This window comes from Myotis yumanensis, unplaced genomic scaffold, assembly GCF_028538775.1.
Source record: "Myotis yumanensis isolate MYYU_CA2020_CCGP unplaced genomic scaffold, mMyoYum1.0.hap1 SCAF_1, whole genome shotgun sequence".
Classification (NCBI taxonomy): domain Eukaryota; kingdom Metazoa; phylum Chordata; class Mammalia; order Chiroptera; family Vespertilionidae; genus Myotis; species Myotis yumanensis.
In genome coordinates, this window is record NW_027223752.1 from 173,818,320 (window position 1) to 174,395,035 (window position 576,716).

At 38.5% G+C, this 576,716-nt stretch overlaps 1 protein-coding gene, 1 long non-coding RNA gene and 1 pseudogene across 2 annotated transcripts; 2 read left to right on the forward strand and 1 right to left on the reverse strand.

Annotated features, from left to right (window-relative positions):
• Nucleotides 1-39,982: 39,982 nt before the first annotated feature.
• On the reverse strand, nt 39,983-56,165 carry LOC139022405 (patched domain-containing protein 3). Its single transcript, XM_070433580.1, has 5 exons — nt 56,112-56,165; nt 53,217-54,458; nt 50,163-50,284; nt 44,768-44,913; nt 39,983-41,652 (listed from the first exon to the last, which is right to left on the reverse strand). The coding sequence occupies exons 1-5, from the start codon at nt 56,163-56,165 to the stop codon at nt 40,148-40,150; spliced, it is 3,069 nt and encodes a 1,022-aa protein (XP_070289681.1). The 3' UTR covers nt 39,983-40,147.
• A 23,539-nt stretch (nt 56,166-79,704) lies between these two features.
• LOC139006550 (uncharacterized) lies at nt 79,705-336,783 on the forward strand. Its single transcript, XR_011470752.1, has 4 exons — nt 79,705-79,810; nt 315,685-315,783; nt 333,809-333,963; nt 336,698-336,783. It is a non-coding gene; the product is annotated as an uncharacterized lncRNA (long non-coding RNA).
• On the forward strand, nt 172,730-178,419 carry LOC138999021 (acetyl-CoA acetyltransferase, cytosolic pseudogene; annotated as a pseudogene).
• Nucleotides 336,784-576,716: the final 239,933 nt, after the last annotated feature.

Here is a 576,716-nt window from a genome sequence, read left to right on the forward strand (position 1 = left end):
CACAAACTTTTATAAAAGAGACCCATTCTTATTCCAGTCATTAATTTCTCTATTTTTATTAACACAAACATATAAAATTATATTTATTGAAAATTACAGTATAACTTGAAATATAAAGTGCTTAAAAATGTATAAAATACTTAAATCATTCTCTTTATGTTGGTAAGAGTAATTTGTGGTAGTACACATTATGAGAAGCCCTCTCATAAAATATACTGATGAATAGACAGGTCAGGATGCTCTGATGTATTCCAAGTGGCCTGGGACTACCTTTCACAATACCATCTGTCTAAGGTACAATGTAACTTCAAATAAATGATTTTAAATATATGCCAAGTTTTTTTTTTCCATCTAATTTCTATTAACTAAAAAGAAAACTCTTACTGGTAGCACAACAATTATATTCTACTAAAATCTCAGACATCTCTTGTAGCAATATTTTTGCTGTTATATCTCCTAGGACAAGGGAAACAAAGGAAAAAATAAATACATGGGACTACATCAAACTAAAAAGCTTTCTGCACAACAAAGGAACCATCAACAAAATGAAAAGGAAACCCATTGTGTGGGAGAACATATTTGCCAATGATACATCTGATAAGGGCTTAATTTCAAAAATATATGAAGAACTTATAGAACTCAACAAAAGGAAGACAATCCAGTTAAAAAATGGGCAAAGCCCTGGCCTGTGTGACTCGATTGGAGCATAGCCCTATACACTGAAAGGTAGCGGTTTTGTTTCCATACCAGTAGATGTTTCTCTCTCACCTCTCTCTCTCTCTCTCTCTCTCTCTTCCTCTCTCTCTCTCTCTCTCATCAATAAACATACCCTTGGGTGAAGATTTAAAAAAATGGGCAAAGGACCTGAATAGACATTCTCCAAAGAGGACATGCAAATTAAAGCCACAGTGAGATATCACCTCACACTTGTCAGAATGGCTACCATCAATAAACACATGCTGGTGAGGATGTGGAGAAAAGGGAACCCTTGGTGGGAATGCAGAATGGTACAGCCACTCTGGAAAACAGCATGGAGTTTCCTCAAAAAATAAAAATGGAACTGCCTTTTGAACCAGCTATCCTACTTCTGGGATTATCTCCTAAGAATCCTCAAAACACTGTTTTGAAAGAATACGTGCACCACTATGTTCACTGCAGCATTATTTACAATAGCCAAGATCTGGAAGCAGCCCAAGTGCCCATCAGTAAATGAGTGGATAAGAAAGCAGTGGTACATTTACACAATGGAATACTATGTGGCCATGAAAAGAAGTAACTCTTAACTTTTGCAAAGTATGGATGGATCTGGAAATTGTTATGTTAAGTGAAGTAAGCCAGTCAAAGAAAGAAAAATACCATATAACTCACTTATATGTAGAATCTAATAAACAAAATAAACTGGCAAACAAAATAGCATGGATACAAGGAACAGACTGACAGCTGTCAGAGGGGAGATGAGAGAGGGGGACTGGATGAAAGAAGGTGATAGGATTAGCCAAAGAACATATATACATGCATAATTCCTAGACACAGACAACAGTGTGATGATGGCCAGAGGGAAGGGGTGGAGGGGACTGGGTGGAGTTGGGCAAAGCGGGGAAAATGGGGCATCTGTGATAAAAGTAGAATAAAAAAAAATAGGCTTCCATTCTCAATAGGCTTTTGATGGATATGAAACAAGTAGGGTCACTGAGGATAATGCAGTTGCCATGGATCCATCTCAAAGACTTTAGGAGTCCTACATATTGACAAGAAAAAAGTAATATTTGAGACAAACTTAATTTTAAAGTAAGCAAACAAGCAAGCAGACAAACAATACCAATATAATTATGCTACTTGTATTTTAAAAGATATATTTTTGTTATCTAGACAGGTAATAGCAAACAAGTATGTAGAACCTCTTTTTTCAAATGCAAAGTATTTTTTTTTAACTTTGATCATAAAGTTCAAAAGCATCTCAGGCAGAGTTCATTAAGAAACATTTTTATAAATGACTAGAGGCCCGATGCACGAAATTCGTGCAAGGGGCTAGGCCCTCATAGCCTTAGCTTCGTCTGGAAGGTCAGTTGTCCAGAAGGACATCTGGTCTAATTAGCATATTATGCTTTTATTAGTATAGATTGTCCTTTTGAAGCAATACAAAAAAATTGAGTTAGAAAAATTTTATTAGAATTTATAGATGTAATTCACATAAGACTTCTCATTATTTCCCCTTTGTTGTTTAGCTTTGCTATTTTTTGTTTTGAAAAAGAACATATTCTCTCTCATAATGTTATCTTATGCTTTAGTAGTTCTTATAATTGATTGAATAAAATGACATAATAAAGCCCAATTTTTCTTTCTTGTATAGCTCTCTTTTCTATTTATTAAGGTTAATATTGTAAATACCATTATTGAGCTATCTCAATTACTTTTTGTGGTACAGAGTAAAGTTCAAATAAAAGCATTTGGAGGGAGAAAGTTAATCATATTTGCAAAATAGGTTAATGAACTAGTCTGTATGCATTTCTTCAAATGTTTTATTAGAAATATTTATAAAATTAGTTCACATGTTACTGGACAATCTTGCTACATATTAGGATAAAGTTGTAAATAGGGATGTGTGACCTGAACTAATAAAATATTCATGAATACTTTATGGTAAGTAAGTGTGTAACTTGTGAGCTGTTAAATCAGATGTATTTGATAGGGACCTTGGTCACAGTTGATGGAATGCCTTGTCATGATGAAGAATTGAACAAATTGATTTTACCAGTTTTAGTCATCTTTGATCAAAGTGAAAGAAAAAGAGAGATGACTCTTGTAAATTTTATCTATGCAAGATAAAGGCTTTGGACACATCTTTAAATTATATTTCATGGAATTGTAAAATCCTTAAGGTATACAGGACTATATATATCATCTGCTTACAATTATAAATGTGAGAGCCCAAGGGTTAAGGGATATTCAAACCATTACATAGTTTTTGAGAGAAAGAGCCAAAATTAAAGTCAAAGTTTCCCCATATTTAGTCTAATGGCCTTTCTCCCTCACTATAGACTTTTGGGGAAAAACTAGACACACACACACACACACACACTTTATTGGCAATGTATTTTGGTGTCTTAATTTCTCCAGTAATTTTTTCCCTATATAGAATATCACAACATTGCTATAGTAAAGTAAACATTGTTACTTAAAATCTTTAATAGTAAAATGTTATTATCAGACATAATTGGCCTACGCAATTTAAAAGTGAATCAAGAAAACCTGTTTCAGAAAAAGTAGCAGACAGTCTCTTAGTAAAAATGGAATTTCTGACACATAGAAAATTACCCAAATTATGGAGCTATACTACCATGTTTGACCTAATTTTATGCTATTAAATTTTAATTTTGCAAATAAGGAATATGCCAAAGATAGCTCATACAATCTTCATCTTTGGCTGATAGCTTCTAAAAGCAGAAAATAGACATATAGTAACTTGATGACTTAGGTTGATACTCCATCAGAAGCAGAATATGAGAAATAAAGGAGAATAAATAACAATTTAAAAGAGATAATTTGTATCCTAGTTAAAGCAAGTGTTAGGGCCAATAGTATTTAATCTAAGTTATAATAGAGAAGTTAATCAATGATATATTTTTAGTCAACAAAAAGAAAAGAGTTAACAATACATTTTATGTATCACTGTGAAACCAATCAAGGAGTAGCTTTTATATGCAGGAAGAAGTAAGAAACTGAAAGCGTATTGATTTTGCAATCCTTTCTCTGGTTTCCTAGGGCTCACACACCTGGTCTAGTAATGTGGCTAGGAAAGTCGTGTGTGGGACCAGGGAAATGCATTGCTTTACTCATAACACAGAGTGCACACAGTGGATCCCTGATAGGAATTGGAATTTTTTTGCCACAATGTTTTGCTGCCTAGGGAGACATGATTAAATTGCTCTCTGGCTTAGTTTTTATACAGTGGGGCCTTGACTTACGAGTTTAATTCATTCCGAGACCGAGCTCGAGTTTAATTCATTCCAAGACCTATCTCGTTAAGGAGCTCATTAAGGAGCTCGTTAACTCAAATTACTCTATCAATTCAATGCAAAAAAATCGGCCTAGAGACAGCTGGTATCTCAAAAAACTCGTTAGTTGGGACACTCGTAAGTCAAGGCCCCACTGTATATATATCTTATTGATTTCAGAGGGGAAGGAGAGGGAGAGAGAGAGAAACATTAATGATGAGAGAGAATCATTGATTGGCTGAGTCCTGTACTCCTCCTACTGGGATCAAGCCCACAACCCAGGCATGTGCCCTTGACCGGAATCAAACCCAGGACCCTACATTCTGCAGGTCGATGCTCTATCCACTGATCCAAACTAGGTAGGGCCTGGCTTAGTTTTTTTAAGTAGGATGTGAATAGGACCTTTCTATTTGATTTAAAAAGAGGAAACTATTTTGTGATATAATTTTGGCTAAAAATTTTCAGGGAGAAAAACCTATTTAGATAGTTATTGCTACTTAACTATAAACTATAAACTGAAGGGTCAACAGTGCTTTCCCTTTGACTAAATGGGAACATCTATTTCTGCATTTTTGTGGAGTTATTCCTGCATTAGTTTTCAGTGTGAAGTGCGTTGTAATCATCCTCTAAACTTTATTTATTGAGCTCATGTATAGTGACGGTAATTAAGCGTAATGACCTAACCTTATATTTGTATAGCACTTAATAGTTTTCAAAATACTGAAAAAAAACCCCTTTTTTAATTCTTAAAATAAACTTGTGACATAGGCAGTATAGTTTGATATTATTATTCTCCTGTTATTCCTAAAATTAACAAAAAGAAGAACCAGGACAAAATTCTAGGATTGTTGGCATGCGCTCCACTGCTTTTTATAGTGTCACAGTGTTGCCTCTCTGAATCTCACTACAATGAAAAATAACAACAATAATAAAGCCTGGCCAGCGTGGCTCAGTGGTTGAGCATCGACCTATTGATACCGAATTTTTGGACTGGAACCCGGATCCTTTGATTGCCAGAATCGAAGAATGAATCCACAGACAGAAAGTGGTATAGCAAAGGTGGCGATTTATTGAAGAACAAGTACAGACTCCCACGGGGTGGTGGGGTGGGGAGAGGGAAGAGTCCCACAGAATGGACTCCCATGTAGGGAGGGGGAAAGGGTCCCACTGAGTTCCTTTTCCCTATGGTTTATAAAGGCTGCCGATCCTGTGTCCTGATATCCCCTCTGATTGGTCAACATTCCCCTTGGAATTAGTTACTATAGTGATTTCTAATGCCCTCCTTCCTCATAATCCTTCCATTCCTCTGGGCTTTCTTCTTTTCCATCTGAATGAAGGGCTTCCTTCTCTTTATATTGTAAATATAGAACTTTCTTGGCTACCTCCAGTTCCCTTGTCTTATGGAAATGCAACTGTTGCTGCTCCCTTGTCTTATGGAAATATACCTGTTGCTGCTCCCTTGTCTTATGGAGATGTCACTGCACCTGGCTTCCTTGTGTTATGGAAATCTACCTTCTCCCAGTCTGCAGCCCCTTGCTTTTCCATGGACCCCAACTCTAAAAAATCCCTAAGCCTGCCTAAGTTCCCCCCAAATTCCTGCTTCACTATGAACGATGGTTCCATTCCCTGTGGGGCACATGTTCAGATTGCTGGCTTGATTTAGAGGCAGCCAATTGATGATTCTCTCTCATCACTGATGTTTCTATCTATCTCTCCCTCTCCCTTCCTCTCTGAAAACAATAAAAAAATATATTTTAAAAACAACAATGAAGATACTGTACATAGAAAATCCTAAAGACTCCATCAAAAAATTATTAGACTTGATGAATTCGGCAATGTAGCAGGATACAAATTAACACCAAGAAATCTATGGCATTTCTATACACCAATAGTGAACTTACAGAAAGTGAGATTTAAAAAAAATTCCATTTACCATCGCACCAAAAAAAATGAAGATACCTTGGAATAAACATAACTATGGAGGTAAAAGACCTGTACTTGGAAAATTATAGAACACTGAAAAAAGAGATAGAGGAAGATATAAACAGATGGAAGAACATACCGTGTTCATGGATTGGTAGAATCAACATCATTAAAATTTCCATACTACCCAAAACAATCTATAGATTCAATGCACTACCCATTAAAATACCAACAGCATATTTCACAGACCTAGAATGAACTCTCCAAAAATTCCTTTGGAATAAAAAAAAAAGACCCCGAATAGCTGCAGCAATCCTGAGAAAGAAGAACAAAGTAGGTGGGATCTCAATACCAGATATCAAGCTGTATTACTAGTACAAAGCCACTGTTCTCAAAACTGCCTGGTACTGGCACAAGAACAGACATATAGACCAATGGAATAGAATATAGAACCCTGAAATCAACCCAAACCACTATGCTCACTTAATATTTGACAAAGGAGGCAAGAACATACAATGGAGTCAAGACAGTCTAATAAATGGGGTTGGGAAAATTGGACAGATACATGCAAAAAAATGAAACTAGACCACCAACTTACACCATACATAAAAATAAACTCAAAATGGATAAAGGACTTAAACATAAGATGGGAAACCATAATAATACTAGAGGAATCCACAGGCAGCAAAATCTCAGACATATTCTGAAGCAATTTCTTCACCAATACAGCTCCTAGGGCAATGTAAACTAAAGAGAAAATAAACAAATGGGACTACATCAAAATAAAAAGCTTCTGCACAGCAAAAGAAAGCATCAACAAAACAACAAGAAAGCCCACTGCATGGGAGAACATATTTGCCAATGTTATCTCCGATAAGGGTTTAATCTCCAACATTTACAGGGAACTCATACAATTTAACAAAAAGAAGATAAACAATCCAATCAAAAATTGGGCAAAGAACTTAAATAGATACTTTTTGAAAGAAGACATAAGGAAGGCCAAGAGACATATGAAAACATGCTCAAAGTCACTAATCATTTGAGAGATGCAAATCAAAACAACAATGAGGTACCATCTCACACCTGTCAGAATGGCCATCATCAACAAATCAATAAATGACAAGTGCTGGCAAGGATGTGGAGAAAAAGGAACCCTCGTGCACTGCTGGTGGGAATGCAAACTGGTGCAGCCACTGTGAAGAACAGTACGGAGTTTCCTCAAAAAACTGGAAATGGAACTCCCATTTGACCCTGTGATCCCACTTCTAGGAATATATCCCAAGAAAGGAGAAACACCAATCAGAAAGGATATATGCACCCCTATGTTCATAGCAGCACAATTTAATATAGCTAAGATCTGGAAACAGCCTAAGTACCCATCAGCAGATGAGTGGATTAAAAAGCTGTGGTACATTTACACAATGGAATACTAGTCTGTGGTTAAAAAAAAAAAAAAAATGGGAATTCTTTTGCAACATCATGGATGGACCTGGAGAGCATTATGCTAAGCGAAATAAGCCAATCAGAGAAAGATAAATACCACATGATGTCACTCATTTATGGAATATAACGAACAACATAAATTGATGAACAAAAACAGACCCAGAGACAGAGAAGCATCAATCAGACTGTCAAACCTCAGAGGGAAGGAAGGGGAGGTTGGGGTAAGGGGGAGAGATCAACCAAAGGACTTATATGCATGCATATAAGCCTAACCAATGGACACAGACACTAGGTGGGTGAGGACATGGGGGGGGAGAAGGAGTGGGGGGACAATGGAGGAATAAGGACACATAGGTAATACCTTAATCAATAAAGAAAATAATAAAAAAAACTAATGAAGAACACATTATCTTTTGGAGATATTTCAGTGATAATCTGTTTGTTTGATCTAGTTAATGTATTAGACTGGTAGATACTAATGGCTTTCATACTTTTAACAGAGCTCAACTTCCCTATGTAGAATGTCCTTCAGTCCACATTTTCTATTGAAATTCCAGCCATCATTCCAGTCATCTATAATAATAAAAGCATAATATGCTAATTAGACTGGATGTCCTTCCAAATGTCCTTTGGATGAACTTCTGGACAAAGCCAGGGCTGTGAGGGAAGCCCCAGTCCTGGGTGCCTGCCGGCGACCAGAGGGAAGCCTGGGTCCCTGGTGCCAGAAGGAAGCTGGTGCCGGCAGCAGGGGGAAGGAAGGCCTACTCTTGCACGAATTTTGTGCATTGGGCCTCTAGTGTATTAAATGACACTTTCTCCACATGTTTGGATATTATATAAAAAGGGTGTCTGTTCTAGTCTTCAGGTTAGGGACAGCCAGGCCCAGGTAAGTGCCAATAGAGTTCACTCTGTGTGTATCTGCAGTTTCTTGTGGATGTTGGAGTTGAAGAGTGATCTAGGCAGATGCACCACTATGTTCTATGATTCTGAGCATGGAACATTTGAAGTACTGCAAAAAGGAAGTGTGGCTAAAATGGAGAATAGGGGAGGATGCTACAGAATAAGGGTGGAAAAGTGGACTTGGGTCAAATCAAGTAGGCCTTCAGACCATATTTAAAAAGTTAAAAAAAAGGGAGACATATGTAATACTCTTTTTAATACTTTAAGCAATAAAACAAAATTTTTTTAAAAAAGAAAAAAATTTAAAGCTCAATTATTATGCAGTGAAAATGTCACTAAAGTACCATCTAAGATTCAGATAAAAAAATGTTGAGCACACTGATGTTAATAAAATCATAAATATCTGCACTGATTAATGCTGATAAGTAATCAGCAATATTTATATACTAGAGGCCCGGTGCACAAAAATTTGTGCACGGGGGGGGGGGGGGGGGGGGGCCTCAGCCCGGCCTGTACCCTCTCACAGTCTGGGACCCCTCGGGGGATGACCACCAGCTGGCTGAGACCTGCTCCCCAGTGGATTGGGCCTAAGCCGGCAATCAGACATTCCTCTGGCAGCCCGGCAGCCCTCGGGGGATGTCCACTTGCCAGCGGGGAGCAGACCTAAGCTGCAGTCAAACATCCTTAGTGCTGCTGAGGAGGCAGTAGAGGCTCCCACCACCACCGCTATACTGGCAGCCGTCAGCCTGGCTTGTGGCTGAGCAAAGCTCCCCCTGTGAGAGCGCACTGACCACCAGGGGGAAGCTCCTGCATTGAGTGTCTTCCCTCTGGTGGTCAGTGTGTGTCATAGTGACAGTCATTCCCAGTCTTTCTGCTGTTAGGGTCAGTTTGCATATTACCCTTTTACTATATAGGATAGAGGCCTGGTGCATGGGTGGGGGCTGGCTGGTTTGCCCTGAAGGGTGTCCCGGATCAGGGTGGGGGTCCCACTTGGGTGCCTGGCCAGCCTGGGTGAGGGGCTGATGGCTGTTTTCAGGCTGCCCGCACCCCCGTTAGGGTTGGGGTCCCCACTGGGGTGCCTGGCCAGCCTGGATGAGGGGCTGATGGCTGTTTTCAGGCTGCCTGCACCCCCTTCAGGGTGGGGGTCCCCACTGGGGTGCCTGGCCAGCCTGGATGAGGGGCTTATGGCTGTTTTCAGGCTGCCTGCACCCCCTTTAGGGTGGGGGGCCCCACTGGGATGCCTGGCCAGCCTGGATAAGGGGCTTATGGCTGTTTTCAGGCTGCCCACACCCCCTTTAGGGTGGGGGTCCCCACTGGAGTGCCTGGCCAGTCTGCATAAGGGGCTGAGGGCAGTTTTCAGGCAGGCCAAGCCTGCAACTGAAGTTCCCAGTCTATCCTTTTTTTTTTTTTTTTTTTTTTATTCTGGGATTTATTTACCTTCTGTAATTGAAACTTTGTTGCGGCTCCAGCTCCTAGCCCGGCTGGCTGAAAGCAAGTTTCTGGGTTTGTTTAGCTTCTATAATTGCAACATTGTTGCTTAGAGTGTAGCTCAGAGCCCGGCAGCAGCAGGCGGGGAACCTTGGCTTCCTCCATCGCCGGGGCAACCAAGCCTCATGTTTGCTTCAGCTGCCTGGCTGCCCGCCGCCATCTTGGTTAGCAGTTAATTTGCATATCGCCCTGATTAGCCAATGGGAAGTGTATCGGAGGTATGGTTAATTACCATGTTTGTCTATTATTAGATAGGATTATCATATGGAGTGACTTCCCTTTTCTGGTAGGGCTGGTCATGGGTTCATTCCATGGGGCTGGATGTGGAAAATGGAGTGCCTGTCTCTAGAACACCAGAGATGACTGTATAAGGGAAACAAGCACCTGAGTTGAATTTTGAAGCTGAGTTCAATAAGCCATTAAAGTAAAGATCAAGTGAATCCAAAGAAATATTAATTCTTATAAGTATTAAACAACAACAGTAACTGAAGTCAAAGAATGAGGGTTAAAGGTTGAGCAGAATCTGGCTTTGTCTAAGTGATTTTCTGGAATAGGTGTATTTTTGCCTGGATTGATTCTTGTGAGAGATACAAGGTGATATATCTAGTTAAATGTGAAGTGATATACCCACATAAAAATTTATCCACATTTTGTGCATTGCTATAATGAAAGACTCTGTTAAATGACTTGGTATAGTCTGGTTACACTATATTTATGGCTCACTATTCCACAGAATGGCAAACCAAGGGGTACTGATCTATGGTTTATAGGGTCTACCCTGTTCCACTTAGAAAAAACAATTGAAATTACTTTAAACCATTTCCACCTCCTCACACCTCTCACATTCTTTTTTTTTTTTTTTTTTTAAATATATTTTATTGATTTTTTACAGAGAGGAAGGGAGAAGAATAGAGAGTTAGAAACATCAACCAGCTGCCTCCTGCACACCCCCCACTGGGGATGTGCACGCAACCAAGGTACATGTCCTTGACCGGAATCGAACCTGGGACCCTTCAGTCGGCAGGCCGACGCTCTATCCACTGAGCCAAACCGGTTAGTGCGACACCTCTCACATTCTTTACACTTCCTCCTAGATCACTGTAATGCTCCCATAATCTAACTTTAAAGTGATCTCACATTCCTGCTGTATAATACATCCTAAACAGTAGACTTGACTTTCTTAAATTTGGATTTCTGAGCAGATAGGTGCATTCCCATTTGGATTTCTATTCCCCTTATTATCAACCCATTTAGGTGCATTCCCATTTGGATTTCTATTCCCCTTATTATCAACCCATTTCCTCCCTTTCAATTACCCAATCTATGCCACGCTGAGATAAAACCAGGTTAAAGTTGGAGGGCTCTGCTTCTAGTAGTGGTGGTGTACTGCAAATAAGTCACCAGGTGTAAATAATGTTTCTCCCTTATCTACGTATATTTTATTTTGAAAATTATAAGCATAACTTAAAACATTTTTAGAAGGTACAACTCTTTTGGGATTAGCTTCACTGATTTATTATTTTGGATAGGATGACTGTATAATACTACTACTCTAAGTGCCTTTGAGAGTGAAAGGGTCTCCATATATAATGTTCAGATAAAAGGCTTTATAAAGTAAGATTGTCCTGGTGAAACTGGGACATTTGGTCACCCTACTTATAGGTCCTATATTTGTCTTCAGTTACAGGTCATCTCATAAAGCTTGGCATGAATTCTAGTAAACTATATAGTAGAAAGGTGCGCATTAACTGGAATTTAAATATACCTGAAATTTTTATTTAAAAATCTTTGCCATTGGATTATAATTATTTCTTGTTTTATAGAATTTTAGCCTACCTTTGTATGTAAATGGTTAGTTTACTGTTTTGTAAAATCCAAGGTTTAGGAGTTAGGGCAGCATGTTTAAATTTACCTCTTATCACCTATATGCTAGATAAGTAACTAACCCTATATAGATAATTATATGCTAACCTATATTTCATTATTGGGGTAAAAGGCTCTTATTATATTTTAGTATTAAGATTTGTGTCCAGTTTTTCTTTTTGAAAATATAACCAATTATTATATCTACAGTTAGGTCTTCGGAACGTAAAAATTGAGAGAACATTAGCAAGATCTAATTATGAAGCTTTGAATATGTGAGAAAACAGATATATTAACATTTATGCAAAAACTAGAATGCATTCTTTTTTAGCCACATGATTTTAGTAATAATATCTTTTCATAATCTGATAATGATAGCTAAGGAAATAAAAATATTTCACAAGAAATTGAAGAATGGCACATTCTATTTTTTACATATTTTTTGCTGGAGGCATTTTTTTGTTTGTTTTCAATTTGGAATACTTGAAGAACATATTTAATCATGGATTTAATGTAAAATATTTTGTAAATAGGAGCAAGGCAATAGCTTTGATTTTCTTTTTCATTGCTGTTGTAAAATAAGATTTTCTCTTCATACTTATTTTCCCCTGAAGCATTTTAACTACATGCTTCTCATAATTGAAGTAAGTGTGTATATTTGTTAATGGTGTGCACATCTACAAGGCAAATAAGATCATTTTCATAGGGAAAAAGCTTCCTATTAGGCCAAAATTATAATTTTTTTAGCTGTCCCCATTCATATTCTCCTGTCCTTTCTGTTATCAGCTTCTAGTTATATGGGCAGAACAGGACTGAAACTAATGTTCCTATAAAGATTGGTCACTAGGGTACAGCATAGAATGTGCTTATCTCAAAAGACAAATGTGTTAATCCTACTCTATTAAGAAGGAGAAAGATAAATCCGACAATGAAAAAAATGAGAAGAGTCATTTTGTTTCTGTAGGGTTAAAAGATCTTTGGAAATAGGCATTTCTTTCCCGATAAGAAAAAAGAAAGAAATCCTGCTCCCACTAAAAAGTGTTGTTAGACACTAGCTACACTGAATGCAGATATAAATTGTCTTTAAAACATCCGAAGCTTCTGCACAGCAACAAAACAGAGTGAAAGGCAACCTATGAAATGAGAGAAAATATTTATAAACCATATATCTGCTAAAAGATTAATCTCCAAAATATATAAGAACTCCAACAACTCAATAGCAAAAGAACTAATAACTTGATTAAATATGGGATAGGGACCTGAAGAGCCAGTACTCCAAAAAAGACATACACATGGCTAAGAGGTATATGAAAAAATTCTGTGTCCCCAGTCATCGGGAAATGAAAATCAAAACCACAGTAAGATATCACGTCACACCTGTCAGCATGGCCATTATCAAAAAACCAAAAGACAACCAGTGTTGGCAAGGATGTGCAAAAATTGGCACCCTTGCATACTGTTGGTCTGAAAGCAAAATGGTACAACTGCTGTGGAAAATAATATGGAAGTTCTTTATAAAATTAAAAATAGAACTACCATATAATCCAGCAACCCTGCTTTTTAGCTATTTATCCAAAAGAGTTGAAATCAGAAGCTCAAAGAGATTTTAGTGCTTCCATGGTCATTACATATCTTTCACAATAGCAAGATGTAAAAACAACCTAAATGGTTGTCAAGAAATGGATAAAGAAAATGTTGTGAATACATACAATGCGATACCATTCAGCTTTAAAGAAGAAAGAAATTCTGTAATATAAGACAACACAGAACCTTGAGAGCATTAAGCTAAGTGAAATAAACCAGGTACAGAAAGACAAATACTGTATGTTTTAACTTATATGAGATACCTACTAGTAAAATAGTCAGATTCATGGAATCAGAGTGGAATGGTGGTTTCCAGGGACTGGGGACAGAAGTAGGGAGTTAGTAATTCATGCCATAAAGTTTCAGTTAAGCAAGATGAATATGCCCTAGAGATTTGCTTTACAACACTGTATTTTTATCATCAACTATAATGTATCGTACATTTAAAATTTTCTAAAGAGAGTGGGCCTCATGTTAAGTGTTCTTACCACAATAAAATAAAATTTAAAAAATAACCTCCAAAAATTGAAAGTAGAAACTTTAAAATCTCAAGGACACTGAATTGGCACAGGTTTTCCCTTCCAGTCTACTCAGGTTCTGTCATAGGGCCTGGCCTATACCTAGGCATTTTTAATTTAAATTGTGTGTTTACCTAAATTGAACTTGAAGTAGCCATGTATATTAGCCACTTAATTCAACTAATAGTAAAATCAACAACAAACAGTGGTTTGAAATAACTTCTAGGTGATCCAGAATTTTTAATACAAGTTTCAGGAAGGTAAAAGCCTCAGGGTACTATGTAAGTTAGGAGGAAAAAAAGACCAACATTTCCAGTTCTTCAAAGAGATTTATCTTTTTCTTTCTCAATTAGAGGGCAAATGTGGTCTATTTTTATTGTTTCCCCACTGACTGCAATGGACAGAATAATGCCCCCATCCCCCAAATATGTCTATGTCCTAATCCTCAGAATCTGTGATTATGTTTCTTACACAAAATACCACAAACTGGATACTTAAAGCAACAGAAATTTGCTGTCTCACAGCTCTGGAAGCAAGAAGTCCTCATAAAGGTGTTGGCAGGGGGCCAAGATCCCTTTCCAACCTGTAGGAGAATTCTTCATTGTCTCTTCTAGCATCTGGTGTTTGCTGGCATTCCTTGGCTTGTGGATACATTGCAGTGAAAATAAAGAAATCCCCCACCCTTTTGTATTCCAGGTAAAGACTAGTGACAAGGACCACCTTGTCCTCACATCCTCTGATATAAGACCAATCTTTGTCCTAAGACTTGTGGATGACTCTTATTTTCCTGCCTCTATAAAACTTTAGTCCCCCTTCCTTTTAGATGTTTCTCATGAATTTATGCCATACCCTGAATGAAATATCTCCTTAATTGTCCGATGTATTTTGTCTTTCTCATTGGCAAATTATTAAATGTAAATAGAATTTTTCCTAAATCGTTTGCAATATTATTTGCTAGCAAGTATATTATCTTCAGCTTTCTTACTAAATCCTTTTTCTGTTTTTGCACCTAAAATGTCCTTGTTTCTTTAATTTATTGGGCTCTTCATCCCTTTACTATCTAGAATGCCAGAACCAAATATCTTTTAATAGATTCCTTTATCTCTCTTATTTCTTTACACTTTCCTTGCATATCACTGTCTAGGGCAGGCATGGGGGACCATTTTTCTGCCAAGGGCCATTTGGATATTTTATAATATCATTTCAGGGCCATACAAAATTATCAACTTAAAAATTAGCCTGCTATATTTGGTTAAACATTTAATTAACTCACCCCTAATGCCTTGGCAGGGCCAGACCAAATGATTTCATGGGCCTTATACAGATGTTCCCCACTCCTGGTTTAGTGCATCTCTATTCTCACACAAATGACCCTAAAATGCTTTGATGAACTAGTCATTCTTCTTTTTTAAATTTTATTTTTCAATTATAGTTTACATTCAATACTATTTTGTATTAGTTTCAGGTGTACAGCATTTTGGTTAGACAAACAGATTCTTTACAAAGTGATCCCCTGATATTTCAAGTACCCACCTGACACCAGGCTTACTTATCACAATATTATTGACTATATTTCCTATGCTGTACTTTACATCCCCATGACTATTTTGTAAGTACCAGTTTATGTGTCTTTATCCCTTTACCTTTTTCACTCAGCCCCCAAACCCTATCCCCCCTGCCAACCATCAGTCTGTTCTCTGTATCTATGAGTCTGTATCTGTTTTGTTTGTTTTATATTGTTCCTTAGATTCCACATATTAGTGAAACCATATGGCATTTGTCTTTTTCTGAGTGCCTTATTTCACTTAGCATAATACCCTTTAAGACCCTCCATGCTGTTGCAAATGGTAAGATTTCATTTCTTTTATGGCTGAGTAATATTCAATTGCACTTTTTTATCCACTCATCTATTGATAGCATGTGGATTGCTTCCATATCTTGGCTATTATAAATAACACTGCAATGAACACATATTATTTTGAATTAGTGTTTGGGATTTCTTCAGATATATACCCAGAAGTGGAATCACTGGGCCATAATCCTGTTCTATTTTTAACTTTTTGAAAATCCTCCATACTGTTTTCCATAGTGGCTGCATGAGTAATGAATCTGCATTTCTACCAACAGTACATAAGGATTCCCTTTACTTCACATCCTCACCAACATTTGTTGTTTATTGATTTCCACAACCATTCTGACTGGTGTGAGGTGATTTCTGAAGAATCTGTAACTACCATTCAGTATAACATTTTAATTCTCATTAAAAAGACTGAATTCAGAGCCCTTACAGCCTGGACTTTCTCCTTCAAATGATGTATGAAATTAAAAATTAAAGTAATTTTGATTAAAATTATTTAGTTTTACATTTTATTTCATTATCAACATTTATCAACAACTTTGTTATATAGGATTGTTCTTCATTGAAAGTAATTGTCAGGGAAATTAAGTGTCTTACTCTTAATTTTATATGTAAATTGGAGCTAGGATAATACCAATGATATAGTCACAGATATTAATCTCACAACTTATTCAACCTATTGACTTATATCTACAATCTTGTTAAATTAATACTAAAAAAAAATAAGGAAAACACACACTGCATAGAAACAGGATGAACTAACTAACCACTGATAATGCATGGATACATTTTTCCAGAAATTACTATTTTGAGCTAGTGGAGATTTTAGTCTCATTGTATACCAAGTTGTTAATATTAATTCGAATATCTATTGTTTAGTTTTAGGGATATATATATATGTATTGTACATGTTAAGTTCAGGAGTAAATATAGAAAGTGTTAACTGAATTCTGGGAAGTGTTGAGTGCCATAAAGAATATTTCAAGAGAGACTTACTTTGCAAAGTGTTTACTCTTCTTGTAACCACAAACCCGAGTTATATTGCTGTGGAGCAGAGGAGTAACCTAATTGTCAACTAGAGCACCTTATCCTAGTGTTAGAGATAATAAAATGAGAAAAGTACACTGCACTTTGGAGTTGAAGTAAGCTTAACTAGGAGAGGAACTGCTCATAATTAACTTCATTTTGGGAGAAGGTCAGAGTAGAGTTTTGAAAGGACTTTTGTTGTTATAAAAAGATGAAATGATGAGATGATGAAGAGATGTGCTTGAGTTATAAGTAAAGGACCAGTACCAAGTTTTCAATGTCATGGATACTACACGCAATGTGGCTGTAGACACTGTAAATAATGAGAATGTCTGTGAATTCGTATTTTCTCACATCTTTCACCTGGTGTTTTCATGGTTTAGAGAAAAGTTCAGGAGCCTCAAGATGGTAAGGTGCATTCCTATAGTGGCTCTTACAGATGATTGCTTTGGCTTACAATCAACAATTCCTCGCTGCCTTGATTATTTTCTAGCTCCCTCCTGTAGCAAAGAGGAGTGCTTCTACCCAAAGACGCAATGTGATGAGGACATAGAAATTTAACAAGATAACATCTAGATTTTTAAAAATATTTTTAACATTTTTTAATGTTCTGCAATCATTTTTCTTCTACTGAAGAAAAAAATGAAATAGAAACAGTGAAAATGTTCCTATGCTTCTTGCAATGATAGGAGGAAACAAGGAATTGAGGAAATTCCTCCTAAGAAACACTTATTTCTTCTCGAAATAAGAGGCAAAAAAGTCATTTTCTCAAAGGTAAAGTGAGTGGGGATAATCTATAAAGAATGTAAGAGGGGAATATTTTGTTTGTACTTTTAATAACTTTGTCTAATTATCTACACTAATAAAAGACAAAGATGCTAATTGATCATACCTTCGCCATGCCTAAGCCACCCCCACCAGCCAATCAGAGAGACTATATGAAAATCAACCCAACCAAGATGGCGGCCAGCATCCACGGAGCTGGAGTAAGCAGAGGCGCTTAGTTGCCACAGCGATGGAGGAAGCCAAGCTTCCCGCCAGCTCTGAGCTGGCTGTGGCCTCCGTTCATGGCAAAAAAGTTTCAATTATAGAAGACAAATAAATCCTAGATACCTGCTTCCAGCCAGCCTCCACTAGGAGCTTGGGTGGCTGGAGGTTGTTGTGGCCAACCTTCAAACAGCCATCAGCCCCTCACCCATGCTGGCTAGGCACCCCAGCGGGGACCCCCACCCTTAAGGGGCTGTGGCCAGCCTGCAAACAGCCATCAGCCCCTCACCTAGGCTGGCCAGGCACCCCAGCAGGGACCCCCACCCTGAAGGGGCTTGGCCAGCCTGAAAACAGCCATCAGCCACTCACCCAGACTTGCCAGGCACCCCAGCAGGACCCCCACCACCCTGAAGGGGCTGTGGCCAGCCTGAAAACAGCCCTCAGCCCCTCACTCAGGCTGGCCAGGCACCCCAGTGGGGACCCCCAAACTGAAGGAGCTATGGCAAGTCTGCAAACAGCCATCAGCCCCTCACCCAGGCTAGCCAGGCTCTGCTATATAATAAAAGGGTAATATGCAAATTGCCCCTAACAGCAGAACTACTGGGAATGACTGGTCACTATGACACACACTGACCACCAGGGGGCAGATGCTCAATGCAGGAGCTGCCCCCTGGTGGTCAGTGCACTCCTACAGGGGGAGCTCTGCTCAGCCACAAGCCAGGCTGATGGCTGCCAGTACAGCGGTGGTGGTGGGAGCCTCTCCCGCCTCCTCAGCAGTGCTAAGGATGTCCGACTGCAGCTTAGGCCTGCTCCCTGCTGGCAAGTGGACATCCCCCGAGGGCTCCTGGCCTGCCAGAGGGATGTCTGACTGCCAGCTTAGGCCCAATCCCCTAGGGAGCGGGCCTAAGCCAGCAGGTGGTCATCCCCTGAGGGGTCCCAGACTGCAACAGGGCACAGGCCGGGCCTAGGGACCCCCCCCCCCCCCCCGCCACAAATGCACAAATTTTTATGCACCAGACCTCTAGTTTTTCAATAATAAAACATCACAATATGCCAGGGCACAACATGTCATTGAGTGAGATTCATTCATGTCCTTCAAGGGGTGGGAAGATCTGAAGTAACTCTTATGGGAAGAGAGGAAGGAGAGAAAGGGAAAAAGAAAATAAAAAAAATAGCCGGAGGGAAAGAGAAAAGTGAATGTAGGGGAGAGAGCGGAGAAACATCTTATTAGAAACAATCAGAAATATACTCAGACAATGTTCGTCGGTTCAGCTGGAGCCACACATGTGAAGGGCGAGCCCTTGTCATGGTCAGGATTTCATTATTCTTGTGAATCCTGTTGCAAGAGTCATGCATGTTTATTTTACATCTTTAGAGCATATCTCCCTGGCTCTGTTTCCTAAGACTTTTATCCTAGGACTTTATAAATTTAAAACTAGAAACATGGTTTGAAATAGATAGGATGGCTTTCACACATCTTTCATAGAGGATCATTTTCTAAGAATATAAACTTAGAGAGAGCTTTGAACTGCTCTGCAGCATAAGCAGGGAGCCCAGAAAATATAAATTAATATAAATGTCTAGCTGATCTTTTTGTTTAAAAAATATTGGTCAAATTTAAATACACATACAGTGCCACTCTATTCTTGAGGTCCAAATCTTTTTAAAACGAATCAAATAAAAATGAAGAGAAATGAAGGCAATGTAGAGCATATTTTTATTTATTTTTTCTTAAGGAAATGGACAATTTATACTACTAGAGAAAAGACAATGCAGTGTGTTTGGAGAAAATAGGCTGATGTCAGAGTAAATAAAGATAACTCAGTTGTAGAGAAGATATTGATAAATTCTTACGATAGAAAAGAATACTAGAGCATGTAGTATGAGCACAGTTTTCCCTCTCTGAACTGTTTATGTCACCCTCCAGGTACCAGTAATTCAGGTAGAATGTTATTCAGCATTTTATATATTACACTTTGATTACAGTTATAGTATTTTGTTAGAGGACATGCTTGGATCACTAATAGACATGGTGTACCATTCTCTCCTAGATTTTAAAACAATTTTTTAAAAATATTTTTTATTGATTTTTTACAGAGAAGGAAGGGAGAAGGATAAAGAGTTAGAAACATCGATGAGAGAGAAACATCCATCAGCTGCCTCCTGCACACCCCCTACTGGGGATGTGCCTGCAACCAAGGTACATGCTCTTGACCAGAATCGAACCTGAGACCTTTCAGTCCGCAGGCCGATGCTCTATTCACTGAGCCAAACTGGTTAGGGCTGTATAAATTTTTTTATTATTTTTGCTTAATTTGCCCTTACTAACTTCAGTCACCCATTCATTTTAGAGTGGTTTCCAAAATTATGGTCATCAAAACTAGCCACAGGATATTCCTGTGTCATGAATGTGGTAAGTAGATTTCTAAAATGGCTCTACTGATTCTGACCTGCTGGCATTCATGGCCTTTAGTATGGATCTATGTGAACAGACAGGGAGAATAGGATGAATATGCAGATGATGGTAGTTGGGCAGAGGGGATGGGGGTGTAGGAATCTCCTTTGATGGCTTTAATGTTCATAGTAAGGTAGAAAGTAATGCAATTGGCTGAGAGTGAAGATATATTGGATGATTGAAAAGAAAGAAGGTGTGAAATGGTCAATTATGTAGTTAGACTACATAGACCAGACAGAAATAGTATGATTGAATGGAAGCATTGAGAGTCCATAGATGTGCGAATTAGATATCTGAGTCTGGGAATTGGAAGAGAAGTCTGAGCTGTATATATAAATTTAGGAATTAAGAACCCATCTGATGAGGAGTGAAATCAGGGAAGATAATGAAGTGAGTGCCAGGAATCTGTCTCTCCGCCTAGAAAACAGTTTTACGGGTAGAAAGGAAAACTCCTGTTTTGGAACTCTGGAGTCTGTTTGACTCCAGCACCAGGGGAAAGCGTGGCTGGTGAATTGATGTTAATATCGTCCATTTCATCCTTCAGTGCAGTAGCGACTAACCCCCACCCTCCCCATCCATGGCAGGCAGCTGTGGAAATGACAACCCATGTTTCTTTCTTGGGTCGCTGGAACTGGGGAGGGCAACAGGACCGTGTGATGTGATTGCACGTTGTTGTTTCTGATCATTTGGTTCACAAAGAAAGGCAAGTCAACATTGTTTTGATCCCCACTGACTAAAGCAGCTTCTAGGAAATTCGTAAATAAATACACCTGGTCATGTATTTATTGATTGATTGATTGATTGATTGACATTCAAAAACAGCCACACGTAGAGGGCATATAGAAGGCCACTAGGCTTGTCCAGGGAAAGATTCAGGCTCAGAAATGACCAGAGGAGGCCTTAAGCTTTCTCCTGTGTTCAGTAACAAAAAGGCTTAACAATATTTCTCAAAGTGATCTACAGACTCAACGTAATCTATATCAAAATTCTAACCACCTTTATCACAGAATTGCAAAAGTCAATACTCAAATTCATAAGGAATTGCAAGAAGTCCAGACTAGCCAAAATAACCTGATGAAGAATAAAGTTCGAGGACTCACATTTTTTGACTTTCAAACTTATAACAAAGCTACAGTAATTAAAATAGTATGTTACTGGCTATAGACAGACATTTAGGCCAGTGAAATAGGGATTTCAGAATGAAACCCTCACATAAATGATCACCAGAGTGTCAAGACCATTCAATAGATAAAAGATAGTCTTTTCCAATAAATAGTGCTGAGAAAACTGGATATCCACATGAAAAATATTGAAGTTAGACCTTTACCTTGCAGTGTAGGCAAAAATTCATTCACAGTAGATTAAAGAAGATTAAATTCATTCATAGTAGATTAAATCTAGCCCTAGCTGGTTTGGCTCAGTGGATAGTGTGTCAGCTTGTGGACTGAAGGGTCCCAGGTTCAATTCCGACCAAGGGCACATGCCCGTGTTATGGGCTTAATCCCTAGTAGGGGACATGCAGAAGGCAGCCAATCAGTGATTCTCATCATTGATGTTTCTATCTCTCTTTCCCTCTCCCTTCCCTCTGAAATCAATAAATATATATATATATATATATATGAAAATGACTTTAAAAAAAGCTAAATTTGTAAATCTCTTATGAGATAGTATATTGTAAATATTTTTTAATTTGTGTTTTTTATGCTTTCTTTTTTTGTTGTTGTTATTACTTTTTAAAAAAATATTTTTTTATTGTTGATAGTATTACAGGTATCTGCCATTCCTCCCCCTTTTGCCCTATCCTCCTACCATACAAGCATAACAAAGGTAAAGTTTGGTAAATAGTAAAAGGATTATCAGGTTAGGGAATTGCCTTCAGCCATTGAGCCCACAGCAGGGCAATATTATGCTGATTTTCAGCCCTGCTGAATATCAAAGTATATTGGCCTTTCAATGGTTCTTTTGCATTAATGCTAACTACTGTTGGTTTTAGCCTCCAGCAGTATATAAGTTTTTTGGTTTACCTCTTCTTGTTCCCCTAACCCAGGGGTGGGCAAACTTTTTGACTCGAGGGCCACAATGGGTTCTTAAACTGGACCGGAGGGCCGGAACAAAAGCATGGATGGAGTGTTTGTGTGAACTAATATAAATTCAAAGTAAACATCATTACATAAAAGGGTATGGTCTTTTTTTTTTTTAGTTTTATTCATTTTAAAAGTGCCAGATCCGGCCCGCGGGGCCGTAGTTTGCCCACGGCTGTCCTAACCCCACATCGAGGTATATTAGTCTGTTCCATGCCTCCCTGTTTTGGGTCTTATTTTGTTGTTCAATTCATTTTGTTCATTAAATTCTACAAATAAGTGAGATCATGTGGTATTTGTTTTTCTCAGATTGGCTTATTTCACTTAGCATAATATTTTCCAGGTCCATCCAAGCTGTCCCAAAGGGTAAGAGATCCCTCTTTTTTTACAGCTGCATAGTATTCTATAGTGTAAATGTCCCACAGCTTTTTTATCCATTCATCTACTAATGGGCTGTTTCCAAATCTTAGCTATTATGAACAATGCTGCTATGAACATAGGGGTGCATATATTCTTTCTGGTTGGTGTTTTGGGGTTTTTAGGATATATTCCCAGAAGAGGGATCACTGGGTTAAATAGAAGTTCCATTTTTGATTTTTTGAGGAAACTCTGTACTGTTTTCCATAGTGGCTGCACCAATCTGCATTCCCACCAGCAGTGAACTACTGTTCCCTTTTCTCCACATCCTCACCAGTACTTGTTGTTTGTTGATTTTTTGATAGCCATTCTGACAGATGTGAGGTGATATCTCATTGTGGTTTTAATTTGAATTTCTCTGATGATTAGTGACTCAGAGCATTTTTTTCATGATAGTATTCTTTGATGAAAACATTTTGATTTTAATGAATTCCATTTACCTATATTATCTCTTTAAATTTAAAAACAAACAAACAAAAAAAACCCCAAACAAGCCAATTTTTAAAAAATGGGCAAAGTTCTTACATAGAAATTTCTTATGGGTAGAATTATAGGCGGTCAATAAACACATGAAAAGATGCTCAAACTCATCAGTCATTAGGGAAATGAAAATAAAAAACATAATGAAATACCTACTAAAATAGCTACCATTTAAAAAAAAGTGTTGGTAAGTTTGGGAGAAACTGGATCCTTGTGTTTTGGTGGTGGGAATATAAAATGGTACAGCTGCTGTGGAAAACAGTTTGGTGGTTTCTCAGATAGTTAAACATAGGACTAACATGACTCTGCAATTTCCCTTTTAAGGAAATTGAATGCAGAGGACTCAAACAGATATTTGCACACCAATGTTCATGGAATTGAATGCAGAGACTCAAACAGATATTTGCACACCAATGTTCATGGCCAAAAAGGTGGAGACAACCCAAGTTGTCTACCAACAGATGAATATATAAACAAAATGTGTTATATATACTGAATGGGTTATTATTCAGCCATAAAAGGGAATGCAATTTTTATTTCTGCTACAATATGAATGGACCTTCAAAATATCATATTTTTGTGTATGTGTGAAAAAAGCCAGAAACAGAGGACAAATATTGTATAATTCCACTTATGGAAGGTACCTAGAATGGGTAAATTCATAGTCAAAAATTAGAATAGAGAATAATATCAGGGTTTGGGGAAATGGTCCAAGGGGGAATTATTATTTAATGGATACAGAGTTTTGTTGGGGATGTAGAAAAAGTTTTGGCCATAGGTAATGGTGATGGTTACACAACATTGTGAATTTATTTAATAACTGGAGGCCTGGTGCACAAATTTGTGCATGAGTGGGGTCCCTCCTGTCTGGGTCCGGGGTGCAGGTGAACTGGATTCAGGTCTGTCAGGGCCCCAGCAGCAAGTTCTGGGTCAGTGCACATCATAGCTACTGCGTGGTCAGCCGGTTGTTCCAGTCGTAATGGCTGCTTAGGCTTTTATATACATAGATACCAAATTATGTTATTTAAAATAGTAAAAATTAACATTATGATATATATGTATTTTACTGCAGTGATTTTTTTAAAGGAACCCATCTGAAGTTAGCATTTGTGATTTTAGAGTGACCCCAGTAAGTACGGTTAAATATTTTTCTTCAGCATTGCAGGAGATGATTGACATGCCAATGGATAATTGAGATAATTTCCATAGGAAGAATAATTTGTAATAGGAATACACTCTACTATTCATATGAAAACAAGCTTTAGGAATTTAGAAAACAAAGAAATTAGAGTGAGTTACAGTTTTTAGAAAAACCTTTTTGAAAGATACCTTTCAAAAGAATTTACTAGTTGGATATATGAAAGAAGAGAAAATCAAATCTTAAGCAAAAATGTGACATAAGTCTTGGATTTTGTAATTAGCATATTCCATTACCCTATAGTCCAGGGTAATAATGCAGGCTAAATTTAAGAAAATATGAAGTGGTATGGGATTAGGACATGCAAAGTGGTGTAAAGCTAGATTTTAAATGGTCTTGAATACTAGGGTGAAGAGTTTGAGTATTTGACTCCAAGTTGGGAGCCAGTGCTATAAAACAGAGAGGTGATATGATATAATCACTATTTTAGGAAGGCAAATGAGCAGCACTACGTTGGGTTGATTAAAGTAAAGTCAGAAAATATTAAGCAAGAATTTTGAAGAAATTATTTTTCTCATTCTAAATCTTATGTGACTATCTCTGTGACTGTGGGGAAGTCACTTAACCTCTTTAAGCTTCAGACTTATCATGTGTAAAACAAAGAGATTGACTGTTTTGTTACGATGGAATAATAAAGCCATTTAGAGTACTTAGTTCTAAAGCACAGTTTGGATCTGCTGGTACCTTTAGTAAAATATTAATTGAAGAAAAATACCCTGATATGGAAGCATGTCAAATAAAGAAGTCAGTCTGACTGAAATAAGTGAGGAGAAGAGAAGTGAGAGGCGAAATTAGAGACAATATGTGAGAACTAGCCTGTGAGTTATCTTGTGCATGTGCGAGAACAGATGATAGAATCACATACACGCCTACATTGTCAGGCAGTTGAACCATCACTAGAAGCCATCTAACTCAGGATTTCTTGTTATTGTGAGAGAAATAATTACCCATTTGTTTAAGCCACTAGGTGACAAAATCATTCCTGACAACAGTGTTTAGTTTAATGGCTATCACAGGCAAGTGCTCAAAGCACATGGACAAATATGGTTATGTGTGGGTCTCAAGACTAAGCAATCCCTTTTAGATAGAGGATAGCAGAATTTGAAAATAACAAGAGTAAAAGTTCCAATGGACATAGTAATGAGAAAATGAAATGGGATATTTTAGGAACTTATGGGTTAGTTCACCATTACTGTGAAAATTTGTGAAATATCTTGGGAATGCACAGAATTGAGGCTGCTGTGCCCTTTACCATACAAGGTAAATAAAAGTTTAGAAAGATTGCAGCAATCCCATTAGTATAATTTGTTTAAGTCCTTTAGAGCCTTTGTTTTTATCCCGCTAATTATCATGGATAGCTTTATGATTTAGATGACTAGATTTTGAATATGAACTTGTCTCACATCTATTAAATCTGGACATAACCGTAACCTAGGACTTTGCTCTTTTATATGTGCTATATGGCTGAAATAAATCTAGTTCTCAATATTTGTCTTTGTGGATAAGGTTTTACAACTTCCGTTTCTGCCAATAAGAGAACTTACTAGAGAAGTTCAACTAAGTTAGATAATCACATTGCAAATATATTATAGAGGGGATCTAATTGGGTAAAGCCTAGAACTTTCATAGTACATAATTTCATAGTACTTTTAGCTATAAAAATATATGGATAGCCTGGCCGGTGTGGCTTAGTGGTTGAGCACTGACCCAGGAGACCACCAGTTTGATTCCTGGTCAGGGCATATGCTGGGGTTTTAGGCTCAATCCGCAGTAGGGGGTTTGGAGGAGGCAGCCAATCATGATGTTTCTCTCTCATCGATGTTTCTATCTCTCTATCCCTCTCCATTCCTCTCTCTCTAAAAAATCAATAAAAATATTTTTAAAAATCTATGGACATCTGTATGAATATCATTTTGAAATGGGAAAATTGAACTGGAACTCATGGTGTTCCTCTGGGCAGGATGGTTTCTGTGTTCTTATCTGGTGGAGTTGAAGAATGAAACCACGGACAAAAGATGGTAAAATAAAAGGTGGAAATTCATTGAGAAACAAGCACAGACTTCTACGTGGGGAGGGGGAAGGAATCCCACTACTAGTAAGTCTCTTTTTTCCATGGTTTATAAAGGCTGCAGTTCTTTGTGTCTTGACATCCCCTCTGATTGGTCACTATCCCTCCTGATTTGGTCACTATAGCAACTTCAGAGCTCAAACCTCAGGTGCGGTAAGTGAGGTTCTCCTCTTCTTCTCCCTTATTGTTTTCCTATTTCCTTTAGGCTTTCCTCTTCCCTCTCTGAATGAGGGGATTCCTTCCCTTTATTCTGTAAATGTATACCTTCTGCAGCTCCCATCTCCCTTATTCTATGGAAATGTACCTTCTGCTATTCCCAGCTCCCTTACTCTATGGAAATGGACCTTCTACAACTCTTTAGCTCTGTGCTTTTTCCATGGACCCCTTAATTCCTAAACTTTTCTAAACCTGCCTATTTCACCCCTAAATAATCCTTTCAATTTCTGCCAAGTTGTTATATATAGCTTTGTTTTAAAACATTTTTATGGTGTCCTTTAATTTAATTTGATAAATATACAAGTTGAGCCCTGACCAGTTTGGCTCAGTGGATAGAGCGTTGGCCTGCAGACTGAAGGGTCCCAGGTTCGATTCTGGTCAGAGGCGTGTGCCTTGGTTGTGGGCACATCTCCAGTGGGGGGTGTGCAGGAGGCAGCTCATCGATGTTTCTCTCTCATCTATGTTTCTAACTCTCTATCCCTTCCCCTTCCTCTCTGTAAAAAATCAATAAAATATATTTTAAAAAAAGATACAAGTTGATACTATTTTATGTGTGACAATGTAAAAAAATATATTGAAGGCTTAATGGTAAAGAAATGGTATGTATAATTCTCATGACTATGTTCATTTCATAACATTTTATTCAGCCACACTTTGTCATTATCAAATGACCATCTGTATAAAGAAAACTAAATCTGTTTGTAAAGATTATAATGGTACATAGAAATGGGCAATTGGAACATTCAAGAACTTTTAGAGAAACAGATGAGGTTCTTAAGCCCAAAAGATAAATTGGGTCAAATGACTCTCACAGTCTCATACTACATCTTATTTAGAAGGTTAGAAATCTAGATGTTAAGATTAACTCTTTATATTTTCAAACAAGAATTGAATTTAATGTTATTTAGAGAACTAGAAGGCCCGTGCATAAAAATTTGTGCACTGGCAGGGAAGGGGGGTCCCTCAGCCCAACCTGTGCCCTCTCATGGATCACGCTGCCGCTCGCCCTGCCCGCCCCGCCCACCCGGCCCAAGACACAGCAGGCAGGATCCCGGGCTGGGGCAGACAGCAGCTCTGATCACGCTGCCACCCGCCCCGCCCATCCTCCCACCCCAAGACAGGGCAGGCCAGGATCTCGCCTTGGGCTGCGCAGCAGGTTCTGCCTGCAGTATGCAAATTAGCCGCCATCTTTGTCGGTGGTTAATTTGCATATCTCACTGATTAGCCAATGGGAGGCATAGCGAAGGTACGGTCAATTTCAATCTTTGTCTATTATTAGATTAGATGTTCATTTTGTTACTCTTAACAGCTGTTTGACTCAGAGAAACATTTTGTAAAGGTAAAATCTGCACATATGATATAACCTTTCTCAAATTATCTTAACTGATTTTAACCTAGGTTAATTGAACAATATAATCTCATGTAAATGAGTTTAAGGGTCTTTTATTTGTCCAAGATTTTGTAAATTCTAGTAGAACACATTGTGTTTTCCTCTAGATATTAAGATAACAGCTTTTCTGACATTTCTTATGACAGCACAAATTTTACTAAAGATCTTTCATAAAAAATGTTTAATAAGATGTATCAAGCTATGATATTTTATAATTATAGCTTAGTTGAACAGACTTTTGAAAATATGAGATAAGTTCATGAAATCAATAAAGAGGAAAAAATGAGAGAAAAAACCTTTAGTTTTATCAAATATCTTTTGTATAGACATTAACATATAATTTCATAGATTGATTTAAAATGGAATAAATAAATATGCTATAAATCTTTTTCATGGATATGTATTTGATTTATTGGAGTAATTAAGGACATTTTTTTCTGTACAATTGTATTTTAATTTTGTGCAATCAGCTCTGAATGAGAAGGTAAGGGTGACTTAAATTGGACTGAAAGCAGTTCTGGTGTAGGCCCTAGTTTTGAAGAGTCAATGCAAGTTCATAAATTATATCATGAGCATTTTCTTAAATTTCTTCTTAAACCATTGGTAGCTTGTTTTTAGATGAAATGAATACGCAATTTTATAAAGCACTATTTCTGGAAATATCAGCTCAGCATAACTAAGACAAAAAATCTCATTGCCACATTTAAAAGCACTGAATTTCTTCTTTATGTGAGGAACAGATGGCAAAAAAGAAAGAATTTACTCTAGTCTTCCATTTGAACCTATAATTAGTTTTAATCTTCTGAATGCACTAATAATCAGCTCAAACAACTAAAACTATTAAATTATTGAAACAAAAAATGGACTATTTTATGTTTAATAAAACAAAAACAATATTTGTGGACATTGATTAATAAAGGGATACTATCATTTCTCTACTTTTATCTACCCCCCACCAATTAAAGAACCATTTGCTTTCAAGATAAAGCCACAAAATAAATTACCTATGGGCTTATCTTTGTTACAGCTTATCCTACACACTTTAGAGTTAGTACATATTACATAGTCTGAGTAGTATAGATAAATTGTCAAGTAAACAGGAAATGATGTTACATAAAAATAAAAAGAATACCATCATCACAGAAGTCATTTTTTTGTGAACAATTAGCTTTAATTATAGTCTAGTAACTCACCTTGATCCTTAGTGAATATGAATTATTAACATTAGTTATGAATGACAACAAACACTGTGAACAGGAAGAATTTTCCAAATAAAAGTAAATGTAGGTAATCCCAAATGACCAAGGTGGAGACCAAGAGGTGAGGCAGCTGAGGTCTGGCAGTTGCCATCACACTATATCAATCCAAAAAGGTCTTCTCCAAGGCCCATTATAGGAGAAGCACAAAGCCACAAACATACCAGCTGGCCTCTCCCAGCTCACCCTACCCCACTCATTGTGGGTACTGCCAGCAGTGTCTGGTTTTAGGGGACAGTGCTGGGATTCCACGGGCTTGGAACCCCATGGCCTACTACAGAGGTCGTGCCCTGAGACTAAGGTGACTTGGTCACAGATGGGACACCCACCTTCTCAGGGAATACCGGGCATTATCAAGTGCCGCGCAGAGATCAGGGAAACCATAGCAGTGCAAGAGAAACTAAAAAACTGACGCTTGAGTGCCACCTACTGAAAAACAAAGAAAGACTTCCTATCAATTGTACTAAATAGAGAAGTGCCATTCTTAAAAAGAAAAAAAAAGCAGATTTCATTCCCATACATGCATAGGCAGAGAAAGAATCCATCAAATACCATGAATGACCAATGTAGCAAGGCAGCTTAGAAAGAAAATAAAAAAAAACTCCAGAAAATAAATGTCAAGACATGTACATATGTGATTTATTAATTAATTTATTTACATTTATTTTTATTGTTGAGAGTATTACAGATGTCCCCTTATAGCTCCCTTCCACCAGCTCTTGCCTTACCCTAGAAATCAAGATTTCAATTCTGAATAAAACTCAATGAGATATGAGAAGACACAGATAAGCAGTTTAATGAACTCCAAAATAAAATCAATGAACAAATGGAATACTTTACCAAATAACTAAAAAATCTTAAAAAGAAATGAGTAGAAATTCTGGAACTGAAGAACTCAATAAAAGAGATGAAGAATGGACTAGCAAGCTTAGGAAATAGAGCTAAGCAGATGGAAAGAAGAATAAGTGATATTGAAGATAGAAATCTAGAAATGATGCAGATGGAAGAAGAGAGAAACTTGAGAGCAAAACATAAAAAAAAAACTATGAGAACAATCTGTCTCCATCAAAAAGAGCAATATAAGAATAATGAGTATACCAGGAAGAGAAAAGAGAGAGAGGAAGCAAAGAGGCTATTCAAACAAATAGTTCATGAAAACTTCCCAGACCTATGGAAAGAGCTGGATCCCTGAATCTAAGAAGCAAAAAAGCCCCACCTAATTATGATACCGAATTTTTGGACTGGAACCCGGATTCTTTGTCCACCGGAATCGAAGAATGAGTCCACGGACAGAAAGTGGTATAGCAAAGATGGAGATTTATTGAAGAACAGTACAGATTCCCATGTAGGGAGGGGGAAAGGGTCCCACAGAACTGACTCCCAAGTAAGGAGGGGAAAAGGGCCCCCCACTGAGTTCTTTTTTCCCCATGGCTTATAAAGGCTGCAGTTCCTATGTCCTGATATCCCCTCTGATTGGTCAATATTCCCCTTCGAATTGGTTACTATAGTGATTCCTGAGGCCCCCTCCCTCATAGTCCTTCCATTTCTCTGGGCTTTCTTCTTTTCCATCTGAATGAAGGGCTTCTTTCTCTGTAGCTTGTAAATATAGACCTTTCCTAGCTACTTCCAGTTCCCTTGTCTTATGTAAATGCAACTGTTGCTGCTCCCTTGTCTTATGGAGATGTAAGTGCACCTGGATTCCTTGTGTTATGGAGATGTACCTTCTCCCAGTCTGCAGCCCTGTGCTTTTCCATGGACCCCAATTCTAAGCCTGCCTATGTCACCCCAAAATTCCTGCTTCAGTTATATCAATCCAAAAAAGGCCTTCTCCAAAGCACATTATATTGAAACTGTAAACAATTAATGACAATGAAAGAAATCTCAAGGCAGCCAGGAAAAAAAAAAAAAGATAACATAAAAAAATCCCCATTAGATTATCAGCGGATTTGTCAGTAGAAACCCTGCAAGTTATGAGAAACTGAAATCAAATATACCAACTACTGAAAGAGAAATATAACCAGCCTAGAATAACATGTACAGCGACATTATTCTTTAGATATGAAGGAGAAATAAAGACCTTTTCAGACATACAGAAGCTGAGGGAATATACCACCTCAAGGACTCCATTACAAGAAATACAAATACTGAAGGGGCTTAATCTACATGAAACAAGAAAATAAAAGGATACAAAACTGTGAGTAAGGTGACTAACAGAGAGAGGCAGGAAACTGTAACTCTTTAAAAAAAACACAAAAGGGGAAAAGTAAAGTTCTGAAAATGCAAAAAGGAATGGAGAAAAGATGTATTCAGAAGAAAAAGGACTTGTGTGTACATGAAACTTTCTTTTGTATAAATCTAATGGTAACCACATACATGAAGTCCAGAACTGAGACACATAATGTAAAAAAAAGGAAATAGAGGAAAAAATTATAAAAGACCACCAAACTAAAACAACAGACACAAACTCAAGGGTAAAGAAACAATGGAGATACACAGCTACCAAAAAAACCCCCAAAAGGTAAATGGCTAAAGCAAATCCTCAGACATCAATAATAACCCTAAATGTAAATGGACTGAACTCACCAATAAAAAGGCATGGTGTAACATTGGATAAAACAAAACAAACAATTACCCAACCACATGCTGCATTCAGAAAACACAGCTGCAAGGACCAATACAGACTCAAAATTAAGGAATGGAAAATGATTCTCCAAATAAATGGTACCCATAGAAGAGCAGTGTAACTATAATTTTATCTCACAAAATAGATTTCAAAATAAAAAAGGTAACAACAGGTACAGATGGACATTTTATAATGACAAAGAACACAATATATCAAAACAACATAACACTTATCAATGTACATGCACCCAATCAGGGAGGACCCAAATATATAAAAAAACTCGTAACAGAATAAAAAGGAGAAACTGACAAAAACACAATTATAGTAGGATACCTAAATACCCTATTGACAACTATGGACAGATCTTCCTAACAAAAAATCAATTAGAAAATATTGACCTTTAATGGCACATTAGACTAAATGGACATAATTGACATTTACGGAGTCTTTCATCCCAGAACATCAGATTATACATTCTTCTCTAATGCACATGGAGCATTTTAAAGGATAGACCATATGTTGGGACACAAAATTAGCTTCAACAAATTTAAGAAGATTGAAATTATACCAAGGATAATGCTTCGAAATTGGAAATCAACTGCAAAAAGAAAATAGGGAAAACCAAAAATATGTGGAGGTTAAATAATGTGCTTCTAAAGAACAACTGGCTCAAAGAAGAAATAAAAGGAGAGATCAAAAGATACATAAAGACTAAAGAGAATGGCAATACAACATATCAAACCTTTTGGGATACAGCAAAAGCAGTAATAAGAGGGAAGTTTATATCATTACAGGCCTATATCAAGAAACAAGAAAAATACCAAATAAACAATCTAACATTACATTTTAAAGAACTAGAAAAACAAGAACAAATGCAGTCTTAAGTACGTAAAAAGAAGAAAATAATAAAAAATTAGAGCAGAATTAAATGAAATAGAGAACAAAAATACAATGCAAAAATTATGCAGCAAAGAGTTGGTTCTTTGAAAAGATTAATAAAGTTGATAAAACTCTGTCTAGACTCAATAGAGAAAATAGGGAAAAGACTCAAATAAAAAAAACCAGAAATGAAAGAGATGTTACAACACATACCACATATATACAAACGATCAAACAAGAATACTGTGAAAGATTATATGCCACCAAATTCAATAACCCTGAAGAAATGGTCATGTTCTTAAAATATATATCAGCTTCCTAGACAGAATCACTTAGAAATGGAAAATCTAAACAAACTGATCAACAGTGAGAACTTGAAATAATCATCAAAACCTCCCTAAAAGTAAAAGTCCAGGACCAGATGGCTTCATTAGTGAATTCTATCATACATTCAACAAGATTTAATACCTACCCCTTCACAACTGTTCTAAAAACTCAAAGAAGAGGCAACATTTTCCTAACATATTTTATGAGGCCAACATTACCCTGATACCAAAATCTGGAAAGGGTAACACATAAAAAAGGAAACTGCAGTCCAATATCTCTAATGCACACAAATACATAACTCCTAGACAAAATACTAGAGTAAATCAAATACAACAATCAATTGAAGATAACACATTACAAAGAAGTGGGTTCATTCTAGGGGAACAAGGATGTGTTCAACATACACAAATCAGTCAATCAATGTGGTATACCACATTAACAAAATAAAGTATAAAAATCATATGATCATATAAATAGATGCAGAAAAAGCATTTGAAAAGATACAACATCCACTTATGACAAAAACACTCAATTAAATATGTATAGAAGGATGGTACATCAACATAAAGGCCATACATGAGAAACCCTTGGCTAATATACTCAATGGTGAAAAACTAAAAACTTTCCCTGTAAGAAAGAAGACAAGAATACCCACTCTCAAGAACCAAGATTGTGCCATAGGTAAACACCTGTACTTGCTGCCTCCCACAACCAGATCAAAATTACAAATAAAATACATAACAACTATCATCTAGATTAGAACCACGGAAACCTGAGTGGAAGAACTACAACTAGAAAAGTGAAGAAGAAAGAGCATTGAGACTGGTAGGAGGTGCGGAGGCATGGAGGTGCGGATGTGTGTAAGGGGCTGGCACCTGGGTGTGCTGCTTTTAAATCCAGAGGGAGATACAAGCTCCCACGTGCTCTGAGCTCCAGTGTTGGGCAAGACTTTGGGGGACCCAGATACATACAGGGAGAAACTGGACTGTCTGGCATCAGGGCAGGAATGTGGGGGCAGCTTTCTTCCAGACAGAGGTGCACGCAGCAGCAGTCAGACCTCTCCAGTGCAGGAATGACTGGCAGCCATTGCTGTTTGCTCCATCCTGGAGACTCCCTGAGACTCCACCCCACCCAATTTACAACCCTACCCAAGCTATGAGCAGCAGCTTTTGCATATGAATGGCCTGTCCTTTCACAGCCTAAAACCTGTCAAATTGCAGCTGCCTCAGGGAGCCCCAAAGCTATCTAAAGAAGGCTCAAGGCCAGCACAGCAGCAGCCTGCCTTGCCTCACAGTTGGGCCTCCTCTGGGCACTTCCAAACTCCATACAAAGAGGAGGAATCTGCAGATCTCTCTGTAGCTCCTGCTGGGTGGCCCCAGGCAGTGGCTGACTTTGCACTTCCCTGGAGACTCGAGCCAGTGTACCAGTGGTCAGTGTGAGACCATCCAGATTACAACTCTTCAGATCCATAAGCAACACACTCAAGGGGCAGACTCAGTGAGCACCAAAGCCCCACTGAAGCAAGTCCTGCCCCATAAGGGTGTCTCCTACTATAATTGTAGCTGGTCCCCACAGTCAATTGGCCCTGGCGGTCAATTCCTCCCAGTGACACCAACAGCAATCAAGGCTCAATTACAACAAAACTGTGCACACAGCCCACAAAAGAATGCACCAAGGTTGTCCACCTCAGGTGATTGGGGAGCCTAAGCCACTGGGACCTATAAGACACCTACTAAAGAAGGTTACTATATCAACTCAAGGAGACTTAGTAGCTACCCAATACATAAAAACAACTTTGCACTTCCCTGGAGACCCAAGAGCCAGTGTACCAGTGGTCAGTGTGAGACCATACCAGATTACAACTCATCACATCCATAAGCAACACACTAGAGGGGCAGAGTCAGTGAGCACCAAAGCCCCACTGAAGCAAGTCCTGTCCCATATGGGTTTCTCCTGCACAGCAGCTCTTCCATTATAGACATAGCTGGTCCTCACAGCTAATTGCCATGGAGGTAAACAAACAGGGAAGCAGCCAAAATGCAGAGACAAAGAAATGTGTCACAAATGAAAGAAATGGAAGAAAGCAAACTACTGGATATAGAGTTAAGGTCACTTAAGAATCTTCTAGAAACCCCTGAGAAACTTAGTGAGACCTTTGGGGAACTTAGTGAGACCTTCAAGGATCTTAGTGAGAATGCCAAAAAAATGGAAAAGGGTCAGTCAGAAATTAAGCATACACTGACTGAAATAAAGAATAATACACAGAGATTCAACAGTAGAGTAGAGGATCCCAAGAATCAAGTCAAAGATTTGAAATATAAGGAAGCAGAAAACACTAACCAGAAGAGCAAAAAGAAAAAAGAATCCAAAAATATGAAGATAGTGTAAGGAGCCTTTGGGACAACTTCAAGTGTACCAACATTCAAATTATGGGTGCCAGAAGAGGAGAGAACAAGATATTGAAACCCTATTTGAAGAAATAATGACTGAAAATTTCCCTTACCTGGAGAAAGAAATAGACTTATAAGTCCAGGAAGCAGAAAGAGTCCCAAACAAGAACCCAAAGAGGACCACACCAAGACACATCATAATTAAAATGCCAAGGGCAAAAGACAAAGAGAGAATCTTAAAAGCAGCAAGAGAAAAACAGTCAGTTACCTACAAGGGAGTACCCATACGACTGTCAGCTGATTTCTCAACAGAAACTATGCAGGCCAGAAGGGAGTGGCAAGAAATATTCAAAGTGATGAATAGCAAGAACCTACAACCAAGATTACTCTACCCAGCAAAGATATCACTTAGAATTGAAGGTCAGATAGAGAGCTTCACAGACAAGAGAGAACTAAAGGAGTTCATCACCACCAAACCAGTATTATATGAAATGCTGAAAGGTATTCTTTAAGAAGAGGAAGAAGAAAAAGATAAAGATAACAATTATGAACAACAAAGTGACAACATATACATATCAACAAGTGAATCTGAAAATCAAATGAATAAAAAATATGATGAACATAATAAACTGGTGAATGTAATAGAATCAGGGGCATGGAAATGGAGTGGACTCACAATTCTTGGGGGGAAAGGGAAGAGGGGAGTGTGGGAAGAGATGGAACAAAGATCTTATATGGATGTATGCTGTACCTATGGACGTGGACAGTGGGATGGCGAAGGCCTGGGTGGAGTGCGAACCGGGTGGCAGGGAGCTATGGGGGGAAAAAAGAAGAACATCTGTAATAATCTGAACAATAAAGATTATAAAAAAAAGAATATTCATTCTCATCACTGATATTCAACATAGTACTAAAAGTCCCAGCCAGAGAAACCAGGCAAGATAAAAAAAAAAAAAAGCATCCAAATTGGGAATGAAGAAATAAAACTGTCAGTTTTTTTCAGTTGACATGATTCTTTATATAAAAAACCCTAAAGACTCCACCAAAAAAAATAATTAGAAATAATAAATACAGCAAAGTTGTAATATATAAAATCAATGTACAAAAATCTATGGTGTTCCTATATACTAACAATGAAATTTCAGGGAAGGAAATGAAAAACAAAACAATTCCTTTTGAAATTGCAACAAAAAGAATAAAATACTTGGGAATAAAAGCAACAAAAAATGTGAAGGACCTATACTGAGAACTTCAAGAAATTATTAAAAGAAAGTGAAGAAGACACAAAAATATGGAAAGATACTCTATGTTCATGGATTGGAAAAATCAACATAGTTAAAATGGACATATTATTGAAAGCAACATACAGATTTAATGCAATTAAAATCCCAGTGGCATTTTAAAGAAGAAATAGAACAAAGAAGATTATATTTGTATGGAAATACAAAAGACTCTGAATAGCCAAAGGAATTCTGATAAAAAAGAACAAAGCTGAAAGTATCACACTCCTTAACTTCAAATTATACTACAATGCAACAATCATCAAAACAGCATGGCATTGGCAGAAAATCAGACTCAGACTAATGGAAGAGAAATGAACCCACAAGTATGTGAGAAAATGATTTTCAACAAAGAAACCAAGTACATACAATGGAAAAAAAGAAAGCTTCTTAAATAAAGAGGGGAAATTGGAAAGCCATAGCAAAAATATGAAACTAGACTGCCATTTGTAACAAAAACTAAGTAAAAATGGATGTAACTATAAGACCTGAAACAATAAATTACATAGAAGAAAACATAGGTACTAAACTTATGGACTTTGGTCTTAGAGAGGATTTTATAAATTTAACTTCAAAGGCAGGGGAAATAAAGGCTAAATTAATGAATAGGACTATCTCAAGCTAAAAGGCTTCTGCACAACAAATGAAACTGGCAGCAAAACAAAAATGCAGCAAATGGAATGGGAAAATATATTTGCAAATAATAGTTTTGACAAGGGTTAATATCCAAAATATATAAAGAACTCATACAACTCAACAACAACATAAACAAACATCCCATTAAAAAATGGGCAGAGGACATGAACAGACACATACAAATGGCCAAAAGATGTATGAAAAGATGCTAAACTTTACTAGCTATTACAGAAATACAAATCAAAACTACAATGAGATGCCACTTCACACCTGTTAGAATGTCTATTATCAACAAGACAAATAATAACAAATGCTGGAGAGGGTGTGGAGAAGAAGGAACCTTCATTTGCTGCTCCTGGGAATGTAAAGTGTTATAGTCACTATGGAAAACAGTATGGAGTTTCCTCAAAAATTAGTACCCAGCAATATTTTTCAACCCCTTCTTTTTGGTTTGGTTGGATTGGAAGTATCTATTGCAGCTCTTAAATCAGATGCTCTTGGTATTTATATTGCTGGTATGAGTTTGGCATTATTGGTTCAAATTTCTTTTACATTTTTCTTGATGTCTTTTGCTGGTTTTAATTTTAAGAAAATATTTATTGCTCATTTTGGCCGCCTATCTGCTTTTTTTTGTTTCTATGTATGAGGTAGAGCTGCTACATCTCCAAGGCTTAGCAGCATGGCCTAATGTAGTAGATGTCCTGTAGGGTCCAGTGGAATAGCCTCCCTGATCACCCCAGCTGGGAATATGAGGTGTGCCCCTCATGTGGGCTGTATACCCTTCTGTTGTAATTGAGTCTTGATTGCTCTTGGCTCATCAAGGACTGGCTTTGATCACTGACCACCTACCTGTGACCACCTTGGAGGATCAGCTGTGCAGGGGCCCACCACACAAAGCAAGACTTACTGCAGTAGGGCTCTGGTAACCACTGAGTCCACCCCTTGAATGTGTCAGAGGTGGTTGAATGATGGTGCTTCAACATGGTCTGAAGTTTTCCACTGGTTGTACTGGTTCTGGGGCTTCCCAGAAGGTGCAGGCCAACATCAGTCACTGCCTGTGTTATGCCTGGGGCCACCAGGCCTAAGTTACAAAGTGGTCTGTGGATGGCTACTTCTTGTGCTGGGCTTAGAGGTACCCAGGCAAGGCCAAGCTGTGAACCAAGGCTGGCTGCTGCTAGTGCCAGGCCTGGGACCACTTAATGAGAGGTATGGGGTTTGCTGAGGCCAGATGCTGCTTGTCTGAGAGATTTTAGAAAAATCTGAAGCCTGAGCCAGGGTATTCCTATGATAAAGCCACTGTAAATAGCTTGGGTGGGCCTGAAAATTGGGTGGGGCAGGGTCTCAAAATTCCTGGGGTGGGGGGGGGGGGGGGCGGACGGGTTGCAAACAGTATGAGCCATATTAATAGTCTCAGACATGGCACCCATCTGCTGGCTCTGAGGGTAAAGGGCTCAGAAAAAATAGCCTCTATAAGCACTCCTGTCTGGGAGAAGGCTGCCCCTCTAGCTTTCACCCTGATGCCAAACAATTCACTTCCTTCCCATATGTCTCTCATGCCTTTTAAGCTGCTGCCTTTGAGCTGGAGCTCAGAGGGAGTGAGTCCAAACAAGTCCATATGTGGACCCTTTAAGAGGAACTGCCTGGGATCCCAGCAGTCTCAGCTTCCCTCAGCTTCAATCCATGCTGGTTTTTACAGCCACAAGTTATGGGACTTCTGTTCTTGGCACTGAAACCCTGTACTGAAACCCTGAGCTGGGGGGGGGGGGGGGGGTGTCTTTACCCTCAGCGGGGACCTTCACAGCCAAGATATCCCTCAAGGTTATTACCTACCATGTGTGGGAGTGGGACCAGCCCGTCCGCGTCTCCGCCCCACCTACCAGTTTTGATGTGGCTTCTTCTTTAATTGCATAGTTGTAGGACTTCCATTCAGCTTGATTTCAGGAGATTCTGAATGATGGTTGTTGTATAGTGTAGTTGTAATTTTGATGTGGTTGTGGGAGGAGGTGGAGCACCACCTTTACCTACGCCAGACAGATGAATATTTTCTAATCTTGGAATAAACAAACATTTCTTAGAGAGGACACTGAAAACACTAATCAAAAACATAAAATAAGATAAATTGGATTTCAAAACTTTAAAAACTTCAGTTCATTATAATACCATTAAGAAAACACATAGAATAGCCCCAGACTTGGAGAATAAGTAAATTAAACTTTTACATAATGATACATATAGGAAGTACAATAAAAATAGTATTGCCCCAGCCGGTTTGGCTCAGTGGATAGAATGTCAGCCTGTGGACTGAGGGGTCCCGGGTTCCATTCCAGTCAAGGGCACATACCTAGGTTGCAGGCTCAATCCCTGGTCCTAGTCAGGGCACATGTGGGAGGCAACCAATCCATATGTCTCTTTCACATCAGTATTTCTCTCTCTCTGTCTCTCCCCCTCCCCCCTTTCACTCTCTCTAAAAGTCAATGGAAAAAATATCCTCGGGTGAGGATTAAAAAAAAATTCCACTTATGATACAATATATAAAACACTTGAATTCCAAGCATGAACTTGTAATGATGAATAAATGGGAAAAAAAAAACCCTGGAAATTTATACTTTATACTTCATTGTGCATAGATTATAATAAAGATGACAACAATTTCTAATTTAGTAAAGATATTTTAATGAAAGACTAATGAATTTTTCTCAGGATATTTTAAATAACATTTTTAAATGGGATTTTCAATTCAAGGAAATGTGTCTTTGTTTTTAGTTTGTTGACTTTTGTTACTAGTGCATTTTTATCAGATTGAGTTGGGGCAATCAGGAATTCTATAATTGGTCTTTAATTTGCTAGTGGATATTCAAACAAACCTTCAAATAAAGGTTAAGAATACTGGAATGAAAATTAGACCATGAGCAGCCCCAAATACCATAACAAGAAACATAATCTTAAAAAATGTCCTGAAGATGTATGCTTTGGCTGCAGATAAGACAGACACCCCTATTATTGTTGAAATTGCACTTTGTAACACAGGGTAGCCTAGCATATACAATGCCTCAATTGTTCTTAGATTTACTGAGGGCTGAGAACTGGAAACAAATGCATAGGAAATGTGTGCAGAGAAATCAAAAGAAAAGCCTATACAAATGACAAGATTAATCATGGATATGGAATCAAGATTGACCTTCCAGAATGCCATGAAACCCGTTACTCCTACAATAACAGAACCAATAGCAAAAGTTACCCACAAGGAGCACAGTGGGTGAGGAATTAACAATAAGGAAACAACAAACATAGCTGCTGATGCCACAATGACATTTCGAATAGTGTTTTCTATTATTGCAGTATACTGATCAAAATATATGAATGCTGGGTTATATACCATTAGGGGAATTTCACAATTTTTGGCCAAGTCTCGGAACTGGATTAACATCTTCTTCTTCTTGGTTGAAGTAGAAATATCGATGGACTGAATGAAGGCACGGGAAGAAATGATTTCATGTGATGATGAAATATTAACATCATACTTAAAATGTGGAAAATCCACAAAAAAACTGGAAATACTCTTCATAAAAGTATTCTTATCATTTATATCTTGCTTTTTATCTTTCATATATTGCACATATTCTCGTAACCAAAACTCTGTAAGAGCTTTATCTACATAGCCATTGTTTTCAAAATCTGCCAGACATTTTTCCAATTTTTGCCTAGCATCTTTATCCCAGTAGTCAAGAGTTTCAGTAACAATAACCATAACCTTGGGACCGTAACGTGGAAAATGACCTTCCTCTACATCAAAATATGGTGTAATGTAGGAATCGTCACTTGCCAAATTTCGAAGGTCTAAACCTTCCTGCACTTGGAAACATCCATATATACTACTTATGAGGTACGATATGTACAGAAGCACTACAAAAAACTTGGTCTTATTGCTTGTGAGAAAAGGACCAAAATAGTCTCTAAAGAACAAATTCATTGGATGGATATCAGTTTCCAGTTCATCTGGGAGAGAATCAAATGGGAGACAGCAGCATCTTTTTAATGAGGAACATTTCTTGTCAGCCATATCTGGCTTTTTTAACCAACGTAGACAGGCTACTTCTCTTTTACCATCCAGGGCCAAAACTGCTCCAAAACAGGTGATGGTATACAAATAACAAAAGAACAGGGTTGTTCCTGTATAGATGCAAAAGTACTGTATAGATCTGAAGGAGGTCATAATTCCCGTATAGAAGGCCAGGATGTTAGTGACAGTGGTGATTGTAATGGACACTGCCACTTTTGAATAGGTCCTGGACAAACGATGTCTTATGCTATTCACGAGTTTGGTCTTCTGCCAGCCGGAAATCATAATAAACATGTCATCGACCCCAACACCTGTTAATAAAAGAAACAATCGTCATAAATATTAATTTCTATTAAAAAATTAAACAGATCACCCTGGCCCATGTGGCTTAGTTGGTTGAGTGTAATCCCGTGCACCTACAGGTCACTGGTTCGATTCCCTGTCAGGGCACATGCCTAGATTACAGGCTGATCCCCAGTAGGAGGTGTGCAGGAGGTGATGGATCAATGTTGTGCTCTCACATCTCTCTCTCTCTCTCTCTCTCTCTCTCTCTCTCTCTCTCTCCCCCCCCCGCCCCGCCTTCTCCTTTCCTCTCTCTCTGAAGTCAATGAAAACTTATTTTAAAAATTCAAATAGATCAATTCAAACCATCTTATTTTTCCATTTCTTTCAGGTCTTATTTACTTTGCCCAATCTGTGCTTTGATGCTACTTTCTCTCATTGCCTCTGAATCCACAACAGAATTCATCACTCCTTCTTCTGTAATAACTCTGTGCTTTGTACATACTCCTATTCTTTGGACATAGCACAATATATTCTACTCCTAATCTTCATTTAAGGAGTTTCAATGATGAGTCAGGAAACCTGGTTGACTGTTTGTTAGTGGAAGCAGGGTTAGCAATGAATCTTTGATTTTGATAGATTACTTGAGAAACCATTTTCTCTCATAAGTCGTTTCAAACTAATGCACAAACACAATGAGCAATCATTCTGTTGCTTAAAATATAAGTTGGATTTACTTATTCTACAGTAAGCATCTAGCTATCAATGTGGTATCATTTGAGAGGCACCACATAGTTTATAGAGACACACACACACACACACACACACACACACACACACACACAGTTTTCCTGCTGGTCTGTTTTTGATAAGACAGAATGCTATCATTCAAACTTCACTTGCCCAGTTTAAGGTCTTCTCTCATTAAAATGAAAGTACTCTTGATATCAGAATTATGTCCCAAAATAAATATCAAGGATCCTTTACATATTAACGCCTACTAGGTGGTTAGTTCTTTTCTACACTGACATTTCATGATTGGTTTGAAATAAAGGAGACTTTGAAATTGTCATTAAAGACTGGGAAAGGAGGACTATAAAGAAGAAAGGGGATTAGAAAGAAAGCATGAGCATGCTGCAGATACATTTTACTTCCTCACGCTTTTTACTAGAGCAATCATACAGTCAGTTCTTGGAAGTAAAATGCTGATCTTAATTTAAATTTTGGGGGATCATCTCTATGGATTGCATGGATTGCAATGGAGATTGCAAGTCTGCCTCTAATTCAGATGTTCTATGGGTATAATCGAGGTAGAAGTACCTACATTAAAATAACCAAGAATGAACTCATTGATATTTATTAGGTATCTAAAATCTGGTTTTTGCCCAGCCACCATGGCTCAGTGGTTGAGCGTCGACCTCTGAAACAGGAGGTCACAGTTTGATTCCCGGTCAGGGCACTTGCCTGGGTTGCAGGCCTGATCCCCCATGGGGAGTGTGCAGGAGGCAGCCAATCAATGATTTTCTCTCATTATTGATGTTTCTATCTCATTCTCCCTTCCTCTCTGAAATCAATAAAAAAAAATAAAAGACAAAAACCAACAAACTAATTTTATTATTTATAGGACACTGTTAAGAAATTGTCCATATACAGTTTTTGAGTTGCTGCAATCACAAACACACTCACATACAAACACTCCTATGTACACACAGACTATACAAAAAAATGGTTTATATTAAGTCAGTTATACACACTTTACTTATTTATGGCTGTGGGGAAGATTGAGAGATTAAATGTGCGTCTATAGGAAGAAGGTATGCACTGAAGAGCTAGAATAAATAAGCTGAATTCCTGTGTATAGCAAATCCACTATCTCCCCCAGGAAATCAAATATCATTTCTTTCAAGTTGCTTGTTTTCCAAAATATAAATACCTTTGTTTTCTCATGCTTACTCTAAAATAAATTCTGAAATTACAGAGAAATACAACCAAAAAATTTAAGCGACTGTAATTCCATCCTTGTGATAATTCCTGCTAACATTTTGATGTTTATCCATTCAGAATTTGCTCTATACAAATGTACCACTCTATTTCAAAATTTCATTTCATAACCAGTATTTTTTCATTTAATATTTCATTAAATGAAATATTTCATTTTTCATTTAATGTGTCTACTTCTTTTTAAAGACTGAAAATAATTTCAAAATTTTAATATGCTATATTTGAATTGACCAATCCCATCTAGCCCTAGCCCTAACCCTAGCCCTAACCCTAACCCTAACCCTAACCCTAACCCTAACCCATATCAAGATGGGATTAGGTTGTTTTCAATATTTTCCTATTCTAAATCACACCAAAATGAACATGTTCTACTTTTCGAGCAATTGTTCAATTAATAGGACAAATTACTAGCAGTGTAATTGATAGATCAAAGGTATTTCTTCTAAAATATTTATTAAAATATATTTTTATTGATTTCAGAGAGCAAGAGAGAAGGAGAAAGACATAGAAATATCAATGATGAGAGAGAATCATTGATCAGCTGCCTCCTACATGCCCCCTACTGGGGATGGAGCCTGCAACCCAGGCATGTGCCCTGACTGGGAATTGAACCATGACCTCCTGGTTCACAGGTTGATGCTCAACTGAGCCACACTGGCAGGGCCCCCTTTAAATTTTTAAGTATTTTTTATTTGTTGCAAAGTTGCACTAAAAGAAAGTGTGTCCCAATTTAAAATTTCCCCCAGCAAAATATGCGTGCTCATTTGTACACAATTTTACCCAAAACGTCAATCTTAGTAATTTTTATTAATCTAATAAGAAAACGAGGTATCTCACTCTTGGTTCAATTTGAATCCCTTGATTAATGGAGAAATCAAATATTTTTTTCTTATATTTTCAATTTTTGGTGTGTATGTGTGTGTACAGCCTGTTCATGTTCCTTGTACTTCCATTTGGGGTGCTTGCTTTTTTCAACTCTAAAAATACATAATTCAATGTTATTTTCTTGTTTCTGTTACCTTATTTTGGATCTGTAGAGCAATTTAAACATAATTATTTTGCTTAATATAAAATAAGCTCCTTTCTTAGGCATCCTATAGCCCCAAATACTCAGTGTGTAGTCTCACATTTTGTTTTACTCACCTAGAACAAGAAATGGTGCATTTTTAATTATGGTCACAAATGGCACCCCAATGAACAACATCAGGCCAAAGCCGCTCAACACTGCGAAGGCAGTAGAAATCACTCCAAAAACTGCAACAAAAATTTTGTTTCGTACACAGTCACACCTGTAAATTTGGAGGGAAAAAATCATGGAATTTGTGATGGTACTAAAATGACATCAATTCATAACAGTCTTGACTTAGACATGAATTTAGAAACCTCTTGGGCAATAATTCCTAAACCTGTCTGCTGGAGACATTTAAGTTCCTGGCACTATGCAAGGGGAAAAAAGAGGAAGCAGAAAAGTTGGAAATCTTTACTTTTATCAAACTTCCCTGGGTGATTTTTATTTATTGATTGTAGCAGGAGAGAGGGAAGGAGGGAGGGAGGGCAAGAGAAAAAGAGAGAGAGAGAGAGAGAGAGAGAGAGAGAGAGAGAGAGAGAGATGGATTTGTTATTCTACCTACTTATTATGCAGTCATTGGTAGATTTTGTATGTGCCCAGACTAGGGATGGAACCTGCGACTTTGGCGTACTGGGACAATGCTTAACCAACTGAGCTACCTGACCAGGGTCCCTGCGTGATTCTTATATAGTTAGATAAGCACTCATCTACTGGCTGGCATCTTAGAACCTTAAAGTTACACCAAAACACTGCAGGTGGTTCATTTCACTCTGTTTTTCAAGGGATGTGGATGGAATACAATAGAAGTGGAGGGCAAGCCTCACCTGTATCAGGTCTTAAATAGCTCCTGCATTTCAAAGCTAGGTCAATATATATTGTGGTTAACAAAGATTATGCAAAGCCTCCTTCTAAAACATTTTCATGATTGTCATCTATTGGTGAAGTGGGCTGTAGAAAAGTTGCTAGTAAATGCAAAAAAAATTTTTTTTGAATCACACAACCAATGTCTGTTTTTTTTGTTGTTGGACAAACATAAATGGGGAGATGTACACAGCATTTTAAAGTATGGATTCAATACTTTACCTCTCCAACCACCACAACAGCATATTTTAATATATTGACAACAATCTCTGGTTTTATATTTTACTTGGTTGTTAACTGCTTCAAAACAAATGACTGATACCTGCCTCTAGATATCTTTAGTAGAAGAGAGAACTTACGTTTGAAAACTAGAAATGTCATCTATAGCAGTGGTTCTCAACCTGTGTGTCACGACCCCTTTGGGGATCAAACGACCCTTTCACAGGGGTCGCCTAAGACCATCGGAAAACACATATATAATTACATGTTGTTTTTGCGATTAATCACTATGCTTTAATTATGGTCAATTTGTAACAATGAAATTGGGGGTCACCACAACATGAGGAACTGTATTAAAGGGTCGCGGCATTAGGAAGGTTGAGAACCACTGATCTATAGAAATAGAGCCACTGATTCCAAAACAGCAAGAACATGATTAAAGACCTTCTTCTGGCAATACCACATTAAAATAGCTGAAATTTCTTATATTAAAAAACATTCTACAACATGGCTGTATTTTATTTTTCATTATATTTAAAAAAATTTTAAAATATATTTGACATACAATATATTCATTTTAGGTGTAGAACCCAAATGATTAGACATTTATATAACTTACAAAGTGATCACCCATTAAATCTAGAACTCATCTCACACCATACATACTTATTACAATGTTATTGACTATATTCCCTATACTGTATTTAACATCCCCATGACTAGACTGTAACTATAAATTTATACTTCTTAATTCATTCACCTATTTCACCCACCCCCTTCACCTCCCACCCATCTGTCAATCATCAAAATGTTCTGTATCTATGAGTCTGATTCTGCTCTGCTTGTTCGTTTATTTTGTTTTTTAGATTCTACATGTAAGTGAAATCATATGGCATTTGTCTTTTCTTTCTCTGTATGACTTATTTCACTCAGCGCAATATCTTCTATGTTCATACGCGTTGTTACAGATGTCAAGATTTCATTATTTTTTACTAGAGGGCACGAATTCATGCACCAGTGGGGTCCCTCAGCCTGGCCTGTGGGGATCAGGCCAAAACCAGTTCTCTGACATCCCCCAGGGGTCCTGGATTGTGAGAGGATGCAGGCCAGGCCGAGGGACTCCACCAGTGCACGATTAGGGCTGGGGAGGGACTGTGGGTGAACTCCAGGGTGTGTCCAGCCTGTCTTGCCCAGTCCCGATCGGCCAGACCCCAGCAGCAAGCTAACCTACCAGTCAGAGTGTCTTCCTCTTGGTGGTCAGTGCGTGTTACAGCAACTGGTCGAACGGTTGAATGGTTGGACACTTAGCATATTAGGCTTTTATATATATATATATATATATATATATATATATATATATATATATATATAGATGGTTGGGTCATATTCCATTGTTTAGATGCACCACTTGTTCTTTATACATTCATCTATTGATAGGCCCTTAGGTTGCTTCCATATTTTGGCTATTGTAAATAATGCTTCAATGAACATATGGATGCATGTGCTTTTTGATTTAGTGTTTTGAGGACCCAGAAATGGAATTGCTGGGTTCTTTGTTTCTTTTTATAGTCTTTGTTTTAAAGTCTATTTTGTCTGATATAAGTATTGCTACCTAAGCTTTTTTTATTTTGTTTCTATTTTCTTGAAATATCTTTTCCCACTCTTTTACTTTCAATCTGTGTATGTCTTTCAATTTGAAGTGAGTCTCTGATACACAGCATATGTTTTCTTATACATTTAGCTACCATATGTATTTTGATTGGAACGTTTAATCCAAAGATATCACAAGAAAACTACATTGCAATATCTTTATGAATATAGACAAAAAAGACCTCAACACAATTCTAGCAAGGCCAATTCAATAGCATATTAAAAGGGTTATACACCTTATAGACCAAGTGGGATTTATCCCAGGAATGCAAGAGTAGTCAACATAAGAAAATCAATGTAATACACCACACTAATACAACAAAAAATAAAAACCATATGATCATCTCAATAGATGTAGAAAAGGCATTTGACAAAATCCAACACCCAAAACCAAGGAATAGAGAGGACTTCTTGTATAACTAACATCATACTAAATTGTGAAAAACTGAATGCTTTCCCTCTAAGACCAGAAACAAGGATACCCATTGTCACCAATGATATTCAACATTGTGGTGTTAGCCAGCAATTAGACAAAAAATAGAAATAAAAGGAATCCAAATTGAAAACGAAAAAGAGTAACTAACTTTTCCCCCAGATTACACAATTCTATATGTGAAAATTCCAAAGAATCCATAAAAAAATGCTAGAGTAAACAAATTCAGCAAAGCTACAGGATACAAAATCAACACACAAAAATCAATTCTGTTGTTATCCATGTGCAATAAACAATCCCAAAAGCCAATTACAAAAGCAGTTCCATCTAAGTAGTGCCTAAAATAATACTTAGGGTCTAGCTGGTTTGGCTCAGTGGATAGAGTGTTGACCTGAGGACTGAAGAGTCCCAGGTTTGATTCTGATTAAGGGCACATGCCTGGTTAAGGTCTTGATCCCCAGTGGTGGGTGTGCAGGAGGCAGCCAATCAATGATTCGCTCTCATCATTAATGTTTCCATTTCTCTCTCCTTCTCCCTTCCTCTCTTAAATCAATAAAAATATATTTTTTAAAAATAGAATAATACTTAGGAATAAATTTGACCCAGGAGGTAAAAGGCTTGCACACTGAAAACTATAAAACATTGGTGAAAGAAACTAAAGAAGACCCAAATCAATGAAAATATTTCCTTAGTTCATGGGGAGGTAGATTTAATATTGTTAAAATGTCAATCTCATCTAAAGCAATTACAGATACAACATAATCTCTATTAAAATTCCAATGGCCTTTTTTTCTATTCATAAATGGAAAAGTCAGCCCTCAAATTTTATATGAAATTTTAATGGGCCTTGGATATCCAAAATAATCTTGAAAAAGAAGAAGGTTGGAGGACTGAAATTTCCAGATTTAAAAACTTTTAACAAAGCTCACAAAAAATCAAAATTGTGTGGTATTGGCATATGGAAAGACATATAGACCAATGCAATAAAATTTAGAGTGCACAAATAAACCCATGTATATATAGCTAATTGATTTTTTCTTCATCAAATGGCTCTTCTACAAATACAAGAAAGGAGTTGAACCCTTACTTCACACCATATGCAAAAATAATTTAAAATTGATCAACAACTTAAATATAAGAGCTAAAACCATAAACTCTTAGAAGAAAACATAGGATAAATGTGCATTACCTTGGACTTGCTAATGGATTCTTAGATATAGCACCAAAAGCACAGTAGCAAAAGAAAAAATAGATAAATTGAACTTCATAAAAATTAAAAACTTTTGGGCATTAGAGGACAGTATCAAGAAAGTGAAGAGATAATTCACAGAGTGGCAGAATCATATATCTTTCTGTTAAGGGTTTAATATCTAAAATATATAAAGTATTCATCAATAACAGGACTCAACAACAGAAGGACAAATGACCCCATTAAAAAATGAGTATAGGCTTTGAATTGACATTTCTCCAAGGAAGATATACAAATGGCCAATAAACACATCAAAAGATACTTATCATTAGTAATTAGGGAATTGTGACTCAAAACCACAATAAGATGATATTTTGTATCTACTTGAATGGCTATAATCCATAAAACAGAAAATGACAAGGTTGGTGAGGAAGTAGAGATGTTGCTGGTGGGATATAAAAAGGTGTTTTCTGTGGAAAACACTTTAGCAGTTCTCAAGAACTTAACCTGGAATTATCACACACCACCAATGCTACTTCTAGGTATATAATGAAAAAGAATTGAAAACTGGGGTTCAAATGGATATTTGTATACTAATGTTCATTGCAGCATTATTCATAATAGCCAAAAGGGAGAAATATTCCCAAGTGCCCATCAAAAGACAAGTGGCTAAATAAAATGTGGTGTATACATATAATGGAATATTATTAAGCAACAAAAATAAATGAGTTCTGATACATGCTACACTATGGATGAACACTGAAAACATTATGCTAAGTGAGGTAAACCAGTCACAAAAGGACAACTTTTATATGATCTCACTTATATGAAATCTGTAGAATAGGCAAATTCACAGAGACAAAGTAGATTGAAGGTTTACCAGGGCTGGGAGGAGGCACTGGGGTGTTATTGCTTAATATTACAGCACTTCTGTTTGGAGTGATGGAAAATATTTGGGAACAGAGAGTTGTACCGATTGCACAGCAGTGTGAATGTCATTAATACAACTGAATTTTAAACTCAAAATGGTTAAAATGACATTTTATATTATCTATATATATGTTTTACCTCAATAAATTTAAAAAAATAGCTTACAAAAACAAATAAAATATTTTACCTGTAGCATGATGCGATTGAAAATAATATGATTAGAAAGTATGCCACATAAAACAAAGGGATCACCGTCTTAGAAGTTGCCTCAAATTCCAGTTGTCTAGAAAGTGATGTAAAGTAGACCACCTGCCACAAAAATGTACTCAGATGAATAACTCTTAGTTATAATATTTGTGAATGAGTTACAAACACTATTAAAACACTCTATGCCTTAACCAGTTTGGCTCAGTGGATAGAGCATTGGCCTGTGGACTCAAGGGTCCCAGGTTCGATTCTGGTCAAGGGCATGTACCTTGGTTGCGGGCACATCCCCAGTGGGGAGTGTGCAGGAGGCAGCTGATCGATGCTTCTCTCTCATTGATGTTTTTAACTCTCTATCCCTCTCCCTTCCTCTCTGTAAAAAATCAATAAAATATATTTAAAAAAACACTCTAGCCTATTGGTGAAAAAAATGTTCAAATTCATTAAAAGATCAAAATACATGAATTATCATTTTAGAATAAAGAATATGGATTTGCTTTCCCCCCCAAATCTCTGACATGCTCTCTGAAGTTTCTTACAAAAATCCAAAGTTTAAAATGTCTGAAAATACAAAATCTAAATTTTACATAAAACTGTGAAATCCTACATAAAACCCTAATATGCAAATCGACCAAACAGAGGAACAACAGGTCGCTATGATGTGCACTGACCACCAGGAGGCAGACACTCAAAGGAGGAGCTGCCCCCTAGTGGTCAGTGCGCTCCCACAGGGGTGCCGCTCAGCCAGAAGCTGGGCTCACGGCTGGTGAGCACAGGGGCAGTGGCGGGAGCCTCTTCCACCTCCGCTGCAGGTGGGCAGTAAGAAGCAAGGGGTCCCGGACTGTGAGAGGGTGCAGGCTGGGCTGAGGGACCTCCCTCTCCTGGTGCACAAATTTCGTGCATCGGGCCTCTAGTTATTAATAATTAAAGGACATGTGGCTTTTTCTAAAATTTTAGTAGGTTGTTATATTTTACTATTTTAATTGCATAAATATCCTTTCAGAAAGGCCTGGTATTCAAAGGCTTTTTCCAGTGGGTGACTCACTTTCACCAGGCTATTCAGAAATATTAGTTGGTTTCCTAGCCCAAGAATTACTGAACAGTTACCATGTTTCTGGCACTATAATATAATTTACTTGAAAAAAAAATGCTGAGCTAGTTATCTTTTTTCAGTAACACTATGGAACATTTGTTTGAAGTTTTTTTGTTTGTTGCTTTTTATTCCAGTGAACTTCAAACAAATTTTAGGGGGCTCCTGGAAACAGCAAAGATTAGCTTAAAGTAAGAATTAAAAGTTATTTGAGCACATTTTTGTGGCAGGTGGTCTACTTTACATCACGTTTTAGACAACTGGAATTTGAGACAACTTCTACAACAGTGATCCCTTTGTTTTATTTGGCATATTTTCTAATCATATTATTTTCAATTGCATCATGCTACAGGTAAAATACTTTCATTTCATTTTTTTTATAGCATGCTATGAGGTTGGCTGAAGCAAAATAAGCCAGTCAGAGAAAGACAAATATCACATGATCTCGCTTATATGTGGAATATAATGATCACAATAAACTGATGAATAAAATAGAACCACAGGCTTGGAAACATGGAACAGACTGATGAATCTCAGAGGGAATGGGGTAGGAGATTGGTGGCGGGAAGAGATTAACCAAAGAACTTACATGAATGTTTTCATTGCCCACGAATACAGACAATAGGGTGGTGAAGGTCTGGTGCAGGTGCAGGGTGGGAACTGGATGGAGGGGAGTAAGGGGAAAAGAAAAGAGGGGTGTATCTGTAATACTCTCAACAATAAAGATAAAAATAATTAGTTCATCTGAGCCAGTGGAGAGGAAGAAGTTCGTAAATATCGTTGTTTGCTTTGTATTTTTTCTTTAAATGATAGAGTCAGCCAACTTCATAGCATGCATAAAAAACAAGACAACAAATAAAAATATTTTACCTGGGCATGATGCGATTGAAAATAATGTGATTAGAAGGTATGCCACATAAAACAAAGAGGGCACCAGCTTAGCAACTGCGTCAAATTCCAGTTGTCTAGCAAGTGACCACCTGCCACAAAAATGTACTCGGATGAATAACTCTTAATTACAATATTTGCAAATGAGATACAAACACTATTGAAGCACTCTAGCTTATTGGTAAATAAAATGTTTAAATTCTTTAAAAGATCAAAATACATGAATTATCATTTTGGAATAAAGAATATAGCTTGCTTCTTTCCCTAAATCTCCAGCATGTTCTCCAAATTTTCTTACAAAAATCTAAAGTTTACAATTTCCAAAAAATACAAAATCTAAATTTTACATAAAACTGTGACATTATTAATAACTAAAGAAATTGTGGCTTTTTCTAAATTTTTATTAGGTTGTTATATTTCACTATTTTAATTGCATAAATATCATTTCAGAAAGGCCTGGTATTCAAAGGCTTTTTCCAGTGGGTGTCTCACTTTCACCCGGCTATTCAGAAGTATTAGTAGGTTTGCTGGCACAAGAATTATTGAACAGTTACCATGTTTCTGGCACTATGATATAATTTACTTGAAAAAAAAAATGCTGAGCTAGTTACCTTTTTCAGTAACACTATGGAACATTTGCTTGAAGTTTTTTTTGTTTGTTGCTTTTTATTCCAGTGAACTTCAAACAAATTTTAGGGTGCTCCTGGAAACAGCAAAGACTAACTAAAGGTAAGAATTCCCACGTAATTTGGCTGGAAAACCAATCCCCAAAACTAAGCCTGAAGATCAGTGTCTGTACTGAACAGACCTACCTTGAGGATGTAGGATTTGTGTTTTCCACCCAAATGTTAACAAGGATCTAAGATTTGTGGCATCCTTCTGGGTGTTAAAGAAAGTTGGATTAAGTGCCAAATACAGTAGCACACGCTCAGCTTCAAATCAAGGACTCCATCACTCAGGGAGTGCTATTGCTATCTATGGATCTATGGTCCTTGGAACAAGTCGTCTTATCCCTCCCACTTTCTCCTGGCCTCCCTATCAACCCCAGCTGCCACGTACCTGGATCATCTTCAAGGCCAAACTCTCTTCAATATTGCTAAATTCGTCCAGGAAATGTATGAGCCACCTCTTGCTATGCTCATTATTCTCTTTTTCTTGGGTTCTTAGGTAATATTGCAGCCGCATGGCTTTGGCCTGCAGGAGTAAATAGTTTGTTCCCATCTGCTTGCCTAAGATGGTTCCACCAAGGGTGCCCGCCAGGGAGACAGGCTGGCTGTTTTGGATGTAGATGGGGAAGGTGATGCTTTTCAGGTCAAGCTTCTTATTCACCTGCCAGGCGAATAGGAGGGGGTTGGAGGGCACACAGATGCCCTGGTTCTTGGCACACACCTGACTGAAGAGGATCGGGGTTCCATCTTCCTGAGTCGCATTCAGAGCCTGCACCGCACTGTCTAATCTGCTAACTTCTGACAAGATTTCTTGTTTCAGCACGGTGTCAGAGTTTGACACCACTAGAATGGAAGCGAATTGGACCTCAGAGCTCATCCTGAAGATGGAGAAGTGAAAAGAGTCATTAGTGGTGAAATGTCCCTGCACAAAGCGCCGTTCTCCCTTGGCCGGGCTCCTGACGGGGGTGTACTGCTCCTCGAGGTCCTCTTCTTCATCCTTGGGCAGGTAAATGAAGCCAGTGGTCAGAGTAGTTGTCAGCAGAATGGGCACCAGCAGGAAGACCCAGGGGTGTGAGCCCACCTCCCACCCCAACCATCGGAAGGCCCGGGAGAGCGGAGCCTCCAGGCAGTTGGTGTGGCAGCGGTGCTTCTGAGACACTTCGGTTGAGGACCGTCGTAGAGGTGAATCCCACCCCACCGAACTTGACTCCTGCAACTCCATAGCTCCTGTTGGCTCTGCATGCTGCCCCGAAGCCCAGTCCAGCTCAGGTTTCTGTTCCAAGAGCAGCTCTGCCTTCTCAGCCGGGAGTGGTACTGCCTGCAGATCTGCCCCTTCATCCAAGTCTGGTCCAGGCCCCGATGGCTTCGGCAGGGACTCTGGTTGTTGCTTCTCTGTGGGCTCGGGCTCCATACCTGGGCCAAGCTCAGATGTGTTTAGACTCATTTCCATGAAGGAAAGGCTAGTAGCTACTGGGTGAGCACCTATCTCTACCGTAGCCAACGGTTTCCCAACGGATTCCCAACGGTTTCCTGGAAATTCTAAGAAGTCTGAACATGGCTGCTCCTGCCTGGATGCTGGAGCTTCCACTGGGGACCACGTGACTTGTAGCCCGACTAGCCCCAAATGTGTCCTCTCAGGATTTCGTTAATAGAAAAAAATACTTCAGTATTTTAGCGCTGCTCCCAGGGGCCTCAAGTTTTGGCTCCTCAGAGAGAGAGGGCTGATTTTTTAAAATTGAATTTATTGGGTGACATTGGTTAATAAAATTATATAGGTTTCAGGTGTACAGATCTATAATACATTGTCTGTATATTATATTGTGTGTTCACCACCCCAAGTCAAGTCTCCTTCCATCACCTTTTATCCCCCCTTTACCTTCTTCTACCTCATCCCACCTTTTTTCCCTCTAGTAATCACCATACTACTGTCTGTGTTTATGAGGTTTTTTTCTTAATCTCTTAAATGCTATGACAGAAGAGTAAACTGGTTAGTGGTGGTATGTATGTATGTGTGTGTGCAAGCTAAGGAATCAGGACTTCTTTTTTAGCAGCTCACAGAAGTCTTCTTAGGGCTGTTTATATTACTTTTCATGCATGTTTTGATCTATGAATTTATCTTTACTCCCTAATCTATTGAGGAAAACCCTACCATATTTTAGACCCTTAGCTTTTAGTAGTTCTCTTGCCACTTGGTAAGGAAAATGTAGAAGGTCAAGAAAAGAAGAAAAGGTTTGAGAATTTGTGTGGTAAGTAACATCTACTCATTTTTATTCTGTTGGGAGAATGACATTCACTTAATATACGCCAGTGATTCAAAACGGGTGGACACCGTGTTAGAAAATGGTAGGAATGTTAGACATTTGATTCTGATCACGAGTTGGCCCTCTCTGTGAAGTCAGTGTCGACATCTGAGGGCACAGATGCATTTCCCTAGGAACTGGCTTGAATTTGGAGTTGGGAACAGGGGTTGAAAGATCAGGGTCAGCAACAGGAGAGGAAAGCAGAGAGTTGGGCCTGGAGCGGATTCTGAGGATGGCAGTGGTGAAGGCAAAGGCAGGCAAGGTGGACTCGAGGGTCTCCTGAATTAAAAGGCGGGATGAGTGGGAGAGAGGGCACTGCTGGGAGGAAGGTATTTAATTAAACTGAATTCTACTGCAGCCAGCCCCTGGGCAGTGCTGACACAGACCAAAGCAGGACTGGCTCGGGGATACAAACTGCTGCATAAATTATACTAAATGAGTAACACATGGGAAAGGTCTCAGACCCATCCCTGACACATAATGAAAATTCAATTAGTATTTTTCATCCCCTTCCTGCTCTTAAAAAAAAAAAAAATTATATATATATATATATATATATATATATATATAAAATTGATTTTAGAGAGGAAGGGAGAGGGAGAGAGAGATAGGAACATCAATGATGAGAGAGAATCACCAATCGGCTGCCTCCTGCAACCCCCCACACTGGGGATTGAGCCTGCACGCATGTGCCCTCACCAGGAATTGAACAGTAACCTCCTGGTTCATAGGTCAATGCTCAACCACGAAGCCATGCCTGCCGGGCCCTTCTTGCTCTTGATGATGCTACCAGGTAGCACATAAAACACACTGTGTTTGCTTGGGCCAAAAGCATCATTTCGACAATATTGTCTCAGCAGCATTTCCAGTGCAATTAAAAGTTGAACTCAATGTGTGAAATGGTGGAGAAAAATAGCAGTCACTGATCAGGAGAGAACACTTCAGCCTTAGCTGGAGTTGAGAAAGAAATAACGGGTCTCATTTACCCTGGGGGAAGCAGGAATATCTGGAGGCCCAAAGCTAAGGGGCTTAGTGACCATGACTGTGAGAGGCCTAATAAGCCTGAATTCCCAGATCTCAGCATCAGACCTGAGGCCTAGGAGCTGGGCAAGCACATTTGTTGAAAGAATGAACAAAGGGCTCAAAAGTGGTCACTTTTCTCTTCCTCCTCCTTCTCCTCCTCCACCTCCTCTTTGTTCTCTACAATTCAGCATGGAATTGCTGACAGAGCACAGGATCGCTGGGAAGGAACCTGTGTTCCCTCTCAAACGCTAACTAGTTGGGTGGCCCTGGGCAGCAGCCTGTACTACATCCATGGCTTTCAAGTTTTTACCGTAAGGAACAGTAAGAAAATACATATTACATGGCTGTCCCAGTACATACCTATTTATGAAAGATAGAACATACTCTTATTATGTATAATGGTATTTTTTATTTTATTTCATTTAAAAAATGCAAGCTTTGACCCAATACACCAATTCTTGGACCCATTAATTAGCAACCAACCTGCAGTTCCTCCTAAAGCCCCCTTCCCAAAGAAACGGGACCAAATAAAATGCATGGACTTTGCAATCTCTGGTTTTATCTCTGTGCTCTTCAACTGCATATAAATATCTAGTTCATTGCCCCAGTGACTTAACAATGACAATTATTTTCCCTTTCCCTGGGGAATTCTCCTTCATCTCCATCTCTTCCAGTTGAAGGCCTGTAGAAAATGGCACACGTTCACGAAGAGCTCTCTATTTTTTCTTTCCCAGTTAGCATGCAAACAAACAGGACTGCCTTCTTCCTCCTCTGAAATTTAAGGGCCCTATTCGATATATTTATGTGGGCCTCATTTTATGTGTTTATTGGTGCAGACCGGTGTTACACGAGCCCCACTGCCACCACGCGGCTTAAAACTCAAGAGAGTTGGGTTCTAACTTTCTCCATTACAGTGAAGAATAGACCCCCACTGTGCTCCCGTTCCTCAACACCAAACTGCCCTTTTCCTCCTCAATGTGCCAGTGAGATTCCTCGGGGTGGAGGGGTACGAGAATGGGAGAAAGATATAAAATCTCACAGCTCTGGAGAAACTGAGGAACAAAACAGAACCAGAGGCATGGAAGTATGGAACAGCTGCGGGGGGAGAAGGAGACAGGAGGACTGGATGGAAGAAGGTGAAGAGATTAGCCAAAGAACATATCTGCATAGCCCATGGACACAGACAACAGTGTGGTGATGGGCAGAGGGAGGGGGGCGGGGGCTGGGTAGAGGTGGGTAAAGCGGAGGGATTGGGGACATCTATAATAGTGTCAACAATTAAATAAAAATTTTAAGAAAACCTTTAGATGTTGAAGGAAGGTATCTTCTGTCCCTTGAAACTTGGCTCAGCATCACGTGAACTGGAGAACTGGATGCAAGTGATGGCTTCAGAGTCAGGGAAGAGGGGTCGCCAAGCTGCCTGCGGGTCACATTACCTTTCAGAAGGGCACAGCTGTGACAGAGGGCACAACCAGGGTAGGTTCGCCTGTTTGCGCCCTGGGCGAGAGCCTGCAGTGAAAACAAGGCTGGAGTGGTGAAGGAAAAGAACACCTCTCTGCATTTTCTTCTTCCCCCACCCCGCACACCTGAAATAGAAATAGCAACATGGGACAAAATGCTTACAACCACGTTATCTCTGCACTTACCTTGCCTCCCTCTGCAAAGCATATAGGGTATAAGGTGCAGATGGCGGCTATCACAGCGGGCTAGCCTCGGAAGCAAAGGTTCGGGCTGGAGTGGGTGCGCGCGCGGGTACCCACTTTTAGGGAGGCCGGCTTCCTGCCCTCTCACCCCAAAGCCCGGGCTGACCCCACCCCGCCTTCGCCTCTTCTCCTCCCTCTTTCCCTGCCCTCCCCTTGGCAGGTCCCCTGCGCACCGGCCGCCCCCCCCCCCCCTTCCCCGGGAGGAGCTGGCGGCAGGAGCGCCCGCCTAAACTCCTGTCCGCAGCTCTTGGTACCGGGGGACTGGCTTTGGGGCCCCCCGCGCACCTCAGGGACCGGGTGAGCCCACCTGCGCTCGGAGGCCCTGGGGGCTGCTGGGAGGGCGACGTGGGAGACGCCGGGGCGGCCGCGCGTAGGAAGAGGTTCGCACCTGGAAAGTTGCCGCTGCCGGGTGAGGGTCACGGGTGGGGGCTGAGGCGCCGGGTGCGTCGGGGAGGACGGGGAGGGGATGAGCGTGAGCCGGCTGTGCGCGCCTTGCCCTGTCCCACACTCAGCGCTCTCGTTCCGGGGCGTTGGCCTGTGGACGCGGGCACGCGTTGCGCTCCCTGGCCGGCGCCTTTCGCGAGCTCCTGGAGGCGGGGAAGGCTACTTGATAAGGAGCTTGGTTAGGGGAGGAGGGAGAGTTCAACCCGGGGGGGTGGGGGGTGGGGTGGGGTGGGGGGGGCTGTCTTGTTTTCTCACATTAAGAGCACGCATATACATGCATGCACTCCCTTTTTTAAAACCAAGTGTAATTAAATTGCTACAATTCCTCCAGGATACAGTCCTCTTCCATTGACCCTTTGCCCCAAGTATAAATACAGATAATGTCTTAATTCTGCTCAGCAAGACTGAGACCAGGAGGCAATGGTTTTCTGAGCAATACTGGCATTCTGAGGCATAAGTGGTAGGGATTACATCATAAAACAGACAAGAAATGGCACTAAAATAGGATATTGTACATGATCTCCCAGACTTAGACAGCCCAGGTTCATATCTTAGCTCTTCCACTCATTAATGATTTGACCTTGCAAGTACCTAGGCCTCTCAAAATCTCATCTGTGAAAAGGGGATAATAGTAGTACCTACCTCATAAAGTTGTTCACAGGTTTATATTAAATACATGGAAAGAGCTCAGCATCATGCTGGGAAAAAGTGAGTGTTCAGCATGTATAGTTTCAGTGTTACCTTTCTGAAAATTCACGAGGCAGGAGTCAGTAAACTTTTCAGTAAAGGCCACATAGAGAATATTTTTGGCTTTGAGAGTCACGTGGTTTCTGTCAACTACTCAACTCCACCCTGGGAGAAGCAGCCACAGACAATATGCATAGAAACCGGCATGGCATGATTCAATAAACCTGTATTTGTGGACACTGACTCTTAAATTTCATAAAATTTTCATGTGTCATAACATGACATTCTTTTTTACTTATTTCTCAATTATTTTAATGTAAAAATCATTCTTAGCTCCTAGGCTATACAAAACCTGGTGGTGGGCTGAATTTGGCCTACAGGCTATAGTATTCTAACAACCCCCCACCCCCTGCCCCACCACCAGCCACCCCCACCACAGGGTGTCTCTGGCTGGTTCACATCTTCACTCTGCTACTAACAACCCTGCTTCTCGCTGGCTATCACAACTTCTGTGCATCCTCTCTCGGGCATCCTCGTCTTCAGGTCCCCAACTCCCTGTCTCTCCATCTTTCCTCCACAGTAGAAAGCCAAAACTCAGTACTGACCTTTCCCCTTCATTATGACACAATAACCTTTCCACAGCATTAGGCATGTTCCCTCTTTGTCTCAGGTCCTATGCTCCAGATTGAGCTCTGGCCTCACCTTTACAAGTTAAGTGACCTGGGAAAATGGCCACATGTCTTGTAGCAGGAAGCCTACCCTCTGGGAAATATATACATGTAAATGTGTATATTTATATGTGTATATTAGTTGCCTCACAGTAGTAAATTGTTTGAGTCTATCAATTTGTCTAACTTGTCCCTTATTAGGGAACTAGAGGCCCGGTGCATGAATTTGTGCACGGGTGGGGTCTGGCTGGCCCATCCTGATTGGGGCTGATCGGGGCCAGCCAGCTGGGGGCAGGGAACGAGGGAGGTTGGCTGCCGGCCCTGGCCCAGATTGGAGTAGGGGAGCCGATCTGGGGCTGTGTTGTCAGGGGGAGGGGCTGCGGGATGTTGGCCGGCTGCCCCGCCCCCATCAGGCCTATTGGCTGTCCACAGTGTGTGTCATAGCAACCACTTGTTTCAGTCATTCTGGTCGTTCTCGTTGCTTGGCTTTTATATATATAGTCTAGTGGCCTGGTGCATGAAATTCATGCACAGGAGGGAGGGGGGTCCCTCAGCCTGGCTTTCCCCCTCTCGCAATCCAGGACCCTTTATAAATTTTGGAAATTAAGTCCTTATCAGATGTACTGGTATACATGTTTTCCTGTTCAGTGGGGTTTTTTTCATTTTGTTGATGGTTTCCTTCCTGTGCAGAAATTTTTTAGTTTAATGTAGTCCTCCTACCTTTTGTGACAGTATAGATTGACCTGTAGTACATTATGCTAAGTGAAATAAGTCAGTTAGAAAAAGACAAATACCACATGATTTTACTTATATGTGGACTCTAGTGAACAGAATAAACTGATGAAAGAAATAAAATCAGAGGCAAGGATGGGTACATGGAACAGACTGAAATATCAGAGGAGGGTGTTGGAGGAAAATGGGTGAAAAAGATGAAGGGATTAAGAAAAAAACCCTCACAGATATAAAACAGCATGGTGATTACTAAAGAGAAAGGGGCATAGGGGATTTAGAAGAGAGTAAAGGGGAATAAATAGTGATGGAACCAGACTTGACTCGGTGTGGTGAACACACAATACAATATACAGATGATGTACTATAGGTTATACTTGAAACCTACATAATTGTATTAACCAATGTCACCCCAGTACATTCAATAAAAAAGATGGAATGCATTGGTTCACACAAATCTTCCCTGTCTCTGAAATGTAGCTGCTCCAAGGAAGCACAATATACTTTTGAGCACCTTGAAATTTGTCAATTATGATATAACTTTAAAGAAACCAGCTATCAAAATAAACATGATTCAAATGTTCAGAAACCAATGTACATTTAAATAGATTTTGTTTTAAAATGGGGAAAGAAGTAAACATTAATTCAGGTTTAATACATAATTTTGAAAAAAGTATGTAATTTTATTTATAGGATATCAGTTTGTTTTCCCTGCCACTAAATAAATGTTGAACAAGCATTTTAAAAATCGTTAGTCTGTGCAGATTATAAAACGTGTGTCAGGTTGTCCCTAATGGCATGTGAGCTCCTTTATCCCCGATTGTATCTATACATCATTGGTATTAGTCAATAAGTTTTCTTAAGTGCATGAATAAGTGAATTATTGAAATGAAATGGATCTATAGAACTTTAATATGTAGAGTTCCTCTCTCTAATTTGATTGGTTTTCTTTCCTGCCTGTGTTTGTCTTGGATGATTGAGTGTGCATATCATTTGAACAAATGATCTTAATTCCTGTTATACATTGTTATTTATCTCAAAAATTCATATGTTGAAGCCCTATCCTATCATTCCACAAAATGTGACATTATTTGGAAATAGGGCCATTTTAGATTTTAGTTAATATGAAGGTGCATTAAAATATGGAGGGCCCCAATCTAGTACAACCGGTGTCCTTATAAAAAGAGGAAACTTGGACATAGCCATGTACACAGTGAGAGTGCAATGGGAAGACAAGGCAGAGATCAGGATGATGTCAGAAGCCATTTTTATTTTTCATCCTATATAATAAAAACCTAATTTGCAAATCGACCAAACAACAGAACAACTGGTGGAATGACTGTCACTATGATGCACACTGACCACCACGAGGCACATGCTCAATGCAGGAGCTGCCCCAAGTCTGCAGGCCCCAGGCCAGCCAAGTCAGGTGCCAGCGGGGGCCCCAATTGCCCTGCAGATCAGCCCTGATTGCCGGCTAGGTAGGCCCAGGAACCCTACCTGTGCATGAATTTTATGCACCCCATCTCTAGTATATATGTAAGAATTTAAGAGTGGTTTAAGAATCTCCTAGAGCACAGCTCCGCTCATATTATTCCCAAGATCACCAACATTTCATAGCTTACCATTGACTATTATGTAAACGCAAAGACTTCAACTTAAATATTGTGGTCCCAGACTTTCCATTCTAGCCTTATCTTCTCTATTCTTTATCCCTCCCATTATTCTGTTTGTCTACTATATCATCTAATGAAATTACACTTGTCAATTCCCAAGCCATGCCTTGTTTTGCTTTGTAAAGATTTTGTTTGTGTTGTTTCCTTCATCTAGGAATAGCTCATACCTATCCTATATAATAAAGAGCTAATATGCTAATGGTCATGATGCTCTCACGCCATAATGACTGTTCAGCAGGAGGCTGCGTGCACAGTGGGGCAGAGCCACCGCATTGTTCCAGAGATGGGGCGGAAGCAGGGAGGTGCCCGGAGGAGGCAGGACCATCCTGTGGCAGGGAGGACGGGGGTGAGAGCCCATATAGCGTCCACCTCACCAGTCCTTTGCCACCCACCGCTCGCACTCAGTGTGCCCACTGCCCACCTGCCAGGGGAAGGAGCGCAGCACGCGTGCCTCCAGGAAGCAGCACTCGAAACTCTGCAGCAGGAGGCTTCCACGCTCTCCTCCAGTGCCATGATGGGGAGAAGCCGCTGCATTGCTCTGGAGATGGGTGGAAGCGGGGAGGTGCCCCCGAAGGAGGTGGGACCAGCCCGAGGCGACTCGCAGGACCTAGGGTGGGGGCAGGACCAGGTGCACTAGAGCTCTGGGTGGAGAGGTTAGGGTGTCAAGGCGGGGCGGTGGGCGGGTCGGCGGAGCCATGTGATTCCCATGCCGGGTCACTAGTTTAACATAATTCTACTCTTTTCCTAGACAAATGTCTTCTTTTCTGATCCTGCCAGCCAAATGAAATCTTTCCCTCTTTTAGAGCTCCATAGTACCAATCTTTTTCTATCTTACAATATAGGCATGCATGTATTTATCTTATTTCCCTTTCCACTGTACTGGAATTTTCTTGAGGTAGAATTAGATTATTTTCCTTCTTTGGATCTTCTGTAACACCAAAATGTCAAATGAATTAGCACCTTTAAAATAGAAGATATAAGACAGAGAATCTTCTTTAAGGTCTGCGTGTACAGATGAGCCCTCCAGAATATAAAATGAAAAATCGACTATTAATGAGTGATTCAAGCTGTAATCTGGGAATAAATGATCATACCTTTGGTTTATCATAGTCTTCCAGAATAATGAATTGAAAGTTAGATTTATTTGCTTGGTTGTGTAACTAAGAGGAAGTCTATGTAAATGAGACTATGGTCAAGATGTAAACATTTCTCCAAAGCTTGGGACTGAGTGTATTTAATCTGATTTCATCCCTTTGTTTGCAACCACTCTGTTTAAATGCACAACACTAGATGTGGGGGATAATAAACTAACCTTTTGGGCAACATCAATCTAAAAAATGACTATTGTTCAGAATACCACCAAATTGTAGCTATTAGCTTTTGGTACTTGCGTCCATACCTTAAAAAGAAACAAAACAATATAAGACTTAAAAATAAATTGGATAGCTTTCTTTATTATCTCTCTTTCCATCCATGCCTGAAACAAAAGCAACTTTAACATGAATTGGTTTTATGAAGGCTGTGTTTCCAGATGCTTGGGATACATTTTATTGGTCTTGTCTGTTTTCTCTAGTAATTTTCCTGTGGCCTTTTACCTGAATTCTTCTAGCCATGCTCCTTAGGAGGGCTTATGATGTTGCAGGCAGCCTGGTTTTTGAATCTTCCATCTGCAGATTAGTTCTAGTCCACCTCAGGCTGGAAAGACAGACTCTAGCCACTATGCTTCTTAGTTTGTTGTTGTTTTTTGATTACAGGATAGAGAGGTTGGAGAGAATATAAATTAATAAGTTTCTTGCAGCTGTGATCAATTTTAGAAAATGTCTTCACCATTGATGTAATTCTTTGGTTCATACTTTATAGTTACCAGAAGATACTACGTGCTGAAACTGACAAAGCTATGGTCTGAGTAGATAATAATATGCATTGCTAACGATGACTGATTATGCAAACTGAGGAACACAGTTTTATAACATCCAAAATCAAAGATGATATGTGGGTTTTTAATGAGAACTATTTAATTTTCTTTGAATGTTTGAATAACAATAGAAAAAATTTATTATAATTTAAATTATAATTGCAAAATTAAAATATTGAAAATTACTCTAGAAGTTGGAGAACTAAGGTGGCTATCCTAGAAATTTGCCAGAGTATCTTCCACAACATTACCTCTATGAGAAAACTGAGGGGGAAGGGGAGTTCATGATGAGCGTGTGGTGGGACATGCACACATTGTATTACTCCTTTGTTATGTGAGAATTAGAATATCACAGTCGCTGCCATGACCCACATTAGAGAAACCTGTTTTAACCTTGTTTAATCCAACTTTCCCTAAAATCATTTGTCTGGAGAGCATTTTATATGTATGACATCAATTAACATATGCAAAACTTTAATTCTGCAGAAAAAACCTGGGAAAATATTGCTTTAATACTTAGAAAAGCAAAGGTTTCAGTTATTTTGCAAATTTAATAAAAGATAAAACATGAATTGTCAACTCTGCTTGAGTTTAGCCTATTCATTTGGCAAACATATCACTTTTTCACTGAAACACAACAAAATCTATGCTGGAAAATTAGTTATAGGTGATCACACTCATAAAAGACATTTTATTTAAATTTCTCACTAATTTGTTAAGGAATATAAATATTTAAAAGGGTAAATGTAAAGCTAATATGGAACCATAAGATAGACACATTATTAACATAGAAATATATATGAATTAGGTGCATATTAGATCATAACTTTTTTATACAGTTATCTGGGACTTTAAATTATCTTTTAAAAAACATACATAACAAAATTTACCATCTTAATAATTTTTTAAAGCTTTTATTGTTGAAAGTTTTACATTATGTCCCCTTTCCCCCCCACCTCCCACCTTCACCACCCTATTGTCTGTGTCCATGGGTTTTGCATACATGCATACAAGTTCTTTGGTTGATCTCTTCCCACCCACCCACCAATCCCCTGCCTTCCCTCTGAGGTTCAACACTCTGTTCCATGCTTCTGTGTTTCTGAATCTATTTTGCTCATCAATTTATTTTGTTCATTGGATTCCACATATGAGTGAGATCATGTGATACTTGTCTTTCTCTGATTGGCTTATCATTTTTAAGTGTACAGTTCAGTGGTATTAAGTACATTTACATTGTTGTACTACCATCACCACCACCATCCACAGAACTCTTTTCAACTTGCAAAGCTTGAAACTACCTATTAAACAATAATCCTCGCTGCCCCTGGCAACCACTATTTTACTTTCTCCATGATTTTGACAACTATAGGTATCTAATGTAGGTGGAATCATACACATTTTCTTTCTTTTCTTTTGAGTTGGTTATCTTTTTATCCACAGTGGGAGCTTCCTTGATCACTTTTTGTTTGCATTAGTTTTTCTTGAGGACCGATGCATGTTAGTCCTGGGCTTTCATTTTACTAAAGTGCTGCTAGCACTTTATGTTCCAAAGTGTCTTCATTTTTCTCCTGCATTTTCCTATCTGGCTTCATTGGCTTCTAATGTCCAGTTTTGTTGATGCAAATATAATCAGATGGCATTGTGTACATTTTTTTTTCCTTTGTAGGTGGCTTGTCTTCCTTTCTGTGGAAACACTCAAGATTTTCTTTTTATGCTCAATATTCTACCACTTTACAATGACATATCTATGGCTGAGTATTTTTTTTTTTTTTTATGGCTGAGTATTTTTTCTAAATTGCTGTAGTCGGGACCTTTACATTTTTAGAGTCCTTTTACATTTGAGAAATTCTTTTTCCTGTGGCTGTTTTTCTTGTCTCATTGAGCTTGCTATACCCACAGTTATGTGCTCTTAGAATAATTCTTGTCTCTGCTCTTTCTTTTATAGACAATATTATTATAAATGTTATTATTTTCAAAATTATAAAATTTAGCATGTTATTTGATTTTTTTTAAAGTCTATTTTTTCTAATCTATCTTTTTCCTATAGGGTCAGTTTTTAAAATTTATTTTGGTCCTGGTCTTTCATGTTGCTAGCTCTTCTCATATGCCAGGTGATCTTTGGTGTTTGTTCACATATTAAAAAAGACTATCTATTTGGGTGCTCTTTGGGTGCATTGACATAAGTGGTACTATTCTCTCCTTCTCTTAGCATCAGTTCTGATTTGCAACTCTGTCTTATTTGGCAAAGGCAGGGATTTGTTGAAGAGTGGGCTTTGCTTTAGGATGAGTAAGTAGAGCAGCTGACTTCCTTCCCACTATAATACTCTTTACTCACTTCCAGGTGCTTTTTTTCTCTTAAATGAAGGCATGAAGGATAAAAGGGAGTGATGGACAGAAGGACATTACATTGCATCTTTTTTTAAAAAAATATATTTTATTGATTTTTTACAGAGAGGAAGGGAGAGGATAGAGAGTTAGAAACATCAATGAGAGAGAAACATCCATCAGCTGCCTCCTGCACACCCACTACTGGGGATGTGCCCGCAACCAAGGTACATGCCCTTGACCGGAATCGAATCCGGGACCCTTGAGTCCGCAGGACGACCCTCTATCCATTGAGCCAAACCGGTTAGGGGCATTACATTGCATCTTAAATTGCTTAGTCATCAAGGAGCAAAGATCAGTCAACACAATAGAGACAAGAAGAGTTTGGAAGCAGTGTATTTTAAGGTGTTTTCACTTTTTTTGAATTGTATTATTTTAAAAAGTGCTTTAGTAAATTTTACAATGTCTAGTCATGGGAGTGTAAACCTGAAACTAATTTAGTGTTGTATGTATTCAAGTATAATTGAAAAACAAAAAAATGATTAATAATTAATTAAAACAAGAAAAGGAAAACGCAAATTCCCAAGAATTTAAGCAACTTTGAAATGGGAAGTTCAGCAGTTTCATTTGGGATAGTTTACAGAATGCATTTATTCTAGGCTGACCACTCCCCGTGAAGGGAGTGACTTTGGCATAAGTGTTATCTTGTGCATTAGGAACACAGTCTGCAGTTATTGCATAACCAATTCCCCCAGTGATACTTGAGCTAAAATGGTATCTCAGGGAGAAGGATTAAAAAAAAAAAAAAAGAAAGAAAGAAAATAAAAAGTACTTTAATAAAGAGCTGCAGAAATAATATCTTTTAAATTCACATATTTGTGCTTAAAAATAAAAAATAAAAACTCAGAGAACTATAACTTGATAAAGATTATAAATTATGCACCAAACATTGTGCCTAAAGGAAGGAAGACAAGGATATTCACTGTTACCATATATTTGCAAATTATATTTCCAATAAGGAGCTAATCTTCAATCTATATAAAGAACTTATATAACTCAATAGCAAAAGAAATGAGTAGAGGAATGAGTATATGCTTTTTTCTTGGCTTATAAGCAACAGAAATTTATTTCACACAGTCTGAAGGCTAGAAGAACAGAGTAGATGGTTCACATCGATACCTAAGAATAGAGTAGTGGAAGGATTGAAAGAGATAAAACTTCCTCTAATTTCTGATTAAAGCATCATATAGCAAAACAAATTTTTAAATGCAGAAATTACTAAAACTAATAAAAATATTCAGCAACCTTGCTAGAATTTGTAATTTATTAGAATTTGTAAATTCTAACAATCGTCTGAATAAAAGTTAATTCAAGGCTCTTGAATGGGATTACTTCATATAATAAATACATCAACTTTGCTTATTTTAATCTATAAATGTAATTCTACTTAGAATTCTAGTTAGACTTTTTGAAGAAATTGAAAGACCCACTAAAATTTATGCAAAATAAAGGTACACGAATAACTGAATAAAAACTCCCATACCATTTACCAAGACATATTGCAGGGCTATATTAAAAACATCATGGGTTTTGGCACAAAAATAAGATAAATGAATAATGAAACGAACAGCTCAGATCCATGCATATATACAGACAATTTATCATAAAGATGTCACTACAAATAAGAAAAAATTTAGTAGCACATACTAGGAAAACAAATACATGAACTAAAGAAAAATAAGGTTGGATCCTTACAAAATACCACATTCAATGATGGACTCCAGATGGATTAAAGACCTGAATAAAAAGGTAAAACTACAAAGTTAATAGAAAAAAATACAGAGAAAGACTTCTTAATAAAACTTCAAAAGTAAAAGCCACAAGGCAAAAAATTGTATGAACTTGATTATATCAAAACTAAGGATTTCAGTTCAACATTGGGCACCCTAGGCAAAGTTAAGTAGATGACAGAAGGAAAAAGATATCTACAATATTAAAAACTATCAGAGATTCAAATCTCATCTGAACAGGGAATTTATAAACGTGAGAAGAACAAAACAAGAAACCCAAAGAGAAAAATAGGTAAAGCATATGAAATTATTTTATAGTCTCTATTGATTACTGCTTACTGTATTCCTTTCCATAGAAATTTAACTTATTTCAGAAAGACTCCTGTTCCTTCTTCTTAAAACTCATTTATTTTTATGTTAATGCGGTTATAGTATAAAATACATATTAGTATTTTAGAACCTCAGGGAATAACAATTATTGTAACTCCCTTAAAAAGTCTGGCAATTATACAACAAACACATAGGATTCTGACTTCAATAATAAAGTTCTCTAAAAAGACTCATTGGAGTTACAATTATCAAGTCATTTCAGAGGAAAGGATAAAATGCATTTTATAAAACAAATTGGTATGGGAAGTAATGCGGTATCCGTTTCATCTCCATGTAGAACTCACCATTTCCCCTTGAGGCTTAGACACATATTACATGAGTGAGGGCTCTTGTAAAATATTATGTTTTGGAATAGATTTCATTAATGGCTTCTCGTGATAATTTATTTTTCCCTTTATGCACAAGTCTCTTCTCATACTAATAATGGATAGCTTATTTGCATATAAATAGATTTCAGTCATTGCTGAAGCAGAGACTAAATATGTTTTTTTTCCCCTCCCTCCTGGATATTGTTAAATAGGAAAAAAAAAATAGAGGGGAGGGGATATTGCAATAATTCGAAATCAGGATTTGTAATAATTTTCTTTGGTGTTTTGTTGGTATACTTTATGTTAAGTTTTTGAGCTCTATTAAAGTCATTATGAGATGCACAGTTTGCTCAGTGATGCTTTTGGGTATACCTAGGGTTCAAACGAAGGAAAACAGCAAAGCAGCTTCAATTGGTTATTGAAATGTTTATGTACTATCACCCTCTGGGTATCTTCTCTTAATTAGTTTTCCTGCTTCTGATAAGGTAGCAAGTTCTGTTTTAGAGAAGGTAAATGTCATTTCTGTGACTATATTGCTTAATTAAATAAACCCTTTATTTTGGGGGGAATACAACACGCCGTGCTCTTAGAGGGAGATTTTGTTCTTTTCAGTTAAAAATATACAAATGCTAGTATTTCAGTTATCAAATATTTCAAAGCACCAAATCTGAAAAAATTTATGATAGAATATATGTCTTTCCCAAATATGTCTTTTATTAAGAAGGCCTTGTGAGGCTACTTTCATTTCCACTGACAATGGTAATTAATAGAGAAGAACAATTAACTCAATGTTTTTTAAAGATACCCATTTGATATTTGCCTTTTGACTTTCAGTGTTTCAAATAGGATATGTAGCTGTATCATTGTTCTTTAAGGAACAGGGGGCATCATCTTATGGCCTAAGAAGAAAGAAGAAAAAATAAAAAATAAGGTTAGAACAATTGTTGATCAGTAATTCCTTCAGGAAATTAAAAAAACAGCAACAAAAAACCAGCTGCTTTCTGGTAGGTACAATGTCTGTTGATAAGTGTGTCTTTCTGACCAGCAGAGGTCACTCAATATAAAGTGAATAATGACTTCAGCTTCCAAAAAGGACAGCCAACGGATGACTCTATTTCAGCACTTCTCTTTCACTTGATTTGTTACTTGCATAAACACTACTTTCATCTGTTGTGACACATGCTTGCCTGGTGAGGGAGACAGTTCCTTGGGGCCCAAAGACCTTCCCAAACATGGAGCCAAAAATACCCTGAAAGAAGAGGTAAAAACACTGTATTTAAATCTATGTATTTTTGGGTATTACACAGATCTTTTCTACCAGTTAAAAAAAAAAGTGAGAGAAAATTGTCCCAAATAGAACATGGCACATTGCATTCTGCCACAGAGAGGCAGCCTACACCAAAGGATGGGAGTTAGAGCTATTCGATTTCCAGGAAAATACCATTTCACCCTATATTTTTAAAACAACATTGTCTGTAACAGGTTTAGAAAACAGTAATATATGGCAGTTTTGACAACTAGCAGTGTGAAAACACGGAGATTTGAAAACTACTTGATTTTTGAGTTTGTGACATTATGTTTTTCTTAAATGTGCATGTGGTTATAAATTTAAAAGCATAGGTGTAAAACCAAAATTACATTCATGTTTGGTATGCTAATGAATTAATAATCCAGGAATAAACTCTTCTAAACTTATTACATAGATCTCAGTTTATTCCATGTCTTAGACCTAATTTACCTGGTAGGGAAATGTCATGTTCAGGTAAAAGCATAACATTCTCATTTAATTAACATGATACTTGTTTGGCAAATTTGATGCTTTTGGAAGCTGCTAGAGATAGCTAAAGAAGATTAAGAAGGCTGTGTGAAATAGTAAAAAGAGTTGTTAAAACCACCGAGCCAGTCACAGCTCAACTATTAACTCATTTGCCTATAAAATTTAAATAGTTTTATTTTTTCTTCTTTCTTCTCAGGGATGAGACACGTATTAAAAGTGGTTAAATAATTTGGTCCTTACTCCTTGTATGACTTTGTGGAGGTTGCTTAACTTTTCTGGGCAATTTTATCTCCTTTATAAAAGGAACTAAAACTTAACAAGGTTTAGAGAATTTATGAAGGTTACATGGCTAGAAAATTTGGACTTGAACTTAGGTTTAAGGTTTATTTTGGAAAATAATAGACTACAGTGAAATAGAGGTGGTAATATACTTATACTTCAAAGAATTGCAGCTACCATGACCATAAAGTAAGTTTTGGTTCAAAATTGAAATAGCATGACATGTCTGTGACAGAATTCATAATGGTTAAAGGATATGCACGCAGAAGTAAGTCTGTTTTCTATCTTAATAATGCCAGTCTCCTGCTAATCTCTTTTCTCAGGGAATAATTGTCCTAACCTTGTTCACAAACATTTCTGTGATATATCATCTAAACATCATTTTCACATTGTAAATAGGAATATGAATTTAAGGTGTCCATTTTTCCATAGACAATTACTGAAAAAGAAAGTATAATGAGAAGAGAATGATTAAAAAAGCTTAAAGGTGCAAGTGTAGATTCTATTGGACTCTTAAATTGATTGTTCCTTCCTGGTTTGGTTCAGTTTAGCTCAACAGGATTGATTGAAGTTGTACCACAGGCAGGCACAGACAGAGGCACAGTGTTTCAGATATATTCTGGAGGAAATGGTAGTCTCATCCATCTTTTAAGGTTTATTCTCTAGATTACTAGTTATTGAGATTATTTGAGCAAGAAATGATTTAATGTTAAACTATAGCATTTGAGAATAGCTACATACTAAATTGTTGTAGTTAAGAGGTCTAAAGCAGTGGGTTTAGTTAAAATTATGTTCTCTTGATTCCACTTTCAGAGAATGCGATTTATATTTTTTGGTATGAATCCAAGGAATCTGCATTCTAACATTAATCTGGGTTATTCTGATGCCTGTGATTCATGAATCACACTTGGAGAAAGACTAGTTTAAAATATATAATGCTAAATAGGAGTTTTTTTGCTTTTTTAGTGTTGCTATTTCAAGCCATAGAACAAGTTCAGTCAGAGGCCAGTGGAGAAACATGTCCAAAGCCACAAAATGTCTGTGAATAGGCCTAGTGGGTCATGGGTATGAAGCCAGATGAAAAAACTCTTAACTATTTGGGAAAAAAACCCCACATTATTAATATAAACAAATCCCACTGTGATTCGTCTTGGTTAAAATTAATTAGTGGTAGATGAGAAGGCTTGCAAGGGAAGATCCTGATGAATTATCATAGTAAACTATTATTCTCATGTGAAGGTGTGGGAACAGAGTTAGAGAATATTTTATGTTATATGACCACAGGAAGGGAACACTGTTAAAGTAAAGAAAATATTCTTATTTTGGCTTAAATTTTTGTATATTTAAGTTACTGAAAATGAACAAGAAGTTTTCTGAGATATTCAGTGTTTAATAATTTTTGTTTAATCTCTGATGAATGTAAACAAAACATTTGTGCAACAAAGCAAGAAATTCCATTCTGTCATTCATTTACTCTATAAAATGTTTGTTTTAAGATGCAGAACTTATTTATTTAAGTCACAAATGAAAGCATTAACCTTTGTTTAATTGGCTTGTCACTATATAAATTACGCAGACTCTTTTTTCAAAAAATGCTAAACTCTGAGTTTAGCTTTATTGTAGTAATCCTAGTCAAAGAAAGATTCAAATAGAAACTCTTCTAGGAGCCTAACCATTTTCAGCAAGCTATGAAAATGGCAAATAGTTATTTTAAAAGTTTTCTTTAAATCACATATCATTTGCTATATAGCTTTCTTAAAGAACTTAGTTTGATTAATATTAATAGAATGTTTTAGTTATTTTAGAAATACAGTTGATATAAAAATACAGTTGATATATATTTAAATAACTGTACATAACTTGATCTATTACATATGTTTTATTAAAGGCATAATCCTAATTTTTACATATATAATAGTTAACAGAAATAAGTGCCAGTCTTAAGAGGGAATATCTTACTAGTTTAGCCTGAAATGAGTATTAATATAATGATGGTCTTAAGAGGGAATATCTTACTAATTCAGCCCTAATTGAGTATTAATATAATGATGGTGATTTAAGAGCACTTGGAATATATGTTGAAAATTCTGCTTTTTTGCTTGGATAAATTTCTTGGCATTCTGACTCCAAATCTTTAAATATGGACAGTGGAATATAAAAGCTAAAATTAAATTATAAAAGAAAAATTTATTGCTAATATGTAAAGCCAATTGTAAGGTATTTTATTTACCCTGATGACAATTTCATACTTTATTGATGTTTTGATAATTTTGTTCGTTCATCAATAAAAATCACTCGTGTGTTACATTTTTATATACTACCTACTAAAAGTGGTATTAGAGGGAAGGCGATCATCCTTCCTTCCAGTTGGTTCTTATATTTTATACAGAAAATATGTTATACCTACACTTACAAGTCTGATGAAAGTCATTCAAATTTGTACAATGTACTTTTTAAATCAGAGAGTGAAAGTATTTTTATAGGAGCAGTTTAAAGACTTTATTTGATAGGGCTTATGGATGCACATCTTGCTAAGTTTATACTTAGAGATACACAGATGAACAGACATTGCTGTCTAAAGATATATATCAGTCAAGCCAAGTCCATGTGATTGTGTATTTGTGTGTCATAAGAGTGACAACCCTGTTGCTTTGTCAATGCTGAGAACACACGTTTCAACAGATGGATGATTTAGGTAGACTCCAATAGGTGAATTTCTTAATCTACTGAGATTGGAGTGCATTATAATAGTCCATTGCTTAGAGACTGTGTTGGTAATAATTCCTAGATATTCCATAGTAACTTTAAGATATCATCCTTAAGTATTTAAGACACTAGAGGCCTGGTGCACAAAATTCATGCATGGTAGGGTCCCTAGGCCTGGCTGGCGATCAGGGCCGGCCAGGGCCTCCCTTCCTCAGCTACCAGCTGCTGGCTGGGGCCTTCCTGGCTTAGGCCTGCTCCCGGGTGGCAGAGGGCAGGCCCAATCCCTAGGTGCAGCCCCTGGTCGGGCTCAGAGCAGGGCCGATTGGGGAGTTGGGGCGCCGCCCCCTCTCATGCACAGAGCAGGGTGGATCGGGAGGTTGCGATGCCACCCTCAGTCACGCTCAAGGTAGGGCTGATTGGGGGGTTGGGGCACCACCCCCTGTCACACTCAAGGCAGGGTCGATGGGGAGGTTGCGGCGCCACCCCCTGTCACACACAGAGCAGGGCCAATCAGGGGGGTGGGGGCGCTGCCCCCTGTCACGCACAGAGCAGGGTCAACCAGGGGATTGGGGAGCTCCCCCCTGTCACGCACAGAGCAGGGCCCATCAGGGGGTTGAGGAGCTCCCCCCTGTCACTCACAGAGTAGGGCTGATAGGGGAGTTGGGGCACCACCCCCTGTCACACACAGAGCAGGGCAGATCAGGGGGTTGGGGTGCCACACCCTGTCACACTCAGGGTAGGGCCGATGGGAAGGTTAGGGCTCTACCCCATCACACACAGAGCAGGACCAGTGGGGGGTGGGGGGTGGGGCACCACCCTCTATCACCCACAGAGCAGGGCCGATCAGGGGGTTGGGGTGCCACCACTGTCACACTCAGGGCAGGGCCGATGGGGAGGTTATGGCTCTAACCCGTCACACACAGAGCAGGTCCCATGGGGGAGGCGGGTCAGGGCGCCGCACCCTGTCACACACAGAGCTGCAGGGCGATCAGGGGGTTGGGGAGCTCCCTCCTATCAGGCACAGAGCAGGGCTGATCAAGGGGTTGGGGCACCTTCCCCTGTCACGAACAGAGCAGGGCGGATAGGGAGGTTGTGGCCCCGCCCCCTGTCACACACAGAGCCACAGGGCGATCAGGGGGCTTGGTCGCTGCCCCCTGTCACGCTGATCCCGGTGCTGGGAGGCCTCGTGGCTCCGCTGATCCCGGTGCTGGGAGGCATATTACCCTTTTACTATATAGGATAGAGGCCTGGTGCATGGGTGGGGGCCAGCTGGTTTGCCCTGAAGGGTGTCCTGGATCAGGGTGGGGGTCCTGCTTGGGTGCCTGGCCAGCCTGGGTGAGGGGCTGATGGCTGTTTGCAGCTGGTCACACCCCCTTCAGGGTAGGGGTCCCCACTGGGGTGCCTGGCCAGTCTGGCTGTGGGGCTGAGGGCTGTTTTCAGGCTGGCGGGTGACTGAAGCTCCCAACCGCTCCTTTTTTTCTTTTTTTTTTTATTCTGGGCCAGCTTTAGCTCTGAGGCTTGGCTCCAGCTCTGAGGCCTCGGCTGCTGAAAGCAGGTATCTGGTTTGTTTTGGTTCTATAATCGAAACACTGTTTCAACTCCAGCTCTGAGATCCCGGCTGGCTGAAAGCAGGTTTCTGGGGTTTTGTTTAGCTTCTATAGTTGTAACAATGTTTCAAACTGCAAGCTCAGAGGCCAGCAGCGGCAGGCGGGGAACATTGGCTTCCTCCATCACTGAAGCAAGCAAGCCTCCTGTTCGCTTCAAGCTGCCTGGATGCCGGCCGCCATCTTGGCTGGCAGTTAATTTGCATATCGCCCTGATTAGCCAATGGGAAGGGTAGCGGCTGTACAGCTAATTACTATGTTTCTCTTTTATTAGATAGGATTTCTTAAAATATATAATATCCATTTTGTTTTTGGACAGAGAAGTGAACAGGATGGTAAAAAGTACATGGAACTTTTGGTTAGAAGTTTATGCATTAGGTGGGCTCTATTTTTTCTCATCACATATACACTACATTTAATAGTCTGTGTGATTCTGTGGTCATAATCTGAAATGCCACTTAATCAAATCAAGTCTTAGAAGCAGGAGAAAAATGTTAAACCTAAATATAGCCTTGACATTGATTATAATACTTCCTTGTGTACTAATCTTTTGTTTTTGCTATTATTTTATTGGTAGAGCTGAAGGATAAAATAAGTGTGAGGAAATGTGTTCCATAAAAATTTGAATTCTCTAAATGACATTTTAAAGCCATGTAGTCCATTTTAATGAAGAATTTCATAGATCCTTTTTAATTTTTAAAGGTGTGCTCACATATAGGATATTTTCTTTTCAGTAGTTATCTGAGTATTTATAAGCACAATTGGCTACATGATTTATAAATTTTAGCACATTATGAAAACAGCCATACTTTAATCTGAGGTTTTACAGCTTTATTTATAGAAGTAGCTATTTCTGAGTTCATTCTAATGTATCAAAATGAATTTTATTTTACGCATTGCTCCTGTTCTATCCCATTTTTTTTTCCCTGTAGTATTGGTTGACATTTCATAGAGTTGGCATAGGGCTAGGAAATATGTAATTATAAGAATCACCTGCTTTTGAATTTCCCATTATGTAGTAGCCCTGATTCAAGCAGACTTTTCATAGGTGTTTGACTTGGAATGAGAAGTTTTCTTCTTTCATGACCAGTGATTAAAATGTGGCATTTTGGTAAATAAATAAAAGATAGCTTCTGCATAATAACAGCTGTGAATCAGAGCTGGTGAAACAATGTAAATCTTTATCATATAAGCAGTAGCATATGTAATTGGAGATATATTTTAAGAATAAGACCATTAATTTTTTTTTGAATGCTCTGTAGCTTAAAGCAAGCTAAGTGCTAAAATACAGATGATGCATATTTTGCTTCACTTAATGCTTCTCAAAGGAATTCTAATAAAGGGAATCCACTACAACTACATGTGAATATTTTCTTTTTTTTAATGAGTTATAACCATGAGTATAAATATTTATCAGTTACTGTAGCATGGTGGTAAAGGCAGGGTATAGACTATATTTCTTCATAATTGAAAATGAAACTTACCGTTACAATAGTATCTGGATACTAGCCTTACCTGTTATATTAAGCTTTATAAATCTTTTTGGTTAAAGTTGCAATTTTCAATAAATTGTGGAATTATGCACCCTGTTCCTGATTATGATTTGTATTCTTTTTTTGGATACTGAAGTAGCTGGTATAATCCCCCATACATGTTTTAGTTTGTATATTTAATTCTGTCTGTAAATATATTATGAGTGCATAGCCACAATATCTCTCTCTACTATAAATTATATTATCCAAAGTCATACATGCTCTTGTTTTACATGTCACTTAGTAGGTCAAAACACACTAGCTCCTGTCTTATTCAAATTGGGCTGCTATAACAAAAACACCACAGACTGGGAGGATGAAACAATAGAAATGCATTTTCACAGTTCTGGAATCTGGGAAGTTCCAGATCAAGGTGCCCAATGTGCTGACCAATTTGATTCCTAATGAGAGACCTCCTCCTGGTTTCCAGATAAACATCTTGTTATCCTCACATAGAGGAGGGAGGGAGTGTGTGTGTGTGTGGGGGGGGGGGGGGGAGAGAGAGAGAGAGAGATAGAGAGAGAGAGAGAGATAATAAGTTCTAATGTCTCTTCTTATATGGACACTAATCTCATCGTGAAGACTCCACTCTTGAGACCTAATCACAGGCACCATCTCCAGTTACTATCCCTTTGGGGATTAGGGTTTGAGCATACGAATTTTGGGGGAACACAAGCATTCAGCCCATAGCGACTTCCTACAAGGGCTTTATAGCTTTGGATATCTATCATATTAATTGAATTGGTATTAGAATGATTAAACTAGAGCCAAATATCACCTTCTATTTTAATTTTGAAATGTCCTATGTGAATAAAATGAAAGTATTAAATTATGTTAGATGAACATATCAATTCTATAATAGCTTAGATATTAAAACATCAAAATTCTTCAAAGTAGATGGTTTCAAATTGGGTGTTTACTAGGGAGATAGAGGCATTGATTTTGTGTTCTTTTAATACCTTTACATTTAGTCTACTATTTCACTATTCAATATTCTATGCTCAAAGTTTTTATTTTCTTCCCTCCACATAGTGTCTCTTCAGTGCCCTCTAATTTAGTTTTATTCATCACCACTCTACTAAAGTTCTATTCTACATGCTCAACAGTAACCTCACTATAAGTCTCCTCTTGAAATGGTTGATATAGTAAACATACCTCTAACACTCTTAAAATACTAGTACAAGGCTTAGCATTTGATAGACACTCAATAAGTATTGGTAAATACGTAAATAGAGAAAAAAAGTAACTCATTTTCTCTCTAAAGTGATGAGAAATAAAGTACTAGCTTTATTTCTCGAGAATAAACTTTATTTCTTGAGTACTTTTATTCACGAGACTATCTTCTTCTTTTACTCTTCTCTTCCCTGTCTATATGCAGCCCCCCAAGTTTCAGTTCTCAGGTATTCCATCTTTTCTCTTCAGACACTTTTGCTTCGAGAAACCTCAGCTATTGCCTCTGCATGTCTAACTCCATACTTTTTCTCGAGACCAGCTTTCTCGTGAGCTTCAGTTACATGTCCACAGTTGTCCTCTGGACATTTCCGTTTGGATATCTTGCCACCTTTTAAAACACTGGCTGAAACACATGATGTTTTTCTTTAATGATACCATCTTCCTGTGTTTCCAATTCCTGTCACAGTATTACCTTTCTCATAGCCGCTCTTCATTTTTATCTTTTTCCAGTCAATGTTTGTTGCATATCTTAGAAAATATTCTGAATCGTTCTTCACTGTTAGTAAATAACTTGTTTGTTTCCTGGAAACACACCATCTTCAAGGCATTACATCCTATAAATTACTGCTGGAGTTTCTTTTTTAAGCTATCTCTGTTTTCATGAGTCTCCTTTCGCCTAAAACCTTCAAGAGTTGTCCACTGACTATGGAACTGGTTTACAAAAGATTATTTTTTAAATTACTAGGCAGTGTTGTTCAAATAAAATTTTACATGAGACCCAAATAAATAAAACTAAATCTAGAGTTGTTTTGACTGATAAGTCATGCCTCTACTTAGGCGTTGCCTACATATTGTCCTCTAGGCACTCCTGTGGAATTTTGGGACAATTTAGAATACAATTGGAAACGCTTTGACACTAGTACAAAATCTTTATTTAGGAACTAGAGGCCTGTTGCACGAAGAGATTCGTGCAATAGGCCTTCCCTTCCCCTGGCTGCTGGCACCGGTTTTCCTCCGGCACCCGGGACCCAGGCCTTTGCTCCGGCAGGAGCCGCCTTCAAGCCTTCGCTGCCCTACCCGGCCGCCCCAGTTCGGGTCGCACACAGGACGCCCAGATGGGCTGGCCAATTGCTGCTGCCCCGCCTGGCCGCCCGGGTCAGGTCGTACACGGGATGCCCACTGCCCCGGGTTGCACATAGCAGGTCCGGATGGCGGCAGGGCAGGCGGGATGGTGCTGTCCCGCCCTGCCTGCAGTATGCAAATTAGCTGCCATCTTTGTTGGCGGTTAATTTGCATATCATGCTGATTAGCCAATGGGAGGCGTAGCGAAGATATGGTCAATTACCATGTTTGTCTATTATTAGATAGGCTAGGCCTTGTTACATTCAACCAATCTCTTTACTACCTCAATTGATCCATGTAAATTCCATCTTTGTGTCTTGGTTTCTATCATGTTTAGTGCCCAGAATACTATTAAACCAACTTCCTGCTTCTTTAAGTCTTATTCATATCTCTAAATGCAGCTCAGTCACTCCCTGGTCACTGGACATCTGAATGAATATTAGAAATTTAAAAGAGTTGAATATCTTTTTCCTGATGTATATGTAGCTTGAAGGGTACTGTTTTCTTTTCTTTGAAATTACTTCTACATTACATTTAATTATTGGATAAACAAATGTCACTATTTTATGCTTATTATATTTCAAAGCCCTGAACTGAATGATTTTAAGCACTTAAAAAGATTGTGTCCAAAATTGTTTGATGCTAAATTTATATACTAGGAGAACAAATCTAAGAATAATATCCACGTGACCAAAATTTTTACATTTGTTTTCTCTTAGGATCTGCAATGGCCAGTCTGCTTTATAGAAATCTTGCTCCATAACCTTATTTGTTGAAGCATCAAAGTGTTTTAAGGTTTCCAAAGAAATTACTCCTGGTCCAGTGACATAAGAGGTTTGTCAATGATATTTATTTTTATGAATAACATAAGAATAGAATAGTTTCCAGAAAGTACTGAAAATGTCTACATTAAATTCCTTTTCATATATTTTATTCATATTAGTCACTAATCAAAATATTTTCACTAAGGGAGGATTTTTAAAAGACATATTATGATATCTTTAAAGAACTATTTAAGAATTATTTAATAATTTATTTGTCTATAAGCATCCCTGCAACTTTAAGTATTTATTTGTTTATATACACAAACTGAAATTCCCACGTGTTTATTGAAATTATGAATTTATTAGAAGGCTCAGAAAAAGCCCTGTGTGTTTAGTAAAATCAAGGTTTGATCTTTTATTTTCTTTGAATAAATGTAGACACTGTATTTATAATAAATAAAAGGTTCTTTTAAGCTATAGGCCTCCTTATTGTAAGGAGATGTTTTAGAAATGGTGTTCACTATAGGCCTTAATTCCCCATTTGGAACGAAATACTGAAACTCCCCATTCCCACCCTGCTAACTACTGAGAGTCAAATATTTTATGGTGGCTGATAGCAATTAATTTAATTAATCCTCAGTGCAAATGACAGTGAATGTTCCTTTTCTCAGTAGTTAATGACAAGTTTATTTTATTGAATGTATGCTTTTCTACTTACTTAAAATGTTAAAATCTAAATGATATTTTAGCACTGTAAAAAGCAGGTCACTATCATAATATCAGAAAAAAAGAAAAGAAAATGAATAATGAAATAGTTGCTGACTTTATTTGTTGGCTGTTGATTCCCCCCAAAAGACCACTGCTGATGCCTACTGAAAAAGCAAAGGTACTTTTACTAGACTTACTTCAGAAAGAAAGAATCTACTAGGCAGTCTTGGTAGTGTTTCAGAAGATAGAGGCAAGAGAGGATATTTACAATGTTTTAGGACTTGGGCCGTGTAATGTAAGGTAAGTCTTGAAAATGGGGAACTGGTTGGGATTTGGCAAAGTTTAGAACATATCTATGTTGGATTTTTGGTTATAATGAGGAAGGGTCTTGAAGCAATTATCGAACAGTAAGCTATTAGTCTTCATAAATTAGGTATTATAGCTGTTTATAGTCTGATCATATTAAATCTTTAGCTGAATGATTTCCCTCCTCCTTTTAAAAACTAAATTTAGTGTTGTCCACAAAAAATAAATACCAGTAAACCTAATGGTTATCCCTCTTCATTGTGATACACTTGTCATAGGACATGTACAAACTAGTCTTCCTAGTATTTAAAGATGTTCTTTTTTTTCTTTCCTTAAGATTTAAAAATTATATTTATACTAGAGGCCCGGTGCATGAAATTTGTGCATGGGTCGGGGGGTCCCCTCAGCCCAACTGCACCCTCTACAATCCGGGACCCCTTGGGGGATGTCTGACTGCTGGTTGGACATCCCTCTCACAATCTGGGACCACAGGCTCCTAACTGCTCACCTGCCTGCCTGCCTGATCACCCCTAACTGCCCCCCCTGATGGCCTGGTCACCCCCAAATGTCCCTCCTGCTGGCCTGGTTGCCCACCCACTGGCCTGGCCGCTCCTAACTCCCCCCCATCCAGCCTGCTCGCCCCATACTGACCCCCCCCGCCAGCCTGGTCACCTCCCACTGCCCACCCCCCCACCGGCCTGGTCACCCCTAACTGGCCCTCCTGCCAGCCTGGTTGCCCCACGCAGCCTGCTGCTAGGTCGTTTGGTTGGCCCTCACTAACCCTCCTGCCGGCCTGGTCACCCCATGCAGCTTGTTTGGTCATCTGTTCGGTTGTTTCGGTTGCGATAGTCGCTTAGGCTTTTATTTATATAGATTTTATCATAGTCATTTATTGTGGAATATTATTTTCCATGTCAGGAGAAAACATTTATGAATTAAATAATGATATTTTTAAGGTATTGCCTGAAATTTCAAACTAATGTATCTTCTGTATAATATGATGCAAGGTAAGTTTTCTGTTGAGAACTGAGTGCAACTTTTTTGGTCTCCCAATACCATTTGTTTCCTTTAATAATTGAAAACTTTTTTGAATAAATAATTTTTTAAAATAATTTTTCTTCTTTAAAGCAAAATTTACTTTTAAGCTGATAGACTTATAAATTACTAGGTTCTGTATTATAACTTGCTCTTATTTTTAAATTTAATGCTTCTTTCTTTCTTTATCATGTTTAATAAGATTAAGTTGGTCAATCTTAAGAAAATGTTTGCCTTAAACATTTTACTTTTTTTTTTTACAGAAAAAAAGAAATTTGTAACATTGTTTTAAGAGTGAAATATTGTTTTCTCTTTAAAAAAGTACTTAGTTATGACCTCTGCCATCCAGATGGTTATTGGCTCTTTAGTGTTTCATGTTTACACCAGATTCCAAATTGTCCAATGCTGGTGGTCTCAACACTAATATTTATAAAGACTATAGTTCTTTTAATTTTCACATCCGCATTTGTGAAGTCTCCTTGACATTTTCATTCTTTTATGAACTCTTGAGTTTCATAGATAGAATTAGTTTTCCCTTTTTTTTGGTCAGTGCTGTCATTAGACCATAATTTTACTTTGCCTGTTATATTTCAACTAGAGGCCCAGTGCATGAATTCATGCACTGGTGGGGTCCAGCTGGCCTGCCCCAATGGCAGCCATCGGGGGCGGGCCAGCTAGGGTGAGGGGCCATGGGTGGTTTTCCAGCTAGTCCCACCCCCAAGTGGGGTGGGGGTGCCTGCTCTGGGGTGGGGCGGGCTGGGGTGAGGGGCCACAGACAATCCGGTTGTTCTGCTGTTCAGTTGATTTTCATATTACCCTTTTATTATATAGGATTACAAGCTAATCTGTTTCTTTTTTGTTTCTTCTAGTTGTAGATATTTATTGGGTGACTATCATGAACCCTTTAAAATGTCTATTGAAAGCTAGGGAAATTTAATTTGTGGGAAAATGCATGTATGCTTATAATAAAAACTGTGCATACAATTTTAGATGGATTATCAATCCACAAAAGCTCACTTATGGTTCTCATCAAGAACTCCCAATAGTGAATTCTGAGCTCCATGAGGGCAAGGACTCATTTAGCTTTATATGATTAGGGTTTCAATCACAGAACCTAACACATAGCAGTATACCAATAAATGTTATTGTAGAAATTAACAAAATGAATATTTCTAGGATTTTTATTGTATGACTAAATCACTAATCTTTACCTAGAAATAAAGATTTACTCATTGATTTAGTTCTCAGTGGGAAGAATATATATGTTCTTTTAAAATAGCAGTGGGCCCTGACTGGTTTCGCTTAGTGGATAGATCATTGGCCTGTGTACTAAAGGGTTCCGGATTTGATTCTGGTTAAGGACACATACCTTGGTTGCAGGCTCATTCCTGACCCTGGTTCGATGTTTCTTTTTCTCTGTCTCCCTCCCTCCCTTCCACTATCTCTAGGAATCAATGGAAAAATATCCTTGGGTGAGGATTAACAACAACAACAAAAAAATAGCAGTGGATATATTTTTTAGTTTAAATTATTTATTGTTGAAAGTATTACATACGTCTCCTTTTTAACCTCTCCACAGCCACTCCCACTCCCAGCACATGCCCTCACCCCCATACTGTCTGTGTCCATTGGTTATGCTTCTATATATCCATACAAGTTCTTTGGTGGATCTCTTCCTCCCCTTCGTCGCCCACCCCCGCCCCCCACCCCACCTTCCCTCTGAGGTTTGATGGTCTGTTTATGTATCTATGTCTCTGGATCTATTTTTGTTCATCAGTTTATTTTGTTCATTATATTCTACAACTAGAGGCCCGGTGCACAAAAATTTGTGCACTCGGGGGGGTCCCTCAGCCTGGCCTCTGCCCTCTCTCAGTCTGGGACCCCTCAAAGAATGTCCACCTGCTGGCTTAGGCCTGCTCCCTGGGGAATCGGGCCAAAGCTTGCAGTCAGACATCCCTCTGGCAGCCCGAAAGCCCTTGGGGGATGCCCACTTGCCAGCGAGGAGCAGGCCTAAGCTACAGTCGGACATCCTTAGTGCTGCTGAGGAGGTGGGAGAGGCTCCCGCCACCACCACTGTACTAGCAGCCATCAGCCTGGCTTGTAGCTGAGCAGAGCTCCCCCTATGGGAGCACACTGACCACCAGGGGACAGCTCCTGCATTGAGCATCTGCCCCCTGGTGGTCAGTGTGTGTCAAAGTGACCAGTCATTCCCAGTCGTTCTGCTGTTAGAGTCAATTTGCATATTACCCTTTTATTTTATAGGATAGAGGCCTGGTGCATGGGTGGAGCCGGCTGGTTTGCCCTAAAGGGTGTCCTAGATCAGGGTGGGGGTCCCGCTGGGGTGCCTGGCCAGCCTGGGTGAGGGGCTGATGGCTGCGTGCAGCTGGTCACACCCCCTTCAGGGTTGGGGTCCCCACTGGGGTGCCTGGCCAGCCTGGGTGAGGGGCTGATGGAGGTTTTCAGGCTGGCCACACCCTCTTTAGGGTAGGGGTCCCCACTGGGGTGCCTGGCCAGTCTGGGTGAGGGGCTGAGGGCCATTTTCAGGCTGGCCAAGCCCCCTGGTGATGGAAGCTCCCAGCCTCTCCTTTTTTAATTTTTTTTTATTCTGGGATTTATTTACCTTCTATAATTGAAACTTTGTAGCCTTGAGTGGAGCTTAGAGCCGGCCAGGACGGGCCGGAAGCTTGACTTCCTCCATTGCCAGGGGCAACCCAAGCCTCCTGCTTGCTCCAGCTCCGTGGCCATGGTCGGCTGAAAGCAGGTATCTGGGGTTTATTTATCTTCTATAATTGAAACTTTGTTGCCTTGAGTGGAGCTCAGAGCCGGCCGTGGCAGGCGGGAAGCTTGGTTTCCTCCATCACTGGGGCAACCAAGCCTCCTGCTTGCTTCAGCTCCATGGCTGCCGGCCGCCATCTTGGTTGGGTTAATTTGCATATAGTCGCTCTGATTGGCTGGTGGGTGTGGCTTAAGGCATAGTGAAGGTACAGTCAATTTGCATGTTTGTCTTTTATTAGTGTAGATGAGTGAGATCATGTTATACTTATCCTTCTCTGACTGGCTTATTTTGCTTAGCATAATGCTCTCCAGGTCCATTCATGTTGTTGCAAATGATAAGAATTCTTTTTTTTTTTTTTTTACAGCAGCATAGTATTCAATTGTGTAGATGCACCATAGCTTTTTAATCCACTCATCTGCTGATGGGCACTTAGGCTGTTTCCAAATCTTAGCTATGGTGAATTGTGCTGCTATGAACATAGGGGTGCATATATCCTTTCTGATTGGTGTTTCTAGTTTCTTGGGATATATTCCTAGAAGTGGGATCACTGGGTCAACAGTGGGTTTTATTGATTGATTCAAATTCTCTTGTTGAGTAAGTCTCTGACCAAAATCGTGCATTTTTCAGTATTATATAAGACTGCAGTTTTTCCTAGAATTTAAAATTGTTGATTATATGAGAATAGTTTTTTAAAATAGTTAAATACAACTTTAATAAATTTAACTTTAAAAATCCTTTATTTAAATATTACAGAAAAATTTAAATGCACTCCCTTTAATAAAGCAAATTCTACTGAAGTTGATTGAAGTTCTATAATACTATTTATTTTTAATATATTTTTATATTTTATTGAGAAGTGATTGATATATAACATTATATAAGTTTAAGGTGTATAACATGATGATTTTGTGGTCATATAGATTGTGAAATGCTTACCTGTGGGGTGAAAGCTGGTGAGCTCTGCAAGGAAAGGTTGTGTGGCTGTGCTGGACATTGGCTTCATCAGTGGTGAAATGGTGAGGCTGGCTGCAGATCAGCCTTTGTGAACTACAGTTGCTCCTACTGCATATCCTATATAATGAAGAGGTAATATGCAAATTGACCATCACACCCTTGCATAAGATGGCCACCCCCATGTTGTCACAAGATGGCGCCACAAGATGGCTGGCAGGGGAGGGCAGTTGGGGGCGAACAGGCCTGCAGGGGAGTGGTTAGGGGGTGATCAGGCTGGCATGCAGACACAGTTAGGGGCAATAAGGTAGGCAGGCAGGCGAGCAGTTGGGAGCCAGTAGTCCCAGATTGTGAGAGGGATGTCCGACTGCTGTTTTGTGGGATGGGACCTAAACCAGCAGTTGGACATTACCCTGAGGGGTCCCAGTTTGGAGAGGGTGCAGACTAGGTTGAAGGACACCCCTCCCCAGTGCATGAATTTCGTGCACCGGGCCTCTAGTCTATAATAATAAAAGTGTAATATGCTAATTAGACTGGACATCCTTCCAGATGACTTTCTGGATGAAGCCAGGGCTGCGAGCAGGAAGCCTTTGCCAACAGCTGGAGGAAGGAGGGCCTACTCTTGCATGAATTTAGTGCATTGGGCCTTTAGTTTTCTAATAATAGCTTCTGATTTTCTTCCTTGATTTTAGACAGCTTTATACATCTCCAATTTGTCAGACTGGGTGGGATGAAACCAAACTTTCTGCCAAGCTGGGAGACGCTGGAGAAGCTGGTCACGCATCCACTCTTCCTTTCCTGTTCTACTCTCTCTAGCTTGAAATTCCTTCTTGGTGCTGAACAATGCCATCTGGGTGATAGGATGATGCAGGCACCATTGTTGTCTTTTGTCTCTTCTTGTGCAATTATTCTCAGCTCTTTGTTCCACTGTGCTACTAAAGCTTCCTAAGTAGACGATAGAGGTCCCCCAGAGCTATGTTGTTGTGGGTTTTTTTTCTTGTGGATTACTGTCATATCATTGTTTTTTGTACGGGGGGATAGGGAAACTGGTTTTTCCCACTTTACCAGTTTTTTTTTTCTCTCCAAAATATCATCAGGTTTTTCTTTCAGCACTTCAAATATATTATCCCACTCCCTTCGGGCCTGCAAGGTTTCTGATGAAAAATCCACTGGTACTTTTGTAATGTTTTCTTGTACATGACAAGTCACTTTTCTCTTGCTTTGTTCAAAATTCTCTCTTTGTGTCTGACTTTAGATAATTTGATTACAATGTATCTTGGTGACTATGTTAAACAATATGCAGAGTTTTTGTTTTCTTCACTGTAGATAGACACTCAAGATTTCTGAGAAGTGTACTGTTACATATTAATAGAAATTAAGCAAACTTCAGTTCTTTTCTTTTTAAATGTATTTTTTTTACTGTTGATAGTATTACAGATATCTCCTATAGTCCCCCGTTTATCCCCCACCTCCCAGCCCCTACCCACTCCCCAGGTCTTCACTATCCTACTGCCCATGTCCATGGGCTATGCATATCAGTATATAAGTTCTTTGGTTTAGCTCTTCTCTCCCCCCACAGTTCTAAATTTTAATATTTAAAAATATTATTTTCTTTTTTGATAAATTGCTAATAGAGAATTACAAGGTTGATTTAAAGTATATAGGTTTTATTGATGGTTAGTTTCTATTTTCACTTTCAAATGCTCACATTATCTTTGTAGAAAATATATGGTTGTACCTATAAAATATATTTATTTTTAAGTGTGCCTTAAAATTCTGCTTTTAAAAACTCAATTTTATGCCTTAGTTTTAAAGTTTGTGGGATAGTAATTCATATCCTTTGGAAATGTGACTTAAACTTTTCTTGCAGAAATCAGTTTTGCACTTCAATTGTAAAGGTCATGGCACATTACTTTAAAACCCCAAAGTGAATGCTTAAAAGCTACTTGTCATTTGCCATTGCATAAAAAGGTCTTTGAGTCTCCCTGGACTACAACCTTAGTTTAATTTCCCCCCTTCCTTTCTGCTTATAGAGCTCTTGATATTCCTATGAACTTCCTCAATCACTAAGTTTTGGAAGACTGTGAAGGTCTGTCCTGGAAAATCTGTTTTCAGCCTATTGTATTAGTTCTTGAGATGCCTATCAAAGGTATGCTCAGCTCTATGATGTGCTGAGAGGATTAAGGTTAATTGTGTTACTAGTTATTACATTGGAATAGAGATGAATCTTTGCACCTTAAGGACTAGTTTCAACCTAGAAAGATATATTATGAATTATTTTCATGGTATCCATAAACCCTTTAAGAGAAAAGAAAAATATTGTTTGCTCATACATTTGTGCATTTTCCTGTCAGTAGTTTTCATAATATACTCAAAGGGAACTGTAAGAATCACTGTTTTTTACCAAAAGAATAACTTTAGCTATTGATAATTTACAGAAAGAGAGGATAATTAAAACTTATATCTTACATGAGGTAGTACTGTCAAGGAAAAAACTAAGTTCTGCCCATGCTAGTTGTTATAACTGCAAACATTTTCATTGCTTTCCTATATATGTATACTCAATTTAATACAGAACTTATTTATGGAATTACCTGTATTAAATATTATTTAAACACATGATATTTTACATAGACAATAGAGTACTATGATTTTTGCAGTGGCATTGGTTGATAACTTGAATGTAACAATATCAAAAATTGGGAGAGTGGAAAGGAATCAGGCTCATATCCATTTAACCTATTTTTAATTTAAAACAGTATTATTTCAATGGGTTACATTGAAATACATTCAGTTTTTGTAAAAACTTATCTATGACATCACTATTTTTATTACGAAAAAAAGCTTTTACATAAAACATAATTTTAGTTTGAGCTATAAAGGCATGGAAAATCTTACCCACATGAAAATTGTGTTTTTCTACTCTGTTCTGATTACAATTTAGAAATTTTATTATTTGTTAAAATTGGTATTTTAACATTTTGATAAAGAACTATGCTTGCAACCAAAGAAAATATTTTTTATAAACAATTACCAAATTCTTATCTCTGGTTATTATAACTCACGTTTACATTTTTATATAAATAAATAAACATTGGTTTATAAGTTGAGGTTTGTTGATTAGAATTGTTAGAGGAGAGTCAGTAATAATAAAGGTAATAAGGAAAATTTGAATTTCCAGCAGTAAGCTTATTAGAAATATCAACTATGTATTTTCTTCTCCAAGAAAGTCAGAGATTGTTCTTTTTGACAATAAAAAATTTATTTCATGATAAATGCCAAAATGTACTCCCTCTGGCCCTCTCTTTCTCCTGATCCTCCTGGTTCCAAGGATGATGCTTTTGAATGTTCAGTGTGTTCCTTCCCTTAGCCTTTCCTGTGCTAACACATTCTGACTAGAGATGGGCACCTTAGTGCAGTAATGTTTCCTCTTCACTGATTCTGTCATTGATGTTGACCTAGTCATTCCTGAGGCAATTGATATTGACCTACTTATGTTCCTGATCAGTAAGTAGTTCTACTCTAGAAGAAGAGAGGGTATGGCTACAAAAGAATATATCTTTTCATTCACAGTTTTTAGAGTCCCAGTTATGCTATTTTCCTTGATCATTGTTTTTCCCCTTAGCATCTTTGTTTAGCTCTAGAAGTTGGAAGAATGAAATATTGAGATCATATAAATGAATAGCCACATGTATGAACAAATGCCATGAGGGTTGTTTTAATAAGCTAGGGTACCTTAAACTCTTTCTTCCTTCAAGTGAGCTCTCTGCTCACCAGGTATTTTATGGAGAGAGATATTAAATGGTTGGTTTCTTCAACATAGGTTACAAATAGTAGACCCTGGGGAAGATAATCTATATCAGTTTGTATAATCATTACACATCAAAGTTGGTCCTTTTAAAAATGGAAATGGGACTACCTATTGACTACTCTTGGTGGTTAGTCCTGATGTGCCCAAATGGATTCATAATTTTGCCCTGAGAATTAGAATAGGCCATCTTCTATCTTTTTTCTGTATTGGTGGTGTTAAAATTTTGTAATGTAGTCAATTTATGGCCTGAAAAATATTTTCTTCATAATTGACTCTGATATGGTAGGTCAAGCCTAATTATCATGAATTTGAAATATATTTTGAATAGCTGTTGTCAGTAAAAAGTAAAAAAATCAATTATTCTAATTTAGTTAGATAAAGGCGATGATCTTATTCACCTTGTAAAAGTGGTGTTACTTTTGTATTCCTAATTACTGTCTATCTACTTTTCTATTTGAAAGTTACTAATTGTTTTTCTATATAAAATAGTAAGTATCACAACCACCATCAATTATTGCAACATTTCCCCTTTGCAATAATAAACATTACACTTGAGAGAGAAGAAGAGAGAGAAGTAAGTCTCCTAAATGTACTTTTCCTATATAAACAACAGTGTTAAATAGGATGTGTTTTTTTTATGTGTGACACATACTGCTTTATATTTTATCAAAATATTTATCAGTTTCTTAATGTGATAAAAAGAAAAACAGGAATATAGTTTTCTATGAATACAAAGAATTTCATTTTTTTTTTTAATAAAAGAAAGCCCTAGCTGGTTTGGCTTAGTGGATAGAGTGTCGGCCTACGGACTGAAGGGTCCCAGGTTTGATTCCGGTCAAGGGCACATGCCTGGGTTGCTGGCTTTATCCCCAGTGGGAGGTGTGCAAAAGGCAGCTGATCAACGATTCTCTCTCATCATTGATGTTTCTGACTCCCCCTCTCCCTTCTTCTTTGAAATCAATAAAAATATATTTAAAAAACAACAACAACAAAACAAAACAAACAAACAAAAAACACCATGTCATTTATTTTAAATTCTCAGATGCTTTGCTCTCAATCTTGTATTACTTCCTTTGTGGTGGCCAAAAAGTGGACTAGAAAAGTAAAATCAATATCCAACATATTCCATTGTGTGTAAAAGCTGTTTATTTAGCTTGTTTTGAAAGGAAAGTATAGAGCTCAGTGCTGCACAAATTAGCAGCCGAGCCTTAAAATAATGTTTTACTAGAAGCCTCTCAGCCTGGCCTGTGGACATCTCCCGAGGGGTCCCAGATTGTGAAAGAGTGCAGGCCAGGCCGAGGGACCCCACTGGTGCACAATCGGGTATGGAGGGGGACCACGGGAGGGCTCCAGGGCATGTCTGGCCCGTCTTGCCTAGTCCCGATTGCCTGGACCCCAGCAGCAAGCTAACCTACTGGTCAGAGCGTCTGTCCCCTGAGGGTCAGTGTGCGTCATAGCGACTGGTCGAATAGTCGAATGAACAGTCGGACACATAGCAGATTAGGCTTTTATTATATAGGAGTTCTGTAGTAGAAATAGATGAATTGATAAGGTTGATGATTTATTTTTTATCAATCTCTAAATATCATACACACACACACACACACACACACACACATCTGATCTCTGTCCAGAGTGAAAGATCTTAAGATATATTTTCTGTGGTATAATAGCTAATGATTATTTGTTGAATTAGGAAATATAATGACAGTTTATTCTGTAATATTAAATCCTTATTTTCTTCACTATTCATAAGATTATTACTCTCTTCATTTATGTATATTCAGTCATTTTAGTTGACCACTGAAAGATCAGAGACATATATGGCTTTCATTCTTAAATAATAGAATATCTCTTAGTTATAAATCAGACTTTACATTGTCTTATGAAAAACATTGGCATCATTGTAATTTTCAAGAAAATCTGAATTGTTTTATTTTATTGGAAATCTAGCATTTTTCTATTATTTATTATTTATTTATTACAGTCCTTCAGATGTTTGAAAGAAACCTTTATCTACTTTTAGAGTAATTTCCAGGCCACACTTAAAGAATTTCAACTAAAAAGAATTTTTGTCTTTCTTTTACACCAAGCAACAGACATGGTTCTACATTTATTTTCTTAATGTGCCCTTGCCCTAATTGAACTTAATTATTTTAATATCTTTATGAATATTTATAATTCCAATTATATTTTATATAATCTACTTAATACCTTGGTACAAATAGCAAATAAACAAGCAAATTTTCAAAATGCTTAATTTCAATATTTTGGCTAACCTAACTTTTAGAAATTTATTAAAGATTTTCCTCATTTGGGTGTTAAGTGAATATTTATTCAAATTATATCCTAATACTTCAATAAAGGTTACAAGTTAAATCTAGAAGTTATAGATTTCTAACTTGAACAGGTTAATGATTATGTATATATCATAAGAAGATTGCTTTTGGATCATAAAATTTGGGACTAATTTAATTCTTTAATATGCTCTCTAATTTTATTCTTTTGTTAAACGAATATAGCACACAAAGAGTTAAGCTTGGTACACTGTAGCATTCATGAGAAGATTAATCTCTAGGTATTCACAACAGAATTGGGGGATAAAAATACAGCACATAATTAAAAATTAATTTCAGAACATATACCAATTTTTTCTTTACCTGTGATATACATGTTATAATATATTCAAATGATCCCTTATGAATCCTGGCTTTGTTACTACAAATTTTTTAAGAGGCAGACTCACCTCCAAATTTCTTTTCCACTCCTCATACACAATTGGAAGAAAAAGTCTGAGAATCTCAAGATTCTGGGCACATACTTTCATTTTTACTCTTTTTTCTGGACTTAAATTAAAAATCATATTACAATGTTAAGTATGTAATTAGAGAGAAAAGAAAATTTTCATTTAGAAAATTAGTCATCTATAATAATAAAAGCATAATATACTAATTAGACCGGACATCCTTCCACACAACCTTCTGGATGAAGCCGGGGCTGTGAGGGAAGCCTGGGTCCCAGGTGCCAGAGGGAAGCCAGTGCCGGCAGCTGGGGGAAGGAAAGCCTACTCTTGCATGAATTTCATGCATCAGACCTCTAGTCTATCTAATCTAATAAAAGAGAAACATGGTAATTAGCCGTACAGCCGCTACCCTTCCCATTGGTTACTCAGGGCAATATGCAAATTAACTGCCAGCCAAGATGGCGGCCGGCAGCCATGCACTGAAGCGAACAGGGAGGCTTGCTTGCTCCACTGATGGTGGACTCCAACATTCCCCGCCTGACTTGCCGGCCTCTCAGCTGCAACTCTAAGCAACTATGTTGCAAATATAGAAGCTAAACAAAACCCCAGAAACCTGTGTTAGTCAGCCAGGCTTCAGCCAGCCGGACCACAACATTGTATCAAATACAGAAGGTAAAGGCTAGAAACCTGCTTTCAGCAGCGAGGCCTCAGAGCTAAAGCTAGCCCAGAATAAAAAAGAAAAAGAAAAAAACGAGCGGTTGGGAGCTTCAGTCACCCGCCAGCCTGAAAACAGCCCTCAGCCCCTCAGCCAGACTGGCCAGGCACCCCAGTGGGAACCCCCACCCTGATCCAGGACACCCTTCAGGGTAAACCAGCCAGCCCCCACCTGTGCACCAGGCCTCTATTCTATATAGTAAAAGGGTAATATGCCTCCTGGCACCGGGATCAGCATGACAGGGGGCAGCACCCAAACCCCCTGATTGCCCTGCAACTCTGTGTGTGACAGGGGGTGGGGCCACAACCTCCCTATCTGCCCTGCTCTGTTCATGACAGGGTAAGGCGCCCCAACCCCCTGATCGCCCTGTGGCTCTGTGTGTGATAGGGTGCAGCGCCCCAACCCCCTGATCAGCCCTGCTCTGTGCGTGACAGGGGGTGATGCCGCAACTTCCCTATCGACCCTGCCTTGAGTGTGACAGGGGGTGGTGCCCCAACCCCCCAATCGGCCCTACCCTGAGCGTGACTAGGGGTGGCATCGCAACCTCCTGATCCGCCCTGCTCTGTGCATGACAGGGGGCTGCTCCCCAGCTCCCCAATCGGCCCTGTTCTGAGCCCGACCAGGGGCTGCACCTAGGGATTGGGCCTGCCTTCTGCCACCCAGGAGCAGGCCTAAGCCAGCAGGTCATTATCTCCTGAGGGGTCCCAGACTGCGAGAGGGCATAGGACGGGCTGAGGGGCCCCCCTCCCCCCCGAGTGCACACATTTTTGTGCACCGGGCCTCTAGTATATACCAGCCAACTGCCCAACTGGCCGGTAGCTATGATGTGCACTGACCACTAGGGTGCAGACGCTCAGTGCAGCAGCTGCCCCCTGGATGTCGCTGCGCTTCCATAGTGGGAGCGCCGCTCAGCTGACAGGGCACCAGACCCTGGGCTCACGGCTGGTGAATGCAGCAGTGGCAGTGCGAGCCTTTCCCACCTCTGTGGTAGCGCTACTGAGCAGCAGCAGGCACAGCGGGGCTGGATGAGTGAGAGTGGTGCCCTGGCCACCTGCCGCTTCACTCACTACTACATCCCTTGAGGGGTCCCGGATTGTGAGAGGGAGCAGGCTGGGCTGAGGGACCACACCAGTGCATGAATCCATGCACCAGGCCTCTAGTCCTATCTAATAAAAGAGAAACATGGTAATTAGCGTATGACTGCTACCCTTCCCATTGGCTAATCAGGGCGATATGCAAATTAACTGCCAGCCAAGATGGCGGTTAACCGCCAACAAAGATGGTGGCTAATTTGCATATTGAAGGCAGGGTAGGACAGTGTAAGCCACCATCCAGGCCCCCCGTTTGTCATGGGGGCTGCCGGGGGCTGGGGCCAAGGCAAGCGGTGCTGATCACTGCACTGGAGCCCTCCCCTGCCCACCGGAGACACAGGGCCCACCCCCGTGTGCGATCTGGGTTCGGTGGGGGCTGGGGCCAAGGCAAGCGTTTGCCGATCGCTTAGCCCGCCTACCAGAGACAAGACACAACACGGAGCTGGCGGGGGCTGGGGCGAAGGCAAGTGGTGCTGATCGCCTCGCTGGAGCCCTGCCTGCCCACTGCAGACACATCCCAATGTGATCTGGGGGCGGGTGGGGGCTGGGGCAAGGCAAGCAGTGCCCATTGCCTTGCCAGAGCCCTTGCCCGCCCACCAGAGACACGTCCCAATGAGCCGGGGCTGGGGCGAAGGCAAGCAGTGCAGATCGCCTTGCCGGAGCCCTCACCTGCCCACTGGAGACATGTCCCAATGCGATCTGGGGGCAGGCGGGGGCAAATGCAAACGGTGCCCATTGCCTCGCCAGAGCCCTCACCCACCCACCGGAGACATGGGGCCCACTGAGAGAGAGAGAGAGAGAGAGAGAGAGAGAGAGAGAGAAAGAGAGAGAGAGGTGGAATTTTGCATCCCGCATCCCTCCCTGATTGACCACTGTGATTCCAAGCCAGTAAGGGCTGCCTTCAGGATGGTGCTCCACATCCCTCACCCCCACCCCAGGCCCGAGAGCAGTGCTGGGCAGGGGCACCCAGGGGTTTGGGAATGCAGCACGAGGGGCTGGCACAACGTGGGGGTGAGCTGTGTTTACACCGCCAAGTTCCCCACTTCTACCCTGGCCGGGGCATCCATCCTCCTTCCCCTCAGAGGCCCAGCTCCTGCCTACATGCTTGCTGGGCAGGCCCAACTGCACCGGGGAGTGAGCCATGGTGATCAGGATGGCCACTTCCTGGGATGGGACGACCGGACCATGGCGACTCATGAGGGTGATGAGGCCCGTGGGGCATGTACAGGGGGTGGCCGGCTAAGCTGAGACTGGCTTTAGTGGGGCCAGTGGGAGCCCATTGAGGCCACCCCAACCCCCACAGGTCTCAGGTGGATGGTGGCCCAGTGGAGAGCGGTTTCTCCGTGCATGGTGCCAAGGGATGGCTGTGAGCTGCTGCAACCCCGCCCCACGCTTCAGGGTGGGGGAGAAGGCTTGCAGCCACCAGCACCCTAGGCTGCACCTCCTGTGCCTCAGCCTGCCAGGTTGGCAGGGTCCAGAGCAGGTGAGCTGCTCCCTTCCCCCAGTGGTAGAACAGGGAGGAGAGCGCTGGGTGCAGGGAGGGGACCTCAACTGGGATCCTCCTGGTGTGGGGAAGGGGCCTGCCTGGGCCCAGTGGGGAGCTTAGGAAGTCTGGCTAAGCAGGCGCTGGTTCATACCAACTCTTACTCTGCCATCTTCCTCCAGCTCTTCAAGCTAGCCCCCCTGCCCCACCTGTCCAGGGCAACGGGCTCTGGGTGACCTCCCTGAGCTCAGACTGTAGACCCAGAGACCTCAAGGAAGAGTGCAGGGGCTGGTGCAGAAGTACCAGGGCAGAGTTGCTTCGGTGTTTCAGTGAAGTTTGCAACTGACACATGGTGGAAGCCCCAGAGAGGAAAGGCCAGGAAGCATGAATTGCCAGCACTTTAGCCACTTGAAAACAGCTCCACTTGGAATGTGAGGCAGTTATATGTTCAGCTGAGAAGTGAGAGGGCTGAACTCCACCATCGCTGGGCTCCTGTCAGTCCGGGGCCCAAGCATCCACCATGACAAGGAAAGAACAGAGTGAGGGGCCTGGAGGAAGGGAGGACAATTGAAGAAAACCATGTCTAGACTTTCCCCAGCCCTCTCCTTCTTTCTGCTGCCTACAAGAGCCCCAGGCCCGGCCACAGTTCTGTCTCCACCTTTTAGTACCCTATTCTCCAACCACAGAGGAAAGAAATAAGGAAGGAGTCTGTGCTGCCTTCCGAAAGTATCTATATACCTGATTGGCCAGTTTCCTTCCACAGAGGGAGGCCACACTGTGGCTTAGGCCCACTCCCCACAGGGACATCAGTAGGACATCCTGTGAGGGCTCCCAGACTGTTAGAGGGGGCAGGCTGGGCTGAGGGATGCCCCCCAAGTGCACAAATTTTTGTGCACCAGGCCACTAGTCCTATATAATAAAGAGGTAATATGCAAATTAACCCTCATGCCATCAAAAGATGGCTGCCTACAACCAGGCCGGCAGAGGGGTTAGTGAGGGACGACCAAATGACTGAACAAGCAGGCTGTGTGGGGTGACCAGACCGGCAGGGAGGTTAGTGAGGGATGACCAAACAACTGAATAGTAGGCTGCGTGGGGTAACCAGGCCAGTGGGGGGGAGGCTGTGAGGGGTGACCAGGCCAGCAGGGGGGGCATTGGGGGTGACCAGGCCGTTAGAGGGGGCAGTTGGGGGTGACCAGGCCAGCAGGGGGGGCAGTAAGACGTGACCAGGCCGGCGGGGGGGGGGGGCAATTGGGGGCAATTAGGCTGGCAGGAGGGGCAGTGAGGGGTGACTAGGCCAGTGAGGGGGGCAGTTGGGGTTGATCAGGCTGGCAGAGGGGGACAGTTAGGGGCAACCAGACAGGCAGGCAGGTGAGCAATTAGGAGCCAGTGGTCCTGGGATCGGGCCTAAACCGGCAGTCGGACATCCCTCAAGGGGTTCTGGATTGGAGAAGGGGCAGGCTGGGTTGAGGGGACTCCCCCCCCCCCCCCATGCACAAATTTTGTACACCAGGCCTCTAGTATTAAATAATTTTAGAGAAAAAGTAAATATCAATTTATAAATCTAAGTGCAATATATTACCATTCTGATATATTTCATCTAGTAGGGAAAAACCAACCTTAGCTAACTAATAAATGATTTACTGTCATGATTTAAAAATTGTTAAGAAATAAAAATATTTGCCAACCACTGAATGTGTTAAAAGGGGTGGAGTCATACAATAGAGGGGAGAGGGAGTAAGTGAATAAATATTTACTGCATCTTAAGACTAACTGCCTTCTTCTCTCAGCTTACTTCTACAAGGTCGGCATCTAAGATTTGAACTTTTAGGCAGGCAATTAGAAGGTTCTTTTCTGCATTACAGATTAATATTAAAGAAACAGCAAAAACAAAAGCAACTTAAAGGTACTAACATCAAGGTTTTGCTAAGGAAATGTCTGAGCTATATCACCATGGACACAAGTTCACAAATTAGGTTGACAAGCCCCAGCTACCCCCAGAGAACTTCTAATCAACTTTTAGTGTCCTAAGTATGGGTCAAAATATGAATGGGAAACAACATTTGAGTCCAATGCCTTTGATGTAATAAAGGAAAGAAAGAAAGGAAGGAAGGAAGTGAGGGAGGGATGGAGAGAGGGAGGGAAGGAGGGAAAAAGAGATAGAAAAAGAGAGAAAGGGGAAAAAAAGAACAGAAAAAGAGGAAAAGAACATCTTTGAAGAAACCCATATCTTGCAAGGAGAAGAAAACCTTAAACAATCTGACATTAATGATTTTCATACAAGACACTATATCCATGCCATGACAGCACTCAGTGGACTTTTATTTTGTCAGGAGTGCCTGTGAGGACTGTTATCTGAAATAAATAACATGCTTTTTCTTCCATTCTTTCCCCCAAACAATCTGGTCTCTGACCTCATAAACAATTCAGGTTGAACCATATTGGATTACAAATCCTGTAGGTCAACAGTGGTTGAATATTGGCAATTTCATATGGTTTGACCTAATACTATTCTTTGTTGTGTATGCCATACACTATCAGCCAGACTATTCTCCTTGCCTTTTTTTAAAATAAGGATTTTATATTTTTAGAGCAGCTTTAGATGTTTACAGGAAAATTGTGCTGTAAGTACAGAGAGTATTTATCATTTTTTTCTCATAGATTGTGCTGTAGGTGTTGTCTAAAATTATTGCCAAATGCATGATCACCTCAATTTTCTTCCTATATTATTTTCTAGAAGTTGTATAGTGTTTTTTTTTTTCACATTAAGGTCTATGATCCATTTCAAGTTAGTTTTTGTAAAAGATGTATGGTCTCTGTCTAGATTGCTTTTGTTTTTTGCATGTGGATGTTTACTTGTTCCAACATCATTTGTTGAAAAGATTATCCTTTTTCCTTGAATTGTCTTCATTCCTTTCGCAAAGATCAGTAGTTTCTATTTGTGTGGGTCAATTTTGAGGCTCTGTTCTGTTCCGTTGATCTGTAATTTGCCAATTTCACATTGTCTTTATCACTAGCATTATAGTTAGTCTTTTTTTGATGCATTGACAATATTAACTTATTTTTTATTTTTATAAAGGAATCAAGTGTTTATGTTTATTTAAAAACTAGAGGCTCAGTGCATGAAATTCATGCACTCAGAGGGGAAGGGTCACTCAGCCAGGCATATGTCCTCTTGCAGTCTGGGAGCCCTTGGGGGATGTTTGACTGACCGTCAGTCAGACATCCTTACTGCTGCCATGGAGGTGGGAGAGCCCGTGAGCCTGGCTTCTGGCTGAGTGGTGCTACCCCTGTGGGAGTGTACTGACCACCAAGGGGAAGCTCCTGCATTGAGTGTCTGCCCTCTGGTGGTCAGTGCGCATCATAGCGACTGATCGTTCCACCGTCTGGCTGAAACCAGCTGTCTGACATCCCCCATGGGGTCCTGATTGCAAGAGGGCACAGGCCAGGCTGAGGGACCGCACCAGTGCATGACTGAGACTGGGGTGGGACATGGAAGGTTGGCCAGATGGGAAGGGACCATGGGAGGACTTCAGGGCCTGTCCTGCCTGTTGCGCTCAGTTCTGATTGACCGGACCCCAGCAGCAAGCAAACCTACTGTTTGGAGCATCTGGCCCCGGTGGTCAGTACACATCATAGTGACTGGCCAACTGGTCAACAGCCCCCTGGTGGTCAGTGCATGTCATAATGAGCGGTTGAGCTACCTTAGCATATCATTAGCATATTACACTTTGATTGGTTGAACGGCCAACTGGATGACTGGACACTTAGCATATTAGGCTTTTATTATATAGGATACAACTTACACCATACATAATAATAAACTCAAAATGGATAAAAGACTTAAATGTAAGTCATGAAACCATAACAATCCTAGAAGAAACCATAGGCTACAAAGTCTCAGACATATCTCATATCAATATGTTTGCTGACATATCCCCTAGGCCAGTGGTCGGCAAACTGCGGCTTGCGAGCCACATGCGGCTCTTTGGCCCCTTGAATGTGGCTCTTCCACAAAATACCATGTGCAGGCGCACATGTACAGTGCGATTGAAACTTTGTGGCCTATATGCAGAAGTCGGTATTTTGTGGAAGAGCCACATTCAAGGGGCCAAAGAGCCGCATGTGGCTTGCGAGCTGCAGTTTGCCGACCACTGCCCTAGGCCAAGGGAAACAAAGGAGAAAATAAACAAATGGGACTACATCAATAAAAAGCCTCTGCACAGCAAAAGAAACCATCAACAAAACAAAAAGGTGACCTTCTATATGGGAGAACATATTGCCCATGCTATATCTGACAAGGGGTTAATTTCCAAAATACATAAAGAACTCATACAACTAAACAAAAGGAAGACAAAAAATCCATTTTTTAAAATGGGCGTAATACCTAAACAGACACTTCTCCAAAGTGGACATACAGATGGCCAAGAGACATATGAAAAAAATGCTCAAAGTCACTGGTCATCAGAGAATTGCAAATTAAAATGACAATGAGGTATCACCTCACACCTGTCAGAATGGCTATCATCAACAAATCAATAAATGACAAGTGCTGGCGAGGATATGGAGAAAAGGGAACCCTCCTGCACTGCTGGTGGGAATGTAGACTGCTGCAGCCACTGTGGAAGACAGTATCGAGTTTCCTCAAAAATTAAAAATGGGACTGCCATTTGATCCCATTTCTAGGAATATATCCTAAGAATCCCGAAACACCAATCAGAAAGAATATATGCACCCCTATGTTCATAGCAGTGCCATTTACAATAGCTAAGATATAGAAACAACCCAAGTGCCTATCAGTAGATGAGTGGATAAAAAGGCTGTGGTACATTTATACAATGGAATATTATGTAGCTGTAAAAAGGATCTCTTACCCTTTGAAACAGCATGAACAGACCTGGAGAGTATTATGCTAAGCGAAATAAGCCAGTCAGAGACAGACAAGTATCACATGATCTCACTCATATGTGGAATCTAATGAACAAAATAAACTGATGGACAAAATAGATCAGAGACATCATAGTATGGAACAGACTGATGAAGAGATTGACCAAAGAATTTTTAAGTGTATTTGCATAACCTATGGATACAGACAATAGTGTGGTAAAAGCCTGGGAGAGTGGTGTGGGGTGGAAGGTGTAAATGGGAAAAAAGGGGGGGGGCATCTGTAATACTTTCAACAATAAAAATAATTTTTTAAAATTTAAGAGATTAAAACATACAACTAGTCAGAAAAAAAACATTTAAATTCAACATATAGTGGTTCCTCAACTCATTCTTTTTTTTCCTTCAATTTTATTTTTTTATTGTTTTCAGGTATACAGTTTAGTGGTTAAACAATCATATTCTTTACATACTGTTTCCATAGATATTTTCAGCATCCCCCCGGCATTATACATAGTTATCACAATATTATTATTGACTATATTTTCCATGCTACACTTAACATATCTTCTTAATCCCTTCACCTCTTTCATCCAGTCACCCAACCCCCTCCCCTCTGGGAACCACTAGTTTGCTCTTTGTATCTATAAGTCTGTTTCAATTTTGTTTGTACTTTTATTTTGTTGTTTAGATTCCACATAGAAGTGAAATCATATGGTATTTGTCTTTCTCTGACTGACTTATTTCAATGAGCATAATGCCCTCTAGGTCTATCCATTCTGTTACAAATAATAAGATTTCATAATTTTTGAATGGCCAAGTAATATTTTACTCTATACATGCATTTTTATCCACTCATCTATTGATGGATACTTGGGTTGCTTTCATATCTTGGTTATTGTGAATAATGCTACAATGCAGATAGGGGTGCATATATTCTTTTGAATTAGCATTTTGTGTTTCTTTGAGTAAGTTCCCAGTAGTGGAGTCACTGGGCCATAAGGCAGTTCCTTTTTTAATTAAAAAAACACACACAAAAAACCCCTCCATATTGTTTTCCATAGTGGGTGCATCAGTCTTCATCCCCACCAACAGTGCACGAGTGTTCTCTTTTCTCCAAATCCCCACCAACACTTGTTATTTGTGAATTTATTGATGCTCGCCATTCTGTGAGGTGTGAAGTGATACCTCATTGTGATTTTAATTTGCATTTCTCTGACAATTATAATTAAGGTCTGGTAGCATTGTTCCTCTGACTTTGTTCTTCTTCCGTATTGTCTGGGCTATTCTGGGTCTTTTGTTTTTCCATATAAACTTTAGCATTAGTTTTTCAATATCCATAAAATACCGTTCTGAGATTGTGATTGGAAGTGCATTCAATCTATAGATCATTTTGGAAAAATTAAAATCTTAACAATATTAAATTAAAATCTTAACAACCTTTTATCCATTCATTTGGGATACTTCTTTATTTATTTATTACTAGAGGCACTATGCACGAAATTCATGCAAGAGTAGGCCTTTGCAGCCCCAGCTGCCTCGGCTCCTTGCAGCCCTGCCCTGGCTTCATCCAGAAGGTCATCCGGGAGGATGTCCAGAAGGTCGTTCTGCTGTTTGACCATTGGGTCTATTTTGCATATTACATTTTTATTACTATAAATAACTTTGATTTCTTTCATTATAATTTCGTACTTTTCTTTGTAGAGATCTTGTACATAGTTGTATCTAAGTAGTTCATTTTGGCAAGTAATTGTAAGTAGCATTGTGTTTTTAATTTTTAATTCAGTTGTTCACTCCTTATCTATGAGAAAGCAATAGATTTTTTTAAAATTTAAATTCTGTATCTTGCAACCTTGCTATATTATAACTTGTTAGTTTCAGAAGATTTTTATTGTTGATTCTCTGGGATATTTTACATAGGTAAGTATGTTCCAACAAAGATAATTTTATTTCCTTCATCCCAATCAGTATTCCTTTACTTACTTTTATTTTTTAATTTCCTTAGCTATGCCTGTTGGTGTGCACTATTGGTGGGGATGCCGATTGGTGCACCCACTGTGGAAAACAGTATGAATGAGTGGGGAGTAGAAACATTTATCTCTTGTTCCTGATGTTAGGGAAAAAGCTTTTAGTTTTTCACCATTATGTATGAAGTTAACTGTAGGTATCTTTGTAGATGTTCTTTGTCAAGTTGAAGAACCTCCTGTTTATTTCTAGTATGCTGAGAGTTTTTGCCATGCATGGATATTGGGTTTTGACACATGCTTTTTCTGCATCTATTAACGTGAATATGTGATTTCCTTCCAATTAACATGTAAACATGCTAACAGCAAACATCCTTGCATCACCTAGCAGCATTTTCCAGTGACAGAGTTCTCAGCTGTGGAGAGCTGCCACAGCAGAACCTACCTGGTCCGTCAGGGTTGCTGATCGTAAATAAGTCTGAAATTTATGGATCTATAAGGCATGACTTTCTGGAAAATGTCACTTCATTTATGCAATTTTAGGAGTACAAAGTGGAGATCTTTAATGACTGAATAGTTTCCTTTTGTATAAGTAGTTACGCATGCACCATTTAGAAACCACATATGTTAAATCTGGGCCAGGACACAACCTAATGAAACAGGAAGGGGAACTGACAAAAATATGCTAATAATTATGCTGCTTGCTGTGCCTTGAGTAATACAATTCTTTGTCTCTGACCCAGAAATCTCGCTGTATTTGCAGAATCATGAAATACTAACTGGCTAGTTTATTAGCTTGTAAATAGGGTAAAATGACAACATTTCTATCTTACAGTTAGCTGGAGCTGCTTAGCTGCTGCCCCTTTCAGTAAATTATATTTTCTCCAGTTAGCTGTGGTCCTCACTACTGTGGTTCACTGGCAGTTGCCTCATTTTATAATTGAGTTTTTATTTTCTTGTTGCAAAATTAAGAGTAGCAGTTAGCACAAGGATCCAAACTATGGTTCCTGTATTCAAATATGAGTTTCACTACATAAACCTGTATGGCTTGAGTCAAGTTTACCCATCTGATAATGATGGTGAAGACAATGCTAATGCTTATACAGTGGGGCCTTGACTTACGAGTTTAATTCGTTCCGTGACGGAGCTTGTAACTCAAATTACTCGTATGTCAAATCAAAAAGTGAACGAGTGAGACACATGATTCTGGGCTGATGTTGTGGCGTTCACTGTGACGTTCGCTGCGCCAACTAGCGATGGGGTATCTGAAGCTGGCTCGTAACCCAAATTTTAGCTCGCAACTCAAAGCAAAAAATCGGCCTAGCCGAAACTGGTTTGGCTCAGTGGATAGAGTGTCGGTCTGTGGACTGAAAGGTCCCAGGTTCGATTCCGGTCAAGGGCATGTACCTTGGTTGCGGGCACATCCCCAGTAGGAGATGTGCAGGAGGCAGCTGATTGATGTTTCTCTCTCATCGATGTTTCTGATTCTCTATCTCTCTCCCTTCCTCTCTGTAAAAAATCAATAAAATATATTTTTAAAAAAATTGGCCTAGAGGCGGCTCATATCTCGAAAAACTCGTTAGTCGGGACACTCGTAAGTCAAGGCCCCACTGTATGTTGGTTGTGAAGATCCAGTGACTTAGTTACTAAATTCTGCAAATTTAGTTCACTGAGTTAATATGCTTAAAGTACTTAGAATTGTACTGACTGTATAGTAAGTATTAGTTGTTACTATTAAAAGCCATGTCTCTATTAAAAATGAAAAAGTTAAAGAGTGATATTTATGTCAAAAAATGAGACTAGATTATTATTCTATTGAATAGGTTATTGTATCAGTATCAGATAATTAGTTTAATAATAGTACTTGTGGTTATAGGAAGCTGGAAATATTACATGGTTGTCTTTGTGATCCACTTTTTGGTTTTATGGAAGTTTATATTAGAAATCTAAAATTTGGAAAAAAGTAGAAAGTAACAGAAACTTAGATATAATCTCAACAAGGAGAAAGGAGCATCTCATAGAACATGCTAAGCTTTCAGAGTATAAAGAGAACCTCCAAAGATTATCAGAACATCTATTGATCATTAAATGATATAAGAATAGTACTAATGCTCAGTATATTCAATTCAGATGTTAAAAACAAAAAAGCTAAATATGGTTTGATAGTTCCTCATAAATAAAGGATGCTCAAGATATTTTCCATCTGTCCATTCGTGGTTGTGATAGAGGTGGATTAACCATTCACTTTTTTGAGGCTGTAATTTCAACTCTCTTGGCCACATTCTTTTGTAAATGGCATATATTTTGAAATTACAGCTTTTTTGCCTACTTGGTAGAAAGCTTACTATGGCCTAAATAATTTGCGAAATGTGGTAAAATAAACTCTCTGCGTTTAATAGTAACCTAAAAGAAAAATCCACAGAGTAGACACATATCTTCATTATAAAGACACTGGGGATTTGATCCCGAACATTTTCTATAGCATTGTATGAACAAGTGTTTTGTTATTATTTAGAACAATAGCATTTGATTTAAATGGTTCAGTTGGTTGCTTGATTCACGTTAGCAAGTTGATAATATCAGTACAACCAATATTGTCTGCAAATGTGAAATTGGCAATGACGCTACAGATTGCTATTTGATTGTATTGTTATATCACAAAAGAAATTAAACAGGTATGTAAACAGAAAAAATACATTAAATAACATTAGAACAACTCTGTCACACCTAGAAATCTCTAAATAATTCTCATATAAGGCTGGTTCAACACAGAGGTAGGTTTTCTAAAATGAATATGATACCTAGTAAAGGTCTGGCTTCTGATTTAATTTAAAAAATAGTCACGTTCTTTGTAAAGTACTGAATTCATAGACAGTAAGTTTCAATTCACTAGAAACATGCAGAAAGGATGTATGTTACCATTTCCATAAAAATAGAGACTTTACAAATTAAATCCTAAACTTAGAATCCCAATTTATGGAATAACCAGGGAACCTAGTGACATCAGCCACACTTAATTTAAGAAAACAAAATTTACTGTATTCTGGGCAGCTAAAATGGTTATAAAATCAAGTTTCACTGATCCCCATCATAGCATATAATTTCTCCCATAAAAGTTATTTTTTTTGCACTGGCTAGAACACTTCCTGAAACATTTTAATAAATTTCCTTTTCTTGTTTCTATATAGAGCATAAAATGAACCCATTCCATCAGAGGTCTGAGAGGCCCTGCTCAATTCAACATTCTACACATTATCTAACTTATATTTTCTACTTAAGAATGACAATTTTCTTAGACCTTTCACTTCCTTTTTACTTCCATCAGCACTAATGGGTTTCTCTGTGGGCCCATATTTCTCCAGGAAATACAGGTGTAATAGTTACTGTGTTACTGCAAATGCAGAGACAAGAAGAAAATAAGTAGTTTGAATTGAAATGCAGATGCCAACATCCTCACAATGGGTAATGCAAATATATCCTTAAGCAAACTCACAAATCATAGATTTTTAAGAATTTTTACATTAATTGAAACTTTATATGGTAAATTCATTAAAGCCAAATTCCTATTGTAGTTGTGATTACAGTTTCTATTTATGTATTAGTTAAGTGCAAGATGATCTTAGAGGTGGGGAAGGACTAAGAGGAAAATGATATATATTATATCTTCTTATTAACATCTTTGTCGGTAGCATAGCCTAATGATTAGGAGTTCACCTTTTCTGATAAGGGACTTAGGCGCTCCACTGGCTGTTCTGCTCCCCCCCACTTCACTTAGAGAATTTGAGAACGAGCCCAGATTCTTCATCTCTAAAATGGGATTATAATAGGATTTACTTGATAGGATATTTTAAGGGTGATAAAAAGAGTATGTATGCTGCCTGGCACAGAGTAACTGCTAATTATATTATTTATACTTAAAAAAAGCATTAGTAGGTACTATTTTTAAAAAAGATATTTTATATGTATAATTTAATCTATTAGTAAATATTTAATTTGAATTCTGTTATACTTAAATATAAATCATTTAAAAATGTTTGTGTGTTGACTTTCTTTTAAGTGGATCTTTCTTAAATTTCTCTTCTATGTTAGCAGATAAATCTTTAGTTAAGGTTACAGTTATTACTTAGCTCTATATGTTCGTCAATGGCATAATTTTATAGTGGTTTAAATTAGAAAACGAAAAAAAAGAGTTATTCACTCTAAGTATGAGTTCTAAATTATGTGTTAAATATATAGCATTAAAATGAACTGGATGTTTTTTTGTTGAAGTACATGCTTCCTGCAATACCTAGCGTTTCCATTTATTAGTTTTTGCTGCCAGTATATTCCCACATAAATCATGACATCCACACAAAATTTAAAGAAACAGTTACATAGTTTTTCCAAAAGGATAATTTATAATGGTATAAATATATTGAATTTTTATGATTCTTTAAGAAATTTTATACATAAATTTAATGAGAACTAAAGCAACTTCCTAATCTTAAAAAAGTGCTTATGTTAAGACTAGGCTCAGTTGCATATACCAGAAAACTTAAAAAGTAACTCTAGAAATATCCTCCTTAAAGCAGTAGGCAGCTTAAGGCTCATACAGAGGCTCTGTGTAGTCATCAGGAACCTGGGCTCCAACCAGCTTACCACTGAGCAGTCCTGGCCATGGTCTGCACCCTCCTGGTTTAAGAGTGCTGTTCACATCCAAGTTCCAGGTACCAGAGGGAGGGAAAAGAAAGGGTCTCACCTCTCCTTTTCAAGTAAATACCCCTGAATTTGCCACCCAAGTTTACTTTTGTAATTGGATAACAATTCTCTTTATGTTAATAGCCAGTACCTACAGATACATGGCCACATCTGTATATCAGAGGCCCAGCTGAAAATGGAGCTATTAAAACCAATTAGCAGTCTCTGCAACACCATCTTTTGTAGAATACAGGGGTGTACTCAAAGTGTTAGAGACACTATTAAGTCTGGTTTTGTAAAACCATAGAAAATTGGCCAGGCCACTACCACTTAGTCATTTATTTTTCATGAGTATATTGTTATAATGACTATAATTGGCTCTGCATCATTTGCTAAGAAAATGGTAGTGTTATTAAAACACAGTAAAGGCCATGTCATATTACTCAACTGTTCAGTACATCAAACCATTTCAGAATTACTTTACTAAGTAGGTAACAATCTTTAGTTGCAAAGATCATTTTATGGTTTTTGAGCAGATAGTACCTGTCTGTTAGGAGGACTGAGATAGGATAATATTCATATTTATTAAAATGCTTCAGTAATTGACTTTCAAGAATTTTTTTTTACCTTATACTTCTAATTTTGAAAAAACCTAGAAAACTACTAATCTCACTTAAATGTTAAGCATTTAAACAGAAATAGCTATCCTTATTCAAAGTAGCACTGTCTGTTCTTGCTTTCTAGTGAACCTTCTAAGATATGAGGGAAAAAAGAAAATTTAAAGATGCAGATTTTTGTCTTTTCTGTTATAAGGAAAACAAGTCATTTGCCTTAGATTAAAAAACCGTGTGATTTAACTTTAATTAATTTCTCATGGCATAGAATTTTAGAACTTGTGGAAAACTGAGGATATATCCTTTAATGCTATCGTTTTATATTTAAACACTAAGTTCTGGAAAGTCTAAGTGACTTGGCTAAAAAACATTAATATCTTACAGTGCTAAAACCAGGTCTGCAGTTTTATTGCCTTTTAATCTATTGCATTCTATCTCCCCTCTCTTTCTTCTCCCTCCCTTCCTTTTTTTGCTTTCTATATTTTACTAGGATTAGCATTACATTCCTATATAATAAAAGGCTAATATGCAAATCGACCAAATGGTGGAACAACCAATTGCTATGATGCACACTGACCACCAGGGGGCAGATACTCAATGCTGGAGCTGCTCCCTGCTGGTCATTGCGCTCCCACAGGGGGAGTGCTGCTCAGCCAGAAGCCCTGAGCTGGACTCACAGCTGGTGAGTGCAGCAGCGGTGGCAGGAGCCTCTCCTGCCTCTGCAGCAGCACTAAGGATGTCTGACTGCTGGCTTAGGCTCACTCCCCCAGGCCTAAGCTGGCAGTTGGACATCCCCCTGAGGGCTCCTGGACTGTGAGAGCGCACAGGCCCGGCTGAGGGACCCTCATGAGTGCAGGAATTTCGTGCACCGGGCCTCTAGTATTTACATAACAGGTTCAGATGTAAAAAAAGGGAATCAATTTGGTTTGGCAAAAACTAGTTTAACACAGGGACTAAGGTGTTTATAACATTGTTGGAAAAATTGGTGGGGGGAACTCTAAGCTGGGCTTCTGGAAATGACTTGCATTTCCTTGGGGGAGAAGGGGCTCCTGCCACACATTTCTCTCCATATCCATAAAACTAGAGACTGGCATCTGGAACACTGATAAGGAAGCTGTACTAACTCCATAACTGCCACTCGACAGGCATACAGCTATGGAATGGTCCCTGGAATATTGCAGCAGAAGACCCCATATATTAGCTATGTCTGTCACAGAGCTAAGCACAAAATAATAGCCTTCACTTCAGTGTTTCTACCATCCCATATGTGTGCATTTCATTGCTGGGACCCAATTTACATCAGAACCCCAACTGTCTGATAGATGTTGTCTTTAGTTTGCAGCCTCTCTAGTGTGAAGAAGCCAGCCCGCAGGGGTACTTAGAGGGAGACTGGCTTTACGTACTAGACATAAACAAACACATCTATACACAGAGATGAGACAGAACAAAGGAGAAGGTACTGCTGTGGCTTCAGTACCTTCTCTCATTCCGGGTGTACTCACCACAGCAGCGTAGGGCAGCACGTCCCAGTGTGGGATATGCTGCTCCAAAGCCCATGGAGGTATGACAAGGTATGAATCTCTTAATGGCAGGGGGTACAGAGTGTTTTGTTTGTTTTTTACTTTCCTTTGACTGCATCTGTTTAGTAGCACCCAGAGCTTTCATAAAGATGGCAGGACTTTGAATTTTCCCAGGCTTGTAAATATAGTTAATTCATGAAATCATGGAAACTTAGACTTCTTAGAAACCTTGGGGAATGTACACTTCAATGCTATCAATATGTAGTTGTGACAGCTGATGTCAAAAGAGGTTGAGTGACTTTACCTTAGGTCATGACGGTTAGTTAGGGGCAATACTGAGGGCAAAACTACAGATCTCTTACTCTAATCTAATGCTTTCTACTGTGCTCTGTTTCCCCTAACTATATTATCAACATTAATATATCGAGAATTGTTGTAACATCCTAATGTTAAGATTTAGATCACAATCATTGGAAAAATAAATATTTTTAATATGAGAATGAATGAAAACCTACTTGGGTTAATTTCTTTAAAACTGGCAATAATGTCAATCAATAGCAATGCAAGATTTTGCAGAATAAGGCAGTCTGTGTTAAAAGGACAGAATTGATCACGTGAAGTTGGGGAAAACTCATTCTAGAGCTCAGGACACGTGTAGGGATTGATTGCAGAGCATTCAGCACCATCCTTTCCATTACACTACTCTCAGTTTGGACTCCAGAAAAGTGTATGTAGAACAGACATACCCACGTAAATATGATTATTGCTTTAGCAGTTTGGGCTATTTTGACCAATTTACTGCTGTATTATATCACCTTTCCAAAGTAACCAAGCACAGCCCCACTTTCCCACACTCTGAGTATTATGATCCACATTTTGAATTTTCAGTATCCTAGAATAAAACATTTTCTAGATTTCTGCATCTACCCCTTTCCTTCTCTTTCTTCTATTTCTTTTCTTTTTTCATTATCATTGAATCTTACAAAATAACACCCTAACCACTCAATGAACCCCTGTTATATAAATGACCTGTTCTACCGATAGCTGGGAATTTGAAAAGTTAAGACACTCTTGCCCTCAAAGCACTTCTGGTCTGGTTAGAGCAGTGGTTCTCAACCTTCCTAATGCTGCGACCCTTTAATACAGTTCCTCATGTTGTGGTGACCCCCAACCATAAAATTATTTTTGTTGCTACCTCATAACTGTAATTTTGCTACTGTTATAAATCGTAATGTAAATATCTGATATGCGGGTTGTATTTTCATTGTTACAAATTGAACATAATTAAAGCATAGTGACTAATCACAAAAACAATATGTAATTATATATGTGTTTTCCGATGGTCTTAGGTGTCCCCTGTGAAAAGGTCATTTGGCCCCCAAAGGGGTCACGACCCACAGGTTGAGAACTGCTGGGTTAGAGGGACAGTACCTATCTTAGAAATTTATGGGTTAACCTTTAAAAAAATGGCATGAATGATAGGCATCAGAGAAGAGCAGAGAAGGAAGAGGTCACCAGTGAGTGGCCAAGCCAATGAACAGAAACTTCAGAGGAAAATATCTGTTTTAGACTTGAAGGATTTAATCAGGATGCATTAAAATATGCATAAATTGGGCCAGTGTTAGGACATTATGGACATTTTGAATAAATTTGTGATAAACTTACTTTATGTTTTAAATTTATGATGAACTAAATCATCTTCTCAAGTAAATTTAAATTTAAAAACACAGAATGAGAAATTTAATTTAGATGACATAAACCAATTACAAAAATTTACACTTTAAAATATGCGTGTGTATATTACAAAATGCCAGAAATATTTTATAGACTGCAGATAAAGAGATAGGATGTGATAGAAACATCACATGTATTTCTACATTGTAACTTTTTGCACTACTTATGGGACCCTATCAATGTGGAAAGAAAAACAATATAAATCCTCATATTCTTTAATTTAATCCTAGTAAAAAACATTACCGAAGCCAGAGGCTAAAAGCCTCAGTTGACAGTTTAATGAAGGCTCTAGAAAGAAGGGGAGGTTCTGTGTGTTTTAAGACAAGCCCTGAGCAAGTCACTACATATGTATAAACAAAAAACCAAAAAAGATTAGTGAATATTTACACATCATTACAAAAATATTTTAGTTAAATACATGTTTATTTTTTATCTACTTATCATACATTTGCATTTTTCTTTAAATCTATTGGCTATCAAGGCCAAAGATCTTTCCAGTAATATTGAATCATTTGTTTATAAAGTCCCAAGGGCTATTGACTTGTGACTGTGAAACTATAAATATTCATTATAGAAGACCACACATTAAAATGTTTGTTGCGAAATACCTGCCCTTTCATTTAAAGTTGTAAATTCTAATATTCATTTAAAGTTGATTTTACCTACTTTACTGTAATATCAACTATGCAGTTGCTCACATTTTCCCCTGCACCTTTCCTATATAAGTGGCTTGAGCTTGCTTGTTTAGATAGAATGCACCAGGGTCCTTTTTCCCTGCAGGCTTACTTACAATAAACCTTTGCACTATAGTCCACTTATTTCTGGAAAGCATCACACGTGTGAATTTTTATAAGATATTAAGATGTATTGTACACAGCCTGGCCAGGATTGCTCAGTGGTTGAGTGTCAACCTATAAACCAGGGGACCCCGGTTCATAGGTCGAGCCCACGTTGCAGGCTCGATCCCCAGTGTGGGGCATGCAGAAGGCGAGCCAATCAATAATTCTCTCTCAGCATTGATATTTCCACCTCTCCCTCCCTCTCTTCTCTGAAATCAATAAAAATATATTTTAAAAAAGACTTGAAACCTTACCAAAAAAAGATGTATTGAATACAGTGTAAATTTTTTTTTATCAGGCTCAGGTTCTGAAACCAATGCAAATACCGAGGTAACTGGGGAAGTTAAAAAAGCAGTGGTTGCCTGCATCTAAACACCACCAGCACAGTAGAACCCAGTAACAATTTGTCTTCCCCATCCCCACCAGTGGATTTGAACATGAATTTTACAGTTGTTTGGTGTCTTACACATGTAATTCTCACATGCCTTCCTAGGACAAGAGAAGATAACTCTCTTCTTGCTCCAGGCAGTTCAAATGCATACTGACCTCCTTCAGATAAAATCAGTTAGTTCTAGATCTACCTCTAAAATTGCTTTCCTTTGACTATTACATTTATACCCCTCTTCAAATGTTTATTACATTATTATCTTATAGCTAATTGTAGACATATTTTGTATTGCTTATTCCCCTTACTCTGTTGTAACTTGCAAGAAACAGGTGTACAAGCATACCTCAGAGATCCTGTGGGTTTCGTTCCAGACCACCACAAAACAATGAATATCGGTAAAGTGTGTCACACAAATTTTTGTTTTCTCAGTGTATATAAAAGTTATGTTTACACTACACTGTAGGTCAGTGATGGCGAAACTTTTGAGCTCGGCGTGTCAGCATTTTGAAAAACCCTAAATTAACTCTGATGCCATGTCACATATAGAAATTTTTTGATCTTTGCAACCATAGTAAAACAAAGACTTATATTTTTGATATTTATTTTATATATTTAAATGCCATTTAACAAAGAAAAATCAACCAAAAAAATGAATTTGCGTGTCACCTCTGACACGCGTGTCATAGGTTCGCCATCACTGCTGTAGTATATATATATATATTTTTAGAGCCTTGCACACTGGTTTATTTTTATTTTTTTATTAAAGTATTAAAAAGGGTATTACATATGTGTCCCTTTTTTCCCCCCGCCCTTGACAATCCCCTGGCCTCCCCTCCCTGCCAGTGTCTTATGTCCATTGGTTATGCCTACATGCATGCATACAAGTTCTTCGGTTGAACTCTTACACCCCTCCTTCCTGTCCCCCAACCCTCCCCAGCCTTCCCGCTGCAGTTTGACAATCTGTTTGAGGCAGCTCTGCCTCTGTATCTATTATTGTTCAAAAGTTTATAATGGTCTCCATTATCCATGAATGTGTGAGATCATGTGGTATTTTTCCTTAATTGACTGGCTTATTTCACTTAGCATAATGCTCTCCAGTTCCATGTTGCTGTTGCAAATGGTAAGAGTTCCTTCTTTTTTACAGCAGCATAGTATTCCATCGTGTAGATGTACCACAGTTTTCTAATCCATTCATCTACTGATGGGCACTTAGGCTGTTTCCAGATCTTAGCTATGGTGAATTGTGCTGCTATGAACATACGGGTGCATATATCCTTTCTGATTGGTGTTTCTGGTTTCTTGGGATATATTCCTAGAAGTGGGATCACAGGGTCAAATGGGAGTTCCATTTTTAGTTTTTTGAGGAAACTCCATACTGTCTTCCATAGTGGCTGCACCAATCTGCATTCCCACCAGCAGTGCACGAGTGTTCCTTTTTCTCCACATCCTCTCCAGCACTTGTCGTTTGTTGATTTCTTGATGATAGCCATTCTGACAGGTGTGAGATGGTACCTCATTGTTGTTTTGATTTGCATCTCTCGGATGATTAGTGACTTTGAGCATGTTTTCATATGTCTCTTGGCTTTCTGAATGTCCTCTTTTGAAAGGTGTCTATTTAGGTCCTTTGCCCATTTTTTGATCTGATTGTTATCTTCCTTGTGTTAAGTTGTATGAGTTCCCTATAAATTTTGGAGATTAGGCCCTTATCAGATATGACATTGGCAAATATGTTTTCCCACGCAGTGGGTTTTCTCATTGTTTTGTTGATGGTTTCTTTTGCTGTGCAGAAGCTTTTTATTTTGAAGTAGTCCCATTTGTTCATTTTATCTTTAGTTTCAAGTGCCCTAGGAGCTGTATCAGTGAAGAAATTGCTTCGGCATATGTCTGAGATTTTGTTGCCTTTGTATTCTTCTAGAATTTTTATGGTTTCCTGTCGTACATTTAAGTCCTTTATCCATTTTGAGTTTATTTTTGTGTATGGTGTAAGTTGGTGGTCTAGTTTCATTTTCTTGCATATATCTGTCCAATTTTCCCAACACCATTTATTGAAGAGACTATCTTGGCTCCATTGAATGTTCTTTCCTCCACTGTCAAATATTAATTGAGCATATTGGTTCGGGATGATTTCTGGGCTCTCTATTCTATTCCATTGATCTATATGCCTGTTCTTGTGCCAGTACCAGACAGTTTTGAGAACAGTTGCTTTGTAATACATCTTGATATCTGGTATTGAGATCCCACCTACTTTCTTCTTTCTCAGGATTGCTGCAGCTATTCGGGGTCTTTTTTTATTCCAGATGAATTTTTGGAGAGTTCGTTCTAGATCTGTGAAGTATGCCGTTGGTATTTTGATGGGAAGTGCGTTGAATTTATAGATTGCTTTGGGTAGTATGGACATTTTAATGATGTTGATTCTACCAATCCATGAACATGGTATGTTCTTCCATCTGTTTATGTCTTCCTCTATCTCTTTTTTCAATGTCCTGTAGTTTTCTGAGTAGAGGTCTTTTACCTCTTTAATTAAGCTTATTCCTAGGTATCTTAATTTTTTTGGTGCGATGGTAAATGGGATTGTTTTTATAATCTCTCTTTCTGAAAGTTCACTATTGGTGTATAGAAATGCCTCAGATTTCTTGGCATTAATTTTGTATCATGCTACTTTGCCAAATTCATGTATTAAGTCTAGTAGCTTTTTGACGGAGTCTCTAGGGTTTTGTATGTATAATATCACGTCGTCTGCAAATAAGGACAGTTTTACTTCCTCTTTTCCAATTTGGATGCCTTTTATTTCTTCTTCTTGCCTAATTGCAATGGCTAATACTTCCAGTACTATGTTAAACAGTAGTGGTGAGAGTGGGCATCCCTGTCTTGTTCCTGTTCTTAGGGGAAATGGTGTTAGTTTTTGTCCATTGAGTATGATGTTGGCTGTGGGCCTGTCATATATGGCTTTTATTATGTTGAGGTATGATCCTTCTACTCCCACCTTGCTGAGAGTTTTTATCAAAAATGGGTATTGGATTTTGTCAAATGCTTTTTCTGCATCAATTGATATGACCATGTGGTTTTTTTCTTTCAATTTGTTTATGTGATGTATCACGTTTATTGATTTGCGGATATTGTACCATCCTTGCATCCCTGGAATAAATCCTACTTGGTCATGGTGTATGATCTTTCTGATGTACTGCTGGATCCGATTTGCTAAGATTTTGTTGAGGATTTTGGCATCTATGTTCATGAGGGATATTGGCCTGTAATTCTCTTTCATTGTGTTGTCTTTACCTGGTTTTGGTATTAGGGTGATGCTGGCTTCATAGAATGAGCTTGGAAGTGTTCCTCCCTCTTGAATTTGTTGTAGTAGTCTGAGGAGGATAGGTTTTAGTTCTTCCTTGAATGTTTTGTAAAACTCTCCTGTGAAGCCATCTGGTCCTGGGCTTTTGTTTGCTGGAAGCTTCTTGATGACTGCTTCAATTTCTTCCATAGTTATTGGCCTATTGAGATTTTTAGATTCTTCCTGATTGAGTGCTGGAATGTTGTATTTTTCAAGGAATTTGTCCATTTCCTCCAGGTTATCTAGTTTGTTGGAGTAGAGCTGTCTATAGTATTTTTTAACAATCATTTGTATTTCTGTAGGGTCTGTTGTTATTTCACCTCTATTGTTTCTGATTTGGTTTATTTGGGTCCTCTCTCTTTGCTTCTTGGTGAGCCTGGCTAGAGGTTTGTCAATCTTGTTTATCCTTTCAAAGGACCAGCTCTTGGTTTCATTGATTTTCTGTATTGTTTTTTTGGTCTCTATGTCATTTATTTCTGCTCTAGTCTTTATTATCTCCTTCCTTCTGCTCACTCTGGGGTTTTATTGTTGCTCTCTTTCTAATTCTTTGAGTTGTAGAGTTAGATGATTTACTACCATTTTTTCTTGTTTTTTGAGATAGGCCTGTAGAGCTATAATCTTCCCTCTCAGGACTGCTTTCATTGTGTCCCATAGGTTTTGGATTGTTGTGTTTTCATTGTCATTAGTTTCCAGGATGTTTTTAATTTCTTCTTTGATGTCATTGGTAACCCAATCAATATTTAATAACATGCTATTCAGCTTCCAAGTGTTTGAGTATTTTGGGTTGTTTTTATTGTAGTTTATTTCTAATATTATGCCATCGTGATCTGAGAAGATGCTTTTTATGATTTCAAGCCTCTTGAATTTGGGGAGACTTTGCTTGTGACCCAATATGTGGTCTATTTTTGAATATGTCCCATGAGCACTTGAGTAGAATGTATATTCCGCGGCTTTGGGGTGAAGTGTTCTGAAGATGTCTATTAAGTCCATCTGATCTAGTGAGTCTTTTAGGATTGCTGTTTCTTTGCTGATTGTTTGTCTAGCGGACTTATCCAGTGATGTCAGTGGTGTATTAAAGTCCCCTACTATGATTGTATTGTTGTAGATCTCTCCTTTGATATCTTCCAGGAGTTTTTTTATGTATTTGGGTGCTACTGCATTGGGTGCATATATGTTTACCAGGGTTATATCTTCTTGTTGTATTGATCCCTTTAGTATTATGAAGTGGCCTTCCTTATCTCTTGTTATGGCCTTCACTTTGAGGTCTATTTTGTCCGATATAAGTATTGCTACCCCAGCTTTCTTTTCCTTTCCATTTGCCTGAAAGATATTTTTCCATCCCTTCACTTTCAGTCTGTGTGAGTCCCTTCTAATGAGGTGGGTCTCTTGTAGACAGCAGATGTATGGGTCGTGTTTTTTTATCCATTCAGCCACTCGATGTCTTTTGGTTGGAGCATTTAGTCCGTTTACGTTTAAAGTTATTATTGAAAGGTACTTGTTTGTAGCCATTTCTTCTTTTGTGTGGTTGTTTTCTTACTGAGCTTTTTATTTCTTCTTTTTACACCAGTCACTTTAGCATTTCTTGCATTGCTGGCTTGGTGGTGATATACTCCCTTAGACTTTTTTTTGTCTGTGAAGCTTCTTATTTCCCCTTCAATTTTGAATGATAGCCTTGCTGGATAGAGTATTCTTGGATTCAGTCCTTTGCTTTGCATCACTTTGTAAATTTCTGTCCATTCTTTTCTGGCCTTGTGTGTTTCTGTTGAGAAATCATTTGATAATCTTAATGGGACATCCCTTGTATGTAACTTTCTGTCTCTCTCTTGCAGCCTGTAAGATTCTCTCTTTGTCCTGAACATTTGCCATGGTAATTATGATGTGTCTTGGTGTGGGTCTTTTCGGGTTCACCTTGTTTGGGACTCTCTGGGCTTGTGTGACTTTTTTCTTCCCCACTTCAGGGAAGTTTTCTGATATTATTTCTTCGAGTAGGTTTTCTAATCCTTTTTCATCTTTCTGTTGTTCTGGGACCCCTATTATTTGTATGTTGTTTCGTTTCATGTTGTCCTAAAGCTCCCTTAGGCTCTCCCCCTGTCTTTTAATTTTTTTCTCCAATTGCACTACAGTTTGGGTGTGTTTTGCTTCCTTGTCTTCTAATTCACTAATTTGGTCCTCTGCTTCTCCTAGTCTACTGTTGATACTTTCAATGTTTTTTTTTTTTTTAATATTTTACTAATTTTTATTTCTTAAAGTATTACAAAGAGTATTACATATGTCTCCTTTTTTCCCCCCCTTGACATTCCCCCGGCCCCTACCCCCCGCCCCCCCCCGCCCCGTGTCTTGTGTCCATTGGTTAATCTTATATGCATGCATATAAGTCCTTCAGTTGGTCTCTTAATCCCCCCCCCCAAACCCTCCCCAGGCTTCCCACTGTAGTTTAACATTCTGTTCAATGTTGCTCTGCCTCTGTATCTACCCCTGTTCATCAGTCTATACTGGTCCCCTTTATTTGTCCCAACCTCACTGGAGTAGTCTCAACCTCACCAGGGCCGTCTGAGCCTCACCAGGGCCGTTTCAACCTCACCGGGGCCGTCCCTACCTCACCGGGGCCGTTTCAACCTGACCGGGGTTGTCCCTACCACACCGGGGCCGTTTCGACCTGACTGGGGTCGTCCCTACCTCACGGGGGCCGTTTCAACCTCACCGGGGTCGTCCCTACCTCACGGGGGCCGTTTCAACCTGACCGGGGCCGTCCCTACCACACCGGGGCCGTTTCGACCTGATCGGGGTCGTCCCTACCTCGCGGGGGCCGTTTCAACCTCACCGGGGCCATCCCGACTTCACTGGGGCCGTTTCAACCTGACCGGGGTTGTCCCTACCACACCTGGGCCGTTTCGACCTGACCGGGGTCGTCCCTACCTCACGGGGGCTGTTTCAACCTCACTGGGGTCGTCCCTACCTCACGGGGGCTGTTTCAACCTCACCGGGGCCGTCCTGACCTCACCGGGGTTGTCCCTACCACACCGGGGCCGTTTGAACCTGACCGGGGTTGTCCTGACCACACCGGGGCCGTTTTGACCTGACTGGGGTCGTCCCTACCTCACGGGGGCCGTTTAAACCTCACCGGGGTCGTCCCTACCTCACGGGAGCCGTTTCAACCTGACCAGGGTTGTCCCTACCACACCGGGGCCGTTTCAACCTCACCAGGGTTGTCCCTACCACACCGGGGCCGTTTCAACCTGACCGGGTTGTCCCTACCACACCGAGGCTGTTTCGACCTGACTGGGGTCGTCCCTACCTCACGGGGGCCGTTTCAACCTCACCAGGGTCGTCTCTACCTCACGGGGGCCGTTTCAACCTCACCGGGGCCGTCCCGACCTCACTGGGGCCGTTTCAACCTCACTGGGGTTGTCCCTACCACACCAGGGCCGTTTCAATCTGACCGGGGTTGTCCCTACCACACCGGGGCCGTTTCAACCTGACCGGGGTTGTCCCTACCACACCGGGGCCGTTTCAACCTGACTGGGGCCGTCCCTACCTCACGGGGGCCGTTTCAACCTCACCGGGGTCGTCCCGACCTCACCGGGGCCATTTCCACCTCACCGGGGTTGTCCCTACCACACCGGGGCCGTTTCGACCTGATCGGGGTCGTCCCTACCTCACGGGGGACGTTTCAACCTCACCGGGGCTGTCCCGACCTCACCGGGGCTGTTTCAACCTCACCGGGGTTGTCCCTACCACACCGGGGCCATTTCGACCTGACTGGGGATGTCCCTACCTCACGGGGGCCGTTTCAACCTCACCGGGGCTGTCCCTACCTCACGGGGGCCGTTTCGACCTCACCGGGGTCGTCCCTACCACACCGGGGCCGTTTCAACCTCACCTGGGCCATCCCGACCTCACCGGGGCCATCCCAGCCTTACCGGGGAAACAGGAAGTTTGGCCCTCTGTCCCCTGCCGGCGGCTCCCCACCAGACAAAATCTCCAGGCGTTCCTGGTGGCTGAACATCCAGCACTCCTGCCCTCCACCAAGTGCACTAACTGCCTGTCTGCTGTCCCCCAGCGCCCCACAAGAGACTGGAACCATTGGGCTTGTTTGTGCGCTTGCTGGTACAGCGGTTCCACAGTGCCGGCCCAGTCAGGCCCAGCCCCGGCCTGCCCCGGACCTGACTCCGCCCCCCGATTGCATCCCTCCCAGATGCAAGGAGCTGAAATCTGAAGCCTGCTGGGGTGGGCTCTGTACTTGGTGCCTCTGCACATCCTACTCAGTCTCAATGCGCTTCTTTCTATGCGAGGAGTTGAAATCTGCAGTTTGTTGGGTTGGGCTCTGTACTTGGTGTCACATCCTACTCAGTCTCAATGTTCTTTCTCTCCTTCCAGTTGTAGAGCTTCCACTGGGCCAACTTTCCCATGGTTCTGTATGATAGGTGTTTGTCTGATATTTGGTAGTTTCCATGTTGTTGTGTGAGGTAGCACGCACAGGTCTCTTCCTTATGCCGCCCTCCTGGTTCTCCAGGGTCTGCTTCTTGAGTGTGTCTCCCATGGCTGCGAGCAGTTGAAATCTGCAATTTGTTAGGATAGGCTGCAAAAGCGCAGGTGGGTCTTTTTGTGCACCTGGCACAGCTTGGATGGGGATGTAAATTGATTAGGGCTGAGACTCAGGGAGTCGCCATGGCGGAGCAAATAGCACTGGCTGAGTCTCCGCGGCCCCTTGAATCTCTGCCAGGGCTTTGTGTCCCCCAGTGCCGGCGAGTGGCTGTGCAACAGAGTCTCCCTCGCTTTCTGATGGCTGCAAGGCCGTGCTGCCTCTCCCCGTAGGGTCTGGTGCCTCATGATCCCGCCTGAACCAGCTCAGTGGATTTGAAAGTTTGCAAAAGCAAAGGCGTTTCTACTTGTGAGTCTGGCACAGCCCAGATGGGAATGTAAATTGCGTAGGGCGGGGTCACAGGGAGTCGCGGGGCGGAGACTCAGCGGCCCCTTGCCTATCCAGGACACCAGGACTTTGCGTCCCCCAGTGCCGGCCAGCAGCCAAGCGCCAGAGCCTCCCTCGCTTTCTGACTGCTGGAAGGCTGTGCCGTCTCTCGCCTTGGGGCCTGGGGCCTCAGAGACCCGCCCGAACTAGCTCAGTGGATTTGAGAGTTTGTAAAAGCACAGTCATTCCCTCTTGTGCCTCTGGCACAGCCTGGAGGATAGGGTGGGGTCACAGGGAGTTGCCAGCATGGAGGAAATAGCGATGGCGGCGTCTCCGCGCCCCTTGCCTCCCCGGGACACCAAGACTTCTTGTCCCTCAGTGCAGGCGAGCAGCCGCGCATCAGAGCTTCCCTCGCTCTCCGACCACTGCAAGGCTGTGGCCGCCTCTCCCTGTGGGATCTGGAGCCTCAGAGACCCGCCCTGAGCAAACCCAGAAGATTCGAGTGTTCGTAAAAAACCGCGAATCCATTTGCAGCCCGCGTGGTGTGTGACTGCGTACCTCTGGTTTTGGCGCCTCCATAGCTCCCACTCAGTCTCACTGCGCTTCTTTCTTTTCTTCCAGTTGTAGATCTCCCACTGGGCCAACTTCCCCATGGTTCTGAGTGGCGGTTGTTTACCTCATAGTTGATAGTTTCAATGATGCTGTGAGAGAGCAGCACGCACAGGCCACTCCCTACGCTGCCATCTTGGTTCTCCTCCTCAATGTTTTTTTTTATTGCAGCTATGTCACTCTTCATTTCTTCTTGGTTCTTACATAATTTATTGATTTTTTTTATCTGTTTCTTCTAGCTTCTTGCATATGTTATTGATTTTTACATCTGTTTCTTCTTGCTTCTTGCATAGGTAGTTGGTTTTTTCATCTGCTTCTTCTTGCTTCTTGCATAAGATGTTGATTTTTTCCTCCATCTGGTTTATGCACTCTAGGACGCTTATTCTGAATTCTTTTTCTGTCATGTTGCATGCCTCTGTATTACTTAGCTCCTTTTCTGGCGAGTCCTCCTTTTCTTTCCTTTGGGGGTTTCTTTGTCTACTCATGTTTGATCTCACTGACATATCTAGACGTTGAGTCCTTCAGTGGCTGCTCCCTGGGTGGCAGTGGCTCCTTGGGCTGTGGTTGCTCTTCGGGCAGTTGCGGTAGCAGCTGCTCCTCAGTTGGCAGCAGCTCCTCTGGTGGGTGCTGTTCACAGCTGTGGTGGCTCTTCTGGCTGGTGGGGGGAGGCTTCACGTACAGCTGCTGTTCCTCAGACAGAGGGTGTGGTGCTCAGGAGGCTGCTGTTGCTTGGATCTGCTGCGTTGATTTAAAGGCACAAAATACAACACAACAAGGCACCCCGTACCAGGCACTAAACACAAATATATTCACGATATTAATAACCTCAAATAAAGGTGACCACCCGAATTAAGAGAATTAGGGGGTAAGGAAGAAAGAAGAGAAAAAGAGAAAAGAGAGAAAAGAAAAGAAAAGAAAAGTAGGGGAAAAAAAGGAGTGCAAAAATGAAATTGGGAAAAAGGAGGGGGAGAAAAAAAAGGAAAAAAAAGAGCGAAAAGAGGGAATGAAGCAGAAGAGGGGAAGAGACTATTTATATGAGGAGAAAACGCCTATAGAACCGCCACTAATTTCAACAAATTCCAGCAACAGCTCCCTGGAAATAAATACAAACTAGAAACAACCAATATTATCAAGAGAGGCAAAGGAAAACAGAAGCACAAAAATAACCAGGGGGGGGGGGTGGGGGGGTGGGTGGAGGGAGGGGAAAAACCAGCAGAAAAAAATAAAAATAAAAAGCAAAACAGCCTCACAAACCAGTCCTAAAACACACACACACACACACACACACACACACACACACACAGACACAAAACAAACAAACAAACAACAACAAAAAAACAATATACTCAACAATCAAGCAAACAGCAACAAAACAATAGAAAGATAAAAGAAGAAAAAATAATATTTTTTTGAATAGTGAAGAAAGATGAAGGACATGTGTATAAGGATTTAGAGCAGTGGATTGGAAATAGGATATATAAGTAGGGTGAAATTTTGACAGGAGGTAAACAGAAGGAATAGGGATAATCTAAAGCAGGAATAGGGTAAGAGAAACAGGACAACAAAAGGGGAAAAGTGAGGGAGAGGGTTCTGGCATAGAGGTAAAATTGAGATAGGGAAAATTGATGCTAAAGGAACGATGAAAATAGAATGGAGAACACTAATCCCAAAATAAAATAAAGAGAAAATAAAATGGCACTTTGAAAAATGGTAAAATGGTAGCAGTAATAATACTGGTTAAAAATAAAAATGTAGTAATAAAAAGGGTAAAATCAGGTAATGAAAAATGAAGAAAAAAAATTGGTTTCTTAGTAAAAAGGTGAAAAAAGAAAAAAAAAATTTGCAGTAGTGAAGGTCCTTTGGTTCTTCTACCATCAGTCTGGCTCGCCTTAGTCCTGCCAGGTATTCAGGAGAGTGTTGAATTTCCCTGCGATACACTGTTCCTCCGTGTTGTAAACCACAGTCCTGATTTTATTTATTTATTTATTTTTTCTTTTTTTTTTAAAAAATTTTTTATTGCTTAAAGTATTACAAAGGGTATGACATACGTGTCCCTTTATTTCCCCCGCCCTTGACAATCCCCTAGCCTAGCCTACCCCCCAGTGTCTTATGTCCATTGGTTGTCCTTATATGCATGCATACAAGTCCTTCAGTTGATCTCTTACCCCCTCCCTACTGCCCCCCAACCTTCCCCGGCCTTCCCGCTGTAGTTTGACAATCTGTTTGAGTCAGTTCTGCCTCTGTATCTATTATTGTTCAAAGGTTTATAATGGTCTCTATTATCCATGAATGTGTGAGATCATGTGGTATTTTTCCTTAATTGACTGGCTTATTTCACTTAGCATAATGCTCTCCAGTTCCATCCATGCCTTTGCAAATTGTAAGAGTTCCTTCTTTTTTACAGCAGCATAGTATTCTATCGTGTAGATGTACCACAGTTTTCTAATCCATTCATCTACTGATGGGCACTTAGGCTGTTTCCAGATCTTAGCTATGGTGAATTGTGCTGCTATGAACATACGGGTGCATATATCCTTTCTGATTGGTGTTTCTGGTTTCTTGGGATATATTCCTAGAAGTGGGATCACAGGGTCAAATGGGAGTTCCATTTTTAGTTTTTTGAGGAAACTCCATACTGTCTTCCATAGTGGCTGCACCAATCTGCATTCCCACCAGCAGTGCACGAGTGTTCCTTTTTCTCCACATCCTCTCCAGCACTTGTCGTTTGTTGATTTCTTGATGATAGCCATTCTGACAGGTGTGAGATGGTACCTCATTGTTGTTTTGATTTGCATCTCTCGGATGATTAGTGACTTTGAGCATGTTTTCATATGTCTCTTGGCTTTCTGAATGTCCTCTTTTGAAAGGTGTCTATTTAGGTCCTTTGCCCATTTTTTTGATCTGATTGTTTATCTTCCTTTTGTTAAGTTGTATGAGTTCCCTATAAATTTTGGAGATTAGGCCCTTATCAGATATGACATTGGCAAATATGTTTTCCCACGCAGTGGGTTTTCTCATTGTTTTGTTGATGGTTTCTTTTGCTGTGCAGAAGCTTTTTATTTTGATGTAGTCCCATTTGTTCATTTTATCTTTAGTTTCAAGTGCCCTAGGAGCTGTATCAGTGAAGAAATTGCTTCGGCATATGTCTGAGATTTTGTTGCCTTTGTATTCTTCTAGAATTTTTATGGTTTCCTGTCGTACATTTAAGTCCTTTATCCATTTTGAGCTATTTTTGTGTATGGTGTAAGTTGGTGGTCTAGTTTCATTTTCTTGCATATATCTGTCCAATTTTCCCAACACCACTTATTGAAGAGACTATCTTGGCTCCATTGAATGTTCTTTCCTCCTTTTTCAAATATTAATTGAGCATATTGGTTCGGGCCAATTTCTGGGTTCTCTATTCTATTCCATTGATCTATATGCCTGTTCTTGTGCCAGTTCCAGGCAGTTTTGAAAACAGTGGCTTTGTAATACATCTTGATATCTGGTATTGAGATCCCACCTACTTTCTTCTTTCTCAGGATTGCTGCAGCTATTCGGGGTCTTTTTTTATTCCAGATGAATTTTTGGAGAGTTCGTTCTAGATCTGTGAAGTATGCCGTTGGTATTTTAATGGGAAGTGCGTTGAATTTATAGATTGCTTTGGGTAGTATGGACATTTTAATGATGTTGATTCTACCAATCCAAGAACATGGTATGTTCTTCCATCTGTTTATGTCTTCCTCTATCTCTTTTTTCAATGTCCTGTAGTTTTCTGAGTAGAGGTCTTTTACCTCTTTAGTTAAGCTTATTCCTAGGTATCTTAATTTTTTTGGTGCGATGGTAAATGGGATTGTTTTTATAATCTCTCTTTCTGAAAGTTCACTATTGGTGTATAGAAATGCCTCAGATTTCTTGGCATTAATTTTGTATCCTGCTACATTGCCAAATTCATGTATTAAGTCTAGTAGCTTTTCAATGGAGTTTCTAGGGTTTTGTATGTATAATATCATGTCGTCTGCAAATAAAGACAGTTTTACTTCCTCTTTTCCAATTTGGATGCCTTTTATTTCTTCTTCTTGCCTAATTGCAATGGCTAATATTTCCAGTACTATGTTGAACAGGAGTGGTGAGAGTGGGCCTGGAAGATATTTTTCCATCCCTTCACTTTCAGTCTGTGTGAGTCCCTTCTCATGAGGTGGGTCTCTTGTAGACAGCAGATGTATGGGTCATGTTTATTTATCCATTCAGCCACTCGATGTCTTTTGGTTGGAGCATTTAGTCCGTTTACGTTTAAAGTTATTATTGAAAGGTACTTGTTTGTAGCCATTTCTTTTTCTGTGTGGCTGTTTTCTTTCTGTGCTTTTTATTTCTTTTTACACCAGTCCCTTTAGCATTTCTTGCATTGCTGGCTTGGTGGTGATAAACTCCCTTAGCCTTTTTTTGTCTGTGAAGCTTCTTATTTCCCCTTCAATTTTGAATGATAGCCTTGCTGGATAGAGTATTCTTGGATTCAGTCCTTTGCTTTGCATCACTTTGTAAATTTCTGTCCATTCTTTTCTGGCCTGGTGTGTTTCTGTTGAGAAATCATTTGATAATCTAATGGGAGATCCCTTGTATGTAACTTTCTGTCTCTCTCTTGCAGCCTGTAAGATTCTCTCTTTGTCCTGAACATTTGCCATGGTAATTATGATGTGTCTTGGTGTGGGTCTTTTCGGGTTCACCTTGTTTGGGACTCTCTGGGCTTGTGTGACTTTTTTCTTCCCCACCTCAGGGAAGTTTTCTGATATTATTTCTTCAAGTAGGTTTTCTAATCCTTGTTCATCTTTCTGTTGTTCTGGGACCCCTATTATTCGTATGTTGTTTCGTTTCATGTTGTCCTAAAGCTCCCTTAGGCTCTCCTCCTGTCTTTTAATTTTTTTCTCCAATTGCAGTACAGTTTGGGTGTGTTTTGCTTCTTTGTCTTCTAATTCACTAATTTGGTCCTCTGCTTCTCCTAGTCTACTGTTGATGCTTTCAATGGTGGTTTTTATTGCAGCTATATCGCTCTTCGTTTCTTCTTGCGTCTTGCATAAGTTATTGATTTTTTTCATCTGTTTCTTCTTGCTTCTTGCATAAGTAGTTGATTTTTTCCTTCATCCAGTTTATGCACACTAGGACCCTTATTCTGAATTCTTTTTCTGTCTTACTCTGTCTTACTTAGCTGCCTCTGTCTTACTTAGCTGCTTTTCTGGTGAGTCCTCCTTTTCTTTTCTTTGGGGATTTCTTTGCCTACCCATGTTTGATCTCACTGACATATCTAGATGTTGAGTTGTTCAGTGGTTGTTCCCTGGGTGGCAGTGACTCCTTTGGCTGTGGTTGCTCCTTGTGCTGTTGTGGTAGCAGCTGCTCCTCAGTTGGCAGCAGCTCCTCTGGTGGGTGCTGTTCACAGCTGTGGTGGCTCTTCTGGCTGGTGGGGGGAGGCTTCACGTACAGCTGCTGTTCCTCAGACAGAGGGTGTGGTGATCAGGAGGCTGCTGTTGCTTGGATCTGCTGCATTGATTTAAAGGCACAAAATACAACACAACAAGGCACAACGTACCAGGCACTGAACACAAATATATTCACGATATTAATAACCCCAAATAAAGGTGACCACCCGAATTAAGAGAATTAGAGGATAAGGAGGAAAGAAGAGAAAAAGATAAAAGAGAAAAAGGAAAAGATAAGGAAAATAAGAAAAAAAAAACAAAAAAGAAGTGCAAAAATTAAATTGGGAAAAAAAAGAGGGGGAAAAAAAGAGCGAAAAGAGAGAATGAAGTAGAAGAGGGGAAGAGACTATTTGCATGAGGATAAAACTCAGATAGAACTGCCACTAATCTCAACAAATTCCAGCAATAGATCTCTGGAGATGAATGCAAACTGCAAACAACCAATGATATCAAGAGAGGCAAGGGAAAAACACTAGCACAAAAATAGCTGGGGGTGGGGGGAGGAGGGAGGGGAAAAACCAGCAGAAACAAATAAAAAGAGAAAGCAAAAAAACCTCACAACCAGTCCTAAAAAAGAAAAAAAAAACAAAAAACAAAACAAGCAAAAAACCCCTCCCAAAAACAGACAAACAAACAAACAAAAAAAACAATATACTCAACAATCAAGCAAACAGCAAGAAAACAATAGAAAGATAAGAGAAAAAAATGTTTGGATAGTGAGGAAGGATAAGGCATAGGTGTATAAGGATTTAGAGAAGTGGATTGGAAATAGGGTATATAAGTAGGGTGAAATTAGACAGGGGGTAAAAAGACGGAATAAGGAAAATCTAAAGCAGTAATAGGGTAAGAGAAACAGGACACCAAATGGGGAAAAGTGAGGAAGAGGGTTTTAGCATAGAGGTAGAATTAAGGTAGGGAAAATTGATGCTAAAGGAACGATGAAAATAGAATGGAGAACACTAATCCCAAAATAAAAAAAGAGAAAATAAAATGATGCTTTAAAAAATGGTAAAATGGTAGCAGTAATAATACTGGTTAAAAATAAAAATGTAGTAATTAAAAGGGTAAAATCAGGTGATGGAAAAAGAAGAAAAAGAAAAAAAATTGGTTTCTTAGTAAAAAGGAGAAAAAAGAAAAGAAAATTTGCAGTAGTGAAGGTCTTTCGGTTCTTCTACTCTTCAGCCTGGCTCGCCTTAGTCCTGCCAGGTATTCAGGGGAGTGTTGAAATTCCCTGCGATACACTGTTCCTCCGTGTTGTAAATCACAGTCCTGATTTTAAAGCAGGCCGTATTTGTGATCCAGACTGTCTTAATTTGTGTTCACCTAAGAGTCAGTTTGTGGCTCAACCTCTAGGTGGCAGTGTTTTGGGATTGGCCTCTGAGGCTATATGGCTTCTCTACCCAGCAGCAAGGGTTTGTTTTTTCTATTGCACTTGAAACTGATTGGGGAGGTCAACTGCCCAGAGCTGGTTCTTAAATAATCGTTACCCTGCTCTGTGTTGTTGGTGGGACTGAAAGTCCCTCTATAGGCCAGACCCTGGTAACTCCCAGGGACTGATCAGATTATTTTAATCCTTGATCTCGTTCAGGGTGGAATTTGGGTGTGGCTGTGCTCCTTGCCTGAGGGCTAGGTAGAGGAGTCCCACCCTCCGGAGAGAATGGCTGCCCTGGTCCTGGGCCCAGGGGTGTCTCAGCACTCAATTTGCTGCCACCTCTCCTGGCCCCCCCTCTCTCCTCAGCCTCTCCCCAGATTCCACTCGTCCGAACCTTCTCCCTCTCTTCAGCACAGGTGAGTGTCTGTATCCAAAATGTCCTATGAACAGGGTTCAGTGAAAACAAACAAACAAATGCTGGCCGAGGAAACGGGGAAGGCTGAGATTCTGTAAACTCCTCTCTTACCGGCACTGCGTGGTCTGGTCAGCTCTTCAGGCTGCCCCCTTTAGGCTCAGTCCTCCGTGATCACAGAACCCAGATCTCAAATCCCCCGGCGCCAGGAATCCCATGGATCTCCTTTCCCCAGTCAGGGGCTGTGCCTGTCCCAGGGGATGCGGCTGTCTGCCACTCGGTCTCCCTCTGACCCTCTGGGCTCAGAGGTCTGGCAAACTTTCCTGCCCAGATCCCTGTTTTTTTTACCTTTCCAGGGCAGTTCTGCCCTTCCCGGCTGCAAACCGTCTCACCAGCTGAGTAATTTCGCCAATTCGGGGTGGGTGTTATTAGTTTCAGCTGCTTACTCCATTTGCTCCGGGACATGACCTGGGACACGTCTGCCTATATCACCACCATCTTCCAAATCCCTGCTGTAGTATATTAAGTTTGCAATAGCATTACATATAAAATGCTTTAATGTAAAAAAAATACTTTATTACTAAAAATTCTCACCATTATCTGAGCCTTCAGAGTCATAATCTTTTCACTGGTGGAGGGTTTTGCCTCAGTGTTGATGGCTGTTGATTGATAAGGGTGGTGTTTGGTGAAGGTTGGGGTGGTTGTGACAATTTCTCAAAATAAGACAACAATGAAGTTTGTCACATTGATTGACTCTTCTTTTTATGAACAATTCCTCTGTGGAATGTGATGCTGTTTGATAGCATTTTACCCACAGTAAAACTTCTCTTAAAATTGGAGTCAATAATCTAAACCCATACCGCTGTTTTATCAACTAAATTGTAATTTTCTAAGGCCTTTGTTGTCATTTCAACGATCTTCACAGCATCTTCACCAGAAATAAACTTCATGTCAAGAAATTACTTTCTTTGCTCATCCATAAGAAGTAACTTTTCATTTGTTAAAGTTTTATCAAGAGATTGTAGCAGTTCAATCACATATTTAGGCTCCACTTGTAATTCTAGTTTTCTTGCTATTTCCATCACATTTGCAGTTACTTCCTCCACTGAAGTCTTTAATTCCTTAAAGTCATCCATGAGGTTTAGAATCAACTTCTTCCAAACTCCTGTTGTTGTTGATATTGTGACATTTTCCCATGAATAACGAATGTCCCTAATGGCATCTAGAATGGTGAACCCTTTTCAGAAGGTTTTCAACTTACTTTGCCCAGATCCATCAGAATCACTGTCCCTGGCAGTTATAGCCTTACACAGTGCATTTCTTAAATAATAAGGCTTGAAAGTCAAAATTAGTCTCGATCCATGGGCTGCAGCATGGGTGTTGTGTTAGCAGGCATGAACATTACATTAATCTAGTTGTACTTCTCTGTTAGAGCTTTTGTTTGACAAAGGTACATTGCAAATGAGCAGTAAATATTTTGAAATAAATCATTTTTTCTGAGTAGTAGTCTCAAAAGTGGGCTTAAAATACTCAGTAAACCAATTATAAGTAGATGTGCTGTCATCCATTTGTTGCCCTATTTATAGAGTACAGGCAGTATTGATTTAGCGTAACTCGTAAGGGTCCTAGAATTTTTGGAATGGTAAATGAGCATTGGCGTTAACTTAAAGTCACCAACTGCATTAGCCCCTAATAAGAGAGATTGCCTATTCTTTGAGGCTTTGAAGCCAGGCATTGATTTCTCCTTTCTAGCTATGAAAGTCCTAGATGGCATATATTTCCAATATAAGGCTATTTCATCTACATTAAAAATCTGTTGTGTAGTGTAGCCATCTTCATTAATTATCTTGTTTCATTGAAGAAACGATTTTTTAGTAGTCTTAACATGGATAACAGCTGCTCAAGGCCTAGCTTTTGGCCCCTCTTGGCTTTCAACATACCTTCACTAAACTTAATCATTTCTAGCTTTTGAAGAAAGTGGAGACATGTGACTCTTTCCTTCACTTGAATATTTAGAGGCCATTGCAGAGTTATTAACTTGCCTAATTCCAATATTGTTGTGTCTCAAGGAATAGGGAGGTTCAAGGAGAGAGAGAGAGATATGGGAAAACAGCTGATCAGTGGAGTTGTTAGAATACACACATTTACTGATTAAGTATAATCAATGCCATATCTTCAAAGTGCAACACAGTGAAGTGCAATAGAAGGAGGTATGCCTGTATCAATTTTGGTATCCCCTAGCATTTCTAATACTAATGTAAAGAGAAGACTTTGGAATTACTAATCATGTAAATAATTTAGCTTCTTTGAGACTCATTTTCTTATTCTGTAAAATTGAGATAACAACCAGCTACTGCTCTATATTTTGTGGCAATTAAAATAACTGTAAGTGCCTAATAGTGCCTGGCATGTAGCTACAGCAGCAGCAGTAGCAATAGAAGGAGTTACTGAATATTAGTAGGACAAAAAGTGTTGTGAATATCTAGATATCTAAATTTGTATGTATGTAGTGTTAACCTAAAATAAAAAGCCAATGCGAGAGGCAAAGAGCATTTATTTAAGATTACAAAATTGCAATCAAAGTACAGATTCAGGCAGAAACTCAAAAGTGCCCCAATTACAGGGTAAAGGTAAGGGTTATTTTATTTTTTATGAGAAAAGAGAAAGGAAATACATGAATAAAAAAAGGATTTTTTATTGGTGTTAACAAATGGAGTTATTCTTTAGCTATACAAGTCTGGTTAATGATTCTGTATTCAGAAAGAGAGTCCATAATCATTAGTCCTTGTGGTGGATGTCTGCTTTGCTTGTTGGCTTTGCAAGACAATTGTTTGTAAGACAATGTTGGTTTGGCTCAATCAAAAGGTTATTTTGCTCAGTTTAAAAAATTCCCAGTTTTCAGGAACAAGATATGCAGGTAGTTCCTCTGGAATGACTTCTCTGGCTCTATTTCAAAAGGACTCCACTTTTGTCAGGTTACTATATCCTGTTGCTGTATAATCTACACAAGAAATTCAGTCCCATTACTTTTTAGTCACATTTTCCATCTGAATATTGATAGATATATATGCCATGAACTACAGGAGCAAATTTAGTGAGATGGAACAAAACTATTTGCCTTTCCAGTGCTGTCTTTTGAGCTTTTTTGGGGGTCTCAATTGAGCCCATTTTCACAGAAGCTGAATATAAGGGCTTTGGATATCGTATCTATTGTTTGGTCTCATTACAGTCATTAACTGCAGTCAAGGTGCCTTTCAGGAAGAAAGGATGATGGATAGGATGCATTCTCATGATCACATTTGCTGTCATGGGGAACAAAAGTCAGGAAGGCGGGAGGTTGCAGAAGACGGAGTGCAGGGGGATACAGGTGCACCGTTTCCAGAGAAGAGCAAGATGAATGTTCCCATTGTCACTGCTCCCCGCATTTCCTTAGTCATTAGTATGACAGGTCTGCAATTGATGACATGACATGGGACCTGTTCTGAAGCTCCTTTCCCCTCCTTTGAAACCGCTCCTGTGTCCTTTCAGCAGTATATGGTTATCTAAGGTGTCAGTGCATCTGCCTTTGTATCTCCATCTCAGCTTCCTTGGTAATGACAGAAAATCACACCGCTTGTAACCAGGGAAGATGATGTTACATTTTCATAGCTGTGTTAACTGCAATTCTCGGCAGTGGTTTCTTATGTAATAATGGGCAAGGTCAAGAATAAATTTATCAGAGTAAGAGAGAATAGCATAATGTGAGCTCTCCATCTGCTTCAGAAGAATGCTTAGTAGTCTCAAGTCACTGTTTTACTTACATGCTTCTTGCTAGCACTATTTAGATGAAGAGATTTAAAGTTCTACTTCAAGGAACTTGAATATAGATCATTTGAGTGAATTATTTAAATACTTGAGCAAAATAACTGAATGTGCAAATCATGACTAGCCACTTTAATTCCTTTTTTATGTTTGAAAATAATGGAATCTTTCAGCAACTGTGGGGAAATATATTTAATTATATATTTATGCTTATTTTATAATTACTAATTAATTAAATCAATATTACCCATCTGGGGTATTACTGAGAAAATAAGTGTGAGAAAGCACAGAGTTGAAACATATGTGCTGCTATGGTAAATGCATGTTTAAATATTTTTTAAATGAATCCTTAAGATTAGAACTTCATTACTCATCAAAAAATGTTACCAACAATTTAATGAAATTTGTTTCTCTTGGATAAGGTTTATTTTTTAATGTTATAAAAGGTATGGTTTTCCCTCTCACTTTTAAAGAATATAGCAATAATAAAAATGTACTTTTTATAAAAATTATCTATGAGATGCCCTGCAAGTGTTGAGGAAACATCCATTTTATGTATTAACTGGTTATTGCACATGTGAAGTTGCTTTACTATAACTCTTAATATTTGTAACCTCATTAGCATTGCTATGACTTAAACTTCCAAATGAAAATTATAATGAAAATTAGAAAGAGCATCAGTGATGATACAAGTCAAAACTAAATTTTATTAATATATTTCTGGTTTCCTTATTATTCTCTGAACTATACTCCTTGGTCTGATTCTATAAGATTATATCTTTAACAAAAGTTTTATTAGTCAGCTCCTTCAGACGTATACCTTACATTTAATACATTGTACATGAGACCATAACCTATTTCATTCTGGTGACGTTGAACAGTCCATGAACCAAAATATATGAGTACACTTTTTTGATTGACTAGCTAAGTCAGAGTATTTGAAGTATATTCTTCACTAATAATCTACTTAGATAGCTGCCCTCAAAATGTCTGGAAAGATCCTGAAAGTACATTTAGCTAGTCTCTTCTTTATTTGCTAAACAACATTTTCATTTTCTTTGTTTCTGAAATAAGACTTCCTCCGGGTTTTCTTTCACCTTTTGGATCATGATGTCTCTTCCTTTTTTGCCTGCTGTTGAAATGTCAGTCTGTAGATGTTTGCCAGAGTTCTGTCCTGCCCTATTTCCTTCTCAGGCACCATAAATTTATTCTCAATTTATAACACTTAAAAACAAAATTTTTGTAATTCCCTTTTCTTATGAGGATTGAGTACATGCTTCTAGTCTTCTATGACCTGCTGATAAGGCAAACTCTGCTTTCCTATCAGGTCCCACCTGTCATTTCAAAGTAGAAATCTTGATGCCATCTTGAATCATCGTTCTTCCTTCCTCATTCTTGAATTCTGTGAATTTGTAAGCTTGTAAATTTGCTCTTCATAACTGTTCCTAAATTCATGCCATTCTTTCTATTCTCGAGAGAGTCACTTATTATCTTTTACCTGAATTATTGCAATAGTTACCTAACTCTGTTACCAGCTCTTCCATGTGATAGTTACAGTTATCTTCCTAAGGCATAGATCTGATCACTTCACCCTCCTATTAAATCACTTTTCTGGTTCTCCATTTCCAACATAGTGAAGTCCAAATTCCTTAGCATAGCTATCAGAATGTTTCACAATCTGACTACTGTCTATCTTTCCAGCCTCATTACCTGATAATTTCTTATGGAGGACTGCTGCTTATTCCCAGAACACGGCATCCATTTCTGTGTCACTCTTCCTTTACTTTGTTTTGACCCCTGCCTTGAATGTCTTACCAAGTTTTCCCTCCTGATACCCTCTTCCTTATTTTTAAATTCAGTCACCAAATATCCATTATATATTACTCTTTTATATGTTTAATTTTTTACATGATTGATTCATACTATATATTAACTTCTGTAGCTGGTTCTTTTGACTCAGTTGTTTTTGAGATTTTTTTTTCAAGCTTAAAACACATAGATTTTGTTTATTACTTTTAACTGCTGATAACATCCTGTAGTATGAATACACTACTGTTTTCCATTCTTTTAGTGAGGGGCAAATTGTTTTGCTTTTTCCCCTTTGCACAAAAAAAATGCTACAGAGAATAATCTTGCCTTTGTATCTCTGAGCATATGTGCACAATTCATTAAGTAATTAATGAATTAGTTTAAAATGGCTAGTCTGGGGACCTGTGGAGAGTAATGAGAGGGTGGTGGAATGTAGACACCTGCCATCATTTTCCAAATTTTCTTCACTTGAAATGTCCTTGTATGAAGTATGAGTGTCAGAATGCCCATGTTATGCTTGGTTTGGCATGTAGTTATATGATGCAAATAAATGTAAAGAATGGAAGGTTTGAAAATACTTATTAACCTAAGTTTTTTCTGTGCCCTGTCAAGGTGTGATCCCATTTTGCCTAATAAGGCTCTCATTAATATACCTTCACTGCAGGAACAAATGCAAAATGTTGAAAGTCAATTATTATTACATTGTTTTCTTTGACCTAAATTATGCAAATATATCAATACTTTGGAAATCATGTATTCCTTATAAATCTAATTGCTTTATTTAACAGTGAAGTCTTATATACTTGCTTGAAAATTACACTAGGTCATACTGTTCCAAATACCACAGAATAAAAAAAGATAAATGATTGCATTTTTACTTAAAATATTTTTCCATTTACACTTCTATTAATATTTTGCAGCCTTAAAAATGTTTGTTAATGTATTTTAATAATTGAAATACTCCCATGTAAATTGAATCACTATTGCATATTATTGTTTCAATGGTCCTTTCATTTTGCTTTGTGTAAGAATTGCCTGAGAGTGTACTGAGATATATATCTTTAGTTTTCACTATGGAATATTTGGATTAAATAATTTTAGGGTCTGTATTTTGAATTTTAACTCCCTGTCCTTACCATACTGCCACTACTCCAATTGTACTCTGGAGACACACTTCTTCAGAAACACAGGGTGAAGCAAAATATGGGGAGGTGGTGGTCCTGGTGATAGTTGTGGTGATGGTGGCAGTAACGGCAGTGGTGGTAGTGGTGGTGGGAGTGGTGCTGGCTGTGGTGATGTTGGAGGTGGTAGTGGTGATGGTGGTGAAGGAATGGAGCTGGCACAATTCAGGCCTTTGGAATATAATGATCCAGGTTGGAATCCCAGCTCTGATACTATCTTTATCTTCATGGTCTGGTTGGTTAACGTTTCTGACCCTGAGGTTTCTCATTTATAAAACATCTAATCTAATAAAAGAGAAACATGCAAATTGACTGCACCTCCGCTATGCTCCAAGCCATGCCCACCAGCCAATCAGAGTGAATATATGCAAATTAACCCAACAAAGATGGAGGCCAGCAGCCATGGAGCTGGAGCAAGCAAGTGGCTTGGTTGCCCGGCAATGGAGGAAGCCAAGCTTTCTGCCTGCCCTGGCTGGCTGTGGCCTCCACTCAAGGCAACAAAGTTCCAATTATAGAAGATAAATAAATCCCAGATACCTGCTTCCAGCCAGCCTCCACTGGGAGCTTGGGTGGCTGGGGGCGGTGACCAGCCTGCAAACAGCCATAAGCCCCTCACCCAGGCTGGTCAGGCACCCCAGCGGGGACCCCCCTCCCTGACGGGGGTGTACCCCGCCTGAAAACGGCCCTCAGCCCCTCACCCAGGCTGGCCAGGCACCCCATCAGGACCCCCACCCTGATCCAGGACACCCTTCAGGGCAAACCAGCCGGCCTCCACCCATGCACCAGGCCTCTATCCTATGAAATAAAAGGGTAATATGCAAATTGACCCTAACAGCAGAACAACTGGGAATGACTGGTCACTATGACACACACTGACCACCAGGGGGCAGATGCTCAATGCAGGAGCTCCCCCCTGGTAGTCAGTGTGCTCCCACATGGGGGAGCTCTGCTCAGCCACAAGCAAGGCTGATGGCTGCCAGTACAGCGGTGGTGGTGGGAGCCTCTCCTGCCTCCTCAGCAGCGCTAAGGATGTCCGACTGCAGCTTAGGCCTGCTCCCTGCTGGCAAGTGGACATCCCCCTAGGGCTCCCGGGCTGCCAGAGGGATGTCTGACTGCCAGCTTAGACCCCATCCCCCGGGGAGCGGGCCTAAGCCAGCAGGTGGACATTCCCCCCGAGGGGTCCCAGACTGCAAGAGGGCACAGGCCAGGCTGAGGGACTCCCCCCCCCCGAGTGCACAAATTTTTGTGCACCAGGCCTCTAGTATATATATATTTTTGTATCAACAAAATTTAGCCACATTTATGCAAAGTGGTCATGGAAAATTTCAACAAAAGAATGCGTATGTGCCAGCAAAGCCATGGAGGCCATTTACCCCATATGCTATTCCGTACATAACCCTATACTGTATACTTTATGAATCAATAAAAAATTTACAATTTTTAATTATAAACCTGTGTTTTCTAGCAAAATTACTTCTTGCGTGAATTTTGGGACATGCTTTATATGTAGAGAGTGGGGCAAAAATAGGTTTACAGTTGTTCGTATGGAAAATAATACAATAATAAATAATAATAAATAATAAACTCTGTGTTTCATGTAGCCACAATTGTAAACCTCCTTTTGCATATATATATATTTAAGAGCATTACTGTATAAAACATTTTACAGAGAGGTAGAGAGGTAGAGAGAAGTGTGACAGAGGTGGTAGTTGGTGCTCTGAGAATCAATGAAAACATAAGAGAAAGAAAGAAGAGCTGAGCCCTGGTGGGTTTAGTTCAATGGATAGAGCCTCAGCCTGCAGACTGAAGGTTCCCGGGTTCGATTATGATCTACGGTCTGTACCTCAGTTGTAGGCATGATCCCTGGCCCTGGATTAACAACAAAAACAAAGAAAGAAAGGAGGAAAGAAAGGAAGGAAGGCAGGAAGGAAGGAAAAAAAGAGAACTGAAAGGTCAGCCTTGGAATGCAAGTCTCATCAAGTCCACTAGAATAAGGATGGGGAGAAGCACTATGGTCACCTGGGAAATTTAGGAATTTATAAAATTATTATAGTATTTGTCAAATACAATTTAATGATTATAACTAAAATATTACTTAAATTTATATTACTGTGTATTAATGGAATGCTGAGGAGAGAAGTAATTATTATGATGATGGGATAGTGATCAAAGTAATCAATTTAGTTCCCTAGGTGAGAGTGTAGTGGGAGTTAGAAGTGACACTATGGCCATTCCTGCACATCTTGAATCTTCTTTCCTCTACTTTTTAATAGACTATTTTTTGGAGCAGTTTTAGTTTCAGAGCAAAATTGCTCAGACAGTTCAGGTATTTTACGTAGATCTTTTGCCTCAATGCATACATAATCTTCCTTATTATCAGCATCCCCACCAGAGTGGTAAATTTTTATAATTGATGAACTTCCATTGACACATCGTTATCATCCAGAGTCACAATTTAAATTAGGGTTTACTCTCAGTGTTGTGCATTCTATGGGTTTGGATAAACTTATAATTGCATATACCCACCATTATAGTACCATATAGAGTATTTTCACTGGCCTAAAATCCTCTGTGCTTTCATTGTTTATCCCTCCATTTCACCCTCCTTCCAAACTCCTGTCAACAACATATCTTTCTACTGCCTCTAGAATTTTGATTTTTCCAGAATGTCAAATAGTTAGAATCATTCAGTATATGTAGTCTTTTCACATCCCCTCTACTTTTTTTGTGTGACGTCTCATTCACAGTTCTCAACCTAAATATAAAATCCTTTCAACAAAAAGCCTTCTTAAATCCACAATCTGTTAACTTTTCACATTGCAGTCTTATTTTTTTCTTTGCAGTATTTATCATAGTTTATGTAATTAATAAACTGACAAAGCTCATACATAAGCTATAATATAAGTTCAAATTCCAATGGCTTAACATACTTTATACTTGCAGAGGTGGTCTAAAAATATGTAATTTTGTCTTATATTTTAGTTTTTTAAATTTATTTTTAAAGTATTTTTATTGATTTCAGAGAAGAAGGGAAAGGGAAAGAGAGATAGAAACATCAATGATGAGAGAGAATCATTGGTAGGCTGCCTCCTGCACACCCCACATTGGGGATTGAGGCTACAACCCGGGCATGTACCTTGATCAGGAATTGAACCTTGACCTCCTGGTTCATAGGTTGAAGCTCAACCCCTGAGCCAAGCTGGCTGGGCTTTATTTTTAATCTGGTATAGTTTATTTTATTTTTATTTCATTTTAAAAATATCTAAAATTGTTATGAACAAAGTTGGGTGTAATTTCTTATGCCAAATAATGTTCTAGTTTATGCAGTATATTTTGGAATAGCCTTCAAACGCTTTAGTAGCCGTCCTTCACTTATCTCCTACTGAAATCTATTTGGTGACAGTTACTAAAATTAGCAGTATGTAATTAATGGGTTTCATAGCTGGAAGAAACTGGAAAATTAGTGCAAATACTCTAAGCACTCATTTTACAGAAGAATTATCTTAGAATCCATTCATTTATCTAGGATTGCAGAGCTACACAGGGTTGGAACCTCATTATCTAACCTTGAATTCAAGATTTCTTAGTCCATTACTCAGGCCCACTGCTTCCAAAAGTCCTTCTTGGTCAATGAAGCCTAGAAAAAGTATCAGAGTGTTGGAAAAAATAAAGTCTAGAGTGTAACCCTAGAATTGAAAAGTTCCTTTTTTCTCCTTTCTTATATATGGTCTTTCCCTCCCAGTAATAAAACTTTTCATGAAAAGTGCATTGTGTGGATAGCATTTTACTTTTAGTTATCAGTGTTCTAAGAAGCACAAAAAAACTTGGACTTCAGCCCTTTCATCTCCATTTTAAAGAACATTTGATAGCAGATACCACTGTCTTCTAATTCAGTGTTCCCAAATCTATTAAAATCCTGGCTTTTTCCCCTCTTACATGCATATTCTCAGCACCAGACAGTAAACACATTATTTTGATATAATTTACTCTAGGGAATGATATGATGGATATGGATTGTGGAAGAACCACTATGGCACAATGGCCTTAGTATACAACCACTAACTCTAACACTAGCCATGCCATGCAGTTCCAGAGATTCTCATTTTATTGATGAGGACATTGATTCAAAGAGGAGAGGTTAAGTAATTTCCCAGATTTACACAGTTCATTAGCAGTAAAGCCAGGTCTGTCTAGTCTAAAGTGTATGTTTGTACTTGTTTTGTTGTGCATTCACCACACTAAATTCCCTCTATTATTGTAAACTAGAGGCTCGGTGCATGAAATTCATGCATGAGTATGATCCCTAGGCCTGGCCAGTGATTGAAGTGTGAGCGTTTGGCATGGAAGGGCAGGTCCCAGCTGACCTCTGGGCCCTAGGCACCACTTAGGCCCCCAGGCCCCGGTGCGCCGCCCTCCGCCTGAGTCAAGGCACCCGAGTCCCCATGCAGAGTGCGGTGAGCGCGGCCGGATGCTGTGGGCATCTGGGTCGCCCAGCAGTGCCACACAGAAGCAGGGCAGGCAGCACGCTCTCTCCCAGTCAGCCTTGCAGACCAGCTCCTTCACAAACCTACAGGGCCCCTGACCGGCCCCTGCAGTCCCGGTGCTGCTGCCCAGCTCACACGGAAGAGGCCGTGTGGGTGTGGGGCAGGCTCCTTGTGGGCGCTCAGCACCTGAGCACCTGCTGCCAGCGCCACATCGCCAACACCTGCCATGTTCTGCGCTGCCGCCTGGTGGTCAGCACACATCATAGTGAGTGGTCAAACTCAGTCTCCCAGTCAAATTCCCAGTCGAGCCCTGACCAGTTTGGTTCAGTGGATAGAGCATCGGCCTTCAGACTGAAGGGTCCCAGGTTCGATTCCAATCAAGGGCATGTACCTTGGTTGCGGGAACATCCCCAGTAGGGAGTGTGCAGGAGGCAGCTGATCGATGTTTCTCTCTCATCGATGTTTCTAACTCTCTATCCCTCTCCCTTCCTATCTGTAAAAAAATCAATAAATATAAAAAAAAATTCCCAGTTGAATGACCCCTAAAGGGACGATTTGCATATTAGGCTTTTATTATATAGGACTAGAGGCCCGGTGCACAAAAATTTGTGCACTCGGAGGGGAGAGGGGGTCCCTCAGCCCATCCTGTGCCCTCTCGCAGTCTGGGACCCCTCAGGAGATAATGACCTGCTGGCTTAGGCCTGCTCCTGGGTGGCAGAGGGCAGGCCCAATCCCTAGGTGCAGCCCCTGGTCGGGCTCAGAGCAGGGCCGATTGGGGAGTTGGGGCGCCGCCCCCTGTCATGCACAGAGCAGGGCGGATGGGGAGGTTGTGATGCCACCCCTAGTCACACTCAGGGTAGGGCCGATTGGGGGGTTGGGGCACCGCCCTCTGTCACACTCAAGGCAGGGTCAATAGGGAAGTTGCGGCGCCACCCCATGTCACGCACAGAGCAGGGCCGATCAGGGGGTTGGGGCGCTGCCCCCTGCCATGCACAGAGCAGGGCCGATCAGGGGGTTGGGGCACTGCCCCCTGTCATACACAGAGCAGGGACCATCGGGGCTTGGGGCTCCATACCCTGTCACACACAGAGCAGGGCCCATCAGGGGTTTGGGGAGCTCCCCCTTGTCATGCACAGAGCAGGGTCAATCAGGGGTTTTGGGAGCTCCCCCCTGTCACGCACAGAGCAGGGCTGATCAGGGGGTTGGGGAGCTGCCCCCTGTCACACACAGAGCAGGGCCAATCAGGGGGTTGAGGAGCTCCTCCCTGTCACGCACAGAGTAGGGCCAATAGGGGAGCTGGGGCACCGCCCCCTGTCACATACAGAGCAGGGCCCGTGGGGGGGGAGGGGGTAGTTGAGGCGCCACACCCTGTCACACTCAGGGCAGGGCCGATGGGGAGGTATGGCTCTACCCCGTCTCACATAGAGCAGGGCCCGTGGGGGGGTTGGGGCACCGCCACTGTCACACACAGAGCCGCAGGGCAATCGGGGTTGGGGCGCCGCCCTCTATCACCCACAGAGCCGCAGGGCTGATCAGGGGGTTGGGGCGCTGCCCCCTGTCACACACAGAGCCGCAGGACAATCAGGGCGTTTGGGCGTTGCCCCTTGTCACGCTGATCCCGGTGCCGGGAAGCCTCGAGGCTCCACTGATCCCGCCTGGCAGGGTCACAGATCCGGGTCCCAGACCGCAGACAGCCTTGCCTGCTGCCGCCTGCCTTCAGTATGCAAATTAGCCGCCATCTTGTTGCTTCAGGGTGGGGGTCCCCACTGGGGTGCCTGGCCAGTCTGGGTGAGGGGCTGAGGGCTGTTTTCAGGCTGGCGTGCAACTGAAGCTCCAAACCTCTCCTTTTTTTCTTTTTTTTTTAATTCTGGCATTTATTTACCTTCTATGGCTGTCACTGGAGCTGAGAGCCGGCTTTCTCTCTGAGGCTCGGCTGAAAGCAGGTTTCTGGCCTTTGTTTTCTGTATTCGAAACAATGTTGCGACTCCAGCTCTGAGATCCCGGCTGACTGACAGGAGGTTTCTGGAGTTTTGTTTATCTTCTGTAAATGTTACTATGTTTCCAACTGAAGCTCAGAGGCCAGCGGGAAAGTTGGAGTCCACAGCAAGCAAACCTCCTGTTCGCTTCCAGCTGCCTGGCTGCCGGCCGCCATCTTGGCTGACAGTTAATTTGCATAAGGATACGCTGATTAGCCAATGGGAAGGGTAGCGGTCGTACGCCAATTACCATGTTTCTCTTTTATTAGTGTAGATTGTTTTCCTCAACTATGAAGAATAAATCTGTATTAACCGTGGGGTTATTGCTATATTTGCGCTAGCTATAAGATTTTATCTAGGACTTCTTTTACCATTTTAACAATAATTTGTCATCTAAGTCATTTTCACCTTCATAGAAATATTTTGTGAATATCAGTTTCATAGAATAATCTTTCCATCCAAATGTGTATGGTTTTGCTTTAAGTTGCTTCATGGTTCTTACCAGGAATGTGAACCTCTAATCCAAACAAATCTCAGTAGTCAAAATACAGTTAATGAATTAATACAAACATTGCCTAATCCATGGCATCTTCAATTGTAACTGAAAATCTTAACAACGTAGCTTCATCCTTTACTCACTTTGTGATTTAGGGATATTATTTAACCTTTTTGAACCTCAGTTTTCTAACCTATAATACTGGGATGATGGTGTTAACCCTTATAAGACATTTTGGGGATCACCAGAAAAAATGCATGTCAAACACTTGGCACCCTGCCTAAAAGAGTACGTGCTCAATACATATTTTCATCAGATCTTACTTGTCCCGTCTGAGGATTGAACAGTTAGAGAAATATCCCAGGATCCTGGAATGTTGCCACTATAGAGTAGGTGTATTTCAGAAAAGAATTATGAATAAAAGACACCGTTTTTCATCCATGCTGGGAGGTGTTTAAAAGATCCCTAATCCCATGTGTCACACCCCTCTTTAATTCTGTTAGGATTTTGGAGTGTTCTAATTCGGGCGGTTGTAATGTGATGAAGCACACAAAAGCTCTTGTTAGGATGTGGTGGGGAATCTCAGAAGCCCAATTGCTCAATAGCTACAAGGTAAAACCTAATTTAACAGATCCATCAATATGAAGCCTCATCTACAAATGTTTGGCTCCCTTCGGAGGATCGTGTCCAAATGACTGGTCAAAGGCTGAAAGGAACCAAATTATGATGAATTATTGTTGGGATATGATAGATGTTTCTGTCTCAAGTTGACAGAACATGCCCTCATGTGCAATAGTTTACTTTTCCAAGTTTTTTAAATGTGTGTCCCCTAGGTCAGCTAAGCTTTTGCAACTCTCCCCCTCTCCCCTACTTACTATTTATTATGTAACAAAAGGGAGTCCTGTCTAATAATCTAGAAATACTGTTCAGAAGCCAAAAATAGTCATTATTATATCACTAAACTGGCATTAAAACCCATAAGGTATTTGTAGAATGCCAAGCACTTTACTTTTTTCTCTCCTTATTGTGCAGATAAAGCTTCCTCTGAAATAACTGCTTCAAAAATAAAAAGGTCATTCACTCCATGCTTTCGTGCAAGTTTCATGAGCTGACATGAAGCCTGAGAGGGTGTAAGGAATCGCTGCCATGGGAGAATCATCCTATAAAAGACAGCTTTCCTTCTTTTATGTGGTCGGTCCCTCTCCCTTCCTGTAGAGATCTTTTCTTTCTGAACAGTCTACTTTTGTAAATGAAGTAATAGACCGTAGAATTAAGCTGTAAACCTGTCTTTAAATGATTTGCAGCAGTTAGTCCTGAGCCTGAATATGTTCAATCCAAATATCAATTAAAATGTCATATGTGTGCTGAAATAATTTTGTTGTTTGTTATACACATATAAATAGTAAATAAATTTATAGTTTTTAAAGGGAGTTCTCTAACAGGCCTTCTTCAGTTCCACTTATGTAGAGAATGGAAACAACCTGGCTCCTAGCTGTGAGTCTAAAATATTTTGCTCACAGAACCACTTTACACTCTTAAAATCCATTGAGGACTTCAAAGAGCTTTTCTTTATGTGGATTATACCTTCCAATATTTACTGCAGAAATAAAAACAGATAATTTCTTTCAGTATTTATTAATTCATTGTTTTCTGCTGGTTCATTCCTTAAGGAACACAGAATGTCAAATCAAATGAGTTGGGGAGGAGCACATGGGTCAAGGATGATAATCAGGACAGAAACTCTAGGGTTTATGTTTTTAAAGTGTTATTCTTGCAGTATTATATGTTTACTAGAGGCCCGGTGCACAAATTCAGGCCGAAACCGGCTCTCTGACATCCCCTGAGGGGTCACAGATTGTGAGAGGGCCCAGGCCAGGCCGAGGGACCCAACCAGTGCAGGCCCGGGGCCGGGGAGGGATGCAGGTTGTTGGCCAGCCGGGGAGGTACCACAGGAGGGCTCCAGGGCGTGTTCGCCCCATCTCACTCAGTCCTGATCAGCTAGACCCCAGCAGCAAGCTAACCTACCGGTTGGAGTGTCTGACCCCTGGTGGTCAGTGCACATCATAGCGACTGGTCATCTGGTCGACTGTCTGCCCCCTGGTGGTCAGTGCACATCATAACGAGCGGTTGAGCAGCCTTAGCATATCATTAGCCTATTACGTTTTGATTGGTTGAACGGCCGATTGGTTGACCGGACACTTAGCATATTAGGCTTTTATTATATAGGATTTGTAGATGTTTGTATACACAGGGCGGGGCAAAAGTAGGTTTACAGTTGTTCATATGGAAAATAGTACAATAATTAATGAATAATACAGGAATAAACTATGTTTCATGTACTCATGTATAAACCTACTTTTGCCCCAATATGTATTTCCTTAGTACTCCCAGTGGCGACAGTAGTCTCTGCTGTTTTAGAGTTTAAATCGAGTACAGATATTCATACATAGGTATGTGTACTCAATAATATCTGATCTGGTGATTTTTTTTAAAGAAAATTTAATTTCTTAGAAAAAGCAATTTTCTACACAGTCTACTGGTCAAGTGCTCCTTGCAATACAAAATATCCCATATTCTTAGTCAAACTTGGTAGCCAGCCTCTTTGACATCTCTTTTTTCCGGTAATACAACTGGTCCTCCGGAGTTACCCTTTTCTATTTCATAGCCCATAAAAGGTTAGCCTTCCTTTCATGATAACAGCTGGTACAGTTACCCTACAACTCACTCCACCATGAGCGGTGGTTCAGGGTCTATTTCCAGGGACTTACCTTTCCACCTATGCTCTATTTCCCTGCAGTTTACCTGGCCATGCTGTTTCTTACAGACATATAACACAGTATTTCCTGCATACTGGCACAAGCATGGATGATTCTGTCTGATATTGCTTTTCTCAGTAGTTTTGAGTTCAACCTAATTACTGGCACTAGTTTTGTAATGTTATTAATTATTCATATATTTGAAGACAATAGGTAAAATTTATTATACGTTTTTCCTTGAAAACAAAATACCAAATTTAAATATGGCAGGCATATTTCATATTTAGTATTGACACAACAATCAAAGCATGTTATAGTAAATATCTTCTGTTGGTCATCATTGCAAAATATCAGCATTCTAATTGTTGAAAAAGATGTCTATGAAATGTGATAAAATCTGAACATTAGAACAATCTAGCTTCATGGAATTATCTATCTTGGAAAGGAAAGAATCATGTATGATATGTCCTTTGTGTAGAATTTCATCATTTTGCACATCTCTGGAGAAGAAGCCTATTTGACTACATTTCTTCCAAAATATAACTACCACACATTTGTGTATTTTTAATGTAAATTACCAGTTCATTTTACCAGTAGAATTCCTATTATTTTTTTTCTTGTAGCAGAGGCTATAGAAACTCTGCCATTTCTCTGGAGACTATTCCAATGAGTGCCAGCCATCTTCCAGCTTCTGTATCTGTTTCTTTGAGAGTGTTCTCCAAAGCCACAGAGGGCATGCTGACCTTCAACATAGCAGACCGCAGGTGTTAGAGTTAACACTCTCAGGACAGCTTTGCACCAGTGACTGGCAGGAATTGGTGGTAAATAACCCACCTGCCTCACCCTTGAGTTTATAACTCGGAGAATTGTTATATGCCATTTCCCTGGGTTTCCTGTAGGATTAACTATTGTCACCCACAGTGGTAGTATGATAATGCCCCTCTTCACTTCCTTGTCTCATCCCCTCTCCTGCCATTGCTTCCAGCACCTTCCACATAAATTATTCACATGTGAATTCTTTTCTTAGGATCAGCGTGGGGACAGTGAACACCATTCTCAGAAAAGACTTGTTCTACTCCTTAATTGCCGCAAGATTTAAATGATCAATAACATAAGCATTTATCAGTTACATAGCTTAGAGATAGTTTTTTAGTTTGTGTGTTTTTATAGTTTTCTCAGAGAAAAAATTTCCATTTTTATTAGATAAAATGTATCCAATTGTTTTCTTTATCATTTCTGGCTTTAGAGCCACATTATTTTTTTCTAACCTCACTCTGAAACGTAAAAAACCCCACAAAATACAAGACAAAAACCAAAAAAACCTCTTACTGTTTTTTCTTTTCACTTTTGATAGCAGATGAGAAAGGTGTAGATTAAAAGTTTTTTTTTAATTTCTGTAGCTCTTTTCCCCAATACTATTCAGATATTATATTACTTGAAATCAAAACTTGCATTTGGCTATGTTAAGTAACATTTTTTCTTCAAACAAACTTTTCTTTCTTTTCCATTCTGTGCTTCTGTGTGGTCCCCTGACTTAAAACCTGCATTTGGGAGTGAATCTGGTAATATATATATTTATTAGAAGCCCAGTGCATGAAATTTGTGCACTGGGTGGGGGAAGTCCCTCAGCCTGGCCTCTGCTCTCTCGAAGTCTGAGAGCCCTTGGGGACGTCTGACTGATGGCATAGGCCCACTCCCCACAGGGCGTGGGCCTAAGCCAGCAGTCAACATCCTTAGCGCTGCTGTGGAGGCGGGAAGGCGGGAGAGGGTCCTGCCACCGTCACTGTGCTCCCCAGCCGTGAGCCCGGTTTCTGGCACACTGACCACCAGGGGGCAGCTCCTGTGTTGAGCGCCTGCCCCGTGGTGGTCAGTGTGCATCATAGCGACGGGTGGTTCTGCTGTTTGGTCAATTTGCATATTAGCCTTTTATTATATAGGATATCACATCGTGAATTTAAGTTACCATATTAATAAGGCCACCAGTTTACATATTTAAATTTAACTCTTAGTGTGAAAAAATTTGGTCTTCTACTAAATGTGTATAAAGTATTGTATTAAATTTAGACAAAAAGCCCTCTCTTAGCACCAATCATAAAAAGTGCTGATCACTTAGTAAATCTTGAGTTTTGATTTAGGATAACTTTAGTAATATTAGTAAGATGAGTTATTGAATAATCTACTTAGTATGGCTGACCTCATCCTTGATTATTTTATTGGCTTTTAACGTGCGCATGCTCTTATGAAACTTCATTTCTTGTCTATATCATTCATTTAGTTTTAATGATATAATAATTTCTACTGTTATATTTTATTATTTTACATGTGTATACATTATCTATCCATAGGTCTTCTACTATTCTTTAAGGCATAGATTTAATTTTATTTATAATTACCTCCCCAATGTACAGAGCTGCAAATGAGGTAGGGAAATTATTCTATACTTATTGGATAAAAAATGTAAATTTAAAAGATTTAAAAGCATATGTTTTATTTTATAAAATATCATACATTCCAATATAAATAGCTTATGAATAAGTGTGAAACTAGCCTCTTTTTATGTAGGAATATATACTATCAACTTCCTGTATTTATCCTCTTAAAATCTTGAGTAGAGCATTCAGTGATCAGAAACAAAGAAGGTTGATGCCAAAGATGTACTCTATACAGAAAAAGACATGTTTGATTTTTGTTTATATTTTCATCATGTTTTAATTTTTCTCACAAATTAAAGAATAGTTATGAAATAGAACGGTAAGAAAACTCTTTATTTTTTAAAAAAATATTATAATTCTATCAGAAAAAGACTGTTAAATCAATGCATTTGTAGGACATGGTAGAGGATATTTGTGGAACCATGCCAGAGAGCTCGGATAGACAAGGCCCTGTTGTCAGTATGCCAGAATGGCCAAGGCTACTATGAACATGAAAATTCTAATCAGAATGTACAGAGCTAAGAAACCATAAGCAGGTGCAAGGTCACAGCAATCTCACGGTATTCTGCGCACAGGTGCCCTTCTGTAACCCAAATGATTGATGTCATTGTTGGCTAGAGGCCTATTTTGTCTAAGTGGTATAATACATGGTACTGACTAGCTAGAATATACTGGAGAAGCTGAGGCAGGCTCAGAGGATGTAGCTCTTATGTGTCCATATCTAAGTGGTGTAATACATGGTACTGACTAGCTAGGCAGTGGTTCTCAACCTTCCTAATCCCGCGACCCTTTAAAACAGTTCCTCATGTTGTAGTGACCCCCAATTTCATTGTTACAAATTGAACATAATTAAAGCATAGTGATTAATCACAAAAACAATATGTAATTATATATGTGTTTTCCGATGGTCTTAGGCGACCCCTGTGAAAGGGTCGTTCGACCCCCAAAGGGGTCACGACCCACAGTTTGAGAACCGCTGAGCTAGAGTATGCTGGAGAAGCTGAGGCAGGCTCAGAGGATGTAGATCTTATGTGTGCAGGAAAGGCTGGAGAGGTTGGAGAAGCTGCTGAGGCGAGCGCTCAGGTGCTGCTATTATGTAAGGCGGTGAGTCTCGGGGCAGCGTGCAGCTGCTCAGATAATAACTGTGGGTATAGAGACTGATGCTCCTTGATGGGAAAGATATTTAGTTTATCAGCTGGTGTGCAGCCACCTGTATAGGACTTTGCTGTGAAGGACTGTTTTGTCTAATGGCTATATGGCCACTGGCTTCCACAATAAAGACTCATTCTTATACACCTACAACTTCTCATGGCTTCTCTATGACCTGATGTCCAAGAAGGTCCAGTCCCTGGAGAGGGGCTTGGATCCAACAGTTAGTGCCATGGGTAGGGTTTGTTTATCACTGTATGTAAATTAAAATATTTGTCATAAATCCCATAAAACTTTTATCACAAAGAACATCTCAAAGCCTTTAGGTACTCATTTGAGTTTGTGCAAACCTGTGCTAGTAATATTACTACCAGAGTATCCATTTATGTACTCAAGATTATTTGTGTTTTATTATGTTAGGCAATATATTTCATATTAATAATCATCAAATTTTTCACTCATGGTATTTTTAGCATAACTGTATTCATAAAATATGAATCCTTTCATATGGCTAAAGTAGTTTCCCAAGAATTTACTAAGCGTCAGTGAAGAAACTTCAAATATATTTCACATTACAAATGGCCAATATTTTTTAAAAATGTGAAAATTATTTTAAATAATGCGAACCTGTTTTTCTTTTCTTCTTTATTTACTTTTCAAATTCAGCTTACTCTTTCTTAGTTCATGCAGCCACCATCAATTTTCCTCTAATTATATCTCATCTATTACCCACCTTCTTTGCTTTCAAGCATTACCTGTAAAATAATAAAGAGAGGATTTGGTTTCTTAATTTTTTGCTAGTTAAAAAATGAAGAACTTACAACAAAGTCTAAAATATAAGTTTATCTGACCAAAGTATATTATCATTTTAATTTTTTGTTTTCAAGTATTTGTCTACATCATTTAGGATTTTATATTTAATTCAACTTCTACCTTGATTTTAATTTAAAATGTCCCAGGTAGCCTAATGACAAATACAAATATATAAAGATATAGCAACATAATTTATAAAAATGTTCTTCATGATATTAAGTTTGGAGCTATTTTATACTCTAGATTGATCTTTATAACAGTGTTCTCTAATGCTGAGCATTTATATTAATGCCTTCCCTTTCATTGATGAGTTTTCTTCATATTTTTAGATTTAGAAATAGTTTGTTTTATAAATAGGGAGTTATAAACAATAATTTCTGCTTTTTATTGGGAAATTATGTTGTCTAGGAGGAATCATAACTATATAAGAAAGTTATTGAAATATGCAAGATTTAAAAATTGAATGGTTTTGCCCTAGCTGATTTGGCTCAGTGGATAGAGCGTTGGCCTGTGGACTGAAGGGTCCTGGGTTCCATTCCAGCAAGGGCACATGCCCAGGTTATGGGCTTAACTAGTAGGGGCTGTGCAGGAGACAGCTGATCAATGATTCTCATAATTGATGTTTCTCTCTCTCTCTCTCTCTCTCTCCATCTCCCTTCCTCTCTGATTTGAATGAAAAAAAAATTGAATCATTTTAAGGGCTCAGTAACTTTACTTTCATTCTTAAGGCAAAATGATGGAAGTATCTTGTGCTTTTCTCACAATCTTTTACATACACATACAATGCATGTTTTTCTCCCCTTGGTTCTCTAGAAGGAGCAAATGACACTGAGATACAACTGAACTAGGCTGTTCAAACTATTTTTAATTTCAAATGGTTATCTTGGTTAAGTTCCTATCTCAAAACACGCCAAACTATGTATTGAAACATCTGCATTAAGCTTCTTCACTCTCATTGGTGGCCCATCCATCTGCAGATAAAGTGCCATGACTTTTGCTACTTCCAGCTCCTACTGGCTATGGAATAATCTTCCAACTTTGATAATATGTCTCTTATACATACCACCAGTGCCCTCAGTCAAATTAAATCAAATAAAAAATCAAAAATCTTTTAAACTATTATTTATTCCTGAAAATAGCATGATAGGACTATTTGAAATGAAAGCCAAACCAATATCTAGAAATAGAGAAATGCTTTATAAAGAAGAATGTTAGAATACCTGTTTTTTTTAAATAAGTGCATTTATATGATTATAGAAACAAAATAACCTTTACCTGAGCTTTGACCTTGACTCTTGGTTCACAGGTCCACAGAAATTATTATTTCATTTCTAGAGAAGTGCTATACATAATTAAGATAATAAGTGTTAATACTCTGTAGTGATAAGAATGGTCATGGATGCTTGGCAGATAAGCAGGGTATACATCAGAAAACATATTTTTACTGGGTTCAAAGCATTTTATGACAATTAATGGAGAATTATTTTATTATATCTAGATTTTAATGAAAAATCAGTCATGTTATGTGTTCTGAATTATTACATAAACAGATTTGGTTTCTAAGTATGCAGCAAATCTATACTTGCATGTGTAGGATGGAAAAGAAACCATGATATAGCTAACTGAAGTCATGGGAGGTTGACCTGAATAATATGAAATCCTTTCCTAGACTAGGGAAGGCTGACAGTCTAATGCAGTGGTTCTCAACCTGTGGGTCGCGACCCCTTTGGGGGTTGAATGACCCTTTCCCAGGAGTCGCCTAAGACCATCATAAAACACATATATAATTACATATAGTTTTTGTGATTAATCACTATGCTTTAATTATGTTCAATTGGTAACAATGAAATTGGGGGTCATCACAACATGAGGAACTGTATTAAAGGGTCGCTGCATTAGGAAGGTTGAGAACCACTGGTCTAATGCATACAGTATGTTCATAACCACACCAATATACAACAATAACAATGGGTATTATTTATTTTTTCTAGGTACTAGATATATATACTTTATATACATTCCCTTAATGTCCTAACAAGCTTATAAAGTAGACATTATCTTTAGTAGTGTTAAAATTATTGTATTGTAGAGCAGAAATGATTTGTCTATGATCACTAAAGATGGTAGGGACAAAACTGGGATTTGAATTATAATGTATCTAACTTCAAAGCCTATGATCATTTCATGAGTCCTCTATTTCACTGCTGGTAAGAGCGTATTCAACACACCTCAAGCATAAGATCTATTCAAGTATTGTGATCAAACTTTTCAGGGAGGTAAAATAAGGCCCATTGTCTTTCTATAGGCACATTCATTCATCCTGTCACTCATTCAGTAAATATCTATCGAGTACGTTCTATGTGCCAAGCTATACTTAAGGACAGATAGATATAAGCATAAGGATTATTTGAGGTTCCCATATTGCACATCCTATCTATGCCTGAGGGATGGGAGAATAGTGAAATCCCATTGTTAGTTTAGATAGAAGTAATATTTAGCCAACACACATTGGGATGGCTTTAACTGTTGTCGAAATACGTTTGTATCTGTTGACAAATAGCCTTTGTTTCAAACTCCTCCCCAACCCAGGGCCTTTCAAATGCCCAGCCCTTTTCTGGGACCACTGCAGACCTTCCCAGCAACTAAAGGGTCAGTGTCTAATGAGGGCCTTCAAGATTCTGCTTTTCCTCTAAGGTGGGCAGCTGTTAGGATTGGTTAGTGCCATCACTATCACATCAGCCTTTTCGCAACAAAATGGGCTCCCTACCTAATATTGCCCAAGGGATCTCCCTTTTCCCATCCAGTCCCTTCTTTAGTAAATATCTATTGAATCCATCCTATGTCCCATGTTACAGGGACCTCATAGTAGATACTAGGGCCATACTGGCCCCAGCCAATCTGCTGGACCTCCAGATGACTCACTGAATTGACTGCAGCTCTTGAACTGGCCCATTTACTCATATTTCCCTCTATCCAGAGGAGGTCCAAATATCAGAAGAAAAGGGTGGCAACTATGTGGAGGAAAGGTGCTCATATGCCCCCATGAGGTTGTAGCCACATAACACTGTTTCTGTCTCAGTCATCATCAGATAGTGCTTAGGTAGACTCTAGCCTCACTAGGACTCTGAGAAAGCAGACAGACATGAAAGAGCTGATAGATAGTGAGTAGTGTGGACAGCCTCAGGCAAAGACTGCTGACTCTTCTGGCAGAGTGGGGATTTTTGCAAAGGAAGCAGAAGCAGAAGATGAAAGAGGCCTGTGGAGTCATACGGGGCTGGAGATGCCAGGAGTGCAAATCCTTGTTTTCAGTCTTCTCAGGTAAACATTACCTCTAAGTCATTGCATGACAGCTAGTCATAGGTGTTAATAGCATCAATCATAACAACAAATCAAGGGCCGGATACAATTCCAGCACACTTGAGTGTTCCTCATTCAATAGGCAAGGAAACTGAGGCATTGAAAGCAATTTAAACCTTAAATGGCAGGCAGGGCCAGGATATTAACTAGGGTAGCCTGGCAATAGGCTTATGTTCCATCACCACTTTATGCCACTTCTCACCTGACCTGAAGGATTAGTTTAATCCTATTAAGATGATATTCAGATTCATTGTTGTCATGTTTCAATTGATAATAGAAAATTTAATCTACAAGGATCTCAGAAATGGGCTAGAAAATATTTAAATGGATTTGCTATTAATTTAATGGAAGTTGAGGGAGGAATCAGCACCATGAACAGTGTTGATATGATGAGAAATCCTTTACTTATTATTACACCTCATGACTATCAATTAAATGGGAGAAATTGTTAAAAGTTGGTTGCAGTTCTCTATGTCAAATCATGGATTAGGCAGAGGCATTACTTAGTGATAGTCTTTCTCAATAAGATATTATATCAAGCATTTTCAAAAATCAATAAGTGATTTTGAAATTATTAGAATAATTTGCGCTATGATTTGTCACTTATTAAGCAGTTTTATAATATATAATTTTATTAACTTAGAGAATAAACATGAATAAATTTTAGATGGCATATAGATATATTGAATTGCATAAACCATCAAAGCTTTGGGAATCTGTGGTACTTTAGATAGATAAGTTAGGAAATGGTGATTTGAATTGAAAGTATAAAGGCATATGGGACTTTGTCATAAGTTCTCCTGCTTCTAGTTTTCATTATAGAGCTATGCTTAGTTATTTTGATGTAGAACTCAAGTTTTATAAAAAAGATTATTTTTTCAAATTAATAACATATATCACATTATAATCTTTCTTCATAAAATGAAATAAGGTATACTAAAAAAACCCCAATTAAATTATCTCTTTAGATTCTTATTGAGAATGATAACAAGAAGATAACATGAGACTTCATTGAGATACAAATGATAGGTGGAGGGCTAGATTTTGTTATAATAAATCTCACTCCTTCCTACATATAGCCTTGCAGTGTGTGCAAATAAAATTTGTTCCTCAGCAAAATTAAAATTGCTTCTTGTCATAGAAATTCAAGGACTCTCACAAATCTTCAAAACCACACATTTTAATTTGAGGAAGCCAAGCAGAGGTCTACTTGAAGTAGCATAAAGTTTGTGATTGATGACATACAGAAAGCCCCACAGAACATGGACTTTTCCAGTGAGACAGGATCAGGTCATTCAGCCCAATGCCTCATTACAAAGATGCAGCTACTGAACCCTACATTCCTGGGCTTCAGAGCCTGTTTGTGGCAGGGCTGGGATGGAATTTATGTTTAGTGACAACACTGTTTTCCAATATCTTGGGTTGCCTCCTCACTAAGTCTCACTATGATGAAAAAAAAAATTCAACTATTTATAGTAATCATTTTTACCGCAATGACGTTTTAGAGGGGTCCAGAAACAATCTGTGTACCTATAGCAAATTAAGTAAAACTGTAACTAATTGAACTTCTGCAGGAGTCATGAGGTTGGCCAAAAAGGCTTTGAAAGTGTCCTAAAAAAGGATGGCTTCCACGTTACAGTGTGTGGGTAGGACATACCATCTGGCCTATTTCTCAAAGCCTGGAATGGAAGCCACTAAAGGTTGCCAACCCCCCATGATCAGAAATGAGAGTCTCTGACAATACCCATTAATTATGTCTTAACACTAAACTAGCCACATTCACATGCCGCACAGCCAAGGTTAAAGTGCAACTCGTGAAGTTGAAGAATGCTAGAGTATTTGGCACGTGGATAGTTGGGAATCAGGAGCAGAATAAAAAGGCTTTTTAAAAATATTATTTTATGAATTCTATCTTTAAAATCCAAGTTTCAAGCCCTTCCCGTGGAGAAGACTGTAGCGCTGACTCACATTGTTGTGCTGCTGGTTTCTTTGTTTTTCGGGCCGGATGGTTTCAGCTCACTCTAGTCAACAGCTGCCAAGTAGCAGCGGCTCTTTCTTTGAACCACGGCTACATGAAACAATAGGCCACAGTTAGCTCTTCATCTGTCTTTTCTATCCCTTTAGATTGCTTAAAGACGTGACTATTTATTTATAATCCCCATTATGCATTCAATACTATTTAATGAAGGCTAGTTTTTAAGGTTTTCAGGGAAATCACATAATTCTACCGTTAGGACATGAGAAAAAGCACAATGCAGTTTCCCGCAATTTTCCCGACCCTGCTGAGGCATGTGTTTTGCTCATACACTTTATCCAATTTTGACCATGACATTGCGAAGAACAAAAGATGACAGCGGTTCATCCAAAATCTGATGCTGTTACTGACAAAAAGCTAAAATGTGTCTAAAACAGTGCCTGAGAGGAGAAAAGCAAAGTCCATTGACATATCTTGATCAAAGGTTCAAAATAAAGAGACTTCAGAGAACTAGAATCCAAAAAAAAACACACATATTACCGATCTGTTAATTATGATCTGGTAAATCCCTTTGAGCGCTCCTCGACTGAGAGTGTATTGAACATCATTGCACTCCTTCCAAGTGAGATCTGCTTAAGTGAAAAATAAATCATATTATGTTCAGGGTTTCCAACCTCCTGTCACATTCACTCCAGAAGGTTTTACAAGTGGTTAGAGAGCCATGTAATATTTGCTTTTTTTCTGATTCTTTCAATTTGGTATTAAAAGGTAGGGACATATCAACAAGTTGGGATCAGATAATACACATTCCTCAGGTACAATTTCCCGACAGTTTGTCAGAGGTAATAATTCATTTATAGAATGTTTATTTGTTCATTTTAAGGTGCTTATTTGCTTGGCTGGGGACTAATGTAAGGTCATTCTTTTATCAAAAGCAGTGATGCAAGGCCCAGCTGGTATGACTTAGTGGTTGAGCATTGACCTATGAACCAGAAGGTCACAGTTCTATTCCCAGTCAGGGCACATGCCTGGGTTGTAGCGTGCAGGAGGCAGCTGATCAATGATGGTCTCTCATCATTGATGTGTCTATCTTTCTTTCTCCCTTACTCTCTGAAATCAGTAAAATATATATATATACCACAGTTATATATATTTATATATATATATAAATTTAAAAAGCAGTGATGCAGGCAGAGAAAATGCTTATTGTTTTCTTCCTGAGTTCTTGTGACGATTTGTGTTTTATTTTTTTAGAAAGGAAAGGAACTAATGTATCCTGATACCTTATGTGTTCTATCAGCCGTGGGCAAACTATGGCCCCTGGGCCAGATCCGGCCTGTTTGAAATGAATAAAACTAAAAAAAAAAAAAGACCGAACCCTTTTATGTAATGATGTTTACTTTGAATTTATATTAGTTCACACAAACACTCCATCCATGCTTTTGTTCCGGCCCTCCGGTCCAGTTTAAGAACCCATTGTGGCCCTCGAGTCAAAAAGTTTGCCCACCCCTGGTTCTAGATGCTTTAAAAGGAAATATGTGAATCCAGTACTATTCTTAAATAATGGATATGAATGCCATATTAAAATGAAAGATTTTACTAAACTTACGTTTTTATTTCAAAGACTTCTGAAAATCCAAAGCTCAAAGGTCACATCAAATAAAAATCACAGCCTCTTGAATTTCATTCTCTAAAATTGCAGGGTGCCAAGATGTGAACTTTGGTATATCAGTTCAAGCTGAGATTTTCAGATTGTAAAAGCCTTGACATTGGAAAAATTGGAAAAGACTTTTTAAGGATAGTCCTCCACAGTGTTTGAGGTAAATTCAATCTCTCTCATTTTGTAGTGATTCCCAATATCTGTGGCCCAGTGTTCAGCCTACAAATATTGTTAGAAAAGTAAATATGACTGAAAATAAGGTGAATTTTACCAAAATTATCTTTGAAATAAAGGGAATCATCTCAGATTCTCTTACAATATCAGACACTCTTAAAACAAAGTCCCATTTGGAAAAGACACGTTAATCTGTTACAACTTTAATCACAGCTAGATATGGATGCTGATAGAAGTCAACTAAAAGAGTTTCATTAAGAAAGAGGCAATGAAATTTTATCATCAAGCTAAAAAGCTTCTACACAACAAAAGAAGCAATCAATAAAAAGAAAAGGCAACCTATAGAAGGAAAGAGATATTTATAAGTCATATATCTGATAAAGGGTTATAACCAAAATATATAAGAAACTGCTCCAATTCAACAGCACAAACCAAACCTAATTTAAAAATGGGCAAAATAACTGATTAGACATTTTTTCCAAAGAAGACATAACAAATGGCAAACCGATATATAAAAATATATAATGAGATATCATCTGATACATTTAGAATGGCTTTTATTAAAAGGCAAGATAACTAGTGCTGGCAAGGGTGTGGAGAAAACGGGTCGCTTGTACACTCTTGGTGGGATGTAAAATGATATAGCCATATGCAATAACTAGAGGCCCAGTACACAAAATTTGTGCACTGGGGGGTGGGGAGCGGTCCCTCAACCTGGCCTGCACCCTCTCGCAGTATAGGAGCCCTCAGGGGATATCCGACTCTCATGGAGGCAGGAGAGGCTCCAGCCACCACCTCTGCGCTTGCCAGCTTTGAGCCTGGCTTCTAGCTGAGTGGCGTTCCCCTGTGGGAGTGCACTGACCACCAGAGGGCAGCTTCTAAGTAGAGCGTTTGCCCCATGGTGGTCAGTGTGCATCATAGCCACCAGTTGCTCTGCCGTGGGGCTGAAACTGGCTCTCTGACATCCCCCAAGGGGTCCCAGATTGTGAGAGGGTGCAGGCCAGACCAAGGGACCCCACCAGTGCATGATCGGGGCCAGGGAGGGATGTGGGAGGTTGGCCAGCTGGGGAGGGACCGCGGGAGGGCTCTAGGGCGTGTCCGGCCTGTCTTGCTCAGTCCTGACCAGCTGGACTCCAGCAGCAAGCTAACCTACTGGTCAGAGTGTCTGCCTCCTGGTGGTCAGTGCATGTCATAGCGAGTGGTTGAGGGCCTTAGCATATCATAAGCATATTATGTTTTGATTGGTTGAACGGCCAACCAGATGATCAGACACTTAGCATATTAGGCTTTTATTATATAGAATAAACTTACCATTTGATCCAGCAATCCCACTTCTGGGTGTTTATCCAAAGAAAATGAAATTAGGATCTTGAAAAGATATCTGCACACCTATGTTTATTACACCATCATTTATAATATTTAAGATATGGCAACAAAATAACTTAAATATCTGTCAATGAAAAAATGGCTAAAAAAATGTAATACACACAAACATACACACACACTAAGTTGAAATGTGAGATGATGGATTAACACATTTGTTGCAATCATTTCATAATGAAAATGTTTATTAAATCATCACATTATACACCTTACATATGTACAAACTTTATTTCTCAATTATACCTTAGTAAAGCTGTGGAGTGGGAAAGGAAAAAATGAGAAAGTCTGAAGGAACAATCATTATTATGGTTTTAAGTGTAATCATCAGTGTTAAAATATAAAGACTGCTTAAATCCCAAAATAGCTATTTAACTTTCTATTTTATATTTCAGAAAAAAATCATTCTGCTTTCTTTCCCTTTGGTCCTTAAAAATCATACATTGATATTTCAATTAAAGTTCTCACTCCGATGACCAGGTAAATCTAGAAAAGTGATAGTAACACAAACCTTAAAAAAGTGAGATCGTTGAATAATTCATAAAATAGGAAGACAAGAAAATGAATTTGCTACTTCAGATTCTAAATGAAATTTCACAGTTACAGTTTAAAAATATAGCATCTGGTCTTGAAAATTGAGAAGTTATTGACATTACTTCATAATAGTAAGTGTATGTTAAATTTATACTTGTTAAAAAAAATTCCTTACTTAAAAAATCTACATATATGCAACATTATTTAAAAATTGTGTATATATTATATGTATAATTATTGAATTGTTAATATTTTCTTACTATGTGGAAGAAAGACCCATATCTATCTATCATCTATCTACCTACCTATTTATCTAATCTACCTACATAACCACCTATCTATCAATCCTCTTTTAAATATAATTAGAACAGTGCCTGGAATATAATACACATCCATTTAAATTGCTGTTGAATGAGTAATTGACAATCTCTTCTGATCACTCCAGCATTTAGCTCTATGTTACTGCTACAAGCATTTATCCTATTTCCACATTCCTTCCTAAACTTGGGAGCATTGCGCACATGCTCTGTATCTTTCTGCATTTTTAGCAAAGTTTGCACTTATTGTTGGCTCATATTACTTATGATATGACTTTGTGAAAGATATTGGTTCTTATGAGTCAATAAATATATAGCATTGTTGCCCTTGAAAACTGAATTTTTTGGTATACATTGTGTTTAAGAGCAAGTACTCAGGATCATAAAGATGTCATTTTACTGACACATGTAAGTAAGGCAAAGAGTCCTATAAGGTGACTAGATTTCATCCACAAATTATGAGTAAATATCAGTACTAATTCATGACTTTATTAGATTTTTTCACTTTTATATGAACATTAACTTTTATTTAGTCATTATTTTGCTAGGGCAACTTTCCAAAATATAGCCATCATACATTTTACTTTTCCCATGCCATTGGGAAACTCAGAAATAAATAAAAACTAAAAACCTATAAGCCTGTTAAAGTTTCTATGAAATTTTAGTAAATCCAAAAAAAGTGCTGTTATTGCTTGTATACTTTAAGCTTAATAGTGATTTTTAACAATGAACTAGGGTTTATTGTCATAACATACTTAGTTTTAATAATTTTTTTGATAGGAGTACAAGTCAAGGTGTCAATAAGGAAAGATAGATTTTGTTGTTCTTACATTACTAGATATAAGTAAGAACTATATTAGTGTTTATCTCCTTTAAATATAGACAAAATTATGTGATAATTTACTAATATATTCTGATTTGGGTTTTGCCTTTACATATAATGGAAAGCATTTATTATTCAAGGTAGGCTTCTTCTGATCTGTTCTGAAATGTTCATTAAAACATTTCATGGATCTTTTCTTATTTCTATTATAAACTGAGGAATAGCAAAGAGAAAAAATAGTCTATTTTTCTCATAGCACCTAGATTTGCACTGTCAGAAATGTCACAGGTTAATGGTACAGCTCTGCTCCATTTATCTTATTCTGACAACTCAACCAAGCTAGCACAATCTAGCAAAAATATTCTTCCTAGACCAGGTGACATTCTCGGCCTTTGTTCCTTTCATATGGTAGCTGTGAGAGCCTTTATTGTGCAATAACTTTGTACAGAAACTTTTTGCTTTAGGTTTTTTGTTTTTGTTTTTTGTAATTAGGGGAAAGAGTTTTTAGAATTTAAAATCATGTCTCAAATATAAATATACAGAGTACTCTTTTACTTTCAAGCAACCTCAGATTATCTAAAAATGTAGGTATCTTTAAAATATCATTTAAGAGCTGTAAAAATTAGAGAATCTAACTTTTTGATTGCATAAACAGTTACTTTTTAATGCTGAAAAGCTAAATTTAACATCAGGATTGCTATAATATTTCAGAAGCATTGGTCAGGTCACTTGGTAAATGAGTCTGAATATCTATGGAATATTTCTCAATATGTTGATGGAAATTTAAACAAGTTATGACACTTGAATATTTCTAAGTCCATTTCTTTGTTCTGAATTTGATATTGAGTAATATCTTGCCTCTCTGTCAAGGAAATAATCATATTAAAATAGTGACTCTGTAATACTTTTCTCTGCTTTTGACTGGTCAGAGTTAATAATATATCTTTTCCACTGTAATAGAAAATCAATTAAAATGGAAAGTAATTTTTGTTTTTAGGAACAATAGATACATAAATACATGTGTATATACCTTACTGTCATTTTCAGAGTAGTTTTTCACATTTTAAAAATAAATTAAAAATGTAGTCCATAGAAATCTTTGCCTCTTGCCTAATCACAAAACCATAAACATTCTGCATTTATTATTTGTATATAGTCAACTAAAGGCCTGATGCACGAAATTCATGCAAGGGGCTTGGCCCTTGCAGCCGCAGAGGCTGCCTTGGCCCTCATAGCCCCGGCTTCATCCGGGAGGTGGTCCAGAAGGTCATCCGATGGTCATTCGCTATTGGGCCAACCGGTCTAATTAGCATATTATGCTTTTATTATTATAGATGTTCTAAATGTATCATATTTAATTTTTATACTTACAATGTAGTCTATTGTCTCTTGAAATAATGAGTTTTTAAAAATAAATTTCATGTTATTTTTCATTATATTTTATAAGAATTTTTAGGATTAGTAATATAAAAATGATTAGCCATCTTCGAGTTTGAATAAAACCTCCTCTAATAACTGTAATATTCTTATAATATACTTAATTATTTTGAAATTTCTGCTTTTGATAATTAGTATTATAGGGAAAACTAATATTTAATTTTGCTGAAGGACTAATGTGTTTTATTTATATCTAATCTGAATTTCAGATTAATATTCTGATAAAATGCATATGAGCAAGATGTAATTGTAATTTAAATATTTTTTAATTGGCAATCCTAATTCCTTTTATTCCATTACTCTTGTCTCCTGTCTCATTTCAATATGTTGCTCCTATTCTCAGATCTTACAGATAAAATTATTTTTTAGCCAAATGTATCTGTATTGTTTTTAAGATTATTATTCCTTATAACCCTTTCAGTGTTTCAGGCTTTCATTCAAGCAATGTTTATGGAATACCTACTTGGTGGAAATTAATGTGCTCATGAATTCACTTCATCAGCTTAAATCATTCTTGGATTTTTTCTCCCTGTCATTGACATTCTTAAAGTGTAAGTACAAGGTTCACAACTAACTTTTGGAACAAAGCCACTCTTTTTTACTGTCTTTATCTTGTTTTGCTCCTCAAGGAATTCACACCTCTCTGTCAAACTTTCTATAGCATGTAGGTTTTTTTTCCACAATCAACTTTTTATCTCAACATTTACCAGTAATATGAATATGCTTAAAGCAGCAAAAATGGTAAACAGATAAGCAAGCAAATCCCCCTTTTTTCATTATTGGTGAATCATTACTTGTATGTGTCATTTGCTCAAAATTATTACTAATGCTACCTTCATAAAATAGTTTGCTTTTTTATAAAATTCACACTTTAAAATCATTATTTGGCTATTTTACTACTACATGTTATTGGTGGCTTTTCAAGGCTACTTGTTATTATTACTACTAGTGGCCTGGTGCATGGATTCGTGCACATTGAAAGGAAAGTAATTAGAAGAAATATTTTAATGTTGCTATTTGCCCTTTCTTTATAATAGAAGTGTCAGAGATGAAAGAAAGTAGTAAAATGTATATGAAAATAATATATAAATTGATTAATAAACAATAACAACATGATATAACAACAAAGATATGATATAAAAACAGCATTGATAAAAACAATGACTGATAAATTGATTAAACTTACTCTAATATCTTCCTGTATACCACATTGAGAGTACAAATACTTTCAGAGTGCTTGACTAATTTCCCTTGTGATGAAGTATTTACAACTTTAACTTTAATGTCACATGCTCTTCGAACTCGAGAAAAAGCAACATATAACTCACCATGTCCGAAAATTGGTTCAGGTAGGAATATTTTTTGTCTAGATTGGTGCCAGCGAGAGCTTTATGTGTATTGCACATGCACGAGTCAAAGTTTATTTTTAAATTGCCAGTGCACGTCATATGTACTGGTCGGTCAGTTGGATGGATGGTCGCTTAGTCTTTATATATATAGATTATTATTACAATTACTACTATCAACTTCTGACTCTAAATTCATTTTTAGTCCCTTTGTACTCTGTGCTATACATATAGGGTGGGGCAAAACTAGATTTACAGTTGTATGTAAAACACAGACTTATTCTTGTATTCTTGTATTAAAAACATTATTTTAATATTAAGCCAAAGATGAATGTAGTATAGAGTAGAGAATAACATTTATGAGATGTCAAATAAATTGTCCATTTGGGAATAACCACTTTTTTCATAGGATTAATCTCAGCTCCCATGAATAAAGATGAATTGTCCTCAGCAGTTATGAATATGTTGCCATCAAACTTTAAAAATATAAATGTAGGTGATTATTCACTTTCCAAGTATTATAAAATCATAATTTCACCCCAAATCAGTAATATCTATGGGATAGAATTTGGAAAGGGGTATCTAGAGAATGTCTGAAAATACCTTAAAGGTTAATGTTTCAGGCTACTGGGATGCCCCATGTGCACACATCTTTGCCATTTATATGTCATCATAGAGATAGCGTTGTAGACCACATTTATCCTCAATAGTGACTTCCAAATGCAGTCACAGCCTGTGCCCAAGAAAAAAAGGAAGAATAGATTTTGGTGGATAGCTTTATACTCATTTACCTCTAAATGATGCAATTACAAAAATTTTTGATTGAAATCATTTTACTTTAAGTCTAAAAATCACCATTTATTATAGCCAATTTCACTGTTTATTACAGCAAAATTCCCTATTAAAAGATACCAAGTTGCATTTTCTAAGGTGGAAATTGTATTAGTTTATTTTGGCTGTCATAACAATATATCACAGATTTCATGACTTAAACCATAGAAATTTATTTTCTCAGTTTTAGAGGCTAGAAATATAAGATTAATGTTCCAGCCAATTCAGATTCTGATGAGCGCTTTCTTCAAGGTTTGCAGTGGCCACCTTCACACTGTCCTTACATTGCTTTTTCCTCATGCATGCACATGGAGATAAAAGTGGTGACTTCTCTCGCTCCCCCTTCTTATAAAAAAACCAGTCTTATGGGGGCGGGGGGAGGGAAGGAGACATATGTAATACTTTCAACAATAAGGAATTTAAAATAAAATAAACACACCAGTCTTGTCTACTTAGGGCTCTATCCTTATGACTTCATTTAACATTTATTACCTCTTAAAGACCCTATCTCCAAATACAGTCACATTGGAGGTCAGAGCTTCAAAATATGAATTTGAGGAGGACACAAATCAGTCCATAAAACCTGTATTTCATTGTCTTTATCCATCTAGAATGGACTTCTCCCCTCAACTCCCCGTAATTACTCTAATAACTGTATTTTAAAATCTATTTTTAGTGGAAAAATAGCTGCACGTAAGTTAGCCACTGTAAGTAATTCTTGAGAATAGAAAGGACAACTTTCAAGTCTTATGATGAGCCAAATGGGTAGGGAGAGTCTTTCTGGAAATAGAATGAGAAACCTGAATATCGGGGCCTTGTCTTTTTTTACTCATTAAGTTTTCCTAGCACTGCATAATTATATATCAGTGCTCAAGAATAATTTCTTTGAAAATTCAGCCAAATATAACACAAAGAAGGGAATTTTCCTGTAACTTCTACAACTCTTCTTTCAACAAATATTCATTAAGACATTTTCACATGCCAATTATCATCCTAAGCATTGAGAATACAACTTCAAAACCTGCCGTTAGGTTAAAGTATAGTGGGTGAAATGGCGTGTGAACAGGAAGTTACAATAATGTGAAGAGGACAGGGCACTTTAGGAGAACTTAGGAAGGAGAAAAGAGCAGAACTCGAAAGGTCAGAGAGGGCTTCCTTGATTGGCCGGCAGCTCCAGAAGGAGAAATACTTGACCTGTGAGTACTGTATGCGTATGTCCCTACATTTTGCATATTGGGAAAGAAGGATGGGGTAACATCGTTCCAGTCAGAGAACTAGTATATGGGAAGGCTCTGGAGGTGAGAAAGAACATGGCAATCGTGTCAAAGTATTATTTTCCTGTCAGCTCTCAAGAAGAAAACATGTAATATTCCTCTAGTGACTAGCGCCCCAGGTATGCATTCTTCAAACATTTGAAACCCTCTACAATCTTAAGAACTGCAAAGAGTTTGTTATTTTATTCTACTGGCAAGCTAAAAAATTAGCCGGCCCCAGTTCATGGATGCTGGCAGAAGATCAGAGACACCTGGATCTGAGACATGGATCTTTTATTACTTGCAGCCGTAGCAGTAACCAGGGCATAAGCATTTGCATCGTTTCCCCAAGACCCAATTCCTTTAGGTGGAATGAAGGAGGCCAGGTGATGCCTGCACACGTGGTGCGTTGCATTACAGGAGAGGACTATCCAGCATCGGGAATGTGAATATTTTATAAGGTGCGGCAAGCCTGCCTGAAATTTGCGCAAGAAGGAGACGTTATCTTTATTACACAGAAAAGTAAACAACGTGTCCTTTGTTCTGGAAGTTTCTACTATGTCTTTCGAGGCTGTTCACTTTATACACATCCTTGAAAAGTTAAACAAAAACAATCAGTGTCTCTGCTTGTAAGACCGTTAAGGGATGCAGAGAGGATTGTTTCTCAACAATTTTAAAACTTGCTATAACCTTATTTTCTCTGAATATGCAATTTTCTTTCTTGTTATTCTTCCAAAAGCCTTCCACTTGGCTCAGTTTGCCGGTCTAGAAACGCCCCTGCGTCTCCTCTGCTTATCTATGAGCTGCCAAAATGGGCAGGGCCAAGCAAAGCTCCCCTCCGTGTGTCAGGAACTGTGCACCGCCTCGGATTTTCCCACACTCGCTGGGTAACATTTCAGCTTGCTCCTGCATCGTGGATGCCAGGAACAGACAGGAGACTCCTGGGTCAGTGACAGAGGATTTTGTTACTCCCAGCAAAGGCAGAAGCAATAGCCAGAGCTTCCTGTTTGTTTTTGTTGGTTCCCATGCTCCCCACGTACCATAGAAGTAGACTCGCCACATTAGCAAATAAAAAATACTGAATATTAGTTCAATGTGAATTTTAGTTACATGTTTTTTTTTTTTCATTGTATGTATGTCTCATGTAGTATTTGAGGCACACATGAAAATAGCCCATTGGTTAAACAAAATTAAAATTTAACGGGGCATCCTCTGTTTTATGTGCAGGGCCAGTGCTGGGTGCCCGCACTTGCAGTGAGTTATGTGTGGGGAGAGAGAAGGGAGAACCCGAGATTGAGAGATTCACTGCTTATTCATAGTGAGTGGAAGGAAGGCTGTTTGTTCTGTGAGGAAGATGTGTTATTTCATCTCTCAGTGTTGCTCACTGAAGAAAAAAACACACACCTGTACATGGGCCTGGTAAAGAATAACCAGCCCCTGGCATGTTTTGCCTACTTAGCAAGAACGTGCAGGATCCTCAGGGCCCATAGCGGATTGTCTCCTCCAGCATTTAAGCACCCTCAATTGCCATCTCAAAACCTGTGCTTGGATACAGCACTCTAACTTCCTTCACTTTCTGTTGCAACGTGAACATGAAATAATTTGTCTAATAAGCCTTATAAGCCAATGTATTAAAATAAGATAGTACTTAACTTCTTTAATCTGAGGAAGTTTGATAGGATTAATTGTTCTTATAATGCTGTGAAGCTTCATGCATTTAAAGTGGCATGTCCCTTCTTTTCCTGCAAACAAAATCACTCTGACCTCTCACTCATTTTATAAGTTAATAAGTCTTCAGAGGGCATATGTGAATTGACATAAACTGGTCAAGCTTTTGCTGAGAAATAATTCCCTAAAAGAAACCTGTCTTTTTAAAAAAAAAAAAATTTAGTAGCAACACATACTTGAGCCTAAATGAGCAAATGCGATTTCTCAAACCATTCTTATATTACCACTGGTGGTGTTTTTGACAAAGAACGAATTAAGTTCTCATGCAGTTTGTGCTCAGAAATAAATGGAGTAGAAACAAATCAATAATGCCAAACAGAAAAAAGACAAAAGCAATAATAAAATAAAAATGATTTTCTAGTCTCCAAGAGTTTGTTACAAATAATGGAAAGAAAATGTAAAAGTATGACTCTAAAGCCTTCTGCTGCTAAATAGGTGGAAAATCGTGTTATCTCTCAAAATTTGTTATGGAGAGTTGTGTTCTAATGCTACTTTGCCTGTGAATATAAGGCCATAAAATCCAGAGCTTTACTAAGAAGAGAAAATGAAAAGCAAAGTATTGGTCTCATTTCTTTCCTTGCTAATTGATATTATTTTCTTTGTTGATTTAATGAATTAATTAATTTTAAAAATATTGTTGAAAGTATTACATATACCCCCGTTTTCCCCATTGAACTCTCCCACCCCTCCCCTGCCCCTCACCCCAAGCCTTCACTACCCTGTGTCCATGCGTTATGCATGTACACATATGAGTTCATTGGTTGATCTGTTCACCCACTCCACCCTCCCCTGCCTTCCCTCTGAAACCTCTCATTTTATATCATTTTCTGTTAAAACTGCACATAACGTGGGTTGATTTTATCTTACCATTGAAAGCAGCTAAATGGTACAGAGCATGTCATTATATATCTTACTAGCTATTCCAACATTTCCTTAATATGTAGCCAGAGGCATTTGAGATGTTAATAAAAAATATATTTCATCTAGCATATGATATACCATGAATACCATGGTCAGATTAGTGATTTGAAAGATATTGTGATTAAAATAAAGAACAAGAAAGAATAATAAATGAAACTAGTTTTGAGAAACCAAGATGGCGGCATAAACACTGGAAATTGCTGCCTCGCACAACCACTTCAAAAATACAACTAAAAGACAAAACGGACATCATCCAGAACCACAGGAAGGTTGGCTGAGTGGAAATTCTACAACTAGAAGGAAAGAGAAAAGCACACTAAGACTCAGAGGAGGTGTGGAAGTAAAGTGCAGAGGTACGGAGGCGCACGTGGAAAGGGCTGGCAACTGAGGACATGGTTGCCTTTTTCAATCGGGAGGGAGTCTCAGGCTCCCGACGGCCCTGACTCCAGTTCTGGGCGAGTCTCTGGGGACCCAGACTCATATGGGGAGAAACTGGACTGTGTGGCATCGGGCGGAACTCGAGGGCAGCTTTCTCTCAGAGGTGCTTGCAGCGATTACCGGGACACTGAGACGGGGGGCCTCTTAGGGTAGGACTGAGGAGCAGCCATAGCTGCTTGCTTCGCCCTGTTGATCCCCTGAGACCCCGTCCCACCCAAGCTGTGTGCAGAGGCTTTTGCATATGAAAGGCCTGGCCCTTTGCAATCTGAAAATTACCTAACAAACTGCAGCTGGGTCAGAGAGACCCAGAACTTCCAACAGAAGGCCCAAGGCCCCACAGAGCTTGCATTGCTTCACAGCTGGGCCTCATCTGGGCACTTCCAAACCCCAAACAAAGAAGAGGAACCTGCAGGTCTCTCCATAGCTCCTGCTGGGTAGCCTCAGGCAGAAGCTAAATTAGCACCTCCTTAGAGATCCAAGAGCCAGTATACCCAGTGGTCAGAGTGGGACCATCCAGATTACAACTCCTCAGATCCATAAGGGACACACTCAGGGGCAGACTCAGTGAGCACCAAAGCCCCACTGAAGCAAGTCTTGCCCCATAAGTGTGTCTTCAGCACAGAAGTTCTCCCACTGCAGACACAGCTGATTCTCACAGCCAATTGGCCTGGAGGTCAATTCCTCCCAGTGATACCTACAACAATCAAGGCTTAACTACAAGATTTTGCACAAAGCCCACAAAGGGGTGCACCAAGAGTGTCCACCTCAGGTAATTGTGGAGGCTGAGCCACTGGGCCCTATAGGACACCTAGCACAGAAAGCCACTCTATCAACACAGGGAAGCATAAAAAATGCGGAGACAAAGAAACATGTCACAAATGACAGAAATGGAGGAAAGCAAACTACTGGATATAGAGTTCAAAATCAACTTCTAAGGTTTTTGAAGAATTTTCTAGAAACCGCTGATAAATTTAGTGAGACCCTCAAGAAATCTAGTGAGACCCTTGAGGTTATGAAAAAGGACCAACTAGAAATTAAGCATACACTGACTGAAATAAAGAATATTATACAGAGTTCCAACAGCAGACTAGAAGATCGCAAGAATCAAGTCAAAGATTTGAAATATGAAGAAGCAAAAAACACCTAAACGGAAAAACAAAAAGAAAAAATAATCCAAAAATATGAAGATAGTGTAAGTAACCTTTGGGACAACTTCACCAACATCCGAATTATGGGGGTGCCAGAAGAAGAGAGAGAGCAAGATATTGAAAACCTATTTGAAGATATAATGACAGAAAACTTCCCCTACCTGGTGAAAGAAACAGAATTACAAGTCCAGGAAGCGCATAGAACCCCAAACAAAAGGAATCCAAAGAGGACCACACCAAGACACATCATAATTAAAATGCCAAGAGCAAAAGACAAAGAGAGAATCTTAAAAGCAGCAAGAGAAAGAAACTCAGTTACCTACAAGGGAGTACCCATACGACTGTCAGCTGATTTCTCAACAGAAACTATGCAGGCCAGAAGGGAGTGGCAAGAAATATTCAAAGTGATGAATAGCAAGAACCTACAACCAAGATTACCCAGCAAAGCTATCATCTAGAATTGAAGGTCAGATAAAGAGCTTCACTGATAAGAAAAAGCTAAAGGAGTTCATCACCACCAAACCAGTATTATATGAAATGCTGAAAGGTATCCTTTAAGAAGAGGAAGAAGAAGGAGGTAAAGATACAAATTATGAACAACAAATACACATCTATCAATGAGTGAATCTAAAAATCAAGTGAATAAATAACCTGATGAACAGAATAAACTGGTGAATATAATAGAATCAGGGGCATAGAAAGGGAGTGGACTGACTATTCTCAGGGGGGAAAGGGGTGTGGGGGGTGCAGGAAGAGACTGGACAAAAATCGTACACCTATGGATGAGGACAGTGGAGGGTGGGTAAGGGCAGAGGCTGGGGTGGGAACCGGGTGGAGGGGAGCTATGGGGGCAAAAAAGAGGAACACTGTAATAATCTGAACAATAAAGATTTAATTTTTAAAAAAAGAAACTAGTTTACTACCAATATATTATCAAATAAAGGCTTAATTCTTTTTTATTTCATGCTCACCCAAGGATATGTTTCTTATTTATTTTAGAATGAGAGGAAGAAAAGGAGAGACAAACATCGATCTGTTGCCTCCTGTATGTGCCCCAACTGGGGTTTGAACCCACACCTAGGTATGTGCCCTGATTGGGAATTGAATTGAGAACTTTTTTGGTGTATACTTATCAATACATACACACACAACACATTCATTTCAGACTAATTTACAATCTTTGATGTTGCATTTATGTCACTGTAAGTACCACTAATAAGCATTCATTAATGGTAGCTGTAAACACGGTCAGACCAGAACCCAGATCTTGGTTTCTAAATACCAATTTTCAATAAAGTAAACCAGATCTCCTTGGAAAAGTGATCAATTCTAATAATCGGGCAAGGAAAATACATACTGGAAAGGAAAAGTGCTGGGGAAAAAAGGGTGGGGGTACCTCAATGGCCAAAGCTGAAATAATTTGAGCATGAAATAAGTAATGTAGTACTGGATTATAGCCCAAAGTACAAAATTAAAATACAGATTGACATAAATTAATGATTGAATAAGTGAGAAAGAAGGGACATATCTTCCTTAGAGAAAAATTTTAAATAATCTGTCACTACTTCCCCTCTGAGAGGTGAAATACAATCCTCCTTCCCAATCTACCTTAGCCAAGAGATCAAGGTTAGTATCTCTAATAGTGAGTTATGTTAATATCATGTACTTTCTGAGATTATGTGACTAGAAGGGCATTTCACCTTTTTGATATTCTTCCCCCAAACCCATTACTTTAGTCCAATCATGACGATGTCATACAATCACATACCCCAGGACATTCTACAAAATTTGTGACCAGTGCTCTTCAAAACTGTCAATGGCATGAAAAACAAGGATACTGTTAGTATCACAAAACAGTTGATCATTGTTACTGCAAAGTTTTTTTTTTCTCCCCATTATTTTTGTTTTCCTATCTATTTGCATCTATTCTTGACTGGTTATAATTGGAAAATACAGTGTGGAAGATTTTCATCTGTGTTAATTAAAACCCGTTAGTTTTTTGTTCCCTTCATCTGGGCACAGCATGGCCATATTTCCCAGCCTTCCTTGAGGTTAGATGTGGTCACATGACTGACTTCTAGCCAATGCAGGGTGATAGGAGGTAATGGAATGCCATTGTCAGACCAAGACTGTAAAAACTTCCCCAAAAATGCTCATCATTCTTTCCCCTCAACTGGCTGAAGAGAGAGGACACCAAAGATTCAGAACTATTTGATTCCTTAGTACAGCTTAATTTGGGAATTATCATGCAAACAGTATGAGTATTTACAAAGTAATTTACATATATTGCCAAACTATTTTCTAGAATGATATACAAATTACACTCTGGCCAGAATTGTCCCATTTAACAAAATCTTTACTGTTGTTGAAAATTCTGTTTTCCTTTTTGTTTTTGTTTAGTATTTTAATAAGCAAAATATGTCTGGTTATAGTCTATCAGATTTGATAAATAATGATGATAATATTCTTAGATATTTATTAACTTATTTTATTTTTATATGTGAAGGTGTCTAGTCATGCATTAGTGCATTTTTTCAGTTGGTATTTTATTCTTTTCTTGATTTTAAAGTCTTTCAGATATATTAAACATGTTATACCATATTTTTGTCATATCTTTTGCAAATATTTGATAATTTATTATTTGTAGTGTATTTTATACATAATGTCAGATATTCACTCTTACTCTTTGGGAATGATTCCTGTACTTTTGTTCTTATGAAAAACATGAAATTCATAACCTGAAATTCAATAAATATTCTATTATGTTTTTTCCATTTATATTATTCATTTTTTAAAAATATTTTTTATTGATTTCAGAGAGGAAGGGAGAGAAAGAGAGAGACAGAAACACCAATGATGAGAGAGAATCATGGATTAGCTGCCTCCTGCACACCCCCCACTGCGGATTGAGCCTGCAACCAGGCATGTGCCCTTGGCCAGAATCATACCTGGGACCCTTCAGTCTGCAGGCCAATGCTCTATCCACTGAGCCAATCCAGCTAGGGCTAGTTATTTTTTAAATTCTCACCTGAGGACATGGCTCAGTGGATAGAGCATTGGCCTGTGGACTGAAGGGTCCCAGGTTTGATCTATTTAATCTAATTTTTGAAATACTCAGTTTTTACATTACTTTTTGAATCCTTATTTTTGAAAATTCTACATAATTTTAGAAAATTCTCCTCTATTCTTCTCATTGTTATTGTGTATTTAGTTTGGCCAAAGGTACATTTTGCTATATTTGACCAATCACATGGTTTACCAATTTTAATCTAATTATTTAATATATTTTTAATATTATATCAAAACTTTATTGGATTAAGTCAAACTTGTCCATTTTGTTATGAAAGACTAGGTATGGTTTACCAGCATTTTCTTTCTTAATTTAGCATTTTGTTCATTTTGTGTGTGTGTATGTGTGTGTTAGTATCATCAGGTTTTTATATCATGGTTATAGAAGTAAAAACCTTTGAAGTTCTCTATATTTTTCTGTTTTCTGGATACATGGTTTCTCTACACTAGAGTTTAAGCTCTATGTGGACAGGGGCCATGATGATTTTCTTGCCCATCACTTTATTCTTGGTGCATAACAGCTTATTAGCACATGATAGGTAACACTGGATGAATAAGTTTACTGAGTTTGTACTTTATCTGTGATATGAAAGATTAAAAACATACATGGTTAAAATTCTTCTGAGCTAAGAGCTGGCAGAAATTCTATGACAATTTAAAAAAGATTCTTTCATGATTTAAAAAAATTTTAACAACTGATCATTTTCTCTGGAAAATATTTTATTTAATTCAAATTTTAAAATGTATTAGTATAAATTTCTAGATAGTATGATCTTAGAAATATAGAAACATTTCACTGATCTCTTTCTAACATTTACTTTTGTTTACTATAGTTCATATTATTTAAGAATGATTTTTTTATTCCTGTAACCAAGTACATTTTTTTTCTCTTTGTTTTATATGTTGATTGGCATATTATTGTTTTTGTGTTCACCATTTAATGAGAAGAGTCATACCAATGATCAAATATACTACCTCACTACTACCAGTTGGTCTGAAATCTTACTGCCACATCTAAAATTAAAAAGTTCTTTTCTATTTAGTCATCGATCTAGTGAGCTATGCTGGACGGGGACTTCTGCTTTCACTGTCTGGTTAGCTATGTCATTTGTAGATAGGAATTAATTTGGGTATAATTTGAAGCAATCATCCAGACAGTGTTACACTTCCCAGGTTATTCTTGCATTCATCTCCCTCAGCTTCTGATTTCTTTCTGCAATGTAATTTGTTATTTCTAGTCCAGTTTTGTCATGGGATCTGCTGATTATTGGATTTGCAGTCCTTGTTGTAGTAATGGAGGGCAACAGAGGATGGCTTTGAGTTGCATAGAAAACTGTTCTTACTCATTGAAAATTCTGTTTTCCTTTCAAAGCAGGAAAACCATGACTCCTTTTGCTTTATTCAGTGATGGTACCATGTCTCTGAGGTAAGAATATGCATTAAGGTTTGATGGACATAATTTATTATCTCACCCTAAATGATTCTGCTTAATGACTCCATCTAACCTTTACTTATTAGAAATTCCCTCTGGAGTCAGGCAGATACTTGGTGATTTATCCTGATTATCACTGCTTTAGTGGCTTTGATTTATTTCTTAGTTTTTAAATACCTTTCTATGGAAAACTTGGAGAAGAAAAATTAGGACCTCTTAGCTAGCTAACATTTTAACCTCAACCTAATCAGGAAATTATTATTTTTTCAACTGAAGGAAATGTTCTGGGTGATTATATCAACAATGCATATAAATGTTTTACATGTACATTTTTCAGTGATGATAAATCAAGATGGAAATAAATTATTTATGATCTTTAAATAAACCCACTTAGGGACAGAGAGCAAACATTTGGCTATGAAATTAATTCAAGGTATATAAGATTAGTTCAAATATAAATTCTAACATGATATAATCTGAATTATATTTCTGATCCTTTATATTTTTAGAGACCCCTTGGTAATAAAGAAAATGTTGATTTTAATATAGGAAAACATGGACATCATAAGTAACTCTATTAAATGTACTATTTTATAAATTATTAAAAACATTTCAGTAGGCATTTGTCTTGTAGAAGAAAGACCGTAGAAGCAGAGCATGATATTATCTTCTTTCACTTGTTAACTGTAGAACTCTTGAGCATCTCATCACCGATACACTCAGGATATTATGATGATATTTATTCTAAAGGACATTTGAAATTTTGGTATGTTTTTCACTTTTTCCATGTTTCTTATGACAAGAGTCCATTTTCCTAAATGAATGGGAAAATAATCCATGTCTGTTCTGAAATACTATAATCCCTTGGCCAGATCGATTGATTTGGCGATGACCTAGTAACTCAGAAGGACCTTCAGACACTACCCCAGAATTTTCTACCTAAGACATTAAGGGATAATGCCTATTTTTAACTGGATAGTAGGTAAACCAAAATATCCATGTGCCTAATGTGCTGAGTAAGCACATGTGTGCATTTTATATTTACCATCCCTTTAAAGTTTAATCAGGTGCAACATATCCTTGTCTTTGGTTTAAAAACTCAAGGAGGCTCATGACTTTTCTGTCCACTTAGAAAATAGACACAGTGCTGTACTATAGCCACTTTAACCTGAAAGAAGTCTCAAGTAAGAAATTTAAATATCCCAGATCCATTTTCAATCCCCAAACTTCAAAATTCACTGGGTTGTAATTGTTTTTCCTTCCTTTCTCCAGCTTGCACCGCAGTGTGAAAGAGGACATAGTGTGGTTGACATCTCTTTTTCTTTTATATGAGCTTTTTTTCCCCCTCTCTCTTTGATTTGCCCCCACTTTCTAGCTGTGGTTTTGGACTTCACAGGAATTGACTTTATATTTCTTACCTAAACTGGATAATATGTTGACAAAGCCCTCTGGGATGACAGGTGAACAAAGGCGAATCTCATGCACACTTTGTGAGATCTAGGAGTTCTCTCCTGGACCCATCTCTCTTTATTTTCTTTATCCAGGCAGATACCTTTGAATTTTGGGTGGTCCACTTATCCTCCTTTTGCAGCCACTGGGTAACCTGTAGACTCTTTTGCTGATGTTCTCTTGCCATTCTAGGTGGTTCTGTTAGACAGGACTCAACATAACTTCAATATGATTTTCCCTCTCTTGTAACACAAACATGATTTATGAGGAAAAACTCAGGCATTTTTAGCCCCTTCCAAGTTTGATCGTATGGTCTGAACCAAATAGCCTAGGCAGAAGTCTAATTAGTTCAGGAAATGCATTTCAAAAACCTTTAAGTGTTTGTTTGTTTGTTTGTTTTTAATGTACCCTTTCTAGACTTGTTAAAAGGATGCACTCTACCTCTCCCCCCAAAATGGATGGGGTGGGAGACTCATAGCACAGTGACAGCTCTTTCCACCAATTTTGTCTTCTCTGCAATGCCTTCTAGAATTCTTGCTTTGGGTGGTGAATCCAAGAGTCAAGGAACAAGTTCTTCATCATTGTACTTGCAAATTGCTCATATTTCCAATAAAGCGCCAGGAAAAGCCCCCCTGATCCCACTACCTTATATAATCTGGGCTGTTGAAAAGAGAAGGAGGGAGGGAAAAGGAGAGAACATGCTATGGAAAAATGTTCTGAGGTACAAAATTCTGCAGCTGCTGAAGCATTTGATCTTACCATTGCTGCTGCTACTGCTGCCACTACTATTGCAGTAGCTGCTGTACATAAAAAAAAAAAAAAAAAAATGAGTATCAAACTGTGGGCAAAATCAATACCTTAAATATCTTATTGAAGTTATTCAGTGAAGATGTTTTTTTCTGTTCCAAGCAAAACCATAAATGTATCCTTAAAACTTGTTGATGCTGTAAACACTTCTTTGTTATTTTTTTATCATGTAGAAGGGAGATAACTGCAGTTCTGTATCGTTTTTGATACTAATTTTAGCCCATAAATACCAGTACTTTTGAAATCTAATTTTAAAAGTCGCACAATGATTTCTTATTCCTCTTAGATCTATCTTTGTAAACTACACTTCTAGAATTATAGGCATAACAGAAAGAATGGAAACATCTGAAAAAGTGCAGGTACTTAAAAACATGTATTTTCAAAGGTGAAAGACAAAATAATATATACACTTTAAAAATTAAATTGTCACATTCTTTCAGTGGATGATCAAAATGTATATTATATTTAATCAGTCCTTTTGTAGAAGTACATCTATAAGAGAAAATAACCACAAGTCTGTCTGTCTGTGTGTCTGAACTTGACCTTTGTATTTATGATTTTTTTTTTTTACTTTTCCCAATAAAATATTTGTGTACTTTATCTTTGGCAAAATGAAGCTCCTTGATAAAGAATTTTGCTCATGGGATTTGCAGAAAATTTTCAGCCTTGAGGGAGTTGGCTCCTAAGTGCTCACTGGTTATGTTTATGTTCAGTAACAGTATCAGTTGAGGCTAAAATAAAATTTAAAAAAACCTATAAAAAACCCTCACTTTAAAATAAGAATATTTAACAGTGTTTATTTAGAGAACAGTGTCCATCTGAAAAACATTGCTTCCTTTAAGAACACATACCGTGGTGCAAAGGCCAAGAACTCAAATCACAAACCAAGAATACTAGGCCTCAAGAGGAAACATTTAAAAATAGACCTCATCAACATCCTGTATTATGGGAGGTCCTAGACCATTTCAAATCATTCCAAAGAAGGAGGATAGAACTGAGCTGTTGCTGGAAAGAAATTCATCGTTCAGTTCTTATCTAGGAATGAAAATTAGATCTAAAAATTCCATATCAGGCAGTTTTATGACACATATAAAACTCACAGCAGTGAAATTGCCATGGCATTGAACTAGTTTTTCAAATTATTCTTTCTGGAATGTTTTGAGATGATATTGAGGAATAAGTACTGGCATTTCTTCCTTTTTCCTTATTTTTTCCTTTCAACATGGAATTCAGTTTTCTTTTCTTTTTTAAATAATAGAAGTCAAATTTTAAAAGCTGATTTCCTTGGGATAAATGTATGCATTATCTAATAGGTATTGAAGCCATCTAAGTTTATAAATACATTATCTCATTACAGTGTAACATTCATAATGATTCTATTATATTTACATATTATTGCTTAATTTTTCATATTATCATCAGTAATTTACTATGAAAAAGCAATACCTTATACAGTACTTCCAAATCATAGCTCATTTCCAAAATATTAATTTAATTGTTGACCATAAGTGGCAACATGTTTAATTCAATACTAAAATTGCTGATCTTGGAATAATGAACTAGGTTTTAGTTCCAGCTATATTAGTCTTCTTGCAACTTTGAGCAAGTAGCATAGAATAAGCTCTTTAGGTCTCTGACATATACTTCTTTAAATGTTTTATGGAGATATTGAAATATAATGTAGTGTGTATATCAAATGCATTACACATTCTAAATTCTAATCTAAACACTTTTAGCACTATCAGATATATTGTATATTAAAATATTATATATAGATTTTTCATCATGGTTTTGGAAATTATTTTTAAATGTGTATCTGAGATAAAAACTCACCTCCTTATGGCTCTATCAGTAGTAAAATATAAAAAGTGAAAAATATTACAGATTGGAACTGAATTATTTATGGCTCTGTGAATCAAGAAAGAAAGGCAACAAATGGATATAATTGTTCAACTAAGTAAATTGCAAATGTGTACATCATAGAGTTGAGAAGAGCTGTGAAGATTTATCCCTTCAATGGATTAATTTCCATTAGTCAGTTAAAGTGTTAACATAGGGTCTTAGGGCTAATGGACTGCTTTTGGTTTATTTTTTGGAGAGTAGCAATATATTCTAAAATTCTCTTTTGTTCATCTTTTCTTAAGAAGAGGAAGGGGGTCTGTCAGTAGCCGGAAAAGGCTTTGCCTCTCTTGCGGCAGCACCGGGTCCACAGCGCTGAGTGAAGCGGTCACGTGGGAGGGTGAGTGCAGGGTCCGCCCCGTGGTCATGGTTTGGGCGGCGCCATCATAGGCTCCTTCAGTGGTGCCTTGTCCACCGTTCCTGTCCATGACCTGGGCCCAACTGTCATCAAAGAAGCCCCGAAGAGGGCCTCTGTGGCTCCCGAGTAAACATCAGAGGTCAAATTTGGGCACGTTTTGGCCCCAGGATGTGGGCAGAATCCTGCTGGACAAGCCAGTGTGGGTGCAGGGATCCCCTACTCTGCTCCGGCATGGAGCTGCCAGATGGTTTGTGGGTTCGGCCGAAAAGCTGTGTGCCTCGCAGCCCAGTCAGTCATGACAGGAGACTCCAGCATGGTGGCTGCAGAAGGCGTGGAAAGTGTGAGCAAGGCTCCTCACCGGGTTCCCTGGAGGACAGGAGTCAGGACGGGGGGAAACACCACTAACTGACAGTATTCTCTGCCATGTGCTGCGGATGCATTTCACACCTATCACGTGGGCATTACAGCTGAAAATGTAGCTCCCTAATGGCAAGTGAATAGAGAAGATCAGGACAAGTTTGCAGTTTATCCCAGAAGAGGACTGAGAGCGACGAAGAGATTGCTCCAGTGTTTGTATCTTCTTGAAAGGTCTGACCGAAGTTAAAAGAGATGAGTTTCCTCACCATGCGAGCAACATAGAAGCCCTGTATAAACTGATGCCTGCTTCTTTACAGATGGAGCAGGAATAGTCACCTCGACTTGAGGGATAAACGATGGTTCTTATGAAGAAGCCAGAAGCTGACAACCGTGGGCTTACAACTTTAGCACAGATAGTTTCCGGGTCACAGGAAAGTGTGGAGCTTTCCATTATGGGAACGGGACCCAGCCCAGCAATAACGTTGTTGCAAAATCAGGTTGGTCACTGGAGGATGTGGATGCATTAGAAATCAACAAAGCCTTTGCAGCCCTCTCTGATGTAATAGCTAAAAAACTTGGATTAAACCCATAGAAGGTCAACATTCAAGGAAGGGCAATAGCTTTGGGCCATCCTCTGGGGTGGGGGGCCATCTGGCAGTCAGATTCTTGTTACCCTGTTACACCAATGCAGCGAAAGGATGGACATCGAGGCATTGCTGCCCTCTGCCTGAGGTGGGATGGGGATAGCAATGTGTGTTCAGAGAGGGTGAACCTGCTTCACTAACATGAACCGCATTTCTTCCTAAACCAATGAGGCACTGATATGTGAAATCAGGACCAATGTGCAGATGGAAGCCATCTTCCACTTCACAAGAACCCGAGGCTTGACACCTTGTTGTACTTTAATGTGTAATACACAAGCTCTAAGACAACTGCATCTTGCAGTGTTATAAACAAAAGAGAAATCAGATCAGTTATCCAGGGCAAAAAAGAAGAAGAGAAAGGAAAAGGAGAGGATATTTGCCATTTGGAGAGGATATTTAAAGCATACTATAGAGATTATCTTACCTTGGAAATGGAGAGCAGAAATGTATATTAAATATGATATTTAGTATAGAGTTAGAATATAAGATAAACCAGAGGTAACTTACTTGGTAGCCAGACCTGGCTATTAAAATATTTCAGTCTCAAGTATTATTAAATTTGTCTCCCTTGACATGCAAAGCCTCAATCTTTTGAAAGGGGCTTGGGGGGGGAAATGAGTCAACTACACATGGACATCTGCCTTTGGAAAGAACCAGAGTAGATCAGGATCTTTTCCTGTGAACAGCAGATGAGAAGGGGAGAGCTCAAAGAGGATTAAGTTCATATTTTGACTTGGAATCAAGTAGTGGTTCAGGAGGGACATCATAGCATTCAACGCATTTGTTTCTAAGAGAGAATGTTCAGATTGTGCCCTGGAACTAGGGATTGAAAACTAGGAAAGTAAATTTTCACTGCTGCCACATCTTTGTCTTTCAGTAGCATATTTAAATGTCTATTTAGACATATGTTCTCTTTTAGATACTGATTGTTAGGAGTCCTCATTCAGTCCAATGCGGATATGGTAGAAAATATTTTTATTTTATTTTATTTTTTGTTGTTGTTTGTTTGTTTTTTTAAATTAAATCTTTATTGTTCAGATTATTACATTTGTTCCTCTTTTTCCCCCCATAGCTCCCCTCCTTCCAGCTCCCACCCCACCCTCCGCCCTCACTCCCCATCCACTGTCCTCATCCATAGGTGCACGATTTTTGTCCAATCTCTTCCCGAATCTCCCATTCCCCTTTCCCCCCCAAGAATAGTCAGTCCATTCCCTTTCTATGTCCCTGATTCTATTATAATCACCAGTTCATTCTGTACATCAGGTTATTTATTCACTTGATTCTTAGATTCACTTGTTGATAGATGCATATTTGTTGTTCATAATTTGTATCTTTACCTTTTTCTTCTTCTTCCTCTTCTTAAAGGATACCTTTCGGCATTTCATATAATACTTACTGGTTTGGTGGTGATGAACTCCTTTAGCTTTTCCTTATCTGTGAAGCTCTTTATCTGACCTTCAATTCTGAATGATAGCTTTGCTGGATAAAGTAATCTTGGTTGTAGGTTCTTGCTACTCATCACTTTGAATATTTCTTGCCACTCTCTTCTGGCCTGCAAAGTTTCTGTTGAGAAATCAGCTGACAGTTGTATGGGTATTCCCTTGTAGGTAACTGAGTTTCTTTCTCTTGCTGCTTTTAAGATTCTCTCTTTGTCTTTTGCTCTTGGCATTTTAATTATGATGTGTCTTGGTGTGGTCCTCTTTGGATTCCTTTTGTTTGGGGTTCTCTGCGCTTCCTGGACTTGTAAGTCTATTTCTTTCACCAGGTGGGGGAAGTTTTCTGTCATTATTTCTTCAAATAGGTTTTCAATATCTTGCTCTCTCTCATCTTCTGGTACCCCTATAATTCTGATGTTGGTATGTTTGAAGCTGTTCCAGAGGCTCCTTACACTATCTTCGTATTTTTGGGTTCTTCTTTCATTTTGCTTTTCCGGTTGGGTGTTTCTCGCTTCTTCGAATTTCAAATCTTTGACTTGATTCTTGCGCTCCTCTGGTCTGCTGTTGGGAGTCTGTATAATAGTCTTTATTTCAGTCAGTGTATGCTTACTTTCTAGATGGTCCTTTATCACACCATCGAGGGTCTCATTAGATTTCCTGTACATCTCATCAAGTTTATCGACAGACTCTAGAAGCCTCTTGAGAGACCTCAAAAGTGTGGTTCTGAACTCAATATCCTCCCTTGATAGTTTTGTCCTGTTTCTTTGTCTCCGCATTTTTTACGCTTTCTTGGTACACCCCCTAGTGGTCTTTGTGCGCAGTCTTGTTGTAGTTAAGCCTTGATTGTTGTAGTTAATACTAGAGGAATTTGACCTCCAGGCCGACTGGCTGTGATAATCAGCTGTGTCTGCAGTGGAAGAACTTGTGTCCTCTAGGGAGGTGCTAATCTAGCCTTTGCCTGAGGCTATCCGGCAAATGCCTCTGTGCAGGGCTTGGGCAGGGCGGGTCCCACGGGATCAACAGGGCGGAGGAGGGAGCAGTTATGGCTGCTCTCAGTCCGTCCCCAGGAGCTCTGCCTCTCTGTCCCAGCAACCACTGCAAACCTTGGAGGGACCGTAGCCAGACAGTCTGGCTTCTCCCGTTTGAGTCTGGGTCCCTAGAGACTCGCCTGGATCTGGAGCTCAGAGTCTGAGGCTCCCTCTGGATTGAAACAGTCAACCGCGCCCTCAGCCACCAGCCCGCACTGTGCGTACTCCACACCTTAGTATTTTACTTCAGCGCTGCGCCTCCTCTGATTCTCGGTTCCTCCTAGTTGTAGAACTTCTACTCAGCCAGCCTTCCTGTGGTTCTGGATGATGTCCGTTCTGTCTTTTAGTTGTAGTTTTGAAGTGGTTGTTCGAGGCAGCAAACTCTGGCGTTAGCCTATGCCACCATCTTGGTTTCTCCCCTAATCTTATCTGTGAAGCTCTTTATCTGACCTTCAATTCTGAATGATAGCTTTGCTGGATAAAGTAGTCTTGGTTGTAGGTTCTTGGTACTCATCACTTTGAATATTTCTTGCCACTCCCTTCTGGCCTGCAAAGTTTCTGTTGAGAAATCAGTTGACAGTCGTATGGGTACTCCCTTGTAGGTAACTGATTTTCTTTCTCTTGCTGCTTTTAGGATTCTCTCTTTGTCTTTTGCTCTTGGCATTTTAATTATGATGTGTCTTGGTGTGGTCCTCTTTGGATTCCTTTTGTTTGGGGTTCTATGTGCTTCCTGGACTTGTAAGTCTATTTCTTTCACCAGGTAGGGGAAGTTTTCTGTCATTATTTCTTCAAATAGGTTTTCAATATCTTGCTCTATCTCTTCTTCTGGCACCCCTATAATTCGGATGTTGGTACGCTTGAAGCTGTCCCAGAGGCTCCTCACACTATCTTTGTTTTTGGATTCGTTTTTCATTTTGCTTTTCTAGTTGGGTGTTTTTCGCTTCTTTGTATTTCAAATCTTTGACTTGATTCTTGCGATCCTCTGGTCTGCTGTTGGGAGTCTGTATAATATTCTTTATTTCAGTCAGTGTATGCTTAATTTCTAGTTGGTGCTTTATCACAACATTGAGGGTTTCACTAGATTTCTTGAAGATCTCACTACATTTATCGGCGGTCTCACCAGTCTTTTCGAGGGCCTTACTAAATTTATCTGCGGCTTCTAGACAGTTCTTTAAAGACCTTAAAAGTGTGGTTTTAAACTCTATATCCAGCAGTTTGCTTTCCTCCATTTCTGTCATTTGTGTCCTGTTTCTTTGTCTCAGCATTTTTTATGCTTTGCTGTGTTGATATAGTGCCTTTCTGTGCTAAGTGTCCCAATTACCTGAGGTAGACACTCTTGGTGCACCCCCTTGTGGGCGTTGTGCACAGTCTTGTTGTAATTAAGCCTTGATTGTTGTAGTTATCACTGGGAGGAATTGACCTCCAGGCCAATTGGCTGTGAGAATCAGCTGTGTCTGCAGTGGGAGAACTTCTGTACTGGAGACACCCCTCTGGGGCAAGACTTGCTTCAATGGGGCTTTGGTGCTCACTGAGTCTGCCCCCTGAGTGTGTCTTTTATGGTTCCACGGAGCTGCAAACTGGATGGTCCCACTCTGACCTCTGGGCTTCCTGGCTCTAGGGAGGTGCTAATCTAGCCTTTGCTTCAGGATCAGATCTTTTTTACTGTGACAAAGATTTTCCCATATAAAATATTTAAGAATGAACAATATCTCTTAAGTTTAATTGTGATAATCTATAATAATAAAAGCATAATATGCTAATTAGACTATACGTCCTTCCAGATGAAGCCGGGGCTGCAAGGGAAGCGAGGGAAGCCTAGGTCCTGGGTGCCAGAGGCAAGCCAGTGCTGGCCGCCTGGGGAAGGAAGGCCTACTCTTGCACGAATTTCATGCATCAAGGTTCTAGTATATACAGTACATAAAATGTAACCATTTTAAGTGCATAATTCTATAGTGTTAAGTACATTCAACTTACTGTGCAACCAATCTCCAAATTTCTTTCATCTTGCAAAACTGAAATTTCATATCCATTTAATAACAATTCAGTATTTTCCTTCCCCTCAGCCTTTGACAATCACCATTGTTCTTTGTGTCTGTATTAATTTGACTATTCGAGGTATCTCATATAAGTGGAATGATAGAGTATTTGTCTTTTTGTGATTGGCTTATTAGCATGATGTTCTCAATGTACATTCATATTGTAGCACGTGTCATTATTTCCTTTCTTTTTAAGGCTGAATAATGTTAAGTTGTATACATATAACACATTTTATTTATCCATTCACCCATCAATGGACACTTGGCTTGCTTTACCTTTTGGCTATTGTGAATAATGCTATGAACATGGTCTCCTGAAGATTCTGCTTTCAGTTTTTTTGGGTGTACACCCAGAAGTGGAATTGCTGGTTCATATGCTGGGGTCCAGCCCCATGGGGTCCAGGGGTTCCCAAAGGTGTGGACGGAGTCGGCGAAGAATGTATATATTTTTTGGTAACTGTCTATTTAAGTTCTTTACCCATTTTTAAAGTGGATTTTGTTGTTGTTGAGATATAGGAGTACTTTTTATATGTCAAATATCTATATATATCTATATATATCTATATATAAATATATATCTATATATAGATATATAAAAGCATAGTATGCTAATTAGACTGGACATCCTTCCAGACATCCTTCTGTCCTTCCAGACAAAGCCGGGGCTGCTAGGGAAGCCCAGGTCCCAGGTGCCTGCCGGTGGCCAGAGGGAAGCCCAGGTTCCGGGTGCCAGAGGGAAGCTGGTGCTGGCAGCCAGGGGAAGGAAGGCCTACTCTTGCATGAATTTTGTGCATCGGGCCTCTAATATATATATATATTTGGCATATAAAAAGTACTCTTATATGGGAGAGGAAGGGAGAGATAGGAACATCAATGATGAGAGAGAATCATCCATTGGCTGCCTCCTGCATGCCCTCTACTGGGGATCAAGCCTGCAATCTGGGCATGTGCCCTGACCAGGAATTAAACTGTGACCTCCTGTTTCATAGGTTGACATTCAACCACTGAGCCACACCGACAGCACATATTCCAAATATTAATCTCTTAAATGTGATTTGAAAATATTCTTCCCATTCCATAGGCTTTAAAGCAGTTTTAAGCTCACAGCAATATTAAGCAGAAGAGAAAGAGATTTCCCATATATTCCCTGCCCCCACAAATGCATACCCTCTCCCATTATCAAATCCCCCACCAGAGTGGTACCTTTGTTACCAAAGATGAACCTAAATTGACACATCATAATCATTAAAAGTCCATAGCTTACCTTAGGGTTCAATCTTGGTGTTGTACATCCTATGAGTTTAAACAAATGAATAGTGAGTGACATATATACAGTTTTATAATATTATATAGAATATTTTCACTTTCCTAAAAATCCTCTGTGCTCTACCTACTCATACCTTTCACTCCTGAAATCCCTGGAAACCACTGACCTTTTTTATTTTCTCCATAGTTTTGCCTTTTCTAGAATTTCATACAGTATGTAGCCTTTTCAGGTTGGTTTCTCTCACTTAGTAATATGAAATTACAGTTCTTCCATATGTTTCATGGTTTTAGAACTCATTTCTTTTTAGTGCTAAATAATCCAATGTCTGGATGTACCACAATTTATCCATTCATCTACCGAAGGGCATCTTGGTTACTTTCAAGTTTTGGCAATTACAATTAAAGCTTCTATAAAGGTCTATGTGTGTGTTTTGTTTGTTTTTTAACTGTATGGACAAGTTTTCAACTCCTTTGGGTAAATATCAAGGAGTGCAATAGCTGGATCATATGGTAAAAATATATTTAATTTTTTAAGAAACTGTCTTACAAAGTGGTTGTACTATTTCGCATTTCCATCAGCAATGAAAAGAGACAAAGTGTTTCTTATTTCCACTTATATTTAAGAGAGCAATGTAGGCACTATATTGAACAATAAAAATCGGGGATGTGTAGATAAAGATTGGTATGAAATGGATCCATAAAGATTAGAGCAAGAGGATGGATAGAATTTTAAAAAACTAAAACTATGTTGGATAAGGCTATCAGATATGTTTTAGAATTTAAAAACTAAAATCAGTAGTGCATTGGATCTGATGGAACATGGGAGATATTAGTGATAGATACATAGAAATGTAATAAAATGAAAATAATGTCAAAGGCTGATGTTATTTGAAGATGACATAGAAAAAAGAATCTCTAGGCAAATATTAAAATTCATAAGAGAGCCCTAGCCGGTTTGGCTCAGTGGATAGAGTGTTGGCTTGCGGACTTGAAGGGTCCCAGGTTTAATACTGTTCAAGGGCACATGCCAGGGTTGCAGGCTTGATCCCCAGTAGGGGGAATGTAGGAAGCAGCCAATCAATTGTTCTCTCTCATCATTGATGTTTCTATCTCTCTCTCCCTCTTCCTTCCTCTCTGAAATAAATTTTAAAAAATTCATAAGAGACAACCTACAGTCCTAAGATCATTATACAAAAAGTGATTGCATTTCTATATACCTGCAGTAATTAAAAAATGTAAAATTATTTAAATGTTACTATGTTAGTAGCAATAAAATATGAGGTACATAGAAGTAAATTTAACAAACGAAGTGTAAGTATGTGGAAAGACATTACAATGACCTCAATAAATAGAGAACTCTACCATGATCATCAATAGAAAGCTTCTCAAGTTTGAATTCTCCCAACTTAATCTGTAAATCCAGTGACTTTAAAAAAGAAAGATTTTTCAAAGAACTTGACAAGATTATTAAACATTTATTTGAAATAGTGAAAAAAATATAAGGCACTCCTAAGGAAGAACATTTGAGAAATTCCTGTACCGCATAATAAGATTTTATAGTGCAATAGTAATAAAATCATAGACACATGCATCAATAGGACAGAACACTTCAAAATAGATTTATATACACATGGAAATTTGATATAAAAGAGAGGTGGTCTTGAAGATTATTTGGAAAATATGAACTTTTTCAGAACTGTTACAGAAAAACATTGAGCATATATTTGTGAAAAAAGAAAATTGGATGTTTACAATATGCCATATGCAAATCTCAATTTGAGTAGTCTAAATATTTATTTTAAAAAGCATAATTTAAATATTTTAGAAGACTATATATAGAAGCTATCTTTACAAGAATGTTTACTTTTAAACAACTTACAAAAAGCACACAAGGAAATCTGAGAGACCAAATATCTAACTAACAGGAGCTCCAGAAATAGAGAACAAAGCAAATTAAGATAAATTTTATCAAACAGTCCTAGCTAGTTTAGTTCAGTAGATGGAACTTCAGCCTGCAGACTTAAGGGTTCCATTATAGTCAAGGCAATGCAGGAGGCAACCATTCCATGTGTCTCTCACATTGATATTCTATCTGTCTCTCCCCCTCCCTTCTACTCTCTCTAAAAATCAATGGAAAAATATCCTCAGATGAGGATTTAAAAAATTATCAAAGAATTAATGTGAAAAATTTCCCCAGATTTAGACATAATCTGCAGATTGAAAAGGCGTAACTAGGTCCTGGTACAATGAAAATAAAAGCAAACCAAAACTAATGTACAAAGAAACAAAAGCACATTATTTTGAAGTTTCCAGAACAACTGGAGTCATAATACCAACAAAATTCTTAAGGTAAATTTGGCTTCATCTTATCCATTCTATGTCCATCCCCAAACCAGCTGCTAAGAGTTCTATGTTCTACTTTTACCATATTTTGTTCAGTCTTCCCTCCCTGTCATTCCTTTTGTTGCCATGTGGTTCAGGTCATTATCCTCACTTTTCTAGATTATCTCCATGACCTCCAAATTAATCTTTGCCAAAAATCTCTCTGCATTCTAATCTATCATTCTTATACACCCAGACATTCATATTATTTGTGCCCCAAAGGACTGCATGATTTATAATGCTTCTTAAACTTAGTACAACGTCCTCAACATGGATTTTAAGGATATGCATAAATACTCCCACCCTAATTTTTAAATTTCCCCCCACTATGCACAACCTGTTCTTTAGCTTTTTTTGGGGGGGGCGGGGTGGTGTATAAATGAATATATCTTCTAGTCATGGCCTCATTTCTCTGCTCATGCTGTACCATCCACATGGTGTCCTCTCCATACACCTTCTTGTGTAGAAATTCAGCCTGCAAAGCTCAATTCAGATGTTGCATCTCCTCCTTTATGACTCCTTATTAAACCCTCAACAAATGTTTAATAAGCATTTATCTCATTGGAGAGTCATATATACTTGAACACTTCAAAACATTTGCCATTTTTTCCTTCTTTATATTATAACTATTTGTATGCTGTTCTCTTATAGCATTTAATTTTTACAGTATGGGTTGGGGCCAAGGTAGGTTTACATTTGTTCATGTGGAAAATAATACAATAATAAATAAATAATAACAGAAGAATAAATCATGCTTTCTGTACTCACCACTGTAACCTATTTTTGCCCACCCTTTATTTTGATTTTAAGCCCTTTGAAGAAGGTCTTTATTTTACATGTGTTTATATTCCAGCAGCTAGCTGTGTCTGGCACATGGGGAGCATTTGATGAACATTTGTTGTATTGAATTAAATTCTTAACTTTGTTCAATTAATGTATACATTTAACATAAAAAAGAAAGGTTTCATTAAAAATTCCAAATTATATGTATGAATTAATTACTCAAGCTTGATGGATTGAAACATCATGAAAATACCTATGTACAAAAAAGATGTTATCTTTTCATTATCTTACTAAATTATTAGCTTTAATGAAGTAAATCTTCTGAATAAATATTCGAATATTTTGTTTTTATTAGATTTTAAATGTGGATAAATATATTCTCTTAGTAAATCAAAAGAATTTCTGATATTAATTTAGATTCTCAAGTCCCAATATGATAATTTGAAAATTTTATTCATTTCTATGTTATTATTTAAGGGTTGATCATACTTATTACAATGATTTGTTTTCCAGTGCTCTTTCTAATTACTGTTTCTTCTGAAATTTTATTTAGTGCAACTTACTAGAATATATTTTAATTGAATTTATTGGAATGACATTGGTTCACAAAACCATACAGGATTCAAGTGTACAACTCAACAAAAAATCATGTTTGAGTTTAAACATTTTATTTAATCACAAAAAATAATTTAAAAACACTCAGGTATTTTTCTAATTTTTTTTTTTATCAAAGGAATAGTATGCTTCAGGTGTTAATAAAAAGTATATATCTTAAACCTAAAAGTATATTTTAAAGCAGGTCTTACTACTTGCAACAAATAATATTCTGGAAACCTTCATGTACATCCTATGAGAAAGCAAAACGGATCAGCTACCAACATGCTGACTGATGACATTCACAGGATTAATGAGAGGTTAGTTTATGCCTCTGAGAGAACCACGATATGGATATTGATACAAGAAGAGAAAACCAATTTGGTTGCAGTGAACCATGGCAGACTAGGGTATAGCATGTGCTTGAAAGAAATAAAAGGTACATTGTTCAGAATTCTATCCCCTTATCTCTTATTTCACATCATTTTTCATCTTCAAGTGTGATGATCTGTGGAAGAATCGGGCTATCCAAAAAGTGTACCATTTATTTATAACTAAAACATTTTCCAAGCTGCTAAAACTTCCTGTCCTTTCGTTTCAAAAATCTAGCAAGTCAACTTATGGGCTATCTCACATGGGGATAATATTATATCACTTGGTCTTCATTATTATCAGTATGTAAAGTAACTAATCTCAGAGAAAATGGAACAGCAAATATTCACCCTTTTCTGTCACAGTTATTACCCTTTCTGTTATGTATTTAAGGGTTTTTTTTTCCTGATTTAATTCCAAATTCCAGAATTTGTTAGTGAAAATTGATTTGTAAGATATACATGTTACAATTTGATTTAAATTCATTTTAAATATTCTGATAAATGGATCTGCTCTCTTTAGTTTTAAGTTTCTTTATTGTCATTCCTTAGTTGCATATTTATCATTTCATCAACTAAAACCAGTTTCTTCTGCCTTTGAACTATTTTTAATGCTGCCTATGGACAGCTTGCAGGGTTATTCTGTATGTTTCTGGTACTAAAGTATGCAGCTAAAATAAGTATCCCAAATATAGACTAAATATATGTATAGTGAGAAATTTCACCTCCTCGTTTTGATATGTGATGTCTTTTACTTATCCCAAAATAGTAATGCCTATTTTTTATACATTCTAATGTAAATCCAGAGAACTATTAATTTTCTTTTCAGTTGATCCCCTGCTGTCTTTATGCAAAACCTGATAATAAAGCTGCATCATATTTTCTACTGTAAATTCTTCTTTTAATAACTTGTTTGGTATCAGTTAAGAATATAATCATTATTAATATTAATTTTTACATCATTTCATGATATTACATCTGCTTTTCTTATACTTGAGTCAGGAATATCATCTTAATTGATTCACTGTGTGTGTGTGTGTGTGTGTGTGTGTGCGCGCACACATGCAATAGATGAATTATATAGACATGTATGTATTTTAACTATACATTACTAACATTACTATTGTGTTTATAGGCTAGGACACCTATAAGCAAACTATAGTCCATGGACCAGATCTGATCTGATTTTTGTTTTTGTAAATAAAGTTTTATTTAAACACAACTATAGTAATTTTTATATACATTGTCTGTTGTATGTTTGCGTACAAAGGAAGAGCTGAGTAGTTGTGACCAAGACCTTATGATCCACAAAGCCTAACATATTTTCTACCTAGAATTTTTAGAACAAGTTTGCCAGTTCTGACTTAGAAATTGTTTATATTTTTAAGTGCTTAATACATATTTAATGCATAAATAATTAAAGTAACATATGAATGAATACATTTAATAATTTTTAGATTAAAATTACTGATTAGGGGGTTATTATTAGTGTTGCTTTCATTACTTTAAAATGTAGTGTTTATACATTTTTAATATATAAGAATACAAAGATGTTAATGAAATAAGTCATAATTTTCTTGCCTATATAATGGCTATTGATGTTTTTAAAAAAGCCAACCAGGAGGAACCAAGATGGCGGCATAGGTAAACACCTGTACTTGCTGCCTCTCACAACCACATCAAAATTACAACTAAAATACATAACAACTATCATCCAGAACCGTGGGAAAGCTGGCTGAGTGGAAGTTCTACAACTAGAGAGGTAAAGAAGAAAGTGCATTGAGACTGGTAGGAGGTGCGGAGGCAGAGAATGGGCTGGCACCTGGGTGTGCTGCTCTTTTAATCCGGAGGGAGATACAAACTCCCGCTTGCTCTGAACTCCAGTTCTGGGTGAGACTTGGGGGGACATAGACACATACGGGGAGAAACTGGAATGTCTGGCACTGGGACAGGAACACAAGGCGGCTTTCTTTCAGATGGAGGCACATGCAACAGTCATTGTTCCTGCGCAGAGAACTATCCGGTGCAGGGCTGACTGGCAGCCGTTGCTGTTTGCTCTGCCCTGGTGATTCACTGAGACCCCACCCCACCCAGTTTACAACCCCACCCAAGCTGTGCACAGCAACTTTGGCATGTGAATGGCCTGTCCTATCTCAGCCTAAAACCTGTCAAATAGTCAGCAGCTGGGTCAGGGAGCCCCAAAGCAATCAATCTGGCAGCAGCAGCCTGCCTTGCTACACAGCTGGGCCTCGTCTGGGCACTTCCAAACCCGATACAAAGAGGAGGAATCTGCAGATCTCTCTGTAGCTCCTGTTGGGCGACCCTAGGCAGTGGCTGACTTTGCACCTCCTTGGAGGTCCAAGAGCCAGTGTACCCAGTGGTCAGTGTGAGACCATACCAGATTACAACTCTTCACATACATAAGTGACACACTCAAGGGGAAGACTCAGTGAGCACCAAAGCCCCACTGAAGCAAGTCCTACACCATTAGTGTGTCTCCTGCACAGCAGCTCTTCCATGGTAGACACAGTTGGTCCTCACAGCCAATTGGCCTGGAGGTCATCTCCTCCCAGTGATACCAACAGCAATCAAGGCTTAACTACAAGACTGTACACACTGCCCACAAAGGGTTGTACCAAGAGTGTCCACCTCAGGTGATTGGGGAGACTGAACCACTGGGCCTTGTAGGACACCTACCACACAAGGCCACTTTATCAACTCAAGGAGACCTAGCAGCTACCCAATACATAGAAACAAACACAGGGAAGCAGCCAAAATCCAGAGACAAAGAAACAGGTCACAAATGAAAGAAATGAATGAAAGCAAAATACTGTATATAGAGTTCAAAACCACAGTTATAGGGTTACTCAAGAATCTTCTAGAAACCCCTGAGGAACTTAGTGAGACCTTCAAGGATCTTAGTGCGAATGCCAAAAAAATGGAAACGGACCAGTCAGAAATTAAGCATATACTAATGGAAATAAAGAATAATATACAGAAATTCAACAGTAGACTAGAGGATCCCAAGAATCAAGTCAAAGATTTGAAGTACGAGGAAGCAAAAAACACCCAACCGGAAGAGCAAAAAGAAAAAAGAATCCAAAAATATGAAGCTAGTGTAAGGAGCCTCTGGGGCAACTTTCAGCGTAACAACATCCAAATTATGGGGGTGCCAGAAGAAGAGTTAGAGCAAGATATTGAAAACCTATTTGAAGAAATAATGATAGAAAATTTCCCCTACCTAGTGAAAGAAACAGAATTACAAATCCAGGAAGCGCAGAGGACCCCAAACAAGAGGAATCCAAAGAGGACCAAATCAAGACACATAATAATTAAAATATCAAGGGCAAAAGACAAAGAGAAAATCTTAAAAGCAGCAAGAGAAAAAAAGTCAGTTACCTACAAGGGAGTACTCATACGACTGTCAGCTGATTTCTCAACAGAAACTATGCAGGCCAGAAGGGAGTGGCAAGAAATATTCAAAGTGATGAATAGCAAGAATCTACAACCAAGATTACTCTACCTAGCAAAGCTATCATCTAGAATTGAAGGTCAGATAAAGAGCTTCACAGATAAGAAGAAGCTAAAGGAGTTCTTCACTACCAAACCAGAATTATATGAAATGTTGAAGGGTATTCTTTAAGAAGAGGAAGAAGAAGAAGAAAAAGGTAAGGGTAAAAAATATGAACAACAAAGTGGCAACAAATACATATTTATCAACAATTGAATCTAAAAATCAAATGAATAAAAAATCTGATGAACAGAATAAACTGGTGAATGTAACAGAATCAGGGGCATGGAAAGGGAGTAGACTGACAGTTCTTGAGGGGGATGGGGATGTGGGGGGGAGCAGGAAGAGATTGGACAAAGAGCTTACACCTATGCACCTTATCTGTAATAATCTGAACAACAAAGATTAAAAAAAATAATAATAAATAAAAATATAAGAAATAAAAAAGCCAACCGCTATGCAAACATAATTCAGAGTTAACTAGGTAATTACTAAAGTAATTTTGTAATTCTTTTCAAAAAATAAAATCCATATATAATTACACACATACACAACACATGAGAGCATACCTTTCATTAATTTTTTACCTTCTTTTTTTCTCTTGGAGGTGTTTTCATATTAGCACATACATAACTACTTCCTTTTTTATTTTTTTAAATATATTTTATTGATTTTTTACAGAGAGGAAGGGAGAGAGATAGAGAGTTAGAAACATCAATGAGAGAGAAACATCGATCAGCTGCCTCCTGCACATCTCCTACTGGTGATGTGCCCGCAACCCAGGTACATGCCCTCGACCGGAATCGAACCTGGGACCCTTCAGTCCGCAGGTCGACGCTCTATCCACTGAGCCAAACCAGTTTTGGCACTACTTCCTTTTCTTATCTGTATGGTATTCCTTAAGAGGAGGTCCTCTGTAATCATACTTCAGGGGCTTACATTCCACTCCTACCAATTCCTAGTTGCGGAACTTTGGGCAAGAGCTCCTTGTGTTTGTTTTCCATCTTTAAATAGGCATACTATCCCAGTATTTTTGTGTGATTTGGGTAAAATTATACAAATTAAATGCTAAGAAGAGTGGGTATTCATTGAAAAGAGTGGGTATCAGTGATAGCCTTTATTTTTTATTTTTGCTCTTATGGTTGGACACCTGGCATTTTTGCTATTTCTGTTTTGCAAAAGAAATATTTTTAATAATATCTTGAAAAAATTTGATAGTTATATTTGTAAGGTAAGATCCAAGTTGTGGGTTTTCTATGTCAAAAGAGACATCCATTTCAATTTTCAAAAATATTGCCAAATTATTTTTCAGAAATGATGCTTCAATTTATATTCTTAACAATGGTATGAACTCTTTCCACCAAACCCTTGCCTATAGTAGATGTCATCAAACTTTTTAAATTTCTCAATTGGATTGGTGAAAGTTATGCTTTTTAAAGGTCCTTATTATATCAAAGATGGAATACATTTTTCATATACTGTATTCATTGTTAGGTTATATTTTTTAGTCTATAAAATACTAATTTGTATTCTGTACCAATTATTCACTAAAGTAATTTACCTATTTCTTAGTGGGCATACGAATCCTTTATAAATTAACCAAAATACTTATATGCTGTCATATGTGAGATAAATAAGCTTTCTTAGAATAATGTAAATTTTTTAATGCATTTGTGGTATTTTTCCTGTACTGGAATATTTAATTTTATCAAATTTATCAAGCTTCTGGGGAACATGTTCTTGAACTTATTCTGACCTTCCTAAACATTGAATGAATTCTAATGGCTGTGTGTATTAGTGAATTTACAGAAATACCTGAATCTAAATAAAAATGAATTTTATAGTCTCATTCACATTTTGGTAGTTTTAATCATTATTATAATACTTAGGTGATCCTGAAATCTGCTTTCTCAATTCAGGTTATAAAATGTATGATATTACTTATAACAATATGATATAAAAACAATGTTTGCAAGAAATAAGCTAAGACCAGGTTCCCCAGAAGCTTGATAAATTTGATAAAAATTAATTTATAAAGGGTTTATATGCCCACTAAGAAAGAGTTAAACTACCTTAGTGGAAAATTGGTATTTTGGTTAATTCCTAATATGTAATTCCTCAAGATCCTGAAGAGATTCTTAGAAAATGAACACCTACTGCATTTTATCTTCTGCAATGTATTGAGTCTTGAGATATAGGAATAGAAGTGGGGGCTTAGGTTGATGTGGGAAGTATGAGACAAGCTTATGACATTTTAGTGCTGCCAAGACTGTTTCAGAAAATGCCTCCAATTGTCTCCAGATTTGAGAATGAAAAACTTGGGCTACTGACCTCCATCAAAAACACCATAAGTTAAAAATAAGTCCTTAGTGTCAACATTAACAGACTGACGAATTTCAGAGGGAAGGTGCAGGGGGCAATGGGGTGGAGAGTGATTAATCTATATGCATAGTCCATGGACACAGAAAATAGAGTGGTGAAGGCCTGGGAGGAGTGGGTGTAGGGGGTAAATGAGAAAAAACAAACAAAGGGGACATCTGTAATACTTTCAACAATAAAGATAAATAAATTAAAAAATACTTTTACCTAAAAAGAAAAAAATACATAAAATAACATTTTTTTTAAAAAAAGTATTATATATCACAAAATAAAGCCCACAGGATTGGTAGCCACATTAATTCTTAATGTTGCGTATATTATTGAGCATAGCTATGGAAGGAGTGTTTTTATACAATAAAATGAGGGTTCTTATTACAGAATTTTGAAAAATTTGATTTTTTTGGGTAATTTCTTTATTATACTCTTTGTACTTCTTCAGTTTCCAAGAAGTTTGAAGCCATGTATCAATGTAATATTGTTGATTATTGTCTTAAAAATAGCATAACACAAAGAAGCCTGTTTAAAAATAATATGACTAATTAGTTAGGCACCTAATTATAGACGGCACTGTTTCTTAACAAATTGTGTTTTAAATACTTTTCATAATATCTTAGTATATGAGGTATTTAGAGAAAGAGAGAGGGTGATAGTAAATATAAATTTTATTTATTTCACTATCTACTTAAATGCATTATATAATAATATGTACTAATAATTCTGAAAGATACCATTGTGGCATTATAATGAATGAACTATAAACCCAGCTCTCTAGGGACTGTATTTTACTAGCAAGGATAAAATAAACATTATCTATATGGCCACACTAATGTATTATACATGAGAGGGATGCAAAATCTCTATACTATCTGTTATAATTTTTGTTTTAATCTTTAACTGTAATTCTAAGAACTCATGTTTTAATCATCAAATATAATTTACAAAATACATTTTGACTTAATTTTTTATTTGGTATGAGCTTTGAGCTGAAGTTTACTTTATTGCATGTAAATTTCCAATTGTTCCAGCATCAAGTGTTGAAATACTGTTCTTTCTCCACTCAACTGCCTTTTCACCTTTGACAAATTCAGTTCTGAGTCTATTTCTAGACCCACAATATAGCTATTTAATTTTTTTGATATTTTTGACTATGTGTAGTCAGTACCACTGTCTTAATTATTTTAGCTTTATAGTAAGTTGTGAATTAAATAGTTCTCCAAATTTTTTTACATAAAATTGTTTTGGCTATTTTAAATTCTTTCAATCCCATATAAATTTAAAAATGAGATTTTTTAATTTATATTTTTAAAAAAACTTGATTGTTTTTTTAAAATTTATTGTGTTGAATTTATAGTTTTATTTGAAAAGAATTGCCATTTTAACAATATTGACTCTTTCAACCAATGAACATGATATGACTCTCCACTATTTAGGCTTTCTTTATTTCTCTTAGTAATGTTTTACTGAACATTTTATTCTACAGGTATTGAACATCTTTTGCCATGGTTGTCTTTAAGTATTTAATATTATTTGATGCTATTGTAAATGGTATTTTTTAAAAATTTAATTTTTGATTGTTAATTACTCATGTATAGAAAGGCGATTAATTTTTGCATATTGATCTTGTATCCTGCAATTCTACTAAACTTACTTGTTAGTTCTAGTAGCTTTTCTTATAAATTTCGCAAGTTTTTCTGAATACATAATGCCTTCTATGAATTAAGAAACTTTAACTTCTTCCTTTGCATCTTCACAAACTTCATATGTTGGAGCCCCAATCTTCAATTTGATGGTATTTGGAGATGAGGACTCTGGGAGGTAACTATTTCATGATAGTGGAACCCTTCTGAATGGGACCAGTGCCCTTTTTAGGAGATGTAAGTATACAGTAAGAATGTGTTCCCTTGCAAATGAGAAAAAGGACTATCACCAAGAAACAAAAGGCCTTAATCTTAGACTTCCTAGTCTCCAGACCAATTAGCAATAAAGGTTTAAATCACCCAATCTAAGGCATTTTTGTTCTAGCAGCTTGAACTAAGATACCTCTCATTTGTCTATGACCATACTATTACAATAATTATTTGCAGAATTAAATTTAAAAAGAAATCATTGCTTTAAATTCCAGTGTTCTGATAAGGTGCTCAATATTTAGACATTAGAGTGTAATTAATTCCAAATTATTAATGAAAGTAGGCTGAATACAGACTTAGATGAAACTATCATCTTTTTTAGTTAAGGATAAATTTATGTATTACCCTATTTGCTTTAATTTTTTTTGCAATGTTCTCTGTAGCTAGTGGATTGCTTCAACTGTAATTTTATATAACTGTTTATTACTATACTAGAGGCCCAGTGCACAAAAACTTGTGCATTCCGGGGTGGGGGGGGGGCCCTCAGCCCGGCCTGTGCCGTCTCGCAGTCTGGGACCCCTCGGGGGATGACCACCTGCTGGCTTAGACCTGCTCCTCGGGGGATTGGGCCTAAGCTGGCAATCATACATCCCTCTGGCAGCCCGGCAGCCCTCGGGGGATGTCCACTTGCCAGCAGGGAGCAGGCCTAAGCTGCAGCCGGAAATCCTTAGAGCTGCTGAGGAGGCAGAAGAGGCTCCCACCACCACCGCTGTACTGGCAGCCATCAGCCTTGCTTGTGGCTGAGCAGAACTCCCCCATGTGGGAGCACACTGACCACCAGAGGACAGCTCCTGCATTGAGTGTCTGCCCCCTGGTGGTCAGTGTGTGTCATAGTGACCAGTCATTCCCAGTCTTTCTGCTGTTAGGGTCAGTTTGCATATTACCCTTTTACTATATAGGATAGAGGCCTGGTGCATGGGTGGGGGCCAGCTGGTTTGCCCTGAAGGGTGTCCTGGATCAGGGTGGGGGTCCCGCTGGGTTGCCTAGCCAGCCTGGGTAAGGGGCTGATGGCTTTTTGCAGCTGGTCACACCCCCTTTAGGGTGGGGGTCCCCACTGGGGTGGCTGGCCAGTCTGGGTGAGGGGCTCAGGGCTGTTTTCAGGCTGGCCAGTGACTGAAGCTCCCAACCTCTCCTTTTTTTTCTTTTTCTTTTTATTCTGGGATTTATTTACCTTCTATAATTGAAACATTGTTGCCGTCACTGGCACTCCAAGCTCTGAGGCCATGGTCGGCTGAAAGCAGGTATCTGGGGTTTGTTTAGCTTCTATAATTGAAACATTATTGCTTTTGGAGCTCAGAGCTGGGCCCTGGCAGGCGGGGAACCTTGGCTTCCTCCATCACTGGAGCAAGCAAACCTCCTGCTCGCTTCAGCTGCTTGGCTGTTGGCCGACATCTTTGTTGGCAGTTAATTTGCATATCGCCCTGATTAGCCAATGGGAAGTGTAGCAGAGGTATGGTTAATTACCCTTTTTGTCTTTTATTAGATAGGATATTTATAAATTGTGTTGAAACTGTATTATTGACCAGAGTATCTTTGGTTATGGTTAATATTGGTTGCCAAATGCCTGGTGCAGTGGGAGAAGCAGAGACTCTAGAGATAGGCCTGGGTCTGAATATTGGCTATATTAGTTAAGAGTGAGGAGTACCCAACTTCATGATCTTTTCATTCTTTGTGGTGCTTCTAGAGCACCACTGTTAAAGGAACTCTTTGAGATAATGTAAATGTTGCCTGTTTTCTCAGTTGAGCAATTAAAGTGTGGTTAGTGCAACCAAGGGGATGAATTTCTAATTTTATTCCATTTTAATTAATTTAAATAGCTACATGTGGCTGGTTTCTACTCTGTTGGATAGCACAATTCTAGAGCATAAAGTGAAGAATTAAACCCATTACAATCACACCCAAAGTAAATAAAATGAAGAATGAAAAGATTAAGTTTCAAACATTAATAGTTTCTTTTGTTGTTGTTAATCCTCATGGAGGATATCTTTTTTATGGCTTTTCAAAGAAAGTGGAAGAGAAGGAGGGGGGTAAGAGGGGAGTGGGAGGGAGCATGAAAAGAGAAAGAGTGAAAGAGATGTGAGAGAGACACATCAATAGGTTGCTTCCCATAGGCATCCAGATCATGGGCCAGGGATCAAACCTACAACCCAGGTATGTGTCCTTGACTGTGAATCTAATGCAAGACCCTTTGCCATGTACAGCTGATGCTCTAACCCAGCCGTGGGCAAACTACAGCCCGCGGGCCAGATCCGGCCTGTTTGAAATGAATAAAACTAAAAAAAAAAAAAAAGACCGAACCCTTTTATGTAATGATGTTTACTTTGAATTTATATTAGTTCACACAAACACTCCATCCATGCTTTTGTTCCGGCCCTCCGGTCCAGTTTAAGAACCCAATGTGGCCCTCAAGTCAAAAAGTTTGCCCACCCCTGCTCTAACCACTTGGAATACTGGCCAGGGCAATCATTAATACCGAATTTTTCCATGTATAAGACGCCATTTTTTTCTAAAATCGTTAGACTGAAAATTGAGGGTCATCTTATACATGGAAGTCAGCTTAGGAGGGAGCCATGAGGTAGCTGCCCATACCTTGTCGAACAGGCTTCCTCCCATCACGAACCTTATTGTTATTGACATCAGCTGAGGCTGTAATTGGAGGTGGAGAGTGTGCAGATGCAACAGGGACCAGAGTGTTATGAGCCCATAAGGATGTCAAAAAATAAAAAGATAAATACCAGTAAGCGATTGTCTTACTCTGCAGAATTCAAACTGAATGCAATCAGATATGCAAAAGAGCATGGAAATAGAGCTGCAGAGAGACAATTTGGACCTCCTCCCACAAGTGCCTGATCAGACAGTGGAGAAAAAAGGAAGAACAATGCCTTAAGATGCCAAAAAAGAAGAAGGCTTTAAGAGGAAAACCAGCAAAATGTTTAAAATGTTGATTTCTTAATTTTGGGTTGGAGAAGGGGGGGGGCATCTTATACATGGGGGCGTCTTATACACAGAAAAATATGGTAGTTTTTAATCAAAAACTATTTCTTCTGATTTGAAAAATAATAATGATATTTACTCATAGAAAAATGCTCAGAAAAGCATATCTTTAACAATGTAGGCAGGAGAATGATCTTTTTTGCTTATTTGAAATAACCATATCTCCATGAAAATTCAATTATATTTTAAGTAATGAATTGAACCCTTCATCAGCATATCTGAAGAAGTAGTGAGAATAAAGTATTTATTAACTGTCCCATTCCACATCCAATTATGATCTCTTCACACTTAAATATTTACCTAATATAGAGTAGAATTACATTCATAGGTATTCCTTTTCCCTAAGATAGTTTATAGTTATCTGGAAGCCTGAACACCTATTCTTGAATAATAATTAAAATAGAATTTCTTAAGGAATTTAAATGCCTCTTTGTGTGTATGTCTCTCTCTCTCTCTCTCTGTGTGTGTGTGTGTGAGAGAGAGAGAGAGAGAGATGGAGAGAAAGATACAGCGGACATGTATAAAGAGACAAAGAGAGGAAAACTTTTTTTTTTACCATGGCTTCTAATTATCTACGTAGGGAACCATCAGTGACTGGTCCTTCTTAAACTGTCTAGTAAATAGGGAGAAGTATATTGTAATTTTTATTCAGAGATAGGTGCCCAATATCTATTCTAAGCAATGATCTATCAGATAATCTTTATACCTCCTTCTGAATTATTATGTTAATGATATATCAATGATAATATTAAGTAATCATTGTCTTGTGACTATATTGCACACTAGATATAGGTAATGGGTGTCTTCATTTGACTGCTGTTGAATAGTTATATAATTTTACTAGTGGCCCGGTGCACGAAATTCTTGCATGGCGGGGGGTGTCCCTCAGCCCAGCCTGAACCCTCTCCAATCGGGGACCCCTTGGGGGATGTCCACTGCCTATGGGATTTGGCCTAAACCGGCAGTCGGACATCCCTCTCACAATCTGGGACCGCTGGCTCCTAAACACTCACTTGCCTGCCTGCCTGATAACCCCTAACTGCCTCTGCCTGATTGGCCCTAACCCCTCTGCCTGCCTGCCTAATCGCCCCTAACCTCTCTTCTTGCCTCCCTGATTTCTCCTAACTGCCTCTGTCTGTCTGCCTGATCGCCCCCAACTGCCCTCCCCTACTGGCCTGATCGCCCCCAACTGCCCTCCCCTACTGGCCTGATCTCACCCCCAACTGCCCTCCCCTTCCAGCCTGGTTGCCCCCAATTGCCCTCCCTGCGGCCTGATCTCGCCCAGTCTCTGTTTCTCTTTGTTTTTCTTAGCATTTCTCCAGGCCTCCCTGCCTCACTGTCTTTCTTTTCCTCTTTCCCGGCTGGGAGGGGGAGGGGCCAGTGGTTGCCTGGCAGGTGCTAACTCTGTTGGTGGGGTCCTCCTAGGTCAGATGCTAACTCTGTTGGTGGGGTCCTCCTACGTCCTCAGGACACAGGGAGCCAGGCTGCCCGCTGCCTCCAGAGTCAGGTGTGCTCGGAGGGCAGGATCTTCACAGAGGCCTCGCCGGAAACAGGTCAGGGAGGGCACCTCAGGGCTGGTGGGACTGAGGGAAGTGCAGCGGAGAGGTGGGGGGAATGTGCCTGCGCCGTGGTCTGGGAGTGTTGTGGGCACACATGGGTGACAGTGCACTGGGGGACAATCATACGTGAGGGGGAAGGGGAGAAGATGCGCTCAGCAGAGGCCTGCGCAGATCTGCAAACCCACACTGTGTGGCCAGGAGGGCATCAGTGTGGCCCGCCACGGTGGATGTCCCTGCGATTGTGCACCTTCTGGCCCAGAAGGCTGAACCCGGGATCAGCCAGCAGCAAGGGCGAGAGCAAGGGCGGCTGGCTTAAAGGGGGCCACTGCCACTCCAACCGCCTCATTGCCGGGTGATGGGTCCTCCCAGGCCCTCAGCACACAGGGAGCCGGGCTGCCTGCCACGATTCCTGTGGTACCGCCCGCCTCCTCCGGAGCCAGGCGCTCTCGGAGGGTGGGATCTTCACAGAGGCCTCACAAGAAACAGGTCAGGGAGGGCGCCTCAGGGCTGGTGGGACTGAGGGAAGTGTGGTGAGCCAGCAAGCGGGCCCTCAGAGAGCAAACAGCAGGGCCTGCTTGCAGGTCGCCATGACAATGGGTGAGCAGGCAAACGGACCCTGCTGTCTGCTCTCTGTAGGGCGCTGACAGGACCGCTGACAGGCGGGGCTGACAAGACTGGAGACGGGTGCCACTTGCCCACCACTGCCCTCCCCCCAACCCCCCCATCACCTCCCATGGGGGTTCACAGGACTGGGAACTCCAGTGGCAGGGCTGACAGGACCGGGGACTCTGGTGGGGTTGAGGGGACTGGGTGCCGCCATCTTTGTGATGGAGTGATGGTTAATTTACATATTACCCTTTTATTAGATAGGATATTATTTTATGGTGTAATAATTTTTTATGTGGATTATTATTTTGACAAGTTATTTGATTACACTCCAGCGTACTAAATAACCATTGTAAAGTTAATATACTTTCTGGAGTGCCAAAGATCATAAATATTCAATCAATCCAAATTCCCTTTTACTATATTAGCCTAATTTAACTGAATAAACCTTTATAATTGATGATAGATAAATGAAGTATTCATATAAAGTGCTCAATTTTTATAGCGGCATATGTGTAAATTTACAAAGACTTATAGGGAATAGTGGTTTCAGCAAAAGATTTGGTCATTATAAAATATAATTGTTTTTTTAATTAGGCAGTTTACCCCAATTAGTCTGCATAATTGTGTAAATGAAAGAAAATCAAGGTCCATTAAAGAAGATGAAAGCATGAGCTTAGTGATATAGATCTCCTTAGTGTGTTGCATTCGAAAGCACAGCCATAGAGTGAGCTATAAAAGTAAGTAGATGAGTTAAAGTAAATTAAAAGTTTGTTTATTTTATAAAGGTGGCAGCAGTAAAGTTCCAACTTCCCACACGAGATGAAAGGTTATAATTTTTAAGTTTTCCCATAAATATGCAATTTTAATCCCTTTTAAAACTTGTAATTACTTTCAAATGGAGTTTAAATAAAAGTGGTGTTTATAAAATGAGGTATTAAATTTAGTAGCACAAACATCTTTTAAATAAAAGAGAAGGATACACATTTTATTTACTCCCAAGCTCCTATTCAGACATATTTCAAATCCTAGGATTAAATATTTTCTAAAGGATTAGAACTAAACTCTTTTTTTAAACCTCAATTATAACATTTACTTTGAATTTTGCAGAGCCATATATTAGTACCTAAAAGAAAAAATAATTTATTAGTTGGTATGATTTCATTCTGTTTTTCTGAATGCCCTCATTAGTAAAAATGGTTAAGGTTTTAATTTACATAGGCAATGTTTTGTATTTTCCATGTGTGTATATTGTGTGTGTATTTATGTATATAATGTGAAACTCCTCAGTATCTTACTATGTATTGTTCTATTAATTGGAAGTCAATATTGGATACATTCAAATATCATTTAATAGCCATAACTAATGATTGTTATTATCAACTTATTAAAAATACATGAAAGTTTTTTGCAGAAGTAGGTAATTTTTTTAGAAGACAGATGCAATTTAATGATTACTTGTAGAAATTCTTCTCCTTTCTCACTTAATCCTGGGTTCTTGGCTGAAACAGATGGGTATTTTACTTTTTTGATAAACAGATACTGTTCATTTGATGCTTAATGAATAGGAAATGTCTAAGTTCTTAAACCTTAATAACCTGTTTCTCTCCAGGTTTTTAATGTCAGTTGCTAGCTATGGCTATGCAATAGCTATGAACCTAGTACCTAAATACAAAGGTGCTTAATGTAGGTAAGTTCAGTTTTATATTGCTACTAGAGGCCCAATGCATGAAATTTGTGCAAGAGTAGGCCTTCCTTCCCCTGGCTGCCAGCACAGGCTTCCCTACGGCACCCAGGACCCAGGCCTTCCTCTGCAGGAGATCATGGGGTGATGGCCAGGCCCCCGACCAATCGCATTGCACCTGCCTTGGCTGGCCTGGCACCAGTGGGTGTCATAGCATGGTCCCGGATGGTCATCTGGATGGTCGTCTGGATGGTTGTTTTGCTGTTCTCAGCCTTTCAGTCAATTTGCATATTATGCCTTTAATTATTTGAATTTTTGATTAATATTTACTAGAAACTCTTTTTTGAAACTTTGTGGAAAATTGCAGGGAAACTGGCTTTCTACTGTGGGGGAAAACCAGAGGCTGAGATATGGGTGCACAGATGAGGATGTGACTCCTCCCAGAAGAATCTGAATTTTGCTTGTAGAAAAGACTTTTGAGGGAGTAGAATCTAGGCTAGTCTCTTGTCCTTCAGGATCCTGTCTTGGCAGACAGTGTCACAAAGCAAATTTGAGTTTATTAAGAGAATAGACACTAAGCAGGTACCTTGCCAGGGACATTGGGTCTATTCCCCCATACAGTCACCTTTCTCGCTTTAAAGTACCTTTCTTTGCTCTAGCTGGTTTGGCTTAGTGGTAGAGCCAATGGACTGAAGGGTCTTGCTCACATCAATATTTCTCTCTCTGTCTCCTCCCCTCCTTTCCACTCACTCTAAAATCCAATGGAAAAAATATCCCAGGGTGAGGATTAACAAAAAAATTTTAAAAATAAATAAATTACTAGTACTCTTCTTTGACATAACAACTTTGGGGGTTAATCTAATTTAATAGAAGGTGTGAGGTATCCGTGGCCTTCTTGACAATCTGTAATTATAATGAATTCCTGCAAAATGGCACACATCTCTGGTCATACACATATTATGCCTTTTTTAAAGGTTTTTTAAAACATCTTTTGGATCATGATTTTGAATATCCATGATTATGGTTGAATTCATACAGTTTTTGTTAAGACAAATAATTAAGATATTCCAGTTAGGCACTTTACAACTAGTGTTAAGAGAATATCTTCCTAGGTTAATTGGTCTAAAAATATATAAAAATATTACTAAACAAAAAATTTTAAATACTTTGGAGACTTTTTAGAGTTCTTAAAATAGTAATGTATACTTTGACTCTCCAAAAGTGGCACTTATAAAAAAATATATTTTTATTGATTTCAGAGGGGAAGGGAGGGGAGAAATAGAAACATCAATGATGAGAGAGAATAATGATCAGCTGCCTCCTGCATGCCCCCTACTGGGGATCAAGCTTGCAACCTGGGCATGTGCCCTTGACCGGAATCGAACCCGGGACCCTTCAGTCTTCAGGCTGACGCTCTATCCACTAAGCCAAACCTACTAGGGCCGAAAGTGACACTTTTAATAGAGGATTTTACAAGCTTATTAGTATTTGACCACAAAATTCTTTGTTTTCAGCAATTGATAACCATGTTCCTAAACTGTAGTCCCATAAAATACCATGTGTAGGCAGAATAATAGCCCCTTACAAATGTCCATGTCTTGACCCCCATTATAAATATGTTACCTTACATGGCAAAATAATTAAGAATAAAGGCCTTGAGATTGGGAGACTATTCTGTATTATCTGGGTGAACCTAAATAATCACATTACTTTTTATTTGTGTTTTTTTTTTTAACAGTTTATTTATTTATTTAAAATATATTTTATTGATTTTTTACAGAGAGGAAGGGAGAGGGACAGAGAGTCAGAAACATCGATGAGAGAGAAACATCGATCAGCTGCCCCCTGCACACTCCCCACTGAGGACGTGCCCGCAACCAAGGTACATGCCCCTGACCGGAATCGAACCTGGGACCCCCGAGTCCGCAGGCTGACCCTCTATCCGCTGAGCCAAACCGGTCAGGGCAATCACATGACTTTTTAAAAGCACAAAACATTTCTGAGCTTAGCTCATATATAGAGATGTGAGGATGGAGAAGAGAAATTTAACATTGATGGTTCTGAAGGTAAAGGAAGGGGGCCATGAGCCAAGGGATATAGGCAGTCTTTAGAAGATGGAAAATGCAAAGAAACAGATTTTCCCCCAGTGAATCCAGAAATGAAACATTCCTGCTAACACCTTTATTTTAGCCCAGTGAGACCTATGCTGGACTTTGGATCTACAGAACTGTAAGTTAAAGTGTGTTGTTTTCAGCCACTAAATTTGTAGTAATTTGAGAAATGCTGGTTTACCTCTAATTTCTTTTAGTGATGAGAAAGATGAGGCCTAGTGATGTTTAAAATGTTTTGCAAGCTCAAAAAAGTATTTACTTTTGTAGGGGAGGCAAAACTTTTCCTATATTTCCGTTGGGTCTCCATCTAGGGCCTGATAATTAATTTGCCATAAGACAATTAATAGAAAAAGAACATATACATTTTATTTAATATTTTTGCATGTGTGTGGGAATCTTCAGATGAAACTAAGGATTCAGAAAAACAGATGTAAATGTATATGTACTATGTTGAACAAACAGTAATAATTGTGGAAATATAACTAAAATATATGGGGTAGACTAAAGGAAGATAAGGGTTATTTTAATAAGGTTTGTTTGTACAGCTTTCTCTCAGCCTACACTTCCCAAATCTGGTGATGAGAATGTTTCCTCCTAGTTTAGGAAGGACACCTTTCATACGGGAGTTTTATTCCTTGCTTTTAGGAAAATTAGAGGAGGTCGAAGAGCCATTCTTGCATATTTTGTTTTCCAAGTAACTTTAGCTTAAAATGGTCTTTATGCCAAGCTGGCATATTTAGGAGTGGCATATTCTGCTACCTTTCATTTGTTAGGGTTAAAACTAAAATGTAGTTGTCTTATCTTATGATGTCATACAATTTCCACTTAAGCCATGCTTCTGGTAGATGAAGAAAATGATAGATATTTATGGACACAGGGCATATTGAGGGCATTTTAAAAATTATATATGTATGTTTTTATCTAAGTTTTGAGTACCGATAAGTTTTAAATTGTCTTTTTCTCATAATAGTAGTGCAGAAAATTTGCTTTGTTTGTATTTAAATCTTTTTCTCTAAGTTGTAATTATAAATCAATTATAATTATATTAAAAATACACAATAAAGCCTAGTTTCTGTCATGAAGCCTTCATAACCAGCACTGTGACTTTTCTTCTTCAGATTCCCTTTCCCTACATATTGATTTAAAGCTGTCTCATGTTTTATTTTACTTCAGGAATCTGGTGGAATTATTGGTCTAATGTTTATGTGTGCAATTTGGGTTAATAATGAGTATGATATTGAGTTGTAGCACATATTATAACAATTATATTAGCTACTCTTTTATTTCTAAATATATAAAACAGTTTTTATTTCATCAAAATAATTTTATATAATGTATGTAGGTTGGTTCCAATTATAAAAGCAATTTGCTGTGGAAATTAAGAAGAATTATAGAAATATAAGGAATTCAGAAACTCAAAGTAAAGATGGAAATGAAATATTAACCACATAGCAAGTCAAACTTTTGCACTGCATGTAGGCTTAGCAAATATCTGAGGCATAAAACCATTGCAGAGGGGAGAAAATGAACTAGGCTCTATCTTAACAACAAGTTACCCTAAGGATTTTTATAGTATTAAAGATCAAATACTTAATTTTAAGTGGGATAAAATTCATTAAAAACCCTGAATTCATTTAAAATTCATTTATACATGAATTTTATTAATACTAGTTTAAATTTATGAAGAATTACTATCTCTAAAACTAACCTGGTTTTCTCATTTCCCACATTTATTTAAAGCATGTTTCTCAAAACTTTGACATCCATATAACCTACAAATGAATGGAAGTTTGGTTTTTGTTTTGGTATTCAGTCATACTATGCTCTTCTGCTTCAACTTCAGGTCTCAAATTTTGGAAGACAGAATGGGCAAATGCTTATTTCACAATCATTTCTGACATCCTTGAACTTTCCTTTGACTGGTTGTCATAGGCTCATGCTGGTTTCCAAAGCACACCACCAAGGCATGGCATTTGCCTTTATGTAAATATCCAAAAATTCATTTTCAAATAGAGATGAACATATAAGATATAATTTAGAATATTCTTCATATTTTGGAATTCTGTCATGATTTAAAGTATTTTTGAAATTGTTCTTATATAAGACTTTCAACCAAGATATAACAATAGCTACGTGAAAAAAAATTCAAGCTATTACTTGAAAAAAATCTGAGCAAATTCAGGCTAACAGGAATAACTAAAAAGCAATAGCTACTAATGGTTACTATTATAAATCATATAAATCATATATGATTGAGGAGAGCAGTCTGTTGATAGCCTTGAAAATGTTCAGAATGCAATTCAAACAGTGCACAAATTATGATTTGAGGGATTACTTTATTTACTATGTTTCACCAATGCTGAGAAAATAGTCAAGTCCAGGGATTGAAAAGAAAATAGGTGTATATCTTGATCAATTACTAATCAAGTAAGAACTTGGTGACAACATCACATATCTACTTGCAGAACATTCCAAAAGATACTTGCTCTTCTACCAGGTTCAGTTGAAAGCTATCATTTATTAAGTTTCATGTATGTATAGTAAGAAAATTATCTCACAACTGATATTAGTAAGAAATTATTGTCCTGCCTGGCAGGTGTGGCTCAGTGGTTGAGCATCAACCCATGCACCAAGAGGTCACCTGATAGGTTCAGGTCAATTCCCAGTAGGGAGCGTGCAGGAGGCAGCTGATCAATGTTAATGTTTCTCTCTCATCAATGTTTCTATCTCTCTCTTCCTCTCCCTTCATCTCTCTCTAAAAAATCCCAATAAAAAACATCTCTTTTTAAAAAAGATTATTGTCCTTGTACTATTATGTCAAACTTTTTTTTTTTAGACGAAGGACATTTTAAATATATTTAAATTGATTTCAGACAGGAAGGGAGAGGGAGAGAAAGATAGAAATATCAATGATGTGAGGGAATCACTGATCGGCTGCCTCCTGCACGCCCCCTACTGGGGATCAAGCCTGCAACCCAGGCATGTGCCCTTGACCTGAAGCAAACTCAGGATCCTTCAGTTCGCAGGCCGATGCTCTATCCCTTGAGCCAAACCGACTAGGGCTGTCAAACTTTTAATACATACTGATATTTTTTGGTAATAAAATTATAAAAATTAATTAAAATGTTTTTAATTGCATTTCAAATATATTCTACCGTTCCAGAATTTCATTTTATGTTGTTGATAATATGATTTGGCCTCAACTTTAAGTGTTATATTGAAATCTTTAATGTTTTATTTTGAAATATTTTTACACTTATAGTAAAATTGCAACAGTACAAAGTTTTCTCAACCACTTGAGGGTAGGTGCATATGTCACGTTAACCCTTAGGCCTTAAGATTTTAGTTTCCATTTTCAAAGAATAAGGATAGAACCCAGTACAGCTATCAAATTTAGAAATGTAACACTGATAAAATAACTTTAATTAATATCCCATATCCTATTTTTGTCAGTTATCCCAATAATGTCCTTTGTAGCATTTTTGGGAGATACAGAGCTCAATCCAGGTCTGCAACCAGAGCATACAGCCTGACCTGAGTCTATTGGGTGACCCTTGGTGCATGGGTCGATGCTCAACTACTGAGTCACACCTGCCAGGCAGGACAAAATGCATCACTAATATCATTTGTGAGATCTATTTCTTACTGCACATACATGAAACTTAAATTATGACTTTCAACTGAAGCTCGTAGAAGAGCAAGTATTTTTGGCATGTTCTGCTAGTAAATACATGATGTTGCCACCAGATTATTACTTGGTTAGTAATTTGGTTGTCATGTGCTTTTAGTCTTCTTTAATCTGGAATAGGCTTTGTCTTTCATGATGGTGATTTTTTTTTAAGAAATTGAGGAATTTTCCTCAATTTTGGCAATTCCTGTGTTTTCTCGTGATTAGGATCAGATTATGCATTGATGGTTGGAACGTTACATCTGTGATATACATACTTTTCAAGGTATCATAGTTTAGAGGCACAGAGTGACTATTTGTCCTTTAGTAGTGATAACCGGAAGGGTGAGCTGAGGTTTTTTTCCTGGGGTCATGTCTCATGATGCTAAAGAATGCGCTCCACGGACCAGAAGATTCAAGCAAAAGTGTGGAAAATTTATTACAAGCAGGTTCAGACTTCCCTCATGGGGAGGGGAACCCAATAATGGGCTGCCCCCACCTTAAGCCTTGTAGTCCAGGGGTATACAAGCCTGCTTCTTTATCTACCCATGTCGTCATCTGATTGATTCCCTCATTGTTCTTGCCCAGCAATGGACCTGAACTTTCCCTGTTTCTATGTGTTCACACACCTTGTTGCTGCTGGCCCTCCCTTGTTTTCCCACGCCTCCCACTCTGTGTCCAGAAACATTTTATTGGTTCTGCTTGGTTGGTTTCTGTGGTTAGGCTGCTCAAACTGCCATGTCTGCCCCTGCCTATGTTCCATCTGCCTTTTTTTCCCACTGGACCCCTGCCCTATCTGCCTGTATTTCAAGTTAACACTGTCAGTAGCATGGTCATTTGGTTAAGGTTTTGTCCATTTCTAAACTGTATAGATACTATGTTTATTTTTTGTTAATTAATAATTTATAGGGAGATACTTTGAGACTATATAAATATTGCCTTTCATTATCCTTTCTCTACCTGGATTTAGCATCAGTTGATGATTTTTGTCTGAACCAATCTTTACCATCTTCACTTATACCAATCTTTACTTTCTAGACCAATCTTTATAACCTTTACTTATATCACTAACACTCTAAAGAATTTTGCCTTAATAAGATTTATACCTTTGTGATTGTGTCACATGGTCACTAAAGTCTAAGCAAATGCCTGAACAAGGAAAAATGTATTTTTATCACTGCTAGATTTAGAAAAAGCTATATTAAAACTATTTAGCAATGAGCACTCAACTCCATAAAGGTTGTCTTTTTTGTTGTTGTTATTGTTGTTGCTATATATTTTTATCACATTATCAGCAATCATTTTACCAGATTTTTTTTATGCTTTTCTCTTGGCACTACTATTTAATAAGAATCAGAAAAACATAGAAATCATCCACTTTAAAGATAAAGAAAATAATCTAGAAATTGAAACTAATGCCTATTATTTAAGCATCACCAAATATTAATACTTCTTTTTTTAAAAAAAATATATTTTATTGATCCTCCACAGAGAGGAAGGGAGAGAGATAGAGAGCTAGAAACATCGATGAGAGAGAAACATCGACCAGCCGCCTCCTGCACATCCCCCATTGGGGATGTGCCCGAAACCCAGGCACATGCCCCTGACCGGAATCGAACCTGGGACCCTTCAGTCCGCAGGCCGACGCTCCATCCACTGAGCCAAACCGGCTTCGGCTTAATACTTCTTATAAAATTAGAAATTAAATATATAAATTGAAACAATGCTTAAAACAATAGGACCTCTTTTTATATTATTTTATTCAAAATTTAAGTGAATGTATTAAGAATGTAATAAACAATAAAAAACTGTATTTTTCATCTAAATTCAGTACTTCATTGTTACTTTCAGTAGGAATGTGTGGACTTATTTACCTGCAATAGCTTATTTCCTAGGTGCACACATGAGTGGAGGTCAGGAATGCCTATCCTAGTGGAATCAGAAGTTTCTATTTACTGATGAAACTGTTTCAAGCCCCTTACCCTTCCACAGTCCTTGTTTGTTGTTGGGCCCAAATACTGCCTAACGTTCACTCATCAACCACATTGTAAAAATTTCTGTACAGACAAAGAAAAAAATCCTTCTTTTCCTTCTTGGAGTACTAAAAGTGTTTAGGCAAGGACACAATTTGTTGAGGAGTGAGACTCTGTGCCCTTTGAGAGAGGGAAAGAATTAATACTCTTTGGAGATGTAAGGAATTTTTAAGAGAAGACTGCAAAGACCCTGGAGCCATGGAAAGTCTGTTCCTCTTGAAGCTAATGCTGGATTGAGGGATAAGTCTGTATTGTTGGAGCCACAGCTCCAAATCTCCTTTTGTCCAAAAACAAAGCCAAACAAAATAAGAAAGCGTGAGTCCAGGGAGATGACATCAAGTAGCATGGAATATTGGTTTTAACAGCACCCATTGCCGATAGGAACCAAGATCAGAAACCCCTGTCCAAGACCCACTCACAGAAGATGACCACCTGAGTGAGAAAAATTGGGGGGCTGGGTAAGAGTTAAGAGAATATTGAAATTTTAAAACATGAATTTCATAATTTTATTTAAAAATTCCATAAAATTAAGTCAATCTTATGTAGTTTATCAGGCTGCAATTCCCACTGTTTTTATCCACCCAAATCCCCAGTTTCTCCCTGGCTCTTGGCTGCCCTCAAGTCCTTGCTGTGTAGGTCTGGGGAGCAGCTACCCAGAGACAGCCGGCTCCCCTCAGAGAAAGTGAGCCACAAGAGTCAGAGACAGCGTGAAAGCGATGGAAGTCACAGACTATTATAACATCCTTTCATAAGTGATATCCATCACCTTTTATATTACAAGTGAGTCACTAGGCCAGGGGTGGGCAACCTTTTTGTGAGTGCGTGCCAAAACCAGCAAAATCTCTGACTCAAAATTCTTCTGCGTGCCAACCCTAATTTTTTGAGAACATGTTACGCCTACTTGATATCTCTTAAGGTGTACGTATGTGAAGAATCTTGAAGAAATAATAAAATTCATTCGAGTGACAAAAACACAGTATATGATGATGAAAAATACATTTTTTTTAATGTATACATATACACTGATAGTCCCACAGAAAATTTTGACTCCTTTTGATATTATCAGTGGGACTTTTGCTGCTGCATCACTGATGACAGAGATTTTACATCAGGTTTCTATTTCATGACCTTCAGAGATATGCACGAGCTACTACTTTCATCCGTCAGGCTACTCCTATTATGAGACTTAACAAAATGCATCACTGAGAACAAAGATTCACAAGCATATGTGGATGAAACCAAAACACTGGTCGGATCTAGGAAGGCAGGGAGAATTAAGGCAGAGGCATAGAAATTGCTCTTCCCCTCTCTTGTCAATCCATGTCTATGGTCTTTAAGATAACTTGTTATGTAAAATTATTTATTTATTTAAGATGCACCTACACTGAATTTATCTGAAAAATAAAAAAGTTGATATTAAGAAAAAAATTATAAATAGAAGATTATAAGAGAGGGTTTCGCGTGCCAGCAAAAGTTACTGGCGTGCCATGTTTGGCACGCGTGCCAGGGGTTGCCCACCTCTACACTAGGCTTAGCCCACCGTCTACTGACAGGGACTATACAAGGTTGTGAATACAGGTAGGTGGGGGTCATTAGAACCATCTTACAAGGCTGCCTACTGTTTTGTGTTTCCTTTTCCTTCCATATTCTGGGATTTTGACTAATTATCAGGTAGGATTTACATGACCCACAAACAGCTAGGTAGCAGTTCCCAGACTACCTTAATTCTCAACTTTATCCATGTAGATGATAAGTATATATCGAGACCACCTGAAGCCGTACCAGGGACTGACAGTCCACATGACCCTGCATGGATGTGTCATGTGGCCTCCTCAGGCACAGACGCGGGTTCCCCCTGCAATCCAGCCTTCCAATGAAAACTTTTGTAAGCCGAAATGGCATAGAGTGAAGAAGCAATTACTATTAATTTAAATGGAAAGCTTTTTTTTTTTTTAACATTTCTGGACCCAAAATTCAGTGTATGCACAATGTCATTATTTTATTCACCACGATCAAAACGCTTAATAATGGCCAGTTTGACACTAAGCATAACAGCCTAATAAAACTTGATGCTGAGATGCTGAACGCTGTTCCTGGGGGTGGAGCCTGTGGGGCTACTCTTGCTGCTCAGGCGTGAGTGCTGCCTCTACTGCTAGGGGCTGCAGCAAAACAAATACTGGATGCTATTTTAGCTTTTCATCTTTTTATTTTTTTAATAAAAGAGAAAATCATCTTCAGATTTCTTTTGGTTATCCAAAACAGGTACTAATATAGGTCTTTTGTAAAAGCAAAGTGGTGTTCATGCGAACTTTTGAAAACCGCGGATACCTGCATATGCAGCCAGTCTAAAGAGTACACTATAGGGCTCCAATGTAAAGTGACACTTACTCCTTGCTAAGAAAATGCAAGAAAGGTTTGGTTTGGCTTAGGAAGTAGTATCCTGGTCTTTCTCTTATCTAGATTCTTCTCCTGTGTATGTCGCTGCTCTTGTTTCTATGCCTTTCTTCCTTGGCATTGTCTCTTATTTTAGGATCCTTATTCTATTTGCAGAAATTCTCAGTCCGTGATAATGCAATTGTTCAAAGGTCACTTTAAGTACAGATTTTATAAACTGATTTGCTTCCTTTGATCCAAGATGTCCTGCAAAATGCTTGCTGTCTGTATTAGTTGTTAACCTCAGGAATGATTTTTATCTATTTGGTTGGCCCTGCAACCCCTTCTCTAGTCTGAGATATCTGTGTCTGCCCCTGTGTCTTGGCTGCCATCTATTTCTCTTTCTGATCTGAGGTTAAGGTGATGTTTTATATTCTATTCCCTATGGCAAGATGAGTCAGTTTTTGGTTATCTGCGTGGAAATGTGACCCTGTCACATTTGTAGTACCACGGCTCCAGTACCAATCTCAGGAGTAATCCTCTTTACGATGTTTTATTGTCATGTTTTATGTGCCATATCATGATGATGATAAGATAGAAATGATAGCTACCCTGTTCATCTTATTTGACAAATTCTAAAAAACTTGTATTGTTTACCATAATAGCAAATAGCAAGTGCTCCTTTTATTTTGACTACCTCTGTCTCTCTGATACCTGGCTAGGGAATTACAAATCAAGAGACCTTCCTTACACTATTAATTTTCCAATTGAATAACTTTATCCAGTTTATATAATTTAGTTTTATACTGGCACAGACCTCCTAATAAAGTATGAGTATTTTTCTAAAAGGGGAAATTAATGTACTCTATTGATATATGAGTCTTTTTGGTTCTTTTACTCAGAACTTTTGATTTAATAGAGTACGGCCATTAATAAAATAAATATACATATCTTTATAGTCCCTGTTTTAATCATTTTATTCTTTCAATATTACAAAAAAGTTATAAAGACAAGAAGAGACTTGTAATTTTTTTCCAAAAGTGAGTGAATAATGATTATAATGTTTTTATAGTTTATATTTATAGTTTGTTTCTTAAATAGAGCTAGATGCCATAATCTTTCTGTTTTAGTTTAATGCAGTAAAATCTTCAAGTTAGTGTTCTGGCTTATTACAGACTTGTGTTTTGTTTTTTTGTTGAGAGAACTGCATAAAAATATGTAGATTGTGTGAATTCAGGTGTGTGATGTTTTCAACAGCCTACAAATCATAAAATGCAATTTTCTCCTTTTAGTGCCAAGTTCATGATACTAAATGGGCTTAGAAAATTGTATTAGGTAATTTTCTCTAGTGCATTTGATGCAAATTGCACTAATATTGTGAAGTGCCTTTGTTTAACACATTTTCTTATAAGTTAGATAAATTAAAATTTCTGAAGGATGGAATTGAATCAAGATGATTATGATTAGGGAGATGGCTTATACCTTTCCAACAACATTAAATATAGTTAATTCCATGCATTACTGATATAAACCTAAGTAACTTCACCATTTACTCTAATGACCACTTTCTTGCTTATCTTTTAGTAGATGAAGAGTGCTTTGTCTAATAGTTGTGCAATAAAATCTCTTTATTTCTGCAGATGTATGTAGGAGACATTACTAGTTTTCATTAAAATAGTTTTAACACTTAAAGTAGCTATTTTCAGAGACCCCTAATAATGCCTCCATTTGTCTTAGGGATTTTAAAAAGTCATACTGGATTCTGAAGTAAGAGAAGTCTCTATCATGCCTTATAATTCTCAGAAAAATAACTTGAGTTATGTTGCTGATTTTTGTTTTTTAATATTCTCCCAAGGATATTTTTCCATATATATATATATATATATATATATATATAGAGAGAGAGAGAGAGAGAGAGAGAGAGAGAGAATGGAAGGGAGGGAGGAGTGGGGTGAGAGAGAGAGAAGCATCAATTGGTTGCTTCCTGTTCAAACCCCAACTGGGGCTGGGGCTGGAGCTGGGGATCAAGCCTGCAACTGAAGTACATGCTCTTGACTGGGAATTGAACTCTCGACCCTTTGGTCAGTGGCCTGATGCTCTAACCACTGAGCAACCAGCCAGGGTGACTTATGCTTTTAAAATAAAGACCTTTGTAGAATGATTGATATGAGCAGCTGATGAGATGATACAGGTAAATAAAAATAACTTACTCAGAGCAAGAGTTTGTCTTTGTTGTCTCCCATTTTTAATGTTAGATTTTTATTTTACTTACCCATTTACAAGAGACTGTTTTTTCTTGCTGCTCCAAATCTGTCTTATATTATCTGCTCTTGGGCTTCTGTTCAGACAGGATCTAACATAGATTGAGTACTTGACATATAGTGAATACCCAATTGATAAATGTTGATTTTACAGATTAATTAATCTCTGGGGCTAATGTTTGTCCTTACTCTTATGGGAGCATAACCATATGTAACTGTTCTGAGTTACTTTTTAAGCTAAAAAAATAACATTAATATATTAACTGCAGATAATTTGTTATCTACATCCTTCTCATCATCATTCTTTCTGCAGTGCTGTTACTTTTACAGGGAAGAAAACTAACATGGTAATTAATCAGATAGGAATGTCAGCCCTTTAGGCAATTTGAGGTTTAGGGAGATTCTACTATTGCTAGCTAGCATCAGATCACCTAGCCAATGTCTTCTATTGAGATAATACGAGATGAAAGACAGTTTGCAACCAAGCCAATTAAAAGGAAAAGTGACACAATCCATAAAAATAGATGTTGTTTGAGTACTCAAGTTGGAGTAGCAGATCTAGCATAAGCATATAAGCATATCTTATCGTAGTATTATCATTAAAGTCTTAAACACTTCCTATTTTCTATTCTTGAAATTCTGGGACACATAGGTTTACATCTGAAGAGTTTCCTTAGCTCAAAAATTCTGTACTCATTTTACTTCATTGAGAAAAAAGTAAAAAATAGACAAGGAAAAAGCTTAGATTTTAGAATAGAAAAACTTAACTGAACTAGTTAGAAGCATAGTCAGTAGAAGTTATTTATCATGACATTTTCGGAGAGATAAAGGTAATGGTAAGAAATTAAATACAGACTTTAGAACTCTAAGGAAGTAGGGAGTTGAAGTTGGAACTCGAATATGTGAAGTGTATCCTACCACTGAGCTTCTTTATAACCTGAGTCTTAAAGTTTGAGATGATGAAATTGAGCCAAGTACTGAAAAATGCAGATTATTGCCATTCTCATGAGATGAGTTTTTGCAAATGCTGTTGAATAGACTAGCCCAAAGAGAAAACAGGCCAGACCCAAGAGAGGAGGGTTATGCTTATAGTCGATTAGAGTGCCTGCTATTGACCAGAAAGACTTGAGGCTGAGACAAAATGGTCTTATAGGGATAAGAAATTCAAAAACGATGGAGGGATTTTCCAAAGATATCACACATCTTGAATAGCAAAGTAAATCTGAACCCAGTTATCTGACACCCAGAATAATATTCTTTCAAGTATACCCAGAATCCTTTTACAAAAACATAAGTAAATATTGAGGATTTGTAATTGAAGAGGAGACTTAGTAATGATGTTTAAATAAAAATAGTCCTAAAAGGTATGGACAATTTGACTAGTTCAGAGTCTACTTTCATAAAACTGTATAGAGTCTATCTCAGTGTCACATGAAGAAATTTAACAATATTTGATAATGTTGAAAAGGGGATGACTTGTCCTTACTTCATCTATAATAATAAAAACATAATATGCTAATTAGATCAGACAACCTTCTGGATGAAGCCAGGGCTGCAAGGGAAGCCCAGATCCCGGGTGCCAGAGGGAAGCCGGTGCCGGCAGCCAGGGGAAAGAAGACTTACTCTTGCACAAATTTCGTGCATAGGGCCTCTAGTATGCAATAATATGGTGACTGTTTTACTAAGCATTTGTAGCAGTATATTATTTTGTAACAAAAATGAAATGGCTATAATACACCAAGTAGAAAAAATATTTTTCTGCCATGATTTGGAATGTTTCCAACAAAACCACTCATTTAGGATTTAGTCACTTATCTCCCAGACCCTTGCTATTAACATTCATGTCATATTCCTGAATATAAGCCATTAACTGCTTTCACAATAGAGAAGATTAGAAATGTACTTAGGAACTATGAGAGGGGCATTGCCATATACTTCTATAATTGAGGTAGATTATTTAGTAAAAGGCTCTGTGGAAAAGAGCCTTATGATTGCAAGTTATTACTAGAGTGGAAAGTGATTAAGAGTTAACAGTATCAGTCTGATTTGATTTACTTTTAAACATGGCTCATAGCATGGCTTGACCTTTTCAAGACTCAGGGTCCAGATAGTAGTAGTATTGAATAAGATGACTTCACAATCATGAAAAGCAACTGCTAGCATGCTTTTGAAAACTTAAAAGAAATATGTTCACATATTTGTTATGTTATTAATAGTAATATCTGAAAATTCTATATATTTCATTTTTCTATTTTATATGACAGTGTGTCTACAAAAGTATGTTTTCCTGTATGGTCTTCTGTATTTTAAAAATCAAATTCCAAAAATATTCCAAATTACAACAGATATATTTTGTTTCCTCTCTAGTCTATATCTCAAATTCATTTTATAGGATTACTCCTAAAAAGAACTCAGTGGCAGAAAAAGAACAATTTTGATAACTTAGAACTTTCTTTTTATATGATAACCAGTTACATAAAGGCAGGATTATAACTATAGTCAGACGCCTATTGATGATAGAGCAGAGAACAGACTTTAGATCTACCACAGAGATAGTCAAAAGCAATTGAAGTTTGTTTTGTTTTAATGCAAACTGGAAAAAAATCAATAGCAGATGTTGATCAAAGTGATTACTATACAAAGAATTTATAAGTAAAAAACTCTCAGAAACATTACATTGTTGCATTTAGTTTCATGGATGGTTACATTCACAGGTTCTGGGTGGACATGTCTTTTTGGAGGAGGTGTCACAATTCAACCCACTACATCTACATATACTAATAAGAAGCATGCTAGGACTTGAACCTACATATTCACACTCCAAATCCAATACTATTTGTTTATTTCCAGGCTTCAAAAGCTATGTCTGATGAGATAAAATAAGATATTGTAAAGTGACTTTAGATATAGTAAATTTAGATGTGAGCGGATCAGAGAAAAATTACATTGCCATTCTCACTATCATTTCATTTTTACTAGGTCTAGATATTGTGCTAATAATACCGTAAGTGAACTCATTTTATTCCACTTCATATCTTTTTAAAATTTTATTTATGGATTTGAGAGAGAAAAAGAGAGAGAGAGAGAGAGAGAGAGAGAGAGAGAGAGAGAGAGAGAGAGAGATCAGTTTGTTGTTCCCTTATTTATGCATTCATTTGGTTGCTTCTTGACTGGGGAACAAACCTACAACCTTGGCTTATCAGGATCATGCTCTGAGCTGCTGGGTCAGGCCCACTTCATATCTTGAGTATAGTCATGTATTATATGTTTTGTAAGCTCTCAAAGTTGGTTTGTCCAGAGTGATTTTTGTTTAAACCAATTCAGCGTGTTCTAGTGGTTCCTGCTCACCTCCCGTCATCCTCCTGTTTTCTGCACTCCATCCACACAAGCTCCCTTTCAGTTTCTTTAAAAACTTTATGCTCCCTCTTGCCAAAGTCTCTTTTCACATGTTTACTCATCTACCTGACTCTCTTTTGCATCCTTTTTCTTTTTTTTACATTACATTTATTGGGATGACATTGGTTAATAAAATTATATAGGTTTCAAGTGTGCAACTCTATGATATATCATCTGTATATTACATCGTATGTTTACCACCCAAAGTCGAATCTTCCATCACCATATATTTTATCCCTTGGCCTTTGTTATCTCCTCATTCCACTTCTGGTAACCATCATACTGTTGTCTGTGTCTATCAGTTTTTGTTCATTTGTTTTCCTTGTTTGTTCATTGGTTGCTTTCAGTTTTATATCCCACTTGTAAGTGAAATCATATGGTTCTTGACCTTTTGTCTTATTTCACTTACTATGATATTTTCAAGACCCACCCATGTTGTCACAAATGGCAGTATTTCATCTTTTCTATGGCTGAGTAGTGTATCATTGTATATATACTATATATGTACTGCATTTTTAAAATCCTTACTTGAGAATATTTTTTCCATTGACCTTTAGAGAGTGGAGGGGAGGGCGGAGGGAGAGAGAAAGAGAGAGAGAGAAACATCAGTGTAAGAGAGACACATCGACTGGCTGCCTCCTGCACATGCCCAGACCAGGCCCAGGTACTGAACCTGCAACCGAGGTACATGCCCTTGACTGGGAATCAAATCCTCAACCCTTTGGTCCATGGGCTGATGCTCTGAACCACTGAACAGCCAGCCACAGCTGTACTGCATCTTCTTTATCCAGTTATCTACTGAGGGACATTTTGGTTGTTTCCATTGCTTCCTTTTTCTAATAGAGGCAGAGTTTCCTCAAAATCAAATAACACTAGTGGGGTTCCATGTTAATGCTTCACTTATAGTGAAACTATGTAGTGCAACTGTAATAGAACCTTGACAAGTTTTAAACTAAAATACTTTTTAGAATCTGCCATAGTAAGACAATTTTAATATATGGGTGTTTTTTAAAATAAAATTATTGATAAGTACAGCACAATCTCAGATATAAATAAAAATATAATTATATAAAATTCTCTAATAAAGCTAGTGTTTCCTTTAATATCATCAGAATTTGGGAAGTTTATTTTTTTTCTATTTAGAAGCAAAAGGTGTTCTCAAATTCTAAACAAATGCATAAATCATTTTCTTTGTAGAAGTTTCACTATTGTCATAATAAAAATTCAAGTTAAAATAAAGTATGGATGCCAAATGAATTAAGGACCATTAAATAATGACAAGGAGTTTATTCTTTAATCATAAATATATGCTTATACTCTTTGGCTCAGTTCTAGGCATTGTGGATATAGTGGTGAATAAAGCAGACCAGGTAACTGCCCAGTGGAGCTGGCATTCTAGTAGAGAGACATTAATTTATCTCTCTGTAATGCGGACACTCCCTCTTTTTTTTCCTCCTGCCTCTAAGATATCAGCATTACACTTTGCTAATTTTACTCCTAAGTATCTAGCTATTTTTTCTTAGTCTCTTTTTCTGTCCATGCTATAAAGGTTGATACTTCTCAGAGCTCTCTTCTAGGTATTTTACTCATTTCACACATTTTCCCAAAGATGGTCTATCCAGATTCACATTGTAGGGGAAGAAAAAATAATACTCTCTCTACCTTCTTAGTTCTTCCCTGGGGCCCCTATAACAAAAGACTTATCAACTAGAGAAAAACAAATAGGAATTTATTAAAATAAACTAACTTGAAGCAGTATCTTAGAACTCAGATTTATACACCATTATCAACAAAAAACAATAAATTTGTGGAGAAATGGCAACACAAAGGAAGGCAATTTTAGGTTTTCAAGGTTGGCAGAACATGGAGGGCAGATACATGGGAGAAAACTAATGGTAGATAAAGACTAGTTAGTAACATTTGTTATGTAAATCCCGCTGGTGCTAAGGCAGGCTAAAGGGATCTACAGTCCTTTCTGGCAGAGATGGGAGGAGAGACACCTTTGAATATATGTCCTGCTTTTAGACAAATAGGGAAAGTATGGGAAATTTTTCTTGTATCTGCTTCTTCTCACTCGCTTTTCCCTTAAAATTATCCTTATACCAACATGGCATGTTTTGGTTTTATGCTGCTATCCATTCTTCTTTATGCAGCCAAACTTTTCTATTGAAGGAGCTCCCTGCCTGACTTCTAGCACTGCTCAGTTAAGTGCTTCCTGAGATCTTCCTTGGGATCCTCATCGATGACTCTGACTCAGTAAATCTCTGTGCCTTCTTCTACCCCTCCTGCTTATTCTACAGTTCGGTTTTCCTACTTGAGCATATGGTACCAAGCCTTGAACCTGGGAGTTATGTGTCCTTTTCCTTCTCTGATGACCCCACATTCAATCAATTAGAAACTTATTGATTCTTCCAACTGAACATTTTTTCTAATTGGTTTGCTTTTATTCATTCTCAGTATCAATACCCTACCCATAATTACCTGCTCGATAGAAACTCCCAGCCTTCAGTCTTTCTGCCCACTCCATGCCTCCAGCCAGAGTACTTTCCAAAGTGAAACTTTAATTGTATGTTTCTACTGCTTTAAAACCACTACAGAGTTCTCATCTCTTTCAGAATAAAGCCCGAACCCTATGGGATGCATGACCAGAGCTTGGGTTATCTCCCTAGTCTATTTTCCCTTCTCATTTTTAGTTTGGGCGTACACAACTACTGTAGTTTCATTTGCTAGATTATACAATATAATTGATTCTATTGAAGAAATTAGCCCTGCTGCCCTTCATTTGACTAATATCTTTTAAGCTCCATATTAGGAATCAGGTATTCTAGAAAGCTTTATTCAATGCCCTAAATTTAGATTATGTCTCTTTTATATGCCCTATATCATCATATACTCGTATACTTGCTCTGTAGTACCACATCTCACACTGAAATATAACTGCCTGTGGGTTGGCCTGATGAAGTCAGGGACAATGTTCTTTCTGTTCGTCAGTTTATTTTTAGTGTCTAGTACAATTCCTGGCACACAGTAATTATTACTTAATGAAAGAATGATTATAATCTCTTGATTTAGGCTTTTAAAATGACATGTCTTTTTTTAAAAAAAGTAATGACTTTTTTTAAAGTTGTGCTTTTTAAAAGAAATATTGAATGGACTTAATTAGATCCACCTTGCTTGACTGGTTGAATTCAACCTTTCCCCCCTCTACTTTCTTTTTCTTTACTATGCTGTGAAGTATGAAAATGAAAAAATTACATTCCTACTTCACTTTATTTAATATATTGCTCATCATCCTCAGACATAGCTATATGCCATTGTTTTAAACAATGTCTGCTAATCTTATTTTGTCATTTTATTTGCCTAGATAGTATGATACCCTTTACAATGGATTTTTCATAGAAGGACATTGTTCAGAATCAGTATACCATTTATCTGTAATATTTGTCTACCTTCTAATATCGTTAGAGTATACTTTTTATTACTAGCAAATGGTCTTTATCAATATAGGTAAATTAGAGCCCCAATTGGTTTTGCCATTAATATTCATTATTTTATATACTATTACATATCATTTTAATTCTCCCTCTCTCAATTAAATGTACTCTTTAATTTTTTATCATAACGAGTTCCTCATTTGCCTTGTAAGTATAATAGGTTTCATTGCTTTCTGGTTCTCTACTTTTTTTCTTCATATAGCCTCCTAAAGATATGACTAAGATGACTACTCTAGTACTATAGTTAAGATAAAGAGATATTATTGATTCATAAAATGAGGTATTATAATATGTGTGTCCTATTTCTAGCCTCTTTTAATATGGTTTAATACCTCATTCCATTTTTATTGCCTCTAGGTAGTGAACAAATGTCTTCATGGAATTGCACAAAAGATACATAAATCTTATTCTGAGAAAATTACATTTAGTTCAGAACTCATCAATGTGTATGAGTAATTTGAATTTATTTTTCAAATGTGCTTTGTCTTTACATATTTTAAATGGATTTTTACCAACCTTTGTGTTTCTTAATTACTTTATATTATTAGGTCTCTTGGAATTCAACCAATTAACCTAATCTCAAGAAAATTAAAATGTATTTTTTTCTGCAAATTTTAAAACTTCACCTTCTTTTCCAGATCATTAACAAAAGTATTAAAGAGGAGACACAGTTCTGGATCCTAGACTAACCCTGCTAATTAACCTCTTTGCTTCCTAAGGATTTGGAATTTATTTCCAATCAATTTCTACCACATAAGTTGTTTTTAATGGTTTAGGGACTTCCCCACAGGGGTGGAAGGTCCTGAGCAAATAATTTTGTAATATCATTGCTTAACATTTTTATTCAGATGAAATCCTGTGAAAGAGCAGAGACATCGTTGAAGTGCAAAGCTCCTGGAGCTATGTGTACAGAAGGCACATTTTTTAAATATGTGGCAAACCCATTCACAAAACCCTTCTCCAGCACTTTTTTATAAGTGAGTGCTTTACAAATTTTAGGGATCATAGAAGATCACCTGGGGAAGAACATTAAAAATGTCAGTTCCTTTGCCTCCCCTTGTATCTGTTGAATGAGAATTTGGCACGGTTTGACTCATTTTACCCTTTTGAGAAAAAGCCTAGATGAATTGCAGCTGTGTAAGCTGTGTTTCTCAAAGTCTTCTCCAAGGATTAGAAGAATCAGCATCATTTGGGAGTTTGTTAGAAATACAGACTCTCCAGCCTCTTCCTAGGGCACTGAATCAGAATCTGAATCTTTAATAATAGTCTTAGGTATAGTTTGCCCATTAAAATTTGAGAAGCACCCTCTAGACTACCCTTTGAAAAACACTACAGTGTAAAACACACACACACACACACACACACACACACACACAAAACAAAACAAAACAAAACAAAACAAAACAAAAAAACACAATCACAGGCCATTTATAGACCCAGCTATAGCTTTAATTTCCTCAACACCCTTGTCTCTACCATTTACCAGTTTACCTAGGTCTAGGCCTTGCAGTATTTATGGTATGACTATCTTTTTACTGAATACTGAACTATATGCTGTGTGTAAATGATTCTTACCTGGCAAAACTTGCTATCTAGTACATTATGTTTAACTCCCCATTATAATTTTTAGAAAGATTTAAGTAGAGATTATGTACTATGTCTCCTTTATCCTCTTGTGTATTCTTTGTTCTTGTTAAAGATGGTAAAGAAGACTTTATTCAAGAAGGACTAATGCAATAGGGTTTTGCAATAGTGGAGAGAGATTGAGCTCAATTCTAGGTACAACAAGGATAAGTGGAGATTTATAGCCAAGGAACAGGATGGAAAATTACTAGGATGATACATCAAGGCTAGGGAGATTTTTCCTAGACTGACTCAACAGGTTTTCTGCTGAAGGCAGATCCAGGTGTTAAGATATTGAAGGTGGTAGATGAGGAATTTGGTCAGATATCCATATTAATAATATACCAAGAGTGGGGAATATAACTAAATTGACTCAGCAGATTTCTTGATAAAACTGTAGAAACAGGGCCAAACACAAAGCCCAAGATTGGGGCCTAGTCAAAAAGAAGAGGAATCTGACTCAAATTTGGTCAAGGAGAGAGTCTTTGTCAGGTATTACATATGCGTTTTATAGCATTTAATATGTTAGGGAATTTTAAAAGCCATGTTAATTTTCTGTTTTCATGATATCCTGGCTTCTTGAAAATTGCCTGGTCTCATTTTTTTAAATAAATATTTTTAGAGCAGGTTAGTTTTAATTTTTATTGTGAAAAACTTGGATAAAGTATTTTTCTTTAAAGTTAACAGATTTTAAGTCGAGATTGTGATTCAACGATGTATAAGGTAACCATTTGCCCCTGTAAAAACATAAACAAGCAAGTGTTTTTAATCATATACTATGCATTTCAGTTAATAAATGTATTTGCCATTCCACCGATATTTTATAATTTATTGTCTATATCAAAAGTACCAATCCAAATGAATATGTGGGTTTTGACTTAAAACCAAAGCTTGACTGGAAGCCTACACATTTAACTGGACATGTATTGATATGAAAGTTGAGTTGTATGCAAAATATTTAAATATTTTTAAAAGTGAATGTACATTTAATACAACACATAATTATGCTTGTAAATAAAATTTAAGAAAATAAAAGGAAAGCAATTGAAAGTACTTGTTATTTGCAAGTCACCCTGAGGCTTACTGAGAGTACAGAATTATTCTGAACGCTATAGTCTTTCATATACATCAGAATGGTACAAAGTCATAATTTGGGTGGATTTTGCTAAATAGTTCAGCTTTGAAAACCAAAATAAATATAGAAGTATAAGGAGACAGAAGGAGAGACTTGAGCCTGAGACATATTTAGAAGCTGCGAGAAAGTGGAAAAAAGGAAGCATGGAAGCTGGGAGTAAAGATGGATTTTTTTTGGCTGGGAGAGAAATATCATTATCATTAAATTGTTTGCTCTGTATTAGGTGATGTACCTTCACTTTTATAACTCCACCAAAATATTCCGTGAAAACTGCATTGTTTCCTGCCCTGGCCAGTGTGGCTCATTCGGTTGAGAGTTATCCCATGCACCAAAAGATTGGAGGTTTGAGTCCTGGTTAGGGCACATGCCAGGTTTTCTGGCTTGATCCCCAGTAGCGGGTGTGCAGGAGGCAGCGAATGGATCTGTCTCCCTCTCTTTTTCTCTCTCCCTCCCTTCCCCTTCCTCTCTCTTTGAAAACCAACCTTTGAACCAGGAGGTTGCTATTTGATTCCCAGTGAGGGCACATGCCTGGGTTGCTGGTTAGATCCTCAGTGTGGGGCATGCAGGAGGCAGCTGATCAATGATTCTCTATCATCATTGATGTTTCTATATCTTACTTCCTCTCTCTTCCTCTCTGAAATCAATAACAATATTATATATATATATATATATCAATTTAAAAAAACTACATTGTTTTCTGTTAATGCTTTCTACAGAAGATTTGTATTTTGGAGATGTGAGGAAGTGCTGAGATTAGTTTCAAGAAAAATATTTGTAAGGATATAGCCTCCCTCCCTCCCTTCCTTCCTTCCTTCCTTCCTTTCTTCCTTCCTTCCTTCCTTCCTTCCTTCCCTCCTTCCTTCTCTCTCCCTCTCTTCCCTCCCTCCCTCCTTCCCTCCCTCCTTCCCTCCCTCCCTCCCTCCTTCCCTCCCTCCCTCCCTCTCTCCTTCCCTCCCTCCCTCCCTCCCTCTCTCCTTCCCTCCCTCCCTCCCTCCTTTCTTTTCTTCCTCCCTTCCTTCCCTCCCTCCCTTCCTTCTTGCCTTCTTTCTTTCTCACCCGAGGATATTTTTCCTTTAATTTTTAGAGAGAGTGGAAAAGATGGGGAGATACAGAGAGAAACATCGATGTGAGAGAAACACATTGATTGGGTACGTGCCCAGAATTGAACCTGGGCCCCTTCCATAGGCCAACGCTCTATCCACTGAGCCAAACTGGCTAGGATAGATATAGGCTTTCTTTAGATAGTCTTCCTTCCATAACTTCATGTAAAGTTATGCTTAAATGAGTTTTTAAAAATATGACTATAAAATTCAATTCTTTAACTTGCAATATATACCTATTATTTTTATACTAGAGGCCCGGTGCACAAAAATTTGTGCACTCGGGGTGGGGGGGGGGGTCCCCCAGCCCGGCCTGTGCCCTCTCGAAGTCTGGGACCCCTCGGGAGATAACGACCTGCTGGCTTAGGCCTGCTCCCGGGTGGCAGAGGGCAGGCCCAATTCCTAAGTGCAGCCCCTGGTCAGGCTCAGAGCAGGGCCGATTGGGGAGTTGGGGCACCGCCCCATCATGCACAGAGCAGGGCGGATCGGGAGGTTGCAATGCCACCCCTGTCACGCACAGAGCAGGGCCCATCAGGGGGTTGGGGTGCTGCCCCTGTCACGCACAGAGCAGGGCCCATCAGGGGTGTTGGGGCTCCGTACCCTGTCACGCACAGAGCAGGGCTGATCAGGGGGTTGAGGAGCTCCCCACTGTCACTCACAGAGTAGGGCCGATAGGGGAGTTGGGGCACCGCCCTCTGTCACATACAGAGCAGGGCGGATCAGGGGGTTGGGGCGCTGCACCCTGTCACACTCAGGGCAAGGCCAATGGGGAGGTTATGGCTCTACCCTGTCACACACAGAGCCACAGGGCAATCAGGGAATTGGGGAGCTCCCCTCTATCAGGCACAGAGCAGGGCAGATAGGGAGGTTGTGGCCCCGCCCCCTGTCACACACAGAGCCGCAGGGCAATCAGGGGATTGGGGAGCTCCCCCCTATCAGGCACAGAGCAGGGCTGATCAGGGGGTTGGGGCGCCTTCCCCTGTCACGCTGATCCCGGTGCCGGGAGCCTTGCTGCTCCGCTGATCCCGGTGCCGGGAGGCATATTACCCTTTTACTATATAGGATAGAGGCCTGGTGCATGGGTGGGAGCCGGCTGGTTTGCCCTGAAGGGTGTCCTGGATCAGGGTGGGGGTCCCCACTGGGGTGCCTGGCCAGTCTGGGTGAGCGGCTGAGGGCTGTTTTCCGGCTGGCAGGTGACTAAAAGCTCCCAACCGCTCCTTGTTTTCGGTTTTTTTTTTTTAATTCTGGGCCAGCTTTAGCTCTGAGGCCTCGCTGCTGAAAACATGGATACAATGTTGCGGTCCGGGGCTGACTGAAAGCCTGTTTTGTTTGGCTTCTTATTTGCAACATAGTAATAGTTGCCTAGAGTTGCAGTTGAGAGTCCGGCAAGTGAGGCGGGGAACGTTGGATTCTGCAGTTCCTGGAGGAAGCAAGCCTCCCTGCTCGCTTCAGTGCCTGGCTGCTGGCCGCCATCTTGGCTGACAGTTAATTTGCATAAGGATACGCTGATTAGCCAATGGGAAGGGTAGCGTCGTACGCCAATTACCATGTTTCTCTTTTTTTAGTGTAGATTGCTACTTTGCTGAAAATACTACTCTATATTTGCTATATTTATGCTTTTTATTTTGTTGACTAGGAATCATCATGGAATCATAGATTTGAAAGAGAAATGAGGGTCATGTATAACACATTGCCCAAGTCAGGAAACTCCTCTTGACAGCTTGTACTCCACCCTCTGTTTAATTCCTGATAGCTCACTGGACAGTTCTAATTGCTTCAGGCTTTATATATGACACAATTTTCTCCTTACAACATTCTCCAGTTTTTTTAGTTCTCTACAGCAGTTTACGTGGATGCTGTGTTTCCCTCATGAATGTCCTTTAAATAGCCTTAAAGAAAGCTCAACTATTCCCATTGTACTTTTAAAAATTACTTAATCCATTATTCTCACTTTCTTTCAACCTGTGAATTTCATGATAAAGCAAATAGTGTATAGATATAATCTGAAAAGTTCTACTACTCAGTGTTACTATTACCTGAATCTGATCTGTATGCTTTTATGGGCATTTGTGTAGCTTTGGGATCATGCATTCTGAGATACTTACTTGTAATATAATGAACTAGAATTATATCTATAATTTTGTATGCATAGAGCTCTGTTTTTTAATTTACTTTCTGATGAAGTATATTTGCTTAGTTAAATTTGTCAGGAAGCTATTTTACAAATATATTTAATTTTAAATTAAGCTTCCTGTGATATCTTTGCAGAGTTTCCTTTTAGAAAATTCAAATTATGTTATGATTGGTAGGAGGAAGGCTTTTCAGTTTTGGTCTCTTTTGACAGTTGCTCATTATAGTATACTAATATGTGGGCAATACATCACAAGTATCAAGGGCACTGTGATGCACACACATACTTGAGCCCTACCAAGATTTGCTGATGCGAATCATCTGTGTTTAATAAATTCCCAGGTGATTTTTACTAAAATTTGAGAACCTTCAAAAGACTTTACGTATGATTTTAGAAGCTTGGCTCAAGATTAAGGATCATGTGGTCAATTTATTATGTTACAAGATGAAATTATATAAATCTTGTGTACCTGAAACCATGAAAGAAACGGTGGCTGTAGTAAATCATCTATAATTTTGATTATCACATAAATCTAGGCAGGACATTATCTCTCATTGGAATTTTGCCATCCACTATAATAACCTAAATAAAAAAGACAAACATATCAAGCAAAATGAAGTCTTGTATAATTATCTGGCAGTAACAAATTGTACATTTATTAGTAATTAGTGTTATATGACTTCTAAAAATCCTTTAAGCTTGATATCTTATTACTACATTACAACTGTATTATCAGAGTTGAAGCAGAAGATACTTTAGCTAGAAAAATTGACTCTAGACGTTTCACAAATGCATTGCTTAGCTATAAGCAATCAGTCCCTCTCTTTAATAAGTTAGAAAAATTGACATTTCTTTCCATAAATTTATGCCAAATGGAGTTTCTTCTTTATGCATTAATTTTATTTCCAGACAACTATATCTCAAGTGGTATATGAAAGCCCCAGACCAGCGATTTTCAACTTTTTTCATCTCATGGCTTGCATAAACTAATTACTAAAATTCTGCAGCACAGCAATATATATGTGTATATATATATATATATATATATATATATATATATATATATATGTATATATATTGTTGATCTGACAAAATTAATAGTATTTAAACAATGGATAAGAAAAGAAATTTAATTTTCACAGAGAAGATATACATTTAAGTACACATTGTAATAGTGAAAACAAATGTATATTTAACAAAGTTCAAGAATCGTTTGAATTTTTTGTTACTGCCCATCTTACTGAACATATTTTCTTATAGAATTTAGAAATGTAGATAATCACATAGAGAATCAAAATGATGCATGTTAGGGATTTTCAAAAGCCTATTCATAGTGTAAACAATAATATAGATGGAGCTACTTTAAAATGGGCCAGGAGCTACCACGCCAGAGGAAATGCTTTGAATGTCTTTGGAATGTTAAAATGGCAAAATAACCTTTTCCTGGGCCTAAGCAACCTTGTTTACCAAGGAACTGTTTGCAAAAAATAACAAGAAAGTAGTTATGACTCCTGGGCTAATGACTACTGGACTGAACATTAAAAACATTTTAGAATTAACATCACTGTGTTATCTGCACCAATACAAATGCCTCCCTTTTATTGATTTACTTGTTCCCCTCCCCTTAAAAATACCCCTTGCCTTTATTTCATAGGTGGAACAATATATTTGGGCTTCTGCCTGAATCAGTGATTCACAAATAGCCATTCTTCTTGATCTCAGTAAGTGCTTGTTGTCTCTCATTTTGAAATGCCCTTTTATTTTTAGGTTAGCAATAGGATGAATAAGTATAATAATTAGTGGGAGAATAAGCTCATATCTTTAACTTAATGTCTGTACTTTCCAAGAATATCAAATTTTATATTGAATAGAAATGCATTTCTCAATTTATCAAATTATAGTTTTCATGTTCTCTTTATAATTTTAAAATTACTTTATATCTATATGTGTTGATATATCATGAAAAGCATTTTATATATATAGTTTGCTAATTTTTAACAAATGTAAACACTCACATAAACACCATTTTAATCAAGATATATAACATTTCCTTCATGCCAATCCCTAATGCTCCTTTGTAGTCTGTTTCCTTGGCAGTCGGCATAGGAAACCTGATATTTGACATTGTGAAGAATTCAGTTCCCTTATCTTTAGCTTGCATTGCTTCTGTTCCAAAGTTGATGGTTGTTCTTGTTCTGATGTACAAGACGTGCCCTTTTTTCTCTGATTGGTAGAATGATTCTCTTTTATATTACTTATAATTCTTTTGGTGAACTTTGGTGATGTTTTATGCTCATCTTGCTTCAGAATTGTTAGACTTCTTGGGCCTTAATATTTATACTTTATGAAAATTGAAAATTTCTAGATATTACTTATTTAAATCTTTTAAGCTCCCTTATTGTTTTTTTACCTGAGATTATAGTTTAGCATATGCTAGACATTAGCTATTGCTTTAAATATCACTGGAATTGTTATCTTTTTATCATCTTTTTTCTTTTTCTTTGTGCTTTGAATAATTTTTATTGCCTTGTCTTTACTGTCACTAATTCTTTCTTTTGCAGTATCTTTCTGTTAACACTGATTATGATTTCTTTAACTTTTTTAAATTTAGGAGTTTATATTTTTTTAATAGATCTTAAAAGTCCTTGCATGGAAAATTCATCAGCTTAGACATTTATGAGTTCATTTCTATGGGCTCATATTTATTTCCATGTTATACACTACATTTTCTTGCTTATTCACATGCATAATAATTTTTGTTTTGGTACTGAGCATTGAGACTATTACATTATTTAGTTCTTTGATATTATTTTTCTGCAAAGAGCGTTTAGGATTATTCTGGCAAGGAGCTAATTTACTTGTGGATCAGCTGGATATTTTTTGCGGATTTTTGAAGCCCCTTTTTTATTAGAATAACTTTTACTCTAAAGTTACTATTCCTATAACTGAGAAACAACCCTTCTGTATTCTACCAAATGCTCTACACTTTGGCTTGTCTGAACTTAAACTTCTCTTGGCCCTGAGAATTATTCAGGTTATAGCTCCCCAGTAACTCTCTGTTTCTGGAAGGTCCTTGTACATATTTAAGGAGTCCTACCACATGCATGCACAGATTACTGTTTAGATAGAGACTCAGAAGAGAATGCTTCAAAAGAGAAGGTTGCATTAAAATAATAATAATGGGCTAGCTTCTTGGATTCCAATTAGAATGCAATGCCTAGCAAAAGAGAATTGCTGATTTTTCAAGTTTCAATAAAACAGTGAGAAGCAAGGCATTGGTAATGTGAACAGAAGACAATAATAAATTAAGGAAGATAAAACAGGGATCTATCTGCCTGTAATTTGAGGGGGGCGGGAAATCACACCAATATAACACCAAATGGATCTTGCTGATCAAAGAAATTTTGAAATTTGCTCTCCAGAAAACTAGATTAGCACTACAAAATATTTTAGATTGTTTACTCTTATGTGATAAAGTTGAGACCACCAACCAAAAAAGAACAAGTCTAGCATAGTTGTAGTGGTAAATTTAGGGATTTACTGAAGTAATTTTACTAGAGAGAAATGATCTAATCTAATAAAAGAAACATGCAAATTGACCATACCTTTGCTATGCCCCAAGCCACGCCTACCAGCCAATCAGAGCTACTATATGCAAATTAACCCAACCAAGATGGAGGCCAGCAGCCATGAGCTGGAGCAAGCAGGAGGCTTGGTTGCCCCAGAGATGGAGGAAGCCAATCTTCCCGCCTGCCCTGGCCGGCTATGGCCTCCGCTAAAGGCAACAAAGTTTCAATTATAGAAGATAAATAAACCCCAGATACCTGCTTCCAGCCAGCTTCCACTGGGAGCTTGGGTGGCTGGGGGCCGTGGCCAGCCTGCAAACAGCCATCAGCCCCTCACCCAGGCTGGCTACACCCTCAAGGGGTGAGGGTCCCTGCTGGGGGGCTGTGGCCAGCCTGCAAACAGTCCTCAGCCCCTCACCCAGGCTGGCCAGGCACCCCAGCAGGACCCCCCTCTCTGAAGGGGCTGTGGCCAACCTGAAAACAGCCCTCTGCCCCTCACCCAGGCTGGCCAAGCACTCCAGCAGTGACCCCACCCTGATCTGGGACACCCTTAGGGCAAACCAGCCAGCCCCCACCCATGCACCAGGCATATAATAAAAAGGTGATATGCAAATTGACCCTAACAGCAGAACGACTGGGAATGACTGGTCACTATGACACACACTGACCACCAGGGGGCAGACGCTCAATGCAGAAGATGCCCCCTGGTGGTCAGTGCGCTCCCACAGGGGGAGCTCTGCTCAGCCACAAGCCAGGCTAATGGCTGCCAGCACAGCAGTGATGGTGGGAGCCTCTCCTGCCTCAGCAGTGCTAAGGATGTCCGACTGCAGCTTAGGCCTGCTCCCCGCTGGCAAGTGGACATCCTCCGAGGGCTTCTGGGCTGCCAGAGGGATGTCTGACTGCCAGCTTAGGCCTGATCCTCCGGGGAGCAGGCCTAAGCCAGCAGGTGGACATCCTTCAAGGGGTCCCAGACTGCAAAAGGGCACAGGCTAGCCTGAGGGACCCCCCTGAGTGCACAAATTTTTGTGCACCAGGCCTCTAGTAATAGAATAATGGGCAAATTAAACAGTTAGTAGCCAAGTTTATCTTAACTTTCTTGCTCCACATTTTGCTAACTTTTATATTGTAAAATAAATAGACCTCTTACATATTTGCAGTGGTCCAGCTTTTCCGGTACTGTGCTGTTTACCTGGAGTCTCCATTACCTGTCACTCAAACTTTATGACTTTGTTGGATGCCTCACCAGCAAAAATCTCTTCATTCAGAAAGTGTTCCCTATCCCCTGAATCCAGTCCTGATTCCTCCTTTAGAGACTGAGATATCTTACCTGAATTTTAATTATACACTCATTATCATGATTATTTTAACCTTGTTTATCTCCCTCACTTTGTAAGTCCCATGCCGTCAGGATATATATCTGTATTTGTTTGTCACTGTATTGCCAACATCTAGTGCATTTAGGTTCTAATAAAACAATGTTGAATGAAAGTTCATAATTTGCTATTGGATGAAATAAGAGAATTACCTCAGCCTAGAGAGGATACATTCACTAAGCAATAATTTCTTTTCTCTGATGTTAAACAATATTTTTCCAACCTCTCTAGTTTTACAATGTAATCTGGTAAAAAAAAATCAAATAATTACATATTAAAGTATATTTTTAGCGAGTAATACACATTTTTCTAATAAAAATAATTTCTTTGAAGACTATGAAGTCTAATAAGAAATTTTTGACTCTCTATTCACTCTTTACAAATGTCCTTATAATCACAAAGTACATTTTAATTTTCACCTGAAATATGTTTTTATTGATTTGAGAGAGAGAGGAAGGGGGAGAGAAAGAGAAACATTGATGTGAGAGAGAAACATTGATTGGTTGCCTCCCGAATGCACCCTGAGCGGGGATTAAACCCACAACCCAGGTATGTGCCTGACCAGGAATTGAACCAGCTTCCTTTGGGTGTACAGGATGATGCTCCAACCAACTGAGTCATCTGGCCAGGGCATATATAGCCTCACCTTGAAGGGATGTGGGAAGTATATTAAAATAAGAGAACTCATATTTATCAAACATCTGTCATGTATTTTCTAGGCTGTTATATAATAATGATGGTACTTAATCTTTATGACTACTCTAGGAAGAACAGATATGCCCTATGTTTTCATAGATGATGAAAATGAGATGGTTTGAAACATTTATCCAGCTGGTAAGTAGCAGAGCCTATATTACAATCTAAATCTATCGTATACCAAAGCTCCTGCATACTCTTTGCACTCTTCTAGAATATTGAACTTCTGAAAATTTTAGACTATATATCTAAAGCCATAATATAGTAGGAAAATGTCAACTACCATGTGCTATTTATACAGTGGATGAAAATGCCATGCATTACATTAAAGTTGTAAGTTTAGTGCATCATGGCATTTTAAATTGTTTGACTAGCTGGCTACGTTAAGGAGCTACTTCACTACAGTGAAGAAAACTTTTCCATTCACATGTGACAAACTTCTTAGGAGGTACAACGTTTATGGCATTTGAAAAAAATTAAATTTTAATTTATAGCTGAAAGGATTTATGAATAATTATTCTTTCCAAGCCTCTGCCTTGAGTCATAAGTTAATTATTCAGTATAGATGGTCAACAATTGTCCTTAAACTTAAAACTCCTCCAGGCCATGCAAATATTTAATTTATTTTTGAACTGTCCAACCCAAAGTTCTGCCCGTGTAATTTAAACCTTTGCCCTATTCACATGTAGGACAAATCACTAGCATCTCTCTGTGTGTGCATTTAAATCACCCTCTTTTCCTAGCTAAGAATATTATCTAAAGCTAGACAAAGGCTGCACATCACCTGCAGAGGGTTTGTCGAATTCCTACAGTAAAAACTGTGTCATTAGGAGTGATTTGAGTCTCAGTAGTGACCCCTAAAATAAGTATATATTAAAAGCTCTTATGTTAATATATTGAATTCAAATCGCTAAATGAATATCGCTTGCATAGTGAAATAATTCCAACAAAGTTTACTATAGCATTGTTGATTTTCTATCAGATTCCATTATAAAACTGGAGGTTGGGAAAAATGTTTAGCTACTTGAAATTATAAAATTTTTAAAACCTATAAAAGGAACCTCCTAAGATTCATACTAAAAGTAGTAATGTTTATGCTAAAATAGAAACGTTTTCTTTTTATTCCTTTAAGCAGTGGTTCTCAACCTTGGCTGCACATGAGAATCACCTGGGAATCATTTTAAAATCCTGATTACTGGGCCCCATCCTCCGGAAATTCTGTTTCTTTGTTATGGGGTAGGGCCACAACATTAGTAACAAAGAAACAGAATTTCTGGAGGATGAGGCCCAGAAGTCAGGATTTTTAAAAGATTCCCAGGTGATTCTCATGTGCAGCCAAAGTTGAGAACCACTGCCTTAAAGGAAGAAAAAAACACAGAAAATATAGTTATAGTACCAGCAATTCTGTATGTGTTTTAACAGTATTACTCTTTTCCTATTTTAGGAGTAGCATCAAGTTATTAAATAACAGTCTGATGCATCATACTAATTATTTGTATAAACATTATTCAATTAATTGTTTTTAATTGTTAAGTTTTATTATTCCCCGCCCCCATGGATGTAGGTAGAATCTGGTTTTTAAAAAACTATATCCTTTGATCACAGGAGATAGCAAGGTTCAGGCTTTAGGTTGAAAGAATAACTAACTCTGGTGTTTATGAGTATTGGTAGATATTCCATTACAATAAAAGTTTTAAAGAAGATGTACTTGGATTAGAGATTTTGTTTGCAACTTAGCTTTTCTTTAATGATGAATTGAAAAGGTAGGTAGTATTTTCTCGATTTTACAAATAAGAACACTGAAGCATGGAAAGGACTGGTAACTTGCTCAAGGTTATGCAGCAAATAAGATAGAACTGGGAATTGAACCCTGACTTGCTGATGCTGAATCTGATCTCTCAAGTGGTTCTTTTCCAGATTTACCCATCCCTCTTCCTCTCATCTTTCTCCACCTCTTACTCACTCTTCCTTCTCTCCCCTCCTCCTGTTGTCTCTTCTGTCATTCACTCTGGAATAATGTAAGTTCCTTGCTGTGTAGTACCCTGGATAGAGATGCAAGGTGATACTTGCTTTTATATCATCTTCTGTTCTGAGCAATCATTTTCTGAGTTAGTATATTCCTGCCTAGGAACATCCTCTAAGCTGGCATTTGCAGAGGTGGCTGCCTGTTCATGTACATTTGATCCCACTTCCCTCTACAAAATCCTTATTATCATCACAAGGGCCTGTTGGTGTTTGCTGAATCCCTCCCTCCCTCCCTCCCTCGCTTCCTTCCTTCCTTCCTTCCTTCCTTCCTTCCTTCCTTCCTTCCTTCCTTCCTTCCTTCCTTCCTTCCTTCCTTCCTTCCTTCCTACCTTTTTTACACTTCTTCTCACAATAGGGGAGATTTGGCATTCCTTCTATATATCACTGGCATTCTGGGTATCTCAGTGGGTTTTTCAATACAATCATGATTATCCAGTTCTATTTTCTTTTGACATGAAAATCTGGAGAACATTCTGGACCTTGATGCCTTCCAGGGCAAATAAGGGGTGAGAGCAATCATGTCCTCTATTTTAGATCAGGTTCCATGCCTCTCACTTCTCCATCTCTTCTTTAAAATATATATATATTTCAAAGAGGAAGGCAAGGGAGAGAGGTAGAAACATCAATTATGAGAGAGAATCATTGATTGGCTGTTTCCTGCATGCCCCATACTGGGGATCGAGCCTGAAATCCTGGCATGTGCCCTGCCCAGGAATCGCACCCTGACTTCCTTGTTCCCAGGTCGATGCTCACCCACTGAGCCAGGCCAGTCAGGCACACTTCTCCATCTCTTTCATGCTCTCTTTTTTAATTCCTTATCTCTTTTGTATGGACAACTCTGCAGTAATTATTTTTAATTTTTCTGTCTTAAGCCTGAACCACCATTGTTATTTGTTTGTTAGTTTTAATAATGTTTTAAAAGTCAAGAACTTGATGTGCCTATTTTTGGTTCCAATGTCCCTTGGAGCACCAAGACTCTACAACTAGCTGGGCTACACACAGGGCAAGAAGAGTGAGGATTAAAAAAGCAATTCTGTTAAAAGGTTTTGATGTCACTCCCTCACATTAGCATCAGATTGGAGGTAAAGAACAAAATAGTGCTGAGAATTAACTGGCAGGGAGCCAGGATGGTGAAGATTCTATTTTAATGTGATAAGAGAGACAATAGGAAGAAATTTAATTTTTTTGACAGAAGTAACCTGATGGGGGGTTATATGCAGGAATCTTGTTCTTTTAGCCTAGGATATAATAAAATGGAGGAGGGAGGCTACAGGAGGCAGATTATGAAGTACTTCTTTCCCAGTAGCCAATCTTTCCCTCTCCAGTGTGTCATACTTACGCCCTCATATTAAAGCCTTTGTTTTTCACAGAAGACTAGTGCTTATCTTCCCATTAAAGGTGAAATGATATTTGATGACAGTTCCACGTTTACTGTGACATGTTCCTTAACTGTATACTCATTTAATAAAACCACCAGTTTAACTTATTGGATTTTATGATATTTGTTTTTACCATGTTAACCTTGTTTTCTAAAATGAATACTTAAATGTACCTGCCATTATTCCTAAGTGACTGTCTCTTTTATTCATGGCTCTGTTTCTTCTGATGAGGTTCTCAGCAGACAATTCTTTCTTCTCTCAGTGCTTTTATACTTTCTTAATTATTCACTGTCATTTTTAAATGAATGATGCAGGAATACTTGAGTGTTTACATACTCTTTGTCACCTTGCTTAACTTGCACGTCTCATAGCAGGGTCTTGATAATTATTGTAATAGAAACTGAGGGAAGTTATGTCAGCATGCACATACCATTAGTGCATTAATGTGTCAAAATATCAGTGAATGACACAGCTCTAGGCAGTCTTAAAAGCTGCTAATGGCAGGCCAACTCTAAGGAATTGATTTGTAAGCAATACTAAAGCTATAAAACTTTCTCCTTGATATATGGTTTCAGAAAGCCTTGTTCTATTATTCACCTTATTTTTAGTAAATGAGTAATAGCTATTTGAATAAGAGAGCCATCTATAACGACAACATAGTTGATGTTCTTTTTGTTAAAGTGGCAATAGAAAACTTCAAATAGGAAAACTAACAAAGTAGCAGCATGTTAACATTAATTCAGTTGTTAACATTCAAACTGCAATTTAATCATGGGTTGAATCTTATAAGCTATTGTTTTGTGGTAAATAGAAATGGATGTGGTAAGGTGGTTTGTCAAACTAATAGATTTTGACATCTAGAAGAATTGAAGAGAAAAATATTCAAAGAGAAAAATAAACCTCACATATAAAAATGTATGAGAAATAATGTACTAAATATAAATATAGCTGTATATTAGTTTTAAAAAAATGTTTAAAACTAAGAGTATACAAAGTTCAAAGCTAAATGATCTGACACATTTTATGTTGAGTTTAAATGAAAATCTATTGTTCTCTATATGGCAGTCAGAGATTATTAATACAATATATTGTCATTGTTATTTGGGCCAATTCTCTCAGGGACCATCCCCATTGCACTTATCCTTGTGGCTTCCAGGACTAAACTCCCAAGATACAGCATAATTTATGAGCCTGATTTAATACTTTTATACAAAAGAAGGTGTGCTCTTTCAAGGGCCAAACAATATAATTTTAATATAAGGTAGTTTTCACATGTGTCACAAGAATGGCACAAAGGATAATTTAAGTAAGATGAACTTAAGTTTTAGATTTCTTAAGACTTGCTCTAAATTAACAGCTGCTGAATCAAGTAAGAGAACAGGGTAGTATGGTACACCATGCATTGGAATTGACATTCTAATTTGCACATAAAACAAATGAGTTCAATTAGAGTATTTGAAAGTTTCCATTGAACCCTAAAATTTGTGACTGATTCAGGTCCAAGTTCATGGCTAAACCATTTAAGTGACTGCAAATACATTTTGAATGAATCCAGAAATACTCTGTTCAGTGCCGAATGAGCTGAGCTCAGAAACAGGCAGCTTCATAGATCATAGATTTTATTCCATGGGAGTGACAATGAAGAAGGAACATCAAGGAGGCCATAAAACGCTTTGAAAATGTCCAGAGTGAACTTTTTTCTTTTCTCCTTTCCTCATTTCATCTTCATGCTTCCATAATTTTCATTCAGTAGTGGGAAATGTAGTAACTTTTTGAAAAAATTTCTTTAATCAGGCTGAAAATAAAGTATTGCAATATCAAAATAAAATATAAAATATTCAATATAAAATTTTAAAGTTGGATTTCAACAAAAATCTCTATATATATAATAAACTTTATATAAATTTATAAATTTTCCATATGCATAAGTTTTGACTTTCTAAAGGAAATGCAAATCTTCTTTCTGACATATAATGACAGACTGAATTCCTAGGGAATTTTATACTCAGTATTCAGTATTTTTTTTTTTTTTTTTTTTTTTAGATTTAGGTGCAGAAAAACAAGATGGCATAGTCCCAACATTTTTTCATACTTCTAAATTACTTTTAAATTCCTGACTCCAACTTTACAATATTTTAACTTTATAGACTGCACATTCAATCCTAACTTCCTGTTTCAAATTGCTCCCTCAACTTATAATTTACTACTCTGGAGACAGTGGTTGACTTTTTATGGGGTGATTATTTTCTAGTTGTTTTTTCTTTCAATTCCCTTTTCTGCTTTTGCCCTCCAAGCACCCACAAACACATGCATGTGTCTTTTCTCATTTGCTTGATATGTGGTCTTTACAATGAGGCTGTCTTTCTGTGAAAATGAAATTTTATATCTTGTTAAAAATTCCAGAATGCTGTGTCCCAAATGGGTATACATTTCTGAATACAACACCCTAAATCTGAAAAGCCAGAAGGAAAAATGACTTGCTTGTAATATCCATAGCTACTTATAATAATGCAGCCTTATAGATTTACGAAGGCCATGATTTACAGTAATGCAAATTTCTATAAGTAAGGTTTTCATCTCTGAAAGTGTTCCACGCCACAACAAAACAGATTTGTAGTTCACTTAATTATAACTGTATATCTTCACAGCACTTATTAGTCCTGCCTCACATTCACCTTAGGGAGATCATGTTCCAGACACATTTTTTTATCTTGTCGAAAGGTCTGATTATTTTGCATTTAGCTTGATTTCACTTGGTCTGAAAGGCCCATGCATTTTTTTTCAAATCATCCTCAGTGTTTCTCATCATAATATTCTATAAAATGTCAGAAAATATATTTCAATTAGTGGCCACTTTCCTCAGCCTTGATTCATTTCCAGTCATCCTAATGAAAGAGAATACATTGATTAAGATGAATATATGTAAATATACTTATACTTATTTATATGTATCTTAAAGGAGACTTTGAAAGGTAATAATATATTCAGGACAGGAGAACTACATCTAAGCAATTCAGACTCGATTGTGTATATAATTTTTGGTAGTAATAAAGAAGGTAAAAGCAAAAGGTAATTGAAGGCTGGAAAAAAATTGAGCCAACTGACACAACTGGATCTTTAACTTTTATTTAAATAGTTATAAATAGTATTTTCAAGTATATAAAGTCTGTACTCTTGAAACTAAGAAATTAGTAGGAGAAATAGGAATGATTTTGGAGTTTTGTTTACTCTGTAAGTCACACCAAATCATATATCATATGAAAAACATTCTTATTGCTAATAAAATGCAACTCACTTTTTTCTCTTTTATAAGAAACTAGAAGTCTCAGGAAGAATGACTTCAATTCCTTCCTTTATGGACACATTTTTGGGGCATCCACTTTCTTTCCTTTGTTTTTTTTTTCCAAAAATTAAATTTATTGAGATAATTTTGGTTAATAACATTACATAAATTTCAGGTGTGCAACATTATAATTCTATATCTGTATACGCTATTGTGTGCTCACCACCCAAAGTCTAGTTTTCTTCTGTTAATATACATTCAACTCCCTTTACCTAATTCACCTCATCCTCCTTCATCTCCATAAAACAAAATGAATTAACAAAACATGCAGAAACAAACTCATGAATACAGACAACAGAATGGTGGCATCACTTCCTTAGTGAAAGGGAACTTCCTCCTTAGATTTGAGAACAGCTTTCATTTCAGTCCTTGGGGCACAATTCCCCAGGGCTCTCATTGTCAGCCCTCTGCTGGTGTCCTGTTTCTTCAGACAACTCTTTCATTCAATTGCCTTCTTTCTTGTATTTCTTTAACCTCTCCAGCTGCTTATGCTCCCTTCAGTATACGGTATATCCATGACTCTAGGATATGTGGAACAAACACAAAATCTCCTCCTATGACACATCGAAGACTCTCTACCTCCCTTTCTTCATAGCCAGGCACTAAAGAAGGGTCCAAACTTACTGTCTATCTGTTGTTTATCTCTATGAATGCCTCCGCCTGTTGGAGTCTAGCTTGACCACTCAATGGCAGTTTTTTTTTTTTGTCCAGGGAAGCTGTGGGCCCTTGAATGCAAAATCCAAAGAACTTGTGTTTGAAGCCTTGTTTCTTGCTGTATATTTTTTTTATTTGTTTTATTTTGTTTTTGCAGCATTAACCATTGTGATCACTTCCTTGGATTTGGGACTGTTCTTGTATTGGCTTTGTGACATACACTGGGCAGGCACTAAACCATAGTGTTTGATTTCATGAAACTTGTTGGAAATATCTGGATTTAGTGCCCCGATTTTGCTGCTCACTACATGGATTATTTTGGCACATTACTTAATCTCTTTGAACTCAGTTTTCTTTTTTTGAAGTGGAAATGGTAAGTGCATCTATCTGACAGAGTTGTAAAAATCATCTTTAAAAACATTAAAGGGTCTATGTGATGTCTGGTGCATGCTGAGCCCTCAATAAGTGATAGCTATTATTAGTATTTTTATTTCATCTTGAAGTTAAGTCTTTATTATTAAAAGTATTACATATATTACATATGTCCCCCCTTGCCCCCCATTAACCCCTTCTAGCCCACTCCCACCCCCACCCCAGTCCTCACCACCCTATTATCTGTGTCCATGGGTTCACACCAGAATCAAATGCCCCTGGCCAAGAAAACAGAGGGTGATTATCAGATCACCTGAGAATACTCATCCCTCTGGTATTTTAGTTTATCTAATCCTGATTTCCTCAACACTTCAATATCTTTAAAATGTGAATCTTTAAAATTATCCGTTTTACTATTTGTTGCAGTTTGAGCATTGGCCTTCAGCAGCTTACTAGATTCTAATAGAAGTGGAAGTTCCCTACACTTAATGGAAACTTGCTTGTTCTTTCCTAAGGTTCTCTTAACACTGTAAGACTCTGTGCTTATCTTTTTCATAATACTTTTCTCGTTTGATAATAATGACCCTTAGGTTGGGTTTGTCTGTTGTGTTTATTTGCCTCTGTCTCTAGACCAGTGGTTCCCAACCTGTTTTTGGCCATGCCTCACCTCAGCATCTCTAAAATCCTGATGCCCCCCTATGACATATAATTCTTACTATTAAAAAAGTGAACTCCTATTCATGTGGAGGAAGCCTAAAAGGCCATTAACTTGGTCTAAACAAGCTTCCAAAGAACATGGCATCCATGAAGAGAAAAATAAAAGAACGAAAGGACAGTTGAAGTACTGCGGAAGAAATCACTAAGAAATTGTTAAAAAAAAAATGAAGTGATGTGAAAAAATAGCAAATAAAGTTTCAAAACATATAATAGAAAACTGAAATGCATAAATACATCACAATAGCTACACTAATAAAAGAGAAACATGCAAATTGGTGTCACTCTGCTACACCCACCAGCCAATCAGAGCGACTATGCAAATTACCCCAACAAAGATGGCTGTTAATGTGCATACGCAGGCATGGAGCAAAGACTGAAGGCTCCAGCCAGAGTGAAGACTGAAGACTGAAGACTGAAGAGGCCTGGCTTCTTTGTTACGGCCGGACCAAAGGCCTGGGTTCCGGGTGCTGGAGGAAAACCGGTGCTGGCAGCCAGGGAAAAGGCCTATTGCACGAATCTTCATGCAACGGGCTTCTAGTATATTTATATACTGTATATGTGGCCCTTAGAACCATAAGAAATGCAAAAAATTCACTGTTAATAACTAATTCTCAATTGCCCCCCTGTGGGGCATGTGCCACACAATAGGAACCACTGCTCTTGACATTCTAAAGTCAATGTCCCCAGCATTGTGTCTGTGATGCATGGAAGGTGAAGAGTACACATGGAATTAATCAATGATGTTAAGAAACAGATTATTAAAAGTTTAGAATCAGGTTTCACACTTGTACTCCTTTCAGTCCATATGGTCCCATTGCAAGTCTTTATCAATTATTGCTTGAAATATTTAAAATAGCTTGCTGTAAAGGTATCCATATCCTTTCTAAACTAATGTGTAATTTAGCACCAAAGATGCAGTTTTGACCCGGACAAGAGTTTGTCAGCTTAGCCTAGTAACTCTAACATTTCCACATCCTTGTGTTACTTACAGAGTTTAGTGGAGTGCTTTGTTCTTAGTAGAGTCTTAATGTTACACATAAAGTGATTATTGATGTTTCTATGCTCTTAAATTTTTAATAATTAATTTTAATAACCATTTGGATAGCACTTATTACCTGGAGTACAGTAGTATGATGTCATTTGTAATTCTGAAGCACAAACTGCTGTTTTCTATCTTCAAATTGGATCCCCTCTTTCATCTCTTTAAAACATTTGACAAAAGTGGGGAAAGCAGAGGCAGCATTTGGTATTTTATTTGCTCTTATGTAATGTTAAAAGTGCAAATTTATCTTGATTTAAATCAAATACAATAAGTACCTTTCTAGTATTAACTCCTACATAAGGCTTTGTTTTTAGATTTTTTTTCATATTGTGTGACACAAATCCTCATTAGCCTATTCTTTTTCACACTTTTCATTCTCATTTAGAAATTTTCTATGATTGCCTGAACAATGTGCTAATGAAACTTCACTGTTCTTTACAGTTTATTTTAAGGCAAGGCGCTATTATAATTTCTTATAAGATTTTTTTTCTGAACTTAATTAAAATTTAGTGCATCAATTCTAATTTTTATAGATTGGATGTCTAAGGTCCAAAAGGAGAACTAAAGTTTCATCTGTAAATTTGCATTTGAAGTTCCTTAAAATTTTCTCATGAATTGAAATTAATTGGTGGATTGGTTTTAGCTTCATATCCTGCATGTAAGTCAAATTATACTTAACTTATTTTTTAACTAAAACTCTCTTGTTAATTTAAATAGCAAAAACTCATCACTTGTTATATAAGGGCTAGTAATAATATGATATTTCAAGTATATCAGAAGTCAAGTTGCAGGGACTTTATGTAAATCTTCCTACTTTCTTCTCATTCCAATATTATCTTATTTTGAAGTAAATAATTTATTAATAGTCTATAAAATGTTATTTTAATATTTGATAAAAATAAAATGTTTTTCAAATGAAATACACAAGTTAAAAATGGGAAACAGCAAACTATTTCAAATAACACAATAATGGTGATTTGATGTTTCATTAATATGTTGTATTTTCATTATTTAATTTAAAAATGTTACCTAATTTGCATTCTGATGTTTGTTGTTTTTTTGGCCCATGGATTATGTGAAAACATATTGCTATTTTTATAGATTCAGCTTTTCTGGGAAAATTGTCTATCTTGTCATTTCCTTCTTGAAACTATTAAGCATCATCATCATCATCATTATTATTATTTTAATCTTTATTGTTGAGATTATTACAAATGTCCCTCTTTTTTCCCCCCATAGCGCCCCTCCACCCAGTTCCCACCCCACCGCAGGCCCTTGCCACCCTATTGTCTGTGTCAATAGGTAATGCATACATGCATATGAAATCTTTGTCTAATCTCTCCCCACAGGCCCCCACACTCCCTTTCCTCTGAGAATAGTCAGTCTGTTCCATTTCCATTCCCCCGAATCTATTCCATTCACTAGTTTATTCTGTTCATCAGATTTTTTGTTCATTTGATTTTTAGATTCAGTTGTTGATAAATATGTATTTGTTGCCACTTTGTTGTTCATATTTTTTATCTTTACCTTTTTCTTCTCCCTCTTCTTAAAAAATACCCTTTAGCATTTCATATATACTGGTTTGGCAGTGATGAACTTCTTTAGCTTTTTCTTGCCTGCTAAGCTCTTTATCTGACCTTCAATTCTAAATGATAGCTTTGCTGGGTAGAGTAATCTTGGTTATAGGTTCTTGCTATTCATCACTTTGAATATTTCTTGCCACTCCCTCCTAGCCTGCATAGTTTCTGTTGAGAAATCAACTGAGAGTCATATGGGCACTCCCTTGTAGGTAACTAACTGCTTTTTTTCTCACTGCTTTTAAGATTTTCTCTTGTCTTTTGCCCTTGGCATTTTAATCATGATGTGTCTTGGTGTGATCCTCTTTGAGTTCCCCTTGTTTGGGGTACTCTGTGCTTCCTGAACTTGTGAGTCTATTTCTTTCACCAGGTAGGGGAAGTTTTCTATCATTATTTCTTCAAATAGGTTTTCAAAATCTTGTTCTCTCTCTTCTTCTGGTACCCCCATAATTTGGATGTTGGTATGCTTGAAGTTGTCTCAGAGGTTTCTTACACTATCTTCATATTTTTGGATTCCTTTTTCTTTTTGCTGTTCTGGCTGGGTGTTTTTTGCTTTCTGGTATTTCAAAACATTGATCTGATTCTCAGGATCCTCTATTCTACTGTTGAATCCCTGTATATTATTCGTTATTTTAGTCAGTGTATGCTTAATTTGTGATTGGTCCTTTTCCATTTTTTTGGCATTCTCACTAAGATCCTTAAAAATCTCACTAAGTCCCTTGAAGGTTTCTAGAAGATTATTGAGTAACCTTATAACTATGGTTTTGAACTCTATATCCAGTAGTTTGCTTTCTTCCATTTCTTTCATTTGTGACATGTTTCTTTGTCTCCACATTTTGGCTGCTTCCCTGTGTTTGTTTTTATATATTGGGTAGAGCTGTTAAGCCTTCTTGAGTTGATAGAGTGGCCTTGTATAATAGGTGCCTATAGGGCCCAGTGGCTCAATCACCCCAATCACATGAGGTGGGCACTCTAGGTGCACCTCTTTATGGGCTGTGTGCAAAGACTTGTTGTAATTGAGCCTTGATTACTATTGGTGTCACTGGGAGGAATTGACCTCCAGGCCAATTGGTTGTGAGGACCAGCTGTGACTACAGTAAGAGAACTGCTGTGCAGGAGACACCCTTATGGAGCAGACCTTGCTTCAGTGCGGCTTTGGTGCTCACTGAGTCTGCCCCTTGATTGTGTCACTTATGGATGTGAAGAGTTGTAATGGTCTCACACTGACCACTCTCCAGGGAGGTGCAAAGTCAGCCACTGCATGGGGCCACCCAGCAAGAGTTACAGAGAGATATGCAGATTTCTCTTATTTGTTTTGGGTTTGGAAGTGCCCAGAGGAGGCCCAGCTATGAAGCAAGGCATGATGAGGCTGGTGCTGGTGCCAGGTCTTGGGCCTTTATTGATAAGTTTGAGGCTCCCTGACCCAGCTGCAGCTTGTTTGACAAGTTTTTAGAAAGGACAGACCATTCATATGCAAAAACCACTGTGCACAGCTTGGGTGGGGTTGTAAGTTGGGTGGGGTGGGGCCTCAGGTATTTACCAGGGCTGAGAAAACAGAAATGGCTGCCGTCAGCCCTGCAACCTGGGAGGTTCCAGCATGGGAACAATGACCTCTGCGAGCACCTCTGTCTGGAAGAAAGCTGTCCCCTGAGTTCCTACCCTGATGCCAGACAGTCCAGTTTCTCCTCATATGTGTCTGGGTCCCCTAGAGCCTTGCCTGGCACTGGAGTTCAGAGGAAGCAGGAGCTTGTTAGTTCAGTTCATGCTGCAGGCCTTTTAAGAGGAGCAGTTGGGTCTCCAGCATCCTCTGTGTCACTGAGCCCCAATCTGCACTTTTTTTCATAGCCCCTAGTTCTTACTGCCCGTAAGGATTTCTCTTCCCAGCTCTGGGACCCTGGTGTGGGCTGGGACCCCTTGCTTCTCTGGGCGGCCTCTGCAGAGACAGTCTCCCTCTTGATTGAAAAAGCGGCACATGTGGGTGCTGGACTGGCCCATTCCATGCCTCTGCACCTCCTAACAGTCTCAATGTGCTTTCTTCTTTACTTCTCTAGTTGTAGGACTTCCATTCATCCAGCTTTCCCTAAAATTTTCCTCATCTCTTCCCCCTCTCCTCCCCTCCTCCTCCCCCTCTCCCCTATACCAGTCAATTTTCATTTGAGGGGTTATTTTAAAGCAAATAGATGAACCTGGTGAAAGGGAGAAAGAAAGCGAGGAGGGAGTGTGGGAAAGAGAGGCTTTGCAATGACTTCCATGTGAGGACAACCTGGGACCCGTTTCTCCAACCTCATCTCTTTCCATCCTTTCTTTCACTTTAGGGTTGGAACACACTATTTCAAGCCTCTGGGGTCTTACTTGGACTGTTCTGTGTCCCTGTAGAGTTCTTTTTCCCTCCTTTAGGTATCGATTCAAAACCCTCTGCCTTTCTCCTTTACTTCTTCTAGGGAAAAAGAAGGGAGGAGAAAACCCCTGACTGGTTTGGCTCAGTGGATAGAGTGTCTGCCTGCAGACCGAAGGGTCCCAGGTTTGATTCTGGTCAAGGGCATGTACTCTAGGAGAGTCTTTCTAATTACCCTCCCCTGGGGCCCAGTGCCATCCTGTGCTTATCTCTGTCATGGTTCTAGTCATATTGGTGGAAATAAGCACTCTGATCCTCTTTTCTAATTAGAGTGGTTCTCAACCTTCCTAATGCCATGGCCCTTTAATACAGTTCCTCATGTTGTGGTGACCCCCAATCATAACATTATTTTCGTTGCTACTTCACAACTGTAATTTTGCTACTGTAAGGAATGGTAAAGTAAATATCTTTCCTCTCAGTGGTTCTCTGCTGCTGGGCTCCTCAGACTCTGCCCCAAGAAAGAGCAAACAAATGCCTGGAAAGGGAAAAACAGTCAGGAGAATGTTAGGCTCAGTTTCAGTTGGTTTCTTTTTCTTGGGAAATTATCTCCTGAAGTCTTTACTGTCTCAACACTTCTTTATTATCTTACCTGCCTCTTCAAAAATTTTAAATTTATTTGGGTGACATTAGTTAATGACATTATATAGGTTTCAAGTGTACATTTCTGTGATACATGTTCTGTATATTGTATTACGACCCCACCACCAAGGGTCAAATCATCTTCTGTCACCATATATTTGGCCCTTTTACCCTTTACTACCCCCTTCAAACCCTTCCCTCTGGTAACCACCATACTGATGTCTGTGTCTATGAGTTTCAGTTTTCTATCCCACATATGAGTGAAATCATATAATTCTTAGCTTTCTCTAACTTTACTTATTTCGCTTAGCATAATATTCTCAAGGTCCATCCATATTGTCACAAATGACAGTATTTCATCTTTTCTTACGGTTGAGTAGTATTTCATACCACATCTTTATCCAATCATCCATCAAAGAACACTTTGGTTGTTACCATGTCTTGTCCACTGTGAATAGTGCTTCAATGAACATAGGGATATATATATCTTTGTGAATAAATGTTTTCGAAATTTTGGGGTAGATAGCCTGGAGAGGGATTGCTTGGTCATATGGTAACTGTATTCTTAATTTTTTGAGACATCTCTATACTGTTTTCCATAGTGGCTGAACCAATTTACATTCCCACCAGCAGTGAATGAAGGTTCCTTTATCTCCTCATCCTCTCCAACACTTGTTATTACTTGTCTTGTTGATAATAGCCATTATTACCAACAGGTGTGAGGTGGTATCTCACTGTAGTTTGATTTGCATTTCCCTAATAGCTAGTGAAGCTGACCATACTTTTATATATCTGTTGGCCATTTGTATGTCTTCTTGGGATAAGCTTAGGTTCTCTGCACATTTTTTTAATTGGATTGTTTGTTTAGTGTTGAGTTGTATGAGTTCTTTATAGATTTTGGATAATATCATCTTCTCCCATTCTATTGGTTGTCTTTTTGTTTTGTTGGTGTTTTTATTTGTTTGTTTTTTGCTGTTTAGAGATGTATAGTCCCACTTATTTATATTTGCCATTACTTCCCTTGCTTTTGGGGTGAAATTCATCAAATTTTCTCTAGAGCAAAGGTCCATAGTTCAGACTTATTTTATGTCAAAGGAAGGAAAAATAGAAGGGGCTTTTTTTTTTTTTTTTTTTTTTTTTTTTTGTAAAATTTCAAGCCCCAAGCAGAATTCCTCTAATGATTAGCATGTCTAAAGCAGGAGCTATTACCCTGAAGGTTGTGGGAGCAATGCAGGCTTGAATAAAATGGAATCTGAGAGACCCAGCATTTCACTCTATTAAGGGATGAGACAAGTATTGAAATCCTACTGTATGTTTGGGAGGCAGAGAACTGAAAGTATTAGGCTAGCTACATAAATATTTACCAGACAGAATCTCAGCTTTTATTAGAAATTCTACCTCATTAACTTTGGTGTTGATTAATGATATTCATGGTCCTGTTCATGTAGCCTTATTGTATGATTATTCAGCATACTTTCTTATAATTTGTTTTTGCCTTTTCACCTTCTATTTGATTGGTTAGATTGGGGTTGGTTATAATAGTGATACTAATCACTGCTGTCAAAAAATAGGTTGAAAAGTTTAGATTTTAAAAAGTAATATGCTGGGAGGGGCAGGGGCGGGGTGGAGGGCATCAATGGGGAAAAAAAGACAATGACAGGGACATCTGTATTACTTTCAACAATAAAGATAAATTTAAAATACAGTGGGGCCTTGACTTACGAGTGTCCTGACTAACGAGTTTTCGAGATACGAGCCGTCTCTCGGCCGATTTTTTGCTTTGAGTTGCGAGCTAAAATTCGGGTTACGAGCCAGCTTCAGTTACCCCACCGCTAGTTGGCACAGGGAATGTCACAGTGATTTGACATACGAGTAATTTGAGTTACGAGCTCCGTCACGGAACGAATTAAACTCGTAAGTCAAGGCCCCACTGTATGTAACCTGCAATCCAAATTCTAAAATTATAATAGTACACATTATTTAGCTTAGAAATTAAGTACATATAAGATAGGCAAAAGGAACGTAACTTATATACTGGAAATGCCTAAACAATATGAGTTGGAAAAATACTTTTTATTCTTTTCAGTTATCAACATTGCTAGAAATGTAATCTTTAGGTAGATTAGCATTAATATCATAATACTTGAATATATTTGTATCTACCATGCTCTTTGAAAATAAACATATGTGCTCAATAAACATTTGTTGAGACATTAATACTTGTATCAAACCTGCATATTTTACTTGTCTTGTTTTCATAATGTCTTATTAATAGGCAGTTTTTAAAAACTACAGCATAAATTAGAATTTTACTTATTTCAAATTTAAGATAATAGTTGTTATGCCTAAAGATGGTTGTTGGTAGGGAGAAGCAGGCAGGTAAATGTACTTTAAATATATAGTTATTTAAAATAAATATATAATATCTAAGAGCAAACAATTCAAGTTGTTTAGAACTTATAATTTTATATGCATAAAATGCAATTGGCTCAGAAACCCTAATATTTAACCTAATATTTTAACTTGTTTACTGTCAAATATATAATTGGTTCAACTAATATTAAGGAAGAAGTGAATTACCTAGGGAAGCGTAGGTGGATAACTTCCAACTGGTTTCAAAATGTGACACTACCTTAGTAAACTTACCATCACTCAGGCCCTGACTCTCAGCTATTCTGTTTCAGAAACTTTATTTTCTACTATAGGCAGACTCATGTTAACCAAGCTCAGAAAAAGGATATATAAAACTCAAATGCCAATTTACAGTAAGAACTGTAATTGCTAAAGGTACCAAATAACGAGAGCTACTTGGGAAGCCTAATTATAATCAAGGTTCCAGTCTGTAAATTTACAATTAGAAATACAATCTCTAAGGGATCAGACACTTGAATCTTCTTCTACGAATCACATTTTCTCCCTGTGTGCCCTGTGAGGAACTACATTATATTTGAAAGGTGGTTTGGTGAGCATCTAATCAGAAGTAGGCAAATTAGTTATGTGATTTGAAGTTTAAGAGCCTCAAGTTAAGATGCTTCTTAAAGACCATATGGGTATCTTATTCATTTTTATATACTGATTATGTGGAACATCCTAGAGGTTAAAAATAAAAGTATGTTGAATGAATGAACACATTATACAAATGGACATATATTCCAGATGCTAAGAAATATTGTATTTGCTGCATTGAATATCTTGCCATTAAAGGTATATTATTGCTAACAAAAATAACAAGGGGAAAATATCTGCAAAAATAGTAGCCAGTCAATTTTATATAAAACCTCTTCCAAACGAACATAAATATCTAAGGAAGGAGACTACCTGTATACAACTCCAGGGGCAACACTTAGATACAATACAGTGTGCCCCTAACTAACCTGTTGTTAGGTTATTTTTACATTTTGAGATGAATAATAAGAAGTGTAAAGTGGCTTATTCAAAATATGTGCAACTATTACAAATTAGGTGCTGAAGTTACATATTCACAGCAGATAACTCATTAGGACTGTATCGGTGCGCAGTTCCAATGCGCAGCTGGGAAAACAATACTATTGAGAACCCAGAACCTTTGCATTTTCTAGCATGTAAACAGTTAAATCTTTGCTTTTTTGTTGTTGTTGTAATTTTTCTTTCTTATCAACTGTTATCCTTTCAATAACTATTGTCCCCAGAAATTTTCTTCCATCAAGGACTATCTATTTCTATTTCCATTTTTTGGGTAGGATAAATTGTCTTGAAGATTACATATTTGCTAGTGGTGTTCATTGTAGGGGTGATAGTGAGCAAAGTGTATGAGGGTATTCATTTTTAAAATGAGAAGAGTGCTGCTTCAGGGATGGTGAGTCATTTAAAATACTCCCCAGGATTTTACTAAATGTGAAAAACCAAAAGGAAAAAAAAGTAAGTTTTAGGCCCTTTGTATGTTTTTGGGTTCATCCTGAGTGAATGCTTTGATCTCTGATTAGATACATACTTGAGTGCAGACTTATTTTATTAGCTACTTGTATAGGCTAAAGGTCCAACTCAGATGATCTAAATCAGTGGTTCTCAACCTTGGCTGCACATCAGAATCACCTGGGAATCTTTTTAAAATCCTGATTTCTGGGCCTCATCCTCCGGAAATTCTGTTTCTTTGTTATGGGGTAGGACCACAACATTAGTAACAAAGAAACAGAATTTCCAGAGGATGAGGCCCAGAAATCAGGATTTTAAAAAGATTCTCAGGTGATTCTAATGTGCAGCCAAGGCTGAGAACCACTGATCTAAATGAAGAAATACCTCAGGAATTTAACACTATTTGTGACTGCCCTTTCGTGTTTGTTTTTCAGATTTTCATTTTTTATCTCTGCTGCTTTGGACAAGCCTAATTCCTATGAATGTTGGGCTTTTGTCTTTAACATGGTGACAATAAATTCCTTTTAGAATTATAAAAAGCAAAATGCATTATATTAGAGTTACCATTGAATAGTCCCTGGGACATACTAGGATATTCTTTTGGCATTCAACTACTAGTAAAGCAAAAGGATTTTCCTTTAATTAAAACCTTCAGCACATTTGTGTGTACGTATATTTTAACAATCCCAAAGGAAATTCTATATAAGCACTTTCATTACTAATCTGCTGCATTGTATGTAATTTTTGCTGTTGTTTTCCTGTTTTTCAAATGATAAATTGATTGGTAAAAGAGAACATTCAGACTTTAAAATCTTAGAGAGCAGAGAGTTTAACAAAAATATATGTAATTTTTTACTGAATATAATAATTGGTTATATGAAACAGCTTAGAATTTAAAAACTGCCCTAACCGGTTTGGCTCAGTGGATAGAGCATCTGCCTGTGGACTGAAGGGTCTCAGGTTCGATTCTGGTCAAGGGCATGCACCTTGGTTGCGGGCACATCCCCAGTAGGGGATGTACAGGAGTCAGCTGATCAATGCTTCTAGCTCTCTATCCCTCTCCCTTCATCTCTGTAAAAAATCAATAAAATATATTTTTTAAAAAAGAATTTAAAAACTGTGAGAGATATTATTTTTCTCACATTATTTCCCATGGGTACATTTTTAATTTTTCTTATTATTTTTCAATAGTGTTCTTTTCCCTCACATTCTTCTTCCTCACCAAGTTCTATAAAGCTATTCATTAAATGTTGAAGTGTCCTTATAATATCAAAATCAGAATCCATTGAGTATAAACTATAGACAGGTTTTAGCTATATTTAATAAGAATCTTAAAGAAGTTAATATTATTTTCCTATATAATCTAAATTGTAGGATATATTTGAAGGAAGTAACCAGAAAACCGGAGGAAAAAGTGCTCAAAAACTTTCCTCATATAATTTTGTGTATTGTGAATATTTTGAAAACATATAAATATTCAACATTTTCAGGATAATTTCACACATTATTATTTCCACATAGTGAATTAGTTTATAAAATGTTCCTTATAGGAAGGTATTTATATTGCAGTGTGGCGTATGAAAAACAGAATGATAAATTACATTGTAATTTTAAAAAACTCATACTAGAAGCTTATAAATACAGATCATTGGCAACAATTATGATTAAGTAGGTGGTACATTTTGAAATATATTTTCTTTTTTTCTGCTGTTTTATTTTACATGGGCAATTTTTTAAGTAAGCATTAGTGAAAAATATGGAGTTTCTTCATTGAAAACAAATGTAAATTCTCAATAAATATATAAGTCCTATAAATAGCATCAGACTGTTTTTGCGGTGTAAATACTTTCACTGTGGCTGATTTTAAACAACTAGTTTTAAATTCTGAAAGTTTAACAACTGTTCTGTGAGCTGATATGAGCCATTCTAGCATTTCAGAGATCTAATAAATCATCCAGAAAACTAGGTATATAAAAGGAAAGAATCATATATTTTTAATCCTTTTACAATTGAATTATTCTCTGGATATCAAAATAGCATATAAGAAGTATCTTTTTATAAATAACTAGAGGCCCAGTGCACAAAAATTTGTGCACTCGGGGGGGAAGGAGGGGGGTCCCTCAGCCTGGACTGTGCCCTCTCACAGTCTGGGACCCCTCTGGAGATAACGACTTGCTGGCTTAGGCCTGCTCCTGGGTGGCAGAGGGCAGGCCCAATCCCTAGGTGCAGCCCCTGGTCGGGCTCAGAGCAGGGCTGATTAGGGAGTTGGGGCGCCGCCCCCTGTCGTGCACAGAGCAGGGCAGATTGGGAGGTTGCGATGCTACCCTCAGTCACGCTCAGGGTAGGGCTGATTGGGGGGTTGGGGCACCACCCCTGTCACACTCAAGGCAGGGTCAATGGGGAGGTTGCAGCGCCACCCCCTGTCATGCACAGAGCAGGGCCCATCAGGGGGGTTGGGGCTCCGTACCCTGTCATGCACAGAGCAGGGCCCATCAGGGGGTTGGGGAGCTCCCACATGTCATGCACAGAGCAGGGCCCATCAGGGGGTTGGGGAGCTCCCCCCTGTCACTCACAGAGTAGGGCCGATAGGGGAGTTGGGGCACCGCCCCCTGTCACGCACAGAGCAGGGCAGATCAGGGGGTTGGGGCGCTGCCCTCTATCACCCGCAGAGCAGGGCCGATCAGGGGGTTGGGGCGCCGCCACTGTCACACTCAGGGCAGGGCCAATGGGGAGGTTATGGCTCTACCCCATCACACACAGAGCAGGGCCCGTGGGGGAGGGGGCGGGTTGGGGCACCGTACCCTGTCACAGAGCAGGGCCAATCAGGAGGTTGGGATGCTGCCTCCTGTCACACACAGAGTCGCAGGGCAATCAGGGGGTTTGGGCGCTGCCCCCTGTCACGCTGATCCGGTGCCAGGAGGCCTCGAGGCTCCGCTGATCCCCGTGCTGGGAGGCATATTACCCTTTTACTATATAGGATAGAGGCCTGGGGGCCGGCTGGTTTGCCCTGAAGGGTGTTCTGGATCAGGGTGGGGGTCCCCACTGGGGTGCCTGGCCATCCTGGGTGAGGGGATGATGGCTGTTTGCAGCTGGTCACACACCCTTCAGGGTGGGGGTCCCCACTCGGGTGCCTGGCCAGTCTGGGTGAGGGGCTGAGGACTGCTTTCAGGCTGGTGGTTGTTGACTGAAGCTCCCAACCGCTCCTTTTTTTTCTCTTTTTTAAAAATTTTATTCTGGGCCAGCTTTAGCTCTGGCTCTAGCTCTGAGGCTTCCAGTGGTTTGTTTGCATTCTATAATCGAAACAATGTATAACTCCAGCTCTGAGATCCCAGGGTTTTGTTTAGCTTCTATATTTGTTACAAAGTTTCAAACTGCCAGCTCAGAGGCCGGCAGCACAAGCTGGGAACATTGGAGTCCTCCTTCACTGCAGCAAGCAAGCCTCATGTTCGCCTCCAGCTGCCTGGCTGCCGGCCGCCATCTTGGCTGACAGTTAATTTGCATATACTCACTGATTAGCCAATGAAAACGGTAGTGGTCGTATGCTAATTACCATGTTTCTCTTTTATTAGTGTAGATTATTTCAGATATAAAAGAATATAAAATGATAGAATTAATAATAACTTTTATCTCAATTGAATTAATGGATCTGAACTGTGAGCATCAATGGAAGAAGCAGAGAAAACATTGGTGGTGAAATAGACATTGTCCCTGCTATTGATTGTTTACTGGGGGAGGAAACAGCAATTACAACACAACAGTGTGCAGACTGCCCGGGCAGATTGGGGTCTGGGGGTAGAGGAGGGTATAGCAGGGATACATAGTGATGGAAGGAGACTTGACTTGGGGTGGTGGGCACACAATAAAGTGCACAGATGATGTGTTGTGGAATTGTGCACCTGAAACCTGTATACTTTTGTTAACCAGTGCCACTCCAATAAATTCAATAAAAAGGAAAAAAACGTCAACTGTGTTTCAATTTAATCTGCATGTAGTGAATCCCAGCTCTATAAATTAAAGTTATAAATTTTACTGTTCTTCCCACTTTCTAATTGTTACTAATACTATTTTTGTTTGTCAGGTTTTATATTATAGACTCCCCCCTAAACCCTAATTTTTCTAGATGGTTTGCCTTAGTTCCCTAAATAAATCCAATATTTACCATAATCCCTTTACTATCCATGGATATATCATTTAATATTTGTTTTGAATTCTTGATTTTTGAATCATTGGTTTGGTTGTCTGGATTTCAATATTAAATAGTTAACTCTTTTAGCCATCCATGAACTCATGAGTTCTCTTGTGTTATATATGTAAATTTTGTCATTTCTCTCTTTCTATCCAAAAGGCAATTTGTTGGGTAATAATAATCTTCACTCATACATTTCCTTTTCCCCATCAGAAATTTGAAGACAGTGTTTCACTGTATTTTGGCATTAAATGATGCTTGATGAAATTTGCAGCAAGCTTTAATGTTTTTCCTCTTTGAAGTTGACTTGTGTTTTTTGTCTGTATGCCTGAGGAATTCTTTATCATGAAACTTAATAGCTTAGCCTGAATTTGTGTCATTTCTGAAAGTTCTGTTAAATTTTTTGCTGGTGAATATGTAATATATTCAGATCTAGTTCTTCCTTTATATCAGAGAAATGTGATTGCACTATATTTCTTAAATTTTTTATTCTACTTACCAGATTTCAAATAAGTATATATCCATATATTTGATCACCTTTAGTATGTCTTCTTATCATCACCACTCAATAATGATCTTCAATATGTTTCTTTTTTCTCTTAATTTTCTATAATTGCCTCAAGTACGTTCATTGTGTTATTTGTTTACTTTTTTATTGTTTATTGATTTTTGCTATTTCTAATCTATACATTCAATTTGAATATTTTGTCTCTCAGTTTCCTCAGCTGTGAAATCTTCTATTTCAGCTCAATTTGCTGTCTTTCATCTTATCTTTATGATCCATTTTATTTTTAATTTCTCTTAAAATTTTCTATTATTCAAAATCTTTCTTTGAAAGTCATATTTCATTTAAATTCTTTGTTTTATTTTGCATTTTCTATAAATTCTGTTGGCTCTACTTTCCAAATATGTCCAATTTCAACCTCTTTTTATAACCTCTGCTGTTACCACTGTCATAATTTATTCTCTGAATTATTGATACAGCTTCCTAATGGGTCTCTTTGCTTCTGTGTTTGTCCCTTCTATGGTCTATTCTTGAGACCATAGTCAAAAGGTACCAATTAAAATGTTAGATTAAATCTCCCCTCTGTACAAAACACTCCATGTCGTCACTTCTCATTCTGCGTAACAGCCAAAATACTTAAAATGATAAAGAGTGTCCCAAAATTCACACAAGAAGTAATTTTGATAGAAAACACAGGTTTATAATGAAAAATTATAAATTTTTTATTGATTCATAAAGTATACAGTATAGGGTTATGTATGGAATAGCATATCGGGTAAATGGCCTCCATGGCTTTGCTGGCACATACACACTCTTTTGTTGAAATTTTCCATGACCATCTTGCATAAATGTGGCTGAATTTCGTTGATACAGGGCTCAATTTCCTCCTTCAAGGCGTGGGTGGTTGTGGGCTTGTTGGCAATAAACCTTAGACTTCAAAAAACCCCAAAGAAAAAAGTCCAACAGCATTAAATCGCATGATCTGGGCGTCCAATTCTGATCACCAAAACGGGAAATTACATGACCAGGAAATGACTCATGCAGTAATTGAATTGTTTCTCGGGCTGTACGGCATGTGGCACCGTCTTGTTGAAACCACATGTCATCCACATCCATATCTTGCAGTTTAGGCACAAAAAGCTGGATTATCATGTCTCGATGTCGAGCACCATTAAATTCAAATCTTGCGTGAATTTTGGGACACCCTTTATAAGGCCCTAGATAATACACTAGCTTCTACCTCCAACACAGTAACTCTTTTATCTCATCTCCTACTAACTTCCACTTAGCTCACTCCATTAAGTGGCACTGTGTAGCTGGCTATTTCTCACACTTGTCTTTGCTCTTACACTTGCAATTTCTGCTGCCCGGCATTTCACCTTTGCTGTCTACATGGTTCACTCCCTCCCTTGCTTATTTGTCACCTTCTTCAGAGAGGATTTTCCTGACCACTCTGTTAAAAATTGAAACCCCTTGTGACAGGATAGTGAGACGCTAGGCAAATTCTTGGGCAAGTGGAATGGGGAAACTGAGACAAGGAGATTAAATAAGGCCAAGCAACTTAACTACTTAGAGCCAGCTAGTGAATCACAAGACCTTATCTGCCCTAGTCAAGCACACTTGAAAGCAAATGGATTACACCTCCCCTCCCTAACCAGAGAATACATAGTTTAAATCACCCTGGTCTGGGAAATAGAGAACAAATACCCAATTAATGTCATTTGTGCCAGCTAAACCCAAGGACAGATGAAATCAGGGGAACAAATAACACAAACCCATTAGAGCCAGACAGGCCCAAGATAAAAGAAAAACAGTAAAACAGACCAAAGAACATCCCAAACTCCCCTCCATGCTCTTTTTGATGCATCAGCATATTAAAAACACACCTGGAAAGCTGAAGAGTATTCTGCAGAAACCCTCCTCTGAGATTCTCCCCCGAAAAAAACAAAGGAGGTAAAAAGCCCTCAGTACAAAGACTCCTGGCACCTTGCTCCAGAGCAGTCCATGCCCCTGCCCCGGCGTGAACTCTTTATTTCTTCCGACACCCTTAGGAGTCCCCATGAAACATGCAGCCAGGGGAGCAGTGGCCAGAGGCAGCTCGCCCAGGCTCACCTGATCCCATCTCCAAGGCCAGTTTCCTCTGACTCCCCAGTGAGTCTTGCAGTCCTGCCCAGGCTCACTTCTTTCCTGTGACATTTCCTGAGCCAAAGCAGAGCCTGCCTAGGCTCTGGCCTGTTGTTCCTTCTACCCTAATTTCTTCCTTTGTTTCACTGTCCGCAGCTTTAATAAATGACTTTCAAACCCATCTGGACTCCTGTTGAGAGGGTGAACATGAAACGCAGGCAGATAGGGCCGGGGTCCAGTGGGAAACAAAGGCAGGTGGAACATAGGCAGGGCCAGACACCACAGTTTGAGCAGCCTAACCACAGAAACCAACCAAGCAGAACTGATAAAATGTTTCTGGACTCAAAGCAGGAGGCATGGGAAAACAAGGGTGTATGACACACAAAAAAGTTCGGCATAGGAACAGAGAAAGAACACATTGAAACAGGTCCATTGCTGGGCAAGATCAATTGAGGGAATCAGTCAGGTGACAACATGGATAGACACAGAGCAGGCTTGTAGCAAATACGTAAACCTGGACTACAAGGCTTTACTGGGCAGCCCATTATTGGGTCCCCCTCCCCTTGTGGGGAGTCTGAATCTGCTTGTAATAAATTTTCCCCACTTCTGCTTAAATCTTCTGGTCTGCAGAACCATCGGCGTTGCGAGACAGAACCTTGGGGAAAAACACCTCAGCTCACCATTCCAGTTATCATCGTTGTGAGATCTTTCCCATGCAAAGTCAAGAACCCACACTCCACAGGCCAGCCTGTGGTAGACCTGCTCCAGGCAGGCCCATGTCTGTAACACCTTCTCCCCAAGGACTTTCTCTCTTCTCTCTTCTATTTTATTTCCTCATACCATGAGTCATATTTCCAATAAGCTGTAAATTTGGGTTTTTTTTGTTTTTAATGTTTCTATTATACTGTAAACTCCATAAAACTAGATGTTTTATCTGATTTGTTTACTGCCATTTCGTCAGTGCCTAGAACAGTGCAAGATCTTACTGTGAGAATTTCTAAATAACATTTTCCTAAACCCTATGATTATACACTTTTCTTTTGTTTCATACATGAAAACACTTGTTTTGTGATTTATAGAAGTCTTTGTAATTAAATAACAAAAACATTCAGCAGTGTTACATCTAATCAAGAACAAAAAAGTCTTCTCAGACACTAAGTGGATCTTTATGGGGAGATTTATAAAATCTTAAACACCATAATATAAAGTTAAAGTCCATGAACTTTTAATTAAAATTCTTTTAATACCTTACATGAAAATGACACATATCTTCAAAAATACTTCACCCACTTGCAACATTACTCTTTGTGAACATGCTCTCTGCTGTTTAATGCCCACCATCCAGAGGTGAGCAGCACGGTTTCCTTCAGCCCCGAAAACTGAGTCATTGAGAGTGCCTAACCCATGATGGTTCCACAAACATGAAATTGACTCTTTTCTTAAAATTCCTAGGCTTAATAAACATATGTCCTAATTACATATCCCCATCTTCAGGAAAGAGAAAAGGCCTGTGTAATTGTAATTTTTCTCCAGGGTTCACTTAGTAAGGGCTGTTTATAAATGCTTTCTCTTGCTTCCCTCACGGCACCTGGTCAGAACTAGTCCCATGCTGTTACCATTAAAATCTGTGAGGCTTCATTATCAATAAACTACATTGAGGCAATAAAATGAATGGAATAAATAACAGAAAACATGGGAATGATGAAAATATAGGAACCAGCAAAATATGTACATATGCCGGGACTGATCAGCAGACCCTAAGCGACAGATGAATGGATTATTCTGAAAGAGAAGGATAAGGGGCTGCTTGGCAGGAGGCACCAAACAGCTTCATTCACCTGCCTCCTTAGGCTTTTATGTAACAACAGCTTGAACTAAAATTAACCTCTAGATACAATCAGCAGGGTAAATATCCTTGAGAAAGCACATGCTTCTACAAGATAGGGTCTAAAGACTAAACATAGGATTCCATCAAAACACTCGGGGGCTCGAGCTTGTTTGGAAAAGTAAAGGCAGGGGCTGCCACCTTCACCAAGGTCCCCCTAGAGCAGTGATGGCGAACCTATGACACGCATGTCAGAGGTGACACGCGAACTCATTTTTTTGGTTGGTTTTTCTTTGTTAAATGGCATTTAAATATATAAAATAAATATCAAAAATATAAGTCTTTGTTTTACTATGGTTGCAAATATCAAAAAATTTCTATATGTGACACGGCACCAGAGTTAAGTTAGGGTTTTTCAAAATGCTGACACGCCGAGCTCAAAAGGTTCACCATCACTGCCTTAGAGGCCCCAGACCTTTTGGAGAATCCTCCTTAGACAGTTTCCTATCAAGTCCCATGCTTCCCCACATACATGAATGTGGAAAGAATGGAAAAATACATTGAGATAGCTTGCTAATTTGGTTTTTTTTCTTATCAGTATTTTGAAATCATGCATTCTCTGGGAGACATGCCATAGGTCTTTAAGAATATAGAAAAGGAAAGCCAAGGAGTTTGTCATGGATACTTGGAGGATTAGTGTTTTGATTGCTAAAATATTTTAAAGTCATAACTCAGCATAATAATCTTTCAAAATCACTACTAGTTTCCAAGTAGTGATTTTATATGGAGTGTAAGATTATTCAAATTAATTTAATTAGCTCACAGAAAGAAACTATCAGAAATACATGTTTATTGAAATGGAAGATTTTAAATAAAAGAAGTATATCTTTTTCTATAAATTAGATTTATTTTGATAGTTGATTCCTCAAAGTTTGAAAATAATTTGGAATACATATGATGGAGCAGAAAAGTGTTGCCTTTGTTGTTATATTAGAACCTAACTGGAGCACTTGTATCAATGTTACATATTTTATGTGACCTGATCAATAATCCTAATAAAAGAGTAATATGCAAATTAACCATCACTCCATCGCAAAGATAGTGGTAGCCATGGAGCTGGAGCGAGCAGGAGCTTGGTTTCCCTGGAGATGGAGGAAGCCAAGCTTCCCGCCTGCCCTGCCGGCCCTGAGCTCCACTCAAGGCTACAAAGTTTCAATTATAGAAGATAAATAAATCCCAGATACCTGCTTCCAACCGGCATAGCCTCCACTCAAGGAGGGGCTGGGAACATGGGTTGTCAGGGGCAACCCAGGCTTTGAGCGGGACCAAGGCAACAAAGTTTCAATTATAGAAGTTAAATAAATCCCAGATACCTGCTTCTAGCCTGCGGGTGTGACCAGCCTAAAAATGGCCATCAGCCCCTCACCCAGGCTGGCCAGCAACCCCAATAGGGCCCCCAACCCTACAGGGGCTGTGGCCAGCCTGCAAACAGCCATCAGCCCCTCACCCAGGCTGGCCAAGAACCCAAGTGGGAACCCCCACACTGAAGGGGGTGTGACCAGCCTACAAAGAGCCATCAGCCCCTCTCCCAGGCTGGCCAGGCATCCCAGTAGGGACCCCCACCCTGAAGGGAGTGTGGCCAGCCTGAAAACAGCCCTCAGCCCCTCACCCAGGCTGGCCACACCCCTATGGGGTGAGGGTCCCCACTGGGGGGCTTGACCAGCCTGCAAACAGCCATAAGCCCCTCACCCAGGCTGGCCAGGCACCCCAGCGGGACCCCCACCCTGATCTGGGACACCCTTCAGGGCAAACCAGCCGGCCCCCACCCATGCACCAGGCCTCTATTCTATATAATAAAAGGGTAATATGCAAATTGACCCCAACAGCAGAACAACTGGGAATGACTGGTCGCTATGACACACACTGACCACCAGGGGGCAGACACTCAATGGAGATTCCCCCCTGGTGATCAGCGTGCTCTCACGGGGGGAGCTCTACTCAGCTACAAGCCAGGCTGACGGCTGCCAGCACAGTGGTGGTGGCAGGAGCCTCTCCCGCCTCCTCAGCAGCGCTAAGTATGTCCAACTGCAGCTTAGGTCTGCTCCCTGCTGGCAAATGGACATCCCCTGAGGGCTCCTGGGCTGCCAGAGGGATGTCTGACTGTCCCTGGGGAGCGGACCTAAGCCAGCAGGTGGTCATCCCCCGAGGGGTCCCAGACTGCGAGAGGGCACAGGCTGGGCTGAGGGACCCGTTCCCCCCCCCCCCCCGCCCCTGCACAAATTTTTGTGCACCGGGCTTCTAGTGTTCAATAATTGGCACTTATTGTTATTAGTTAACTTGGATACTGTAGTGAAATTATTGTGACTGAACATGTAGTAAAGATGTGTTTATCAATAGTTTTGTGTAATTAATTTCTAGCCATTTTAAGGTAGAGTTGGCAAGCATTCAGAATCATATATGCTTCCTGCATGTAGTTTTCTGTTTGGATTATCGCTAGTGCTTGGGAAGTAAAGGAAATAGATAATATTTCCAAACTATGTCATCATTTTTTTATGTTAAATAGGGTTTTCTTTGTATAACTCATCTTGAATAATACTTCTTTTTTCCTATGTAAAACAGTCACAAGAACTGCTTTGAAGAAAAAGATGAAGTTAAACATGAGAAATTAATTTTTTTTAGCATTTTTATATGAATGTTGCTTTCTCTTTTCTCATGAAGTCATGATCTTCTGAAAAAATATTTGGAGAATAAAAGAAATGCCGCATGGTGAGTCTCAGCTTTAAGGGAAGTCATAGAACCACTAAAGCTTTATTTGCAAAAGATTGTTAGATAAGAGAAATGACACACCACTGGGGCACACATCCTGCACTGTGGGAACTTCAGAGTGAGGATGTTTCTGAGACAATGTATTAAACTGTGCAGGTATGTACACAAGCGTAGAGGCCGTGTAAGACTTTCCAACAGAAAGGTCGCTTTATTTTCAAATCTAATGTTTTCTTGCTACTTTCTAGATTATGCAATGTATTTCACTGGGTAACCATGGCAGTGCAGTAATTCTCAGGTCAAAGCTTTTCCTTGAAACAAAGCTTACTTTTTTCTTTTTTCTTTTTTTTCTTTTCAGCAGCAGGAAACGTTTGACTGAAAAGCAAATTACAATCTTTTGAGACTAGATACATGCTGTGTAATTCTGAGTTCAACATGTGTCTTGGGGCTGTGTTTAATATTTTTTTCCTGAGGCAGTTCTATTTTGTCTGCCTAGAGATGCAAAAGATATTTTTTTCAAGTGTTAAAACTCTCTGTTGATATAGGCAAGGATGAAAAATTGCAAATTATATTTTGCTTTCTCTTTATAGTATATTCTGACTAAAAACATTTTTTTTCCTGTTTGGGCTTATCAGTACCTTCTTTGAAGATATTTTCATGTTTAAGGTAACAGAAATACAAAAATGAAAGAACTGAAGAAATTTGTTACTGTTAGTCATGTAGAGTTTATAAAACACATTTGCTCTCTCTCTCTCTGATTTTTCAAAATATGTATATGTGTAAATCATTTTTGATTATTCATTTGTGTCCATGAAATTCAAAGAGAGCATAAAAACAGTTCTCTCTCTCCAAGAGTGAAACTTAAGATAAAAAAGCCTGCCAATATTTAGACTCATGTGGACAATAGCTACTTATTGCTATATACAGATGTTAATAAGCTCAACAAAGTACATTATTTCATCTGCTTTTCCTCAACCAAACTACTTAGAAGTCAATGGGAACTTGAAATTGTGCCTACTTTACAATTCCTTTGGTTATTTATTTTTTTCCTAAACGTCCCTTTCTCAAACATTTGATGTGTAATGTTTGGCAAAAACATTGTTTTAGTGCTGAGAGACTGAGTTTTTTTGACCATTGTAAACACAAATAATTAATATAGTCTTTTGACCATTGTAAACACAAATCATTAATCTAGTTTTTACCTGCATTTGCAGTTTTAAAATCTAAGTTATTTTATTCAAATTGACTGTGTGGTATATCACTCCCATAAAATGAGATAGTGTTAGCATTAATAATTAGATATTAATGAAGGAAGGAACAAAGGGAATCAGACATTGTTGAACCTAATGGGCTGGGGAGCTGAATCGGACACAGCCTACTTGCTTCACTAGGAAGTGACAGCTTCACACACTCCCCAGGGGACCGCCAGTCCATTCCCCACAGATTACTGGGGGTAGTTATGGAGCAATAAAGAGGGAGGGAGGCACTTGCACAACAGGAGCCAAGATGGCAACCACAGAGGTCTGGAAGTCTATCTAGCCTGGGAAAAGGATAAGGTTGGATAAGAGACACAAAACCCCAGGACATCTAGGAAGTTAGGAAATTAATTGGTTGGGGGGAGGATCTGGTGCCAGCCCAAGTTACTCGGTTAGTTTGAAGAAGTGCCTGGTCCTTCCCAAGCCCAGGATAATATAAACCCAAGCCTAAGAAAGACAAAGCCTCTCCCTCTCTCTCTCTCTCTCTCTCTCTCTCTCTCTCTCTCTCTCTCATATTTTCACTCTCAGGAACACGAGCTGGCCCTGTTTGGTCCAACATTCTCTCTCCTTAGCAAACATGTGGCCCCAGCAGCTGCTTGTGGCGGGCAGTCACTCCGACCAAGTGCAGGCCTGGGCACAGCGTAAGCCTGGAACACATTATGCTAGCCGGATGGGGACAGATAGGAACTAAGCTGCAGCTCAGCACAGAATTTTCATTTATTCCAATAAGTACTCATTACTTTATCATTTTTAAAACTTAAAATAAATAGGAAAATAATTATATTAATTGAAGCTTTTCTCTCTAAAAGTCATAAAGGCTTTGAGTCCACCTGTCAGGCTTTCTCCTCTTTTCTAAACATCCTCCATGTTCCTGGTTTTCTAAGGACTAGGGTGGGAGGAACTGTTGGTCCTACATGCAAGCAAGGAGGAAGTATAACACATTTAAAAACAATAATCAAACCCACTAAAGGTCAGCTGGATGTTTATTATCACTACGAGCTAGAAATTTTAACAATATTAGTGATAAAATGTCACTCTCACCATATTGTCCATTCCACTATCACCACTACTTTTCCATGTTCTACTTTCAGTTAACAAACTTAACTAATATAATGTTATATGTCAGTTATGTATCAATAAAAAAAAAGTTTGTCTAGGTAACAAATGTACTACCCTGTAACATCTATCATGTCTCAATTTTAGACAACTTTTTCTCCAGTTAATCATTTGCTATCAACAAAAAATGTGTGTGTGTGTGTGTGTGTGTGTGTGTTTGTGTATGTTTGAATATACATTTAATATTGAATGGTTTGTGTGTTTGTGAATGTGTATGTTTTGGGGGTGGCAATTAGTAATTATTATAAACTACATTTTTCTTTTATTAAATTTACTTTAGACATAATAGAAATGTACATTCATAAAAAAGGAAAGATACTCAAGAAAGTTTATATAATCTCCAATTCTATCTCAAAAGGACAACTAATGTTAGTTAACCATTTGGTGCATCTCATTCCATAAGCTGGTATTTCTTCCTTCTCATCTTTTTAGACATAGTCTAAACATAAAAAAATTCAATCATTTCAAAATTCAGTTTTCTTACATATGTATTATCTTCTGTATACCATTTATCAAATTAAATAACTTGGCTTCGGAGAAACCAAGATGGTTGCATAGGTTAACGCCGGAGATTGCTGCCTCGAACAACCACTTCAAAAATACAACTAAAAGACGGAACGGACATCATCCAGAACCACAGGAAGGCTGGCTGAATGGAAGTTCTACAACTAGGAGGAACCGAGAATCAGAGGAGGCGCAGTGCTGAAGTAAAATACTAAGGTGCGGAGTGCGCGCAGCGCGGGCTGGTGGCTGAGGGCGCGGTTGTCTGTTTTAATCCAGAGGGAGCCTCAGACTCAGAGCTCCAGATCCGGGCGAGTCTCTAGGGACCCAGACTCAAACGGGAGAAGCAGGACTGTCTGGCTACGGTCCCTCCGAGGTTTGCAGCTGTTGCTGGGACAGAGAGGCAGAGCCACTGGGGACGGACTGAGAGCAGCCATAACTGCTCCCTCCTCCGCCCTGTTGATCCCGGGGGAGCCGCCCCGCCCAAGCCCTGCACAGAGGCATTTGCTGGATAGCCTCAGGCAAAGGCTAGATTAGCACCTCCCTAGAGGACACAAGTTCTTCCACTGCAAACACAGCTGATTATCACAGCCAGTCGGCCTGGAGGTCAAATCCCTCTAGTATTAACTGTAACAATCAAGACTTAACTACAGCAAGACTGTGCACAAAGACCACTAGGGGGTGTACCAAGAAAGCGTAAAAAATGCGGAGACAAAGAAACAGGACAAAACTATCAAGGGAGGATATTGAGTTCAGAACCACACTTTTGAGGTCTCTCAAGAGGCTTCTAGAGTCTGTCGATAAACTTGATGAGATGTACAGGAAATCTAATGAGACCCTCGATGGTGTGATAAAGGACCATCTAGAAAGTAAGCATACACTGACTGAAATAAAGACTATTATACAGACTCCCAACAGCAAACCAGAGGAGGGCAAGAATCAAGTCAAAGATTTGAAATTCGAAGAAGCGAGAAACACCCAACTGGAAAACCAAAATGAAAAAAGAACCCAAAAATACGAAGATAGTGTAAGGAGCCTCTGGGACAGCTTCAAACATACCAACATCAGAATTATAGGGGTACCAGAAGATGAGAGAGAGCAAGATATTGAAAACCTATTTGAAGAAATAATGACAGAAAACTTCCCCCACCTGGTGAAAGAAATGGACTTCCAAGTCCAGGAAGCGCAGAGAACCCCAAACAAAAGGAATCCAAAGAGGACCACACCAAGACACATCATCATTAAAATGCCAAGAGCAAAAGACAAAGAGAGAATCTTAAAAGCAGCAAGAGAAAGAAACTCAGTTACTTACAAGGGAATACCCATACGACTGTCAGCTGATTTCTCAACAGAAACTTTGCAGGCTAGAAGGGAGTGGCAAGAAATATTCAAAGTGATGAATAGCAAGAACCTACAACCAAGATTACTTTATCCAGCAAAGCTATCATTCAGAATTGAAGGTCAGATAAAGAGCTTCACAGATAAGGAAAAGCTAAAGGAGTTCATCACCACCAAACCAGTATTATATGAAATGCTGAAAGGTATCCTTTAAGAAGAGGAAGAAGAAGAAAAAGGTAAAGATACAAACTATGAATAACAAATATGCATCTATCAACAAATGAATCTAAGAATCAAGTGAATAAATAACCTGATGTACAGAATGAACTGGTGATTATAATAGAATCAGTGACATAGAAAGGGAATGGACTGACTATTCTTGGGGGGAAAAGGGGTGTGGGAGATGTGGGAAGAGACTGGACAGAAATCGTGCACCTATGGATGAACACAGTGGGTGGGAAGTGAGGGCGGACGGTGGGGTGGGAGCTGGAAGGAGGGGAGTTATGGGGGGAAAAAAGAGGAACAAATGTAATAATCTGAACAATAAAGATTTAATTAAAAATAAATAAATAAATAAATAAATAAATAAATAACTTGGCTTCATATGTATTCCAAATAGCTTGAGATTTATAAAGTGCTAGTGGCTCGGTGCACAAATTCATGCACAATGAAAGGAAATTAATTAGAGGAAATATTTTAATATTGCCATTCGCCCTTTCTCTATAATAGAAGTGTCAATCAAATTCACGACCTACAATGACAGATCGAAACACACATGTGCATTTAGTACCAGTGACAGTTTTATGTGTATCACGCATGTTGAGTCAACTTAACCTTTTATATATATAGAATAAACTTACTTAATTAGACCTGCTTTCTGATGTAGCTAAATTTTTTCCTGCCCAGTGAAGCACCCCAACTTCTCTTTCAGGTAATTGTCAGCAACACAGCAGTACATATCAACACAAAACAGATTATTATTGTGGATCACACAGAGAGAACAAGGGGTAAATATAAAAATATTTAACTGCAGCAGTGTTTGACTATATTCTGTGCAGTGAGAAAATATGAAGTCATTTTCAAGGTCCACCATTTCTTATTTCTTTTCAGTTGGGTCAAGTTTCTAAACTTTCTAAATCTCCATTTTCCGGCTAATGAGAAGAAAATAGGATTCCACCGAGTCTCCTATCTACCTACTCCAGGACTTCTGTGAGGATCAAATGAGATGAGGCCTGGGAAAACGTTTCCCAGACATTTGGTTAAAGTATAAAATGTTTCCACCTGGCTATAAAGCAAGTCGTATTCCTGGGATGAAGAAACTCTAAAGAGGCTAGTTGTTAGGGAGAGGAAACCGGGCATTGCTATGTGATGTCATTACCCAGTGCCCACAGCCACTGTTTCTGGGCTGGGCTGGGCTTTGGGCCACATTTTGTGCCATGAGGTCTCAGCAGTGTCAGCTGTAATTCGGTGGGGTATCACTCTGGGGTGGTGGCGGGGCCTGTGTCCCACTTGGGGGAAGCCGAGTGTTGCTTTGTGGGTGCCAGGTCCATGGTGCCGTTTCTCTGTAAATGACCAGTGTGCTTCATGGCAGTTCCTATGTTCAGCATTTGCCCCCTGGTGGTCAGTGCATGTCATAGCTACCTGTTGGATGAACACTTAGCCTTTTATTTTATTTATTTTATTTATTTTTTATTTTTTAAAATATATTTTATTGATTTTTTACAGAGAAGAAGGGAGAGGGATAGAGAGTTAGAAACATCAATGAGAGAAACATCGATCAGCTGCCTCCTGCACACTCCCTACTGGGGATGTGCCCGCAACCAAGGTACATGCCCTTGACCGGAATCGAACCTGGGATCCTTGCGTCCGCAGGCCGACGCTCTATCCACTGAGCCAAACCAGTCAGGCTAGCCTTTTATATACAGAGATTATATGCACTCAATATACATGCATAAATGTTCTCAAATAAATCAGCCATTGTGAAATGTATGTATATTTCATGCATATCCAATTTGAAAATTCAAAAGGAAGAAAGAAATCTTTTTATTTACTACTTAGATCTGCTTGCCTTGTAAAAGGTGGTTTTGCATTATATGTGAAACTGAAGAAATAACAGTGCTTAGATAAATTAATAAACACTCACGAAATGTTTATTTCAACTTCAAGTGGTATTGAATTTATAGTATTAAACCTTAACTAATATGAATCTCTTCTTAGAATATAGTTTTCATTTTCCCCCAATAGTAAAACACTGTCTAAAAATGAATTTTTAAATAACAAGGTAAATAGAATAAAGAGATACAGCTGCAGCTACTGTGGGGGAAGGTTGGGTGCCTATCCTAAGGGGCCACTCCTTTCCTCCCTGAAGCCCACATCCAAGATAGTCTCTGAGTCACCTCCTCAGAATCTCTAGGGTCCTCTAAGGCAGTATTTAGTATTTTACTGTAGATGAAATGTATTTAATATGAAATAACAATCACTTCAATGACAGAACATTTGAGATACATTGAAATAATAGAAATAACATATTATTTAATAATGTAAAAATTGCAATTTCTTCTTATTCCAAGTAGAGACCATGGTCAGGAGACATATACTGAAATAAATGAGACTAAAGTTTAAACTGTGATAATCAATATATTCTACATGATATAATAGTATGTAACAATTCTATAAAATGAATTCTCTATCGTAAGTCAAGTATATTAAGAATTACATGTTTCAAAATGTATACTCAAAAATACTATATTAATGATATATAACATAGCAAATTCTCCTTTGCAAAATAATGAAAATTTTTTCCACATTATAAATCTCAGAGAATATTTAGTGGGGAACTTTGACAAAGCAGCATAAATCAGCAGATCAATTGTGCCTCAGATCTCAATCAGCTGTGTTTTAAAATCACAGAGCTCTCATTGAAAGTGTTCATCTAAAATATTTCCCCTAATCTCATTGCTTCCATATTTTATTGTTAATTCTCAGTTTCCTTAGAGAAGACTTGAATCCAAATCACATAATAATTGTCTCTAATCTTACTTTTGTTTTATTTTATAAAAATGAAAAATTGTACTTTATAAGTCTGAAGCTCCCACAAGCATAGATTATTATATCTAGTGGTTCTAAAGGGGTTCATTATTATAGTAGGGTATCTTTTACTCAGATGTTAATTCCTATTTCTTTTTTAAAATATATTTTTATTAATTTCAGAGAGGAAGGAAAAGGGACAGAGAGAGAAAAACATCAATGATGAGAGAGAATTATTGATCGGCTGCCTCCTGCATGCCCCACACTGGGGATTGAACCTGCAACCCAGGCATGTGCCCTGTCCAGAATCAAACTATGACCTCCTGGTTCTTAGGGTGATGCTCAACCACTGAGTCTTGCCCGCCCGGCAATTCCTATTTCTTTATACATTCACGAGTGGCTATTTTCAAGGTCCACCATTTCTTACTTCTTTTCAGTTGGGTCAAGTGTCTAAACTTTCAGCTGCATGAATTCGTGCACATCAAAAGGAAATTAATCAGAAGAAATATTTTAATATTGCTATTCGCTCTTTTTCTATAATAGAAGTGTCAACCAAATTCACAATCTACAATGACAGATCGAAACACACGCATGCGTTTAGTGCCAGAGAATATTTAGTGGGGAACTTTGAGAGAGCTTTATATGTATCACACATGTGTGAGTCAACTTAGCCTTTTATAGATATAGAATAAACTTGCTTAATTAGACCTGCTTTCTGATGTAGCTAAACTTTTTCCAGCCCAGTGAAGCACCCCAACTTCTCTTTCAGGTAATTGTCAGCAACACAGCAGTAAATATCAACACGAAGCAGATTATTATTGTAGATCACACAGGGATAATGAAGGGTAAAATATTTAACTGCAGCAATGTTTGAAGCTTTCTAAATCTCTATTTTCCGGCTAATGAAAAGAAAATCGGATTCCACCGAATCTTCTATCTAACTACTCCAGGACTTCTGTGAGGATCAAAAGAGATGAGGCATGGTAAAATGCTTCACAGACATTTGGTTAAAGTGTAAAATGTTCCCACCTGCTATAAAGCAAGTCATGTTCCTGGGCTGAAGAAACTCCAAAAAGGCTAGTCATCAGGGAGAGGAAGCTGGGCATTGCTAAATGACATCATTACCTGGTGCCCACAGCCACCATTTCCGGGCTGGGCTGGGCTGCATTTTGGACCGTGGGGTCTTGGCAGCATTTTGTGCCATGGGGTCTTGGCAGCATCATCTACAATTCAGTGGGCTGTAACTCCGGGGTTATGGCGGGGCCTGTGTCCCAGTTGGAGGAAGCAGAGTGTTGCTTTGTTGGTGCCAGATCCACAGTGGCTTTTCTCTGTAAATGGCCAGTGCATGTCATGGCAGCTCCTGTGTTGAGTGTCTGCCCCCTAGTGGTCAGTGCATGTCCTAGCTACCAGTTGGATGGACACTTAGCATATTATCCTTTTATAAATATAGACTAGAGGCCCAGTGCACAAAATTCATGCAGGGGGGGGGTGTGTGTCCCTCAGCCCAGTCTACACCCTTTTCAATCTGGGACCCCTTGTGGGATGTCCGATTGTTGGTTTAGGCCCAATCCAGGACTGCTGGTTCCTAAATGCTTGCCTGCCACCCTGCTTGATTGCCCCTAACTGCTTCTGCCTGACAGCCTGATCACTCCCTAACTGCTCCCCTGCTGGCTGATCACTCTCAACTGTCCTCCCCTGCAGGCCTGGTCACCCCCAACTGCCCTCCCCTGCTGGCTATCTTGTGATGGCCATCTTGTGATGACATGAGGGTGGCCATCTTGTGGCAGCCATCTTGTGATGACCTCACACGTGACGCCACCTAGGCTTTTATTATATAGGATAATTCTTTAAAGTGAGACATGCTCAAAGTAGAATCTCCTTAATTGTCTGTCCTTTTGGTTACTGGTTCTTTAAACTATTGTTATGTCATAGTGCCTTGACCAGCACATAAAGGTAGGCAAGGATGACAAAACCTTTTCTAAGCACTTGTGCTCCCCTTTGCCTTCCTGACTTTCTGACAAAGAGATTTCTGCCTCCATGTTTTAGCTTCTGTATCTGTGTCTTTATGTGGCATTTCTACAGACTCCTTTTTTAGCTCTTTAAGCTTCATCTTTCTATTTGGTTTTGCTTGTTTAGTTTGTCTTTTTAATCATGGGTTAGAAACAACTGATTTTACCTCTCCTAACTTGTGAGTTCTAAACTCAAAAGTGTAACTGTCTACTGTCTTTATTGTCCTTGCTCTCCCTCAGATATCTCAGAATCAAAATGTGCAGAACTAAAACTGGTACTTCCTTCCTGATTTTTCTTTCCCACTGTTTTCTCTCTCTCTCTCTCTCTCTCTCTCTTTCACTGTTGGTCAATTATGGCAACATCCTACTCAGTACATTTGACTTCTTCCATTGATAATTGCCATATCTAATTGGACAACCAACCCATTATTTCCAGATGAACCCCCAACATTCTCTTCCAGATGTTACAGAATACCTTGATTTAGCACGACATCACCTCAGGTTTGGTTTATTTTATTCCCAAAGGAGATAAAAATGATCATAGTCATTCCATACCCAAATTCTTTAGAATTAACAGTTTCTTACTAGGTTATATTAACATGCATTTTTAAATTTTTATAAATGTTATTGGGTTGTTGTTATATAGAAAACTAATCACTCTATTAAGCCAATAAACAGATGGATTTTAAAAAAATACTATCTGAATATCATGAGGATATACGTTTGCCTGATTTAAAAAAAATGCTTGTAGCTATGTGGGAGTATTTTCAACTTTTGTTTTTCTAGAACATTATTCCTAGAAAAGTGGCAGCTCATTAAATTGCCTGACCCAAAAACCACAATGTTTTGAAGGTATAAAACTTTGGTTTTTGTTTGGGTTCAATTGTAGTTTTTGTTTCTGTGTGAAAGAGAAGCTAAATGTTAGTGAGAAAGAAGTTTGTGGTTTTAGTTATCTGTGAGAAATTTGAAAGTAACTTGGCTAAATAAAATACTCTTCTTAAATATCTTGTTTTTCATTCCCAGTTCCACTTTGTAGGACCAGTTACCACAAAGTTATTTGACATGTTAGACCGTTCTCTGCCTAAGGGAAAGGACTGGGATTCAATTGAACCAGGAGGGAGTTGATTTGCTGCTGGTATAGTGTTTGTAGGGGAAAGAAGAAATTTAGTAGTCTAGGTTCAGTTTTATAATGACCAGCTCCAGAGAAACTGTTTGAATGATTTACTTCAAGTTTTAAAAGTATCTTTTCTTTGGAAACTAAAGAGAAAATAAAGAAATGGGACTACATCAAAATAAAAAGCTTCTGCACAGCAAAAGAAACCATCAACAAAATAACAAGAAAGCCCACTGCATGGGAGAACATATTTGCCAATGTTATCACCGATAAGGGTTTAATCTCCAGCATTTATAGGAAACTCATACAACTTAACAAAAGGAAGATAAACAATCCAATCAAAAAATGGGCAAAGGACCTAAATAGACACTTTTCAAAAGAGGACATTCAGAAAGCCAAGAGACATATGAAAACATGCTCAAAGTCACTAATCATCTGAGAGATGCAAATCAAAACAACAATGAGGACCATCTCACACCTGTCAGAATGGCTATCATCAAGAAATCAACAAACGACAAGTGCTGGAGAGGATGTGGAGAAAAAGGAACACTCGTGCACTGCTGGTGGGAATGCAGACTGGTGCAGCCACCATGGAAGACAGTATGGAGGTTCCTCAAAAAGTTAAAAATGGAACTCCCATTTGACCCATTGATCCTACTTCTAGGAATATATCCCAAGAAACCAGAAATACCAATCAGAAAGAATATATGCATCCCTATGTTCATAGCAGCACAATTTACCATAGCTAAGATCTGGAAACAGCCTAAGTGCCCATCAGCAGATGAATGGATTAGAAAACTGTGGTACATCTACATAATGGAATACTATGCTGCTGTAAAAAAGAAGGAATTCTTACCATTTGCAACAACATGGATGGAACTGGAGAGCATTATGCTAAGTGAAATAAGTTAGTCAATGAAAGAAAAATAACACATGATCTCACTCATTTATGGACAATAAACACCATTATAAACTGATGAACAAAAATAGATACAGAGGCAGAGCAGCATCGAACAGACTGTCAAACTACAGCAGGAAGGCCAGGGAGGGTTGGGGGGATGGGAGAGGGGTGTAAGAGATCAACCAAAGGATTTGTATGCATGCATATAAGCATAACCAATGCACACAAGACACTGGGGGGTAGGGGAGGCCAGGGGAAGGTCAAGGGGCGGGGGGGAAGGAGACATATGTAATACTCTTTGTAATACTTTAAGCAATAAAACAAAATTTTTAAAAAAGTATCTTTTTCTTTTATAAAGCTCAAAGGCTCCTGATATAGAACTTTATGCAATAATGCATGTTATATTCTTAGGAATTTGAGTGAGAAAAATGGTGTAAAGCAAGGAAGGAGAGAAGACTGATTATCCTAGGAGCTCCCATTCTGGATGACATCAATTACAGCAACCTGTGCAATTAAGTTCTCATTTCCAAGTGGCACAGAGGGCACTGGGCTTTTTATTTCTCCTAATGGTCAATCAGGAAAGAAAAGAGAGCATCTGTCCTTGATTAATGATAACAAAACAAAGCTGGTTGGACATAAATATGAATTTTAAAACCCAAAGGAGTCGCCTTTCATTATTGCTTTCAAATATTCATAAAACGAAATTCACAAGTTTGTCGCTGTCACAAATTTCCGAAGAGATCATTGAATGAAAGAAAAGTTTGACAGAAATAGTTTATACACTAATTTCTTAGTCATAAACATTTATCAAGGTGCAGAAACTTTTCTTTTTGTCTCTTATTATTTATACAAGAAATTGATAACAGGCTGTTAAAGTATAATTAATCACAAGAGATACAGTAAAATCATTTAAATGTGCTAGTGCCCCTTTTCCTATCACCTTACTTTCTTGTTTTAGAGATAAGATAATGCTTATTCTCTAGAGCAGTGATGGCGAAACTTTTGAGCTCGGCGTGTAAGCATTTTGAAAAACCCTAACTTAACTCTGGTGCCGTGTCACATATAGAAATTCTTTGATATTTGCAACCATAGTAAAACAAAGACTTTTATATTTTTGATATTTATTTTATATATTTAAATGCCATTTAACAAAGAAAAATCAACCAAAAAAATGAGTTCGTGTGTCACCTCTGACACGCATGTCATAGGTTCGCCCTCACTGCTCTAGAGTCTACAGATTCCAGATAAATGCCTTACCAAGTAGAGAATCCATTCTTACTGCAGCATACAGTATTTTAATTTTTTAAAATGTTTTTCTTTTTTCTTTCTTTTTTAAAAAAATATATTTTATTGATTTTTTACAGAGAAGAAGGGAGAGGGATAGAGGGTTAGAAACATTGATGAGAGAGAAACATTGATCAGCTGCCTCCTGCACACTTTCTACTGGGGATGTGCCCGCAACCAAGGTACATGCCCTTGACCGGAATTGAACCTGGGATCTTTCAGTTCACAGTCTGATGCTCTATCCACTGAGCCAAACCGGTTAGGGTCAGTATTTTAATTTTTTTGAATTGGAAAGCAGTTTCAATAACTCCATCAGCTGTATTCTTATTTAAACCTTGGGATGACTTATTTAGTGTGGAGTCTCTGGCAGTGTTTCTTAATCACAATCTAGTTTTCATTTGTCTACTCTGAGTTTGCATTTATCTCTTGACCAAGTCACCAAAACAATCTAATTTTTAAAACCTATTTACCAGTTTTCTCATTAGTTTTTTTCCTCTTGTTTTATTTTTAATATAATTGGTTAACAGATTGTTCTCTTTTCAATAGGTTTTTAAGATCACTTTATTATTGATATGCTCTATGGTTCATATAACATGAATACTGTATGAATGTAAAATGGATTCTTGAACCCATTATACATGTAATTTGTTTTAAAATTGAAAACTTCTTTTGGTGAATCATCACCTGGTAATTCTGATCTACTTTTGTCATTAGTAAAAGCATAATGATGCTTTTGGAATTTTTTTTTCTGCTATGAATAAAACTAATAGAGTATTTATTTTTAGTAATATATAATTAAGGATATGTATTCTTTTATTCAAATTAAAATAGCATTTTTTAAATTGTATGCTTTTTAACATTTTATTTTATAAAATGAAAACTCTCTTATAGTTTTCATGAAAACCCAAAATGGTTATTTTGGAAGATTTTGAATATATTCAGTGAATCTGGCTTGTATCTTCCATCGGTAATAATGTCAATGCATTGACTGGGTAAGGCTTCTCCAGAAGATGGGGTTAAATTCAGTGGCTGTGCAATTCTCATGACCTTTTTCAGATACTGGAGATAACTTAGTGATTTCCCATTTCTCAGCTATAATAATTCTTTTGAATGTTGTGAACTTTTTAAAAATGTCACTAAAATGTTAACTTTTTTTTTTCCTTCACACCTTTGTGGGTTTTGACTATACTAGCCTGGGTGCTAAAAAATCTATTGCAAATATCTTTAACAAACTCTATAACTACTCCTCAACTTATAGGTAACCCTATTTCACACTTGAATGCATGATTTATGGCATCGATTAATCAATGATCTAGTTTTCTGAAAGGACATGGAATAAAATTACTAGTTTTCTTTTTATTCATGATTGTTTATTTAAAATAGCTATTTTTTTATTTTAACACTTTTACTGTATTGTTCATATGCTTTTTGTACAATTTTTTGTTAAACTCCAAGAATATATAACCATTAAAGCAGCGGAAACCCCCACAAAAGAAAAATGTGATAGACTTATACATCTAAAAAGTAAACAGTTTATATAAAAAATAAACATTTAAAATCCTCAGAAAGAAACAGAAAAATAATATGAGTAAATACCTCAGATACCTGACAGATCTGGATCATTTACTATGTGCCCAGCTCTCTTCTAAGGACTGCACATTCCCATTAATGGAAAAAGAGACAAACACATATCCCCACTCACAAAACGACTAAGAGAAAATACCTGGCTCTAAATCTGAAATGCATAACTCAAGAGGACATAACTTTTAACCTCTCCACTATATATAATTATTTCCATTAGGAATGAAGTAGTTCAGAAAACGGTACCCCCAAAGATGTCACTCTGACATCAAAGAGGAGAAGTTGAGACTGAGAGAATTCTATATAGACTTTGTTAAAATAATTATTATCTTCCTTAGCTCCTCATTCCAATTATGTAAAGTTCAATTATGTAACTAATCCTGGTGTTCAAAATCACAATACCTGTGACTCTGACAGGTTCTGTAGCAGATGCACGGAGCTGTGACTTGGTGGAGCCTTCCAGAGGACTGGAAATGTTTTATTTCCTGACTCGAGTGCTTTTTACACAGCAGGGCTCACTTTTGGAAGATTCATAGGGTACACTTATTTGTGCATTTTTCTCCATGTAGGTTATGCTTTAATAAACATTTTCTTAAATAAATGCATGGAGATGTTAAGGAAGATTAAATATATGTCTAATACCAGTTCCAGAAAAGGGAAATAAAAAATGGAGAAGAGATTCACAAATAATCTTAGCTGAGAATTTTACAGAAATAAATGAAGCCTTAAAATCTTCAGAAATTGAAAACAAACATAAAACTTCTCAGGTTTCTGGAGCAGGCATAGTTGTAAGTATTAAAAAAACAAAATAAGAATCACTTCTAGTAAGTTAGATAAGAAAGCAAGATACAAAATAAAATATATAACATTCCAGTTAGTAATAAGTAGAAAAAATAAAGCAGAGAAGGAGGCTATGAAATATTGGGTTCGGGGATCAATGTTGAAATCTTAAATAGAGGTTATAGAGATAGCCTTACTGAATGCAAAGAGACATAAAATATTCAGATGCAGGTAGGTAGGTAGATGGGGTAGTGGGAATTTATATGAGAGGAGAAAGTGAGGCTTTCTTCTACCAATATTGTAGTTAATTCTCCATAGTTAAATCATAATTCAGTTAAATATTGCCTGATTATGAGAAATATGCCACTGTGTTATATAATGACTAAAAGCCCAGTGCATGAAATTTGTGCATGGGGGTGCGGGGAGAGGAGGGTTCTCAGCCAGGTCTGTATCCTCTCGCGATCTGGGACCCCTGTAGGATTGGGCCTAAACCAGAAGTCACATCCCTTTAGCAACCTGGGACCACTGGCTCCTAACCACTCACCTGCCTGCCTGATTGCCCCTAACCACTTTGCCTGCCTGCCTGATTGCCCCTAACCACTCACCTGCCTGCCTGATTGCCCCTAACCACCTCTGCCTCAGCCTCCTCCACAGCAGCTTCATCTGGGAGGATGTCCAGAATGATGTCCGGCAGGTTGTTCAGCTGTCCGGTCTAATTCGCATATTACACTTTTATTATTATAGATTATTATTATAGATTATATAGAATAACAGTATTTATCAATTAGTGACATATTATATCATTTGCACTCTCCCCCTCTTTATCTTACTGTCTTTTTTTCCTCCCTGTCCTCAACCTCCTCTCCCTCCCCTGTCCCTCTTCCTCCCCCTCTTCATCAAGCTCCCCTTACACCTTCTCTCTTATACACTAAGTAAATGAAGCATAACGTGGCTTTCACCATCATTCTCTAGATACTTGAAAGGGGAAAATAACAAAGGACTATACTATTTAACAAGACTTACAGAAAGACAATAAAAATTACATACTTTTCCCCAGTACTTGTATGAGTGTTGGACAGAGTTCATGCAAATAGACTTGATGATTTGGACCCAGTCAGCCTAATAATATAGATTTTACAACTCTCTAGGAGTAAAATAAGTCTGAGACTGTCTAACATCAAAGCTGATATTGTTTAAAAGAGGCCTCCTTTACCTGGCCAGTGTAGCTCAGTGGTTGGGCATCAACCTATCAACCAAAAGATCACGGTTCAATTCCTGGTCAGAGCACATGCCAGTAGGGGTGTTCAGGAGGCAGCTGATCAATGATTTTCTCTCATCACTAATGTTTCCATCTCGCCCTCTCCCTTCTTCTCTGAAATCAATAAAAATATACTTAATAAATAAATAAAAGAGGCCACCTTTGAAGCACATGGAAGGAGACTGAGTAGAGGACAGAGTACTTCTCTCTTACACACATTACACACGCATATTTATGCATTATGATTGTGGAATTATATATTGGATAACCATTGGAATCTACCAGTCATCACAATCTTCCACCATCAAATACCTTAGCATGTACCTTCTGACAACAAAGATATTCTCCTACATAACAAACCAATGATCAAATCCTGAAAAATTTAAATTATTACAATACTGTTATCTATAGTACAGTCTTTATTCTAATATTTCTAATTGCTCTAGTAATATCCTACATCCAGGATCTACTATTGCCTTTAATCACCATGCTCTTTTAGCCTCAAAATTTCAATCGTAACAGTTCCTCAGTCTTTCTGGTCTTTCAGGACATTGACCTTTCTCAAGCCATTTTTATTCTCTCTTCAAAAGGTGTGCTTTTAATCAGTAATGCAAAAGAATTCAGGTCATTGTCTTTTCATCTTTCTCTGACAGGGAACAATGTTTTGTTTTTTAATATCCCACTGTGGCTTCAAAAGACATTCATCACCCCAGGAAAATGATAATAGTTGCTATCATACTAAACACATGAATAAAAATACCCTAATGACTCATTGTGACAAAAGTGTATTAGGTGATGTTTTACTTCACTAATAAATATATGCCATATTATTTATAATTTCAATGAAAACTATAAACATCGCAATATTAGAATATTGCCAATTTTGCTTTTATTTCATTATGAGTTTGAAACAAAACATACAGCTTTTAACATTGTATTGATTTTGCCTCAATTGTAATTCAAATTTCAAACACATTCATCATGATTTCAATGAAATGGCATATATAAATTGTTCTTTAGTTCAGATTAATTTTAAATCAGCTTTGCAAACCATAAAACACAGAATATAAAAAGTCTAAGTGGACATTAGATGACTCTTCGCTCCAGACCAATGGTTTTAGATACTTTTATATTCTGAAAGCTGCAATCCAAACATGGTTTCAATGAAGATCAAATACACTTAAGAGCCATCTCATATTCATTCTAATTTCAGCTGGGAAAATGCTTGGAATACAAAATAACTGTTTTCATCTCTATAAAACAAGGCTAGAAGTTTTTTTTTTTTTTTTACTTTTCCCACTTGCATATGATTTAAGAAAAAGCAAGTTGTTAATTAGAAGATTCTTTGAATAGTTAAGAACTTATGATTATGTGTTATCATCCACAGAATTTCATTTTTTTTTCACCCAACAGTGTAATGATTAAACTTGTTAAAGTTTAGTTCTTTGGTCATTGTGACCCCTTCATTTAGGTTATTAAAGCCATTAAATTTTGTTTCTCTCTAGCTTCCTATTAATATCATACCGTTTTCAGATGCCCTGTAGTTTAAGATTTAATGGTTAGATTTAATGTTCCAGCATTTTAGTCTTTGCTAAACCTACGCCATTGCATCATGTACTTTTCATTCTTCTTTTGCAATTATTTGCAGCATTAGTGATTTTTAACAATTTATTTTACATTGCATACTATCCTCAGCTTCAAAGTTTGCATTTTCAGTGAAACAATATGTAAATGTATTCTTGAACATTAGGAATGCCTTATTTTTTATTTAACTTATATTAAAGAATATGAGATTAAAGTACATTTAGAAAATAGTCCAAGAGGATGAATCAATCATGTTTGGCAAGTAAGAGGTTAGGATGGAAATGTATAGGACTTGGTAACATTTAAGTTTGATAAAAGTTGTTTCTATCCCAAAAATCTGTCTGTCAAATAGCTTACTAGTATATCTCTATATTAATCATCATGGCTATTTAAATTATCTAATTTAAAACAGGGCAACCTTATTATCATTACTAGGGGCCCAGTGCATGAATTTGTGCATCTTGAAAGGAACTGCAGGCCGTGAGGCCATGGTTGGCATTGGGGGGGGCGGAGAGAGTGTCTCACACATCCTCTGCACCCCCGCCCAGCCTCTCCCACCACGGCCCCTGGTCCCCTGTCTACTGCTATCCCAGCTCCTGTCACTGCTGACAGTGCAGAGCAATTAGGGCCAGCTCCAGCAGTGGGTTCAAGTGGGGCCAGCGCTGTTAGTGGGTATGAGCGGCAGCTGCTGCCCTGATCGCCCTTCAGGAGCAGGGGGAGGTGGAGAAGCCCTGAGGGGTGATCAGGGCTGGCAGCCACTGCTCACACCTGCTGATAGCACTGAGTGATCCGGGCTGGCAGTGGGTGCGAGCTGCAGCTCTGGCGCTAGCAGCAGGTGTGAGCAGGGCCGGTGCCAGCAGCAGGTGTGAGCGCTGGGGAGGACAGCGGCGCATGGGAGCAAAGAATTTTCAGTAACCACCAGAGACTTGCCCCAATGACAGTGACTGAAACCCTGCCTTGGTCTGGCACCCTCCGCTCACCTGCTCCATCATCCCACTGCGGCCTACGCCTGCCATGTTTCGTGCTCTGCCACCTGTTGCCAATGCACACCATGTTCCGTGTGCACCCCCTGGTGGTCAGCATACATCATAGCGACCGGTTGTTTGATGGTTCGATTGTTCAGTTGTTTGGTTGTTCCGCCATTTGGTCTATTTGCATATTAGGGTTTTAGATATATAGATTCTTTTAAAAAATTACCAATCTATTCTCTTTTTATTATTAAATTTATTGGGGTGACATTGGTCAACATGAACATGTAGATTTCAGGTGTGGGTTTCCATGTTACAAGATCTGTATATTGCACCATGTGCTCACTACTCAAAGTCAAATCTCCTCTCACCATATTAGGACTTCCTTTCCCCCAATTTACTCTTATCTAGTTTTTCAGGTAAATTTTAGAATCACTCCACATATTTCCAATAGGCTATTTTTAGAACATTTTTATGTTCATAGCAAAATTGAGTGGAAAATACAGAGTTTCTAAATACTCTCTGCTCCACTCCAGCCTCACTCACTATCATCCTGCCCGGCCACAGCAATACATTGGTTACATTGGTGAACCTGCATTATTCACACATTATTATCACCCAAAGTTCATAGTTTACATTAGGGTTCACTCTTGGTGGTGTGCATTCTGTGGACTGGGACAATGTAAAATAACATGTATCCACCATTATGTATCATTGCTCTAAGAATACTTTGTGCTCCACCTGTTCATCCTTCTCTTCCCACTAAACACTGGTAAACACTCATCTTTTTGCTGTGTCCATAGTTTTGCCTTTCCAGAATGTCAGATATTGGAATCATACAGTAGTCTTTAAAGCTTGGCTTCTTTCACTTAGCAACATGCATCTAAGAGTCCTCCATGGCTTTTCATGGCCTGAAAAGTCATTTCTCTTTTAGCACTGAATAAAATTCCATTGTCTGTACCACAGTTTGTTATTCATTCACCTACTGAAGGATATTTTGTTACTTCTAGGTTTTGGCAATTATGGAACGTTTCTATAAACATCTGTGTGCAGGCATTTTTTTGTAGACATAACTTTTCAACTCATTTGGGTAAATATGGAGGAGCGGGCCTATGGATTATATAGTAAAAGTATGTTTAGTTTTATAGGAAACCACCATACTCTTCCAAAGTGGCTATACCGCTTTACATTCTGACTAGCAAGGGTATGAGTTTCTGCTAACACACATCCGCTCCAGCATTTGGTGTTGTCAGTGCTTTGGATTTTGGACATTTGAATAGATGTATAGTGGTATCTTCTTGTTTTAATTTGCAATATTCCCTAGTGACATATAGTGTGGAGCATGTTTTCATATGCTTATTTGCCATCTGTATATCTTTATTACTGATAAGTCAGTTCAGATCTTTTGCCCATTTTTTAATCAGATTGTTCAGTTTTAAGAGTTCATTCTGTTTTGGATAAGAGTTCTTTATCAGATTGTTTTTACAAATATTTTCTCCTAGTGGCTTGTTTTTTCATTTTCATGAGAGTATCTTTGGCAGAGCAGAAGTTTTTAATTTTAATAAAAACCAACTTATCAATACTTTTTTTTTATGGGTCATGCCTTTGGTTCCGTATCCAAAAAGTCATTGTCAAACCCCAAATCATCTAGATTTCCTCCTACATTATCCTCTAGGTGTTTTGTTTTTGTAGTTCACATTTAGGTCTATGATCCATTTTTAGTTAAGTTTTTTGAAGGATGTAAGGTCTGTGTTTAGAACCATTTCCTGTGTGCATTTGGATGTCTAGTTATTCCAGCATCATTTGTTGAAAAGACCATCTTTGCTCCATTGTATTGTCTTTGCTCTTTTGCCAAAGATCAGTTGACTATTTGTGTGGATCTTTTTCTGGGCTCTTTATTCTGTTCCATTTATCTCTTTGTCTGTTCTTTCACCAGTGATACATTATCTTGATTACTATACCTTTATAGTAAGTCTTGAAGTTGAACAGTACACATATTTGATAGTGAACAATAGCTATGTTTAGAGTCATGTAGCTAACTCTGTAAAATGACTGTGATGGCATTCTATTTTTTCATATATTGGTAATAATTTATAAAACATTATGAACAGTGTTTTGTAAAAAAATTTGATCATTAGCATTCTTATTATATAAAACAATACAGTAGATAGAATCTCAGATCGCAATTTCTGAAGAATCAGGATGATTTCCTAGAAATAAAATCCTACACCTGATATATACTTGTTTTTCCTCGTAGTTATTTTAATGTTCTATTTTAAGAAAAATATTTAAACATTTAAATTTTCTTGGCCCCTAATGTGAAGATATAACATCTAATCATTTTTTCTTATGAATCTGATTATTGCAGCACCAATGACCTTTGAGAACATCCTTTTCCTGTTGACTTGAAATGCCAGTTTTACCATATGGTAAATGCCTATGCTATTTTAAGTCCAGCACGCTACTTTTTCACTGAATTGAATACCCATTTTTGGGCTTGGGCCACATTGTTTTAAGGATGACATATTTGCATTATTTTATAATATCTGGTCTCATACTATCTCCCTAAATCTAAGATGGGCTTTTAATTTCAGATCCAGAAGCCCTTGGGGAAAGGTGTAGAGAAAACCTTTGCAGTGAACAGACCCAAGAGTCTCATTTCTTTCCTCTGCTATAGGCAAAGCCTGATACCTCCCCTCCACTTCTATTTCCTGGTGCAAAAATTCAAAGATGCTAGAATCTCAGCTTTGTCTGACTCCTATTGGCAGAAACAAAATTGACATGCTCATTTCATGAAGTTTATTCTATGTGCTGTGCCAGATGAAAACTTAGAGCATCTAAAAACTATGTTGAATCCCAATACTTCAAATATATTTTACTCCCAATGATACTGCACTACTTTCTCATTTTTGGATTGAAAATGACAAAATTTCAACTTCTTAAAGTCAGGAATTTTTTTGGAAGTTGGTTGAGGATGGGAGATAGGCCTAAATCTACTTCTAAATCTCCCTTCCATCTATTCTTATTACTGTTATATCTAGTAGTTATTGTTTGAAAATTTCAGCAGATAAATGTTCTATTCCTGTTTTTCAATATTAACACAGGGCTTTCCCTAATCATGTATTTATTTGGTCATTAGATGGGATTTTGATGCCAGTTATAGAGAAAAAACAAACAGAAAGACATCTGATGGAGATTCCCTCAATTAAGTGTATTTAATTCATAAATATACACACATCTAAATTTATCTTATAATCTTTTCCAACTATAATAATAGAGCACTCCTTTTTCTACCTAATACCAATTCCTCCAAACGCCTTATGTTATGGGCCTTTCTGTAACATTTCACTGTCAGTTACCCCCACTCATTCTCAACTACAGGTCTCTTAAATAGTTTCCAATCTCTTCTTTTAAAAAATAATTGTAGACCTGGCCAGTTTGGCTCAGTGGATAGAGTGTCAGCCTGCAGACTGAAGGGTCCCAGGTTTGATTCCAGTCAAGGGCACATGTCCATGTTGCAGGCTCGATCCCCAGTAGGAGGCGTGCAGGAGGCAGCCGACCAATGATTCTCTCTCATCATTGATGTTTCTATAACTCTCTGACTCAATAAAAAAAAAATTATGTATATATATATATATATATATATATATATATATATATATATATATATAGTAAACAACTATTTCTAGATGCTTCATTTACCTCTGGCTAAATCTCTTTCTATTTTCTATTTCTGAAGGTTACTTCTCAAAAAGTTTCTCATTACCACTGTACTTTCATACATCTATTTTCTCAATTTTCTCCAATTGGGTTTATGTTCACTTTACCTCAACTAAATTAATTAATGTACTCCTTTTCTCTCAATATGATGAACATTTTTTAGTCCACTCTCTTCTCTTGGCTTCCCTGACACACTACTGTCTGATATTCCTCCTCTCTCTCCACCTATTCCACTTTCATATCTTTTATATTCTCCTTCCCAACATATGGCCATGAATTTGGGAGCTCCTAAAGGATTGACCCTGGGTCCTTCTCTCATGCTATAATTTCTCAATAATCTACTTGCAGATAATCTGCCAATTTTCATCTTTCATCCATTCTTCTCCTCTGAGCATCAGACTATAGAGTCTTTCTTGCTTCCAGAAGATAATTGTAACCTGAAAAAACTCTTTTAAAGTAATTTTTATTTCAAAAAATTAACAAAACTAAATTATTCCCATTGGAATTAATGGTACACAATTATTTCAGTAATTAAATAAGTATACATAGGATATTCAGTGTTTGCATAATAAAAACATTAAATGCAAAATATAGTAGTGAATTATCTTTTCAGAAATCAAATCAGAAAATCATCTCTCAACTTCTTTTTAATAAACGTCAATGGTCTCTCATTACTTTTAAAATCTTTAATCTGGCCTAGTTAGAATTTACCAATACCCCTCCCCAGCATTGTCTTGCTAAATTCTCTCCTTCCTTCAAATTTCAGTTCAATTATCACCTCCTTAATGAAAACTCCAAATGCCTTCATTGGTCAAATATTCCCACTTGTCTCTGTGCAATTCTTTTTGAGAGTTGTCGCTGTTTGATTTTAAATTTATTTTATGATTATTTGATAATTGGGAGTAGATTTCACAAGGCCTGGAATTTTGTCTTATTTGTTAATTTCATCATTAGATAGTAGTACTACAGTGCCTGGCATGTTGTAGGCACTTGCTATTCACTTGTGGAATGAATGAAAGGAAGGAGGAACAAATGGAATTTCCCCAGTTTTCCTTTTTTAAATCATGAAACTTTTTAGATTATGACTGTAGCTTTGGGTTAAGTCTATGAATGTTGATTCATGGTTCTTTTGTATTATTTTCTAAATAGTTGTCTCTATACTTATATTTTTGATGTAATAGTTATTTCAAATGCTCTTTAAAGTCTTGAACGATTGAGGGTTTATCCCTCAAGCTTTATTTAATTCTAACTTTATTATATTTTTTTCTGAATTGAATTGCTGGATAATAGTCTTCAGCTCTCTTCTGAGTGTTTCAGTTTATACAGCACCAACACTCAACCAATTTTCCTGGGTTGTGGATTTTAATTTATGCATCTCTGCAGCCTTTTCTTCTTCTTCAACACAGAATTTTTGAAAACTTTCTGAAAAATTTTTCAGGTGTTAACAAAAGCATGTCCTCTCTCAGTTCCAATCACAAACAGCCTTAATGAGGTGAAGGTGATGTATTCTGATATGTGGCGATTTACTCATTATCCCACTAAAAGTACATATTCTTTTTAAGGAAACATATTTATTTATTAAACTTATTTGCAGACTTATTTCTTTGAGGATTATTATTGTCGCATTATAAACTAAAGGAACATGTTAAATGTTTAATTTTTAATTATTCTTACATAGTATTGCACAAAAATAATTTCTTCAAAAGTGTTTTTGTGTCCCATACATGCCCGCCCACATGTATAATATATATTATAAGACACACTTTTGGCTGTTTGAGTCTCTAGTAGAGTCATTAGCACAATCTAAAACCTTCTTGTGAGATAAACCTTCAGAAGATAAAGCCAGACTAGCTCCTTGCTCCATGACAGATGAACAAAAGTACTGATTTTATCTTTTCTGTTTATGTACTCTACTGTCAGTATCACTGGAGAACCTCAAAAAACAACCATCAGAAGATTTGCATTCAGAATGATTCTTCATTTCAGTACATATAGTTTCATCTGTACACTCCCTTGAGTAAACTTTCAGAAAAAAACAATTTCATTTCTCAATTAGAGAGAAGTTTAATGCTCGGCTGAGCTATTACACTAACGCTAAAGAAAAATGAGTGAATAAACATGTTCAATGCCTGCTATCAGCTCCACTCATATTTGGATGAAGGGGGAAGAAGCTAGGTTACAGAAGTATGTTGCCTGATTGAAGAAGGGGAACTAATCATCATCTGAATGTCAAATACAAGGATGTCACCGGAACAAATTCTCCAGACTTCACAGGTTTACCTTGCTTCAAGCAAGCCATATTTTGTCCAACTGTTCCTGGTCATAATATTTTTGTTGTGTAAAATTTCACATAGATGAAACTGTGAAAAAGTATTTCTCCTAGTACACCCTGTTATGTGTTACAAGTACATTTATATAAAAGAGCTTCATTTCCAGAATATCCATCAATGGATAAATCAGTATATTATATTATATTTTGAAAGTTTTAACAGTTTTCTGGTCCTTTTCTATTCTATCACTTAATACCCCTTATTAAATTCACTATTATTGTGATGTAATATCCAAACAATTGCAGGTATAATATATATTATAAGACACACTTTTGGCTGTTTGAGTCTCTAAGCAGAGTCATTAGCACAATCTAAAAGCTAGGATTATGACATGATGTAAACTACTTGATAGCTATAATATTCAATTTGGTTAGAAATAAAGGTGTTTTTAAATTTTTGTATCTTTTTTATTTGAGGTAGTAAAACTAGGGGAACAATCTAAAAAATATGTTGGCTTAGGTTGGGAACTATAATAGAGACACCACTGACTAAAACACCATCCCCCCCAGATATATTTCATAGATATTATCTGTTAATATAAAGGTAAGCTGACAATTCTCTCACAAAGAAGCAATTCCATTTTGATGATGTTCTTCATCAGCAACTCAAAAGAACATAATTGCTCTTCTAACCTTGAGATAGAAAAATCTGTTTTTGTAAGACATTTAATTCTTTATTTTTTCCTCAAAAATTTTCCTATTACAAAAGCTATATATATATATATATATATATATATATATATGTAATTTATTGCATTCTTTCTAAACATATTACTAGAGCTTCCATATAAAATATAATACTGAATAAAAACATCTAATGAAAAGCATTTATTTTTTACTTTAGAATCTCATTATCTAACCAGAGAATGCAATTACTCTCAGAATACGAGGCATGCTGAAACAGAGTAAATGATGTTATTATGTGTAAGTGTTATCCACTTGACTTATTTTCTTACTCTCTGTTCTCCGAAATTATAAAAGTAGAGAATAAAAATAATAAAATAAATATTCAATATGTTTTACTTTGTGTGAATTTTATGTTTTATGTACAAATAAGAAAGCAAGAAAAAAGTGATTAAATTGCAGCAACACATTTAATTCTCCCCAATAGCTTACATTTTTGGGGAAGATGGATAAGCTCAAATATTAAGTCCCAAGACGTTAGGGTGTTAATGCTTTACTTCTAACATGGTTTTGGAAAACAAATCAGCCAGAGGTAAGGATTTGGATCAATGGTCCTTAATTTGGGAGTGTAGCATAACCCCCTCTGAAATTTTGATAAAAGCTGTGGAAACTTCATTGTTAAAAAAAAAATGCTAGTGCAAATAAACTAAACTTTAGCATAATTTCAAAGGCCCCTGAAATCTTTCAATGCACTTTGTTTTAAGGAACCTTCATCTAAAACAGTGGTTCTCAACCTTCTGGCCCTTTAAATACAGTTCCTCATGTTGTGACCCAACCATAAAATTATTTTTGTTACTACTTCATAACTTAATGTTACTACTGTTATGAATTGTAATGTAAATATCTGATATACAGGATGGTCTTAGGTGACCCCTGTGAAAGGGTCGTTCGACCGAAAAGGGGTCGCGACCCACAGGTTGAGAACCGCTGATCTAAAATATCTCCATTAATGTACCTAAAATTAATCTTTCAAAATTAGAACAATACATTCCAGAATAAATGGTCAGTGAATACTTGCTCTTCCATTAGGTTGAATGAATTAAATTGAATCTTGTCAAATAGAATCAGCTGTCAGAGGAGAGGGGTGTTGGGAGGCTTGGTGAAAAAGGTGAAGGGATTAAGCAAAGAAAAAAATCATCTCATAGACACAGACAAGAGTATGATGAATACCAGAGGGAAAGAGCGGTGGGGGCAGGTAGAAGAGGTTGAAGGGGCGATAAATGGTGATGGAATGAATGAATGAATGATACATGAATAAATAAATCTTAATTCTGATTTGCAAAAAAAATGATGATGGAACGAGACTTGGGTTGGTAAACACACAGTACAGTGTACAGATGATGTATTTAGTATTGTACACCTGACACCTACATAATATTTTTAACTAATGTTACCCCAATAAATTCAATATTTTTTTTAATGGTCAATGCTCTGCAAAGCACACAAACACAAAAATCAAATTGAATCTAATTGAATTGAGAAAACAGCACAGAAGTGGTGGTTGATGGAAACTTTGAGCTCATGTCCTAGCTATGTAACCCTAATTATGTAATCACCTAGTTCTTTGTTCTATGACTATAAAATAAAGCACTTGCTGTGCTAGATCAGTTGTTATCTAACATAGACACTGCTTCACAATCATCAAATGAGTTGATAAAAATAAGACAACTTCCCAACACTAACAACTCCTTAATATTATGGCCTAGACTCTGGAATAGAGCCCTGGAACCTGCATTTTCCTTTAGGTCAGTGGTTCTCAACCTTCCTAATGCCACAACCCTTTAATACAGTTCCTCATGTTGTGGTGACCCCCAATTTCATTGTTATAAATTGAACATAATTAAAGCATAGTGATTAATCACAAAAACAATATGTAATTATATATGTGTTTTCCGATGGTCTTAGGCGACCCCTGTGAAAGGGTCGTTCAACCCCCAAAGGGGTCGTGACCCACAGGTTGAGAACCGCTGCTTTAGGTATTTATGTGGTGAAGTTCAATTCTAGACACATAAGCCTCAAGATTTCTATCCCTAAGTATTTTTTTCAGCCATTGCCTTTTATATGTCATGTGAACCATGCAAAATATAGTTCTGCTCACAGAAAATTTAGACAACCAAGAGCATTTGTGGTTCATTACATATTTTGCAACACTTTTGCATGTTCTTTTAAGATAAAACTTTATAGAATGATTTTATTGTCTTCTTCCTAACTCTATTCCTCCACAGTATATTACCTAATGTGAAAAACTGTTCATGAAAGAAAAAGAAAAGTTAAAATTCAGAATGGGGGAGAGAATTGCCAGTCACAACTCCTAAGATAATATATTATTTAATAGAACAATTATTAAACATCTCTAATCTTAATTTTTAAACATTTTCTAGACCAGAACTAATTGAAAAAAAACACACACAGAGAAGTAATTGGAAAAGCCTTTCCCCACTACCAACCTATCCTTTTAAATAATTTCATCCAACATCTTTCTAATTTTGTTTTCATCTCTCTCAGTTGAACTATCACCATCATTAACATTAAACTTCCTTGAGGAAATTCATGTACCACAGAGCTCATTTTTAAGAAGGCAGCCCTTTTGTTTAGGAATATTTTTAAATCATTCCTTGTTCTTTAATGTTACTGACCAATTTAACCTTTGTTTAATATGTTAATGTTCAGAGCATGAAATGTTGTTACAAAAGGGATTTCATGAACAGAATGATCCATCATGTGGGCACTCCCAAGATTTATGCTGTTACTCCTATACCGTCACGTTTTCCTGTGCTGCCCAGGGTTATGGTTAACCATGGTAACATAATTAAATCTCTGCTACTCACACTAGGGCTTGTGGCCTAGAGTTTCCCTTGTGAGAAGCAGCTAAATTGCAAACAGGAACCATGATATAAACGAATCTTCCCTTATGGCCTCTACTTCTATGTTCGATTTTAAAGACATTATTTGTTTTCTTGCTCTCTGGCATATTAATTAGTATAATATATATTTTTTTCAAATAAACAGCTATTTGTGTTGTACCTCATTTTTTAGCAGTCCTGGGATATTATTTTTACCTCTTTATCTCCAAGATTGTTGAAATATATTTTATGTACCCTACTTTCCATTATTTTATACCAGACCTTCCCAATAATTATCCCTAAATTTGGAGAAAATGCATTGAACATTTTTCATGGGATTTAATGATAAACCCTCAGAATTTAAAAATGTATCTATAAATAGAAATTATATGTGATATTTAACATAGTTTGTTTAGAAATATATATGTATATATATATATATATATATATATATATATGAGAGAGAGAGAGAGAGAGAGACTTAAAAGTTGAGTGAGCTGCAACAAGAAAGCCTACTGCATGGGAGAACATATTTGCCAGTGTTATATCTGATAAGGATTTAATCTCCAAAATTTATAGGGAACACATACAACTTAACAAAAGGAAGATAAACAGTTCAATAAAAAAATGGGTAAAGGATCTAAATAGACACTTTTCAAAAGAGGACATACAGAAGGCCAAGAGACATATGAAAACATGCTCAGAGTCACTAATTGTCTGAAAGATGCAAATCAAAACAACAATGAGGTACCATCTCACACCTGCCAGAATGGCTATCATCAACAAATCAACAAATGATAAGTGCTGGTGAGGATGTGGAGAAAAAGGAACCCTCGTGCACTGCTGATGGGATTGCAGACTGGTGCAGCCACTGTGGAAAACAGTATGGTGTTTCCTCAAAAAATTAAAAATGGAACTTTCATTTGACCCAGTGATACCACTTCTAGGAATCTATCCCAAGACACCAGAAACACCAATCAGAAAGTATATATGCACCGCTATGTTCATAGCAGCACAACTTACAATAGCTAAGATTTGGAAACAGCCTAAGTGCCCATCAGCAGATGAGTGGATTAGAAAACTGTGGTACATCTACACAATGGAATATATGCTGCTGTAAAAAAGAAGGAACTCTTACCATTAGCAACAGCATGGATGGAACTGGAGAGCATTATGCTAAGTGAAATAAGCCAGTTGGAGAAAGATAAATATCACATAATCTCACTCATTTGTGGAATATAATGAACAACATAAACTGATGAACAGAAATAGATACAGAGACAGAGAAGCATCAAACCGACTATCAAATTTCAGTGGGAAGGCCGGGAAGGGGGCAGGTAAGAGATCAACCAAAGGACTTGTATGCATGCATGTAAGAATAACCAATAGACACAGACACTAGGGGGGTGAGGGCATGTGCCTGGGGCGAGGGGTTGGGGTGGACAGGGGGAGGCCAGTGAGGGGTAAAGGAGACATATGTAATATACTATACGTAATACTTTAAATAATTAAAAAAATAAATCAGGAAAAAAAAGTTGAGTGAGTTTTACCTATAGCTAGATAGAATTTAAAAGATGAATATGTTTTACCTATAAAACTCAGGATAACAAAAGCATCTTTGATTTGTAATCTTGCACTCATAAATACTGAATATGTTGTCTAATTATTCAGCTTAGGTATGATCACTATCATACTTTGAATTTTAATAAACATCAAGTTAAGAAAATCTTGAAGCCCTAGTTACCAGTACTTGTGAATGTGACTATATTTGGAAATAGGAAGTTTGCAGCTATGAAAAAAAAAAAAGAAGTAAAGGCATGTCACTTAAAGCATACTTCCACATTTTCCTTTGTCCACAATGTTTATATTGGCTTGAACTTTAAGTTTCTGCTCCATATTATCCAGGTTCTTTCAGTGTTTTTGTTTCCCTCAATCCTCTCTTATCTCTAAACTGATGTATATAATTCAGCAATCTGCATACATTTTACTTAACATGTATGTTTGATGTATTTTCTATAATACTAGAGGCTCGGTGCACGAAATTCATGCATGGTGGAGGGGAGAAGGGGTTCCTCAGCCCAGCCTGCACCTTCTCCAATCCCGGACCCCTCGGCTGATGTTCAATTGTCTCTCACAATCTGGGACCGCTGGCTCCTAACCACTCACCTGCCTGCCTGCCTGATCACCCCTAACCACCTCTGCCTTCTTGCCTGATCACTCCTAACTGCTCCCCTGCTGGCCTGATTGCCTCTAAATGCTCCCCTGCTGGCCTGATCACCCCTAACCACCTCTGCCTTCTTGCCTGATCACCCCTAACTGCTCCCCTGCTGGCCTGATCGCCTCTAAATGCTCCCCTGCTGGCCTGATTGCCTCTAAATGCTCCCCTGCTGGCCTGATCACCCCTAACCACCTCTGTCTTGCCCCCCACCTAGGACCCAGGATTCTCTCCTCTGGCCAGTCGCAAGCACCTGGGACCCGGGTTTCCCTCCCTCTGGCCAGCTGCAGGCATCCAGGACCCAGGCCAGCTTTGCACAGGCCAGCCCAGCTGCAGGGGACCGTGGTGGGTGGCTTTGCCCTGGCTGCAGCCGCAGGTGCCCAGGACCGTGGGGCGGGTGGCTTGTCCCTCTCCCAGGCCACAGCCACAGCTGCTGGCACCTGGGACCAAGAGGCAGGTAGCTTTTCCCTCTCCTGGGGCGCAGGCACAGCCGCTGGTGCCCGGGACCATGGAGCATGTGGCTCGTCCCTCTCCCAGCCGCAGGCACAGGCGCAGCCACTGGCGCCTGGGACTGCAGGGCTGGTGGCTTGTCCCTCTCCTGGGCCGCAGGTGCAGCCACTGGCGTCCGGGACCACAGGGTGGGCAGCTTGTCCCTCTCCTGGACTGCAGCCTGACTAGTCCCCATTCCTCTCTTGAGAGCTCATTTATGCCTGGCTGGTCCCCATACCTCTTTCCCCAGTGTTGAGTGTCTGAGCAGTTACGGCGTGATGGCATGAGGTAGTGATGATGTGAGGGCATGGTGACCATTTGCATATTAGCTCTTTATTACATAGGATTAGAACCTAGGCTCCTTGGAAAACAGTCTCTGGTATGCAGTTTAACATGCAGAATGCTTTTTAAGGACCCTTGAGATCAACACTTATGGAAGGGAGTGGAAGGGAGCAGGATTGAGCAGAGGGAGAAGTTGAGCTGGAGTTCAAGATCAACAGCAACCATTGACTTTCAGAGTTGTGTTAGATTGGGTTAAACTGGCTGGCCTATATACTCCTGCATAGATCAGTCACTGGGTGTGGGCTACTCCCAGGAATGAGGGAGCATGTCCTTATGCAAGGTGGCTCTTCACAGCTGAGTTGATCACTTGAGAGGGCTGACAGTTCGAAGTTGTCTGGCAACAGCACCCCCCTAGCAGCTGAGATAGGAAGTCTCTCACTAAAAGGAACCTGTATACGACATTAAAATGTCCCCTACGTGGAAGAATAACTATACACAGGAATTTATTTTACCTTAATGCAAAAGATGATCTCCTGATTCTTTATAGGGGTTGATTTTTTAAAATATGAAATAAGAGATGTCATGTTCAAAACTTTTGCAAATGAAGGATTATTTCATAAATAAAGGAAATAATTACCCACTTATTTATTATTTTATTATTACTATTATTTTTAAATTAATCTTTGTTGTTGAAAGCATTCCCGTTTTATTCCCCATTGACCCCCTCCACCCGCCCGCGCCCAGGCCTTCATCACACTATCATCTGTATCCATGGGTTATGCTTATCCTATATAATAAAACCCTAATATGCAAATCAACCGAATAGTGGAATGACCAGTCGCTATGACATGCACTGACCACCAGGGGGCAGACACTCAACGCAGGAGCTGCCCCCTGGTAGTCAGTGTGCTCTCACAGGAGGAGCACTACTCAGCCAGAAGCCGGGCTCATGGCTGGTGAGTGCAGTGGCTCCCACCTCCATGGCAGTGCTAAGGATCCCCCAAGGGGTCCTAGACTGTGAGAGGCCACAGGCCAGGCTGAGGGAACCCTCCCCGGCCACAGTGCATGAATGTTGTGCACCAGGCCTCTAGTATACATATAAGTTCTTTGATTAAGCTCTTCCTACCCACTCCCTTCCCTCTGAGATTCATCAGAATCACCCACTAATTTAGATTTTCAGCTTTAAGATAACCAAAACATTCACATGTTGACCTTGCTAAAGGCAGTATTCACCTTTGTGCATAAACACCCTCTGAAATTTTGAATGCTAAATGATTTCCTACATTGATGGATGCGGACCTGAACTTTCAAACATTAGAACAGCACAATAAAACAGACTTAAAGCAAAGTCTAAAGACCACTCCCTGTTATTTTGTCACTGGACACCTCTTACTGCTGCCACTCAAGGGAATTTAACTCAGGACTTTAAAACAAAATCACTTTAAATGCCATGCCCTTGATGCCATAATTTTGTCCAATTTAATTGTCCTAAAATATTTTTAGCCAGTTTCTCCACACTTCTGCCTGGAAAGTTCAGGTTCTACCACTACTACAAATAAGGGTTTTATAGGTTCACAATTCTGGTGGCTTAATCTCTCTAGGTATTGCTTACTTTGTTGATTCAGCTCTTAATTTGAAATTTGATTCTTCCCCAGGTTTTTGGCCCTGTATTTGGCCATGAACCATTTAGCTCCTTCAGTTTTCCTTTGTGATCCATTTCATTCCCAAGCCGACCTCTTTCTGCTTCAGTTCTTATTTTTTATTGTTAGAGAATTAAGTTCTTATCCTCCCCCTCCCTTAAATCATATAATTATCTCTGAGCTAGATTCTTTCTGTAGCGCTCCATCATTTCTCCCTTATCATTACTAAGCTCTTTAATTTGTTATAAATCCTCTGCTCACTGATAAAATTTGTCCAACCTTTTATGGCATAAATTTTGTGTATTTATTTTCTCTGTAGTGACACACTTTCCAGTGCTGTGTTAAACTTATCTGTAAATACTATGAAGTTTCTACTAACAGACAAAGTGGACCTATGGCCTCACCAGAACCAAAGTGCTATTTAAGAAAAATTTGCACAGGAAATATATGTGAGTTTTAAGTGTTAAAATAAGTCTTTATATCTACTCACCATTTCTTAAATTGAAAATCTACTTTGCATAGCTCCTGGGCTTCTATTTGCTTTGTTCAGTGGTTCATAGGTCTTGGGCTGGCAGGTTTCTTGTTTACTCCCTGGACAAACAAAATTTTATTAATATAACTAGTCATTCTAAAAGCCAGTGTACATTTTGATTATGTTTGGTACAGCCAGGAGGGTTTGTCTTACATTCACTATTATTTTGTGGAGGAGGTATATGTTAACAGCTATAATATCAATTAAAATTAAAATATGATTAGAAAATAGTCCAATTGGTTTTTAAAAATTTATCATTATTGTTGAAAGTATTATAGATGTCTGCTTTGGGTTTTTTAAAGTGTAATTATTTCTCTGAAGTAACCCATTGTACCCAAGGTATCTACATATTTTCTAGTCTGTTTTTGACTAATTAATATTAGCAAATTTTTTCAGCCAAAAGCTTTCTGAAAGAAAGGGATTATTAAACCAAATGCCACCAAACAAGAAATTCTATTTTATATAATAAAAGCCTAGGTGGCGTCACACCCTCATGCAACATCCGCGCACGACGTCATCACAAGATGTCCTCCACAAGATGACCGTAACAATATGGCCTGCAGGGGAGGGCAGTTAGGGGCAAATAGGCCAACAGGGGAGGGCAGTTAGGGGTGATCAGGTCGGCAGGGGAGGGCAGTTGGGGGGGACGAGGCCTGCAGGGGAGGACAGTTAGGGGTGACCAGGCTGGCAAGGGAGGGCAGTTGGGGGCAACCAGGCCAGCAGGGGAGGGCAGTTAAGGGCGACCAGGCCGGCAGGGGAGGGCAGTTAAGGGCGACCAGGCCGGCAGGGGAGGGTATTTGGGGGTGATCAGGCTGGCAGGCAGACAAGAGGTTAGGAGCCAGCAGCCCTGGATTGTGAGAGGGATGTCCGACTGCCAGTTTAGGACCGATCCCTTTGGGATTCCAAGGGGTCCCAGATTGGAGAGGGTGCAGGCCGGGCTGAGGGACATGACCCTCGTGCACAAATTTTGTGCACCAGGCCTCTAGTTATTGTATAAAAGAGTGTGATTTGAATCATACAATTAAGTCTAATTATGTGTTCACTTTACTGAATTGTAAAATCACTAAAAAAAGTTTTGATAGACTGTGCCATAGATTTGTGGCAGCTGTTTCCACACTTGTCACCACAAATTGGAATTTCCATCCGTAACTCTCTGTGCCAGAAAAGCCCTAGACTGGAGTGACATCGATGTAATAGGTCATCACACTGATTCTTAACTTTTCTGCCTCATTGTGGTAAAAATTGATCAAACTCTGGAGGGCCCTCCTTCCTCAGCGCTTGCTTTGAAAGAGCAATCATGCTTTCCAAGCACTGGCAGCACAGCCATTGATTTCAGAATCGATGGTTCATCAGGGCAGCTCTGGGTCTCTGGCAGCAGGAAAATGGGTTAGAACGTTTCAAACTTTATAAAATAAAAAGCAAGTAAACATTAAATTACATAAAATCACATCTGCTCTGGCTGCTTGTTACCTTAGGATGTAGATTGAGGCAGACATGAAGCATCCAACATTCAACTGCAGGCATTTGGAAGCCAGCCAGCCATCCTGACCTGGTAGCCCAACGCCTAAAATTCCAATTGAAACTCAAATGTTGATTTATTCATAAGGCTACTTTCAGATATTTCATTTAGAAATTTTTAGCAGTTTTCAAGAGCTGGGATCGTAGGTCGTGGACTTAGATAGGGAAGTACATCCCCAGAACACTCCCAGCAAAGAGCTCATCATTGTTTTACGGGCAATAGCTTGACAAGTGCTAAGTTCATATGCTGTAAGGGTAGGTAGAACATGCTTGTTGGACTAAATGCCAAGTCGTGGTTTCATCTTATAATTAAGTGATAAAGCAGAAATGAGGACTTTTTTCAGATTAATGTGGATTTTTAGATTAAATTACACTACACAGTGGAATGTTTATTCTCTGTATTTTTTTTTTTTTCTAAGCTTTGTCTGTCCTGGCCCCCTGCACATGCTTTCACTGATCCTTTTAACTGGATTCACCTGTCAAAGAGAATGGCAAATAGGAGGGTGCCCTTACTCCTTCTGTCACTGTTTTTGGCAGTTACAGTGTGTTTCATTTTGATTTTGGAGACATCTCTAATCCTGAGTAGCTAAAATGCTAACATGCTGTACTCAATTTGTACTTAACTTTCTTTGTACCTTTGTTTCTTTGACAGATGGCTGCTGCCAAGTATCAGCTTGGGTGGGGAGCTAAAGTTCCAAGAAATATAAGAATTGCATGCATAGCTAATGTCCCTTAGGTGTGTTCTTGCTCTACACATGATATACAGAGACCCGAGCCAGAGCTCCTGCCTTCTGGGATGGCCCTTACCAATGATGGCTTTGTCTTTTGCCTGAGTCCCAGTTCCCTAGTCTGTAAATCAGACATAATTGTGTTTGTCATCCCCTTTACTTCACCGGGGGATTTTAAGGATTGCAAAACCACATAGCACTTGACAATATAAAATGCTTTGGTAATGGTTAAAATGAAGAATGACCTTGTCTTGCCAATGAGTAATTTACTCCCAGGGAGTAAGTTAGGCATCTGGGATGTGAATTAACTCTCTCAGGCCATCAGGGCACTATTTTCAGCTGTGTGCTAGAGGGCATGAAAGAATAAACTATTTCCATGCGAGGCCAAAGTACTTCTGCCCTTTCCACTATGCCTACATTTTAAAGTAACTAAAATTTTACAAGGAGATAGACACACTTGGAAAATACTCAAAATTAAAACTGGAAAATTATCCCAGTCTTATACATAATTATAGAAGTAACCTTGAATGTTTATCCTTTTAATATAATAAACTAAAACAGTGGTTCTCAACCTTCCTAATGCCACAACCCTTTAATACAGTTCCTCATGTTGTGGTGACCCCAAACCATAAAATTATTTTCATTGCTACTTCATAACTGTAATTTTGCTACTGTTATGAATCGTAATGTAAATATCTGATATGCAGGATGTATTTAGGTGACCCCTGTAAAAGGGTCGTTCGACCCCCAATGGGGTTGCGACCCACAGGTTGAGAACCACTGAACTAAAACCTTTCATGCCGACTATCAGGTTCTCCCTCTGAAGTCAACTTCAAAGGCTAGCTAGAAGCATGAATATATCACAGTTGTCATTCACAACTCATTATAACTTTATGAATTTATACAATCTTTTTATTCTATTGATAAATTGTTATTTTGAGGTGATATCTGTTCTTAAAGTTTCCAACTTGTTTTCTAAGTTAATAAATAATGTGTATGAGTTTGCTAGAGCTGCTGTAACAAAGTACTACAAACTGTGTCACTTAAACAACAGAAAGACATTGTCTGTTGGTTCTGGAGGCTAGAAAACCAAGATCAAGTTGTCGGCCTGATTGATTCCTTCAGAGGGCTGTGGGGAAGAAACCTGTTCCACTCCTCTCTCCCAATTTCAGGTGGTTTGACAGTAATCTTCACCCTCCATTAACTTCTGCTGTAGCTCCTTGAGCTCTACCTTCATCTTCACATAGCATTCTCTCCGTGTCTGTGTCAAAATTTCCCTTTTTAAAAATAGACATACCTGTCATATTGGTTCAGGGACCCTCCTTACTCTAATGTGACCTCATCTTATTTAACTAATTATGTCTACAACAAATCTATTTTCAAATAAGCTCACATTCCAAGGTACTGAGGTTAGTATTCACCATATGAATTTGGGGTTGGGGATACCTAATTCAACCCATAAAACAATTTTATTAAATGTATTCAAGCAATAAGAATAACTCATTATAGTCTTAAATTTCTATTTGAAGCCATATTCATTTCTTAAGAAACTTCATGCCTTCTTATATTTCAGTCATATCTCTTTTCAGCTTTTACTTTCAATGTCTATAGTGTGGCATTTGCTTTTATTCAGGTATCTTACAGGTGCTCTTTCTTATCTTTGCTAGAGTCATTTCCACATTTTTAAAATTTTACTTATTTATTTTAAGTATATTTTTATTGATTTTTAGAGAGGAAGAGAGAGTGAGAGAGAAACATTAATGATGAGAGAGAATCATTGTTTGGCTTCCTCCTGCACACCCCACACTGGGGATCAGTCGAATTTGTATCCTGGGCATGTGGTCTGACCGGGAATTGAACCGTAACCTCCTGCTCAACCACTGAGCTACCCTAGCCAGGCCTCCACATTTTTAGGTTCCTCAAAACCATTACCACTGTTTGGATTACCACTATGTGCATGTGTTTTATATCACCTGTTTACTTTAAATTCATAAGTGCTAGCATGCCAGGCCCCGGAAACCAGGGTTTTAATCTGAGTCTGGCTGGAAGTAGATCTATGACCTTGGCCAAGTGAGTTTCCTTACTGGTAAAGGGATTCTTAGTATTTGTAGAAGGGTTTCAGAGAGCACTAACTAGGATACTGGAAATAACATTGGTACAGCTGTTAGCATAATGCTTCAGACTTAGTCAATGCTCAGGTAATTTACTTGTTTTCATTTTATTATTCAATATGACTGTTATCTGAATATTGAAGGGAAGATGATGGAGGCCTTTTTCTGGGTCATTCGACAGAATTACATAAGACCCTGTCAATTATTTTTCTAGGGTAGGTTGCTGTAACAAATGACTCCCAAAAATGTAAAGTAGCTTATGCTTATAAGAATATATAAGGTTTCTTTGTGGTTTTCTTTTTTTCCTTCTTTCTTTGTTCCTGTTTTGTATTAGCTACTTGTCACAGTAATTCAGCTCCTGCCCCACATTTCTTCCTTATTCCAGAATGCAGGCTAAAAATGGAGCCTGGAGGCCCTAACTAGACTGTGCTATTCTTGCAACAAAGGAAAGGAGATCAAACCAAAGTATGTAATGGCTCTTAAAGCCTCTGCTCCCAACTGGCGTGCTCTCACTTTTACTCAAATTCCACTTCCTAAAGCAAATAATTTGGACAGGTGTGGTGCCTGAGGTTAGGAACTACTCCTTCCATAGAAAGGCACACAAGCCATATGAAAAAAGGTAGACATGCATAATCTTCTAATAGGGAAGGAGGGAGGAAACAATTTGGAATATAGTACAATCAATCCCAAAGACCAACCCTAGTTCTGACATCTGAAAAACACAGTATTAATATTTTTCTCTCTGTGTATGTCCTTTTCTTATTTCAACCTATAGGTCTATTTTGGTTTTTTGTTTTTTTGTGTGTGTTTTTTTAATAATTAAATCTTTATTGTTCAGATTATTACATTGGTTCCTCTTTTTTCCCCCCATAACTCCCCTCCTCCCAGTTCCCACCCCACCCTCTGCCCTCACTCCCCACCCACTGTCCTCATCCATAGGTACATGATTTTTGTCCAGTCTCTTCCCGCATCTCCCACACCCCTTTCCCCCCCAAGAATAGTCAGTCCATACCCTTTCTATGTCCCTGATTCTATTATAATCACCAGTTCATTCTGTTCATCAGATTATTTATTCACTTGATTCTTAGATTCACTTGTTGATAGATGCATATTTGTTGTTCATAATTTGTATCTTTACCTTTTTCTTCTTCTTCCTCTTCTTAAAGGATACCTTTCAGCATTTCATATAATACTGGTTTGGTGGTGATGAACTCCTTTAGCTTTTCCTTATCTGTGAAGCTCTTTATCTGACCTTCAATTCTGAATGATAGCTTTGCTGGATGAAGTACTCTTGGTTGTAGGTTCTTGCTATTCATCACTTTGAATATTTCTTGCCACTCCCTTCTGGCCTGCAAAGTTTCTGTTGAGAAATCAGCTGACAGTTGTATGGGTATTCCCTTGTAGGTAACTGACTGTCTTTCTCTTGCTGCTTTTAAGATTCTCTCTTTGTCTTTTGCTCTTGGCATTTTAATTATGATGTGTCTTGGTGTGGTCCTCCTTGGATTCCTTTTGTTTGGGGTTCTCTGCGCTTCCTGGACTTGTAAGTCTATTTCTTTCACCAAGTAGGGGAAGTTTTCTGTCATTATTTTTTCAAATAGGTTTTCAATATCTTGCTCTCTCTCATCCTCTGGCACCCCGATAATTCTGATGTTGGTACGTTTGAAGCTGTCCCAGAGGCTCCTTACGCTATCTTCGTATTTTCGGATTCTTTTTTCATTTTGCTTTTCCGGTTGGGTGTTTTCTGCTTCTTTGTATTTCAAATCTTTGACTTGATTCTTGCGCTCCTCTGTTCTGCTATTGGGAGTCTGTATAATATTCTTTATTTCAGTCAGTGTATGCTTAATTTCTAGTTGGTCCTTTATCACACCATCGAGGGTCTCATTAGATTTCCTGTACATCTCATCAAGTTTATCGACAGACTCTAGAAGCCTCTTGAGAGACCTCAAAAGTGTGGTTCTGAATTCTATATCCAGTAGCCTGCTTTCCTCCGGTTCTGTCCTTTGTGGCCTGTTTCTTTGTCTCGGCATTTTTTTATGCCTCACTGTGTCGATAGAGTGGCTTTCCGTGTTAAGTGTCCCAATTACCTGAGGTAGACACTCTTGGTGCACCCCCTTGTGGTCTTTGTGCGCAGTCTTGTTGTAGTTAAGCCTTGATTGTTGTAGGTAATTACTACTTGACCTCCAGGCCAACTGGCTGTGAGAATCAGCTGTGTCTGAGGTGGGAGAACTTCTGTCCTCTAGGGAGGTGCTAATCTAGCCTTTGCCTGGGGCTATCGGGCAAATGGCTCTGTGCAGGGCTTGGGCAGGGCGGGTCCCACGGGATCAATAGGGCGGAGGAGGGAGCAGTTATGGCTGCTCTCAGTCCATCCCCAGGGGCTCTGCCTCTCTGTCCCAGCAACTGCTGCAAACCTCGGAGGGACCGAAGCCAGACAGTCCCGCTTCTCCCGTTTGAGTCTGGGTCCCTAGAGACTCACCTGGATCTGGAGCTCAGAGTCTGAGGCTCCCTCCGGATTGAAACAGACAACCACGCCCTCAGCCACCAGCCCGCGCCGCGCGCACTCCGCACCTTAGTATTTTACTTCAGCATTGCGCCCCCTCTGATTCTTGGTTCCTCCTAGTTGTAGAACTTCCACTCAGCCAGCCTTCCTGTGGTTCTGGATGATGTCCCTTGCGTCTTTTAGTTGTATTTTTGAAGTGGTTGTTCGAGGCAGCAAACTCCAGCATTAACCTATGCCACCATCTTGGTTTCTCTATTTTGGTTATTGTTATTATTTCTTATCTCCTAGAAAGACATAGTAAGTGTAACCTGAAATTATTAATATTAGTAGCCTTCTTCAAAGGCTTTTTAAAAAAAGTTTTAAAATTTTATTGATTTCAGAGAGGAAGGGAGAAGGAGATAGAAACATCAATGATGAGAGAGAATCATTGATCAACTGCCTCCTTTTTGCACACCCCCTACTGAGGATTGAGTCCGCAACCCCGGGCATGTGTCTTTGACTGGAATAGAACCCAGGACGCTTCATTCCTCAGGCCAATGCTCTATCCACTGAGCCAACCCAGCTAGGGCCTTCACAGGCTTTTTGAAAAACATCTAGTCAGCATACTTTTATCCATATGAATATTTAATTTCTTCAAACTCTCCAAAGCAATATAATATGCATATTAATATTATCTTTTCCATAATTTATACCCAGATATTTAGTGGTCTGTTATACATCTTTTAGTTCTGCCTACTTAGGAAAATTTTTCAGTTTCTTCTGGTAAAAATTCACCATTTCTTTTTATTGTTAATTACCCTTAATCATTTTCAGTTCCCATGTCTCGGTTATTCTGTCCTTTAAAGTATCACAGTAATTGGTTCTTGGGTGTGTATATAAATTAGGCTGAGCTAAACAGAGCCAATAGGTGTGAGTCAGACAATTTTGACAGAAACTCTGGGGAAAGACAATCTTTCTCATGGGGTTTATGAAATACTAAGATCCATACCTGGAGCTATTGGTAACCATCCGACCACTATGAAGATCTAGCTTATCCGAATTTTCCAGAGCAGAGAAAAGAATTTCTGAAGTTGAGAGAAAAAGAAAGTATTAGTAGTATTGGTTAAGCACCTATTGCAACCTTGACCAAAGTTCAATTCCCTGGATTTGTGACCAAGACATTTCTTTTTTTACTTAACTGGTTTGAATTGGGTTTCTATCATTTGCAACCAAAATAGTCTTAATTCATATATATAGTTTTCTATAATCTTCAGAACTATCAGGGACATACAAATATATGATTTTTCCTGTTTACCTTTCATTTTCCTCTTCTGTAAAAGTTTTCATTTGATCAGACTTGTATAGAACTGTTGTTTTATTTATTCATGTGACATCAAATTAGTTAAACCAAAGATTATTCAATAAATCCGCCTTCTAACAAGAATAACAATTATTACTCAGCCAGCATCACAGTTCGATTCCTGGTCAGGGCACATACCTGGGTTGTGGGCTTGATCCCCACTGTGGGATGTACAGGAGGCATCCAATTAATGATTCTTTCTCATCACTGGTGTTTCTATCACTGTCTCCCTCTTCTTTCCTCTCTGAAATCAATGAAAATATACTTAAAAAAGAAATAACAATTATTGTAACAAAGAGGTATTTGCTATAAATTATTTTCCAGTTTTGAGATGGGGTGGCATTATGACATCAGACAAAATAACATAGTTTTGAATTAATGGGCCTCAATTAAAAATCCGGCTAGGAGTGTGACTGAGGAGAATCATTTAATCATTCGTACATATCCTTTCTTCTTTATTAAAGTGGGGATAATACTAGACATCTAAGAGAGCTATTGGAAGAATCAAATGAAAAGGTATTTGTGAAAAGAATTTGAAAGTCTTATAGAAATTACTATCATTCTTACTTATCATTCTAGTGCCAGTGTGTAGTACCAGAACTAGCACATTTGCATCATCAGGGAGCTTGTTAAAAATCCAGTGCTCAGACCTCAGCTCTACTGAAAACAATTTTTGAGGATGGGGCCCGGGAATCCATGTTTTAAGAAGCTCTACAGGGAATCCTTAAGAGCTACAGCTTGAAAACCATCACCTTAATATTACTGAAAAATGAAAGAAACAAGTCACCTGAATACCTACTATGGTGAGGAGGATTCAGTGAACTATGAGAGGAAGCCCATTTATCAAAAACCTTCTGATCTAGCCACAAAGATAAAGGTTAAAAAATTTAATATACATAGTAATGATAAATGAGATATAAATCCCTACATATTTAATTATCAAAACAATGATATACTATAAGTGATATGAAATTATAAAGAAAAGATCACTCTGCACTACATTTTTCTCAGAGCAGTGGATCGTTTGGAAATACGTTTTCTGAAGTATGGGTAGAATTTGGGTAAGTTAAGTGAATGGGGAGAATTCCAGATGTGAGAATTAGGGTGAAAAATAATAGATAGGCATGACCAGGGGTAAGCACAGCATGACTGGAGGATAGAGTGCTTTGAGTAAGAAAACAAATAAGAAAAGAGCTTGGGATAAACTAAAAATGGCTTTTGGTGACAAGCAAAAAGACTTGGACTTCATTGAGTCAAGCAGCAAGGAGTGAATAAAGAGAGAATGGAATAGTGAAAGTGCAGATAGTTTTGTCTGAACTTGAATCCTAAACCATTACTTACTTAACTACCTGTATAAATTTAGCTACTCTATCTCACATCTACAGTGGGAACACATTTATGTATTGAGTTTAGTGCTCAATTACTCTGAATTGTTTCAGCATGGATAGAGTTACTACAGAGTATTAAATGCCCTTCAGAAGCATTGGCTGGACTGTTGACCTTTAATAAATGACTAGAGGCCCAGTGCGTGAAATTTGTGCACTGGGGGGGTGTCCCTCAGCCCAGCCTGCACCCTCTCACAATCTGGGACTGCTGGCTCCTAGCCACTCGCCTGCCTAGCTGCCTGATTGTCCCTAACTGCTCCCCTGCCAGCCTGATCACCCCCAACTGCCCTCCCCTGCAGGCCTGGTCACCCCCAACTTCTCTCCCCTGCAGGCCTGGTCCCCCCAACTGCCCTCCCCTGCCAGCCATCTTATGACAATGTGGGGCGGCCATCTTGTGATGGCCATCTTGTGATGACATGGGGTGGCAATCTTTGTGGTGGCCATCTTGTGACAATGTAGGGGCAGCCATCTTGTGACGTGAGGGTGTGAGGGTCAATTTGCACATTACCTCTTTATTATATAGGATGTCCAAAGCCACGTTGCAGAACTGGCCCATCACAGAAGCTGCTGCTCCTGTCTCTCCAGCTCTTGGGTCAAAGTCACGACATCTCTGCTATGCCTTACAATAGAAACGGACACCTCCAGTTCTCTCTGAACTTCACTCAGTTCTGATTAGCTGGAAAATTTTGCGTAAAGGCATGTGAACGATGTCTGAAACCTTGGCTGGAACCCAGTATGGGGAATGTGGCATTGAGCTTTCCCACCTCCAAGCACTGGAAGGCACACTAAGAAAAAGATGAAATGTTGAAGGAGTCAAACACATCATCATCTGAAAGTGACTGCGAGGATTAGATGAGATTCATGTGCCGGCCTTCAACACAAGGTCTAAGACGCAGTAAATGTTCAGCAAATGGGAGCTTACAAAAGATTTTAGGATCATAGGGTTGAATAAAGAGAAAACAGAAGGAAGGGAGTTATTTGTGAGATAATTGCTGCAGTTTAGAATAGAAGACATAATGGCATGGAATGAAAATCTATATATATAAAAGCCTAAGCCAGCAGTCACCAACCAGTGGTCTGCGGACACTGGTGGTCTGTGAGGTCTGAAAGGTTGGCAACCCCTAGTTTAAGGAAAACTTTGGAGCAGCAGTTGACAACCAGTGGTCTGTGGACCACTGGTGTTCTGTGAGATCCAAAAGATTGGCGACTGCTGGCCTAAGCGACCGAAGGACCAAATGACTGAACGACCGGTCGACTGGTCGACCGGTCAGTATGACGCACGCTGACCACCAGGGGGCAGACTCTCAACACAGGAGCTGTCCCTGGTGGTCAGTGTGCTTCCACAGTGGGAGTGCCACTCGGCTGACTCACCTGTCCCAGTGGCCCACCAGCCCGGTGGCAGCCACTCACTCCCTCAGTAGTCCTGCAGGTCCAATCTCCAGAGAATTGGCCAGGCACTAACAGACCGGTGCCACCACATGATCCAGAGAGCACCGCCAGCCTCCTGGAAGTTGGCCTCAGGCACCATGGCGGCTTCCCCTCCCTAGCTGCTCTGCAAGGAAAAAAAGATATAAAAGTGGCCACCAGGTGGCTCCTGACAACTGGTGCGAATGTCAGCTGGATGGATCCGGATCCCAGGTGGGCAAGGGCGTCCCACAGGCCATCTGGAGGGCCAATCACATCCAGAGCCTCCTCAGGGTGGGTGCCAGATGCAGGGCTCAGGGCTGTGAGCAACGCTTTGGCTGCAGGAGCCTCTCTTGATCAGAACTGACTAGGCGTGAGCCCGCGGCAGCACAGGGGGGCCAGGATGAGCAGGAGCGGCAGATGGCGTTGGACTGCCGGTTTCAGCCCAATCCCTGCAGGACATACCGAGGGACCCCACCAGTGTACAAATTTGTGAACCGGGCCTCTAATGAGAATTATAAATATGAACAAGGGGATAGGCATTTTTGCTACTTCAAAGGCAGCATGAAGAGGATTCTATAACAGCATGAAACTGCTAGTTCCCAAGTTCATTGTTTAGATTGCTAGTGATTTTCAGTATGTCTACTTGTTTCATTTTAACATACATATTAGAAAGGGAATAAAATCTTTTTCAGATAGAAAAATTGATTGTCCATAATCTCCTTGTGTTCTCAGACCCAAATGTTGTTAGGGCAGACATCTGAAGAGTATGTTGCAACGTAGTATTCTCTCTGAAAGAGTAAATCTCAATAAATATGTTCTAGATGGTTCTTGCGCAATGTCTGAGAACCTAAATAGGTATTTACCTGGAACCAGAAGTGAAATCAATATGCTGGTTTTTATTTCTTAAGCTCAACATCTCACTAGCTCAGCTGTGGGCAAACTACGGCCCGTTTGAAATGAATAAAACTAAAAAAAAAAGACCATACCCTTTTATGTAATGATGTTTACTTTGAATTTATATTAGTTCACACAAACACTCCATCCATGCTTTTGTTCTGGCCCTCCGGTCCAGTTTAAGAACCCATTGTGGCCCTCGAGTCAAAAAGTTTGCCCACCCCTGCACTAGCTGAAGGTAGAGGCCATTAGTGGAGAGAACATAGGCCTCTTTTCTGCCAGACATTTCTTTTATTTCCCTGAAAAATGATCGCTAGCATGACCAAAGAACATGTTAACTCCAAGTGCTCAGTAAGATGTCCAGCTTGACTAGGTTATAAACTCTTCCAGGAAGCCAGTAATAGAGTTCTCGGTGCTCTCTCACAGTTTACAAGGGGAAACAATCATCCACTTAGCACCTTGTTCATGGACTTAGTACATAAATAATTACTCTTTTTTTTCCTGATCTCTAGTCAGGGTCTTTAGCTCTCAATCTTCTGCTGGCTTCTGTTCACAGCTTGCTCTCTGCTTTTTTTTCACCCCCTTTTTCTGCTCACTCACAAACAATGCAGGCTAGTTAGTTTAACTAATATATGTCATTGATCACTGATTTCTGCTTAAAGTTATGGTTTAGCTAGTGACAGTATCTTCTGCTACCCAGTGAAGGATACTGATGCCTCAGGTGGTTTATTCAAAACTTATTTGAGGTTATTCTAACCTCTAACCCCTGAGTATGTGGGCCAGATTAGAGGAGTGTGTCAGATTTTCATTTAAGAACATCCACTTTAAAAGCAATGGGAAATTTCCTGCTTCCTTACATGTTTTCCTCTTGTTCATAGGAAAATGCAGTCAACATTGGTTTAATGTTGCAAAATTTTGATGTGATGGGAACGATTGGAACATGTTTATATTGCATCATTATTTAATGCAGTTAGAGAAAAGCATAAAAATATGAATAAGAAAATAAACATTTATTGAGCACTTCCTATTTTCCAGATATTATGGGGAGCACTTTAAGAATATTTCCCCCAATTATTTCTTTTAACAATGGTATCTGTTAAAGACTATTCCCTCCGTCTTGCAGACAAGCAAACTGAGGTTTAAAGGTATTGGAAACTAGCCCAGTGTCTCCACATGCAGCTAGGAAGAGAAGCGCAGGGATTCAAACCAGGCAGCCTGATTCCAGATGCGGGGAAAATAGATGTGTGTGTATCATGTGAACTAAGATCTTAATTTCTTAATGCTAATAAGAAACCGATTCATATGATGTTTTTTCTGAAAAAGCAAATACTAAATGTCACAACAGATGGAATGCTAGTTTGTTGTCTTATTCTGCCCTTTGAATGTTTCTAACTGCTATTTCTGGTTGCAAAATTTCAGTTAGGAAAGTCAAAATGAGAAAAAGTGGATGAGAAAGGATAGACCCACAAGGGGCAAATCTATAAGGACAAATTCAGGATATTTTTCAATTATGAAATGAAAAATGCTTCCTGCTTATCTCTAAACCATGTTTTAAAGTACAAGAGGGTTTTTTTATTTTTATTGAATTTGTTGGGACGGTATTAGCTAATGAAATTATGTAGGTTTCAAGTGTACAATTCTATACTACATCATCGCTATACTGTACTATGTGTTCACCACCCAAGGTCAAGTCTCCTTGCATCACCATTCAGCCCCCTTTACCCTCTCCTATTTGCCCCCACTCCCATTTCCCTCTGGTAATCACCATACTATTGTCTACCTGCCAGTTTTTGTTGTTTTTGCTTAATCTCTTCACCTTTTTTCACCCAGCCTGCTAGCCCCCTCCCTCTGACAGCTGTCAGTCTAAGAACAAGAGTTTTAAGGGGAAAATATTTTTTGTTCCATTCTTTATGCAGAATTTTTGTAATATATGCTATGATATATATATATATATATATATATATATATATATATATATATCTTGCATCTGCAGAATCCAGAGACTCAGCTATAATTTATTTGTGTCTCTTTCCTTCTTTTTATATTTAATCACATGTAGTGAGAAAGTGATCATTTGTGACCTCTAGCCAAGTGGATGGGATTTCCAGCGTGGTCGACACTCCTGAAAGTCTAATGCAGGGGTCCTCAAACTTTTTAAACAGAGGGCCAGTTCACTGTCCCTCAGACCGTTGGAGGGCCGGACTATAGTTTTAAAAAAAAACTATGAACAAATTCCTATGCACACTGCACATATCTTATTTTGAAGTAAAAAAACAAAACGGGAACAAATACAATATTTGTATTTGCATGTGGCCCGCAGGCCGTAGTTTGAGGACCCCTGGTCTAATGGATGCTTCAAGACAAAAAGGCACAGGAGCTAACAGCCTGCATCCTAGGCTTCATCCCTCCAAATGATTGTCATAAATTCTAGTGGTCACTCTCAGAGAAGGTGTCTATGCAATTTCCCTTTGATTTCTTGCCATTTCCAGGTTTTACAATAGCTTATGGGAGCTCAGTGAACTAAAGGCTTTGTCTGATTAAATCCTACACTACTTTTTGTCTTTTTTTTTTCTCTTGGTCCAACACATGACAGGGAAACCAGCCTGAAGGGCCCAGCCTGGCAAGGTAAATTCCCAATGATTTATGCAATGTCACTTTCTTGATGATTAACCTGAATAAATCATGCTGGTATTTTCAGCAGTGATATAGCTGCCCTTTATATTCTTATCAATTTTCAGGGCAAGAAGAAATTAGCCCAGTCCTGTCATTGATCTTGTGAGGAAAATTGTACCTCACAGCATGGGTTCGACTGATAAACAATGAACACTACAAATAACTTTTCAGTTTACTTTTAATCAATAAAGCTTCTCACGATGCATTATTCTAGCAATCGGTCTAAATCACTGTGCCTATAACTGTTGTTTTCAAAACCTTTTAATCTAATTGGAAAATCTTTCTTTGTACTAGTAATAAACACTCACTAAAGTGTCTGCAGCTAATTGAGCTCTAGTAATTTATGGGTGCTCCCTACAGTTTTTCCCCTCTTTAATCAGACAGACTGCTTTATGTCTTCAACTAATGAAATCCAAGAATCCACCCAGCAGATCTCATCAAATGTCACTAGTGAATAAATCTTCATTAACACTGGCAGGTTCCAAACCTGGTCTCCATCTCAATTTAATTATCATCTCACAACTGTACTCTTGTCAGGTGGCAAACACCTTTTCTCCACTTTTTTTTTTTGGCTTGTTTTTTTTTAAAGAACATGCCTTCACCACCAGATCTACTTGAAAAGCACCGTCCTCTGGCCAGAGGTCCGTGCCAGCCCCAGGAATGGAAGCAGAGTGCGCTCACTGGTACAATCACGATCGTGTCTCCTGATTCTGTTTCCTTTGCAACTTTTCCTACCCCTTACGTTTGTCAGTGTAAAAACATACTTTTACCACCTGGCTGGTGTGGTTCAGTGGTTGAGCATGAACCTATGAACCAGGAGGTGATGGGTTGCAGGCTCAGCATCCCCAGTCAGGGGGTGTGCAGGAGGCAGCTGATCAATGATTCTCTCTCACCATTGTTATCTCTTTCTCTCACTCTCCCTTCCTTTCTGAAATCAATAAAGATATATTAAAAAAATAAAAACACATTTCTACCAATTCACTCATGGTGTTCAAACTGGTAAATTAATTCACACTATCCAAAGTCAGAAAAGAACAAAACATAAACTAAAATACTTGAGGAATGGGATATTCTCACAGTGGAAGTTTATCCCAGTAGGAGAGTTTTCTTGGGAAATTGACTAAGGTCAGAGCAAATGGAGTTAGATGACACTAAGCTGGGAGGAGTGTCACAAAGCTGGCCCTCCCCCATGAACAACCAGCTCACTGGAAGGTCTCCATTAACTACATCCACATTAAACAGACAGATCACTTATTTCCCTGAGCTGTGCTCAGAAGCACTGACTCATCAGGTTTACTGTGAACGTTCCTTTTTATCCCATCTGCTTCATTTTAAAACATGCTTTTATATCACTTACATAATTCCCAAAAAGTATGCCACCCACCAGTCACTTGGGTACATTAAAATTAATAAAAGATAAATGAATGCTGACAAGTAGGAGATAGATTGACAGAGAAAGCAACAAGATTGGCCACAAGAGCTAGTTTAATTGCTAATTAACAAATACTTATGTAGTTTTAACCATATGCCATGTATTCTCCTAAGCCCTTCAAAAACTTTAATCTTTTTAAAAGAACTCCAAGAGGTTGCTCTTATTAAACAAACAAACAAACAAACAAATAATTTTCCAGCTGAAGGAAATGAGGCACAAAAGTTTAAGAATCTTTCTAGAATGGCACAGCTAAGAAATGGGCAAATTTAAATTTAAGCCATATAGGCAAGCTTTTTGGAATACATACTTTTCTTTTCTATATTATGTCATCACTTTGCACAACTGAATTATCTGACTTGATCCCGAGTTCCATAATGTTGAGCAAAAATGGAGTATAGTGATACCTTAGGAAATCCATTTCCTCTGGTATTTAAGTATAATTATGCATCCTAGCATTTATTCCGGAGAACTCTAGTCTCTCACAATGAGTATCCAAAAAGAATCAATCTGATGGGTCAGTGCTCTGGGGAAATTTACCTATGTTATAACTTCCTTGGAAATTCACAAATCACAGCAGCATGCTAGAGGCTCTGAAAAGATGTGCAATGTGGATATAAGAATAACTGAATAATCTAGTGTTGGCAGATGTATTCAACAGCAGAACAACTTTTCTGAAAGACTCACTAAAATCTTGTGGAACTAATGACATCATGACTCATCTTTATGGAAAAGTCATATCAAAACCTTGCTTCATGGGGGTCCTTACAGGAGCACTGAATAATATACATAGAATTTCCTTGACACAAATAAAAAATACTGAACTGGTATTTGCTTGCTTTCATCAACATTTTAAAAAATAGCATGTTTAGCACTAAAATGCAGTGTGTTAAAGATGGTCCTGGGGGAGTCAGAACTGCATTGAGCCTGCAGTCACCAGATCTGATGACCATGGAATGCAGGAGCCACCTGCCGCAATTTCCAGGACTTTAACTTAGTTATGCTTCAGATTTTGGAAAACATATATTAACTGAGATTTTGGAAAACATATATTAACATAGCCAGAAATTGTGTTTTAAAATGGGGTACAGCTATTTTATTCCATAGTACATGAGTTTTTATGTCCATGAGGGAATTCATTTTTTTCAGCATTGGGTCAATTGCTGATCCTCAGAGCCTTGATTTTTATTTTTTAAGTTTTATGGTAGACTTTTGTGTGTGTGAGGCCTACAGTTAACTTTGCTATAATGCCTACAATGTGTGTTCACACAAAATTGGGACAGTTCTTGTCTTTGTTTCTCCTTGGCTATCTTCAATAGTTAAGAGAATGAGTTCTAGACTCGTCAGAGTATGGTTAGAAATCCAGCTGCCACTGGTTAGCTCTGGGTCCTTGGCCACATTACTTTACATTGATAATCGTTTCATTCCTGATCTACATAATGAGAGTAATAATAGAAAGTGTTTCACATGGTCATTGCGATGATTAACTGACATATGCTTATAATGTAGCTAATATGGTATGGAGCATGACCCAGTGACTGGTGCGTACTCCTAATATCCTAGCTTCACACTTCAGCATGCATAAAAACATTGTTTAACACATAGATTTTAAGCACAGACACCAGAGTTCCTGTGTCAGTGGATTAGGGTGAGGCCTGAGAATCTGCATTACTAATAATTTCCCAGGTGATGCTGACACTGTTGTGTTGAGGGCCACACTTTGAGGAGCCCTGCCATATCTCTATTTTCAGTAGGGATGTCATACTTCATGTGCTTTGGAAACTGCCATTAAAGAATAGAAAAAGAAGAGCAGTATTATTTTGGAAGTTATTTATGACTGTGGAGCCTCTGGTTGTACAGGCATAAGAGTGTGTTTTCCCTCCTAATGCCAGATGAAAACTATGGCATTCAGACTCCATGTTGCTAAGGACTCTTTTGGAAGAGGTAGCACTGACCTGGGAAAGCACTAAATAATTATTTCATTGAGGCCATCTATAATAATAAAAGCGTAATATGCTAATTAGACTGGACGTCCTTCTGGATGACCTTCTGAATGAAGCCAGGGCTGTGAGGGAAGCCCATCCCGGGTGCCAGAGGGAAGCTGGTGCCGGCAGCCGGGGGAAGGAAGGCATACTCTTGCACAAATTTTGTGCATTGGGCCTCTAGTTATAAATATATCTTTATAAGTGGTGCTCAGAATCCACAGAAGATCCCCAAATATCTGAGTCCATGATATTTATTTATATCCAGCATCTGTTCGATTTTTTCAGTAACTGACAAATGTTCTATAAGAAGAGAAGCTGTCCAAGTGATCCTATTGTATCAGGTACATTCATCAGAAGTAGGTAACAGATACACATACCACAAGCATTTAAGAAAAGGGCCTTTAGACAGAGTTATTGTCTTAAAATAGAGTCGGCCAAGAAGAGGATTCATGAAGAGGTATATAAATTTTTTTATATAAAATAAACCTCTAGAGAGGTTTATAACACTCTAGTGTAGACTAGTCTTGCACTAGCCTGTGATGGTTTTCTTCTTGCAAAAACAGTATGGCTTTCAAGCTGAATGCTAAGTAGAAATGTTTGTTTCATTGTTGTTTTGTATCCAATTCCCTTGCTGTGACATAATGGTGGTCTCAAATACTGAGTGCATTTTACATTCTCCCAGGTCTGTCTCAATGGTGTGGGTGGGATGGTTCTCCCCTAAAAGTTATCCAGTGTGAAGTAGTGCTCATGAGTCAGTGGGGGTCTCTGAGTGTGCACCCTGGACTAGAATCATTGAGAGGTTCATCATTTCACCTTAGAACAGATGGAAGCAGCTAGAGTAAATGATAGACAGAAGGAGAACAGATTTCATTACACCTTTTGAGTTAATATTGTTCTGGGAAAAATACAATGATTTCAGTTTGTCCTAATAACTGAGAAAATGTTCTTAATTAGAGGTAATGTCAAAAAAGTGGCTTCCCCCCCAAATTCCTGCTCACCTACCATCTGCCACTGAAGAAAGGTTTGCAATTAAGGAATGTTAAAAGAAAGTTCTAATTACCTTCCTACCCCTGTATCTTGTTCCCTTGTTGCTCATTGATAGACTAATTGAAGCTCACATGTGAATCACATCTTCAGCTGAATGCTGGCTCCCTTCTGCCTGAATGTGCAGAAATCAACGTAAAGTCAAAGTTGCCCTCTGGTAAGTGTCTGATATTCAAAATATATTGTTAGACTTCTCAAGTTTTCTGCATCTGCTCATCTTATTTTACCTGTATCACTCTGAGTGCGGCGGCAACCACAGTTCTACATTTAATTCCCCAAGAACGGTACTTGTCAGTCCTCTTTGGCAAATGTGATAATGTGGTGGGAGTGGCAGCCTTTGTCACCAAGCCCTGTGTGTTGAGACCTGTGTGGTCATACTCTATTGGTGTCACCTGGTCTTTTATAAGTCACAGAAACCAATGTCAGAATCTCTATTTACCGTAGAGACATGGTACTTCCTGTGTTTTGGCTGCTGCCAGTAAAGAATAGAAAAAGAAGAGCAGTATTATTTTGGAAGTTATTTATGACTGTGGAGCCTCTGGTTGTACAGGAATAGGAGCTTGTTTGCCCTCCTAATGCCAGAAGAAAACTGTGACATTCAGACTCCATGTTGCTATGGTGTCTTTTGGAGGAGAGATGGCACAGACCTGGAAGAGTACTAAATAATTGTTTCATTGAGGCCATTATAAATATATCTTTATAAGTGGTGCCCAGAATCCACAGAAGATTCAAAAATATCTGAGTCTATGAAATTTATTTATATCCAGCATCTTTTCAATTTTTTCAGTAATTATTTTAGCAAAAAGAAAAGAGCCACATTATTATAATTTTTCACTTTATCACACAATTCAAAAAATGCATCAATATATAGATAGTTATTGTTCATGGAGCATGTATAAGAGCAAAACCATATGCTGTTCTTGTTTGGAAAAATTTTAAATCTTTAAACATTAAATTCAGTTGTCTTTAAAACTGATATTAACTCCAAAACAAATAAGTTAATGCGAACAACTCAACACATACAATGTTTATGTACACAATAGTTAATTAGGTTTATGCATGGATCCATGCAAACAATTGCGAATGGCTTTCATGTGTTTGCATGAATAATCAAAGCAGGCTATACATTATTACATTTACAAAATTTAAAATAGTCCATAAGGACTTCTTACAGTTAGGGCTTTAAAATCATGTAATCCAGTGACTCTCAAACTTGACTATGCATTATAACATGCTTTGAAATTAAAACACATATACCTGAGCCCCAAGTATATATGAATAAGAATTTGAGATTTTTACTTACTGTGTCTTCCATGGGAACCTGACAGCTCCTTTTTTAGATGTTTCACAGATCATTATTTTAGGCAGCTATATTAGTTTTCTAAAGTTGCCATAAAAATAGTATCATAAATTGGGTGGCTTAATACAACTGAAATTTATTTCCTCAGAGTTCTGGAGGCCAGGTATCATAGACCTGGACCCAACCTCTGAAAGCTTTGTAAGGGGAAAATCTTTGCCTCTTGGAGCTTCTGGTGGGTGGGGCAATCTTTGGCATTTCTAGGCTTGCAGCTGTGTTACCTCATCCTCTGCCTCCACTGTCACATGGCCTTCGTCCTGTGTGTCTGTGTTTCTGGGTCTCTCCTTATAAAGAGACTAGTCATTGGATTTAGGACCTAATTCAGAATGAGTTTATCTTGATTACATCCACCAATATCTTCTTCCCAAGTAAGGGAACATTCACAGGTACTGGGGTTAGGAATTGAACATTTTTTGGGGGAGGGGAGGTGACACAATTCAATCCCTAAAGCACCCACAGTGACAAAAAGTACTTATTTAGTCTTTCTAAAGTCCACTGACATTAGAGAAGTTAAAATAGAAAAGGAAAGGAAGTTGGATTAGTTATCTATTGCTCTATGAAAAATTACACCCAAATTAAAATAATAAATCTTTATTACTTAACAGTTTCTGAGGGTTAGGAATTGAGAAGCAGGTTAGGTGTTTCAAGCTCAAGTTCTCTTATGAGGTTGTAGTCAAACTGTTATCTGATGTTATGGACATCTGATGGCTTAAATAAGGTTGGAGGATCCACGTTGATCTCAGTTCTACACTGTACAGTAGCTGTAGGCCTCAGTTCCTTGCCACAGCAGCTTCTCCACAGAGATGTTCATGATATGGCAGTTGTCACCCACCAAAGTGAAGGATATGAGATAGAAGAAGGGAACCAAGACAGAAGCCAAGGTGTCTCCAGTAAGCTAATATTGGAAGTGTTATACTATCACTTCTGCCGTATTTAACATAGGCAAACCCTAGTATAATGTGGGAGAGGACTACACAAGGGTTAATACCAGGATGCATAGGTCACTGAGGGCCATCTTGGAAGCTAGCTACCAGAGTGGGGAGTCAGAGCTAGGAGACTAAATCATTGCTACTTAATGTCAGGGTTAGCATCACTTGGGAGATGAGCAGAAATGTTGACCTACTGAATTGGAACCTATATTTTAACAATATATCCAAGTGATTTGTAATATTATAATCTGAAAAGCACTAAACTAAAATGAATTACTGTCTTAGATACCTTGTCCTTTTCAAAGTAATTGCCTTGAGTAGTACACCTAGTTCAAAGAGACTATCATTGCTTGAAATCCACTAAAAACTTTGCTTTGAGACAAATCATAAGACGCCACAAGTAATCACTCTCTTTTCCTTATGGCCACACTACCTTACTGTAATCATAACGGTTTACCCTTGGTCACACAAATTTTATTTAACCGAGATGACTCAAAGCTCATATATTTTTTAAACACCAAAAGTCCATTTAAAGAATAAAAATCTATCCTATAGTAAAGGTATTAAAAATGTATTGCATCATCCAAAGATCATTCCTAATGCTGTTTTCAGAAACAATGCCCTGCATTTCTTGCCTCTTAACTTCTTCTGAAAGATTATGATCATGCCCTCAAATAATTTGTAGTCAGTGGTAAACTGAGTCTAACTAAAAGCAGCACAAAGTTCAGACCAATATAGATAGATAAATGATGGATAGATAGATGATAGATAGATGATAGATAGATAGCTAGATAGATAGATAAAGTAGATAGATTACATTGACTCAAGCCTCACCCCAATAGCCTGAGAAAATAAGAGGCATAATGTCCAGCCCAACATCTTGCATGGGTGCCCAGTCTCAGGGGCACCCCCGTGGAGGATAGCAAAGACATTACTGTGCCAACCACTAGGAATAGAAGTCCAGACACTTCTGCCCATTGCATCTTCGTATCAGAGTCACCAAGGAAAATGCAGTGCAGTGAAGCACTGCATGGAGCAATGCATTACCTACATAGAGAAGAGAGAGCAAGATCAATTTCTATAGTGGCTGTCAGTAGTCCTGGCCTGTGGGGGTCTCTCTCTCAGCAGCCAGCACAGAACAAGCCTCCCATGTGCACCCACCCCTCTTACTCTGAGGGGAAGGACACCACCCCCTCCCTGTGGAGATAGGTTTAGCAGTGAGGTTGGACAAGTCCTCTAAGACACACACCATAAGCAGAACCAAAGAACACCCACTGAGCAAGAAACAGGGAAAGCTATTCCCATGCCAGGTGATAAGCCTGGTGGAGATTGTACAGACTTTCTATCTCTTAGCAAGAATGTGTTCCAGATCCAAGGCCCATTCTTATGAGGCTGAGTGCATGAGACTGTGAGCATGAGACTACCTTTTCCAACACATAAGCTTTTCTAGGTGTTATGTAATATTTATTTAACTTCCTACTATTTATTTGTTTTTTTACACACAGTAACAATCATGTGATAAAAACTTACAAGACACATAAAGAAGTAAACAAAAATAATTTTACATATGGTCAAGGAGGAAAGATACAATAATATCAGACTCAGAGGGGGCTCAGATGTTGGAATTTTCTGACAGAGACTTTAAATAACTATGAGAAATATGTTAAATATTTTATAGAAAGGGTTAGAAACTTAAGGGAACAACAGAAAAGAGGTGAAAACTGTTGAAAAGAATCAAATGGCATTCCTAGGGATAAAATGTATGTAATTTAAGTAAGAATTTATTTGGTGAACTAATGGAGTCTGGGCACTGATGAAAGATTTAGTGAACTTGAATCTGTGTCAGTAGAACTTATTAAAATATGAAACCTATGACTATAGATACAAAAAATACTTAATAAAATATAGTGAATCAAATCAAGCAAAACATAAAAAGGATAATACCTCATGATCAAGCAGAGTTTATCTCACAAAAATTATTTGTTTAGAACTAACATTTTTTTCCAATTTAATTATCATATTTGGAAAAATATCATAAGTTAACCTTAATAGAATCTTAACAGGCATTTGATAACATGTAGAACCCATTTTTTAAAAATGTATTTTTATTGATTTCAGAAACAAAGGGAGAGAAAGAGAGATAGAAACATCAATGATAAGAAAGAATCAATCGATTGCCTCCTGCACGCCCCACTGGGGATCGAGCCTGCAACTCTGCATGTGCCCTGACTGGGAATTGAATCATGACCTTTTGGTTCACAGGTTGATGCTCAACCACCGAGCCCTGCCGGCCTGACATGTAGCACCCATTTAATAAAAACTTTCAGCAAATGAGAAATAAAAGGAAACTTCCTCAGTTTGATGGAAGGCATCTATGAAAAACCTAGAATGAACATCATCCTTATATGTAACATTCATCTCTTTTCCTTTGAGACTGGGAAGAAAGCAAAGAGGTCAACTCTAATCATTATAAGTACAGGTGGGCTGAGGCATTCTTATTTAGGGAAGTCTTGTCCTCTACTTGTCTTCCCCTTCCACCCCACCCCCCAAGGAATTTGAGGATAAATACACCACAGTGATAGCCTCTAACTTTGGTGTCCTTCAAAGTCTCAAGACATCATTCATCTTATTAATTTGGAGTCCTCTATATGCTAGGTGCTAGGTGATGGGGAATTATTTATAGACCTTGTGCTTAAAAAGCATACATATATGTGTAGGAGGTAAAATAATAAATTTTCAATAGAGGTTCATTACATGCTACTGCAGAGATAAAAGCATGGGCACATAGGAGGGCATTAACCTTGTCTGGGAAGACGAGGCCAGGGGGAATTAAGGAAAGTCTTCCAGGAGCAGGTGAATATTAACCCTCAGATCTGACTGCTAGCCAGTAGTTTCTTGCTATAATGTCCCAACTTACAAGCACCAAATCTAATGAAGCCAGAAGAATTTCCTAGTGACTCCACATGCAGTTGGCCATCTTTATTAGCAACAAGACAGAGAAAACATACACTTATTTATTCCCACTTGAGAGCAAGGGCCCAAGGGCCGGTGAATCCAGCCTCAGTGGAGTCGAGGCTCAATGCTCCACTGCAACATGCTGTTGGATTTTCTTTGAACCTGGGTCTGTGTGTGACAACTCATGCTGATCAGTCCTTCCTGACCTTGGTCCTACTTTGTCTGAACCATCTGATTTACTCATAATTTTCTGTGTTTACTGTTTCCAATTCATGTATAGAGAGAGGACTAGATAATGGACAGATACTAACACCTTTACCTGTTACCACAGTGTGTGGTGCGAAGGAGAGTGGAGAGATGTTCTGACAGAAGGCACTACAAGTGCAAAATTTCAGAGCTAAGAAAAGCACAGCTCTTTGAGGGCACTGCAGGTTCTTCGGAAGGAGTGGATTTTGAAAGGCAAGTGTGGAGGTTGAGGGAAAGGAAGGGGCCAGGCCACAGAAGGATTTAGATGTCACACTGGGGAGATGGAACTTTTCTTTTCCTCAGGCCAATGGAGAGCTGCTGAAGAATTCTAAGAAAGCAATTGCGTCACTGCATAATTTGGATTTTGTTAAAAAAGAAATATTACCCCAGTGACAATGTGAGAAGTGAACTTAAGAGGGCAAGATAGGAGTCTTGGAAACCATTTAGGGAATTGTTACCATAGTGGAGTGCAAAATGATGACTCCATAATTCAAGGTGCTGGTGCTCGGGTGGAGAGGAAAGGACAGATTCAAGAGATTGAATGGGTAGCACTTAGTGGTTAATTGGACACGAGGAGTGACTTAGGATAATTATGTTTTAGCCCTTCCTCCTTCATCGTTCATCAAAGGACATTTTTGTAACGCTGTTACTTTCCTGTGTTTTATAGTTCTTCACCAAAGCGTGCATTTCTCGATTACCTTGTAAAAAGCCTGAAAATGTTCATTCATTTATAATGGTTTTTATTGTCAGTTCCTGAGCAAGAACAAATAAAATCTATCTTTAAACAAACTATCACATTTCTTTCCAGTAAAAAACCCTGGACATAATATGAATATACAAGATACAATTTTTCATCTATTGTAAAAGAGCTTTGTATGTTTATTTCAGGGGAAACTTGAACTAAAAGAAATCTAAAAAAAAGGGAGTATTTTAAATTATTTTATGGTTAACCCTAAATTAACCAGTCTTTGCTTTATATCAATATTTATTGTTGAAATTTCATTAAAATTAAATTATTAATCTCTTGTTTCACTAACTGCATCATACCAAACAAAAATTTAATTTTCTAATGAGTCAATGTATTTTTGTACTGTCCAAACATTATTATAAATATCAATGATTAATCATCCTTCAACCCACTCTGTATCCAATAATGGCTTTAATGACTTGATTCATTAAAGCATACCAAAGAAAGAGTAAGACCAAGGTTCTTTAAGAAATGAATAACCTATTAGAGAAAACTAGAGGCCCTGTACTCGAAATTCATGCATGGGAGAGGGGGTTCGTCCCTCAGCCAGGCCTGCACCGTCTCCAAACCAGGACCTTAGGGGGATATCCGACTGCTCTCCCCTGCCGGCCTGATCCCCATAACTTCTCTTCCCTGGCAGCCTGATCACCCCTAACCACCTCTGCCTCGGCCTTGCCACCATGGCCTGTCTGGAAGGACATCTGGAAGGTCGTTTGAAAGATGTCTGGCCTAATTAGCATATTACCCTTTTATTAGTATAAACAGCATAGTTTCAAGAGGGGAATTTTAGAGTTAGCTTTCAGGAACACTATTGAATTTAGGCTGGGGGTAGAGGGGTGGGTATTTTCATTTATGGATGTAGAGGGAGCCAGGGAGCCATAGTCCAAAGGCCTTAAGGAAGGGGCATAACCAGTCTGTTCAAGGAACAGCAAGGAGGTAAGCATGATTAGAACTGAGTGAGCAAGAAGAGGTAGAGGGGTAAGGTATGAGAAGTGACCATCTACAGTGGTTTTAAAACCTAATCCCTTAGCCTGGTTGGTGAGGCTCAGTTGGTTGAGCATTGTCCTAGGAACCAGGAGGTCACCGTTCCATTCCTGGTCAGGACACATGCCTGGGTTGTGGACTCCATCCCCAGTGGGGAGTGTGCAGGAGGCAGCCTATCGATGTTTCTCTCTCATCAATGTTTCTATCTCTCCCTCTCCCTTCCTCTCTCTGAAATCAATAAAAATATATTTTTAAAAAACTTAAAAGAAAAAAAAAAAAAGAAAAAACCACACACCTAATTTACTAATTACTTGACACTCCTCCCATTGAGAGGAGGAGCCTAGGTCCCTCCCCTTGAAACTAGGCCTGGTGACTGATGGGCCAGTGTAGCAGAAGCTATGCTGTGCACTCTCTAGGTCCAGGCCATAAGAAGGTGGCACCTTCTCCTTACTGTTTGTTGGTATGCTTGCTCTTGGAACACAACTGCAAGGCCGTGAGAAGGGCAGGCTGTATGAAGAGGCTATTTGGAGTTTCCAGCTCACAGACCACTGATGGCCAGCGTCAGTTCTCACACTTCTAAGTGAGAGAGTCTGTCAGATGATTCCAGCCCAGCCACCATCAAATTTAAGTGCATGAGAGAACCTGAGAGAGAGACACCTAGCTGAGCCCAATCAACCCCAGAAACATGAAAGAGAACAATAAAATGACCACTGGTTTTCATCCACTAATGTTGAGGGTGATTTGTAAATAATAGGTAAATAATCTGAACAATGGTTTTAATAACCAGTGAAGCTTTTTAGGCCTGTGTAAAGCTTTGACCCTGAGTGACAGATACTGCAAAATTTGAATTGAATATTGATTTGACTTAAATTATATTTTAAAGGGATCATTGTAAGTGTTGATTAGGTAAAACACTATAAAGGGTAAGGGGTGGAAGCAGGGAAATTAGGCCACAATGTAACTGAGGTGTAAGTTCATAGAGTTTTGGTGGCAGTGAAATGGGTAAGGACCTGATGCAGTCAGCATTTATCAGCGTTTCCTGAAAACACCTGTGTGGGTGTGGTCTATTTTTATATGCACATTCTCCCAGGGGTGATCTTTATTTAAATATATGTATATATATATGTATATATATATATATATATATATATCAGAGAGAGGGAGGGAGAGGAGAGAGAGAAACATCGAAGATGAGAGAGAATCATTGATCGCTGCCTCCTGCATTCCCCACACTGGGGATTGAGCCTGCAACCCGGGCATGTGCCCTGACCAGGAATCGAACCATGGTCTCCTGGTTCATAGGTCATCACTCAACCACTGAGGCACACCAGCCAGGCAAGTGATTTTTATTTATGAACATTTTCCTCTTAGTACAGACTAGGGAATATGCATAATTTTTGTCTTATTTCAGTCTATTTATTAGCAGATGTGAAGGGAATGTTGGAACAACAGACACTTACTGTTTCTATATATCAGTGATTCCCAAAGTGGGCGCTACCGCCCCCTGGTGGGCGCTGCAGCGATCGGGGGGGGGGGGGGGGGCGGTGATGGCCACAGGTGCATTTGTTTTTATTTATTTATTTATTTATTTTTATTTTTTATATTTTGCTAAAAGTATTACAAAGGGTATTACATAAGTGTCCTTCCCCTCCCCCCCAGCCCTTGACAAACCCCTGCCCTCCCTTACCCCCCAGTGTCTTATGTCCATTAGTTATGCTTATATGGATGCATACAAGTCCTTCGGTTGATCTTTTACTCCCCTCCCTCCTGTCCCCCAACCCTCCCTGGCTTCCCACTGCAGTTTGACAATCAGTTTGAGGCAGCTCTGCCTCTGTATCTATTATTGTTCAAAAGTTTGTAATGGTCTTTATTATCCATGAATGAGTGAGATCATGTGGTATTTTTCCTTCATTGACTGGCTTGTTTCACTTAGCATAATGCTCTCCAGCTCCATCCATGCTGTTGCAAATGGTAAGAGTTCCTTCTTTTTTACAGCAGCATAGTATTCCATCGTGTAGATGTACCACCGTTTTCTAATCCATTCATCTACTGATGGGCACTTAGGCTGTTTCCAGATCTTAGCTATGGTGAATTGTGCTGCTATGAACATAGGGGTGCATATATCCTTTCTGATTGGTGTTTCTGGTTTCTTGGGATATATTCCTAGAAGTGGGATCACAGGGTCAAATGGGAGTTCCATTTCCAATTTTTTGAGGAAACTCCATACTGTCTTCCATAGTGGCTGCACCAGTCTGCATTCCCACCAGCAGTGCACGAGTGTTCCTTTTTCTCCACATCCTCTCCAGCACTTGTCGTTTGTTGATTTGTTGATGATGGCCATTCTGACAGGTGTGAGATGGTACCTCATTGTTGTTTTGATTTGCATCTCTCGGATGATTAGTGACTTTGAGCATGTTTTCATATGTCTCTTGGCTTTCTGAATGTCCTCTCTTGAAAGGTGTCTATTTAGATCCTTTGCCCATTTTTTGATTGGATTGTTTATCTTCTTTTTGTTAAGTTGTATGAGTTTCCTATAAATTTTGGAGATTAGGCCCTTTTCAGATATGACGTTGGCAAATATGTTTTCCCACGAAGTGGGTTTTCTTGTTGTTTTGTTGATGGTTTCTTTTGCTGTGCAGAAGCTTTTTGTTTTGATGTAGTCCCATTTGTTCATTTTATCTTTAGTTTCAACTGCCCTAGGAGCTGTATCAGTGAAGAAATTGCTTTGGCATATGTCTGAGATTTTGTTGCCTTTGTATTCTTCTAGAATTTTTATGGTTTCCTGTCGTACATTTAAGTCCTTTATCCATTTTGAGTTTATTCTTGTGTATGGTGTAAGTTGGTGGTCTAGTTTCATTTTCTTGCATGTATCTGTCCAATTTTCCCAACACCATTTATTGAAGAGACTATCTTGGCTCCATTGTATGTTCATACCTCCTTTGTCAAAAATTAATTGAGCATATTGGTTCGGGCTAATTTCTGGACTCTCTATTCTATTCCACTGGTCTATATGTCTGTTCTTGTGCCAGTACCAGGCAGTTTTGAGAACAGTGGCTTTGTAATACAGCTTGATATCTGGCATTGAGATCCCACCTACTTTGTTCTTTCTCAGGATTGCTGCAGCTATTCGGGGTCTTTTTTCATTCCAGATGAATTTTTGGAGAGTTCGTTCTAGATCTTTGAAGAAGGCCATTGGAATTTTAATAGGAAGTGCGTTGAATTTATAGATTGCTTTGGGTAGTATGGACATTTTTATTATGTTGATTCTACCAATCCAAGAACATGGTATGTTCTTCCATCTCTTTATGTCTTCCTCTATCTCTTTTTTCAACGTCCTGTAGTTTTCTGAGTAGAGGTCTTTTACCTCTTTAGTAAAGTTTATTCCTAGGTATCTTAATTTTTTTGGTGTGATGGTAAATGGGATTGTTTTTATAATCTCTCTTTCTGACAGTTCACTATTGCTGTATAGAAATGCCTCAGATTTCTTGGGGTTAATTTTGTATCCTGCTACTTTGCCAAATTCATGTATTAAGTCTAGTAGTTTTTTGATGGAGTCTCTAGGGTTTTGTATGTATAATATCATGTCGTCTGCAAATAAGGACAGTTCTACTTCCTCTTTTCCAGTTTGGATGCCTTTTATTTCTTCTTCTTGTCTAATTGCAATGGCTAATACTTCCAGTACTATGTTGAACAGGAGTGGTGAGAGTGGGCATCCCTGTCTTGTTCCTGTTCTTAGGGGAAATGGTGTTAGTTTTTGTCCATTGAGTATGATGTTGGCTGTGGGCCTGTCATATATGGCTTTTATTATGTTGAGGTATGATCCTTCTATTCCCACCTTTCTGAGAGTTTTTATCAAAAATGGGTGTTGGATTTTGTCGAATGCTTTTTCTGCATCAATTGATATGACCATGTGGTTTTTTTCTTTCAATTTGTTTATGTGATGTATCACGTTTATTGATTTACGGATGTTGTACCATCCTTGCATCCCTGGGATAAATCCTACTTGGTCATGGTGTATGATTCTTCTGATGTACTGCTGGATCCGATTTGCTAAGATTTTGTTGAGGATTTTGGCATCTATGTTCATGAGGGATATTGGCCTGTAATTCTCTTTCATTGTGTTGTCTTTACCTGGTTTTGGTATTAGGGTGATGCTAGCTTCATAGAATATGCTTGGAAGTGTTCCTTCCTCTTGAACTTTTTGTAGTAATCTGAGGAGGATAGGTTTTAGTTCTTCCTTGAAAGTTTGGTAAAACTCCCCTGAGAAGCCATCTGGTCCTGGGCTTTTGTTTGCTGGAAGCTTTTTGATGACTGCTTCAATTTCTTCCATAGTTATTGGCCTATTGAGATTTTTAGATTCTTCCTGATTGAGTTTTGGAATGTTGTATTTTTCTAGGAATTTGTCCATTTCCTCCAGGTTGTCTAGTTTGTTGGAGTAGAGTTGTCCATAGTATTTTTTAACAATCATTTGTATTTCTGTGGGGTCTGTTTTATTTCGCCTCTATCGTTTCTGATTTGGTTTATTTGGGACCTCTCTCTTTGCTTCTTGGTGAGCCTGGCTAGGGGTTTGTCAGTCTTGTTTATCCTTTCAAAGAACCAGCTCTTGGTTTCATTGATTTTCTGTATTGTTTTTTTGGTCTCTATTTCATTGATTTCTGCTCTAATCTTTATTATCTCCTTCCTTCTGCTCACTCTGGGGTTTTCTTGTTGCTCTCTTTCTAATTCTTTGAGTTGTAGAGTTAGATGATTAACTATCATTTTTTCTTGTTTTTTGAGATAGGCCTGTAGAGCTATAAACTTCCCTCACAGGACTGCTTTCATTGTGTCCCATAGGTTTTGGATTATTGTGTTTTCATTGTCATTAGTGTCCAGGATGTTTTTAATTTCTTCTTTGATGTCATTGGTAACCCAATCAATATTTAATAAGATGCTATTCAGCTTCCAAGTGTTTGAGTATTTTGGGTTGTTTTTATTGTAGTTTATTTCTAACATTATGCCATCGTGGTCTGAGAAGATGCTTTTTATGATTTCAATCTTCTTGAATTTGTGGAGACTTTGCTTGTGACCCAATATGTGGTCTATTTTTGAATATGTCCCATGAGCACCTGAGAGGAATGTATATTCCATGGCTTTGGGGTGAAGTGTTCTGAAGATGTCAATTAAGTCCATCTGATCTAGTGAGTCATTTAGGATTGCTGTTTCTTTGCTGATTGTTTGTCTAGCGGATTTATCCAGTGATGTCAGTGGTGTATTAAAGTCCCCTACTATGATTGTATTGTTGTCGATCTCTCCCCTGATATCTTCCAGAAGTTTTCTTATGTATTGGGTGCTCCTGCATTGGGTGCATATATGTTTATCAGGGTTATATCCTCTTGTTGTATTGATCCCTTTAGTATTATGAAGTGGCCTTCCTTATCTTTTGTTATGGCCTTCACTTTGAGATGTATTTTGTACGATATAAATATTGCTACCCCAGCTTTCTTTTCCTTTCCATTTGCCTGAAAGATATTCTTCCATCCCTTCACTTTCAGTCTGTGTGAGTCCCTTCTAATGAGGTGGGTCTCTTGTAGACAGCAGATGTATGGGTCATGTTTTTTTATCCATTCAGCCACTCGATGTCTTTTGGTTGGAGCATTTAGTCCGTTTACGTTTAAAGTTATTATTGAAAGGTACTTGTTTGTAGCCATTTCTTTTTTTGTGTGTGGCTGTTTTCTTTCTGAGCTTTTTATTTCTTCTTTTTACACCAGTCCCTTTAGCATTTCTTGTATTGCTGGCTTGGTGGTGATATACTCCCTTAGCCTTTTTTTGTCTGTGAAGCTTCTTATTTCCCCTTCAATTTTGAATGATAGCCTTGCTGGATAGAGTATTCTTGTATTCAGTCCTTTGCTTTGCATTACTTTGTAGATTTCCGTCCATTCTTTTCTGGCCTGATGTGTTTCTGTTGAGAAATCATTTGATAATCTAATGGGAGATCCCTTGTATGTAACTTTCCGTCTCTCTCTTGCAGCCTGTAAGATTCTCTCTTTGTCCTGAACATTTGCCATGGTAATTATGATGTGTCTTGGTGTGGGTCTTTTTGGGTTCACCTTGTTTGGGACTCTCTGGGCTTGTGTGACTTTTTTCTTCCCCACCTCAGGGAAGTTTTCTGATATTATTTCTTCGAATAGGTTTTCTAATCCATGTTCATCTTTCTGTTGTTCTGGCACCCCTATTATTCGTATGTTGTTTCATTTCATGTTGTCCCAAAGCTCCCTTAGGCTCTCTTCCTGTCTTTTAATTTTTTTCTCCAATTGCAGTACAGTTTGAGTGTGTTTTGTTCCCTGTCTTCTAATTCAGTAATTCGGTCCTCCGCTTCTCCTAGTCTACTGTTGATACTTTCTATGGTGTTTTTTATTGCAGCTATGTCACTCTTCATTTCTTCTTGGGACTTACTTAAGTTGTTGTTTTTTCATCTTTATCTTCTAGCTTCTTGCATATGGTATTGATTTTTTCCTCCGTCCGGTGCATGAACTCTAGGACCCTTATTCTGAATTCTTTTTCCGTCATGTTGCATGCCTCTGTCTCACTTAGCTGCTTTTCTGGCGAGTCCTCCTTTTCTTTTCTTTGGGGGTTTCTTTGTCTACCCATGTTTGATCTCACTGACATATCTAGTTGTTGAGTTGTTCAGTGGCTGCTCCCTGGGTGGCAGTGGCTGCTCCCAGGGTGGCAGTGGCTCCTTGGGCTGTGGTTGCTCCTTGGGCAGTTGTGGTAGCAGCTGCTCCTCAGTTGGCAGCAGCTCCTCTGGTGGGTGCTGTTCACAGCTGTGGTGGCTCTTCTGGCTGGTGGAGGGAGGCTTCACACACAGTAATTGTTCCCCAGACAGAGCGAGTGGTGATCAGGAGGCCGCTATTGCTTGAATCTGCTGCGTTGATTTAAAGGCACCAAATACAACACAACAAGGCACAACGTACCAGGCACTGAACACGAATGTATTTACAATATTAATAACCCCAAATAAAGGTGGCCACCCGAGCAAAGAGAGTTAGGAGATAAGGAAGATAGAAGAGAAAGAGAAAGAAGAGAAAAAAGAAAGAAAGAAAAAAAAGGAGTGTAAAAATGAAATTGGAAAAAGGGAGGGGAAAAAAGAGGAAAAGAAAAATAAAGTAAGAGAGAACAGAGAATGAAGTATAAAAGGGGAAGAGACTATTTATATGAGGAGAAAACTCCTATAGAACTGCCACTAATCCCAACAAATTACAGCAACAGATTCCTGGAGATGAATACAAACTACCAACAACCAATAATATCAAGCGATGCACAGGAAAACAGAAGCACCGAAATAACCGGGGGGGGAGGGGGGGGCAGAAAAATAAAAAGAATAAGCAGAGTAATCTCAAAAACAATCCTAAAAAAACCCCCAATATACTCGTCAATCAAGCAAACAACAATAAAACAATAGAGAGAGAAAAGAAGAAGAATAAGAAGAAAAAAAAATTTGGATAGTGAAGGAAGATAAGGGAAAGGTGTATAAGGATTTAGAGCAGGGGATTGGACAAAGGATATATAAGTAGGGTGAAATTTTGACAGGGGGTAAAAAGAAAAGGGAAAATCTAAAGCTGGAGTAGGGTAAGAGAAACAGGACAACAAAAGGGAAAAAGTGGGGAAGAGGGTTTTAGCACAGAGGCAAAATTGAGGTAGAGAGAAATGTTGCTAAAGGGACGATGAAAATAGAATGGAGAACAATAGTCCCAAAATAAAATAAAGACAAAATAAATGACACTTTAAAAAATGGTAAAATGGTAGCAGTAATAATACTAGATAAAAATAAAAATGTAGTAATTGAAAGGGTAAAAATCAGGTGATGGGAAAAAAAAGAACAAAAAAAAAAAGAAAAAAAAAAGAAAAATGTTTTCTTAGTTAAAAGGTGAAAGAGTAATTTAAAAAAATAAAAATAAAAATGTGCAGTAATGCAGGTGCTTCAGATCTTCTACTCTTCTTTTTGGCACGCCCGGAATTCAGGAGAATGTTGAATTTCCCTCTGATACACTGTTCCTCCGTGTTGTAAGCCACAGTCCTGATTTTAAGGCAGGCCGTATTGGTTCCCCTTACTGCCTTATCTGTATTTACAGAAGAGTCAGTTCGTGGCTCTGCCTCTGGGTGGCAGTGTGTCTGGATTGATCTCCAAGGCTATATGTCCTCTCTGACCAGGATCTCTCTATTGTACCTGAACCAGCTCCGCCCAGAGCTGGTTCCCCAGGCGCCACTCCCAGCTCTGTTTCCCAGGCTCCCCAAAAACAATCTTCCCCTACAGGCTCCGCTAGTGACCCCAACTGGGCAATCCCATGCACTGGGCTCAACAATCAAACTCACAGATGTAAGAGGAAGTGTGTAAACAAGAGCCTGGGAAGCTGTGCGAACTCGCTGGGCTCCACCTTCCAGATTTGCGCAGAGTCTCTGGGCACGCTCTGGCCCCTGGCACCAAGTAGCAGGCTGGATGGAAGATTCTGAGGCTGCCCCTTTGCATCCAGTCCAACTATAGGCTTATTTATAGTGTTACCTTCTGTGAGCAGCCCTGCAGGAGCCCTCCCCACTTGCGGGTCATGCTGGCCTCAATGGGTGTGGACGTGGACTTTGTGGGGCGCAGATTCCCCCCCCCCCCCCCCCCCGCGCACACGCGCGTTCTTCGCTCCAACCTGAATTGCAAACTGCACCTTTGGGGGGAGTCTAACCTTTCTTTCTTTTTTTTTTTTTTTTTAATATATTTTATTGATTTTTCACAGAGAGGAAGGGAGAGTGTTAGAGAGCTAGAAACATTGATGAGAGAGAAACATCGACCAGCTGCCTCCTGCACACCTCCTACTGGGGATGTGCCCGCAACCCAGGTACATGCCCTTGACCGGAATCGAACCTGGGACCTTTCAGTCTGCAAGCCGACGCTCTATCCACTGAGCCAAACCGGTTTCGGCGGGAGTGTAACCTTTCCGTGGAGGGAAGCAGGTCTCCTCTGAGTTCATGTAGCCGTGCTGCTTGAGAGCGGTTGCCTCTGGGTTAGTAGCCGATGTCTGGATGCGGATATACAGCTGCTCAAGATGGCGAGGTCTCGCCGCTGAGCTGGCGCCCAGGGGGAGGTTTCAGCCTCAATCTCTAACCATCCCCATTTTCTAGGAGTTCTCTGTCTTTCCTGGCTGCAGACTGTTTCTCAGCTGAATCTCCTCTCTTTGTTCAGGCTGTATGTTACCCGTTTCAGCTGCTCGGCCTTATCTGCTCCGGGACAAAGCACCAACACGTCCGTCTAAACCTCCGCCATTTTTCCCCCCCCAGGTGCATTTGTTTTAACTTTTTTTGTATTACCTTTCTATTCTGAGTTCAATAAATAGTTTCATAATTTCAAACTTCAATGTTTCTAATTACACCTTTCTTTACTATATTTTACGAAAAAGGTAGAAACATTAATACATATATCTTTCTGTTTAATTGCTATTAAAATTAAAAAATAATTAATATTTCCAGGGGGTGCTAGTAATATTTTTTCTGGAAAGGGGGCAGTAGGCCAAATAAGTTTGGGAACCACTGCTATATATTCTATTTCATGCTACAAAACTTGTCTCGCCTGGTCACTGGTGGCCATTTTCACAGCCTTCCTTAAATTTACACAAATCAGTACTCTCTCTTTCCTCTTTATTTAAAGTAAGATAAGTGAAGATTAGAGAAAGAGTGGACTAGATGTTACCTAGAGCCCACCCAGATGTTTTCATCTGATATCTCTTACTTTAGGAGAGATTTAATGAGGTGCCTACTATTCTCACTGTTACACTGTGAAAAAATGCATTTTAGTGAATCATCTTGTGTTATAAAAAGAAATATATAACTAAGGCCTTTGGGAAACCATGCACATTTTGTAGCAGCTTCCAAATCTGTTACACTCTGGTAAAACTACAGTATGCTAAGTTAGCTACCCATTCAAACTGAGTGTGCTTTCTGGTAATACTTTGTCCCCAAAAAATGATGAAAAGAATGAGTTTAAGAAAAAGGCCCCAGGGGTAAAAAAAAAAAAGACCAAAGAAATAGTGTGAGAAAGTAATATAAGTTAATAGAGAAAAGAAGGGTTCTAGGATTCTAGATGAGAATATCTTTAGGGAGGAAGAGAGTATGAAAATATGAATTGTCATAAAAAATGTAAATAATGTTGCCCTGTGAGACCAGCTGCTCACAAGCTGCCCTCTAACACTGACAGGTGAGCACGTGTCACATCCATTTGATCTCTGTTTGTCTCATTCAGTCTGAAGTCTGAACCATTTCAATAATCAGTGGCACAACTTCAAAGCATGATTTTTCCAATGAAGGGAACCACCAGTCTCCCAGGTAATGCAAATTTTGCTGGATAAGATCTAACGATTCAGGTCACAAGGCACTAACTACCCACCAAGTGGAAAGTGCCCTTCACAACGTGTATCTGAAAGCATCACTTGTGGAAAATGGGAAAGTAACATTTGACTTTGACTTTGCATTTAAAAATAAGGGGGACTCTATCAGGATTTCTACGAAATTATAAACAGGAGGACATTTTGATGCCTGGTTATAACAGCAGTGGGACCATGTGCAACACCATTTCAGGAGGGGTAAGAAATGAAGCGTGAAAACACAGTGGCGGCGCCATCAGAGAGCCACAGGCAGAATCTTGACATTATCACCTAATTAGGCCTCTGGGAAGAGAATGCCTTGTCAAATGCAGATATCCATCTATTATATTCTGAAGTAAATCTCTTTATTATTCAAATGCATTACTGAACTTTGTGTTGCTGCTTATTAGTTAAGAAAAAGAAAGTGAAGACCATATAGTGAGAGAAATTACTAGAGTTCTAGATCTTTTGCTGTCACTAATGTGTAAACCTGGCAATTCATGACCCATCTGGTCATCAATAAAACTGCAGTTTAAATACCCCTTCCCAGACTCCTCAAGCCCCTGTTTTGTTGTGTGTTTCAGATTGGTTCACCCTGGATTACAGTGGGAAGATGCAGGTGTTGGTTCTTGGTTGCGTTTGCTTTGCACACGGGCACAGCATCTCTGGGGCCTCCACTCAGGACATCACTGACCTCCTCCTAGAACTCCTCTTCTCTTCGGTATAGCCTGCTTTCTACGTGAGTTAGTGGAGAGGTGCAGGTCCTACTCTTTGTCATGTAGGTCCTTCAAATACAACAAGACCATAACACCAAAATAGCAGGGCCAAAGGGACTGTGTTCCTGAAGGACTAGGGTGCCTTACAAAGAAAACCATGGTGGAAGAGGGCAAAAGTCAATATTATGCACTAAATGTCTTTTCCTGAGTAAGTACAACACAGGGAGAAAGTACCTTTGTGGAGTGCATCTCCTTTCTTAGCCGGGCTTCCCTCTGGTTCTGCAGGACAGTGGGGGTGGGAACTGGGGACGTGACTCTGTGCTCCCGGCTCCTTCAGAAAGAATGGAAATGAGTCTTTCAGGCCCTACACTTGTGTACTATTGTAAACTGTAGTAATGTTTATCTCTAGAGCTTTTACTTCTAATGGTTACATATGTTGAATCTCCCAAAGCAAGTTTCATTCATTCATTCATTCGTTCAGCTACTCTTTTATTTTCAAGTATTAAAAGAGAGTCTACACTCTACCAAGTTAAGATAATAAACAAATCATGACTGTGGTTAGTGCTCTTAAGGAATGGAGATCAGTGAGAATTGCACAGAAAAGGTGTTACTTTAGGTAAGATAATCAAAGTCTGAGATTTTTATCTATGAAATTAAAATAATAATTTATCTACCTTGAAGGTTTTTATTGAAGATTAAACAATATAATGTGTGAGAAGTAATCACCACTTCCTGACTCATAGTTAGCACTCAATAAATATCAGCAGCCATTATCCATGCTATTTTTATCATTAATTTTCATAGAAGTCTGGCAAGATGGGTAAGGAAGATACTATTTATTCCATTGCTTTTATTTAACAGATGAGAAAATTGTAACTCAGAGTGGTTAAAAGACTTTTCTGTGGCCGCACAACCTCTAAAAGGTAGAGCCAGGAATCAAACCCCAGTAATTTGACTTTTTCCAATGTGCTTTCAGCGCACACTCTCAGATCACCTGAAGCAGCACCTCTTTATCTACCTGTCCATCTCTGCACCTGTCCATCATATCCACTCACTGATCTATCTATCTACTAATATTAGTCAGGGTTCTCCAGAGAGAATGGAGAGAGGGAGAGGGTTAGGGAGAGAGAGAGAGAGAGAGGAAGAGAGAGAGAGAGAGAGAGAGAGAGAGAGAGAGAGAGAGATTTTAAGGAATTGGCTCGTGTGACTGTGGGGCTGGCAAGTCTGAAATCTGTAAGGCAGGCCAGCAGGCTGGAGCAAGAGTTGATGTTGCAGTCTCAATTCTGCAGGCAGAATGCTTGTATTGTCAGGGACCTCAGTCTTTTCTCTTAAAGCCTTCAGCTGACTATATGAGGCTCACCCACATTATGCAGAGTGATCTGTTTTTCTCAAAGTCTACTGATTTACCAGTAAATGTTAATCACATCTAAAATGACCTAAACAGCAATATGTAGACTGACATTGCCAAAAAACTGGGCACCCTAGTCTATTCAGGTTGATATAAAAAATTATCTATCTATCTATGCATCTATCTGGGAGGGCATACTACCTTTTGTCACAAGTCTTACATTAAACTCCTCAATAAAAGGAAGCTCTCTATTAGTTTCAGCTGTGGGCTTGGGGGTTGGAAGCAGACTCAGATTCCTGGCAAGCATTCTTCCATGGATGCCCCTTGATAGAATGCGCCTCTTGTTCTGAATGCCATTATAAATCATATGTTATTTTAGTTACATGCATTACAGTGCACCAATGTTCCGGGTGTCTGATATAACCATTTTTTCTTTTCCTTAAGTTCAGCTGAACAAGCCAAGTGCTTTCTACAAAATGATTTACCACAAACTCATTCTAACCTTACAATATCAAAGAGACCCCAAGAGGAGAAAACTAGCCTTCTCTGGTGTATGTGAGGGTATGGGTTTCATTCTTGGGCATTCATTAAATTATATAAAACAAATATTTTGTGAGTTTGATAAAGAAGTTGGTTGTCAAAATAAGGTATCTCAGTTCCACTCATTTCTTTTGTAATAATGCCTAGATATTTATTATAAAGTAATAATCTGCAATGTACACAATGATTTATGCACATAAATATTATTTGGATTTGTTAAAATGAACATGAACCTAATATTTAATAATAGGCATGATGAAAATAGTATGGATGATTTTATTTTGCTTCTTTATATTATCTTTATTAAAATTAGCTTTTATTTCATACTTGTACACTTTTTTAAAATCCTCATTTGAGGATATTTTTCCATGGCTTTTAGATAAAGTGGAAGAGAGGGAGGAGGTGGGGAGAGAGAAACATCAACCTGTGAGAGACACATCGATTAGTCGCCTCTTGCCTACACCCCAACTGAGGCCAGGAATGAACCTGCAACCCAGACATGTGATCTTGACCGAAAATGACATGGCCTTTGGTGGGCGGGCCAATGCTGTAACCACTGAGCAACATGGGCCAAGTGATACCTGTACACTTTTATAATAACAAAATATCAGCAAATGTAGCGTGCAAGTGAAAATAAAAGGAAATGGGAAATCCCAATGTACCCTTGTTCTCTGTGGTGAGCGTAAGTGGTATATTTTGTGGCACATGCTCTCTTTTTTGATGTTGCTTTTTATACACTAATAAAACAAAAAAAACATGGGGAGATGCCATAACGCAGTTCATAGGCTATCAAAGTTTTATAGTTTAATTTAGAAGAGGAATTCTGGAAAAAAAATTTAACTATTTCTCAATTTCTGTCTCACCTCTAGATCTTCACACCATGAAGCTTCTCTTAAAGCGATGAGTGGAAAAACAAACAGCAAAGGGGCCATCTGAAATACTTTCAACAATAAAGATACATTTAAAAAAGAAACTCGATGAGTGGTTTGTGTGATTCTGGGCATGCTGGAATGCTTGAATCTTCTCTCACATTCAGCTTGGTCTGCCTCCAAGATCCTGTACAGCCTTGACATCTGCAAGAAGTTCTCTCAGGTACCTCAACCGAGTCGTCTTTCTTTCTCATATTCAGCCCATCATGTGTTTACATTAATTCTAAGAGTTAATTCTCCACTTGAACCCTTGACTCCATTTCTTATCTCTTCCATTAATTGTCCTTTATTTCCATTAATCCGTCCTTCAGATTTACCAGCGGGTCCTTCTCCTTAGCATATACCATACACATGTTCAGACCTCTCACTGGGTGCCCTTTCAGCAAGCTCTCCTGCTTCTCCTGGTCTTTCCAGCCCAGCTCACTGTGTTTCCTCCACTTCCTCTTTCTTTAGGTCACGGAGGTGAAGCTTTCATAATTCTCAGCATGTGCTGACCCTGTACTATAGAAGGTTGCCCATAACCATCTAATTCTCAGATCCAGTTGGCATTTTCAGTATTTTTCTTATGTGACCTTCATGGGGTGATTGAAATTGTTGGTTCACACTACATTGTGAAAAGCTTTTCCAGTGTGCTCAGTGGTTAGAGCACAAACCAAAGGATCTCTAGTTCGATTTCTGGTCAAAGACAGATACCTGGATTGCAGGTTGGATCCCTGCTCTGGTCAGGGCACATGCAGGAGGCAACCAATGGATGTGAGAGAGACACACTAATGTTTCTCTCTTTCTCTCCCCCTTCTTCCTTCCCTCCTTTCCACTCTCTCTAAAAATCAATGGACAAAACATCTTTAGGTGAGGAGTCACAGAAGAGAAAAAAAGCTTTTCCTACTCTCTTCTTATTTTTTCCCCTACTTTTAAGATTATTCTACATAAGTCTTCTTTATTGGATTCTCTGTCTTTTCCATCTCATTTGGGATTAGTGTTCCACATTTCTTTTCTTGTCTTCAGTTTATTGCATCTACTTTCTTTGAGTGATTTCATCCACTGCCAGGGTTTTAACTAGAATCCACATGATGATGACTCTGATGTAAATCATGATGTGATTTTTTTTCCTGAGTTCCATGCTAATATTTCTATTGTATGAACATGTACACTTGAATTTTCCACAGATACTTGAAATACCACAGGCTAAAACTAAACTGATTAAAGGCCACTCTTAACCCTCTCTGTATAGTAACAATAAATTGATCATCATTTTGTATTCCATCTTATGGTTGGTAGCTTCACCATCTACCTAATTCCTGAGAAAGAATACTCGTATACCTTCAATTTTTCTACTGTTGCTCTCAACCTGCTCCCATCATATTAATTATTAAGTGCTCATTATTATTTAGCAATATTATTGCAATAACCCCCTGCTTATTCATCTCTCTGCTTCTCTTCCATTCCCATCTCATTGTCTTCCATGCTAAAGGCAGAGAAGTGTTTTATTTTTAACAATCATCATGATCACTACTCCGAATAACCCTTTATTTGGCTTTCATTGCCTTATAGAGCCCAAGCTCTGTAGGAGGGCACAGGACCTTCATTAAACCTTCCATTCCCCCAGAAAGGTCATTGGGTTTAGCTGTTGGTTTATGGCTACATACTGTCCTGCTAGTCATCTGTGTTTTTAATCTGTGCCTCCACTACCTTCTGTCCTTCAAACATACTATATTTTGTTCTGTCTACCCAAAATGCACATCCTGTCAGGATCTGCCTGTACAATTCCTATTTATTTGTAAATTCCTTCTCATAAATAACCTTATGCAAAACTGTGGTAGGTAGGTAGACAGACATAAGCAGAGCAAGGATGATGGGCCAGGTACAGAAGGCCACCAGGGCAGAAAGCTCCAGGCACCTGGCAATGGGCAAAACTGGGAAAACAAGGACCTCACCCTCCAGGTCATCTTTCCTCCCCAAGAATATGGCTGGTCATGTGGCATAGACCCTTTGACCTTTCATATCACAGGTCATGAGGCTTGGACCCTCCCCTGACCTTTCCTCCCTTGGCATGTTGCTAATCATGCAGGTTAGACCCCCCTTAGAGGGGAGAACAAAGAAAGGGGCCAGAGAATAGCCCTTAAGCATCAAGCTCCCAGGACAATGAGGTTCTGATCTTCATCAAATACATCACAGTGTTGTTTCAGCTCCAGGCTGAAAAGCAGGTAAACCAGACAAGCAAAGCCTCAGCTGACCTCAGGACCAGCTGCACTGACTAATGACCCCTGCCCTGGCACCAACCAATCAGTGGAGACCACAACCCTGAAAGGACACACCTGGAGAGGTGATGAATATTAAATTGGGACCCTCCCCTGGGGCCTCCCCTAAAACCCACACCCTTAAAAGCCCATTGGAGGGAAGAGTCAGTGTGCTCTCCCGCCCTGGAGCTTGCCCATGCCTTCTTCCTCTCCCAGTGCGAGATACCATTACCTTCCTCTCTCCTAAGCTCCAGGGGCCCTTCTTTTGCCTCTGTAATTTGTTTCCTGAACCCATTTCTTCTAAGGCTCACTTCTACCTCTGTGACTTTCTAAATAAACTTTCTCTTATAGTTTGAATCTTGGCTCTGAATTCTTTCCTAGCCAGAACTCAAGTACCTAGGTTGCTGAACCTAAGTCTGGTCTGACCTCACTGGTCTAACACCTGGTGCCGTTCTTGTTGCCACCAACAAAATCTTTCCTGAAACACCCACCCAGAAAGAACTAGTGACTCTCAGATATTTCTGTATTTCTTCGTCTTCATCATCTTTTGCATGATTACTTTTTTTAGTTCCTTTGTCTTTATTACTAAATTGCAAAATGTCTTCCCAACACAATTATAATATTTCTGAAGGTAATCTGGTTTTGGTTTTTCTCTTGAATACCCTATAAAATTTAGTAGAAGGGTGAACTATAGGTACTGCTCAATGAATATTTAACTCATGGATTTCACAACTCATAAATCCCTTTAGGGGATCACAGGAGTTTGCCTCACAGTTATTTAGTTCACTTGTCTATAATTCAGCAAGTACCCACAACAAATAAAGGTCATTGGGTTTCATTGTTGGTTAATGGCTTGGGACTGCCTGCTATTTTCTTATTATCTGTCTTAAGGAGGATGAGCTTAGGAAGGCTTTTTTACAAAGGAAAACAAATATGCATTGCATCTTCTGGGGATTTTGAGACTAGCGATTTTTATTTCAAAATGTATGGTTAGCCTCAGGCAAAATAATGAAGTTAGTGGTTTGCTTCGGGGACAATTCCACCCTGCTCTTACAGTATCTTGACCCTTTTCTTTACAGCCTCATTTTCCATTTACATCTCCAGAGTACCTGATGCTCTCTGGGGCTTTGCATAAAAGCCCAACCTTGAAAATATCTCAGGTTACTATTCTTTCTTGAAACTCTTATTCCTCACACTGTGATTACAGGCTGCTTTTACTGACTAATAGATAAGTGGCTTTAGATATATGAAAGACTAAAAGCACTTTGATATGTATCAATCACATACACATTTGAATTTTAAAGGGCATCTCTGGGGACCTATGGTTCTTAATTGTATCTTTCTAATGGTGAAATTTCAGTTGTTTGGGGCAGGAGGGAGGGTGGCACTAAGGCATCCTGGCACAAAGGTAGCTGGATATTCTCTAGTCTTACAGTACTTATCTGAATAGGTACTGGAAGTTGGAAAAATTGAAGATTAAGTGTTCAGTCCTCCACAAGATGATCCAGCCAAAAGGAGAGACTCATAGCACAAATTTTCAGAAAGTTCCAAATGCAAAGTTTTAAGGGATGTGTTACCCTCTCAGAATCAAAGTGTGACAGCACTCAGAGTGTTGCTACCCAGGAGAGTCCAGCAAGCTGTGGTGTCCAAAGTCTTTCTGTGTCTTCATTATGTGGATGTGAATGGTTAAAACATTGGTTATGTGGTTGAACTCAATGCCCATCCTTCCTATCTTCTCTGAGGTAGGACTAGCACTCTAATCACATGATCGGTCTTTCTGGCATGGTCAGCTCCTATTTTGAGTCATTGTTACCATAAACTATCAAATGTGGTCCAGGGAACCACCCTGAATAACAAAGATATTCCTAACACTTGGAAAATTCCAAGGGTTAGGAGGTTATTTTCTAAGAACTGGGGACAAAGGCCAAACAAATCCTTTATTATACAACTAGAGGCCTGATGCATGAAATTCATGGAAGAGTAGGCCTTCCTTCCACTGGCTTCCTTCTGGCACCCAGGACTCAGGCTTCCCTCGCAGCCTGGGCTTCATCTGGAAGGTCATCTGGTTTAATTAGCATATTACACTTTTATTATTATAGACTAGAGGCCCGGTGCATGAATTCGTGCATGGGTGGGGTCCCTCAGCCTGGCCGTGATTGGGGTGATCAGGGCTGATGGGGCGGGGGGAAGGGGGGAACTGGCTGGCCAGGGGGAGGGACTGAGGGATGTTGGCCAGCCAGAGGAGGTTGGCTGTGAGAGTGCACTGACCACCAGGGAGCAGCTCCTGCATTAGGTGTCTGACCTCTGGTGGTTGGTGCACGTCATAGTGACTGCTCAACCGGTCATAACAGTTGCTTAGGCTTTTATATATATAGGTACTACCTCTGAGAGAGATCAATACAGTACAAACCTCATGCTGGATTTCATTGATATGTGGAATCGAAAGAACAATGTAAATAAAGAAACAAAACAGAAATAGACTCATAAATATAGAAAACAGACTGATGGTTGCCAGAGGGGAGGGAGTTTGGGAACTGGGTGAAAAAGATGAAGAGATTGAGAAATACAGATTGGAAGATACAAAATAGTCATGGAGATGTAAAGTACAGCATAGGACATATAGTCTTTAATATTATCATAACTATGTATGGTGCCCTTTGGGTACTGCAAATATCAGGCGGAAAGTACATGATTGACTAACCACTGTGCTGTACAACTAAAATTAATACAAAATAATATTGAATATCAACTCTAATTTAATTTTTAATAGATAAAAAATTAAACACCAAATAACAACAACAGCAAAAAAAAAAAAACTCCAGAAAATGACAAGCATTGGTGAGGATGTGGAGAAATTGAAGTTTTATGCACTCTTGGTGGGAATGTAAAATAGTGCATCTGCTATGGAAAACAGTATGGTGGATCCTCAAACAATTAAAAATAGAACTATCACATGATCCAGCAATTCCACTCTGGGTATTGTAAACAAAACTTCAGAGGAAACTTCTGAGAAATTAAAAGAGAGTTTATACAGATAATGACATGTAAACCAGGAAATGTGGCCCTCAGTATGAACCAAGAAAACCTCCCAAAATGGAGGGGATGGGGCAAGGTTTTTAAAGGCAAAATTTTAAACACCTGTTTATCAGAGACATGGTTTTTAGGGGAAACATGACCAAAACTGACATCATTCATTTTGTGATTGGTGGGGACAACTGGACTTTCAAGTGTTGGCTGACTCAGCGGCTAAGCACATGGGGTTGTGAGATAAGAACAATGGATAATATGTGATTAAGCATTTATCCCCACTCTAGTTTCAGCCCAGGCCTGTACAACAAAAGACTGTGTGTGTGTGTGTGTGGTGTGTTCACAACACAATTATTATTTATCACAATGCAAGGAATATGATTTATCAAATAGTACAATCAGCACGGGGGCTGCTTGCTCTGCAGGTGGTTTTGGAGCCCCAAAGGGCAAAGTTATGCCTTGTAAGCAGCTTCAGATCTCAAACTACAAAAATCCAAATGTTGGGCCACAAGCTATGATATTAAAGGTCTTAAAAATCCTTTAATATTAAAGGTCTTAAAAATCCTCAAAATATACCAAAAAAATGAAATCAAGATTTCAAAGAGATATTTGTATAACTATATTCATAGCAGCATTATTAACAAAAGCCAAAAGGTGGAAACAACCCAAGTGCTTATTGACAAATGATTAGATAAACCAAACGTAGTGCATACATAACAATGAAATAACAATGAAATGCTATTCAGAAAGAAAAGAAATAAAGCTCTGATAAATGTTACAACATGGATGGACCTTGAAAACATTATGCTAACTGAGATAACCCGTAAGCAAAAGGAAAACTATCTTTTGATTTCACTTATATGAGGCTTCTAGGATAGGCAAATCCTTAGGAACAGAAAGTTAGAATAGAGGTTACCAGGAGCTGGGAGGAGGGGCAATGGGAAGTTATTGCTTAATGGGGGCAGAATTTCTCTTTGAGATGATGAACATTTTCTGGAAGTAGAAGTGATGATTATACATCATTGTATATATACTTGTACTACTGCATTATGCATTTTAAAATGGCTAAAGTTTTAAACTTTAGGTTATGTAAATTTTATCACAATTTTTAAAAAAGAGTTAGTGAAGTAAACTCTGAGTATAATGTGAAAAAATAGAACATCATTGGACAACTAGATACTAAAAACATAAATGAAAAATTGTATGAGGTTTGGTAACTACAGAGAATTCTTCAAATGGGCCACTATACAGGGAACAAAAGAAAGTGATGTAAGAACTCATAGGCTTTTCTGCTTTGAACTTCGTTATGTGTGATCAAGATTGTGCGCCCTACTCCAACTGATCGGATTGATCTAAATGAAGATCACAAACATTACACAACCAAAAACTCTTCTGAGACATTATTTTCCCCAATTTAAAGATGTTTGTGGCTATACAGCTATTTATTATTAAGTTATCATTGAATGCACCTGAAGAATAGTGTGGTAGACAGAATAATGCCACCCCCCCAGCCCCCTCTAAAGATTCCCACTCCCTGACCCCCAGAATCTGTGAATATGTTATAGGTATATGTTATAGCAAAAGGGACTTTACAGACATGACTTACTTACAATATTTGAAATTAGCCTGGATTATCCAGGTGTGCTCAGTCCAATCACAAGCCCTTAAAAAACAATTTCTCTGGCTGAAGTCAGAGAGACACAGTAGAAGAGAAAGGCAGCAAATAGATGAGGCAGAACATTTGAAAGGTGAGATGGACTTGTGCCTCTATTGCAGGCTTTGAAGATGGGGTGGAGGGTTATGAGCCAAGGAATGAGTCTCCTCTAGAAGCTGAAAACAACCCTCAGCCAACAGCCAGCAAGGAAAGAGGACCCTCGCTAGCACAACCCCATGGAATTGAATTCTGCCAATGGAGAGATTCCAAATGAATTCTTCAGTAGAACCTCCGGAGAAAACGCCCCCATGCCACCTTGGCTTTGCCTTGTGGAACCCAGAGTAAAGAAACCAGCCAAGCCTATTGGATTTCTGACCTGTAGAACTGTGAAGTAATACATTTGTGTTTAAACTGCTAAATTTGTGATAATTTTTATGGTAATGACAACAACTATATAGTTTTAATAGTCAGGAAACACTGAAATGCTTGTAAATAAATCTAAATTTCTTCCAAAAACCGTCAGAATTTAACAGTAACCAAAAGGATATTATTTCCAAACATTTTCACTTTCTTTCAGATAGTTTCATGACATTTAATAGTCTTTGAAATTAAATACAATAACTCCAAATTTTCTCAAATTCAGTTATTTTTCCCTGGGTATGCCTTGACTTTTTATAAAGGTCACCCAAGAAAATCAAGGGACAAGAAAAATAAAAGAATATTGTTACTTTTTTCCTGGTGTGTTAGCAAAATCTCAATTCAAATATTGCATACTTGATGTTGAATAATAATGGCTCAGGAGATGATTCTCACTTGTGGAATAAAAATACTTTAACTTGAGAAAAAGCAAAGCTTCTGCCCGCTTTCCAGGATGGCACTCAGAGCACTGTTTGCTTTGGGATTTGCTCCTCAAGCCTCAAGGTCAAGATCATCGAGGTAACTCCAGGAGTATAGAGTAAGGTAGCTTAAGGATGGAAAATGCACACAGTTATGGTTCAAATGCAAGCGAATTGAAATAGAGATGTGATTTCTCCTTTTTGAAACAATCCTGCCAATCCTGCATCTCATCCAGAGAATTAGTTTTATATTGCTCCCTAACAAATCACCACCAACTCAGTGGTTCTTGGGAGTTTATTACCTCAGAGTCCCTGTGAGTCAGGAGTCCTGGCACCGGATTGGGTTCTCTGCCCACGATGAACCAGGGCTGCAGTCGAGGTGTTGGCTGAATGTCATTTTCATCTGGCTCAACTGGAATGGCATCTGCCTTTCAACTCATCCAGGTTGTTGCAGGATTCATTTCCTCATGGCTGCATGACTGAAGGCCCTGACTTTTTGCTGGCTTTCTGCTTTCAGTTTCTATGACCACCAGTGACTCTTTGTTACCTGATCTTTCTCAGCACAGCTGCTTCATTCATCAAGTCAGAAAGGAGAAGCTGCAAAGCAAGTTGGCTTGGAAGACATACAAAGTGATATAATCACATGAGTAGCTTCCCATCACTTTTTCATATTCTATTAATTAGAATCAAGTCATAGGTCCCATCCACACTCAAGAGGAGGGTATTATGCCAGGACATGAATGCTAGAAGGCAAGGGTCATTGGGGGTCACCTTAGGGTCTGTCTGTCACACCAGTTAAAGATGACATCATTTTGCTCCCTGGTGTAGCTCAGAGGTTGAGCACCAACCTATGAACTAGGTCACGGTTCATTCCGGGTCAGGGCACATGCCCGGGTTGCAGGCTCTATCCCTAGTAGGGGTTGAGGGTGTTGCAGGAGGCAGCCAATCAGTGATTCTCATCATTAATGTTTGTATCTCTCTCTCCCTCTCCCTTCCTGTCTGAAACTAATAAAAATATATTTAAATAAATAAATAAAAACAAAAAAGATTACATGGCTTTGTGTTGTTTTTCTATGCTCAGCAAATTAAAAGATAACCAGACTTAGGCTGGATTTTTAAAAAACATGTTTTTATTGATTTTTTTTTTCTTAGAGAAAGAGGAGAGGATGGGGAGAGAAAGAGACAGAAAAACAGCGATGTGAGAGAGAAACATCAATTGGCTGCCTCCTGCATGCACCCTGACCAGGGACCAAACCTGCAACCTGGGCGTGTGCCCTGACTAGGAATTGAACCTGCAACCTTTCGGTGCAGGGAAGGACACTACACTAGCTAGCCATGCTGGTTGAATTTTTTTAAATAGCTCTATTCATTTAGAAGCAACAATAGTCTACATTGGTGAAAAGCACTGACTTCGGAATATTACCTAGTTCTGGAATCAAATACCAGTTCTAATGTGCAATTTGGGGCTAGTTACTTAACTACTGTAATATTGACTTACTCTTGTAGAAAATGCAGATGCAATTACTTATCTAATAGTTTCTCTGTAACAAATAAATGACAGAATATGTGTAAAATATTTAGAAAAGTGAGACAATACAAACTGTTTATTTTATGTATGTTTATTTTTATTTAAAAATATCCCTGATCCTCAGACAAGAGTCAAAGTTGGTATCTCAACAAAAAATAACATCTGTTTCACAAGCTATCTGTACCCTAAAATAACCTGTCAAACAGGTGCAACATATGCTATGTAAAGAGACTCTACTAGTTACACATTTCGGTTTAATTCATTCTCTATTAATTCATAATATCAGTTTTTAGAAATCTGTATTTCACAAATTTCTATCTATTATAAGATATACCAAACGTAAACCTCACATTTTCAATAATTCCTTCTCTAGAATTGAATTAAACTCGATGGACCTATTTACTTATGTATATATTTAGTAGAAATACAAAATAATTAAACTTGTCAACATTTTTTTGTTTGTTTTTTCCTTGATTCCCCTTTAAGGCTTTGTCTTCATGAAGTATGAAACCATGGGAGTGCTTAAATATACGAATCAAGTGGCAGTGGAGGGAACAGTTTTTCTAACAGCCACTGTTTTGTTATGCCATGTGGGCCCCATTCCATTTTGCATAAATTACTGGACTATAAAACATGGTTCTTAGTATGAGTTCATGTACCAGTTGAATTTATTTTTGTCAATTAACAGCTGCATATGCTGCTGAGATCCTTCGGCTAATATACTGCATTCAGTTCACATTGCAGCATCTAATACTGATCACGCCAGGGCATGGCTGTCTTGCAGAGAACCACTTTATTGTAGTCATTATTGTGGTTGGGGAATATATCCTTTAACTTTTTATTATCTTGTACTCATTGTAGAGAAAAATAACTAGGTAGGTAGGTAGATAGATAATCACCTTGTAGGTGATTCATATAAAATCATTTTGGCAATTCAGCCAAATTAAAAGTGCTGTACTGAGAAATTTATTGAATATAACTTTATAAAACAGAAAAAGTAGATGTTAGAATTGCAGAATAAAGTTCATTCCTGATTTGATTGTTTAGGTTTATTCTTCTCTATGTTTTTGCTGCTTTTTTCTTTGTAATTCTTTGTCCTTACCAGTGTTATTAAGATGAACAGGAAATTCAGTAAAGGGATTTAGATTTGTAGTTCAACGACCTGAGACTGGGTCTCAAACTTAATAATTAATCATTTTGGCCAATCTTGGAATTCTTTTTAGCCTCAGCTACCTCTTCTGTCACACCCACCATACACAACTGTTAGAATAATTTAAAAATATGTAAATAATGTATTCAGTATGTCTCACATTTTTACCTATGTCTTAACATCATGGGGGTATAGATATGTAACCCTGGGACTCTGGGGTAAGTCTGAAACAGCCATGAACAAACAAAGTTTCTTTGATTTTCTAGTTGTTGTTTTCTTAAAAATCCATTTAACTTTTAAAATCTACTCTTTAATATATTGCATTAACTTTAATAAAATGTTGCTTTATATTCACCTCTGAGTAATACTGATCTCATGTAAAGACATACTTTGACTTTAAGAATTCCTGGCAAGTGGCTGCTTTGTAGATTCAGCTGCTCTCTAACTTGTAAAATTTACACATCTGAATTATTTTTATAGATAAAGAAGGAAATACTTCCTCTGTGAAATAAGCTAATAGTAATTTTTATTTCTCTAATAAAAGAATATGCTTGAATGAGATTAATGAAGGCCAAAAATATGTGATAGAGGGATTAATATAAATATTCTGTAATGGATACTCAAAGTACACTTTAAGTAGTTATTAGCAACAGGCAGAAGACTATCTTTAAAATTATATATCAGCACCTAATGAAATAAGTGTCTTTTAAGCAAGGTAATACTAAATGCTTATACACCTCACAGTGAACAATTGCTGTAGATACCACCTTACAAAATGTAGTAAGCCGTTTGCTGATCCTGGGAAAGAAATTGAAGGAGGCAATTCAGCTGCAATTTAAATAATCCAGGCTTACCAATAGTTATCAGGCTGTTTCTAAGACCAATGGTTATATTAACCACTTTAATCTGATACTTAAGATGAAGGATTGATTCAAGGTACAACATACTTTGTTTTTGTGTGGGAGCTCACCAGATTATTCATGACTCGTACCTATTTCATAGGCTGTGTAGTGGAAGCTAAGACTCCATTGCTTTCCAAGTGTGCACATTTATCCAGACGCCTTCTTCACCCAAGAAAATCTTAGGTTAGTGAACATTTAATGTCACCATTTGACTGATGTCCATAGAGCTTTGCGTTTCAAAATAATTGCGGAAATCATACAAGGCCATCTGGAGTGTATAGGTCATGTGTCCTTAAGTTCCTACTGCAGATTTACCATGGCTGTATCGCTGGGGCTATTCTTATAAAAATGGGTTTCCAAGGAAGCAGAATTATTTGATATATGGTATAATAAATATAGAAGAGAGCATAAATATGAAATGGAGAAAATTTACAAGGTGACTATACTCTTTCAATTTTTATGCTCCTACATTATATCATTACAATTCCATTCAGCTGTTCATTCTTTTAAAGTTGGTTAAACGGCTCCATTCAAGGATTTATGTACTAGATTCCTTACAAATATGGAACATAATTATGTGTGAATTATATTCTGAATATGGCACTTCTGAATCATTTTTACTTGGGCCTCAGAGCTAGAAATAGAGTCATATTTATGTTTGCTTGCCCTTACTGCATCTAACAGATGACTTTTATAAAACATAGTAAAAAATCCTAGCAAGTGATCTTGTTGAAATATAAAACTAAGTGTCACTTCTATTATATAATTCTCTAATTATTTGCTTCCATCTTTAGCCAATTACTGAAAAAGTTAAATCTTTCAACATGAATATACTATATTTTTTCCAAAAGCCTTTTCAGCTCAAAGTAACTGCAGGTGTAAATAGTTCCAACGATTGTGTTTACCTTCTTCAGCAATTTAACTCTCCATTATGTAAATTCAAAGACATTGAAAAATGCACCCCCGTGTTCAGATATTGTTGAGGACCCTTTCTAGTTCACGCATCACCTGGGAGCATGAGCTGTAAAAGCAACTTGGTTGTGGCAAGATTGCCAGTGTAAAGCAATTCAGTCTTGAAGATATGAGCCATAAGGTTGGTTGGTAGAGAAAATGAAACAACAAAAATTGGCCAATACTGATTTATTTTCACCAGCTGATAATCTGTGTGATGGTAGAAATAATTCGGCTATATTCTTCAGATGTTCTTCAATAAGCATGGTTCCTTCTTTAGTCCCTCTATTGACTCTTCGCATACAGTGGAACCTCGGCTCTTGACTTTAATTCATTCCGGAAGGCTATTAGAGAAGCACTTTGTTTGAAAACTAAATCACGTTTTCCCATTAGAAATAATGTAAATTGAATTAATCCATTCCAGACCCCCAAATGACTCCCTGTTTTAACTTTTCTTTGCACATAAATTAATTTTCTGGGTTAAAAATTATTTTCGTAAGTGGTATTCTAGACCTAGAACAAAATAAAGATTAAAAGGTATTTTAAAATCTTGTGATTCTTAATATCAGGACCTGTATATTATACCTTTGTTTATAGAGAGGTTGCCAAATAGTATAACTTCAGAGGTAGAAAACAAATTTTCCCAGGCATAAAATCATCATCTTTGTAGTATTTCTTAAGAATAAGGGCTAATATTCTGATGGTATCTTTAAACTTATAGGTTGACTATATCTATGCCTTTGTCTATATCTTTATATATCTACACACTGATATATATGCATATATATGTGTGTGTGAGGTAGCACAAATATATCAATGCTTTCAAGAGAAAGTGGTAATTAAAATATTAAAGTTTAGTATTTGGAAAAAACGATGTAGAATCCTAGGTAAATGCTGAAGTAATCACACACTCAATGATTGACAGACATCAAAGATAAATAAAACAGAACTGCCCTTAAGAAGTTTAAAATCTAAAAAGGGAGAAATATAGATAAATTGAGTATTAGTTTACAGCCCATAAACCCTGGGGCACTGGGATCCTGGGTCTGCACAGGCACATTTAGAGAAGCACTGGACAACAGCTGATGTAAGGAAAGACTTTAATCTTTACTCACGTCTCCTGAAGGGCCCATGGTCACACATCTCAGATAACCCATTCATTCATCAGAACTGATTTGGAATCTTTCACGCCTCACACTTATCATTCTTTCCATCCAAGTTTTCTTTTTCTCAACTTCTCTCTACCTCCAGCTCTTTATTACATTGATTGATTTGGCCTCTGAAATCAAGACCTTCACTCTTTCCTCCACCTGCTCCCAGGTTCCTGTTTCTTTATTTTCAAAATATCCAAGAAGTTATATATTTCCTGTGGGGAAGAGAGGAGAGAAAGGCAGGCAAGAAGGCAGAAATAGTCACATGATAATAAACGTAGTCCTTATCACAAATTTCTCCCATTGTTATTTGAAAATGTGTGCACAGAGGTGGCCAATATGTATTTAATTTTGCCACTAAAAGCAAAAGCCCCTGCCCTGGCCAATGTGGTTGATGGTTGGGCATTGTCCTGTGTACTGAAAGGCTGCTGGTTCTATTCCTGGTCAGGGCACATACCCAGGCTGGGGGTTTGATTCCTGGTAAGGGTGCATCCTGGAGGCAACTGATTGATGTCTCTCTCTCTTTCTCTCTCTCTCATTCTCTCGTTCTCTCTTTCCCTTCCTCTGGCTCTCTCTCTTTCTCTCTCTCTCTCTCAAAAAAAAAAAAAAAAAAGAAAGTCAATATATATATATATACACACACACACACAGTGGGGCCTTGACTTACGAGTTTAATTCGTTCCGAGACCGAGCTTGTTAAGGAGCTTTTTAACTCAAATTACTCTGTCAACTCAATGCAAAAAATCGGCCGAGAGACAGCTGTTATCTCAAAAAACTCGTTAGTCGGGACACTCGTAAGTCAAGGCCCCACTGTATGTGTATATATATATATATATATATATATATATTTTTTTTTTTTTTTTTTAAAGCACAAACCCCTTTGTTCTTGAAGCATCCATCTTATAGAAAAACTGCTGTTTGAAATTTTAACCCTGCTATTCTGGATTCTGTCTTAAATAATAAGGAAAATAAGACTACTCCCATTCCAGAGAGGCCGTAAACTATGCCCCAGACAGAGTTGTCAGTGCTGACACCAGGCCAGGCCTTGAGATATGGTCTCATGGCCCCTTCCCAGCACGCAGGCCTTCTTTCTCAGAAGGCCCGGAAGTCTCATTCCAAATTTGGGAGACAAAGGACTGGAAAAAGTATAAATAAAGAGAGTTTCCTCCATGTTGGGGTGGCCCAGAATTTGAAAGACATGTTTTTCTCTGGGTCTGCACAGAATTTAATAATAAAATGTAACTCCCTTTCTCTAAGTGTGACTTGGTTTTTCTCCGGTCTTCTGCAACATTCTGGAGTCACTGTAACTTCACATGGTCACTTCTGGATGGGCGGCCAAGCTTGGCCTGTTTGTGGCAGTCAAAGTGCTTTTTCTGTGATGTGGGGTGTGGAGTAGGTGGTGAGTGAGAATCAGGGTTTGAGAATTGGGGTTTTTCAAGAGGATACCCTATCACCATAGACCCTTCCAAGTCAAAAACAAACATGGACAGCTTTTGTTGGTGTGGATTTGGGATTTGCCACATACCTCGCTCTGAGAACAGACCTGCTTTTTAAGCCACGCTGCTTCATGGGACGCAAGTAAGCAGGCAAAGCCGTCAATGGCTGTCTTTGACAATCCCTATTGGAATGGCAGCTCACCCTGGAACAACAGGGGTTTGAACTGCACAGGCCCACTTATATGTGAGTGCTTTTCAATAAATACGATAAATGTATTTTATCTTCCTTATGATTTTCTTAATAACATTTTCTTTTCTCTAGCTTACTTTCTTGTTAGACTAGTGTATGATACATATAACATTAAAATATGTGTTAATCAACTGTTCATGTTACCAGGTAGGCTTCTGGTCAATAATAGGCTGACAGTGGTAAAGTTTGGGGAAGTCAAAAGTTGTACCAGGATTTTTAAATGCACAGGGAGGGGGTAGAGGTGGGCTGGGGTTGGCATCCCTAACCCTGGTGTTGCTCAAGAATCCAGTTGTACTTTTGCAGCTTTTCACTACTCATGGGTACCTCATTCAACAGAAGTCCAACCTCATGTCCCAGATCTGAACTTTCCACGCATCCTAAGTCAGTGGTTTCCTTCACCAATGACTAGGATTCAGGTAAACCATTGGTATGACAAAACTGTGTATAAAATACAAACCTTGGGTTCCTGTTTTTTGTGCTTCTTCTACTATAGCAGTTTATCTACTAAGCCTATTCACTGGTTAAATTCTAGATGCTTAGAATTTGTTCATATGAAAAGAACTATAGGGAAATTTTAAGAGGGTGCTGAAGAGACACACAGAGGTGTGAAATATTTTAAAATAATCTCTTAGAAGTGAAAATGAAATTCAGTAATAAAAAAATAGAAATTGGCAGCTAAATGGTGAGCTTAATGGGTCTTGACTATATGAAGAGATACTAAGTGGCTTGCCATAGAACTCAATAAATACTACTTCAGTAAATAAATAAATCTATCACAGCTTAAAAAAAATATCTCACCTTTTGGAGGTTTGCATGAATATGATAGCCAAATATTTTGTGAAGGGTTTGACATAATTTTTCTGAGAAGACAAAAAATAAAGATATTCACCCTGAAGTCTCATTTAGCCTCATGGATTATATGTATAACTTCATCTTTATTTATTAGCATGTCTGAGAAATTTCTAGGAGCAGATGTTGATTTGTCGGGATTTCTGTAAAGTTTCAAAATAATTTGCAAACTCGATTTCCATTTGTTGCCAGCTATGAACTTTCCGTATTTGTTTGTAAAGTATAACTTTCTAAGGATAAGTTGTTACAAAAGAAATTAGTTATGTGTACTCACAACATCTGTTTATCTTTATAATTCTTCTAGGAATTTATATACATGTACAATGACTTAAATACCTACATTTTATACTCATAGACATTTTTTTGCTACTACAGTTGACTCTTGAACAGTGCTGGGGTTAGTGGTGCCACATCACACAGTCAACAATCTGAATATAACTTTTGACTCCCCTCAAATTTAGTTGTCCCTCAATATCTGCAGGGAATTAGTTCCCAGGACCCCACACAGATACCCAAATCCACAAATGCTCAAGACCTTATATAAAACTAGAGGCCTGGTGCATGAAATTTGTGCATGGGGGGTGTGGTCCCTCAGCCTGGCCTGCACCCTCTCCAATCTGGGACCCCTCAGGGGATGTCTGACTGCTCTCGCAATTCGGGACCACTGGCTCCTAACCACTTGCCTGCCTGCCTGCCTAATAGCCCCTAACCTCTCTGCCTGCCTGCCTGATCACCCCTAACCACTTCTGCCTGCCTGCTTGATCACCCCTAACTGCTCCCCTGCTGGCCTGATCACCCCTAACCACCTCTGCCTCACCCCACACCTGGGACCCAGGTTTCCCTCCCTCTGGCCGGCCGCAGGCACCCAGGACTGGGGCTGGCTTTGCCCGGGCCAGCCATAGCTGCAGGGGACTGTGGGCAGGTGGCTTCCTCTGGGCCACAGCCATGGGTTTCCGGGCCGCAAGGCAGGCAGCTTGTCCCTCTTCCAGGCCGCAACTGCTGGTGCTGGTACCCAGGACCACAGGGCAAGTAGCTTGTCCCTCTCCTGGGTTGCAGGTGCAGCTACTGGTGCCTGGGACCACAAGGCGGGTGGCTTGTTCCTCTCCCAGGCCGCATCCTGGCTGGCCCCATTCCTCTCTTGGGAGCTCATTTGTGCCTGGCTGTTTCCCATTCCTGTCTCACAAGCTGATTTGTGCCGGGCTGGTTCACATTCCACTCTTCCCAGTGTTGAGTGTCTGAGCCATTAGGCAGGATGGCATGAGGGCGTGAGGGTGTGAGGGCGTGATGACCATTTGCATATTAGCTCTATATTATATAGGACTAGAGGCCCGGTGCACAAAATTCATGCATGGTGGGGGTGTCCCTCAGCCTGGCCTGCACCCTCTCCAATCTGGGACCCCTTAGGGGATGTTTGACTGCCGGTTTAGGCCCGATCCCACAGGATTAGACATTCTTCACACAATCCCGAACTGCTGGCTCCTAAGTGCTCACCTGCCTGCCAGCCTGATCGCTCCCTAACCACTCCCCTGCTGGCCTGATTGCCCACAACTGCCCTCCCCTGCAGGCCTGGTCGCCCCCAACTGCCCTCCCCTGCTGCAACCCACCTCCTCCACCAGGACTGGCCTCCTCTGTGCCATACAGATCTTCAGGACCCCCAGGCCTCACCGCACGGAGCGGCCACTGGGCCCTGCCTCCACTGTGCACGCGGCCATCTTGTGGTGGCCATCTTATGGTGGCCATCTTGTGACAACATTGTGCAAGGGCATGATGCCACCTAGGCTTTTATTATATAGGATGGTGTCAATCAATGCAGTCAGCCTTTACATTCACTGACTCCCAACTGTGGACTGACAACAGTATTTTAAAAAAAAAAAAATACTGTTTTTTTAAAAAAATCCACATATAAGTGGACCTTCCCAGTTCAAACTAGGGTTGTGCAAGAGTCAACTATATGAGGAAATTTTTACTAAACAATCTGTACATATACTTCCATTATTTTTATATATTTTATTATGGATTTCATATCAAATTATTGTCTTGTTGATTCATATTACCATCTCTCCTTCCAGTGTGGCAAGATGATTCAGTTTGGACGTCTACATATAATGTGATGGTTTATTTCTCAAAGTCACACAAACATTGAATAGCATCATTTAATTATTTGACTAAATAATAAATAAAGCTGTTTCATTATTAATCACTAATACATTCTCTTTTTAATTCTCATAGGATGCTTTTAGGTAAGAACAAATGGTATATTTTTTCTTTTACAAACAAAGACATTGAGACTCAGTATACTTTACATATCTTGCCATAGGCCACAAAGCTAGAACCCAAACCTTTCTCACTCATGAGCTGGTGCTTTCAACATTATATCTATCATTCAACAGTTCTTACTGAATAGGAACATTTCAAAATTCCTTGTCCTAGCTACTAGTATTTTATAAAATAACCTATTTCTTACTTGTATTTTTTTGCTGACTGTTTTTTTCTTTGGACCATCAATTTTTCATTATTGATTTGCAAGAAGTCTTTAAAGGTAAGGCAACAACTGTTGTGCTACATTTTGGGTTGCATTTGAATTTTCTTCAACTTCGTTCAATAACTCAGTATATCCAGAGGATTCTGCAGTTTTTATAGTTTGGAAATTACCAGTTTAGACTATTAAAAAGTTGTGACTTCCAAATAAGTAAAATACTGCTTGTGTTGAAATGGTTTAACACCTGAATTCCTTCTGAAGGATTTTCTCCACCTAGCTCCTGTTTCTCAGGGTATTCCAAATTACAGTCCATACATTAAGCAATTTGCTTAATTTATCTTCTATTCACAATTTTCCTTACTGGCATCCTAAATCTATCTTGATAAAAGATGCTAGTCTTTGTCTAAAATGCTTTAACTATCACATGTGCGCATGCGTGCGCGCACACACTCACACATGCACACACGCAGGAGTATGAGTAACCTTTTATTTTGAAAAAAATCGTTTCAAGGCATCCAGTTTTAGATTCTAAAATAATGATCTTTAAACTCTTGCATGAAACTGAAAAATGGATAACTGAGACATATTTTGAATAAGTAAAGAGATCTGCATCATTATCAAATTAGAAATTGCTTCGGTGAAATGGTCCAAATAAAGGGAAAATGGAAGATATTAAGGGTCACAAAAACTGCTTAGCCTTCACATTGAAAGCAATTTCTTAGTGGAATTAAGTTATTTCTTTATTGAGTACTACCTTAAATTTATTGGAAAGCTTCCTGAAGTTGTTCAGCAGGTGTTCTATAAAATCTATCTTTAACCCCATTTTCCCTCCTTTTCTCTCATCTATAAACAGCTTGAGGATACTTGCCCAGTTGGTTGTCATTGTGAGAGGGCCTTTTAGTAAACATGTTCTGAGCAGGAACTCTCTGGCTCTGTAAGAGACAGCTGGCTCTTATTAACCAACTTTGCATTACAAATGGAGGCAGGCACATCACACGTGGGGGCTTATGCATCTAGTTTCCTTGCATTCCAGGCAGGTGTTCTTCCCACAGAGACCTACTCTCAGGTACTTTTATTGTAACTATAGATAAATGATAGGAAACACGTGTTTTCCTTTTGAGAGCAATGAGTAGCTTTGAAGTATAGTTACCCAACTTCAACCACAAATGTGACACAATTGTCACCCAGGCAGAGGTAAACAAATATTCTTGGGAAAGAAACACTAGTTAATAAACTTTACAAAATGATGTACAATATCACTAATAGGAGAAGAAAAACAACACAATTTGGTAGAGCTTTTTGGTAAGGGTTCATAAGGAAAAATATACACTGTGATGTAAAATTTTATGTTTATATACATACTAGAGGCCTGGTGCATAAAATTTGTGCACAGGGGTGTGGGGGGGCGGGGACCCTCAGCCCAGCCTGTGTCCTCTCGAAATCTGGGACCCCTCGGGGGATGTTGGGCCTAAACTGGAAGTTGGAAATCTCTTTCACAATCCAGGATGCTGCATGCACCAGTGACCATACTTTTCATACAGATAAAATGCATCTTGCTGTTGTATGGGCAGCTACATTTTTTCCCCTGATTATAAAAAGTAATACATAATGTGATCCTTCTGAGGCAGTAGTACCATTTTCCCCATCTTATGGGTGGAAAAACTGAAGCAGAGAGAAGTTAAGTAATTGGCTTTGTCACACAGTTATAAGTGTCAGAATCAGGGCTGACCACAAAATGTGCAAGTCAGAGTCCATGCATGTCATCGCTGCATCATCCTGTTTTTTCAGTGTTAGAGTAGCCTTGCCAGGTTTTAATTTTTAAATCTAAGAGACTCTTCCCAGTATATAGGGTAGGGTTCCTAGGCCTGGCCGGCCATCAGGGCCATCTGTGGGGCTACTGGTGTGTGGGGCGATCGGGGAGCCCCCGCTGGCACCCGCCTTGGCTGTCAGCTTGGCACCGCCCTCTGGCTGGCCCCAACCCTGATTGCTGCTGCAGGTCACCTCCCTCTGGGGGGGGGGAGGGGCAGTGTGTATCATAGCGACCTATCATTCCACCATTGGGTTGATTTGCATATTAGGCTTTTATTACATAGGATACCTATGTATATGTGATATGTTCATGATACATACATATAAATTACATCATTTAATAATGTTCCGCAGACTTCAGGTGTTCTGTACCTTTTTTTCCTCTTTGGGTTATGCTTTGGATAATTTCTACTGATAGGCCTTCACATTCACTAATTCTTACTTCTGTCTTGTTTAGCCTGCTGTTATTCCCATAGAAAAATTTATTTCCGATATTGTATTTTTCATTTTCTTCATTTGCATAGTGCCTACCACTGTGTTAAAATTCCTCACCTGTGTATTTATCTTGTCCATCTTTTCCACTAGACACATTTCTCCTGGTTATTTCAAAGTCTCCAAAAACTCCAACATCATGCCCAATTCTAGCTCTGTTTCCATTATTTCCTTTCTTCACCGAAGGTCATATTGCTTATTTATTTTTTCGTATTAGTATTATTGTTTTCTTATGACAGACTTCGTATGTCATTAGTGATGAGGGCTAAATCAGCCAAATCCATTTTGACTTCGGTCTGAGTTTTCCTGCATCTTTAGTTAAATTACTTAATCACTGAGTTAAAACACATTAAAGAACTGACTCGAAATGCTTCCCTTTAGCAAGGCTGGCGATCTGAGCACTGGCAGTCTGGTAATCACTCCTTCAGTTTCATCCAGCTTCCGGCTCTCCAGGTCATTGGGAGTTCTCTGCTCCTTGGGAAATCTCCTGCTGCCCTGCAGCCCAGCCTGAGGCTTTGGAGGCCTGCTGCAGAGCACTCGGGGAAGGGCCAGAATTTCTCAGAGGAATGTTTTCTCTGTCTTCTGTCCTGTCCCCAGTGTTTGGCATGCTGTCGCAGTGCAGTCTGCAAAAGCCCAGAGTAACTATGAAGTCCTCTTATCACTCTCTCCCCAGACCAGCTTTTTTTAAAAATTTAATTTAATTTTTTAATTTTTTTTATTTATTAAGGTATTCAATTCACCGTAGCTAAGATTTGGAAACAGCCTAGGTGTCCATCAGCAGAAGAGTGGATTAAAAAACTGTGGTGCATCTACACAATGGAATACTACAATGTGGTAAAAAAGAAGGAATTCTTACCATTTGCAACAGCATGGATGGATCTGGAGAGCATTATGCTAAGTGAAATAAGCCAGTCGGAGAAAGATAAATACCACATGATCTCACTCATTTATGGAATATAATGAACAACATAAACTGATGAACAAAAATAGAGCCAGAGACCAGCTTTTACAGATAGCCGCTTAGCCCTTGGAAAAGGACCATGTACCTCATGGGGTATCTCTCCCAACTTTCCTGCTGTCTCCAGGCTTCAGTGTAGCCCACCGTGGTGAATGCTGGGGAAAGATTGGTAAGTGGTGCCGGCTCACTTTGTGGCTGAGGTGCTGTGTGACTCTCATCAGTTATACTGTCTATGGTGCTGAAGGTGAGTTAGGTTTCTACATGCCCTGCCCTTATCTCTGGCACATTTCTACTCATTCTTCTGTTAGCAGCTGCCCAGATGCTCAGTACTTTCAGGATTTAAGTTTATTTTGTTTTCTTTGCATATTCAATTCTCTAATTTTGTTTGTTTGTTTGTTAATCCTCACCTGAGGATATTTTTCTATAGATTTTTCTTTTTTTTTTACAGAGAGTGGAAGGGATGGGGAGAGACAAATATTGATGTGAGAGAGACTTATTGATTCATTGCCTCCCGTACATGCCCCGACGCGGCCAGGGATGAAGCCTGTAACCAAAATACATGCCCCTGACTGAAATCGAACCCAGGATCCTTCAGTCCATGGTTTGATGCTCTATCCACTGAGAAAAACTGGCCAGGGTTCTGATTTTTTTAAAAACTGATTTTGAGGCTTTTCCAGGTTGTTCTAGATCTTTGGATGGAGTGACAATCACTCCAAGTTGGTGATTAAAAATTAGGACTAGAAGAGGTCAATGGGGAAAAGAAGGGGACATATGTAAAACTTTCAACAATAAAGACTTTAAAAAATTAGTACTACTAATTTGAAATGATGAAGTTCACAGCCAACCTCAGAAAATTGTAAGGAAAAACTGAACATGAAAATTTATTAATTCCCAGTCTCCTCCTGTTTCACACCATGTTCCTTTTTTCATGCTCAGTGTTTGCCTTTGAAAATTCCAATTCATTATTTTTTAGTATTTTCCTGTGTGTTGCATTCCTCGATTTGAAGTTATAGATTCTGTCCTTAGGCCAGCTTCTCTTTATATAAAGACATGTGACTTCTCCTGATCTTAAATCTGGGTCTTATGATAATTCTCTGCTCTTTAAATCCCTATTCTCTTGGCAACTTCATGTAATTAGATACTCAGCATCGTTTCTGCTGAGAATTTTTTTATAAATCATGATTCAAATAATGCATGGCCTCATCAATCTATCATGTAAGTATATTGCTATGATTAATCAGTACATATTTTATCAATTGCTTTCATTTGATTTAATTCCCTTAACCCAGTGGTCGGCAAACTCATTAGTCAACAGAGCCAAATATCAACAGTACAACCATTGAAATTTCTTTTGAGAGCCAAATTTTTTAAACTTAAACTATATAGGTAGGTACATTGTTATTAATTTAATTAGGGTACTCCTAAGCTGGCCTTTGCTAAAAACATCCTCATCCTCTCCCTCATCCTCTCCTCTCTCTCTCTCTCTCTCTCTCTCTCTCTCTCTCTCTCTCTCATTCTGGAATTGAACCTGAGATGCTTCAGTCCGCAGGCGGACGCTCCATCCACTCAGCCAAACCACTCACGGCTCTTCTCCTCTCTTCTTTTTTCTCCCTAGAAGGAAACTGGAAAGCAGAGGGGTTTGAATCCGTACCAAAAGGAGGGATAAAGAACTCTACTTGGACACAGAGCAGTCCAAGTAAGACCCCAGAGGCTTGAAATAGTGTACAAGTTGGGGAATTATGATGTGTTCCAACCATAAAGTGAAAGAAAGGATGGAAGGAGATGAGGTTGGAAAAAGGGGTCCCAGGCTGTCCTCACATGGAAGTCATTACAAAGCCTCTCTTTCCCAAACTCCCTCTTCACTCTCTTTCTCCCTTTCACCAGGTTCACCTACTTGCTTTAAAATAACCCCTCAATTGAAAATTGAAAACAATTCAAACCTTAGTCAGGATTTTCACCTTTATCCTGAGAACAATAGGAAACAATTTGGCAGACTTAATTAAATGAGTGGTCAGAGCAGGTTTTCTTTTTAAGTGTATTCTCATTGCTGCATTAAGAATGGTCTGAGAAGGAATGGACAAGAAAGATTTGGACAGAGCAGCCAGGTGGTGATAGGTAAGAGAGATCATGGTGAACTGAAGTGGTGGTAGCAATGAGATAGAAGGAGTATTGGACAGGTGTGGAAAGTATTTCTAAGGTAGAATTGATAGGTCTTGCTGATGAGTTGAATAATCTTTTACCCTCTCTGCATCCACCCCCTTGGGCATTTAACTTTGAAGTGTCCTCTGCCTCTGTCTCTGGACTTGACCATGTGCCTGGCTTTGGGTAATAGAATGAAGCAGAAGTGCAAGTATGGTGCTTCTAAGTCTACAACTCGAGAGGCCTTGCTCTTTCTTGTGTTTCTGTCATCTCCATGAGGACATTCCTGACGTAGCCTACTGGCATGGAACAGATACATGGCAGAGACTTGAAGTGCCCATTCAGCCCAGTTGAGACTGGTCTAGATCAGTGGTCAACAAACTCATTAGTCAACAGAGCCAAATATCAACAGTACAACGATTGAAATTTCTTTTGAGAGCCAAATTTTTTAAACTTAAACTGTATAGGTAGGTACATTGTTATTTACTTAATTAGGGTACTCAAGGGGCCAAAGAGCTGCATGTGGCTCGCGAGCCGCAGTTTGCTGACCACAGCCTTAACCTATTATTGAGAATAACATCAAAAAAGGTGATTTTCTCTCAGGAGTTTCTATATAGCCATTCTTATATTTTTATATTTCTCTAATCTCATTATCATGTAGTTGAGCACTGATTATTTTGTCATTTACATATTAAGAATTTTAATTTTTGGTATTATTAAGGTGATTAAATATTTGATGCAATACTACAAGCATAGACACTCATTTCAATCATTATATATAGTTCAAGTGTGAAATTGTCAAAATGAATGTGAGAAGACTAAATCTTTTGTTAAAGCTAAAATGTAGCTATGCCAGAAAGTTCACCTCACTCTATGTAAAGTTCATATTCTAAAATGTAGCAGCAGGATTTAGAGATTAAACTGCACAAAATCAGTGGTGCTGCCTAAATATGGGATGTGCTTATACATATTTTGGGAATGGAAAAAGGAGAATTTTATTTAAGGGGAAAAATGCCATATAATTTTATTCAATAAAACAACACTTAGATATTTCTTAATCTAATTAAATACTAAAATTTAAATATTTAGTCTCTCATGTCACCTATTATTACTCATTTGCAGAAAGTAAATGATCCAGAAATATTTAAGATTTGAAAAATGTGTGATAAAAAGGTGAAATTTGTCTAAATTCCACATTTCTGCGCTTCACTGCTTACTATTCAAATGGGTGTTTGAATGTGTATGTATGTATGTGTGTTTAAATCATATTATAGCCCTGAACTAGTCAGAAATAAAATGTCTAGTAGAGTTGCTATAGCTTTTTTTAATACCTCAGTTTTCAGGAAAGGGAAGAAAAATCCCATCTCACTATGTCACATAGAATGTTTTGAGATGAACAGCTCCTTAATGAAGAGTAGAATGAGAATAGTGGTAGACAATTATCGAGGGAAATGTCCTAACTAGGAAAATAGAAGTTGTAGAAACATCTGGGTTGGATTTTTGGCATAAGTAACAAAACGCTACACTCCTGAGAAGCAAACCTTCCCAAAGAAAACACACCTGAAGCTGTCTGCTGTTATTAATGCGCCTCAGCGGTGAGTCTCCCGTGGTGATGGATCACTCTCATTTAAGAAATGATGTGCTGGAAAAATGCATTATTTTCAAGAGTAACAGGCTGGATTAATGCAAGTGCGTACTGAAAAAATTCAAAACGCTCTCATGATATATGCTGATTTCCGGGTGTTCCCCATTTGCACGGCTGTTTAAGCAAGCACTCTAAATGGAAATGCATTTGACATTTTTGCAACTGGATGTGATCAAACAACATGATAATTTAGCTGATTTCTCAGAAAGTCATTAAACCAATTTCTTCCTCATTTCCAACACTTTCATGGGGAAAAAGAGAAACACAAGACATTTAATAAAAAAGACATCCAAAGAAAAGCTGCCAGGGAACAAAGCAAAGAGGTTGATATCTTCTTTTTCCCCCCTTTCCCTCACTTCCTTCTCTGTCACAATAGTCCTGGACTGTGTATGTCATCGAAGGAGATTTTTGATCATCTGCTTCCAGGCCTTGATAAAGCAATTTCAGATAAATATTCCATAAGGTACCTTGAGACTGAGTTATAATTTTCATTAAAGTTTATCTCACAAGGACTAGTGAGCACAGAAATATCCTTAAACTCTCTGTAATAAATGATTTTGGCCTAGCAGTGCCTGGTGGTAGACAACTGAGCACTAAATTCTGCCAGGGAGGTAAGAGATAACACAAGACAACTGTTTCTGCTGCATAAGGCATACCTGCTTATTATATTACCCGGTACAACAAGTTAGGGTAGCATGTAAAATAGGATGATGACCAGAAAGGTAATGTTAGGACTATTTGTAGCTTTTATCTACAAGATAATTCCTGTTGTCTTATTGGAAAGAAAATGTATCGATTACTATCTTAGTGATCTACTGCTGCATAGTAAATTATCACAAACTTAGCAGCTTAACATAACATATTTATTACCTCACTGTTTCTGTGGTCATCAGGGGATGGCTTAGCTGGACCTCTGCTTTAGGTTCTCACAAGGCTACAAACAAGGTGTCCACCAGGGATGGGCTTGAGTGAGGAAGGATGTTGGCAAGATCCACTTCCTTACTGCCTGTTAGCTGATGGTCCCCCTCAATTCCTTGCCTTGTAGGCTTTTTCATATGACAGTTTGTTTCATCAAAGCCAACAGGAGACAGAGCCGATAACAAGAGTCTGCTAGGAGATGGGAACTACAATCCTGGAAGTGACACCCATCCCCTCTGCCATATTCTATTGGCTAGAAACTAGTCACAGATTCCATTCACACTCAGAGGGAGATGACTACACAACAGTGTGAGTACCAGGATGCAGGGATCATGGGGCGGCGGGGTGTCATCTGAGAATCGACCCATTACTGAGCCCTAAAGTGTTTCTCTATTTTGTTGTTGTCATCGCTGTTGTTAATTCTCACCTGAGGATATTTTTTCCATTGATTTTTTAGAGAGAGTGGAAAGGAGAGGGAGAGACACACAGAGAGAAACATCATGTGAGAGAGATATATTGATTGGTTACCTCCCATGACCTTGGATCAAGCCTGCAACCAATGTATGTGCCCTTGCCCAGAATCAAATCCAGGACCCTTCAGTCTGCGGACCGATGCTCAATCCACTGAGCCAAGACAACTTGGGCTGTTTATCTAATTTTTATTTATATTTCTTTACTATTTTGTTGATTTCAGGGAGGAAGGGAGAGGGAGTGAGAGATAGAAACATCAATGATGAGAGAGAATCATTGATTGGCAGCCTTCTGCACACCCCCTACTGGGGATCGAGCCTACAACCCTGGCATGTGCCCTGACCGGGAATTGAACTGTGACCTCCTGTGGTTCATAGGTCAATGCTCTACCACTGAGTCATGCCAGCCAGGCTGTTTCTCTAATTTTTAACCCAGTTACATTTAAATAAATTTTTATTTTTGAAAAATTCTGCGTATTTCTGTGAAGGAGAATTCATAGGCTTGAGGAATTCTAAGTGATATATTAGTAAATCAGTCTAGAAATTAGAGGATATATATATATATATATATATATATATATATATATATATATATATATGTATATATATGTATATATTTCATTTCTTCCCCACTTCTCACCAGCTATATAATATAGGGTAGTTCTTGGGCTTTAATCCCCAGTTTCCTACACGAGTAATAGGGAAATTGGGGTTATCCTGTCTACCTCACAGATATAGTCTTATTCTTAAATGCATACCCCCTTCCACAAAACTGCTTTAAACAGTAAGTTGGCTATAAAATATATGTGTGGATAACTTAAATTTCCAAGGTTTCACTAGTCTGAGAGCCCATATAAAATGACTTGAAGTGCGCGATCCCACAGGTCACCAGTTCACCATGCCTCTTCCTGAATTTTTCCGTTGGACTTTTTTGTGATCTTCCAAGGCGTGTCTCTCACTTTGTCACGAACATTCTTCATCAGTTGCCAAATGCCAACCACAATTTCTGCTTCTCTTGCCCTGGTTTCCCTGTGTGGGGTCCTGGGAACCTGCCAAGTTCATTATCTTCTCTGGGAACAGTGCCCTGGAGCTTTGAACTGTGAGTGGAGGGTGTAAATAAGGCCAATATAGTACACACTCCCCCTGCTCCCCAAGTTCAGTCAGTTGAAAAGTAGACACAGGAGCTTGATAAGCATAGTCTAAAATATCGGCTTTATCGTTAGATCAGAAAAGACAACTTGGGTTTTAACCAGGGACTTCTAATAGCGGTTGCCCGAGTTCTGATCTTGGAAAACTTCTCTTAGGAATACAGGGTGTGCAGGTTGTTTGCGAAGATAAGCTGCAAGGGGACATTAGTCTTGCATGCACTGAGGCCTCAAAGCAGAGAAAGAGAGAGTGAGCCCCGATGGGCGCTGACCAATTGAGGAACACGGACCCATGGTGCCACATCCTCTGCATCTCACCAGTTAAATCAGTGAATCCTTTTCCTGTAGGGATGTGGGACTAAAGGAAGGACAGAATGACTGGCAGAAGAAACCTGAGGAAAATGGAATAGCATAGCCCCTGACACCATATAGTGCTTTCCAGCAAAGTTGGGGACTAATTGGTCTCTCACCTTGAAAGGTTGCTCTAAGATAGAAGGTTCTAAGCAGTGCTGCTTTTGTCCTGGTGAAGAGTCTGAGGAAAGAATGGGTCAGTCAGTGTGCAGCTCTACTTATATGTAATAGAAATAAAACTTTACTGGGATATTGTGATGTTTACATCTATGAAATGGACTAGGCCATGAACTAGAAACGGATAAAACTACAGTATGTCAAAGGGCACCACAGTCCAGCAATAGCAGCAATTCCCTGCTAACACATCTATTTTTTTTGTCAATTCTTTTTGCAAGGTTACATCCCTTGGTTAGCGGAAAGACAGTGAGCACAGTTAACTGAAAATAAGAATGCCTGGCAGGGTGCTGTTTACTGAGACTAATTTTCTTCTCTTATTATCTAAGCTGTAAATGGCTTAATGTGCCTTCCTAGAAGTTTTGGAACATCACAAGAGTGGTGCAGAACAAGGACCAAACAAAAGTGAGATGGTTTGCAACTATTTTTCGAACACCATGTGTGATTCAGACAATGGGAATGAAATAAGTGAACATGTTTTTTAAGCAATATAACCAGAAACTTTAAACCACTTTGAAGAATTAACAAATAAAACCAGTCCGGGGTACTCTTATGTCCCACTCTTGTCCGTCTGTGTCTTATCAAGTTCTTAATAAAGCAGCATTTTTGGTTTTTATTTATGGGGTACTCCACTTAGCTACCTTTCCACTGGGGCAATCTTAATGATTGACCTTCTTTGTTCTTGTCCTCCAAAGAATACCGTTGGGTAGTGTCTATAGGCCTGAGTTATTTCTCAGGAAATGTTCAGTCTCTTATAACATTAGACTTCTCTGCTCTTTAAGTTTTCTAGTTCTCCCCAAGAGTACTAACCTACATGAGTAATATGGAAATTAGGGTTATCCTGTCTACCTTAAGTTCAAGCCAGGAATTCTCAGCTACTCCCCTTAATTCTCTCCACTTCACTTCAATAATCACTTGGAAATATGATGGTGGAAACAAAACTGAATTTAGGAGTTAGGAATAAAATGTGCACACTCAGCACTTTTTCTGTATCTGCTCTTGAGGGAGAAGGATGGTTCTTTCATTTCGATTGGATCATGGTGTCTCTATAGGTAAACAAATGGTCAGACTTGAGCTCCCTTTCTTCCCGTGATGCCCAGCACTGTGTGTTTCCTTCGGTAGTCACACAGTCACAAGGGTTCCACAAAGCTGAGGGTGGAATCTGAAAGATTTTTCTCTTGAGCAGGGGCTCTCACATTTGAGATTTAAAATGCATTACATTGCAGGTGTTGACCCAACCCTTGCTAATGCAGAGGAAAGTGCACCTCTCTGACAGGAAAGGGAGTGAAAAACATTTCCTGCTGTGCTCGGAGCTCTGTCATCACTGGCCATTATTCTTTGTAGATGGTTTTATTGGCTGCTTTGCTCCATAACTCTTCCACTAAGCAATTCTTATCTCAAAAACAACTCAATCATCCACCTGTCCATCACCCATCATGAGTCCTGTCTGTCATGACTAGATGGGAAATTGCTGAAGAAAATGCCTCATTTTAATATAGAACCAAAGCAAGACAAGAAGCACTGTGTTTGATCTTTCTCTAAGAGGAATAGTGCTGACTCACCAGCTGCAGCAATAGAGGCTGCAGCCGTGAAGGGTACTTATACTAACAATATAACTCTTTGCATTGCAGTTCTAACCTATACCTCTTCTCTGAGTGCCACGGACAATTATAACAAGAAGAAGTTCATTCATAGAGAGGATAGAATTTTTGCCTTGGGGTTTCCATTTTCACGTATTTCTTGTCACCTAAAATCATACCTTCAAAACACTGACATGGGCCAGGATAGCTAGCATAGGGACTGGGTCAAGGAACGTTTTTTATAAAGTTACTCAGCCGTGCCTTTTTGACTGAATAAATGTAAAGTGGACCTTTAGAGAAGTCCACTGAGAAGATAAGTAAGACCAAAAAGTTTTACTTATAAAACAATAAAAAAAATTTTTTTTTATTCAGATTTATCTGTCATATACTCACTTTTGGCAAACCCTTATTTTCTGCAAAGGATTCACATGAAGACTGCAATCATCAGATTTTTATCCATGTAATTCCTGTCACTTTTAGTCATGCTTTTCTATTGCAATAGGAGCACATACATAGAAATAGGCCGATGTACTGGATAACACAATCAGAGCGCAGCACTGGTTAGTCATGGGCCGTATGAGGTTATTTATTTATTTGTTCAAAGTAGGCATAATATTTTCATTGAAATAGGTTTATAAATCCTTGACCTCCGTGAATCTTTTAACTGCTCTTATGTCCTTTGTTGCCATTAGACACATGAGAGCCCATATTTAGCTGTGTGAAAAGTTCTTATAATGTGTGTTTTTAGACTCACCTTAGCATGGCTGTGTTGTATATGTGTGTGTGCTTGAGTTTGCCTCACTTGGCATTGTGTGTATGTACACACACACACACACACATGCACACACACACACATGCACACATGCACCTATATTTGGTATATTTTCATACAGGCAATATATTTTGAGTTTAAACTAGGCTACAATTAATTAGGCTGTGAGGCACACCGACGTTCCAACTCTAACCCTTCCATTAGGACTTGTCTTTGTGCTTGTGCCATTGTTTGAAATCTCCTGATAGATGGTGCTAGTGCTTTATTTTAGTATGCTAAAAATGGGTCAGATATTTCTTTCTTTTTTCAAATCTCATGGGTTTTGTTTTGTTTAATAGATTCTTCCGAAAAGGTGGGGTCTTGCCCTTGGTTTCTGAGGAAGCCTTTTGTTAAGTTCAAGCCCAGTAATCACAAACAATGCAGGAGGTAATGGTGCGTGATAGACATAGTTTGCTCTTCTAAGGATTTCAGTCACATTTCAGTTTTTATACTCAGCAAATAAGAATGCCTTTAAAACCTCTCATCTGTATATAAAAGTGAGTAAAAAAGAGAAAAGTATAGGCGTGAACAGAAGCTACAGCCACAGGATTTATAATAGAAATAGAGCAAGATGATTTTTGAGAAAGAGAAATGCATTTTTAATATTTTTGTAGAAAAAAACACCTTCTGATTACAATGTGCATCACATGCATAGTACAGATAATTAAAAGGATGTTTGATAGCAGTGGTATCATAATCGGCCTGTGAGGAGAGAACGGAATAATTGGATGGTGCAGGCATCTGCCCTCCCCACTGCCCCACACTGGTTCTAGAGTCACTGTGTCTGAGGTGACCCCTCCACCAGTGCCCAGAAGTACAGGCAGCTCTGTCCAGGTGAGTGTCTTGTGTCCCAGCCCTATGCCTGACCTAATATTCCCAGACTCACTGTAGTATCTGGATGCTCCCTGTCTCCTTAGTGACTAATCACACACAGGGCTGCATTATGTTTGGACTTCAAAGTCCTAATTAAAATTCCTTAAAAATCAGAAGCAGACATTTTCAAACTGTAAAATTAGTTAGGAAACAGCTGAGGCAAAGAGGATGTTGGCGAACAAACTATTGTTTTTCCCTATGAAAAGCAAAGAGAAATAAAGGCGGTGAGGGGCAAGGACAAAAGCTGAGTTAAAACTCCAAAGTGAAACCTATCTAGCCTTAAACACTCCCCTGGTTGTGGAGCCACCCAGTTACAAAGTGAGAACACGGAAAGATTAGATTATTATTATTCGCCTTAGGGGGCTCAGCCCAGAATGAGGATCCTATTGTCTCTCCTTTTCCCTGGAGACTCTGTATCCATTTTTCTATTCTCAGACTGCAGGAATCCAAAATATGCCACTTCTGCATAAAAATTATTTTGAGCGGAAGGCTTTTGAGTTCCTGAAATCCCTCATCTGCCTAAAAGCAGAGCTACCAAAAGAACTATCATAAATCCCCTCCCAAGAGCAACCAGAGAAGATTGATTCTTATCACCAGAGACAAACAATGAGAAGTCAGCAGCACACCTAAAAGACATCGTCACGAAACTATCATATATACCATTTATCCTCCTGAGGGTCCATTTATCTCGCCAAAAGTCATCTGTTTTCCCATAAGTGCTTTTCTCTACCTTCCCCCACCCCTTTTCTAAGAGGAATTTGTTTTCCTATTAAATATTCTTCTCCCCATCCCCTTCACCAATGTGCTCTAAATTCTAACCTTCATGTTGTTATTATTTTTTAGCTAGAGGCCCGGTGCACAAAAATTTGTGCACTCACGGGGGGGGGGGGGGTGTCCCTCAGCCTGGCCTGTGCCCTTTTGCAGTCTGGGATCCCTCGGGGGTGACCACTTGCTGGCTTAGGCCTGCTCCCCGGGGGATTGGGCCTAAGATGGCAATCAGACATCCCTCTGGCAGCCTGGGAACCCTCAGGGGGATGTCCACTTGCCAGCGGGGAGCAGACCTAAGCTGCAGTCAGACATCCTTAGCGCTGCTGAGGAGGCAGGAGAGGCTCCCACCACCACTGCTGTACTGGCAGCCATCAGCCTGGCTTGTGGCTGAGCAGAGCTCCCCCCTTTGAGAGCTCACTGACCACCAGAGGGCAGCACCTGCGTTGAGCATCTGCCCCCTGGTGGTCAGTGTGTGTCATAGTGACCAGTCATTCCCAGTCTTTCTGCTGTTAGGGTCAATTTGCTTATTACCCTTTTACTATATAGGATAGAGGCCTGGTGCATGGGAGGGGGCCAGCTGGTTTGCTCTGAAAAGATGCTGCTGTCTGAAAGCAGGTATCTGGGGTTTGTTTAGCTTCTATAATTGCAACATTGTTGCATCCCGAGCTCAGAGCTGGGCCGGGGCAGGTGGGGAACCTTGGCTTCCTCCATCACTGGAGCAAGCAAGCCTCCTGCTCGCTTCAGCTGCATGGCTGCTGGCCGCCATCTTTGTTGGCAGTTAATTTGCATATCCTGCTGATTAGCCAATGGGAAGCGTAGTGGAGGTATGGTTAATTACCATGTTTGTCTATTATTAGATAGGATCCTTACCGAAGGAATGAGGATACTTTTTCCATTGATTTCTAGAGAGAATGGAAGGGAGGGGGGAGGTGGGCAGAGAGAGAGAGAAAGAGAGAGAGAGAGAGAGGAAGGAGAGAGAGAAACACCCATGTAAGAGAGACACATCAATTGGTTGCCTCCCACACACACCAAGGTCGGGGGCATTGATGGAACCTTCATCCCAGGTACATGCCCTAGACCAGGAATAAAACCTGCGACCCTCTGGTCACAGGCTGACGATCTGACCACTGAACACACTAGCCAGGGCTCTAACCATCATTTTGGGTCACAATTCTTGGTGAATTCCCTTACATACACAAGTGATTAAAATATGTCTTTTATCATGCTAATCTGTCCTTTGTCAGTTTAATTTGCAGGCCCCCAAGAACTCAACCTAAAGGGGTAGAGAAAGAGATTTTTTCTCAAAGACAGGGTTTTATGCTTATGCTTAACAATTTTAGCAGAAGATCTCTGTACCATTCCTTTTACAGTGGCTTCCAGAGATCAATGTATTATTGAATTTTATGTATATGCACTTATAAAGATGAAGTTATAACAAGTATACTCAGATGTATATACAAATTTATACCTTATAATTTTCACATATGCCCATTTATATAAGACTGCTGTTTCTGAGGCATTCTTAAAACAAAAGGAATCATGAGAAAATATTTTGTTTAGTAAAAACCATTGACTCAAGTAAATGAGGATTTTCCCCAAATCCTTTCTTTTTCTTTTCTTTTAATCCTCACCCAAGGATCTGTTTTATTGATTTTTTAAAGAGAGAGGAAGAGAGAGAGAGAGAGGGAAAAGGAGATAGCTCCAAAACCTTTCTTAATACAGAATCCAGTGATTCAAAAGAAGTTTGAATGCTTCATAATGCAGAAAAGAAACTTTAAATTCAAGTTTATATCATCAAAGAATTGTGAGTTTGATACTTTCTTTCCCTTTCTACTTATTTTATAGGTTGATAACTAGGAGGAAGATATAAACTTTTAATATATTTCTTATCATCTATTTGTTTTAGACCTTGGGTGGCTAATTTATGGTAGTGATAAAAAAAAAAAAATAAACCCACAACATCCAAACAACTCCTAGCAAAGGGCATATGGGTATAGATATATGAAAATCTGGACTTAAAAGTTAAAAAGATTGACACTATACTATCTGAAGTATTCTTCATTCTTAAATAGGATGCTCTATAAAAATCTTTTTTTTTTCATTTTAGCAAAATCTCTAATCATTTATTCCCCTATGTAAAACTCTTCATATTGCCAAGTCATTCAAGCCTAATTATTTCTCTTCCTCTGCTCTTTTGTAGCTCCATCACAGTAGCTGTCATGTTCTATTATGATTATCTGTTTACTTTTCTGTCTTCCCCACTCAATTAATATTCCATCAAGACAGGAGCATTTAATGTCTTTATCTACCCCAAACCAACTCAAATTATAGCTGTATGCCAGCATTGAACTTGTATGTTTAGCACACAGCAGGTGCTCAATATATGTGCATTGAATGGACTGATAACTGGAATGCCACCTCTGATCTTTCTGAGCGCTTAGATCTTATATTCCATTAGTACTAAGTTAAACATTACCTTTGTAATGTCTAGCCTGTTCTCACAGCTGAATTAATCACACTAAGCTACGCACGCATGGCATGCAGGTCATACCACTCATATCACATTTAAACAGGCTTAGATCTCTATCTCCTTGCTGATAAAAACTAGGTCTAGTTTATTTTTAGTGCTCAGAATCTAGCATTGTGGCTATCAAAAAAGAACTTTTTAGTAAATGTCTGTGAAATTAATAAAAGAGCAACCTCCATGGCAGGAAATATATAAGGTTTTCTGTCTCTAGTGCTATGGGTGGAATTGTGTTCCCCCCAAGAACATGCTGATGTTCTGACTCCCAGTGCCTCAGAATGGGATCTTATTCTGAAATAGGTTTGTTGCAGGTGTAACTAGTTAAAGTGAGATCATGCTGGAGGAGGGTAGGCCGTTAATCCAATATGACTGGTGTCCTTGTAAGACGAGGAGAGACAGACACAGAGGAAAAATGGCCATGAAGGCAGAGGCAAAGATTGGAGTTATGCTGCTATAAGGGAGGAACCCTTGAGGCTACCAGAAGCTGCAAGAGACGAAGAAAGATCTTCCTCTGGGGGCTTGTGAGAGGGTATGGCCCTGTTAAATTCTTGATTTTGTACTAGTAGCCCCCAGAATTGGGAGAAAATAAATGTTTAAGCCACTGAGTTTGTGGTGTTTTGTTAGGGCAGTGCGAGGAAACTAATGCACCTAGTATATTTAAACTGTCATATATTTTTGTTACTCAGAGTTATCTCTAAAGTGGAACTGGGCTATGCAAGAGAATAAAAAGAAATGTGATATTTAAGGATTGCCTCTGCTCTGTAAGGTACTATATGGTGTTAATTGTCTCCCAACATGGCATCTACCTGAAATATAAGCTCCCTGAAGTAAAAAAACAAATGATGAACATGTATTTACAAGTTACTGGGTATTAGTAACTTGTATAATGTAATGCCCTTTGTTATCAAATGTCTCAAATTTGGGAGCAAACTGTCTTTAGAATCGTAAATAAATGTCAATACATGTTTATTTGGAATCTTTAATTTTTTATTTATCTATTCATTCATTTATTTAATATCCCTTGTTTCACAAAAACAACAATGAACAATACAATGAAGGTCCCTTCTGGAGATTATATTCTATTGACTTAGAGCAGGAAAAACACAAAATAGGACACATGGATGGTGCTATGGAAAAACAATAATTAGGAAAGAAAATGGAGAATATTGGAGGGGGGTTGCTCTTTTAGTTGGGGTTGTCAGATGAGGTGTCTTTCATAATGTAGCTTTTGACTGGAATGAGGGAATGGTGGAATGGTGGATCTAAATGGTATATATTTTTATATATAAGTATGTATCAGATATATACATATTTATATATGTGTGTATATATGTATACATATATCTATGCAATCTGCAAATAGAGTGACTGGGCAGAAGAAGCACATCATAAGGTGGAAGAAGTATATTATTGGAATAACATGAAGCCAATATTGTCTCCATAATATAAGAATGGGGAGACACATGTGACATGGAATCAGAGAGATAATTGGAGACTAGATCATGTCAGTTATGAAGGCCACTGTGAAAATTTTCTTTTCTTCTGAATGATCCTATTGGTGGGTTGTAAGCAGAGGAGTAATATGATATGACACAGTATTTCAAGCATCCTTCTGGCTTCTCTGTGGGAGATACCCCATGGGGTGAGCAAGGGTAGAAGTCAACACACTAGTTAGAAGGAGATTGCACTAATCTGTTTGAAAGGTCTTGGTGACTTGAACTAATGTGAGAAGTGGTTGGAGTCCAGATGTGTCCTGAAAACGGAATCCAAGATTGGCCAATGCAGTGTGCGGTCAACCTGAACTGAATTTTGCCAGATGAGTAAAGGCAGTGAAAAGGGGAGTGGTGAAGGTGAGAGCAAAAAGGATGGCATTGCCTACCTATTAGAAGAAGTGGGGGCTCAAAGAATTGTGGTACTTTGCAGGAGGAGGAAAAGAAAAGGCAAGTGGTAAAGGAGATTTCAGAGTCCGATGGGACCCAACTTATGTCAAATCTGTTGCTTTGTTGTGGAGGTTGGAGTTTATCCTGAAAGTGGTGCGGAATCATTGCCTTTTTAGGAGTGAGGCATTATCATATTCATATTTTAGAGTGCTAATGCTGCTAGTAGAATGGACAACAAACTGAAGAAAGAGCAGGGCTTGGAGTTAGAGACCAGGTTGGAAATTGTGCAGTATTATCTCTGAGAGTTGATGGTGGCAATGACACTGGAAATTGGAATAGGTAGATAGCATATATTTAATGAATAGAAGTGGCAAGACTTAATTCACCATTAGTTAAATATTGACAGTGAGAAAGAAAAAAGCAAGAATAAATTCAAATTCTCTAACTTGGGTAATTGGGTTGTGGTGGGCCATGACTGGGCTTGTCCACAAATTGCTCCAAAGAGACCATGAACACAAAACTCCTTGGGGCTGGTAGCAAAGGCATAGATCAAAGAAGATTGCTCACATTCAGGCATAACAAGAAAGTTAAGGCCTGAAGACCTAGGTTAGGTGGTTCAATAGCCTTAAATGATACTGTGTTATAGAGTGCTGTTATGGCAACAGATAAAGAGCTAGTGAGTCCAGAGTTCTCTGTTTCTCTGTTTTGGAAGACATCTCCTTCCCTGTGGGTAGTCAAGAAGACCAAACTTGAGCATCCCTTCTCACAAGAAGAGGGAGCCATGTCTACCACTTATATCCTATGCACTTCCTTTGTGGCTTCAAGAATAAACCAGAGGAAATTACAAACCAGCCCAATCATCACCATCTCTAAGCTTTCAAATGCTACCAGACTAGCTCTTGGGTGGATGATGGCACCATAAATCAGGTTTATGGATAATAAAGAAATATATTTTTGGGGGGACAGCAAATCTAAGAAGATATTTCCTGGGTCTGTAATTCATATTTAAAACCTGTGTCTGGAGCCCCCAAATGAGGCCTGGCTTTCACAATAGACATTATGGACCATCGCAGATTCCAGAAAGAAGTCAAAATAAGGAGATAAGAGAGTCAAGGATTGATTGCAGGGAATATTACAATCAAATTATTAATGAGGAAAGAAGATCCTCCTAGAAGAGGAGACTGAGCCAGGCCAGTGTGGCTCAGTGGTTGAGCATTAACCTATGAACTAGGAGGTCACAGTTCGATTCCAATCAGGGCTCATGCCCAGGTTGCAGGCTCGAGGGCTTGATCCCCAGTAGGGCGTGTGCAGGAGGCAGCCAGTCAATGGTTCCCTCTCATCATTGATGTCCTACCCCTTCCTCTCTGAAATCAATTTAAAAAATATAAATGAAACAGGAGACAAAGATGGAAATGACACCTAGGCAGGACAAAAAAGAAGAGCGTGGATGTTGGAACCCAAGGGAGAAGGTATATTTACACAGTTGCAGAGAGGCCAACTGTGGTAAAGACTAAAACTCTCCATTGGGTTTAGCAACTGGGAGTGCACAGATGATGTTAGCTTTAATCAATGTGACAATGAGGCACAGAAATCAGATTCCAATGGGCCAATTAAATGGTAGGTAAGATATTGAGTGTTTAAGACTCCCTTTTACAGGCTTTTAGGGGAAACAGAGATCAGGTGATGGCCAGAGGAGAATGCAAAATCAAAGATTTGTCATGTTAAAGGATAAACTGAGGGACATTAAACATTTTAAGAATTTAATTGATCAAAAATTGATTTAAATTGGGTAGCATTCAATCTTACCAATATAAAGGAGCTTCAATGAGCTGTACAAAATGAAAGACTGTTATAGGCAGAAAAGAGCAGGAACATGAAGTTAGACTAGCAAAAAAGTGGGTTGGTTATTGCAAGGTTACTTTCCTCTAGAGCAGTGATTCTCAACCTTGGCTGCACATTAGAATCACCTGGGAATCTTTTTAAAATCCTGATTTCTGGGCCTTATCCTCCGGAAATTCTGTTTCTTTGTGACTAATGTTGTGGTCCCACCCCATAACAAAGAAACAGAATTTCTGGAGGATAAGGCCCAGAAATCAGGATTTTAAAAAGATTCCCAGGTGATTCTAATGTGCAGCCAAGGTTGAGAACCACTGTTCTAGGGAATGGCAGGGATCTATCAGGAGGATTACCTAATTAGTGGTGATCAGGTTACTCCTGATTGACTGGTTTAAGAGTACATTTCTAGAAGGAAAGAAACTATAATCAAGTCCTGGCTTAGTATAAGTAACTCAATTTGGGGCTTGTTACCTTGGTTTTTAACAATTATAAGTGGCAGAGACTGTAGAATGGGTATTGAGTAGAGAAGCAAGTTTTAAAAGGCATAGTGTAAATATACTACAAATAGAATAAACTATAGAGTGAGGTATTGGAGAAAGCAGATGTTCCCAATACTCTAAGGTTTAGATTTCACCTAGTGAGTTTGCTAGAAGAATATTTGCATCTGTTAGAAGAGTGGTTTAATGTAATGGTTTAAGTCAGTGGTCGGCAAACTGCGGCCCCTTGAGTGTGGCTCTTTCACAAAATACCACGAGCAGGAGGACATGTACAGTGCGATTGAAACTTCGTGGCCACACTCAAGGGGCCGAAGAGCCGCATGTGGCTCGCGAGCTGCAGTTTGCTGACTACTGGTTTAAGTAAATCAAATCTAGGCTACTAGGAATTGAAACCAAGGGGTGATTGATTAATTCAAATTATCCTTTCATCCTCAACAAAGGTGGGAAGTGAAAGTGAGGAAATAGTAATGTGGCACACAGTGAGTGTCCCATTAATGCTGGTTCTCTTCCAGAAAAAGATATAAGAATATGAGGTACTCCCTCCCCCACCAAATGTTTCAAAGTTAGATTGCTCATTACCAGCTCTAAGAAAACTTGTCTCAAATAGGACACTATAGAAACAGGGCAGAGAAGTCTTAACAAAGGCAAATCAATAATTCAAAGTCTTTTCATGCACCTTACTTAATAAAGGAAGGGGCTGGGGGAAATTCACCGCACAATGGCACATAATTCAGACAGCTTATCAAGAGTCCATGAAATGCAGCACTTCTGAGAATTCTTCCAATAGATTCTATAAATGCTAGACCCTTAGGAGAAAAGGGAAAAAGAAGTGCTAGAAATATATCTAGTGATCTCTGAGGCAAATAGAGGAGACCAACCCCGTGACTGATTTCTTCCTTATTCCTATTTCAAGGCACATGCTACTAAATGTGGGCCCATTCAGTCAACAATGAATTCCTATGATCATGCATCTATGTTAAAATGTGCTTTAATTTTTTTCACTTACCTTTACTTTTCATGCTTTCACATTTTTTTCCTTTACACTTTTTCACGGAGCTTTGAGGAATGAGCCTTTGTTGCAAAGAATCTAGATTTCAAATACTACCTCTCTCTCCTCCCTGGGTTCAGTGTTACTTTCCTTTCCTGGGCTGTCCTCTCCCAGCCCCTCTAGATGATTAGTCCCATTTCAGTTAGTGAGCCTTGCCCTTTGCACCTCTCAGGACATCATTAGTCATTTCAAAGGTTTTACAGAGGAATGAAAAAAGGAACTGTTATTTGAAGGACTTGGAGCTCTGCATTATTTTCTTGGCCTTGACAAATACCCATTGGTAATGAAGACTTCAAAAAGCCTTCATTAGGGCCTCAAAAAGGAACAGCAGGAAAGTTAATTACCTGGAGCCAAAAATCCTATTTTCCCTTTAACAACCCAGGGCTGCACTTTAAAGGCAATCAAACGGAGTGCTGTTTGGCAAATAGTCAGCCTTTCTTGAAATGCTGAGTGTAATTAGATGCTCTCCTGTCTGGCATTAAAGACAAATTGTTTGTAAATGGTTAACATTTGAGTACCGCGCTGTGTCTTCAACCTTTATCATAATTATATTTCCAATATTGACTGAAATATTCTAAACTGAGAAATGGGAGTTTATTGCAAGACTAATTGCTTGATAATGAATTGCTGCTGCTTTTAAGAAAATGCCCACCATATATTTATTTACTTATTTTGCCTTCATTTTCTTTCAGGGGTTTTTTTACATTTGCAATGCAAATATGCTCAGAAGAAATCTTCTGTGAAAAGAATCATCCAACCTTGATAGTGGCTAATTTTGATCCTAATTTGGGGCTGTGGACCATTCAAAGAATAAAAAACTCTCATCCCTGTCCAAAATCCACTGGTTGGAAAGGAACCCAGATGTCATTACTGTTGTCAATGCTCCCTGGTGAGAGATAAGGATGAAAAAAGCATTTTTGATGTTTAGTGCATGTTTTGAGACTGTGATGTCATCAGCTCCTCCCATGCTTGATAGCCACTTACTTCATCATATTGTAATCGATTTAATGCACTATTCCCAGTCAGTTGTTAGTCATGGTACAGAAGACTAAGAAGTTCAGAAAAAAGGACACCAGATTCCGGCTCCTGACCTCATGGTGATACTGATTTAGACTCTTCTGCATCTTTCAAACGATAAGTGTTCCAAACTGTCACTTGTGCCTATTTTATGATAAAGCAGGCATGACTGTGCCCATTTCTTCAGTACTGCTTCAGTACTTTCATTCTAAGTGCTGAATCTAAGTGGGTTGAGGAGAAGTGTTTCTGCTCAGAATTCTGAACAAAATAATAAAGATATGTTCCTTGTTATAAAGTTTAGAGCATTCTTAAGTAGTAAATTTTGATACGGAATTTTTGGACTGGAACCCAGATTCTTTGTCCACCGGAGTCGAAGAATGAATCCACAGACAGAGGGTAGTATAGCAAAGGTGGAGACTTATTGAAGAACAAGTACAGACTCCCATGTGGGGAGAGGGAAGAGTCCCACCGACTTTCTGTTTCCAAAGGCTGTAGTTTCTGTGTCCTGATATCCCCTCTAATTGGTCAATACTCCCTTTCAATTTGGTTACTATAGTGACTCCTGAGGCCCTCCTCCCTCATTGTCCTCCTATTCCTTCTGGGCTTTCTTCCTTCTTTATTTTGTAAATATAGACCTTTCTTGGCTACTTCCAGTTCCCTTGACTTATTATGTAAATGCAACTGTTGCTGCTCCCTTGTCTTATGGAGATGTAACTGCACCTGGCTTCCCTGTGTCATGGAAATGCACCTTCTCCCCTTCTGTAGCCCTATGTTTTTTCCATGGACCCCAATTCTAAAAATTCCCTATATTTCCCTAAAATTTCTGTTTCATTATCATCATTAAAAGTGAACTACTTCAATGGCAGATATCAAATCTATTACAGTGATATTAGCAAACCCAAATGCTCATTTCTCCCTTGTTTGTTTAATAAAACTATTTCTATATATAAAAGCCTAAGCGACTGACCACCAGGGAGCAAATGCTCAATGCACAGGCATGGAAACATGGAACAGAGTGATGAATCTCAGAGGGAAGTGGGGAGGGAAGAGATTAACCAAAGATCTTATATGCATACTAGAGGCCTAGTGCACGGATTCTTGCACCGGTGGGGTCCCTTGGCCTGGCCTGCAGGGATTGGCCAAAAACGGCAGTCTGACATCCCCTGAGGGGTCCCGGATTGCTAGAGGGCACAGGCAAGGCCGAGTCACCCCACTGGTGCACGAATCTGTGCACCGGACCTCTAGTTTAATAATAATAAACTAAAAACAATAACAACCATTAATTAGTGGTTATTGCATGCCAGGGAGTATGCTAGCTCCTTTCATGTATTTGCCATTTAATTTTCACAGTGAGAAATAGATATTATTCCATCCCTTCTGTAAATGAAGAAACTGAGGCTTGGAAGTGTTTTCCCTGGACCTACAACTAGTAAATGGCAGAGCCAGAAACTGACTTTTGAAAGCTAGAGAGATAGAGAGATAGAAAGATAGAGATAGAGAGATAGAGAGAGAGAAAAATAGAGAGAGAGAGAGAGAGATAGAAATAAAGAGAGAGAGAGAAACTAATTTATTGTTCCACTTATTTAGGCATTCATTGGTTGATTCTTATATGTGTTCTGACTGGGGATTAAACCCATAACCTTGGCATATTGGGATGACACTCCAACCAACTGAGCTACCCGGCCAGGTTGCAAGGTCTTATTCTTTTAAGTAGACAGTTATTTAATTTTTTAAACATTCTATGCTATCATTTTCAACTCTTTTGTAAAGGACTTTATAAATATTGTAAAAATATAGCATTAGTGGCTCTTGACAAATTAAGTACATGAAATTACGTTAGTTACTTCCTTTTTAAAACAAGGTAATTTCTATATTTAATGTATGGGTCCTGAAATTATACAGAAAGTCTAGAGTAGGGGTCTGCAAACCATTGTCTCTTAGCTGATGCCTGTTCCCACATGTAAAGATTTATTGGAACATCATTTACATATTGTCTAGGACTGCTTTTATGGTGAACTGTAGGGCTCCAGGGTACACCACTGTGGCATAAGGATTATTTAACACTGAAGACATTTGAGAGTCAAGAGATGTAATAAAGTCTTTATCTAAATGTTCTTTATCTGCCTAAAAGCACAGCCTCCCCAAAGATTTCAGCTACAATAACTGTTCTCCCTGGAGTTTCACAACCAAGGAAGATCGACTCTATCAACAGAGACGTGCAGCTGGCACTGGGATAAGGAAGTGCCTAAACATAAATTGTTACAAAGCTATCACATCTCTCATCTATTCTCCTAAAGGCCCGTTTATCCTTCCTAAAAGTATATCGTTTCCCATAAGTGCTCTGTCTCCTCCACCTCTTCCCCTGTTAAGATGGTATATAAGCCTTATATTCTACATGCCTTTTTGGCCACATTTTCTGTAGGTGGTCCTGTGAATACACATGATAAACATGATAAATTTTGTCTCTTCTCTTGCTAATCTGTGTTTTGTTAAATTTGCAGGTCATCAAGTACTGAACCTAATAGGACTGAGAAGATTTTTCTCCTACACAAAAGCAATGTTGGAATTGTTGCAACAGATACTGTGGCCTACAATTCCTAGGATATTGGCTATCTGGCATTTCAGAGAAAGTGTGTGGACCCTTGAGGAGGCCAAAAGATTATTCAGAAAGGGGATGTAGACCTTCACTACCTTTTAGCTCATTTCACAATGAATATAAGGGTACAACCATATTCCCAATCCACCTCAAATAGACACATAGATGAATAAGAAAATATATAAGCTTGTTTACTGCCATGTTGGCCTTGAGGTACCCAGTAATGAGAATCTAGATAGCTTTTTCTTGTCTTAAAGAAAGTCACTGTATCATTGTTGTACAATTTATTTTTGTTAAATGTGCTTAATTTAAGTCCCAATCAGATATAGAGTGTGTTGTATATGTGGCACAATAAACATTCAAATAAAAATTATCTGGAAAATCATTGTTGAATTTCTATTTTAAAAAATGTATAATTTGATTACTTAATAATTAGCTATGCATGCTTCCTCTTCTGTGAATTCTTTAAGTCTTACTAACTTCCTCATAACTATTTATAAACACTATTTATATATGAGTATTTGCTTTAATGTGGTATGCTTCTTTGTAGAGAGCAAATATATTTTTAATGCTAGTAAAAATACTTATTTGTATTTCTGTGTATGATTTTTTCAATCATGTACACTTCTAAAAGTTCTTAATCTATCCTGTAATTTTCTGTTAACTTGTATTTTCTTATAGTATGCTATTATTTGATTTTTTTCCTACTAGTTGTTTACTAATACATATGTAATTTGTATAATAATTTATTGGTGTGAGTCAACACAAACACACACATCTACAGTTGTGAGTACACAAAACACAGATTTTATTCTTGAATTATTATTTTTAAATTGTTTTATTTTCCATACAAACAATTGTAAACCTGCTTCTGTCCCACTCTGCATTTTGCTTCCTCCTTATGCCAACCACCACCATCACCACCACTACCACAGAAAAATAGTCACACAAATGCCATTAATAAAACAAAGCCTCATCTAGAAGAGGTGGATTGGTGAAGGACCCCAGATCTGAGAAAGAGTACAGTGGTGATTGCCCTTGTTTTTTTGTTTGTTTGTTTTTGTCTCTTGTCTCCCAGACATGGCAACTCAGAAACAAACTTCATCAGAGTTAAATGAATGGAACCAGGTAGAATGTGTTCTCTGATCACAATGGAATCAAAACTTTAAATCAGACATTAGTAACAGACAGGTAACAGAAAAACTTCCAAACACTTGGAAACTAAACATATTTGTAAATAATCCATGAGTCTAAGAAGAAGACCAAAAACATACAAAAACCTAAATAAAAATAATCATATTAAAACTTGTGTGACACAGCTAAAGCAGTAAGACCTATATCAAATTTAAAAAATATAATACATTATTAAACATTTTTAAAATAGTAATCTTTATGCTCAGATGGTTTCACTGAAGAATTCTACCAAAGATTAAAGAGGCAATAACAATTCTTTATGATTTTTACAGAAGATAGAAAAGAAATTCATTCTATGAAGGTAGTATTACCCTGGTACTAAAAGCTAGATAATGAGAGTACTTAAAAAAAGAAAGAGTCTGGCCAGTATGGCCTAGTGGTTGAGCATTGGCCTATGAACCAGGAGGTCACAGTTCAATTCCCGGCCAGGGCACAGTCCAGAATTATGGGCTCAATCCCAGTGTGAGGCATACAGGAGGCAGTCAATCAATGATTTTCTCTCATATTGATGTTTCTATCTCTCTCTCCCTCTCCCTTCTCTGAAATCAATAAAAATATTTTAAAAAAAAAGAAAGAAAGAAAAAAGAAAAGTACAGGCCACTATCCCTTTGTAGAAATCAATGTTAATTCTTTAAAATATTTGCAAATATAATCTAGCAATGCATAAAAATAATTGTATATCATGACAAAGTGAGGTTAATTCTAGGCATGTAAAAATGGTTCAATATTCAAAAATTGATTAACATAATCCACCATATTAATAGGCTAAAGAAGAAAAATTATATGGTCATTTTAATTAATGTATAAAATAATTAGACAAAAGTCAATGCCCATCCTATCTAATAAAGAGGGAATATGCTATTTGACCCTCACACTGTCACAAAGATGGTGGCGCCCACAGCCAAAAGGAGAGAATATGCTAAAGACTGCCATGCCCTCAAAGATGGTGGCTCCCACAGCCACAAGATGGCTGGCAGGGGAGGACAGTTGTGGGTGATCAGGCCAGCAGGGGAGGGCAGTTAGGGGGTACCGGGCCAGCAGGGGAAGGCAGTCGGGGGTGACCAGGATGCCAGGGGGTAATCAGGCTGGCAGGCAGAAGCGGTTAGGGGCAATCAGGCAGGCAGGCAGGCAAGTGGTTGAGAGGCAGCAGTCCCGGATTGTGAGAGGGATCACAAATTGGAGAGGGTGCAGGCTGGGCTGAGTCGTCCCCCCCCCCCCCCGCCCCCCACCCCAGTGCATGAATTTCATGCACCTGGCCTCTAGTTCATGATTAAAAAAAACAAAAACAAAGAAACCTCTCATAGATGTCAGTATATAGGGAAACTTCCTCACTTTGATAATGATCATCTACAAAGCAAGCAAGCAAACAAACAAAAAACTCACTACAGCTAACTTTAATGTTGAAAGATAGTGCTCTACTTCTAAGATTAGGAATAAGGCAAGGATGTCTACTCTTACCACTCTTATTCAACATAATATGGATGTTCTAGCCAGTGTAAGAAAGTAAAAAATAAAAATAATACAGATTGGAAAGGAATATAAATGTGCTTACATTCAGATGACATAATTGTCTATAGAGAAAACTTCAAGGAATCCCTGAACTATTCCTAGAATTAATAAAAGGGGTCCAGCCCTGGTTTGTGTGGTTCAGTTGGTTGAGCGTTGTCCCATGTACCAAAAGATCACTGGTTTGATTCCTGCACAGGGCACATGCTTGGGTTGCAGGCTTGATCCCTGATAGGTGGCAAGCAAGAGGTAGCAGATCAATGTTTCTCTCATGGATATTTCTATAATCTCTCTTCCTCTCCCTTCCTCTCTCTCTAAAATCAATAAAAAAAATATTTTGAAAAATAAGGGGGTTCATTAGGGTCACAGAAAACAAGATAAACATCAGTTATACTTCCATAAACTAGAAATGAGAAGATGGACACAAAAATTAATCACATAATTTCATTGATAATCACCACCCAAAACTAAATACTTTGGTGTAAATCTAACAAAACCTGTATATGATGTGTAGGCTGAAAACTATACAAGGCTGATGAAAGAAATCAGAAAAAAACTAAGTAAGTGAAGAGACATAGTCTGTTTTTTGATTGGAAGGTTCAACCTAAGTAAATATGTCAGTTCTCCCCAAATTGATATATGGGTTTAATGTAATTTTTATCAAAATTTCAACAAAATTGTTTTCTTAAGATGTTGACAAAATTATTTAAAATTTTATATGAAAAAGCAAAAGAATTAGAATAAAACAGTTTCAAAAAAGAAGAACAAAGTAGAAAGAATCACTTTACCCAATTTCAAGACATAGCTATATTATTAGGACTGTACTGTATTGGCAAAAGAATAGACATATAAGAACAGAGAAATTAGAAGTAGCTCCACACATAATCTCAACTAATATTTGACAACATGCAAAAAAAAATTAATTGGAGAAGAGATTGGTTTTCAAAATACAGTGCTGGAGCAATTGGGCATTCATAGGATAAATAAATATATAAATAACAAAAGAAGACCTAATTCTCACACCTTATGTAAGAAATTAACTCCAAATGGATTTTGGACTTAACTATAAAATATAAAACTGTAAAAATAAAAAAAAATAGGAGAAAATCTTTAGATTCTAGGGCTAGACAAAGAAATTTTAGATTGGATATCAAAAGCACAAAATGATAAACTGGACTTCAAAAATGATTAAACTGGTCTTTGCTCTACAAAAGACCTTGCTAAGGTGATGGAAAGGCAAACTACAGACAAGGAGAAAATATTTGCAAAATGAATATGCAATAAGTGACTATTATCTAGAATATATAAAAATACCTTAAATAGCAACAATAAAAAATCAAACAGTCTGATTATAAAGTGGACAAAAGATATGAAAAGACATTTTAACAACAAGGATATACAAATAGCAAATACATACATAAAAAAATGTTCAATATCATTAACTGTCAGGGAAGGAAAATTCAAATTAAAACCATAATGAGATATTACAAACACTCATCAGAATGGTTAAAATTAAAAACAAATATCAATAATACCAAAATTTGGCAAGGATATGGAGAAACTGGATGGCTTATACATTGCTGGTGGGAATCTAAAATGGTATAGCCTCTCTGAAAAACAGTTTGATAATTTCTTAATAAACTAAACATACAATTACCATATAACCCACCAATTGTACTCCTGGGCACTCATCACTGAGAAATGAAAACTGATGTTCACACAAAACTTGTACATGAATATTTATATCCAAACCTGGAAATAATCTAGATACCTTTCAATAGATGCATGGTTAAAGAACATGTGGTATATCCATGTTATAGAATTCTACTCAGAAAACAAAACAACCACAACAAAAACACCTATTGAAACACACAACAACCTGGGTGAATCTCCAGAGAAGTATGCTGAGTGAAAAAAATCAATCTCAAAGACAGAATACAATTTCAAAAGTTATGATTTCCTTTATGTACATTCTTCAAATGACATGCCTGTGGAAATGGACAGCAGATTACTGGTTGCCAGGGCATAAGGATGTAGTCGAGAGCAGTGGGTATGGGTATAAAAGAACAACAAGAAGAATTCTTGTGGAGGTGGACCTGTCTGCTTCTTGATTGTATCAATATCAAGATCCTGATTGTAATGTACTATAGTTTTGAAAGAGGTACCGCTGGGGGAAAACTGATTACCTCTCTATTATTTCTTACAATTGTGTGTGAATCTATAACAAAATAAACTCAAAATAATAAGTGTAAATTTATTTTAAGATTTTTTTTTACTGGTGTTTAGAGAGGAGGACAGGAGAGGGAGAGAGAAACATCGATGTGAGAGCAGAAGATCTATCAGCTGACTCCTGAATGCCTCCTACCTGGAATCAAGCCCACAACCTGGGCATGTATCCCAACCAGGAATAGAACAGGTAAAACTTTGGTGCACAGGACAACACCCAACCAACTGAGCCACACAGGCCAGGGCAAAAGTCTAAATTTTTTTTTAAAGGCCTTAACTGGTGGCTCCATCAGGAAGGCAGCTTGGATGAGGCTTACCTTTGTAGGTACATAATTTACATAAAGTTGATGCATTTCTCTTACAACTTTAAATCCAAATTAATGACTCAGTTTAACAAATGTTTCTGTGTGCTATTATAATCAAAACATAGTGCTAGTGAATATGGCCGGTGTGTGCTAATGAATGCAAATATGTATGCTGGGAGCTTGAAATCTATGGAGAGAGAAAGAGACGTGCACAAATAATTATTCTAAGGAAAGTAGCAAAGAAAATATGGTGGTTGAAATCTGAGAAAAAGATACTAAAATATCATGGGATGGATAGGTTATCTATACCTGTGGGTCAGAAATGGCATAGGAATTAGGTGTGGAGGAAAGTAGATGGTATGATCTGAGCAGGACTTCAGACAATCAGAAGGATTTCCTTAATTAATTATACAAATATTTTTATTTTATTATGCTGATTGGCAAATAAATGCTTCTGAGAAAATTTGGATTGTGCTGAAATTCTTGTTCGATGTTTTATATTTGCTAATTTCCATTCACAGCAACAAATAACATGTGCCATGTGGGCAATGTTACAATTCCCCTTTCACTTCCTGGAGGAGAAGTGCTACTCTTGTACAACTTTTGAGGTTGGCTTCAAAAGCCATTTTAGTGGCTGCCATACAATCAGGTGTCCACTTGGTCAATTAGGGCAATGAGCCAAAGTGAAAGTAACAGTGGAGCCTTTATTCACTTGTTGCAAGAAAAGGCAAGGAGAGAGGCAGCCCTCCTGGCTCTGCATTCCCTGGTGTTCATTCTTCTCCCCAGAACAGCACAGGGGGAGTGTCAGCTGGGAATGGTACAGGTGGAGGGAATCATCTCAGTGATGAGGAGCCCCAAACAAAAGGCTCCTGTGAGCCAAGGGAGGGAGGTGGGAAGGGCTAGGGGTAGAAAAGTACTGAGTCAAAATGGATCAAAGTAATTCAGCTGAGGCCCCAAATGGAGGAGCCTGGGTTTGGAAGGGAGCTCTGTATAAATGTCTGAGCATGCTTGGCCCATGCAGATGGCGGGGGCTGAGTCCACTCCACCCCCCGCCCCCCCCCCTCCCCCCCCGAGCCTTGACTTGGAGCTAGATACCTCAGTGTCCAAGTAGCACTTTCTTTAACATTTATTGATTTTTACAGAGAGAGCGGAAGGGAGAGAGAGAGAGAGGAGAGAGAGAGAGAGAGAGAAGAGAGAGCTACAGGAGAGAGAGAGAGAGAGAGAGAGAGAGAGAGACATCAATTTGTTGTTTCACTTATTCATTGGTTGACTCCTGTACGAATCAACTTGTTTGTGCCCTGACCTGGGATTGAATCTGAAAGCTTGGTGAATGAAGACATGTTCTAACCAACTGAGCTACCTGGCCAGGGCCAATTAGGGTTTTGACTCTGAAAAAAAAAATCTTCTTAAGCCCTACAGCCACATCTCTAATTTTTAGTGAAATGTTCAGGTAGTAGACTATTTTTTCTACTTATTTATTTTCTTTTTATTCTTGCTAGTGTCAAGTAATGTGCTAGGTTTGGGCATAATTAGAAATGTACCAGTACTCTGTGTAAGCATGGATAGCTTATTGATTGTACTTTTCCAAACCTGTATTAATTGTATTAATTTAGAATTTAATTAAGCTAAACAGGTAAGCATGGAATCATATTAAAACCTCCAATTCACCAAATCATTCTGGTAGAGTAACAAAGGCCATTGGAAGTTGCCACATCCGGGACTTCATGAGGTGCCCCCTGGCTTCCTTTGACACGTTTTTCCTGGTGTACCTTTGACACTTTGAAAATGGACTCTTCCAATGTGGACAGCACAGCAATTGCAGGTGATGTGCATTACTTCAGTGTCTTTTGCTTTCAAGAAAATGAAATTATAGCAGAAAGCTTATCTAAAACTGGTCTTAAAAGGTGTACTTCTGTTACCACCTACAGCCTAATAATTATGGCTAAGATGTTTATTACTGGGAACTAAGAACTTAATTTTAGAAGTAAGTATTAGATAATTCTCAAATGTAAGAGTATTAATTTTTTTCCTGGTATATACCAAAGAAACTAATGTATAAGTGCTCCCAAAATGTATGTTGAATAAGTGAAACACACACACACACACACACACACACACACACACACACACACAGTTCTTTTCCACAAAGTTGATGAAATCCTTGATGTTGAAGGTGAAATGCAGGCTTGTACTCTCCATCCTCTCCTATCAATCCCTCCTATCAATACTGTATTTTTAAATCTCCATGCAAGTAATTTTTTCTCTGTATGTTCATGTTTCTCTTAAAAAGTGGTACACAGAATTCAAGGAATTGTTATTTTGATGAATGTACTACAATCAATGCAGATTAAATCATATTAGCCCTTTACAGACACATTATAATGTTAGATTAATTACAGATCCTTATTTATAAGTTAGCTTCTAAATATCCAACAGAGACACAAATGGAATGTGAAAAGGATATAAAATTGTGTGACTTTGCCATCTTTAGCCCCTGGGATTCTTTAAGACAAGTACACATTTGAGTGCCTTTGAATTTCTTGAATTTCCTGGGGAAAACAAGAAGATAAAAAATTTAAGTGTGGAAAATGTTTTGACTGGTGATATAAATCAAAACTTAAAGTGTCACAAGAAATACTTACTTTTGCCCACATTCCCTACTTGTGTTTTTTAGTTTCTAAGGATTGTTGAGTATTTCAAACATAAAAGTAACTAATTAATGTTTTTTACCTTTTGTTATACCTGTGGTCTGATAGAAACTGCATACACATAGAAATAACATATTTTACACATATATTAAACAGTTCTTTAAAAACAAGTATATATCACAATCTTTTCTCCTAAAAATCATGGTTTAAGAGAGCTTAAAAATTAAAAAAAAAATGCTCCCTTGGCACCATGCTAGACAAACATTCTACTCATTAACTGTTGGTCTCCATGTCCAGTCCTAGGGCATCTGTGATATCAGCCTTCAAACTGGCTTCAGATCATGCAAGACTTTCTGTGTGCAGACTGCAGAAAACTGGGAAATAAACCCACGGATGAGCACACACGAAAGAGCACAGTAAAAGTCTAATCAATCACTCTTATTTGCATAGTCCTACTTCCCAAGTACATTCCAAAGACTAAGAACAAAGTAATGATAGTGAAAGAAACCTAAGAATAGAAGGCATTTATTTATTTTTTTTGTATTTAGTTTTGTTTTTTTGTGGTTTTTTTTTGTGTGTGCAGCTTTAGAGCACAGAGTTAGATAATTAACAGAGGAGAATATAAGAATCATAAGAAAAGATGACAAATAAAATGGATTGTTCTGAATTCAAAGACTTATACTAAGATAATAATAGATTGTAATGAGTGCAAGCAGTTTTCTGAGTTTAATAACTGTAGCAAAATCAATATTCAAATTTTCCAACATTGGCCTATAAGTAGCTTCAATTATCTCAGATTTATAAGCAGATTGACCATATCATTTCTTATTGAAACCAGAACATTTTAAGAGTGAATGGGTGAGCAATGGGTAATTATGCTGGGCAATAGGCGTAAACACAGATGGTTCCAGCCAGGCAGACACATATTCCGTAACTAAGAGATAATTACTTAATTCAATCAAGTTTCAAGTCTTTGTTTAACTGTTTGCTATTTAAAAATTTCTTTCTTTTTTTGTTCTTGCCTTTCTTACTGCCTGAAATATTTTTTTCCTCAGATCTTCACATGGCTGAATTCTTATCACTTAAATTTTAACTATAATACCCATTTTGAGAGCACCTTTTCCTAATGCCTCCCACCCCAGTTCCCACCCAAACCAATATATCATTTTGTTGTTTCTTTTTTTTATAGTTATAATCATGATATAAAATTATTTCATTTGTGTACTGACTTGCTCATTATCTGTCACCAATTCAAATGTAAGTTCTATGAGAAAGGAACCTTCTAACTGTGCTGTACAATGCCAAATCTGAGAAATTGGAAGAATTTCTGGCTCAACAAAAATCTGTTGAGTTCATGAAAAATCTGTTAAGTTCTTTAGATCCAGAACTAGACAGAAGGAAATAAATTTAGGTAGATTACCTATATTTTGTATGTTATTATAATTACACAGTTTTGGAAAATGTAAAGATTTGGTCCTATGTTAACTAGATTAAGAAGTATGTGTCATTTGAATAAGAGACACAGAGTGGTTTAGAGTGGAAGATCCTAATGGTTTCCATTTTCAATCTGTTCAGATTATAATTTACCTTAGATTTTTAGATCACATAGGGCAGATGGAAATGATCACAGAAATAACATACATGGGATTCCACATGAAGATATTTGCAATGAATGAAAATGATTCTGTCATGTTAGGCAGGTATAGAAATATTCAAGTACACTCTGTACCAAGGGAGAGATTCAACTCTGTTTGTAAACTCCAGGATATTTAAAAGTTAATTTTATCAGCATGTGGTTACAATTCTGAAACTCATCTCTCACCTATTGTAGTGCAAGACAATCTGAATTTCTAACTGGTAGGTCCCTCTCCTCCCTTCTTGAATACAGAACGTAAATAACACTACAAGACTGTCTTTATATCTCAACTAGAGGCCCAGTGCACAACATTTGTGCACGAGTAGGGTCCCAGGTGACTGCCAACTGCCGACCAGAGACTCCCTTCCCTGGCCACTGCTGGGACCTTCCTTTGTTCCACGCCACCCCCTGGTGATTAGTGCACCTCATAGTGAGCGATCGAACTCCCGGTCAGTCGTACTCCTAAGGGGACACTTTGCATATTAGACTTTTATATATATACTAGAGGCCCAGTGCACAAAAATTTGTGCACTCGGGGGAGGAGGGGGGAGTCCCTCAGCCCGGCCTGTGCCCTCTCGCAGTCTGGGACCCCTCGGGAGATAACGACCTGCTGGCTTAGGCCTGCTCCTGGGTGGCAGAGGGCAGGCCCAATCCCTAGGTGCAGCCCCTGGTAGGGCTCAGAGCAGGGCTGATTGGAGAGTTGGGGCGCCGCCCCCTGTCATGCACAGAGCAGGGCGGATAGGGAGGTTGCGATGCCACCCTCAGTCACGCTCAGGGTAGGGCCGATTGGGGGGTTGGGGCACCGCCCCCTATCACACTCAAGGCAGGGTCAATGGGGAGGTTGTGGCGCCACCCCCTGTCACACACAGAGCAGGGCCAATAAGGGGGTTGGGGCGCTGCCCCCTGTCACTCACAGAGCAGGGCCCATCAGGGGGGTTGGGGCTCCGTACCCTGTCACGCACAGAGCAGGGCGGATCAGGGGGTTGGGGCACCGCACTCTGTCACACTCAGGGCAGGGCCGATGGGGAGGTTATGGCTCTACCCTGTCACACACAGAGCAGGGCCTGTGGGGGGGGGGGGGGGGTTGGGGCACTGCCCTCTATCACCCACAGAGCAGATCCGATCAGGAGGTTGGGGTGCTGCCACTGTCACACTCAGGGCAGGGCCGATGCAGAGGTTATGGCTCTACCCTGTCACACACAGAGCAGGGCCCGTGGGGGGGGGGTGGGGGGGTTGGGGCACCGCACCCTGTCACACACAGAGCCGCAGGGCGATCAGGGGGTTTGGACGCTGCCCCCTGTCACGCTGATCCCGGTGCTGGGAGGCCTCACGGCTCCGCTGATCCCGGTGCTGGGAGGCATATTACCCTTTTACTATATAGGATAGAGGCCTGGTGCACAGGTGGGGGCCAGCTGGTTTGCCCTGAATGGTGTCCTGGATCAGGGTGGGGGTCCCCACTGGGGTGCCTGGCCAGTCTGGGTGAGGGGCTGAGGGCAGTTTTCAGGATGGCAGGTGACTGAAGCTCCCAACCTGTCCTTTATTTCTTTTTTTTTTTTTTTTACTCTGAGCCAGCTTTAGCTCTGAGGCTTGTCTTCAGCTCTGAGGCCTCGGCTGCTGAAAGCAGGTATCTAGTTTGTTTGGGTTCTATAATCAAAACACTGTTTCAACTCCAGCTCTGAGATCCCAGCTGGCTGAAAGCAGGTTTCTGGGGTTTTGTTTAGCTTCTATATTTGTAACAATGTTTCAAACTGCAAGCTCAGAGGCCGGCAGCGGCAGGCGGGTAACGTTGGCTTCCTCTGTCACTGAAGCAAGCAAGCCTCATGTTCGCTTCAAGCTGCCTGGCTGCTGGCCGCCATCTTGGCTGGCAGTTAATTTGCATATCGCCCTCATTAGCCAATGGGAAGGGTAGCGGAGGTACGGCTAATTACCATGTTTCTCTTTTATTAGATAGGATATACTGGAGGCCTGATGCATGAAATTCTTGCACTCAGGAGGGTCCCTCAGCCCGGCCTTCACCCTCTCACAGTCCTGGAGCCCTTGGGGGGTGTCTGACTGATGCCTTAGGACCACTCTCTGAGGGGAGGGGGCCTAAGCCAGCAATTGGAAATCTTTAATGCTGCTATGGAGACAGGAGAGGCTCCTGCCACTGCCGCTGTGCTCACCAGCTGTGAACTGGCTTCTGGCTGAGTGGCGCTCTCCCTGTGGGAGTGCACTGACCTCCTGGAGGCAGCTTCTGTATTGAGTGTCTGCCCCCTGGTGGTCAGTGTGTGTCATAGCGACTGGTCATTCTGCCATTCAGTCGATTTGCATATTAGCTTTTTATTATATAGGATAATTTTCTAGCTTGGTCCAAATGTAGTAACAGAACTAGAACCCTGCATTAACAAGGTAGCACCATGTAAAGTTTGAAGGACATTGAGATAACAATGTATCTACAAATCTCGTTTGTTCTATTGTCCTTACTTCCCCTAATCTTTTCGTTGTCTCTCAACTATTATCATTAGTTAGATTTTTATCCACAATATGTGTTTGATAAGATTCTTCTTCTTCTCTGCACTTTCCCCCCAAATACTTTCTTTCCATGCTTACTCTCTTTTCTACATTATTAATATAAGTATTTTAAGTTGCAAGTTTGCAGTGAATCCCTGGTGACCTCTTTATAAACAGTATTTTAAAGGTTATTTCTAGATTGTAGTTAAATGCTATTAAGCCTTTAGAAAAAGTGGCAAGGGCACTCAGTGATACAGAGTAAGAAACATTTAAATATCAGGAAATTTCCAGTTACAAATAATTTAAAGGAAAAAAATGATTCCTGATGAGATGATCTAGCATGGCTGCTGGCTTACCCTTTAAATAAAAAAATAAAAAGTAGATAATTATTCTAATTGGTTCAATAACCTACAACGAATGATAACAAATCCAGGGGAGAGAGAAGACATTGAGGATCACATCTGCAATGGGGAAATTGGGACTTGAGGTGAGAAAAGAATAGATACCTCAAACTGGGTGCAAGCTTTATAGTTATGCCATTCTCTCTTCCTTACTTAGCCATGGTAGGGTAATTGCCTGCATCTGCACTCTTGCGGCACAGGAAAACAGGGCAACCACAGCAGAACCAGCCAGAGGTGACAGGGTAACATCTGTACAGTGTTGGGGCCCAGCCGAAGTGGAAATCATATAGTATCTAGAGCAAATAAGTGGGCAAGCTCCTGAGAATTTTTTCCCCCCACTTTTTGTCTAAGTGATTTTTAACTGACAGAAGCAGCTCAGAGCAAAGAACAATGCCAGGGATCAAAAAAGTTATACAAGGAAAATACCAATTCAAAGAAAAGCTGTGACACTGATTTTAAACTTAACCAAGTTAGAATCTAAACGAAAAACATCATGTTGGTTGCAGAACGGGAATTTTTGCTTGAGATAGGGTAAGCTGTGAGGGTTGAGCCCGGGAGGGTCTTGTGGAGTGAGGTGGGTGAGCAGATTGTAATAGCAGAGACTCTCTTTCCACATCCTCACTCTGTGCCATGTTTGGCTCCTCCCCTATATGACTAATAACCAGTCAATGCAGCTGATATGCCCAGAGGGATGTAAGTCCACAAGAAAATAGTAGCTTATAAATGAAGACTGCATTCATTGATACAAAGAAATAATTAGATAGATTCACAAATTAATACATTTATATAATAAACATTGATTTATTTTTATCATGTTAAAGTACATCAAAAACGTGAAGAGAAAACTCATAGGATAAGTGGAAATAGTTACATAATGTCTATCTGATTATTGAATAATATTAAATCTGATTATTAAATGTGGTACAGTATATAAAAAACTCTAAAACCAAATAACCATTAAAAATGTACAAAGGATCTAAATAAACATTATGCTAAATGAAATAAGCCAGTCAGAGAAAGAAAAATATCACCTGATCTCACTTAAATGTAGAATCTAATGAATAAAATAAACTGACAAATAAAGTAGAACAAGAGGCATGGAAACATGGAACACACTGACAAATCTCAGAGGCAAGCATGGAGGAAGGGAGGGGCATGGGAAGAGATTAACCAAAGAATTTATATGCATATATGTATTGCCCATGAACACAGATAATAGGGCTGTGAAGGAACTGGGTGGAGAAGAGCAATGGGGGGAAAAGGTAGAATATCTGTAATAATTTCAGTAATAAATATAAAAAAAGAAGATATCCAAATGAAGAATGCTTAACAGGAAAATGTAAGTCAAAATCACAAGATACCACTTCACAACCACTAGGATGGCTATAAGCAAAAATACAGATAATAACAAGTGTTTGTGAGGATGTGGAGAAACTGGAATCATATTTAGCTGGTGGGAATGTAAATAATGCAGTCACTATGGAAAACAGTCTGACAGACTATTTAAACATAGAGTTTGCATATAACCCATCAATTCTACTACTAGGTGTATATCCAAGAACAATAAAAACACATGTACATGGAAATTCATAGCATTAGTATTCGTAGTAGCCAAAAAGTGGAAACAACACAAATACCAACTGATGAATGGATAAATAAAATGTGGTATATCCACACAATAGGATAATATGCAGCAATGAAAATAAATGAAGTACTGATACATATTACAACATGAATGAACTCTGAAAACATTATATCAAGTAAAAGAAGCCAATCACAAAAGATCACATACTATATAATAAAAAGGTAATATGAAAATTGACCATCATGCCCTCGCATAAGATGGCCGCCCCCATGTGGTCACAAGATGGCCTCCACAAGATGGCCAGCAGGGGAGGGCAGTTAGGGGTGACCAGGCTGGCAGGGGAGGGCAGTTGGGGGGGACCAGACCTGCAGGGGAGGGCAGTTGGGGGCAACCAGCCAGGCAGGGGAGGACAATTGGGGGCTATTGGGCCAGCAGGGGAGGGAAGTTGGGGGCAATTGGGCTGGCAGAGGACAGTTAGGCGTTGATCAGGCTGGCAGGGGAGTGGTTAGGGGGTGATCAGGCTGGCAGGCAGAAGTGTTTAGGGACAATTAGGCAGGCAGCCAGGTGAGCAGTTGGGAGCCAGCAACCCCAGATTGTGCTGGCAGTCGGAATCCCCTGAGGGGTCCCAGATTGGAGAGGGTGCAGGCTGGGCTGAGGGACCCCCCCCCCCCCAGTGCATGAATTTCCTGCACCGAGCCTCTAGTATTATATGAAATGCCAGAATAGGCAGGCCTATAGAGGCAGAAAGTACATTAGTGGTTGCCTAGGGCTGAGAAAGTTGGTAGGAAATTGAGAGTGGCTGCAATGGGCACATACTTTGTTTTGGGATGATGAAAATATCTTTTTCTCCTTTTCATTGAATTTATTGGGGTGACACTGGTTTCAGGTGCACAATCTACAACATATCATCTGCATATTGTATTATGTGTTCACCACCCCAAGTAAAGTCTCCATCCATTACCATTTATCCCCCATATACCTTCCTCCACCTGAAAATGTCTTAAAATTGATTGTGGCAATGGTTGCCCAACTGCAACCATACTAAACACTATGCTATATAATAAAGAGTTAATATGCTAATTAGACTGGATGGCGAAACAACCTTCTGTAATGACCTTCTGGAATGACTTTCTGAAATGATCAGTGGGCAGGGGGTGGGGCCGTGGGGCTGTGAGGCAGCTGGGGCTGCGAGGGCCGAGCCCCTTGCACAAATTTTGTGCATCGGGCCTCTAGTTGAATTATATAATTAGAAGGGTCAGTTGTATGGCATGTGCATTACAACACAAAATAATTTTTTAGGAAACACTAAGAACAAATAAAACCAACAAAAAAGTTAGTGACTTAGGAGATTAGGTTGAAGACTTCCCACAGAAGCAGTAGGAACATTAGGAATAAGTTTTAAAAATGAAAGGGAAGGAGAGAATAAACTTGAAAGGGTCAACATCCAGGTATGAGAGTCCTTGAAGAGGAGGGTAGAAATTCAAAGTTATATGTTGGCTTGGTGAGTGCGATGGGTAGAAAAAGAAGGTGAGAGTATGCAAAGATATGTGTTTTGTGTGAAGAGATAGATAGCTCAACAAACTAAGGAGAGCATAAATACAAATATGAATATTATATAACCATCACAAGAATACAGAGCAAATGGATAATTCAAACTGTCAGTAAAAATATGTTATCTCTAAAGGGAGAGAGAAAAGACAAAAAATAGAAACAAAAACAAAAGGTTAATAGAAAGCAAGAAATATTATATCAAAACTAAATTCCAGAGACATAGAAGCGTAGAACAGATGTGGAACCTCAGAGGAGAGACAGGGGAGAGTGGGTGAGTGGGAAGAGATTAATGAAAAAACTTGTATGCATATATGCATAACCCATGGACACAGACAATAGGGTGGTAAAGGCCTGGGGTTGGGGGCAGGGGCTGACTAGAAGAGGTCAATAGGGGATAAAGGGAATATTTGGATACTTTCAACAATAAAGATTAAAAAAAAAACTAAATCCCAATCAAACACAGAATTACAATAAACAAGTTCAGCTTAGAATCGACAATCAAGAAGCAGATGTTAGGCATATCAGATGTTAGGCATGATCCAGCAATGTACTTATCAGGAGAAACAGATTTAAAATAGTAGGATGAAGAAAGGTTAGAAATAAAAGATTAACTCAAGTTCAGCTTTAGCTTTCATGGTTTTCTCAAAATCAGTTATTTGACACTAGAGGCCTGGTGCATGAAAATTGTGCACGGAGTTGGATCAGGCCTAAACCGGCAGTTGGATATCCCTCTTGCAATCTGGGTCCGCTGGCTCCTAACTGCTCACCTGCCTGCCTGATGGTTCCTAACCATCTCTGCCTCGGCCCTGCTGCTGTGGCTTCATTTGGAAGGATGTCCGGAATGACGTCCGGAAGGTTGTTCGACTGTCCAGTCTAATTAGCATATTATGCTTTTATTATTATAGATAGGGTTCTGTGTCAGACTTTGAAAGGGCAAATAACTGACTGCTCATCTTAACATTGTTCTGCCATCCCAGAACTTACGTGGGAATGATGATCATGTGATAGTGTAAGCTACTTCCCTGTAGATCCAGGAAAACAACTTCAGAAATACTGAAAGGTGTGTCATCTAGATTTATTATGAAATCTAATTTTTTACTTTGATACTCTGGATATCACTTGGGGTAAAAAATCTATTATGTCATAAAAGTGATTTTTTGAGCTGCTTGATTTATATTTATATAAGATTTTCAAACAAGATGAAATATCAGGTTTTGCATATCTAAAAGATTGCTTGAGGGAAATGTAGTCTAGCTTGACAGAACTTATTAACAATGAATTGTTGCTTATACGAAAAGTAGTTTGGTTTTTGGTACTTGCTGACATTTCTTAGCCTTGGTAGTTCAGTTCTTTCTTCCAGCTGCACAGGTGTCTTGTCACTGTATATCAGAAAAGATTCTGATTCAATTTTAATATCTATCTATCTATCTATCTATCTATCTATCTATCTATCATCTATCATCAACTATCTACCTATAATCTATCATCTATCTTTATCTACTTACATTTTATGTACAGAAATCCTATATAATAAAGAGGTAATATGCAAATTGACCCTCACACCCTCATGTCACAAGATAGCCACCCCCATGTCGTCACAAGATGGCTGGCAGGAGAGGGCAGTTGGGGGGGACCATGCCTGCAAGGGAGGTCAGTTGGGGGCAAATGGGCCAGCAGGGGAGCAGTTAGGTGTTAATCAGGCTGGCAGGGGAGCGGTTAGGGGGTGATCAGGCTGGCAGGCAGAAGTGATTAGGAGCAATCAGGCAGGCAGTCAGGTGAGCGGTTAGGAACCAGCAGTCCCGGACTGTGAGAGGGATGTCCAACTGTGGGATCAGGCCTAAACCGGCAGTCAGACATTCCCCAAGGAGTCCCAGATTGGAGAAGGTGCAGGCTGGGCTGAGGGACAAATTTCATGCACCGGGCCTCTAGTATTAAATATAGGTTTTATTTTTATTTATTTATTTAGTCATATTTTTCAATTACAGTTGACATTCAATATTACTTTATATTAGTTTCAGGTGTACAGCATAGTGTTAAACATTTATATAACTTTAGAAGTGATCCCCTTGATAAGTCCGGTATCCACCAGGCACCACACATAGCCATTGCAATATTATTGACCATATTCCCTCTGTTGTACTTTATATCCCTTTAACTATTCTGTAACCATCAATTTGTATTTCTTAATCCTTCCACCTTTTTCATCCAGTCCCCCTATTCCCTTCCCATCTGGCAACCACCTGTTTGTTCTCTGTATCTATGAGTCTGTTTCTGTTTGATATTGTTCTTTAGATTCCACATATAAGTTAAATCATATTATTATAAGAGAAATGAATGGATGGCCTTTCTCCATTGCTAGTGGGAGTGGGGTTCTTGGGGTGTTGCTTGAATAAGAATTTCTGGAGTCCCCCATGGGAGGAGGAGATGGGGTTGAAAGCTTTATTTGTGTGGAGTTACATCCCTCGGTTTGAAAAATCCCATTTTCCTTAAATCAGTCCTGGAAGAGGTGTAGCCCAGGATTTAGCAGAGCTAGAAGCAAAGCCAGTGTCCATTGTTTCCATTTCATGGTGGAGCTGGGTCCTATATAACATCAGGCTAGATTCAGTCCATCAGTCCATTGTGTTTGGTCCACATGGCTCTGAGTCATGTGGGCAAATGCAGAGGAGCATGCCCCATATAACAAGAGAGCCAGGAGTCCAGCATACTCTGCTATATACACACACAGAGAGAGAACTACTTTGTTTAGGAGCTTATGTATCTCAAATCTTCATGCATTTAAAGTGGCCACCCCTTCTCTGGCCAATGAACACTCCCAGGTGTGACTGACAGACAAGTAACTTCCCTATGTCTCCCAGACTTTACTGAGTATGCTTATAATATTTTGTCTTCACTTTGCTCCTTTTCAGTTATTTATAACTGGGTTATTTACAATGGTATAAAGATGGTATTTGTCGTTCTCTGTCTGTCTTATTTCACTTGGCATAATACCCTCTAGGTCCACGCATGTTGATGCAAATGTTAAGATTTTAGTTTTTTATGGCTGACTAATATTCCCTTGTATATATGTACCACATCTTCTTTATCCAGTAGTCTACTGAGGGGCACTTAAGTTGCTGCCATATACAATATGAAGGTTACAAAAAAATTTAAATATAGACTGTAAATACATAGAAATTTTATTAAAAAAATACACCAAGCCTATGTTGGTGAAATTGCATAAATTATATTACAGCACCACTTTGTCTAAACCTGTACTTGAAAATGTGATGAGTTTTTACTTTGGTAAAACAATTTGTTGTTAACTTTAACATCAACAAGTGAAAAAATCTACCATTGGATCCTTTTGCTTCTCCACAGCCTCAGGGGAGAGTGGACATCTATTTCAGTATTTTAAGTGTGTAGTATTATGATTGTAGGAGCAGGCTATTATGATTGTATGACTAGGCTGCGAAATTGTTTCTACATTAAACATGCAAACATTTCAAATTTGACCGATAAATAAAGTTGCAATAAAATGATCATTTTAGGAATGAAATATTAGATTATTTCATTTATTATTGATGGGCATATTTGACTTTTGCCTCAATCCTGATCAAACATTAATTTTCACATTTGGCCATTCTCTATTTAATAAAACTGTGCATTCAGAATATCTTTGTAAATACATACCAGGAAAAATATACCAGGAAAATATCATCCAAAAGAAAATATAGGGTTGCACGTATAAATCAAACTAATAAAATATTTATTTCAAATAAATATGGATTTATTTCAAACATACATGGCCTAGTCAAAAAGGTGACCATGTTTAAGGCTATAAATAAAGTCTCAAATAATGACAAAATTATTACATGATACTTATATTCATAATTTAATAAGACTGGAAATAAGGAAGTGAGAACTAAGAAAGATTATATATCTGGAAACAAGAAAAACATTAACTTCAGGATTAAAGAAAATGATAAATTTAAAATGAATAATATTGAAAGCACTTGTCAAATGTTATGAAATGCAGATAAAACAGTACGTAGATGGAAATTTGTAGCTTTAGCTTTATGAGATAAAAAAGAAAAGAGCCAAATGTTTAATACCAGAAATAAGAAAATAACAACTAAATAAGCTAAAAATAGAGAAAAATGTGAAACATATACAAAAAATTGAAAACTCATGTTTAAAAGTGTAATAGGTTAGGCAACCCTATGGCAAGTCAGATGAAGAAAAAAGAAAAATGTGAATAAACAAAATACAGAACTTTTTAGAGAATTAACGTAATGAGGGTATAAGAAACATGTCAGACAATGAGATTCAAAGAAACATGACAAAAAATATTGAGAACAGCAATATACTTGAAAACTATATAAAATGAATAACTTTGTTCCTAAATATATGTCAAAACTTGTATGAGAACAAATGAACCCTTGAATATATCAAAACCACTAAAGGAGTTAAATGGTAAGAATATAATTTAAGGGGGCAAACCTTATAAGAAACATCTATGCAAAGACTTCAGATTCAGAAAGTTTTATGTGTAATATCAACCAAACTTTCCAGCAAAAACTCATCTCTAGCATCCACAGGTTATTGCACAAAAGTGGGAAAACTCTGAATTTATTTTATAATCTTAGTAAAACTTTGATTTCCAAACTGGTTAAAGACAATAGATCAAATGAGAGTGTGTTCAAGCTTCAAGTAACAGCAGACCTAACTTACAACAGTTTAAATAAATAGGGATTTATTTTCCCTCATAACAAAACATCCAGAGGTATTTTTTCTTTTAATTATTCATCCACTTACCACTGAACTGAAACAGGCTGTTTTTATCTTCCCACTTTTGTCATTTTAGCAGCTTGGTTTTCCTCCTCAGCCTGGAGATTGCATGGTTAACAGTGGGCTGTGGCAGCTTCCTATCCCATCACCACCTTCAAGAAAATAAAAAGAAAGTTCACCCAGAAGTCACTAAAAAATAATAGTTCCCTCAGAAACCTCCTTAGTTGACTTCTGTTTAACTCCTGGCCAAAATCAAATCCCAAAGGCACACCTAGCGATAAGGAGATTCAGAAAACAAGGAACATGACTATTTTGATTTACTTTGATCATTGGTGTTCAAAATGTGATCTGGGAATTCCACCCACTTCAGGGGATCGGAAAGGTCAACACTATTTAATAATCAGTAAATCGGTAAGTATCAATCTTTCTTTTCCCATTGGTATAGTTTCCAGACTAAATGATATGTGATAATTATAATGTTAATGACCTGGTGACTGTAGAATGTATGCTCATACCTTTTTGTGTTCTAAACATTTCTCAATAGGCCTAACCTACATAAATAAGAGCTCTTCGGGGTCCTCAGTACTTTATAAAAATGCGTAAAGGCCCGAGATAAAAGGTTTGAAAACTGCTGGCTTAGACTAATCAAGATCCTTGAACTGCTAGGAAGATTGCAGCATTGAATAAATTGGAGTTTTATTAGCAAAGGAGATGTAGGGTTTGGTATTGTGTAGAAAGCTAATGACGGCTGAGCAATCTATATAAGAAACAAAATTATATAGGATCACCTGACTTAAACACAGACAATTCCTAAATGAATTGTTAGAAAAATCACTATAACATGACATTAAAAATCAGTATATCATGACCAATTAGAATTTATTGCTGGAATGCCTAGATGGCTCACCATCTGAAAATATATTAATGCAATTTAACACATAAATGGTCTAAATTGTTGAAATAATGATGATCTCAATATAAGTGATAAAGTTCAAAATCGATTTTATAATAAAAATTATTAGAAAATTATGAACTAAGGAACATTTCACTTGATAAAAAGTATTTACTAAAGCATTTTAAGCAAACATCATACTAAATACATTTTTTAAAAGATAAAAAATGATATAATACATTATAGCACTGTAGCTGTATACAAAAGAATCAACACATTATTAAAGCTAAAAATAGAGCTTGCTGAATACAAAACTATGTCACAAACTTTGTTAACACTTTTTGATCTATTAGTAAGCAACTAGAAACTATAATTGAGAATAGAAACTGGCCCATGTACACTTAGGGACCTTCGGTCTCTTGTTCTTGCCATGGCTATTAAGAGAGATCTAATATGTTACTTAATAAAAATTCATTAATAAACAAATGTAGTAAAGCACCATCATTTGTGATCAGCATACAAAATTGTCAAAAAGACAAAATAGCATTTTTCAAGGGAAGAGCCTTATTTATGAATAAGGATATGAATAAGGATATATACCAAAGGGTAAGTTTGTGTGTATCACTAATAGAATAATAAAGCATATTTTTCTTAACATTATTGCTTTGGGAAATAAGTTTTTGACTCAAGATGCACAAAACAATATTATATTTCTTGGCTTCTTAAAAATATTAGTAGATTTTTTAAAAGATGTATCCAATTATCTGACATCAATTAAGCATTTATTGTAATCTTACAAATAGTAGTGCACACAGGCCCTTTAGACAGGAGTAAAAAGTAGAATATATAATTCTTGACTCTGAGGATTTTAGAAGTTAGTTGAGGAAATAAAAAATGGGCACATGAAATGACATGATAGCAATTGTGAAACAAATATCAACCTGTGTAGCAAGACCTCTGTAATGAGAGCTAAATAGAAATGAGCTAATCTAAATTAGTTAAGTATAAACTTTTTTTAATCTCAAGTATCCTATCTAATAAAGAGGTAATATGCAAATTGACCATCACTCCAACACACAAGATGGCCTCCCCCATGTGGTCAAAGATGGCCACCCCCATATGAACACAAGATGGCCAGCAGGGGAGGGCAGTTGTGGGTGATCAGGCTGGCAGGGGTGTGGTTAGGGGGTAATCAGGCTGGCAGGCAATTAGGGGGATCCAGGCCGACAGGGGAGGACAGTAAGGGGTGACCAGTCTGGCAGGGGAGGGTAATTGGGGGCAACCAGGCTGGCAGGGGAGCAGTTAGGTGTCGATCAGGCTGGCAGGGGAGCGGTTAGGGGCAATCAGGCAGGCAGGCAGGTGAGAGGTTGGGAGCCAGCAGTCCTGGATTATGAGAGGGATGCCCGACTGCCCGTTTAAATGGGCAGTCGAACATCCCTCAAGGGGTTCCAGATTGGAGAGGGTGCAGGCTGGGCTGAGGGAACCCCGCACCCTGCACAAATTTCATGCACTGGGTCTGTAGTATAAAATAACTCACATTAGGCTAAATAGTGTTCCATAAATTAACATGTACTAAATAATCATGCATAAATCATTTCCATGGTATAAATACCTCCACTGTGGACAATTTTAAGATACCAACAGTTTAACAGAATTTCTAAATATTTGTAGAATGTCCTTAATCCTCACAAATCAGTATGAGCGAGCTTCAGCAAACCATAGTCTACATTTTAAAAGCATGCACTCTTTCATTATCTCTAAGAGTTACTACTTCCATTCCCCATCCAGTTATTGGCAAGAGAGATGGAGATGTTTCCTTTATAAACAATTCAAGTCTCAAAATGTCTTATATTTCATATGTTTGTTAGAAAAAAAAGATCTACAGATATCATCTAGAATATTGGAATCCTTAGCCTATGACACTATACCCTCAACCACTGTGTGCATTTAAAACAAACTTTGTGACAAGATAGATGTGTCAGTTTTCTATCTGCTGATGACATGTTTTCTGCATTTCATTGAGACTGTTTCTTTTTTCTTCAAAAAGTAGCCTCATCTGAGAGAAGACTTATCTTCTCAGTGTCCTCCAGACAAATTCACTCTTCTCGAATTTTCTTCCCAGGTTTGCTTTAAAAGCTCCTTTGCTGTACGCTAAAAACTCAGCACTTTGTGTTGCAACACATCTTGGACTGGTTTATCTGAGATACCACAGGGCGGATTACTTATGATCGGGATGCTAGAGGGCCCAACTGGACGCTATTCTTTTGACAGTTGTTCTGTTGATGTTTACACCTCAGACTCTGGAAACACTACTGTTCCCTGGGGCCCTCTGGAATAACCATGTTAGCGTCAGAAGCAGGTACCAGCGCCACTGGCTTTGAGCATGGGGTGTCTTAAAGCAGGGGAAATGCAGACAGCTTGAAATTCTGTCTGCTCCTTTGTGTACGGAGAAATAAAGGGTGATGCCCAGGTTATTTCAGTTTCCAGGAAAGACCGTGGGAGATACACACTTAAATGATAAAGGCAGCTTCACATCAAATTGTTTATTAAAGTCATTACCATAAATCTCAATAGTCCACTCAGATGGAGAAAAAAAGGATGTGACATGCAGTAATATAATGCGGGCAGGGGGAGGGCAGGATTGAGAAGGGGAAAAGGCAGGAAGGAAAATGTTTTGAAATTGTATTGAAAACCCATTACATCAAAGAGACCCATTTAAACTGTTCAGTTTTGATAAGGAAAGAAAAAATAACGCATTTATCCCCAGGGCCATGAACAAGTGCATGTAACATCTATTGAAATCTCAGAGAATCAGTTCCCTGGAGGAAATTTCTTCATTTGATGCATTACAGTATAAAATAAGTAAAGGTAATAAGGTAAAGGCATGCTCTTACATGTATGGGTTTTAAAGAATATGTAAAAATATTTGACATTCTTATACCTTTGAAAATATGAATTGATGGAAATGAAATAGGTAATGATAAGATGACACTTTCAACTTAAATTGAGCAATGATTTGTTTATCAGGTGACATATGAAAATTATTCTGTAGGTTCTATGGTAACCACAGGTATGAATAAACTGCATGTCCTCAACCACAAAGAGTTTATAATCTAGTGGAGGAAATAAAATCATATATCATTAAATTTAAAGTGTGGCAGGCCATCAAAAGAGCTTTATGGTGGGTGGTGCAAATAGCCTATGAGGATTTAGGGAAGTAAAAACTTAGTTTTGGGTGGAAGTGTATCTAGGAAAATTTTGTTAAACATATAGCTTTGAAGCAGAATAATAAAAGACACCCAATAGTTATATACGAGATATCTGTGGAATAGGGACATTCAAAATACAGACCTCTTTTTATTATTCATTTATTAATCAAACTTTATTGATTATTCTATTATATGCCAGAAACTGTGTTAGATGCTGGGAGGAAGAATGAATAAGGCATGATCTCTGCCCTCAAATAAATAATAATGATTGTTCATGTTATGGAAACGATTTATCTTTTTCCCTTTCCCTTCGGTAGTGTAAGTATATTGATACAAATTTTTTAAAAACTGTGTTTAACCAGTCAGTTATGGTTATAAGTGGAGAAGATTATATAGAGGCAGTAGAAATTGAAAATTAATAAATCAAAGCTGATCCCATGTAAATGTGATAGAATGGGGAAGAGCCAACAGAATTCTTGAACTTGAGCACCAGCTCTGTGGTATCTAGCACACTTGACATTTTTGTTGTTAATATTCCTCTCTTCTCTGTGACAAAATTATTTTGAGTAAAATTATATAATATTTAATAATAATCATTGTTTTTTGACTTGTTACTTATTAATAAGACAATTAATGCTTTTAAAATAGAATTAATTTCCATTTTAAAGATAAATTTTATTCAAATATTTCCTGTGAACTAAAATTGCACTTAACCAATCGTATTAGTTTCCTGTAGCTGCTGTAACAATTTACCACAGACTTAGTGACTTAATACAGCATTTATCATCTTACAGTTTTGGGCTTTAGAGGTATGAACTGGGTCACATGGGACTGAAATCAAGCTGTTGGCAAGGCCATGTTCCTTCAGGAGACTCGGGAGCAGAATGCCCTGCCTTCTCCTGTTCCTAGAGGCTGTCCTTCCTCTCCAAAGTCCCAATCACCTCACTCTAACCTCTGCTTCCCGAGTCCCATTTCCCTCTTCCCTCCCTTTGCACTTATGAGGACCCTTGTGATTACATGACCTTAAGCTAATAATCCATGATAATCTCCCCATCGCAGGATCTTTAACTTAATCACACCTGCAAAGCCCTTTCAGCTGAGGAAGGTAACATATTCACAGATTCAGGGGTTAAATCTAAATATTATATTTGATAGCTTCCCCTTTGTTTCACCGTTTCACATTTAAACACAAATAAAAACTCCAAATGCTCACATGAATGGACAGAAATGAAGGAACTCAAGTTGTTGTTTTTGTCTCTATAGTCATTGTGCTCTACTCATTTATTTCTAACTAAACAATTAAATACAAAAATATGTTTTTTTTCTAATTTAAATTATTAAACACAGGGCTTTTCTATAGGCATGAGAACTGAACGGCACCAGAAATAACCTTGAAACATTCTGAACTGCTATGAAATTACACTTGAATTTGTATATAGTGGAGCTCACCTGTTCAAGGCCACTTGTGTAATTGGAACTTGCCTGAAATAACTTTAAGGTAGAAAATATTAAAGGATAAGCAGCAAAAATGTGCTAATGTTAAACTTACTTGTACGTTATTTTGTACGCATTTACACAACTCAACAGTAACTGCAAAAATTGTTCAAAATTTAGACCATTTAAGAACATCTTTTCTATGAAAGATTAGTTTACCATCAACATTGTTTAGAGTGCTTGGACACAGTGACAAGAAAAGCAGACCAATGTGCATCCCTTCATTGTCTGTACTTAGTGGGACTGTTCCTGCTGCCCCACTTTGGTTTGCCACTGAATGAATTATATTCTTTCCAGGTATAATTTTTTAATGCTTGCTTATCAAAGTCTAACCTGGGTATTTCAAGTACAGTAAGTGCTACTATAATGGGACATACATGGGTTCCTAAAACTAGCTACACAATTCATGCTATTGTGAATTTGTTGAATAACATTTGTTAAGTACAGCCTTGTGGTGTTGAATGAGGAGCCATCCTATATAATAAAAGCCTAATATGCTAAGTGTTTGGTCATTCAGTTGGCCATTCAACCAATCAAAAGGTAATATGCTAATGATATGCTAAGGCCACTCAACCACTCGCTATGATGCGCAATGACCACCAGAGGGCAGACAGTTGGCTGGTCGGCCAGCTGCTATAACGTGCACTGACCACCAGAGGCAGATGCTCTGACCAGTAGGTTAGCTTGCTGCTGGGGTCCAGCTGATTGGGACTGAGTGAGACATGCCGGACACGCCCTGGAGCCCTCCCATGGTCCTTCCCTGGTTGGCCAACCTCCTGTGTCCATCTTTAGCCCCAGTTGTGCACTGGTGGGGTCCCTTGGCCTGGCCTGAACACTCTTGCAATCTGGGACCCCTCGGGGGATGTTGGAGAGCCGGTTTTGGCCGATCTCGCAGGCCAGGCCGAGGGACACCACTGCTGCACGAATTCATGCACCAGGACTCTAGTGGTTCAATAAAAGACCACAAAGTAATTAAAATTGAGTTTATTACTAATGGGCACTGTGTTGGGGAGCACATGAGACTTGGTTGGAAAGTTTGTAAGGAGGACATTCCGAGATAAGGGAAGTGTGCTGAAGGCAGCCTGTCCTGTTTCTCAGAATTCCAACTTAGGGGAGTGCCGAAGGTGGTACCCCTAATTATTCCTTGACCTTTCTAAACAGGTCTGTGCATGTGCAGACTCCCAGGTGTTTACTGGAATCCTTATGCTTAATCTTTGGGTGTCCTTGCTTAAAGGACAGTACAAACACATGTGTCCTCCCAAGATTACTTACCCTGCTGATGGTATCTAAAAGATAAACTTTATCTCAAACTGCTGTTACAATAAAAGCCTAACAAGGTAGGCGATCAAGGCTGTCTGGTTCCTTTAACCAGGCAGTCCCTTAGCCCTCTCTTTCACAGCAAACCTGTGTCAGAGTAATCATTCATCTGTCGCTCATGGTCCACTGGTCAGCCCCAGCAGCACTGGAAGAGTTTTCACACTACATCTTGAGGGCCATTTGGGTAAGTCAATTCAGGGTGCAAGCAGAGAGCACAGCAGCACCTCTAGGGTACATGTCTTTATTAGGATCCACAGGTGGAGTGCTTTGGGGTTTCAGGGCTAAGGCCAGGTTGGTCAATTCAAACCAAAAAGAGTGGAATTTTAGTAAGCTTCGATGGGTAGTCCTATCTAAAGGCATATAAGGGAAAGGCCCTGGGAGACGAGGAGGAGAGTTTTTATCACAAAGGAGGTTGGTGTCATGTCAGGAACTTACATTTACTTGTGACTCTGTAAGGCTGTTTTCTAGGCCATTGACTTATATGAGGGGCTCATGTCAGGTCATAGCCCCCTGCAGGCCACACAAAATAAATGCCAAGGCAGCAATATAATTGGAGTAGTTTAGCTAAAATCAAAACACACACAGTGAAGATCACAGAGCTTATGAGGAAAATGAGGTTAGAGACATAGCACTATGTCTCTAACACATTAGGAAAAGATAGGAATCTAATAAAAATGGTAACATAGTTCTCCACATTTTAAATGGTTAAGAAATAGAGGAATAATTCAACTTACAGAGTTACCTAAACTCTCTTGGCTTCTGTTCTCTGAACCATAAAACTGAGTTAAGAATGTCTATTTCAAATATTTTGTGAGAATGAAATAAGACCACATAGACAGAGTGCCTAATACAGTGTCTGCATCTGTCTATCTTGAGTGGTTTCCTTAACCTCTTGGCCAAGCAAAGAAGTAGAGAAATAAATCTAGTTTGAGCCTTGATTGGGGGTAGAGGATAAGTTGGAAGTGTGTCAGGAAACTCATAAATCAAAATGACCACCTTTCTTTCAGCAGGGCATGGTTTCTATAACCTATGCCTGAAGACAGATACATTTTAGTGGAATGTTACAAACCATAGACTCATGGAACATGTATGTAAGATAGATTATAAAGCTGAACCCAAAGACAAAGTTGCCAGTGAAAAATGCTTTATGCTTCTATCTTTAAAAATTCTTTGTTCTCTCTCTAAAAGTGCTTTGTTCTTCTCTTTCTCTTAGTCCTTCTCTTGATGATTTATGATGTGAACTCAGGCACTAGACTGGAAAAAAAAGCTTCCATTCACAATAATTTCTTCATGGTATAAAAAATTAAGCATAGAAAGCAGGGAAAGTTTTACTCATTCTATTAAAAAATAATAAGAGAGTTGGCACTAATGTAACTTTAAGATGCTATTGAAAGGCAATTTGTGTATTTCTTTCAAGTGATAAAAATAGAGACTGTTTAAAAACTGATTACAATCTCAAAAATGTGGGTACTGTTACTCTAGGATGTAAATTGCCCAGCTACAATTTTTCCCCATGAAAGGCACCACATTCTAAAGCTTTAGTTTTTGCTTCAGAGGCAGAGACATGCTTTTATGGTATTATCATCTCTAGACAAGTAAATTCATGTCCATAAACACAAACAACAATAAAGCTACCCAGGGCAGATGAAGCAGGGACTTGGCAGGGGAGGGTGTTGTTTCTGCCATGGCCATGCCAGTTACATGATCCCTTCTGGAAGCGGCTTGTTGGCTGAGACGTTATTTCAACTCAGAGGCACTGAATACCAGCGAGGGTTCATGTTCTGGTATAAACATGGAAGTGCTGAGCTAAAGTCAAATAAAAGTCAGAGCTCCAGGGAAGTAGAAGAAAAAATTATTTCTGCTCCAACCTCATGCTAAGAATGTACAAATTCGTTCCAAATCCAACCTGTATTTAGACTGAGTCGGGTCTCAGATATGTTCACGTTTGGTAAACATATAATACTGATGAAGAGATTTTATATTATTCATATTTTTACTATTTTACTGTAAAATTGTTGATCTTCCATTATTCTAGGCAACTTTATTGCAGGGGATAAAGGGAATATAGTATCACTGTTGTTGTTTTTTCAGCCAGAAAAAAAATTCTGGATTGTGTATTTGATGATATGGAGCAGATGCATTCTAATCTATTGAACCCAATAATAGTTCTTTCAGAAGATGGTCTAGAACCATACTCACACCTCTGTTTGAACAGTTAAAGGGAAAAAACTCAACTGGGAGCTGGGTTTTTTTTATAATAAGTTTCCAGGAATGCACTTTTAAATATCCCAAAGACTGCCCAAGATTCCCTATTTTCATGTGTCAATGGCAACAGGTCTGATGGAAAGCTTCAGATAGCCTTGTGTTAAGGTGGCACAGCAGTGTCCAATGAAATTGACTTCCTGCTGGAAGATGTCACTTAATATGGAATTATCTAGACTACCAACCTGAATCCAGTTGACTTGCCATCTGCTCCACAGCGAGTCTGGCACAGTCTCCAAGAGGAAACATACTGTCATCCTATATAATGGCCTTTGGGATGAAAAGCCAATTGACCACGTTAAGTTACATTGATTAATTGTTGATGTTAAAATCAAGATTACAAACCAAATAAAGGGAGAAAAAAATTGTAAAATGTTAGTTCATCCTGTGTTTTTCTTTACAATCTTAAGTTTTATGCTAAAATGATTTTAGGTTACTTATTAAGATGCTATATTTTTAGAATTCACATTTACAGTAAAATACCTATATCCTCAGATATTTGATTCTAAAATAAGGTTTATGAAAATTATTAATTACATGCTGCCAGGTTTTAAGAGATAATGCTAATGTTGTAGTTTTCTATAACTACATGCACACACAGACACATGCACACATGTGTGTGCTTACACTTACTGTACTATGACCTACCTGAACATTGTAAGATAGTGTCCTAATAAGCAATCATTCCTCTGCTAAGAAAAATGACCTCTGAAGCTATGCCTATTAACCATATCAGTGCATACCTCTTAATATAGTTCCCTTTCAAAGGGATCACAGATCTGATCTAGCTTAGCACCAAGAACACAGAATGAGCTTAGTGATTTTCATTTTTATTTGATATTACATAAATTTATCTTCATGAACTTCTAAGGCTGCAGTTTGATGACACTTGGATTCTACAGTCATCAGAGCTGTCATTCTGTGCTCCTTAACCACCTCTCCATGGTGTGTTGTTTCATCTAAGTTGATCTCTGGCTTATTAGGTATGGTTAGTTTATGTTATAGTTTGTCTATGGCTTTTATACAGAAAAGATTAGGATTTTTGGTCTGTATTATGTTTAACTTTTGTCATGTTGGAATAGAGATTAAGATATATTCCCTCTCTCTCTCTCTCTCTCTCTCTCTCTCTCTCTCTCTCTCTCTCCTCCCCATATCATTTTTCCAAATCTATATCTATGGCAGAGGGGGGATAAATGGGGATGGAAAGATACTTTAATTTGGGCAATGAGTGTTCAATGCAGTATGCAGATGATGTTTATTGAGTTGTATACTTGAAACCTATGGTTTTTATTAACCAATGTCACTCCAATAAATTCAATAAAATGTTTTGTCATATTGGTGTATGAATTTTGTAATGAATCCAGGTTTCATATAAATGATAGGTGAACCCATGTTTGGAGTAGGAGGCAGCCACACTCTATAAAATCAGCAGAGAGACAAAATAAATCTGAATGGTCCTTGGTCAGACACGGGCAGGTGCACCAATCAACCCCACAGTGAGAAAGCTATAATGATGAGATATGTTATGGACTTGTTGGCTTCAACTCTATCAATTGTGGAAAACACTGAAAGCAATTACATTTGACATTGATAGACCCTTGTACTCAACACACTAGGGGGAGGAATTCCCTCTGCCAACTGCTTTTCATATTGGACCCTTAACTATTTGTATAAAAGTTCAGCTCCGTAAAGAGGGAAGGTATCCAAACTAAATCTAAGCAAGGAGGCTGTGATAATTCTAAATTAAAGCTTTACTCCAGGACAGAAGAAAATGGCATTTGGAAAAGGATTGTAAGATGATCCTTGAAAACTCTTTTGCACTTTCTCTTTGCAGATATTCAGAAATAAATTTATAAACCTTAAGGAAGGCAAACTGAATTTGCAATTTATTAAATTTCTCTTCTGGTTTTATCAGTGCCTTTGGACTTTGTACCTTTTCACATCCATGGATTGTGAAATCTTCCATGCTTGTTTTGAATTTATAAATATATGCTTACTTTTTATTTTTTATTACAGAAGATTTTGCAAATACATATTTGCAATATTTGTATATGTATAATATATATGTATATATACACATTATGGAATGAAGGCAAAACAGAAAGCAGAAAAATATCTTTGGTAGTTGCTAAAGTTATGCATATTATTTCAGTTAAGGAATTACTCTGAAGATACTGTAAAATATTTTACATACTGAAAGTATAATCTAGTAATTCTGGCTCTTAAATATTTAAGAAACATCTGTTCCAAAAAGCAAATTAAAAAAAATAATCCTAAGAATTACTTCATTTTGTTGTTTGCTTATTAAGATTCATTCCCTAAAATAAATCATATTGTATAAGTGGTTGAAAGATTATTTTCATTGTTTTTAAATGTGCTTTCCATTTACTAATATTTTTTGAAAGTTTAATTTCTCATTACCATTTGTCAAATTCTTTGAATATGTTCAATTTTCCTTATATGCTCCTATTTTTATTTGCTCCTATTTTACTACATAAAATCCAATTTGAAAGTATTTGTTGACATTTTTTGAACGTGTGGGACAAAGTACATAATGATAAACCTGACAGGTGAGATCAAGCTCTAGCTTATTATGCAAAAAGAACCCAAGCCAGTCCGAGTTATTATACCTTCAAGATAATATTAGAGATATCAAGACAAGAAGCAATATTTTTGCTCAGCATATTTCTCGTCTCTATGGTGAATTCCTGAGAGCAGATATGGTCAGTTTCGTCTGCTCTCCAAGACAGCAATACAGAGAAGACTTCTCATCTGTGCCCCAGGAAGGAACCCCTACCTCCCCTTATCTCTCCCGGTTTCTATTATAGTTGTTGGTTTAGGTGTGGTTGCATTTTTTTAAATGGCAGTAAAATAAACAAAATAGGAGTTTACTACTTTCTTGTACAAAAGAAGCCTTGTTAGGTTGTGTCTTCCTGTCCCTAGGATGATGACAGCATGTTAGTGTTATCACATTTGATTTTAGGGTCCAATGAGGGAGAAGAAAAAAGGCAAAATGGAAGCCTCTTCCGGAAAAATTCAGAGAAATATTTAGTTCACTAAAAATAATATTTTGCCTAAAGATATGTTGCATACTATATTAACCCCTTTCACTAGAATATTTATGAAAATGTTTATTAATATATACCAATGATTTCCTAGAACTTGACAGGATCTATTTATTCTTCTCCTTGTCTAGATTTATTAAAATCATGTGGAGCCTGTGGATATCTATAGTACATATTTATGCCATTGTGACATATGATGAAAACCAGTTCATCCCGTATTCTTAAGTATTTTTTTTCCATTCCCCAACACTAAGTTGAGAGAATCCCTTCATGTAACTGTAAGAAGAGGCACTGTGGACACTGGCTCACTGCCCAGTGATCTGATTGGATCGTGCAAATAAGCACCACTCCTCAATGATCCCCGAAGAAGTACAATCCCTTTGAATTAGATGCCCTCGCAAAGGTATGCATTTCTGACCCTCCCGCCCCTGGCTTAATGCTGAAGCTTGAAGTAAAAGATTGAAGTCATATATGTGACTTCAAAGACCAAGAGAGGGTAAGATGCTCTGAGAACATATCCAAATCCAGGGATGTTCTGTATCAGTTTCCTTGAGAGGTCTCTTAGGAATCTGAGTTTGCATGGAGAAACTCCAGAGGAGAGGGTAAAAACTAATATTCATTTTTTTCTGTTTGCATAAAGTATAAGAAAATCCAAGATGTGTTGATCTTGCTAGAATCTCGAAATTGTCTTTGACAGCAGTGCTCCTTCATTTGATCCAAATACACCAGAGGAAAATGTGGCAACCCTTTATATCAACAAATTTCTCAGTGACAGGAAGAATTTAGAGCTATTACACTGTGCAAATAATTAATCAAGCCACCCACACAAGCAACTATACAAATTTTGTAAAAAAAGAACTATTTCTATGCATATCTTTCAGCCCAATTTATATGACTATGAATGGATGTCTTTAAATATAAAGGAAATTCTTAACTCTGTAACACACTAAACTACTGAAGTATCTGGCCTGGATTTCTGGTTGTCCTCAGAATGCCTAATTCCTAAGGTTTTAATGTGCAGCTGACTGTGAATGCACTGTAAATACTGCCACTCGTCCATTGTATTAATTTTGTAAAGTCAGGAAATCTGTCCTTTGTGCATTAGAGACAAGTGGACACAAGCTTATAATCTGTGCAGAAGCATTAGTTTTATCATATACAGCTGTGAAAGTAGGTTGGGTGCATTTAATTAGGTTATTTGCACCATGTTGTTGTACCAAATGGATGCTCATTTTAACATTCCACTTTATTATTTTTTTTAAATCTTCATAGATGTCTGGGCTGAATCAAATGTGTAGCATACACGGCAGCTCTGTATACTTTAAAATGTAAATTTTTATTGCTTACCCAGAATGAGCCTGTGAATCTAGGGCAGACATAAAGTTGATATTTATCATTTGGACTGGAATAAAATTTATGTGTAGTCTCTTAATACATAAATTATGAAAAGTAAAAATGGGCACAAGGCATTATTACTGTGCTTGATTAGACACATTTTACCATGTTTCGTTTGCTTCTATGCTTCTTAAAGAAACAAAAATACCAAAGCATTCTAATGAGTGCCAATAAAGGTTCATACAGGCCGTCTTAGTTGCCTTTCTAGTTTCTATGTCTCACCTCTTCCTTTTCTGTTGTAACACTCCAAGTTTGTTCTTGTGTCTGCTTCTCCCCCATGTGACTTAGGGTAAGCTGATTTAGCCACCAGAACTTGATTTATCTAAGCCAATAAATGTATGGCATTGCCCTGGTGAAATACTATTCATCCAGAAGTGGGCATGTGAACTAAGTTTACCCAATTATAGTCCATGATTGGGGAAGAAATTTCTCTGTTTTTCACAAGATGTGAACAAAGGACAGCGATTCACTTATTGTGGCAACAATCTTGGGACCATGAGGGCCCAAATCAAGGGAAAGCTGACAAATAAAGGATAACAGAAATTTGTAAAACCTGGGTACTTGAGTTACTAAATCTACCAGCCTGGGAACCTTACCTGTTTCTGACCTTATTATTATGTATAATAAATATCCTTATTATTTCAGTTAAGTTGAATTGTTTTATTTTAGTCAAAGTAACTGTTTCATTTAAAATACTATAATATTAATAGATGCTTATAATCATATGAGAAAATAGTGAAAATAAATCAAAGAAAATAAAAAGATTATAAGAACTGCAATACTTGGAGATGCCACTGTTGACATTAAGGTGTTAAAGTTTTTTTAGTTTTATATATAAAGGTTATATCTTTTGTAAATGTGATTTTAAAAGGTATATTTTAATATGTTTATTAATTAATTTTACTGTTTCTTTTATGTCTTTTCTCCATTTTTCCAATGAGCATGTTAATGTTTTTCTTTTTGACTTGCAGCTTTTTAAAATAGCCTGAAAAATATTTATTCAACAAATAAATTTTTTTTTAATTTTTAGAAAATTAAATCCTGTAATATATCCTTTCTTATGTTACTTTCACTTAATTTTATTTTGTGAGTTCCCATATGATTACTCTTTAAAATGTGATGTGTATTAGTGGTATACTTCTACTGTAAGACTATTATCTTACATTATTGCTTTTTTATCCAATATCATTATAAATGGTATTGCATTGTATGTTATTAAGCAACAATATTCCAATACTTCTTTTTAGTAGATTTTTGGAGTCTACTGACTGTTACTTAAAAAAAAAATATTAACTGTACTGATATACTTCCTGATATTAAACCACCTGTGCATTCCTAGAGTAGACTCACTAAATTATATAGGGTATCACATACAGTTTATTTCTTAAATTGTTATTATTTTTTCTGATACATTTACATTAATGAAAAAGGTTTTTTTCTCAATCTTTATCAGGAAATTGGGAGAAACTGAGGCAGGTGATGTTAAAACACAATTTAAAGTGAGCATCTTATTGATATATATTTTAATATTTCAATTACTTATGTCTGAAGCATACCTAAAAATGATCCAAAAAGAGCTGGCAAATGTAAAACTACATTTGGATTAGCAAGGTATATTTTTTAAATGAATAGGTTGCAATCTATTATTCACCTTAGTTGCTAGACTGGAAGTGAGAAGTTAATCTAGCATCTGAAAAAAATACAGAAATTTGGTAAAATAGCATTTTACTGACTTAGAGGTTTTCATTCTTTAGTAGAACAAAGAAGTAATAAGTAAATGGATGGATGGATGGATCGATGGATGAATAAATCACCATTTGCAGACATTTTTTTCAGGATACAGAACTCCTTTCACTAACATTATTTTATTAAAAACTTGCAACAATTTTTGTAATAAATAATCTAAGAAGTGAGCTATTCCAGTGTTCTAACAGAGTCAATATATTAAAGTGATTAAGGACAATCAAATGCCAGAGTTTAAGTCTGTATAACAGCTGGAAAACAAACAAACAAACAAAAAACAAAAAACCCCACAAAAAACACACATACATAAAAACACACAACAAAACTCTTTGCCCTCCAGTTTTCTAATCAGTAAAATAGAGATAATAATATCTCATGATTTTATTGGGAACATTAAATGAGTAAGGGATTTAGAACAATGCCTTTAGAATAGTATGTGTTCAGTAAATATTTGCTTACAAAGATGGTGGGGGTAGTATTAATTGTATGGAGTTGAACTAGATTCAAACTTAGAAATTGTCTCACAGTAGTGTTCTTTTCATTAAATAAAGCTAATAAAAGTACAATCCCCAAAAAATGTGCTAAATAATTTGGGATACCAGCTCAATGTTCTCCTATAAGAGGTAAATAATAAATACTTAGCATTTAGTACAGTAACTGGCACATGAGTGTCATGGTTATTATAAGTGCATTTAGCTAAATTAGGACCTAATTATTTTGAGGCTAAATTATTTATATAAATATAGCATGTTGTTAGAGAGATAGCAGAAAGGTATACATTAGCCAGAGATTTGCTACTTGTTTCTACTGGCTCTAGGCAGTTATTTTCAAAGCAGAGCTTGCTGTGTCTCCTTAAAAGCCATTCAATCCAGTTTTCCTCTGTGTGTCCATATGGATGGTGGTGTTTTGCAATGTTACTCATCTGATTAGGAAACAACGTCATTTTCAGAGCTTGGAGATGCCTATGCTGTTTGGCCAGGGTTGTTTGTAACTCCCCTGTATTCATCAGTAAGCATGGCAACAAGGGGTTCTGCATTCAGCAGCACCTGTGTATTCAAAAGCTTTTATTCTCCTTTGCTATGAGTTTGCTCAGTTTGGAAGCATGACCAAGCTCTAAAAGTCATACACCAGCTGGGTGGGAGGAGAAGATAAAATTGGGCCAGAAAACTTCATCCCAGATCACCTGAAAATGTATTTCTAAATGTATCAACTGACCTAAAAATGCTCTACCTATCATGAATGCATGTACTAACTAACATGAAAAGATGTATAATTCTGCACATTTTTTTTCCCACAGAGTAATAAAATTAAATACAAGTGAGTGAGTAGTTAATCCTGTTTATGCATATCATGTCAAATATTTGGCAGTGATAATTATAGATCTTGACATTGGCAAGTTTTTGCCACCATAGTTATAGTATCTTTGTGTGTGTGTGTGTGGTCAAATAATTTTAGGTGAACATATAGTCTTCCAGACATTTGTTTTTTTTTTATCATCATTTCAAGTTGAATCTTTTTTTTCTGCTAAGATATCTGCCTTTTATGGTCAGTACTTTACAATGTAGTCTTAGAGAAAACCACATTAATTTTATTACTGTACGTATACCCTGTTAAAAGTGAATGAATGTATTTTATTTAAGTTAATAAAATTAGAAGCTCAAGTAGGGAAAGGTTGAAGGCTTAGGGTTGTTTTAGGAAAAATATGCAAGCTAACATTTCTTAGAATTCATATCTTCATGAAATACCTCTATAATATCTTCCCATTACTCACTCTCTCTGTGGAATAACAATTTATCCAGTAAACCTTCCAGCAAATATAAAGTCTGCCTCAAGTATTTAGTAAGTTGTCTTCAAATTCAGTTATTCCTCATGTTCTTTTAAATGTCTTTTTGTTAAAACAGTTTTAATCATGAGGAAATTGAGCGAACTCATGACTGAAACTCTTTGGAGAATAGTCTTAAAAGTCTGGCATCACATTTCCCAAGCAGTCTTTCTGCCTCAGAAAATGATTTATTAACCAGAGTTCAGCTGCATTTTGCTTTTGTTGTCGATGACAAAAGGCATGTTTAAGCATGTTAAATTGGCTTAACAGAGTGGACAGAAATGATGGTTTACCTTAGCAGAATTTGCTGCCAATGCATATTTCTTCTTTGTGTTTCATATGAGGAATAGTTAATCTGACCTCAAAGAAAAGAAACATATGCTTCCCAAGATAAGGTTCTAGAAATGAATGAGTGTCTGCTATATAGCTTTTATTGGTCACAGAGAAGGAGGAAAAAAAGGAGGGTGGAAAATAAGCAGAAAATGAGACTCACTGAAAGCTCGATTCCAAAGGGAAAGAGTGAAGTAAAACAGAGAAATGACACAAAATGGAAAAGAAGTGGGGTGAGTGCATGGGGAGTGCAGCATAAGCACAGGTATATTGGTCATCAGCAGTCTCTCTGGGCTCATATCTCTGGGCTATTATTTGTCCCTTAGCAAATGATTCTGGAGTATTAAACAGTCAATGTGCTTGTCCTAATGAATTAGGCTGTCAAAAATAAATAAATAACCTCAATTTGGGGCCTACGGTCCATCAGTTATATAATTCCAACAGGCACAACCATCATCCACATTCTATTTTGGGCTATGTCTGTACGTCATGAGTGAATTAAGACTGCAGAGTTCTTGGCCCAGGTTGGTGTGGTTCATGTAGCTGGCAAGTAAAAGTGGTTTCACATCACTCATATCATTAGGACACTTCGGGATGGCTGGATTGAAGTGCCACAACTGTTTTGCCTTGTATGACATTGTCTCATTTTGTGTCTACATTTCTCACTTACTACCCTTTTCCCATTTACTGCCACTCTATCCCACTTCCTAAACTGGTTATATTTTATTTTCTTATAAACACTTATTATCCCAAGGATATCTTCCTTGACCTCCCAACATTGCTTAATTTATCGAGCACCACTTTATTCTGATAACTGATCTTATTTTCAAGATGCTTCATTTAATTTTCTTTCTGCCTTTCTGATCATTTCTTGGTTTCTTTCTCTCTTTCAAAAGATTTTTAAACCAATCATGGTCAGTGAGAAACGTTTTCTTTGGTCAAACACATGTGGAAAAAACTGGGGATTGAGCCCGCAACCTGGGCATGTGCTCTTGACCGGAATCGAACCCAGGACCCTTCAGTCCACAGGCCAATGCTCTATCCACTGAGCCAAACTAGCTAGGGCTATAACCTCTTCTTGAAGATTTACCATAGCATATTAGATTTTTTTTTAAAATCCTAGAACAAAGAAACTTGTGGTTAACTCAACATCTAGCACTATTTTCAATTTCTTGTTTGTTGCTATACTTTAAAAGATCGTGTGTCTGCAGGTAGCTCTATAACAAGCCCAAGTTTCCATCTCAAGCATTAATCCAATAGTTCCAGCTACCTATTTGGTATCTTGGTCTGAATATTATGCTGGAACTCTGAATTCAATATTAAAAGATACATTATTTCTCCCCTTAATGAAAATATTTATCAATTGGATTCAATGAGCCATATACTGTTAAATACTAAGAATAGGGTGATAAATAGGACATTGTCTCTGGGGTAAAGCTGAGTAAATCCAAAGTGGGTCGGGGGTTGGGATAGATGAGGGCAACAAAGAAGATTGGAGAGTTAAACTGAGATCATATCATGTTATGAAGTTTTAAGCTTTCCTTGACAACAGAAGGCATCTATTGAAGAATTTTAAGGCAAGCGATGATATAATTTTTTTAAAGAGCGATATTACTCTAAGATGAAGAATACATTAAAACAAGTCAAGACCAGAGTCTGTGAAATCAATTTCCATAAGCCAATCATGATAACTTTATGGAACTTATCAGAATCTGCCTTATGTTGTTCTTGGGTATGTATACTTTTCTATTTTCCCTATTAAATGTGAAGTCCTTAAGGATAGCAACTTTATCTTGTTTATCCTTGTATACTTGCCCATCCTTAACGTATTTCTTTGCATATACTAGATACTTTCGTAATGATTGCTTAGTGAGTGAATAAATATGAACTTGTTACTGCTTAAAACATGTTGTAGAGTAATTTCTGCAAAGGAGTGATAAGCAAACATAAATTTAACAAGCAGTTAATGAGAATCAAGAGAAATAGGGAATTAGTGATGGGTGAAATATGATCATAAAGAAATAAAATAAAATTTGATGGTAGAAGTTGCTTATCCTAAATAAGACATTATTTCAAAGGCTTGACAATTTAATACAAAGACTTTCACTTCTAAGTCACAGAAGTTCCATCTTTCCAGCACCATTTTGTTTTAAACAAACTATTGGGTAAGCAGCCATTGCCCAACCTGCCAGCTCTCTCTGGGATTGCCCATTCGGTACCCTGAGGCTGACGCATTCTCCTATATGGAAGACAGGTGCTGAGCTATCATCAGGCCCCAGATTCTTGTTTCTGACTAGAAGGCACCTTCCCCATGTTCTGGTAACACAGGTAAGTTCCTTGTATTGCTTATGTGTGTGTCATGTGGCACCTGGCCAGCCCATCAGTAGATCCATCCCCCCACCCCCACCCCCAAGGTAAAGGGACTTCATCTGCAGTATAACAAGAGGAGAACTACAGTTCACTGCCCTGTGTTGGCCATCGGGAGGCATCTGCTGGTCAGGGGAAACCTGTGAAACTGCAGATGCTGGTCTTGCTATGTGTATGTTTTTGTTTTTTTTCTTCTGTGAGTAAAGCTTGTCCCAATTAGCACTTTGTGTTTTGAGTCCTCTTTGGCGACTCTGAACCCAGAGGGGACACAGTGGACCTTGGTCTCTTTCTGGAGGTTGGTGTTGTGACGGTCTCTGCTGTTCTCACTGTGGGAATCTTCACTTGTGATGGGTCGCTGGACCTTCCTGCTAGACATCAACCCCATAACTTGGAAGAACTTGAATGTGGAGTAAAGTCACTGGGCAGAACAGTCTCAAGTTGGTCACTGTTCAGTAACCACAGTTCAAAGTGGAGTTCAGTCCGGGGTGCAGAAAATGGATAAAAGGGAATGTTAGCAGGCTGATGGTTCACTTTTCTATCTGTAGAGAATGCGAAGTTGAAGGAATGCTTTGAACATCCCCTGGTTATTGTGTTATTGAATGATGAGCTTTAGGTTTTATCCAGTTTCAGTAAACCTGGAGAAAGTCTTCTATGCTCTTGGCAAATGTTTAGAAAATACAATGTAGTATCAATAGTTTATTGAGCATTGCTGTGTTCCAAGTCACATGTTATATCATGTGAATCATCTCCAACAAGCTATTATTATCCTTACTTTAATGATAGGAAAATTGAGGCTCACAGAGGTTAAATAACAGTTATTAACTGGCAAAATCCAGCTGACTTCAAAATTTGTGCTCTTAAACTCTGCATTTAATGCTACCAATTTTATTTCAAACAAGAGAAAATGATTTCCTTCCTCATGAGTTCAGAGGTGCCTTGGAACTCTTCTGGCCTCAGTTGGGATTAATATTGCTAAAAAGTCATTTAATTCAATGTTTATTAAAAATTCTGCTGTGCTAGTCAATATGTTAATAACACTGGAAACTATAAGCCACCATCAGAAAATATTTTTGCTTTGGTTATATGTTCATCTACATTAAAGATGTTATTTTCCTAATACCAGGAAGAGTGGCTCAGCTTTGTCCAACAAAAGCCTGCGCGCCCTGAAAATCCATGTTCTATAACATAGATTAACAAGTTTTGGTATAATTATACAAAAAAGTAGGAATATTGCCCTTAGATATGTCACCAAAATAAACTAAAATTAAAATTCAAAAAGCTCCAATGACAATAATAACAAATAGTTAATGTTGTTCCCAATGTCTAAATAGTAACCAAGGTAAAGCCAGAGTTGCTGCTGTATGCCTTCTAATAGATTTTTAATTTTTTTTATTTGTACTTATTCTGGGCGAATAAAGCTAGTACTGAACTTGGTTTTGCATACTCTGCTTAAAAGGAAAGAAACCCACCAAAGTGCCAGCAGGAATATATGTAAAGACAGAAAATGAATTACTCCTACAAAGAATAGAGGAGTCATGTAGCCTCAAACTAATTCATTAAGACCAACTTCACCTAGTATCACAACCAGTGCCCTGGGAAAAATCTATGCTATTTACTCTGTGGGCAAGAAATAGTGCTGTCATATTTTAAAGCTAAATCATTATCCTATATTTTTTTCAACCTCGATATACATAATAAAGTGCAAAAAAAAATAAAGACAAGAAAGTTGTTCTGATTATTTCCCCCAAGACAGGGGGGTAGAAAGGCTTGGGCCTAATAGGCAGTTTGTTTTGGAAAAGCTATGACTGTATCAATTTCAAAGTAGTACAAATAGATGCTCAACCTTAAGCTTGAACAAAACCCTACAGAACTTGATGTAGAGGCTCAGAAAGCAGGTACAGAATACTCAGTAAACAGGCCTTTTGATACAGGTTGCTCATGCATTTTCTCTTAGGTTTTCTGCTGAGACTGAGGCTGAAATAGAATAGAAATAGATCATTCTCACCTTAGTGACATTTGTTGACAGCAAAAGTGATATTGTGAGTAGAGGTCATTCTGCAAACTCTCAGAAACCAAGCCTTTACTCTTAATGGGGAAACGTTTGTATAGGCAGAGGTTATGTTGACTTAATACATAAAACAAGGACTCCCAGTGCAATCCCTGTTAGAATTGTCCTTTGGCAGAAGTGTTCTGGGGGCTTTGCTTCCACGGGCCATAGCATTTTCTACTTTCACTCCGTTTATTAAAGTTTCATGTTTTTTTGTAATGGGTACCCGGAGTTTTTGTTACCATGATTAGGGAAATGGCCTAAATATCGAAGGAAGTATAACTATTAGCTGAAATTCATTCACATTAACCTTAAGGTGATTGATCCCTTTTTACTTTATTGATTAAGGGTGGTGAGGCAACAGAAGAGATACCTTCTTGGGGTCCAGATATAAAATGGAAGAAAATGATTAGCAAGAGGAAAAAGCATATGGGAAAAAAATTTCAACTTCATAATATTGGGGCAATATGTCCTATTCTAAGTTTTCAAAGGCATTTCCCATGGGAAGTTATACTTTTATGCAGAATCCAGGGCTACAGGAACAGGTGAGCCAAAGTACAAACATATTTCTCCTGATGTTCACAGAGGTCAGGCTTTCCTCTTAGAATGGAGACATATTTTAATGTCAAGATAGTGGGAATAAAATAATGTAAGCTTAATCATTATGCAGAGTTTTTCCCATGGCAACAACACCAGGTACTCCCTAATAAAAGTGAGCCAATTCTGATGGCCATGTGAGAACACTATACACAGAATACAAGTACTCCAAAGATTACTGAGGGAAAAAAAACACCTACCGTTTCCCTTGTAATACTCAAATACAATTTAGTGGAAAACAATACATGTACTCTGTTTTAAGAAACTTACAAAGATCAGAATACCCAAATGCAATATAAGCTTTATTGACAATATACCAGTCTAATAGTTTTTGCATTACTATTAAGAGAAAACAAAGTAACTTAATTTTTGTTTTAAAAGGAATGATAAGAAGATATATATATATATCTAGGATTGTCTCAGAATCTTGTTATATTTAAAAGTAAACACTCATTTGCTTGGCTTAGATTTGGAAAATCACTGTAACAAGTTTTTAATCTCCAAGTTGCCCTTTGCTGAAGCTTGTTGCTCAGTAGGCTTCCCAGCTGGTGCCCTGGCTCCATGACAGGGGGTGTCAGGTTCAACCCCTCAGGATGCTCCGCACGACATCACGGAGCAGAAAAGAGTGCAGATGATGAAAAGAGATGTGCCACCTCACAATATGAGGTCTCAGCTGGGGAGTCTCAGAAACCCTCCAACCCACTATTAAAAGGAACACAGATTGGAGATAAAAAGTTCAGCTTTCTGGGCAATTTGAATTTTATTGTGTTCAAAATACTATCTCAGAAAAAGTAAAGAGCACATGGGAGTAAACAAAGATTACAAAGTTGGGTTCAGAGATCTTGTCTGGTTTGGAGACAGATACTAGAATCCTCCTACTAACTCAGCTCAGGTTTTCCCTCATGGGACACTTGCTAAATTCTTTTATTTCTTTGACCATTATTTTAAATGTATATCTAAGTTAGTAAAAACAATCTTGGTTTTCCAATTGATGATACAGTCTATACTGATGTTATTTAAATCTACACAGTATTTATTACCTTTCAGAAACAAATGCATTTGTTTCATGTTGTTTGTTTTATTATCGGCAACTAATGAACTTGAGACTTTCACACAACTCTGTGATTATATGCTATCATTTCACATGGAGGCTGGTCTTGGTTAAGAAGCGGATCCAGATAGAAAAAGAACAGAAATGTAGTTAGAAAAGTTAGGAATTAAGCTACACAATATTAGAATTGAAAGGCTTTTAAGGAATCATCTAATGCCTAAAATATACAGGCTTAGAATATTATTTCCACAAGATATTCTGAAGGGAAAAAGGGTGCATTGTCAAAGAAATATAATTAATGATGCATTCTATACCCTCATCGGAAGAAGCTCATTGTACATTAGTATATTAAAGACCTGAGATTTTATTAGAAAAGACATTCTACAAAAAACTGTTTCTTCATTGTTTCCCCAAAGTACCGTAATGTGGTGGTGACAACTCAAATAGAGTTGGCCCAGAATACTAATTTTACTATTTATTAGCTGTGTGTACCTGGCAAGTCAATTTGTAATCCGAAACTTCAATTTTCTCACCTCATAGATATTACTTACCACCTAAGGTTGAGGCGAGGATAAAATGAAACAATGAAAGTTAAAGCTCCTAGCTTTGCAGAGCTTCACGCGTAGTATGTCTTCTTCAAATGGTAGCTTAATTATCTACAAGATACACCCGTGATGAAAATGTCAGGAGGACGTAGTTCTTATGGGAGTGAAAACAATGCATAATTTTGTAAGGAAAATTGTAATACATTAATAGTGAAAGAAAACGACACTCGCAATACACAGCCAATAGTTAGATGTAAAATCTTTAGACTTCTAATATTGTCCTCTTTCCATGATAGTTCAGTCATCTTCCAGGGGTTATGGCTTAGGCCAGTGGTCGGCAAACTCATTAGTCAACAGAGCCAAATATCAACAGTACAATGATTGAAATTTCTTTTGAGAGGCAAATTTTTTAAACTTAAACTATATAGGTAGGTACATTGTTATTAACTTAATTAGGGTACTCCTAAGGCTTAGGAAGAGCCACACTGAGGGGGCCAAAGAGCCGCATGTGGCTCACGAGCCGAAGTTTGCCAACCACGGGTTAGGTGATTACATAAAGTAATGATAATGGTACGCAATTTGGTACTGTAGCATTGAAATTCAGATTCTAACCTGCCAATTCCTAGTGTTATAAACTTAGGCAAGTCACTTGACCTTTTGAGCCAGTTTTCCTATTTGTACATCATAGATTAAAATATAATTCCTCTTTGTAAGAATTGTTGAAGGTAATAAAACTATAGCAAATTTATCATTTATTGAGGGCTTACCGCATCCTAGGCATAGTTCCTAGGTAATTGTTTTACATACATTAAGTGAGCAACTGTCCATGAAAATGCTGTACAAACTATTATGGTCTATGCAAATATTAGTTAATATTAACAGTTAATACTGCATGGCGCCCCATGGTTTCTCAGTAGTTAACTAAATATCTGTATGTCTTCAATGCCTAGTAATTACATGGAGAAAGAAAAAAGGGTATATATACTTAGTCACCAAGTACTTTTGAACTCCTAGAGTTTTTAAGTCTGTGTTAATATCAAATTTCAAACAATGTAATATGGAATCTCTCTCTACTTCAAGGTGTCTGCCCTTAAGCAACTGTAAATGAAGACTTATCAGGGTTACATAAAACTTCTGTAGATGCACCCAGGAGAGATTAAAGTACATATTCTGATTTTTCATAAGAGGAAACTAAATTTCAGACAAGCAAACCAATAAAAAGTTAGAGTCAGGATATAAACCTAATATTTAAATTTCAAAGTCTAAGCCACCTTCTACTGTGCCCAAGGTCCAGAGAAGAAAAGACAATTTAACAGATAATTTCTAGAGCTGAAGCTCTATCAGATTGATTTTATTAAAGGATTAATCTAATTTACTTTAGAAAATAATCCTTGGGCATATATTATATATAAAAATACATTTCTTTCAAAAAGTTTTATATCAGTTAATTATTTTTATATTCATAGGGATTACAAAAAACTCTTGAGGAATGTTAAGACTGTATATTTTTTAAGGTTGTGAATTATAATCTTTTATACTCCCTCTATGGGGATAGAAAGTAACATGGATAATCTTTGTTCAACTCTGGTGCTATATTTGTTTTTGTGTTTTTGTTTTTACATGTATTCTGTCTAAAATACAAGACAAGTGTTGGGTAGTTAGGTGTGTAATTTCCTAAACAATATATATTATTCAGTATAAAAACAAATTCCTTTGGGGTGAAAAATCTTCTGGGAAATTGCTTATATCATATAATCTTTATAGAATTTTAGAGCAGTAAACATACATTTCAATGAGCATTTGTTGAGCATCGTGGAAGTCAAGGTGTTGTGCTAAGCAGTAGATGGCTTTCCTGCCTTGCAGGAAGTTAATAATCTAGTGAGTGAGGTGAAGAGAGACAGAGGAGATTTAACTCATAGGGAACATATTGGACCAGAACATATAATGGGTCCTTTGCCCAACCTGGATATGCAAGCTAAGCTTCTCTTAGCACTATAACTAGCCATTCATATTCAAGGCATAGACTTACTGTGAATTTATCAGACACTCGTCTCTATTGATACTTCCCATAAAAATAACACAAACCTATACACCTTGTCCACAAGGAGTTTGAATCTAATTGACATCAGTGACTATGCTACTACAATAGATTAATATCATGAGGTGAGCAGTAGAAGCAGCTGTCGGAATTAATGGGTTGAACACTGTCCAGACTGGGGCACTCAGGGAAGCCCTTCTGAAAGAAATGACATCGGAACAGAGCATTGAAGGAAGAGACAACGCATCCCCAGCAAAGTGGGGGGATGGAGCTACCATTCTAGCCAAGGCCAGCGTACACGGGAAGATCAGTCTCAGCCTCAGCCTTGAGCACAAATGGAACTGGGCCAGAACTGAACCAGTTGAATAATATTTTTGAGAGGGGAAAAGAGACATGTGGCATGTTAGATTTAAATCACCTTGTGGATAAAAGAGGAAGCACCAATATTTTCACATAATCCTGTAAAATTCTGCAGTCAAGTGGACAGGGCATGAGCCCTTAGGAGGAGGTGAGGGTCAAGATTTAAATGGACCTTCGAGCTGTTAGGTAGCAGGGAACCACTGATAGGCGTCGCACAGAGTAATTGTGTAGACTGACTTCCTGAGATTTGCAGATAATGAAATGGAGGTCTAGAGAGGTTCTAGGACTTACTCAAAGGCACACAGCTAGTTAGGAAAAGAGCTAGAAATATAATGCTGGTCTGTGGAGACCTGCTGCACATGCCTCACCTTCGGGCATTTGAATTATTCGGGCAGTTTCAAATAATGACAAATTGATTGTCTATCAAGTAACTGATAGAAGTGCCCCCCTCTCTCAGGAATACTCCTAAAACATGTTCTTTCAGGAGGAAATCCTAGGATGATGCCTAGATAAACACAAACCTAAGGCCATGCAATATGATTTGCAATATATTTTGCTTTCTTCTTTTCTGCATCACCCTCTTTATACCTCATTTAATTTTGATTATTCATTGTCTCTCAATGAGTTTCAGAAGGGTCGCTGTCATCTTGTCACAGAATGAGAGCTGTTTCCCCTGAGTTCCCCAGCACCTGCAGCCGAGTTAACACTGATTCGGATTAGCTCTGGGTCAGCTGTGCTGCAAGGAGAGGGTTTTAACCCCCTGTTAGATGTGGTTTCTTCCTTGGAGCGAGTCTGAGGAAAACGCGCTCATGAGATTCCTCTCTCCCTGATCTTTCCTGCTCAGTCCCTGCCCTCTCCCCAGAGCAGGCCACATTTTCTCCCTCAGCCTGCAAGCTTCTGTGTTCTGCCTGGCTGCGCTCACCGCTCTCCTATGGCACCTCAGGGAATTGCCCTCTTATTACCACAATTACAATCTGTACACATTTCATTAAACTAATATCACTTCGCACAGGCTTTCTCCACAGAACCGCGCAGCTGGAGGCCCATTTCTTTTCCTCAGCTTAAACACTTTGACAGGTTAAGAAAGCTATTATGGCTGAATAACAGGTGTTGCACAACAATGTGCATTTGATGTTTAAATGAGAGAGCTTCTTTATTGACTGCCTTTATTGCAGCGAAGGCTCTCTTTTTTCACGATGACTGGGTTTTTATTGTTTTTACTGCTTTTTAAAGTGTATTCTGTTGTTCCAGAATAGGTCTGAAGTGACTGTGTGTGATTATTTGTTATTCTGCTGTCCTTTCTTTTTCAGTATTATTATTATTTGTGCTTCTTGCGTTACTATCCAGGTGAAGAATAGTTGCAGAAATAGAAGCGTTTTAGTGGGTCTCTCTTTGCTAGCAGCACACCCACCTCATGAACAACTCCCTGAGGGCCTCTAATGGGCTCCTTCTCCATTATTTTGCTTCTGTTTATATTGCCTACCTCAGTCCACTCACCTACTTCCATTGACCCAATGAATTAGCTCCCAAATGAGAAACAATAAAATACAAATGGAGGAGTGTTTTACTGTTATACTTCCTAATCTGAATACTGCTGTTCCATTCTTTGTTCCGGACTTTGTTGCATAGAATATACATGTTGATTTGTAATTTTTGGCATTTATCCTTTATCTCTTGACATTTGTTTATTTTCCTTACATTCATCAATGATAAGCAAATCTTTATTCCTTTTCTCTATTTCCTCACCCAATATCATGCTCAGCAGGACACGGTCTGTTTTATTATTTCAATAAGATGACTTTTGCTGAATAGACAGTCAACTATTAAAATACCATTTTTCAAAGGCAAGTGCTCAGTGAGAGAGAACACATTATTATGAAAGCATAGAAATGGATGAAAATAAAAGGTGGCTTTACAATATTTGGATTGTATCTTTACATTATCTAGTGTGGTGCTCATCATATTGTAGGCACTTGAAAAAGGCTTACTAACTCAAAGATAAGCCATTACATATTTTTTAAAACCAAAATCTAGATTTCATGTTTATTTATGATAGTAAAAAGCATAAAGTAAAAAAAAAGTTTGTTTCCTTTAGCCAAATATTTTCAATTCTTAATGTATTTAAAATTATAAATCATTATAATAACCTCCTTTTGCATGAAGTCAAATTAAGTCATGTATGTGATTAGGTAAGAGACATGTCTTACCCAACGTATGCATATGACCTACTAGGATTGGGACAGTGCCTACTTTCTAAGTGTGTTCAGTACCTGTGGCATTTCTAAGGATGAAGTAAATGCTCAATAAGTTCATTTGGAGATGAAGTATTTTTCAACTGGATTTGTTAAAGACATAAAAGGGGTTTGTTTGCATGCATCAAAGTCCAATAAAATGGGAATAGGAGTATGCGACAAAGAAAGCAAAGATTTCTCTAAGGAAATGGCACTGAGCTTGGAGACACATGTGCACTATTGCTCAAAGACCTGGCTTCCTGATGGCTTCTAGGGTAGGGTTGTATAGGGGAGAAATCATTAATCATGGTGACAAGGGAGTTAGGGTCATGGGCTCTGCTGATTCATAGAGTAAGGGTAGTTGATGATTGCATTCAGTCCTAATGTCAGCCATGGTGTCATTTTGTCGGGCTTTGAAAGGCTATGGTCAGTAGGGTTGTTCCACTTTCTTGCATGGGTCTGGGGCTGAATCTCAACTGCGGTCAAGATGTTTTCTTTGGTTTGACCAAAACTCAACTCTGTTTCTATGGTCAACAGACCTGAGGCTTTGTTCTTTAGGATATTTTGACCCTTATCAGAACCCAATTGTTCTGAGGGTTAATGATTAAGGGAGTGGGCATGCAGTATGTACAAAAGTGGAGAGATCTGTTGCTATTAGATTGGACAAAGCTGGCTTGAATTAAGGAAATATTCACATTAAAGAAATTAAGTTCTTGTGGGGTTACAGGTTTAAGGACAATTTTGTGTACAGGCACAGGAGTGAGGCAGTGAGAATCCTTCATTTTCATTTGATTCACAAAAGAACCTGTGACTCCAAATAGTTTATGAACCCCTTCTTTACAGTGAAGTGTTTTGAATGATTATAAATAAATATTTGCTAAATAAAGAAATTATTTATTGAGCCAGTAGCTTAAGTATATTTTTTCCACTGTAAAGTTATGCCTAGTTGAACATGGAATTTAGAAAACTGGGTTGAGATGATGTTGCTTTATATTTTTTTTTTGTTTAGGTCACAACAAAGTTAATTAAATTATTTAGCATAACATGGGTTTCATTTATCAGTTTTAAACTTTGGGCCATTTTGAAACTTTGCATCTTTAGGTATTTATGTAAAAGCATCTGCAAAAGTCAAATTCCGTTTTGCCTCTCTATATTTCTCCCTTTTGAATATCATTACAAGTCATAACTATGTTTGACCAGGTTCTCTGACTCAGCCTATTGAAAATAATAGAATCAGTTGCCCAGAACAGTTCTGTCAATTAGATTGTATCTGCTCTGTCTTTCTCTTGTCCTAGAAATTAATCTTCTTGAAAGCATTTGTGTTATTGAAAGCAACAGAGCCTGGCAATGCTGGCCATTACATTTACTTCATTTACATTTTTGTCCAATATTTTCCTCTAAGTTCCCTTCTTTCCCTTCAAGTCCCCATCATACCACTGCATCTCATCAGGTGTCCTCTCAGCCACACAGAGTCATCCTGGGTATAAAGCACAGGTTCCCAGGTGCCTGGTGCTCCCAGAGCTTGTCCCTTAGGCCAGCCGCAGCTGGGGTGACCCAGATACAAGACTTGTTTTCCTGTCTCTGAGTTTTCCAATTTGCAGGAATGACCATTGTTGCATTACCTCTAGGATTTGAAAACACAGTGTGATCCCTGCAGGCGGTACAATTTGCTCTGCTGGAAGAATGAGGGCACAATGTGAAACTCAAAGCCACAAAGAGCAGGAGGGTGAGTGTGGTAGAGCAGAAGATATTAGCACAGTGTTGCATTGTGACGGCAAATGCTCCTTTCTGTGTGTGTGGAAACAGAAAATTACACACTCACCTGCCTGGTTATGGGCACCAGGTATAAATGCAGTTTTCAAATACAGTAGGGGAATGGGAGAGCTTATTCAGTCTGGGGATTAATGCTAAGCAGAAAGGGAAATGTCAGGAGGAACAGAAGTCTATGATTAATTTAGTAAGATTAATTTTCTACCCAGTAAATGCTAAGTGACTTATAAAGAACAGTTCATGGATCATAAAATGAAAATAAGTACATTTCTAAATTTTGTGTTTCTGATGAAAAAGGCCTTAAGCTATCAGTCAATATCCCTGAAATATTTTATCTAAACCAGCCATTCTTAAACTCAGTCATGTATTACATTTATCTGGGATTTGATAAAAATACATAGACTCCAGTCCTATCCTGCATCAATGTGTTGGCCTCTGCATTCTCTGGTAGCTTTCCAGGTGATTCTTTACACACCCAACTCTGCACCCACTAATCTGAACCACAAGGGGGAAAACCAAAAACTTCAAGGCTGTACCTACATATATTTTCAAAGTGTTTAAACAATTTTAGTTTATAAAATTTAATAAGTTTGGAGCCATCTTTTACTCTCATATCCTACACCCAATCCATCAACAAATCCTATTGGCTCCCTCTTGTAAACAGAGCCCAAAGCTGACCACATTTCACCACTTTCATCACCACCATCGAATTCAAAGTCACTATCATGGATTGCCTAGGCCTGTGGTCGGCAAACTGCGCTCGCGAGCCACATGCGGCTCTTTGGCTCCTTGAGTGTGGCTCTTCCACAAAATACCACATGCGGGCACGCACGTACAGTGCGATTGAAACTTTGTGGCCCATGTGCAGAAGTCGGTATTGTGTGGAAGAACCGGTATTTTGTGGAAGAGCCACACTCAAGGTGCCAAAGAGCTGCATGTGGCTCTCGAGCCGCGGTTTGCCGAGCCGCAGTTTGCCTACCCTAGGCCATCACAATAGGAGGGTTTCCTTGATTCTACCCTTGCCACCCCAACCCCAAATCCTTCCAAACAGAAGCCTGAGGGATCCTGCTAACACTTAAATAAGACCATGTTTCTCTCCAAGAATCCCCATGGTGTGCAGTATGATTCAGAGTAAAACTCTCTTGAGTTCTGAACCCATAACTTCCCCTCCCTCTCCCCCTCATGCACCTCTCTCAACCACTCTGCTCTCATTGCTGTTCTTTGCACAGAAGCAATGGCCACTTTTGCTTCTGTCTTTGAACAGGTGTCCTGGTTTGTTGCTTTGCCTGGATCACCCTCGCCCAGGTAATTCCCTCAATCACTAGCTTGCTTCCTGCAGACCCTACTCAGCTGTCTTCTTGTCAGAGGACTTCTTGACCACCGTTGTAGAACTTCAGACCATACTGACTGTGTGTATGTGTGTGTGTGTGTGTGCGCGTGCACGCGTGCCACCTGGCATATTATATATTTATTTACATGTTTACCCTCATTAGACTAAGAGCTTATTGAAAGCCAAGAAAAGTCCTTTTTGCTCTGAGTGATGGTATATTATTAGTAGTCAATAGGCTGATGAATGAATAAATATATGATTTTCTCCCAAAACATACCAAATCACTGACTTGATAGTCTTCCTAAGAATTAGGTAAAATTTATGTTTTATTTTATAAATGAGAAAACGAAGGCACAGACTCATCTATTCATTTGAGGGCATTTATCTAACTAGTATTTACCCATTTAGTAAAGAACATTATTTATCCTCCCCATTCCCCAGACTTGTCTCTGTAATTCAAGCCTCTCATGACCGTCAAATCAAAAATCTTATTACATATCATCTCTTTTTGGTCTTTAAAATTAAAATTTAAAAATGATTTTGTGAAATATTATTACACATGTTAATAGTAACATCTGAATTTTTTGTGTATATTTTTAGTTTTCTATTGAATTTATTGCAGTGAAATCTACACTAATAAAAGAGAAACATGGTAATTAGCGTACGACTGCTACCCTTTTCATTGGCTAATCAGTGAGTATATGCAAATTAACTGACAACCAAGATGGCGGCTAATTTGCATATGTAGGCTCCAGGCCACAGACTGAGGCTTTAGGCCTGGGTAAGGGAGGAGCCAGCCAGCAATCCTTGAGTCAGCGATGGTTGATGGTGGTGATGGCAGGGGGAACCGGGGTGGAGCCAGCCAGCGATCATATATGGCAGCGGCGGCGGGGAGCTGGGGGTGCCCTGGCCCAGGCCTAAAGCCTCGAGCAGAGGCTTTAGGCTAGGGCCAGGGCGGAGCCAGCCAGCAATCGTTGATGGCTGCGGTGGCGGGGACCTGGGGGTGCCCCAGCCCAGGCCTAATGCCTCGGCCAGAGGCTTTAGGCTTGGGCCGGGGAGGAGCCAGCCAGTGATCCTAGATGGTGGTGGTGGCCCGAACAGGGGCGCAGCCAGCCAGCGATCCTTGATGGCCACGGTGGCTTGAAGCTGATGGTGCCCTGGCCCTGGGCTAATGACTCGCCAGAGGCGTTAGGCCTGGGCAGGGGCCAAACCAGCAATTGGTGTGAACTACAGAGGAAACACCTTTTCTGACTGCTGATTGGTTAAGCTCCCTGTATGCCACTGGTAATATTCTTAGTAACTTGAGTAATAAGAGTCCAAAAAGTGATCTAGGGTTTTTTTTACCACACTCCTGGAGAAAAAAATGAAGGTCTGCTGCTGGAGGGTTAAGAAATGTCATATCCTGTCCTAGCCAGTTTTGCTCAGTGGATAATGCCTCAGCCTGCCCAACGCAGATTCTGGGTTCAATTCTGACCAAGGGCATGTACCTAGGTTTCAGGTTCCTCCCTGGCTCTGGCCCAGGGCAGGGCTCATGCAGGAGGCAACCAATCAAAGTGCTCCTCTCACTTTGATGTTTCTCTCTGTCTCTCCCTTTCTCTTCCACATTCTCTAAAAATCAATGGAAACATATCCCCAGGTGAGGATAAAGAAAGAAAGAAATGTCATATCCTATGAAAGACACTTCTTGAAAATGCCTAAAGAAAGTTGTCATTTTTTCATGGTAAAGGGACTGGAGTCCATGTTGATGAAAACACCTTGGTGGCTGTGGTGACTGGCAGTGGCTGCAATAGTGCGGTGATGGGGCTGGTGCCTTCCCCTGATCAGCCAGGTCAACTTCCACAAAGGGAGGCCAGACTGTGGCTTAGGCCCACACCCCAAGGGGAGCAGGGAGCAGGTAGTAGGACATCCCCTAGGGCTCCCAGTATGTGATAGGGGGCAAGCTGGGCTGACGGAACCCCCTCCCCAGTGCACAAATTTTTGTGCACCGGGCCCCTAGTCTATACTAATAAAAGGGTAATATGCTAATTAGACTGGGTCAACTGGACATCTCCGGATGTCCAACTTCCTTCCGGACAGTTAGGGGGCAACCAGGCCGGCAGGGGGTCAGTTAGGGGGCAACCAGGCTGGCAAGCAGGGGCAGTTGGGTGTGATCAGGCAGGCAGGTGAGTGGTTAGGGGCGATCAGGCAGGCAGGCAGGTGAGCTACTGATTGAGGGGATTACCTGGGCTAGAGTGATCCAGGTGAGCAGTTAGGAGCCAGCAGTCCTGGATTGGAGAGGGTGCAGGCAGGGCAACAAATTTCATGCACCGGGCCTCTAGTTGGTTAATAAAATTACATAGGTTTTAAATGCATCTTTCTATAATACATCATCTATATATTGTATTGTGCATTCATCACTGTAAGTCAAGTCTTCTTCCAACACTATTTATCCCCCTGTTAGCCTCTCCCACCTCCCCCTCCTTCTCGCCCCTCTGATAATCACCATACTGTTGTCTGTGTCTATTATTTTTTTTTCTTGATCCCTTTACCATTTTTACCAAGTCTCACAACCACCCGCCCCTCTGCAGCTGTCAGTTTGTTCTCTATCTATGAGTCTGTTTATATTTTGTTTGTTAGTTTACTGTGTTCATTAGATTCCATACACATCTGAGTGAAATTATACTGTCTTTCTTTGACTGGTTTGTTTCACTTAGCACAATGTTCTCTAGGTCCATCCATGTTGTTGAAAAGGGTAAGATTTCCTTCTTTTGTTATAGCCAAATAGTATTCCATTGTGTTTTTACATCTATTGAAGAGTGTACCATAGTTTTTTTATCCACTCATCTACTAATGGACACTTGGGCTGCTTCCAAATCTTGGTTATTGTAAATAATGTGGCAATGAAGAGAAAATATATCCAATTGCTTAAAAGAAAATTGATGAATGTGATACTTAGACTAAATTTTAATTTGATAAAATTTAAATCAATATCTAATCTCAGGCTGCATGAGTGTTAGTGTATTTTCTCCTATCATTCTTGCACATACCTTCTACCATGTCCTCTCCATCTACAAATTGTAATCACAGTGACTTCATATCCTATCATCATCCCAACATACATGTGTGCCAATAGTTAATGTTACATTTACACAAGGTCTTTGTTAATAGTCAGAAAACAATCTAAGTAATTCCACAGAAGATATTCATAACTGAAAAACCCTTAACAGATAACCTAGGGTTCACTTATTTTCTGAATCAAACACCAGACCTGTCATTTTACAAATTATTTTTGTGTTACCTCTGTGTACAAACAGTGTTTTGTGAGCTTGATTTTCAGGATGTTTATTTACTTATGACAGTAGTAGAGTAGACTAAAGTAGGCAATTTCAGATAAGATATGATACATGATATCTATAAATTATTTTATTTTAATAATAATTATTTGAATGTGATTATAGGATTTTTAGGTCCTCACTGGTGGAAACTCTATTTTCAGATAGAGGCAGGTGCATTTAAAAGATCCCTTAAAATCCACAAAGTAAACAGCTGTATAGTCAACTATGAATATATATGAAGATTTTTTAATTGATTTTTAGAGAAAGGAAGGGAGGAGAGAGAGAAACATTGATGAGAATGAGAAACATTCAACAGCTATCTCCTTCACGGCCCCTACTGGAAATCAAACCCAAAACCTGGGCTTGTGTCCTGACTGGGAATTCAACCAACAACCTTTTGGTGCCTGGAATGACACCCAACCAACTGAGCCACATTGTCCAGGGCCACAATGAATATTTTTCATGCTACTAAAAGAATCAGTCTGCCAAGACAGAATTTTAACTACAGGCTTCGCTTATTTAGGAATATTCAATATAGTCTCTAGATAAGATGGCATCGGTATTTATGATAGTAAATATAAGCAACAAAAGAACAATGTTAAACAAATGTGTCAGTAACGTTTTTACATCTATTGAAGAGTGAGATTTCTGTCTTCCCAAAATTCTTATGCTGAGTCCTCATACCTGGTACCTTATAATGTGACTTTATTTGGAGATAGGGCCTTTAAAGAGATAATTATGTTAAAATGAGGCCCATAGTCAGACTGGTGTTGCTCAGTGATTGAGTGTTGACTCATGAACCAGGAGATTAAGGTTCAGTTCCCAGTTGGGGCACATGCCCAGTATTCAGGTTCAATCCTCAGTAGGGAGCAGGCAGGAGGCAGCCAATCAATAATTCTCTCTCATCATTGATGTTTCTATCTCTCTGTCCCTCTCCCTTCCTCTTTGAAATCAATAAAAATACATATTTCAAAAGAATGCTAAACATTTCTGGGGGGGGGATCTCTGAAATAAGAACTTTTTCTATTTTTTTTAGTGCACACTAACATTTATAATTTGCATATATAACACTTTGAAATGAATTGATATCTCAACCCTCCTCTTGCACAAGATAGGAACTTAGGACACTTTAACCCTTTTCATCCCTTGATATCTCTTACATTTTTATTTTTCTATATTTTAACACTATTCTGTTATTCTAATTCCATTGACTAGTCATTATTCTTTCATAGTTAATATTTACCACATGCTAGCAAACATTGTTGTCATTATTCCTTGTTGTATATCAGTATAGCTTTTGAGGTTCAATTTCCATTCCTAAGATGGAGTTTTAGAACACCCTTAGTGAATCTGATGGTAGCAAATAGTCACTGTTAATTGAAAATATATTTATTTTGCCTGCATTTTTTAGTAATAATTATGGCAGAGATTAATACTCTCCAAATATCCAAGTACTCTTGTCCCACCAGTTAGATCTATCATTCCATCCAAAACATTTATCTCAAACCTGTCTATTCTGCTTCATCACATTCTACCCCCTAGTCTTAGTCCTTTCTCTGTATTCCCTGAATTACTACAGTACTCTCCCAGCTTGTTCAAGCAACTTTGGGCTTTGTTCTGACTTCCAAAGTGGAGATGCCTCCACTTGGGCACATAGCAAGAGTGCCATTGAACTATAAGTTATTATTTTGCCTGAAGACTTTGGGCTCCTTGTGCTAAGAGACCAGAAGACAGGAAGAGTAGTCACCCGCCTTGCTAGGGCAATTACTCTGATAATCAGCCTCATGTTACACAAGAGGGGCAGGGAGAAAAAATGTTTGGAACAGGTGATTCACTTTGTTATCTGTTGCTACTTCCTTGATCAACTTTGACAGTAAATGGACTAGTGCAGAAACCACAGCCAAAAAAGGATAGGTTCAGACCCCTTACGGGTGAGCATCATAGTCACATCACTCAGTAAGCCACCTAGAACAGCTGAAGTGCTAGCTGAGGATAGAAATATCTAGACCAGGGGTCCTCAAACTTTTTAAACAGGGGGCCAGTCCACTGTCCCTCAGACCGTTGGAGGGCCGAACTATAGTTTAAAAAAAAAACTATGAACAAATTCCTATGCACACTGCACATATCTTATTTTGAAGTAAAAAAACAAAACGGGAACAAATACAATATTTGTATTTGCATGTGGCCCGCGGGCCATAGTTTGAGGACCCCTGATCTAGACTGTTGTATAGGAGGGAGTCCTTGAGTATCAGTTGCAGTCCTGAAACCAGCTGTACCAGTGGGAGCTGTAATTTGTCCCACATGCTTCCTCTTCTAAGTTTTCCTCAGGAAAATAGGTACAGCAGAGACCTGGAGGGTCTGCCCCAAGAACATAAGCATACAAACAACTGGATCTGAGAGGCACGAGAATGGAGTGGAGTGATGCTGTGATGTTGCCCATGTCTCTTTCCAGGATCAGAGCTGGTTACCTCCAGCTCTTAGGACTCTCTGAAAATTGACCTCAGCTTGAGAGATTTGGTGTGTCCAATATCACACTACTTCCTGGGGGAAGTGGGCATTAGATTGACAGGTCAGTACAAGACTATCATGGTTCTATAATGCAACTCAGAAGGGTCATTCCAGCTTCAGAGTTTCCATTTTGGTCAGTTGAGGCCTTTGTATAGACAAACTTGGATCCCAATTTCTCCCTTTGCTCAATTCTACTTCTTTCTTTTTCCTGCCACAGCTTGATCCTGAGAGAACTCCTTAATGCACTCAATCTCAGAGTCTCTTTCCTGGGGAACTCAACACCTTCAAACTCCCTTTGCTCTTTGAGTAATCATATGCCTCAAGTAAAATCAATTTGTTTTCTGTTTTTTAAAAAGCATGCTGTACTAATCTCTAAATTCAACAATTTCCCTTAGGATTTTTGGCTTCAGTGCTTTCTTTATCTTTGGTGCCAATGCAAACCATACCCCACTCACAAAGCACAGTTAAAGTCTCAATCCACATTGACATTTCCAAGTCCTGATCATCCAAAACTATTTATACTCAGTTCCACTAAACCATATAGTTGATATTTTTATGTAAATGTGTTTTCTGCTAATAAGAAAATTATTCCTTAAAATTTGAGATTATATTTTAAAGTTCTTGTGTAAAATCTCTAATGAATTTTGTGAAATTTAGTACGTTATAAAACAGCAACAAGTACTTGTGGTTACATACAAGTACTTTGAAGGTTACATACATGAATATAGTCTATACATTTGCTTCTCTGCCTTTTCCCTTCTAGCTCCCGACATTTGAGTGCTATTTTTAGCTATAGTCTTCCTCTTCAAACTACCCGCCTCACCACCCTATTTTCTGCATTAGTTACTGACACAATTGTGGCAGTAAAAAAACCAGCCTCAATATTGGGGTTTCTCCATAAATGTTGACATTTAAATGAGAGTCTGAGTGAATAAAAGGATCTGATTAAGTCAAGTTCCCTAAGATCTAGGATATTCTGACTGAGCCATGATTATTGGATCTTTACTTAAATCTATACACCCACAGGAACCCACCTCACCCCTCTGCTAATGTTCCAGTGTCCCCATGTCTTATCCTGGCCACCTAGATAAAAGATCTGGTTACCGGTAAAGAGAATGGCTACTTAGGCGCTGCTTGAGGTTTAGAGCAGGACCACCTGCTCTAAATCATATCATATCATTAATTCCTGGCAACCCTCTTACCCCAGATTTAAACCCCACTTTTACCTTTGGCCCATTTTAAAAGGTCCTTTGGTGTATGGACAAATTGCCTGACACAGAGCAGGACCCTTTCTCATTTCAGAATTGACTTACTACTCACCCTCCTTTATTGTTACATCCTGGAATTAGGATTTGAATGCTTAATATGTAACTTTGTCCAAGCTTGTGGTCCTTGGCCACAAGGCTTCAAATGCAATTGTACCCTTATTTCTTGGGTGTATGGTATAGGGGAGACTTCTATAACAAATGTTACTGCCTCCATTCCATTCTGGATGCCATGGCATTGATTTCTATCGATCTTGGCCTTTCCTTGTTTATTCATTTTCTAGAGCTGCCAGAGCAAAATACTACAGAATGAGTATGTAAACAACAGAAATTATTTTCTCATAGCTCTGAAGGCTAGAAGTCCCAGATCAAACTGTTAGCAAGTTTGGTTTCTTCTGAGACCCCTCTCTTTGGCTTGCAGATGGCTGCCTCCTTGCTGTGTCCTCATATGGTCCTTGCTCTGTGCACTGAAGTCTTGGAGTCTCTTTGTGTATCTTAATCTCCTCTTCCCATAAGTCAAATTGGTTTAGGGCCCACCCTAAGGGCCTCATTTTAACATAATTATCTTTTTAATGGCCCTTTCTCTAAATACAGTCCTACTCTGAGGTACCAGGGGTTAGGACCTCAGCATATGAATTTTGGAAGGACAGAATTCTGCCCAGAGCATATAGCATACATGCTGCTCTGTGTTGTTGAGATCCTTGAAGTTCTCACATTCGAGCCATCCATTCACCAATTAATTTCTTCCACAGCAGCTCATCACTATTATAAAACTAAATAAATGACCAAATATTTTGAAGTCATTGCTGCAATAAGTCCAGTTTAGTTTTCAATAAAATAATTTTCTGGCCTCCACTTTGATTGCTAAGTAACAAGTCATTAATAATTGGGGGGGAAAAACCCTCTTGCTTCCCTCAGATCCTAAGTATTTCTGTACATTCCAAGGGAAAATATCATATTTTGTTTAATTGGATAAATGTACATTTCAAAGATAGTAACTTATAACTGTTTTAAAATTGCAGTTTTGATCTCTGTTAGCAATTTTCCACTTCAAAATATCCCCACTTATTCTCAATATACTGTCTAGAAAATTGTGTTTTTCTGTGGGAGTGCATAAAAACTTATATGTAAGGGATTTATAATAACATAATGAGAATTTGAGAGGCCAGAAAGATCCTGAAGATTTGGAAATGCTGGTCTAAGCTGTCATATATTCATACATTCCTTCATAAGTGTATCAAATACACAGCTGAATTTCATTCTGATCGTACACTGGTACACAGACAAAGGTAAGGTTATAAGAATAGAGAACCATAATATCTATAGCGATCGTCTCTTTGTTACAGTGCTAAGGGAAGTACCAGGATCTGTGCTATTTTTTCACAACTCAGCGACTGACTACTCCTGATGGCAAATTTCAGATGATAGATTTGTCAGGAAATTAAAATGCCCAGGAGTGGATATCAAAGGACTATCTGAAAGATCTCCATTCCTGACATCAGAGAAAAGAAAACTTGCCATGATATATAATTTTAATTGGACTCTCATGACAGGCTGACCACTTGCCAATATTTATTCTAAGAAAAAAATAACATGAAGGGAAGTAAAATTTACTATACATCTTCCCAGGCTGCTTGGAACAGCTGTGACAGTTTTTAATTCATTTACAGTGCCCTTTGTCCTGGGCTTTCATTTTTAAATTTTGTTTGACAAAGAAGTAATGGAGGGAGCCAGTGTGAAATTGTCTAATGAGGAACCTGTATATTAGATATTGCATGGGCAATGGAAACTGTCCTTGAACTGTGTACCATAAAAAAAGTATGTCCCTTTATTTTATTTTTTTTACTATATATAAAATAGAGAAAATACTTTCAAATCTCTCCCCCAAAATTTGTCGTTTCAGGAGTGAAAACCAAGGAAGAAATGCAGTTAAATTAAATACTGGATTTACAAACATCAATTTTACTGGGTCCATGAAAGCTCTTACCCCTGGTGAATCTAATTATTTCTCTGGCAGCTGCTGGGAACAGAGACCCCCAGACTTTAGGTCTGTTTGGTTTGGCCCTCAAGATGTTGGCCCTTGCAGCACTTAAAAAAATAAATATTTAGCCCACCCTTTTCAGAAAGGGCTCATTTTTCTTGAAAAAGGAAACTGGAAGATCTGATAATACTGCTTCCTCATTCCTGCTTGGTAAGACATCACCTGTGAGCTTATTATTTTTATAAAGTTGAGAGGAAAATGAGTTTTGCTTTTCTTTCTCAAGTAGAACTGCCTTTTCTAACTTAAAAAAAAAAAGACTACTGATGATCAAATTTAAGTTTTAATTTAGTTCATTCTCCTACATATAATTGTAAGTGAAATGAAATAAGGATTTTTTATGTTTTGCCTTGAGATCCTCTGAAAGACATTCCATTTGAGATCATGCCAGAGTCCAAACTTGAAATGATTGTAATTATGGGTTTTATCATCACATTTTATATATCTTTCTTTTCACTTTAGTGTCTATTATTGAATACCTGTACTGAGGTCAAACTATGCCATGGATTTTTAGAGATGCAAAAGGAATATATAACAGTATTTTCAAAGGAAGACATTAAAGTGATTTGAAGAAATAAGTGCAAAAATGGGATATTACTAAAATAACATGAGACCATACATATTTTGAAATCCATGGAAATTGTACAGATAATGTTACAACCTCGCAAAAGGAAGGTATCAATCCAAACCAGAGTGAATGATAAAGACTTTAAGATGACTCATAAATTGCATGTGTTAAGCCCAGAGTCTCAGAAAACATGAAAGATTATTCAAAATAACAGAAATGTAAGAGCTCCAAAGCAGAAATGATCTTAACATATCTGCAGAGGCCAGTTTGACATGAGTAGTTCAGGTGAATGAGAGAAAAAGGATGACTACTCAAGGTAACAAAAAGGCATGATAGAATGCAGTAGTTAGTTGAGGCAAAGGAAAAAGTCTTCTATCCATAGTCACTTTTATTTCACTTTTGAGTTTTTTCTATATTTATCTTAACTCACTAGAGTTAATAGCCACCGTGTCATTGGAAAATTCATTATAAACTAAATAACTCTGTTAAAACCCTAAACCCATTGTATGCAACTCTGATCTTAGGCACCAGAGTATAGATGGATTAATACTCTACTCTTTGTCTCTGACACCTAGACACCAGGAATTATAGAGAGAAAACCTCTTCTCACAAATCATCTGACTAGGTTACAAAAATCAAGGTGGAGCTCTAGCCAGTTTGGCTCAATAGACAGAGTGTTGGCCTATGGACTGAAGGGTTTTGAGTTCAGTTCTGGTCAAGGACACATACCTCTGTTGCAGGCTAGATCCCCAGCCCTGGTCAGAGCGCACGTAGGAGGCAACCAATCAATGTGTTTCTCTCAAATCAATGATGTTTCTCTCTCTCTGTATCTCCCCCTCCCTTCCACTCTCTCTAAAAATCAATGGAAAAAGATCCTCGGGTGAGGATTAATAACAACAAAATCAAGGTAGAGATACATGTGCCACTAACTATGCACATATATTCATTCAAAGGTAAAGAAGACATATCCTTGCCTTCAAGGACTTTTCAATTGTGTAGGATAGACTCAACTATACATTCATGTTAACACTATCTCAAATGCATAAAATAAATATGCTATTTACAGTAACAGAACTCTGTATAAGACATGGGATGATGTGGAGGTACTTCTCTTTTGAGAGACTAAACAATAATGGTGCCTATTTAGAAGAATTTAAACAGAAGAATGAAAATTTTGCAAGATACAGTGTGATTAAATGGGTATTCCAGGCAATATAAATGACATGGATACAGACAGAAAGGCATGCAAACCCCTATATGTTAGGGGCATTATAGGTATTTTAACATTACTGGAGCCTTAAAAAACCTGGAGGGTAGTTCTGAATAGTCAAGTACCAGAACATTAAATAATTACATCTTTATTTTTCTGTTTAGGCCATGGATAACCACTGAAGTGTTTAAGCTAGGAAAACACATGATCAAATTTACAAATCAGAAAGATTATTCTGCCTTTAGTGAAGAACGTAGGTTAAATAGAGTATAGGCTAGAGACAGGAGACTAAGTTAGGTGGCCATTATAAGAATCCAAATACAAGAGAATGAAAACTTGAACCAAAGCACAGCAGTGAATATAGAGAGGAAAGTATGTGAGAACTATTTAGGAAATAAGATTTACAAGGCTGCATTAATTAGTAATAATACTCATGCTGGTTATGATCATAATAATACCTACTGTTTATTGAGGCTTTATTATAGGTCATACTTTATATGCAAAGCTTTCATTTTCACATTCAACCTAGGAAGCAGGCATTTTTAATTCCCCTAAATCTTGTCGCCTCTGATGTGTTCCAGATCAGTAACCCAATAACGTAGGCCGAATGCCTTCACTTTTGATTAATCTTTGCCTTCCTTCCTACATTACATCTAATTCATCAGTAAAAATTACTATCACTCCTCACCACCACCATGGCAACAACTCTTGTCCTGGGTTACTTGAAACTGATTCCTAAATAGTTTCCCTGTTCTTGCCTTGTTTCTCTACAGCCTATTCTTCAGACTGCAGTGGGAGTGACAATCTCCATGCCATGACAATCTCCACTCCAGTTGATTCCCATCACATGTAGACTTAAGTTAGAAGTCTTTATGAAGAGCATTGAGGCCCTACGTGAGCGACCACTGGTTACCTCTCTGACTATTGCCTGCCAGTTTTCTCCACTGCTCTCATCCTGCCGTAGGCATACCTCTTTGCTTTTCTGTGAAATTGCACAGGCCTGTTCCTACTTCAGGGCTTTTGAATTTGTTTTTACCTCTGCCTGAAATTCTCTTCAGAGGATCCCCTCCCACAGATCACTACAGGTATTGCTACCCAATGAATGTATCTGTTACTTATTTGTTAACTGACTGCCTTCCCTGGTAATATAAGAAGGGATTTTATTTGACTTGTTCCATGTTATATCTTAGGACTGGGGGCAGTATCCCCCATGCAGTGGGTATGTAATACTTCCTGAATGAATGTATAAATGAGTGAGTGGCCTTTTTATAGATGGACAAACTGAAGCATAGAAAAAATAAATTAGTTTCCCAAGTGCATATAGCTATAGAGGTCATAGAGCTGGATTTCAAGCCTGTGCAGTATGAATAAGAACATACACGTTTAACCATTACAGTGGCTTTATGTGCCTAGTGACTCATAGCGGAAACTTCGGTTCAAAACAGGAAGTATTAGAGGAAGGATAACAGATTTCTTCTTCTTTCTTTATTGATATATTTTACTTAAAACGTTAGACCAGATGTGATTTCACAGGAAGAGCATATTAAGTCTAACAAAAAGAGAGGGTTGAAGATGGAGTCAGACATTGTGGTATATTAGAAAAATGATGACTTGGAGTAAAAAAACATTGCTTTCATATTCATTTCTGCCACATAGTTATGTAGGTAGACTTCCTTCCTCCTACATGTAAAATGGCTAAAGATAATTTCTACATTGAATATTGTGAGAATCAAATGAGATAATATATGTAAATTATTTTGCAAAATATCATAGTAATGCTGGTTGTCTTATCATTATAGTGGGGCATGAGCTTGTCTAGAGTGTGTGCAATGATTGTGGGTTAGAGCATATAATTTCTCTTCTTTCTAATGTGCTATATATTTTATTGTTGCACAGGTGCATTATACGGCTAAGCACCACTTGCCTAGATGCTTTTGGCTCTCACAAACTCAGCTGATCTCCTGAGGAACCACATACATACTGGGGAAATTTGGCTCAATCTGTGCTAACTAGCTGATGTAATTGACCTTCTGTCTTACATTGCATAATTGCAGCCCTTGTATCAGGAATTGCTAACAGTGAGATCTGTAAAAAAGTCCAGAGACGAACTAACCCTTTGTACTTTTCCTTTTATTAAATCCATTGCAAATTGATGTTGCCGAATAATTTAAGCAAGCTGAGAATGAGCCTGCTATGTGTGTAAAAATAAATAAATAGCAAAATGCCGCCCCTAGAATCGTTGATGTTTATTCAAATCAGAGGTCTTAAGAGGGCTTGTTTCAAGAGAAGTAAAGGGAAAAGTTTAAAAGCTGAGTCGTGGCATGTTTTCTGTCTCTTCTCCTAGAAATGCATGCATCTTATCCTTAATGGCTGCCAACCTTCTTGTCAGACCAATTACTTTAAAACAATTGTTTCATTTGGAATAGATGCTACAGCCCAAGTGATTGCCCCTCGTCAGTGACACATTCAATTAAAACAGCTCTGAATAAGAGTTCTGGAGGGCCTACTGTGCCTTGTCCAATCTTATCAGTCAACAAAGAACAACCTCAGAGACTTCGGCGCGGACTGGTTCCACTGTCAGGTGGTTTGAACATGTTGCACCTTCCCAGGGTTCCTCAGAGTCCTTCGTTCCTGTGCCTTTGACAGCCAATGACAGGCGCCGTCTCAGCAGTGTCTGGGTCTACAATGCCAAGAAAGCTTATGGCAGTAAATCAGATGGCAGCTGTGACAATCCTGACAGCTGGCTGGAGCTCAGGGTGGCAGGCTGAACTGGACTGTGAGCAGTTGGAGCAGCAGTGAGGTATGACCACCATTACTGCTTGGCAGATGTCAGTTTCCACACTACCAGCTACTACATGATGTGATGGACACACTTGCATCATTAGACAGCCAGACAGAACTTTAAACAAACTCCGGGCACCTAGCACATTCTATACCTTCCTGTGAGGTCAGGAAACATTAAACATCCTCATTGCCTTTGTTGTATGGATACAATTGAAGAAGAATTTTGTGAAGTAGCAGATAATTGGCTCTTCTACATAAGAGCTGGAATCAATGAAAGGAAAATTGTTTTTAAGGAAAAGTTTATTATGTTGGTTGCTTTTAGAAGGGGTTCTGTGTGTCACATGTGTCCTAGGATTCCTTTGTGGGGAAATTGTACATGTCCCCATGCCTCCTGAATATTCTTCCATACTTTCTTTTCTGAGACAAGCCCTCCTCTGAATTGTTTTTCCAATTTTCTGAAAAAGAACTGATGATAAAAATACCTATTATCAGGGGAGATGGGTGTTGTATAATATATATCATCAAAACAGGTAAAATGAAAGGAAGCTTTGTTATATGAAATCACCATACCATTGTGAGTTCATAGATAGGGGAAAATGGATTTCTGTGGCCACATCAAATCTGTCCAGAGAACAGACTTGCTACTTTGTCACAGGGTCAAGCCAGGTGGGTGAGCAGGCTCTAGGTCTGGAAATGTGTCATGGATCTAAAGTTGAAAGCTGTCACACTAGCTCTGCCAGCAGGTAGCAGCAGAGCAGAACCTAGTCACAGAGAGAAGTCAGCAAAATGACACAGGCACAGACCAATGCCGCGCTCTCACACCTCAACCCTTTAAGAGGTTTGAGGTTGTTTCACCTAAAATCACTTCTCAAAATGTCCAACCCCCCAAACACCCATTTGCCTAATAATCATATTCCTAATAAGATGCTGTCATAGATGTAGCATTGTATACTAGTATATAATAACTTGTCACTCCAAGCATTGTGAAATACTGTGTTTTTTTAAACCTATTTCATAACACTTTAAACATTGAGTCTTAAGCAGGTGAAATGCCCTGGAAACCCTCAAAAGTAGGCAAAATAGTCACTATGAAGTTTTTAAAAATGCCTCTGCACTAAAACTATTTAGTAGAGTTGAAAAGTTGTATATTTGATAAGTGATCTTTATAGATGAATGTCTCATTAGGCAAAGTGATCATTATGCCAATTGATTTTAAGTAAATTAGATTTAAGCAACTTGACATGCTCTCTCTAAATGTGCCTTCCCACTCTAAAATTTCAGGATTTCTGATGTGCACAACAAAGCCATTGCCCAAGACAGGGTTTGTGAAGAAGAGTGGCAGCTCTTGCTTGGCTCTCTTTTCAAATAAGGTCAAGATTTCTAATATAAAATGATGATAAAAACAATACAAAAATAATGAGTATTTGCTACAGGCCAGGTATATACCTATTCACTTTACATTCACCTATTCCATAGGCACTTATTGAGCATCTATTTTATGCTGGTATCATTCTGAACTAACTCAAGTAGTCTTCACATTGACCTCGTGGCTCATTCCCAAATGTGGCTGGAAGTGGAGGGGTGGCCATGGGAACCCAAGCAAAGGAAAAGTTAAGTAATTGCCTAATTAAGTGGTGAAGGGGGGTTGGAACCCAGGCAGCCTGAGTCAGTGCTTACTGCCCCAGTAGACGGGCTCTGCTGATAAGTCATTAACTATGCAGCTCTAGGGGAGTTTCCTGTTGGGCAAAATACAGAAACAAGTTGAGGGGATGTAGGTGGTATCCCATGTATGGTTAAAAAAATGTGAGAGCTATGACTTCTCAGTGATAGCACTACTGCAAGATCATAAATCACTGAGTGTATATATTAATCTTCAGGTCCTAAACTGAGAGAAAGAGGGCACCTATCAAAAGGAGGAACTGAGGAACAAGAAATCCCAGACAAATCCTAAGGAAAGAGCCACAGTATGACCTGCTGATCATGTTCACATTCTTTCTTTCTGTGTCTGGTTGTTTATGGAAACCCAGACTCTGTTTCCTCACCTCCCTGCCTGAACACTTCTGTAACAGGTGCGGGTTGACCATTTGGAGGCTGTTACTCCAAGGACTTCTTTGCTGGCACTGTGAGCAAGATGCCACATCAGGAGCTGGTGGTGGGGATCATGTCTGTGTCTTTTATGCTGTTGAACAGGTAAGTAACCAGAAACCTCAGAAATCTACTACATACATTTGATGCTAAACATCAGGTATCATTCTGGACAATGGAGATTCTTAATTTCTAATACTACTACTGACAATACTTTTGCTGACCTTATTCAAATAACATTTCTATTATCACATGATTATAATCAATTCCAATACATAGCACTTACACAACTTTATTAGTAAACTAGAGGCCTGTTGCATGAAGAGATTCGTGCAATAGGCCTTCCTTTCCCCTGGCTGCTGGCACCGGTTTTCCTCTGGCACCCGGCACCCAGGCCTTCGCTCTGGCTGGGCTCCGGCCGGAGCCGGCCCTGCGGCAGGTGGCACAGCGAAGCCTCACGGCCCCGGGGCTGGCGGCGCTGCTCCAGCCCCCGGGCTGTCAGGCTTTGCTCCACCACTTGGAGCCTACGTATGCAAATTAACCACCATCTTTGTTGGGTTAATTTGCATACTCTTCTGATTGGCTGGTTAGTGTAGTGAAGGTACAGTCAGTTTACATGTTTGTGTATTATTAGGTAAGATGAAATAAATACATGCTATCTATCTAAAATTAGAAATTCAGGAATCAACAACACAAAAAGTAAATAAAAAGCTTTTAAATTGGAATTATTTAAAATTAATGATTTGAGCTTTATACAAAGGGGGGGAAAGAAAGACATTTTGGTACAGAAATATTTGCAAAGCATAAAATGTACCTGCAATACAAACTGACCCACTGGGGACAATCTTTACACAGAAGTGAAATGCCTTCCTGAGCTCAGCTGGCGATCTGTTTATGCCCTGAAGCATGATTATAATGTTAACCTTGAAAGGTCTTAATGAAATGAGTTTGGTGGTCTCAGTCTATATATTTTTATATGCACTGGTGCATGCCTTGGAACATATCTTGATGGACTGTCTGCGAAATAGCACAGCATGTATCTGAGATTACAGTGTGACCCATAGTCGCCACACTATAATTCCTATTTTTTCCCCACATGATGCATCTCTCAAAATTCAGCCCAGAAAGGAGAAATGAGTTCTTAATGACAGTCTGTACATTATTGATGGAGCAATAGGGTGGTAAAGAGATAACCCTAGGTGTCTTGTTTGCCAGTTGATTAACCAGAGTGAGTGCATCCCCTAGGCAAAACATGCTTTGCAGAAAACCAGTTATCCATTCAGCCTCTCGCTAATGACAATATTGTAAAATATGAGATCTTCCTCTCTCCTCAAAACCTTGGGGGAGTATGACTCTTTAAACCAGGCTGCAAATTAAGACAAAATTAAAATGTATACAAACCATTTGAATCAATGGAGAACTATTAAGACCTTAGGTTGAGGTAAATGACTGAATTTTATTATTTGTATTTCATAGTAATAATAACGGGTCTCCTGGATAATCTCTCTAAGTTTTAAGGCATGAAATCTTTTATTTAATAGCTTATTGATTTTTAGAGAGAAGAGGAGGGAGAGGGAGAGAGAGAAAGGAACATCAATATGAGAGCAAAATATTGATTCACTTCCTCTTGCACAATCCCTCCTGGAAATCAAGCCTGCAACCCAGGCATGTGCCCTGACCAGTAATCAAACCAGCAGCAGATAACACTTCAGCCTTTTGGTGCAGGGGATAATACCCAACCAACTGAGCCACACGGGCCAGGGCAAAGCCATGAAATCGTCATACATCTGAAAGGCATATGAGATTGCTATGTTGACTATTACATTTGATTCAAATAAAATATTTAGAAGTGACCACCTTACAGGTTAAAGTCTAATATTTGAGTGACTGTCTAGTGAAGTTCTAATGTGATAGTGCCATTTTTTTCATGAAAACAGGGGAGATCAAGCTGTAGCTTTCCACTCTTCTGTATCAACTTTGGAGCCAGTTTGGCAATGTCAGCAGTTTATTCTCAGTATCCTGGAGGAAAAGACATTTAACTTTTCTTGCATCCACTGCTTCGTGACTTAAACCGGCTTAGGATGCCCTTCTGTTATATGACACGGGACCTGAATGTTGGATACAATTCAGTAGCAAGTTTTTCACAACTGGAAACTGTGCCTGCCTCACGCCTTTCAGTGTCAGTGTCAGGTTGATAAATAGCTTGCATTCTTTATATTTAACTTTTTCTAAATGGAATTCAAGATTTTTTTTCTCTGAGGCCATTAGGAATTTATGAACCATTTTTCTGTTCTCTAGTCTTCAGAGAAGAATCTACTTGTAGAAAAAAGACTCCAAGGCATTTGCCATTTTATGGAGTGAACCATCAGCAGGTATTAAACAGGAAACTCAGATTTTAGGAGTTCTGAGGAACTGAAGAACTGGTGCAGATGTATTTAAAGAATATAAACCAAGCACAAACCTTTTCTTCTTCCTCATTGAGCATTTTTTCTTCTGTGTCCTACAGAAAACGTAAATTATAAAATTATTCAGATGTTAGCCATTTCTTTGAAAATCTCCATTAGTTATCATGTATTAGTGGTCTCATCTCCACACACCACTGCCACTTGCTCATTACTCTTAACATACTTAAGGAATGTTGGGTTCAAAATCCCCTGTGACTTTTCCTCCTGTTTAATGCAAGAAACTCAGGCAAGACTACAATAAAAAAGGAAGATGAATTATTTAGCCTGCAGAAGAGAAGGCTAAGTGGGCTTGAGGATCATGAAGGAAATTTAATAATAGTCTTCATGTACAGCAAAGATATTGTACAGAGATTGATTGCTAGCTATTCTCTACATTACTGAGGTCATAATAAGAGGAAATAAAACATGAGAGACAGGGTAACAATGAAGAAACATTTCCTGATGTTGAAGTTTGTTGGTTATGAATATGTCCAGTTCATTATTCAATATTTATTAAGTTTCTTATATGAGGTCACATCGCCCAGGATGGAATTGTTTACTTAGGAGTACTTTCAGAATATATTTACATCTCATCTCAAATGATTTAGCTTGCCTTATTTAGAGAAAGAGAAACAGATCGTAAGACTTTATGACTTTTGTGATTTCTTCAAAGACTCACAAAAGAAAACGTGAGATGCTGATACAAATGTTCATACTAACATCACGTGGATTATCCCAACACCCATCTTCAGAAACATAGGAAGAGTATTAAATATGAGCACCCATAAGTGGAATCCTTGAGGCTCCAATATCTCATGTCTCTGTAAAGCAGAGTCTAATGATGGTCGACTAATCTCCTTGAGTTCCATTAATGTTCTTTTATAGAGCTGACTACATGAAGCCTCAGAGCTTCCGTGGCCTTAGCTACTGTTCTAAGCAGCTCTCCCTGCTGAATGAGGTTATGACCATTGACTTGGGCCAAGATATTTATTTCTCTGGTTTGCCATCAATACCACACTAATCTGCTTGTTACTTAACTCCAATTTCTGCTTCATGGATGTCACCCTTCTCTCCATGTAAGATGTTTATTCTTCTGACCCCAAATCTACATTATCACTAAGGTTAAGGACGGTCTTGTCCTCATTAGAAAAATTGTGACTTATTAAGCTACTGAATGGTGAGGACTTGCTCTTTCAGTCAAGACAGTGTCTACATTTTGCTGAGTTTAAGAAAAATGTGTAGGGTACAATATTGTATATTAACATAAAGCTAAAAATTCTAACTGATATTCAGCAGTATGTACTAACTGACTTCAAACAATTAAAACACTTATTTTGAATGAGTTCTTGACTCCCAAGGCATCCCTCCCTATGTGGGCTATCTTCTTGGTTGCCTCCATTGCTAAGAGTCTCAAGTCATGGATCCTGAGAAAGTCCAATACAGAACCATCTTACCATTTCCCAATTGAAATCAGGTCTTGTAAATGGAGTCCCTAGTCACTAGTTTTTCAAAGAAACTTTTCCGTAACCTTATTCTTTAATTTTATTTAGATAGGTAGACATACTAAATTTTAAAACCACATGTTACAGTTACATATTATCTTTATTTACTATAGTTACAAAGACATGCACCTTAGCACTCTTAGAACATTTGCTTTTGCATTTGATCCTCATAAATAACTTGCAATCAAGATATAATTAAATAGCATACACATGACTCAGCTCAGAGAGAAAAAAGGGTCAAAATGATCTTTCTAAAGATAATTCCATTTCACAAACATGATTCTAATCCCATTGCATCAAAACATACAGGTTTATTTAGGCAGAACTAAAATTAAACATTTTCAAAATATGAATAGTTGTCGAACAATATTTCCATCTGTTGTGGCCTGACAATATACAGAAAACTGACAAACAAGTTAAGGGTAAGACCAGAGGAAGTGTTTCCCTCAGGAATAAAGAAGGTATGCAACTTGCCCAAGGCACACCCGAATGGCAGAGTATAAAGTGATCACATCATAGATGACTTGTATCTGTATTTACATAATTCTAAACCCAAAGCCCATACTTTCCCCTCCTTATTAAATCAACTTTTACAGTAAATATAAATGTTCCCCCTATGTTTTATAATAGTTCAAATTAAAATTGTAAATATGTTATTGGCTTCTGTTGATCACTTACTCCCTCTCCCGAGGGGCCCTTTGTTTCTTACCTTGGTTTCTGGGACACCACTTCTCTGGGTTTTCCTCTTGTATCACTAGCAACTCTTCCTGTCTTCCCAACTTACTTTTGAAAGGACCCAGGCCTTAGTACTTTGACCTATATTTATATTAAACATTTACTCCTTGGGGTCTCATGAAATCTTGTGGTTTCAAATATGATGTGTGTTAGTAGCACCAAATTTATATCTACATTTTGGAACTCTATACTTCAGGCATATATATTCAACTGCTTACTCGATATCTCCCATTAGATGTCTAATAGATATCTTATACTTAGCATGTCCAAAACTGAACTCCTAACTCTGCCCCCACCCCAAACCTGCTCCATGTTAGTCTTGTTATATTAGTGGCAACCTTGTGGCACAATGGTTTAGATCAGCGGTTCTCAACCTGTGGGTCACAACCCCTTTGGTGGTCGAACAACCCTTTCACAGGGTCGCCTAAGACCATCCTGCATATCAGATAATTACATTACGATTCATAACAGTAGCAACATTACAGTTATGAAGTAGCAATGAAAATAATTTTATGGTTGGGTCACAACATGAGGAACTTTATCTAAAGGGCCAAAAGGTTGAGAACCACTAGATAAAAAACCTAAAGAATCCTCTTTTACTTTTCTGTATACTTCACATCTGATTATTAGAAATTGTTTTTGGCTTCATATATTTCCAGAAGTAGACCACATTACTTAAACATCTCTATTGTTCCTACAACTGGTCCCAGTGCACTACCATCTCTTGCCTGGATTACTACTGTAGTCTCCTAATCCTTTTCCAGCTTCCACTCTTGCTTCCTATAGTCTATTCCCAGCAGAGCAGCAAGACTGACTCCATTTTAGCATGAACCATGGAAGAGCTCTATTCAAACACTCCAAATGCTTTCAATATTCCACAGATTTAGTGCTATTAGCCTTACAAAATTCTTCCAGGACCTATTAGATTAGGCCTTCTGTTAGCTTGCTGATATTATTGCCTATTACCCATTTCCTTCCTCACTCTGCTCCAGCTACCTATGCCAGATTCTTAACTGTTCCTCACACATTCCTTTGCACTGGCTCTTGCCTCTTGCCTCTGAGCAGAATGTTCTATCAATAGATACCACAAGGCTCACACCTTCATTTCCTTCAGCTCTTTCCTCCTATGTCAGTTGAGGATGACCTTGACTACTCCCTCCCTCCCAATCTTCCTTATCTAGCACTCCTTTGTGGCATTTATTACTTTTTAGAATGCTATGAAGTTACTATGATTTTTAACATTTTGTCTTTATTCACTAAAATGTAAGTTCCACAAAGCAGGTTTTCTAGTGGTTTGTTGTTGGACGAATTCCAATCGCAGATAATAATGCCTGGCACACAGTTGGCAGTCAGTTAATATTTTGATGAAGAAAAAAAAGAATGAATTAAAACAAAAAAAGAGAAAGAAAACTTTTTTATTATGGAATCTACAAAATATCTCTTAAGTGATAGCTTATTCTCTTGATAAACTACAGAAATTAAACATTAGAATAATAACTTATAATTATTAGGGAAAAACATCCTGGGGGCATTTATAAAGCAATATGGAGGAAACTGGATATTAGTACAAACTAAAGATGTTTCATCACAGCCTAGAGGAGCCTGAGGAAACCTGAGAATTACAAGTCCAGTGCTCTAACCCCTGAGCTATAAGGCCTGAAACCTGAGAATTAAATGTAGAGTATTCTGGATAGGATTCTAGAACAACAGCAACAAAAGATATAAGTAAAAACTAAGAAAATCTAAAGTATGGACTTTTGTTAATAAAATGTATTAATATTGGTTCATTAATTGAAATAAATATATCATGCTACTGTAAGATGTTAATAGGGGAACTGAGTGTAGTGTATATGGGAACTCTGTACTATTGTAGCATTTTCCTCAAAGTCTAACACAGTTCTGCAACAAAAAGTTTTTTTTTTAAGAATAAGAATGTTGACTAGGAAAAATTGATGTTTCATTTAGAACTTTCCTTCCTTCCTTCCTTCCTTCCTTCCTTCCTTCCTTCCTTCCTTCCTTCCTTCTTTTCCATCTTTTCTCCTTTCCTTAAATTTATTTTTATCACATGGGATTTCTAAGTGACACCAATATGACTACTTGAAAAATTCGTCAATATAACTAGTTAGAAAATGTTAAGACAGTAACTTTTTATTTTATTTTATATGTACTCTCGTGTACCTTACGAGGCCAAATAATTATAGCATTTTAGAAACTAACTGTTATAAGGCTCTCAGAAATCTTTGATTATCTCCAATCCCCTTCCAAGAAAAGAAATGAAAATAAATTTTAACATTATTCCTGACAAATAACTATCTGGGAAAATTTACCTGTGGAACTATGGAAATTTTAATATTTTTCCTTTTTAGAAAAGATGCCAGAGGGAACACACTTGGAGTTAGCACTTATTTTGGTTAGTTGAAATATAAAGTAAAATTCACAGGAAAAGCCGGGCGCTGTGGTGCTCGCCTGTAGTCCCAGCTACTCGGGAGGCTGAGGTTGGAGGATCGCTTGAGCCCAGGAGTTCTGGGCTGTCGTGCACTATGCCAATCGTGTGTCCGCACTAAGTTCGGCATCATTATGGTGACCTCCAGGGAGCGGGGGGCCACCAGGTTGCCTAAGGAGGGGTGGACCGGCCCAGGTCAGAGACGCAGCAGGTCAAAGCTCCCGTGCTGACCAGTAGCGGGATCGCGCCTGTGAATAGCCACCGTACTCCAGCCTGGGCAGCATAGCGAGACCCCGTCCCTAAAAAAAAAAATTTACAAGAAAATACACTAGTCTATTAGAAAAAGTACAGTTAGTAATTTGAGGAAAACTTTGAAGCTAAAACCAGAGCAAGATACAACAGTGGGGAAACACAGACACTAGTTCAATACCCATCGCTAATTGTGAGATACACTGGAAAGTAATCAACACTTTGTGTGTTTGTAATTTTGATCACAGTACTCATTTTTCACACACTTGGAAGAAAAGCAAACTGTACTATGCTTTAGCAAGATAGAGTATTATCTATATATACTCGTCTTAACTGTACCAGAATATTTGTACTAAAGTATCACTGTTCTGAATAGGTAACAGAAATGCAGTCTATGGCACTAAACCGCTCTTCATATTATAAGGACGTGAGAAGTTACAAGGTCATAGATTGCAAGCATAATTTGGACATAGAATTAGACTAAGGAAGAATTGAAAGAGTCCACAATGACAGAGAGAAAGACAGAGACAAAGATGCAGAAAGAGAGAGAGGTGGTAGAGATCACCTTGCGATGTGGCACAGACCATCTGTAAGAATTTCAAGATGGGATTTTTTTTTTAAAAGTAAAGAAAGAGTGTTCTTTACATTTTATCATATATAAATTTAAATATGCTTGTTTGAGAATTTCTGGGGTGCTACAGATGAGTTAATGAGTTGTTCTCCTTGTTGAGTCTAGTCTGATCAGCATAGTTGATAAATCATAGTTTTATATTCACAGTGATCCTTTTGTTTTAGCAATTTATTGCAGCTTGGTGCAAGCCCCGACCCCTTCCTAAACCTCCCCAGTTTGGGGAATCAAAGAATGAGGGTTTTCTAGGCAGCCTACCCTTATTTGTTCCTTATTTGTTGTCATCCAGGAAGAGTTAGTAGGACTGGAAGGCAGAAAAGCCTATCACAGTATGTGCACTGATCTTAAATGGGTGGATTGGAGGCTGTGAGGGTGCATATGACCTGGAGACTTTTCCAACTCTACACAGCAGTCCAGGGGTGGGGTTGGGGAGAGTTTAACTCAAAGACAAGTGCCACAGATAAGATCATCTACCTATTGGGTTACTTTTTGAATGAGTTAGTAATAATTTATTTTTCACTCTTGGTAATTACTCTGCTGAGAGTGAAAACTGAACAGATTGTTGACCTTAAATTTTGTGGTTTCTGGCTTCAGTCTTTAATATTGGGTAATTTTACTTTTGGGTACATTGTTACCACTGACCTCCCGATTTTGTCATTCAGATTGAGTTTTGATTTAGGAAAAACATTTTACCTAACCCTAGTTTTACCTGGGTAGAATTTTTATTGTTGTTTTTAAACTAGCAGTCTGTTTCACTGGTACATATCTTATGTTAAGTGAACATTCCCCTTATATTTTCTCTTTCACTTTTAAATAGATGTAGGACTGATGTACTCAAAGGGCGTAAGCTAATAGGATAAACTAACTGCAGACAGGCAAACAGGTAATGATTTTATAGCCCTAATGGAGTTCCAAAGAGAAGTCCAGTGCTTTCCTTGATTAATACATCCATTTTCAATCTAATAACATTCCTTATTGTTACCAATCCAGGGAATTTAGCAGCTCATCAGGACAATCCTTTCCCACAGGACTGCTCTCCGCTGAGTCTAAAAGACATCACTAGAACTTATTGGAACAATGCTGTCACAGTGTTTTTAGAATTTGTGAGGGACTTTTGGAGCTAAATTAACAAATGAGATGTTGTTCCTCATTACTGAAGATCATAGGACCGACCTGTTAGAATCAGAACACCTACAGCTCCTTAAGTTTGGACATGGCTGTTCCGCGAGAGCCTTTGCCACTCCCACAGGTCTTCTTCTAGTCAGACTAAATCCTTCCAGAACTCTGAGTGGCCACCCTTAGATGGGAAGGATTCTAGATCTTCATCAGGCTTTATTCTTTCTATGGCTATTTTGGGGTTTATTACCTTAGTAAATAAACAGTATTGCTCAAAATGAACAGCCTACTTGCCTGGTATTCAGAGTGGAAGCAATAAAACTAGTACTTATCTTTATTTATGCCACTTTTACTTTTTCTGACATGTCATCACTACCCTATACCTCTGGAATTGACTTAACTATTTTAACTTTTCCATAGTCAAAAATTTCCCTTCAAAATCATATTTCTCCTGTCTAGCTTACTTATTATTTCTTCTTCATTCTGCTTTGAAATGCCATAATTTTTTCATCATCTCCTGTTATTCTCCCATTAAATTAGTAATACTGCTAACTAATAAACTCCCACTGCCCAGCAAATTTTCTGGCATATAATATATATATATATGTATATATATATATATATATATATATATATATATATGTATATATATATGTATATATATATATATACATACACACAAATATTTGTTGTGTGAATAAATAAGAAATGGATACTAGTCATTCTCAGGAATTATGTGAGAATCCTCTACTAGTCCAATAAAATTCTTCTAAGATTTGTTGAAAAATTGATAATGTCCTGGCATCAAAGGTATAAATACTGATTTATTCTCTTTGATTTTTCTCAGTATAATTTATGACAATGCATATTAGAAGACTAAAATGTGTTATGCATTATGTTTGTCACTATTTCCTTATTTTTGAGTCTATGATTGATTTTTAAAATAAGGAAATACTAACAAAGACTATCTGTATATATGTCTACCTATTTTTTAAATGAATTTTTATGGATATTGTTTGTTTTATTAACATTTGTAGTACAAGAAAATTTGAAGCTATCCATGACAGAATTTTGGTGTCTGACAATAGTTTAGAATCCAGTAGTTAGTAAAATCTACAGGATTACTGTCAAAGTGCTTTGGTTCCAAATTTGAGATGTTTGACCTGAAATTCTCTTGCTGAATTAGGATTTAAAAGCAACCCCTTCAAATTATAACTCTTTGCTCTATCTAGCCACACCCATTTTTAGAACCTATTCTTAGACTATATTCAGTTCTCTCTCTTCCCTTTGCTCTTAAAAAAAATGATTTTTTTTAGAGAGGAAAATAGAGAGGAAAGGGGGAGAAGGCGAGAGAGAGAGAGAGAGAAATGTCAATTTGTTGTTCCACTTAGTCATGTATTTAGTGGTTGATTCTTGTATGTGCTCTGACAGGGAATCAAACCTGCAACCTTGGCATCTCAGGATGATGGTCTAAGAACTGAGCTACCTATCCTGGGCCTCCTTTGATCTTTGTTGATAACTGTATATTATTTGTGCACATTCTTGCTTTTCCTTAAAGTAGAGAATTTGATTAAATAAATGATGGACAGTGAAATGAACAAAATTAACATTGTACAATTTCTACTAAAATTTATAATGCTTCAGCAGGCTGCCAAATGGCCAAGTCCATTCTTCATTGATTTCTTGTCAATCATTACATACATATTTTATTGTTCCATTTTACTTCATTGTTCAGAAATACCCATTTCAGCCATAATTTATTACTTGTCCTATGCTATTTAGGTCTGCTTGCTGGTTCTAAATGACCACAATACCATTTTACAGATATAATTTACACTAGATAGAAAGCTTAATACCGCTTCTCAACATTTGATCACTCCATAATGTCATGTTTTTGGATTAATGGTATATTGTATCCTATTTCACTAAGTTAAAATGAGAGTCTAATAAAAATTATAGTGTCTAGAAAGTATAACTTTAGTGTTTAAAATAACTACCAGCATATATATCTAGAAGTCACATTTTTCTCTATAGCAACATTATCATAGAGCTGTTGTTGAATGGACATCACTGTCAAAGAACATGATTTCATGTGATAGCGTATGACTTAATGGGAGATATAAATTGAAATTGGCTTTTCCAGCATATCCCTATCTCACCTTTCTTCCAATAAGAGATGTGTAAGTACTTAATTGTAATTTTCAATTTTATATAAATTTATTCACTTGTGATTAGATCATTTGACAGAAACCACTGTATTAAATCACATTTTTTTTATATTGGGCTATTGAGAGTTTAGCTAAGCTACTCCATGGTATTGATAAGTTGCCATTCATTTTGTTTGACCAAATTGCCTGCAGGGTTCTTAAATTGACACTAGGCCACTTATGCAAGTGCATGCCCTAGATAACAGCCCACAGCGTCACAAGCAAATGAAAATTCCTTATATGACTTCCCAACAGGCCTATAATCAATAGTCCCTTGTGCGTAGATATGACCCCATGCATGCAACTTACCAAAATACTGCTCTTTTGATTTGAGTGGACCAATCTGGCCTTAGCCCAGAAACCCCAAATCACTCCATCCATGGATCCTAATAAAGGCATGAGCCTCAGATCCTATGGCTATCTCTGTCTGTACTCTGCCTTGCCTTCCCTATGTGGCCCCTCAAGCTTCTATGTACTTCTTCCAGGACCTGTGAGTAAAAGCTTCATTTCATATTCTCTTGTGGTCTGTTATTGAACTGATTCATAATTCAACTTAACAAATGTTAATTTAACAAAATCAGAACATGAGCAAATTCATTAGCTAAAATACAATATAAATATTAAATTGAGCAAAATTTAGCCAGATCTTTTCTTCTTATGGACAGAAGCTTCATAGACATTAAACCCTTAAAAAGAACTGTGAGTCTGGTTAAACAAATATATACTGGATTAAATGATTATAAAAACAATATGAGAACATTTAAACAAGTATAGAAAGGTATGGAAAAAAATTGCATGGATTGATAAAAAGAAAGATGAGTGTCAGGCTTAACAAACCAATTAACTTTCATCTGGCAAGAGAGTCAATGAGTTCTTGACAGGGGTGAAGCAATAGACATAATTTGTTTACGGATTAATAAGCCTCTTTGACATGCTACCACATCATAGATAAGAACATGAAATCAGCAAGTTATTTATGGAAAAATTATACAATGAATGAAAAAAATGCACAATGGCAAAGAACATTGACAGGCATTCCAGATTATATAGAAAGAAGAACTAACTGGAGGAGGGGGGCTGCAGCTGTGCCCACATGCCATCTCTGCTCAAAGAGACATCTGCTTGAGGGAGCAGAATTGCAATTTGAGAGAAAACTAGCATTGCCAATCAACAGTACTGATTCAAACAAAATTAGAATCAAATTGGGTCTGTTATTAGAAATTTATTTTCTTGATTTTTCTGCTTTAAATTTCTTAGAAAATTTGGAAGAGTTCTTCACAACGGTAGCTATATATTTCATGCTAAAATAGATTCTACATACTAATGAATAATTAGAAAAGGACATATACAATGGCAGGTCAGATCTTTACTGCATTCCTTCAGCCACATCTAGATAAGTTTTCTCTCCTTCACTTCATGTTTCCCCACACCTATAAGCCCAGCCAGGCATAGCCGGTATCTTACAAATTCTGTATACTTCAGGGAAGTCACATTTTTCATATCTTTACGTCAGTACTGGGTCAGATTTCAATATTTTTATAGCTCAACTATTTTATTTTTTAAATGTATTTTATTGATTTTTTACAGAGAGGAAGGGAGATGGAGAGGGATAGAGAGTTAGAAACATCGATGAGAGAGAAACATCAATCAGCTACCTCCTGCACACCCCCTACTGGGGATGTGCCCGCAACCAAGGTACATGCCCTTGACCGGAATCGAACCTGGGACCCTTCAGTCTGCAGGCTGATGCACTATCCACTGAGCCAAACTGGTTAGGGCTATACCTCAACTGTTTTAATAATTTTCTAAATTCTTAAGTATCTAACTCTAAAATTAGCTGTTTTTATATTATTGCAAATTGGATTAATAAAATAATCCTCCAGAAGGTTAATTTTGACAACTCATTTTCCATCCCCTATCCAGGGATTTTGTTAATCTATCACTTCCTTTTTCTCCATTATTCTCAAACTTATTTTATTCAAGCCTCCAAGACTTTTAACCTATACTATTATAGTCAGTAATAGCAACTTCAACTTCCAATTATATATTTAGTCTTTAAGACTACCACTGTACTAATAGTTTTAAAACATTATTTTATAAATTGTATAATGCTAATTAAAGAAAATATTGTTATGACCATTTTATTAATGTGGGAAAGGAGATTGGAAAGGCTAGCAAACTTGCTGCAGGCCACACAATTAGCACGAGGACTCAGCATTCAACTGATAACTCTAAAGCCACTTTTCTGTGACATTTCTTTCTTTTTCTTCTTTCTTCAGTATTTTTATTGATATTTTGAGAGAGTGGAAGGGAGAGGGATAGAGAGATAGAAACCCATCTTTTCATGGATTGGCTGCCTCCTGCACACTCCCTACTGAGGATCAAGTCTGCAACAAGGGCATGTGCTTGACCAGGAATCAATCTGGTGACCTCTTGGTGCATGGGTGGATTTATGCTCAACCACTGAGCAACACCAGCCGGGCTGTGACATTTCTTATATTTCCTATCTCTTGTCCTTGCTTTACTTAATAAACCCTTGATGCTGTATTACTACTAATTTTTTAAAGAGATGATTTAACTTTGAATTTAAATCCCTTCAATGAAGTCCACCCCTCTCCTCCATATTGCCTCTGGATAAAGCCTAAACTCCTTGATAGGTCATATCAACCTCTTCATGACCTGACTTGTTAGGCCTCATCCCTCTCTTCCCCACTCACTTTCTTGATGGCAAATTCTTCTCCTGATGTTAATGCTCTTCTGGTTCTCTTAGAATCTCCTCCCTCCTTATCCACTAGAGAATGTGTCATAGTTCTATTCTCTCTGTCCTATTCTATTGTTTATAAGCTTCTTTCAGGGGAAGGCTATCATTTGTTTCTGTTATCCCAAATCCAAGCACAGTGACTGCCACCTAATCAATGCTCAATAAGAGGCTGCTGAATTAATGTGTGGGTTATCCTAGTGCTTTCCCTCTGTCTCATGTGTGAATTTTAAATAATTTAGCTTTCATTTACACCCTGAATTTTTAAAATGTTTTGATTATGCATGTTCACATTTAATTTCTGACCTTAGGTATACAAATTTTTGTAGACTAAATTTTTCACTTAATCTTATTTATTTAAAATACAAATATTGAGATATCATCATACAGTTTTCAAATTTATGTTTAGGCAGATGCATATGTTACCTCTATTTGATATGCTTGACTATTTCTTGTTGAGCATTAAGGCAATTACGGTTTTACTCATTATGGATAAAAGCATAATGAACACTAGGGTGAAATTTTTTTTAAATAATTTTTTTTATAAAAATTTTCCTTAGGGTACATACCTAGCAAAAGCATTCGTGATCAAAGCATGAACTTCAACACAGCTTTAGAGAAGGGTTCAACAAACTGTAGCCTGTGGGCCAAGTCTGGCCCACGGCCTGTTATTAGAAATAAAGTTTTATTGTAACACAGTTACAGTCATTCATTTAGCTGTTGTCCATGGCTGCTTTCACATTATGCAGGCACAGTTGAGTAGTTTAGCCCATAAAGCTGAGAATATTTACTATCAGGCCCTTTATAGACAACGTGGCGATCCTCTGTCTGGAGACATGTTACTCAACTTATTACCGAAAGTCAGGTTTCCTTACCAACAAAAAGTCGGCTGATTTTGCCATACCTTCATCTGTGATGAGAATTATGATGATTGCAAAACATTTATGAATTGTCTTTTCTCTATGATAGTCTCATAGTTTGTACTGAGAGAAAGACCAAAAGATCCAGACTGTACCAAGGACCTGGCAGCTTAGAAAATCTCCCTGAAGCTTGGTTATATATGCTTCCAAAGACAGTCTACTGCTTTTGGAGGCGCCATTAGCACTTCGGTGATGGCCAGGTGCTTCCTCCCTCCAGCTAATGAGATCTATGGAGAGCAAACCCTCGGCTAGTTTGCAATGCCAGCAAAATCCAAGAGAAATATACGAGCTCTAACCTATCAAGTTTGTGATATTATCTACTTTAGCACTCTGAACCGTTGCGGTTGTTTTGCCTTCCAAGAGCACAGTTTAATAGTCACAAAAGTGCCTTAAAGCGAACTTTAGGCTATTGAATAAAGGTCTGCTGACTTGCTTCAGCAGGATAGTATGCTGAGATTGCAAGCCAGGTGCGAGGGGGCTGTCATGTTTTATCATTTCTGTGTAGCAAAATCAGGTAACATGGGTGTATTATAGGTCTGATTATCTTCTTGTAATCCAATGTGACCCAATTTGCCAACTAAAAATGGAATGAAAACAGAAGCTTGTAGCAACACCTAAAATATCTTCTGAGTCATTATCTCTTTAATGAAAAGCAACACTGGACAATTTCAAGGCAAATTGGGGTTTAACATCTCATTAACTGAATAATGGCTTGTACACACCATGCATTTCTAAGTACCTGAAATGTTATATAAATGTTATACCAAAATGAGTCAAGAGTTCATTCTTCCATCCATCTGCAGATGACAATTAATATCTTTCTGTCTGTAATTTCATAACAATAGCTTGTTTCTTCCTTTATATCCCTCAGTTATTAAATAGACTAAAGAAGATTTTTAATCACCCTATTTGCTATATTTCTAGGTACTTAAAAAAAAATGTTCCCACTGTGGATTATGTGGAAATTTTATTTTGATTTGCCATTTGACTGGCATATTTCTTTTCTTGGGAGACTCAGGGGGTCTGAAACTAAAAGAGAAGTTGACTTTGTGTCTGAAAGGCCTTTCGGAACATAAATTACTGCTGAGCTTCTCCTAGTGCCAATAAAACAAATCTCGCAACTTTGTAATTGAAGCCTACTGAGACCAGTATGTCTCTATTTTTTAGTTCATTTTAAAGTATTCCCCTGAAGAAGAGATATTTTTCCTTTTAGGAATTAAGTAATTACTGGGTTGATTTCACTTCTTTTGCACAAACTTTGCCTTGTGTTTATCATCTTGGTTCTTTTACCCTTATAAGCCCTGGCTACTGGGGCTGGAATAGCTGTTCCATACCAGGCTTGTATATCTACAAGCATTTTCCTCCTGTTTCACACTGAGCTAGCAATGAATCCCATCTGTTCTTTATCATCAGGAATTCACAATGTGCTCAAAGCCATTCTTCAATTAAGGTCTTAAACTTTCAAGGCAGCTTTCTAGATACATACATACATACATTCATACACACACACATATACACATATACATATATACAGAGATTGACAAAGTAGGTTTACAGTTGTGAGTACATGAAACACTTTATTCTTGTACTATTATTTATTCATTACTAGAGGCCTGATGCACAAAATTCAGGCACTCGGGGGGCTCCCTCAGCCTGGTCTGTACCCTCTTGCAGTCAGGGACCCCTTAGGGCAGGGGTCCTCAAACTATTTTGTTTTTTTACTTCAAAATAAGATATGTGCAGTGTGCATAGGAATTTGTTCATAGTTTTTTTTTTAATTATAATCCGGCCCTCCAACCGTCTGAGGGACAGTGAACTGGCCCCCTGTTTAAAAAGTTTGAGGACCCCTGCCTTAGGGGATGTCTGACTGATGGCTTAGGCCTGTGGGGAGCAGACCTAGGCTGTCAGTTGGACATACTAAGTGCTGCCGCAGAGGTGGGAGAGGCTCTCACCATCGTCGCTGTGCTCCCTAGCCTTGAGCCCAGTCTCTGGCTGAGTGGGGCTCCCCCTGTGGGAGCACGCTGATCACCAGGGAGCAGCTCCTGCATTGAGTGTTAGCTCCCTAGTGGTCAGTGCACGTCACAGCGACCGGTCATTCCTCTGTTTGGTCCATTTGCATATTAGCCTTTTATTATATAAGATTGTATTATTTGCCATACAAATAACTGTAAACCTATCTTCTTTCTCACATAGATTTTGGATAATAAAAATACATAAGCATCTGGAATAAATACTTGTGGACAAACTTCATTTGTATATGCTGACTGCTTTGTCATTCTCCATGAAGTAGTATCAGATGACTAATTGTTTGATATACCATATTTATGCTATTAGAAAAAGGCATGTTGTTTTCCAAAACTCATAGATCTAGGCCAGATAACCAATCAGGAGTTAACATTTATTGATTTTTGCTTCAAGCAACTCTTCATTGACTCAGACAGTATTTGATGTGTTGTCGAAGTCAAGAATATCAGCACCAAATTTCTCACAGTCCATTTTGTTAGAGTATCAATATTAAAATATAGCAGTATATAAATTAGCTAGTGTACCACATGTGTTTCAAATAGACACAAGAAAATACTATACAAAAACTCTACAAAGTAATTGTCCTTCTGATTTGTAATATTATTGACAACAGAGGCTGCCAGAAGGGACCACCCTGGTTAAAACCTTTATTTTGGACTTCTAGTCTCCAAAACTGTGAGAGAATAAATTTCTGTTATCTTTAAGCCACCAGTTTGTTACAGTAGCCCTTGGAAATAGAAAAAAAAGAGATATGTTTGTGTGTAGTTAACTACTAATACACCATTCTATTTGTGCATCCATTTATCTCCTATAATCATCAATTAATCTAGTCAAATTCCATCCATCCATCCATCCTAATAAAGAGCACAAATGTTCATGTCACAGACAAGTTGCAAGATTCTCTGCAAGTTCTTAGTTTTTCAAAGCCTTAGTTTTCTCATATGTGTTTTGTTTTTTTTCATTTTTGTTAATCCTCACCTGAGGATATTTTTCCATTGATAAATCTGGAATAAAAACTATATTTTCCAGTTGCCCAAACTCACAAGCTATGACCCTAGACCTGTATTTCTGAACATTAAAGATATAGTGGAATTGCTGCACTACCTTCAGTCAGAGTGTTTAAAGGAGAGTGTACTTTGTCAGGTCACATTCAGTTGCTGACATTCTTTCAATGTGATTAGCAGTAGTTCAAGTAGGCAATTTGATTATTAGGTGGCAAATGCATGTTGAGGTTAGAAGAGCAAAAGATAGAAGGAAGATTAGTTAATTATAGTTTCTGTGGTGGTCAACTAGTTATAACAAATATCTGTGTATGAGCTACCTGAGAATATTTAAATCTCAATATAAATTTTTCATGTAAAAATGAAACATATGAATGGGTTGAACACAGGAACATTATATAAGTACACTCATACTTAACTATTAAATCCTTTACACTTGTAATTAAATTCCTGATGGATGTGGAACCTTCAAACCAGCCCTGAACTGCAGGCCCTCAGACATTTTGTAGGAGAGAGATCAGGTTTTCCTTTAGGTCTTAGTTGTGCCAATCTGTATAAATTCCAACTTACGTGTTCCCAAGCATTGCATATAAAAGTCAACAATACCCACAGCTACTTCCAGCATCTTCCATAAGTTGATCTGGTTAACCAGACACAAATTAGGGCAAACCCTCAGGGACCCTGGAAGTAGATGTATTTTTGCTTTGATTTGCCATGTGTTTTCATGTGTATTTTTTAGTCTCATTCTGCTTGTGAATCATTGGCATAGGCCCATGTCTTTGCCTTCCTCTGTTTTGTCTGATTTTTCTCTTTATGAAATTTGGGATTGTCTATTATAAGTGAATAGAAATAGTTTTGGCCTTTTCCTGGTGTTGTTTTCCTGTTTCTCCATGTTCTTCTTTCTCTCCTCTTTTCTCTTCTCCTCTTCTCTCCTTTCCCTCCCCTACTTCCATCCATTTCCTTCTCCAACTCCCTCTCTCTCTATTTCTGCCTCACTCTATCTCTCTGCAAAAACATACGTTTTCTATGTCATCTAATAAAGTTGTAGTTTCTAACTGGGATTCCTGATTGTTGACCTCAGAAGTTTGCTATACTGGTAAGAGTTGAATAATTTGTAGAAAAGGTCTTCTAGAACTACTTTATCTTAAAAACACGTTTGTGTGTGACTTGTTTGTCCTATATAGAATTACCTGCCTGTAGCAAATATTAAGAAAGATCAAATGCATTATTTTCCCTTGGTGCCAAGGCATGACCAGAGCCCTCATCCGTGGGTTTGTTTATTCTCTGTTCTTTTCATTCATACATGCTTATGTTTAGTTATATGCTAGGCTCAGTGTTAGGCAATGACATAACCAGTGTGCATTAATAAATGTAAATTCCAGCATTCCACCTTTGAACATTGTTAACCACCAGAAGCAATTGAGCAAAAAATGTATCCCTGTGGATGGACAATAATAAACCCAGTAAATAAATTTGGCTTAAATAGAAAGAGAATGCATTAATTGACCATCAAATGCCTAACCATTAACTGTGCCCATCAATTATTATCTCCCTGTGTATTCTTCAAATAAAAGGGTAGTTACAGAACATTACTTGGAATTGTTTTTATTTTGAAAAACCACCACCACCAATAATAATGTTACTCTAAACTCTGTTTCTCTGAGATTATTTTTAATCATCATTTCTACATATTAAAACCAGTCTAGAATGAATACTTTTTATTTTATTTTTATTTTGGAGCTTTAAGAACTTTAAGTGCTTTTATAAGAGCATTTAACTAGGTGTTATATATGAGATCACTTTAAAACTATACAGTGTTTGAACAATAAGTGTTGGTGAGATGTGGAGAAAAGGGAATCCTCATGCACTGTTGGTGGGAATGCAGCTTGGTGCAGCCACTGTGGAAAGCAGAATGAAGTGACCTCCAAAAATTAAAAATGGAACATCCTCATGACCCAGTGATTTCTCTTCTGGAAATTTATCAAAAGAAACCTGAAACACTGATTCAAAAGGATATATGCACCCCCTATGTTCATTGCAGTGTTATTTACAATAGCCAAGAATTAGAAGCAGCCCAAGGTTCCACCAGTAGTTGAGTGGATATAAAAGCCGTGGTACATTTACACAATGGACTACTACTGGGCTGTAAAAGAGAAGGACATCTTCCCCTTCGCAACAGCATGGATGTACCTGGAGAGCATTATGATAAGCGAAATAAGCCAGTCAGAGAAAGACAAGCACAATATGATTTTACTTATGTGGAATCTAGTGAACAAAATAAACTAACAAATGGACTCATAGTTAGAGAACAGGTTGTCAGAGGGTGGGGGTTTTCAAGGCTGAATGAAAAAGGTAAAGGGATTAAGCAAAATAAAACAACAATCACACACACAAAAACAACAACTCATAGACACAGACAACAGCATGGTGATTACCAGAGGGAAAGTGGCATGGGAGTGGGAGGTAGAAAAGGGTAAAGGGGGAAAAATGGTGATGGAAGGTGACTTGACTTTGGATGGTAAACACACAACACAATATACAGATGACGTATTATAGAATTGTACACCTGAAAACTATGTAATTTTATTAACCAATATCACACCAATCACTTCAATAAATAAATAATAAATAGGGAAGAAGAAAAAGCACCTGGATAAAGAAGCAATTTTAAATACAATAAGGGAATATTTTAACTGCTCAGACCAGCACAGCATAATGGTTAAGAGAATGCTCAATAGTCAAACTGCCTGGAACACAATTCCAGGTTCCTCACTTACTGGGTCATTTTGTGCAAATTATACAACCTCTCCACCTTCAGTTTCCTCATCTGTAAAGTTGGCTTAATAATAATTCCCCTATGGTCGATTGCATTAATTAACATATGCAGAGCACTTAGAAAGTACCTGGCCTTCAGTGAATGTTATACAAGTGTCAGTTATTATTTGTAAGGCTGCCTTTCCAGTTATTGTTGCTTTTTATCTTATAAACTCTTCTTCATGTAGGAGACATTTGATATACATAATTGATATGTAAGATTCATGGCTTTGAGCATCCAGGATAACTGACTCAGTCAAGAAATTTCCACACAGAGTAAGAATGAACATACAAAATCATTTATTAAAACAAAATTATTAGTAAATTCTTAGATGAGTGGAAATATTTAATGACAAGTAAGATGCATGTGATATATTACCTTGATAAAATATTGCATATCTGTAAAAAGTGATAAACATGAAGACTTTATCACAACATCAAAGCTTTATTTACTGCTATATGAAAAAAAGAGACAAAAACCTAAATTCTGACTCTTATAAAAGCATTTACAAGGACTAGGGAATAATGAAACATGAAAAGAGTTGACTTCGTAATTTCTGATAATTCTGATATAATGTTAATTGTATAACATTTTTTAAAAAAATTCAAAATGAAGCTATTTAAATTAAAAAACAAACAAAAACTATAGCATTTTTTAAAACTATATTGAGCATTTCAATGTTTATGTATATAATTAGCTATGTGATTAGCTTCATACTTAGCAAAAAATTTAAATACATATTTAAATAAATACTTTTGATATTAAGAAAATGTCAAACATTGATGATAATAATGAGAAAACATATTTATAGTAATAAATTTGACCCTGCTTCTAAGGCCAAATCTTCCATTGGTTCCTAAATTCTTCATGATATTTGTCTTTTCAAGAACTGTATTTTAGCAATTATGTTTCCCTTTTTCCTATATCATCATGTTTTTCCCTTTCTATTGGTCATTTTGTGTTTGAAAAATATTCATTAAAAACAAACAACTTCCTTTACCTTATGTTCCAGCGAAGCCACTTTACATTTTACATCTTTCTGCCTTCCTTTACTATAAAAAAGTCCTAACATTGATAGTTCCTGAAAAACATGTGTTTTACCAATGATGCATATTACCTTCTGTTCTCTCTTCTACTTATTGGTACCTGGCATCTCTCCCATTACCTCACAGAAAAGCCCCTTCTTATGCACACCAGTGATCTTCATTTTGCCAAGTCCTATATTCAATACATTGTTTTCATTTTGTTTGACTTGCCAGAAAATTTCACTGAAGTTAGCATCCTGCCTTATATACTCCCTTCCCTTGGCTTTCATAAGAGTCATGGTTCCTCCTGTCTCACTGCTGCTCAGTCTGTCTGGGCTTGTTTCTCTTTCTGTGGATATCATCTCAGTCTTGGGCCACAGATTTTTGACCTTCGTTTCATTTCTTTTGTCTATGAATTGCATTCTTGATCTAAATCAGTGTCCTAAGTTCATGAGCACCTGATGGGTTTCAGATTGTCTATTTTACATTTCAGTCCCAATGCATCTCTCATTATCCACCTGCCTATTAGATATCTCCACTTGGGTACCTTCTAAGTTTCAAAAATTTAGCATGTCACAAACAGAACTTTCTATTTCTCCTTCTCCCACACTCCATTTCTGAATGTCCCCTTTCTGTATTTCAATGATTGCCATAGTCATCCTCCCCACAACCCCCACAATCTTCCCAGGTCCAAATTCCAGAAATCATTTTTATTTCTCTTCTTGTCTCTCCCTTCACTTGCAAGGAAAGAGGAGGGGGCATCATCAGCAAGTCTTGTTGGTTATTTCTCATCATCTCCACTAATACTGCTCTACTCTCAGTTTCTGTCATCTCTTTCCTAACCCATTGCTATTGTCCCTGCTTTCACTTTTGTACTCCAGCATGGTCTATTATCTTCATGGTAACTGAATTTTCTTTTTAAGAATGGGTCAAATTACATATTTTGCCTGCTTGAGACTCTCCAATGACTTCCACTACATATATATCAAACTCCTTAAAATGTATAATAAATTTCTGATGTGGTTTTATCCTTGAATCATTCCATACAATATTGTCCTTGTGCCCAATATGTACTCACCTTAGATTTATTTTCATTTATCAAATATTTAAAGTTCATGTCATGTTACTTTTCTAAAGAGGACTCCTTCTCTAAAATTATATCTCCTTCACGTATATACACCTAATCTCACTGCACCAGCAATCGCTATGTCAGTACTATGTTTTATATTTTGTATACTGTCTACTTTTATACTATCTAAAGTTATCTTGTGAATGTATGTGTGTACATACATGTGCCTATGCCTATTTTCTATTGCACCTAACTAGAATATAAGCTTTATGAGAACAGAAGCTTATCTATTTAATCTATTTAATTTATTTCTGTATCAGAGTTTCTGGATCAGTATCTGATAAATAATAGATGAATGAATGAATGAACTAAAAAATAAAGCATACAAAGAATACTTTAAAAGGGTGTACAGGGTTGTACTGAACAAAAATTTCAGGGAGAGCATCTAAATAGCAGCCATTAAAATAATCTAAAGACATTTTAATAGGAAAATAATTGTACTTTTTTGTATAGCCTTAAGATTGGGATATATATATATCTTGATTTAAGAGGGGAAAAAACAGCCTGGCTGGCATGGCTCAGGGGTTGAGCATCAATCTATGAACCAGGAGGTCACAGTTCAATTCCAGGTCAGTGCATATGCCCTCGGTTGTGGGCTTGATCCACAGTGTGGGGCGTGCAGGAGGCAGCCAATCAATGATTCTCTCTCATCACTGATGTTTCTATCTTTCTCTCCCTCTCCCTTCCTCTCTGAAATCAATAAAAATATATTTTAAAAAAGAGAGAGATAGAAAACCATTCTAAAAGTCAAACTTTGGAAAAATAAAATGTGATGTTTTGGTAGTTTTTTGAATAAAATCTGGTTGACCACAGGGATAGTTACTATAGCGAGAACTTAGACTTATGATATTAATTTATCTTCATCATATATAAGACATCCTCTTATTCCCACATGCTCCCTCCTTTTTACTTACCATAACCCAATGTGGCATTAAGTTATCTTAAAAGATGATTCAAGGAATCTAATTTAATAGATTTTATTTTCCTCTTCAATGTGTTGCTCAGGATACTAGAAATATCATGTTTTAGACCTGTCTCAGCAGCACACCAAGATTTATATAGATTATAAAATATCTAATTCCTAAAAAAATGTTGTTTTACAGTCTAGTCTCACTTTTCTGATCCCTCTCCACCAATCACCATAAACACTGACTTATTTTCCGAGAATGTAGAAGGGATGTTGTTAGGAGAGGCAGTGTAAGTCATCATGGCACTGGAACTGTTACCTTTTCCCAGGAAGATCCTTTCCAGCTTCTTGTTATGGATGCCTTACCATTTCAGCATGTGACCACACACAGCAGGAAATACAGGATCAAATGGACATAGTGGTCCTTTAGTACTACTCATAATCAGTATTGATTGTCCAGTAGTCAAATGGCACACATAAAATAGACTCTGCCTAACATATGAACTGAAGGAAAGGTGAAAAGCACTGAGTACAATGGATGTTGGAGTGTTGGGTACAGAATGTAAAGGAGCAGAAATCTGACTAGTCTCTCAGTTACACCGAAACCAACTAAACTAGGTAGAGTTCAGGACCTGAGATCAATCTGACACGGCCTGGGTCTCTGTTTTACAGTGAACTAGTTGCGAGCAAGTCACTTAACTTCTCTCATTTATTTCACTACTAGAGGCCCAGGACACAAAATTTGTGCACTGGGGATGGGGTGGGGAGGGGTTCCTCAGCCCGGCCTGTGCCCTCTCGCAGCCTGGAACCCCTTGGGGGATGTCTGATTGCCGGCTTAGCCTAAGCTGGCAGTCAGACATTCCTCTTGCAATCAGATCCCTCACTCCTTACTGTTCAGCTCACTGTTCCTTAGCACTGCTGTGGAGGTGGGAGAGGCTCCCATCACTGCTGCTGTGCTTGCCAGCCGTGAGCCCGTCTTCTGGATGAGTGGCTGCTCCCCCTGTGGGAGCTCACTGACCACCAGGGGGCAGCTCCTGTGTTGAGCGTCTGCCCCTGGTGGTCAGTGTGCATCACAGCAACCAGTCGTTCTGGTCGTTCTGCCATAACAGTCGCTTAGGCTTTTATTATATAGATGTAAATTGGGGATAACAACAACTCACACATAATATGGTTTGGAGGATGAACAAAAAACTTAATTCATGTAAAGCACTTATTGATGTGTTCGATGCATCATAAATAGCCCACAGATGTTAACATTCTAATAACAATTCTATGCCTTATGTGCTTTATGAAGGATTTCTTAAGCTTACTACTTTCACTCCTTCTCTAAGTGGTTATATATTTTTTTAATCAGTTGAGAATAAGGGTAAAATGATAGAATTTAACATCAAAAAATTAGGATAGAGGAAGGATGAAGGAGAGTATAGAAGTTCAGGACTAAGGAAGCATGTCTTGTGACTAAAAAGTAATGAGGTTGACAATATTTTTCCACAGTAAATCTGAAGGCAAATTCTTAAAAGAAACTGTACTCTGAAAATGCTCTGAGCAAAGACAGTGAGTTTGAATAAATTTTGTCCCCCCAAGGGACTCCTTTGAAGTAGCACACTCATTTTGGTTATGTATCCTGAAAAATGAAAAACAAAGCCACGACAACAAAACAACCCTACTTAGTATAATCATGCTAGTAAAGAAGATTTGAGGTTTCCCTCAGGAAGTGTAAAGAGCTATGCCTTGAAGAATTGACAAAACTGATAGCTAGACAAAGTGAAGAAACTGCCTCTGAAGCAGAGGAGTTAAAAGATAGCTTTCCATCCCGGTTGGGTGACTCAGTTATTTGGAGTGTCATCCTAAAAGGTTGTAGATTCAATTCCCAGTCAGGGCACACACCTAAGTTGTGGGTTTGGTCCCTGGTTGAGCGGCCTGGGCATGATTGGGAGGCAACCCATCAACAACTGATGATGTTTCTCTCTCTCTCTCTCTCTCTCTCCTCTCTCTCTCAAATTAATTAAAAATAAAACAACATATCCTAGAGTAAGGTTACCAAAAAAGGATAGGTTTCCATTGAAGCTTTTGTTACCTGGTAATCTTAACTCTTTATCTCTATGCTTTCAGGGGATAATCCCACTTTTTGTCTGACTGACACCACCATTCCCAAAGGTTTGCTGGTGATTAATTTTTCTTTTTTTCCAAATGATTGAACTCACCAATGTAGGTGGTCAGAGTCCATTTTGAGAGGCAGACTTTCATTTCTCTGAAACTCTGAGCCGGATACAAACAGAAATACGTATAAAAGATACTGGCAAGAGCTCCTTTTAAGACTTCACTTCAGAACCGGGACGCTGCGCCGTCAATGACTGTACAGCGAAGCCAAGCAAAGGGGCTGCCAAGCAAGTCCCTGTTGCTCTGCCAGCGCCGTCCTCATCTTAGAACCAGGCCCGCTCCATGCATATGCTATTTCTGTTTTGCCATGATCCATTCTGATTAAAAGTAATAAATGGCAGATAATTGTGTTTATTTTTGCTGTAGATAAACCACAGGAAAACTCTTGTAGACTGGGACTGCTTTTTACCTTTAGAAATGACCAGAAAAGATATAAAAAAACAATTAAGAAGTTTGATAAGAAGGAACAATTCATCATTTGGATGAACCTAATTAGAAAAGTAGTGCAGTGGGTGATGCACCAATATTAAGTAATGAAACAGTGAATGATTAAGAAGTGAAAAATTCAGGGAAAAAATGGCACAAAAGAGAATTTGACAAACTTTTTTAAGAAAGTAAACAGTTTTTTTTCTCCCTGCCTTAGCTGAACAAATTAAAATAAGAAGTTATTTTATTTTCAAATAATTCTTCATGAAATAAGTTAAATTTTTATTTAGTTTCAATAATTAAGAATTACAAATACATTTAATGGATTTGGACTTTCAATGATCTAAACTTTTTGAAAATTGTGCTCCATTTATTCAGTGCATTAAAAGTACAAGAAAAGCTGGTAAGTACTATGTTGATAAGTATAAATATTATTAAATATACTAGAGGCCCAGTGCACAAAAATTTGTGCACTCGGGTGGGGAGGAGGGGGGTCCCCCAGCCCGGCCTGTGCCCTCTAGCAGTCTGGGACCCCTCGGGAGATAACGACCTGCTGGCTTAGGCCTGCTCCCGGGTGGTAGAGGGCATGCCCAATCCCTAGGTGCAGCCCCTGGTCAGGCTCAGAGCAGAGCTGATTGGGGAGTTGGGGTGCCGCCCCCTGTTATGCACAGAGCAGGGCGGATCGGGAGGTTGCGATGCCACCCTCAGTCACGCTCAGGGTAGGGCTGATTGGGGGGTTGGGGCACCACCCCCTGTCACACTCAAGGCAGGGTTGATGGGGAGGTTGCGGCGCCACCCCCTGTCACGCACAGAGCAGGGCCAATGAGGGGGTTGGGGCGCTGCCCCCTGTCACTCACAGAGCAGGGCCGATCAGGGGAGTTGGGGGTACCGCCCCCTGTCACCCACAGAGCAGGGCCGATCAGGGGGTTGGGGCGCCGCCACTGTCACACTCAGGGCAGGGCCGATGGAGAGGTTATGGCTCTACCCTGTCACACACAGAGCAGGGCCCGTGGGGGGGAGGGGTTGGGGCGCCGCACCCTGTCACACACAGAGCAGGGCCGATCAGGGGATTGGGGAGCTCCCCCCTATCAGGCACAGAGCAGGGCTGATCAGGGGGTTGGGGCGCCTTCCCCTGTCACGAACAGAGCATGGCAGATAGGGAGGTTGTGGCCCCACCCCCTGTCACACACAGAGCCGCAGGGCGATCAGAGGGTTTGGGCGCTGCCCCCAGTTACGCTGATCTTGGTGCCAGGAGCCTCGAGGCTCTGCTGATCCCGGTGCCGGGAGGCATATTACCCTTTTACTATATAGGATAGAGGCCTGGTGCACGGGTGGGGGCCGGCTGGCTTGCCCTGAAGGGTGTCCTGGATCAGGGTGGGGGTCCCCACTGGGGTGCCTGGCCAGTCTGGGTGAGGGGCTGAGGGCCGTTTTCAGGCTGGCGGGTGAATGAAGCTCCCAACTGCTCCTTTTTTTTCTTTTTTTATTCTGGGCCAGCTTCAGCTCTGAGGCCTCGCTGCTGAAAGCAGGTTTCTGGCCTTTACCTTCTGTATTTGATACAATGTTGCGGTCTGGCTGGCTGAAGCCCGGCTGACTGAAAGCTGGTTTCTAGGGTTTTGTTTAGCTTCTATATTTGCAACATAGTTGCTTAGAGTTGCAGCTGAGAGGCTGGCAAGTCAGGTGGGGAACATTGGAGTCCACAGTCACTGGAGCAAGCAAACCTCCCTGCTTGCTTCAGTGCATGGCTGCCGGCCGCCATCTTGGCTGACAGTTAATTTGCATAAGGATATGCTGATTAGCCAATGGGAAGGGTAGCGGTCGTACGCTAATTTCCATGTTTCTCTTTTATTAGTGTAGATTTTATTAAGAGTACCCAGTTAATGAGATATATTTTTACCTTGAATATAGTTAGAATATTTTAGATCATGCATTTAACAGAATTGATATGCTGTCTGACCTTTAATTTAGAGCATTTTAAAACCCCCTTTTCTCTTGCTTTTTTTAAACAGAAAATTATGTATAATATTTTTATTTACATAAATCATAACTATAGAGTATCATGTAAAGGATGCTGGTCTTAGGATTGTTGGTCATGAATTCAAATACTAACCACTGTTATTTTCTAACTATGTAGCCTTAGAGAAGTTTTCTGACCTTCCTGAGACCGAATTTTCTCACATTCAAACTTGACCTGACAGATTTTATTTGTCACAATTGTTGTGAAGAATTAGTGAAATGTTGTCTGGGACATAAAAAACAAAAAATATAAAGTATTGTACCTGTCACAGAACAAACATTCACAATATTAATTTTCTTCTATCGCTAGATTACATAGTCTACCAATGGTTGGGAAACTCATTACTCAACAGAGCCAAATATGAACAGTACAACGATTGAAATTTCTTTTGAGAGCCAAATTTTTTAAACTTAAACTATATAGGTAGGTACATTGTTATTAACTTAATTAGGGTACTTCTAAGGCTTAGGAAGAGCCACACTCAAGGGGCCAAAGAGCCGCATGTGGCTCATGAGCCGCAGGTTGCTGACCACTGGTCTAAGCAAAACATTAAAAATATGACCTCATCCATGATCCAATTAATATGAATGAGAGAAGTCAGAGAAATTTGTTTCCTACGACTTGAAGTGCAGAGTTAATTGCACACTCCTGGGATTTGCATGATGGAGACCAGATTTGGATGAAATTTGCCAAGCACAAATAAGATAATATCCTTTCCCTGAGGATGTTAACATTTGGTAAATGTTAATGATAAAGCAAGTGTTAGGTGCTTAGTCATGTGCTACAAATTCCTAATTTGGATTGATCTTTAAATAGCGAATAGTTTAAACAGCAAATTCATATTTTAAGTTCCTGTTTGTAAAATGTAATGTTAATAATTCGTTCCCTTAAAACATTGTCTTTTTAAATATCTTTATGTGTATGCTGACTGAAAATGGATCATTTGAGAAAGACATATAAAGTTTGATGACTAGAAAAAAATCATAAGACTTGCCTTTATGTAAATAATATAGTCAGTGATAGTAGACATGACATTAATTTTTAATATTTTTATTTTTAAAAATACAAACCTGTTGCATGACTCTGAAGGCAATGTGCATATGCCAGTGGGAGAAATCGTTTTCTGACTATGCCTGAGGAACTTCCTCAAAATGTAGGCTCCAAGCTCATTTTTTCCTATGGTTACTTAACTCTGTGACACTCTATAGAAAAATAAAAATTATTTTAACACAAAAGCAAACATTTTGAGTTGAGGTCTAAAACTGACTATGACTATTCTCAGCATTTTTAAAATATCAAAGTTAGGAATGAAAAATGGAATGAGTGAGGGATGAGGGTGAGACTCAGTAATAAATTGAAAAGGCTTCCAGGGTAGATTTAACTGAATGATCTGACTGACTCCTGACCTAATTATTTCCCAGATAATCAAAGTTCATATTCATTCTAGGCAAATAAAGTGTGCATGCATGTATATATTTTAGATAGGAAATCTCTCTGACGTCTGTTACACACTCTTTTGGATAAATAATTATCAATGGTAGTTATCTATCCCTCTGGGTTGTAATAGATCGAAGCCTTTGAAATATGTTGAAAACTTTCTTTTAAACAAATGATTCCAGACTGTTATTTTGTTCTCAGTGTTTAATCCTGCAGAATGATTTCAGCATTGAATCCGGCAGGTTTGGGTTCTCTTTTGATGTCAGTCTTTCAGGAGTCATGCTGTGGTCAGTACACCTGCCACAGCAGTCACTTCTCTGCTCCCAGGGGAAACTGAGTGACACACCTACAGTGAAAATAGAATGAGCCTCAGAGGCAGACAGACCCCTGCTTTCGCCTGGATTTCTCCTGGTAAGCAGATTAGTCAAACTAAATGAGATTCACTATTCTCCCTGTAAAATGAGGATAATTGAACTAAATGAACAGCATCTCTGCAATATGTAACAGGATTCCTGGGACATATAAAACACTCAATAGATTACTTTTCCCTTCCACATTCTCCCTTGCTGCTGATATGCCTTTTGTTGTTGATTTTGGAAAGCACTAATCTAGCTGGATAAAATGTTGCTTAAAATAATGGCAAATTGTTTCTGATTGAAAGCCTGAGAGACTCCCCTATGGGTTTACATTTGTCTATTTTGGCTGCCTACTTCTAGGATGTTGGCTGGATTCCAAAGAATTGAGATTGTTTTGTTTTTTTTCATCAGTGAACTGTCACCACATTATTGCAAAATCCTAACATTCCATGGTCTTTATGTTCCTGTGTTAAGACAGCCCTTATGCTAAATTGAGAACCTGAGTTTTCCTGCTCACATATGACATAAGGAAACCAATGGAAATGTGAAACATATCATTTAAGTTATCCATCATGCAGACTATAAAATTTCCCAGACTGGTTATTGTATTGAATATTTTACTTAAACACATTTTAATTCAGCTAAACTAGTTTGATGTATATTTTACTACATATGTTTCAGATGGTGCCAGTTTAACATTTCTAATTTATTTTTTAGATTATGACAGTGAATTCTAAGCAACACAATTGTCGCTGAGTTTTGTATTTAATAAATTTGAGAAATTCTCAAAAACAGAATCCCCACAGAAATGAATTCTAAATTTGTTTTGCAGAATCAGAGCTTATTTGCAGAGCTTAGTTATAATCTGGCATTATTAATTATAATTTATCACTCTATAAGTATAATCAGACACCTGATTATAGGGATATACAAACAAGAATAATAATAAACCTTATACTCTGTCTTTTAAGATATGGATATCTTTGCACAGTCCTTTTTGTTTGTTTAAGGCAATAAACTTAGAATTCACCTCTTAACAATGAAAAAATTATCTTCTTTTAATGTGTATTTTATTCACCCTAAATATTTTCTCCACTATGATTTTGATTATTCTATTTAATAATAGAAAGAACTTTTGTGCATGCTTAATTAATATTAAACACTTTCAAATATTATAAGAAGAAAGCACACAGAAATCAGTACAGAGATGTAAAATGTACACAATAAAAAATAAAATAGATTTTAAAAGAGCAGAATATATATTACTTTATTTTATGTGTACCTAGATTTATGTTTTCTCATTATAATCTACTCAAGTAAGTGATTCTGAGGAAATCTGATTGACTGATTATTTTATGCATACAGTACATATTGAAATTTCATAAAGGAAGATTATTTTGCCCAGCCAGTGTGAATTAGTGGTTGAGCATTGACCCATAAACCAGAAGGTCATGGTTTGATTCCTGGTCAGGGCATATGCCCAGGTTGCAGGCTCAATCCCCAGTAGGGTTGTGTAATAGGCAGCTGATTGATGATTGTTTCTCATCATTGATGTTTCTTTCATCTCTCTCCTTCTCCCTTCTTATCTCTTAAATCAATGAAAACATATATTTTTTAAAAAAATATTTTATTCAAATAATTTCTCATTTCATAGCAATAGACAACAAGAGAGAAAACTGGAGAAATAAATACCCATGGATATATTTTCAAACTGAAATTTCTACTGAGTATTATAGACCTGAGATGAAGGCTTTTAATGAGGTTATGTTAATAACATGGGTGATGTTATTTTCCAAAAATAGCCACAATACCTGTCATTCCACATTCTCTTTTTAAAAAATATATCTTGATTGTGGAAAGTATTACAGATGTCCCCTTTTTTACTTTTCCCATTGACCCCCTCCACTCCACTCCTGCCCCTCCTAGTCCTTTCCCACACTATTGTCTGTGTCCATGGGCTATGCATATGAGCACATAAGTTCCCATCCACCCCCTAATCCCACCTTCCCTCTGAAATTAGTCAGTCTGTTCCATGCTTCTGTGTCTCTGGATCTATTTTGTTCATTAGATTTCACATATGAGTGAGATCATGTGATACTTGTCTTTCTCTTACAGGCTTATTTCACTTAGTATAATACTATCCAGGTCCATCCATGCTGCTGCAAATGGTGAGTTCTTTCTTTTTTACCCCAGCATAGTATTCCATTGTGTAGATGTACCATATATATTTTTTAATCCACTCATCTGCTGATCAGCATTTGAGCTGTTTCCAAATCTTAGCTATTGTAAATTGTGCTGCTATGAACAAAGGGGTGCATATATTCTTTCTGATTTGGGTCTCTGGTTTTTTAGCACATATTCCTAGTAGTGGGATCACTGGGTCAAATGGGAGTTTCATATTTAATTTTTTGAGGAAACTCTATAGAGTATTATAGACCTGAGACCAAGGCTTTTAATGAGGTTATTTTTCCACAGTGGCCGCAGCAGTCTGCATTCCCATAGTGTACTAGGGTTCCCTTTTCTCCACATCGTCGCCAACACTTGTCATTTTATGATTTGTTGACGATAGCCATTCTGACAGGTGTGAAGTGATACCTTATTGTTACAGAGTAGAAAAATTTTTTAGGCCTGCTTAATTACCTAGCCACCTCAGCAGCTCAACAGCCTGTGCAAAGTTTCTAGGAACTGAGCTCACACACCTGAGCAATGGCCCACAAAGAACAAACAGATCAACACACCTGAGCAAAGGCCTACAAAGAGCAGACAGATCAAAATTAAGAATAGTCCTGACCTTTAAGTTACCCAGAAATGAATAACAGGCGGATGATGAATAGCTTGGCTAAAACTACGCAATTTGCTTTTGTAACTTGGCTTTGCTTGCTATGGGAACCTGAACACGGATGTAGTTGTCCCCTTTAAATATTGGACTCTGCAGATGGTCGTGGCCGCTTCTCTCTTGGGCTTCCCGAGTGGAGGAGCGGATACTGGCCAGTCAATAAAGGCTCTCTACATTTTAATCAGTCTGGAGTTCTGATCATTCTGTCGGTCGCACTCTACAACACTTATTATTGTTTTAATTTACATCTCTCTGATGATCAGTGACTTTGAGGACTTTTCATATGTCTCTTGGCTTTCTGTATGCCCGCTTTGAAGAAGTGTCTATTTAGGTCCTTTGCCCATTTTTTAATTGGATTGTTTGCTTTCTTTTTGGTTAAGTTGTATGAGTTCTTATATATTTTGGAAATTAACCTTTATCAGATGTATCATTGCCAAATATGTTCTCCCATGTGGTGGGCTCTCTTTTCACTTTGTTCATGGTTTCTTTTGCTGTACAGATGCTTTTTGTTTTGATGTAATTCCATTTGTTTATTTTCAGCTTAGTTACCTTTGCCCTAGGAGATATATCGGTCAATATATTGCTAGGAGAGATTGTCTGAGATTTTGTTGTGTATTGTTTCTTTTAAGATTTTTATGATTTCATGACTTACATTTAAGTCTTTTATCCATTTTGAGTTTATTCTTGTGTATGGTATAAGTTGGTTGTCTAGTTTCATTTTTTTGCATATACCTGTCCAATTTTCCAACACCATTTATTGAAGAGACTGCCTTAACTCCATTGTATGCTCTTGCCTCCTTTGTCAAAACCAAGAGCTAGTTCTTTGAAAAGATAAACAAGATTGATGAACTGTAGCCAGACTCATCAAGAAACAAAGAGAGAGGACCCAAATAAACAAAATCAGAAATGAAAGAGGCGAAGTAACAACTAACCCCACAGAAATACAAAGGATCATAAAAAAACATACTATGAATAACTATATCCCAACAAACTGGGCAACCTGGATGAAATGGACATATTCCTAGAAAAATACATTCTTTCAAAACTCATCAGGAAGAGTCAGAAAGCCTGAATAGAATGATAACTGCTGATAAATTGAAGCAGTCGTCAGAAAACTCCCAGCAAACTAAAGCCCAGGTCCAGACAGTTTCACAGGGGAGTTTTACCAAACATTCAAAGAAAAACTAACACCTATCCTCCTCAAACTATTTTAAAAAATCCCAGAGGGAGGAACACTCCTGAGCTCTTTCCAGGATGCTAGCATTAGCCTAATTCCAAAACCACATTCTCTTCTTACAATGTGACTTTAACATTCCTTCCAGTAGAGGTAAGATCTACATTCTCTCTCCTTGGATCTGGATGTGACTATGTCTATGGTAGAAGTGAGGCTATATAACATTTGAGTGAGTCCGTCATAGACAGTGATACAGCTCCGGATTGATTTTCTTAACTACTTGCTCTTGGAACCTAGTCACCATGCTGTGAGTAAGCACAAACAACTCATGGGAAGGTCTACATAGAGAAGAACCAAGACCTCCTGGACCACAACCCTGGCAAGCTCCCAGCTCATAGTTGGTACTTAGTTGCCAGCCACATAGATGAGCCATCATCATGAAATGGATTCTCCAGCTTCTAGATAAGCCACCCTGTTGCTGGTGCAGAGAGCAATGAAGAACCATGGCTCTGCTGCTATTGCAGATTCATGAGCAAATGAAATAAGTGTTGTTATTTTAAGCTCTAGCCAAATCTCGGTTCTCAAACATCTCTCATTTCGAACAGTTCCGTTCTCGACCAAGTTGTTCATGGAAAAATGTCTAAGTTGTGGAATCAAACTTCAGTTTTGGACCTGACTTGAGAAGCCTTTCACGCTGATACCTCAGCATGACAAAGAACATCTCTCAAGCAACATACAAAGGAGAGAATGCTTTGGTTGCTGATTAAATGGACAATTAGTAGTTTTAAAACATAAGGAGGCCATCAAAAGTGCTAATGTTGCTAAGGCTGTGAAAGAAGCACTGGTCACAGGCAGTTGAAGAGGGAGAAAAGCGGTGGTTGATTTGGATAAAGGAAAAGCAGTTGGTGATGACAGCATTTCGAAGGCAGTGGTATGTGCAAAAGGAAGATGCTGCATACTGACCTCCTGAAAGACAACATGCTGGAACAAGTGCTGAAAGGGATTCTTTTAAGGCCAGTAGGAGGTGGTTCGATAAATTCAGGAAGTATTTATAGATTAAATAGTACATTAGACATGTATGGTTAAAATAGGAAATTGTGGGTTTGGAATGTATCAATTCAATTTACGTTATTTCTAATGGGAAAAAATATTCCATTTTCAAACAAATTTCTTCTCAAACAGCCTGCAGAATGAATTAAGTTCAAGAATCAAGGTTCCATTGTACTAAGTTTTGGGTGGTTTGTTACATAGAAATAGATAACTGATGCAAATAATCTCATAAAATATGATACTTAATTATTCTATTAACTTTGTATGAGTTAAGAGTGATCATTGTCCACTTTCATAGTTGTGAGTCAAACAATTTGGCATAAAGGTGAATTGGCAGGATTAAGAAAATAATTTAGAGTGGACATAATGACACTTTAGCTTTAAAATAATAGCATAAGTAGTTAAGAAGCTAAACTGAAAGAGAGTTCATAGAAATGGTGGACATACTGATGGAAAACCTTTACCCTGGATGCAGAAAAAAAATCAGAAGATTCTCTTTACTCAGGAGACTATTGTGTGACCAAGAAAAACATTTATTGTGTTAAGCCACTGAATATTTGCATTGTTTGTTATACCAGTTGGTACATTCTGACTAATATAACATCAGAGTCAATAATTTATTTCATTGACTTTTTTTCCCCTAAGGTGGTAGTCAGGTAAACATACATACCTATAAATATATCTCTGGTATATATGTATATATTTATCTGTATAAGATACATTATATACATACAAGATGTTAATTGTATCTATACTTATAATAATACTTAAAATAACATATTTAAATAAATTTTAAATTTATATAATTTAGTTCTTTTTTTATTTTTTATTTTTTTATTAAATCTTTATTGTTCAGATTATTACATTTGTTCCTCTTTTTTCCCCCCATAACTCCCCTCCTTCCAGCTCCCACCCCACCGTCCTCCCTCACTCCCCACCCACTGTGTTTTTCCATAAGTGCACGATTTTTGTCCAGTCTATTCCCGCATCTCCCAAACCCCTTTTCCCCCCAAGAATAGTCAGTCCATTCCCTTTCTATGTCCCTGATTCTATTATAATCACCAGTTCATTCTGTACATCAGGTTATTTATTCACTTGATTCTTAGATTCATTTGTTGATAGATGCATATTTGTTGTTCATAATTTGTATCTTTACCTTTTTCTTCTTCTTCCTTTTCTTAAAGGATACCTTTCAGCATTTCATCTAATACTGGTTTGGTGGTGATGAACTCCTTTAGCTTTTCCTTATCTGTGAAGCTCTTTATCTGACCTTCAATTCTGAATGATAGCTTTGCTGGATAAAGTAATCTTGGTTGTAGGTTCTTGCTATTCATCACTTTGAATATTTCTTGCCACTCCCTTCTGGCCTGCAAAGTTTCTGTTGAGAAATCAGCTGACAGTCATATGGGTATTCCCTTGTAGGTAACTGAATTTCTTTCTCTTGCTGCTTTTAAGATTCTCTCTTTGTCTTTTGCTCTTGGCATTTTAATGATGATGTATCTTGGTGTGGTCCTCTTTGGATTCCTTTTGTTTGGGGTTCTCTGCGCTTCCTGGACCTGTAAGTCTATTTCTTTCACCAGGTGGGGGAAGTTTTCTGTCATTATTTCTTCAAATAGGTTTTCAATATCTTGCTCTCTCTCATCTTCTGGTACTCCTATAATTCTGATGTTGGTACTTTTGAAGCTGTCCCAGAGGCTCCTTACACTATCTTCGTATTTTTGGGTTCTTTTTTTATTTTGCTTTTCCAGTTGGGTGTTTCTCGCTTCTTCGTATTTCAAATCTTTGACTTGATTCTTGCGCTCCTCTGGTCTGCTTTTGGGAGTCTGTATAATATTCTTTATTTCAGTCAGTGTATGCTTACTTTCTAGATGGTCCTTTATCACACCATCGAGGGTCTCATTAGATTTCCTGTACATCTCATCAAGTTTATTGACAGACGCTAGAAGCCTCTTGAAAGACCTCAAAAGTGTGGTTCTGAACTCAATATCCTCCCTTGATAGTTTTGTCCTGTTTCTTTGTCTCCGAATTTTTTACGCTTTCTTGGTACACCCCCTAGTGGTCTTTGTGCGCAGTCTTGTTGTAGTTAAGCCTTGATTGTTATAGTTAATACTAGAGGGATTTGACCTCCAGGCCGACTGGCTGTGATAATCAGCTGTGTCTGCAGTGGAAGAACTTGTGTCCTCTAGGGAGGTGCTAATCTAGCCTTTGCCTGAGGCTATCCCGCAAATGCCTCTGTGCAGGGCTTGGGCAGGGCGGGTCCCACGGGATCAACAGGGCGGAGGAGGGAGCAGTTATGGCTGCTCTCAGTCCGTCCCCAGGGGCTCTGCCTCTCTGTCCCAGCAACAGCTGCAAACCTTGGAGGGACGGTAGCCAGACAGTCCTGCTTCTCCCGTTTGAGTCTGGGTCCCTAGAGACTCGCCCGGATCTGGAGCTCAGAGTCTGAGGCTCCCTCTGGATTAAAACAGACAACCACGCCCTCAGCCACCAGCCCGAGCCGTGCGCACTCCGCACCTTAGTATTTTACTTCAGCACTGCGCCTCCTCGATTCTCGGTTCCTCCTAGTTGTAGAACTTCCATTCAGCCAGCCTTCCTGTGGTTCTGGATGATGTCCGTTCTGTCTTTTAGTTGTATTTTTGAAGTGGTTGTTCGAGGCAGCAAACTCCGGCGTTAACCTATGCCGCCATCTTGGTTTCTCCCTAATTTAGTTCTTTATATAATTTAATATTTTGTAGCAATTAAAATGATATATGCATCAACTTAGAAATAGATTTAAGCTATATTGTTCCTGGAGAAACTTTTATAAAAACAATACAATATTTACTTAAAATTAAAATAAATATATGATAGTTACTTGATAATATATACATTAAATTGCTAATAATATGGTAATACTGGTTGTCTCTAAGTAGTGTCCACAATGGTATGTGGAGGGTATCAGGATTGGCAGGGACCATTTGTAATGGAAATGAGATACAAAAATGCTGAGAATGCCCAGTCGTTCTCTTAGAATATTGTAGTCTAAATTAATTAATGAAATTGCACTTCTTAATTTAATTAATTAAGTTTATAACCATAAAATGCTTCTCTCTTTGTTATTACTTTGACATTCACTTGACTTACGTGGGTCAAAGAACATTTAAAATCACCTTAGGCTCATGGTTATCTCCCTTATTCATTCTTGCTTTCTTGTTCCTCCTCTTCCACTCCCTTTAAAAAAATTCAACTGGGCTATGATAAACAAAAAAATAGAAAGTAATAGATGTATGAATTTCTTTCCTTCCTTTGCAATGACAAACTGGTGTTCTTTTAAGAATCATGGCCATGAGGATAACCAGAGGTCTAGGTTTTGGAAATCAGTTTCCTGCCCTTCCGTTCTCTAGCCACCTTCCCTAACCCCTGACAGATTTAGGGGTTATAATTTAGAGAGCAGTACTTTGACCCTTATGGAAATATTCACAGTAGCAAAATGCCATATGAATTCTGCTGTTCTTTCATTTGAGCTTTGGCCTGATAATGACTTCAATTTAATTCACTAAGAATGTTAGGGCCATTTGGCTGAACTATCAACAATAAAACAAATGTTTACTGAGTTCTCCTGTTAGGAATACAGCAATGAATATAACATATTTATAAGCTATGATCATTCTCTTAAAGGACTATAAAACTAGATGAAGTCATATTAACAAATATGAAAATAATAAAATTTATAAACACAGCCTTATTAATATAAATGAAGTATTATGGAGGTTCAGAGAAAGGAGAAGTCATATATATCATCAGAATATCTCTTTAGTATGTGACATCTGAGGCAACCTATGAGTAACACATAAGATTTTTGAGAAGTAGAAATAAAGCAGAAGAAATAGGAGAAAACAACCTTTGAATTTAAGTACATGGCACTGTTTCATAAAGTTTTTCCAAGGAAAATGAAAGATGAGATTGGAAAGAAAAGGTTGAGGTAAAATTTATTTATACTGACTGCCCTGTAACTAAAAGTGAAACAATATTTATTTATCTCTGTTGCAGAAACTGGTCTGTTGTTTGCCAAACTTTTTAGCTCTTCCTCCCTTGTGTGGAGTATTTATAAGCAAGCATCTCTTGAAATTAGGTGTAACCACATGACTAAATTTTGACAACGATATATGGTGTGTTACCTCTAGAATTGGCTCATAAAACACTGAATGCAATCTCTATGTTCTTTCCCCTTCAGAATAAATTTTGAATACTCATATTATCTGATTTTAAGACTTGGAACAAAGTTACATTAATAAAGGCAATGCTGTTATCAGTTAAAGTATAGAATCACAAATCAATAGAATAGAGCAAATAGTCCAGAGATAGACCCCAAAAATTGATATACTTATGACAAAAGTGCAAAGATAATTCAATGAAAAGGGGATAGTCTTTTCAATAAATGGTTCTTTACCAATCAGACATTCATATTCAAAAAAAGGGACCTCAACACATACTTCATATCTTTTTAAAAAGTTAAGTCAAAATATTTATTATTTTGGGTTAATTAGAGTTCTTACATAAAACACCAAGAGCATGTTATGTTAAAGAAAAATTGATAAATTAGACTTCATCAAAATTGACTTTTTTCTGTAAAAGAATTGTTGAAAGAATAAAGAGATCAACCACACAACTAATATATATATATATATATATATATATCATATTTCTGACCAAGGACTTGTATATAGGAAAATATCCAAAAATCAAACAATTTAAAAATTCTTCCCAATTCATGAGATTTATGAATCACTAAATAAAGCCAATTAGATCCTCATATAAAAAGAAAACCCACAATCTAAACTTGAGCAAAAAATATGAATAGACACTGCACCAACAAATATATTTTAATGACAAATAAGCATATGAAAAGTTATTCAACACATTTGGTAATTAGGAAAATAAGTCTTAAAAACACATGAGATAAGGGTATATATTATTAGCATAGCTAAAAAAAAACTTACAATATTAGGTGTAATAAAAGGAATAAAATATTACATCATGCCTTAATTTGAACATATGTCAAATACATTTTGCTAAGTGAAAAATATTACACATCCCAAGGTTACATATTATGTTTTCATTTACATAACATTCTAGAAAATACAAAACTATAGAGACAAGAGCATATCAGTGTTTTATAGAGATTTAGGATTGGGGTAGGGGTTGACAACAAATGGGCCACATAAGAGAAACTGAGGAGTAGTGGAACTGATAGGTATTATGACTGTGGTGGTAGATACCTGACTGTGTATCTATTACAACCTATAAAACTTTATACCATAAACAGAGAATTTTACTGTGTATAAATCTTTTTAAAAATCAAAAATATTAGGGCACAAAATCCTGTAGCTTCAACTTCACTGGCACTATAAACCCTAATATCTACTTATATAAATACCATGGGTGGTGTTCATCACGACCACAACCACCGCGACCAAGCGGAAGGAAGTCAGTCCTACAGGGGTTGTCTTGGCAAGAGCTGCGTCCTCCCCCAAGCTGTTTCCTGGAGCTGTTTCCTGTAAGGGTGGGGTTTGAGGCAGGAACCCTCCCTAGGAGCGTGGAGGCATCTCTTTCTAAAATGTGCCCCGCCAGCATGGCCAAGGATGAACCTGAGTGGGGGGAGCTGAAAGGCTGAGAAAAGACAGACAAGAGAATGAAAGCCGGGTCTCGGTGGGACGCTGCTTCTCTGAGAGACAGCGACCATGCCCACAGCCATGCCTTTATTTTATAGCAGATGCTACGAGGCAAAGTAAGGGTGTGACCAAGATGTTTACAACATTCTCCTGGGTTTCAATCCTACTCAACTACATGCACCTGAACTCTATCAAGCCTACATCACTCAGGCACGTGGGGCCACGTGTTCGGACCATAGGTTCAAGCTTACAACTACAGCTGTTGGCTATAATTGTGCTGGGAGGGCCCTGCCCTCCAAGCTGGGACTTGCATGTGGCAATGAGAGGACTGTGCCCTCTCATCAGTCCAAGGCTTGAACCTGTCCAAAACACTGTAGCGGCTCCCCACAATAAAGTTTTAATTTTGTTTCTTTGTTACTAATGTTGTGGCCCCACCCTATAACAAAGAAACAATTTCCAGAGGATGAGGCCCAGGAATCAGGATTTTAAAAAGATTCCCAGGTGATTCTAATGTGCAGCCAAGGTTGAGAACCACTGCTATAGATAATATTAAAAATATATCTAAACATGCAATTCTTTGTCCAAAAAATGAGCATGTTCAAAAATTAAATGAAGAAAATTTGGATATACTCAATGGAGATTTTCACACATATTTGAGTGATGATTCCATTGATTCCACAGATGATGCTGAAAAGGAAAATTTTCCCATCGAATTTCTTAATAGTATTACTCCTTCAGGAATGCCGTGTCATAAATTAAAATTGAAAGTGGGTGCAATCATCATGCTATTGAGAAATCTCAATAGTAAATGGGGTCTTTGTAATGGTACCAGATTTATTATCAAAAGATTACGACCTAACATTATTGAAGCTGAGGTATTAACAGGATCTGCAGAGGGAGAGGTTGTTCTGATTCCAAGAATTAATTTGTCCCCATCTGACACTGGCCTCCCATTTAAATTGATTCGACGACGGTTTCCCGTGATGCCAGCATTTGTGATGACTATTGATAAATCACAAGAACAAACTCTAGACAGAGTAGGCATGTTCCTACCTAAACCTGTTTTTGCACATGGTCAGTTATATGTTGCTTTCTCTTGAGTTTGAAGAGCATGTGATGTTACAGTTAAAGTTCTAAGTACTTCATCACAAGGGAAATTAGTCAAGCACTCTGAAAGTGTTTTCACTCTTAATGTGGTATACAGGGAGATAGAATAAGTTTAATCACTTTATCAGTCATTGTTTGCATCACTGTTTTTTTTATATCATGTTTTTGTTGTTTTCATATCATGTTCTTGTCATTTTTATATCATGCCTCTGTTGTTATATCCTTTTGTTACTGTTTATTTATTAATAAATTTATATATTATTTTCATATACATTTTACTAATTTCCTTTCATCTCTCACACTTCTATTATAGAGAAAGGGCAAATAGCAATATTAAAATATCTCTGCTAATTAATTCCCTTTTTAAAAATATATCTTATTGATTTTTTTACAGAGAGGAAGGGAGAGGGATAGAGAGTTAGAAACATTGATCAGCTGCCTCCTGCACACTCCCCACTGGGGATGTGCCCGCAACCAAGGTACATGCCCTTGACCAGAATCGAACCTGGGACCCTTGAGTCTGCAGGCCGATGCTCTATCCACTGAGCCAAACTGGTTAGGGCAATTAATTCCCTCTTAATGTGCATGACTTTTGCCCACTGGGCTACTAGTAGTTTAATAATAAAGATTCACAAATTCCTTGAAACCCTCTAAAACTCACACTAGAAGAAATAGATGATCTGAACTGGCCTATATCTATTAAAGAAATTGATTCAATCTTAATAATCTTCCAAAATAGAAAGCACCAGACATAGATGTTTTCACTGATGAATTCTACCAAACTTTTAAGGAAAAATTATAACAAGGAAAGAACTCTTACCAATTGCAACAGCATGGAGGGACCTGGAGAGTATTATGCTAAGCAAAAAAGCCAGTCAGAGAAAGACAAGTATCACATGATCTCACTTTATGTGTAATCTAATGAACAAAATAAATGGATGAACAAAATAGATCCAGAGGCATAGAAGCATGGAACAGATGATGTTCAGAGGGAAGGCAGGGGTTGGGGGCTGTGTGAGGAGTGATTAACCAGGGAACTTATATGCATACTAGAGACCTGATGCACAAAATTTGTGCAAGGGTAGGCCTTCCTTCCCCCGGCTGCCAACACTGGCTTCCCTCCAGCATCCAGGACCCAGCTTTACCTGGAAGGTCGTCAGGAAGGATGTCTGGTCTAATTAGCATATTATGCTTTTTTTTATTATAGATATGGATACAGACAATAGAGCAGTGAAGGCCTGGGAAGGGGTGGTGCAGGGTTGAAGAGTCAACGGGAAAAAACAAACTAAGGGGATATCTGTAATATTTTCAACAACAAAGAAAAATGAATAAATTAGAATAAAAATATTAAAAGAATTATACACCATAACAAAGTGGCTATTATCCCAGATATGCAAGAGTGGTTCAACATTAGAAAATTGATTAATGTGCTCTATCCCATTAATAGACTGAAGGAGAAAAATCACATGATCATATAAATAGATATAGAAAAAACATTTCACAAAATCCAACATTAATTAATGATTAAAACCCAGTAAACTGGAGTGTAGGGGCCCATTCCCAACTTGATAAAACAACCTACAGCTAACACTATTTTTAATGGTGAAAGCTTCAATGTTTTCCTACTAAGATTATATACAAGGCAAGGATGTCCCCTCTTTTTCAGTACTGTACTGGAAGTATTTGTTAATTCAATAAAGCAAATAAAATACAGATTGGGAAGGAAGGCATAAACCTGACTTTATTCATAGAGTTCTTGGCTGGAAGTAGGAAGATTTAGATTCAAAGCCTTATTCTCAAACTTAATATCTACATGAGCAAGATTCTTAAGCCTGTTTCACCACCTATGTAATGGGGTAATGCAATCCTTAGAGAATTTTCTCAAGGAGTAAAACAACTTAATGTACTTGCAGGCATTCAGGAGATTGTAGGAATATGAAGCTTATTAATTAACTAGAGGCCCGGTGCATGGATTCATGCACCAGTGGGGTCCCTTAGCCTGGCCTGCACCCTCTCACAATCTAGGACACTTGGGGTATGTTGGACTGCTGATTTTGGCCCAACATGCCCAAAGGGATGTCGTATCACACGAAGCAGCAGGCAGCTGGGGAGGAGCATGAGCCTGGAGGAGCCCAAGCCCAGGCCGGGTGCCACACCACTCCCACTCATCCCAGTCCCGCTGAGCCTGCTGCCTCCCTAACTTGGTAGCCGCCACTTGGTACCACTGGAGCCTGTTGGTCAGCTGAGCAGCACTCCTGCTGTGGGAACACACTGACCACCAGGGGACAGCTCCTTCATTGAGTGTCTGCCCCCTGGTGGTCAGTGTGTGTCATAGTTACTGGTTGACTGGTCATTCAGTTGGTTGGTCGCTTAAGCTTTTATATATATAGACTAGTGGCCCAGTGCATGAAATTCATGCACAGGGGTTGTCCCTCAGCCCAGCCTGCACCCTCTCCAATCTCGGACATCCCCCTCACAATCTGGGACTGCTGACTCCTAACTACTCACCTGCCTGCCTGCCTGATCGCCCCTAACCACTCTGCCTACTGGCCTGATCGCCACCAACTGCTCCCCCCTTCCAGTCTGATCACCTCTAACTGCCCCTCCTGCTGGCCTGCTTGCCCACAACTGACCCCCCCTGCTGGCCTGCTCACCCCCAACTGCCCCTGCCCCCCGCTGGCTTGCTCACCCCCAACTGCCCTCCTCCACCGGCCTGATCGCCCCCAACTGCCTCTGCCTCGGCTCCTCCACCATGGCTTTGTCTGGAAGGTCTCCAGTCTAATTAGCATATAACCCTTTTATTAGTAAAGTTATTAGGTGAACCTGAATCAGAGAGTGTTTATGAGTGACATGATTCCATTCAGAGAGATATAGCCAACATGGGATCATTTTTCTTTAAATAAAAGAATAAAATTTATCTCTTCTAATAAAGTTTTTTTTGCCTTTTCCCCTATGACTTATTCTAGTCTTTGACTGCAAATACCACCAGAAACAATTCAAAATTGTGATAAAAAGAAAAAACAAAACAGGAAATTTGTTATTAGCCAGATCTGGATTTTAACTCTATACTCAGCAACTGTCAGCTCTATCACCACTAATTTAGTTGAAGCTCCTCATCTGTAAGATAGACAACATATCAGTATTAAACATTTGCTATGAAGATTAAATGAGAAATGGCAAATAATGCAATGTGGCTCAAATACATGGAAGAGTAAAAGTAATTCTACTATTTTAATATCATTTTTATTAATACTATTTCCATGTGCCTCAGTTTGTGTGCCACTATATTTGTTTACTTTATCATCCAAATGTACTATGGTTCTCTCTCTCAAAGTAATTTATCAATCTGAAGAGTACATACAAGATAATTTTGGGAAATTTTTAAAAAATTGAATATGTTTTTCTCTTTAATACTTGAAGTATTTCAAATAACACTGTCTTTATCTTTCACCCCAATGTTGAAAGGTGAGTTTGCAAGTAGAGAGTAACTGGATAGTAGAGTAGTTTGTATGTGTTTGGTAAGGGAACTAACTTTTTATTTGTGGAACAAACATAAAATTGCAAGTTTGGTATAATGAATTCTTGGTAATAATAGCAAACCTCTTATATGCCTTCAAATATTATTGCAGGTGGATATTTATACTAATATACTTGATTAAGCATTATGACTTATTGCATTTTTGGAAGTTTGGTACTAATGAATTGTGTATAAAACTTCAATATACCATTTATACTCTGGTGACTTTCTAAATACGAATGCAAACAAAGAAGAAACAAGATCTAAAAGAATAGCCTAGCCTTGTTAATAAAAATGCTTATCTGGCATATATTTGTTTTTCTCCTCTTAAAATGAATATCTTTGTATTTTAAATCTATTTCCTGGAAAACATTTTTGTATTAATTCCACACTTCCTTCAACAAGGTCAATTCTGACATTTGAAAAATCTTACAATAGGTGCTAAAATAAGTTTTCAGGAAATAATATTACCAGATTTAGAAAAAAACACATCATCACTTACTATTAGAAATTCTGCAGGTTCCACATTTTATCCAAGCACAAGATATATACAAATGAACTGACAGTCAGGTATTTTGAAATTTCAAGATTTACTATTTTATTCATATAGACTAATACGTTAGCTTTTTTACACTCTAAAATACTGAAATAAAAAATATGAAAAAAAAATCCTATTTTAAACCTAAAGTCCTGTACTACTCACCTAATTTTACAGAAAGAAAGAAGAGAGAGAGAGAGAGAGGAGGAGGAGGAAGAAAAGTTAAGAGGAATTGGGAGGGAGGAATAAAAAAGAAAGAAATCTAAACTAAAACTTTAATATTAAACTGTTGAGTTTTGATTTAGCACAGTAATGTCTTGATTGAAACTAAAATGCCCATCACAAATAGGAATGTCTTTTGTTCCCAACACTTTACGGCATTTTATGGCCTATTTCATTGCATCATAAATGTCATAATGACCAAATGTTCCATGAAATGTCATAAAATGACATGAATTACAGCTATCATCTAGATCTACGTCTGGAAAACTGAGTTTCTGGCTCATGCTCAGGTAACATTGTGCTTTTTGTGTTTGAAATCTTTGTGTACTGTTAAACTGAGTTAATTAATTTTACTTTATCATCCAAATGTACTATGGTTCTCTCTCAAAGAGTAATTGATTAATCTGGAGAGTACATGCACAACTGAATTAAGTAGCTCCTAATTATAATGCTGTTATTTCTTCAATTTAAAGATTCTTAAAATCTCATCTTAGCACAGCTCGGCATGACAACGCTTCACAACTGTTTCATTTTTTATATTAGTACTCGTGCTGCTCTGGGACTTATTAAGGAGTCTGAGATTTTATCATACTGTTCAAATTCAGTAACGAATGCCATGTTCTTTGGCTACCCCATTCTTCCATTATTTGGTGCATGCCAGAATATAATTTGATAGTTTACTAAATGTGAGTAAGGAAAAAGGGAAAAGATCATAATGATGCTATTCACACAATTGTGCTGCCTCTATTTGAATTACTAAGCCTATTTGCACAAGTTAGATTTACTACTTAGTTATGATCCAGCTGGAAATTTAGCTTGCTAGCTGAAAAGTAGTTTTTGAAGTGTCTATTTTCAATTTATATCAACATTTTTAGTGTTTGCTTCTCTTTTATCCTAATCCAAACACACACACAAAATAATGCAACTCATGGACTGCATTTTAATGTACCTATTTATTTATTCAACAAGTATTCATTGAGTCCCTTCTGAGTAAGGGCACTGTGGCTTGGGAGAAGAAATAAACATAGCAATTGCTGCTTCTGTCTTCATGACACTTATCCAGCAGCTTAGAAAATAAATATGTAATCCTAACTCCAGTTCTAAGGGGAGTCTGGTCCTGGTAAGCTAGGACATTTTCCACAGCACACCATTACTCCAGATCCATCGAAGAATACAAATGGAAGCACTTGAAATCAGCATGTTTAAGTCTAAGCTATTCCTATTCCTGTTTACTTCTTAGTGAATTTTCCCTACCCGTTACCATTGAATAAATTGCAGGCAAAATAATTCAAATCTGTCCTGCTCTGTAGGAATGCATCTTCGTGGACAACTAATGTAATTGTACAATGAACACTTTGCTACTCTGGATGTTCCGGTCTCACTCAATGTTTCCCTGCTGGGAGGGGAGAGTAAGAGTGACTGAATGTCCTCAGTGATGTATCCTGGGCCTCTGCATCTATTGAATTCTCTCTCCTACTCATACCTTCTTCAACAAAACATTTGTCCCTTATTTCTTTCAACACCCAGTTAATTAGTCACCATTTGGTTTATCACCAATCCTTAGCCTGGCATTCAATAAATTAAGTGACAGAACCCCTGATAAATGCTATAGAGAGTTGAAAAAGTATAGAAATGTGGTTTATTTGATATGATAAATTTGCCTATAAGAACTGTGTTTTCCTGAAATAATTTATTTCTATGTAGAAATAAACTAATATGATTTTTATTTTTTTAAATTAAGGTTAGACAAAGAGCCATAAAATAGTGGGGTTTGTCATATTGGAAGCTTATGTGGTTGGACAATGAATTCTAAGACAAATATAGGTGCTTAGCTTATTATAGTGCCCCAAGAGAAAATCCTAAAGCCCAACTCAGCAACAATAGTCAGAGTTTATATAAGGCAATTTATATATTCCAAGGGGAGAAATTACTACAATGCTTCGGGCACTTTATAATGTGGAAAAATATAGTGAGAAAGCTTGTCAGCCAAATGTTTAAATAATACTAAGTATATATGTGAATAATTCCCCTGACTTCAATCTTTATGAAGTGGATCTTAATCACCAAAGAAAAGACTGGGGAAAAATGTCTATTTAAGGATTTTGCAAAGTTCTGAAACTTCCTAACTGACTTCATTTGCCTAAAATCTGCATGTTATGCCAATGCATAGTATTTTTTCCTCAGGATTTTTAAAGTTCAACATATCATGGAAATTTTTTACATTTAGAAAAACTACATAAACCTATACTTAGAACAATCTATAGTTTCTAATTAGTAATTTCAACTGCAAGAACTTCAGATCCAGGCAGGGGGAGTGGAGAATTTGTGCAAACACTTATGTACTTGGAGAAAAGCGTTGGATAATGACAAATGAGATGACCTGGCCAGTGAGGAATATTTACATTATAGGGAGAGTAGTATATTGTTTAAAGTTTGCATGGTCAATCATGTTTCCTATGTGGTTTGTTAGGTCCTAGCCTAACTTTTAAACTTTCCTTTTTAATTTGTTCTCTTAATGTCATCTTTTACATTGGTATATTTCTGGGGAAAAAAAGTTTTAATTTCAAATATGTATATAGAATTTTTTTCTTTGTACATGACATTAGGCTAGGTATTTTAAAGGACCAAGATAAAGGAGACATCATCTATTCATGGAAAGAGCTTAAGTAGTCTAAAAAGAGAAAGAGCTCAGTATGTATAATAGAAGAAAAATGCATAGGAGAATATGCCAGGGAAATGTTTTGAATATTAAATACATTTCTCATGTTTTTATTTTTTGAGAGTATGCTAAAAATGTCAATTGTTCATAATAGAAATAAAAATATTAAGGGTTCATCTCCAAAACAGAAGTAACAAATATATGTGCATTCATTATAGTCCCACTATTTTTTCAGTTCCTTTGTTTTTGAAAGAGCGGAGCACAGGTAGAGATTTTCAATCCTATGAAAGCATTTTAGGATTGCTTTCTCTATATGCAAAATTTGGTTGCCTTCTCTATCTTAATGTTTCCTCTGGAAGTCCATAATTTCTTAAAAGACAGAGTTAACATTTTAATGTTTACTGTGTGGCTGTACCCTGTAATGTTCAAGACTTGTGAAAACTGAATGAAAGTCAAATTGAAGAGATGTTTAGGAAGCTGCAGAATCTGGACTTTTAACAGAAGACTGCCGTTTGAATTGTGCATGATGAGCTCTTCTTATTAAATCTTTTGCATGTAATACAATTATGTCCCACAAGTCCTCATTTTCAGCAGGTTAGTGATTTTGTTGCCCTGCTGGGATGACTGAACTTGGAGTTGATACAGGTTGACTGCCTGTATAGCACAGTGGTCTAACTTGTTGTTTCAACAGATTAGGCTTATCTCTGAATGTGGGACACTTATTTAACAGAGTAGGAATAATAAACATGGCAAAGTAGCTGAAACAGAAAGCAAAAAATTCCATAGGAGTTGGAGGATAGCATCCAGCTATCCTCTTATTGTTCTAAGAAAAACCTTCCCAGATGTTGATTTTGGCATAAGACAGAGGGATAATTTATTGTTGGATAAAATTTATACGGAGTTTAAAGAAAGCTTTTCCTTTTATTATTTGTTCTTGGACAGATCCAAATAATCTACTAACTGTATCACTTTGTTAATTCACTGAATATAAATTCACAGAATATCTGCTATGTAGCAAATTCTGTGCTAAGTTTTGTATATACAGAGGTTCAGGACCTGCTCTCTAAGCTGAAGGAATTTATATATGAGGTTGGGCAAAACACAAGTAAGACAACAATTAAATGCAACATGGAAACTGTAAATTCTACCTACCCTTCCAGGAAGCTATAACTCTTACTTTATTTTAAAGTTTTCAGATCTTCCAACTAATTCTGTGAGTTGAGCAAAAACCCTGATACCAAAGCAACAAAAATGATGCAAAAAAAGTAGAACCTTTTCACCATGAACATATATGTGAGGTTCTAAATAAAGTATGAGCAAGTGCAACCTAACACTATATTAAAGGAAAAACACCTCATATAGTCTTAAGATTAGTTGATGTTAGGAAATCTATTAATGTCAGTTATTACCTGGTACATAAACAAGTTAAGGAAGGAATAAAAAAAACAATATCATTATATTCATAGATATCCAAAATTATATTATGTATTTTAGTATTCATAACTGAAAAAATCATTTTGTAAACAAAGAATGAGATAAAGAGCATCTCTCAGGAAACTATCGCAAAATCATTTCTGTGATACATTAATAGATTTTTAATTGCAGTCAGAACAATGCAGGCATGCTTACTCTTGCATCTCTTCACCAATATTATACTAAATATTTGTCTAAACTTAAACATGGTTGAAAAATTAACACCTCTCAAAACTGTTGTTATTTAAATATCTTTCTTTAATAATCTATTATGTATCCTTAACCCTTTGATTCTTGGATTTATTTTGAGCTTCTTTATGGTTATTTATGATAAGACTAGAAGCCCAGTGCATGAATTCATACACCGGTAGGGCTCCTCTGGGTAGCCTACGGGGACCAGGCAGAAACCCGCAGTCCAACATCCCCTGCAGCTCCTACCTGCCACTCCTGCTCATCCCTGCCCCACTGTGCCTGCCTTGGGCTCGTGCCCAATCAGTCCCCATCAGGAGAGGCTCATGCTGCCACAGGAGCACTCACTAGCCATGAGCCCTGCATCTGGTGCCCTCTTGAGGGGAGTGGCCTGAGGGATCTGGCTGAAACAGGTTCTCTGATATCCCCTGAGGGGTCCCAGATTGCAAGAGGGCGCAGGCCAGGCCAAGGGACCCCACCAGTGCATGATCAGGTCAGGGAAAGACCGAGGGAGGGCTCCAGGGTGTGTCCAGCCCTTCTCACTCAGTCCCAATCAGCCAGACCCAAGCAGCAAGCTAACCTACCGGTCAGAGCATCTGTCCCCTGGTAGCCAGTGCATGTTATAGCGTATGATTGAGCTACCTTAGCATATCATTAGCATATTATGCTTTGATTGGTTGAACAGTCGACTGGTCACCAGATGGCTGGACACTTAGCATATTAGGCTTTTATTGTATAGGACTAGGGGCCTGGTGCACAAAAATTTGTGCACTGGGGAGGGGGTTCCCTCAGCCCAGCTTGCCCCCTATCACATACTGGGAGCCCTAGGGGATGTCCTACTACCTGCTCCCTGCTCCCCTTGGGGAGCGGGCCTAAGCCACAGTCTGGCCTCCCTTTGTGGGAGTCGACCGGGCTGATAAGGGAAAGGCACCAGCCCTATCACCCCACTGTTGCAGCCACTGCCAGTCACCGCAGCCACCAAGGTGTTTTCATCAACACGGACTCCAGTCCCTTTACCATGAAAAAATGACAACTTTCTTTAAACATTTTCAAAAAGTGTCTTTCATAGGATATGACATTTCTTTCTTTATCCTCACCTGGGGATATGTTTCCATTGATTTTTAGAGAATGTGGAAGAGAAAGGGAAAGACAGAGAGAAACATCAAAGTGAGAGGAGCACTTTGATTGGTTGCCTCCTGCATGAGCCCTGACCTGGGCCCGAACCAGGGAGGAACCTGCAACCTAGGTACATGCCCTTGGTCAGAACTGAACCCAGAATCTGTGTTGGGCAGGCCGAGGCATTATCCACTGAGCCAAACTGGCTAGGGCAGGATATGACATTTCTTAACCCTCCAGCAGCAGACCTTCCTTTTTTTCTCCAAGAGTGTGATTAAAAAAAACCCTAGATCACTTTTTGGACTCCTATTATCCAAGTTACTAAGAATATTACCAGTGGCATACAGGAGCTTAACCAATCAGCAGTCAGAAAAGGTGTTTCCTCTGTAGTTCACACCAATTGCTGGTTTGGCCCCTGCCCAGGCCTAATGCCTCCGGTGAGTCATTAGCCCTGGGCCAGGGCACCCCCAGCTCTCAGCCACCGTGGCCATCAAGGATCGCTGGCTGGCTCCTCCCCGGCCCAAGCCTAAAGCCTCTGGCCAAGGCATTAGGCCTGGGCCGGGGCACCCCCAGCTCCCTGCTGCTGCCGCCACCAAGGATCACTGGCTCAACGATCACTGGCTGGCTCCACCCTGGTTCCCACTGCTGTAGCCATCAATGATCACTGGCTGGTTCCTCCCTGACCCAGGCCTAAAGCCTCAGGCTGAGGTTTTAGGCCTGGGACAGGGCACCCCCAGCTCCCCACCGCCACAGCCGCTGCCGCTGCCGCTGCCGCCATTGACGATCGCTGGCTGGCTCCTCCCTGGCCCAAGCCTAAAGCCTCTGGCCGAGGCTTTAGGCCTGGCCCGGGGATCCCCAGCTCCCTGCTGCCACCGATATCAAGGATCGCTGGCTGGCTCCGCCCCGGTTCCCCCGCCATCGCCACCATCAACCATCGCTGGCTCAATGATCGCTGGCTGGCTCCTCCCTTACCCAGGCCTAAAGCCTCAGTCCATGGCTTGGAGCCCACATATGCTGGCAATTAATTTGCATATCTCACTGATTAGCCAATGGGAAGGGTAGCGGTCATACGGCTGATTACCATGTTTCTCTTTTATTAGATAAGATTGAAATTTTCACCACCACACCACCCTCCACCCTGACCCTCAAATCTGAAAATATAGGAGTTTGCAATCCCAAAGACTTGATAAATTAATTGTTTGATATTTGGAATGCAATTTTCTATAGAAAACGAAGTTTCTAGACTAGCATACAAAACATATTAATACTAGAGAATGAAGTTAATGAAAAAAAAGGGAATTAACCTACATTCTATATAAATGAATAGAGAAATAACACTGAAATAGTGAAATAAAATATTATTGTGGTACAAATAATAAACAAAATATATAAATAAAGTATGTAACAGAAAAATTTCAATTTTCCCTGGATGTTGTTCTTAAAACAACGTGAGCCACAAAATGGACAACTACCACATAATACTGAGTTTTTTTAAAATGTTGGTACTTCTATTAATGCATTTGTATGTGGAGAAATATCACCCAACATTTACTTAAGATCAGTAAGACCTCTTGGGTGATTTTTCTTCAACCTCCAAACTCTCAGAAGATTTTCTCATAGTAACTTACATTAGATTGAGTTATTAAAAACAGGTGTGAAAACTTGGAAAATAAATACTCATGATTGCCTTTGAACATGAATATATTATAGGGTTTTGTTTTGACTTTGAATTTCTTACTCCTTTTAGACTGGATTTAAGTATTTAGGGCTCTCTCAGTACCAAGGGTGTTGCCAAAAAAAAAAAGAGCTCATCTTTGGTTACTGCAGAAACTGTTGAGATTTAGCCACCAGGTGTCAGTAAGACTTCCAAGCAATAGGTTTTGGCAGAGTCCAGTGATTTTGTTTATTCAGTCTCTAGGAGCAAATTAATACAGTTTTTGGTTATATCTTTTTTGTTGTTGTTGTTCCAGGGAGACAGATGCAATCCATTGACAGACCCATTAAGCACAGACAGATTTTAAATCATTTTTCCTTTCTGCATGACAAGGCCTTGCTTCACCACAGTTTCAGAATATAGACTGATTTTTAATTTCTAAGAATTGATATCTCAAGATTCATAGTGAATAAGGTAGTTTAGCCCACCCAGAAGAAAAAAGATACATCTGAGGCAGGAAATAAGGAGGTAGTGTGTCTTGCTAAATTACATGTAAACTACCATGAAATGTCAATTAACAAAGAAGAAAAGGTGAGTACTCTTAGACTGCTTATAATATTACACAAAGCAACAGTCTGTGTCAATTTTGAAATTTAAATGAAATGTGTGTTTTTAAAACTGATCATCTACTAGTATACTTTTGTTTTAGCATTCTCACTTATCATTGTTTTAGTTGTTATTATTGTCTTCATCATTATGCGTTCCCCCCCCCTCTGTTGTTGCTGATGAGCCTTAAACATATATCCATTTGACCCTGTACCAAGCCACCTGAATACCCTAGTTTATTTTTCCTACTTCATATAAACCATGAATTAAAACTTGAAATTTTCATATCATATCAATGAATTAAGAATTCTTCCATATCCCTAACTGGTTTGGCTCAGTGGATAGAGCATCAGCCTGTGGACTGCAGAGTCCTGGGTTCGATTCTAGTCAAGGGCACATGCCCAGTTTGCACATGCTCAGTAGGGGGCATGCAGAGGCAGCCAATCAATGATCTCTCTCATTATTGATGTTTCTATCTCTCTCTCCTTCTCCCTTACACTCTGAAATAAATAAAATTTTTTAGCCCTAGCCAATTTGGCTCAGTGGATAGAGAGTCGGCCTGTGGACTGAAGGGTCCCAGGTTTGATTCTGACCAAGGGCATATGCCCAGGTTGTGGGCTTGATCCCCAGTAAGGGGTGTGCAGGAGGCAGCCAATCAATGATACTCTCTCATCATTGATGTTTATATATCTCTCTCCCTCTCCCTTCCTCTCTGAAATCAATAAAGATATATTTTTAAAAAGTTTTTAAAGAATTCTTCCATAATTATCAAAAGTAGTCTATAACATCTTGTTCTATGTACAAAGAAGATTTTTGGAACTGTATTAACTCTCACTTTTTTGAGAATTGCTGTGATAGTCACTGTGTTCTGGTAAATAGTTCAGTTTGATTTCTAAGGCACTCTTGGTTTCCGCAGAGGCAGACATGTAAAGTACTTGGTGTAGCCAGACTTTCTGGGTAAAGTCTCAGCAAGGTCACAAAGTCTGTTGACTCATATGGCAATTTCTGTGTAGAACACAAAATTCAACATCATCTTTGAATCAAATCCAATGAAGTGAGATCCCAGCTGTCTTAGTATCTTTTGAGAAAAAAATAAGACTGGCCTAGTTTAAATTGGCTCTGAGCATTATTTCGGGTAGCATTTAGTTTCCCAAGATGGCAGGAATGACACAAGTTTATTTTAGAACATTTGAAAAATAAAGAAAACACCAAGGTTAAAAGAGACAGCAGATATTACTATTTTGAGCTATAACTCACAAGACTTTATTTTGTTATATTACTTGTTTCATTGTTTACAATATTTAGAAAAGAAGCAGTGATACGGAATTTCTGTTCCCAGGATTATAAATGATAAACTACAATGATTTATTGTAGTTTAGATTATATTGTTCCTATGCCTCAGCAAGGTGAAGTCCCTGACAGCTATTATCAAACATATAGCACCAACATACATCTTATTTGCTCCTTCAAATATAACACATTTCTAGAAAATGAAGTAGGAAAGAATTATTGTATAAAGAGGGGTGTGGGGTAGAGAGAAAGGTTAACACAATTTTGAATGCTCTATAAACTAGGTCCAATATTATAAGAGAGTTACTTATTTCCCTCTGGCCACAAAGACGCCTGGGTCTGCAGGGGGTGAGTGATTGCCGTACTGTGAGCGAACAGAAACGTATCATGGTTTTTGTTTGTGTGCACCTGCTCTTTTGCCTCAAGGCTTCACCGGAACTTTGTTAGTGGACATTCTATTGATATTTGCCAGGTTAAAAAAATAGTTCCAATGTGGTCAAATCTTTCCATATAATCTTTTATTTTATTTTATGTTTCAGAAGGAATGTGAGGAGGGGTCAATCAGGCATCGTTAATGTCCTGCCATTTAACTCAGAAGGCCCTCATCACCATCACTATAGATGTTCTCATTCTGAGTCACTAGTGGGCACTTTTCCACTGAGGGGTGTTAGGGTAAATCACTCAGATGTATTTCTAGTGCCTATCACAGTGCCCATGACAAAGTAGATACTGAAAAAAATATGAAAAGAGGCAATAAATTAATTTTAAGAGATAGCAATTTGTTGCCAAGCATTAATGGCACAAAATGAATCATATTTTTTATCTGTCATGTTTCATCCATTTAGTTGAGTCATCTGGTAGAAATAAACCAAGGCAGATACTGTTAACATATAGAAGTGGCAGAGGGAACATGGACATCCGAATGATAAATATTGAACAGAATTGTAACAAGGCAATATTGAACATTTAGGTTATATACAACATAAACAGTTTTATTTGGGGCAATGAATAGTAACAGAACTAATGGAGTTCCATGTTTAGTATGAGTAGTGAGTGGAACACCATTTTATAAAGAGTGATATTGTCAAGAAGAAAGCCATACTTTGATAGTGTGTAGGAGAGAAATGGAATCCAAAATTGAACTTTGGTTATACTCAAACTGTGAAGTTGGAACATGACCTGGGAATATCACTAGATTTATCACTTTTGATGGTTTTCAGATTGCTTAGGTGGCCAGGATGCCCTTTTAAACTCTCCATCCAACTGACTGTCTGCTCCTTTCCTACAGAGCAGAGGCCTCTGCTGTAGTGATCCCTGCATTTATCATGTTCCACTGTGTCTATTTCAGCGTGTTTTTCTCAGACTAGAGCGGAAAACCACGTGGAGATTGCAGCTGGTACCAAATGTAGTACTCACCTCACGGTATAAGACAACCTTCCAGAGAACATTACTCAGACTCCCATGTATACAAACCTCCTAGGGAAGATTATCTAGCTCACTGCATGAATATCTAGTTGGAGATTTTTCCAAAGTGATATCTTACTTCCAAAAAGCCCTACAAATATCCTAAAATATTATACATAGCACACAGGTCACTTTGAAGAGAACTTGTAACTTATCAGAACATTTTTTCATTAAAAAATACTTAGATATAAAATATTATTTAAGAAGTAATCAGCTTCTAGATTAACATCCTCCTCGATGGTAGGCATGAATTCTTTCTATTCTAATGTGTTTTGGTTGTAATATGTATTTATGACTTTGGCTTCATAGAATATAATTGTGACTTTCTTGTTTTTATTCATTCAGTAAATATTTATTGAGCACCTCCACTTTTAAAAAATATTTACTGTAATCCCAGGGAGATACCAAAATGTTTAACACATAAAAATAAATAGTCTCTCCAGGAGCTTACAGGCAGGACAGAAAATAAGAAAAATCACTCAAATCTTTATAAGATATGAAACAGTAAGTTCCCAGAGAAAGGTGTAAATTAGTCATCCTCAGTTGAACTAGTGAGAGCAATGGAAGTTTCTAAAGATTTTCCTTTATAAAATCACACATCAAATTTCTTAAAATATGATGAATTTGAAATAAATTCAATAATTAATTGAAGTTGAGTTCCAGTAAACATAACAGTGCTGGGAAGTGAGGCATATGCGTTTACAATGAATTGACAAATGTTACCTGATTGAATATGTGTCAAACATGGTGATATGAATGGCTGACTCAATCACATGAATGACTGATGTGGACTCAGTGGATGAGTATTGTTGTTAAAATAACTGTAAAAAGAATCAACTATAGTTAGTACTACTCTATTGCATATTTAAAAGTTACTAAGAGATTTAATCTTAAAGTGTTCACCATGAGAAAAAAATTATGGAATTATCTATGGTGACAGATGTTAGACTTATTGTAGTCAGATTTTATAATATACTAGAGGCTCGATGTACAAAATTTGTGCATGGGGGGAGGGGGTCCCCGCAGCCCAGCCTGTACCCTCTCCAATCTGGCACCCCTTAGGGGATGTCTAACTGGCCCTCCTGCCAGCCTGATTACCCCTAACCACCTCTACCTGCTGACCTGATCATCCCTAACTGTCCCCCCAGCCAGCCTGGTTGTCCCCAACTGCCCCCCCCTCCCCCTGCTGGCCTGGTTGTCCCTAACTGCCCCCACCCTCACCCCCCCCCATCAGCATGGTTGCCCCTTATTGGTCCCCTGGCCTGCCTAGTTGACCCCAACAGTCCCCCTTTGCCAGCCTGGTCACCCCTAACTGCCTTCCCACCAGCCTGGTCACCCCCGACTGCCCTCCCCAGCTAACCTGGTTGCCACTCACTGCCCCCCTCTGCTGGCCTGGTTGCCCCTAACTGACCCCCTGCTGGCCTGGTCGCCCCCAACCACAAAGCCTGCTGCTCAGTCATTTGGTCATCTCTCACTAAACCCCCTGCTGGCCTGGCCACCCCACTCAGTCTGTTTGGTCATCTGATCAGTTGTTTCAGATGTGATGGCCCTTGGCTCTTTATATATATAGATACAAATACTGAATTATTATGTTGCACACATGAAACAAATATAATGTTTTATGTTAATTATACCTCAATTTAAAAAAGCAATCTGGCTCTAGCTGGTTTGACTCGATGGGTAGACATTTGACCCGCAGACTGAAGGGTCCCGGGTTCGATTCTGGTCAAGGGCCCATATCTGGGTTGCAGGCTTAATCCCCAGGCCTGGTCAGGGCACATGCAGGTGGCAATCAATTGATATGTCTCTCTCACATAGATGTTTTTCTCTCTCCATTTCTCTTCCTCCCTTCCATGATCTAAAAATCAATGGAAAAATATTCTTGGGTGAGGATTAACAACAACATCAAAAAAAGCAATCTGCAGGAATGATGGGGAAGCAGTGGCTTTGGAGTGCTATAAGGAGGCTGAATACAGACAGTGACTAAATGTAGACGAAAACCCTACAGTGACTCTAGAGTTTTGGCATGGGTCTCTGGTGTATGGCAATGTACTTCAGAAAGACTTAAAAAATTTAAAAGGAAGAAAAAGTCTATTTGAGGGGAAAGTTAATCAAGTACATAAATGAAATCTAGATTAATAAAGTGAATTTGACCTTTTAATGTTGAGAATCTTAACTTTTTTCATATCCTTATATAAATGAAACTTTTGAAATGCTAAGTTTAGCACACGTAATACCAAAGTGACCATATATACTTTTCTCAATGATCCATTATGGACAATTTCAGTATTTTATGTTAAAATTCTAGTTGCTACTTGAAGGTTATATATCTAATCAGATCTCAACATCTAGAAGCATTATTCTCCTCTTAACCCATAGCATACTACACTAATGAATATTTCATGTCAGTTGGAGGACAAGATTTCAGATTTAACACGCTTCTTCTTTTAAATATGTATTAGCTTTAGAAAATACTTTATTTCAGCTGGGGAATAGGCCTCTATCATGTTCTGAGCAATGTTTTCTATCTAGTCTCCCATTAATATTAAACCAAAGCCAACAAAAACAACAAAACCTTACAAGAGAATGCATAAAATCTTTGGGGGATGCAATTATGATTATGCATATAATAGTAGGCTGTCCTTTATGTTAGTTTTAAATTAACATAATTTCATCTTAACCCACCAACTACCAACTAAACAGATAGTATTGACCAGTGGGAATAATTTTAGTAAATGGAATAATTTTTAAAATTGTGCAGATGCAAATTTGACTACAGCTTTTGTGTAATATTTTTTGTTAAAGGATGGACATGTTAAAGGATGGAGTAAGGGATAGTAGCATATGGAGATAGTGGTAGTTTGCTTTAGCTTTCACTTTAATGTTAGAGAAAATTTTATTTTCAAGTTTTAAAAAAGGTACTTTTTTATCTCCCTCTCTCTCTAATCTGACTATTCTGTCCTGTGATTTTCCTCTCTGGTGATGCTTGTCTCTTTCCAGACATTTCTACCATAAACAAAATCAATCAACTCTTTCAATTAGTTTGCTCATTCAACAAGCATTCATTGAACCAGTGAGTAAAGATGAAAAAGGAAACATAAATTACATGAACTTCATACTGGCCATTGCATCCTCACTACTAGATTGATTTACTTTCTTGTGCTATTTTTTTTCTCCTTAAGCAGAAAAATGCAATAAGACCAATAGTATCTCCATTTTCTCATGAGTGTGTGCTATTTTCCTATCTATAAAATAGGAAAAATAATCAGGCTCACCTTTTAGGACTGTTGCAAGGATTAGATGTTTAAGCAGTAGGGTGTGCCATGCTCAGCATGGCCATGGGTGAACCTGAGGGGCGGTGGTGGTGGTGAAGGATTAGAAAAGACAAACAAGAGAATAAAGCTGGGGCTAGGTGGGACACTGCCCTCTCTGATGGAGAGACAGCGCCACAGCCCGCAAACCGAGTCTTTATTTAATAGCCAGATTCCACAAGGCAAAGTAAGGTCGTGGTCAAGATGTTTACAATATTCTCATGAGTTTCCAATCCACTCAATTACATGCACCTGATCAAGCTTTGTTTACTTGCTGCACCTCCCGCAGCCCATATCACTTAGCCATGTGGGACCACAGGTTCGGACCATAATGTCAAGCTTACAACTATAGCCTTTGGCTATAATTGTGCTGGGAGGGCTTTGCCCTCCAAGATAGGACTTGCAAGTGGCTTTGCTACGAGAGGACCGTGCCCTCTCATTAGTCCAGGGCTTGAACCTGTCTAAACGCTGTAGCTGCTCTCCACAGTAAGGCAGTCCATTAAATGTTTTGGGGTTTTTTAGTACATTTTATGAATAATATGGCAAGAACAGATGCATTCATCACTCAGTTAGACCTTGGACCATCCACTCAAGGGTATGTCTGAGTTTACAGAGAGAAGCAGACTGACAGATCTGCTTCTAGAAAGCAGGCCTAGGCCCTGGCTTTTTTCAGGGAGAAGAGGGTTTGTAGAGAATTACACTCACCCTGAGAGCTCATAAGTCAAAATGGGCATGGGAAAAGGGTTGAGTCACGTTTACTCTATTTATTCTCTCAGGGAAAGAGATAAGAGTCCTCATACTTATTTCCCTCCTGAGAAATAGAAATGCCCACCTTTCTGTGGAACCAAGAGGAACAACCCCCACCTCACTACTTACCAGACCTGTATGTAAGGCACTGCATCACTCTTTTTTTTTTTTTTTAATATTTTTTTTGATGTTTTTACAGAGAGGAAGGGAGAGAGATAGAGAGTTAGAAACATTGATGAGAGAGAAACATCGATCAGCTGCCTCCTGCACATCTCCCACTGGGGATGTGCCCGCAACCCAGGTACATGCCCTTGACCGGAATCGAACCTGGGACCTTTCAGTCCGCAGGCCGACGCTCTATCCACTGAGCCAAACCGGTTTCGGCATGCACTGCATTCTAACCCTATCCACTTTCCCTCATCGTGTCAATAACCCTTACCTCACTCACCGTCCCCAGCAACTGACCTCCTTCCTGCACCCCAAGTAAACCAGGAGCTTTCTTGCCTCACAGACCTGGTGGATGCTCTTTCTTATGACTGGGCACTTTCTTCACATTTCTTCACACTGTCAGCAGTCTCAACTTCCACGTTCCTCCTCAGGGAGGGCTCTGCAGGAGGAAGGCTCAATCCTCACACAGTGCTGTCCAGCACATAACTCTCTCTTCCCTAATTTCTTTATTTGCATTCTTCTTATTAAAATGTAGTCTCCAGCCCAGCTGGCATGGCTCAGTGGTTGAGTGTTGATCTGTAAACCAGGAAGTCATGTTTGATTTCCAGTCAGGGCATTAGCCCAGGTTGTGGATGCCATCCCCAGTGTGGGGCATGTAGGAGGCAGCCAATCAATTATTCTCTCTCATCATTGGTGTTTCTATCTCTCTCTCCCTCTCCCTTCCTCCCTGAAGTCAATAAAAATAGATTTTAAAATAAATAAGTAAAATAAAATGTAGTCTCCATAAGTGCCAAACTCTTGTCTAGTTTTCTGCAGTCCCGGCAACACCTAAATAGTCTCTAGTAATAAATATTTGTTGAATGAATGAATGAGACAGATGCAAGGATATAATTGCTAAACTCATCTATATTTTTACAAAGAAATAAAAAACCACATTTCAGACATTTTGAACTCAAAAGATTTTCTAATAAAATACAGTAAGAAAAGGTCATATACAGAGTTAATTTTTTCCTAACAGAGATTTAATGCTATATCTTATTGTTAATAAGTAGAACATTTTAATAAGTGATAAGTTAATTAAATTAATATTTTTTTCAGGAGCTTAGAAATAATGATTTATCAACTCATACAACTAGCTCACATTATTAACCAAGATAGAATATAACAATTAGGTATTAATCATGTGCTGATTGATTTTGAAATAACATGAATGATTTATTTATTTTGATCTGGCACATCTATTGGAGTATACACCCTGCATGCCCAGCATTGGACTGCCAATAAAAAAATCATGTTTTTAATATCATGGGAACACTCTCAGAACATACCATTACATACGAAGTACTCTGTGAACTCAAACTTTTTAGAAATAAAGATTCTTTAGAAATATAACTATTAAACATGGTTATTTCTAAGGGGTGTTTGGCTTAAGGTTGATTAGTTTCATTTAATCTGCTATTATGCTTTTTTTTTACAGTCTTTTGACTTCAAATAATTTTTTTAATATGGAATTTTGTAATGGAACTACAAAAGGTTTCTCTGTGTTGTGGACATCTTAATAGTTGAAAATCAGTAAATAGTTGAGACAAATGTGGATTTAAGTATGAAAGTCCTTTAAAAATGAAAAAGGTGTGTGAACCACCTGCATGCATTAAACCTCCAGGACCGGGACAAACGGACTGACAATGGTTAAATAAAGTTGGGATAATCATCTCAAGGAATCCTTTCAAGCAGTGGGCGGTGCCCGTGTAAAAGAGACCACGCCTAGAGGAGCAGGAGAGCAGTCCCCTGGTGCCACTTCAGAACAGAAAGAGCACTTAGCCGGAGAGGAGAGACGCTGAGGGCTATTCCCACAGGCATTGCTCCACTCAGTGCTGAGGTGGCTGGGAGGGAAGCTGGCCGGGACTCTGCTCTGAGTTACTGCTTTTGCTATAGTTGCCTTTAGGCAATACATGTTTTCTGGAACATGTGCAGGCCAAATTCACAGCATTTGGTGGATAATTTTCTTTCTTTCTTTCTTTCTTTCTTTCTTTCTTTCTTTCTTTCTTTCTTTCTTTCTTTCTTTCTTTCTTTCTTAGATTTGCTCATTTCAGAGACTTAGTCCCACACATTCATATTTGCTAATTAATTTTGTAACATGTCGCACAAAGCAAGGAAAACGCTCTCCTTTTTTTTTTTTTATAGCTCATTCATTTCTACCTTTCTTTCTCTGCTCTACCCCTTCTCTATTAACACACAGACTCCTTCTATTTTATATAGCAGTAAAACCCAGCAGGCTTCTTTCTTAATCAGTTTGTCTAGGTTCATTGCCTGAGGGCTTAGGTTGTTAGTAATAAAGGTCATTAGTTGATGTTTTCAACATACAGAGATTGTCAAGTGATCCCCTCATCTCATCTCCCCATGATTAGAAACAGACCCGTGCTTGTAGCATTTAATAATATTATTTTCTTGTTGTGGGAGAGACAAAAGGCTACCTTCTTGGAAACAAAAGATTTTAAAAACTAATGGCTGCTTCATGGCATACTGGAAGGAGTAACAGACTGTAGAAAGGCACTCAAAGCCACAAGGAGGGAGAGAATGTAGGGAATGGGTATATGTGCACCCCAGGCATGGAAGTACATGAGAAAGGAGCGGTCCTGCGGAGCTGTCGGCAGCCCTACCGTGCCCGCCCACCCTCGTTTCCTTCCATGGCCTGATTTCCAGGCTTCTAATTGAAAAGACACTTTGTAGTAGTAAAAAGCTCTGTTTGAGTCCCTTTGAAATCATGATCCTCAGGTTTTCTTTCTGGCAAGTGTTTCTTAGAGATCACTGAGCTTATTAGTCAGTCCTGTGTCCTGAAGCTTCTAATGTTGGAAGAGGGATAAGGCAGACACCTTGGTCTAGGAAAAATAGCTATCTATTCCCCATGGACTCTTTGGACAGGGGCTGTGTGCTGGTCTCCCTCCCTGGCCCTGATCCTTGGAACCTAAGTGCTAGGTACACAGAAAGCACCTGCCTCATCTCCATGGTGGCAGGTCATAATTACGTAATTATCACTACTCCTAGAACAGACTAATTTCTATTCTTCAGGGTTCTTCACGTATTTCCTTCATGAACTCGAAGGGAAAAATGGGAATGTACAAAGTATTAGGAATCTTGAAAAGGAAGAAAAAGAATTCTATTTGAATGGAATTTAAGTAATCTTTAGGGAGACGAAGCATTTATAAAGTTTGGACCCCTAACAAAATTTTCACAATTCATTTTCAAATGTTGAAAATAAGATTAATGAATGCAATTATAAGTTTGTTTCTCTATTCTTCCAGTACTTTCCTCAACATTATATTATGCAATAAAATAATTGTCCTGTGAATGTGATTTTTAATGAAAAGTCTTTGCTTCCATAGTCATTTTTCAGCATAGAAAAACTGCCTGTTTTGTTTTTTAAAGTTCCTTGAGACAGACAATACACGAGCCAGTTAGAACGGCAAATGTACTGGATTTAAAGATCAACCTAATAAAAAGCACTATCAGTTTCATCATAGGGGACCACCTTTGATCAAACACTGATGGTTTATCTCAGCTGAGCTTGCTGCTCCTGGAAATGTACCTCTACTCTGTGTCGTCAGCTTGTCTTCGAGCATTCAGGGCCTCACCAACCCCAGACGGAGGCAGAGCATTCCAAAGGCACCTGCTTATTGATATACACTTTTATTATTATTATTTTTAATAAAGAGGATTTGAGGAAAAGGAAATGAAGGGGAAATGCCATGTTGAGCACCTGAGTGCCAGGCTCTTTTCTAGCTTTTCTCTTTTAATCCTAACAAGAATTTTACCCTGAGGGATACCCATTATTATTTCCATTTTACAAATAAGGACAGTGAGACTAGGGAAGCTGAGATTTCCCCAGGGCCATACATCTGAGGAGGGTGGGAGACAGACTTCAAACCCCCATTTGACAGACTCTAAAGGTAGTGCTCTTTCTTCTCTTCCATGTTGGTGAAAGTACTTTTGAAAAGATAAGTTGATTGCATTCATTCTTCCCCACCCTGTTCAGAAATTTATGTGGACTATTTACTTTTATAATGATTTATATACTACTAGACACCTGATGCACGAAATTCATGCAAGAGTAGGCCTTCTTTCCCTGACTGCTGGCACCGGCTTCCCTCTGGCACCTGAGACCCAGGCTTCCCTCGCAGCTGTGGCTTCGTCCAGAAGGTCGTCCGGTCTAATTAGCATATTATGCTTTTATTATTATAGATGCTCTTTATTCTAGTAATTAAGTATATAGTAAAATAAATCAAAAGTTTTCTCTTCATGCTATTTTAAGTTTTTCAATTTATTCCCTTACTCTTTTGTTCTTCTTTGCACTATTTCTTCCTTTCTCTTTTTCAAACCTGTCTTTTGCAAACACAGTTGAAAGTAAAGAGAAAAAAAATAAAAATAAATACAAATTGAAAAATCACAGTGGCCCAAGTACTATCTGGGACTCAGGAAGTAATTCTGGAAGACTAACTAACAGGATGGTACTACATAGGTGTGATCACTCATTCAGCTCATGTGTCGAGTTCCTAGTATGTGCCTTCTATGGTGCTGGTCATAGGCCTTCAATTGAGAAGTATGAAGTTCAATATGTCAAGATTTAAATATGAACCAGGTAATGATGATAAAGAGGGTGATATTATCAAGGTGCTGAGGGGAGACATTGGTGGGGCCCCTAACCAAATTGGGTGCCAAAGGTATTGAAAAAACACCATCTCCATCAAAAGTTGAAGCTTCAAATGAGAGTTTTGAAAGAAACATTTGAATCCAGAGTCCACTATGAAAGGAGGATTTATCTGTGGTTCTAGCCTAAAAAAATTGTCAGTAGCTAAAGATTGTGATTCATAAAAATAGGGTCTAGAAAAGAAGAAGTGCTGTAAGCATAGTGCCTTTGGGTTTTCTATTCTTCACCAGCAGGGCAGGCTTGGAGTAATAGGCTGAAACCCATCCACTCTGCTAACTGTCCCTCAATCGGCACTAGGCCACACTCTTAAGTTGTGCATTATGCTTTATAATCAGTGGTTCTCAACCTGTGGGTCGCAACCCCTTTTGGTTTTCGAGCGACCCTTTCACAGGGTCGCCTAAGACCATCCTGCATATCAGATATTTAAATTACGATTCATAACAGTAGCAACATTACAGTTATGAAGTAGCAACGAAAATAATTTTATGGTTGGGTCACAACATGAGGAACTGTATTTAAAGGGCCAGAAGGTTGAGGACCACTGCTTTATATTCATAGACAAAACAAAACAGCTCTATTCTTCTGCATTTACCTAGTTCTTCTTATAAACTCTTCGGTTTTGTGGATATCTTGCTAAATTACTGAACAAAGTAAAGATTCATCATGGGCAGTCAAATATGTCTTCTGTAAGACTGAAGGCAAAAAAACCTGAAATAGATAGCTTTGTTTAAAAATGATCCTCGTTATATTACCCAATGCAAATTTAAAATTAGAAATATTTCTCTAAGTAAAAATTATAACTGTAGAAGTTTCATTATTTATGACATGTTTAAAGTTTTATAAATAACAATGAAAATTTAAAAAGAAAGTCAATCAAATGTATTTTTATCATGTATTTGTATCACTGAAGTTTGGAAAGCACTCAATGATTTAAAAAAATATATTATGCTCCTGTGACTCTTCTGAAATTACATTTTATGGGTCTACTCAAGAAACTGAAGACAAAACTGACCTTGATGTAGGTTTCGTTCTTGATGGTGATTTGCAGAATGCAGTATTAAGAGATGACCTAACTTAAGACCTGGAGTCAATAAAAATTGGCTGTTGTATTTATAAGGAAAAAATGTAGTGTTAATACCCAATTTTCCTCTTCAATGTTGGCGGATGCTTAAATTATACATTCTATACACAGAGAAGATATAGTTTCTAGCATTCTGTACCATTTTTCCTTTTCTTCTTTCTTTCCCTTTGTTGTAGTCTTCTCCCACCAACCCCACCTTCTTTTCAATTTGAAACTGGGTATATATCTGCTAGGTATATGCTAATAGGGCTTCAATAAAGTTTTGGTTTAATCTATTCAGCCTATTATTCTTCCACGCTGACTGAAATTTGTAATGGCCCATAAATCCTGCACGTAGAATTTCTTATTCATAACAAATTTACAATGGAAAAGTTGGCATTTTCATTTGACAAATCAAGGAAAGTTCAGATTTGCCTCAAAATAACCTTGTGTAGATTAGACAGTCTGAGCAATGACTGTTGATTCTGGCTCAGTTCTATCTCAAGACCACAGATGGCACATCCTGAAGTCTTCTTTGGCTGAAGGTTAGAAAACTATGAACTAGATTGCTTTATCAAAAAAACATCCCAATAAGCAAGGGATCTTGTCTGAGGGGTCAAGTCCTCAACAGAAGGAGGCCAATAATGGAAGAAGTCCTTAATAGAGTTTGAAGTAGCAGCAGCAAGCAGGAGTAATCGGGCAAGAAAGAATGAAGAAGTGAAGCAACTGATCTGAAAATGTTTAGTTTGTCTGAGGTGCTAAATGGTACTAACTTTGGGCAAGGAAAGTGACCCAAGAAATGCTATCCTAAAGTGTCATAAAGGATGTTCTGCTTAGAATTTTATGCCCTGTAGGCAAACGATAGTTTGGGCAGGCATACACTAATGAAAACGTTACTTTTTAATTGTGAAGTCATTATTTAAGAGTATTTACAATTGATCTGCTTTTGAACTCCCATGAATATATATCTAGAAAAATAGACAAATATAAAACCAGGACCTCTAAGTTCTACTCCAGGAGGCACCATTTTTAGAGAATAGGAGAGGAATGATGCTTCTGGCATTGTACAATATGGTAGCCTTCTTGAACATTTACAGATTTACAAATTTTCTTGAATATTTATAGTAGTATTTTAAATATTCATACCAATCTTAAGTAGAGAACTTCTAGAATACAGCTAACTTTTAAAAAATCTTATTTAATTACTAGGCAATCAAGATGCTGATTACATGAGACAATAACCCTGGTTATATGAAACTGTTTAAAATAACCAAGAATATAAAGTTTTATATATATATTCTAGAGGCCTGGTGCACAAAATTTGTGTGGGGGGCGGTGGGGGGGGGTGTCCTGTCAGCCCAGCCTGCACCCTCTCCAATCTGGGACCTTTGGGGGGATGTCCGACTGCCAGTTTAGGCCTGATCCCAGTTGGACATCCCTCTCACAATCCTGGACCGCTGGCTCCTAATTGCTCACTTGTCTGCCAGCCTGATTGCCCCTCACTGCCTCTGTGTGCTGGCCTGACCACCCTTAACTGCCCCCCCTGCTGCCCTAGTCACCCCTCACTACCCACCCTGCCAGCCTATTTGCCCTCAACTGCACCCCCCCCCCCCCCCCGCCAGCCTGGTCACCCCTAACTACCACCCCTGCCAGCCTGGTTGCCTCTTACTGTCCCCCCTGCAAACCTGGTCACCCCCAACTGCCCCCTGCCAGTCTGGTCACCCCTCATGGCCCCCCTGTCAGCCTGGTCGCCCCACGTAGCCTGCTGTTCAATCATTTGGTCATCCCTCACTAAGCCCCCTGCCAACCTGGTCGTAGGCAGCCATCTTGTGAGGGTGTGAGGGTTAATTTGCATATCACCTCTTTGTTATATAGGATATACTGCATATATACATTATCTAAAAAAGGTAATATGTTAAGCCTAAGCTCTTGATTATCTATCCCCAAATCTTTATCTATTTAAAATCTTCTCCATCTATGTTACGGCTACTCTATCCTTTCATTTTCTCAGACCAAAAAACTTGGAGTCATCCTTGATATCCAGAAAATCCTGTTAATTCTTCCCTTAAATTAATTCAGAATCTGATAATCTCTTGCCACCTTATTGCTACAAGTTCTGTTCCAAAATGAATGAGGCAGCTCTATTAATAATGTTATTGAAAGATCAATATGATATATTAAGTGGAAAAATCAAGTTGCAAATTATTTATTATTTTATGCTACCATCTGTGTTTCATTATTTCTCAATATACATATTAATTTATTATGCTTATATATGCCTTTGTTTTGCTTGTGTATATAACGTGTACTTTGGAAATGGAGCAACTTGTTGGGGTAAAGAATTTCTTGGGGAAAAAGTGAAAGAGAAATTTTTCTTTTGATTGATAACTTTTGGTATCTTCTCAATTTTATATCAAGTGAATATATCACCAAGTTTTAAAAATGAAATTTTAGAAGACTATAATTATCCAAGGACACATTTCATTTATTTTTCTCTCAAGGACTACTTAAACTATTTATATGGTACTTTAGAAAGATAAATATCTTAAGATATTGTTCCATTTTTTTCACAATAAAGTAGGTAAAAATAAATTTAAATGTTTTGTGGTATAGATAAAATTATACTATGATTATTTTATGTCATTCTCTATGTAGAAACTATAGTTAGAAAGTAGAGAGAAATTACTTAGATCATTATGAGGTTTCTTATCTAGTAAAAATCAGATAAAATTATAAAAATTAAATATATACAGTATTTTTGTGTATAAGAGAAAAAAATCATAAAATCCATTAAATTAATAATGGGTCAAATGACTTTTCAGGGAAAATAACAGAAATCATGTCTCTGGAGACAACTGTAACCAACATGGACAAAATACTAGAAATATCCTTTAGAGAATAATTGGCCATCAGCAGGTAAAATACATGACTTTAGAGAATGGTTTATTTCTTCTTCCTCAAGGATCCAGTATTGTGATTAGAAACAGTAATCAACTCTAAAATAACAGAGAAGTTGGCTGGAAAAACCATACCTAAAATGTTAGATAATTAAAGTGAATGAAACAGGAAGCCCGCACTGGGGACATAAAATGGGCTACTCTAGCAGAGCTATTAATTATTGCATTAGAGCCCCTAAATCATAGGTACTTGTTATCTTTGCTGACTTAGGTCAAACTGGATCTTTCCACTAAAGGATTCAAATGAGCTTAATGTCTCAGCTGGTTGATGCCAATGGCAAGGAGATGGTGAGATGCACTTCCAGGAAGATGTATGATCCAGGAGGCATATGCTTTCCCCATTAGTGTAACAAGGCAAAATACCACTTACTTTATCTCTGGAAGCGTTTTTTATTGCAATGGATACCGCTCATCACTTAACTCAGTTCACTAAACTAGCATTCTATTGTAATTTTGCCAATAGAAAGGGGAGGCCTTTCAGGGGTGATTTACTGACATTTCTGAAAGTAGAATCACTGTTTCCGAATTCTTAAAATGTTAAGTAAAGGTTTGAATGTAGAACATGTGGACTGAAGTGAAGGTTTTCTGTTTCTCTTTTAATTGCACAGAATACAATCAATGCTTACAGAATCCACATAAAATATTTTGAAATTTCAAAGAGTTAGAAAGTATAATTGATGTTACTATTGAACACCAAAGGTAAGCAACAAAAATGGAGTAAAATAGCAATATACTAATATAGTGCTACTATGTACTCTATAACTACCTGAGTTGTTTATAAATTAGGGCCATTTTCTCATGCCGCACATTATCTGCATGAGATACATCAATATCTAGATGTTATAACATCTAATCTCTGGGTTCTTGGTTTTATACAGAAGAAAAAAATTATTGTGAGTTTAATGTGACAAATATATGTTTTATATTTTAAAGACATAAAGATAATATAGATACTATGGTATCTTTCTGGTAAGAAAAAATATATTTTGGGATAGAGGTGGGGTAACTAATATAATTTAAAGTGCAGTAGGGAAAATTGAGTAGTTATATGGTGAATCTAGAAGATAAAGTGAACATTCATATACATTGTTATAGTCATGCATAAACATGACAATTATCAGGTAACAATGAAGTATTTTGGGGATGTAGTTTACTGTAGAAATAATAGCATCGGCATTAGATTCTGAAAATAACCCTTACATCATTTTATTGCTTTGAAAATTGAGCAAATCATTGAGTGCCTCAGAACCTCTATTTACTTATTAGGAAACTAGAAATAATGTTAGCAATAGTATTATCCCTATCTAAAATCCTAGTGATATTATAGATATTAATTCAGTAATGGGTAACACTTGGCATAAAATAAATGCTCAATAAATTATAGCCATTATTCTGTGCAAATTTTGCTATGTTAAGCATTTCTTGTAAATGTAACTGTTAATGCATTTTGTTTCTTTTGACAGTTAGTGACCTAACTATAACTATTAATCAGGTGTTAGCCTGGTAATGTATAAGTGTGGGACAGGCTTGCCTTCCAGAGAGTGAATGGTCATTAAACTGCATAAAGAAACAAATCTGTCTTTGGCTTGACATTGAGGTCGGCCTGCTTTCGCTATCATGCTTTTTTCAGGGTTTGCAATTCCACCTTGTAGATGTACCCCACCCGCCAGCTGGAGCCTGTTAAGTATTTCTTCTGGCAGTGCCACACTTGGTCAGGGAAAGGACTCTGGTCAGAGTTCTGGCTGTGAATACTATATCTGCCTCTTTCAATCTTTTAGCAAATGACATTTCTGTAGCTTAGTTCATTATTCTAAAATGAGGATAATAATAGGACCAAACTCCAAGGTTTTATTTGTGGGTTAAATGAATTGATACGTGTGAAAATAACTTAGGGACCCTCACATAAAAAGCTGTTGGTGAATGGTAGCCACCTATCATTCTTAGAGACTGCTAGGAATCTAACCTTTCTCAATTATTGAAGAGTGGGAATCTAAAAGAACCCTGTTCTTTCCCAAAACCTATGTTCAAATTCTTAGGAAGTGACATTTGTATGATTTGGGAATTAATTTAATTCTTTCTAATAAAATTAAACACATATTTTAAAATTTGTTAACAGTGTTACCTAAACTTGACTATAGCTAAGCACTCTATTTGGCTTAGAATTTTAGAATGTTTGTTTTTCACCAATTTATTGATCTTATTTTTCCCTCACTACTCTCCATTTGCAAAATAGATGGTGGCTGAGTTACAATTCTTTTTTTTTTTTTAAAGATAAGCTGAATATATAGACACACCCTTGAATACTTTACTTATAGCAGAAGTTGACCATTAAGATGTGACTGATCCAAAGTTCATGTGCCCAAAGCTTCGAAAGGCCAAAACTCAAAACTCCTAAAAATAAACTCCTAAAAATTCTTCACAGGTTTGGATGTTTCTTACATTAACAGTATTTAGAACAAAAAAAAGAAAACCCAGTTTTGCAAAAACAGTTGTCAGTTGTATGTGGTTAGCCCATTCTCGCACCCTATCACATTAAACTGATTGACTATTTTCTTAAATGTTTGTGCACTACATTGTAAACCTAGGTTTAATCACCCTTCATAAACTAAACAAAATACCACCTTCAGACTAGTAGAACCCTGTCTAGATTGCACATAATTAGCCATGTGTATTTTTTGAGTCCTATCACATGGTAGGTGAGAATTCATTCCTCTCACTTTCACTCTCTTAAAATAAAAAAAACAGTGGTGTCGAAGTCAGTGGTGACTTAAAGATTCTCAAGTCACCCTGAGCTGTTTTTACACAGGTCAATACAGCTTACATTCCAGCTTAAAAAAAGAGGAAATGATTTTCTTTCTCTTCCATTCTCACATAATTTACCTTGAATGAGAGTGTTGTCCTCAGCACATCTGTTTGTAAGACAGACCAATGAGATGTTTATAACAAAATAATGTTGTGTGATGAAGCACTCAGGTACATGAAAAGTGAATCTCCAAAGAGCCTAGAGCTGTAATTTGTATTTGTTTCTGAAGATGAACACCTGTAATTTTTTCCTTATGGTAGCTATCTTTATAAAATGAACAGTGATTTAGATTTATAGTTGAGAATTAATCCATATTAAATTTGAATTCTAAGGCAATTTCAAATAAGTAGAAATGCTTTGCAACAGGCAAAGCTGCGAAAACAAGGACCACACCCCACAGTAACCTTTCCTCCCCTAGCGCACTGCTGGTCATGTGGTTCAGACCCCCCAGACCTCTCATATCGCTGGTCATGCAGTTTGGACCCTTCCCTGACCTTTCCTCCCCAGGCATGTTGCTAGTCATGCAGCAGACCCATTTGGAGGGGAAATAAACAAGGGGACCAGAGAATAGCCCTTAGGCTTGAAGACCCCAGGGCAATGGGGTTCTGACCCATATCAAACCCATCTAGGCCTCAGGGTTTCAGGTCCAGTCCCAGAAAAGCAGCAAAATCAGACAAGTGGCCCTGTGGCTGACATAGGAACCAGCTGCATTGACCTCCTGCCCTAGCACCACCAGTCAGTAGAGACCATGACCCTGAAAGACAAATCTGGAAGCTGGTGACTATTCTTGTTGGGATCCTCCCCTGGGACCGCCCCTAAAATCCTGCCCTTAGCAGCTCTTAGGACAGAGGACCATTTGCTCTCCCAGGAGATGCCTGGTGCCTCTCCCCTCAGCTCCACTCTCCTATCCATCATCCCCAGCACGTTTTCCTTGTCTTTCTTTTTCTCCTAAGCTCCAAGGGCCCTTCTTTTACCTCCCTAACTTGTTTCCTGAGCCCATGTCTTCTACCACTCACTTCTACTTCTGTGACTTTCTTTTAAATTTTGTTGTTAATCCTCACCCAGATATTTTTTCCATTGATTTTTAGAGGGAGTGGAAGGGAGAGACGTAAAGGGAGAGAGAGAGAGAGAGAGAGAGAGAGAGAGAGAGAGAGAGAGAGAGAGAGAGAATCTCAATTGGTTGTTTCCACACTCACCCTAACCGAGCCAGGGATTGGACCTGCAACCCAAGTATATGCTGCTACATTCGGATGTTATGGGCTGAATGTTTGTGCCCTCCTCCCCCAATTCATTTATTGAAATCCTAACCCCAATGTGATAGTATTGAGAGGTGGGGTTTGCGGTGTGTGTGATTAGGTCATAAGGGTGAGGCTCTCATGAATGGAATTAGTGACCATATGAAAAAGGCCGGAGAGCCCTGACTTATATGGCTTAGTTGGTTGGGTGTCATCCTCTGCACCAAAAGGTTGCCGGTTCAATTACCAGTCAGGCACATGTCCAGGTAGCAGGCTTGATCCTTGGAGGGGGTGTGCAAGAGGCAGCCGATTGATGTTTCCCTCTTACATCAGTTTCTCTGTCTCTCTCCCTCACCCTCTCCCTTCCTCTCTCTCTAAAAAATCAATTTTAAAAACATCTTTAAAATAAAGTCCTGAGAGATCTCTCAGGCCCCTTCCACCATGTGAGAACACAGCAGGAGGGCTGCCATCTGAAAGCCAGGGAGTGTGCTCTCACCATACGAGCACCCTGCTTGAGCCCTGATCCTGGACTTCCCCACACCTAGAATTGTGCTTCTGTTGTCAATAAGCTGCCAAATTTATCTGTAGAACCTTGAGCAAACTAAGATAACAGTTCTAGACTATGATCTAAGATTAATGCAAACATCTGTTTTGTAGTTTACAAAACATTTTATTAACATTATCTTTTTAATTGTTCACTGCTGAGTTGTTTTCATAATGATCTATCTTTTACAGAAGGGAACAGGCCTATAAGAAATTATTTATGTTATACTGATTAAACTACAATACGAGGTAAATAAGCAAAGTGGTCACATCATCTTGGAATTTATAATAACCATAGCAATGAATTTATAGTCAGATACACAATTTAGATTTAAAGACAGCTGCTCTCTAAAACTTCAAGAAAGAATACACGTGTGCTCAGACCTGGGTATTCCTAAGGGAGAGAGCCCAGAAAGAATGGGAGGTAATATAAAAAGTGAATTCTTATACTGCAATTTTGAATAATTTCAAATATAAAGTAATATGGTCCATTTACTGTGTAGATTAAAAAAAAAAAAAGGAGGGTATACTGTGGAAAGTAACCTCACAGGGTAATCTGATCATAAATTTCTAACTGGGCAGGTCGTGCCCAGGTATATAACTTCTTTAGAAAGAGGCTTGTATTTGCTGAGCGCTCTCCCTCTCAGGAACACACCTGCACCTCTCCCTTCCTCCTCTTGGTTACCTTTGCCTTTCTCTCCTAAACTCCAAGGCCCTTCTTCTGCCTCTACCTTGTTTCCTGAGCTCACGTAGCCCAGCTTGCTCACTTCTCCTGAAAGGGTGAGGACTACGCCCTCCATCTTACCCTGTGTCCTCCATTTTGGGGCAGCCATGTGCTCGGCAAGGAGCTTCTTCCCGGAAGCCTAAGCCTCTGCTAGCCACACCAGGAACAAGACACTGACTTGCGCCTGGCCAATCGGCAGAGCACACAGTCCTTTCTCCTCCCCTTACTCCAATCCCCCTATAAAACCTCTCTCCACACAGAATTCTCTCTCTCTGCCACTTGGCTTACCGTTGCATTGGTGAGTGTGGTCAGGGAGCCGAACTAGTTCGAATAAAAGACTCTCTGCTTTTGCATTGGACTCGGCTGGCTCAATGGGGATCTTGATATCTGGGCATAACACTCCTACCTCCATAACTTTCTTTTTTTTTTTTTTAAATATATTTTTATTAATTTCAGAGAAGAAGGGAGAGGGAGAGAGGGAAAGAAACATCAATGATGAGAGAGAATCATTGATCGGCTGCCTCATGCACGCCCCACACTGGGAATCAAGCCCACAACTGGGCATGTGCCCTGATGGGGAATCGAACCTTTTCCTTCAGGTTCATATGTCTACCAACGCTCAACCCGGCCACACCGCCGGGCCTCCTTAACTTTCTTTCTTTCTTTTTTTTTTTTTTTTAAAGCTGAATTTTGCCTTAAGCAAGTCCTTTCCATTGTTTCTGTGCATCTAGGTTAAAATATTTTTGAAATGCCCCATTTCAGATCCTCCTTCTAAATTCACTCTCAAGAGAGCACCTGTAAAGCAATCCCAAGTGACCATCATCAACAGTTTAACTAACCTAATATCTAGTCCCTGCTTTCCTTTCTCCCACCTTCATGTAACCTTCCTCATGTTTCCACCTTAATCTCAAGTGCATAAAAGAAACTGCAAGCTGTTCTGACAAGCATTTATCTCAGTCTGAGGTCTTGCTTCCAGGTGTATCCTTTGTTTCACTGTATAAAAATTCTCTACAGGCTTGGTGTTCTTATGTAGACAAATGCATGCAATCAAATTCATGTAGGCTGTTTCATTCAACTGTTTGTCCTAGAGCCTCACTCTAAACAGGCTGAGTCAGATTATCTGGAGCTCGCCTTGTAGGGGAGCAAAATTTGCCACCCTAAGATGTGTTTCTTTGTCATGAGGATAGTTTAGGCTGACTATTTTTTAAAAGACAAAAGACTCAGGAAGAAACTTGACCTTCCCTCTATCTGCCTGAGAGAATTTAGATAGATGGCCTGCTCCCTGAAGGGAGCAATTACCATAGATAATTACAGTATTGAGGCAGGATAGTAAGAAGCTAGAAAAATTCCTTGACAGGTGGAATAAGGGAAACTGAGACAAAAGAATTCAACAAGGTTAAACAATTTGAGCAATTTACAGCCAGCTAATGAATCACAAGGTTTTATCTTCCCTCACCAAGGGCATTTAGGAGTAAATGGTTTACACATTCCAGACGATCCAGGGGCTGACCAGTCATGGTCCCAGCCTTTCCTCATGGTCCCTATCCTTTGGTGATGGTTCTTTCAAAATGAAACTAACCACAAAACAACCCTGACCCCTCTATATGGCACATTTTGATAAATCAACATATTGAAGGACACACTTGGAAAGCTAATGATTATTCTCTTAAGACCCTCCCCTTGGATCCTGACCCCCCCCCCCCTCAACAAAGGACCCTCATGCCCTCTCTCTAGAGCAACACACACCTTTCTCCCTTAGCTGCATCTCTCTGCTCTCTTTTTCCTAAACTCCAAGGGTCCCCCCCAAAAAAGAGAATCTAAAGTTTTATTACAGATCCACTATTGGTAATAACTGAAGAATTATGAATAATTTGAAGGAGTAAAATAAAGTTTACTATACTTTTTCTCTCTTCTTTCTTTCTTTCTTTCTTTCTTTCTTTCTTTCTTTCTTTCTTTCTCTCTCTCTCTCTCTCTCTCTCTCTCTCTCTCTCTCTCTTTCATGTGGAACTTGATCTCTAAAGATATAGACAAATAATCTTGGCAACAACCTCAAAAAATTAAACATAATTACATTAGGACTTAGGAAAGAAGGTATTTGTCATTATCACCCTGTCTCTGTTTACTGTAGAATAAAAAAGAATTATTTTATTTCTCATGACTTTTCTCTTATTTTGACAAGATTATTTAACTGGGAGAGTCAGTGATGACCACAGACATCTGGATTTCAGTAAGGCCACTGGTAATATTTCTCATTACATTTATTTATTGTTTTATTTTTTATTGATTTTAGAGAGAGGAAAGGTGAGAGAGACATTGATTTGTTGATTTTTTTTGTTCCACTTATTTATGCAATAGGGACCCAGTGCATGAATTCGTGTACCTTGAAAGGAACTGTGGTCCACAAGGTTGCCATGGGCACAGGGGCGGGTCTTGGCCCATCCTCCGGGCCTCCACCTGGGCCCTCTCTCCATGGCCCCTGGTCCCCTGTCTGCCAGCAGCCCTGCTCCTGCCGCCACTGCTCCCACGTGCTGCTGGCACTGACCCCGCTCACACCCGCTGGTGACGTGGAGCAATTGGGGCTGGCGTGGAGCGATTGGGGCCGGTGCCAGCAGCAGGTGCAAGTGGGGCCAGTGCCGTCAGTGGGTACGGCAGCTGCTGCCCGGTTGCCCCTCAGGAGCAGGGTGAGGCGGAGAAGCCCTGAGGGGTGATCGGGGCCAGCAGCCACCTCTGACGGTGCCAAGCGATCTGGGCCGGTGCCACGGGCCAGAAGTGGGTGCAAGCAGGGCGAGCGCCAGCAGCAGGTGTGGGCGCCAGGTGGGACTGCAGCACATGGGAGCAAAGGATTTTCAGTAACCACCAGAGGCTCATCCCAATGACAACGACTGGCTCCCTGTCTTGGTCTGGTGCCCCTGGTCACTTGCTCTACCACCTGCTACTGACACCCACCATGTTCCCTGCGTGCCCCCTGGTGGTCAGTGCATGTCATAGCTACCAATTGTTCGGTTGTTTGGTTGTTCCACTGTTTGGTTTATTTGCATATTAGCCTTTTATTATATAGGATTCATTGGTTGCAGAGTTGTGTCAAAAACCGAAAGATATTATTGGTCTTCACCCTAACACATGCACAGTTCAGCCCCCTGAACATCTGAGGCAGTGACTTTACCCTCATTATAATAGCAAAAAAAAACCCACTCCTGGGTGGAGATTTAACATGCTAATGAGACATGTTACATGTGAAGAAGCATACAGTTGTACTGTGCAAGTGTCAAAGAGTCCTCACCTCTACATACTTAAAAGTCATACTTAGAAGTCATCTTTCCAGACTCAACTGCTTTAAAACTGTTCCCTGGATTTTGTTCCGGAAACAAAAATCTCTCTTTCTCCCTTTGGATGCTGTTTCCCTCACACAAATGAGCTTTTTAATAAACCTTTCTCCTGAGCACTATTTGTGTGTGTGTGTGTGTGTGTGTGTGTGTGTGTGTGTGTGATGAACTCTTGATTTCCCAAGAACCCAGATGCTGGTAACAGAGTAATTTTAATTGACTATATTCTCATATTGAGACAACAATGAATTATATTGCAAACAAAGATAAAATTACGTTAGTCTATATTAGTACAAGTGCAGTATGACAAGCAAGAAAGATGAAAGTTCAAGGTGTGAGGAAATTTGGCCATATCTTGATTTGTTTGTTACCAGGGGTACACTTTAATATGAGTGCACAAAACAGTAACAACAACAAGAAAAAATGACTGTAAGGCCAGAAAATTGGAAGAGGTGATTAACAGTAAGAGCTCTGTCACATGAAGAAAAGCAGAGGGAAGCGGAAAAGCGTAGTGAGAGGTAAATGACTGGGAAAGGTAGATTTTCTGGTTTCTAATGTGCAAAGACCAATCATATGGAAGAAGACTTACATCTTGTGTTATTCTAAAGGCTGAAGCAAAGGCAGTGGGTGGAAGCAGATGGGGAGTGTCAGCTCCAACTAAATAAACATTGTTTTTTAAAGAAATGACATCTTTTTAAAAAGAACAATATTCTTAAATTCGGAAGTTTACACAAACTTGGACAATGATCTGCTGAAAGTGCAATAAAAGTTATTTCTTCATTGGGTGGTAAATTAGGCTAACTGACCTCCTTCTAATTCTAAGTGTTCACAATGGTCTCTTTCTAATTAATCCTGAAGATACGTGGGACTTGACCCCAAGTGATATCACCCTGCCTAGTCTATGCCCGTATAAGCCTCATAATTCAAAACTCGCATAGTTTCAGACATTGTGATAACTCACAATTAACATCGGGATATGTCTTATAAAAGTGTTAGGGTGTGAGACTGACTTTTCCTTTCTTGATTTTGGGATCATGAAATATTAGATTTCTCTCACTAATATTGGATAGAAACACACTTGTCTCTCATGGGATTGATAAGGGTTGGAAATGTCAGCTTTAGAAAGAAATGTGTTTGGTGTTTTGAGTTTTTCACCCTAAATTTAAAAGTATAATTTATTTTATTAAATATAAACATGTATGTAGTTGTGGTATTGTATGTCATTTCCAGCTGTGTTGTAGAAATTGTATAAATAATTGTTTGAAAATTTAAAATAATTGTTTGAGATAGACTAGCTTTTTAAGGTGTAAAATGCTTTGAGACCATAAACTGTGTAAAAAATAGTTACAAATACAGAAAAGAAAGCTCATATAGTACAATAAACTGAGTAGCTTTATGCTTATCCTACTAAACAAGTGTTTCACTTATCGTGTATAATAAAAGTGGAGTATGCAAATTTTCCCCTCAACTGGGAGTTGTCAGGGAGTTCAACCAGGAGGCAGGGCTGGCCGGGGGGAGGGAGGGAGGCCCCAGCTGGCAGCCAGCAGCCACTAGGGACCTTACTAGTGCATGAATTTCATGCACTGGGCCTCTAGTACTATATATCTAAAGGGAGTAAATGCTAAACACAAAAACAAAAACAAAACACTTCCTAAACTCAAGAGTTCCTGTGATCTTAGTGGTCAGTTCACTAATCTTATACTCTAATTGCTACATAGAATTGACCAGTGGTTGTGGTTCCAGATTATTTTAAGTTAATATGCAGATATCCTTTGTTTTATTAATGACTTTGGATTTCATGAAATAAGTTACTCTTTTGTGGTTTTCACTTGAGAACTCAACATTTATACTACATCTGTTACATTTATTGAGTTACAATAAATATAAAGTCAACTATAGTCATTTTTCCTTATTTAATGAAGGGTCACATAAGGACAAAATATCTTAACACATGTGATTTTTATTTTTAAAACTAACTGAACTGAAACCTATTATTTTCTTTGTGATTTATAATTTTAGTTTTCGATATTTAAGGTCATTCTATCAATCTCTTCAGAATCGGAATCATTTTAATTTACTCAGGAAGGTTTTAGCTTTCTGCCTGTATCAACTTGGCTTAAAGAAACTTTCAAAATTTACAGAACTCCTCTTTTAAATTATTTTAATATGATGTCAAGTAAACTAAACTTGCATCAATTTACTGTTTTTTTTAAAAAAACACATCTAGTAATATTTCTCCACCTATCATTAAGCCTATAATTGACATTCTCTGAACCATGCTGTTCATGAGCATGCATAGTTAGGAAGCAGTGCAATTCAGGGACTATACACAATGAAAATATAAGGCCATTAAGAAAATAATAATTAAATAGAACACCTGGGCACCTGTAAGCCACTATGCCAGAAATTTGTAGTTACTATTCAACAACCTTGCTGTCCTTCCCCTCCTTTCTTAGAATGGGACATTCCCTCACAACACCCCAATTTTATTCAAGTGTCCTTGTGGCACAACTAAAAGATTACATTTACAGCTTCCTTCTTTACTAACCGTGACCATGTGCATGCATTCTGGCTGATGAGACAGAAAGACAAGCTACTGGTGAGGCTGCTGGAAAGGTTCCTTTGCATGAAGCTAAGTCAGCTGGGAGGAGCCCCTTGCTTTTTACCTCTTGCTCTTTCCTTCCCCTTGCCCTTCTTCCTGCTGCAACATGTGCATGGAATTTGGAGTTATCTTCTCGCTTTGTGGATAGGTGTAGAAGGATGTGCAACAGAAAAATGAAAGGAGCTTAAGTTGCTTAATGACATTATGAAGTCATCTTAGCAATCTGATGTCTGCCAAAAGAGTGAGGTCATTGGAGAACAGCTCTGTCTAATTTGATATTTGGTGCAGCAAAACCACCTTGTTGATATCTAATTAAAGATAAAATACCAATAATTGACTAATTTTCACTACTATACTCAGTCTCACCTCCCATCCACCTTTCCTCCAGACAAGAGAAAGAAAATTGATTATAAATGAAACAAATCTGCAAAGTCACATTTATCCCCTTTCACCACTAGTTCTCAAACTCATAATTTTGACCTTTGCCACACATTTGAGCCTTTCCCCTTTACTCTTCCTCGAGCTTCTAAGTGTTCACCCATAAATGCAAACAGAGTAGGTAGAATCGAATGACAGTTGCATTTGATGACTGAAATGCCAGGAACTCAGTGGTGAGCTACCAGGTTCCTCTTTCATCTCCGAGGGTGGACATTGGACCTTTTCTTTATTTCCTGAGTGGCTCTGAGATGGAGGCTTTCTCCTGGCTGCTGTGTGGACTGTAGGACTCTGTGCAGAGGCTGGAAAAAGTGAGAGATAAAGAGAAGCAGACCATTAATTTAACTCCTGAGAAACCATAAATAACAATCTCCAAGTAACATAGTATTATTTAAGCACTGGAAAATCATTTAGTTCTGTGGTTTAAAGAAATGGCTGTATAACTTTACAAAGAAAAACATATCTCAGAATTCCAGTATCTCAAAGTGACAACAGCCAAAAAAAAAAAAAAAAATGGAGCTCCTCTGATTACAGTTTGAAATAAATAGCAAAGCTCCACCTTACTCAATCTTCCCCACTTCCCTGAAAGCAACTCTTTTGGTTCTCCCTGAAAGCTCTGAGTCCCACATGACTCTCAAAATGAACGAAGTATAGTCTGGTAGCTTCTTGCCTTCTTTACATCCTTCCATCTCCTTCTACCATTTTACAGCTTGGATGCTGGATGAGGAAACCGAGACTAGAGAGTTTCAGCAATTTCCCCAATGTTACACAATCAGAGGGAAAAGTGAAGCTAGACTGTCATTTTTTTTCCTTTTTCATAACACAATGCTGTCTGGATACAAAGGGAATAATTAACACAATTTCAAACTTCTTTTCAAGTAATTTCCCACTGAATATATTAAACTGCAAAGAGAGAGGGGTTTGTCACATAATTTTGGATTACTTCAGAAACTGAAGATAATCCTGGCTAATCATTCAGGGAGTAATTCAGGGACTTGGTCAGAGATTGCATGAATATTTATTATCAACTAACTGTGTGCTCAGAATTCTAGAAGATATAAAAGAAGCATAAAACATGGTACCTTAAAGAACTATTTTATTAGGCAGACTGTGTGTGTGTTGTGTGCATGTATGTTTAAAAGATGGTATCAATTGAACTATATAGATTTAATAAAAACTTTATTGTACTCAGCGAAAAGGAAGAAGACAGTCAGATTCTCTTATGAGAGAGAGAGAGAGAGAGAGAGAGAGAGAGAGAGACAAAGAGAGAGAGAGAGAGGAGAGAGATACATTTAGGAATTTAGTTATTTGGATTTTGCTCTTTGAAGCTATCAGCAGGTTGATGGAGCTGTGGCTGTTCAGTCTCATGGCCTGTCAAATCCCTGCAAGGTAGAAGCTTAAGAATTTTTCAGAGAAAGATAGATATCATGGGGTAAAATAGATGTTATATGAAAAGAGAATGCAGAAATGGCACCAGGAGCTGGGAATGTTCTAACTACTGTCTTTCCTAAAATTAGACTCAGTAAAATGTCCTTCAAAACTTTAGACTCATGAGTCACTTTCTAAGCTGTGTGAGGGATTTAAATTGTGTTTAATCAAACTTTTCTAGAATAAGTCAGAGTAAATCGATACAAATTGCCCGGTAGAGTGTATAGTACATAGAAAGCAAAAAAAAAACCCAATATATTTCATTATTATGTTGAAATATTATAATTTCTGGAACCCAGGATTCCATGTGGGTAAAGTTATAAAATCAAAACTTCAAAGCTGCTGGGCTTCTCATTAGGTTGTGTACAGGAAGAGACTCTGAGTAGAACTGGGGAGCCGGAAGCCATGGTCCCATTTCTTCTTCCAAGTGTTCAGTTGCCCTCAGGTAAGATCGACAGAAGAAGTCCCAGTTTTCTTTTCTGATGGTTAGAGAGAAGATTGTGATTTCAAAGATGTCTTTTACCTTTAAATTTATGTAAACCTGTGGTTGAATCAAAAGTCTCGTATAATTGGCAAGTATTTTTAAAATTTGAATTCCTCCATAAATTTATATGACTTTAAGATAAGAAAAAAAACACAATTTCTATGTGAACTTTTTTTCATATTAGCTCTCTAGCCTTGCACTGTATGTGTAAACTCATTTCAGTGACTTCCAAATGATCATCACTGATTGAGAGACAAGGGAATTTTACTTTCTAACTCATATAACATGTGGGAAGTGTATGATTGTTTTCCTTGACTTTAACAAGATCTTAATTCTATCTGAAAAGCTGACTTAACACAAGTTTGATCTTGTACATGTGTTATTATTGAAAATGGGTCTGTTTTTCTATTTGATAGAAAATAGGATTGTGTTCTGATGAGAGAGACATTTAAAATTAGTTTTCCAGACCCAATGAGCCCATCGAAACCTCACCGCTGGGAGAGGAGAAAATGTCAGAGAACTTCATACAGTTGGCTTTGTTTCTTCTGTCTGCACTTTTCTCCTGATGCCTGCTTCCTGGCATTGCCTCTGGTGCTTCAAAAGGAAAACATGTTGCAAAATGATATATTAAAGCACTATACAATATTATAATAATTTTTTTTAAAAAAGGAACAACTTTCTCTGCTCTCCTATTGCTGACCTCTCCAGCCCTGTATTCACCCCCCTTCCTACCCCCAATTCCTCAAGCCATTGCACTGTTTTTCTGGGGAACAAAAGCAAAACAAAACAAAACAAAAACAAAAATTTTTGGTGCTTTAACAGGTTGAGATTTCCACCTGTCTTCTCACAAGTTCAAGGATTCACACTGCAAAGACAGACACATGTTATTTGGAGCAAAAACAACAAGGAAAAACAAGAAGCTGTGTTCTCTTCTATATGTCACAGTGTTTTTAAAATTGCCCAACACTTGGTAACCATGTCTTCTGCCCCAAGGCAAAACTTTAGAACTATATCTTCTTAGGATAAGCCCATGACAAATGATTTCTATGCTGTTGACATTGTTACAGTCTATAATCACATAGCGCAAGGGGGAAATCTGACTCTGAAATAAGATAGTATTTTATTTGTTAGATAACTTCTGTTTGGAAAAAAACAAATTCAAGATGAAACATGATTATTCTGGCAAAATTATGGTTCATCTTGGATTTAAGTATTGCTCCTTAATGATTCCATGTTTCCTTTCTTATTCCCCATTTTGATGGTTAAATTTATATGACAACTTGACTGGGATAAAGGATGCCCAGATAGCTGGTAAAAATTATTTCTGGGTGTGTCTGTGAGGATGTTTCAGGAGGAGATTAGCATTTGATTCAGTGAATTGAGTAAAAGTTGACCTCACCAATATGGGTGGCCATCATCCAATCCCTTGAGGCCGGGAATGAAACAAGAGGCAGAGGGCGGGTGAATTCTCTCTCTCTGGAGCTGTGATTCTTCTCCTGCCCTCTTTCTCAGGCCTTCAGAATCCAGAACTTATATCAGCATCCTCCCCTCCTCAACCCTGCCCTCCCTCCGCTACACACCTTACTACAGATATTTCTCAGGCCTTTGGACTTGGGCTGAAGTATACCCTTGTCTTTCCTGGCTCTCCAGTTTACAGATAGCAGATCATGGGGCTTCTAGGCCTCCTTTACCAGGTGAGTAAATTCCTAAAACTTCCTCTTATATGTGCCGATATATCTGCTATTGTTTTAGTTTCAGGAGAATCCTGACTAATAATCTGTCCATCATTTTCTTTTTTTCTGGGTCTTGCATATAAAATCCACATGTACTTATCCATTTTCAATAACATTGCTCAAAAATGTTTTTCTGTTAGGTTTCTGTGGGATATTAATCTCTTTTAAACTTCATAAAAAAAACCACAAGGATCTCCTGGCTGGTGTGGCTCAATGGTTGATTGTAGACCTATGAACCAGAAGGTCATGGTTGGATTCCGGGTCAGGACACATGCCCAGTTGCTGGCTCAATTCCCAGTAGGGGGTGTGCAGGAGGCAGCTTATCAATGATTCTCTCTCATCATTGATGTTTCTATCTCCCCCTTTCTCTCTGAAATCAATACAAATATTTTAAAACAAACAAACAACTCCCCACCCCCACCAGGATCAACACTAAAATCTCCCAGGATATGTTATCTTTCTCTGCATTAGAAAAAGTATTATTAATGTTTTACGTCCAGTTTAGTAAAAATGCAAATGTGTTGTTTCAGGTCAATTTTCTAGCATCCTTACAATTGTGGTGAGTGGCCTAAAACTATGTTGGTTTTAACAGTTTCTGAAGTAAATACATCAAGTAACAGAAATCAGAGGAATTATATAGTAGTGACACAATCCCTTAAACAAGTAGCCCTCAACATTAGAAGACTCCAGTCTGGCCCCTGAGAAAAAAATCATCACCGTTATGATTGCAAAACAGGAGGAGGGAAGAAGTTGAAACTTAAATGAGGTTTTTCCTTCTAGAACTAAAAAGCAGATCAATCCAAATGGCAAGTGGAATGGACTTTCTTACAAATGGTGCGCTCCCCGTTACCGGAAGGATTCAGACAAAACAGATGGTCACTAATCTGGGGGAATCCTGCACGGGGTGGGAGATGCACGAGGGGAGCTGGAAGCCCTTTCTAATGCCCAGATTCTGTGGTCCTAGCAACCATATGGTGAGGGCATTAAAAACAGGACTGAGAGAAAAGAGACAGTGTTAACCCCTCACTTTTCTTCCAATTTCTCCCTACTTACTGGCTCCCCAGAAAGGCATCTTTTCTTCACAACAGAGATGACAAATTTAACTGGTATGTTTAACCTCGTCTATAATCTCCTAGCCTATTTTCCAAGTTTGTTTCTGTAGTCTTATAGGCATCATTTAAAAACCATTAATAATTGGGACCATGAACTATGTTTTCAAATGTTCTGAGACATCATCTCAAGGATGAGGCATGTCAGGTGGCTGGAGCCGGGAATGGAGAAGAATACGAATTGCCCTCAGTTTGTGGCAGACGGGAAGAGCATTGGAGATTATTCCCTGTTCACTTGGTTTTTACCTGATGATTTACAAGGCATGTAAATTAGGAGACACCCACAGAAGGTACATTTAATGACATTTTAATGCATCACAGAATTTACGACAAGGCATGAATAGCTTGTGCATTCAACCATTGGAAGCAGATGCTGCAATAATTCTACTTAATACTTAGAAGCAAAGTAAAGCATATTGTTTTTTGTACAAATGTTTATGAAACATTAATAAGAATAATATGCACCGTTCAATGCTGAACATATAATCTGAAATCCGTTCCGATAAATATTTATAAAGGAGACACTTTGGTTCTCAATGTAAGTTGATTTTAAGCCCAGATTATGACATGCTGCCTGGTTTTCTTTTTCTGAGTATATATATTTAACTAGATTGAGACTAAGTGACTCACAGAGCAGCACCACTTTTTACTGTATCTACTTGGTGAGAGCCTAAAGAGATTGCTTTGAATCAATTCATAAAATATACTCTCCACTACAAAAGCTCAGCTAGTGGCTTGGAAATGGGACTTCTACTACTGTGTAGCTAGTAACTACTTACTGTGTTGGGGGGAATTAATGAGCTTCATTAAGTTCAAGGAAGTACACAGCTTCTAAATTATATAGTAGTACTTGGTATTTATAGTATAAATAATTTTACAAATGCCTTTTCCGTCAATGCCTAAAATGTTTGTTTGGTCATTCACAATGACCAATTATAGATATTAAAGAGCTAGAATATATTTGAGAAAAACATCTATTTTTCAGTATTATGGTAAATGTGACTTACTGTTTAAAATGCTATAGTTCTTCACTACTAACTACGGTCGCAAGACTCTTAGTCACACCATTTTCTTTCTGGCAGTATCTTTCCCATTTGCAGTTGTATTATGTTACTTTTAATGAATTTCACTTGCCAATGTCAGGTTGTTTTTTTTTTTCCCTCCTCCCCTTAATAGGGGAACCACTTTGAAGAAATAGGATACTCTAAATGTGATTTTCTTCCAGTTAAAATGATCCTAATTGCTGATTGCTCTTCAACATTGCAGTACTGTCTCCCCTTAGCTTCCTGAGTTTGGTCAAATATGTCAAGATTATAAAATGAATTATTTTTATAACTTTATTTATGTAAGCACTTAAATATGCAGTAAGTCTATCCATATGGCAGATTTAGCTTTCTCAAGTAATACAGTGAATTTATTGAGGAGCATCAGACAAAACATGAGCCTTGGGAAAAGTGAAAAGGACTTTATGGTCTAAAGAATATCCCACAGCAACTAAATGGAGAAAAGACAGATTGAAGGTGGTTGGGTGCAATGCATCACAGTGACTTAAAAGAAATGCTGAATTTCCACATTAATATGAGGTACCGCTTACACATGCCTAACCCATTTGAGTGCAATGTGATTGGTCATTTAAATTGGGCTGAGACATTCGGTCACAGCATAATGATGCTTGCATTCTGTAATCCATTGCTTCAGGTGTTATCACTTAAAAATGCTGAGGTTGGCCCTAACCAGTTTGGCTCAGTGGATAGAGTGTCGGCCTGCAGACTGAAAGGTCCTAGGTTTGATACCAGTCAAGGGCATGTACCTTGGTTGCGGGCACATCCCCAGTGGGAGGTGTGCAGGAGGCAGCTGGTCGATGTTTCTTTCTCATCGATGTTTCTAACTCTCTATCCCTCACCCTTCCTCTCTGTAAAAAAATCAATAAAATATATTTTTTAAAAAGGAATCGCTCCTCAAAAGGAGGACACAAATATTTTTTAAAAGTTCTGAGGTTTGTAACACCTGATCGTTGTGTTTATCTTGGATTTCCAAACATTTCTACATACACTAGATGGCCAAATTTGAAGAGATCTATATAAAATATTAGGAAATATGACACACATTCAAATATTTAAAAAGCTATTTTTGAACAACTCTTACCCTACTAACTACCAGAAATCGAGACATTGTAAAACAGAATTGGTGAAAGTTTCTTCTTTTTCTATTTTCATGAATCGACTGTATGTTATGAACTTATCCAACATATTGAAAGCGTTTAACAAATTGTATCTCAATTACATCTAGCATACCTCTGTGAAATAAATTTTATCACCAAAGTAAATGTTTACAAGAATATAGTACTAAAGAGCATTGATACTTAAGCAGATATGTATTTTAATTGGGATAAATTATGGTAAATTGAATTTTCATTAGAAAATATCAATGGTTATTTTGAAGTACATATTGACATTATAAAATAAAGGCTTCACAAATGTTTGAATTTTATCTGTATCACGAACTTTGAAGAGAAAGAATGGTAAATAATGAATATAATCTAAATCCCATTTAAAAGTAGCTAGAACCCAGCCAGTGTTGCTCAGTGGTTGAGCATGGACCCATGACTCAGGAGATCATGGTTCGATTCCTGGTCAGGACACATGCCCAGGTTGTGGGCTCGATGACCAGCGGGAGGTGTGCAGAAGGCAGCCAATCAATGATTCTCTCTCATCATTGATGCTTCTATCTCTCCCTCCCTTTCCCTTCCTCTCTGACGTCAATAAACATATATTTAATAAAATAAAAATAGCTAAAGACAGAGCGTATGGTTTAAATAAACTTTAAAGTAAGTCTAAGTTGATAGTGTTTCTGAGTCCAACTGTGGTCTAGGTTTACCTAATAAAGTTGTAAATGTATTTCTTTTTAAGTTCCTTTATTTTAATTCCCTCATTAGCCTCTGCATTAACAGCATTACCAGGAGACTGGGTCTGGTTCATTGTCCAGGCTGGAACCCCATGCCAGCCCCTGATTATTCATACATATAGGCCCATGTGACTCCAACAGTCACTGAAATACTATCCTCCTCTTCTCTCCTACCTCCATCATCATTTGTGATCTGAGGTTCTCTCACTTCTATTACCCCCAACCCTTTCTAAGAATGTCCTCTCTCTATTCTCACTTGGAGTCTGAAAGAGACCTAGATGACAAAGTTGCAGTAGCAATTTTATATATTCTAGTGCATTTAATACTCACCATAATCCTATTTGGAGAGATCAGAGAACAAGCTTAGAAAGGTTAAGTACTTTGCCCAAAGTCACATAGCTAGTGTTGAGACCAGTTTCTGATTTCAAAACCTCCTTTCCCCAACTGAATTACAGTGCTTACAGCATGAATGCCCAGTGAGTACGTACTCGTACATGCAAAACTCTAATATTTTCCTGAGGCTAGTACCATATCTACTAGAATTTCTGGTTCCATCTAGGATGGGTCAAAGATTATCAAAGGCATTGCACCATTTAATTTGCTAAGAGATGATGAACTAAGCCTAATGTCTTCAATTAGTCTGGGAAATGGACTGTTTAATGAAAACCATACATCTTTTTCAGATGTATTTTTAAATGGATATTTTTGAAGTGTGAAATCCAATAGAGTTCTGTGGGAAAAAGTTCTTAATCAGTTGCTTCTATGATAATTTATTTTCTCTAAAAACATACCTTTGTACTTGACATTGAGTAAAAGAGAGAGAGAAAGAGAGAGAGAGAGAGAGAGAGAGAGAGAAAGAGAGAATAAGCTGGAAGAAATAAAAGAATAAGTGACATTAGGAAAAGGCATGTGGAAATGTCAAACAGAAATTATGGATTGCTGGGACTGCTATTCTTATAAATTATTTTCCTGGATATACCCCTATGACATGCTTTCATAAATATTTTCTTTGTCTCACTAAATAAAGTTCAAACTCCTGGTGTTTGTAAGGCAGATAAAGTGTGCTTTATTATAATAACATACCCAGTGTTTCACATTTAGTTGTTGCTCAAAATAGTTACCGAGTCAATAAATATTAATGAAAGAGTAAACTTTAACTCTTGTATATTGTATGCCACACCATATCTGCTTGACTATGAACTGTCCATCATCTTTGAGTCATGAGTATAAGGAGCACTAATAAAATCTATGGAGCAAAGCTATATTAATCAGAGCAAAGTCCTTAAAGATATGTTTGCAAGTTTGCGTATATGTGTGTAAGAGTAAGTGAGTTACAAGTATGTGCGTATTTTAGTGCTTGTAGTCTTACCTCCTACAGTGGATTTTCAAACATACATTTTTCCGTAACTCATTTAATTGAACAACATTTACACTATACTTTTAGGATCACCTATAGTGCACAGGTGATCTAAAAGTAATTCTGAACCTTGGGAACTTGAGAAAAAAGCTCCTGGATTCTGTTTCTTCATACCAATGGCTGAGAAAGGTGACAGGGGTAATAAGAAGTTTCCAGAATCCTGGGCTCTGATATTGCTGTTGGTGATAAGCAAAGTAAGACCATCATTCTTGAGCAGGGGTTTGAAGCCTTAAATGCTGTATTTGTTCAGAGATACTTACATTTTATTCTTTACTTGTATAACAATTAAACAACTTTTATTAATCAAATTCTAACCACTAATTTCTGTATATATTGAAAAAGCATCTTTTAAATTTATTTATAAAAACAGTATTTGTTAGAAGTGCATTAAACTTTTAAAATCAACCAGGCTAGGAACTTCTGATTCTGGATCAAAATGAAATAAATTCATTTCTCCTTATTGCTCCAGATGAGGACTGCTCAAAACACTAGAGATTATGTATAAAAAAAACAGAAAACTCTGAAAGGTAGAGAGAAGAGGGCAGACCATCTAGGAATCTTGGAGCCTAAGGAATGACTCGATGAAAGTTCTCAGGTTTTCTTTTGGGCTCATCCATCCAGGACTGGGGACTGAAGAGGCCAGAAACTTTGAAATTCCAAAAGGAGCATACCAAAAACAAATAAAAAATAATAAAACACCCTGGTCAGTGTGGTTCAGTGGTTGAACATCAACCCATGAACCAAGAGGTCACAGTTTGATTCCCCATCAGGGCACATGCCAGGATTGCAGGCTCAATCCCCAGTGGGGGGCATGCAGGAGGCAGCCAATCAATGATTCCCTCTTATCATTGACGTTTCTATCTCTCCCTTCTACTCTCTGAAATAAATTAAAAATATGTATACATATATAAATAATCTGTAATAATAAAAGCATAATATGCTAATTAGACCAGACAGCTGAACGACTTTCTGGACATCATTCTGGATGTCCTTCCTGATGAAGCCGTGGTGGTGGGGGCTGAGACAGAGGTGGTTAGGGGCAATCAGGCAGGCAGGCAGGCAAGTGGTTAGGGGCAATCAGGCAGGCAGGCGAGTGGTTAGGGGAGATCAGGCAGGCAGGTGAGTGGTTAGGGGCAATCAGGCAGGCAGGCAGGCAAAGGGGTTAGGGGTAATCAGGCAGGCAGGCGAGTGGTTAGGGGCTATCAGGCAGGCAGGCAAAGGGGTTAGGGGTAATCAGGCAGGCAGGCGAGTGGTTAGGGGCTATCAGGCAGGCAGGCAAGTGGTTAGGGGCAATCAGGCAGGCAGGCAGGCAGGCAAAGGGGTTAGGGGTAATCAGGCAGGCAGGCAAGTGGTTAGGGGCAATCAGGCAGGCAGGCAAGTGGTTAGGGGAGATCAGGCAGGCAGGTGAGTGGTTAGGGGAGATCAGGCAGGCAGGCGAGTGGTTAGGGGCAATCAGGCAGGCAGGCAAGTGGTTAGGGGCAATCAGGCAGGCAGGTGAGTAGTTACGGGCAATCAGGCAGGCAGGTGAGTGGTTAGGGGTGATCAGGCAGGCAGGCAAGTGGTTAGGGGCGATCAGGCAGGGAGGCAAGTGGTTAGGGGCGATCAGGCAGGCAGGCAAGTGGTTAGGGGCAATCAGGCAGGCAGGCAAGTGGTTAGGGGCAATCAGGCAGGCAGGCGAGTGGTTAGGGGAGATCAGGCAGGCAGGTGAGTGGTTAGGGGTGATCAGGCAGGCTGAGAGGTAAGCGATTAGGAGCCAGTAGTCCCAAATTGCGAGAGGGATGTCCTACTGCTGGTTTAGGCAGGCAGGCCAGCCATTAGGGATGATCAGGCAGGTAAGCAGAGTTGTTCGGGGCGATCAGGCAGGCTGGCAGGTGAGCAATTAGGAGCCAGTAGTCCCAAATTACGAGAGGATGTCCTACTGCCGGTTTAGGCAGGCAGGTGAGCAGTTAGGGATGATCAGGCAGGTAAGCAGAGTGGTTAGGGGTGATCAGGCAGGCTGGCAGGTGAGTGATTAGGAGCCAGCAGTCCCGAACCGGCAGTTGGACATCCCCCAAGGGGTCCTGGATTGTGAGAGGGTGCAGGCCAGTCTGAGGGACCCCACCCCCTGTGCATGAATTTTGTGCACCAGGCCTCTAATAAAACAATAAAAATCATCTTGCTCTAACCAAAGGACCAGGAAAAGGTCTAAGTAACAAAATAGAAAACTTTTAGACCAGTGAGTTTCAACCTTTTTAATCTCATGGCACACATAAACTAATTACTAAAATCCTGCGCCACACCAAAAAATATATTTTTTTCTGAAGTGATAAAAAAATAGGTATACTTTTGATTCATTCACAGTGAACAGCTCTTGTGTTGGCTGTTGTTATTTATTTTATTTTTTTTTACCATCTAGGGGAAAAGAGGTCAGTGCCTCTGACTCAATAGTCAGGTATTACATGTCTTGAGGCACACTAGTTGAAAATCACTGGTTTATACAATAAGTCCTTTATCCCAGTCAAACAAACACCATGAATAAAAGCCCTATCCTAATCCACCCTAGCCAGCAAAAGCTGAGTGGGGGATATGGATATGCCCCATTACTGTCTATAATAATAAGTACCACCCTCCTACATCTCTCTCCCTTTGCCCCTTTCCTTACCAGAGTGGAATCAGAGAAGACTAAGTGGGATGCTTGGATTTTCATCCCTGCCTAGTAGTAATGAGCTCCCCGACCCATGGTGTCAGTGTAGGTCACATGGGGAACCTAGGATTCCACTCCCATGCCAGGCTGATCCTCCTCCCCCTCCCCTTGCTGGCACAGTGTCAGAAAAGGATCACTAAGACAGGAGTTTTAAATAAGATTCAGAGTCTAACGATATAATGCCCCAAAATGTGCAGGATACAATCAAAACTCACTTGGCATGCCAAGAAATGGGAAAATATCAGCTTGAATAAAAAAAGGCCATTAATGAACCAACTGGCTCAGTGGTTGAACGTTGAACCATGAACCAGGAGGTCACAGCTAGATTTCATGGTTGGGGCACATGGCTGGTTTCTGGCTCAATCCCCAGTACGGTGCATTCAGGAGGAAGCTAATCAATGATTCTCTCTCACCATTGATCTTTCTATCTCCCACTCTCTTGTTCTCTCTGAAGTCAATAAAAAAATTAAAAAAGGCCATTAACAGATGCTAACACTGAGATGACACTGATCCTAATTTCTCTGACAAATGTTTTTTAAATATATTACTTTATTGATTTCAGAGAGGAAGGGAGAGGAAGAGAGATAGAGAGAGAGAAACATCAATGATAAGAGAGAACCATTGATAGGTTGCCTCCAGAGAACCATTCATAGGCTGCTGTGGATTGAGCCCTCAACCCAGGCATATGCCCCCGGCCAGAATCAAAAAACAAATGGATATTTTAGAATAAAAAAATACTATGACCCCAAAAAGCCCATTCTGAGTGAATGAGCTCAACATTATAATGTAAACAACAGAGGAAAGAATCAGCAAACTCAAATATAGTACAATATAAATTACTTGGTATGAACAAGAGAGAAAAAAATGGACCGAAAAAACACAGTAAAAGGAACTTCTTGAATATGTGGCTCTATATGAAAAGATCTGACATTCATGTTACTAGAGTCCTAAAGTGTGAAAAAAAAGGTGTGGCTGAAAAATTATTCAAAGAAATAACAGTTAAAAATTTTCAAAATTTGGCAAAAGGTATAAACCTATAGATTCAAGATGAGTGAACCACAAATCATGTAAACACAAAGAAAGCCATGTCAGATCAAATCATAATTACATTTCTGAAAACTAAAGACAGAAAAAAAATCATGAAAGAAGTTCAAGAAAGCAACACCTTGCATATAGTAGAAAAACAATTAGAACTCTCTAGACTTCTATATCCAGCAAATACTCTTTAGGAATGACAAGGAAATAAAAATATTCTCAAGCAAAACCATGAGAATTTGTCACCAGTACTTTTACCCTAAAAAGAATAAATAATAAAATAAATAAAAATAAATAAATAAGTCAATAAAGCTAAAAAAAGTTCTGAAACATAATGGATACAATTAAAAACAACAAATTTTGGAGCCTGAAGAAAAAAACTGAAAGAGAAAAATGCTGCAAATACAATAAGTTTTCCTTTTCCTCATGAGTTCCACATTGTGTTTGTTGGTTGAGCAGAAATTACAACATTTGCTTAGTGTGCCTGTCTATGTCGAGAAACTATTTAAGACAATGCTACTATAAACTGAAAAGCATAAAGGATGCTAAAGGAAGGTAAGGTTTCTTTGTGGTGATGAAATTGTTCTGCATCTAGATTTTGGTGGTTACATGGAGGTACAAATGGCAGGAAACTATACATGTATATTGTACCAATCTTAATTTCCTGATTTTGATATTGTGCTATAGTTATATAACATGAAACATTAGAGAAAAAGGTGAAGGGTACCCTTTTGTACTATTTTTGCAACGTCCTGTGAATCTATACTTATAACAAAAAAATAGTTTAAAGAAAAGATAGGATGTACCTATATTTTGGCATATATATTTGATACATATATTTTTTTGAATAATACATTTATTCCATATTTTGTACACAAAGACCTGTTCAGTACCGCTCACTTCCTCTGGCTCACATCCAGACTTGATCCTGAACCAACACTGGACCTTTGGAGGCCATAGCCTGGAGAAAAGATACAGGATATTCTTAGCATCCTTCAATCTGATAGCTACAAAGGTAAGGTGTCAGGATGAATGGGATAATTTCCAAGCCAGTATCTAATCAAGTGAACTGTATCTTTGTCACTTCACTCAAAGTATTAACTCAGTTAACTTTACTATTTTATATGCCATATCATTCTATTAGATGAAAAAAAAGTGGTATAGGAAAAACTGTATATATAAAAGCCTAAGTGACTATCCAACAGTTTGACCCTCTAACCAGTAGCTATGATGCACAAGGATCACCAGGGGACAGATGCTCTGACCAGTATCTATGAAGCTCAATGACCACCAGGGGGCAGACGCTCAACACAGGAGCTGCCAAGCTGAGGTGACTTGGCAGCTGAGGTTCTCCGGTAATGCACCTAGAACCAGAGAGGCGCTATTTTCATATTCTCTTACTTTTCTTGCTAAACAAATGCCTTTCACATACCACACAGGGAATTGTCAAATAACAATTCCAAAGGCCTGGAAAGAAACTTCTCTAATCAGACTCCTATTAATGATGCTGTGCTTGATACTTGTCCTCTTTAACTGTCTTTGACTAATTCCCATGTCCCTGAGAAAGATGGAATGGTTCTCAAATGCTAAGATTAAAATGCCAGATGCAGAACATGAATCAATTGTAAATGACAAAAACGAACAGTAACAATTTCATTTCCTTAGGAACCAATTCATTATTGTGCAGCCTGCCAAGGAGGCCTGTTGTCCCAATTCCTCCCAGCAGAATGGCTTGGCCTTCGCCAAATAGTTTTCCTTAAAGGTAAAGCAGTACAGAGCTTGTTAGATGAGCCTGAGGGTGGAGTTCAGTATCAGGAGTTTTCAAATAGATTTTATTGGGTAACAAAGTTGAGATGCTTGTCTTTATCCACATATCCAACTCCTTTCTGTGATGTGATAAAAATGGTACCCTGTGAATAATAAGGCATGCAATTTTCTATGTAAGCTCATATTTTCAGCTTGTATACAAGTATTTACATTGATGTACTTTATCTTGCCCTTCCTGAAAAAGCCTGTTTACAGTAAGGTTCAGCAATAATTATATTAAAATGCTTCTTTATTTAACTGGATATCAATCATCTCTATATATACAAGACTAAGCTACCGTCCAACTGTCTGACCAGTAGCTATGACACACACTGACCACCAGGGGGCAGACACTCAACACAGGAGCTGCCAAGCTGTGGTGACTTGGCAGAGGTGGTTCTCAGGTGACCCAGCCTGGAACCAGAGAGGAATGAGCCTGATTCCGGGGTGTGTCACCCAAGGACTGTCCTCTCACAATTCAGGGTCCTTCAAGGGGTATTGAAGAGCAAGTTTCGAACCCATCCCTACAGGCCAGACCAAGGGACCCCACAGTGCACAAATCTGTGCACCGGGCCTCTAGTCTATTATAAAGATACTTTATAAGGATCGTAGTTAATGGCAGTTTTTAAATACCTAATATGTGCCATGTGCTTTAAATATACATATTATTAAAATTCACAACAGTCTTGCAGTGTGATTTTTTTCCGACTTTTTATCAGAAATAATGATGAAGCTTAGATACTTAAATAACATACCCAGGGTTATTTATCTAGTTAGTGGCTAAATACAAACCCAAGTTTGTTTTGGGTAACCTACAATCAGGAAAATAGAAACCATATTAGATATTTCAAATAGAAAAGATTTAACAAGGAGAATCAGTTTGCAAGTTTTTGAAAATGAAAAAAAGAAAAAGAAAAGAAAATTGGAATCCATATTAACTCAGAAATTAGAAACTGTGAGAGGCAGCTGCTACCTGGAAGGCTGGGGGAGCACAAGAGAAGATGTGTTAGTACCAGAACCTTGGAGCACAGAGGAAAGGCCCCAGTGCTCCAGAAGCAACGTGAGAATAAGAAAGAAAGCTGAGTGCGAGTCAGACTGAGAGAGAAAGTTGACTGTTTGCCCCTCTCCTCCTGATTGGACTCATCCCCCAATAGTCCCTGCTATTGATCAAAGAGGAGCCATCTGGCAAAATACCCTGGGAAATAGAATTTACAGGCCGTCAGTGTAGAGAGGAGTGAGGGATAAAAATAAGTGTTGAGACATAATAACAAAACATTGGTATAAACTGATTTTTTGAGTCATAATATTTATACTAGAATATGCTTCCTTAGAACAAGGAACAATGCACAAATACTTATAAGTTCCATCTTCTAATTTCTAAGAGTTTTTAGAACTGTATAATGCATACCTTAATCTTTTTGTTACTTTGACTATCAGCCTTCTAGAAATGCAAAGGTATGCAATTTACTTTTATATTTAAGCAGTTGTGTAAAAATCTTTAACACTAAGAAATAATTCTAACCTCTGACATGACATAAAGACAAAAAAAATGCTGACCTGCTTCACTTTCTTTTCATAGATCTCTGGTTGGCATGCTAACAGAGGCTGTTCACCTGAAACACCATGGTGGTTAATGGCCACTGAAAACTCCCTGGTAGATTGGTAGAAACTGGTGGGCATACAGATTAGTAAACATCTAAATATAAGTACACTCTTCTGTAGCGTATTGGGATTTAATAAGAAGAAATAACTAATTATTTTCTGGGAAAAATAAGTTATTTTTAAAAAGCTGATTCTTAGAGATGTCAATGAGATTGAATCATTGGATTTTTGTCCTTTTTTCTCTATATATTTTGTTATCTTTAGGACCAACATTGACTGAATAAAAGTAAAATAGTTTCGTATTGCTAGGTTTCTTCTGCAAAAAAAACCCAGTGTTGTCAGGATATACTTTATATTCTGTAGATAATTCTATAGGAAAATGAATGTTATTATGGAGAAGAATGTGCTGAGGCAGAAACTAAATGGGCAAAAATACAGTTGCATCTTCAATAAAAAAAATGGAAAAAGAATAAGTCCATTTTAGCATAATAAAACCAGCAAGCTTATTGTTAATTGTGTGAAATGCATGACATGTAATAAGCAAAGATAATTTGGTAGAAAAATAGCTTTTCTCTGACTTTTGCTTTTATTTTTTACTAGAAGCCCAGTGCACAAAAGTCGTGCAGGGGGGTCTGTGTCCCTCAGCCCAGCCTCACCCTCTACAATCTGGGACATGCCTCTCACAATCCAGGACTGCTGGCTCCCAACCGCTCACCTGCCTGCCTGCCTGATTGCCCCTAACCACTTCTGCTTGCCAGCCTGATCACCCCTAACCACTCCCCTGCCAGCCTGATAAACGTCTAACTGTTCCCCTGCCTGCCCAATTGCTCCCAACTGTCCTCCCCTGCAGGCCTGATCACCCCCAACTGTCCTCCCCTGCTGGCCATCTTGTGGCAGCCATCTTTGACCACATGGGGGCAGCCATCTTGTGTTGGAGTGATGGTCAATTTGTATATTACCTCTTTATTATATAAGATTATTTTACCTGGCAATATTTTTATTGATGTATAATTGACATATATCATATTAGTTTTAGATGTACAACATAATAATTTGATATTTGAATATAATCTGAAATGATCATAGGTCTAGTTAACATCTGTCACCATATATAGTTACAATTTTTTTCTTACGATGAGCTCTTTAAAAATTAACTCTTAGCAACTTTAAAATATGCAATACAGTATTTTTATTTATTTTTATTTTTATTTTTTTTTTATTGCTTAAAGTATTACAAAGAGTATTACATATGTCTCCTTTCCCTCCCCCACCTCCCTCTTGATCTTCCCCCGGCCTCCCCTGCACCATACTAAAGTTTACATCCACATGACTCATTTATTTATTATTGGAAGTTTGTATCTTTTGAGCCCATTTCCCCATTTCCCCACCCCATCCTCCCCATCCTCTCCTCTGGCAACCACCAATCTGTTCTCTGTATCTATGAGCTTTATTTTATTTCATTTTATTTTAGATTCTACATATAAGTGAGGTCATTTGACATTTGCCTTTCTTTGACTTATTTCGCTTAGCATAACTCTCTCAAGGTCCTTCTAATTATTGCAAATGACAAATTTTCCTTTATTTTCTTAATGGCTGAATACTACTTAATTGCATGTGTATACATGTATTACATTTTCCTTATCCATTCATTCATCAATGAATATTTAGGTCATTTCCATTCTGACTTTTGCTTTTTAAATTATATTGCCTAGATGTTCATGGTAGCAACATGTAATGGGAGATTCAATCTTAACTATGGCTCTCTAGACTGACTTTGCTCTAGTAACCATGACTACTTATGGGAACATCTGACCAGCAACTAGGAGTAGGCATGTGGTTTCTAAAAAACATATCTATTAGTCGGTCATAAAGTAAATGTAATGATTTACTAGAACTGGGCCACCACTTTTAAAATTAAATTGAATAAAATATGATAAGATGGATAGGGTAGGATAGGATAGGATAGGATAGGATAGGATAATATAAAATAGGACAGAATGGTATGAAATGGAAAGAAATGGAGTGGGATGGGATGGGATGAGATGAAATGAAATTGCATGGGTAGAATGGAGTATAACAGAGTAGAATAGAATCAGAATAAATCTGTAGTTATATAAAATGCTAAAAATGGCTGTACCTCTGTGTGTGTGTGTGTGTATGTGTGTGTGTGTGTGTGTGTATGTGTGTGGTCTTAATAGAAATTGTGTTTCTCACTATAAGCTGTGGTTAAAAAAAAGTGTTTGAATCTGAAAAATACAGTGAGAGAAATCTAACTGAAATAATTCTGTACTTTGTTGCACATACAAGTCAAGTGACTGGCTAATTTTCCTCCTCTGTTAGATGAAAGGGAAAGGAGAATGGACTTGGTGCTTTAAAATTTTAATTCTTCACGAAAAAACAACAACACAACAACAATTTTGGCTTAACCTATTCCTTCCATTCTCATTTTACTATAGATGAAAGTAAGAATTTGAAGCTGTTTTAAAACCAGTATTTTATTTTTTTTTAAAAAAATACATATATTTTTTGTTGATTTCAGAGAGGAAGCGAGAGGGAGAGAGAGAGAGAAGCATCAATGATGAGAGAGAATCATTTTATTGGCTGCCTCCTGCACACCCCCTACTGGGGATCAAGCCCACAACCAGGGCATGTGCCCATGACCAGAATTGAACCTGGGACCTTTCTATCCAGTGAGCCAAATTGGCCAGGGCTCAAAACCAGTATTTTTTTAATCACCCTGTAGGATCACTGCCACTCCAAATCATATAGATTTATCTCATATATCTGAAACTTTATATGGTGGCTAGTTTTTAGGCTGTCTTTATATCCTAATTGTACATCATATACATTACTGGTTATTTAGGGTGGGGTAGGGATGGGGATAGGGGACAGTTATGATTGTTCCAGAAGACAGAAGAATGAATAATACTGACAGGGTTTGTGACCTGTCAGGTTTTATCAACTTGATTGTAGTAAGCAGATTCTAAGATGACTCCAAATATTTCCCACTTGCTGGTACTCATAGCCTTATGTAATCCCATCCCCTTTACTAACTTGATTCTTAATAGAATATAACAACATCGAGGGATGCCACTTCTATGATTACATTACAAAAGATTGACTTCTTTTTTTATTTTATTGTTTAAAGTATTACAAATAGCAGTACATATGTCTCATTTCCCCCCATTGGCCTCCCCATGGCCTCCCTTACCCCCTGGCACATGCCCTCACCACCTCCCTCCACCTCTCTGCCCCCGTGTCTTGTGAGATCAACCAAAGGACCTGTATGCATACATATAAGCATAACCAATGGACACAGAAAAATGATTGACTTCCGTCTCGCTAGCAGATTCTCAGTGTTACCATCTCAGCTTTCACAATTCTGTGAAGAAAGCTGCAGTGCAGAAGAGGTCCACCTGGGGTGTGGGGCCCAGCCGACAGTCCCTCCATCTCTCCAGGAACAGCCCCACAGGAATTGTTCCAGTGAGCTCAGAAGCAGGAAATTTCTTAGTTGAACATTCAAATGACACCCCAGTTCTTGCTGAAAACTCAATTGCAATCTTAAGGAGAGTGGGACCTATTGATGCCATATCTGAATTTTTAAACACAGGAATTTTGAGATAATAAACGTGTGTTGTTTTAATTTGCTAATTTGGGGATTACTTTGTTAAAAACAGCCATGGATAACCAATTTACTGGTATGTATGCTGGTTCTTAAACGTGGGGCATTCGACACTGTCTGGAAATATTTTTGGCTTTCACAACCTGAGGGGGGCTGCCGGAATCTAGTGGGTAGAGGCCGAAGAGGTTGCTAAATGCACAGGGCAGCCGCCCAACAGCAAAGACTTTTCTGGCCCCAAATGTCAATAGTGCTGACATTGAGAAACCCTGGTCTAAGGCAGATTACAGTACATTTAGACAATAGAGGTTTGATTTTACACTCAACTCATCATTTCTAATATCTACTACTTAACGGGAAATCACTCCTAAATATTTTTCTGAAAATACTGTTATAAAATCAATGGCATTTCATTCTTTTTTTAAGGATAGCAGTATCTTTTTCTTTAGAAATGTTTCTGAAAGAGAAGTATGAAACATGTCTCCATTAAAATACTTTAACTTTATTTTTCCTTGAGATGCGTCCATTCATTAATATATAGATAAGCTAGAAGTTGATAATTAAACATCCAAATGGAATGGAGAAGCATTATATATTAATCGCACTATGGTAACACTTGAACAGCCAAATTTATCTTTCTCTATATTTGGTAAGTTATGCTGCCCCCTCGGGCTAAGACTCATTATGCCAACTTATATCCTACACTGAAGTGGTTGACATACAATGAAAGGAGATCCTAAAATCCTGGTGGGTGTGTCTGTAAATTCCCACACTCAAACTAAAGTGCTTCATGAATAAATCAATAGAGTTGTCACAGAGTTAGAAGGCTTACATTTTTTTCACAAATGGAACTGTAAGCAACCAGGGCACATTGTAAATAGCCAGTATGTTTCATTTATGACCTAATGTGTTGAGAAACAGCATAATTTGTATCGCACACAGTTGATATATTTCTGGTACATAAAACAACCTGAATGGTAAGGAAATAAATACTGAAATGATTGTGCTATTGTGCTCCTACCCTATTCAAAATAATAATTAGCAGGTTTGTTTTTTTAAGGAAATGAAAGTGACAACTATTATTCCATTGAAGAAAAGCTCCTCGCATTAAAGCCAAGAACTGCTATATTCAAAGTTAGCATAAGTACACAGTCTCACAGAGCCATAGTCCAATCACAGTCATCAAATAAGCTATGTAACACTTTAGTCTTGACTGCACACATAGAACTTCACTTTTGCCCACACAGACCAGGGAATACTGGTTAAGGATATAGCTGCCACCACCTGTTACTCTTCAAGCATATTTCTGTCCTAAATTTATTATCTAGACTAGAGACTTCTGAAAGGCTGATTCATGCCCATATTGTGGTTTTGTTTTGACCATGTTCATTGAGAAATTGTGTTTGATCCGCATAGACTTGAAAAGATGTTAAAGGGCACAACATGCAAAGTGGAAGATATTAGCTCAGTATCATCCCCCCTCTTCAATACTCAAAAATCCAATGGCTCCACAAAAAGTTTTAGTGTCTGGTTGGCATTTCATGCTTCCCTCCAACTGCACCCCCCCTTTTTAAATATTAGTACTTCTTACTGTGAAATTTTGACTTTAGTCAAATTCAATCAGATCTTTTCTTCTGATTTTTGTATCAGGGTCTGAACTAACTTTTTCTCCTACTCCACAAATTGTAATATCCTAAAAGTCCAGTCAGTGGTTACCTCCTTCAATGTGCCATCTTAAATCCCCAGCAAGAAGATAGTTCTTTCCCTCCTCTAAAATCACAACACATGGCTTATTGTGTTTTTCAGTGTCCATTTTGCATTGAATTGCATATACAAATTATCTTTGCATTTCTTCAATGTATAGTGTCTGCTACATTAAGAGCACATGTAATCACCTGACCTAGACCCTAATGAAACGCAAAACACCTAATTTTCAAATTCAGATACTTGTTGCCCAATCATTGAATCTACACTTCTTATTTGACTTGACTATTCCTACGTATATTATTCTCTTTATAGAGAAATAACTACTAAACTGACAGAGAACAGCACTTCCATGTTAATTATCTAATTCATGCTGGTCTATAGAAAGCTTCTTAATATTTTGTATCAGCTCTTAGTCTAGCACTTAGTCTATCAAATTAGCATACTGATTTTCCTTTTTTCTTCCTTTGGTAATGAGAGCTTATCTAACTTATCTCAAAGATGTCTGAAAGTCTAAGCTGTTGACTTGCCCTGGAATGAAGCTTTATTTTGCAGGATAGACAGGAAACACAATGTGGCTAGTGTGTAATTGCTATAATGTGGGGGGAATACAATTAAATTTAATTAAGCAGGTTTAATGACCAAAATGTTAGTACAGTACTAGTTTATAATATCTGCCCTTAAATGTGTTTGTCTGAGGAATTCATTGTACCTCCCAACATTCATTTGGCTTGACGATTCTGCTTGTCACAGAAGGAAGTTGAATGGATCAGGGACAAGAATAAACGATTCTCCTTCTTGTATGACATGTTTATTTATGGCATATTTGGGATCTAATAAAATAGGACAATTAGGCATACTAGCATCTACCTTGAAGAATAAGATATAAAGAGCTTAAAAGGTAAAACTAAATAATATAAACATAGATTGTAGAATTATGCTTCCTTATTAACCCTCACTGCAATCTTGTAAATGAAATTATATATCCTGCCATATTTAGAACACTGAAGATTTACCTGCTAATAAAATTAAAATATTCTGCTTCTTAGATTGAAACTTGAGTTAATTCTACTACCTTGTCATCATATCCTAAGCCACCAGGAACTACTTACAAAAGACATCAAAGTTATTTTCTGATGATAAGTACAAAGTCATGAAACGTTATAAATTGCAATGCCAAGGATTTTGTGTGTATTTGTTTGTGAATTTACCTTTTACAATGAAGACTTTAAATATATAATTCTTTAAAAGGAATTTTATAATAAATTCCCCTTTGTCTTTAGGAGAAATATCTAAAAACTATGATAAATTATTTTTTGTTTGTTTTTGGAGAGTAACAGTTTCTGAAATACAAAGCCCTTCACTTGAATGAGTAACTTCAATTTAAATCAAATATATTCCAATACAACTTCTTTGGGGGATTTAAATATATGATTGATAGGTGATTTTTTACTTTCACCTAATATTATATATATATATATTATATATTATATATATAATTATATATAATTTTATAAATATATATATTATATATATAATTATATATAATTTTATAAATATATATATTATATTTATAATTTTATGAATATATAATTATATATAATTATATATAATTATATAAATATATATAATTATATATTTAGTGTGTGTATATATATATATATATATATATATACACTAAAAAGAAGATTTGGTTCTTGGGAAGCAGTTAGATGATAATGTTGGGAGAGAAGTCTGAAGAAAGGCATCTAGAAGAAGTATTAAAGCAGGAACAAGACACGATGCAGCACTTTCCAAACAGTGGTTCTCATACCAGCTGCCCTGCAATTAACTGGAATACTTGATAAATATGTAAATTCCTGGGCCCACTGAAACACACTGGGTCAAAATCTTTCAGTGTTGGACAAAAACGTGAATTTTTAACAGACATCTTTGGGTTCTAAGGCACATTAAAAATTGAATTAAGAACAGTTGCTAAAGAAAACAGCATAGTTTTAATATTTTATAGGTATGATAAAAGTGTTTTTTAAAAAGCATCAGGACACCCATCTTTAGTACTTTCTCCATCTCTTCTTATCTTTATAATTTAGTATTTCTACTTCAAGGTTCTCTGCAGACTGTCTTTGTCTGCTCTCTAGTCTACCAGCTGGAAGATGATCATATTTTTACATCTCTGTTCAATAAACCAGCCAAGTCTGACATTACATTCATTTGGTCTCAATTCCAAATTTCTAGGGAAGGGATTCTCATTGGCTCAGCTCAAAATAAGTGCACACCCACTGTCTAATAACCTATGGCCAGCCAGACAGGGCCATGAAACAAATCATGTTACATTAGCTCATCTCCAACTACTTATGAATTCATTTATAAAAAATATTAAAGTGAGGGCATACTATTTGACAGAGACAGGATACCACATCCAAAATAAAATAGTAAACAATTATAAATAAGGGAGAAATGTTCCCAAAGATGAACAATCAAATTTTGGGTCGATAACTTAAAACATGTCAAATTTTGGGTCGATAACTTAAAAGTGGGAAAACAGTGATAAGAATCTAAGTGTCCAACAATAAGGCTTAATACAGTTCTATTAAACAGTTCTTAATATAGTTCTACTGAGCACATATAACATTATTGTTCAGTTAAAAGATAAGAAACAACCATGAAATAGAAGAATAAAAATTAATTCCTTGAAAAATATATAAATGCAGAAAAACTGGTCAAGATATTTTGTTATGCTAAACATACACACAAATTGTAAAATGTCTAACTATGACCCTTTTGCTTTTTGATTGTTTTAAAATATATTTTTATTGATTTCAGAGAGGGAGAGAGAGGGAAAGAGAGAGGGAGAGAGAGAGATAGAAACATCAATAATGAGAGAATCATTGATCAGCTGCCTCCTGTACACCCAGGACTGAGCCCACAACCCGAGCATGTGCCCTGACCAGGAATTGAACCATGACTTCCTGGTTAATAGGTTGATGCTCAATCACTGAGCCATGCCAGCTGGGCTAACTATGACCATTTTGAAAAATAAATTTAAAAAATCAGTAAAAACATGAGGAGATATATGAACGTTGCATATATCAGTGAATGCCACTGAATTTCAGGTGTTTCTTCCTTTATTTACATATTCCTAATTTTTACAAATTTCCACAAAAAACACATATCACTTTAAAAATGGTAAAAAATAAAAGAGGGAATAACATTATTGTTCAGTTTGCTGCTTATCAAGAATTTTGAACATTAGATGATTACTTTTACATCTGACAATGACTTAAGAGGCAGTACTATCTCAGGATTTACAGAGCCACAGTCATTGATATGCTAAACACTTCTCTTATTGAAGCCAACCATGGGCAGAAAACATAACTTGCATTTTCTGTAAGGCATAGACTAACCATTAAGGCTGTCATAGAACAAATACTCCTCAGTATTTTATCCTTGAGATGTGGTGAACCCACATATGTCTTCTTCCTAAATCCATATAGTATTTGAATTGACATCAATATAAAAATTACCTATAGCTAACTGAGTACACACACAAAATGTCAACTGTAATATGGTAATCATTTATGTTTTTGGCCATTTAGCATCTTCATATTCTTTTTATCTGGAGGAATTTTCAATATATGTAGGAGACATTTTCCCACCTCCCATTAAAAAAGTAAAACAGGATAAATATTTTCCTCCTCTTCCAGAGATAGCTGTTAAATGGACTTGAGGACTTCGTGTAGACACTAGGTATGCCTATCCAGAATTTCAATTTCTGTGACAATTATACAAAGATGCAAGGACAATCAGAAATTTCCAGCTGCTGAATTGGTTAGTTATGGATTGAATGGCATTTGTAGAGTATCTGATGGGCACAGCATAAGCTGTGTAACCCACATTGTTATTGTGGCCAGACTTAGCTCTGCCTCTCTTTTCTTGATCTTCCTGAGGGTTCTTAGAGTAGCTGTGATGGTTAATTTCATTTGTCAACTTGGCTGGTCATGGGTGTCCACATTAAAATTATTTCTGAGGATGTCTGTGGAGGTGTTTCTAGATGAGATCAGCATTCTGGACTTGACACTGGAAGAATAAAGCATGACACTTGTGGAAGCCATCTGACACTAAGAGTACTTTGTATTTAAGCCAAAATGGAGGAGACAAGAGTCAACAAATAACAACAGACCTGTACTAAGCACATATTAGCCCTTAGTATAAAGCTACAATTGACCAGATCTTATTCTGAACTTTTTAGTTATGTAAGAAAATAAAATACCTTTTTTCCTTTAGATAGATTTAATAGGGTTTTCTATAACTTTGAATGGGATACGTTTTTCCTTATAAAATATAGCAGTCAAAGGAATTAGTCTGGTAGCTGCAGGTAAGAAAGAGTGCCTGATGGGGCTTATGGATTCTTCTTAGTAATACTGATTAATACCCATGATCTCATTTAGGATTTAAATATGCGTCCTTTCTTATCCCATGCCATCCCTTGATCCTTCTCTGGGGCTACATTTTGCTTTCTATAATCCCCAATCCCTGGAGAGTGGAGTGGAGGTTTGTTGAATACAGACATATTTCATTTCTAAATCAACAGTCTATGTAGGACTCCTTAGTACTGTTCTCTGCGTGACATATTCAACTTTTTGGTATCTAATTGCCTGAAGCTTTCCTGAACTTCCATTATTCAGAGACTATAGTTCTTTGGAGCATATGCTGGTTATTTCCCAACGAATAGCCTGGCCTGAGGAAATCTCTGGGCAGGGCTGTGCTGTAAGACTGAAGGGTATGAATGAAGGAACAAGCAGATACTCTACTGAAAAAGGTAGGACTGAGGGCAACTTATGAAGGAGGGCAAAACTAGTACCCTGAAAAGAAACCAAGGCTTAAATAATTATGGAAACAATTGAAAATAGAAGGAAGAACCACAAAACAAAAATTGGTCAGAAGTAATGGAACACCTATCGGGATAAAAGGACCCAAGCCAATTTAGACATAATTATTACGCAAAATTATAAGAAAGAAAAAAAACAAACTTACTCATTGCTATTCCTGATTACGCTTTTCCAGTGTCTTCCATGTTTGGATATTTGATCTGCTTCACACAGATTTCCCAACCTCTGAAGAAGAATGCTTTTCTATTTTTCAGTATATGATTTTTCCACCAGACATGTGGTGCATTTCCTTCCAGCTGCTTTGTCCCCAGTTGGAGTTTCTACTCCTGGTATTGCCTAGTGTATTTTGGTTTCAGGGAAGAATAAGACTAAACCTTTCTTGCCATTTTCTGAGTTTGGGCCTGTCTTCTTCCAACAGTTTTCCAACACTTGACTGGTTATCCAACAATTTAATTCAATTCTGACACTATCCTGAGTTGGCACAGATACCGTAGGTTAAGGACCCAGCCCCACAAGACAATTCAACCTGAGGAATCCACACAAATGTGTCTTAATCCACAGTTCTGCTCAGCCAGCTACAAATTTGTCATTTTCTTAATCTTACCCTCAGGTTTGATAATTCACTAGAACAGCTCACAGAACTCAGGACAGCACTGTGGTTATGATTACAGGTTTTGTTTGTTTGTTGTTGTTGTTTTAAAATAAGGGATACAACTCAGTAACAGCAAAAGGAAGAGATGCATAAGGCAAGGTATATAGGGGTGAGAGATGAGGAGTGGGGTGACATGAAGGTTCCATGCCCTCTCTCAAGCATCACTTTCTCAAGACCTCAATGTGTTCACCAACCCAGAAGCCCTGGGAACCTTGTCATTCAGAGTTTGTAATTGAGATTTCATTACATAGTCATAGTTGGTTAAATCATGGGCCATTGGTGATCAAACTCAATCTCTAGCCCCTCCCTCAGGAGGTTTTGGGGTTGGGTTAAAAGTTTCAAATTTCTAATCACATGGTTAATTCCTGTGGTGACCAGCCTTATCCTGAAGCTATCTAGGGGTCTACTAGGAGTCATCTCATTAGCATTAAGTTAGGAAATTCCAAGGGCTTTAGGAGGTTTATGCTAAGAACCTGAAATAAAAATAATACATTTTTTTCTATACCACAGATTTTCTCCATGAAATCCCAGAGGTGATATGTAGACCAATCAGAAAGTCTAAATCAGCTTCATAAACCCATGTTCTTTCTGCTTGCTTGCATCTTCATTATTTTCTGGACAGATCAAAACAGTGTCTCTGAAAAACATTTAAAATTGTATGGATTTATTAGAAGTTTTTTATGGAAAAAACATTTATTTATATATATATACTGATATATTCATGTATTTTACAAAATGGAATGTAAAATTCTTCATGATCATTATAGTAATTCTCTTTTGTTCTAACTAACCATTATGAGCCTATAAATGAGCCTAAAGTTTGCACCAGCCATTTCATCTTGGCTGCAGTTATTCATGGCTTTTCTATTTGTACATTATTTACTTGTAAGAGTTTCACTTGTTAAATTTGTATTTCCATAATTACAACTATATTGCATAATATCTTCATTTCTAAAGGTTGATTATTGACTTGTATTATTCAAGATATGTTAGATGATAATAAATAACACAAAACTCAGTGGCTTAATTGAATCAAATGTTGTTTCTTACACTTGTTTTATGTCTAAAAGACCAGTAGTGGTCTCTCCTCACTGATACCAGGGTCAACAGCTTCCAAAAGGCTTCATCTTGACACCTGTCTCTTATATTGCCTTGGCAGAAGGAAGAGATCCCAGCAACACATGCACTGATTCTAAAAGCTCTGCCCAGAATGGATATGTCTCATTTACTCACATTTTACTGACTAATGCTCCATGAATTTCTCTGTTAAATTAATGGCAGGTTCCATGATCCTATCAGGTTTTGATAGAAAATCCAAACATTTAATCTATTTTCCTAGAGAGATGTTGAGTAATTGAAAGGATTTTTCCTGCATGTGTTGCCATAAGTCATTCAGAGTTTTTAATAATGAGTTTAATGGCCATGTCCTTGTTTTATGTTTGCCAAGAGTCTGCATTTTAATTGGCATTTTTAATGCAAAGCATTTGGTTTTTTTACTGTTTGGAGTTGAGGTGTAGATCAGCTTCCAAACCACCAAGTCTCTGAATTTGTAGACTCTTCCGATTTCCTTTAAAATCTTTTTTCTTGAGCTCATCTTTTTCTTCTGATACCTTGCTAAATGTAGTCAATAACAACCAATATTCACCATTAACATTCTATGTTACCATGACTTCTCCCAGGACTACAAATTAATGAGGTATATGAGCTAGCTGCCTTCCAAGAAAATGTAGAAATGTTATAAAATGCCATGAGCCATCCTTTCAGCCTGCTATATCACTTATCTCCCTATTTATTATCTAGATCTTACACCAATCCCATGTGTCTTAGCTCTGTTATCACAGAAACATCCCGTATAAATTTCTGTATCGATCGGGATAGAATAGTCCCATTTTTTCCCTCTAGATCTAGTATACTTCTCACTTTTCTTCACTACTTTATTCCCTGGCATAGAAGTGGGACAGTTGATGTTTTTATGTGTATCACTGGATTTTTTTGTCTTCATTTCCACTGGTGTTCATCAATACAATTCATCAAGTTCTAGAAGGAGATCGGGAATTAACAGGAAAGTAGGGTCAGGGTACTTACTCTTCTGGATTCTTCCCCTTGGAGTCAATAGAGTTAGCTAGATTATTCTACTGAAGGGTACAGTTATTGCCAGGCCTTCTCCATATAACTACACTATCCAGGTTCTAGTAATTAACTCTCCTTCTACTTCCCCTTTCAGGTTTAAAGTCATCTCTCTCCAGTGTTACAAGCCACATGAACTACATTATTCTTGGTTTGTTTCCCTAACCTCTGAAGACCACAACTTTGTAGGTACAGCCTTCATTTAAATCTCAAACATGTAGTTTGAGGGGCTCCAGGGTTCTGGTTGATTCGGTTATGTTTCAGTAGTCCACAGTCTCTCAGTCCTTACAGCTTAACATAAAAAAGGTTCATGTCATGCCTAGCTACCTCTTCCACATATGTGAGCAGGAAGCTCCGGTTACTTCAGTCACTGGGCATCACAGGCTTCAGCTTGGCTCATGCTTCTGTGACCCACGGAGCCATAGGAAGAATATACTCATGTGAGGGTCCTTCTACATCTGCCTGGATGTAACAGATGCCACTATTGCTTACATTTCTAACTCAATGGACTCCAACCCTGGGCCAGAGTGTTTGCCATTTACCCTTCTTCTCACATAGAGTACCTCAGTAATAACTTTCAGGCTTAAAGTAAAAAAAAATGCAACCACCCTAAAATTCAACAACAAAAAAAGAAAACCGCAAGAATTTAAGAATTAGTTTACAAATGATTCAAAGTGGTTTTGAAACATAAAGTTATAAAATTAAAGCCAACATTAAAACTCTTATTAATTTCATACATTTGCCTAGTAAGAATGATGACAGTGCATATATAGAATATGATTCTCTTTGTCCTCAACCAAATAAACCTGTTAATATACGTCATGATGCTGCACAATTACCCAAAAAGGAAAGTGGAAGCTCACAAACAAAAAAGTAACTGAAAATTGAATTGTATTCAGCTCAGGTTATGAGCCTTCCAAGTCTGTTCAGCTTGACTCCAACCCTGGGCCAGGGTGTTGGCCATTTATCCTGCTTCTCACATAGAATATCTCAACAATGACTCTCAGTCGGCCTATGGGCTCAAAGCGGTGAACTCTATTCACCACTGCATTTGCCTTATCTTCTAACATTTCAAATTATCTTACCACCCGAGAGTGAGAGCAGGGCTCAGTAAGAATCCTACTGCGCTCTCATGGTGTGAGATGAAGCACCACCAGGACTTCAGTGGGACCCAAGAGGTCTCATGGAAGAGCCAGGTTCTTCCGCAGCTACCCAACGAGGCCAATTAGCAAAAGGCAGAAGATTGGGAGAAGAAATATGAAATCATCTTTGACCAAAACAAAACACAGAAGACTGGAAGATTGCTTTCCCTTCCTCTCCTGACAATTTTAAATTGGTGGCATCATATAACCTCTCTGCAGATATTCCACAAGACCAAGCAGCTGACTATTTCCTAAGAAACTAGGAAAGTTCAGCAACAAAGCACTTTGAACTTGCTTGCCCTTTTTTACTGCCTCACTTTTCTACTGTCTCTTTCAATGCAGCGATTACACATACTCTATACTTCAGGAAATATTTGCTGAGAAACCTAGGTTTAGAAAACTAGCACATACCAAGAATGATCATAAAGAGAAGAGACTTTTATAGTAAATGACAGACAGCATGCTGACAGCAGCTTAAGAATAAAAATGAATATTTTTCCCTTAAAATGAGTGGAGCTCAGAGTGTATATTCCAAGGATTGAGTTGGGTTTAGGCATAGCTGGATGCAGAGACTAAAAGTATCAGAATCTGCCTTTCTCTACTGGCTTTATTTGCCACTGTGTCCACACAGTGACAAAAATAGTTCAGGTTCTAACCCCAGTGTAGAGAATACATCTTTCTCAGTGGTCCCAGCAAAAGAATTGGAAGTAACTCCCATCAGCTGGCTTGGATCAGGGTCCTTCCTTAGAACTTCACCCTGACTCCACTTGGCCTCACTTGGGTGACAAGCTGACCAAAAAGAATCACATGGATGGAAAGTGCAGGAGGGATAGTCACAAGGGTAAAAAAAAAAAAGTGTTTATTACCTGAAGAGAGGTAATAAATGTAGAGCAAGTAAAAACAAGTGAAGTTCATTAAAAATTCCATCTATGCTGAATCATAAACCTATACAATTAAACTAATTTCTTGCTTAGTGGTTGGGGGTTTATGATATTTTTATTAAAAAAATACTACTAACACTAAATAAGAGGATACTGAAAAAAAAACAGAAAAAAAGAATTTCATTGAAAACTGTTGATTTTGCCAAAAAAGGATGCATTACATGTGTAGTTTATATTGTCAGTCCATTTTTAAACACAAAGGCAAATGAAAAATAAAAACATTTTAAAGAGAGAGAGAGAGAAAGAACCTTAAGGGAAAAATATGGAGTTGAATTTCCCACTTATCTGAAAGCAATAAAGACCCATTGTTTGGAGGTAGGAGGTAAATAAGATAATAAAATGCAGCAGTAGTTATTAAAAATTTTAGCAGTAATTAATGGAATTTAGGTATATTTGGGTTTTTTGCTCATCATTCTAATTTCACTTTCCTCTTGACCTTTATTATACTTTTGCCCTGCTAGAGTTTTTTTTTTCTTTTCTCTCTGCCACTTGTACGTTTATGAAACTCCTTGCTCAGATTGTTGTTGTTTCTTTAAATGACAGATATAGACGCTTTATTAAAAACTATAAGAAATGTTGGGACATTTACAGATAAGGCTTCCTTGAGTAAAATTCCCAGAGAAAATGTCAGCTGTTAACAGACTCATTCTGTTATCAGTGTGAATGGAGTTCTCCGAGTATTGCAGACAAAAGACTTTCCTGAGGTCCCCATGGGAGGATGGGGTTTAGTGGAAAGCTTTATTGATGGTGTAAAATTAAGGGGATTTCTCTCTCAGGTCCCATTTCTGTCTCTATCATCATGGAAGAGGGCTAGAATTTAGGCCACCGCTGCCCAGAGCTTCGGCTCCATATTAAAGTCCAATCCAGTCCAGGATCTGGCTGGCTTAGCTTATGCTCCAAGCTGCAGTACATTGCGTGTGGGCTCCATGTGGCCATGGGCCAGGGGGCTGCTTAAGGCCACATGGAGGTTGAGTGAGGGTCATGGAGCAAGAGAGTGAGAATGAACAAGGAGAACGAGAGAGGCAATTCTTTGTGTGGGGATTTTTAACCTTCCAAGATTTCGTGTGCTTGCCGTGGCTTCACCCTACTAGCCAATCCGTGGTTCCCCATCTCCCGCTTTGCTTTGTTGGATCCCTTCCCCGAGTCATCCGCAGGGAAGGGACCAGTGGTTTCCTGGGGCGTGTGAAGCTGTAGCTTCCTGATGAAGCTGCCCAGATGACTATGCTTATAATACCTGGCCTCTCCTTTGCTCTCTTTCTATTATTAATATTAATAACTAGCTACTTTTGATGGTAACATTTCCCAAAAATAATCTGTTAAATTTAATTTTAAATTAGTCATTAAACTTATATTGGTTTTGCAGCTGCTATTAGAAATTTCTGACACTAAACTGGCTGATTTACTCCATCTGGACAGAGAGTTAAACATATTGGTCCAGGTTTTGGTAATGGGATACTTCTCATGCCAGACTCTGAATTAGGTCAATGCCACTTGGGAATGAAAACAAGGAAGAGTTCTCTAGGTAGCAACTGAAGTTAACAGAAACTCTGACTTAAAATGGTTCAAACAAGTAGGGGTTATTTATCTCATATAAATCTGAAGTTAAGCAGTTATTGGTGTCGATTTACCTATCCAGCCTTTATGTATTTTCCTGATGTGTCATCCTTACATCTTGTCTTGAGTCCATGTGTTTATTAGTTTGCCACGGTTGCCATAACCAAGGACCACAGACTGGGTGATGTAAACAACAGACATTTATTTTCTCAGAGTTCTGGAGGTTAGAAGTGTGAGGTCAAGGTGCCAGCAGAGTTGGTGTCTTTCTGAGGCCTCTCCCCTTGGCTTGTCGATAATCCGCTTCTCCCTGTGTCCTCCCATGTTCTTCCTTATGTGCATGTCTGTGTGGTCCAATATCCTCTTCTGATGAAGATGCCAGTTATATGGGACTGGGCCCACCCCAATGACTTCATTTTAACTTTCTCTGCAAAGATTCTGTCTCAAAATACAGTCACACCCTGAGGTCCTGGAGGTTATATGGATTTTAGTGGGGGAATCACAATCTGCCCTTAACACTCTGGTTATCACCTTGTGATCTTAAGACAATTGCCACAGCTCTACAACTCATTTTTATTATAGAAACAAAAAGAAAAGTAAAAGAATGGAACCTGTTTTCATATTCCCTTTATAGAAGATAATCAAGGGGTTCCCATACCACCATCCCTTCTCATTTAATTGATTCATCTATAGCTCATTGGCCAGAACTCTGTCACATGGTCACTCCTACCTGCAAAGGAGCCTGGACAAGTGACAGGGTTTTTTAGTATCGATAGTAAAAGGGAAAAGGAAAAGGATGATTAAAAGTGGGTTTGGGGCCTCTTAATCTACAGTGTATTTCATAGAATTCATAAAATATTTCACAAATGTGTATTTACTGACTCTCTATTAATGACAGACACTATGTCAAGCACTCAGGGTAAATGAGTGAACAAAACCCAGACCCTGCCTTCATAGGATTTATACCATCGTGTGGACGACGAATAATTCAACAGGCAATTCCCGGTACAGTTCTGCATGGCCACTGAAAATATGGGAGCAGCAGAGTGTGCTACAGAAACTCATTGGAGAGGCAACAAGTCTAATCATGAAAGGCTTCACAAAAATGTGTGGCATCTCTGCCTTTTCCATCATTAATATGCAAGTGATTTAATATGTACATTGTAGGAATGCAGAGGGACTGTAAGCAGTAAGTAAATTGGTATGCCAGAGATCACAAAGACAGGGCTTGGCACAAAATAATTAAAATGTGTGTGCCCATTTATTGATAATTTTTGGTTTATTTAGCAAACATTTTTGTTCATTAGACACTATTTAAAGGTTCCCTTTTACTCAGTTATTCCTCACAATTATTAAGCGCAGTAGTTTACTATCATTGTCCTCACTCTACAGATGCAGAAATTAAGACAATGAAAAAATAAGTAATTTGCTCAAGGTCATATAGCTATTGAAAGACAAAGCTGGGATTTGAGCCTAGCCAGTTCAGCTCCAAAAAATCATGCTCTTAATTCCTGTGCTATCAGGAGTCTCCTGATTATACTCTGCTGCTAATATTTGTTTCATGTGGTGTTAAGCGTGCACTAGTACTAAAACTCTAATCTTTCCTGATGTCTGAGTTTCTATTTCTGGCCACCTATCTACCTGGTAGGTAAGTAGTTTCTATGTACCTGCTTCTGCACTATTTTAAAAATAATGTAGATACTTTTAAGTAAAGACCATGAAGTAATTATTTTCTACTGAAATGGCAAAAACAGGGAAGCTCTATAAATTGCATCAGTACATAAAATGTCTTCGTTTTCCTAAGGCCATTCATTTTTCTCCAGCTCCTGTTGTGTTTTGTTTTTCTTCCTCTAGGATATGCTTTAAACAGATTTTCGTTAATTTGGCATTCGGACACCTTGGATACCAGTCTTTGGAAATTGTTTTTGATTCTTTCTGGGCAATGGAATATAGAGGTTTTGTTTTTATGTAGCAACTATCTCTTTTCTTGTTTTAACTTTTTGTTTTGTTTTCATATTTTGTTTATTTTTTGTCCAAGCTTGATTGGGGTTTTATTTAATCCTTTGTTTTAGGAAATAATTAGAAGAAATATATTCATTAACTATAGTATGACTCTTACATTAGCTTTTCAAAGACACACATTTCAGAGTTGGTAAGGCCTCAATGTTGTTTTACTTTTTTCTGGCTGGAAAAAGAGCCTGCCCAGGTGTCATATGCAACAATGGCATTTGAAGAGTCCATTGGAGAAAAAAATGAAGCAGAATTTGTCATTATCTCTCATTTATAACATCAACTGCTAATCTCCATGCCATTGGGGATTACTTATAAGCAAATTTTATGCTTTGGGAAGTCAGCAAATTCATAATCCAAATATACATTGTACATAAGCAATTGTGACTCAAGAAACTGTTTTCTTCTTTGTAGCCAAAGACAGTGTTGGTAAGCTTATAACTGATGATTTTAGAGCTGTCTGTTACCCACTACTCATATTTCCACAGTGATTTCTCATCTGGGTATGTTGTAAAACTGAATTTATTCTTTATCCCCAATTAATATACACAGCTTTTATGTCTAGCTCACCATTTATACTATTGAAAGTTATATGGAATGAAAAAAAAAATTGTGTCAAGAATTATCAAGATCCCTGATAACTCCCAAGGATGTTTTCTTTTGTTTTATTTCTTTTTTTTAAAATATATTTTATTAATTTTTTAATAAAGAAAGGAAGGAAGAGAGATAGAGAGTTAGAAACATCAATGAGAGAGAAACATCGATCAGCTGCCTCCTGCACATCTCCCACTGGGGATGTGCCCGCAACCCAGGTACATGCCCTTGACCGGAATCGAACCTGGGACCCCTCAGTCCGCAGGCCGATGCTCTATCCACTGAGCCAAACCGGTTTCGGCATATTTCTTAAGATATAACTATTTCCATTTTACCTTAATGCTGTAGCATGCTGTACTTATGTTGCTTATGATAAAGTATAATTTCTATTAAAATTGCAATTGACTCTGTATAATAACCATATTTTGAAATAGACCTTCTCAGCTTTCTCTTGGCAATTATATTATACTAGTAGCCTGGTGAAGAAATTCATGCACTGGGGTGGGGGGGTGAGGAAAGGGGCCCCTCAGTCTGGCCTTAACCCTCTCCAATCTGAGACCCCTCAGGGAATGTCCAACTACCTGTTTGTGCCCACACTTTTAACAGATAACAGCTCCATTGTTGTTTCTTTCTTATGCTTAAAACCATTGGAATTAGTAGGTATTCAAAGTGTGTATACATTTTGGGGGGACACCCTGTACATCTCTAGTCAGCGGTGAAAGAAACCAACAGCAGATTTGGAACCCCCAGACAGGGAACCTCGCTCACTCCCCACATGTCTCCCCACTTCACTTTCCACCTTCATGGGCAACAGGAGAATCGACGTTTCCTCTCATTAATTCGGAAAACCACGTTCTGTCACCCGCTGCCCGGCAGGAGTGCGCTAGGCGCAAGCAAGGCTCAGTCAGGGCAGCCTTCGCTCATGGGTGCTGGCACCCAAAGTGCACATTCCTCCTCTACAGTCGCCCCGACTATCCCACTGTTTCACTGAGAAGACGGAATTCCTCTTCGCCTCTGGGTTCTTGATCCTGAATGCTGACCGAAGGCACCTCAGAGAGGGCCGCCTGTGCCCACCAGGTGTGTCTGTCTGCACCTGCTCCCGCCTCAGCACCTACATTAACCCCCCAGAGGTGATCTCGTAGCTGCACTGGCCTCTGTGGGAACAGGGCATCACCACTCTGCCCTCTCACTGTCATCTCACAGGCGCCCACCCTCAGCACCCAGAATACCCAGACACTCTCCAAAGGACGTGAGCACATCAGAGGGGATGTGTGTACATCCTGTGGGGGTGTTAGGCATGCTGGGTTGATGGAAATGCGGTGGAGATGCGGGGGGAACTTGTGCACGCCTTGGTTTGCAACTGTTGCAGGCATGGGAGGGTGACAGTGCTGGGGGATGTTCGCACACCATGGGGGTATGTGCACACCGGAGGCCTCTGGCTTTGCAGATCCGCAAACCCCCATGGTGCGGCCAGGAGGATGTCAGTCTGGCCCGCCATGGTGGCTTTCCCTGCGATCCTGCACCTTCTGGGCCAGGAGGCAGATCTTGCGCAGCCACTCCTGGGCGCTGATGGCCTGCAGGCGCTACTTTAGCTCAGCCTGCAGGCTCCACTTGGCACGCTCACAGCTGTCACCACCGCCATGTGGGGAGTACAGGCTGCCCTCCACCGGCCTGCCTCCCCTGTCCAGAGGCTCTCTGCGCTGCTCACCTGCCCAGAGTGACTGGGGCTGGGCGGAAGCCAAGCATCCTGCCCTGCCCAACCCCGGCCGATCCGCCCCTGTGCGAGCTGCTGCCCCGCTGGGAAGGGTCACGGATCCAGGTCCCGGGACCGCGGACAACCTCAAGCGCTGTCCCCTGCCTGGCAGGGTCACAGATCCGTGTCTTGGTCCCGTGGACAGCCTCAAGCACTGCCCCCCGCCTTCCAGGTCACGGATCCGGGTCCCAGACCTCCGACAGCCTCAAGCACTTCCGCCCTGCCCACCAGGTCATGGATCCGGGTCCCAGACCGTGGACAGCCTCAAGTGCTGCCCGCTGCCCAGCAGGGTTACAGATCCAGGTCCCGGGACAATGGACAGCCTCCTGCACTGCCCCCTGCCCGGCAGGGTCACAGATTCGGGTCCCGGGACAGTGGACAGCCTCAAGCACTGCCCCCCCGCCCGGCAGGGTTACAGATCCGGGTGTTGACAGTGGACAGCCTTGCCCACTGCCGCCAGCTCCTGCCCACCTTCAGTATGCAAATTAGCCGCTATCTTGTTGCTTCAGGGTGGGGGTCCCCACTGCAGTGCCTGGCCAGTCTGGATGAGGGGATGATGGCTGTTTGCAGCTGGTCACACCCCCTTCAGGGTGGGGGTTCCCACTGGGGTGCCTGGCCAGTCTGGGTGAGGAGCTGAGGGCCATTTTCAGGCTGGCGGGCGACTGAAGCTCCCAACTTCTCCTTTTTTTCTTTTTTTTTAAATTCTGGGATTTATTTACCTTCCATGGCTGTCACTGGAGCTAAGAGCCGGCTTTAGCTCTGAGGCTCGGCTCCAGCTCTGAGACCTTGGCTGCTGAAAGCAGGTACTGGGTTTGTTTGGGTTCTATAATTGAAACACTGTTGCGGTCCTGCTGGCTGAAGCCCTGCTGGCTGAAAGCAGGTTTCTGGAGTTTGTTTAGGTTCTATAATTGCAACATAGTTACTTAGACTGCAGCTCAGAGGCCGGCAGCAGCAGGCGGGGAACCTTGGCTTCCTCCATCACTGGAGCAAGCAAGCCTCATGTTCACTTCAGCTGCCTGGCTGCTGGCCGCCATCTTGGTTGGCAGTTAATTTGCATATCCTGCTGATTAGCCAATGGGAAGGGTGTCAGGGCTATGGTCAATTTGCATGTTTCTCTTTTATTAGATAGGATTATATTTGGGAGTCTATATGGACTTAGCACTTGAAGCCAATTGAGTTTTATTACATTTAAATTTTCCCAATACTGTGATGGCATAAATTAACTAACCTCTGATGTGCTTCAGCCTTGCCATTAAGATCTGACCAACAAAAACTTCACTGTGTTTAAAATGGTTACACAATTATGGCTCGGCTCATCTCCAGCCATCAACCCTGGAGCCTCATGATGGTGACTCTAAGCCTCAGCTCTCTCATCTCTCAGGCAGCAATGGATTGCCCTTACATGGCTCTTTCACCGATGGCTGTGAGAACTGAATGACATAAGGTAAGACTTGAGTTCTCTAAAAGGGAAACAAGGATTCCCAGGAAGAAAAACTGGTAACCAGGAGGCACAGAATTCTTAGATCAAAAATGGTACATCTTCTATGAGCAAGGATTTCACTGAAAGATTTTGAGAAGAAAAATAATTTTATATGAAAACCAATGCAAATGTATTATAGCATGCATGCAACTCAAAAACTTACATAATCTACATCATATTCTTCCTTGGAAAACCTTCCTTAACTATTCTAGGAAAAGTTAGCAGATTCTCTTCTTAACTCATAATTTAATTACTGCTTAGTACTACTGCTATTACTGGTTAATATTACCAATACTATTGCAAATAACATAATAATTAGCTACGATTTACTGAGTTAATTACTAAATCTAAATTACTAACCCCCAGTGCATATATTATTTTTTTAGAATTCCCCAGTCACTTCTGAGTTTAAGTACAATTACTATCCCCTTTACTATGGCACATACAGAGGCTTAGGGTAGTTTAGTGTTCTGCCCAAGGTCACACAGATCCAGGATTTATATTCAGGTCTGTCTGATTCAAGGCTTTTACTAAATGCTACACCCCAGGCTTCTTTGCAAATTGATCATATTTAGCTGTAAGGCTACATATGCTACACTGTAGACTACATACTCGGTAGAGGACAAGCAATTCTGTGGAGCAATTTGTGTAATACTGATAAATTAAATTATTATTCCCTGCCTGACTGCCAAACTAATATATTACTTAAAAGAAATATGAGAAAGGCAGTTTCTATTACTTAAAATATATTTTTTCTTATGTAAATTGAGGTGCTTAAAAACTGCCAAACTCTTTTATATCTTTCAAATTCCTAGTGAGCAGAAAAATGTCTCCACTAATGTTTATATCATAGTATTTTTGTGTAAATATATAAATTTGACTAGAAATAGCTAAGATGAGAAATCCTTAGTTGGCTTCATTGTGGTAAAAGGAACCTGTTATATTTACAGTACTCAACGTTACAATTATTTATGCTTATTATTTTTAATTATTTTTAACTTCTCATTAAACATCTGCCATGTAATATACAATACACAGGTATCATGTCAGGAGGCTTTCTGTGTATATAAAACATTTCTAACCTGTGCACAGAATATCAGATTAAGGGGTGTTAAATACCATGTCTGTGATAGCTTAGTCGGACAGATGCAGGCTGCATCCCTGGACACTCAAGTTAAAGAAAAAGTCCATCACCTTGCAAATTATCTTTTCATTTACAACCCATAGAGGGGGCAACAAGAGATGGACCGCCAGCTTTTGAAGGCTTCCCAGGGGATGCAGTCTACCAATCACATTGTAGCCCACAGCACTGCAGAACAACAGACCATGGGATACGGAACACTTCATCTCTGCCCACAGGCACCACCACTGCAATCCTGATGCAACTGGCTTTTATGGATAACATTTCCTGAAAGAGCCAGAGTTTAACATTTTCTAAAGCTAAACCCGCTGTGTGTCTATTTCAAAAAATGACAGACTCAACTGAGGGTCTAACAAATAAAGTCTAAGCCAACTGGCATTATATGAGAAGTCATATATCAGATGCATAGCTAGCTATGCTCATCTCATCCTGAAGATGAAGGAATGAACATTTATTACTACAGGCTTGGCTAGCTAAATAAATACTATGGAGTTTGAACTATGACTGCCTTATTCATGCCTGTAATTACATTTTGAGAGTTTATGTAGCATAAACCTTGAACAGTCTCCTAATGACTCCTGGAAGCCAGATCTTTTCAATTGAATGTGCTGATCTAACACCACTGGCCCCAACTCTGACCCACAGGTTTTCATGGTTTACTCTTAGAGTGAAACTGATATATTACTTGTCCTGATTCCCGAAGATACTTCTTTTATGTCCTGCACTGCATGCAACATAGTTCATTTTCATTGTGGACAAGGATAAAGCTTTGGGCAGAACATTCTACTGAGATGCTATAGAAAGTGCATTTAGCACACACCTTAGAGCATATATTAAGAGAACACATTTAGCACGAATATCCTTTCTTATAAGTCAAGGGATTAGAAACTGAGAAAAGCTACTTTTTTTTTTTTAACCTTTAGAAAACTATGCTGCTTTAAAGACATTTATACATGTAATTGAAAGGAACGGGGAATTCAGAAGCAGTAATATTGTTATTTCTTTCAAAAATTTAGACACATTATCTAGGTTAAACCCAAGGTCTTTGTATTTACTTTTGCATTATTTCCCTTGCTATTCCCTCCAGATTGTAAGGCATAGATGTTTTTAGCCGTATAACCCACACTTTGGGCAACTATTCTGAGGGCTTTGTAAGAACATTTTAAAAAGCACGAGAAATCCTGATCGCTAAGCACAAAAAGGAGAGTGTGCATAAAATGGGAAAGGGTTATGATTTTTTATTACTCACTTCTCCGATCTCCATTGTTCAAACATATGTGGAGTCAGCACGGTTCCGTAGAAGGAACACTGGGCTAAGACCAGCAGGGCTAGATATTCCTCTCCTGGCTCTTACACAAACCAGGTCTATGCTGTTACAGCACTTAACAACTTAGTGTTTGAGCTAATGACCTTTCATATTTGGTTCAGATTTAATGTTTTATTATTTCAGTTCTTTTTTCACAGCATATTATCAATCTACCTCTCTCCCTACTTACCTATCTCATGTCAAAAATTTCAGGAAGTATTTCTTAAATATAATTTACTTTTTTTTTTTTTTTTTTTTTTTTTTTGCTTAGCAGTATCAGTTTCCAAAATCTACCAATGTGCTGGGGAATATGGAAATGTGTGGTTTTAAAAAAGACTCTTGGGTTCTGGCAAAAATATTTCCAAAATTGTAACACACTGTATGATAAGAAAAAAGAAAGTGCCAAATTGAGATAATTATTTAAACATAACAAGTTGATACTTATTGGGTAGAAACCTGTTTATATGTATTTATTTATTATTTATTTATTTTTTGTTCATCCTCACCTGAGGATATTTTTCCATTGAATTTTTAGACAGAGTGGAAAGGAGGAGGAGAGACAGAGAGAAATATCAGTGTGAGAGAGACACTGGTTGCATCCACATATAACCTGGCCAGACATGGATCCTGCAAAGGAGGTACATGCCCTTGACCAGAATTAACCAGGGACCCTTCCATCCACAAGCCGACGCTCTGTCTACTGAGTCAAATTGGCCAGGGCAGAAATCTGTTTATAAATGTAATGAGCTTATCCTGGAGCAAAAAATAAGAATTTACACAGTATATCCAGGGGGGTCAGAGACTGAAAAGATGACTTAAGGAATTATGGCACATTAAAAGAAAAATTATTTTTGAGCTTAGGGATTTATCTGCTTGAAAGTAAATCTGTTATCCTTTCCTTATGTTTTTTTCTGAACTTTTTGTGCTGTGGCTTATATATAATTGATAAAAGTAGAAGGGAATATTCACTTTTTCATTTATAGGATTTACTACTAAATTAAATGCTCATATAACTATCTTCTAAGTTCTCTAAGAAAGACTCTAACAGAAAAAAAATATTGAAAGAACAATTAAGGAAACAATACATAGGCAACAGAAGTAAGGCGATTCTTTTTTGCTATAATTTTTTTTCCAATTTCCCCACTTAATTATGTCTTTTGAGATAAGCATTCAAATAGTGATCTTCAGATCACACACGTTTTTGATGTTAGAAATGAGGAGTAAAAGTGCTGAGGAACACAGCCATTGGGGAAAATGTTAGCTCTCTGAATAGGAGCAGAGAGGGCAATGCTCACTGCACTGCTAATTGGCTGCAAGGTGCAGCGGGAGGCTGTCGAGACAGCCACGCTATGAGCCCCAGGCTGAAGCAGCTGTTGCTCTTGTGCACAGAACGTGTGGGTGCTCTTTTCCTCATGTACACACTTCCTTTGTGGTTCTGAGAGTCTTTGCTTTTGTTTCCAGTGGATACATTCATAGTTTCCATAATTTCTCTCCCCCTGCGCCCCCCCCCCCCAATTTAAAGTTGTTCTATAATAAAACATAACTAAGAGAGGACATTCTCTCATCCGTCTATAAAAAGGACATCCTAACATAAAGTCATATTTAAAATAATTTTAAAAAGGACATTGACTATATGATTGGCATGAAACAAACACTTATTGAATGTTTACCATGAGGTAAACACTATGTTATGCTCTGGAGATATGTCATAGTCAATCAAAGAATGAATATAATTTTTATATGTTAAATCACTTAGTTAAATCATTTATTTTTTTAACACAGTCATAGAAAGAAATTGAAGCCCAGAGAATTGAAGGTTCTTGCCCAAGGTCACAGTGAGTGTTAATGTCTGAACTGAGTTTCAAATACCTGGTCTGGCTCCAGAATTCGTGTTCTCAACCATTTACTATCTTTCTTCCTCACCGTGGCAGTCTTCTCTCTTGTCATTTGGCAGGAAGAAACATTTCTGGAACTATCTCATGTAACTCTGCTGTATTTACTCAACTTCACAACCAATCTGCTCCTTAAATCTATGTCATATATTCCTGTTCCTGTGCTGTTTATGCCAGGCCAAAGGTCAGTTTCTTTACTCTTCCCCTGCCTGGTCCTACCAACCAGAGTGGACTCATCCTACCCTCCTTCATGCCTCTGTAATCAAGCTGAAACTCAGGTTAAATCACTCATATCCCTCTTTCTATATATTGCTTTCTATTTTATCTTGTGGTTATATGTATATATTTTTATATTTCTAAATAATCTTACAGTGTTAGGTGACAGGGCCTGTTTTTTTTAATCAGAATATCAAGTCTTATATTTCTAAGTTTATCTCTTGAATGCATATATTAATAAAAAATAGATAAGTGATTTAAATGGAAAAAGAAATCAAAAGCAATGACATGAATCAATCTTAGAGAATAATGAAAGTAATTATCAGTAATTATCAGTGTTTTCAGACTACTGAGATTATCTTGCAAATAGATTCTAAGTGACAGTTCACTCATTTACTCAATGTGAATAATATGCATTTTGCATTATAAGATTTTAAGTCAAATATGTAAGAACTAGAGGCCCAGTGCACAAAAATTTGTGCACTTGGGGGGTCCCTCGGCCCCGCCTATGCCCTCTTATAGTGTGGGACCACTAGAAGAATGTCCACCCCAGTGGGGACCCTCACCCCATGGAGGTTTGGACAGTCTGGGTGAGGGGCTGAGGGCCGTTTTCAGACTGGCCAAGCACCCTGGTGACGTAAGCTCCCAGCCTCTCCTTTTTTTCTTTTCTTTTCTTTTATTCTGGGATTTATTTACCTTCTATAATTGAAATGTTGTTGCCTTTAGAGGAGGCCTGAGGAAAGCTTGGCTTCTCCATCGCCTGGGGCAACCCACTCCTGCTCGATCCAGCTCCGTGGCCACAGCTGGCTGAAAGCAGGTATTTGGGGTTTGTTTACCTTCTATAATTGAAATTTTGTTGCTTTCAGTGGAGCTCAGAGCAGGGCCCCGGCAGGTGGGGAACCTTGGCTTCCTCCATCACTGGAGCAAGCAAGCCTCCTGCTCGTTCCATGGCTGCTGACCGCCATCTTGGTTGGGTTAATTTGCATATAGCCGCTCTAATTGGCTGGTGGGTGTGGCTTAAGGCACAGCAAAAGTATGGTCAATTTGCATGTTTGTCTTTTATTAGTATAGGATAAAATATAAGTTCCAAATTATTTATAAAAATTATGAAAAATATAAGATGAATAACTAACAAAGTATAATTTTTAAGCTTGGACAACATAGTACCTGTATTTCTCCAAAATATATTTTCGATTACTTGACCATAGAAGCTATGGGTTTCTCTGCACACATAAACCATTTTATAGTGCAAGTCCATAGAAGGTAATCAATAAATTAATATATTCCTGTCGAGTGGGGGGAAAAAGAATACATAAATAAGTGAAAAAATTAATGAATGATGAGGGAACCTCAAGAAATAACCAGAGCATATGTTTTTTTAAACGCTGACCTTAGAGGGGAGGAGATTAATGTGGGGACAAAGGGGACATCTGTAATATTTTCAACAATAAAGATAAATTAAAAAACAAACAAAAAAACCCACAATGACCTTAGAAACATGTATTTTTTGATTAGAGAAGAAAGTTTATTGTTACTAAAAAGATTTTAGGCTCTTTTTGTTAGTAAAAATTGTTATAGTTAATGGATATCTAGGCTAAGAATACCATACTAACTAAGCAGGTGAAAATATGAACTGGGACATGAAGTTAGATTATCACATTCTGGTAAAAACAAACAAAAAAACTCTAGAATTATTAATTTGGAAAAGCAGACAAAGTAAGTTGAAGGGAGATCATTCTCAAGACATAAACTCAGAGTTTTTATTTATGCATATTTTTATTTATTCAATTTTCATAATTTATTTATAAATACTACTTTTTTTTAAACATGGAGAAAATGTAAGTTTCTAAAATCAGAGGACTAGAGTAATCATTTTCTAAATCTAGGTCAAGAACAAAGGAATTAGAGGATGAATTTTGGTTTAGATTCAGAATTTATGGGTTAGGACTCAGATTAGTGGCCAGGAACCCAGAGCTATTCTATCAATATAAAAGCCTAAGCGATCATCGCAACCGAATGGATGACCAAACAAGCTTCTTAGGGCAACCAGGCTGTCTGGGGGGTTAGTGAGGGGTGACCAAATGACTGAGCAGTAGGCTGTGTGCGGTGACCAGGCTGGTGGTGGTGGGGGGGGGGGGAGCCAGTTGGGGGCAACCAGACCAGTGGGGGGGGGGGGAGTTGGGGGCCCTGGATTGGAGAGGGTGCAGGTTGGGCTGAGGGGATCACCCCCCGTGATGAATTTCATGCACCGGGCCTCTAGTAAGCTATAAAATTGTAATAAAGGCTCTACTTTGCCCTAACCGGTTTGGCTCAATGGATAGAGTGTTGGCCTGTAGACTCAAGGGTCCCAGGTTTGATTCCAGTCAAGGGCATGTACTCTGGTTGCAGGCACATACCCAGTAGGGAGTGTGCAGGAGACAGCTGATCAATGTTTCTCTCTCATCAATGTTTCTAACTCCCTATCCCTCTCCCTTCCTCTCTGTAAGAAATCAATAAAATATATGTTTTAAAAAGTCTAAAATTAAAAAAAAAAGAAAAAAAAGACTCTACTTTAAAGTGACAGGCAAAGTTATTCACTTTATAATAAAGAAAAAGTGAATGAACTTATAACTTTAATAAAATGAGATGAGGACTTTTTGTGGACAGGAGATTTCAGCTAAATTTTAGAAGATAGCTAATGAAACAAATTCTGTTTCTGGTAATATCCTATATAATAAAGAGGTAATGTGCAAATTGACCCTCACACCATAACACCATCACAAGGTGGTGGTGGGAACAGCAGGGGTGGGAAAGCAAGGGCTGGAGCAGCTCCGCATGGCTTCTGCCGGTGTTTCTGTGGCCCTGCATGTGCACTGCGGGGGTGGGGCTGAGTGACTGCTGTGTGTGGCCTGGAGGTGGGGCATCAGGTGGCACTCCAGGACATGAGGCCATCCCACGTCGCACCAGCCATGCAGGGCAGGACTCTGGGACTTGGGGCAGTCCCATGGCATGGGGGGAGGAGGGGCCCTGGGTCTTGCATGATTTTGTGCGATGTGTCACTAGTTGGGTAATAAAGTTCCATTTTAAGTCTTCCACTACAACAGCTAGTAACATATAAAATTTATACTAAAAATCTTCTTAAAAGTATCCATGAACTGGTAAGATAGAAAGGTATATTCATATTTTTTACATTAAAGATGCCAGACAATTCAGTTCCTCACCTTATGTCCCTGGTGCCTTTTGAGCTACTCCTCCAGTGCGGGGGCTCAGAGGGAGCAAGTCCAAGTAAGTTTGTGCAGAGAACCGTTAAGAGGAATTGCCTGGGACTCCTGCAGGCCTCTGTCTTCCTTAGCCTTAATCCCCACTGGTTTTTACAGCCAGA

What these genes read in the sequence shown, in the direction of transcription:
- LOC139022405 (XM_070433580.1), bottom strand. Translation starts at nt 56,165, where the DNA reads ATGGTCACTAAGCCCCTTAGCTTTGGGCCTCCAGATATTCCTGCTTCC. An exon ending in TGGCCTTGAAGATGATCCAG is followed by an intron (nt 50,285 to 53,216) that starts GTACGTGGCAGC and finishes TTTTTGTGGCAG; the next exon opens with GTGGTCTACTTTACATCACT. An exon ending in TCAATCGCATCATGCTACAG is followed by an intron (nt 44,914 to 50,162) that starts GTAAAATATTTT and finishes CCAAATTTACAG; the next exon opens with GTGTGACTGTGTACGAAACA.